Source organism: Emys orbicularis, chromosome 3 (genome assembly GCF_028017835.1).
Source record: "Emys orbicularis isolate rEmyOrb1 chromosome 3, rEmyOrb1.hap1, whole genome shotgun sequence".
NCBI classification, from domain to species: domain Eukaryota; kingdom Metazoa; phylum Chordata; order Testudines; family Emydidae; genus Emys; species Emys orbicularis.
Genome location: NC_088685.1, coordinates 4,733,528 through 5,239,982, shown reverse-complemented (window position 1 = coordinate 5,239,982; position 506,455 = coordinate 4,733,528). Strand labels below are relative to the sequence as shown.

The 506,455-nt window shown below is 50.2% G+C and overlaps 5 protein-coding genes across 5 annotated transcripts; 4 read left to right on the top strand and 1 right to left on the bottom strand.

Annotated features, from left to right (window-relative positions):
• The first annotated feature begins 59,723 nt into the window (after nt 1-59,723).
• LOC135876521 (nuclear GTPase SLIP-GC-like) lies at nt 59,724-175,153 on the top strand. Its single transcript, XM_065401783.1, has 19 exons — nt 59,724-59,796; nt 81,071-81,235; nt 91,848-91,949; nt 102,487-102,592; nt 108,634-108,856; nt 109,689-109,904; nt 112,090-112,317; nt 113,667-113,842; nt 124,702-124,720; nt 129,160-129,249; nt 130,548-130,653; nt 137,928-138,061; nt 139,106-139,267; nt 143,403-143,560; nt 152,029-152,167; nt 154,213-154,321; nt 157,951-158,087; nt 171,919-172,009; nt 175,001-175,153. The coding sequence occupies exons 2-19, from the start codon at nt 81,208-81,210 to the stop codon at nt 175,057-175,059; spliced, it is 2,283 nt and encodes a 760-aa protein (XP_065257855.1). The 5' UTR covers nt 59,724-59,796; nt 81,071-81,207; the 3' UTR covers nt 175,060-175,153.
• A 22,303-nt stretch (nt 175,154-197,456) lies between these two features.
• Nucleotides 197,457-341,055, top strand: SCARA5 (scavenger receptor class A member 5). Its single transcript, XM_065401840.1, has 9 exons — nt 197,457-197,572; nt 215,376-215,384; nt 222,784-222,899; nt 269,319-269,993; nt 284,527-284,607; nt 289,765-289,863; nt 306,423-306,470; nt 330,046-330,240; nt 340,919-341,055. The coding sequence occupies exons 1-9, from the start codon at nt 197,457-197,459 to the stop codon at nt 341,053-341,055; spliced, it is 1,476 nt and encodes a 491-aa protein (XP_065257912.1).
• A 50,560-nt stretch (nt 341,056-391,615) lies between these two features.
• Nucleotides 391,616-406,225, top strand: PBK (PDZ binding kinase). Its single transcript, XM_065401796.1, has 7 exons — nt 391,616-391,692; nt 392,275-392,377; nt 395,499-395,641; nt 398,296-398,465; nt 399,563-399,692; nt 402,607-402,783; nt 406,020-406,225. The coding sequence occupies exons 1-7, from the start codon at nt 391,635-391,637 to the stop codon at nt 406,223-406,225; spliced, it is 987 nt and encodes a 328-aa protein (XP_065257868.1). The 5' UTR covers nt 391,616-391,634.
• A 4,402-nt stretch (nt 406,226-410,627) lies between these two features.
• On the bottom strand, nt 410,628-429,763 carry ESCO2 (establishment of sister chromatid cohesion N-acetyltransferase 2). The gene is made up of 11 exons (XM_065401800.1): nt 429,709-429,763; nt 428,744-428,809; nt 425,921-426,950; nt 421,132-421,222; nt 420,135-420,195; nt 416,655-416,787; nt 414,982-415,113; nt 414,572-414,661; nt 412,559-412,702; nt 411,964-412,145; nt 410,628-410,760 (listed from the first exon to the last, which is right to left on the bottom strand). Exons 1-11 carry the CDS (start codon nt 429,750-429,752, stop codon nt 410,628-410,630), a joined length of 2,106 nt encoding a protein of 701 aa, XP_065257872.1. The 5' UTR covers nt 429,753-429,763.
• A 6,215-nt stretch (nt 429,764-435,978) lies between these two features.
• Nucleotides 435,979-454,471, top strand: CCDC25 (coiled-coil domain containing 25). Its single transcript, XM_065400417.1, has 9 exons — nt 435,979-436,108; nt 440,513-440,560; nt 441,453-441,492; nt 445,038-445,089; nt 447,039-447,114; nt 447,866-447,969; nt 450,000-450,202; nt 451,493-451,538; nt 453,520-454,471. The coding sequence occupies exons 1-9, from the start codon at nt 436,084-436,086 to the stop codon at nt 453,547-453,549; spliced, it is 624 nt and encodes a 207-aa protein (XP_065256489.1). The 5' UTR covers nt 435,979-436,083; the 3' UTR covers nt 453,550-454,471.
• The last annotated feature ends 51,984 nt before the right edge of the window (nt 454,472-506,455 follow it).

The window sequence follows — 506,455 nt, the reverse complement described above, 5'->3', positions numbered from 1 at the left end:
CATCTCCTATGTCCATCTCTACCTCAGTCCAAGTGTGTACATTTTTAATATATAAGGCAACACTTCCTCCCTTTTTCCCCTGTCTATCCTTCCTGAGCAAGCTGTATCCATCCACACCAACATTCCAGTCATGTGTATTATCCCACCAAGTTTCAGTGATGCCAACAATGTCATAGTTGTATTTATTTATTAGCACTTCCAGTTCTTCCTGCTTATTACCCATACTTCTCGCATTTGTATATAGGCATCTAAGATATTGGTTTGATCTTTCCTCCCAGTTTTGTCCTGACCCTCTGTGATGATGCGGTTCTGGTGGGACCCAACTGAGAGTGCCAACTTAGGACAAATTGCTCAAACAGGGCAGTTACAGCCCAAGGCTGGGGTTTTTTCCACCTCTAAGGCAAACCAAACCAGCCAGACTAAGAGGATTTCGGTCTCACAAGCAACCTCCTTAGACACTCCAGTTTCCCAGTATTACCACCAGTGCCACTCGTTATGGGGATAAATGGTTATGAAAACCAATACCCAAGTAAAAGAAAAAGGTTCTCCTCATCCCAAAGGACCAAGCCCCAGACCCAGGTCAATATACAAATCAGATCTTACCCACAAATCACGCTTTTGCCAATCCTTTAGAATCTAAAATCTAAAGGTTTATTCATAAAAGGAAAAAGATAGGGATGAGAGTTAGAATTGGTTAAATGGAATCAATTACATACAGTAATGGCAAAGTTCTTGGTTCAGGCTTGCAGCAGCGATAGAATAAACTGCAGGTTCAAATCAAGTCTCTGGAATACATCCCCTGCTGGGATGGGTCCTCAGTCCTTTGTTCAAAGCTTCAACTTGTAGCAAAGTTCTTCCAGAGGTAAGAAGCCGGATTGAAGACAAAATGGAGATGAGGCATCAGCCTTATATAGTCTTTTCCAGGTGTAAGAACACCTCTTTGTTCTTACTGTGGAAAATTACAGCAAAATGGAGCCTGGAGTCACATGGGCCAGTCCCTGCATACTTTGCTGAGTCTGAAGGCATATTTGCCTTCTTTCAATGGGTCCATTGTATAGCTGATGGTCCTTAATGGGCCATCAAGCCGGCTAGGCAGAGCTAATCCCAGCTTGTCTGGGATGTCACCCAGAAGCATAGCATAAGTTTGCCATACAGACAGTATAGAGCCAATATTCATAACTCCTTAATGGTGTTAAATTTGCAAATGAATTTTAGTTCTGCTGTTTCTCTTTGAAGTCTGTTTCTGAAGTTTTTTTGTTCAATGATAGTGACTTTTAAATCTGTAATAGAATGACCATTACTAGAATTGGTCTGATAATTGCTGAGCTGGGTGTGTGCAGACGTAGGTTCATTAGCATCTGGAGCAGAGATTCCCAATGATGACAGGTAGGGGCATGGTTATTCCCCAAACAGCGGAGGAAACCAGGGCTACCCTGCACCTTCTGCCACCCCGGAGGCTGTCACTGGTGAGTTTGATGGTGTACGTCCCGTTCGACACCATAACGGCTTACAGAAGAATGGGATGGAGTCTGGGGTGGTCTTATTTTCATAACAAAACTTGAGTGACTCTCCGGTGGCACTCTGCGTGCAATTGGCAACGCTTTCCCAGGGGCAACCCGAGGAGTTGCCAACAGCGTAGAACTGGTAGCGACGCTGCAGGGCCAGGGGGTTGCTCACATTCCCATAGAATCCATGCATGTGGCACAGCAGGTTGCCTTCCTGGGCTCCAGCTGGCAAGCACCTCCCGAGGTTCAGAGGGATCACAGATACAGCATAGAGCCTGGACAGCATCAGACTTCAGACACTTATGAACGGCAGGGTGCTGGTGCACCGGTGGGATGTCATGGCTTGTGTACAGGACCTGTGAGGGGGCAGAGAAGAGAGGAAAATTTCCCACACTCCCCCCGAGAGACTGGGACCAATATTACAGGGTGAACATGAAGCAGTGACCTACGTGAGGGTGGCCATAATAAGTTAAGGACTTTTCTGGCCTTTTCCTGTATTAACATCGGGATAGGCCCCGCCCAGCTGCTGCTCACCACTGCAGGGTCCTAAACTCACTTGAAAGTCGTTTACAACAAGAGGGTCCTAGGAGAAGTGTTTAAAACCCTGCCCTACGGCTTTTAAAAATGGATACGAGGTGGAAACACCCCTTTTCTGCAATTCTCGCGGGGCCTAGCAACTGCGGGAAAAGTTACTTTATAAAAAATGTGTTGGATAATGCCAAACAAACACTGTCTGTTATGCTTGAGAATATTGTGTGGTGTTACAGTTGTTGGCAACCTCTGTATAAAGAACTGCTCTGTAAATATCCCTTTATCAATTTTGTGGAGGGCTTGCTTTTGCATCTGCGTGATGCTTTTGACGATGACCGTTTGTTTCCTATCAATCAAGTAAATATGATTATCATAGCCGATCTGATGAATTCTGCTTGTGAAATCGAGAACGCTTTTACCAAGTATGTGCATCACAGAAACCTGAGCATTATGTTTATAGTTCAAAACATATTTTGTCAGGGGGGAAAGAGTCACACGATTAACCTAAACACAAAGTACATGGTTCTGTGCAAAAACCCCAGGGATAAATTACAAATCGCTACGCTCGCTCGGCAAATGTACCCCTGCAAAGCTGAATTCTTTCTAGAAGCTTTTGAGGATGCTACCAAAAGACCTTATGGCTACCTGGTGGTGGATTTAAATGCTTCCACACCAGAAGCTTATAGACTAAGAACTGGTGTTTTCCCTCCAGACTGGCTGGTGGTTTATACTTTGAAAAGAACAACAGCCGGGTATAAAAAGAGATGAACTATTGGCAGGCCCCTTTGTAACAGCTGGGGTTGCTGACTGAAAACATGTCTAGCTGTGTAAAGAGAAACCTGGTCCTTTTAAAATTACTTAGCAAATCGTCCCCGCAGCAAAGGAGGGCTATACTATGTTCGGCCTCTGACAATTTAGTAGCGGCCATCTCAGAAATAGCGCTCAAGCTCCCAACTTCCCTGGGGGTGTAATATATTTTCTTTAACAGAGCTGCCTGTGTAGACATGACTTTTACTGGTACCGTCTTTTACTAACACAAATATGAAAGGGGACACATTCATATTGACACATTTAAATAAATAAGTTTTATTAATCGCCTGGTTTAACACGACCTTTTACAGCCGCCTGTAAAATTGGACTCCATAAGGAAGTCTGAGCTGGTTCATTCTTCCATTTTGTCCTTTTCCAGATTTTCGTCTTGATATCTGTGTCTCATATCATGCATCAGCTGTTTTTGCTTATGTCTATTTACTCCCACGGGGCTACCGATGTGTAAGTTCTCAAAGGCCTCTAGAAAGGCATCGTCGAACTGTTGAGAGATTTTCAGAAAAGAAAGTAAGCAGCCCACTGCTTGTTTTTAGATTTAGACAACTCGCTGGTTCCTAACCCCATTACACCCCATCATCAACTGTCACTTCTCAATCAACGTCATGAGCGACGTTTTTTCCGTTCACCTTGTCCTCCGGTGACTCCCCCGAGCTGTGTTCGCCTTCCTCCTCCACGGGGGTGGACAACAAGAGGCCACCACGCTCATCGGGGTGTCTCACAAGCAGTTGGGTTTCGGGTTCTGGCGTATCCATCAACGGCTGGGCCAAAGGGCTCCCCTCGGTCGCTCCCTCCTCCTCCTCGGAACTGTCGCTGATGTAGCACTTTCTCCGCAGATGGTCAAAGGCCCTTGAGGCTAAAACAAAGTCCGAAGTTCTCACGGGGGTGGTGAAGGAGTCCATGTTTCCACGATTTCTAAAGCACGCATTCTTGGTAAAAGATGGCCTCTTCTGCCCCGGCGCTGGGACTTATGGGGTGATGGTGCTGCACTCTGATTGGCAGAGGGCGCTGGGAGGAGTTTTTAGAGGGGTCACATGACCCTCTTCTGGGCGGGTCACCCCCCCCCCCCGGAACACCCCGGCTTGGTCAAATCTGCTCTCGGGGCGGGCCTATGCAGCCGAAACCCATCACGATTGGTAGAGGGTGGTGGGAGGAGTTCTTAGAGGAATCACACGAACCACTTCCGGACGGATCACCCCGCCCCGGAACACCCCAGTTTGGTCAAATCTCCTCTCGGGGCGGGTCTATGGGGGCGAAACCCCTTCTGATTGGTAGAGGGTAGTGGGAGGAGTTCTTAGAGGGGTCACATGACACACTTTGCTTCCGGTCATGTGTCCACCTTGACCCCAGAAGTAATACCCCCCCATGGGTGGGACTTCAGGTGACAGGAGGTCGGAGCTTAATGGGTCAAGGGGTGGGGTTTAAGGGGCCAAGGGGAGAGGTTAGGGTTGGATTGATGGTAAGGCCCTTATACTACTTCCGTTTTCCATACTATCGAATCCCACCCTGCCAGCATGCCCACTAACAGAAGGGGCCCACAAATTCCACCATCTCCCTAGCATCCAGCGGGCACCATCAACACAGCTCTGTGTCAAGGCATCACCCATCCTCCGTGGCCTGCCACACCCCTGCTAGTCCAGTCCAAACAATGCACCTGGATGGTGATGGGCTTGGACGCACAACTCTCAGTCCTGACGTGCAACTGTCCTCTGCTCTGCCCCTCTCCGCTGAGCTCTGCTGCTGCATCCCGCTCTGCTCTGCTCTGCTCTGCAGCACCCTTTGCGACTCTAGACCTGCGCAGGGGACAGATCATCTTGCCGAACTGCCTGGTCTTTTTTATGATGAGAACTAACCTCAGGACTGTTGCCCTCAAACCCAAGTCACACATACGCCTGATCACGCTATAATCAATCCAGTCTCAGTTCCACCCACGTCATTCACTTTTCTCCCTTGAGTGGAAGAGTTTGTTCCTGTAATTGAAGATTTGTGGCCCATGGATTAACTATGGAGTTAAATTAACTGCAGATAATTTAAATCACCCACTTACATTTTCTGGTCCTCTGAATATCCCGACAGAAACCCGGAGCGGATAGGAATGGCTTTTGCTACATTTCATCCCAGGGTTTATCACTTTTATTGGTTTTAGACTGTTTGGCATTTTCCTGCCATTAATCAAGTTCCTCTCGAACCCACTGCTCTGCAGATCCATTCATAATGCTCCATGGATGGATACACAGGCGGCATCACACTCGTTAGCCACCCACTTACCTGTGGCAGTTGGAAATGGGGCCCATGACCCCGAGCTCCGGAAATGCAGCCCTTGAGGAGGGAAAGAAGCAGCTCCTCCACTATTTAGAGGAAAACAATAGAATCTAATAGATACTTAATCTGGTCTGATGTGCTTTGTGCAACAGAGGACAGCAGTGCATGTCCAGACACAGTCCCCTGGAGGTGTAGGGCTGGGGATCATTGCTTGACATGGCTGACTGTGAATGGACTGCAATTAGGACTGGGTGGATTGGGTCTTGTTGCCAGATGTGCCCATTACTTTGGGGTATGTTCATTTATTCGGGTTACTCTTCTGGGGAAGGGGGTTCTGTAATTCTATCCATGTACTGCTTGTGTCATTTGTGTTTTTATATGGAGCTCTACTTCTCCCTTCTGCAAGTCCCCTCCCAATGGAGCTATCCTGCAGGACCTAGGGTCCCTCGGGCTGGGTTTCTCCAGCCCCAGAACCGGATGAACACCCACACCCCCACACGTACATTAACAGAGCAAGTCTGAGCGGACCGGGTCAATCAGCACTGTCAAGCTGACCCCTTATATGTCTCTGGACTCACTGGGCTGGATGAAGCAGCACTTTCAAGCTGTCTCTCCTTATATGCCCCTGGGCTCCAGGGACTGGGTCAAGCAGCACTTTCAAGCTGTTACCCTTATGCGTCGCAGATTCAGCACGTCCCTATCCCCACTCCCCCAACACAATTGTACTGGCAGTAACCTACTCGATGAGCAAACCCCACAGTATTTTGGGCGCTGCAGGGATCCTTAGCTTAGGTAAAAGAAGCGTTGCTGTAGAGTGAATGGGGGAAGCTAAAAACACAAAAGAGTAAAGTTCAGCAAGAGAGAGAGAAGCAACCAACTTAACCATAAAAGTTATTTATTGAATAATAGTGATAACTACACAAGGAGAGCTAAACCAACCTAACATACATGATTAAAGGTTAATACCTAAGGTAGAAAGGAAAACAGAGAGAGAAAGAGGGGGGGATCTCACCCACTCCATGAGGCTTGAACTGGTCAGGGTTCCCAGATGATGGTGGTAGCTGAGGGTCCTGAATGCTGGAGACAGGCAGAGCCCCCAGCACGATCAGTCAGGAGAAGATCGAGTTCCAGTGGAACTGATGCATAGTTTGGATCTAAGCATCAGAACCCTGACTGGAGGGTGAGTAGGGATTTTTGTAGAGAAATTACACTGGTTGAAGGGAGAACACTAGATTTGTTTATAGGTCAGCTGATGACTCAAGGGTTTTCTTTAGACTAGACAATAGGAGCTGATCACTCTTGGCTATGGGTGGTGTTTTCTTCCAGGGAGCTCACAATGCAACTAGGCTGCTTCAGTATTTGGATATCAATTAAGGATTCATTACTAGAATTGGTCTGACAATTGCTGAGCTGGGTGTGTGCAGACATAGGTTCATTAGCATCTGGAGCAGAGATTCCCAGGATGCAGTGCTTCCCTGCTTTTTCTGGTCCCAGAATTCAGTGTGGTTCTCTGTTCTCCATTCTGTATGTAAACTGAGATGTCTTCCTGTCCCATCTTTCATGCAGATGAGGCGAGGGGAGTTGTCTCTGCTCTCCATTCTGTATGCTAATGGAGATGTCTTCATCATTTGATTTTTTTTTTCCATGGTGAGTTTCCGAGACTCCAGGCTAGGCTTGGAGTGGCAGAGAATCCCATTAAGTGTATTTGGGAAGGAGAATAGCCAGCGTCCCTCTGTCCATTGCCCTTGTAGTAGGTTAGGAGGATCCAACCCTGGGAAAATAGCTGTTGTGTGATGCAATCTGGCCCATTCTAAAGGCAGAATAAATGTGCTCTTATGAGTACCAGGCAGGGATGGGTTAGCAGGATCCAAAGATGAGGGTGACTCCATCAGAGACGGGGACATCACCCCAGCCCTGCCTTCAGCTTTGTTGTCTGAATCTTCAAGTGGGAGAGGAAAGTTCCCAAGAGCTACATCCAACACATCCCAGGCAATTACCATATTTATCCCAGTGCTTAAACACTCTTCAATTTCCATCGATAATTAAGGTTCCCTCGTTTTCAGTGGTATTCCCTCGGCCCTTTGCACAGGTGTAAAGAACAGTGCAAGGTGCAAGGCAGCGGAGAATAATGCAACTAGAAGTAACCGCATGAAAGTAAGAGCAGGAAAATGGAAGCAGAATCACAAGAAAAACTTCCTAGACAGCAAGATTCCTTGGACTGGAAGAGCACTCAGATACCAGAGCAATGAGTGGGATAATACAACCTAAATAGAATCGGTAGTTGAGACACTTAGAAGTGGAGGATGGATTAGATCACTTAAAGTTGCTACCCAATCTCTGTGATTCGTACATGGCGTTCTATACTCCCTGCCCTGCTCTGTTGCAGTACACTGTTGAACCACTGCTATGTTGCACCCCAGAGATGGTTGTGTTTCCAGGGTAGGCAAAGAGCATTTGGGGTAAAGCACTACCTTAAATTTCTAGATGTCTCAGAGGACATCTGGCATCTTTGGATGATAGTAATAATAATCCCCAGCTCTCGTATAGCGCTTTTCATTAGCAGATGTCAAAGCGCTTTACAAAGGAGATCAGTATCCTTATTCCCATTGTACAGATGGGGAAATGGAGGAACAGAGAAGGGAAGTCACTTGCCCAAGCTGGTTAAACAGGGCTCTAGTGGAAGGTGGAGGAAGGCAAGGTGGCCTGCTTAGAAAAGCCTATGCTCCCAGGATATCTGTACGATTGCTGGTGTAGGACCAAAGGGATTGCACTGTAAAACATCCTTAAAGCTTGCAAGGCATTTCAGGATGAAAGGTGTTATGAAAATGCAAAATATTATAGGAGGCAGCATATCCACACGGGTGTTTTTTGTTAAAGCTCTTGGAGTTACCCTGGATTTTCTCTGAGAGTCAGATCCGGTCTAAACTCAGGGAGCCAGCCTCAGTGACAATCTCTCAGTCGGGACATGATCCTGCACAACGGGAGTCTTTCCACTGACTCCAATGGGCTTTGCATCAGGCCCTTTGCATGTGAACTAAAACTCATTGGGCCAGATCCCCTAATGGTGCAAAGTGGCGTAGGTCTACTGATGTGCCAGCTGAAAAGTCCGTGGAGCCCTGCTGATTCACACCAGCTGAGGATCTGGCCCCATTGGCTCAGGACGGAGGAGATGGTTTCCTTTCCACCATATGATTTATACTCCATGGCAACACGGGCGAAAAGGTTCAATGGTAAACGTAAAATATTTTAAGATGTTGGATCAGGGCTTTCATGATGTGAAAAGGTACCTTCCCACCCCCCTCCCTTTGCCCCTGCCCACAGCAGCTGGTTTGTATTTGGTTGTAAATTTATGGCCCCTTTTGTGTTCTTAATCCTCTCGCAAACTATATTAAAGCCTCAGACCTTTGTACTTGGTGCTAATAAGCTCAACACTTGTATGCCTCCGAGGCAGAACATTAACTGTGGTGTGGTAATGAATGCTGTAGTTTCGGACACTGGAGCAGTGAGACAAAGCAGGCCACTTGGCTTATGCCACAGTTTGCTTCCTCCAGAACTCCCAGGGTCTGGGACTTGGGGGATGGGGAGGGGTTTAAGCCAGCTGTGTCTGTTTTTAGGACTGCCATGCTGGAACAGACCAAAAGTCTATCTAAACTAGGATCCTGTTATCAATACTGAATGTTTCAGAAGAAGGTGTTACCCTTCACCCCATGCACACACCATAATGCAACTACCTGTACAATACTACCCCATGCAAGAGAAAATTCCTTCCTGACCCCAATTGGATGACCAGTCTATGCCCTGAAGCATAAGAGCTGAGAGCCTTCCAATTTTTTTTTTTTTTTTTTTTTTTTTTTGCTAGCCAAGTTTGGCTGCAGAAACTATTATTATTCATAGAGGCGTGTGATTCGTGTTACTTACATTTCCTTATTGGTCATTCACATTTTACAAAGCACAAACCCATTTCCCCTAAACCCCACCACACAGCAGATTTTTCTCCTCATCTCTTACAGGTAAATATGGATTTCAGGTCATGTCCTCCCAGGACCCAAATCCTTTGCCAACCCTAAAATACATAGGGCCAGATTCTACATTAGCATATGCTGGTATAAATCCAGAGCAACTGCATTCACTTCAGTGGAGTTGTCCGGGTGTAAATGAGAATAGAATTCAGTCCATAATATTTAACTATTTAAATATATAATAGTGCCCTCTCTACATGGCATGTAGGATACAGCATTCAGTTCTGAGTGGTTAGGAACCGGAGAGGGGCCAATACATTAAGGGGAATTGAGTGAAGCGTAACAAAAATGAGCAAGGGGCTGATTTATTAGAAGCCTCGAAACAGCGTGAATGTCTGCAGTGAGGATGACCAAGATTGGGGTATGACATCAGTCTGACAAGTACTTCAGAGACTGAATTGGGGTAACACCAAAGAGGGAGAAGAATTGTTTAGGGTGATCTAAGAAGGGATAGCCCCAGGGATAAGACTGAGCAAAGGAAAAATCATAGGCTAAATATCCGGCAGACATGTGTGGAACTGTTCAAGGGCAGGAACTCCTATCAACCGAGGAGCTGATTTTAAAAAGCGATCAGCACCCGGGATTTCAGTGGGAGAGACAGGTGCTCAACCACTATGAAAAATCAGGTCCTTAGACAAATGTATTGTACTGCAGGGCACAATCCCGTCCTGGCAGAGGGATGCAAGAGCGGAACCCAGAGCAGCGCGTCTTTGCCTAGTATGCAGACAGCGTATGATTTCGGGAAAGGGGTGTCTCATGCTTAGACTGTCAGCAATTTAGAGCAGGGGCTGTTCTTTTGTTCTGGGTTTGTCCAATGCCTAGCACAATGGGGCCCTGGTCCATGACTGCGGCTCTGAGAAGCTACGATAATACAAATAACAAACAACAACATTATAACAGCATCGCCTCGCTGGGTAAACTAGCGCCTGTATTTGTGACAGCTGGAGTGTTTTCTGTGCCTGATCACACACCCTAGCAGGAGGGAGCCTTGGCTGCAGTAGCTATTTTAAGTCTCATGCGCTCGGTTTGAAGTGGCAGGCTGTATATTTACAAGCTCCCTCCATGTGGGTGCATGGGGTTGGTGCTAGTTTGCTGCATAAGCCCTGTGACGTTGTGCAGTCTATATGGTTTTATAAAAACATGATAATAAGTGAATATAATGTAACTGGGATAGTTTTATAAAAATTTGGTAATAAGTGACTATAATGCAAATGGGATATGCTTCGTGCAAAAGGTCTCTTGTAAGGTATCATTACAAATCTCATAATCTACTGAGTGTGATCATCCTATTTGTAGAAATGTACCACTCTTGTATCTAAAACTAGAAATATAAAACATAACTCTGAGGGCCTATTGTAATTATGTAACGTGTGGGCCATTAATGATGGTTTGGAATCTTGATGACTCCCATTAACCAGGACCATTGTCTGCAGATGGCTGTTTACCTGTTAGTCTCCCTGTATATGTGTCTGCTGGCAAGTGAGTAATGAAGTCTTGCAGTGACATGTGATCATGTCACCTGAACTGGAATCCATCTTTAACCTGGTGCTTTTCCAGTGAGGGGGGGTGGAAACTCAGAGGGACAAAGGGTTCCCGCCTTATGCAAAAGATATATAAAGGGGTGGAACAGAAGAGAGAGGGGGAGGAGCCATCATGAAGAATCCCCTAGCTACCACCTGAGCTGGAACAAGAGCTGTACCAGGGGAAAGAATTGTGCCCAGGCCTGGAAGGTGTCCAGTCTGAGAAAAAGCTTACTGAAGCATCTCTGAGGGTGAGATTATCTGTATTCAGTTTGATTAGGCATAGCTTTGCACATTTTATTTTATTTTGCTTGTGACTTACTTTGTTCTGTCTGTTACTACTTGGAACCACTTAAATACTACTGTCTGTATTTAATAAAATCACTTTTTATTTAATAATTTACTCAGAGTATGTATTAATACCTGGGGGAGCAAACAACTGTGCATATCTCTCTATCAGTGTTATAGAGGGCGAACAATTTATGAGTTTACTCTGCATAAGCTTTATGCAGGGTAAAACGGATTTATTTGGGTTTAGATCCCATTGGGAGTTAGGCATCTGAGTGCTAAAGACAAGCAAACTTCTGTGAGCTGTTTTCAGGTAAATTTGCAGCTTTGGGGCAAGTGATTCAGACCCTGGGTCTGTGTGTGGAGCCAGACGGGAGTGTCTCGCTCAGCAAGACAGGGTGCTGGAGTCCTGAGCTGGCAGGGAAAACAGGAGCAGAGGTAGTCTTTGCACATCGGGTGGCAGCTCCCAAGGGGGTTTCTGTGATCCAACCCGTCACAGTGGCGTAGTCGGCAGGATCTGTGCACAGCTGATTGCTTTGAGATACTGGTAGTGATTTTAAGTGAGTTTTAAGTGTGGTGGCTGGAGAACAGACAAAGTGGTTACTGGTTTGTTATTTTCTGTTTGCTTATTTCGGGAAAGGGAAGTAGGGACAGAAAAGGAAGCAAAATAAGTAAGAAGAAGATCAAAAGAAGCTAAAACTACACAAGTTGCAAATTGCCCAAAAAGACTGAACACTGAGCGCTGGGAAAGTCTCTGTTAACTAAGAAGCCCCTGAGCTGAGTGCATCTCAGTTTCAGTGAACTGCAGATGGGTGTGGCCCAACCTCTGTCTGTGCTGAAGCTGATTGGAGTGTCTAACCTAGCAAGACAGGAGGGGAGGGGTGCCTGTTCTGGCAGGAGGGGGTTCTCTGTGGTATCCCAGCTCATCGAGTGATGGTCTCAAGGGAAGACAAATGGAAACTGATGTACAATTTGCCTGGGAAAAGGCTGACCTGGAAAAAGAAAAGGCTGCCCACCAACCTGGACTTAAGAGACAAAGCAATTAAGACCCAGAAGCATGACCTGGCTGTAATGGAGTGGAAGAGGTGCACAGAGACATGTATCCTGGAGCTGGAAGTTGGGGTCCTGGTGACTGCTGCGGTGGGAACAAACCCCAGGGACTCTAGCTGGAAGCAAACCCAACCTGAGTGAAAGGGGGGGGATTTTGCTGGCCAGCGAAAGGTCCCTCATAGCTGGTAGCTGTGAGCCTACAGCTGGATCAGGGTCTCTTTCCCTTTGGGGGGACACAGGAGTGTCTGCCCCATAGGGGAGCCCAAAAACGAATTTTAGGTATCCTGCCTCCGCCATGGTCAGTGTCCAAGTCTCTGGCAGTAAGTTCAGGAGGAGGGTGTGACGTTGTGCAGTCTATATGGTTTTATAAAAACATGATAATAAGTGAATATAATGTAACTGGGATAGTTTTATAAAAATTTGATAATAAGTGACTATAATGCAAATGGGATATGCTTCGTGCAAAAGGTCTCTTGTAAGGTATCATTACAAAGCTTATAATCTACTGAGTATGATCATCCTATTTGTAGAAATGTACCACTCTTGTATCTAAAACTAGAAATATAAAATGTAACTCTGAGGGCCTATTGTAATTGTGTAAAGTGTGGGCCATTAATGATGGTTTGGAATCTTGATGACTCCCATTGTCTGCAGATGGCTGTTTACCTGTGAGTCTCCCTGTATATGTGTGTGCTGGCAAGTGAGTAATGAAGTCTTGCAGTGACATGTGATCATGTCACCTGAACTGGAATCCATCTTTAACCTGGTGCTTTTCCAGTGAGGGGGGATGGAAACCCAGAGGGACAAAGGGTTCCCACCTTATGCAAAAGATATATAAAGGGGTGGAAGAGAACAGAGAGAGGAGAAGCCATCATGAAGAATCCCATAGCTATCACCTAAGCTGGAACAAGAGCTGTACCAGGGGAAAGAATTGTGCCCAGGCCTGGAAGGTGTCCAGTCTGAGAAAAAGCTTACTGAAGCATCTCTGAGGGTGAGATTATCTGTATTTAGTTTGATTAGGCATAGATTTGCGCATTTTATTTTATTTTGCTTGTGACTTACTTTGTTCTGTCTGTTACTACTTGGAACCACTTAAATCCTACTGTCTGTATTTAATAAAATCACTTTTTATTTAGTAATTTACTCAGAGTATGTATTAATACCTGGGGGAGCAAACAACTGTGCATATCTTTCTATCAGTGTTATAGAGGGCGAACAATTCATGAGTTTGCCCTGCATAAGCTTTATGCAGGGTAAAACGGATTTATCTGGGTTTAGACCCCATTGGGAGTTGGGGATCTGAGTGCTAAAGACAAGCACACCTCTGTGAGCTGCTTTCAGATAAACTTGCAGCTTTGGGACAAGTGATTCAGACCCTGGGTCTGTGTCTGGAGCCAGACTTGAGTGTCTCGCTCAGCAAGACAGGGTGCTGGAGTCCGGAGCTGGCAGGGAAAACAGGAGCAGAGGTAGTCTTAGCACATCAGGTGGCAGCTCCCAAGGGGGTTTCTGTGATCCAACCCGTCACAGCATTAATAAAGAGTTATTTGGACAGCATTTCCACTGCAGCACAAAGGCCACCTTTATGTGGTAGTAGTTTCGAGTGGAGTCCAATTTCTACAACATTTCGTATGTTTAGCCCTGGACTCTGTTTGGATGGAGCCTGTGGAAAGGGAGAACCCTTTTCTGGTCCCCCTGTAAAAATCTGATACATTTCTTTAACAAATAAAGCACTATTGAGAGCGTGCAGTTAACTCTTTGGCTGCTGCCAGAAGGTTGGAGTTCTCCTCTTTTACAAGTCGGCTGGCGTGGAAAGAGAGGGTCTCTGGCTGGGTGTTTCCAGAGTTGGTTTTGATTCTAACTTGTTATGGCTAGAAATGTTGGGGTCCGAGGAGGAGGGAAAGTTGCTACCGGCATGCACACACACCAGCCCGATGCATTTTATGTCTTGTTAGCACCAAAATGTGCGAGGGGAGGAATCCGCTCAGAAACCAAGAACGTGTAAACCGGTGTAGCCTCCTCTTCCCAAACCAACCAATGAAATCTGACCTTTCTCGTTAGAGCATCCTTAAAATAATACATTTGCTAATTCCAGGCGGGTTCCATTCACCACTCCTAAACCAGTCGAAATGTATTTAACCGGAGTGGTGAATGAAAGCGACCGATTTGTGCATCGAACAGTCTGGATATTGAATTGAGATAGTCTGGACACTTCAAAGCGCTCGTTATTGACAACAGATTGTACTGTGTTTTCACAGGGTATTGGGGATTGTTCGCTAATAACCAGCCACGCTTCATCAGTACCGCTAAAAGTTAGTTCTCGGACCAGCACACACCGTCATCCGGTGGTGACTGTATCCAGGTCTTTCGGTCTGGGGGTGATCAAATTCCACAAAACGCTGTTCAGCCTTTAACAAGGCTAATCCCGGGTTAATCTAACGATTACCTACAAATGCTTCCCACTCCAGTGGATCTGAGTTACACTGTTTATACATCTCATCTAATCTATGGCAACAACTGCAAATCAGAATCACTTCCCTTCTATCGCTCCTGAATCGACAGTCACCGAGTTTTAAAGCAGCAACCCCGCTGACAGGGGTCGGGAGTCGCTTTGATTCCTCCAGGGTGTACTCTGACTTTCAGAAAGGAGCTGATTTTACCTGGCTGACTAATGTAAATCTGTCCTAGCCTTAAAGGGGCAATGCACCCACTTGGGTAATGTTCGCTCCCAGACTGGCTTGCAACGGAATTCTAAGAGGTACCCGTCGGGGCAGAACCATGCCCAGATGGTGACCCCAGTCCCTGGCGATGATGCGGACCTTTCTGAAGTCTTAAAAGTTCACAGTTCACCCAGCCATCTGCTTGGGCAAAGGGGATCATTTGTAAAGGAGACTCGCTGTTTTTTAGTGGCCAATAAAACACAATTTCAACGGTCCAGATTTTTTGCCTCCTCGAGCAATAAATGGTCCCGATTCTTAAATGCACGATGCTATTTCAATGAATGCAATTCCTGACCGGCCTGAGATTTGAGGAGGAAAGCCCAGACAACACTCAGCAGCTCAGAGCAATCCGCTTGCCATGGACATAAAGTGTTGCAAATCGATAGGCTTCCATTCAGCTCCTCGCTCTGCTTTGAAAACGAACCCCCCCACACCACCCCCACAGAATAAAAGTGCCTCTGAAATCTTCCTGCTGCTCCTGCGAGAATGCATGATGCAATCCCACTGGTGCAAACCAACTGTCCCAGCCCACCTTAAATGAAGGAAGGGGAATCCTTACCTGGAGCAGCCAGTGGAACGTTTCTCCGATTAAGGGGAATCCCATAGACCCTTTAGGGATCGGTAACTTGCAGCTTTTGTCCCGAGTGGCTGCCCGGCGCAGCTGCCGGGACACTGCCAAGAGCAGAGTCAATGATACCAGGCATGCAGCAAGGGTAGCCAGCGCAGAAACCAGATCAAAACTTTCGAAAAGCATATTTGGAAGGAGAAGGAGGAGAGGGGGGGGGGAAACAACCCAAACCCTCTGAAATGCACCGCACACAGGCACAAAAAGGCAAATAAAAAGTCACCCACTGGAGCGCTTCATAGAAGGTGAGCTCAGAGCAGGGAAGGGGGAGGAGATCAGAATTTGGGGGGTGGGGTGGGGTAGGGAGGTGTCTGGTTCTCTTCCCCCCACCACCAGCAGCAAAATAAGATTCCCCTCTCTGAAAACGTTTAAAGTAAACTTTTACAGAGCACACAGCCAAAAAGAAAAAAAACAACCCACAAACTCTGTGTGTGCAATCAAATTAAAAAAAAAGAAGAAGAAAAAAACCCTATGCAAATGCTATAGGTCTCTTTGCTGCCAATGCAAGCCAGAAAAATATAGCATCTATCTATATCGTGAAATAATTCAGCAAAGCTCTGGAGAGATGGAGCAGGAATTAAAGATATATATAAATAGAGAGAGAGAGTTATAGAGCTTTGAGGGACGATCAATGAGTTGAGGGACGATCAATGAGTTATCTTAAGTGCCTATACACAAATGCAAGAAGCCTGGGATACAAGCAGGGAGAACTGGAAGTCCTGGCACAGTCAGGGAACTATGATGCGATTGGAATAACAGAGACTTGGTGGGATAACTCACATGACTGGAGTACTATCACGAATGGATAAAAACTGTTCAGGAAGGAAAGGCAGGGCAGAAAAGGTGGGGGAGTTGCATTGTATGTAAGAGAGGAGTATGACTGCTCAGAGCTCCGGTATGAAACTGCAGAAAAACCTGAGAGTCTCTGGATAAAGTTGAGAAGTGTGAGCAACAAGGGTGATGTCGTGGTCAGAGTCTGCTATAGACCACCAGACTAGGGGGATGAGGTGGACGAGGCTTTCTTCTGGCAACTAGCAGAAGTTGCTAGATCGCAGGCCCTGGTTCTCATGGGAGACTTTAATCACCCTGATATCTGCTGGGAGAGCAATACAGCGGTGCACAGACAATCCAGGAAGTTTTTGGAAAGTGTAGGGGACAATTTCCTGTTGCAAGTGCTGGAGGAACCAACTAGGGGCCGTGCTCCTCTTGACCTGCTGCTCACAAACAGGGAAGAATTGGTAGGGGAAGTAGAAGTGGATGGGAACCTGAGAGGCAGTGACCATGAGATGGTCGAGTTCAGGATCCTGACACAAGGAAGAAAGGAGAGCAGCAGAATACGGACCCTGGACTTCAGAAAAGCAGACTTTGACTCCCTCAGGGAACAGATGGGCAGGATCCCCTGGGAGAATAACATGAAGGGCAAAGGGGTCCAGGAGAGCTGGCTGTATTTTAAAGAATCCTTATTGCGGTTGCAGGAACAAACCATCCCGATGTGTAGAAAGAATAGTAAATATGGCAGGCGACCAGCTTGGCTAAACAGTGAAATCCTTGCTGATCTTAAACACAAAAAAGAAGCTTACAAGAAGTGGAAGATTGGACAAATGACCAGGGAGGAGTATAAAAATATTGCTCAGGCATGCAGGAGTGAAATCAGGAAGGCCAAATCACACTTGGAGTTGCAGCTAGCAAGAGATGTTAAGAGTAACAAGAAGGGTTTCTTCAGGTATGTTAGCAACAAGAAGAAAGTCAAGGAAAGTGTGAGCCCCTTTCTGAATGAGGGAGGCAACCTAGTGACTGAGGATGTGGAAAAAGCTAATGTACTCAATGATTTTTTTGCCTCTGTCTTCACAAACAAGGTCAGCTCCCAGACTGCTGCACTGGGCAGCACAATATGGGGAGAAGGTGACCAGCCCTCTGTGGAGAAAGAAGTGGTTCGGGACTATTTAGAAAAACTGGACGAGCACAAGTCCATGGGGCCGGATGCGCTGCATCCGAGGGTGCTAAAGGAGTTGGCGGATGAGATTGCAGAGCCATTAGCCATTATTTTTGAAAACTCATGGCGATCAGGGGAGGTCCCGGATGACTGGAAAAAGGCTAATGTAGTGCCCATCTTTAAAAAATGGAAGAAGGAGGATCCGGGGAACTACAGGCCAGTCAGCCTCACCTCAGTCCCTGGAAAAATCATGGAGCAGGTCCTCAAGGAATCAATTATGAAACACTTAGCGGAGAGGAAAGTGATCAGGAACAGTCCGCATGGATTCACCAAGGGGAAGTCGTGCCTGACTAACCTAATTGCCTTCTATGAGGAGATAACTGGCTCTGTGGATGAGGGGAAAGCAGTGGATGTGTTATTCCTTGACTTTAGCAAAGCTTTTGATACGGTCTCCCACAGTATTCTTGCTGCCAAGTTAAAGAAGTATGGTCTGGATGAATGGACTGTAAGGTGGATAGAAAGCTGGCTAGATCGTCGGGCTCAACGGGTAGTGATCAATGGCTCCATGTCTAGTTGGCAGCCAGTTTCAAGCGGAGTGCCCCAAGGGTCGGTCCTGGGGACGGTTTTGTTTAATATCTTTATTAATGATCTGGAGGATGGAGTGGACTGTACTCTCAGCAAGTTTGCTGATGACACTAAACTGGGAGGCGTGGTAGATACACTAGAGGGTAGGGATCGGATACAGAGGGACCTAGACAAATTAGAGGATTGGGCCAAAAGAAACCTGATGAGGTTCAACAAGGACAAGTTCAGAGTCCTGCACTTAGGACGGAAGAATCCCATGCACAGCTACAGACTAGGGACCGAATGGCTAGGTAGCAGTTCTGCAGAAAAGGACCTAGGGGTCACAGTGGACGAGAAGCTGGACATGAGTCAACAGTGTGCCCTTGTTGCCAAGAAGGCTAACGGCATTTTGGGCTGTATAAGTAGGGGCATTGCCAGCAGATCGAGGGACGTGATCGTTCCCCTTTATTCGACATTGGTGAGGCCTCATCTGGAATACTGTGTCCAGTTTTGGGCCCCACACTACAAGAAGGATGTGGAAAATTTGGAAAGAGTCCAGCGGAGGGCAACAAAAATGATTAGGGGTCTGGAGTGCATGACTTATGAGGAGAGGCTGAGGGAACTGGGATTGTTTAGTCTCCAGAAGAGAAGAATGAGGGGGGATTTGATAGCAGCCTTCAACTACCTGAAGGGGGGTTCCAAAGAGGATGGAACTCGGCTGTTCTCAATGGTGGCAGATGACAGAACAAGGAGCAATGGTCTCAAGTTGCAGTGGGGAGGTCTAGGTTGGATATTAGGAAACACTATTTCACTAGGAGGGTGGTGAAGCACTGGAATGCGTTACCTAGGGAGGTGGTGGAGTCTCCTTCCTTGGAGGTTTTTAAGGCCCGGCTTGACAAAGCCCTGGCTGGGATGATTTAGTTGGGATTGGTCCTGCTTTGAGCAGGGGGTTGGACTAGATGACCTCCTGAGGTCCCTTCCAACCCTGATATTCTATGATTCTATGATTCTATGAGAGCTATATATAGGCTGGTTATTGTAAGCCCTAGACTTTTCTCCACTGCATTGCTGTAAAGAGGGAGGTTTGGTTGTTAAATCCTCTCTCAATGTGAGTTTGAGTAAAAAAGAAAGTCAATGTGTGTGTTTAGATAGAGGCAGGGAGGCTGAGTAATGGGCTAGCTGCTGGCTGCTTCCCCCGCCACCCCCTTCACTTCAGAGGACTTTTTGGAGACGGGGTGAACGTCTAGGCAGACCGGGCGCTGGAGCGTGCGAGGTTTGGCTTCAGTCCCAGAAAAGAGACAGCCAGGGAGGGTTGTAGAAGGATCAAACTGAGTTTTTCATTTTCCTGTCTGCTGGAATCCACACCTACAACAAGGAGATAAACAAACAAGCGCTCAGCCATGTGGGGGCATCTTTCCCAGCCCTGGGCTGTTGCAGCGGCTTTCACCTGGAAAGGGGCGAGGGGGGGTGACTGGGGCATCACCCCTGTTTGCAGCCACTTGTGTTTATTGCTTCACTGATTTTATTTTTGAATGAGATTTTTCTTTCCACCGTGTCTCATTGACACACACCCTGCCGCAGCAAGAGGCGATCCCAGGAGGAGCTCTACAATTGATTTACACCAGTGTCTCTGGAGATCAGCCAGCTTCCCCACTCCCCCCAAAGACTTTAAAATTACTCGACAAAATAAGCTCCGATCCGACTTTCTTGTTCCGCATTAGCAGCCCGTGCGCTTTCACTGGGGCAAAAGGCTGAAGGGAAGGTGTGTTTGAAAAGACACCGCTGCATTTTATATAGAACTGAAGTTTTGCCATCCCAGTTCGAGGGAGGCTGTCAAACTGTCTTGCTCTCCTTTGATTCCTCCTACATATCATAGTTATTGTTATCAAGAGTCTCTCCCGGCCCCCACCCCTCACCACACCCAAAGTTTGCTCCCCACACACCAGGGAAAGGTGTTCTCCAAGGGTCAGGGCTGGGTACTTAAAGGCAGATTTGCAAAGAATTTGCTTCAGATTACAGGGAAAATGAAAGTTCATTGACTCCCCCCCCCCCCCCCCCCAGCTGGTTTGAGTCTGGTGGATAGTGGGGCTCAGACATGGATGTAGCTCTCTCCCCCCTTTCTCTGTCTCATTGTCCTGATGATTTTGTTTTCTCTGAGTCAATGGCACCAGAGCCAAGGGTGAGTGTGTCAGCAGAGCGCCTAAAGGACTGGCTCTCATTTGCAGCCCTGAATGCACTTCTAGCTCGGAGCATGGACTAGGAGAGGCGCTCAGCTCGCTCCCCCACCCTCTCTAGTCCTGCCCTCCTCAGAGCTGGATTGTAGGTCTTGGCTCCCATCGCTTGGAGCCTCGCGATTCACTCTTTGCCCTGAACCCCCCCTGGTGGACAGTGTGGATAGTGCATGGCTTCGAACAGCAGGTGAATGCAGAAAAGAAGAGCGCATCTTTTCATTCTGCCTTCAAAGGGGGTTTCGTTTGAATGCTAAAGGACTTAGGAAACCAGGCGATCTCTTTCCCCCCCTCTCCCTCCTGTCCACTTTTCATTTCTATCGGTGGTGCCTATTCAGCCACTGCTAAAGTATCTCTCGTTTTTAAAAATATATCATAATCTGTGCAAACAGCTGGAGAATTTTATTCGCGGGTTCTAAAGGATGCCTAGACAGTAGGTTGTTGGAGGTAACATCAGATTGTCCCCCCACACCCCTGACCTATCAGTGGGTCAGAACTAGAAACAGATCCCTGTCTCCTAGTTAAGTATGCGGCTCCCTCGCTGGGCATGCAGGATAGAGGCCGCGTTTTCAACAACTACCCTCTCCGAAGCTCTTTGGGCCAGGAGGTCTCTTTACTGCCCCCCCCCCCAAAAGAGGAAGGAGTTGGCGCTTGCAGAAATGAGACCGAGGCCATCCCAGATTGAATTTCCTGCTAAATCATTCTCTCCCCCAGCTGCTGGGGAGCCTTTCTGCCGTCAAAGGGGTGCTCGGAACTGCTAAACTGCTCTCAGCAAGGCAGGGACCCAGAGCAACAGCAGACCGTGCCCTCATGGCGGGCTACTTCCCAAGCAGCAGGTTCCCAGGCCTCTTTACCTTCAGCAGGAAACAATGCTAGAAAGTCTGCTGTAAGGAGTTGGGTGGAGGTGGGAGGGACTGGATGTCCTGGTGGTTGCTGAGCTGAGTCTAACGTCCATCTGCCTTTCGGTGCAAGTTCCTTGGTCAAACCCTGGCTCGGCAGGGAGTGGGGTGATCTCCGGGGTCTATGATTAGGGCCAATGGGGACCTGGTGCCCCCTTTTCACACAGGCACCCATGTTGCCCCTGCATTCCCACCCCTTTGGAGAAGAACTCGGCGAGACCGGTGGGAGCACCGGGCAGCCACTGAATTCAGCCTTGTGTGGTGGTTCTGCTTCTCTGGGCCCAGCCTTTCCCCACCTTCCTTCCCAAGCATCTTCCAGATAAGCCAGCTAGTGCATCCCCCAACATGTGGAGTGATCCATTCCTCCCACAGACCTTTACTACACAGGGCTACTGGGGAGCAGTCTGGCCAGGGGGTCTAGCGGTTAAAGCAGAGAACAGGTGACCTGGTTCTAGTCTTGATTCCATCATTCAGCTGCTGAGTGACCCTGGGCAAGTAACGCAAACGCTGTGCCTCAGTTCCCCCAACCATGGCGATAATAATACCTGCCTTTGAGAGGTGCCTTGTGTTCCTCCCACTTTCCAAGCAAAAGCAGGAGGGGCAGGGAGGGTGGAAAGGTGGGAGCAGCTGCTTCCTGGCTTCCTTGTGAACAGAATGTTGGGTATCATTAAGAAAGGGATCAATAATAAGACAGAAAATATCATATTGCTTCTATATAAATCCATGGTACGTCCACAGCTTGAATACTGTGTGCAGATGTGGTCGCCCCATCTCAAAAAAAGATCTATTGGAATTGGAAAAGGTTCAGAAAAGGACAACAAAAATGATTAGGGGTCTGGAACGGCTGCCATATGAGGAGAGATTAATAAGACTGGGACTTTTCAGTTTGGCAAAGAGATGACTAACAGGGGGGATATGATAGAGGTCTATAAACTCATGACTGCTGTGGAGAAAGTAAATAAGGAAGTGTTATTTGCTCCTTCTCATAACACAGGAACTAGGGGTCACCAAGTGAAATTAATAGGCAGCAGGTTTAAAACAAACAGAAGGAAGTATTTTTTAACACAACTCACAGTCAACCTGTGGAACTCCTTGCCAGAGGATGTTGTGAAGGCCAAGACTATAACAGGGTTCAAAAAAGAACTAGATAAATTCACGGAGGATAGGTCCATCAATGGCTATTAGCCAGGCTGGGCAGGGATGGTGTCCCTAGCCTCTGTTTGCCAAAAGCTGGGAATGAGCGACAGGGGATGGATCACTTGATGATTCCCTGTTCTGTTCATTCCCTCTGGGGCATCTGGCATTGGCCACTGTCAGAAGACAGGATACTGGGCTAGATGGACCTTTGGTCTGACCCAGTCTGGCCATTCTTATGTTCTTGGTGCCTGGTTGAAGTCCCTCCCTCCAGCACAGTGGGCCAAGCTGCCTCTCTCCATGGTGTGCTCTCCTCAGGCCCTGATGGATTTCCAGTAGGAAATCGCTGTGCGAATCAACACGTTTGCCAAGCAGCTTTCGTTCTCCCTTCACATCTTTAATGCCCTCTGGGGAGGGAGGGTGGGCAGAGGCAGTCAGAGGCAGGGCCACCGGGAGGAAAGGGGAGACCTGGAATCATAGAATCATAGAATATCAGGGTTGGAAGGGACCTCAGGAGGTCATCTAGTCCAACCCCCTGCTCAAAGCAGGACCAATTCCCAACTAAATCATCCCAGCCAGGGCTTTGTCAAGCCGGGCCTTAAAAACCTCCAAAGAAGGAGACTCCACCACCTCCCTAGGTAACGCATTCCAGTGCTTCACCACACTCCTAGTGAAAAAGTTTTTCCTAATATCCAACCGAGACCTCCCCCACTGCAACTTGAGACCATTGCTCCTTGTTCTGTCATCTGCCACCACTGAGAACAGCCAAGCTCCATCCTCTTTGGAACCCCCCCTCAGGTAGTTGAAAGCAGCTATCAAATCCCCCCTCATTCTTCTCTTCTGCAGACTAAACGATCCCAGTTCCCTCAGCCTCTCCTCATAAGTCATGTGCTCCAGACCCCTAATCATTTTTGTTGTCCTCCGCTGGACTCTTTCCAATTTTTCCACATCCTTCTTGTAGTGTGGGGCCCAAAACTGGACACAGAACTCCAGATGAGGCCTCACCAATGTCGAATAAAGGGGAACAATCACGTCCCTCGATCTGCTGGCAATACCCCTACTTATACAGCCCAAAATGCCGTTAGCCTTCTTGGCAACAAGGGCACACTGTTGACTCATATCCAGCTTCTCGTCCACTGTGACCCCTAGGTCCTTTTCTGCAGAACTGCCACCCAGCCACTCGGTCCCAATGGCCTCCACCTCGCCATGCAGCTGCCCCGGGATCTGTGGGGTGGAGGGAATGTTGTCTGGTAGTCAGAGCTCAGGACTAGGAGTCACAACTCCTCGGTTCTATTCTCCAACAGTCCCGCCCTTGGCTCGCTGTGTCACCTTGACCACTCTCTGTGACTCAGTTTCCCTGGCCCCAAGCTGGCCTTCTGCCCAGGGGAGAATTTCACCCATTGTGATCGGAGTTCTCCAAGGTACATACAACCACCTCCAACTCCACAGGCTCGACACTCCTTCTCCCGCGGATCTGAGCCTTTTAAGACAGTCTCTGAGCTGCTGATCGCTTTGGATCCAGAGGCAAGCTTTGGTGGGGGTGCATGAAAACTCTGTGGGCACGGGGGTGGGGGCAGTTACACCTTGTGTAAAATTAATATGGCTAATATAATGTGATGGAAATGAAACTATTTCCCAGGACATGTGCAGTGTATATTAAAAAAGGGGTAAAAGAAATGCAAACAAAACGTGGTACTTAATTAAAATCCTATTAGGGCTCCAAAAGAAGCCACAATAAATTGTGCTTTCTTTTTCAAATCTCTGTGTGTTTTAAAGCAGGAGATGAAAGTGAAAAGTAATGAGAACTCTGGTGGAAGTGAAATGTGTCCCTTTTAAGACAGTCTCTGAGCTGCTGATCGCTTTGGATCCAGAGGCAAGCCAAGAAAGCCTCTGTGTAAATGCAAAGTACCTAACTGATGGGGGAAGAAGAAAACTACCCATAAGTAGCAGCACAAAAAATCTGGAAATAATAAATCCATCTGGTCAGCAAACAAGCTACTAGAAGACTCAGATTATGGCCCTCCAGAAGAGGGAGGTGAAAAAACAAGTCAAGCCTGAAAATAAGGGGGACAGGTTAACCCTAAGGGGTGTGTGTGTGTGTGTGCGGGGGTGTGTGTGTACAGAGCAGAAATCTGAAGCTGTCTCTCAGCTATTACCTGACAATAAACGTAAAGCTTAGTACAGCAAAAAACTATTGCAAACCTGGTCTGTTGTACAAGAGGGGAAACTGAGGCACACCACCTCATCAATTTCATAAATGACCAGTGAGTGGGGTAATTTACTAGCCTGACTATAAAACAAAATAAGAACAGCCTAAAGGTAATTCTTCTGTTTTTCCTGCAATTAGCAAGGAAATTTGTAAAAGGAATTGGTATTATTATTGAGCAATAATCTGTCCCCACCAAAGGGGGTAAAAATTGTTTCTTTTGTTTTTCAGACACTCTACAAGCATGCTGGCGCCAGCGAAAGAATAACCCAGAATACCATGGATCTAGGTTTTGTGGTGTTTGTCTCGCTGCTAGCATGACGTGGGTGGGGGATGGCTTCAAAAGGCTGACGGGGTGGAAAATGTGTACGAAAACACAAAATGCTCAACGAGGAGGCCAGCACCTGTGTAACAGGTACCATGGTACCTGAAAATAGAACGGCAACTAAAATGATGCTTGCTAAAAGTTTACCCCAATAAACATCAAATTGTTTGCGCCTTTGACCTTCGGGTATTGTTGCTCTCTGTTCATGCAAGAAGAACCAGGAAAGTAAAAGGGTAAAAAAATAAGCCCCCTAACACTGGGGAGGGGCTGCAGGGAGCCAGGGTCTTGCTCACCTCTGATGCCTGCAGTCCCTTTGTGATGTCAGGACCCGCCTGGTCCTGGTCCTTTATGATGCGTCACTGGAACAAACAGCCCCTCGGGAGAGATCCAGTGGCAGCACCAGCAGGGAGCCCAGTGTCCAGACCGTCCTCCCCAGCACGAGGATGGGGATCATGCAGAGCTGGTTCTGGGCCTGCTGGGAGAGCTCTTGGGTGTTGGACATCTGCGCCCTTCTGGTCCTGGTCATCTGGGTGGCCATGGCGACCCAGCACAGTTTCTCCAGGAGAAGCAGGAAGGTAGGAGGACCCCCCCCAGTCCCCCTGCAGCCATCCTACACTCTCAGCAGAGCTTGCCTGGACACAGCCCCATGGAAGGGTGGGTGAGTGGGAGCGCCCGAGGGCCCCTGTTCTGACCAGGCCCCATTGGGCTGGCAGGACACATCCACAGAGAGAGACAGGGCCACAGACCGAGCTTGTGGCTCCATTCATTGGTTGTTCCTTACTGCCCCGACCACCCCAGCTAGTGATGATAGAACACTTGCTGCTACCTAATATAAGACATACCTGTGGCATTTTGTCCCTGCTGGGGTCTCCATATATAGTGATCTAGTAAGAAGAGGCTCTGTTCTTGAATCCTCCAATTTTCATGAACACTTTAAATTCAGCAAAATCACAAAGAACAAAATGTCTGAAAAGAGCATGCAAATACAGACTTGTTTTGCTCAGATTAAAATTCAGAGCAGCCTCTAATTGGCATTTACAGGTATATTACAAGTTAAAATATTTATTATAAGATCAAATGAATAATTCATTACCTCCAAGCAACAAGTAGGATAGAAAAAACAGGAGTACTTGTGGCACCTTAGAGACTAACAAATTTATTTGAGCATAAGCTTTCGTGGGCTACAGCCCACTTCTTCGGATGCATAGAATGGAACATAATATTGAGGAGATATATATACACATACAGAGACAGGTGGGAGTTGTCTTACCAACTCTGAGAGGCCAATTAAGTAAGAGAAAAAAAAACTTTTGAAGTGATAATCAAGATCAAACTGGGCTATCTTGATTATCACTTCAAAAGTTTTTTTTCTCTTACTTAATTGGCCTCTCAGAGTTGGTAAGACAACTCCCACCTGTCTCTGTATGTGTATATATATATCTCCTCAAAATTATGTTCCATTCTATGCATCCGAAGAAGTGGGCTGTAGCCCACGAAAGCTTATGCTCAAATAAATTTGTTAGTCTCTAAGGTGCCACAAGTACTCCTGGTTTTTTTTTGTTTGTTTGTTTTTTGCGGATACAGACTAACACGGCTGCTACTCTGAAAAAAGGATAGAAAGAATCTAACCTTAAACAGAAAGAAGATTTATTAAGGGATAGCTACAACTGGGGGAAGATTCACTATGGGGAACACTACAAATACGACTACCCACGAATAGATTCCAATAAGGGAAAGCTGGAACATGGGTGTGTTGGGGGTGGGGGTGGTTCTGCTTATTAATGGTGTTTACATTAGAAATTCAGGTCTTGCCTCCAATCGTAGGAATCTACCCAGTCTGGCAGCAGGCCCAGCCTCTGCCTCAGTTTCCCCTCTCAGCAATTATCCACAGGCTGGCAAGCGGCTGTCGGGTTCTCATGTAGGAGCACTGCTGCACTGGGGTGACTTAGCCAAGTCGTAGAGTTCACCCCAGTCGGAGTCAATCAGAGTCCAAAGGAAAATGCCAAACCCCATCTTCCAGCCCAGTCCTTCCTCTGAGGGTCTGTCCTGTTCCCCAGCTGGCTTCAGACCCTCAGTTGGCTCCAGCATCCAGCCCTCCTGGGCTCCAGTGTTGCCCTTGTTTATGGGACAGCATGGGGGAACACCCACCCACCTTCTACTACAGGCCTTGGGATCCTAAACAATTGGTCTGCCTGTCCCATACCCCAGCCTGCCCTGGCTTCCCTTTCCAGGGCCTCTTCCCATGTGTGTGTGTGTAACCCATGCTTCTGTCACTGTTCCTTTCAACAGGAGTATAGGCTGGTTTGTGCTTTTGGCCAGAGGAGTGAAGCAGCTGGCTACTGGCTCCAGCTAGTCTGGGACTAATCGGGGGGGAGGAGGGGGGGGAATGTTCACAAACCCTTGGGACATGCTGTCACGGTCTTTCTGGTTTGGGGTACAAATCCAGACCAGCGAGGGGCTGTCACTACCTTCCCGGTAACCGTGGGAACCTCACAATGCTTTGCTGTTGTAGCTCCCAACCTGGGCCACTCACAACCAGCCTACCACCCCCTGAGTTTGTGTGTGCCAGGCGGCTTGGTTACTACATGCAGGGTGACCCCAACACACACCCAGTCCTGGATTTTCCTCAACCCGTGGACAGTCCAGAGAAATCATATGGTTTGTTTGTTCCTTTAAAGACACCAAAGCCCTTCACAGCTTATTAACTTAACTGGAGGTAACTAGACCCTTCTCTTGAAACGCAGCACTGAGTTGATGGTCAAACTGAAATGAGTCTATTAACAAACCATACATAGGATTCCTTGAATTCAAATATAAGGAATGCAGCTAGAAAGAGTTACTAGTAAACCAAAACAAAATACACTTGTAAAGGTCTAAAACTTCATCTAGCAAGACAAGGCTCTGTTCAAGATGGTTTCTCTCATCCACAGTCTCCCAGCTAAATGGTGACTGGCTCTCCCCTTGGTCAGGCTCTCTTACAGGGGCCCAAAGGTGCTGGTGTTTTTGTTTTCTTAGGTGAAAGAGAGAAGGTGGGGGTTCTCTGCCCCTTTCTTTTATAGTCTGTTGAGTCTTGGAAGTGGGTTCTTCTAAAGCAGTGGTTGTCAACCAGGGATACGGAGTACACAGAGGTCTTCTAGGGAGTACACCAACTCCTGTAGATATTTGCCTAGTTTTACAGCAGGCTACATAAAAAGCACTAGTGAAATAAGTACAAACTAAAGTTTCCTACAGACAAAAGGAGAAAGTCAGCAATTTTTCAGTAAGAGTGTTCTGTGACACATCTGTATTTTATGTCTGATTTTGTAAACAAGTAGTTTCTAAGTGAGGTGAAACGTGGGGGTACACAAGACAAATCAGACTCCTGAAAGGGGCACAGTAGACTGAAAAGGTTGAGAGTCACTGTTCTAAAGGATACCCCTCAAAGCAAAATTTATCCAAGCTGTGAGGAAGGCGCCTGAAGTCTGGTGGTGAAGGCTCCATCTGTAACCCACACACCTCCTGGGTGTGGTGTCCTGTCCCATCTAGTGGCACCAAGACCACTTAATGAGAGAGAGCTAAAATGAGGCTGTATCATTTCTGTATCTGAAGTTAGGAATACGGGCTCTGTATCAATTACAAAAGTGCTTGCACCAGGGGAATGCCCACCAAACAGTAGGCAATCAGCCTGGATGGGCCATTAGGACTTTGAAGATACTAAACTTCCTCCTTCCTCAGAAGTTTCCTGGGATGCTGCTTTGACACTGCAGGGTCATGTGATCCTGTCACCTGGTACTGGACATCATTTTGGACTGGTGGTATTTTTCCACTAGGAGGGAGCGGGGGGGGGGGGGGTCAAACTGGGAAACAAAGAATTCCTGTCAAATCCAAATCCTATTGAAGGCTTGGAAGTGAGTTAATCTAGGTTCTTCTCCACCGCCTCCCTGCCCAAAAAGGAAGACTGCTGAAAACACCTGGAAAAACAAAGGAACTAAACTGTGGGGGAGGAGGGCGGGGGCTGAGCCCAGGCGGGAAAGATCTAGCCTGTGAAAGTAATACCTGGATATTTAAGCTGCAATCAGTGCAGTTTACCTTCAAGAAACTTTGCAACCTGCACAAAACAACATTTAGAGTGAGAATGTGCTACTATTAACCTGTTAATTTAGCGTATTAAGCTTAGGTTGCGTGTTTTGTTTGATTTGCTCAGTAATCTGCTTTGATCTGTTTGCTATCCCTTATAATCTCTTGAAATTTACCTTTTGTAGTTAATAAACTTGGTTTTGGTTTATTCTAAAAACCAGTTTGTGCAATTCATAACTGGCAGGGGGTGGGAGCTATGCATATCTTCCTCCACATTGAGGGAGGGAGAGAATGTCATGAGCTTACTTTGTATAGATCTCTGTACAGCGCAAGACAATATAATTTTGGGTTTACACTCCAGAGGGTGTGTGCACCTGAGTGCTGGGTGATCCCCGAGCTGAGTCTTCCCAAACAGAGCTGATCGCAGACTCTGTGTGATTCTACAGCTGGGTGTGCCCCTGCCAGTGTGTGTGTGCAGCAGAACAGGGTGAGGGAGCCCAGGCTGGCGGAACAGATGGGCTCAGTGGGACCCCAGTACATCAGGTGGCACCCCGGAATGGGGGTCCAACCCCTCACAACCCCCTCCAAGAATTCTAGTAGATTGGTGAGGCATGATTTCCCTTTTCAAAACCCGTGTTGACTCTTCCCCAACAAATCGTGTTCATCGCTGCATCTGATAATTCTGTTCTTTACTATAGTTTCAACCAATTTGCCTTGTACTGAAATTAGGCTCACTGGCCTGTAATTGCCAGGATCGCCTCTGGAACCTTTTTTAAAAATCAGCATTACATTAGCTACCCTCCAGACATCTGATACAGAGGCTGATTTAAGCAATAGGTTAAATACCACAGTTAGTAGTTCTGCAATTTCATATCCGAGTTCCTGCAGTACTCTAGGGGGAATAGCGAGTGCCTTCTCTAAACCATTCATTTAGTCAAACACAAGTTATTGGACTCAATACAGGATGAAAATTTCTGGCCTGTGTTATACAGTAGGTCAGACTAGATGATCTAATGGTCCCTTCTAGCCTTAAATGCTATGAATCTATGAATGATTTGATACCTCTAGCATGTTCCCTCTTGAAATAGGTGGGAGGGATAGCTCAGTGGTTTGAGCATTGGCCTGCTAAACCCAGGGTTGTGAGCGCAATCCTTGAGGGGGCCATTTGGGGCAAAATCAGTACTTGGTCTGCTAGTGAAGGCAGGGGGCTGGACTTGATGACCTTTCAGGGTCCCTTCCAGTTCTAGGAGATAGGGTATCTCCAATAGTCCCTGTCTTTTCAGTCTCTCTCTGGATACAGGAGTCTTTCCAGGCCTTTAATCATTTTGGACCCTCCTATTTCAGCTCATGACAGGGTGCGCCACCCTTCCCCACTGCCCCGGAAGGGGAGGTTAAAGTGCTTTGGAATGCAGGAAAAGTACCTTCCACACCCCAAAGGGATGGGCCCTGATGACAGCTGGGTCTGGGTAAGAAGCTCCTTCAAAGGAAGATTTTGAGCCATGGGAGAAGTCCTTGCTCCCAGAAAGAAGCACACTCTGTCTGGGCCTGGGTTAAGAATACTTGTCCTACCGAAAGGACCCAGAGCTGAGCAGAGTGATGCACTCTGAACTCAGGGTGCTTGGTACTCTTAGGACTGTCAGAACAGTCCCCGGTCAACCAGGGACCCTTTGTTGTGCCTCCAGAGGGTGAAATAAGACCTGCAGTGGGTATGTAGCTAAGTGTTTGAACCCTGAAGTTGGCAGACCTTCATCAGCCCTATTGGGGCTGGCAGGTGTGGTGGCAGTAGTGGGATCTACAAGGCACCATATCCCAATGACTGCTGCTGTGCTGGGCAGAGAACCAGACCCAGCAACAGCACTTCTATTCTCTCCTGAAATGCTTATAAACTCTGCAGGCTCCTGGTCCCAGCAATCCCTGTTTCTCCAACCCCTGGATTATTCCAGTGACCCCTGTTATGGGTTGTGCCGTGTGCCATATATTGGCTGCATCATAGGAAAGCACAATGCCTACCCATGATGCCTCATAGTGCAATACTCTCCCACAAGGAAAAACTTCCCTCTGGCCCCACATGGCAATCACCTCTGGCTCATGGTTATCCCCGTTTTATTGAGGAGTTCTCTTATAACCCTGCTGCTTTCTCTGTGTGTGGCAGGCTTCTCCAAGGAAGACGAGGCAGAAGAAGAGGCACAGAGACCAAAGGAAGAAACCGAATGGTAAGCAGCCCCTGACCCCACAGCTGCGGTGGCAGACTCTGGCCCCACGCAAAGCAGAGAAATAGGGTCTATTCCCCCACCTGCCTCCCCTCTTCCTGCGAAGGCACAGTCATGCCCACAGTCGTGCAGAGGCGCTGGCTGTGGCCCCTGAAATCTGGGACTCTGGGGCGCTAGGAAGCAGAGGGTGCCCAAGCAGCTCAACGTCTCCTTTATGTCTCACTTCTGGCAGGTTTTGGACGCTGTGAGGAGGATTTGGAGGAGGCTTGTGCACGCCTAGAGGCATGGTAAGCAATGCCCCCCTCCATAAATCTGCAGTGGGTCAGTCCCCTCCTCTCATGTCATGCAGCTCATTCCCCCCCCCCCACAGGTGCAGTAATCCCTCCCCTGCCCCGACCTATAGACCAGGCAAGCAAATATTCTCCTTAGAATCATGCAATTCATTCCCACCCAGCAGAAGTTGCCATCTCTAATCAACCCCCATGCGTGTACAGTGGGTCATTCCCTTACTCTAGCATCATGCGGCTCATTTAACCTGCAGGGGAGTCGGGGGGCGGCGGTAGATTGTGTCGACTGGAGTGGACCATCCTCCCCTCCCAAGAGGGGGAAAACATGTTTGATGGGAGCAGCCCCGTGCACACCAGGGAGGTGAGGTGGAAGGCTGGCCTTTCTGGTACGGTGATTATTGTGAAAGGGATCCAGCAGCACTTGTTTAATGGCCCCTCTTGCACCTCCAGTCCCCCAGCATGAGTTCCCAGTAGGATTTGAACCCTGGACTTTCAGCTCTGCAGCAGAAAGCACCCCTTAGAGCTAAAGAGGCAGCTGCATTAGTTGGTAGCTGTAGTAGGCTGTTATCCTATATGTTGATAGCTTCTGTGGAAGGGACATGACACACACGCTGCCAGCAGGATACACTCTCCCCTTCTCCGCACTAGACAGGGATCACCTAACAATCCAGCTAACCCAAAACCAGAACATCCAAGGCCTGGGTATTGCAGGGGAGGAGGCTGTCTCAGTGGAGAATGGGACAGGGAGCCTTTCAGTGCCGCCCCTCTGGGTAAAAGAGGGCCTGAGGGCAGGGCCGGCACTCAGCTACCTGCTCTCTTGTTCCACAGCCGCCGCATGCACCTGGAGAAGCTCCCCTTGGCTCACACCCTCAGGATCGTTGAGAGGAGGATAGAGTACGTGGCCAGACACCTGGATGAAGTTCTGATACCGTAAGGCAACTGCATGGGGGGCACCAGACTAGGGGCTGGGTGGGAGCGGATAGTGAATGGAGAGAGGAGGGAGCAGAGAAAAGCAGACACTCCAGGATCCTAAAATAACAGGGAAAAAGCCACTAAGAGGCTTCACCTTCCAAGGTGAGATACCAGTGACAGTGAGGTGAGGGATTATCAGAAATTAAATGCAGAGACCACAAGCTGGGTTGTGAGTAGGATCAAATCCTTCTGTCCGGCAATATCTCCCAGCAGGCAACTGTCTAGAACCTGCCCCTGCTCCCTGCTGTGTTTGAAAGAAACAGCAATCAGATGACACCCTGTGATGGGGTGTCCACCGCACACAGGACTGGAAGGGGCTAAGGTGGCCAGGCAGACCCATTAACTCTACATGGTGTCCCTGGAGGAAGAGCCAGGGAGCAGGGAATTGATGGCAAGCAGGCTCAGCTGGGCAGGAATAGGCGGGGCCCATAAAGCCAGGAAGCTGACAACAGACAGGGGCTGCTGCTGAGAAAGGGCAGTCCCTCCTTGGGAAGAGGGGGACGTGTTTGGAGCTGGTGCACCCAGAGCAAGGAGGGGAACCAGGAGTAGTAGGAAGCAGTCCAGGGAAGTAGCAGGGAAGGCTGGGAGAGGAAAGCCCAGAACTGCTGGGTTGAGGGTCCCTGGCCTGGAATCTGCTGTAAAGTTCTTTTTTGACCCCTGTTTATGGACTTGGCCTTCACAACCTGCTCTGGCAAGGGTTACACACACATGCTCACATCTTCCTCACCCAAACCAATTTTTGTTAGCTAATCTTTCTATTAAAATAGCATTAGGTCCCCAATCATGCTGAAGGCCCCATTGTGCTAGGTGCTGCACATGTGCGTGTGACAAAGGGGTTATCGTTCTAGATCAATTGAGTGCCAGCTCCCCCTCACAGTCCTTCGTCAGCCAGTTGATGTCCTTGTGTCAGAGTGTGGTGTGCCATGCATGCCTAGGCACTGCCCCATTGCAGTACAGTTGGAAGGCTTAGCTCAGCAGGGCCATGTCCCATCTGTCCCTGTCTGCTCTCTCCCACAGGCCAAGTGTGACGACATCTGCGGCGAGCCAGTTCTCCTGTTCCTCTCTGGAATCCATCCCCTCTTCCCTCTGGAGTCACAGCTCCTTTTCCCTGGGAGAAGCCTCCGTGACTCAGTCAGAGCCCCTCTGCCGCACAAGGGAGATCATGCCTGTCACGGGCTGGGAAGGATCCACTCATCCCATCCAAGCCCAGCCTCTCCCCAGGCCTCCTGCCCACAGCAGAAAAGACCGGCGAGAGCAGACCACGGGTCTGGACCAGACGTCAGCCCATGGCTCAGACTTCAACATCCAACAGAAGCATCTGCAGAGCCAACTGGGGGCACCTACCCTATCCACTGAGTCGCTGGCCAAGGTGATCCCTAACGCCCCTGCTCTGCGCCCACCGGACAGAGACCCCAGGGTGAAGTTCAACATGAGCAGGGGCCCTTTCCGAAGCGATGAAGTCTGGGAGGAGCTGGACTGTCACGTGCACTCAAAGAGACTCCAGCACGAGCAGGGCTTACCCCTCACCCCCCAGAAACCCCACACAGCTCTTCTGCCTCCAGCTCCACAAACCCCCATCCTGGGCGAGCCATTGCTGGGGGAGCGGGACACCAAGCAGCAATGGGAATTCAACACAGATCGGCCCAAATGTGGATTTACAGCAAAGGTCCCAACGCCCCTGAGATCTGATGCCGGCCCTCAGCATGCACAGGAGATCCAGGAACCATGTGTGTGCCCCTCGGGATCCCTGCCCCAAAAGGCCCACAGGATCATGGCATCCCCTGATGCCATCCTGGCCAGGCTTGTGCCCACGGCGGTGGTCAAGCTGCAGGATCACGTGGCTCAGAAATGCTTGGAGATCCAAATGAAGGTGTTTCCTAAGATGGTGAGAGAGTCACAGAGAGATGCTCCCCTCCTGAGAGAGACTGCCCTGCCTGGGCCACTCCGCCTCCCTAGGGAGCCAGGCAAGCCCAGGACAGCGGCATTGCCAATGATGGGACAACAGCCTGCCCACCTCATCGAATGCCACATAAGGCGTAAGCATCTCATCATGCAGTGGGGGCTGCTCACCCTGGACCCAGAGCCCCCGGCAAAGCTGCCTCACGCCGTCCCAGCCAGGGGAGCTGGTGTGGAGTTCAGTGAGATGGAGACCGATTTCCTGCTCGATGAGGTCAGGGAGAACTTGGACAGGCACATGCAGCAGAAGAAGCTGCAGCAGGAGTGGGGTTTGCCGGATGCCCGGTGGAAATCCCTGCAGGCTTTCCTACCCCCAGTTCCCAAGCTGTCCTCCCTGAAGGCAAAGCCCGAGGTTGAGGTGGTTCCCATCCTTGGGGAGCTGCTCTTCCTTGAGAGGGACGTTAAAAAGCAGCTGGAGTTCCACATTACAAAGATGCAAGTGCAGCAAAGATGGGAACTGCCCATGAGGATCCAGGATTCCCTGAGGAGGTTCATGTCTCCTTCCCCAGAGGAGAGAGGCCGGCTCTCTCACCCTACGTGCGGGGGCATCGTGACTCCGTACCGGTCACCGTTTCAGCTGCGTTCCAAGAAGGCTCGGTCTAGTCAGTTGCCTCTAAGGGCCCCCAGTCAGAGGTGGCTGGAGGATGTACATGCCCTATCCACCGACAGAAGGCAGCAAATGGCCAGGTCTTACTCCTGGAAGCATCCTGAGGCAGCAGCATCGATAGAGAAAGAAACCCCAGACCATCGCAGCACATTGCAGACAGGGAAGCAAAGCACAAGCTCCTCTTGTTCCACACGTCCTCCAACACTAGTGGAAGATACCACCATGGAGACGGGCAGGAGTGATGGCGCAGCAGGAAACCAGATTAACCCAGATCGCTGCACTCTGCCAGCAGGAGTGGATCTGACATCGCCACCTCCAGGAACCGCAGTAACAGAGAAGACGCTTGCAGCGACACTCGACATTTATAAGAGCGAGTTGAGAAAGACTCTTACCAGTGTGAGTGGCACCAAAGGGACTGAAGAGAAGCTAGAACTGCACGTGGAGAGGAAGGTTATCTTGGGAAAAGGCTCCTGCCTGAGGCCAGTGGCACAGGCAGGTGAGGGCAGGGCAGATCTTCTCAGGACCCAATCTCACCAGGTTGCCCCAGAGAACAGCTCCCACCCCTTGGCAGACCATGTCTTAGTCTGCCAGCTGTGCCACAAGGCACATTCAGGAAAAATGATGGGTAAGAAAACTCAGGAGGAGATACAAATATCTGCTGAGCTGCATGGTCTTCGAGACATCACGGCTCCACACGGGTTCGATGGAACTCTGAATTCAAAGCTCTCCAGGGACCAGCCACCAATCAGAGTCTGCAAGAAGTGCAATAAGGTTGGACAGAAGAGACCAGCTGGCTCTGCAGGTGCTAACTTGCCCAGAATTCCACAGCAATGGACTCCAGGAGACTCTACAGCATCATCCAACCTCAACAAGATGCCAGTGGTGTGGCTCCTTCCAGCAGACGGGCGCAAGACGCAGGATGGAATGGGGAAAACGGCTCCCACCAAGCAACCAAAGATGGTGTCCATTGCTATGAGTACAACAGGGCTTTTGCAAGCTGGAGAGAAAGCAACTGGGAGTCCTGACAGTTCTCCTCCAAAGCCAGCAAAGGCCTCCAGAGTTAGGACACCATCCCCTTCAAGGAGCAAAGATCCAGTTCTCAAACGGATCTTAATGTGTCTCAAGAAAACCTTCTCCAACCTTAAAAACAAAGCGAAGTCCCAAATGTCCAAGGACTCTCGTTCAAGAAGACATGATACTAAATTTTCAAAGCCACTCTTTTGGAAGGCAAGGGCCTCCAAGGGTGTCTGGTAGTAGTATAAAGCCCTACTGTCAATCCTGCCCCTTGACCCCTTAAGCCCCGATCACCTGTCACCGGAAGTCCCACCCATGGGGGTATTACTTCCGGGGTCAAGGCGGACACATGACCGGAAGCAAAGTGTGTCATGTGACCCCTCTAAGAACTCCTCCCACTGCCCTCTACCAATCAGGATGGGTTTCACCCGCATAGGCCTGCCCCGAGAGGAGATTTGACCAATATGGGGGAGTTCCAGGGCGGGGTGACCCATCCGGAAAGGGTTCATGTGACCCCTCTAAGAACTCCTCCCACCGCCCTCTACCAATCACGATGGGTTTCGGTCGCATAGGACCGCCCCGAGAGCAGATTTGACCAATCGGGGGTGTTCCAGGGCAGGGTGACCCGCCCAGAAGAGGGTCGTGTGACCCCTCTAAAAACTCCTCCCAGCGCCCTCTGCCAATCAGAGTGCAGCACTATCACCCCATAAGTTCCAGCGCCGGGGCAGAAGAGGTCATCTTTTACCAAGAACGCGTGCTTTAGAAATCGTGGAAACATGGACTCCTTCACCACCCCCGTGAGAACTTCGGACTCTGTTTTAGCCCCGAGGGCCTTTGACCATCCGCGGAGAAAGCGCTACATCAGCGACAGTTCCGAGGAGGAGGAGGGAGGGACTGAGGGGAGCCCTTTGGCCCAGTCATTGATGGATACGCCGGAACCCGAAACCCAACTGCTTGTGAGACACCCCGATGAGCGTGGTGGCCTCTTGTCGTCCACCCCCCTGGAGGTGACAAGGTGAATGGAAAAGACGTCGCTCAGGTAAATGAATGATTAAGAAGTGACGGTTGATGATGGGGTGTAATGGGGTTAGGAACCGGGGGGCGGGGGGTTTGTGTAAATTTAAAAACAAGCAGTGGGAATTTACACTGTTTCTTTTCTGAAAATCTCTCGACAGCTCGACGATGCCTTTCTAGAGGACCAGGAGGCCCTGGACAGCGTTGCATGAAGCAGCGAAGATGAACCGGGCCCACCTTGGTTTTGCTCAATGCCGATACAAATTGTTGAAGAGGACTCTGAGGATGACGGCTATAAGGAGTTTAGGAGGAGGCTTGGCATGGAACTAACTGAGCCAGTGCCACGTCGTGAGCGTAAAAAAGTCCTGTGGACTATTGTACGCGTTGCTGTTTATGCTGTCCTTAATCACTGCCTTAGGGAAAAGCTTTTTGAAGATTGTGAGGACTGTGTCATAGATGCGCCAGCCCAACGGCACCATGACTGTGTGGCTTGGACTTCAGTGGATATAAACTGCAAGCTCCGGGGCCTGTGTGCTGAGCTGTGTTTGGAAAGCTTATTAAACACTGTTATTGCCATAGGTTATGCTATGCAATGTCTGTGCCTAACCCAAGAACATTTAGCGCCAGGGGGGACCTCAATAAAAAACAAGCCCCAAGACATTCATTGATATCTGCAAAGGGCCCCCACTTGAATGGGTACTGTAAGAAGGCCCTACAGAAAAATGTATTTGAACTAAAAGGAAAAAAAAGAAAAGAAAAGCAGCCCAGTTGTGCAGACAACTTATTCCCCCAGCCCAGATCACAAAAGGGAATGCTAGGGAGGGCTGAGCCAATCAACCTGCTAACTATTTTGAAACAAAGAGTTAGGATGGTATAAAAACCTCAGGTAGCTTGGAGCCTGTCTCTTTCAACAGAAACGCTCTTGAATTGCTGCTGGACTGCAAGAGGAGGTATGCGCCCTGGTTTTAACTCTGAAAATAGATATTATACAATGCCATTCTTTGGCCATGCTGTCTTAGTAAATAATGGTGCCTATCTTTATTGCAGTGTGATCTGTTTAGCATGGAACCAGGAACTTTAAGCTGCATTTCACCACCAGGCCAAGGTAAAAAACATTTGAACTATAGATGTGCTTAATACTGTTAATTAAAAAAAAAAAACTTCAGGTATTACGCAGGTTGTATAGGGATTTGGGGGTAATCCTAACTTAACATTTTTGCTTGTTCTTTAACCTGAAGGCTCAAACACACATGGCGGGGGCGGGGTGGTGGTGGACAGAACAACCATGTGCCTTTTAAATGCATGTGGGTTTATTGAAAAGTATTTTCAATGGATTTTAAAAGCAGTTTGGTTTTTATTTTGCAAAATGAGATGTATTTTTAAAAGATGTTTGTGGGTTTGTTTTTTAAAGTGGTAGAAATAAACTCAAAACCTGTGTTTGTTGTACAGCCTGAAGTGGATTCTTTTGTTTTAAAGCTGTGACTTTTTAAATAGAAAAACACCCTAACCAATATTTTATTTTTTTAAGTTTACAAGACAGTTTCATGTGTTTTATTATAATGTTGTTTGCTTCACAGTATGGTCAAAACATGAGAGGGTAAACAAGCTCAAAAGAAAAAGGAAAGAGACAGCTGAAAAGAAAAATTCACCAGCATCAATGACTGATGGATGGATGAAGCCCAGTAAATATATTTTGCTTATTTGTTTGGTTGTTTCAGGAGGTTTTGTATTTTAAGTAAATCCATAGGTGTGGGTGAGAAAGATGGTAAAGTTCAGTTTCGTAACATGTTTTTTCTCCCCCCTAATAGGCACGGGCAGCTTTCCTGACAATGCTGTAGTCGAAGCTACAGGGACACCTCCACCAGAACCGCCAAAGAACCAGGAATCTGCTTTGAGACCTTTAACAACGCCAGGACCGTAGCAACAAAGAACGTGGCCCCCTCTGAACGGTGGCCCCCTCCGAACATATGTCCGGGCGGGGCCCCTTACAATGCAGAAACTGGAATGCGATATTTATTTTGCCACTTTTAGGGGCCCCCTTCCTTGCGGGGCCCCCTCCGGTCGGAGGGTACGGAGGGCTCTCGCTACGCCTCTGAACAACACTAACACAAAACAGCACAAGCAGGAGCGCCGCCAGCTTTTCTGCCGCCCTAGGCAGCGGAAGGTCCCGCCCCGAAATGCCGCCCCCCCCACAGAGGCGGCGGAAGGTCCTGCCGCTGAAATACCGCCGCGGTCGCCGGCCCCCAAATTGTAGCGCCCTAGGCGACCACCTAGGTCGCCTAATGGGTTGCGCCGGCCCTGAGCACGAGAGTGCAGATGAAGCATCAGGGCAGTCCAAACCTCATATACGTCAAACCCAAGGACAAAACAAAAGATTCTGGTAAAGACCATCCGCGCAAACACAACTCCAGTTCCTCAGCGGCCACCACCACACCAAGCCCTGAGAAAACTGAGCAAAACCACACACATTCACAAACCCGGAGCACGTGCTCTAGGGGTTGTGAACGTGAGCAAAAACACACACATTCACAAACCCGGAGCACGCGCTCTAGGGGTTGTGAATAAAAAACCAAGGACTGACAAACCATTCTCCCAACACCATAAGCTCGTCACAGCTCCCCCATATTCTAGTATTTGGGGAAAGTATGATGCTTCATTCAGAAAACTGATGAAGATTTGGGGGAAATATGAGGCTTTGTTCAGAATACTGGTGGCTGCTATTTCCTCAGGGGTCTAAAAGAAAGGAGAGCTGGAAACCACGTCAAAAATGCAAAAGCTCTGGCAGGTGACTTTTTGAAAAATGCTTCAGTTTTTCCAAAAGGGGGCTCTGAGCAGGCGTGACTAGCCGTGGAAAGCGGCCTGGGTAAAAAGGACACCCTCAAGGGTACACATCAGCTCAGGTGTAAACAAAAGGGGGGACAGCTCTGGGTGGACAAACAAATGGCGGCCAAAAAGTTCCAGGCCAGGGTCTCAGTAAAATTTTTTAAAAAGGCTAAAGAGGTAATGAGGAAAAAAAACAAAAAGAGATGCCCCCTACTGGAGGCTCTCAAACTGGCTTGTCTGAAAATGGGGAGGTGGAATCCGACTCTCACGCAGAGTCTGATTTAGAAAATTCCCCAGAGGGCTCTCTAGAAGGTCCCCGTCTACTCCTGATGACCCTCACGGAGGCCCCTCGGAGTCTGACTCTCAAATAGTCTCTGATGTAGAAGATGCCGCTGATGGTCCCGTAGAGGAACCCCCAAGTAACCCTGAAAATGCAGAGGTGTATATGGAGAGAGTGAGAAGTTGGCAACGTGAATTACCTAGATTTGGGGGGGTCGGTGTATTGTGAGGAATTTCGTTTTGTCAATCCTGAGCGAATAAATTCAGCTCAGCAGGTTGCTGAAGCCATACACAGGGGAATACAGTTAGTTCTGGATGACGTTAATGGTGATTATGATGATTATGTTCAGTTACGTTTAGAGAGGCGAAATGTAACTAACCCTTTGTTTTCGGTCAGAAGAACTAGGGATGAGCTGTCTGCTGAGGATTTCTTAACTCAGGCCTCAAAGCTGCTACAGAGCAATAGAGAGTTGCATCTCGATGGGACGTTGCACCTCGTTGTGACAGTTGTAAAAAACAGGGGTTGGGGCGCTCGTAGAGTTTTAAATTCTATCCGCGGTAGTCAAATCCTCCATAAAAAGAGACAATGCTTAGTAGACCTGACTTACACCGGTACCAATCTGTGTTTTGCGGGTGGGCTCTTGGCCGTCATGTCCGACCGTAAACCTACAGACGCGGAATTGTTAGCGGGGGCGAGAAAGTTGCATGAGAAACTGGGGTGGTCAGATCAAAAAAAGGTTCTGCTCAGTGACGTAGCAACGTTTGAACAGCATTTAGGAGTCAATATACAGGTGGTGCTGTATACGGCGAAAGGCAGATGGGGCTTTTTTAAAACGGGGGGCCCAGTGTACCCCAAGACTTTTTTCATCCTGTTGCACGATGAGCATTACTATGGGGTTCTGGATGTGAAAAAGTTGTTCGGTGTGAAAAATTATTGTGAGTTTTGCCACATGGCGTACAGTCACGACCACTTTTGCAGGTACCATTGCCGCCTCTGTTTGATCGTAACGTGCTTGGACGGCATGGGCGTGCAGCTGAGGTGTCCTAGCTGTAGACTGTATTGTCGATCCAAAGAGTGTTTAGATGGACACGTCGACTGTGCGTCGAAAAAACAAGTCGAATGCCTGTCTAAAACTTTGTGTGATAAGTGTCAGTCTTATGTGGACAATCGGCACAGGTGTAAAGGGAGGCGCTGTAAGCAGTGTCAGGTGATGTGATCGCTGGTGATGTAGACAGTCACCTGTGTTTTATGGACAGCATTAGAAAGCCCAAATCCTCAGAAAAGTATATTTTTTTATGATTTCGAATGAACGCAGGAGACTGGGTTGCACACGCCCAATTACATTTTTGTTATGTTCCTAAAGCCGGAAAAATCCTGGGAATTTAAGGGCAATGAGTGTCTTTCTATGTTTGTTGAGACCTTTATTGGCAAAGAGTTCCGGGACTACACGTTCCTAGCGCACAGTTCCAAAGGTTATAATGCGTACTTCATCGTTAGACAGTTACTGAAGGAAAAGATGTGCATAGAACTGATCACTCAGGGTACCTCTTGGGGCCAGATTCACCAAAGGGCTTAAGTGCCTAACTGCTGCTTTAGGCACCTAACTGCCAGAATCAGGCCCCACTAGGTTTCCCAACGCCCCGCCCAGCTGCTGCTCACCACTGCAGGGTCCTAAACTCACTTGAAAGTCGTTTACAACAAGAGGGTCCTAGGAGAAGTGTTTAAAACCCTGCCCTACGGCTTTTAAAAATGGATACGAGGTGGAAACACCCCTTTTCTGCAATTCTCGCGGGGCCTAGCAACTGCGGGAAAAGTTACTTTATAAAAAATGTGTTGGATAATGCCAAACTAACACTGTCTGTTATGCTTGAGAATATTGTGTGGCGTTACAGTTGTTGGCAACCTCTGTATAAAGAACTGCTCTGTAAATATCCCTTTATCAATTTTGTGGAGGGGCTGCCTGATGCTTTTGACGATGACCGTTTGTTTCCTACCAATCAAGTAAATATGATTATCATAGCCGATCTGATGAATTCTGCTTGTGAAATCGAGAAAGCTTTTACCAAGTATGTGCATCACAGAAACCTGAGCATTATGTTTATAGTTCAAAACATATTTTGTCAGGGGGGAAAGAGTCACACGATTAACCTAAACACAAAGTACATGGTTCTGTGCAAAAACCCCAGGGATAAATTACAAATCGCTAGGCTCGCTCGGCAAATGTACCCCTGCAAAGCTGAATTCTTTCTAGAAGCTTTTGAGGATGCTACCAAAAGACCTTATGGCTACCTGGTGGTGGATTTAAATGCTTCCACACCAGAAGCTTATAGACTAAGAACTGGTGTTTTCCCTCCAGACTGGCTGGTGGTTTATACTTTGAAAAGAACAACAGCCGGGTATAAAAAGAGATGAACTATTGGCAGGCCCCTTTGTAACAGCTGGGGTTGCTGACTGAAAACATGTCTAGCTGTGTAAAGAGAAACCTGGTCCTTTTAAAATTACTTAGCAAATCGTCCCCGCAGCAAAGGAGGGCTATACTATGTTCGGCCTCTGACGATTTAGTAGCGGCCATCTCAGAAATAGCGCTCAAGCTCCCAACTTCCCTGGGGGTGTAATATATTTTCTTTAACAGAGCTGCCTGTGTAGACATGACTTCTACTGGTACCGTCTTTTACTAACACAAATATGAAAGGGGACACATTCATATTGACACATTTAAATAAATAAGTTTTATTAATCGCCTGGTTTAACACGACCTTTTACAGCCGCCTGTAAAATTGGACTCCATAAGGAAGTCTGAGCTGGTTCATTCTTCCATTTTGTCCTTTTCCAGATTTTCGTCTTGATATCTGTGTCTCATATCATGCATCAGCTGTTTTTGCTTATGTCTATTTACTCCCACGGGGCTACCGATGTGTAAGTTCTCAAAGGCCTCTAGAAAGGCATCGTCGAACTGTTGAGAGATTTTCAGAAAAGAAAGTAAGCAGCCCACTGCTTGTTTTTAGATTTAGACAACTCGCTGGTTCCTAACCCCATTACACCCCATCATCAACTGTCACTTCTTAATCATTCATTTACCTGAGCGACGATTTTTCCATTCACCTTGTCCTCCGGTGACTCCCCCGAGCTGTGTTCGCCTTCCTCCTCCACGGGGGTGGACGACAAGAGGCCACCACGCTCATCGGGGTGTCTCACAAGCAGTTGTGTTTCGGGTTCTGGCGTATCCATCAACGGCTGGGCCAAAGGGCTCCCCTCGGTCGCTCCCTCCTCCTCCTCGGAACTGTCGCTGATGTAGCGCTTTCTCCGCAGATGGTCAAAGGCCCTCAGGGCTAAAATAAAGTCCGAAGTTCTCACGGGGGTGGTGAAGGAGTCCATGTTTCCACGATTTCTAAAGCACGCGTTCTTGGTAAAAGATGGCCTCTTCTGCCCCGGCGCTGGGACTTATGGGGTGATGGTGCTGCACTCTGATTGGCAGAGGCTGCTGGGAGGAGTTTTTAGAGGGGTCACATGACCCTCTTCTGGGCGGGTCACCCCCCCCCCCGGAACACCCCGGCTTGGTCAAATCTGCTCTCGGGGCGGGCCTATGCAGCCGAACCCATCACGATTGGTAGAGGGCGGTGGGAGGAGTTCTTAGAGGAATCACACGAACCACTTCCGGACGGATCACCCCGCCCCGGAACACCCCTGATTGGTCAAATCTCCTCTCGGGGCGGGTCTATGGGGGCGAAACCCCTTCTGATTGGTAGAGGGTAGTGGGAGGAGTTCTTAGAGGGGTCACATGACACACTTTGCTTCCGGTCATGTGTCCACCTTGACCCCAGAAGTAATATCCCCCCATGGGTGGGACTTCAGGTGACAGGAGGTCAGAGCTTAAGGGGTCAAGGGGTGGGGTTTAAGGCGCCAAGGGGAGAGGTTAGGGTTTGATTGATGGTAGGGCCCTTATACTACTTCCGTTTTCCATACTATCGAATCCCACCCTGCCAGCATGCCCACTAACAGAAGGAGCCCACAAATTCCACCATCTCCCTAGCATCCAGCGGGCACCATCAACACAGCTCTGTGTCAAGGCATCACCCATCCTCCGTGGCCTGCCACACCCCTGCTAGTCCAGTCCAAACAATGCACCTGGATGGTGATGGGCTTGGACGCACAACTCTCAGTCCTGACGTGCAACTGTCCTCTGCTCTGCCCCTCTCCGCTGAGCTCTGCTGCTGCATCCCGCTCTGCTCTGCTCTGCTCTGCAGCACCCTTTGCGACTCTAGACCTGCGCAGGGGACAGATCATCTTGCCGAACTGCCTGGTCTTTTTTATGATGAGAACTAACCTCAGGACTGTTGCTCTCAAACCCAAGTCACACATACGCCTGATCACGCTATAATCAATCCAGTCTCAGTTCCACCCACGTCATTCACTTTTCTCCCTTGAGTGGAAGAATTTGTTCCTGTAATTGAAGATTTGTGGTCCATGGATTAACTATGAAGTTAAATTAACTGCAGATAATTTAAATCACCCACTTACATTTTCTGGTCCTCTGAATATCCCGACAGAAACCCGGAGCGGATGGGAATGGCTTTTGCTACATTTCATCCCAGGGTTTATCACTTTTATTGGTTTTAGACTGTTTGGCATTTTCCTGCCATTAATCAAGTTCCTCTCGAACCCACTGCTCTGCAGATCCATTCATAATGCTCCATGGATGGATACACAGGCGGCATCACACTCGTTAGCCACCCACTTACCTGTGGCAGTTGGAAATGGGGCCCATGACCCCGAGCTCCGGAAATGCAGCCCTTGAGGAGGGAAAGAAGCAGCTCCTCCACTATTTAGAGGAAAACAATAGAATCTAATAGATACTTAATCTGGTCTGATGTGCTTTGTGCAACAGAGGACAGCAGTGCATGTCCATACACAGTCCCCTGGAGATATAGGGCTGGGGATCATTGCTTGACATGGCTGACTATGAATGGACTGCAATTAGGACTGGGTGGATTGGGTCTTGTTGCCAGATGTGCCCATTACTTTGGGGTATGTTCATTTATTCGGGTTACTCTTCTGGGGAAGGGGATTCTGTAATTCTATCCATGTACTGCTTGTGTCATTTGTGTTTTCATATGGAGCTCTACTTCTCCCTTCTGCAAGTCCCCTCCCAATGGAGCTATCCTGCAGGACCTAGGTTCCCCAGGGCTGGCTTACTCCAGCCCCAGAACCGGATGAACACCCACACACCCACACGTACATTAACAGAGCAAGTCTGAGCAGACCGGGTCAATCAGCACTGTCAAGCTGACCCCTTATATGTCTCTGGACTCACTGGCTGGAGGAAGCAGCACTTTCAAGCTGTCTCTCCTTATATGCCCCTGGGCTCCATGGACTGGGTCAAGCAGCACTTTCAAGCTGTTACCCTTATGCGTCCCAGATTCAGCACGTCCCTATCCCCAATCTCACAACACAATTGTACTGGCAGTAACCTACTCGATGAGCAAACCCCACAGTATTTTGGGCGCTGCAGGGATCCTTAGCTTAGGTAAAAGAAGCGTTGCTGTAGAGTGAATGGGGAAAGCTAAAATCACAAAAGAGTAAAGTTCAGCAAGAGAGAGAGAAGCAACCAACTTAACCATAAAAGTTATTTATTGAATAATAGTGATAACTACACAAGGAGGGCTAAACCAACATAACATACATGATTAAAAGTTAATACCTAAGGTAGAAAGGAAAACAGAGAGAGAAAGAGGGGGGATCTCACCCACTCCATGAGGCTTGACCTGGTCGGGGTTCCCAGATGATGGTGGTAGCTGAGGGTCCTGAATGCTGGAGACAGGCAGAACCCCCAGCACGATCGGTCAGAAGATCGAGTTCCAGTGGAACTGATGCATAGTGTGGATCTAAGCATCAGAACCCTGACTGGAGGGTGAGTAGGGATTTTTGTAGAGAAATTACAATTGTTCAAGGGAGAACACTAGATTTGTTTATAGGTAAGCTGATGACTCAAGGGTTTTCTTTAGACTAGACAATAGGAGCTGATCGCTCTTGGCTATGGGTGGTGTTTTCTTCCAGGGAGCTCACAATGCAACTAGGCTGCTTCAGTATTTGGATATCAATTAAGGATTCATTACTAGAATTGGTCTGATAACTGCTGAGCTGGGTGTGTGCAGGCATAGGTTCATTAACATCTGGAGCAGAGATTCCCACGATGCAGTGCTTCCCTGCTTTTTCTGGTTTCAGAGTTCAGTGCGGTTCTCTGTTCTTCATTCTGTATGTAAACTGAGATGTCTTCCTGTCCCATCTTTCATGCAGATGAGGCTAGGGGAGTTGTCTCTGCTCTCCATTCTGTATGCTAATGGAGATGTCTTCATCATTTGATTTTTTTTTCCATGGTGAGTTTCCGAGACTCCAGGCTAGGCTTGGAGTGGCAGAGAATCCCATTAAGTGTATTTGGGAAGGAGAATAGCCAGCGTCCCTCTGTCCATTGCCCTTGTAGTAGGTTAGGAGGATCCAACCCTGGGAAAATAGCTGTTGTGTGATGCAATCTGGCCCATTCTAAAGGCAGAATAAATGTGCTCTTATGAGTACCAGGCAGGGATGGGTTAGCAGGATCCAAAGATGAGGGTGACTCCATCAGAGACGGGGACATCACCCCAGCCCTGCCTTCAGCTTTGTTGTCTGAATCTTCAAGTGGGAGAGGAAAGTTCCCAAGAGCTACATCCAACACATCCCTGGCAATTACCATATTTATCCCAGTGCTTAAACACTCTTCAATTTCCATCGATAATTAAGGTTCCCTCGTTTTCAGTGGTATTCCCTCGGCCCTTTGCACAGGTGTAAAGAACAGTGCAAGGTGCAAGGCAGCGGAGAATAATGCAACTAGAAGTAACCGCATGAAAGTAAGAGCAGGAAAATGGAAGCAGAATCACAAGAAAAACTGCCTAGACAGCAAGATTCCTTGGACTGGAAGAGCACTCAGATACCAGAGCAATGAGTGGGATAATACAACCTAAATAGAATCGGTAGTTGAGACACTTAGAAGTGGAGGATGGATTAGATCACTTAAAGTTGCTACCCAATCTCTGTGATTCGTACATGGCGTTCTATACTCCCTGCCCTGCTCTGTTGCAGTACACTGTTGAACCACTGCTATGTTGCACCCCAGAGATGGTTGTGTTTCCAGGGTAGGCAAAGAGCATTTGGGGTAAAGCACTACCTTAAATTTCTAGATGTCTCAGAGGACATCTGGCATCTTTGGATGATAGTAATAATAATCCCCAGCTCTCGTATAGCGCTTTTCATTAGCAGATGTCAAAGCGCTTTACAAAGGAGATCAGTATCCTTATTCCCATTGTACAGATGGGGAAATGGAGGAACAGAGAAGGGAAGTCACTTGCCCAAGCTGGTTAAACAGGGCTCTAGTGGAAGGTGGAGGAAGGCAAGGTGGCCTGCTTAGAAAAGCCTATGCTCCCAGGATATCTGTACGATTGCTGGTGTAAGACCAAAGGGATTGCACTGTAAAACATCCTTAAAGCTTGCAAGGCATTTCAGGATGAAAGGTGTTATGAAAATGCAAAATATTATAGGAGGCAGCATATCCACACGGGTGTTTTTTGTTAAAGCTCTTGGAGTTACCCTGGATTTTCTCTGAGAGTCAGATCCGGTCTAAACTCAGGGAGCCAGCCTCAGTGACAATCTCTCAGTCGGGACATGATCCTGCACAACGGGAGTCTTTCCACTGACTCCAAAGGGCTTTGCATCAGGCCCTTTGCATGTGAACTAAAACTCATTGGGCCAGATCCCCTAATGGTGCAAAGTGGCGTAGGTCTACTGATGTGCCAGCTGAAAAGTCCGTGGAGCCCTGCTGATTCACACCAGCTGAGGATCTGGCCCCATTGGCTCAGGACGGAGGAGATGGTTTCCTTTCCACCATATGATTTATACTCCATGGCAACATGGGCGAAAAGGTTCAATGGTAAACGTAAAATATTTTAAGAAGTTGGATCAGGGCTTTCATGATGTGAAAAGGTACCTTCCCGCCCCCCTCCCTTTGCCCCTGCCCACAGCAGCTGGTTTGTATTTGGTTGTAAATTTATGGCCCCTTTTGTGTTCTTAATCCTCTCGCAAACTATATTAAAGCCTCAGACCTTTGTACTTGGTGCTAATAAGCTCAACATTTGTATGCCTCCGAGGCAGAACATTAACTGTGGTGTGGTAATGAATGCTGTAGTTTCGGACACTGGAGCAGTGAGACAAAGCAGGCCACTTGGCTTATGCCACAGTTTGCTTCCTCCAGAACTCCCAGGGTCTGGGACTTGGGGGGATGGGGAGGGGTTTAAGCCAGCTGTGTCTGTTTTTAGGACTGCCATGCTGGAACAGACCAAGAGTCTATCTAAACTAGGATCCTGTTATCAATACTGAATGTTTCAGAAGAAGGTGTTACCCTTCACCCCATGCACACACCATAATGCAACTACCTGTACAATACTACCCCATGCAAGAGAAAATTCCTTCCTGACCCCAATTGGATGACCAGTCTATGCCCTGAAGCATAAGAGCTGAGAGCCTTCCAATTTTTTTTTTTTATTTATTTTTTTTTTGCTAGCCAAGTTTGGCTGCAGAAACTATTATTATTCATAGAGGCGTGTGATTCGTGTTACTTACATTTCCTTATTGGTCATTCACATTTTACAAAGCACAAACCCATTTCCCCTAAACCCCACCACACAGCAGATTTTTCTCCTCATCTCTTACAGGTAAATATGGATTTCAGATCATGTCCTCCCAGGACCCAAATCCTTTGCCAACCCTAAAATACATAGGGCCAGATTCTACATTAGCATATGCTGGTATAAATCCAGAGCAACTGCATTCACTTCAGTGGAGTTGTCCGGGTGTAAATGAGAATAGAATTCAGTCCATAATATTTAACTATTTAAATATATAATAGTGCCCTCTCTACATGGCATGTAGGATACAGCATTCAGTTCTGAGTGGTTAGGAACCGGAGAGGGGCCAATACATTAAGGGGAATTGAGTGAAGCGTAACAAAAATGAGCAAGGGGCTGATTTATTAGAAGCCTCGAAACAGCGTGAATGTCTGCAGTGAGGATGACCAAGATTGGGGTATGACATCAGTCTGACAAGTACTTCAGAGACTGAATTGGGGTAACACCAAAGAGGGAGAAGACTTGTTTAGGGTGATCTAAGAAGGGATAGCCCCAGGGATAAGACTGAGCAAAGGAAAAATCATAGGCTAAATATCCGGCAGACATGTGTGGAACTGTTCAAGGGCAGGAACTCCTATCAACCGAGGAGGTGATTTTAAAAAGCGATCAGCACCCGGGATTTCAGTGGGAGAGACAGGTGCTCAACCACTATGAAAAATCAGGACCTTAGACAAATGTATTGTACTGCAGGGCACAATCCCGCCCTGGCAGAGGGATGCAAGAGCGGAACCCAGAGCAGCGCGTCTTTGCCTACTATGCAGACAGCGTATGATTTCAGGAAAGGGGTGTCTCATGCTTAGACTGTCAGCAATTTAGAGCAGGGGCTGTTCTTTTGTTCTGGGTTTGTCCAATGCCTAGCACAATGGGGTCCTGGTCCATGACTGCGGCTCTGAGAAGCTACGATAATACAAATAATAAACGACAACATTATAACAGCATCGCCTCGCTGGGTAAACTAGTGCCTGTATTTGTGACAGCTGGAGTGTTTTCTGTGCCTGATGACACACCCTAGCAGGAGGGAGCCTCGGCTGCAGTAGCTATTTTCAGTCTCATGCGCTTGGTTTGAAGTGACAGGCTGTATATTTACAAGCTCCCTCCATGTGGGTGCATGGGGTTGGTGCTAGTTTGCTGCATAAGCCCAAAGCTGGAAATGTTTTTTTCAAAGCCAGCTAACGTTCTTCTCTAACTTCAGTGTAAACCCTGTGATCCAACCACAGTAACAACCGCTAGGTACATATTGATCTGGGGCTTCCAGTGCTTGCAAATGTTCTTATCCCTCGGTTTCATCTTGGGCCAAGGATGAAGCCACCTTTGATGATATCAGCCATAAACAGATATGATTGCTTAAATGTGCAGTCCTACCAAGGAGTCTGCATGCAGCTCCTTTCTCACCTTTCCACCCCAGCCCCTGAGCTGTTTGGTTCTGGAGCAAAGCGGTTCTTTAGCCACAGATGCACACTCCAATAAAGACTGACGAGTTAATTTCCCAAAGGCAAGCTTTCTCCAGTTTATATTCACTTGGACAACCACATGCGGAGGAGTTTTAATAAACAGAGGAGGGGAAAGCCGTGAGCTGCCATAGCTACGGACTTTTTAATACAGCGTAATAGGAATACTTTGTTCTTCTTTAGCACCTTTCATCCCAGGATCACAAAGCCCTCTACAAATGTTAAGAGATTAAAGCCTCAAGCACAGAGAAGTCAAGTGATTTGTCCAAGATCACAGGCTGTGGCGAAAACCTAGATCTCCTGATCCAAGAGTCCATGGCAAAGCTAGGAATAGAAGTACCTAATCGTCCAAGCTCCCAGATCCTGGTTCTAACCCCTACTCCACAGTAGCTCTGCTTCACCTCAAACATTCTCATTGCGTGAGACGTTTTGACCTGGAATGGACAAAGCGATGGAGATGAATACTGCAGAGAACAATCATCCTTCATTTCGCTCTCCACTGGGGAGAGACTAGATGATGTAAAACATCATCTTCTGTCGATAAGGCATCAGAGAAAACCTGCCACATGGCCTAGGCTGTTAAAGTTGTCCTAAGTATATGGCTTCCACTTCCTCACATGCCCTGAAGCACATTCTTGCTAACACTCCCTTCAACACCAATAGCAGGATGAGAAGAGTTAGAAATTAATAATAATAATAACTGCAAAACAAATAGCAGCTTCGGATCGAGACTGCTTTATCCAAAAGAAACCTGAGACTACCATCTGTGGCAGGGCACCTGACCTGATAGGACCTTGGGCTGGTCATCATCTTGTCTACACCAGCCAGAGTACAGAGATACAGCCAAGAACAAAATGATCTTTGTTTTCTTCGTATTTGAAACATGTTTGTCTGATTTCCAAGGAAGTAACTTACTTAGAACTGCCTCCCATCCAGGGCAAGGACATGCTTGTGTGCATGGAAAAGAATGATTCAAGTGACTGCCAGGTAAATAGTTGCACTTGGGCACACACCAGATGCTGACAATCCAGAAAACAATAATTGAGAGGAAAGCTGACCAGGGAAGGCAAGGGAACCAGACTAAGTTTTTTCAAAGGAAACTGATCCAGCAAGCTTAATCGATTGGTACAACAGTAGATGTTGCTGAAAGAGAAAACTTAACAGTCACCACAGAAAAATACCTCATTAAAAATGGTTAGCATCTAAAAATGTCTCTCATTCTCCCTTCCCATCCCCCATGCCCCTAATCCTTGAAGGTAGCTTGTGTTTATTTATGATGTCAGCCAGAATTCAAATGGAAGGTAGGCGTAGACTAGCTGAGGAAACAGCATATAGGATTCGGATGACACCAAAATCTTATTCGATTTCAGCTCCGCTCAAGTCAAAATTTTGTGAGAATATTTGGTGTCATGAGGTTCTGGCCACATTCTAATTGGAAAATAGGCCCCTGAGTTTTGGATCAGACATGGAACCAAACCATGTGGGCTGGGGTTTTCAGATTGGGGAATTCGGATCTTAACATGCCGTCCCTTTCCACACTCACAAAACTTGGCCTGCATCTAGGGGCAGGGCCGTCCTTAGGATTTATGGTGCCCTAGGCGGGATTATTACACTGGTGCCCCTGTGCCTGACTTGCTCTTAACAACACAAATATAAGCTTACAGTATTGGAAAACTTGCCACATGCACGTTATTAAACCCAGTTTAACTTAATTAAGCACACTGTAATGCTGATGGACTAGCACTAAAGAAGTAGCGCTATAGAAAAAATTCTGATTTGACAGAATGATGCAAATAATATAATTTTTTTAATTTGTCAACATTTTATTGGAAATTTATATGAAGAGGTATTGAAACAAGGATTTGTTTTTAATTAAAAACAATCTTTCTGGCTTTTTTGGCTGCGAAATCAGTAATAATGTCATTGTATGACAAAGACAAAGTGATGTCTTGTTTGATTGCAGGAATAGCAAGACCAGTCAAGCATTCCTGACTCATTGTAGAACGGAGATAGTTTTTAATGAGCTTTAGTTTTGAGAAACTCCGTTCTCCTGATGCTACTGTTACAGGAATTGTCAGTAGAATACGAGTGGCAATGTACACATTAGGATATATGTCAACAAGTTTGCTGGTATGAATAAACTGTACAATGTCCATCACCGATTTTGCATGTGGCAACATTGGTGACAGTGTACTCAATTCTTCGTACAGTTCAAGTCCATTTAAATCAAAACTATCACCGTGCTTCAGGAGGCTCTCTAGGTTCTTGCGCTGTGACCTTGAGCTAGTGTGAAGACACCTCACAAGGCGCTCCACCCTGACTGAGACACAGTAGAGTTGGAAACCCAGGTCATTTTTACAAAGCCACTTTTTAGTTTTAAATGTATAGTGGGCATCAGTCTTAATGTTAGTTATAACTCTATATTAACCTTCTACTGTAAATAGATCAATGGCATTATCCAGTTTAATAAGCTGGGTTTCCGAGCAGTGGGGAAATATGACCAAAATGAAGTCAGCACAGAATCATCTCATCTAGATTAAGGTAGCACAGAAATGTTACAGAAGTCCTATTGTGCCTCATTTTTGTTTGGAAAGACATTAGCAATAGCAGCACATTTTGGGCACTGCCAGAAATACATGATAAATCACTGCCTCTAAAGTTCCATCAAAAACTGACATTTTCACAGCTCTCGCATGATCTGCTACACAGATTCTTCACAAGGAAGTGTCCCTGGCCTTTTTAACTCATATTAACCATGTATTTACTTTATGAAAGTTGGACAAAACATTGTGAAAACGTAAGACATTGGCTGCCCAACCTCTGGGCTGGCAAAAGCTATACTGACTCACTGGGAAAAAAAGCAAGAGAATTACAACATATGGTCACTCTATACCAGGGGTCGGCAACCTTTCAGAAGTGGTGTGCCAAGTTCACTGTAATTTAAGGTTTCCCATGCCAGTAATACATTTTAACATTTGTAGAAGGTCTCTCTCTATGTCTATATTATATAAATAAACTATTGTTGTATTTAAAGTAAATAAGGTTTTTAAAATATTTAAGAAGCGTCATTTAAAATCAAATTAAAATGCAGATCTTATCAATTTAGTGTGATCCTTGCCTGGGATCCTTGTCTGGGGTTCCAGCCACCAGCCCCGCTCAGCCCACTGCCGGTCTGGGGTCCAGCTACTGGCCCTACTCAGCCCACTGCCGGTCTGGGATTCCATTCACTCAGCCGGCAGCGGGCTGAGCGGGCCGGTGGCGGGCTGAGCGGGACCGGCGGGGGGGCTGAGTGGCTCAGTCTGTTGCCAGTCTGGGGTGCCGGCAGCACTCAACCTGCTGCTGCTCTGGGGTTCTGGCTGCCGGCCCCTTGCCAGTCGGGGTCCCAGCCCTGCTCAGCCTGCCGCCGGCACCGCTCAGCCCCCCACTGGCCCCGCTCAGTCCGCTGCCGGCTGAGTGAATGGAACCCCAGGCCGGCAGCGGGTTGAGTGGCTCAGACGGGGTCTCAGCCGCCGGCCTGCTCAGCCCGTTGCCAGCCTGGGGTTCCTTGGGGGTCCCCAGGCCAGCAGCAGGCGCTGAGACTCCGGCTGGCAATGGGGCAGCAGCCGGAACCCCAGAGCAGCGGTGGGCTGAGCCGCTCAGCCCGCCGCGGCGTGCCATCAAAAATCAGCTCACATGCCACCTTTGGCACGTATGCCGTAGGTTGCTGACCCCTGCTCTATACACTAGTAAGGAGATGAGCATATTGCAGTTGTTGGAGGGCTCTATTTAGCAGTAACAGGGCTATAGGAAAGTCAGTCAACATTTTTTGTTTCTCTGATGAAAACTGGCCCACTCCCTGCCCCAAACCAAACGTCACAAATAATTGTCAACAACTTAATTTTCTGGTTTTGGCTAAGAGATTGATTTTTTTTTTTTTAAATATTGAAATTGGATTCAGGATTGTTAGCAAGCATTTTTGGCAAACAAAGTTGTTCAATGACAATCTAAATGGCAACACAGTCCTGCTTTCATGCTTGGCTCACCCCCCAGCCTGCTGGTCCCACAGCTGCAGTAGAGGAGGAGAGAGGTGGAAAACTGCAGGACCCCAAAATCCACCTCTTGGGGTGCAGAGTGGCAACAGCAGCAGCAAACCCTCAGGTCCGATCACACGCCAATGGGCACCACCGCCAGCCCCACGGACCATGGTGAAGTTAGCCCAGCATCTGATCTCAGGGACGGGGCACCCACGGAGCCACCGCAGCTCATCCTGCCCTGTGCAGCTCCCCCCGGATGAGATGGATCGCTGCCAGCCCGGGGGAGAGACACGCTCCCCAGCTAGGGTGACCAGATCCAGATGTCCTGATTTTATAGGGCCAGTCCCGATATTTGGGGCTTTGTCTTATATAGGCACCAATTACCCACACCTAGGGTGACCAGACAGCAAGTGTGAAAAATCAGGACAGGGGGTGGGGGTGGGGGGGTAATAGGAGCCTATATAAGAAAAAGACCCAAAAATTGGGACTGTCCCTATAAAAGTGGGACATCTGCTCACCCTATCCCAACCCCCTGTCCTGATTTTTCACACATGCTATCTGGCTATCCCCAGCCCAGCCACGCGTAACCATTCCAATCCTGGCTGGCTGCCCAGGAGGAAGTGAGTTACTTTCACTTTCATTCCTCAGCAGGCAGCCAGCCAGCCTCCCCCCCCCCCCCAACACCTCACCCAACCCAGCCCTGCCGGAGGGGAGGAGAGAGAGAGAGAAGGGTGCTCCTTGGGGGGGGGAGAAAGGGGGAGTGCTCCGTGGGGTGTGGGGGGGAGAAGAATGGACGTTATGGGGGACAACAAAGGATACTGGTGCCAGGGCTGCAGAGCCTGCCTCACCTCACGCCGGGGAAAGAGTCACACTCACAGGTGAGTTCCTTCCCCCACCCCTACTCCCTCCCCTTCCCTTCCCAGAGACCCCAGCAGCCAATCCCCTCCCTCAGACTGTGCTGCATTCGGCTCTCTCTAGGACCCAGCAGCCCTGCTCTTACATGCTCCACTGCTTCCCGTCTGTCCGGGCTCCGGGCAGAGCGGTGCCCCCAGGTAGCGTGGTGCCCTAGGCGGCTGCCTGTTCTGCCTATGGCTAAGGACGGCCCTGCTGCCCTCCCCCGCAACAAAGTCACAGAGCCCCCCCCACACACACACAGAACATGAAAACCACCTCCCAGACTGACCAGGGTAACTAGTGACTGCAATGTGTGTGTGCCCTGCTGCTGAACCTGCCCCCGCCTCTGTACCCTGGTAAAGGTGACTGTCCTGTCCAATTACCAACCCCCTTCCCCCCCTTCAGACAGACTCTCCCTCAAAAGAACATGATGGAAACAGTAATTAACAGAAACGTATTTTTTATTAGCAACTACACATGAAACTGGGGGATGAAACTTGGACGGGGGCTTGGGTGAGGCGGGAAGGAAAGGACTTATCAAATTTTGGGGAATGAGAGCCTTCTGGTACTTGAGCAGTCTGCAGGGGTGGAGTGAGAGTTTTCACGGACTCTGCCGCCCCTCCTTCTTGGGACTTTGGGTGAGGGGGGTATGGGACTTGGTGGCGGGGGAGGGCGGTTACAGATAGACTGCAGCGGGGCTCTGTCCTCCTGCCTCTGGTCCTGCAGAACATCCACAAGGCGCCGGAGCGTGTCCGTTTGCTCCCTCATTAGTCCAAGCAGCGTTTGAGTCGCCTGCTGGTCTTCCTGCCGCCACCTCTCCTCCCATTCCATGTGTGATCGGTGCATTTGGGACAAGTTCTCCCTCCACTGGGTCTGCTGGGCTGCCTGGGCTCGGGAGCAGCCCATAAGTTCCGAGAACATGTCCTCCCGTGTCCTCTTCTTCCTACGCCTAATCTGCGCTAGCCTCTGGGAGTGTGATGCCAGGCTAGGTCGGGAGACAGTCGCAGCTGTGGGATGGGAAAAAGGGAGTGAATTCCTCAGAAAGATAAATTTAGTTGTGAACAAAGAACATAGTCTTTCTCTGTGAACAAGACCATGCACAGCACCTATCACATGCGCACTCAGGACAAGGTCGAATTTTCGGCCTTCGCATTCAGTGCCTGGGGTCTTGCAGTGCAGATCAGAGAAGCGGGGCAGGACACCGGAATTTGTGTAGCAGGCCGACATGGTAAGCCGTAGACTTGTGGCTGCTTAAAACTTTAATAGTAGCACTGGCCTCCTTTCACGTTGAAAGCAATGCCAGTCCCTGCTGCCAGCAATCCGGCAAGCATGAACTCTGCCCCTGTCCCACCCCCTCGTGGCTGTCCCAGGGAAAGATCCCTGTATGCTGCCCCTCTCCCGTCTCCACCGCGTGGCTGTAAACCGCCGGTTACAGTTCTGTAAAGGAACAGGCAAGCAGTCCCTATACTAACATTCCCCTACCTAATTCAAAGCAGGTCACCATGAGCGACATCACTCTGATGAGGATTTCAGAGACGGAGAAAGAAAGGATGCTTCGGGAAAGCCTGCAAAGACCAGGGCCGTATGCCACCATGCTCTGCAAGGCAATGATACCCGAGTACTTGCTTGTCTCCTGGTGCGGAAACGTTTCCTACTACAGAGGACCCAATAAGGCTGCTCTCCCAAGGAACCTCATGCAAAGGCTTTCCAATTACCTCCAGGAGAGCTTCGTGGAGATGTCCCTGGAGGATTTCAGCTCTATCCCTGGACATATAAACCGGATTTTACTGTAGCTGCACTGGCAGGGACTAAACAGTAGAGCGGCTAGGGCAGAACAATCATGCTAAACCGGACATTGTTAGATTTTTTTTCAGTAGTTGCACTGCCAAGGACTGAAACGTTAAGCGCCTAGGGCAAAGTAATCATGCAAAACCCATTGTTAATATTGTTAATATTCCTGTTCTGTTAAAAATAAATGTTTACATGTTTAAAACACTTACTGACTGATCCTTCCCCTGATTCTGTGTCCGGGTTAACGCCTGGGGACGGTTGGTAGGGGATCTCTGTAAGGGTGATGAAGAGATCCTGGCTGTCGGGGAAATCAGCGTTGTAAGCGCTGTCGACTGCCTCGTCCTCCTCATCTCCTTCCTCATCTTCCCCGTCCGCTAACATGTCCGAGGAAGCGGCCGTCGACAATATCCCATCCTCAGAGTCCACGGTCAGAGGTGGGGTAGTGGTGGCGGCCGCACCTAGGATGGAATGCAGTGCCTCGTAGAAACGGGATGTCTGGGGCTGGGATCCGGAGCGTCCGTTTGCCTCTTTGGTCTTCTGGTAGCCTTGTCTCAGCTCCTTGATTTTCACGCGGCACTGCGTTGCATCCCGGCTGTATCCTCTCTCTGCCATGGCTTTAGAGATCTTCTCGTAGATCTTTGCATTCCGTCTTTTCGATCGCAGCTCGGAAAGCATGGACTCATCGCCCCACACAGCGATGAGATCCAAGACTTCCCGATCAGTCCATGCTGGGGCCCTCTTTCTATTCTGGGATTGCACGGCCATCTCGGCTGGAGAGCTCTGCATCGTTGCCAGTGCTGCTGAGCTCGCCACGATGTCCAAACAGGAAATGAGATTCAAACTGCCCAGACAGGAAAAGGAATTCAAATTTTCCCGGGGCTTTTCCTGTGTGGCTGGTCAGAGCATCCGAGCTCGGACTGCTGTCCAGAGTGTCAACAGAGTGGTGCACTGTGGGATAGCTCCCGGAGCTATTACCGTCGATTTCCATCCACACCTAGCCTAATTCGACATGGCCATGTCGAATTTAGCGCTACTCCCCTCGTTGGGGAGGAGTACAGAAGTCGAATTTAAGAGACCTCTATGTCGAACTAAATAGCTTCGTTGTGTGGACGGGTGCATAGTTAATTCGATGTAACGGCGCTAAATTCGACATAAACTCCTAGTGTAGACCAGGCCTTAGTCTCAAGCACTTACACACGTCTGCAACAGGTTTAGTAAAACACCCCCAACCCTTGATAATTACCAAAGCTGAGTGTGGCTCTCAAGTGACACAGCGGCAGGCTTCTGGTGGCCAAATCTTCCGTCTGCAGGTGGGGACCGCAAGATGTATCCAGAGGGAGAGTCCAAAAAGAGTCCAACTGTCTCAAACCTTTTCCCCTTATTTATACATTAGTAATAGACTGACATGTCCCTTAAAGAAAACTTGTTAAGTAAGCATTTTCAATGGTCAAGCAAAAGGTTCCTTCTGATTATTGATTAACTAGGTGTGGGTTTTTCCAGAGTTTGTAGCCTTGAGACCCCAATAGACATTCCTGGGGCACATCCTGCTCTTTTAAAATGCATGTATCAGCAACTTCAACACAATTCTTATCAGGAAGGATGCGGGGTCAAGCTGCCCTTTCTGTGGCACCCCAAAACTCCCCCCCCCCCCCGCCTTGGTCAAGCTGAGACTGCTGACTACGCCGCTTTTAACAATAAGTCATAGTGGTTTCAGGCACTTTACTGGTTTGCCAAAATCTCCCTGTACACTACACTTTCCTTTGTCAGTCTCTTGCTCCTAATGTATTTAAAGAATCTCTTCTTGTTCCCTTTTATGTTCCTTGCTATTTAACTCATTTTGTGCCTTAGCCTTTCTGATTTTGTTTCTAAGTTCTTGTGCTATTCTTTTGTACTCCTCCTTAGCAATTTGTCCATGTTTCCCCTTTTTGTAGGATTCCTTTTTATTTTCAGTCTCCTTGAGACTGCCGGCTCTCCTGAACTCCCTTTTCCCTGAGGTTTTCTTCCCATGAGCTCCCAGTAAGGTCCTACAGTAGCAGGAGCAGAGAGAATTCTCTTATGTCTCCTCCTCTGGAACACCTGGTGTGTAGCTGCCCTTGCTGCTTGCACAGCTAAGGTTGCTGGTTGCTGCTTTCAGAGCTGAAAGTTAACCCTTTGAGTGCATGTGACTTGCCCTGCCACACTGACTGCTGAATTGAGTGTTTTACCTGCTCTGATGCACTTGTTGCCAGCACAGAGTGCCCGAGGACAGCAACAGCGGGGTTCGTTGCCCGGTGTGCTTCGCGTCAATAAACACACCAGGTGGAGAAGCAAACCAAGTTTATTTGAGATCTCAAAGCGGTGCTAGGAGACAGTCACGTCTCAGATCAAGCACACTAACAGAAACAGCTTTTCTTCTTTTATACATTTTGCAGTCAAGCCTCATCCCCCCCTTCCCCCACTACCCCTCCCTTCCTCCCCCCATTCCTCTCTCTCTACCCCTCCCGTCCCTGGTAACAATTACTAAGCAAATAGCAATTACATTTAAGCAGTTAGATTATGTTGGCAGCTAGTTAGTAACTTCTTTAAACCGTTATCTTGTCCTTTTCCCCTTCAGCCAGAAACATGCAGGCCTCATTATTACCGCTTGTTACCAGTAAGGGGGGTTACCACTGATATCAGGCTGCTTACACATTCCACTTGCACCTGGCTTTTGAGGTCGATTAGAGTTTAAACATGGAAGGAGTTTAGTTCAGGCCTAGTGCAGGAAGGCTTCATTGACACTTGTGATTTTCCACCCTCCTGAGTTACCTAGGGTGATGGTGATACCTAGTGACGTCAACACACTGATTACAGGACTGACTGTTAACTGTGTTTTTACCTGCTGTACCACATTCACTGTAGAATTGAATGTTCTTAATTAAGTTTTCTTTCTTTTCTTTCTCTCTCTCTCAAGCAGTTAGGAAAGGGTTAACAAGTATTCTAGGGAGTGTCATAGGAAATATTATGTTAAGGGAGGAGCTGAATGAGGCGAGGAAGAAGGATCAGCCTGAGGAAGAAAGATCTGGACAGTGAATCCATCTCAACCCACCGAGCTCCCCAGCCATTGAAAGGTAAGACTTGCTTTGATTATTACGGATAGCTGGCTTATAGTTGGGGAAATGATTGTATGAATGTCCTCTGCTGTTAAATAAAAGTTTCAAAGAAGACCTCAACTCTGTGTAGTCAGCCACTCCACCATGAAAGGTTAAGCCCTTGGGAGAATCCTGGATGAGTTGGTAACACTTACTTACCAATTCTCTGTTAAAGTCTGCTATTTTAATTCCATGGCCTTATTCTGTGGCTCTCACTCCTTCCTTTCCTTTCAGCCATGAAATCTATCATTCCATGATCACTTTCACCCAAATTACTTTCTACCTTCAGAGTCACAAACAATTCCGCCCTGTTAGTCAGAATCAAGTCTAAAATGGCTGTCCCTCCGGTTACTTCCTCCAATTCTTGGAACAAAACATTGTCCCCAGTACCAGGGCCGGCTCTAGGTTTTTTGCTGCCCCAAGCAAAAAAAATTTTGGCTGCCCCCCCCTCACTGCACCCTCCTGCCGCCCCAGCCCTGGGTCACTGGTAACTCGCTCCCAGGGCGGGTCATTCAGCAGGAATTTTGGATGTGCACAGAACACAGACAGGATTGGTTCCCATATGGTTACAGAACTGCAGTAAAGTGGAACAATTTTCAGCTTCTGTGATTGGAGGATATCTGGATGCATATTATAAGACTGTCCTACATAAATGAGGAAAAGTTGAGGTGCCTTTATTATTCTTTTGTTCCTCTCTTTCTTTCTATGGGGAATTTGCCAATGCAATATCACTGTCTTCCTTTTAAACAAATAAAACTAAAACTTAAAATAATAATAATAATTAATAATAAAAAGCAAAGGCTGTTGAAAATAGCAATTCCAGTCCTAATAACCACTGGGAAGCATTTCTTGCTCAATTTATTCTACTTTTTCTACAGCAAGTTACAGTGGATCAGTATATTTGATCTGGGAGAAATGAAGTAACAGCCGCCCAAATTGAGCTTGAGCACTCCTGAATTTTGAGGGTGTTCAAATCTGGAAGGCAGGTGCTGGATTCCCTTTCTGAATATTAGCTAAATCTGGAAAAGAAAAGTCAATTTCTGCTTCCATGGCTCAGAAGTGTAAATCCTCCTCCGTACCTGGTACTGTATCTAAAGCTGCCCAGTCTAGTAGAGCCTCCCCTCCCTTACTTTTCATTTTAAATTCTAGTGGGATCCACGTACCTGCCTTGCTAGGCTTCAGATAGAGAGGTGCCATGTCCATTTAGTCCCCCCAATTCTTTCCTGGCCTTGGCCTGACTAGGAGACCATCTTACTACGTCCGTGACCAGCTCTGTTGTGGGAAGAGCCGCTCCTGCAACTATGTGTTTAACCTCCCTTGTGGAAACAGGGGCAACATTATGTATTTGTGGCCAATCAGGGTTGAATGGGTTTTTGGGGTCAGTGTCAGGGGGTATTTCTTTTTTTCCCAGGGGGCTCTACCTCGCAATCCTCCCTCAACCTTACAGCTGCTACCACCCTTTGATGGGCGCTAAGTTGGACACACAATTTACTAATCTCTGCCTTACACTTCTGATGGCCTGCTGCTGCCTTGGCTGCCTCATTCTCATCTACAAGGAAGTGAGTTGCTGCTCTCACTTCTTCTAACAAAATTTTTGTGTGTGTTAACCCTTTCCTATACTGTTCTGCATTCCTGCTGGCCTTGTCTCTCTCCTCTTGCATATTTCTAAGTACAGTCACCATTTTAAGCTTTTCTGCTATCAATTCACACCCATCTGTCTCTCATTTGTTCAAACGCTGTTGTAACTGCTTTTTCTCCAGCTCCACTTCCCGCCTTCCCTTTATCATTTTAACCAAGTCCAGACATGCATAAAATAACGCCCATGCAGCAGCCACATTCTTTGCGCTACTCTGTGGTTTAAAGGTTGTGCAATACTGTTCAAAGCTTAGACTCGCTTCAAGCAGGGGATTCTCACCCTTAAAGCACCCCCTTTCCCAGGGCATTTCCCCTTCTTCATTACCCAGCTCTCTAACTTGTTGGTTTTCTCCTGTCTCAAGTGAGCAGCCAAGGGTTTTTTTAGCCATCTCTACTTCCCTTATCTCACTAATGATCCCTACCAAAAGCCCTTTCATGCAGTCACAGTATTGCTCTAAAATCTTTACTTTTAAGGCACAACTCTTTAACTCCTTATTGCACGCTTCTACTGTTATTCTAAGCACGATTCTTAACTTAAAAATTACAGGACATTACCAAATATTCTGTGAGAGAGGGACCTCGCTAAAGGAGCTTAGTCTGAAAAAGGAAGAGACAGTTTGCTCAGGCCCATGCCTCAGTTTCCCCACTCCACAGCAACTGCTCAACAAGTACCACGTGATTAGGGTCACATGATGCCCATGTTCCTCCACCAATTTGTTACCAGATTTGCCTGTTAATTTGGGGTACACTCATTTATTAGGGTTACTCTTCTGGGGGGTGGGGTTCTGTAATTCTATCAGTGTATTGCTTGTGTCACTTGTGTTCTCATATGGAGCTCTACTTCTCCCTGCTGCAAGTTCCCTCCCAATGGAGCTATCCTACAGGACCTAGGTTCCCCAGGGCTGGGTTCTTCCAGCCCCAGAATCAGACGAACACACACACATACACACATTAACAGAGCGTGTCTGAGAGGACCAGGTTAATCAGCACTCCCAAGCTGACCCCTTATATGTCCCTGGACTCAGCAGGCTGGGTCGAGCAGCACCTCCAAGCTGTCACCCTCACATGCCATGGGTACCGCACCGGAATAGAGCCCGCCTGAGCAGACTGGGTCGAGCAGCGCTTTCAATCTGCCACCCTCATATGTCCCAGGTTCAGCACGTCCCTGCCCCCACTTTCACATTACAGTTGTTCTGGGAGTAACCCCCACAGGATTTTTGGGCACTGCAGGGATCTTTAGTTTACGTATGAGGAGCGTTGTAGCAGAGCGAATAGGGAAGCCAAAAAACACCCCCGGGGGTGGGGGGAGGGACAGAGAGAGAGAGAGGCAACCAGCTTAAGCATTAAAGTTATTTATTGCCAGGTAATAACCATACAAGGGGAGCCAAACAAAACAGTGATAATATTAAAAGTAACTTAAATTTTATTATAAAAGTCCGGTTTAGAAAACCATAACTGATCACACAAGTCAGGGTCAGAAGGCTATACCTAGAGCGAGAGAGAGAGATGGGTTTCACCACTCCGTGAAGCTTGAATCAATCGGGGTTCCCAGGTGGAGGTGTGATGTTATGAGTGTAATATAGTATCTCATTGAAAGGTGACACAAGGCCAGAAAAAGTTAATTAACTCACAGACTGACCTGACCCATGGCCAAACTTTAAAGACTTGTTAGGAAGATATAGAAGGGTAGCTGTTTGCTCAGGTCTTGTGATGTAAGCAAACAATTCTTGTCTATTACTATGGCTTTGATTCAAAGATCAAAAAAAGGAAGACACTTGAGTGAAATAGTATTATTGTCTATATGTCTCTTTGAAGAGTGTGGTAACCTGTGTCTGAACTGTTAAATGGATAAATTACCCTCTGCTAATTGGGAGAAGGAAAGTTAAGCCTATTGTTTTCTCAGGCCAAAAGGCTGCTGGAAATGTATAAAAATTCTGGGACACGATCCTTCTTCATCTCAGATCTGCTTTGGGTTTCAAGAAGGGGAAACCCTAGGCCATAAGAATTGAGATTCCCCAGTCACTGACTGGAGTCACCCTGAATATGGACATTATGGACATTGGACTATAACCTATGGACTATTTCTAAAAGAACTTTTGGCAACTACAAACTCTGCTATGTATCTAGACCAGGGGTCTCAAACACGCGGCCCGGGGGCCGCATGCGGCCTGCGGAGCTCTTCCCTGCGGCCCGCCAAGCTCCCCGTGCCCCCCCCCCCGTTACTTCCAGTCACAGCCAAACTCCCCTCACTCCCCCCCCCGAGTTATTTTAGGTGGCAGCTAAGCTCCCTGCTCCCCAATGTTTGGGGCCGGGTCTCTCCCCCGGCCCCACCTGCCGCCCCCACGCACCTCCCCCGAGTGTCCCCCGGCCTCACCTCTGCACCCCCTCCTAACCCCAAACTCCATCCCAGAGCCTGCACCCCCACCCCCTGCCCCAGCCCGGAGCCTTCACCCAGCACCCAAACTACATCCCAGAGTCTGCACCCCCACCCCCTGCCCCAGCCCGGAGCCTGCAGCCAGCACCCAAACTCCATCCCAGAGCCTGCACCCCAGACCCCCACCCCCACCCAAACTCCATCCCAGAGCCTTAGGCAGGTGGGGGTGGAGTTTGGGGGGGCAGGTTCTGGGCACCACCAAAATTTTTACAAACCTGCCACCCCTGGAAGAGGCAGAGCAGTGGTGGAGTGGTGGTGCAGCTCAGTGCAGTGGGGGGGCTTTAACAGAAGTAAATCTAACTAAGTGCATGTTTTGTCCTTTGAGTGAGGTACATTACTGAGTGTATATATTTTATTAAAACCGCTTGGAAATGACTTGTTGTAGGAGCAGCAGTGATCTGTATGCTCTGTATAATGCTTAGCACTTTCCAGGAGGCAGGGGGGAGGAGCACGCTCGGGGGAGGGGGAGAAGAGACGGGGCAGGGGCGGGACCTCATGGAAGGGGTGGAGTGGGGGCGGGGGCGGGGCCAGCGAGGGGGGGTGTCAGTGATGTGGCCCTCGGGCCAATGCACTAGTCCTCATGTGGCCCTTGTGGTCATTTGAGTTTGAGACCCCTGATCTAGACCTCAAGAAATTGAACTCAAGTCTGTATGTATATTGATCTTTCCACCAACTTTCTCTTTTCTTTTTTAATAAATTTTAGTTTATTAGTTTAGTTAATAAGAATTGGCTATAAGCGTGTATTTTGGGTAAGATCTGAGTTATCATTTGACCTGGGTGTGGGGCTTGGTCCTTTGGTATCAGGAGAACCTTTTTTCTTTTACTGGGGTATTGGTTTTCATAACCAGTCATCCCCATAGGAGCGGTGCTGGTGGTGATACTGGGAAACTGGAGTGTCTAAGGAAATTGCTTATGTGACTTATGGTTAGCCAGTGGGGTAAAACCAAAGTCCTCTGTTTGGCTGGTTTGGTTTGCCTTAGTAGTGAAGGACCCTCAGGCTTGGGCTGTGACTGCCCTGCTCTAAGCAATTTGTCCTGAATTGATACTCTCAGTTGTGAACCGCCAGAGGCAGCATTGTTACAGGTGGTGGTAGCTGAGGGTCCGGAGTGCTGGAGACAGGCAGAGCTCCCAGCAGGATCAGTCAGGAGAAGATGAAGTCCCAATGGAACTGATGCAGATTTTGGATTCAGGCATCCGAGAACTTACCTGAGCGTGGGTAGGGTTTTTTCTAGGGAAAGAACAATGTTCAAGGGAGAACACTAGATTTGTTTGTGGGTAAACTGATGGCTCAAGTATACCACAGTTGTTTTGTTCAGGCTAGACAATAGGAGCTGATCATTCCTGGCTATGGGCGGTGTTCCTTGGAGGGAGCTCACAGTGCAATTAGCCAGCTTTGGTATTTTGGATACCAATACAGGATTTATTACTAGAATTGGTCTGATAACTACTGAGCTGGGGGTGTGCAGGCGTGGGTTCATTCACATCTGGAGCAGAGATCCCCCATGATGCAGTGCTTCCCTGCTTTTCTGGTCCCAGAGTTCCATGTGGTTCTTGCCTTGGAATATCTATTCTCCATTCTGTATGCTGATAGAGATGCCTCCTTGTCTCAGCTTCGATGCAAATGAGGCTAGGGGAGTTTCCCTAATCCTGTCACCCTTATCCCAGGGGTTTAGGTGTGTCTCCCACTGCCTTTTCATTGCTTTTTGTAAGTCATTCTTCTGATCGGCTTGGGTTCAAGCAGAGGCTGGGGAGGGAGAGGACTTTCGTGAGTCAGACAGGCTGGGTACTGCGCCTGGTTCCCCAGCAACACAGAGCTGATAGGCAACACCTCCTGGCTTACCACTAACTGTCAGGGAAGAGCTCATTCAGACTTTGCTCACAGATCATAATTTAAAATTATTAAATTGGCCAACATCACTGAAACAAATGCACCAACATTGTCATAAAAAACAGCTGTGTGAGGAAGCTAGTCCTTGTTCATACTTTTCAAACCTATTCTGCTTTCTCAGGTACTAGTATTTTATCATATACTGTATATGCTTTCAAAGTGTATATTAATGTTTCAATTTCAATTCAAATTTCCAACCAATGACTTAATTGGTAACACTGCTTCTGTAGAGTATGCTCTGTTGATTGTTCTTTCTGAGGAACAAAATGTAGATATCAACGGTTAACTTTCCACTCTCTGTTTCGATCACATATGATCTGGGCACTGAATTCTTTGTTTGTTTGTTTTCTTTATGACAGTAGGAGTTGTCCGTCCTTTTTCTCCATCCAGTTTGACACAAACATGGGCACCAGGTTCTAGATCCGGCAGTTCTGTAACAGTGACATCTGTTATAAAAGTGTTTGTAAGTTCCTTTTGCTTTTTTATCTGATTTGGCTATTTGTTTCATGTCTGGCCATTCTGGAGGTAGATCCTTTTCCTCAGTTGGAACAGCAGTTCTGAATTGTTTTCTCATCAGGAGTTGTGCTGGACCAGTGGTGAACTGGAGCCGGTTTGCAAGAACCGGTTGTTAAATTTAGAAGCTGGTGTAGAACCGGTTGTTAAAGGGGCCAGCAGGTGGGCAAACTCCAGTCCGCGGGCCACATACGGCCCGCGGGACTGTCCTTTCTGGCCCGCCTGAGCTCCCAGCTGGGGAGGCTCCCCCGGCCCCTCCCCCGCTGCCCCCCCCCAGAGCCCCAGCACGTCGCACCGTCGGCGCCAGCACTCTGGGCAGCTCCTGCCGCTTTAAGCAGCATGGTAAGGGGGCCAGGGCTGGAAGGAGGGATTAGATAAGGAACAGGGAGCGGTTGGAGGGGGCGGAGGTTCTGGGGGGTGGTCAGGGGACGGGGAACGGGCGGGTTGGGTAGGCGTGGGAGTTCCGGGGGTCTGTCGGGGTGGTGGTGGATGGGGTCGGGGCAGTCAGGGGACAGGGAGCGGGGCGAGTTGGGTAGGGGGTGGAGTCCTGGGGGGCAGTTAGGGTGGGGGGGGTCTCGGGAGGGGGTGGTCAGGGGACAAGGAGCGGGGGGTTGATGGGTTGTGGGTTCTGAGGGGGCAGTTGGGGGCAGGACGTGGGTTGGGGTCAGATGGGTGGGTGGGGGGAGACAGGCATGTGGGGCTTGTACTCACCGCGTGGTTCCCTACTGGGTCTTCAGTGGCACTTCGGCGGCGGGGGGTGGGGTCTTCACTTGCTCTGGGTGAAGGACCCGCCACCGAAAACCCAGAGCAAGTGAAGACCCCCCCCCCGCCCCCGAAGTGCCGCCGAGGACCCGGTAGGGAACCGGTTATTAGGATTTTGGGAGCTCATCACTGGTGCTGGACTATATCCATATTGGTGTTGATGGCTAGCATGGAAGAAGATCCATTCCTTGCTACTGTTGTTGGATTTTCTCAGCTATCTCGGCCTCAACCACTTGCTTGTAGGGAATGTGGGCTGCTAATAATATAATCAAAATCATATTTCATTTGGACTGACTTACCGCTGCGGAGAATTTTGGTTCATTGCCATCACTAGTTGTTCTGGAATACCAAAGGGAGCAAAAGTGCATTTCAGCTTCTTAATGACACTGCAGCATACCGTTTTTTTCAAATACATTATTTCTACATACCTGGAAAAATAGTCCGCTACAATCAGATAATGATATGCTCTGAATTCTACAAGTCTGCAGCTAGTCTCTTTCAAGGTCTGTCTTGTAGAGGTGGTGGTGTTCTACATGGTTCAGCACTGTCTCTCAAGGTTATTGTACTGGATCTCCTTTCAGAGGTCCAATTGCAGTAAATACTCCATGGAGTTCTTCTTCCTTTCTCACTAGGCCCCATCATGACTGCCACTCTGCCACTGAGAAGTTTGTTGGTCTTTGATCACGTCTTTATAAGAACATAAGAACGGCCTTACTGGGTCAGACCAAAAGTCCATCCAGCCCAGTATCCTGTCTACCGACAGCGGCCAATGCCAGGTGCCCCAGAGGGAGCGAACCTAACAGGCAATGATCAAGTGATCCCTCTCCTGCTATCCATCGCCACCCTCTGACAGACAGAGACTAGGCACACCATTCCTTACCCATCCTGGCTAATAGCCATTAATGGACTTAACCTCCATGAATTTATCCAGTCCTCTTTTAAACCCTGTTATAGTCCTAGCCTTCACAACCTCCTCAGGCAAGGAGTTCCACAGGTTGACTGTGCGCTGTGTGAAGAAGAACTTCCTTTTATTTGTTTTAAACCTGCTGTCCATTAATTTCATTTGGTGACCCCTAGTTCTTATATTATGGGAACAAGTAAATAACTTATTCAATTTCTCCACATCACTCTTGATTTTATATACCTCTATCATATCCCCCCTTAGTCTCCTCTTTTCCAAGCTGAAAAGTCCTAGCCTCTTTAATCTGTCCTCATATGGGACCCATTCCAAACCCCTAATCATTTTAGTTGCCCTTTTCTGAACCTTTTCTAATGCCAGTATATCTTTTTTGAGATGAGGAAACCACATCTGTACACAGTATTCAAGATGTGGGCGTACCATGGATTTATAGAAGGGCAATAAGATATTCTCCGTCTTATTCTCTATCCCCTTTTTAATGATTCCTAACATCCTGTTTGCTTTTCATAGAATCATAGAATCATAGAATATCAGGGTTGGAAGGGACCTCAGGAGGTCATCTAGTCCAACCACCTGCTCAAAGCAGGACCAATTCCCAACTAAATCATCCCAGCCAGGGCTTTGTCAAGCCAGGCCTTAAAAACCTCCAAGGAAGGAGACTCCACCACCTCCCTTTTTTGACTGCCACTGCACACTGCGTTGACGTCTTCAGAGAACTATCCACGATGACTCCAAGATCTTTTTCCTGATTAGTTGTAGCTAAATTAGCCCCCATCATACTGTATGTATAGTGGGTGTTATTTTTTCCTATGTGCATTACTTTACATTTATCCACATTAAATTTCATTTGCCATTTTGTTGCCCAATCACTTAGTTTTGTGAGATCTTTGTGAAGAACTTCACAGTCTGCTTTGGTCTTAACTATCTTGAGCAGTTTAGTATCATCTGCAAACTTTGCCACCTCACTTTTTACCCCTTTCTCCAGATCACTTAGGAATAAGTTGAATAGGATTAGTCCTAGGACTGACCCTTGGGGAACACCACTAGTTACCCCTCTCCATTCTGAAAATTTACCATTTATTCCTACCCTTTGTTCCCTGTCTTTTAACCAGTTCTCAATCAATGAAAGGACCTTCCCTTTTATCCCATGGCAGCTTAATTTACATAAGAGCCTTTGGTGAGGGACCTTGTCAAAGGCTTTCTGGAAATCTAAGTATACTATGTCCCCTGGATCCCCCTTGTCCACATGTTTGTTGACCCCTTCAAAGAACTCTAATAGATTAACAACACACAATTTCCCTTTACAGAAACCATGTTGACTTTTGCCCAACAATTTATGTTCTTCTATGTGTCCGACAATTTTGTTCTTTACTATTGTTTCAACTAATTTGCCTGGTACTGAAATTAGACTTACGGGTCTGTAATTGCCGGGATCACCTCTAGAGCCTTTTTAAAATATTGGCGTTACATTAGCTATTTTCCAGTCATTGGGTACAGAAGCCGATTTAAAGGACAGGTTACAAACCCTAGTTAATAGTTCCGCAACTTCACATTTGAGTTCTTTCAGAACTCTTGGGTGAATGCCATCTGGTCCCGGTGACTTGTTACTGTTAAGTTTATCAATTAATTCCAAAACCACCTCTAGTGACACCTCAATCTGTGACAATTCCTCAGATTTGTCACCTACAAAAGCCGGCTCAGGTTTGGGAATCTCCCTAACATCCTCAGCCGCGAAGACTGAAGCAAAGAATTCATTTAGTTTCTCTGCAATGACTTTATCGTCTTTAAGTGCTCCTTTTTTATCTCGATCGTCCAGGGGCCCCACTGGTTGTTTAGCAGGCTTCCTGCTTCTGATGTACTTAAAAAACATTTTGTTATTACCTTCTGAGTTTTTGTCTAGCTATTCTGCAAACTCCTTTTTGGCTTTTCTTATTACATTTTTACACTTAATTTGGCAGTGTTTATGCTCCTTTCTATTTACCACACTTGGATTTGACTTCCACTTTTTAAAAGATGCCTTTTTATCTCTCACTGCTTCTTCTACATGGTTGTTAAGCCATGGTGGCTATCTTTTAGTTCTTTTACTGTGTTTTTTAATTTGGGGTATACATTTAAGTTGGGCCTCTATTATGGTGTCTTTGAAAAGTGTCCATGCAGCTTGCAGGGATTTCACTCTAGTCACTGTACCTTTGTAACACTTTGTAAGTGTTTCGGTGGTTAACTGATCCATACAGTTCAGAACACCTCCAGGACTAGTTAGGTGACTTCAACTCTGGGAGGGATTGAAGGTGATTGTAAGCCCCTTCTGATATGACTGTCACACCTGCTCCTGAGTCAATTTTAAAGTCAATAGTCTTTCAGTGGCTATTCAGTTCCACTTTCCAGGCCGGCTCTGTGTCATCACACATGATAGATCCCAGAAATAATGGCTTTTGACTGTCTGTAGTCATAGTCAGCTTCATGACTGCCTTAGTATGGCAAACAGCTGCAAAATGTCTGCATTTTGTGCATTTATTACATCCCGTGTCTTTAGCTGGACATACATCTCTTGGGCAATGAATTTTTCCACATCTTGTGCATTTAGCCTGAAAGGCTTTGTAGTTTTCCTGGGACTTAACTCTCCTTTTGCCCCAGGGGTTTTATGATGATGACTTTTAGCAGTCATGCAGGGCCCAGTGCTTGATTTGTAAATGAAGAGGTGCTGGGGCTCAGGCATTAAGGATAATATTGTTTCCCCTCCCCATTCACATCTCCCTGGGATCTCCCCCACACACAGTCCCCCTCCCCCAGGGTCTTCCTGTCCCTCCCACTGGCTTCCTTTCCCCCCAGAAGGGCTCACCCCCCGCAACAGGAAATCCATCCTTCTGTTTCCCCCATCCAGGAAATCTTCCCTCCCAGCGAGAGCCGCACTCATGCATCTGGGGTTGAAACTGAGGTTCCAAAGTCCAGCCCTGCCCCCCATGGCAGCCCCGATTGGCCAGCACTGTGCCCCCTTCCCACCCTATGAAAGGTGGAAGACCATTCAGGGGTCACAATGAAAAAGCTGACAGTTTTGAGAGAGGTTTATTTCTAAATCTTGTCAATATGCTCCAAAAATATGATCCCATAATGACAAAGCATGTGCAACAATCTCCTCGCCTTTCGCCAAAAACAGAACAATGTCAATCAGTCACTTCATTAAACTTCGGTTATGGCACCGTTCAATCCCCCACCTTGTCTCGCTAATATCCTGGGACTGACACAGCTACAACTACACTGCATACAACAATTAGAAAGGATTACACAGTGCCCTGGAATCCAGATAAGCCTGCTTGCCCTCATTCACCAATACATCAATAGGTTTCCCTTCATTAAAACTTGACCATGAAGAACAGCTCAACACATGAGATTTTGACAGTTGGTGGTTTTTAAAACATTCATTAGCCCTATGCCAGTTTCTGAATCCCTTATCAATAAATGCTGGATCAGTGTGACCTTTGTTTGCTGCATCATTAGAGGAGAAGAAACGGCAGTAAAAGCAAAATGCTGCGTCCTTTGATGGGCTATATTCTAACCACCTATACTTTTCATACCAATCGGACTGAAAACTTCTTTGTTTATGCCCTATTTTACTTCTAGGAAACATGCTCAATCTAGGCTGATAAGGACCTCTAGATAATCGAGACTGGCGTTCTAATCTATTTTTTGGAATATCACAGACCGGGTCATCAGATGGAATGTTTGATGGCTTTGAATAGGAACTACACTGACCTAAACTAAGAGACAAAGTCTGTTTCTGTTGGTCATTACTCAGTTTATTGTACACACTGGAACTGGTGGCGGCATTATCTTCATGTAAGTTCTTAACCAAGGAGTCCGAGGTATTTGCACTACTATCAGCACATTCATTATAATTCAGTTTGTCTGCTTCCTTTTCTTATCTTAACAACGAACTGATCCATATTCTAAAATTAAAAGGGGCTATAAGACGATTGAATTAAAACGTAAAGCCATGGGCGGCTTGTTATCCTATTTCAGTAGAGTACACGCGACAAAGATGACAAACACTGTAGACACTGCGCTGGGCACACCTGACGCAGCCGCTTATATAGGTCAAAGAATTTTCTAGAATAGTAGTTGGAGGGGAGGGGGGAAGACCAATGGTAATGCGGTGCCGCAGTAGTGGGGACGCATGCTGCGAGCAAACGCGGACTTTCTATATAGAGTGTATCATGCGATTAAATTAAAACACAAAGCCACTTTTTTTGGAGACATTAGGGCAGGGGTGGGCAAACTTTTTGGCCCGAGGGCACATTGGGGCTGCAAAATTATATGGAGGGCCGAGTAGGGAAGGCCCTCCCCCTATCCACCCCCCCCTCCGCTCCCTGACAGACCGCTGGGACTCCCACGTCTATCCAACCCCCTGCTCCCTGACCGCCCCCTCCAGAGAACCCCGCCCCTAACCACCACCCCACCCCCTATCCAACCAGGGGAGGCAGGTTTGTATAATTTTTGGTGGTGCCCAAGCAGAGCTGTCCCATCCATAGGACGGATCGGGGCAACCGCCCTGGACCCTGTGCTTTGGGGGGGCCTTCTGCTTCAGGGAGACCCAGGGTCCAGGGCAGCCTGGGGGCTTAGCGGGGGGCCTGGCACCAGCGAGCAACCCAGCCCCAGCACGCTCCACCCCACCTCTTCCCCCCCGCCCCCACTCCACCCCTTCCCCCAAACCCCCGCCCCTGAGCAACGCTGGGAGCCGGTGGGGTGGAGCAGAGCGGGCTGGGGCCAGGTCACTTGCTGCTGCCAGCGCCAGACCCCCTGCTAACCCCCCAGGCTGCCCTGGACTCTTTGTCCCCCTGAAGAATGGGACAGGGCTAGGCACCACCGTGTTGCGCGATGGACACTTGACAAAGTTATCGGACTTAGTGATGGACATTGGGGGAGGTAGGGGGTATTATGTCATTCAGTCATTCAACCGGTAAAATAGCACACAATTTTCCACACTGAAAAAAAAAACAGTAACCTAGTTAACATAAGAACATAAGAACATAAGAAAGGCCGTACTGGGTCAGACCAAAGGTCCATCTAGCCCAGTATCTGTCTACCGACAGTGGCCAATGCCAGGTGCCCCAGAGGGAGTGAACCTAACAGGCAATGATCAAGTGATCTCTCTCCTGCCATCCATCTCCATCCTCTGACGAACAGAGGCTAGGGACACCATTCTTACCCATCCTGGCTAATAGCCATTTATGGACTTAGCCACCATGAATTTATCCAGTCCCCTTTTAAACATTGTTATAGTCCTAGCCTTCACAACAAATTTATTAATTAATAATTAATAAATAATAATAATAATAATAATAAAATCAACTCATAGAATTCATGAAAAATGTGTGTATACGTATATGAGATTATTATATGAAAAATGAAAATGAGCTTCCTTTGGGATTTTAGAAGACACTTATATAATTTAAACACTTTTGGTACACTGAGGCCTGGTCTACACTAGGAGTTTATATCGAATTTAGCGCCGTTACATCGAATTAACCCCGCACCCGTCCACACCACGAAGCTATTTAATTCGACATAGAGCTGTCTTAAATTCGACTTCTGTACTCCTCGAAAACGAGAGGAGTAGCGCTAAATTCGAAATGGCAATATCGAATTAGGCTAGGTGTGGATGGAAATCGACGGTAATAGCTCCGGGAGCTATCCCACAGTGCACCACTCTGTTGACGCTCTGGACAGCACTTCGAGCTCGGATGCTCTGACCAGCCACACAGGAAAAGCCCCGGGAAAATTTGAATTCCTTTTCCTGTCTGGGCAGTTTGAATCTCATTTTCTGTTTGGACAGCGTGGAGAGCTCAGCAGCACTGGCAACGATGCAGAGCTCTCCAGCAGAGATGGCCGTGCAATCTAATAGAAAGAGGGCCCCAGCATGGACTGATCGGGAAGTCTTGGATCTCATCGCTGTGTGGGGCGATGAGTCCGTGCTTTCAGAGCTGCGCTCCAAAAGAAGGAATGCAAAGATCTACGAGAAGATCTCTAAAGCCATGGCAGAGAGAGGATACAGCCGGGATGCAACGCAGTGCCGCGTGAAAATCAAGGAGCTGAGACAAGGCTACCAAAAAACCAAAGAGGCAAACCGACGCTCCGGATCCCAGCCCCACACATCACGTTTCTACGAGGCACTGCATTCCATCCTAGGTGCGGCCGCCACCACTACCCCACCAGTGACCGTGGACTCAGAGGATGGGATACTGTCCACGGCCGGTTCCTCGTCGGAAATGTTAGCGGACGGGGAAGATGAGGAAGGAGATGAGGAGGACGAGGCAGTCGACAGCGCTTGCACCACTGATTTCCCCGACAGCCAGGAGCTCTTCATCACCCTTACCGAGATCCCCTACCAACCATCCACAGCCGTTACCCCGGACACCGAATCAGGGGAAGGATCAAGCAGTGAGTGCTTTAAACATCTAAACATGTAATTTTAACATAACTGGTCCACCGTGGTAACACACGTTCCCACGCCATGAGTCCAGTAAGTAGTCTGGGATCATGGCACGGCACAGCATGGCGGCATACGGCCCTGGCCTCTGCATGGTCTCCCGAAGCATTCTTCCCCTCTCGCTCTCCGAGATCCTCATTAGAGTTATATCGCACATGACGCCCTGCTTTAAATTAGGGAGGGGAATGTTAGTATTGGGACTGCTTTACAGCCACGCGGTGGAGGCGGCAGAGGGGCAGCATACAGTGATCTTTCCCGGGGACAGCCGCGAGGTGGTGGGACAGGGGCAGAGCTCATGCTTCCCTGATTGCTGCCAGCAGAGAGTGGCCTTGCATTCAGTGCGAAAGGAGCCCAGTGCTACTATTACATTTTTAAGCTGCCACAAGTCTACGGCTTACCATGTTTTCCTGCAACAAAAGTAGAGGTGTCCTGCCACGCTTCTCTGATCGCAACTGCAAGACCCCAGGCACTGAAGGCGAGGGCCGAAAATTCGACCTTGTCCTGTGTGCGCATGTGAAAGGTCCAGTGCATGGTGTTGTTCACAGAGAAAGACTATGTTCTTTGTTAGCAACTTCATTTATCTGTCTCAGGAATTTACTCCCTTTTTCCCATTCCCACAGACACATCTGCGACTGTCTCCCAACCCAGCCTGGCATCACACTCCCAGAGGCTAGCGCAGATTAGGAGAAGGAAGAGAAAGACGCGTGAAGACATGTTTTATGAACTTATGGAGTGCTCACGAGAGCAGGCAGCCCAGACGACACAGTGGAGGGAGAACTTGTCACAAATGCACAGAGCAGTCATGGAACGGGAGGAGAGGTGGCGCCAGGAGGACCAGCAGGCTACTCGAACCCTGCTTGGACTAATGAGGGAGCAAACGGAGACGCTCCGGCGCCTAGTGGATGTTCTGCAAGACCGGAGGCAGGAGGACAGAGCCCTGCTGCTGTCTATCTCTAACCGCCCTCCCCCGCCACCAAGTCCCACACCCCCCTCACCAAAAGTCCAAAGAAGGAGGGGCGGCAAGGGCCGTTAAAACTTTCAGTCGGCCCCTGCACACTGCTGCAGCAATGGAAGGCTCTCGTTCCAAAGTTTGAAAAGCCCTTTCCTACCCATCTCACAATAGCCCACGTCCAAGTTTCCTCCCCCCCTTTTCATGTGCGGTTCATAATAAAACATCTGTTTCTGTTAAGTACTGTTTCCGAGAGTGTCTTTTAGAGGGGATTCTGTCTGAAGGGGGGGAAGGGGTTTGTTACTTGGACAGGACAGTCACCTGTAGCAGGCTACAGAGGCGGGGGCAGGTCCAGCATCAGGACACATACACAGTACAGTCACCAGTTACCCTGGTCAGTCTGGGAGGCGGTTTTCATGTTCTGGGGTGCGAGGGGGTTGATCTGTGACTTTGTGGCGGGGGAGGGCAGTTACAGATCTTCTGCCGCGGTCCTTATCCTGGATCACAGAGCCACGCAGCAGGGGATCTGTTACCCTCCGCCCCCTGCCAGAAAGTCACTTGGCCGACACATACATGCAGTCCCGCCCAGGACTGCTGGCAGGCTGCGTTGAAACAACCAATCCAGCACTGCGGAGCCTGTCATTCCCGGAGTTTAGAAGCATCATTTGCATCAAAACAATAAACCAGCCCCCCGCCACAGTCTGCGTCCCCGGTTTAAAACATTCCCGCGAAAACAGTAAGAAAGAGAACCTTGTTCAGTAACAAAACGGAACAGATTTTATTTGTTGGGAAGGTGGGGAAGGGGGTATGTAACTTGGAAGGATAGTCAACAGTAACTGGGTAAAGAAACGGGGGCAGGTTCAGTATCTGTGTCCACAAAGTGAACAGTCACTGGAGACCCTGCTCAGTCAGGAACCTGGCTTTCAAAGCCTCCCTGATGCACAGCGCGTCCCGCTGGGATCTTCTAATCGCCCGGCTGTCTGGCTGGACGTAATCAGAAGCCAGGCTATTTGCCTCAAGCTCCCACCCCGCCATAAAGGTCTCCCCCTTGCTCTCACACAAATTGTGGAGCACACAGCAAGCAGCTATCACAATGGGGATATTGGTCTCGCTGAGATCACAGCGAGTGAGTAGGCTTCTCCATCTCCCCTTGAGACGGCCAAAAGCACACTCCACCACCATTCTGCACTTGCTGAGCCGGTAGTTGAATAGTTCTTTCCCTGAGTCCAGTGCGCCAGTGTAGGGCTTCATGAGCCAGGGCATTAGCGGGTATGCAGGGTCCCCGAGGATGACTGTAGGCATCTCCACATCCCCAACAGTTACTTTGTGGTCCGGGAAGTAAAGACCTTCCTGCAGCCGTCTATACAGACCAGAGTTCCTGAACACCCTAGCGTCATGAACCTTGCCAGGCCATCCAACGTAGATATTGGTAAAACGTCCCCGATGGTCCACCAGTGCTTGCAGCACCATGGAAAAGTACCCCTTTCTGTTGATGTACTGGCTGGCCTGTTGGTCCGGTGCCAGGATAGGGATGTGAGTCCCATCTATAGCCCCACCGCAGTTTGGGAATCCCATCTCGGCAAAGCCATCTCTGATGAGCTCCACGTTTCCCAGGGTCACTACCTTAGATAGCAGTAGCTTGACGATTGCCCTGGCTACTTGCATAACAGCAACCCCCACGGTAGACTTGCCCACACCAAAGTGGTTAGCGACGGACCGGTAGCTGTCTGGCGTTGCGAGCTTCCAGAGGGCTATGGCCACTCGCTTCTGGACAGTCAGGGCTGCCCGCATCCGGGTGTCCTTTCGCTTCAGGGCAGGGGACAGCAACTCACACAGTTCGAGGAAAGTCCCCTTCCGCATGCGAAAGTTGCGCAGCCACTGGGATTCATCCCAGACCTGCAGCACTATGTGGTCCCACCATTCTGTGCTTGTTTCACGGGCCCAGAATCGCCGTTCAACAGTATCAACAAGACCCAGTGACAGCGAGATGTCCTGGGCGCTGGGTCTCATGTTCTCAGAGAGGTCGGAGCTAGTGTCCGACTTCATGCCGTCACGGTGGTGCCGTAGCCTCCTCTCATGATTGATCTGCAGCTGCCTCTGGTACAGGTGGAGGAGAAGCTGCGAGGCGTTGAGAACTGCCACAACTGCAGCGATGGTCGCAGCGGGATCCATGCTCGCACTGCTGTGGCGTCCGCGCTGTCAGTAATCAGAAAAGCGCGCGAACTGATTTCCCACCGGCGCTTTCAGGGAGGGAGGGAGGGAGGGCGTGAGTGACGGACGGATGACGACAGGCGCCCAAAAGCACCCTCGACACATTTTTTTACCCAGAAGGCATTTGGGGCTCGACCCAGAATTCCAATGGGCAGCGGGGACTGCGGGAACTGTGGGATAGTCCAATGTCGACGCTTGCCCCGTTAGTGTGGACTCACAAAGTCTCACAAAGTCGAATTACTGTCCTTAGTGTGGACACACACGTTCGACTTAGTAATATCGATTCCACATAGTCGAATTAACTAAAATCGAAGTACCCCGCGAAGTACACTACAGCGGGGGTCCGACCTAAGATACGCAACTTCAGCTACGTGAATACCGTAGCTGAAGTTGCGTATTTTAGGTCGGCTTACCTAGCGGTGAGGACGCGGGAAAGTCGACCGCTGCCGCGCTGCCGCCGACTCCGCTGCCGCCTCCTGCCGAGGTGGATTTCCGGAGTCGACGGCAGAGCGATCAGGGATCGATTTTACCGCGTCTTCACTAGACGCGGTAAGCCGATCCCCGATAAACCGATTGCTACCCGCCGGATCGGCGGGTAGTGAAGACAAAGCCTAATGATAACACTTCTTGCAAATCACATAAATAGGGATCTCATGGTCCCCTTCCTTCACCCCATTGCAAAGGTGCAGGTGTTATTGCTCGCTGCCCTAGGGCTGCAGAAAACCTTATGAGCAAAACATATGGAAAGAAGAGGATCAATTTATATAGAGGGCTTAAGGGGGACTCCCATAGTGCATTAATTAACATTAATAAATACATCAAAATTAAATACATTACAGAGATAAGAACCTGTAATGACAACTTTACTTCATGAGAAGCTCCAGAGAAAGAAGACCCAGAGGGCATAATGGTAGGGGGAATCCCAGGGAGACCAAAGGGGTTGGTAGAGGGAGCAGACAGAGAACAAGGATAGAGGCAGAGTGGCTGCAGGGTTGGCCCAGTCTCCTGCATCTCCCCTGTGGATGGAGACACTGATCTCTATCACTGTTAGAGGGAACGATAGAATGGAATGCCCAGAAGAACGAATGACTTGAGGACAATTTCCTGAGGGACCCTTACCCTTGCAGCGCTTTTCTAGCTCTCACATTTACATTTCTACATGGTTTGGCCCACAGAAATAAAAATCTGCACATCTTCGATGTGTTTTTGGACCAATGGAAAAAAAACAGTTACAATTCAAGTGACTTAAAATTCCCTATGAAACTGACGGAGTTAACAAAATAAATGAGCTTATGAACAACCAGAAAATATACTTCTCCGGTGAAAAACTATAAATGGACTTCTTTGCAAAGAAATTGTAAGATTTCTTACAGGAAAAGCCACAAACTGTCTGGAAAGGAAGAGTAGATTAAATTACTTGCCTCAGTGAAATTAAATATCCAGGAATTGCTGTGCCTGTGATGATGATGACTGGGGTTTGTTCACCTGTGATTCCCTCACCCCTTGCTGTGGAGGTACGGCTGGGCAGGTCTGCATCTGCAAGCAGGCCCCCTGCCTCAGGTGCAGCTCCCATTGGCCTTGGTGGCCAAGAGTCTGGGAGCCTCCTGGCCAATGAGCTGGGGGCGGGAGGGGGAAGGCAAAGGGGAAGAGTATAGGGAGCTCGGGAGCAGGGGGGGAGGGGAGCTGTCTCTGGAGGCACAAAGGGGGGGCTCTCTGGAGAGGGGTGATGGGGGCACAGGGGCTGGTGGGGATCTTCCAGGGGGGCAGAGGGTTGTGTGGGTCTCTGTGGGGTGGGCGGGGGAGTGATGGACAGAGCCAGCTGCAGCCTGGGTCTGGTCTGTGGGGGAAGAGAGTGTTGCTATTACACCCCCCCCCGGAAGCCCCCTCTGTACTGTGTATTTGGGGTGCCCATCGCTGGTCCTTTCTCCTGCCCCTGGCTCTGTTTGTCTGGCCCCACAATGCCCCCCGCCCCCGCCTCTGTGTCTGACAGTGACAGATTCCTGCAGCTGCAGGTCCCTCTCCCTCCCTGCTGGGGAGGCGCAGTCAGGCAGCTCTGGCACCGCCCCCCCCAGAGCTCCCAGTGGCCGGGGTTCCTGGCCAATGGGCTGGGAACCGGGTCAGCGCTGGGAGGCAGTGCGCCGAGCTGCCCTGCCGAGACTGTTGCAGGCAGGGATGCTGGGGAGGGAGGAGCTGCCCCCAAGGTGAGAGCACCCCACCCCCCGGCTCATCTCACTGCCTGTGTATCTAACCCACCCTGCTCCCTGACTGCCCCTGCCCCTTATCCAACCCCCCCACCCCCGCCCCGCCGCCCCTCTAACCATGTGAGGCTCCTAGCAGCGTTTGGCTCAGCGCGGAGCCATACTCGCTGCCCCGCCCCTCCACAGCCCTTCCTGCCCTGCATTAGGGTGTGCTGGGGCACACCCCATGCGCGCGCCTATGAATGTAGGTAATCCACCCCCCTGAGAGATGGTAGGCAGGTCGACAGAGGAATTCTTCCTTCAACCTAGTTCTGTCTACATGGGGACTTAGATCGCTTAACTACGCCTCTCAGGGGTGTGGACTTTTCACATCCCTGACAGACGTAGTTAAGCCAAACTAACTGTCTAGTGTAGGCCCATGTCGTGTATTTCTTGTACACAGTAGGTTGCAGGGCTGCTGCTAGTAGGTCAGGCTCTTGTACCAGATACAGCCTGGCTACAGAGCTTCCTTTATAGACAGAGATGCCAGATATGTGTCCTCCAAGACCGTAAGATACCTTAGAGCACTACTGGCTATAGCTGTTACCAGCTTAGATAAAGTATGTCACATACTGTGCCAAGCAGCGACTGAACCGTATAATACAGTTTAGGATTCCATTGCAGAGGGAGGGCGGGGTCCAAGTGTGTAGGGAGGATCCTTCCTTGTGGTATGGGAGTGCCTGGCCTCCTGCCAAGTATTAACTGCATCAGAGCTGGTTACAAACTCTCATAAAAGTGCCAGGCTTTGTCCGTGTTGGGGGTTTGCTCCAATTCCAGCTGTTGGGGTAGCTGCCCCAGTGCAAAGCCCTGGTGTAAATGGGGGAAGTCACCCCAAGCCATGATTTTCACTGGTGCAGCTTAGCCCATGTTGTAGCTAGCTACGTGCAGATAGTTACCCCAGTTTGTTTTGTACCCCCTTGTGGAAGACTCAAGAAGCTTGATACCAGCAAAGATGTAACAGCCTGCTTTCCAGCAGGGGATCAACTGCACCAGTGCAAATAGCGGGTTTGTGTTTCTGCATCTCAGGGGTTGCATTGGTGCAGTTTCACTGCTGACTGGATTTGGTGCAAATTCCCAGTGTAGATACGGTCTGAGTATCCTACGTAATAAGAAAATCGCTGTGGAGCTGCGGAAGGTGTAAATACCACAAGCTAATGATGCAGGTGATTAAACACAAAGCAGATCAGTTAAGAACGTAACCCTCATTTTTATTCCCCCTAGGGCAGCTCTTGTGATAATTACGCCTTGCAGTGTCATCCTCAATCTTCTTCGAATCTGAATGCATCCTGGTTTCGAAAAGCACTAACAATCCAGTGTCAACCAGAGCTCGGTAGTAACTTTGGAACTGGTCTGCTAGAATGTCACACAAAAGACCTGAATTCTCAGGTAAGATGATATACTCTGAAACCATACTCTTTCCGTTAACATTGTTACATGTAGAGCAGTAGTCTCCAACCTTTTTAGGCACAAGATCACTTTTTTTGAATTTATGTGCAACCCAGGATCTACCCTGCCACTTCCCCAAGGCCCCACCCCGCTCATTCCATCCCCCCCTCCCTCCGTCACTCGCTGTCCCCCACACTTTCACCGGGCTGGGGCAGAGGATTGGGGTGCAGGAAGGGGTGTGGTCTCTGTGCTTGGGCCGACGGGTTTGGAGAGTGGGAGGGGGCTGCGGGTTGAGCCTGGGGCAGGGGGTTGGGATGCAGGAGGGAGTGAGGGGTGCAAGCTCTGGGAGGGAGTTTGGGTGTAGGAGGGGCTCAGGACTGGGGCAGGGGGTTGGGGGGGCAGGAGGGGGTTTGGCATGCAGGAGAGGGAATGGGATGCTGGCTCTGGGAGGGGTCTCAGGGCTGGGGGAGGGGGTTGGGGTGCGGGAGGGAGTGTGGGCTCTGTCCGAGGGTTCAGAGTGTGGGAGGGGATGCCGGGTTGTGCCTGGTGCAGGGGGCGGTTGGGATGCAGAAGGGAGTGAGGGGTTCAAGCTCTGGGAGGGAGTTTGGGTGTAGGAGGGGGATCAGGGCTGGGGCAGGGGGTTCAGGATGCAGAAGGTGGTACAGGGTTCTGGCTCCAGGAGGGGGCTCAGGGCCGGGGCAGGGGGTGCAGGAGGGGGTGTGGGGTGCGGGCTCACGCTGGGCAGTGTTTACCTCGGGTAGCTCCCGGTCGGTGATGCAATGGGGCTAAGGCAGGCTCCCTGCCTGCCCCGGCCGCACGCCACTACCAAAAGCAGACGGCATGTCCCTGGGGGCAGGCACGTGGCTCTGCCAGCTGCCTCTCCCTGCAGGCACCACTCCCGCAGTTCCTATTGGCCACAGTTCCCTGTTCCCAACCAATGGGAGCTGCGGAGCTGGCACTGGGGCAGGAGCAGAGTGCGGAGACCCCCCTGTCCTCCCCCAGGGGCCACAGGGACATGCCAGCTGCTTCCAGGATCAGCACGGGGCCAGGGCAGGCAGGGAGCCTGCCTTAGCCCCACTGCGCCGCCGGACTTTTAGTGGCCGAAAATCTCCCGGATTGGCTGCAGTAGACTCCATGAGATTGAGCCCGTTTCTGGGAGACTCCTGGTGAAACCGGGAGGGATGACAACCCTAACTCATCCTGAGATGGACTGTCAGAGGCCCCACGATCGACCAATCAATCGCATTCTACCAGTGGGTGACCACTGATGTAGAGGAACTGATCCCCAGGTGGTGTAGCTCGCCATACACTGATTTACACCAGCGGGAGATCTGGCCCAGGATCTCAGTGTTAACCCTGTGCTCTCACTTGCTCATAACTCTGAAATGGGAGATTTTCCCTGCTTGGCCAGAGCCCAGAGGGGAAAGCTGGAAGTGTGAGGAAAATCTGTTCAGCCATTTTGAGTACAGCTACACTGGAATAAAAGACCCGGCCCAGGTCAGCTGACTAGGGCTGAGGGGCCAAAAATTGCTGAGTAGATGTTCGGGTTCGGGCTTGGGCTCAGGGACCCTCCCCCCTCACGGGGTACCAGAGCTCAGGCTCCAGCTCAAGCCCAAATGCCTACAGAGGAAATGTACAGCCCTGCAGCCGGAGTCAGCTGACCCAGGCCAGCTGCCAGTCTTTAATTGCCGTGTAGGGACCATGCCATGTCAATGTAATTAAGCGGAGAGGTGCTGAGATACCACAGTGATGGGTGCCAGTGCAAACCCTCTAAGCCCAGTAGGGAAAAACAAAGAAGGGTTCCGTTTCTGTCAGTCTTAGGCTTTGCCCAGAGCAAGGGCTCAGCTGCTAAAGTCAAACCAAGGTTGAAACCTGCTTATGATCCTCAGCTGGTGCAAACTGGGGTGGCTGCATTGAAGACAGCAGAGCTCTGCCGAGTTAGCTGAGGACTTCGCCCCTGACATTTGAACTGTTTTCAACCCCGTTTCTTAGTAAAACTTGTTATAGTTAAGGTTGTTATAGTTAAGGTTAACGATTGCACCCAGGAGTTCTAGGCATTGACCAGAACCCCATTGTGCTAGGCGCTGTACAAATACAAAGAACAAAACAACAGTCCCTGCCCCAAAGAACTGACAATGTAAGCATAAGGCTAGAGACAACAATTAGAAATGGACAGATTGGGAAGCGCGATGAGACAATATTGTCTCATGAGAGGCTGTGGTTCCAGCACAGCAGCAGCCTATCCGCTGTCAGGTTTTTGCAGGCATTACGGCACAGCAGAGCGCTAAGGAGGGCTTTGAAGGTGGTGTGACAGGGTTTACAGACCCCACCCAGAGACAGAGAGATTAAAGGAGCAGTACTGGACAAAGAGCCCCTCCCCTTAGCAGCTGCGGAGCAGGCTCCAAATGGGGGATCTGCTGTAAAGGGGACCCTGACAACCAAGCGCGGTTGAGGGGAAGAGTGAAGGGGAGGCCGTCTGAAGGGAGGAAGCCAGTTTGCTGTTTCTGGGGACAATGCAATGCACAGGAGAGGGTCTGGACTGTGGGTAAGAGCCAACCAGGAGCATAGGGGTCTCACCATTTTCCCTTCCCCACTCCCTGCTGAGGGAAAATAACTGGACACTAGGAAGGGGAATGCCTGTTTGGCTGAGTGAGCTGCTGAGACTGAATGAGAAGGGCCTGCTGGGGGACAGGGGGCAGTGGGATACGACCATGCCCCAAACGGAAAGAGATCAGGAGGTAGGAAGCAGCCCCGGAGAGGTTGGCCAGGTGCACCAGGAAGAAGCAACCGAGACATTCCACGCCTCTCCCTCTTGGTCCCTGGGCTGGGACCTAGTGGAGAGGGAGGGCCCGGGGTCCCCTCCCTTCCCCACTACCTCTGTCCAGGAGAATGCCACTTCACTGGGAATTGACGGGCTGCAGCTTTACTGTTAGTCCTGATGATTGCCAGCCAGACTTGCCCCTGTGACACTCCAAGTACAGTTGTTCTCCCATACACAAATTGCAAGTCAACCACACACATGCACACAGGACTAAGGGGGTGAAAGGATGGTTGAACCATGGCCTACCAGCCTGTGAGTGAAACCTACTACAGGTGGTGTCATGTTCCTCTGGTATCTGGACCGATGATCTGCTAGGTCACGCCAATCCTCGACTCTGGGAGCCAGCCTTACCCTGCTCTGCTGTGAGAACCCCCAGTCCCAGGCTGTTCACGCACAGCCTCTAGCATGTAAGCTGCTCCCAGCTACATGAGTGAGCACTTTTGGCCAGCCGCTGCTTGGATTGTGCAACCAAATGATACTAGCCAATATCTCCCGTCCCAGACACAACCCTAGGAACCTCCGTCTTGCAGTGTCCAGTTATGCCCGCTGGATGCTGCAAGCTTATATGAGTTGGTCAATTTAACAAAGAAATTGATATGTATCTGTAGATGGAGCTGGAAGAGAGAGAGAATGGCAAACATCTCTCCCTTTTATCATGTTCTTTCTTCCCTCTTGGCTCTGCCCCCCCCTTCAGAGTCAGGTGAGCATTACCTCATCATAGTCCCAAACTGACCAAGGGAAGGGGGTGACTCACTCAAGAGTCCAACAGATCCTTTGTTGCTGCTTAGGCCAGTGTCCTTTGCTCCTGTGAGGCTGGGCTGGGTTTGTCCCATACATGCCCTGATGAGGTGTGAACTTCCCCTCTGCTCCTGGAGAGTTTTGCCTGGGCTGGTTTTAAGCCATGAGGACACATTTTCAGCCTCATAACTATATACATGAAATTACAACCTATAACCTTATTATAACAACTATGCTCAGTGCATCATGAGCCTTCTGAAGACACCCGTTATGACAAACTTTGCATTGGATACCACACAATCGTATTATAAGGATGAACATGTGGGTGCAGGGTGGTCCCCCAAGGTACAGAGTGTCACAGGTGGATAATGAGGTAGTTTTGCAGATGTTTACACAGAGCTTCTCCCAAGCATAAGGGGCAACATGGGAGGAAGGGGCTTGTTTGGAAATTTAACAAGTTGGTGATGGAGGCTGGCCTCATGGGCTGATCAGAAGTCGGAGTCAACTTTTCAATACTGAAAAAGGACCAAAGAATTCTAGACCAGTCAGCCTAACTTCGATACCTGGGGATATACTGGAACATCTTATTAAGCAATCAGTTTGTACGCACCTAGAGGACAATAGGGTTATAAGAAATAACCAGCATGGATTTGTCAAGAAGCCTTCATACCAAACCAACCTAATTTCCTTCTTGGACAGGGTTACTGGCCTAGTGGATGGGGGGAAGCTGTACACATGATATATCTTGACTTTAGTAAGGCTTCTGATTCAGTACCTTGTGACATAGTCATAAGCAAACTAGGGAAATGTGTCAAGTATCAGAGGGGTAGCCGTGTTAGTCTGAATCTGTAAAAAGCAACAGAGGGTCCTGTGGCACCTTTAAGACTAACAGAAGTACAACCTACACGGGAGGTCCACTTCCTAGACACCACAGTACAAATAAGCGATGGCCACGTTAACACCACCCTATACCGAAAACCCACCGACTGCTACGCCTACCTTCATGCCTCCAGCTTCCACCCCTGACACACCACACGATCCATCGTCTACAACCAAGCGCTGAGGTACAACTGCATCTGCTCCAACCCCTCAGACAGAGACCAACACCTACAAGATCTTCACCAAGCATTCTCAAAACTACGATACCCACACAAGGAAATAAAGAAACAAATCAACAGAGCCAGATGTGTACCCAGAAGCCTCCTGCTACAAGACAGGCCCAAAAAAGAAACCAACAGAACTCCACTGGCCATCAACTACAGTCCTCAGCTTAAACCTCTCTAACGCATCATCAGTGATCTACAACCCATCCTGGACAATGATCCCTCACTTTCACAGACCTTGGGAGGCAGGCCAGTCCTCGCCCACAGACAACCCGCCAACCTTAAGCATATTCTCACCAGCAACCACGCACCGCACCATAACAACTCTAACTCAGGAACCAACCCATGCAACAAACCTCGATGCCAACTCTGCCCACATATCTACACCAGCAACACCATCACAGGACCTAACCAGATCAGCTACAACATCACCGGCTCATTCACCTGCACGTCCACCAATGTTATATATGCCATCATGTGCCAGCAATGCCCCTCTGCTATGTACATTGGCCAAACTGGACAGTCACTACGCAAGAGGATAAATGGACACAAGTCAGATATCAGGAATGGTAATATACAAAAACCTGTAGGAGAACACGTCAGCCTCCCTGGCCACACAATAGCAGATGTAAAGGTAGCCATCTTACAGCAAAAAAACTTCAGGACCAGACTCCAAAGAGAAACTGCTGAGCTCCAGTTCATTTGCAAATTTGACACCATCAGATCAGGATTAAACAAAGACTGTGAATGGCTATCCAACTACAGAAGCAGTTTCTCCTCCCTTGTTGTTCACACCTCAAGTGCTAGCAGAGCACCTCACCCTCCCTGATTGAACTAACCTCGTTATCTCCATACTGATTTATACCTGCCTCTGGAAATTTCCATTACTTGTGTCTGATGAAGTGGGCATGCACCCACGAAAGCTTATGCTCCAGTACTTCTGTTAGTCTTAAAGGTGCCACAGGACCCTCTGTTGCTTTTTAGGGAAATGTGGTCACTCTAGATGAAGTTACTATCAGGTGGGTGCAAAACTGGTTGAAAGACCGTACTCAAAGAGTAGTTATCAGTAGGTTGCTGTCAAACTGAGAGGATGTATTGAGTGTAGTCCCACAGTGGTCATTTATTAGTCAATATTATTATTAATGACTTGGATAATGGAGTGGAGAGTATGATTTAAATCTGTGGATGACAACAAGTTGGGATGGGTTGCTAGTACCTGGAGGATAGAATTAGAATTCAAAATAACCTTGACAAATTGGAAAATTGGTCTGAATTCAACAAGATGAAATTCAGTAAAGACAACTGCAAAGGACTTCACTTAGAAAGAAAACAGTGAAATGCACAACTACAAAATGGGGCATCACCAGTTAGGCAGTAATATTGCTGAAAAAGATCTGGGTGTTACAGTGGATCACAAACTGAATATGAGTCAACAGTGTGATGCAGTTGTGAAAAAACAGGAGTGTTGTAAGTAAGACACGGGAGGTAACTGTCCTGCTCTACCCCACACTGGTGAGGCCTCAGCTGGAGTCTTGTGTGCAGTTCTGGGCACCGTGCTTTAAGAAAGATGTGGACAAGCTGGAGAGTCCAGAGAAGAACAAGAAGAAAGATTCAGAAGTTCAGAAAATCTGACCTGTGAGGAAAGGTTAAAAAAATGGGCCTATTTAGTCTTGAGAAAAGAAGCCTGAGGGGGGATCTGATAAGTCTCCAAATATGTTCAGGGCTGTTATAAAGAGAAGGGTGAGCAATCATTCTCCATATCCACTGAAGGTAGGACAAAAAGTAAATGGCTTAATCTGCAGAAAGGGAGATTTAGGTTAGATATTAGGAAAGCTTTCTAACAGTAAGGAGAGTTAAGCACTTTATCATTTGTTAAATATACCTAATGCTACAGAGAAGGCAAGGTCAGAGAAATGCACTTCACACAAGAAGCAGTAAGTGGTGAGGTTTGTGATGGTCTTCAGTTCTTGGGTGATTCCGTTTCACAGTCCCGGAGCACCCCAGGGAAAGTTCAGTCTGCTGCACGGACGAGCTTTGCTCGTATAGTTGAGAGTTCCATTGGGCCAGAGGAGCGAAGTTACAGACCACCACGGTCTTCATCACAGAGCTTTAGAGGGTCTGTTAGGTATCTTGGGACCAGGCCATGGAGCGTCTTCAAGATAAGGACCAAGACCTTAAACTTGACAGGGCTTCATGCACAAGTCCATGGGGCCGGATCTAATGCATCCAAGGATGATGAGGGAGTTGGCTGATGTGATTGCAGAGCCATTGGCCATTATCTTTGAAAACTCGTGGTGATCGGGGGAGGTCCCAGATAACTGGAAAAAGGCAAATATAGTGCCCATCTTTAAAAAAGGGAAGAAAGAGAATCCGGGGAACTACAGCCTCACCTCAGTCCCTGGAAAAATCATGGAGCAGGTCCTCAAGGAATCCATTTTGAAGCACTTGGAGGAGAGGAAGGTGAACAGGAACAGTCAACATGGATTAACCAAGGGGAAGTCATGCCTGACCAACCTGACTTGCCTTCTATGATGAGATAACTGACTCTGTGAATATGGGGAAAGAGGTAGATGTGATATATCTTAACTTTAACTAAGCTTTTGATAGGGTCTCCCACAATATTCTTGCCAGCAAGTTAAAAAAGTATGGATTGGATGAATGGACTATAAGGTGGATAGAAAGCCGGCTAGATTGTCGGGCTCAATGGGTAGTGATCAATAGCTCAATGTCTAGTTGGCAGCCGGTATCAAGCAGAGTGTCCCAGGGGTCGGTCCTGGGGCCGGTTTTGTTCAACATCTTCATTAATGATCTGGATGATGGGATGGACTGCACCCTCAGCAAGTTCACAGATGACACTAAGATGGGGGGAGAGGTAGATATGCTGGAGGGTAGGGATAGGGTCCAGAGTGACCTAGATAAATTGGAGGATTGGACCAAAAGAAATATGATGAGGTTCAACAAGGACAAGTGCAGAGTCCTGCACTTAGGATGGAAGAATCCCATACACTGCAACAGGCTGGGGACCGACTGGCTAAGTGGCAGTTCTGCAGAAAAGGACCTGGGGATTACAGTGGACAAGAAGCTGGATATGAGTCAGCAGTGTGCCCTTGTTGCCAAGAAGACTAACGGCATATTGGGCTGCATTAGTAGGAGCATCGCCAGCAGATCGAGGGAAGTGATTATTCCCCTCTATTCGGCACTGGTGAGGCCACATCTGGAGTATTGTGTCCAGTTTTGGGTCCCCCACTACAGAAAGGATATGGACAAATTGGTGAGAGTCCAGCGGAGGGCAATGAAAATGATTAGGGGGCTGGGGTACATGACTTACGAGGAGAAGCTGAGGGAACTCGTCTTATTTAGTCTGCAGAAGAGAAGAGTGAGGGGGGATTTGATAGCAGCCTTCAACTACCTGAAGGGGGGTTCCAAAGAGGATGGAGCTCGGCTGTTCTCAGTGGTGGCAGATGACGGAACAAGAAGCCATGGTCTCAAGTTGCAGTGGGGGAGGTTGTAGAGATGTCAAAGACTGACTGGTGTGGACCTCCTGCTGGTCATCCTGGGAATTAGCTCTTTTCCAGCCTTGGAGCGCCCTCTGCCGACCTGTGGCTCACCTGCCTCAGGCCCCCATGTCCCTCCCGGATCCTGGTGCCCTTTATCTCAGGGTTCTGCCCGAGCAGTAGCCACACTCTGGGTCTCCCCTCCCAGGTGAGCCCCCTCCCCTCTACACCCACTTTGCCTCAGTGGCTACTGCCAGTTGTCATCTAGCCCCCTCTCACTAGGGCAAACTGCAGTCTGTAATGGCCACTCATCATCGGCAAGGGGGTTGGACCAGCTGCCTCTGCCTATTTCTGGGCCGCACCTCTGCAGCCCCAGTACCTCCTTTGGCCTTATCCAAGGCCTCAGCCTGGGGAGTTGCCAGCTCCCCAGCTCCTCTTGCCTTTCCCGGTACCCTGCTCCCAGGCAGCTAGATGCTTCTCTTTCCACAGCTAGAGACTGACTGACTTAGCTCCTCCCTGAGCCCTTATAACAGGGCCAGGTGTGGCTGCTTCCCCAATCAGCCTAGCCTTTCCACCAGAGCGGGGTAACTGCCCTGCTACACACACACACCCTCAAAATCCCCACCCCTGGGGGCAGGGGGGACTCTTCCCTTGGGCTCCCTGAAGCTGCGCCTCTAGGGCCCCCCGCTTCTTTTCCACCACCTCCCACACTTTGGCCATTTCCCCGGTGTTCGTCTGTGCCTTTCGGCGGGTCTGCTCCGCTGTCTCCAGCTGCACCCGCAGGTCTGCATCCATCCCCCTGACCCTCCAATTTTAGGGTCTGGGTCCATTGGTGGCCTGCTCCTTTACCACCTGGGTCCCGGCCTCTTGCTGGGCCCACTCGGTCTCAGTTTCTTTATTTGAGACCAGCTCGGCAACAGTCTGGGTCCCGACCTCTCACTGGGTCCCCTCCATCCCCTCTGCCTCTGCCACCTGCCACCTCTCGTGGGTGGCCCAATGACCGACCAGACATTATTCCTGCCGCCTCCATCTTGTCCAGTTTCGCCCCTGCCAGGTCCCCAGGCACCTCCTTCAGCCACCCCTCAGTTCTCTCGAGGGGGCAGTGCCTCCTAATGTGGGCCAGTGTATGGCAGCCCCAGCAGGCTCCCCGCCTCTTTGCTGCCCTGGGCCTCTCCTGGTCCATCTGGGGTCCCACCCTCTCGCTGGGACTGACCTGGACCTTCCGCCTCGGGCCTGGGCACGTCCACTGCATGTGCCCTCGTCGCCCACAGGCCCACATGTCTGTAGCTGCCTGGGTTCCCTCACCCGGCGGACTGTCTTCAGGACTTGCCCCTGTCCCTGCTCGGGGTGAGGTGCCCTACCCCCACCCCAGTAGGGACAATCCCTTTTTAAGTGTCCCCACCTTTTACAGGCATAACAAGCCCTACATTCCATGCCCAGCCTCCGGGCCCTGGTGCTGGGCTTCTCCTCAGGTTCTCGGCGGTTCCTCCTGAACTCTCGCCTCAGCAGTCTTAACACTGCCCTCCTGCCAGCTGCCCCAATTGCTCCTGGAGGGCCCACTGCACCTCCCAGAGTCCCTCTTGGGTCTCCCAGATCCCATGCAGCAGGGATACCCTTTGCCTCTGGGGGTCGTCAGCCCCCTTTCGCCAGGGCGCTGACGCCTGTCCCCAACCAGGGGTAGCTCCTGGGGCCTCCGCAAAAAAAAAGCCCCACTATACCCAGGCTTCATTGTCCCTTCCTGTAGCTCGGCACACCTTGCCTAGTCCTCACAGTCAACTTGTATCAGGGGTGGAGCGGCCGTGCTTGCATTCTCCACCACGTGTAGCAAGGTCGAAGCCTTTTTCTACCGGAGTGGGGTAACTGCTCCGCTACAGAGGTCAAATTGTATATTAGGAATCACTATTTCACTAGGAGGGTGGTGAAGCACTGGAATGGGTTACCTAGGGAGGTGGTGGAATCTCCATCCTTAGAGGTTTTTAAGGCCCAGCCTGACAAAGCCCTGGCTGGGATGATTTAGTTGGGGATTGGTCCTGCTTTGAGCAGGGGGTTGGACTAGATGATCTTCTGAGGTCTCTTCCAACCCTGATATTCTATGATTCTATGGGAAGCTAATTTAGGGAGCGGAGAACAGGAATTATGAGCTCGTGGTAGCATGCGTAACTGAGGCAACCTAAATGCTGAAGGTTTCAGGCCCAGGTTTATTGCACCCCAGCCAAGAGGTGACAAAGGCATGAATAACTGCAGCCAGATCTTAGTGTGTGTACAGCACCTAGCGCAGTCTCGGCCTCTAGCAGTACTGTCATGCAAATAACAATGCTGGGTTTATACCAGTAAATGGGTCAGTGTCGCCGCATGCCATCTGTACTGAACCTCAGGTCTTTTATTAGTGAGCCTTGTAGCTGGTGTCCATCTCTAGCACAATCACACTAACGAGAAGGCCCTTTTAATCTGAAAAGGTGCTGAGGGGGAAGATATAAATGAATCACCTGCCAAGAAAAAGAGGAGTTCGGACAAGTATCGAGCATTCGTACCGAAAGAGCAAGAGTTCCTGAAAACCTGTAAGTATGAAAAACGTCCCCCAGTCCCTGCTGATACTGGGGAGCTGTGCCGGGATGTGCCTGAAATACACGGGGCTTTGGGGAGAGAGGACTGACTCCAGTTTTGCCAGCTGTGGTTGAGGGTACAGAAGCCGCTCTCCCTCCCCAGGGCTAGGGTGCAAGGCTGCACCGGCCCATGTTCATGTGGCTACTCTATGGCACTTGCAGCAGGGGGGATCAGGGCCGCAGCATCCCATGGAAGTTGTGATGCTTCTCAGGGCACACAGGGCTGTGAGTCACCTTGTTGCCACCTGCTTCCAGTGTGAGGGAGTCTTGTGCCAGCTGGGCGTTAACGCTATAATACGACCAGCCTGTCAGCCACTCAAGCACTCTCCTCTGGGTTACACCAGCCCTGCCTTTGCCCTGCAGGCTGACAATAGACACATGCCAGCCCACAAGTGCCTTCAAAGTGTCCCACTGGTCTCTGGATACCCACAGAAATCCCAGATCCTCTGTTCCCAAAGGAACAATGTATCCCAGTTTTACCTTAGCCCACCGCTCCTGTACCACGCACAGCTCTTGAGTTCAATTATAGTTAGGGCCCTTCCAAATTCACGGACCATTTTGGTCAATTTCACAGTCATAGGATTTTAAAAATCATACATGTCATGAGTCTGAAATTTCACAGTGTTATAATTAGAATCATAGATTCATAGATTCTAGGACTGGAAGGGACCTGGAGAGGTCATCGAGTCCAGTCCCCTGCCCTCATGGCAGGACCAAATACTGTCTAGACCATCCCTGACAGACATTTATCTAACCTACTCTTAAATATCTCCAGACAGTTAGGAACCACCCTGACAGTTAGGAACTTTTTCCTAATGTCCAACCTAAACCTCCCTTGCTGCAGTTTAAGCCCATTGCTTCTTGTTCTATCCTTAGAAGTTAAGGTGAACAAGTTTTCTCCCTCCTCGTTATGACACCCTTTTAGATACCTGAAAACTGCTATCATGTCCCCTCTCAGTCTTCTCTTTTCCAAACTAAACAAACCCAATTCTTTCAGCCTTCCTTCATAGATCATGTTCCCAAGACCTTTAATCATTCTTGTTGCTCTTCTCTGGACCCTCTCCAATTTCTCCACATCTTTCTTGAAATGCAGTGCCCAGAACTCCAGTTGAGGCCTAACCAGCGCAGAGTAAAGCGGAAGAATGACGTCTCATGTCTTGCTCACAACACACCTGTTAATGCATCCCAAAATCATGTTTGCTTTTTTTGCAACAGCATCACACTGTTGACTCATATTTAGCTTGTGGTCCACTATAACCCCTAGATCCCTTTCTGCCGTACTCCTTCCTAGACAGTCTCTTCCCATTCTGTATGTGTGAAACTGATTGTTCCTTCCTAAGTGGAGCACCGTGCATTTCTCTCTGTTAAACTTCATCCTGTTTACCTCAGACCATTTCTCCAATTTGTCGAGATCATTTTGAATTATGACCCTATCCTCCAAAGCAGTTGCAATCCCTCCCAGTTTGGTATCATCTGCATAGAAGATTAGGGTTGGAAGAGACCTCAGGTGGTCATCTAGTCCAACCCCCTGCTCAAAGCAGGACCAACACCAACTAAATCATCCCAGCCAGGGCTTTGTCAAGCCGGGCCTTAAAAACCTCTAAGGAAGGAGATTCCACCACCTCCCTAGATAACCCATTCCAGTGCTTCACCACCCTCCTAGTGAAACAGTGTTTCCTAATATCCAACCTAGACCTCCCCCACTGCAACTTGAGACCATTGCTCCTTGTTCTGTCTTCTGGTACCACTGAGAACAGCCGAGCTCCCTCCTCTTTGGAATCCCCCTTCAGGTAGTTGAAGGTTGCTGTCAAATCCCTCCTCACTCTTCTCTTCTGCAGACTAAACAATCCCAGTTCCCTCAGCCTCTCCTCATAAGGCATGTGCCCCAACCCCCTAATTATTTTCGTTGCCCTCCGCTGGACTCTCTCCAATTTGTCCACATCCCTTCTGTAGTGGGGGGCCCGAAACTGGACACAATACTCCAGATGTGGCCTCACCAATGCTGAATAGACGGGAATAATCACTTCCCTCAGTCTGCTGGCAATGCTCATACTAATACAGCCCAATATGCTGTTGGCCTTCTTGGCAACAAGGGAATACTGCTGACTCATATCCAGCTTCTCGTTCACTGTAATCCCCAGGTCCTTTTCTGCAGAACTGCTGCTTAGCCACTCGGTCCCTAGTCTGTAACAGTGAATGGGATTCTTCCTTCCTAAGTGCAGGACTCTGCACTTGTCCTTGTTGAACCTCATCATATTTCTTTTGGCCCAATCCTCCAATTTGTCTAGGTCACTCTGGACCCTATCCCTACCCTGCAGCTTATCTACCTCTCCCCACAGCTTAGTGTCATCTGCAAACTTGCTGAGGGTGCAATCCATCCTATCATCCAGATCATTAATAAAGATGTTGAACAAAACCAGCCCCAGGACAGACCCCTGGGGCACTCCGCTTGATACCGGCTGCCAACTAGACATCGAGCCGTTGATCACTACCCATTGAGCCCGATAATCTAGCCAGCGTTCTATTCACCTTATAGTCCATTCATCCAATCCATTCTTCTTTAACTTGCTGGCAAGAATACTGTGGGAGACCGCATCAAAAGCTTTTCTAAAGTCAAGATATATCACATCCACCGCTTTCCCCATATCCACAGAGCCAGTTATCTCATCATAAAAGGCAAATCAGGTTGGTCAGGCACGACTTGCCCTTGGTGAATCCATGTTGACTGTTCTTGATCACCCTCCTCTCCAAGTGCTTCAGAATGGATTCCTTGAGGACCTTCTACACGATTTTGCTGGGGACTGAAGTGAGGCTGACCGGTCTGTAGTTCCCCAGGTTCTCTTTCTTCCCTTTTTTAAAGATGGGCACTATATTTGCCTTTTTCCAATCGTCCGGGACCTCCCCTGATCCCCACGAATTTTCAAAGATGATGGGCAATGGCTCTGCTATCACATCAGCCAACTCCCTCAGCATCCTTGGATGCATTAGATCTGGACCCATGGACTTGTGCATGTCCAGCTTTCCTAAATAGTTCTTAACCTGTTCTTTCACCACTGAGGGCTGCTCACCTCCTCCCCATACTCTGTTGCCCAGTGCAACAGTCTGGGAGCTGACCTTGTCTGTGAAGACCGAGGCAAAAAAAGCATTGAGTACTTCAGCTTTTTCCACATCGTCTCTCACTAGGTTGCCTCCCCCATTCAGTAAGGGTCCCACACTTTCCCTGACTTTCTTATTGTTGCTAACATACCTGTGTATAAACCTTTCTTGTTACCCTTCACATCCCTTGCTAGCTGTGCCTTGGCCTTCCTGATTACACCCCTAGATGCTCAAGCAATGTTTTTATACTCCTCCCTGGCCATCTGTCCAAATTTCCACTTCTTGTAAGCTTCCTTTTTGAGTTTAAGCTCACCGAAGATTTCACTGTTAAGCCAAGCTGGTCACCTGCATGTTTGCTATTCTTTCTGCACATCGGGATGGTTTGTTTCTGAGCCATCAATAAGGCTTCTTTAAAATACAGCCAGCTCTCCTGGACTCCTTTCCCCTCATATTAGCCTTCCAGGGGATCCTGCCCATCAGTTCCCTAAGGGAGTCAAAGAATGCTTTTCTGAAATCCAGGGCCCGTATTTTGCTACTCTCCTTTCTTCCCTTTGTCAGGATCCTGAACTCGACCATCTCATGGTCACTGCTGCCCAGGTTGCCACCCACTTCTACTTCCCCTACCAATTCTTCCCTGTTTGTGAGCAGCAGGTCAAGAGGAGCACGGCCCCTAGTTGGTTCCTCCAGCACTTGCACCAGGAAGTTGTCCCCAGCACTCTCCAAAAACTTCCTGGATTGTCTGTGCACTGCAGTATTGCTCTCCCAGCAGATATCAGGGTGATTGAAGTCCCCCATGAGAACCAGGGCCTGTGATCTGGAAGCTTCACTTAGTCGTCTGAAGAAAGCCTCGTCTACCTCATCCTTCTGAGGTATTACCACTGTCAAGGCTGAATCCCAACTCTGTCACTCTGAGTGCAGAAGTGGGGCCCGCAAGGATTTAAAAAATTAATACTGGCCACTCCAGGCTTGTTTTACACTGCCAAGGTTACAGCTTCTCTCTGACCTTGGCTTGGTAAACGCTGCCACCACCTAAATGCAAAAAAACCCTTTGAACCCAGGAAGGAGCACATGGGAATTCCTCCCTGTGGGTACCTCCAGCCCTTTCACCTCCTCCTCCTAAGGGAAGAGCTGAGAAAGAAAACACAGGAAATTAGCTGTTGCCCCCAGCTAATCAATCAGCATAGGCACAAACCTGTTAGGACACCAGAAATCCAATCCTGTTCTGAACAAAGGTAAATTTTATTAAAAACTAAAAGGAAGAAAATACATCTGTATGTAAGAGAGGAGTATGACTGCTCAGAGCTCTGGTATGAAACCGCAGAAAAACCTGAGAGTCTCTGGATTAAGTTTAGAAGTGTGAACAACAAGGGTGATGTTGTGGTGGGAGTCTGCTATAGACCACCAGACCAGGGGGATGAGGTGGACGAGGCTTTCTTCCGGCAACTAGCAGAAGTTACTAGATCGCAGGCCCTGGTTCTCATGGGAGACTTTAATCACCCTGATATCTGCTGGGAGAGCAATACAGCGGTGCACAGACAATCCAGGAAGTTTTTGGAAAGTGTAGGGGACAATTTCCTGGTGCAAGTGCTGGAGGAACCAACTAGGGGCAGAGCTCTTCTAGACCTGCTGCTCACAAACCGGGAAGAATTAGTAGGGGAAGCAAAAGTGGATGGGAACCTGGGAGGCAGTGACCATGAGATGGTCGAGTTCAGGATCCTGACACAAGGAAGAAAGGAGAGCAGCAGAATATGGACCCTGGACTTCAGAAAAGCAGACTTTGACTCCCTCAGGGAACTGATGGGCAGGATCCCCTGGGAGAATAACATGAGGGGGAAAGGAGTCCAGGAGAGCTGGCTGTATTTTAAAGAATCATGATTGAGGTTGCAGGAAAAAACCATCCCAATGTGTAGAAAGAACAGTAAATATGGCAGGCGACCAGCTTGGCTTAACAGTGAAATCCTTGCTGACCTTAAACGCAAAAAAGAGGCTTACAAGAAGTGGAAGATGGGACAAATGACCAGGGAGGAGTATAAAAATATTGCTCAGGCATGCAGGAGTGAAATCAGGAAGGCCAAATCACACTTGGAGTTGTAGCTAGCAAGAGATGTTAAGAGTAACAAGAAGGGCTTCTTCAGGTACGTTAGCAACAAGAAGAAAGTCAAGGAAAGTGTGGGCCCCTTACTGAATGAGGGAGGCAAACTAGTAACAGAGGATGTGAAAAAAGCTAATGTACTCAATGATTTTTTTGCCTCTGTCTTCACGAACAAGGTCAGCTCCCAGACTGCTGCACTGGGCAGCACAATATGGGGAGAAGGTGACCAGCCCTCGGTGGAGAAAGAAGTGGTTTGGTACTATTTAGAAAAACTGGACGAGCACAAGTCCATGGGGCCGGATGCGCTGCATCCGAGGGTGCTAAAGGAGTTGGCGGATGTGATTGCGGAGCCATTGGCCATTATCTTTGAAAACTCATGGCGATCGGGGGAGGTCCCGGATGACTGGAAAAAGGCTAATGTAGTGCCCATCTTTAAAAAAGGGAAGAAGGAGGATCCTGGGAACTACAGGCCAGTCAGCCTTACCTCAGTCCCTGGAAAAATCATGGAGCAGGTCCTCAAGGAATCAATTCTGAAGCACTTAGAGGAGAGGAAAGTGATCAGGAACAGTCAGCATGGATTCACCAAGGGCAAGTCATGCCTGACTAACCTAATTGCCTTCTATGACGAGATAACTGGCTCTGTGGATGAGGAGAAAGCAGTGGATGTGTTATTCCTTGACTTTTGCAAAGCTTTTGATACAGTCTCCCACAGTATTCTTGCCAGCAAGTTAAAGAAGTATGGATTGGATGAATGGACTATAAGGTGGATAGAAAGCTGGCTAGATCGTCGGGCTCAACGGGTAGTGATCAACGGCTCCATGTCTAGTTGGCAGCCGATTTCAAGTGGAGTGCCCCAGGGGTCGGTCCTGGGGCCGGTTTTGTTCAATATCTTCATTAATGATCTGGAGGATGGTGTGGACTGCACTCTTAGCAAGTTTGCAGATGACACTAAACTGGGAGGAGTGGTAGATACACTGGAGGGTAGGGACAGGATACAGAGGGACCTAGACAAATTAGAGGATTGGGCCAAAAGAAACCTGATGAGGTTCAACAAGGACAAATGCAGAGTCCTGCACTTAGGACGGAAGAATCCCATGCACTGTTACAGACTAGGAACCGAATGGCTAGGAAGCAGTTCTGCAGAAAAGGACCTAGGGGTTATAGAGGACGAGAAGCTGGATATGAGTCAACAGTGTGCCCTTGTTGCCAAGAAGGCCAACAGCATATTGGGCTGTATTAGTATGAGCATTGCCAGCAGACTGAGGGAAGTGATTATTCCCGTCTATTCAGCATTGGTGAGGCCACATCTGGAGTATTGTGTCCAGTTTCGGGCCCCCCACTACAGAAGGGATGTGGACAAATTGGAGAGAGTCCAGCGGAGGGCAACGAAAATAATTAGGGGGTTGGGGCACATGCCTTATGAGGAGAGGCTGAGGGAACTGGGATTGTTTAGTCTGCAGAAGAGAAGAATGAGGGGGGATTTGATAGCTGCTTTCAACTACCTGAAAGGGGGTTCCAAAGAGGATGGATCTAGACTGTGTTCAGTGGTAGCAGATGACAGAACAAGGAGCAATGGTCTCAAGTTGAAGTGGGGGAGGTCTAGGTTGGATATTAGGAAACACTGTTTCACTAGGAGGGTGGTGAAGCACTGGAATGGGTTACCTAGGGAGGTGGTGGAATCTCCTTCCTTAGAGGTTTTTAAGGTCAGGCTTGACAAAGCCCTGGCTGGGATGATTTAGTTGGGGTTGGTCCTGCTTTGAACATAAGAACATAAGAAAGGCCGTACTGGGTCAGACCAAAGGTCCATCTAGCCCAGTATCTGTCTACCGACAGTGGCCAATGCCAGGTGCCCCAGAGGGAGTGAACCTAACAGGCAATGATCAAGTGATCTCTCTCCTGCCATCCATCTCCATCCTCTGACGAACAGAGGCTAGGGACACCATTCTTACCCATCCTGGCTAATAGCCATTTATGGACTTAGCCACCATGAATTTATCCAGTCCCCTTTTAAACATTGTTATAGTCCTAGCCTTCACAACCTCCTCAGGTAAGGAGTTCCACAAGTTGACTGTGCGCTGCGTGAAGAAGAACTTCCTTTTATTTGTTTTAAACCTGCTGCCTATTAATTTCATTTGGTGACCCCTAGTTCTTGTATTATGGGAATAAGTAAATAACTTTTCCTTATCCACTTTCTCAACATCACTCATGATTTTATATACCTCTATCATGTCCCCCCTTAGTCTTCTCTTTTCCAAACTGAAGAGTCCTAGCCTCTTTAATCTTTCCTCATATGGGACCCTCTCTAAACCCTTAATCATTTTAGTTGCTCTTTTCTGAACCTTTTCTAGTGCTAGAATATCTTTTTTGAGGTGAGGAGACCACATCTGTACACAGTATTCGAGATGTGGGCGTACCATGGATTTATATAAGGGCAATAATATATTCTCAGTCTTATTCTCTATCCCCTTTTTAATGATTCCTAACATCCTGTTTGCTTTTTTGACCGCCTCTGCACACTGCGTGGACATCTTTAGAGAACTATCCACGATGACGCCAAGATCTTTTTCCTGACTCGTTGTAGCTAAATTACCCCCCATCATGTTGTATGTATAGTTGGGGTTATTTTTTCCAATGTGCATTACTTTACATTTATCCACATTAAATTTCATTTGCCATTTTGCTGCCCAATCACTTAGTTTTGTGAGATCTTTTTGAAGTTCTTCACAATCTGCTTTGGTCTTAACTATCTTGAGTAGTTTAGTATCATCTGCAAACTTTGCCACCTCACTGTTTACCCCTTTCTCCAGATCATTTATGAATAAATTGAATAGGATTGGTCCTAGGACTGACCCTTGGGGAACACCACTAGTTACCCCTGTCCATTCTGAGAATTTACCATTAATTCCTACCCTTTGTTCCCTGTCCTTTAACCAGTTCTCAATCCATGAAAGGACCTTCCCTTTTATCCCATGACAGCTTAATTTACGTAAGAGCCTTTGGTGAGGGACCTTGTCAAAGGCTTTCTGGAAATCTAAGTACACTATGTCCACCGGATCCCCCTTGTCCACATGTTTGTTGACCCCCTTCAAAGAACTCTAATAGATTAGTAAGACACGATTTCCCTTTACAGAAACCATGTTGACTATTGCTCAAGAGTTTATGTTTTTCTATGTGTCTGACAATTTTGTTCTTTACTATTGTTTCAACTAATTTGCCCGGTACTGACGTTAGACTTACCGGTCTGTAATTGCCGGGATCACCCCTAGAGCCCTTTTTAAATATTGGCGTTACATTAGCTAACTTCCAGTCATTGGGTACCGAAGCCGATTTAAAGGACAGGTTACAAACCTTAGTTAATAGTTCCGCAACTTCACATTTGAGTTCTTTCAGAACTCTTGGGTGAATGCCATCTGGTCCCGGTGACTTGTTAATGTTGAGTTTATCAATTAATTCCAAAACCTCCTCTCGTGATACTTCAATCTGTGACAGTTCCTCAGATTTGTCACCTACAAAAGCCAGCTCAGGTTTGGGAATCTCCCTAACATCCTCAGCCGTGAAGACTGAAGCAAAGAATCCATTTAGTTTCTCCGCAATGACTTTATCATCTTTAAGCGCTCCTTTTGTATTTTCATCGTCAAGGGGCCCCACTGGTTGTTTAGCAGGCTTCCTGCTTCTGATGTACTTAAAAAACATTTTGTTATTACCTTTGGAGTAATAACAAAGGTATTTGAGCAGGGGGTTGGACTAGATACCTCCTGAGGTCCCTTCCAACCCTGATATTCTGTGATTCTATGATCTGGAACTGAGGCTTTTGCTAGATTTTAAAAGAGCAATTCCAAAGATCAACACTCAAACTAGCTTGCTTGGGGGTTCAGCTTAAAGGTGACAAGCAAACAAAAGCATCAGGGCTTAGCCCGCAGGAGTCCACAAGCCAATAAGAAATAAAAGAAATAACCCTAATTGCATCTAGCTAAACATTCTGATCTAGTTACACATTGGAGTTCAGATAAGTAGTTCTAGGCATGATCTGATGACTTGTAATCATACCTGGCTTAGCTGCTCTGACCCTTCAGCCCAGAGAGAACAGACAAAGGGGAAGTTTCTTTCCCAATTTTAAAACGTTCTACCTTCCCATTGGCTCTTTCGGTCAGGTGCCCACTTTTTTTCTTTATCTGGGGGACTTTTTAACCCTTTACTGGTAAAGCAAATAAAGAACAGCTACCAGGAGGGATTTTACAGCTAACTAGCTGTCTGGGTGTCCATCAAAAGGAGCTCCCCCCCCCCACTTTGAAGGCAGCTGGCAGGGCGCTGCCTTCAAAGCTGGGTGCCCGGCCAACAGCTGCCGCTCTCTGGCTACCCAGCTCTGAAGACAGCACAGAAGTAAGGGTGGCAATACTGCGACCCCCCCTAATATAACCTGGACCCCCCCACACACAACTCCTTTTTGGGTCAGGACCCCCGATTTGAGAAACGCTGGTGTCCCCCGTGAAATCTGTATAGTACAGGGTAAAAGCACACACAAAACCAGATTTCACGGTCCATGACGCGTTTTTCATGGCCGTGAATTTGGTAGGGCCCTAATCATAGTGAAACAAAAGGGAATTAGTTTCAGAAAGACTAGAGATTCAACTGGAAACAAGTGTTAGTGATGGAAACAAATGGTTTCATATCAAACAAAATCATAGGACATGAACTAGGGTCTACACTTACTAATAGTTACCTTTCCTAGCTAATAGAGTAGAGTCTCACCCCAAAGTTCTGTCTTTTGCAGCACTTGCTTGTCCCAAGTAGCCAGGACCAAGTCTTCCATGAACCTCCCCCACTCATCCTATGATTTACTGAATCAGTCTTTTGTCTTTATTCACAGGCAGGGCCATTCCTTCATTGCCGTATTGTTCCTTTCCCCTTCCAAGTGGTTTGGAGGTTTATAGTTTGTCTTTGATGGTTTTCCATTGACTTCTCTGAGTTGGGGCAAGGCAGACAATATATATACTACCTGTATGGCCCTGAGGATGGCACGTGGGTTGCAGCTGTGCGCTGTCTGGGCTGCAAGCGGCCTGTAGGCTGCGGGTTGAGAACCACTGGTCTGGTAGCACAGCACCCGCAGAACCATGCTGGAGCACTGGGGCTCATAGGGATGAAGAGCCGTCTATTGAATCACCGTTGCCATTTCCTGTAGCATCCTGGGTTTTCCTGGGAGGTCTCCCCTCCTTGCCTGACCAGGCACAATGCTGCTTAGCTGGTGAGAGCTGAGTATATTCCTAACATGTAACATGTACTCCTAACATGTACTCCTCCTTCCAGATGAAAATATGGAATCCAGGATCCGAAAAGTTCTGAACACTACGTACAAGAAGCTGACCAACTCTCTGTCCCAGGATAATATGTCTGACGAGATTAAATATCTCAAGTGAGTCTGCAGCCCAATTTCTCCCTTAAAGCCTAATGATTTAGACACCCCAGCCTACACTCACATAGGGCTCTGCTTACCTGCTCTATGGACAGACCCATGTCGCAATGTGCAGATCTGGCTCTGAACTCCTCCTGCATTTGCAGGGTTCTGGTGCAGGCCTGTGTCTAGATAGCACCATGGGAATTGACAAACTGGATCAGACCATGGTCCCTCTAGACCAGGGTCCTATTTTCTGACAGAGGCAGCACCAGCTGCTTCAGAGGCAATTCTGGGATGTCCCTGCTGCAGGGACAGTTCATTCCCCATCCCTGTAGAGCTACTGGAAAAGAGAACCCCACTACAGATACCTTCCCCACATGGGTCTCCCCCCAGGGCTCCAAGAGGAAACTGTGGCCAGGAGGCATCCCTAATGGTGCAGGTTTTATAGAATGTTGCTGCTCAGGAACCAAGGAGAAGCAAAGAGCTGGTATGGCGGCTCAGGGCCTTTGCACAGGCTTCTCTGGGCTTACACGGCTCTCTGGGGATGCTCCCAGTGTGGGATTGGGCCCCGCTGCCTGAACAGGATGACATGGGGAGAATAAGGCCATTAGGGGTATGTCTACACTGCATTGTAAACCTGGGTCTGTGGGACCAACGCCAAGAGAGTCATTGTTTCCAAGCCTGCGCTTGTGCCTCCACATGGCATTGTAAACCCAGGTTTAGGATGGCTGGACTCAGGACTCACAACCGTGTTGACACGTCCGTACTGCAGTACGCAGACCTGAGTCAGACCGTAAGGTGGTGCGTCAGTGCAAAGGTGTGTGGAACAAACAAACTCCACTCTCAGGTTGAAAGCAACAAAATCAGAGACAGCTTTATTTAGGACATGCAATTGCAAGGGAAGAACACAGCTGACAGAGCATCTCTGCCTCAGTTTCTCCAAAGTACAAGCAAAATCACACAAGCATTTATACCTCTTTGTGACGTGCATTAATTAAAAACATCTGCATTTTATTTAGGCTATATGCTATCTATCCCAGTATTTTCTCACTTTCTCTTCTCAAACATCGTTATCTCAAGGCTAGGTCACACTGACTATTCTGCTGTTTTCCACTTGCTTCTGATGTGAGCCCTGCGTCTACAGGTCTCGTGATATTAGGCTAAGACTTGACAGAACAGTTGCTCTGTCTCTTACACTTAAATGGCTGCACTTAAATCCTCTCTTTCTTTCCCTGCTTCCACAGGTGTCCCCACAGCCAAACGTGGGGAGGGCCTGGCTCTGGCTCACTCAGCTCAGCAGGGCTGGTGTCCAGGAACCTGGAAAGCCTCTCTGTTCTCAGGTCTGTCGGGGGGCTGGTAGGGGAACCCAGGCCCACCCACTCCACTGGGTTCCAGCTCAGGGCCCTCAAGCCGACAAGGAGTGTCTGGGTTTGCTGATTCTGAGAGTACCCTGAGCTCCGTCCTGCCTTCCCTCGGGCCTCTGCAGGCTCTTTGGTCTGTTGGCCTGTTCGCCCCTTGCTGGGGTGTTCTCCCTGGGCAGCTCTCTAGTAGTCTGCTGACAGGAGTTCCTTTCTCCTGCCTGCTCACTAGGGTTACCATTCCCCCGGATTCCCCCGGACATGTCCGGCTTTTAGAGTTAAAAATAGCGTCCGGGGGGAATCTGTAAATGTCCGGACTTCCCCCCCCAATCGGAGTGCGCGCTGCTGACATGGCAGCCGGCTGGAAGGTGCCGCTTACATAGGGCTCCAACAGCCAGAGAGAACCCCTCCTCCGCTTCCCCCTCCTCTCCCCTGCAGCTGAGATCACTTCCTCCCTCCCTGCATTCGCAGATCACCAGTCGGCAGTTCGCACTGGCAGTCTGGAGCTCCTCCCCCTGCTCCTCCTCCCCGGCACGCTGGTCTGAGCGGCAGGGTAAGGGGGCCAGGGGGTCGGAGAAGGGGCAGGGAGGTTCTGGAGGGGGCAGTCAAGAGACAGGGAGTGGGGGGGGGGTTGGGAGTTCTGGGGGGGGCTTTCTGGGGTGGGGGTGTGGATAAGGTTTTGGGCAGTCAGGGTACAGGTAGGGGGTAGGGTCTCAGGAGGGGGCAGTTAGGGGACAAGGAACAGGGACACTTAGGTAGGGGGTGGAGTCCTGGGGGGCAGTTAGGAGCAGGGGTCCCAGGAGGGGTAGTCAGGGGACAAGGAGTGGGGGGGAGGTGTTTGGGAGTTCTGGGGGGGGGCTGTCAGGGGGCAGGGGTGGGGAGAGGGATCAGAGCTGTCAGGGGGCAGGGGTGGGGAGAGGGATCGGAGCAGTCAGGGGACAGGGAGCAGAGGGGTTTAGGTGGGTCGGGAGTTCTGGGGGGGCTGGCAGGGGTGGGGAGAGGGATCAGAGCAGTCAGGGGACAGGGAGCAGAGGGGTTTAGATGGGTCAGGAGTTCTGGGGGGGGGGCTGTCAGGGGGTGGGGAGTGGTTGGATGGGGTGTGGGAGTCCTGGGGGTCTGTCTGGGGGTGGGGGTGTGGATAAGGGTTGGGGCAGTCAGGGGACAGGTAAGGGGTAGGGTCCTAGGGGGCCAGTTAGGATGGGGGGGGCTCAGGAGGGGGCAGTCAGGGAACAAGGAGCAGGGAGGCTTAGGTAGGGGGTGGAGTCCTGGGGGGCAGTTAGGGGCAGGGGTCCCAGGAGGGGGCAGTCAGGGGACAAGGAGCGGGGGGAGGGTTGGGGGTTCTGAGGGGGGCGGGAAGTGGGAGGGAGTGGAAGGGGCAGGGGCGGGGCTAGGGCGGGGCTCCTCCCGTCCTCTTTTTTGCTTGCTGAAATATGGTAACCCTACTGCTCACTCCTCTGTTAGCCACCCACCCTCCGCCTCCCAGCCCTTTTACCCTCCCAGCTGCTGTTAGCCGGCCAATCAGCAGTGGCTGGCAGCAGAGCCAGATTAACTTTTTGTGGGTCCGGTGCCAAACATATTTGTGGGCCCCCATGGGGCAAGGTGCCGGGGGGTGGGATGGTCAGTTTCCAGAGCGAAGGGCGGGCTGGGGGCAATGAGACACAGTGCGGCGGGAGCAGCCCGCTCCGCGCAGCCCAGCAGGAGGGCACTGTTTACGAACCTGCAGCTGCCAGACGCACACTGGCCTGCCCAGCCCTGTGCTGCCAGCGTGCCCCTTCCCCTTGAGGGCGGGCCCACACCACACCGCCCCCTGCCCAGTGCCCCACCCTTATGCCCAGCACCTCCTCGCCCAGAGACCTCCAGCACAGATCTCTATGCCCAGCCCCCACCCCTCCCAGAGACCTCCCCCGCTGGCCTCCCACCACAACTGCACAGCACCCTGCACACCACACCGCTCGCCCAGCGCCCCCCGCCCACAGACCTCCCCACTGCCCACCCCCTTCCTCACAGACCCACCGTCACAGCTGCACAGCACCCCATATTCCTGAGGGGATTCTGCACCAAAACATTAAAAATTCTGCGCACAATATCTTAAAATTCTGCAAATTTTATTTGTCAATAAATAAATGTGGAGGCTCCAACATGGCAGAGGGGAGCACAGGCCACTGGCTGCATGGAGGTGGGAGAATACCCTGCAGCCTCCCCCCACCCCACCCCGAGACAGGGACTCGGCAGTGAGGCTGCACCCAATCCTGACACAGTGCAAGGGCCAAGCCTGCCCCAGAAACACCTTGGGGCCCTGTCCCCCTGTGCCAGGCACAGGTGTGGGTGAGCAGTCTCAGCCCAGCAGCAGGCTGCAAGTGCAGAGGGACTTACTGTGGGGGGATCCAGGTGGGGGTAAGAGAGTTCTCTGTGGGGCACTCTGGGTGCGGGTGGCTCAGTGGGAGGTCTGGATGCACAGAAGGGTTCCAGGTGCAGGGGCAATGGGACTCTGCAGGGGATCCAGGTGAACGTGTTTGGGGCTCAGCAGGGGGGGTCTAGGTGCAGGGGAGGTGGGGTTCATTTAGGTGGGGATCCAGGTGTAGGTAGTTGGGGCTCAGAGAGGAGGGTGTCTGGGAGGGCTAATCGGGGTGGTACAGATGCAGGGGAGGAGGGGCTTGTCAGGGTGAGGGTTCGATGGACCTGCTTAACAGGGGAACTTGTTTCCAGCTGTAATTGGCTAGTTCTGAATAATCTTCAATCAGATAAAGTTTAGTAAGGAACAAAGCACCTCTCATCTGTATCTCAAAACCAGCTTTTCTTGCAGTGATCTTTTAGCACAAAATGCCAAAGATAGTTGAGTACACTTAATTTCTCCTGAGGAACCAACTTAATTTGGTGAATTCGCTCAAATAAAATTTGTTACAGTATGTTGCCAACTGGTGGGATTTTATAGAGAGTCTGTCAATAGAATCATAGATTATCAGGGTTGGAAGGGACCTCAGGAGGTCATCTAGTCCAACCCCCTGCTCAAAGCAGGACCAACCCCAACTAAATCATGCCAGCCAGGGCTTTGTCAAGCCTGACCTTAAAAACCACTAAGGAAGGAGATTCCACCACCTCCCTAGGTAACCCATTCCAGTGCTTCACCACCCTCCTAGTGAAAAAGTTTTTCCTAATATCCAACCTAAACCTCCCCCACTTCAACTTGAGACCATTACTCCTTGTTCTGTCATCTGGTACCACTGAGAACAGCCTAGATCCATCCTCTTTGGAACCCCCTTTCAGGTAGTTGAAAGCAGCTATCAAATCCCCCCTCATTCTTCTCTTCTGCAGACTAAATAACCCCAGTTCCCTCAGCCTCTCCTCATAAGTCATGTGCTCCAGCCCCCTAATCATTTTTGTTGCCCTCCACTGGACTCTTTCCAATTTTTCCACATTCTTCTTGTAGTGTGGGGCCCAAAACTGGGCACAGTACTCCAGATGAGGCCTCGCCAATGTCGAATAGAGGGGAATGATCACATCCCTCGATCTGCTGGCAATGCCCCTATTTATACAGCCCAAAATGCCATTAGCCTTCTTGGCAACAAGGGCACACTGCTGACTCATATCCAGCTTCTCATCCACTGTAACCCCTAGGTCTTTTCCTGCAGAACTGAATACTAAGAGTTTTTCTTAAAGTCCAGCACCTACATTCTTGTGATTCAGATTGTAATACAAAAAAAAAAAAGTTTATACCCATATGGTTGGGAAGAAAAGCCTGAAAGTGCGATCCAAGTGTAACCCATTCTGCCAAGGGGATGCCGCATGCTGGGCTCCAGCTTCCCCCCTGCCCCTGCTTCCCCCATCCCCTTCTCTTCCCCATCCCATGCACTTTCCCCACCGCTCCTTCTCCTCCCCAGGCTTGGGGGACAGGGGGAACAGCCCCCCAGGACAAGCCAGAGGAGCGGGCTGGGGCCGGGTCACTCCACTTCCTGCCACCCGGTAATTGCAGGGCGGACCCGACCCCGCACTCATGGGGCAGCGGGAAATGGAGTGACCTGGCCCCAGCCCACGACGCTCTACTCCCCTGGATCCCAGCCTTGGGTCTTGGGGGGCAGGGGGGAACTGGCTGGGAGCTGGCAGAGTGGAGCAGGTGGGGGCCGGGTTGCTCCACTTACTGCCACCCGGTGAATGCAGGACGCGCCCGACCAATGCTGCAGTCCTCAGGGGAAGGGGTGGAATGGGGGCAGGGTTGGGGCGGAGCAGGGGCGGGAAGAGGCGGGGCAGGGACGGAGGCTTTGGGGAAGGGATGGAGTGGGGGAGGGGCTGGGGCGGAGCAGGGGTGGGAAAAGACAGGGCAGAGCGGGGGCAAGGGCAGCTTTCCGGGCTGGCAGTACCTGTATTAACCCTTTGGTTGCTGGGAAAGCATGGAGTACATACACCCCATGACACAGACCACCTGCTTCTAGGGGCGTATTCCAGGATTCCTAGCCCCTCGCCAGCCGTAGCTGCTCTAGGCCGTGGTTCATGGTTTATGGCAGGAAAACTTCTCTGTCCATCCAGCCAAACCCTAACGATAGCGGAGCCTGATCCAGTGTTCATCTAAATCAATTTGGGGGTTGGGGAGAAGGGGAGTCTTTCCATTGACTCCAATGGGGCTGTATTTGTGAGGAAGGGAGCTGCCTGGCCCTTCCCAAATACGTGACTCTGTCTAACCCTCCCTCCCTCTCTCCTCCTCTTCAGGAACCGCCTCCTCACCTTGAAAGAAAAGTCTTCGCTGGACCCCATTTACATTGGGCTCTTTGGCAGCACCGGGGCTGGGAAGAGCTCGCTGTTCAATGCCATCATCGAGCAGCAGTTCTTCCTGCCAGTGTCGGGGAGCCAAGCCTGCACCTCGTGCATGGTGCAAGTCAGCAGCAGCCGGAGCAAAAACTACGAGGCAAAAATTCACCTTCTGTCACTACAGGCAAGTCTAATTCCTCAGCATGGCGCAGGGCACGGATGTGTTCGTTAGGACAGTATCCTGGCTGCAGGGTGTGTAGCCACAGCCCCTCCACAGGGTAACTCTGTCTTATGGAGAGGGCAGCTGGCTCCCTGGCCCAGAAGGCCCCTGCTGGCTGCTTCTTGTATTAAACCTCAGCCCTGCCTGATGATTGCCAAGGGCTCCAGGAAGGAATGTGTGTCCTCTAAGTAAAGGATGGGGTTGGGGTTGGTTCTCTTAGGAGGTCAGGAGGTAGGGTAACCAGACAGCAAATGTGAAAAATCTGGACAGGGGGTGTGGGGTTACAGGAGCCTATATAAGAAAAAGACCCCAAAATCGGGACTGTCCCTATAAAATCGGGACATCTGGTCACCCTATCAGGAGGGGACAGGTGGAAGCAACAGCACTTCCCTCCCTGCTTTGCTTGTAGTTGTCCAGAGGGGAATCCTGCTGCTGGAACCACAGCTGGTTCGTCTGCTGCAGAAGCCAGGGAACCACTTGTGCTGCTTCTGCACTATAGCTCCCCACAGCGTCTCCTGCAGCACCGAGCCAGTTCCCAGCTCCCATCCCCTGCCCTCTGCTCGGCACTAAAATAGCTCTGTAGTGCCTTTGATTGGAATGCTGTTACACCAATCCCACCCAGCCTGAGCTCTAGGCATCCCCATAGCTACTGAAATCCACTACCACTGCCTGTACAGCCCTTGTCAAATCCAGCCCCAACTCCTGCATTATTCTGTAGCAACCTTGCCCGGCCCCCGCCCCGGCCCCCAAATGCCCAAGATAACAATGGCCTGTTTGCCCTGCTCTGTACTGGCAGGAATGGAACGAGGAACTGAAGAATCTGGTGGAGCTTGTGTGGAAACCCGGAGAGGAGGAGGAAGAGGAGGAGGAAGGTGATATAGGTGAAGCTGTCCAAAAGCTTCGAGCGCTCTATGGGAAAGATGCTGAAACCAGAACTTATGAAGACCTGTCAAAGGCAAAGCCCTTAGTAAATATCCCTCCCTTGAATTGTATTCGCCTCGAGGGAGCGCAGGTGAGTGAGTGTGTGATCATAAATTCCAAATCCAGAAGACCGTTGTGGGTTCAAAAAAGAACTGGATAAGTTCATGCAGGATAGGTCAATCAGTGGCTCTTAGCCAAGATGGTCAGGGACAAACCCCATGCTCTAAACCTCTGACTGCCAGAAATTGGGAGTGGACGACAGGGGATGGATCACTAGATAAAGAGCCTTGTTCTGTTTACTCCTTCTGAAGCATCTGGCATTGGCCACTGTCCGAAGACCGGGTGGTGGGCTAGATGGACCATTGATCTGACCCAGTGTGGCCGTTCTTATGTCAGGGAGATGGGTGGAGAGGGTGAGACCAGAGCAGGAGGAGGCTGGGAAGGTGAGGGGATGGGGAGGGAGGTGCTAGAGCCAGGGGAGGGAGTTTGGAGCAGCTGGGCTCAGTCCCAGTTTCAGACAGTGAAGGCGGAGGAGAGGTGGGGAGGAGAAGCAGGGAAGCGTTGCTTCTTGCCACTGGCTAAACCAATGCCTCATAGTTTTTCCTGTGACATCGCTTATATGAGTGACCAATGAAGTTCTCTAATATGTAAGTCATCAACCCTGAACAATTATATAAGTTCTGCGTGGGAGTGTGAATCCTGCTGCACTAATTAGGGCAGTGATGCTCAAACTATTTACCAGCCAGTCATTCTTTTGTCAGAGGAACAAAAGTAGGAGGGGAGAGAGTCAAGACAGTGACAGGAAATGGGTGACCAGGCATTTCCCTGTCTTAGGGGTGAGGAGAGGATGAGCGGCTAGGGAGAGGCATACACTAAAGTCTGACTTTTTCAACCTGAAATTATTATACACACAATGACTGAGGCATAAAGGGGAGTTAAAAGGTCAAAAGACAAACTGAAAAACAGGATTTGGTGGTTTTTAAAATCACCAACAAGATTTTTGATCTCTTAAAGTTGGCAGTACTCCAGTCAGACGTCTGATAGACACACCCGAGCTAGCTTTGAGCCAGTTCGCTCATATACCAATAGCAGTAAAGCTGTGGCAGCTGTACAAGCCCACCCAGAACCCTGGATAATTACTCAGGCAGCTCCCCCGCACAGAAATCCATGCTACTGCCGCTTCACTGCTACCGAGATCAAAGCTAGCTCGGGTATGTCTCCATGTGCTGCAATCTTACCCCTCTGCCCCCCTTCGCAGTGCAGACAGACCCCTTTAAGGAAAGGCGGTAACATTTAAATTCAGTAGGTGCCTCCTTCAGCTTTACATTGAGCTACAAACAAGCTTTGTTGGCTGTGGATGGGTTTTTCCAGAGAACTTGGAATAGGCCAAACTCAGGGCAAAATTGTCCCCTCCTGCATGAATCTATTGTGGGATTCCCCATGGAGATGACCCCAGTCTGTCCCACTGAGGGAGTGAGCTCCGCCTGCCCCATCCCACTCCTCCACACCCCTGGCAGGAAGGCAGCTCCAGTGCTGCCACCTAGAGCCCGGCAACATTTCCTCACCAAAAATATTTCCAGTTGGAAAATGTGGGTTAGTTGAAGTCTAAACGTTAGGCAGGAAAATGTCAATTGTAACTGATATTCTGATTTTTTCCGATCAGGGACATCAAACCAACAATACTTTGTGGCGAATCATCACTTTGAAACAATTGTTTTGCTTTGTTTCGATTTAAAAATGTCATCTTGGCTTTGGGATTTGCAAGGGTTTTCCTGCCTTTCTCTTCCCGAATTTCAAGTGGGGATTTTCCCTGAGGAATTGACCACAGGGAACATTTCTGCTTTTGATCAGCTCTGCCAGCCATGCAGAGGCAGCTGTAACCCTCTCCCCCCGGCAGCCCACCTCCTTGCCCCGTTCCCTAGCCACAGCCACTCCCAGGGACCTGCTGGAGAAAGTTAATCAGGCCTTGGGCTACAGTGACTGTCACGTGTCCTCTGCAGTACCAGAGGGAGAGATGCTGTGCTTCCCTCCTGCTGTTTAGCTCTTGTGAAAGCTCTATCAGAATTGGAAGGAGGCTAGACTTCCTGGGCTCTATTCCCAGCTCTGACAATGACTCACTGAGTGCTCCAGCTCCTTAGTTTCCCCATCTGTAAAACGGTAGGGAATGAAACATAGTCTCACAACGCCCCCGTTCTCCCCCCCCCCCCTTCCGGTGGAATTACTGTTCACAGATGACTTCAAGAGGGGCAGAATTTGATTTATTTATTGTGTTCCAGGCAAAAGAACTCTCTTTGAAACTGGACCCCTATATCCGGAGTCAGAGTAACAAGGATGAGGAGGAGCCAGCACTGGATGAAGAGAAAGCCAAGATGCGACTCTGGCCGCTAATCAAATATGTGGAAGTGACGATTCCGAAGTCCGACGTGATTCCGGAAGGTGTCGTGTTTATGGATATTCCCGGGACAGGAGATTACAACAGCAAAAGAGACGAAATGTGGAAAGAGGTGACTTACCAGCTCTGTGATGTGTGGGAGGAAATTCTGATACATTATTTGGCTAGAGAGCATTTAACCATTGGTTCTAATGTAACTATTCCAGTGTAATGAAGGAAGGAAAGCTCTAGAGAGGGCCGTGAGCTCTGTGGCCTGGGGAAGGCCTGGGCAAGGCTTTACTGGAACTAAGCAGCATCCAGACCGTATAGTGCAGGGGCACCCCTGATAATAGCTAACGGTGCTTCCCACCTTGGATCCATTGCTGCTCCTGGATTCCTGTAGCATCAAAGCCCCATAGCGCCTTTCTCCATCCGCTCTTCACTAGTGCAGACCCTGCAATGATCAGATGCACCATTATCTTCTCTGCTCTAGGGCTATCCCACCGCATGTCTACGCAGCAATTAAACACCCGCAGCTGGCCTGCTTCAGCTGACTCAGGCTCGGGCTCTGGGGCTGTAAAACTGCTGTATTGATGTTCGGGCTTGGGCTGGAGCCTGGGCTCTGGGACCCTCCCTCCCCCACGGGGTCTCAGAGCTCTGGCTCCAGCCCAAGCCCAAATGTCTATACAGCAACTTTACAGACCCACAGCCCAAGTCAGCAGACCCAGGCCAGCCACAAGTGTTTACGGTAGTTGCTGTGTAGAAATACCCCTAGCGGTCAGCTCAGAACCTCCAGCTAGCACAGTCCTGAGTGGCACACAGCTGAGGGGCTTGAGCTAGGCGCTCAAGTCTGCAAATTGCTGGCACAATCTTGCAGAGACTGAGCACTCTGCACTGCCATTGCAGTCAGTGGGGAATCCAGGGCGCTCGGCCTGTCTCAGGATGGAGCATGGCTGCCTCGCTGCTTCCAGACATAGGCGCCAACTTCTGCTCCCACTGGTGGGTGCTCGACCCTGCTTCCGGCCCTGCCCCAACTCCACCTCTTCCATGAGGCTCCGCCCCTGCCCCACCCTCATTCCAACCCCTTCTCCAAAGTCCCTGCCCCAACTCCGCCCCCTCCCTGCCCCTATTCCGACTCCTTCCCCAAATGCCCACCCCGGCCCCGCCTCTTTCCCACCTCCTCCCCTGAGCACACCACGTTCCCACTTCTCCCCCCACCTTCCCCCCCTGAGCGGCCGAACAGCTGTTTGGTGGCGGCCGGGCAGGAAGCGCTGAGAGGGAGGCGGAGGAGCGGGGACGCGGGGCGCTTGGGGGGGAGGAGGAGGTGGGGTGGGCGGGGAGGGGAACTTGGCTGCTGGTGGGTGCAGAGCACCCACTAATTTTTCCCTGTGGGTCCTCCAGCCCCAGAGCACCCACGGAGTCAGCGCCTATGCTTCCAGATATAATCCCCTCTCTCTCTCTCTCTCCCTCTTTCTCCTTAAGAGCATCAATAAATGTTCAGTCATCTGGGTTATCAGCGACATCGAACGAGTTCTGGGGGACAAAGTCCATGAAGTGCTGCTGAAAGAGAGCATCAAAGCTTACCAAGGCGGGATGTGCAGTGACATCGCTCTGGTGGTCACCAAGTCTGATAAGCTGCAGCTGGAGGAATACCTGAGGTAGTGGAATAGACTATCCCCGGGCTTCAGAGACTGTGGGAGTCCTTCCTTTAGAGATTTAGAGTGTGTCTGCCTGTCTTCCTCCTGCAACCCCTCCTTCTAGCTACCAGCTAGTCCATGTTCACCCATCGGCTTCTGAAGCATCTGCCATTTGTTCTGGCTGGTGTTTTCTGACTGCAGTGTCTAACAACAGTACCAGTGGTTCTCAAACGTATTTGATTGTGCCCCACTTCTTTGTGTCTAGTAGTAATTTACGCCCCCCCCTCCACCACACAAGTACATATAGAGATAAAAACTAAACCAGCCTGCAAGTCACTAAATATAAAAAACAGTGACAGGTTTCAGAGTAGCAGCCGTGTTAGTCTGTGTGGTGAGGCGGCCTGGCTCCCAGCCGCCCCTGCAAGAGACGAGCCAGAACAGCCGCCGGAGTGGGCGGAGTCACCGCCGCCTGTCCCCGCCCCCCGGAAGTCAAGGGGCGGGACAGGAAGTATAAAGGCCCGGCCCCAGTGCTCAGTTGGCCCGGTACCCTGAGGAGCCCGGTACCCTGAGGAGGACTGGCCGAGCCTGCCCTGAGCCCGGTACCCTGAGGAGGACTGGCCGAGCCTGCCCTGAGCCCGGTACCCTGAGGAGGACTGGCCGAGCCTTCCCCGAGCCCGGTATCCCGAGGAGCGGCCCGAGCTTCCCATTGCCGAGGGTCCTGCGGAGCCGCCCCACCTACCAGCGCTCAGTGCCCTGAGGAATCTATGGTCTGGGACACGGTGGAGGAGGCTGGGGATGTACAGGTACCAGTGGAGGGGGAGATTGGAAGTGGCCTGGGGATGGCCGACCCCGGTCTGGCTGTAGCAGACCCCGAGCCCATGTCAGTGTGTTGGGGTCAGGATCCCCACTGACCCAGCAGCAGACGGACTGCTGCTGTTCGGGCCCCGGGCTGGGACACAGTGGAGTGGGTGGGCCTGTGTCCCCCCTGCCACCCCAACCCGGGTGGCAGTCTCTCCCCTCCCCACCTTCCTACAAACGCTCAGATGTAGGAGCCTGGACGTACCGTAGTAGTACTGTTTGTTTGGCTCAGCCCCTACCTGAGGGCCTGAGCCCCTGAATTACTGTTTGTTTGGCTCAGCCCCTGCCTGAGGGCCTGAGCCCCTGAATTACTGTTTGTTTGGCTCAGTCCCTGCCTGAGGGCCTGAGCCCCTGAATTACTGTTTGTTTGGCTCAGCCCCTGCCTGAGGGCCTGAGCCCCTGAATTACTGTTTGTTTGGCTCAGTCCCTGCCTGAGGGCCTGAGCCCCTGAATTACTGTTTGTTTGGCTCAGTCCCTGCCTGAGGGCCTGAGCCCCTAAAATACTGTTTTGTTTGCTCAGCCCCTGCCCCAGGGACTGAGCCCAGACTACTGTTTGCTGCCCTGCTCCGACCTAGGGCTTGGACTTGCAAGACTGAACTGTTTTCCCAGCCTCGTGATGTGAGGCGGCCTGGCTCCCAGCCACCCCTGCGAGGGACGAGCCCCACCCCGGATGTCTACACGTGGTGCCTTCTCTGAGGAGTTTCACCCGGAATGTGGGTGCGAACTCTCGACCCCGGGGAGAGAGGGGCGGGGGGAGAAAGATCCCCCTCCCGAGAGATGGATCTGTCCCAGCTCTTGGCCCTGGTGACGGAAACCCAGGAGCGACAGCAGGCAGCCCAGTCGCGACAGGAACAGCAGGCCGCCCAGCTGCAGCAGCAGCAGCTTGTTGAGCAGCTAGGAACCCAACAGAATCAGCTCGTTCAAGACCTGGTTACCCAGCACCGGGACTTCCAGCGGCAATGTATCCAGCAGCTCACAGCGGTGCTGGCCTGACCTGGGGAGGCCCAGCCGGGAGGCACAGCTGGGACCCCACGGCCCAGCCCCCCGATCCGGCTGACGAAGATGGTACCCGGCGACGACCCCGAAGCCTTTCTCGTCACCTTCAAGCGGGTGGCGCTCGTCGCGGGGTGGGCCCAGGACCAATGGGCTTCCATCCTGGCCCCGTACTTGACTGGGACTGCGCAGACGGTCTATCGAGGCCTGTCGGTGGAGGCAGCCCAAGATTACAGCCAAGTAAAGGCCGCAATTCTGGACGCCCTGGATGTGAGTCCAGAAACTTTCCGACAGCGGTTTAGGAGTCTGGCCTACCCCACCGGGGCCCGGCCTCGGAGGGTGGCCCAGGAACTCCGGGAGACCTGCAAGCGGTGGTTGCAGCCCAAAAGCCGAACGTCAGAGGAGCTAATGGAACAGGTGGTACTAAAGCAGTTCACCCATGTTCTCCCACCACGAGGAAGAGCCTGGGTCCTCCGCCACAGGCCGGCGACCCTGGCCGCCGCCGTTACATTAATGGAGGACTTCCTTGCGGCTGAAGTGCCAATAGGCCTGGCGGTCCAAGCAGCCCCACCAGGGACGGAGCGCCCTAACCCCGAGAAGAAGGGGGTGCCCGCCCGAGCGGATTTATGAGTTTCCTCCCGGGGGGCCGAGGCCTGGACTCATGCCCCGGTGGCACCCAGGCGACCCTCTCGGACCCCAGCTCCCGCGGCACGAGGAGACTACCGGGGTCCTCCTGGAGGCAACCCCGGGACTCGGCTACGGACGGGACGAGCAGCCCTGGGCCCCTGTTTCTCCTGCGGGGAGCATGGCCATTTCCAGCGGAATTGCCCGGGACTAGAGTGTACCTTTGGCCAGGTCTGCTCAGGGGAAGCTCATGCCCGTCCTTCACAAGCAGCTAAGATCACCGTACCCGTGGTTACTGAGGGATACCCGATGGTGGCCCTCCTCGATTCGGGCTGTGGACAGACGCTAGTCCGCCGACACTTAGGTCCCCAGGCTGACGCCCGACCGGGAGAAATTCGGCTGCAGTGCATCCACGGAGACATACGGCCCTACCGGAGTACCCGGGCCCAACTGACGATTGAGGGGGTCACCCGGCCGATGGTGGTGGGACTCGCTCTGCGACTGGCATACCCAGTGATCCTAGGTCGGGACTGGCCAGAGTTTTCAGCAGTCCTCCGCCGCCACGCCAGGGGCACCCCGCGGGTCATGCCAGCCTTGGATGGGGAGGCCCCAGAGACCGAGGGAGAGGAGAGGGAAGCCCCCGAGCCTACCAGCTCGACGGGAGAACCAGAGGACGGTCCCCCGGGAGCGGTGGAGGATCCCTCGACCCCCACGGACTTTTGCCGGGATCAACGGGCCGACCCCACCGGGCCGACCCCCACGTCAAGCCGGCGTACGAACAGCTGGCCACTGTGGATGGGACTGTCCTCGACCCCGGTCGAGCGGCCCAGTGGCCACACTTTGAGTAGCGGCAGGAGCGCCTGTATCGCGTCGAGAGGGACCCCCACACGGGGGAGACCCGGACCCAACTCCTTGTTCCCCGGTGTCATCGGCGGGCCGTCATGAAGCTGGCCCACGACGTCCCCGCGGCCAGATACCTCGGTCACGAGAAGACTCTGGCCCGGATACTGGGGTGCTTCTTCTGGCCGGGGGTACACCAGGAGGTAAAGAATTACTGTAACTCCTGCCCGGACTGCCAGTTGGCCGCCCCAGCGCGAACTCCCAAGGCCCCGTTGGTCCCGATGCCGTTAATCGAGACCCCCTTCGAGCGCGTGGCCATGGATCTGGTGGGGCCTCTCCCCAAGAGCAGTGTGGGATTTCAGTACATCTTAGTGATGTTGGACTACGCCACCCGGTTTCCCGAGGCAATCCCCCTCCGGAACATCACAGCCCGCACCATCGCCGATGAGCTGGTGAAGGTTTTTGCCCGCGTCAGCCTGCCCCGCGAGATCCTCACGGATCAGGGGGCCAACTTTACTTCGCGGCTGCTCTCGCAGGTGTGTGAACTCCTGGGGATCAAGCAACTGCGAACGTCAGTCTATCATCCCCAGACTGACGGGCTGGTCGAAAGATTCAACCGGCCCCTCAAAGATATGCTCCGTAAGTTCCCCCAGGAGGACCTTCGCCAATGGGACCAGCTACTCCCACCCTTGCTCCTGGCGGTCTGGGAAGTTCCCCAGTCGTCGACCAAGTTCTCGCCATTCGAACTGCTGTACGGCCGTCGACCCCGGGGCCTATTGGACCTAATGAGGGAAACTTGGGAGCAAACCCCATCCCTGGCCCAGGGCCTCTTAAAGTACGTGCTCCAGCTCCAGGAGCGTCTTAAGCAGGCTGGGGCCCGGGCGCGAGAGAATTTGAAAGCCACCCAAGAGGCGCAAGCACAGACTTATAACCGGGACGCACAAACGCGGGAATTTCAACCCGAAGACCGGGTATTACTCCTCCTCCCCTCCAGCGAGTCGAAGATTCTGGCTCGATGGCAAGGGCCGTATGAGGTGGTCTGGAAGGTGGGCCCGGTTACATATGAGATCGACCAGCCCAACCGGAAGAAGAAGATACAGCGGTACCACGTCAACCTCCTCAAGCCCTGGCAGGAACGAGAAGGGCTTCTGATTAACCCCTACCCGCCAGAATCCGAGCTAGGACCCCAGATAACCCATACCGGGGACCCTGAGGGACCCCAACTTGGGGAGACCCTAACGGAGGACCAGCTCAAGCAGACCCGGTGCCTCCTACGAGCCTTCTCCCACACCTTCACGGCCCAACCGGGATCCACCACCTGAAACCATAGGATTCAGACTGAGCCGGGGGTGGTGATTCGGGGCGCGACCAGGCCCTTGCCGTATCACCGGAGACGGGTCGTGGATGAGGAGGTACGGGCGATGCTGGACTTGGGGGTGATTGAACCATTGCATAGTGAGTGGCGTAGCCCAGTTGTGCTGGTACCGAAGCCCGAAGGCTCCCAACGGTTTTGCATCGACTTCAGGCGCGTGAATGCCATCTCCAAGTTCGATGCGTATCCCATGCCCCGGATAGATGAGCTGTTGGCCCGGTTAGGAGAGGCCCGCTATATCACCACCCTTGACCTTAGCAAGGGGTACTGGCAGATGCCCCTGGAACCTGCTTCCAGGGAGAAGACCGCGTTCGCCACCCCTACGGGCCTCTACCAGTTTACCCGAATGCCCTTCGGCCTCCACGGGGCCCCAGTCACGTTTCAGTGCTTGATGGACCGCCTCCTCCAACCCCATCAAGACTACGCTGCGGCCTATCTGGATGACGTGGTCATTTACAGTCCTCAGTGGGAGAACCATCTAGAAAGGGTCGCAGCCATCCTGAGGTCCCTGCGGGTGGCCTGGTTAACGCATCGGCCGGCAAGAAACCACGTATCTGGGATACACTATCTGACATGGACAGGTAAAACCGCTGGTAGGCAAGGTTCAGGCCATTGCAACCTGCCCCCTACCCGCCACGAAACGCCAGGTACGCCAGTTTCTGGGGTTGGCGGGGTATTATCGACGGTTCATTCCCCAATTTGTGGCGATTGCCGCCCCCTTAACGGGGCTCTTGACTAAGGACAGCCCGCGGCAAGTGATCTGGACCTGCGAGTGTGATGAGGCCTTCCAAACCCTCAAAACAAGCCTCTGCCAGGAGCCGGGCTTGTATAGCCCCGATTTTAACCAGACCTTTGTCCTGCAAACGGACGCCTCGGAGGTGGAACTCGGGGCGGTCCTCTCCCAAGAGGTAGATGGGGAAGAGCATCTGGTCCTCTACATCAGTCAGAAGCTGTTCCCCCGAGAGAAAAACTATGCGGTGGTGGAAAAGGAAGCCCTAGCCGCGAAGTGGGCTTGTGACGCCCTGCGCTACTACCTCCTAGGAACCCCGTTCACCTTGGTCACTGACCACTCTGCCCTCCAGTGGTTGGCCCGCATGAAGGACCATAATATGCGGCTGCAGCGGTGGTACTTGGCGCTGCAGCCCTATGCCTTCACCGTTCGCCATTGGCCCGGGAAGGAACATGCGAACGCAGACTTCCTTTCCCGCCTGGGGGGGATGGAAGGGGCTGGCCCTGCTGCCCGGGAGCCAGCCTTGAGGGGGGGACGTGTGGTGAGGCGGCCTGGCTCCCAGCCGCCCCTGCGAGAGACGAGCCAGAACAGCCGCCGGAGTGGGCGGAGTCACCGTCGCCTGTCCCCGCCCCCCGGAAGTCAAGGGGCGGGACAGTAAGTATAAAGGCCCGGCCCCAGCACTCAGTTGGCGGCCGGCCGCTGGAGAGGACAGACGCTGAGGCCCGAGCTCCTGCTAGGTCGAGCCTGCCCCGAGCCCGGTACCCTGAGGAGGACTGGCCGAGCCTGCGACGAGCCCGGTATCCCGAGGAGCGGCCCGAGCTTCCCATTGCTGAGGGTCCTGCGGAGCCGCCCAACCTACCCAGCGCTCAGTGCCCTGAGGAGCCCGAGGGACTGAGCCCAGACTACTGTTTGCTGCCCTGCCCCGACCTAGGGCTTGGACTTGCAAGACTGAACTGTTTTCCCAGCCTCGTGACGTGAGGTATAGGGTGGTATTTATGTGACCATCGCTTATTAGCACAGTAGTGTCCAGGAAATGGACCGCTTGTGTGGATTGATCTAGGCTGAGGTTGATGGTGGGATGGAAATTATTGAAATCATGGTGGAATTCCTCAAGGGCTTCCTTTCCATGGGTCCAGATGATGAAGATGTCATCAATGTAGCGCAAGTAGAGTAGGGGCGTTAGGGGACGAGAGCTAAGGAAGTGTTGTTCTAAGTCAGCCATAAAAATGTTGGCATACTGTGGGGCCATGCGGGTACCCATAGCAGTGCCGCTGACTTGAAGGTATATATTGTCCCCAAATGTGAAATAGTTGTGGGTGAGGTGTCCTCACATAAATACCACCCTATACCGGAAACCTACTGACCGCTACACTTACCTACATGCCTCCAGCTTCCATCCAGGACACACCACACGATCCATTGTCTACAGCCAAGCTCTAAGATATAAACGCATTTGCTCCAATCCCTCAGACAGAGACAAGCACCTACAAGATCTCTATCAAGCATTCTTAAAACTACAGTACCCACCTGCTGAAGTGAAAAAACAGATTGACAGAGCCAGACGAGTACCCAGAAGTCACCTCCTACAAGACAGGCCCAACAAAGAAAATAACAGAACACCACTAGCTGTCACCTTCAGCCCCCAACTAAAACCTCTCCAGCGCATCATCAAAGATCTACAACCTATCCTGAAAGATGATCCCTCACTCTCACAGATCTTGGGAGACAGACCTGTCCTCACTTACAGACAACCCCCCCAACCTAAAGCAAATACTCACCAGCAACCACACATCACTGAACAAAAACACTGACCCAGGAACCTATCCTTGTAACAAAGCCCGATGCCAACTCTGTCCACATATCTATTCAAGTGACATCATCATAGGACCTAATCACATCAGCCATACCATCAGGGGCTCATTCACCTGCACATCTACCCATGTGATATATGCCATCATGTGCCAGCAATGCCCCTCTGCCATGTACGTTGGCCAAACCGGACTGTCTCTACGCAAAAGAATTAATGGACACAAATCTGACATCAGGAATCATAATACTCAAAAAACAGTGGGAGAACACTTTAACCTGTCTGGTCATTCAATGACAGACCTGTTCTTATCTTACAACAGAAAAACTTCAAAAACAGACTCCAACAAGAGACTGCTGAGCTGGAATTGATATGCAAACTAGATACAATCAACTTAGGATTGAATAAGGACTGGGAATGGCTGAGCCATTACAAACATTGAATCTATCTCCCCTTGTAAGTATTCTCACACTTCTTATCAAACTTTCTGTACTGGGCTATCTTGATTATCACTTCAAAAGTTTTTTTTCTCTTACTTAATTGGCCTCTCAGAGTTGGTAAGACAACTCCCACCTGTTCATGCTCTCTGTATGTGTGTGTATATATATATCTCCTCAATACATGTTCCATTCTATATGCATCCGAAGAAGTGGGCTGTAGCCCACGAAAGCTTATGCTCTAATAAATTGTTAGTCTCTAAGGTGCCACAAGTACTCCTGTTCTTTTCAAAACAGTGAGGCATTGATTCAGACAGACCCAACGATCTCTTGTAATAAGAACAAAAGCAAAACTGTGGTGACACTTAGAATTAAATGTGCACACTGTTGTAGCAAGCGGATTAACGTATAGATGGCAACGACTTTGTCTAATACTAGGCAAGCTGAACAGAAATCCGCCAAAATGCACAGCGCCATCTAGAGTCAAACGCACAGCACCATCTGAGGGCCTGATATGTCTGGAGGAATCAGCTGTGCTAGTTATTCATTGCTGGCGCAGTCATGGGCGGCGAGTTCTATGGGCCCATGGTTCCTGGGCACCAGGAATATTTTTGGTTCCCAGACACCACGAGCCCGGTTCCAGCAGTGGTCTCTCCTTTGGCCCTGCCTTCCACCCCCGGGTGCCCCCTCCCACCTCTGTGTCCTCAGGGGGGGGAGGGATAGCTCAGTGGTTTGAGCATTGGCCTGCTAAACCCAGGGTTGTGAGTTCAATCCTTAAGGGGGCCACTTGGGGATCTGGGGCAAAATCAGTACTTGGTCCTGCTAGTGAAGGCAGGGGGCTGGACTTGATGACCTTTCAAGGTCCCTTCCAGTTCTAGGAGATGGGATATCTCCATTATATATATATTTTTTTATATAAAACAGCCCGGGGCCCCCACTCATCACCAGCAGCGCAGCAGAGGTGAGCGGCTTCCTGCCTGCTCGCTCCATGTGGCTGCCAGCCCCTCCCTGCGATCCACCCCAAGCGCCCCTGCAGCCAATAGGAAGCTGTGGGGGTAGTGCCTGAGGGTAGCAGCACGCGGAGAACCCTGGCCCGCCCTGCTTAGGAGACTCAGGTAAGCGCTGAACTCCTCTGCCCCCTCCCAGAGCCTACACCCCCACCCCTTTCCCACACACACCCTCCGGCCCCTCCCAGAGCCTGCACTGCCTCCCACCGCACCCCCTCCCATCCCCAAACTCCCTTCCAGAGCCTGCACCCCTCACCCCCTCCTCCACTCCCACCCCTTGCCCCAGCCCGGGGCCTACACCCAAACTCCATCCCAGAGCCTGCACTCCTCACCCTCTCCTTCACCCCCACCCCCTGCTCCAGCCCGGAGCCTGCACCCAGCACCCAAACTCCATCCCAGAGCCTGCACCCCAGATCCCCTCCCCAACCCAAACTCCCTCCCAGAGCCTTAGGCAGGTGGGGGCAGAGTTTGTGGGGGCGGGCTCTGGGCGTTCTGGGCACCACCAAAATTTCTACAAACCTGCTGCCCCTGTGTGCAGTAAGGTTTTTTTTCCAAAAGCATCTTGCACCTCCCCAGAATACATTCCCCCTCCTGCACAGTTTGAGAACCTCTGGTCTAGACAGGATGAAAATGTGGGTATTTGTGTGTGTAACACTGTGCCCCTGGGAGGCTCGGCAGCAGGAACTGAACCTGCGATCTCAGGTTTTAAACACATAAGCCTCTACTGCCTGAGCTAAAAGACCTGCTGTGTAAGCCAAGGCTACAGCAAGCTACTCCACCCCCATGGCTCTGTCTGCACGGCCCTCGGGGGTGTAACTGCAGCACATGTAGCCATACCCATGCTAGCTCTGAGCTAGCTAGCTCGGGTGCCAATAGGAGTGAAGCCACTGCGGCATGGGCTAGCTGCCCAAGTACATACCCAGCTCCCTGGGGGGCTGTATTTGGCACCGAGTCTGTGCCACAGCCTGTGCTGCCCTAGCTTTGCTGCTATTGGTACCTGAGCTGTCTCGGTCAAAGCTAGCACAGGTATGTCTGCACAGACGTCCCAACTGCAGTGTAGACAATCTACACACTGTGTGTGGCCCAGACACCTGTAGGGGGGGCTTGCGCACACCACAGCGTGGGTGCGGGTTACGTTTCTAGATGAACAGGAGTACTTGTGGCACCTTAGAGACTAACAAATTTATTAGAGCATAAGCTTTCGTGGGCTACAACCCACTTCTTCGGATGCATATAGAGTGGAACATAAATTGAGGAGATTATATATACACACATACAGAGAGCATGAACAGGTGGGAGTTACAGTAAGTAACCTCTGGCCTCTTGAATCCCCGAAGTGATCTATCATTTAGGGGTTTTCTCCCCTTCTTTTTATAGAACAGTAAATCTTTGAAATGTGTTCTTATGTAATGTATTCCCAGATATAAGTCCATTCTCCTGCTGCGTGTGGATGTCAGGCTCTCTGGTGTTGATTCCATGATGTCTTCTCCCCCATTAGTGATTTTTACAATGCAAATGATCTTTTCCTGCAACCTCAGATACAAATGAATCGCCCATTGAATTGGGCACACCTATTAATGATATATTACATGTCACCTTTTGGATATATATCATGACAACAGTGTGTGAGGTGTAGCGAGTATGTCAGACCTGACAAGAGTTGTGAACCACCAATTCACTTCTGTGTCACAGAGGGTTAGGAAGAAACAGGTCATTCTATAGTTCAGGGGTTCTCAAAATGGGGGTCAGGACCCCTCAGGGTCATGAGGTTATTACATGGGGGGGTCGCGAGCTGTCAGCCTCCACCCCAAACCCCGCTTTTCATCCAGCATTTATAATGGTGTTAAATATATAAAAACGTGTTTTTAATTTATAAGGGGGGGGGTCGCACTCAGAGGCTTGCTGTGAAAGGGGGCACCAGTACAAACGTTTGAGAACCACTGAACTATAGTTACTCTCTACAGTGATTCTTGCATCTTCCATTGAAACATCTGGTGCTGGCCACTGCCAGAGACAGGATGTTGAGCTAGATGGACCTGGGGTCTGATCCAGTGTGCAATACTTACGAACATGCTAAAGCCCATTTCCTACTTTCCAGACTGTGTATTGTCACCTTCCCATAACCCCCTGCACGTAGTTCTGTGCAAGGGGCATGATAGGATTTTTGATGTTTGCCATACCTGATTAAATGTGTCATTTTAATTTTTTCCAGGGAAAGACAAGAGAAACACGTGAGTATTTGCAGACTTTAAAAAAAAATAAGTTATAGTCTTAAGAATGAACTCTCCGTGAACAAAAATAAGAGGTCACTGATTTGTCTCCTGCAGATGCATGTCATCCACTAGGGCTGCTAAATACAATGGGGTGTTCCAGCAAGAGACCTGTAAGAGGAGCTGCAGGGTTAATGTATAGCATCCATGGGCCCAGTCTAGGTATCGCCTGCTCACCCTACACATGTGAAGCCCCCAATTGCTTTGGGTGGGTAAGAAAAAGACAGTTTAGCCCACAATCAGGATAAAATTACAAGAGCTATTGGCATTTGTAGTTCAGGAAGGAGTTTGATCATCAGCTGGAATGGGGTAAATATCCTAAGAGAGGCCTGGTGCAGTGGCATGAGAGCCATGAAGTCCCTTGTTCTCATCCATCTCTGTAACAGACTTGTTGTGTGTCCTTGGGCTAGTCACTTAACCTCTGTGCCCCTTAGCTTCTCCAGCTGTAAAACTGGGGCAATAAGGCAGTCCCTATACATGGGAGCCTGGAGGAATGCAAGATGTTAGAATTTAAGCAGCTGAGCAATGTTATATATATAAAATATATGGAGATATCCTATCTCATAGAACTGGAAGGGACCCAGAAAGGTCATTGAGTGCAGCCCCCTGCCTTCACTAGCAGGACCAAGTACTGATTTTGCCCCAGATCCCTAAGTGGCCCCCTCAAGGATTGAACTCACAACCCTGAGTTTAGTAGGCCAATGCTCAAACCAATGAGCTATCCCTCCCACCGCCTTTGTTAATAACAAAGTTAAGTGGATTTAGCCATATGGGTTTATTTATTTATGCCCATAATCCCAGTAGTATCTGAGTGCCTCACAAACATTATTGAATTTATATCCTCACCCCTGCAAGGCAGGGCAGGGTTGTTATCCCTGAGGCACAGAGAGACTAAGTGACTTGTCCAAGGGCACACAGGGCGCCAGTGGCAGAGCTGGGAATCCAGTCTGGATCTCGAATCTCAGTCCAGTGTCTTAACCGTTAAGCCGTATAATACTAAACACATGGTCTATTTCTGAGTCATAAACAAGGGTTCAAAGAACTAAATTCAGTTCACAGATAAAACAAGCCTTGATTGAATGTTTCCCAATATAAAATAGCTCCAGAACAAGACCAAATTAGGAACTGAAGATGTGCTGCAGGTTACAGTACTAGTTAACTCCCCCGGAGCTGGTTTTTATGTTTCATGTAGCAATGTCTGCCTCACTAACTAACCTGGGATAATAACCTCAATAAAGGATACTTTTAAATTACATGATCCAAAAAGAAAATTAATGTTATTGAAAGCAATAATCCTGTTTAACTCTTTTTATAATGAGCAGTTTGCTCAATTGATTTAATTTAGCCAAGAGAAGGTTAAAATGTGACTTGATCACAAGCTACAAATACCTACCTGGGAGAGAGATTTCTGAGAGCAGATGACTTAAATCTAGCAAAAAAAACCTAATAAGATCCAGTGCCTGGAATCTGAAACTAGACAAATTCAGACTAGAAATAAGGCACAATTTTTTAACAGTGCAGGTAATTAATCATTGAACCAACTTACTTAGGATGAGGCCATTACTTGGAGTCTTTACATCAAGACTGATTCTTTCCAGGGGCTTGTCTACACAGAGCAGTTAGGTGGACTATGGGTGGTGGGGATGAGTTGTAAAGAGCACTGACATATTAGTCATTAACTGGTCCATGTGGAGCTGGCCAGCATGCATCAGAAGTTCCCTTTGGGCTTTAACATAGAATCATAGAAGGGTAAGACTGGAAGGGACCTTGAGAGGTCATCTAGTCCAGTCCCCTGCACTCAAAGCAGGACTAAGTAATAAGTAGACCATTCCTGACAGGTGTTTGTCCAACCTGTTCTTAAAAACCTCCAATGATGGAGACTCCACAACCTCCCTAGGCAATTTATTCCAGTATTTAGCTACCCTGACAGGAAGTTTTTCTTAATGTTCATCCTAAATCTCCCTTGCTGCAATTTAAGCCCATCGCTTCTTTTCCTGTCCTCAGAGGTTAAGGAGAACAATTTTTCACACCCCTCCTTGTAACAACCTTTTATGTACTTGAAAACTGTTATCATGTCTCCCTTCAGTCTTCTCTTCTCCAGACTAAACAAACCCAATTTTTTCAATCTTTCTTTATAGGTCATGTTTTCTAGACCTTTAATCATTTTTGTTGCTCTCCTCTTGACTTTCTCCAGTGTCTCCACATCTTTCCTGAAACGTGGTGCCCAGAACTGGACACAGTACTCCAGCTGAGGCCTTATAAGTGCTGAGTAGAGCAGAAGAATTATTTCTCGTGTCTTTCTTACAACACCCCTGCTAATACATCCCAGAATGATCACTTTTTTTGCAGCGGTGTTACACTGTTGACTCATTTAGTTTGTGATCCACTATGATCCCCAGATCCCTTTCTGCAGTACTCCTTCCTAGGCAGTCATTTCCCATTTTGTATATGTGCAACTGATTGTTCCTTCCTAAGTGGGACATTTTGCATTTGTCCTTATTGAATTTCATCCTATTCACTTCAGACCATTTCTTCATGTAAGCAGGTGAACGGTCCCACCATTGTGGGAAACTTTCCTGGCTTTTACACTGTCCCAGTGGAATCGGCTACCCAAAGGATCTGAGTCCTCGCTCCAGCTCCCTTTACCCACAGGCCTGCCTGACCTGGGGGACTCTCCTTCCTTCTCCTGGGTGGCAGAGTCCTCGTAACCCCAAAAAGGCTGGGCCTGGTCAAACTTGTCCTGGTCACTTAGGCCAGGGGCTAGGGTGTCCCCACTCCGGGGTGCTCTCTCCTCTCTGGATGCTTCCCTGACCCACTGATCACTGCATAGAGCTCAAAGCAAATACAGTTTATTAAACAGCACCCAATTAAAACAATGAGGGAAAACTGGGAAAGGTTAAAGGAAAACCCGTCACTCCGTTCTGTGGGCACAGGGGCACCACAACCAGTGTCGCTGGAACGTCAGGGCAGCTCAGTCTGTTCCTCACCCGTCCCAGGCCCTACCCAGGCCCTGGCTGTGCTGCAGAGACGCTGCGGGTCAGACACTTGCTCTGGCGGTGGCCACACGCCCTCAGGCTCTGGGTGGCAGGGCCCTGCTTCCCATTGTGGCCCCCGCCCTGTTGGGGTTACGATCCCCCCAAGTCTGGCCTGCCCGGCCTCTTCACTGGGGGCGTCTCCCTGTGCTGGGCCCACTGCCCAGGGCCCCCCTCGCTCTCCCCAGCTGCTCACCGCACCCGGCTCCGGCCTGCCCCAGCCCCAGCCCGCCTCCAGCTCAGCTCTCTGAGCTGCTCCTCTGCCCCTCTGGCTCTAGCCGGCGCGGCTCAGCTCCCGAGCCCATCTCTGGCTGCTGCTCTCCCCTTAGCTCAGCCCCACTCTGCCTCAGGCAGCTCCCCTCACACGGAGAACGGGACCCTGACCTCCTGGCTCCCTCATTGGCCGGGCTGCCCTGTCAATCAGGCTGACATGGAGCATTGGCCTCTCCCCATTGGCCCTGGGGACCGTCAGTCTCAGGATCCTGATTTCTCTTCGGCCCTTCCCCTTTCCTTTGGTACTGGGAGAGGCCAGCCAAAAACCCCACTAAGTGTCAGTGGGGGGCCAGCAGCCCCCTTACATCCAGTTTGTCCAGATCATTTTGAATTTTAATCCTATCCTCCAAAGCACCTGCAAACCCTCCTAGCTTGGCACTGTCCGCCGACTTTAAGTGTACTCTCTATGCCATTATCTAAATCACTGATGAAGATATTGAACAGAACCAGACCAAGGACCGATTCCTGTGGGACCCCACTCTATATGCCCTTCCAGCTTGACTGTGAACCACTGATATCTATTCTCTGGGAATGGTTTTCCAACCAGTTAGGCACCCACCTTATTGTAGCTCCATCTAGGTTGTATTTCCCTAGTTTGTTTATGAGAAGGTCATGCGAGACAGTATCATCAGCCTTACTAAAGTCAAGATATACCACATCTACCATTTCCCCCCATCCACAAGGCTTGTTACCTTATCAAGGAAAGCTATTAGATTAAGTTTACATGATTTGTTCTTCACAAATCCATGTTGACTGTTACTAACATAGTGCTGTTGCAAACACCACTATGTTAAAAGCACACTAGGAAACTTCTAGTCCACGCCGGCAGGGTCCACATGGGCCAGTTAATGTGCAACATATTAGTGGGCTCTAGAAATCACATCCCTGTAGTTGCCATTACTGGTTCATGTAGACAAGCCCTAAAAGATCTGCTCTAGCTCAAACAGAAGTTCTGGGCTTGATGCAGAAATTCCTGGGTGAAGTTTGCCCTGTGTTATGTTGAAAGCCAGATTAGATGGTGTCTGCTGGCTTTAAAATCTATTAAAGCATTTTGGGAACTACCTATAGTAACTTTCATTGTCTTTCCAAATGTAGAAACCTATAGAAACCAGACACGATGCCATTTTAGAGAGGAACGCATTCGTGAAAGGGAAGAAAATCAAAGGAATGAAGACAAAGCTTGGGGTAAAGTATAACACTGGGTTTTCTAGTTGTTGGAAACCTATTCCTAGTATATTTCAATAGTAAAGGTGATGGTCCTTGGACTAACATTTATAAGTAAGTATTTTTCCATGAGATGTGATGATTTCTAGGTGGTCTCAACTATACTATAAAAACCTTGATGTTAACAAACAAAGTTCTAAGCCCTATTGAATTCTGGGGCCAGCTCTGTCTTGGCCTTCAGGAACCTAATTACTGTAAACTTCCAATGGGAGTTAGTTGCCTAATCTTGTTAGGCACTTCTGAAAATCCCATTAGGGAAATCTCCTTTACCTCCAGTGATAAAAATGTGTGTGTTTGGAGCTGACCATCCTCTGTGGTTTGATTCTGAGTCGAAATTTGAAATTAATGGAGATATCCATCTCCTAGAACTGGAAGGGACCTTGAAAGGTCATTGAGTCCAGCCCCCTGCCTTCACTAGCAGGACCAAGTACCGATTTTGTCCCAGATCCCCAAGCGGCCCCCTCAAGGATTGAACTCACAACCCTGGGTTTAGCAGGCCAATGCTCAAACCACTGAGCTATCCCTCCCCCCCCAAAATAAATAAGGGATCCAGGCATTAAAGTCAATGTGCAGACAAAGCTGATCCTTGATTCGGTGTTTGCTCAATGAAAAATTGACATCCCAAATCCAATAGCTTCACAGTAATACAGAATTAGGAATTTAAGATGCACTGTTTGTCTGCAGCACAAAGCATTCCTTAAACAAAGCCAGTAACGTAGGGAGAGAGGAAAGGAGGCCTCAGAAAGGGAGAGAGATGAGCTGGGATATTGATGAGGCAGAGATATCACAAGGCTGTTCTTGGTGGCAGAAGCTGCAGAGGAAGAGGCTCTCGCCCCAACAATGGTGAGATTTTGTGATGAGACAGAGGAGTTTGCTGCTAAAGGGAGGGAGGGAGCGCAGTTTTGAACTGGATCCTGATATGAATGGGGTAGGTTGAGGATACGCAACTGATTAAATTCACACTCACTGCACCACTTATTGGCTAATTGTGACAGAATTCTGCAGTGACAATAGAACTTGCCAGAAGCTGGGAATGGGCAACAGGGGATGGATCACTTAATGATTGCCTGTTCTGTTCATTCCCTCTGGGGCACCTGGCACTGGCCACTGTTGGAAGACAAGATACTGGGCTAGATGGACCTTTGTTCTCACCCAGTCTGGCCGCTCTTATGTTCTTATGAATTTTCTGAAGCTGCTTCAATAACCCCACTTTTTACATAATCTGTGTGTGGGGGTGGGTTTTTTTTTTGTTTTTTTAGAGAATACTGCCGAGTGACTCAGAAATTCTGAACAAGGCTGATCTCGTTTACACGGTCAGTGCTACAGAATACTGGCAGGAGACATGTATGAATAAGGAAGAGACAGGTAACGTACAATTGTTCTTTCAACATGAATTGCTAATGCTTCATTGCTCAGAGTGCTGCCTCTGCGTCTCTTACTGGTGATGGGCACACGCCACTGATGCAGGAATTTGGTTCAAAGCAGCATCGAAATGTGCAGATGCTTTTCCCCAAATTGTGGGGATTATATTTATTGTTATTATTTGTATTACAATTACACCTGTATTACAATTGTATTACAGGTGTAATTGTCGGGGCTCTGTGGTGCTAGGCGATCTACATGCATATAATAAGAGACAGTCGCTGCCATAAAGAGCTGATGATCTAAATAGATTCGACAAACAAAGTGAGTGTCACTGTCTGTTCTAATGGGGAACTGAGGCTCAGAGATTAAGTGACTTGGCCAAGGTCACACGGGGTATCTGTGGCAGAGCCAAAAATTGAATCCACAGCTCTGAGTCCCAGTGCACTGCAGACACGGAAATCTGTGGGGGTTGCAGGTGCTCAGCACCTCTGAGGTTCAGACCCTCTCCAATGACCATCTGAGAGCCCCACTTCTGGCGTCTCTTCCACCAGTGACCCCACCTTTCTTCCAACCCAAACCTCTATAGGCCCCCTGTCCAGTCCCTTCCCTTGACATCTCAGTAGCCCTCCCTTGCAGCCCCCTACATATGCTGTCTTGTTGCATGGGACCCAGTTGTTCTGCTGGGCCCGTCCACTGCTGAATCCAGAATCCTGGCATCTTGGTGCCCTGAATGGGAGTTTAGCCTGCAGTGGAAGGCTGGAGAAGCTTTACCTGTTAATGATCAAGGATCGGACTCGCTAAAGCTGGCCCAGGGTATTGTAAATTCCACGCCCGAGCCCCAGCCTGGCCCTCTGCACCCAAAGGGAGGCATCGACCTAAGGGGAGGCAAGTGCTGTTGCCACCAGCGCCCTTCCGTGTGGTTCCTGCAGGGGAGGCACCTTCTCCATTGCAGCCAGGGCTCTCCAGGAAATGGGGGCTGCCCAGGGAGCAATGCCCTGTATTAGCGTATACCTCAGCTGTTCCAGCAACACCACCTCTGCAGCTAGCACTGCCCCTGCATTGGGCTGCACTGGCCCTCTGGCAAAGCAGAGGTTGTGGCCATTGATGTCACTGCTGTGTGTGCTGTGAATCCCTGTCTCTGCCTGAGCCTCAGGGGGTATAACACTGCGACAGGGCCAGGGAGAGGACTTCATCCTTCAAACTACAGGGGCTCACGCCTGAGTGCTGGAGGTTCAATACGCCACATACCTGTCATTGCACAGCCGCAACCTTCCTTGCTTGTCACACAGTCTGCCCGGAAGCCGCAGGAGAGGCTGCATTCACAGGACACAGCACTACATGTGTTGTTGATAGCAAGGCTTAGCTCTGCTTCTCAGCCCCTTGTTTTCTTTGTGTTGCTTCCCCTTTTCCTCTCCCAACGTTGTGTAGCTTGTACCTCCACATGCAGATCCCTGTTGTCATAAATATAAAGGGAAGGGTAACAACCTTTATGTATGCAGTAACATAAAATTGCTCCTGGCCAGATGTACAGAATCACTTTACCTGTAAGGGGTTAAGAAGCTCAAATAACCTGTTTGGCACCTGACCAAAAGGACCAATAATGAAAGAAGATACTTTCAAATCTTCGGGGCGAGGGGAAGAGGTTTTGTGTGTATTCTCTTTGTTTTGTTCCCTCTCTGGACACAGAGAGAGACCAAACAGGTAAACCATCTCCTGAAAAGATACCTGAAATGGTACATCTAAAATTACACAAATTGTAAGTAAAGGCAAGGAAATGTGTTAGATTATCTTTTGGTTTAGCTTGTGAATTTCCCCTATGCTAAGAGGGAGTTTTATTCCTGTTTTTTATAACTTTGAAGCTGAGCCTAGAAGGGTTTTAAATCTTTTTATTTACCCTGTAAAGTTACCTTCCATCCTGATTTTGCAGGTTTGATTCTTTTACTTTTTTTAATAAAATTCTTCTTTTAAGAACCTGATATATTTTCAGTGTCCTAAAAACCCAGGGGTTTGGTCTGTGCTCACTTTGTAACCAATTGGTTAGCATATTATTCTCAAGCCTCCCCAGGAAAGGGGGTGAAGGTGTTTGGGGGGATATTTTGGGGAAACAGGGACTCCAAGTGGCACCTTGGATTTTTGTCTAAATCACTTGGTGGTGACAGCAATACCGTCCAAGGACAAGGAAAGGATTTGTGCCTTAGGGAAGTTTTAACCTAAGCTGGTAGAAATAAGTTTAGGGGGTCTTTCATGCGAGTCCCCACAGCTGTACCCCAGAGTTCAGAGTGGGGAGGGAACCCTGACACCGGTCGTCATCGGGATCGAACTGGGGACTTCTGGAGCTTAGTGCATGAGCCTCTGTCGCATGAGCTAAAAGCCAACTGGCTGTTAGCTAAGGCTGTAGAGCAGATTCATTTTATCTCTCTAAGTGGTCTCAGTGCCACTAGATGGTTCAGAACACCACACCCAAGAGGTGTGTGGGTTACACCTGCACAAACCAGCCACCGCTGCCCCACTCAGATCTGCAGCAGGCAATTTGTAGGTCCCTGAGTTTCTGAGACACCAGCTTTTCCTCCAAGTCTCTCGACTGAAACAAGAGACGTTCTATAAATGGAAGACTCACCCAGGTTCATACTGAAGCAGCCTGGAGCTCTAAGCACATAATGACATGGGGAGGGGGGATCATGGCTCCATCCCTACAGTCCCCCCACCCTCCACCTGGTGTGCCAGTTGCAGGAGGGCCCCCTCTGCTCCCAGAGTGTCTGAGGCAGAGTTTCACAGATGTGAGGGCCAGAAGGACCATTGTGATCATCTAGTCTGACCTCCTGCATAACGCAGGTCATAGGTCTGTGCTGGAGTAATTTCTGCTCCAAGTCCAATAGCTGGGTTTGAACTAGAGCCCACCGTTCCGAAAAACATCCAGTAATAATACCTAGCTTTTATACAGCCCTTGATGTAAACAGTTACAGTGAGCGAGAATCCACAGTTGGTCCAGTGGTTAATGACCCCCAATGTTAAAAACTTGTACCTTATTTCTAGTCTGAATTTGTCTAGCTTAACTTCCAGCCATTGGATTATGTTACAGCTTTGGCTGCTAGACTGAAGAGCCCATTATCAAATATTTATTCCCCATGTAGGTACTTAGAGGCTCTAAGGTAAACCTTAACCTTCTCCTTGTTAAGCTAAATAGATTGAACTCCTTGAGTCTATCACAATAAGGCATGTTACAAATTTCCAAATGTATATTGCAATATCCAAACTTCCCATACTAATGCGGTCAGTCCATCTTGCCGTTAAAGCACTTGTTCTGATAAACAGGCTGTTGTGCTAAACCTCAAGAAACTAACTCTCCACTCTCACTAAAATTAATTTTCCACTTTTAATAAAGTTTACACAACTAAACATCATTATTACGAATTATTCATAAAGCTTGCAAAGCGGTTGGTTCACTTGATAATAAGCCTTTACTTAGCAATAGGCCCTTGGCTCAATAGCCAAGAGAGTCTACTTCTTCCCACCAGGCATGACTGCCCGATGCCCCTCTCCTCAGGAGCAGCATGAGTGTAAACAGGAGTCCCCTCTGCTCTCTGTGTTTCTATTTGGATGGGTCAAGCCGGCTGCGCACAGAGCCCTCTGCTGGGCTGGAGTTCGGAGAGCCCTCCAGAGCAGTGGGGTTAACACCCCCACTGAAATGCATGGGGCAGTGCCCACCCTCACAGCAATTGGTTCAGGCTCTGTGCAGATTCAGGCAGATGTTACTGAACCTGTTTCCAAGCTATTCTTCACAACTGTGAGGAACAGAGACTTTACTTTTTGTAAATGCAGGCTGGGATTCTGATGTAATCACACGGCTCCTGGAGCTGGGGGCCTAGGCCTAGGCCTTAATCCAGCCCTGCGTTCACTGACGGGAAGCTCTGCAGGAGCGATGTTCCCCCTGCTGAACATCCTGCTGGAGGAATGTTTCCTACCACATTTCTAAGGATGTGTCTATACTACAAGCGCTGCTGCTGCAGCTACATTGCTGACATGCTGTAGTGTGGACACTCGCTTCAGCAACAGAAGGGGTTTTTCTTTCGCTGTAGCAAAGTCATCCCCTGGAGAGGTGGTAGCTAGGCTGTTGACCCAGCTGTGTCTACCGTCTTCACGGCTGAGGATGTGAGGGAGATTCCCAAAGCTGAGACAGTCTTTTTAGGTGACAAATCTGAGGAACTGTTCCAGATTGAGGTGTCATTAGTGGAAGTTTTGGAACAAACAGATAAACTAAACAGTAATAAGTCACCAGGACCAGATGGTATCACCCAAAAGTTCTGAAGAAACTCAAATTTGAAATTGCAGAACCACTAACTGTAGTCTATAACCTATCATTTAAATCAGCTTCTGAACCAGATGACTGGAGGATAGTTAATGTGATGTCAATTTTTAAAAAGGGCTCCAGAGGTGATCCCGGCAATTACAGGCCAGTAAGCCTGACTGATTGAAACTACAGTAAAGAACAAAATTGTCAGACACATAGATGAACATAATTTGTTGGGGAAGAGTCAACATGTTTTTTGTAAAGGGAAATCATGCTTCACCAATCTACTAGAATTCTTTGAGGGGATCAACAAGCATGTGGACAAGAGTGATCCAGTGGCTATAGTCAGTGATGAGCTGCCAAAATATTAACAACAGGTTCCCTCCTCCTCACCCCACGAGGGGGTCGTGCCCCCCCCAATTCCTGCCCCATCCAACCCCGCATGTTCCTTGAGGTGCCCCCCCCCCAGGATCCCTGCCCCATCCACCCCCCTTCCCTGTCCCCTGACTGCCCCCTGCCGCCCCATCCAACCCCTCCTCAAATTCCTGATGGCCCCCCGGATCCCTGCCCCATCCAACCACCCCTTCTCTCTGTCCCTGACTGCCCCCCACCGCCCCATCCAACCCCTGCTTCTTCCTGACTGCCCTCATTCAATCCCCCTGTTCCCTGCCCTCTGACTGCACCAACCCCTATCCACCCCCCCACAACCCCGTCCGAACTCCCCTGCCCTCTTCCAACACCCCCTCCCTGCTCCCTGCCCCCTTATCACGCTGCCTGGAGCCGCTCGGCCGGGGCCGGGTTCGATCGGCCGGGGCCGGGACCGGCTCTGCGGGGCCCGAGCTGAGCCGGGCCGGAGCTGCTTGACCGGGACCGGCACCGCGGGGCCCAACTCCCCGGGCTGGGACCGGGACTGGCGCTGCGGGGCCCGAGCCGAGCCGGGCCGGGCTGGAGCTGCTCGGCTGGGGCCAGGACCGGGACCAGCACCACGGGGCCCGACCTGGGCCGGGCCGGAGCTACTCGGCCAGTACCGGCGCCGCGGGGCCCAACTCCCCAAGCCGGGCCAGGCCGGCGCCACTCGCCCGGGACCGGGGCTGGCGCTGTGGGGCCCGAGCCGGGCCGGAGCCGCTCGGCTGGAACTGGGGCTGGCACTGCGGGGACCGACTCGCCGGGCCAGAGCCGCTTGACCAGGACTGGCGCCACAGGGCCTGAGCCGGGCCAGGGCCGGGACCGGGCTGGGGCGCTCGGCGGGGGCCGGGCCAGGGCCAGGGGGCCGGGCTGGAGGGAGCCGCTGGGCTGGGCTGGGCCGCACCGCGCCTCGCCTGCCTGGAGCCCCTCCCCCCCCCCCCCCCCCCCCGTCCCAGCTTACCTGCCTGCTGCTTGTTTCAGGCTTCCCGCGAACATCTGATTCGCGGGACGCAGGGGAGGGGGAGGGGAGAGGGAGGGGGAGGGGAAGGGGGGCAGAGCGTTCAGGGGAGAAGGAGGAAGTGAGCTGGAGACGGGGACAGGGTGGACAGCTGCCCGAGCTTTTGTTAAATTTAAAAGCCCTTTTAGAACTGGTTGTCCCAGAACAACGGCTCCAGCTCACCACTGGCTATAGTATACTTAGATTTTCAAAAAGCCTTTGACAAGGTCCCTCACAAAAGGCTCTTAAGCAAAGTAAGCTGCCACGGGATAAGAGGGAAGGTCCTCTCATGGGTCAGTATCTGATTAAAAAATAGGAAACAAAGGGTAGGAATAAATGGTCAGTTTTCAGAATGGAGAGAGGTAATTAGTGGTGTCCCCCAGGGGTCTGTACTGGGCCCAGTCCTATTCAACATATTCATAAATGATCTGGAAAAAGGGGTAAACAGTGAGGTGGCAAAATTTGCAGATGATACAAAACTACTCAAGATAGTTAAGTCCCAGGCAGACTGTGAAGAGTTACAAATGGATCTTACAAAACTGGGTGACTGGGTAACAAAATGGCAGATGAAATTCAGTGTTGATAAATGCAAAGTAATGCACATTGGAAAACATAACCCCAACTATACATATAAAATTATGGGGTCTAAATTAGCTGTTACTACTCAAGAAAGATCTTGGAGTCATTGCGGATACTCCTCTGAATACATCCACTCAGTGTGCAGCGGTAGTCAAAAATGTGAACAGAATGTTGGGAATCATTAAGAAAGGGATAGATAATAAGACAGAAAATATCATATTGCCTCTCTATAAATCGATGGTACGCCCACATCTTGAATATTGTGTGCTGATCTGGTTGCGCCATCTCAAAAAAGATATATTGGAATTGGAAAAGGTTCAGAAAAGGCAATAAAAATGATTAGGGGTATGGAACAGCTTCCATATGAGGAGAGATTAATAAATTTTCAGATTGGAAAAGAGATGACTAGAGGGGCGGATATGATAGAGATTTATAATATCATGACAGGTGTGGAGAAAGTAAATAAGGAAGTATTATTTACTCCTCATAATACAAGAACTAGGGGTCACCCAATGAAATTAATAGGCAGCAGGTTTAAAACAAACAAAAGGACGTATTTCTTCACACAGTGCACAGTCAACCTGTGGAACTCCTTGCTGGAGGATGTTGTGAAAGCCAAGACTACAACAGGGTTCAAAAAAGAACTATATAAATTCGTGGAGGATAAGTCCAGCAAAGGCTACTAGCCAGGATGGGCAGGGATGGTGTCCCTAACCTGTGTTTGCCAGAAGTTGGGTAATGGGCCACAGCGGATGGATCACTTGATGATTCCCTGTTCTGTTCATTCTCTCTGGGACACCTGGCATTGGCCACTGTCGGAAGACCGGATACTGAGCTAGATGGACCTTTGGTCTAACCCAATATGGCCGTTCTTATGTACAGTGGAGGTTAGGTCGATCTTACTTACTTCACACAGGGAGTGAAATTTTTCACAGCCCTGAGCACCATGGCTAGGTCATCCTCGGTGTAAACCAGGCCTAACTCTGCCTCTCTGTGCTATTCCAGAGATCCCCAAACTGAGAGAGTATGTCAGGAACATCTTTCTGAAAGAGAAGAAGAAGCTGCTAATGGATTATGTAGCAGAGGCTTTCGGCATTGTCCTGCTGGCTGAGAATTTCAACTCCACACGAGACATGGTGGTACGGCTGGAAGAGCTTTGGGCGCTACAATCTGCTTCACTACTAGCACAGTGATGGTGCAGTGAATATTCCCCTCTCTTCCCACTGCAGTAGTTTCTCTGCACTCTGCCTTCTTCCCATTCCATCCCTGCTCCTTTGAACCGGGCCACTCGCCCCATGGTTCCTAGCAGGAAACAAATGCAAATCTGCTCTAAAAATCTAGTAATGAGCTGACTAGTGTGTAAATGCACCACTGCCCCCGATGGATGGAGCTGTAGCTATTGAGTTATGTGCCATAGACCCTATACTGCTGACAGCTAATGTGGATGGTTCTGTAGTTCAAACTAGGGAGAGGGACTATACTTTTTGATGCAGGAGGCTCTGAGTTCTGTCCCTAGAGCAGGGCTAGATGATGACATGGTAGAAATCCCTGCACCCCTTCTACACTACAGCTTACTCCATTGGCAGCATCAGTGAAACTGTGTCAGAGCTGAAACATGCTATTTTCCCTAGTGTAGACACACCCACGTTGTCCAAGGCCATGCTCTATTTGTCCGGTTGGGCTTTTTGATGATGTCACACCAAGCACTACCTCCCAATTGCTCACCGCTGGAACCATATCACTGGGGGACAAAAACGTATCCCTGCGCCCATTGTGTTCTGTGGGTGGGTAAAGCAGTGAAAGGAGGAAAAAGTTACAGAGATTCTGTTCTTTCCCCCCTATCTATAATTGACGTTTGAAACCACTACAGGCTTTATCTGCAAAGGCAGCCAAACCTTGTACCTCCCCTGTTGCCCAGCTGTCACTTCCCCCTCTCCTTCCCGCAGCCCCTAGCATCATGCCACGCTAGGGCTTTGGTTCAGTACCGACTCAGAGCACCCCAGCTGGACTGGCGACACCACCTCTTCCAGCACAGTGTGTTCTTTAGATGCCTCCCATCTGGTGCTGACCGAACCCAGGCCTGTGCTGCAGTTTCTAGCGAGAAGAAATCTTGGCCTGTATCTTTATTTTGCCTCCAGCATCAGCTGCGCAATGATGTGTCCTTTGCTCTTCTGCCATTGCAGAATCACTATCAGCAGAGCGGCTTGGAAGGCTTTGTGAAGGACAAGATCGAGGCTTTGGAGAAGGAGATTGAGAAATGTTTTGCCCAGCTGGAACAGCCCCTTAACGAAGGCGTGAAGAAAGCCAAATTATCTCACCAAAATACGTTCTCTCAGCTCCTTACAGTGAGTAGCAAGCTCTTGATTTAGACCTCATGTGCACCTTTCATTCTCTGGCCAGCAACTGCCTCCACCTTTGATTCCCTGTTGCTTATTAACTTTTAAGAAGTGCTTTGAGATCTGTGGCAGAAAGTCCTATAAGGGCTAAGAATTATTATTGGGTGTTGAGAGGATTAATTAAGGGTTGTGAAGGGCACTGGATAAAAGGCACCAGAGGAGAGCAGCATGTTATGGGCTTGATTCTGATCCTCTTATTCGCATGGAGTAGCCACTTACACCAATGGGACTTCTTGTGCGGTACAGTGCTACTCATTGAGTAAGGGTATTGGAATCCAGCCCCAAATTAATATAGGGCTCCATTCTGCCGCCTTTACTCGGGTGAGTAGTACTTTGCTCCCCTGAGTAGCCCTCAGTGGGATGACTTGCAGAGTAAGATGCTTCTCAACTTGATCTGTGTCACTGTAGTGTGGACACTTTCTACAGCAACAGAAGGGGTTTCCATCCTGCAGTTAATCCACCCCCTTGAGAGGTGGTAGCGAGGTCGAAAGAAGAATTCTTCATCTACCTAACAGTGTCTACACCGGGCTTAGGTCATCTTAACTACATCTCTCAGGGGTTATGTCAATCTACGTTTTAGGTGTAGACCAGGCCTGAGTCTCTGTGCCTGTGCTCCTCGTTTGTACGGTAGAGATAATAATCCTTCCTTCGTCAGTCTATTAAGACAGTAAGTGAAAGGGTAGGGTGTGCTTAGGAAAAATTCTGTATAGATCTATCCTTCTTCCAGCATCTCAGCTTAGCTTTTTGCTGATGCGCAGGCCAGAGCTCTGTCTTTCCAGAAAGCATCACAGAAACTCAGACCTCTCTCCTGTAACCTCTGGGGCTATTGTATGTAAAATCCTGATAAATGGAGGTACATAGTTCCCAGTCATTTTCTGGGGAAGCACCGGACACTTTATTGATAAAATAACCATTGAGCGCTCACAAAACACACAGTAAATCATATACAACATTGTAATTGCATTTGGAATACTCTGAAGAACATTTAAACAAAAGCTCTTAGACAGTAAAACTGCTTATACAGACTCTCCCCCTTTTGTTTCAGCTACAAACATTCCACTATAAGGTTTCAGGGGAACTGTCTGTACTTTAGCTCATATATCAAAACACATTCGCCTCTGGTCTCCTCTCAGAGATGGTTTCTCAGGGCTTGTCTACGCTGGCAATGTTAAAGCCCTGCCACGGCAGCGCTTTAACGTGGCTTGTGTAGTTGTGGCAGAGCTCTCCCAGCGCTCTAAAACACCACCTCCACAAGGGGCGTAGCTACCAGCGCTGGCGCACTGTCTACACTGGTGCGTTACAGCGCTGTTTTTTCCCCACCCCATAGCGAGAAAGTTGCAGCGCTGTAAAGTGCCAGTGTAGACAAGCCCTCAGTCTTTGCAGTGTGTCTGTGGTGTGTCGTGTTTGTCACTTGGACTCTTCAGAGCTCGAGAACACTCCTGTCAAACACTTCAGACCCTGGCAGCAAACAAACACGCTGGGGAGTTCCCCAGCTAGCAGCTTCCAGCCCTTGGGGCAGTAGCTGACTGGTCCTCTCAGTTGCTGGTGAAACACAAATCTCTAGCCTGTATCCAAAGTGGTGCAGGGATCGGGATCAGCCTATAAAATATCCATTCCCTGGATCTCTACAAGCCTCTCACTCTATAGGGCACCATCTTCTCCCATAGACACAGCTAACTTGGGCAAGAATTCACAGACCCTCCCCTCAGTAAGTGCTGCCCCATTTGTGCTCTCTAACCGAGACAGAATCCCAGTTCAGAGCAGTTCGCTGAGAGCCAAATGTAAGTGCCACAGGTTCTGTAGCCTGATTCTTTAATGGTATTGATTGCCATTTGCTATTAATTTAATGAGCTGGGGGTAATAGGTTCTCATTCCAGAATCAGACTCAACAGAATTAAAACTAACAAGTTCAATATCTTGTAGAGAACCAGGGTGCATGGCAAAGACACTCACACTGAGGGAAAAGCAAAGCCTTAGCCACTTTTATTAACACAATGAAGGAAGAAAAGGAAGTTCCAAACCACAAAAACAAATAGCAGTAATATAGCATTAGGGATACCTGTGGTGTCATCCCCTGCATATGCTCATCTACTCACACCCTTCCTAGGGGACCCGGTGGTGAGAGACAAAGGACTAGCTCTGTCCCTGGCATGCCAAATGAGTCTGATGGTTAAGACCCCCAACACCCAAAGGCCAGTCCTAGATAAGAACAATGAAGAGCTGAAGGGTCAATGATGGAAACCTAGTGCCCGCTACATGGTGGCTTGGCCTATTGTAGGCCCTGGGTGCTATCATGAATATTCATTCAGATGCCCAGCTTCCCCTGTCCAAATCTGACTTCCTCACCCTCATAATATTGGGGTGCCTTTATCCGATAGGTTAACATATTAATGCCTTTTAGCTCATTATCATAGATGTCACCTATTGCTAAAGCAAGTTTGTGGTTAAACATCTGCCAACAATTCTATCCGAAAATATCCCAGCCCAGTATCAGTTCAGTGTTCCTGCAGTTGCCTGGTATCGTTAAGTACCAACTCCCTCTCTTGAGCAAGCTGTTACCCTAGATTTTGGGGAACTGGGAACTGCCGGGCCATTTTATATATGCTGGTCACTCAATTACAGACCTCAAAGTCGCAATACTCCAACAAAAAAACTTCAAAAACAGACTCCAATGACAAACTGCAGAATTGGAATTAATTTGCAAACTGGATACCATTAAATTAGGCTTGAATAAAGACTGGGAGTGGATGGGTCATTACACAAAGTAAAAACTATTTCCCCGTGCTATTTTTTCCCTCTACTCTTACTCACACCTTCTTGTCAACTGTTGGAAATGAGCCATCCTGATTATCACTACAAAAGTTTTTTTTTCTCCTGATGATAATAGCCCACCTTAATTGATTACTCTCGTTATAGTTGGTAGGGCAACACTCATTTGTTCATGTTCTCTGTGTGTATATATATCTTCCTACTGTATTTTCCATCTGATGAAGTGGGTTTTAGCCCCTCAAAAGCTTATGCCAAATAAATTTGTTAGTCTCTAAGGTGCCACAAGGACTCCGCGTTCTTCTTGCTGATACAGACTAACATGGCTGCCACTCTGAGACCTACTTTACTTATCTTAACATGGTTAAGCCAATGCCTTACAGGATACAGGCCTGTAGGTTCCTTGCGTTACTGCTAAGCTAGCTCTATGAGCTACACCACTAAAGGTAAAAAATGCTCCCCTGTCCCCCGCTCTCCTTCTAGGTCCATAAAACACGCCACTATGGACCAACATTATCCTAATACTGCCCTAGTAAGTAAAGCTGGAATAGCACTGACCTGTTCCCAGAGTGGTGCAGGGATGGGACCCAGCCCTCACAGCAACCTCAGTTCTTGGTCCTGCTTCGATCAGCTGCTGTCCACAGGGCTGTTTTTAATTCCTCTATTTATAACCTTCCCCCGCTCGCTCATTGGCTCAGCTCTCAGACGTGACTTGGGTATGTCCTGCAAAAATGGTTCCCACAATGAAAACTTCCTACACAGCCTCACTAACTGCTACTGAGCTCATCAGGTACCTGCCATGCCCTGTTCTGGAAGTTTCTAGGTCTTTCTGAGTTGCCCTGCCCTGCTGTCCGCACGTCCGTGTGTAAAGACACAGAATAGCCAGCTAAGAGCCATGTCTCTCCCCACTGTATCTCCCCCATCCCGTGGAGAAACAAAGTCAAATGCTGCGGTGTAAAGCACATGGGTTAGAGTAGCTTTTCAGGACAGGCCTGTCTCTCATGGGTGCATCTACACTGCAGCTGGCATCTGATCGAGCGATTGCACTACAAATAGAAGTGTAGCAGTGTCGGCACAGGTGGCAGGGGGGTTAGCTGCCCCAAGTACATACTTAGGGTCTTGGACGGATCAGAGTTAGTGTGGATGGATATGTCTACTTGAGCTGGAAATCACATCTTCCAGCTCCACTGCATGTATGTACAGCTCCCTGCACAATGGGGCCCTAGCTCAGTTGCGATCTATAGGTCCTATTGTAATACAAATCGTAAGTAATGTATCCCATACACACTTCATTACAACTGTGTTTCCAATTATCCAGCGAGACACTGGCAACCGAGGCTTCCACAGGACCCTGAAAGCCGTGTGCCAGAAGAATGGTGTATACGCGTCCCGGATCTTTTCCCGCATAGACTTCAACAGTGCCCTCGCTCAGCCCATCTATGACAAAATCAACCCCACGTTTGCAATCATATTCAGGTGAGAGGAGCCCTGTCCCACTCAGGCTGCAAAGACACCGAGCCTCCTTTGGTAGGGCTGTCTGGCCTCCCCATTGGCCTCAGGGTCCTGCAGAACCCTGTTCCCTGGCCCTCCTGGGTAACCCAGTCTTCTCTTCACCTTGACTGTCTTGAGTGTCTTCTTCAGACTGATTTGGCTCTTCAAATTCTTCGTCATTGCTGTCGTTCTCTATCTGTGTCGTATGGTCTACTGGAGACTTTTCAACCATATCTGCATCTTCACTGAGCTCTTCTGGCTCAACAGTAGAATCAGGTCTGCTAAAATACTTGCTTAAAGCACCCTTTTGCTTCTGTCTTTCAAGTGCCTTTGCCTTGTATATGGCTCTTTTCTTACTCCCACTTGGGTACTTTCTACCAATGTCTCTTGATCTCTTACCCATATTGATAGACATCACCACATTCTAAAAGAATTTTAATTATAGATTTTCACTTTCATATTAGGAAAATAATTCATGTTTTGATAGTTGTACAACTGATTTTCTTCAATAATGTTTATTTTATTAAAATTTATAAAATATGTCCTTATTTTTATATTAGATGAAATTAAGACAATAGGCCTAATCAGTTTTAAGATATATATTTGCAACAGTAATGAACAGTAATGAACTTAAGTCTTAAAGCAGCAAGCGAATAGCATAGTTCATTTATAATATTTTAAGTATATGGAATACCAAAACAACGTGTCGTTATAAGTGTTATAAGTGTTTTCGCATTGCGGAATCAGCTGGGGCTAGCTAACGCGTAGTACATAATTATTATTATAGAGACAATTTATAACCATGGTTAAGTTCAACTTACCAGTAAAAATGCAAATAATCCTTGCAATACAGCAAGAGGAACTATGTGACAGGTTGCCCAGCAGCTCTGGGTTGCCTGATTCCAATGCGCTCCGCGCAGCCATGACGTCAGGGTGTGACTCAAACACGGGCGGTACGCTGGGGCCAGCTCTGGCCCCCGGAAGGGGTGGGGCCTAGGGTGGAAGGGCTGGGGCTGAGGGGGTCAGAGCCAGCCCCAGCCCACCCTGTACGGTAAGTGCCCCCTCCTTCTCCCTCCCCCACCGGGGTAGCAGCAGCAGCTCGGGGCTCGGGGGCTATTTAAAGGGCCCGGGGCTCCCCTGCTTCTACCACCCCGGCCCTGTAAATAGCCACCAGAACCCTGGGGAAGCGGCGGGGCTCCAGCGGCTATTTAAAGGACTGGGGCGGCAGAGGCAGCTGAGTCAAGGGCCCTTTAAATAGCCCCTGGAGTCCCCGCTACCCCAGGGCTCTGGGGGCTATTTAACGGGCCCGGGGCTCCCCTGCTTCTACCGCCCCGGCCCTTTAAATAGCTGCCAGAGCCCTGGGGAAGCGACGGGGCTCCAGCGGCTATTTAAAGGGCCGGGGCAGTAGAAGCAAGGGGAGCCCGGGACTTTTTAAATAGCCCCCAGAGCCCCGCAGCCCTACCCCAGGGCTCCAGCAGCGGGGCTCTGGTGACAATTTAAAGGGCCTGGGGCTCCAGCCCCTGCTGGGAGCCCCAGGCCCTTTAAATTGCCCCCTGGGGAAGCCGGGCCACCCCGGAGCCGGTGCGCCGTACCAGGGCGTACCGGCTTACTTGATTTCTCTTCTTCAGGGCGCAGGGCCCTCTTAGGCGCGGGGCCCGATTCAGGGGAATCGGTGGAATCGGCCTAACGCCGGCCCTGTTAGAGGCCCTATAAAGGCAGCAAAGCAACCAGTCAGTGGCACAGGAGCTAGCAAACAGAACGGAAAATGGGAGTTCGAGTGGGAGTTTATAAGGGGAGCTTGAGGGAGGGACTGTTTGGTGTTTGTTTGTTTTTGTTTCTACCTGACAGGAGCTTAGGCAGGAAGGTTATGACAGATACAGAAGCAGCAGTGGTAGTGACGCATGGAATGGAAGAGACAAGGAAGATGACCGGATGTGGAAGCTGCAGGATGTACGTTATCCTGGAGCGGGTACCTGAAAAGAGCTTCGTTTGCATGAAGTGCCGCCTCATAGAGCTGGTGGAAGAGAAGGTGCGAGGCTTGGAGATGCAGGTGGAGACTAGGTTGAATTTCAAAGGGGATTCGAGCGGATGATGGAGAGAAGGTGAGAGGAGGCTGAAGGGAAAAGTCAAGACTCTCAGATGCAAGCTGGACTGGAGAACCGTGAGGCAGACTGCTGGGTGAGGGAAGTGGCCAGTGGAAGCATGTGACTACGAGAACCAGGCAGAGGAAAAGACCAGCTAGTGAAGGATGAATAGAGCTCAGGAACAGGTTTGCTGAGCTGGGGAATGAAGAAGGGCACAGCAGGCAGGAACAGAAGGTGAGAGGGCCAGGAAGAAGAGAAGACTGGCTAGCCCTAACGGCAGAGGGAAGAGTCAATAGAGAGCCTCTATCCTCCTGGGGCCGACTCGCAGAAGATTGCAAGTGATAACAAAAGACAAGAGAACTTGCAGCCAGAAAGAAGGCTGGAGAATCGCACCACCTCCAGGATGAGGCAGATCTATCTGAATGGGGCTCCTTACTAAGAAGAACAGACAGCCTGTCACCAGAGCTGATCCGGAGAAAAGAAGGGTGTGCTGTCTGACGGGCGCTAAGATACAGGCCAGGCTGGATTTACAACTTTCGCGCCGCTAGGCACAGAATCTTCAGCACCCCCCCTTGCTCCCCATGTGGCCCTGCCTGGAGCCCCCCCTTCTGCATCCCCATGTGGCCCTGTGACACCCCCCCTCCCCCAGCAGCCCTGTGGGGCCCGCTCTGCCTCCTAACCTGGCTCCAAGAAAGCTGCTGTGACTTGAGGGAAAAATGCCCCTGCCACCTGCCTGCCAGCTGTTTGCTGCCACTCACCAGACCAGTCAGCCTCAGCCAGCTCAGACTGTTCTGGCACCACAGTGGCCTCTGGAAAATTCTGCCTCCCTCGAACAAGACTTCTGCACATGTTTCAAATGGCTAAGGGGAGGAGGCACAATATGAGACCAGCAGCGGGTGGGGCATCTCAGCAGGGGGCGGGGCAGATCTCCCTCCCGAGCAGCGTGGCCAGCGGCTGCAGGGCAGCAAAATAGCCCAAAGTACCGCAACTCACAACTGCTAAAAATAGCCCAACTGGGCTAGGAAATTGCACACTTGGCAATCTTAGTGCACCCCAGAACGCTGTCGCCCCTAGGCGTAGGCCTACTGTGCCTAATTGGAAATCCGGCCCTCGATAAGGCATGTGGATCGGAGGCTGAAGAGGATCGTAACAGGAGCAGGAAAGAATCCACTGACTATCCTTCACATGGGAACAAATGATACTGGTAGATTCTTTCTGGAGCACATCAAGGGAGACTGTGCCAGACAGGGGAAGATGCTTAAGGAAATGGAATCTCATCTTCAGTGGAATTTTACCTGTCCCTGGAGGAGGATAATGAAGGCGAGACAAGATTATGATGGTCAACAGATGGCTCAGGCAGTGGTACTATGAGGAGGGCTTTGGGATGTTTGACTACGGGGAGGCATTCACGGACAGAGAATTGTTCCCTTGGGATGGACTCCACCTGAGTAGGGAGGGAAATAGACTTCTGGGATGGAGGTTGGCACAACTGATTAAAAGAGCTTTAAACTAGGAACTTGGGGGAGACGGTTGGGAGATGCTCATATAATCTCCACGCCTGATCCTAATATTGACCAGGAGGAAAATCAAGAAAGAAAGAATACAGCAGTAGGTAGGAGAATGGACATTAACAGGAAAGATACTGTCAATACCGGTGAAGGTAACAGACAGGCAATACTGGCGGTAGAATGACTGTACCCAATTTGGTGAGGAATCTGGGCAAAGCCAAGCAATAACAGTTAAGATGTTTGTACACCAATGCAAAGAGCCTGAGGAACAACACGGAGTAGCTAGAACTACTGGTGCAGGAAGTGAAACTGGATACTATCGGGATATCAGGAACATGGTGGAATAGTAGTCATAACCAGAGTGCAGGTATTGAAGGGTATATGCTGTTCAGGAAAGACAGGACTAAAGGTAAAGGTGGTGGAGCAACCTTGTATATTAATGATGTGGCAGACTGCAAAGAATGAGACATGATGGAATGGATAAAACAGAATCTGTTTGGGTCAAAATCACTTTGGGGAAGAAATCCACCAGAGGCGCTACTGGGTTAGTGCTGGGGGTCTGCTACAGACCCCAGGATCTGATTTTGATCTGGATAGAGACCTCTTTAATGTTTTTAGTGAAATAAATACTTCTGGGAATAGTGTGATTATGGAGACTTTAGCTTCCCAGATATAGAATGGAGGACAAGTGCTAGTAATAATAGTTGGGCCCAGACTTTCCTGGATGTGATACACCGACAGATTTCTTCACCAAAGAGCCACCGAACCCACAAGAGATGATGCCATTTTAGATTTTAGTATTAGTGTATAGTGAGAACCTCAGAGATGAACTGGTTGTAGAGGACAATCTTGGTTCGAGTGATCATGAGGTAATTCAGTTTAAACTAAATGGAGGGAAAAACCACAAATAGATCTGCAACTAGGGTCCTCGACGTCAAAAGGGCAAACTTTAGAAAATTAAGGGAATTAGTTAGGGAAGGGGACTGGATTGAAGAACTGCAGGATCTAAATGTGAAGGAGGCTTGGGATTACTTTAAATCAAAGTTGCAGAAGCTACCTGAAGCCTGGATCCCAAGCAAGGGGGGAAATTTGTAGGGAAGCGTTACCAGACCAAGCTGGATGAGCAAGCATATCGAACAGATTATTAAGAGAAAGCAGAAAGCCTACAAAGAATGGAAGATAGGAAGGATCAGCAAGGAAAGCTACCTCTTGGAGATCAGAAAGTGTAGGGAAAAAGTGAGAACTGCCCAAAGCCAAGCAGAGCTGGACCTTGCAAAGGGAATTAAAACCAATAGTAAAAGGTTCTGTAGCCATATAAATAAAAAGAAAACAAGGAAAGAAGAAGGAGGACCACTAAACACTGAGGATGGGTGGAGATCAAAGATAATCTAGGCATGGCCCAACACCTAAACAAATACTTTGCCTGAATTTTTAATAAGGCAAATGAGGAGCTCAGGGGTAGTAGCAGGGTGGCTAATGGAAATGAGGATATGGAAGTACAGTAGAAATTACCACATCTGAGGTGGAAGTCAAACTAAAAAGCTTCATGGGACTAAATCAGAGGGTTTGGATAATCTCCATCCGAGTATATTGAAGGAATTGGCACATGAAATCACAAGCCCAATAGAAAGGATTTTTAATGAATCTGGAAAACTCGGGAGTTATACCCTATGATTGGAGGATTGCTAATATAGTACCTGTTTTTAAGAAAGGGGGGAAAAGAGATCTGAAAAACTACAGGCTTGTTAGTTTGACCTCAGTTGTATGCAAGGTCTTAGAACAAAAGAAAGAGAAAGTAGTTAAGGACATAGAGGTAAACAGGAATTGGGATAAAATACAACAGGGTTTTACAGAAGGTAGATAGTGCCAGACCAACCTGATCTCTTTCTTTGAGAAAACAACTGATTTTTTTAGACAAAGGAAATGCAGTAGATCTAATCTCCCTGGATTTCAGTAAGGCATTTGATAAAGTTCCACATGGGAAATTAGTTAAATTGGAAAAGATGGGGATTAATATGAGAATTGAGAGGTGTGTATAAGGAATTGGTTAAAGGGTAGAATACAACAGGTCATACTGAAAGGTGAACTGTGAGTCTGCAGGGAGATTGCTGGTGGAGTTCCTCAAGGATTGGTCTTGGGAACCATCTTATTTAACATTTTTATTCATGACCTTGGCACAAAAAGTGGGAGTGTGCTAATAAAATTTGCAGATGACACAAAGTTAGGAAGTATTGACAATACAGAGGAGGACTAGAATATCAGATTAGATCTGGACAACTTTTGAAAACTGGAGTAATAGAAATGGGATGAAATTTTATCATGCAAAGTACAAAGTTATGCACTTAGGAACTAACAAGAATTTTTGCTATAAGTTGGGAACTTATCAGTTGGAAGCGACAGGGGAGGAGCAAGACCTGAGTGTATTGGTGGCTCACAGGATGACTATGAGCCGCCAGTGTGATGTGGCCGTGAAAAAGGCTAATGCGATCCTAGGATGCATCAGGCGAGGTATTTCCAGTAGCAATAAGGAAATGTTAATACCATTATACGAGGCACTGGTGAGAGCTCATCTGGAATACTATGTGCAATTCTGGTCTCCCATATTTAAGAAGGATGAATTCAAACTGGAATAGGTGCAGAGAAGGGCTACTAGGATGACCCAAGGAATGGAAAACCTACCTTATGAGAGGAGACTCAAAGAGCTTGGCTTGTTTAGCCTAACCAAATGAAGGCTATGGGGAGATATGATTGCTCTCTATAAATACATCAGAGGGATAAACACTAGGGAGGGAGAAGAGTTATTTAAGTTAAGGGCCAGTGTTGACACAAGAACAAATGGATATAAACTGGCCATCAAAAATTCAGACTTGAAATTAGATGAAGGTTTCTAACCATCAGAAGAGTGAAGTTCTGGAATGGCCTTCCAAGGGGAGAAGTGGGGGGCAAAAACCTAACTGGCTTCAAGACTGAACTTGATAAATTATGGAGGGGATGGTTTGATGAGATGACCTACAATGGCATGTAGCCGATCTTCGACTGCTAGTAGCAAATATCCCCAATGGCGGTGATGGGACACTAGATGGGGAGGGCTTTGAGGTACTACACAGAATTCTTTCTGAGGCGTCTAACTGGTGTGTCTTGCTGAAATGCTCAGTGTCCAATGGACCACCATATTTGGGGTCAGGAAGGAATTTCCCCCCCGGTCAGATTGGCAGAGACCCTGGGGTTTTTTGCCTTCCTCTGCAGCATGGGGCACGGATCACTTAGAGGTTTAAACTAGTGTAAATAGTGGATTCTCTGTCACTTGAAGTCTTGAAGTCGTGATTTGAGGACTTCAGTAACTCAGCCAGAGGTTGTGGGTCTATTACAGGAGTGGGTGAGTGAGGTTCTGTGGCCTGCGAGATGCAGGAGGTCAGGCTAGATGACCATGATGGTCCCTTCTGGCCTTAAAGTCTTAGTCTGTGAGATCTGCCTCATAGCTCACTGTTGGACTCCTGATCCCGGCTCTGACCCATACGCTGAATTCTGGCCTCTGACCATCCCTGGTCTGACCACTAGGCATGACTGTTCAAGCCCCAGTCATGACACATTATTATGACTGTAGACAAGACGATCAGCCCTGACTCTCCTCTCTCGTCCACCATTTATAATTGTTATGGTAGGGCCTAGGAAGCCCAGTGAAGGATCCTGGCTCCCATTGTGCTGGGCACTGTGCAGACATGTGAAGAAGAAGACAGACCCTGCTCACAGTCTGGGCATCAGACAAATGGTGGGGATGGAAAGGAAGATGTGTAACAAAAGGAAGTGGGCTTAGCAAAAAGCAGAAGTCTCAGCTGCCACTAGCATAGCCCAGGCCCGAGGGGGTGCTGTGTAGGTCCCAGCAGAGCTGGATTTAAGGAGGGATTTCAGGAGAATAAGGTGACACCTTGACAAATTTTGCAGTTCCATTGCTTTCAGCGGGCCTGCCCCCACCTGCCATTCACACTTTCGTTAATTGCACTGTACCTGAGTAACTTAGGGAAATGCCACCCTGTGCCCCTTTGGGGTGTAAGTGGCGTTGGGTACTGGCACGTAAGGAAATGAACAAAGCTCCGTGGCTTCAATCCATCCCCGGTGCCCAAAAGGAGAAGGGCTCAGCCCAGTAGTTGAGGCAGTGGAGGTGTCGCTCCTGCAGAGCTGGGGGGTCAAATGTTTACCCCAGCTGCTATAGAAAGGTATGTGTGGGTGTTCGCTCCTTCCTGACCGAGGGGAATCTCCCAGCTTTACACTACTGGCTAAAAAAGGGGGTGATCTGGAGCTGAGCAGAGGTACGGAGGGGGTGTGATAGGCACCTGTGTGCACTGGCTTCAAGTGATCCTGAGCTGACTGAACAGTTCTCAGTGGATCAGTCCAGGTGTCATATGTTAGAGTAGCCCTGTGGCTGATCTAGCTTGTACCAGAGTCAGCATGGCACCTGGCCAGCTGTGGGATTGGAGGGGGGGATACAGATGGCTTAGAGCCACCTTTGACAGGTTTCAGAGTAGCAGCCGTGTTAGTCTGTATCCGCAAAAATAACAGGAGTACTTGTGGCACCTTAGAGACTAACAAATTTATTAGAGCATAAGCTTTCGTGGGCTACAACCCACTTCTTCGGATGCATATATGCTCCGTGGCTTCAATATATATGCATCCGAAGAAGTGGGTTGTAGCCCACGAAAGCTTATGCTCTAATAAATTTGTTAGTCTCTAAGGTGCCACAAGTACTCCTGTTATTATTAGAGCCACCTTTGTTTCTCCTCCTACCTCCCCACTCAGCTGTGTCGAGTAGGGGGAATCAAGCCCATTTGTCTTTTTAATGATTCGTATTTTATTATCCAACTAGGATCCAAAAGGGAACCAGAGCCTCGTTGAAACCCTTCCTTGATATGTTCAAAGACTCGGTGCAGGAGAAAATCCGTGAGGTTGGGAAGAAGAGCCCAGTGACCAGGGACCACTGCAAGCTCAATTTCTTCATTGAGGAAGTAAGTTGAGGTTAAGAAAAGAGTGAGTGCTCTGCCCTGCCAGACAGAACTTCTGGGGTGAGAGTCATCCGGCTATTCTGCCTCTCCGCTTGGCCGAGGAGGGCTGCAGGATGGGAATAACCATGGAAGGGTAACAATGGGTGATGAGGACTCTCAGGGAGTGCAGGATCAGCTCTGTGATGAACTCTGCCTTCTGACCCACTGATAAGAGACCTGAACAGCTGTAGGTTGTAGCCAACACACAGTGTTTAGCATTTATTACCTGGCATCCATGCAGGGCCAGACTCTCAGGTGCAGCAGAGCTGTGTTTAGCACAGGACCCAAGGGGGGAGTGCGGGGGGGTGGAGAAATCGCCTTGACTCCAGGACTGGTTTGGCCCTGGTGTGATTGAGAGCACCCTAAAGGCCTAAATGACACTGGTAATGGTTCCCCTAGGGACCATCCTGACTGGCAAGGACGGTCAAAGCCCAATGCAGTGTGCTCCAACCCCCTCCCCCCCCCCCCGATACATTAACATGCCTCCTGTGCCGGATGGGTGCGTCCAGTGATGTCAGCCCAATGGGAGGGCCAAGGATCAGGCCCCCAGTCCGTAAGATAATCAGACATCGAATCTCTGTGCACACCAACGAAACCTGGTCAGATTGAAATAAATAGCAAGGACTGAAAATAATCCTGGTCCAAGGCAATGCTCCCTCTCATTTTTTCCATCCATGGGCGGAATGAATTTTGCTATGTGCACCGAGGGATGTGCGCCACCAGTAGACACAAAAAACCTAGATATAATATATTTTAAGTTACCACAGGGATAATTCCTCCAGCCAGGACAGGTTTGGCATTTTAGAACTCACTACTCAAAGAATTAAATTTAAGTGTAAGAGAAATCAAAATTATGAAATGCCGAGACCAGTCAAAAAACTCAAATAACACACTTTGAAAGAATAAAAGTGCAGAGAACGTATGTGCATTGCAGGAAGTATCAAGAAGTGTGTGTGTGTATGTGACAGAGACAGGGGGAGAGGGAGAGAGAGAGAGAGACAGACGGAGATTGCGTGTGCTGGCAGCTGGGGAATTCTCAGAGACCGTCTGTCTCTTTAAGGCACTCACCCGGAAGGCTGGTTCAGACCTCAGACCGCAACAGCTTTCTCCAGCTCAGAGTCCTGAGCCAGGCTGTCCCCTCTCCCCTGCTCTGTGGAAATGGGGTGCAGGGGGACACCCTGACATCAGCACCTCCCTCCCCCTGCCTGCTCTGCACAGCCAGCAGGAGGGTCTTGGGAGCAGCTGCAAGAGTAACATGGCTGCAGAGCAGCAGGGGGAGGGGCACCTGAACACACGCTGTCAGATGTGCGCGGCTCTGCGGCACTTGAATCTCTCCTGGGCAGCCGCCCAACCGTGCAGCTTAGAGGGAACAAAGGTCCAGGGTCCGGGATAGTTCCACTCCCCTCAGCACCAGTTCCACCATAGCACTGCTAGGCTGCTGATGTGTTTAAGGTCTGGTCTCTTGTGAATTCCTAGGGCAAGTACCCCAACTGCTTTATACCATTGGAAAGCAACTGGGAATCCCAAAGGACATACCAGACTGGGTTCTCATCCTCGTAGCTAACAAGAGAACCTGCCCCCTTAACTGGCTGGTGATTATAATCAGCTGGAGCCACCAGGGCATATGTTGGACACTGTGGACTGGACTAGGTCGTAGAGGTGGAAAACCATCAGAGACTCAGTCTGCACCTCCAACCAGGGAATCTTCAGACACCCTTGAGGCACAGGAGCAATGAAGTTAGTTAGAAGGCACCAGGTGTTCTTTAGCCTTTAAGCTGGGGAAAGGTTTGTGGAGCTCACAGGCTGTTTGAATTCACATATTTGTATCTAAAACTCTGGCCTTAAGAATCCCACACCTGCATATTCCACCTTGATTCTGCGTCTAACCAATAAGCAAACCACCCCTGAATCCCTGATCAGGTCTTCTGTTCCAAACCGTTTATTTAGATCGTTTTTACAATTGAGGGATTGAAAAGATAACAGCAAACTCTTTAAATTGATTCACGCAGACAAACATCATCCTGAGGACCCTGGAAAGAGAGATCCTTAAGAAGAAGATGGCTGTCTACCAGTCCCTTCCGCTGTCCATCCAGAGTGACCTAAAGCCTTACTATGAAGGTAGGACCCTTTTGCTGGGTGACCCTGCGTTTTGTGGTGTCGGTTTGTTCTCTGGCATCAGGCCATGAGGGAGTGATGATGATGATGAACTTCTTTAACTTTAGCCTCCAAAGTGGAAAAATGCCAGGTGAAGGGAGAGCACATTGGTCTCTATCTTCAACCATAAAGGAGATGTGGAAGCATGTTGTAATCACTGACTGTCATGGCGTGTATCTATCCCATGCTGGCCCAGCCACCAAAGGTTTAGCGCAGACACTGCTGATTGGCAGCCTCACGGCAGCTGGGAGTATCAAAGGGCTGAGAAGCAGAGAGGCGTGGCGCCTGCCAGAGGAGTGAACAGGCTGGAGAAGGGAACTCCTGCCAGCAGGCTGCTGAAGAGCCACCAGGGACAATACCCTAGAAAGAGACGACCAGAGCACCAGGCTCAGCCTGCAGAAACCCGAGGGAAGGCAGGAAGGAGCTCAGGGCACAGCCGGAGTCAACGAACGCTGATCCAGTTTATCTAGCTTGAGGCCCTGAGCTGGAACCCAGTGGAGTGGGCAGGCCTGGGTTCGTCTACCAACCCCCTGATGAACTTAAGGGCAGAGAGAGTTTTCAGATTTCTGGGCACCAGGAATAGACTAACAGCCTTGCCAGGCTGAGTGAACTCAGGTGCCAGAGGGGGCACCATTGCACCGACGCACTGACTCACACAGACCCATCAAGTAAACGAGTCATACGATGAAATGGCTGGAAAGAATTATCGAGAAAAGACTTTGTGAGGAACTGGAGCATCAAGTAAGCGACAACCAATCTGGGTTTGTGCCAGGAAGGTCAACGATCAGCACAGGCCAAATACTGCAGGAGAAGTGCAGGGAGAAACGCAAGGAATTGCATTTAGTGTTTGTGGACTTGGAGAAGGCTTATGACAGCGTCCCTAGAGGTGATGCCTGTGGACATGCAATCAGCTAGAGTTATACGTTCAGACTATCATGGACATGTACAAGGGCCACAAAACAGTAATGAGGAGCAGCTCCGGCTCCAGTGGGCCATTTACTGTAGGGTCTACAACAAGGATCAACTTTAAGCCCATTCCTGTTTGTGATGTAATGGACACCTTGAGGCAAGGCATTAGGAGAGAGGCTCTATGGAGCATGCTTTTCATAATGTTGACAATGACATAATGACATATGACATAATGTTGTGCTGCAAGGATAAACACGATCTAGAAAGGGACCTAGAATGATGGAGGGCTGCAGGAGCAGAAAATTGTTTACAAATCAGCTGTCAAAAGATGGAATACACATGATGCTTCATGGAGAGGGACAAGGAGAATCCAGTAAAGATGGATGGTATAGTATTACAGTCTGTGCAACAATTTAAATACCTCAGGTCAGTGTTAAGCCTTGATGGGAATGGAGATGTGGATGTTAAGAGTCTCATGAAGAGCACTTGGTGTAAATGGAGGGAGTTGATGAGGAGTTCTCTGCAATACTAACTTGCCAAGAAAACTAAAGAATAAAGTGTATAAGACCATGGTTAGACCAGCCGTGACATACAGCTCAGAATGCCAAGAAGGAAGAGAGAACGACTACTTCACACTGTGGAAATGAGAATGCTCTGGGGGACAATGAGTAAGAACAGAGCTGAGATGCTAATCAGTGAAGTGGTACGAGCTGTGATGCAGGTCGATCCCATCAGGGAAAAGCTGAAGACCATTGACTGAGGTGGCCGGGTCATGTGAGACAACAACACAGCGAGAGAGTACAATATCTATTAGTCACAGGACAAAGACCATGGGGAAGACCCAGAAAAGAGTGGTTTGAGATGCTGGAGGAGGAAATGAAGAAGGTTGGTGTCAGCTTGGAACATGCACTTGACAGGAACGCTTGGCGACCAAGAACAAGAGCCACCGACCCTGACTAAAACGGGACAGGAAAGCGAAGAAGAAGTTTGTTCTCTGGCCTCTTGAAAAGTTTTTTTTCCAGACAGATAGAAGAACTCTTCTTGCCTCTCACTGGGGACCAGTTACAGGGACCATCTCAGTTTCATTAGCACCAGTAAAGCATGAAGCAAAATCTGTAAATTGGTGTTCTTGGGCAACATGGGTTTGGTGGTGCCACAGATATGGCCAGTGCTCCCTTCCAGCCATCCAGCCAGGTTTATTGCCCTCCAGGCACAGTGCCCCCTGGCAAGGAGCGGCTCAGTCAGCAGATGGAATTTCTGCTGTCCTGTCGGCCATGCAAAGGGTTAAGGTGAGGTACCCCACCATTAATAGACTGAGACAAACAACTTACAGACGACCTTATGTGTTTCATGACACCTGCTTGTTACCTCCTTGCTCCTGATGTCTCTGGCAAAACATCCTTATTCATCAGTTCTGTCAAATCCTCTTATCTTGTGCTAGATTGGGGGTGTACCTGTGCTAGCCTTCTGGAATGTGTTTACATACATACCCAATGACTGGTGCTTCTTAGAAGTGCCTGTGTTTTAGCAATTCTAGCAGGATCCTTGCCAAGTTCATGTACCAGACAGTGAACTTGTAAGCACCTGCTTTAATACATGGCCTGACTTTGGTTCACAGCCTCTGGTTCAGGTCTCATGACCCTGTGCTCCGTGCTGTCTCTCTCTCGCTCTCTCTCTCTCTACTGCTGGAGTCAGTCTGAGATCCTTGTGGATGGGTGGAGGCAGAGCCGTCCCTTGGATACGGCAAATCGAGGCGACCGCCCTGGGCCCTGCGCTTTGATAAAATCGTGAGGAAGCGGGCAGGGAGGTGGGCAGTGGGTAGTAAGGAGGCGAATGGGGAGGCAAGCGGCAGGCTGGTGAGGGGGTGAGGAAGAGCCCCCAACCAGAACCTCCCCCTTCCCCCAGTGCCTCCTACCAGCTGGCAGGCCCAACCGATCAGCGCCTCCCCCTCCCTCTCAGTGTCTACTGCCTGCCGTGGATCAGATGTTTCGCGGTGTCAGGAGGCACTGGGGGGAGGAAGGAGGAGCGAGGGCGCAGCTCGCTCGGGGGAGGGAGCAGAACTGAGCGGGGAAGAGGCAGGGTGGGGTGGGAAGAGGCGGCACAGGGGTGGGGCCTTGGGGAAAAGGGTGGAGTGGGGGCAGGGCCTGGGCGGAGCCAGGGGGAGCATCCCCAGGCAAATTAGAAACTCGGCGCCTATGTCCCAGGCCTCACATCCCCCTAGGGATGGCCCTGGGTGGAGGAGTTCCAGAAGGATTAAAGAGGCATGGGAGAAGGAGCCAGGGCATTGCACTGAGGCAGAGGAGTGGGATGGGGAAGAGTCTTGGAACAGGGATTGGGATCTGGCACAAATCAATTCCTGCTCAGCGTTTCACTGGCATCTCTGCAGTGCCCTGAGGCAGTGAGGTCCCTCCCACTCTGGGCTGGGGCACGTGTGGACATGGAGGGGTCATTTGCATTGAGGAATATGAGAGAGTGTCATTCTCTGGGGCAGCCAAGCTGGCTCCTTTCTCCAGCACTAAAGTCACTGTCACTAGAAGAAGCAGTTAGATGTCCCTTCAAGTGGTGCCGTCACTGCCATTGGTTGCCATTACTTTCTTCACCTAAACCCAGTACGTGCCACCCTCCCTGCCCCAAATCCTTCCCAGTCTTGTCTAGAGCTGTGACTGCTCCCATCTTTCCAACAGAGGCAGCTAAGATCCAGGGGCAACGAGCCTGCCAGAGGATGCAAAATATCCTCAAGGAGAACATTGCGAAAGAGACGGCGGGTGGAATGTTTGAGAAGGCAAAGGAGAAGATGAAGGTGCAGCTCCGGGAACTGAAGGTGAGGGATGCTCCCCTCTCCTCTGTGGGGCTGTATTTATGGGTTTGGATGGTGCTGTCTGGCAACAGTACAGTGTCCACAGAGGGAGCGGCCCAGAGCAAGCTACCCAGCCAGAATGTAGGCCAAAGATATTGGAGCAAACCCTCTGCTCCATGGGATGTTCAGTTTCCACCTAGAGCAGACACAACGTGACCTTGATTTTCAAGGCCTCCTTTAAAGGTCTGATCTTGCAAACACACATGTGCCTAACAGAACAGCACCATTGACTCCAGTGGAACCACAAATGGGCTTTAAAGTAAGTGTGGGCGTGTTTGCAGAATCATTGATATTTATTATTTGTGTTACCGTAGCGCTAAGGAGCACTGGTCATGGCCAGACCCCACCGTGTTGGGCGCTGTATAAACACAGAACCAAAGGACTGGCCCTGCCCCCGAGAGCTTACAATCCAAGTATAAGACAAGAGACAGCAGGTGATCGGAGTGTAAATGATCTCTGTACAGTGAGCTGCATGGAACTCGAAGGTGTAGCAAGAACGGGTAGTGACTGCACCATTTTCCTGAGAGTAGGTGTATGCTCTAGCAACTCAGACCTTCTTTGTATAGAACAACAAGGGGTCCTATAAAGGTAGCCAGCCAGTCAGACAGCGGCACAGACAGCTGCAGCAGCACAGGAGCCAGCAAACAGAGCTGTAAACACGGGAGTTTGAGTGGGAGTTTGCAAGGGGAGTTTGGGGGGGAAGACTAAGAGCCAGGCAGAGGAACAGACAGGCTCGTGAAGGGAGTGTGTGGTGTTCTAGCAGTGTTTTGGTGCTTGTTGGGGGTTTGTTTTGCTGTGGGTGGTGGTGGTGTGGTTTGGTTTGTGTTTCCCAGATTTACAGGATTTAGGTGGGAAGCCTATGACAGATACAGAGGTAGCAGTGGTAGTGACCCAAGCAGTGGAAGACATAATGAAGATGACTGTATGTGGAAGCTGTGGCATGTACATGATCCTGGAGGGGGTACCTGAAAAGAGTTTTGTCTGCATGAAGTGCCGCCTGATAGAGCTGATGGAAGAAAAGATCTGAGGATTGGAGATGCAGGTGGAAACTCTGGTTGAGTTTAGAAGGGGGTTCGAGCAGATGATGGAGCAAAGACACGAGGAGGCTGAAGGGAAAAGCTCAGACTTGCAGATGGAAACAGGACCACAGAACTCTGAGGGGAGACTGCTGGGTGAGGGAAGTGGACAGTGGAAGCATGTGACTAAGAGAACCAGGCAGAGGAAAAGACGGACTAGTGAAGGAGAAATAGAGCTCAGGAACAGGTTTATGGAGTTGGAAAATGAAGAAGGGGCACAGCAGGTGGTCACTGAAGGTGGGAGGCAAGGAAGAAGAGAAGAGTAGCTAGTCCTATAGGAAGAGGGGAAGAGTCAATGGAGACAACACCACCAAATATGAGCCCCAGGAGGATACGGGATGGGTTGCAGAGGATTGCAAGGGAGAATAGGAATCGAGAGGACTTGCAGCCAGAGGGAGCAGGGGATAGACCGGAGAATCGCATCGTCACCAGGAAAAGGCAGGTCTACATGATTGGGGACTCCTTACTGAGAAGACTAGACAGACCTGTAACCAGAGCTGATCCAGAGAACAGAAGGGTGTGCTGTCTGCCGGGTGCTAAGATATGGGATGTGGACCTGAGGCTGAAGAGGATCCTAACGGGAGCGGGAAACAATCCACTGATTGTCCTTCATGTGGGAACAAATGATATGGCTAAATTCTCGCTGGAACGTATCAAGGGAGACTATGCCAGGCTGGGGAAGACGCTTAAGGAAATCGAGGCTCAGGTGATCTTAAGTGGGATTCTGCCTGTTCCTAGAGAAGGGCAACAAAGGTGTGACAAGATTATGACGATCAACAGATGGCTCAGGTAGTGGTGCTATAAGGAGGGCTTTGAGATGTATGGCCACTGGGAGGCATTCATGGACAGAGGACTGTTCTCTCGGGATGGATTTCACCTGAGTAGGGAGGGAAATAGACTTCTAGGATGGAGGCTGGCACAACTGATTAAGAGAGCTTTAAACTAGGAATTGGGGGGAGATGGTTGGGAGATGTCCAGGTAATCTCCAAGCCGGATTTTAACACTGAGAAGGAAGAAAACGAAGTAAGAAAGGATACAGCCGTGGGTAGGAGAATGGACATAAGGGGGAAGGGTAGTGTAGATACCAGTCTAATAGGTGATACTGGCAGTAGAATGTCTGGGCCTAATCAGGTAAAGAATGTGAGCGAAGCAAAACAGCAAAAATTAAGCTGTTTGTACACTAATGGGAGGAGCCTAGGTAACAAAATGGAGGAACTAGAGTTACTGGTGCAGGAAGTGAAACCAGATATTATAGGGATAACAGAAACATGGTGGAATAGTAGTCATGACTGGAGTGCAGGTATTGAAGGGTATGTGCTGTTTAGGAAAGACAAAGGTGGTGGAGTAGCATTGTATATCAATGATGAGGTACGAGCAAGCATCTCAGGGAGGTGATTAAGAAAAAGCAGAAAGCCTACAAGGAGTGGAAGATGGGAGGGACTAGCAAGGAAAGCTACCTTATTGAGGTCAGAACATGTAGGGATAAAGTGAGAAAAGCCAAAAGCCATGTAGAGTTGGACCTTGCAAAGGGAATTAAAACCAATAGTAAAAGGTTCTATAGCCATAAAGATAAGAAGAAAACAAAGAAAGAATAAGTGGGACTACTGAACACTGAGGCTGGAGTGGAGGTTAAGGGTAATCTAGGCATGGCCCAATATCTAAACAAATACTTTGCCGCAGTCTTTAATGAGGCTAATGAGGAGCTTAGGGATAATGGTAGGATGACAAATGGGAATGAGGATATGGAGGTAGATATTACCACATCCGAGGTAAAAGCCAAACTCGAGTAGCTTAATGGGACTAAATCGGGGGGCCCAGATAATCTTCATCCAGAATATTAAAGGAACTGGCACATGAAATTGCAAGCCCATTAGCAAGAATTTTTAATGAATCTGTAAACTCAGAGGTTGTACCGTATGACTGGAGAATTGCTAACATAGTTCCTATTTTTAAGAAAGAAAAAAACGGTGATCCAGGTAACTACAGGCCTGTTAGTTTGACATCTGTAGTATGTAAGGTCTTGGAAAAATTTTTGAAGGAGAAAGTAGTTAAGGACATTGAGGTCAATGGTAACTGGGACAAAATACAACATGGTTTTACAAAAGGTAGATCGTGCCAAACCAACCTGATCTCCTTCTTTGAGAAGGTAACAGATTTTTTAGACAAAGGAAATGCAGTGGATCTAATTTACCTTGATTTCAGTAAGGCGTTTGATACGGTTCCACATGGGGAATTATTAGCAAAATTGGAAAAGATGGGGATCAATATGAAAATTGAAAGGTGGATAAGGAACTGATTAAAGGGGAGACTGTGACGTTGCAGTCTATATGATTTTATAAAAATATGCTAATGAGTGAATATAATGTAACTGGAATATGCTTCATGCAAAAGGTCTCTTGTAAGGTATCATTACAAAGCTTATAATCTACTGAGTGTGATCATCCTATTTGTATAAATGTACCACTCTTGTATCTGAATCCAGAAATATGAAATATAACTCTGAGGGCCTATTGTAATTATGCAAAGTGTGGGCCATTAATGGTGGTTTGGAATCTTGATGGCTCCCATCAACCAGGCCTTCCTGTGAGTCAGGCTGGGAGGAATGAAGGCTTGGGGTCTTACAGTGACACGTGATCATGTCACCTGAACTGGAACCCATCTTTAACCTAGTGCTTTTCCATTGAGACGGGGGGGGAGGGGGGAGAGAACCCAGAGGGACAAAGGATTCCCGCCTTATGCAAAAGATATATAAATGGGTGTAACAGAACAAAGAGGAGAGCCATCATGAGGAATCCCCTAGCTACCACCTGAGCTGGAACAAGGGCTGTACCAGGGGAAAGAATTGTGCCCAGACTAGGAAGGCATCCAGTCTGAGAAAAGAAACTTATTGAAACATCTTTCAGGGTGAGATATTATCTGTACTCAATTGTATTACTGTATTAGGCTTAGATTTGCGTGTTTTATTTTATTTTGCTTAGTAACTCACTTTGTTCTGTTTGTTACTACTTGGAACCACTTAAATCCTAGTATCAGAGGGGTAGCCCGTGTTAGTCTGAATCTGTAAAAAGCAACAGAGGGTCCGTCTGATGAAGTGGGCATTCACCCACGAAAGCTTATGCTCCAATACTTCTGTTAGTCTTAAAGGTGCCACAGGACCCTCTGTTGCTTTTTACTTAAATCCTACTTTCTGTATTTAATAAATCACTTTTTACTTATTAATTAACCCACAGTATGTGTTAATAACTGGGTGGGCAAACAGCTGTGCATATCTCTCTATCAGTGTTATAGAGGGCGAACAATTGATGAGTTTGCCCTGCATAAGCTTTATACAGGGTAAAATGGATTTATTTGGGTTTAGACCCCATTGGGAGTTAGGAATCTGAGTGTTAAAGACAAGAACACTTCTGTAAGCTGCTTTCAGGCTAAGCCTACAGCTATTAGGGGACGTGATTCAGACCTGGGTCTGGGTTTGCAGCAGGCTAGCGGGTCTGGCTCAAACCAGGCAGGGCACTGAAGTCCTAAGCTGACAGGGCAGGAAAGCAGGAGCAGAAGTAGTCTTGGCACATCAGGTGGCAGCTCCCAAGGGGGGTTCTGTGATACAACCCGTTACAGAGACTACAACGGGTCGTACTGAAAGATGAACTGTCAGGCTGGAGGGAGGTTACTAGTGGAGTTCCTCAGGGATCGGTTTTGGGACCAATCTTATTTAATCTTTTTATTACTGACCTTAGCACAAAAAATGGGAATGTGCTAATAAAGTTTGCAGATGACATAAAGCTGGGAGGTATTGCCAATACAGAGAAGGACCGGGATATCATACAGGAAGATCTGGATGACCTTGTAAACTGGAGTAATAGTAATAGGGTGAAATTTAATAGTGAAAAGTGCAAGTGCATTTAGGGATTAATAACAAGAATTTTTGTTATAAGCTGGGGACGCATCAGTTGGAAGTAACAGAGAAGGAGAAGGACCTTGGAGTATTGGTTGATCACAGGATGACTATGAGCCGCCAATGTGATATGGCCGTGAAAAAAGCTAATGCGGTCTTGGGATGCATCAGGCGAGGTATTTCCAGTAGAGATAAGGAGGTGTTAGTACCGTTATACAAGGCACTGGTGAGACCTCATCTGGAATACCGTGTGCAGTTCTGGTCTCCCACATTTAAGAATGATGTACAGGTACAGAGAAGGGCTACTAGGATGATCCGAGGAATGGAAAACCTCTTATGAAAGGAGACTCAAAAAACTTGGCTTGTTTAGCCTAACCAAAAGAAGGCTGAGGGGAGATATGATTGCTCTCTATAAATATATCAGAGGGATAAATATCAGGGAGGGAGAGGAATTATTTAAGCTCAGTACCAATGTGGACACAAGAACAAATGGATATAAACTGGCCATCAGGAAGTTTAGACTTGAAATTAGACAAAGGTTTCTAACCATCAGAGGAGTGAAGTTCTGGAACAGCCTTCCAAGGGGAGCAGTGGGGGCAAAAGACATATCTGGCTTCAAGACTAAGCTTGATAAGTTTATGGAGGGGATGGTATGATGCGATAGCCTAATTTTGGCAATTAATTGATCTTTGACTATTAGCGGTAAATATGCCCAAAGGCTGTGATGGGATGTTAGATGGGGTGCAATCTGAGTTACTACAGAGAATTCTTTCCTGGGTGTCTGGCTGGTGAGTCTTGCCCACATGCTCAGGGTTTAGCTGATCGCCATATTTGGGGTCGGGAAGGAATTTTCCTCCAGGGCAGATTGGCAGAGGCCCTGGGGGTTTTTCGCCTTCCTCTGTAGCATGGGGCACGGGTCACTTGCTGGAGGATTCTCTGCACCTCGAAGTCTTTAAACCATAATTTGAGGACTTCAGAGCTCAGACATAGGTTAGGGGTTTCATACAGGAGTGGGTGGGCGAGATTCTGTGGCCTGCATTGTGCAGGAGGTCAGACTAGACGATCTTAATGGTCCCTTCTGACCTTAAAGTCTATGATTCTGTGATTCTGTAACAAGCTATTTTTTAACACCTGGCTCAGTGTAATGAACAACACTTTCCACAAGTCCGTTAAAGCGATGTGTCCATGGTAACTGTGAGCACATCTGTTTGTAGGTGAATCCAAGTATTTGCAGGACACTGGAAGATGCAAACAAGCAGTTTGATGCTGCTCTCTATTTTTACGCATGCAAACTGATGGGGCCCACAGTGAGTGTGAAGGCTTGTTGAACCAGCCCTATGTGTCTCTGTGGATAGTACTGAGCATAGCTACTGCCTAGATATTACAAGAAGCACCTGTGAGATGCAAACAGTTCTGGTGACATTGTAAATGTTGTCCCCTGATATAGACAAGGTGGGTGAGGTAATATGTTCTATTGGACCAGCTTCTGTTGGTGAGAGAGACAAGCTTTCAAGCTTCACAGAGCTCTTCTTCAGATCTAGAAAAGGTAACTAGTGCATCACAAATAAATACAAGGTGATACTGATGGTTAAGTATAAGGGTTTAACATGTGGCACCATTTTAAATGAAGTGGGCAGGTAACACCTCTGCAGTCATAGGACAAAGGAGGGTTAGTAGGCTACAGATTGTTGCAATAAGCCATAAATCCAGTGTCTCTGATTTTTGGTGTCTAACAGAGTTACGTATTTAAGGTCCCAGGCTTGTCTTTTGAGTGTTTTGTGCAGGTTGCCTTTGAGGAAGAGGACTGAGAGATCAGATATGGAGTGATCGCTTAGTGAAAAGTGTTCCCCCACTGGTGACAGGGTGTTTTTGTCTCATCATTTTTCTGTATGAGTTCATTGAAGGGTGTAGTGATTATCTGTTTTTACCCACATGGTGGTTGTTGGGGAATTTGATGCACTGGATGAGATACACCATATGTTGTGATAGGCATGTGTAGGACCCCTGGATTGAAAAGTGTATGGGGTGGGGAGGGGATTGATCATCATAGCATTGGAGATATGTCTGCAGGTTTTGCATCTGTTCTGGCAGGATCTGGTGCTGCTTTGAATTGGTGTGTTCTGGTCCATGGGGACTTTGCTTCTGATTATGAGATTAGCACGTTTTGGGGGTTGTTTGGAACCCAGCAGAAGGGGTTTAGGGGAAAAAATTCTTTCAAGATGTGGTCCTTATAAAATAAGGGTTGTAACTGTTTGACACCCGTGGGTTGATTGTATTAGCCACTCCATTATCTTGCCGAGGATCAATCTCAGACTGACAGACCTATAATTACCCAGATCATCCTGTTTAACCTTTTTAAATATTGGCACAACATTAGCTTTCTTCCAGTCTTCTGGAACTTCCCCAGTGTTCCAAGACTTATTGAAAATCGACATTAATTGTTCAGTGAGTTCCTCAGCCAGCTCTTTTTATACTTTTGGATGCAAGTTATCTAGACCTGCTGAGTTATAAATGTCTAATTTTAGAAGCTGCTGTTTAACATTGTCCCGAGATACTAGTGGCATGGAAAGAGTGTTATCATCATTGTATGATATGAATGTGACACTCTGTACCTCAAAGTAGCACCCTGGAAGCCCCATATTCATCACTGTCATGCGATTGATATGTTTTGTACAAAGCCTGCCTTGTGAGGTATCATTTTAAATGTCTTCATCTTTTGATCCTTTATATCCTGTTGAATTGCATGTGCTATCGTTGTATGTGAAGTTATGAAGTATTGCTGTATGTGTTACTGAAATATGTTGTGAGGTTGGGAGACGCCCACAGCCAGCGTTTCAGTGGCAACAAAGGACCAGCCAGACATGTGCTGATGGCCCATTAAAGGGAATCCACTCTCCAAGAGACTTCTCAGAGAGAGCACGTGCGCAATGGGGAACTGCCTGACCAATGGGGGCTGCCTGACCCCATGGCACAGCAAGGATCTTTCTAGCTGCTGGAAGAAACTATACAAGAGGGACAGTGACATCACCACTTGGCTGGTCTCTCTCCCCTCTCCCCATCTCAACACCTGTAAGATTGTCTGAAAGACAAAGACTTTGACCTGGGGAGATTGGTCCCAGGCTGGAAGGGAGTCTAGTCTGCATATTGAGGAACTGTAAGCTACATGTAACATCTGTTGGGGTGAGAGACGGCTTGAATCAAATCTTACTTAGACAGTTAAAGTTAGAATTTAGACTGCGTTTCTATTTTTATTTCTTAGGTAACTAACTTTGATCTCTCTGCCTGCTACTTATAATCACTTAAAATCTATCTTTCTGCAGTTAATAAATGTGTTTTATATTTTACCTAAAACCATGTGTTTTTGGTTGAAGTGCTTAGGGAATCTCAGCTGAGATTAACAAGAGCTGTTACACGTCCACTACCATTTGGTCAGAGTGGCGAACGAATTAAAGAAATTGCACTGGCCAAAGAAGCTTTGAGCAGTATAAGACGATACATTTCTGAGGTACAAGGCTGTGGGCTGGGGTGATGTACTGGTGCTTCTCTCTGTGTGTTCATGAGTGGCTTGGAGAGCCCTCATGCAATTTAGCTGGGTATGGGTCTTTACGTCCTGATAGCTGAGTGATCACAGTGCCTGGAGGAGTTGGCTGCTGGTCACTGGCATAGCATTGGGTGAGATAGCCCAGTCTGAAGGGTTAAGGGAGCACAGCGGTCACATAGTTCCAGGTTGTACCCTGGGGATCCCGTCACAATGAGTAGATCATGAGTTTTCCCCCAAATACAGAACAGAATTATAAGAATATGAGAATGGCCACACTGGGTCAGACCAAAGGTCCATCTAGCCCAGTATCCTGTCTTCCAACAGTGGCCAATGCCAGGTGCCCCAGAGGGAATGAACAGAACAGGTAATCATCAAGTGATCCATCCCCTGTCACCCATTCCCAGCCTCTGGCTAATCCTGGCTAACAGCCATTGATGGACCTATCCTCTAGTTCTTTTTTGAACCCTCTTATAGTCTTGGCCTTCACAGCATCCTCTGGCAACGAGTTCCACAGGTTGACTGTGTGTTGTGTGAAAAAAATACTTCCTTTTGTTTGTTTTTAAACCTGCTGCCTATTAATTTCATTGGGTGACCCCTAGTTCTTGTGTTATGAGAAGGAGTAAATAACACTTCCTTATTCACTTTCTCCACACCAGTCATGATTTTATAGACCTCGATCATATCCCTCCTTAGTCGTCACTTTTCCAAGCTGAAAAGTCCCAGTCTTATTAATCCCTCCTCATATGGCAGCCATTCCATACCCTAATAATTTTTGTTGCCCTTTTCTGAACCTTTTCCAATTCCAATATATTTTTTTGAGATGGTGTAACGATGCTGGTTCTGGCGGGACCCAACTGAGAGTGCCAGTTCAGGACAAATTGCTTAAAGCAGGGCAGTTACAGCCCAAGGCTGGGGTTTTTCCACCTCTAAGGCAACCAAACCAGCCAGACAAAGAGGACTTTGGTCTCACCCCACTGGCTAACCACAAGTCACACAAGCAATTCCCTTAGACACTCCAGTTTCCCAGTATCACCACCAGTGCCACTCGTTATGGGGACAAATGGTTATGAAAACCAATGCCCTAATAAAAGAAAAAGGGTTCTTCCGATCCCAAAGGACCAAGCCCCAGACCCAGGTCAATGTACAAATCAGATCTTACCCACAAATCACGCTGTTGCCAATCCTTTAGAATCTAAAATCTAAAGGTTTATTCATAAAAGGAAAAAGATATAGATGAGAGCTAGAATTGGTTAAATGGAATCAATTACATACAGTAATGGCAATGTTCTTGGTTCAGGCTTGTAGCAGTGATAGAATAAACTGCAGATTCAAATCAAGTCTCTGGAATACATCCCCAGCTGGGATGGGTCCTCAGTCCTTTGTGTAGAGCTTCCGTTTGTAGCAAAGTCCCTCCAGAGTAAGAAGCAGGACTGAAGACAAGATGGAGATAAGGCATCAGCCTTTTATAGTCTTTTCCAGGTGTAAGAACACCTTTTTGTCCTTACTGTGGAAAATTACAGCAAAATGGAGTCTGGAGTCACATGGGCAAGTCCCTGCATACTTTGCTGAGTTACAAGGCATATCTGCCTTCTCTCAATGGGTCAATTGTATAGCTGATGGTCCTTAATAGGCCATTAAGCAGGCTAGGCAGAGCTGACACCAACTTGTCTGGGATCAAGTATCAGAGGGGTAGCCGTGTTAGTCTGAATCTGTAAAAAGCAACAGAGGGTCCTGTGGCACCTTTAAGACTAACAGAAGTATTGGGAGCATAAGCTTTCGTGGGTAAGAACCTCACTTGCATCTGAAGAAGTGAGGTTCTTACCCACGAAAGCTTATGCTCCCAATACTTCTGTTAGTCTTAAAGGTGCCACAGGACCCTCTGTTGCTTTTTACAGATTCAGACTAACACGGCTACCCCTCTGATACTTTATTTTGCTTAAGAGCCTTTGGTGAGAGACCTTGTCAAAGGCTTTCTGAAAGTACATTATATCCACTGGATCCCCCTTGTCCACATGCTTGTTGACCCCCTCAAAGAATTCTAGTAGATTGGTGAGGCATTTCCCTCACCAATGGTTTACAAAAGGGAACCATGTTGACTTTTCCCCAACAAATTATGTTCATCCATATGTCTGACAATGTTGTTCTTTACTGTAGTTTCAATCAGTTTGTCCAGTACTGAAGTCAGGCTTACTGGTCTGTAATTGCTGGGATCACCTCTGGAGCCATTTTTAAAAATTGGAGTCATATTAGTTATCCTCCAATTATTTGGTACAGAAGCTGATTTAAATGATAGTTTACTGTCACGGGGCGGGACTTACCCCTGCGGCGCCTCCTGCTGGTCACCCAGGGAATTAGCATTTCCAGCCTCCGGAACACCCTCTGCAGGCCGGTGTCCCGCTTGCCGCTGGGCCTGAGTCCCTCCTGGACCCTGGTGTCCCTTTCAGGACGGGGTGCTGCCACTGGCAGAACCCCCCACAGATCTGGGTCTCCCCTCCCCAGGGAACCCCCACCCTCTATCCCCACCTCGCCTCAGTAAAAGGCTGCTGCCAGTCACCATCTAGTTCCTGCTCACTGGGGTGGACTGCAGTGTAAAAGCCACTCATCATAGGCAAGGGGGGTTTGGACTTGCTGCTTCTGCCTACCCTTGGGCTGCCTTCTGCAACCCAAGTACCTTCTTTGGCCTTTAACAAGGCCTGCAGCCTGGGGGGTTTCTAGGCCGGAGCTCCCCAGCTACTCAGGCCTTCCCCCAGCCCTGCCCCACAGTACCTTTCTTTGGCCTTTAACAAGGCCTGCAGCCTGGGGGGTTTCTAGGCCGGAGCTCCCCAGCTCCTCAGGCCTTAGAATCATAGAATCATAGAATATCAGGGTTGGAAGGGACCTCAGGAGGTCATCTAGTCCAACCCCCTGCTCAAAGCAGGACCAATTCCCAACTAAATCATCCCAGCCAGGGCTTTGTCAAGCCGGGCCTTAAAAACCTCCAAGGAAGGAGACTCCACCACCTCCCTAGGTAACGCATTCCAGTGCTTCACCACCCTCCTAGTGAAATAGTGTTTCCTAATATCCAACCTAGACCTCCCCCACTGCAACTTGAGACCATTGCTCCTTGTTCTGTCATCTGCCACCTCTGAGAACAGCCGAGCTCCATCCTCTTTGGAACCCCCCTTCAGGTAGTTGAAGGCTGCTATCAAATCCCCCCTTATTCTTCTCTTCTGGAGACTAAACAATCCCAGTTCCCTCAGCCTCTCCTCATAAGTCATGCGCTCCAGACCCCTAATCATTTTTGTTGCCCTCCGCTGGACTCTTTCCAATTTTTCCACATCCTTCTTGTAGTGTGGGGCCCAAAACTGGACACAGTACTCCAGATGAGGCCTCACCAATGTCGAATAAAGGGGAATGATCACGTCCCTCGATCTGCTGGCAATGCCCCTACTTATACAGCCCAAAATGCCGTTAGCCTTCTTGGCAACAAGAGCACACTGTTGACTCATATCCAGCTTCTCGTCCACTGTGACCCCTAGGTCCTTTTCTGCAGAACTGCTACCTAGCCATTCGGTCCCTAGTCTGTAGCTGTGCATGGGATTCTTCCGTCCTAAGTGCAGGACTCTGCACTTGTCCTTGTTGAACCTCATCAGGTTTCTTTTGGCCCAATCCTCTAATTTGTCTAGGTCCCTCTGTATCCGATCCCTACCCTCTAGTGTATCTACCACGCCTCCTAGTTTAGTGTCATCGGCAAACTTGCTGAGAGTGCAGTCCACACCATCCTCCAGATCATTAATAAAGATATTAAACAAAACCGGCCCCAGGACCGACCCTTGGGGCACTCCGCTTGAAACTGGCTGCCAACTAGACATGGAGCCATTGATCACTACCTGTTGAGCCCGACGATCTAGCCAGCTTTCTATCCACCTTACAGTCCATTCATCCAGCCCATACTTCTTTAACTTGGCAGCAAGAATACTGTGGGAGACCGTATCAAAAGCTTTGCTAAGGTCAAGGAATAACACATCCACTGCTTTCCCCTCATCCACAGAGCCAGTTATCTCATCATAGAAGGCAATTAGGTTAGTCAGGCACGACTTCCTCCTTCCCCCAGCCCTGCCCCACAGTACCTTTCTTTGGCCTTTAACACTACAGTTACAAACTACAGTTAGTAGTTCTGCAATTTCACATTTGCGTTCCTTCAGAACTCTTGGGTGAATACCATCTGGTCCTGGTGACTTATTTATGTTTAGTTTATCAATTTGTTCCAAAACCTCCTCTAATGACACCTCAATCTGGGACAGTTCCTCAGATTTGTCACCTAAAAAGACTGGCTCAGGTTTGGGAATCTCCCTAACATCCTCAGCCATGAAGACCAATACAAAGAATTATGGTAATTTAGTTTCTTCACAATGGCCTTATCGTCCTTGAGTGCTTCTTTAGCATCTCGATCATCCAGTGGTCCCACTGGTTGTTTAGCAGGCTTCCTGCTTATGATGTACTTAAAAAACATTTTGCTACTACTTTTTGAGTCTTTGGCTAATTGCCTAATATTTATTGAACACTATTGCCTTTTCTGAATTATTATTGATAATTTTATCTTTTCCATCTATTAATAGTCCAATACCATACATCCATTTGATAATGGACAATAATGAAGAATGCCATTATTAGGATTATTTGTTCCTAATATATTGTAAAAACGTCTTATTTTCCTTAACTCTGCTGACCATAGAAGTCTCTTTTTATTCTTTTGCTTCCCTTATCAATTTTCTACAATTCCTAGTTCTGTTTTATATTCATTTTTATAAACTTCCCATATATATATAATTAGATATGCATAGACATATTGAGTTTCATGCAGTTCACTGTGTTCGGCTTTCTCTGGTGAAACCTTAATAGATGGTTCTGCTCTGAAAAGTGACTGTAAAAATGGCATCATGAGCATCATTTGTACTGTCACTCCAGATGAAATGTGCTCTATTTACAAGCCACCTGCCAGTTCTGTAAATTCCCCTTGGGATCTGAGGGTCAAGCTGGGCTCTTTCCTTCCTGCCCATCATAACCAGCAATAAAAGTACTGCAGAGCAAACAAGGCCCATATTACACCTGTGCAGCCCCACAACCTTCACATGATGCCCTAGGTGGTACCTGCATGGCTGGTTGGTGGCATTGCACAGGAGTGGTTGGTTGTGATTAGAACGTCAAAGACTATTCAACTGGTGCTGCACCAGATGGTGCAGATTCTGGTTCCTTCATTGCTGTGAGGTCACTTCCATGCTCACGTGCTGTGCAATGTGTTTGCTGTAGGGCTACATCGTGACAAAGCTGCAGACGGACATTTCCACCATGCTCAAACTCGCCTTGTCTCACCGGGAAGAACTCACCGAGAAGCTGCCAGGTAAAACTCTGATATCTCTTCCTGGGTATGGGCATGGCTGGAGTCAGAACCCTCTCTGCCCTGATGGTATGAAATGCTACAACAAGAGGCATGTTCTCCCATGTACAGGCTGCCCTACAGGGGGCAGCAGCTGAACCAGGCCCTGACATGACATTTGAGTGTGAACTGGCCTGTGTGTATGGGGAGAAGTCCACTGCCTTAGTACGTGGAGCCGCAGTGTGGGGAGAAGCAGGAACGACCTCCCAGGAAGGGCTGGATGGCTCAGTGGGGCTGGAACACCGCTACTCCACCCTCCCTCCTTAAAAAGGGGTCTAATGCAGAAGGTCCCTGTGAGGGCAGGAGCTGCTTTTTATGCAGATTCAGTGGCCCCAGTCAAGGATGTCAGAGCCTTCCCAAGTGGGAGGGGTGTTGGGGGGCCCCTGCCCCTCCCCTTCCCCCCAATGTCCCACCCCCCACAACCCCTCCTCTTCCCCCAGAGACCCTGTTCCAGGCCAAGCCGGAAGATGGAGCGAGGCCTGGGGGCCGAAAGCAGTCCCCTGCCTATGTCCCCTCCCTGTGAGTCCCCCACCCAGGGCAGGTGGAGGGTCCGTGGCTCCCCACAGCTGTCCATGGCACAAGTCTTACCATGGCCGGGCTGCGGCTCCGAGCCCTCCCCCCGCTGGCTGGAGCCGGGTCAGGGACAGAGCCGTGCGGGCAGCTGTGGGGAGCTGTCGTGGACGCTCCACCTCCACCTCCACCTGCCCTGCGCTGGGCGGGGAGCCCAGGGGACGGGCGCACGGGCCGGGGGCTGCTCTCACCCCCCACCCCACCCCGGGCAGGTCGAGGGTCCGCCGTGGGTCTCACAACTGCCCGGGCTCCCCAACCGGGCTCCACGTTAGCCTGGCCATGGCATGGGGCCTTGGAGGGAAGAGGAGAGTGTCAAGGCTGAATCCCCACTCTGGCACTTCGAGTGCAGAAGGTGGGGGCCCGCAAGGATTTTAAAAATTAATATTGGCCACTCCAGGCTTGTTTTACACTGCCAAGTTTACAGCTTTTCTCTGACCTTGGCTTGGTAAACGCTGCCACCACCTAAATGCAAAAAAACCCCTTGGACCCAGGAAGGAGCACTTGGGAATTCCTCCCTGTGGGTACCCTCAAGCCCTTTCACACCCCCTGTCCCCGGGGAAGAGCTGAGAAAGAAAGGAAATTAGCTGTTGCCCCCAGCTAATCAAACAGCACAGGCACAAACCTGTTAGGACACCAGAAATCCAATCCTGTTCTTAACATAGATAAATTTTATTAAAAACAAAAAGAAAGAAAATACATCTGGAACTTAGGCTTTTGCTAGATTTTAAAAGAGCAATTCCAAAAATCAAGTACCCAAACTAGCTTTCTTGGGGGTTCAGCTTAAAGGTTACAAGTAAACAAAAGCATCAGGGGTTAGCACAGAGGAGATCCACAAGCCAAAATAAGAAATAAACCTGATTGTGTCGAACTAAACATTCCCTATCCAAATAATTTCTTCTAGGTCTGGAAGATGAATTTTCATACCTGGTTCAAGCCTTACACAGCATTCCTGCTTATAGCACTGCTGCTCCATGTCTCCTTCTCTGGAGAACTACAGACAAAGGGGATGGTTTTTTCCCATTTTAAAAAGTTTTAGCCTCCCATTGGCTCTTTTGGTCAGGTGCCCACTCCTTTTCCTTTACCTGGGGAACTTTGTTAACCCTTTACAGGTAAAGCAAGCAGAGAACAGCCACCAAGAGGGACTTTATAGCTAACTGGCTGGCTGGGTGTTCATAAAAGGGAGCTACCCCTCCCCACTTTCATTTATTACAGAGGGCAGGGGGCGGGATCCGCCCCAGTGAAAAGTGCATGGGCCTGGCCTGGCCACTTTCAAAAAGTGGGAGGGCTATGGCCCCCCCAGCCCCAATACCTGCCTCATACAACAGTCATGGAGGGGCTGCAGATGGAGCAGGGAGAGTTGTATGGCCACCTTACACCCTGGCCCACCCAACCTGGGGGCTCCACACATACAGCCTCGATACTCACCGCAATTTCTATTGACTTGAGTGGCTGTGGGATAAACAACTTGCCCAAGGGCTCACAGAGATACTGATAGAGCTGGGAATTAAACCCACATTTCCTGAGTGCTAGGGCAGTGCCTTAACCACAAGGCCATCTGCTCTGTTGCTGGTTTTACTGCATACTTCTATGTGGCCTTGGGTAAATTACTGAATTGCTGTTTCCCCATCTGTAAAATGGGAATAATGAGACTTTACCCACCTTTCCAAAGTACTTTGAGCTCTATGGATGAAAAGCCCTAGGTGGGTGCTAAGTACGATTAACTCAAGAGTAAATAGATTAATAAGAGTGGAGGTTGTCTACACAGGCATATGGCCCATCTGCAACTGCTATTGACAAATATCCCCAATGGCCGGCAATGGGACACTAGAGGGGGAGGGCTCTGAGTCACTACAGAGAATTCTTTCCCAAGTGTCTGGCTCATGGGTCTTGCCCACATGCTCAGGGACTAACTGATCGCTGTATTTGGGGTCAGGAAGAAATTTCCCCCCAGGTCAGATTGGCAGAGATCCTGGGGGGTTTCACCTTCCTCTGCAGCACAGGTCTCTTGCTGGTTTGAACAAGAGTAAAATGGTGGATTCTCTGTAACTTGAAGTCTTTAAACCATGATTTGAGGACGTCAGTAACTCAACCAGAGGTGAGAGGTCTATCACAGGAGTGGGTGGGTAAGGTTCTGTAGCCTGCGATGTGCAGGAGGTCAGACTAGGTGATCATGATGGTCCCTTCTGGCCTTAAATTCTGAGTGTATGAGGTATTAAAGCCCCGATGCAGCCAAGCACTTCAATACATACAATGGTAACCCTTGTTTTCCTTCGCTTGTGTGGGAGATTAGAACACTTTCCTTGCTACATAATAAAGGGAAATGGACAATTCTTGTTCAAAAAAAAGAAAACGAACCATGTTTTAATCCGCTGTTCTTTTTTGCAGACCTACAGGATGAATACCAAGAAATTGAACGGATTCACAAAACGCTGCAAAGAAAGTGACGTTCTTAAAAAGAGACATCAGAAATTCTCTGTCACAAAATCTGTGTTTTAATGACCTTGTTAGAGACTTTTTTCTATAATTGTGTGTGATGTTAATTGAGCTATTTCGATTAATTATTTTCTCTTGTTTAATAGTTTGTAAATCTGGAATTTAAATCACATTTTATTGTAATTAATTAGAGCATGAAATATAGGTTAAATGTCCCATCATGGAATGCTGAGAGAGTAAAGATACACTCTCATTTCATGAATTTGCAATGCATTGTAATAGTAGCTTGTAGGGGATAACCATGTTTTTATACTCATCTTAGTCAAAATACTTTGTTCATAGATTTTAATTCCAGAATATGCAAAAAGCCCCGCTTGCTAATGGTGGAATCAATTGTGTACATGTCAAATGCAGACTTGGATATGTTATAGCAACAGAATTAAAACTGCTGAGGAAATAATTTTTTTCTGCAATTTTTTAAAATTTTCAGGTTGGGGGGGGAGGGAATCTGCAAATTTTGTTAGTTGCTTTAAAAAAGTCAGCTTTTTTCTGTGTTTTCATGAAAACCAAAAAGGTTCCATGAAATGGACTTTATTTGCTAAAATTTCTGTTTCATCAAGAAAATGTTTTGATTGAAAAGTTTCTACCGGCTCTTCTGATGTCCTGTCCCCTGAAAGGTGCAGGGGGTTCTGTGCCAAAGCCTCACTTTCAGGTTACTTTCAGTTTTGCAGCCAGAGCAATAAAAGCTAGCACAGCAGACATCACCTCCCTCTGTCTGAGTCTGTCTGTCTGACTGGCTCCAGAAATAGAACATTTGATGACATGGAATTTATATCCCACGATAGGATTGCCAACTTTGTAATATTTAAAAACTTGACACTCCAGCAGGAGTGCCGGAACCTCTCCTGTCCTACCTCTTCCCCCTGAGGTCCCGCCCCGGCCCCGAGGCCCCACCGCTGCCAGGCCTCCTTCCCCAAGGCTCTGCCCCTGTTCGCTCCCATTTCCCCCTCTCCTGTCACTTGCTGCTCTTCCACTCCCCCAGGTCAGGAGGGACTCTCATCTGCAAAGCCGGGATTGGGAGCTGCAGCCGCCTGATACAGGTAGGAGGTGGCCCCGGCTGAGTAGGGGCTGGAGCGGGTGATGATCCGGTACCTCCCCCACCCACAGTAACCGGACATTGGGGGTCTGATCAGTAGATCTGACCGGACACTGTGAGGTGCTCTTTTCGACTAGACAGGGCACCTGGCCATCCTATCCCACGAGGGTCCAGTGCTCCCACTGCCTGACCAAGAAAATGAACAAGTAAGCAGCAAATAATGCTATAAAAAGGGGATTCACTTCACCTAGAGGTACAGGCTGTCCTGGAACAGCAGGAACCAGCCAGCTAGAGAAGGAGAAGTAGGGAAATAAAGAGAGAATGGCAGAGAAGGGTTGTGCAATTACTGCCAGAACTGTTCAAACAGAGCAGTGCCCTGTAAACAGGCAGACAGATTGATGGATATCATGCAAGCCAGCACACAGCTTAGCCTGTATTGAGGGTCTATAGCCAGCAGAGGGAGCCCACGTACAACCAAAGGAGTGTGTAAGCAGAGAGCCGCCAGCAGAGTGTGATTGATCACGGATAGGTAGGGTGACCAGATAGTAAGTATGAAAAATCGGGACGGGGGTGGGGGGTAATAGGCACCTATCTAAGACAAAGCCCCAAATATCGGGACTATCCCTATAAAATCGGGACATCTGGTCACCCTACGGATAGGGCCATAACAAAATCAGGGCCGGCTCCATAACAAAATCAGGGCCGGCTCTACCATTTTTGCCGCCCCAAGCAAAAAAAAAACAAAAACCACTCGGACTGACGCTGCCCGAACTGCCAAAGTGGGGGAAGGCCGCCCGGACTGTGCCACTCCAAGAATGGAGGGAATGCCGCCACGTAGCATGTGCCGCCCCAGGCCCGTGCTTCCTCCGCTGGTGCCTGGAGCCAGCCCTGAACAAAACAATTCCCTGTGCAAAAGGCGTCCAGGAGGCGTGAAGTCCAGCAGGACAGCAGTGAAATGGCACCGTTTGTGGGCAGTGTTGGGAAGTTCAACAGCACCTGCGAATCGTGGGTGGTTTACCTCCAACGTTTTCAGCAATTGGTAACCTGCAACACGGTTCCAGACAGACAGTGAGTTTCAGCCTTGCTGTCAGTGATGGGTCCAAAGGCAAGCGGACTGCTGCCTGACCTCTGGTTTCCAACTGGCATAAGCGCCGACTGGCATAAGTGCCGACTTTCTAATATGCCGGGGGAGGGAGCGGCACCAGGCCACGCCCCCACTCCACCCCTTCTCCCAAGGCCCCATCCCAACTCTGCCTCTTCCTGCCTCTGCTCTGCCCACACGCCTTTTCCTCCTATTTCTCCTCCCCTGAGCATGCCCCACCCTCATGCCTCCCCTCTCCCCCCCAGCGCCTTCTGCATGCCGCAGAACAGCTGATCCATGGTGGGCAGAAGGCGCTGTGGGGAGGGCGAGGTGCTGATGGGGGGCTGCCAGTGGGTGCTAAGCACACAACATTTTTTTTCAGCACCTATGGTCCCTGGACCTACCATGTATGCCACACTTTTCTCCTATTCCTTTGATGATAGCAGAACGATATCAGATTCATCAGCAACATCCGGGAAGAAGAGAGTTGGTAGCACAGTTTGTTGCCACTTTAAGGAATTTGTAAGAGCATTGTCAGTTCGGACAAACATTAAGTGATGCCCTGCACAGCCAGTTAGTCTCTGGATTACCCAATGACCAGGACCAGAAGAAGTTATTGACTGTATCAGCGCTTACATTCAAGAAGGCTGTTGAAGTAGCAGTTGCAATGGAGACCGCAGAGAAGGACTCTCTGAAATTTAGTGTGAACCAAGAAGTTCACCTCCCACATCAGCAAGACAGAGGACCACAGGAACATTAGGAATTTCCATGTGACCATTGTGAGCAAACTACGCACTCTGAGAAGGATTGCTGGGCGCATCAGGTTATTTGCTGAAAATGCCAGAAGAAAGGACACATCACCATGACACTGACCAAGACCTAGCATCACACGTATTATCAGAAGCGGGAGTCAGAGATAGCATCTGGGTCAGAGATGGCAGTCAGATCTCCAATCAGAGCTGGAGTTAGAGATGACATCTCCTTGATTATCTTTGGAATTTGAACCTTCCATACCTATTGGTATTGTAGGCATTTTACCTTGGTGATGGATCATTGCCCGTTACTTTCAGTTTTTGGACCACATCATGTAATTCTGTCATTAGCTGCTACTTGTGTGTAGCTAGGAGACAGTAAGGTTAGGGTAGCTGCAGACTGCTCGGTAAAGGGCCCTGGACTGGACCACAGAGTAGAGATCCAGCCTGGGTCCCCTACCAACCCCTGCTGCGTGGTGCTGTTTGGGGCAGTAAGCTAGAAGACTGCCTGGGTCACTGGAGGAGTGACAGGGTCAGGGCAGCAGGCGTGAGAAATGCCTAATGCCTCTTGAGGAGAAGAGTCTCCATTCCAGAAGGGAAAACCACTTAGTGACCTGGCCAGAGGGCCGAGTCACAAAGAGCTAACAGAAGCTCCTGGAGCAAGAGAAGGGCTGCAGACTGAGAGACAGAGAGATGGCGTGCAACCACAGGAAGGGACGTCAGCCTCCCAGAGTTAATCCCCCAAACCGCCCGGAGGTGGCACCTGTCACGGAGTCCCCGGGCGATGCTCTGGAACTGCTCCCTAGGAAGCCAGTCAGGACTCTGGTGAAGTCTCCTCTCTGTGAGCAGACTGTCTTCAGGGCAAGAAGCTCACACGGCTTCACCTTCCTGGGTCTGACCTTGGAGCATTCAGCATCCTCTGCCCCTCTGTGCGCTTCCCACAGTGAGTCCGCCCAGGCGGGGTCCTGGGGAAGCCAGAGGGTCCTGCACCCCCACTTCGCAGTCAGACGTGACTCTTAGCCAGCCAATAAAACAGAGGTTTATTAGATGACAGGAACACGGTCTAAACAGAGCTTGTAGGTACAGAGAACAGGACCCCTCAGCCGGGTCCATTTTGGGGGGCAGGGAGCCAGACACCCACATCTGCCCTCACTCCATGTCCCCAGCCAGCTCCAAACTGAAACTTTCCAGCCCCTCCTCTCCCTTTGTCCCTTTCCCGGGCCAGGAGGTCACCTGATCTCTTTGTTCTCCAACACCTTCAGTTGGCACCTTTGTAGAGGAGGGGCCCAGGTCATTAGTTGCCAGGAGACAGAGTGTCGGCGATTTTCTGTCCAGACAGCATCACATCTGCCCTCTAGGGCTCTGCAACAATCACACCCCCTTCTCCCACCACCTAGATACTTAAGAACTGCATCGGGGAAGCTGAGGCACCCACACAGGATTCACAGCACCATCCAGTGGTGAGTAGGGCACCCCGTCACACCACGTAAACAATAATGTCTTTGTGTTTGGAAAGCTTTTCAAAGTAGAGTGGAGGAATGCCATGTCCTGTCCCTTTAAATGTTCAGAGGGCTCTGTGCTCTCCCCTGCTCCTCAGTGCAAAACCTCACTCTCCTGTTAGTGTCTGTTGTGCAACCAGAACAATAAATGCTGGCACAGCAGACAGCTGTGTGTCCATCACCTCCCTCTGCGTCCATCTGTCTGCCTATCTCCTTCTCCGCTGGCTCCAGCAATAGCACCGCTCTAAACAGAACATAAAGCAACAGAGGGTCCTGTGGCACCTTTAAGACTAACAGAAGTATTGGGAGCATAAGCTTTCGTGGGTAAGAACCTCACTTCTTCAGATGCAAGTAATGGAAATCTCCAGAGGCAGGTATAAATCAGTGTGGAGATAACGAGGTTAGTTCAATCAGGGAGGGTGAGGTGCTCTGCTAGCAGTAGAGGTGTGAACACCAAGGGAGGAGAAACTGCTTCTGTAGTTGGATAGCCATTCACAGTCTTTGTTTAATCCTGATCTGATGGTGTCAAATTTGCAAATGAACTGGAGCTCAGCAGTTTCTCTTTGGAGTCTGGTCCTGAAGTTTTTTTGCTGTAAGATGGCTACCTTAACATCTGCTATTGTGTGGCCAGGGAGGTTAAAGTGTTCTCCTACAGGTTTTTGTATATTGCCATTCCTGATATCTGACTTGTGTCCATTTATCCTCTTGCGTAGTGACTGTCCAGTTTGGCCAATGTACATAGCAGAGGGGCATTGCTGGCACATGATGGCATATATAACATTGGTGGACGTGCAGGTGAATGAGCCGGTGATGTTGTAGCTGATCTGGTTAGGTCCTGTGATAGTGCTGCTGGTGTAGATATGTGGGCAGAGTTGGCATCGAGGTTTGTTGCATGGGTTGGTTCCTGAGTTAGAGTTGTTATGGTGCGGTGCGTGGTTGCTGGTGAGAATATGCTTAAGGTTGGCAGGTTGTCTGTGGGCGAGGACAGGCCTGCCTCCCAAGGTCTGTGAAAGTGAGGGGTCATTGTCCAGGATGGGTTGTAGATCACTGATGATGCGTTGGAGAGGTTTAAGCTGAGGGCTGTAGGTGATGGCCAGTGGAGTTCTGTTGGTTTCTTTTTTGGGCCTGTCTTGTAGCAGGAGGCTTCTGGGTACACGTCTGGCTCTGTTGATTTGTTCCTTTATTTCATTGTGTGGGTATCGTAGTTTTGAGAACCAACAGAACTCCACTGGCCATCACCTACAGCCCTCAGCTTAAACCTCTCCAACGCATCATCAGTGATCTACAACCCATCCTGGACAATGACCCCTCACTTTCACAGACCTTGGGAGGCAGGCCTGTCCTCGCCCACAGACAACCTGCCAACCTTAAGCATATTCTCACCAGCAACCACGCACCGCACCATAACAACTCTAACTCAGGAACCAACCCATGCAACAAACCTCGATGCCAACTCTGCCCACATATCTACACCAGCAGCACTATCACAGGACCTAACCAGATCAGCTACAACATCACCGGCTCATTCACCTGCACGTCCACCAATGTTATATATGCCATCATGTGCCAGCAATGCCCCTCTGCTATGTACATTGGCCAAACTGGACAGTCACTACGCAAGAGGATAAATGGACACAAGTCAGATATCAGGAATGGCAATATACAAAAACCTGTAGGAGAACACTTTAACCTCCCTGGCCACACAATAGCAGATGTTAAGGTAGCCATCTTACAGCAAAAAAACTTCAGGACCAGACTCCAAAGAGAAACTGCTGAGCTCCAGTTCATTTGCAAATTTGACACCATCAGATCAGGATTAAACAAAGACTGTGAATGGCTATCCAACTACAGAAGCAGTTTCTCCTCCCTTGGTGTTCACACCTCTACTGCTAGCAGAGCACCTCACCCTCCCTGATTGAACTAACCTCGTTATCTCCACACTGATTTATACCTGCCTCTGGAGATTTCCATTACTTGCATCTGAAGAAGTGAGGTTCTTACCCACGAAAGCTTATGCTCCCAATACTTCTGTTAGTCTTAAAGGTGCCACAGGACCCTCTGTTGCTTTTTACAGATTCAGACTAACACGGCTACCCCTCTGATACTAAACAGAACATGTTTTCATGACCCTCTGGGCCTTCTAACTGGGCTGGATCTTGAGGTCTTTGCTCAGGAAAGACTCCCATTGACTTCAGTGGGAGTGTTGACTGAAGAAGGACTTCACGCCATGGCCTGGTATTGTCATGGTGTTCCCTCCCCCCATGCAGTCCTTGTACCACGCAATGTGTATGCATAGACCCCTACTCTTGCCCAAAGCCCCCCACTGAACTCAATGGGGGTCTGCAAGGGAGTGATGGTTTGTGCATGAACCTGTCTGCCCAGGACCTCACACTGAAGGTGAAATTCACCCCGTGTAGAGATTTAGCAAAAAGCCTGTGGGTGGGTGGTGCCTAGGCCTCGTGCTGTGTCTCTGCACAGGGTGAATTCTACCCTTAATGAGTAGGATCAGGTGAGTCGACGCAGGTCCTTTGGGCCTGACTCTGGTGTAAATCAGGGCTAGCCCCACTGAAGTAAATGGAATCATGAGGTGGCGAGAATGGCCCACCGGGGACCGGAGAGTCAGTGGAGTTACACCCTGAGGGAAATCACCATCTCTGGCCCTTTCTCTGCACCTGGGCCCAAGCCAGCTGTTTGCCTTGTTAGAAAACGGTGCAATGAAATGTGTTAGACAAATATCACACACACAAATGTTAGAGAAATGATTATAATATCAGGAAACAGGAATTTTTACTTTTTCTTTGTGTCTCTGCTGATGCAGCATTCCAGAACTTAACTGAAACAACTTCAGGCTTGCGTGAAACCTGGCTTGTGTGTCTGACTTTGTAAAACCTTGGTCCGTGTAAACAGCCGGGTGAAATGGGGACTTGGTAACTTCAGGTGCCTCCCAAGACAACCTAACAAGCAAAACCCAAGGCCGCAAAAACAGACCTGTAAGATAAGAGCAACTGGATGGGGCCAGTGAAATGAACAGCGGAGAAAAGATGATAGAAGGAGACAGATAAAAATAAGTTTTCATAGGATGAGCAATAATATATTAGTTTGGGGTTGTTATTGTGATTCATGCATAAGAAGGTTTTAGTCGGGGGTTTCGAGTAGCTGGGTGCACAGCCGAGCAAGCAAGCTGAGTCTGCGGGAAGTTACAGAATGGGGATAAAAGCCAAGTGACTGACAAGTGGAGAGGGCAGAAGAACCGGGGTGAAGAACGTAGCAGAGATCAGAGATTTGGAAGGAGTCACCTGTCCTCAGAAGAGGTAATTTGGCCAATTATCTTTCTTGCCTTATCTGTTTTGCCATGTGTATGTGATTCACATAGGTAATCACATTGTCTTAAAATGAACCAAATATTGGCGACAAGAAACCATTTTAACCTAAATGGGAGTGGATCTAGTTTGTCACCCAACAGCATTTTGAATTCCTTTAGTCTTTCAGCAGGGCCCCTGTGCCACAAAAGTCTCATCACGTCGGCCCTCTTGGGTCCAGACTTCAAAGGAAGGTGTGGAGTTAGAATAATACAGGGTGTAAGGGAAGCTATCAGCATCTGCACAGGGAAAGTTTGTTCCTGCCTCCCTCCTGTTCCTGCCAGGAGCTGGCAGCTGGGAGAAACCTGAAGTCCCTTCTACCGTTAGTGCTGTGTCTGGAAAGTAAGGCAGGCCCCCAGCTTCCCACTTGCCAGACCGTATTGTCTTCATTTGCCTTGAGCGTCCTCCTGAACAGCAGAAAATGATCCTCTCTCTGGAGGAGACCTCTCCACCGGGTTCTGCTGTCACAGGCGCTGGTATCATCACCTAAGTGTATGCATTTACTCCGTATTTACACTGGCATAACTGAGACCAGCATCTCGGGCCGGATCCAACACCCCTTAATGGGCCTCTTCCCTTTGACGTCAGCCAGCATTGTTCAGAATCTCTGTGCTGCCTTCTAAAAGAGTCACCAAAGAGCTCTGAGAGAGACACAACTCACCCCACCTTGGTCTAGGCTGGTTCCTTCTAGACTGTGACCACACCACACAGCACCCGGCAGCACCCACTAACCTGCCAGCAGGACTAGGAAAACCTCCCCTCAACACACACTCGTAAGGCAATAGCTTGCAACACCGACACAGTCCTCAGTGCACCACAATATCTAGTACTGCCTAGTCCTGTCCCTTATCTCCCACGAGGGATGGGGCAGGACAAAGGGCCCTGCTCCTGCAGACTCATAGGGGGAGACTCCAGAGGCTGGAACAAGCCAACACCTTCCTGTTGGCCCCAGCAGCTCCTGTACAATCCAAGCTGTGTCTCTTTTTAACTGCAGTCTTGCAGCATCACCCCCCCCCCCCCGACTGCAGCATTCCCTCCTTAAGGGCCAATCACATTACTTTCCCCGCGCCCTTGGGTCCTCCCCTCCAATCAGTGCTTAGATACCAGAGTGAATGTGAATAAGGGAAGGGCTTAGCTAGGCACAGGGGTTCTTGTCCTTAGATGTAGGGGGGGTCACTCACTGAGTTGTTTTCTGGCCTTAATCAGTTCTGTATGGGGCCCCCTGTCCACACAGGGGACAATCCGCCCCAGCCCACCTGCTGGCAGTCAGCTCCCCTCCCCCATCGTGTAGGCATGGAAGGGGTTAAAAGCTGCATCACAGCAGTGTGTGTATGTGGCAAGGGGGTGGTGAAAGCCGCTACAGGGGTGCAGAGTAACAGGGTGTTTGGGGCAGCCTGGGTGTGGTGGAACGCTAAACCTGTAATACACAAATCAGCCACTAGGAGGCACTGTGTGAGACATACCTTACCTGAGCCAGTAACAGCCACACCTGGCCGTGCATCAAAGCAGACACACCCCTGGTATCTCTCCCCAGGATGGATGCTCTGTAGCCAGGCCAAATCTGGCACACAAGCTGAGCTGCTGGGAGCAGCCCTGTAGCCCACTGGGTACAAGGAGTCCATGACGGCGCATCGCATAGGAATCACAGAGGGGCTCGGCTGGGCCCTGCGGGATAGGTCGGGGGCATGGCTGAGTGAAGGAATCTGCTGAGCTCTGGTTTCTTTAGGGGAGGGGGTGACCTGGCCCTGGTTGGGGGGGGGGGAGGCTGAGTAGCTGTGGGGAGGTGAACAGCCCCACGTACTGCAAACACTGCTGCCAGCCCTGAGGGGGGGGGGGAGAGACCCCTTCCTGTACACTGCCCCCCAGGAGCACACGGGCTGGGAGGACTAAGGGGCAGGTGGAGCGGGGGTGGAGGAAGTGCTTAGTGTTGTTTGTGGTGAAACCATCACCGGCGTCTCTGGATCTGTCATCCCTGGTTCCCAAACTCAAGCCCACCATGTGCTTAACTACACTGACAGGAAGTTTTTCCTAATGTCCAACCTAACCCCCCTTGCTGCAATTTAAGCCCATTGCTTCTTGTCCTATCCTCAGAGGTTAAGAAGAACAATTTCTCTCTCCTCCTTGTAACAACCTTTTCTGTACTTGAAAACTGTTATGTCCCTATAAGAGGTCCAGACACACCCCTGCGGCGCCTCCTGCTGGTCATCCAGGGAATTAGCTCACCAGCCCCTGGAGCACTCTCTGCAGGCCGGTGATCCACCTTGTCCTCTTCTCTGGCCCCTGTGTCCCTCCCAGAACCCTGGTGCCCCTTGCTCTGGGTGCTGCCCCCTGGCAATACCCACACACACGCTAGGTCTCCCCTCCCAGGGGAACCCCCACCCACTAACCCCACCTCACCTCAGGATAAGGCCACTGCCAGTCACCAGCTAGCCCCCACTCTCTGGAGCAGACTGCAGTATAGGCCACTCATCATCGGCAAGGTTGGGTTTGGACCTGCTGCCTTGGCCTAGCCCTGGGCTGCCCTCTACAACCCCCAGTACCCCTTGGCCTATTACCAGGCCGCAGCCTGGGGCTATCCAGGCTGGAGCTCCCCAGCCTTTCCCCAGCCCTGCTCCACTATAGGTACCCTGTCTAGCTCCCTGCAGCCAGGCCCTTCTCTCTCTGAAGGCAGAGAGAGACTCTTGAGCTCCTGACTCCCAGCCTCTTTATACCGGCCATCTGGGCCCTGATTAGGGTGTGGCCCAGCTGCAGCCACTTGCCCCAATCAGCCAGGGTTTTAGCTTGCCCTGCCCCAGCCCTCTGCAGGGCTTTTCCAACCCCTCAGAGCAGGAGTGGGTATCTACTCCGCTACAGTCCCCTCGTGGTCTTCTCTTCTCCGGACTAAACAAACCCAATTTTTTCAATCTTCATGTTCTCTAGACCTTTAATCGTCTTTGTTGATCTCCTCTAGCCTTTCTCCAACTTGTCCACATCTTACCTGAAATGTTCCTCCAGTCGAGGCCTTATCACCAAGGAGTAGAGCAGAAGAATTACATCTTGTGTCTTGCTTACAATGGTCCTGCTAATACATCCCAGCATGAGGTTTGCTTTTTTTACAGCAGTGTTACCAAGATAATGAGGCTTTGCAAATCAACTCAATGGCAGACCCAAATCACCAGGAGGCAGGGCACTGGTGAATAAGCCACAGGGATCACCATGCCTCTGGTACAAACAATGTACCTTGGGGGCCACAAGGAGAAGGCAAGGAAGACAGCCCTTCGTCCTGTGCCTGGGACGTGATCAGGCAGGGTGATCACATTGATGAGAACGGGATCTCGACCAGCCTTGGCTGAAGTGGGATGAGATAAGTTGCTCCAGACAGAAGGTGAGCCTGGGAAGTTGAGCTTACTCTCCAGAGAGCATGTTCTGGTTTGGATGTAACCTCTTGTTTTCACTCTCTCGTGAATCTCTGGTGATAACTGTGTTATTTCCATTATAAATCTCCGTGCTGGTTGCCGACCTGGAGTGGAACCATCCAAGCTGGGGTGTGCACGACTCGCTTGGGGGCAGCAGACCTGCTGTTGCTGTGAGCGTTCAGTGGAGAAGGGGGCTGGGCACTACAGGGGAAACCTTCCAAAGGGCTCGGGGGCTGGGTGCACCGATTGTTACCCTGCATGGCAGAGCAAGGCACAGCCCAGAGGAGAGCGCTCGGCTGACTGACAGGCACCCCAGCCTATCAGGGAGCTGACACCTGGTTCAACCCAAGTAAGACTCTCGTGTGGGGGCGGCCGAGGGTAACAAGGAGACTCATGGTCCTGGGCACCCTGAGAACCATCCCAAAGTGAGTGGGGGAGGAATAGGGAAGGGGCAGCAGCCCCAGCCCGAATGGATCTGCCGGGGGTTGGCTGTCCTGGCTTGCTCTGCTGTGGGCGTAGCCAGGGATGCTTTGCAGGCTTTTCATTCTCCTGGAGGCAGCTGCTTTGGGGCTGGCCCGTGCTAGACAGCAGTACAGCTCAGCGTGCTCCCCCCTGCAGCCGGGCGTGCGTGAGGAGCACCCTGTGCGAGGTGCAGAGCCTCTCTTGGCTTCCCAGCGCCAGCCCCACCAAAGTCAATGGGGAAATGACACTGTCCTTATTTATTGGTCTAGAGGCAGCAGCCGAGCGGCCCCTGTTGGTAGGGTGACCAGATTAGTAATATAAAATATCGGGATGGGGGCGGAGCAAAAAAAAGGGGGGGCGGAGCAAAAAAAAAAGTTTTAAAGGGGCCTGGGGCATTAGCAGGCCCCGGCCCCGCGCTGCCCTCCGAGCGGAGCCTCCAGCCCCCCGACCCGCCACGGGCATATGCGGGGCGCAGTGGGTCCGGTCGGGGGCAGCGCGGAGCGGGCAGGGGCCAGGTGGGCGGCGCGGGCCGAATCCCTGCTGCTGCCAGGGAGCCCCGCGCCTCTCCCTCCCGCTCGCGGCTGTGGCTCCTTCCCGGCGGGATGCGCCTCCCGCTGCCCCGGCCACATGCGGCGCGCGTCCCCTGCGCCTAGTCTCCCTCCCGCCGGGAAGGAGCAGCTGGACGCACGCCGCATGTGCACGGGGCAAGCCGGGGGGCGCGTCCCGCCGGGAAGGAGCCGCAGCCGCGAGCGGGAGGGAGAGGCGCGGGGCTCCCTGGCAGCAGCAGGGATTCGGCCCGCGCCGCCCACCTGGCCCCTGCCCGCTCCGCTCTGCCCCCGACCGGACCCACCGCGCTGCCCCGCGGGCTGCAGGGCTGGAGCAGCCTCCAGGCTGCGCTCCCGGCCCCGGGTGCAGCAGCCCGGGCAGAAGCCCTCTGGCGCGGCGGGGGGGGGTTCACAGCTCTGCCCCCCGTCTCCCTCCCTTGCCTGCCCGCCCGGTGCCCGGGTGCCGGAGCTGACTCACCAATTCCAGGATCCAGGCACCACCGCCGCCACCGCCGCCACCCCCTCCCTCCAGGCTTTCGCCACCATGCTGCAAGCCTGGGAGGGAGGAGGAATGCTGCGTGGTTGGGGAAGAGGCGGGGCCAGGATGGGGATTTGGGGAGGGAGCCAATGGGGGAAGGAGGGGCCGGAGCCGGGGCGGGGGGGGGGGCGCGAGCGCCAGAGCCGAGGGCAAAATTTCTTTTTTGTCCAGTGTCCCGACCAAACATTGGTCGGGACGCGGGACAAAGAAGCAAATATCGGGACAGTCCCGATAAAATCGGGACGTCTGGTCACCCTACCTGTTGGAGATCCGGGCCCCTCTGTGCTCGGTGCCGGGCACGCATGGAGTGAAAGGACAAGGAGCTCCTCATCGAAGCTGTGGCTGTCAAACGGAGGCGTGGCTCCCTCTCTCAGAAGGCTTGCAGTCCCGGAAAGGCACGCCCAGCCATGCGGCTTCATCCCTGAGATGAGGGCCCCAAGGACATGAGAAGCGTCCATTGGTTCACAATATGGCCAGAATCCTGGACCTCCCCTCCGTGGCCTATCCCTGTACACTCAGGTGGGTTTTCTCAGAAGAAAACGTTACACTAGCGTAACACAGTGGCTGCGTGTATTGGGTCTTCCATTGAATACCTGAGCCACATAGAGAGAGGTGGCCAACCTCAGCCTGAGAAGGAGCCAGAATTTACCAATGTACATTGCCAAAGAGCTACCGTAATACGTCAGCAGCCCCCCATCAGCTCCCCCATCCTGCTCCCAGCACCTCCCACCCACCGGCAGCCCCGCCAATCAGTGCCTCCCCCTCCCTCTCCCAATCACTTGTTTCGTGGCATGCAGGAGGCTCTGGGGGGGGAGGAGTGAGGGCATGGCAGGCTCAGGGGAGGGGGCGGGAAGGGGTGGAGAGGGGGCAGGGCCTGTGACAGAGCCAGGGGTTGAGCAGTGAACACCCCCCGCCCCAGCACATTGGAAAGCTGGCGCCTGTAGCTCCAGCCCCGGAGTCAGTGCCTATACAAGGAGTCGCATATTAACTTCTGAAGAGCCGCATGTGGCTCCGGAGCCACAGGTTGGCCACCCCAGGCATGAAGTAAACAACCTACTACTGCTACCGGTTTTTGGATTTTTTATTTCTATAATCCAAAGCGCTGTAGAGGCTGTTTGAGTCTGTGAGTTCACCAGTGTAACCCAGACATCCCCGTGCAGCTGGTATGCTGCGCTCTCTGCTGCCCCGTACGTTAAACAAACTCTGTTACCAAGCGTGGAAAGAATCGGTGCGTTCTTTAGCATGACTTAGTCCGGCTGTTTGCAGGCTGGGCTCTGAAGGCCGCATTGTGCCCCGTACGCCAGCGTATGGACAGTTTGGCTCGTGGCCACCTTTTCCTTACAGCCCCCACCCCGCTGTTTGAAGGCTGGATATGAAATACAGACCCTGTACGATCACTCTGTACAGACGCATCCCCAGTGCACCGGGTGTGGCTAAGGCAGGATCTACCTGACAACGGACTTTAATGCTCTCTTTGGTCCAGCTGTAACGACAGAGGAATTGGCGACAGGGTATATGGATGTGAGGAGGAGCTGAGGCCTTTTCCAAGCCATTCGTGGCTTCGAGAAAACCGATTAATGCTGTTTGGTGGGACTAGAGGCAACCTAACAGTAAAAGCCCACTAGGGGGCGGCAGGACTCCTGGGTTCTATTCGCAGCTCTATCCCCGATCCCCCTCTCCAGGCCTCCGTTTCCCCCAAACTTTTTTGCTCCAGGCCCAGAATAGCATTGAGGTTGTTTTACACACATATCGCTGTAGACCAGGGAGAATTACACCCACCGTCCTTCCCCCTGGGCGGCTGAGACTTAACTCATGACTCTGTAAAATCCGATCAGATGCTCCTCTGAGATTAGCTAGCGCCGGGCAAAGCGCTGGGGGTTTGTCACAAAGGGGGGCAGTGAAGCCAGAGAGCCTCTAATTTTTCTTTTCCCCTTTGTCAAGTATCTTAGGGCCAAGGACCTTCCCCTCCCGGCCGCTCCTCCCCCTCACAAAGAGCTGCTTGGATGAAGTACCGGACACAACAGCAGTTGTTAGTGGTGGAAGAGATCGTGTGAGGCTGTGAACTGGGCTTCCCAGCAGAGCAGACTTCTGGGATTTGGCCACCGCTGCAGAGGATCGTAGCTGGAAGCTGGAGACAAAGTGATCTCAAAGCGCAGCTCCAATCCGTGGCCTCCGGAGTAATGGATGAGCTCCAGATGGCAGCAAAAGGGGAGCACCGAGTTCTGCCTTCAGCCCTTGAGCCTGGCTTTCCCAAGGGCAGCAGCCAGGAGCGTGTTTTTTCCAATCCACAGGGAGTCGCCTCTATGCTGCAGGGGGAAGGGCTTTGAGTTGAGATTAAGGAAAACAACAAAAAAGAGAGAACAAAAGTAAAGTCTGCATGAGAAAGTCGTGTGTGGGAGAAGGGGGCAGGGTTAGATACATGTAATAGACGCCCCCTGTCCGCCTTGGTGTGTGCATGTGATCTCCCTGTCCTGCTGTGTGTGCATGCATGCGCACAACGACGCTGAGAACACGATGGCTGCTGTCTCCTCACACAGGCAGAGTGCTCAGAGATGGAGACAGAAAGTCGAGAGTTCATGTATTTTATAGCCACAGGCACCCAAAGAAGCCCCCGGGTTTGGGATCTGCAGCCCACAGGAACTTGGGGCGCCGGCCTTGCAGTTCCAGGAAGGCCCCTTGATGCCGCTCTGACCGGGTCAGGGGGCAGACGTGATCTGCTAAGCGAACCCGTAGCCCAGGAGGGCTCCCCAGCTGGGGTGGAGCTGGGGTGAGGTTCTGCGTGCGGAGGAGAGGCCAGGTTGGGGGCACAGACAAAGTGCGTTTCACGTCAGCCATTCTCGGCTTCCCAGGGCCTGTAGCCAGCCACGGAGAACGGATTGTGAGTTGGAGCAGCCCTGAGGCTGCTCTAGCCTACAGCAGGGGCAGCCAGGACCCTGCACAGATCCAGGCCGTAGCGAGGGTAAAGGTAGCGGAGCCCACCCCTGTGCCGTTCTTGCCCCAAGCGCAGGGATGGGGTATCTGAGAGACTGGAGTAGCTGACATGTTCCCCGGTCGCCTTGCTCACTCGGGAGAGGTTACGTCGAAGGGAGCCGGCCTCCTCTTCCCTGTTAAATCATTCTCATCCGGCTCCAAGGACTAGGAGGAAATCAAATTAAACAGCCCGGCCCCTCCCTGGGCCTTGCCTGGGCAGCTCCGCGGAACCCAGTCCCAGGGGTCTAATCATAGAGACAACCCAGCTGGGCTGGCTGCAGCGTGAGACCGGCCAGAGCTGTTTGCTAGGGACAGCGAGAACCTGCCAGTCAGGGGCACCGTGCCAACGGCCCTATTAACCAGCCAGGCCTTGACACAGCAATTCCCAAGGCACCGTTAAATGTCCCATCGGCGGTGCTGCCCGGCTAAGGCAGGCTAGTCCCTACCTGTTCTGACACCGCGCTGCGCCCCAGAAGTGGCCAGCAGCAGGTCCAGCTCCTAGGCGGGGGGGGGGGGGGCACGGGACTCCGCGCACTGCCCCTGCCCCAAGCACAGGCTCTGCACTCCCATTAGCCAGTTTCCAGCCAATGGGGGCTGGGGGAGGGCGGTGTTTGCGCGCGAGAGCCGCACGGAACCGCTTGTGCACCTCCACCTAGGAGCCGAACCTACTGCTGGCCACTTCCGGGGGGCAGCGCGGTCCGCGGTGCCAGGACAGGCAGGAAACCTGCCTTAGCACCCCCGCTGCGCCACTGATTGGGAGCTGCCTGAGGTAAGCAGGTGCCCCTACCCTGCATGCCAATCCCCTGCCCCGGCCCTGAGCCCCTCTGAAACCCAGAGCCCCCTCCTGCACCCCAAACCCCTCATCCCCGACCCCACCCCAGATCCTGCACCCTCAGCCGAGAGCCCTGACCCTGTCCCGTACCCCAATCCCCTGCCCCAGCCCTGAGCCCCCCAAACCCAGAGCCCCCTCCTGCACCCAAACCCCTCATCTCCAGCCCCACCCTGCAGTCCTTACCCCCGCAACCCAACCCTCTGCCCCAGCCCTGAGCCCCTCCCACACCCCAACCCCTCATCCCCAGCTGCGTTGGGTCACGGGCATCAACATTTTCTTCAACTGTATCGCCAGAAAAAAAGTTTGAAAACCACTGCCCTGTATGACCTTGGGCAAGTCACTTAGTCCCTCCATGCCTCAGTTTCCCCTCTGCCCATTGGGGAACAGCCTTCCCCCCGGCGGGAGGATAAAGAGGAAGGTGCTCGGATACTCAGGGGACGAGAGACCATAGCTAGGACGAGCCCCTGGCTATTTTCCTGAGGTTTTCGCCCTGTTGTGCATTGCCCTGATACGCTCGCACTGTAGCGTCTTGGCCACAAGAGGGCGCACAACCCCCCAACTTTAGCCTTGGCAACTCCTCCAAGAACTACAAAAGTCTCCTACCAAGGAGCAACTTCAGTTCACAGCAGCCCAGCCCTGCAGCTGCCTCTGGCTCTGCGGAGCATCCTTCGGTGCCCTCTTCCCCCAGGCCTGGTGGCTGCACACAAGAGCCTGGAAAACCCGCTCGGCTGTTGCACTGGCTGGTCCTAGAGGAGGGCTGGGGTCTCTCCTAACTTCTCACCCACTGGGAAGAAGCCTGGAAAGAGCCAGGGGGATCTGAGGAAATCTCTGCATCCCCCAGCGCAACCTTGCAAGAGGCTGACCAGCCCCAGCCGACTATGGAAGGAGCTGCAGATGCTGCCTAGTTCTTTCCTTCCCTTCCCGAGTTTCTGGAGCTCTCGGTAAAGCACAACGTTCTGTTCCCCTCCCTGGGCGATGCTGCCTCCTAGGAACTAAGAGGAAAACGCCTCGTCCTTCTAGCTGCAAGATTTCAGCCTGCAGGTGAGTCACTGCGTGCAGCTACACTTCAGACACAGCTTAAGCAACTTCTCCAGGGTGGCACCATTTCCCACGGCAATGGGTGGGCCGGTGAACTCAGGGGGTCCCAGAGTGCGGATGAGGGGGTCGGGCATGTGTTTAAAAGCCCCAGCCTGGCTCTAGAGAGGCCGCTCGCTCTACTCTGGGCTTCAGGCCCTGCTCAGAAGGGCTGGGGAAAAGGTTCTGAACTGGGGTCACTCTCTGATTCCCTCTTTGCAGCGTCTTTCCCACCCAGGCCTGGGCTGCTGGAACCGTTGGATAGCAGGGGACATGGGGATTTTTGGCTGCTCCTGGTAATACACGTAAAAGGTCAAGAGGGACTTAAAGGAGCCCAAAATGTTTGTACCGGGGCAACTTGTTTAAGGAGCTGCTTGATAAGGGATGCACCATCGAAAGAGTTGCCTGGGAAGGAACGTTATCTCCTGATGAGTGTAGGGGGCTGGGAGCCAGGACTCTTGGGTTCTCTCTCTGGTTGTACGGTGTAGTGGTTAGAGCAGGGGGCTGGGAGCCAGGACTCTTGGGTTCTCTCTCTGGTTGTATGGTGTAGTGGTCAGAGCAGGGGGCTGGGAGCCAGGACTCTTGGGTTCTCTCTCTGGTTGTATGGTGTAGTGGTCAGAGCAGGGGGCTGGGAGCCAGGACTCTTGGGTTCTCTCTCTGGTTGCATGGTGTAGTGGTCAGAGCAGGGGGCTGGGAGCCAGGACTCTTGGGTTCTCTCTCTGGTTGCATGGTGTAGTGGTTAGAGCAGGGGGCTGGGAGCCAGGACTCTTGGGTTCTCTCTCTGGTTGTATGGTGTAGTGGTCAGAGCAGGGGTTTTGGGGATCCAAGAGGCTGCTACTTTTGTGACTCTGGGTACGTTACTTAGGCTACCATTTTCCAAAGTGGCCACCAGTTTTGGGTGCTCAAATGTTGGGTCCCCAACCTGGGTCCAACCACGGCTCTCACTGTACCTGACCGTGCCCCTCTGTAAAACCGGGGCAGTGACACCGTTTCTGCCTGGTTAGTGCCTCAGTGCTGACAAGAGCTGCCCACATGCAGCGTGTGATGCACTGAGTCATTAGCTGCCAGCCTCAGCCCCAGCCCTGCGCAGGGGGCCCATGGGGCAGGGAGAGCACAGGGGGGGACCGCCAGTGAGCTCAGGCTGGGATTGGAGGGTTTCTGTCGAGGGCTGTGTATGTTCAGGACCCCCCCCTCGCCCCTGCCCAGCTGGAGCAGCAGTGCCGGATGGAAATGCCCAGGGTTTCTGCACCATGTGCCAGACACGGCTGGTGTTGGCTGGATGGCCCGGCTGGATCTGTATTAAAGAGACTAAAGAACCCGCCTCTCGCTCTGAGCGAATCCGCGCTGGGGTGTGAATGCTCTGCGAGCGTTCGGTGCAGGGCTGGGCGTGTGAGAGCCAAGTGGAGCCGTTTCCCACCAGGGCAGCCCTGCAGGTCCCCCAGCAGATGGAGCCGGAGCCGTTTGCCCCGGGGTCTCGGTGACTAAACCCAGTGGAGTTAGCAGGCGGCAGCTGATGGTGGCTGGAGCCAGAAGGGGCAGGGAGGGGGCTGGGCGGAGGGAGCAGGCCCTTATCCACCGCAGCCAGCGCCTGAGGGGCACACGTGAGATGAGTTTGGGGGTGCTCAGCACATTCCACCTGGCAGGCTCAGCTCCAACGGAAGCAGCCCCATATTAACCCCCTCCACACCACAGCCCTTGTGGAGAGCGCGTGGGGCCTGGCCTGGCTCTCCTTGGCCAGGGGTGTAATACCCCCCGTTGGCCCCCAGCACTGCTTTACCCCCATGGTGCAGGCCAGCAACACGAGGGGAACGGCCAGTGGGGGCTGGGGCCATCAGGCCTGATTCCCCTTTCCCTGGCACCCCGCAGACCCTGATATATTCCTCTGTGGAGCCGGCCCGACTCCCACCGGGGGATCAGCCCCATTGGTTCCAAGAGGGGCCGCCTGGCTCCGCGTGAGCCGTGACGACACAGGGCCAGGCCGTCCGCTAAGAGGGTTTTTGGATGGACCCAGGCGACCCAGAGTAGTCTCTCTCGCCTGCCCCGTGTGGGAGGCCAGGCACTCTAAAGGCAGGGCCTGGGGGAAGAGAGGGCCCTGTGTGGGGTTGCCGAATGACCCGGTTCCACCTCTCCGGCCCACACGCCCGCAGTAACCACCAAGGGTCTCTCTAGGCCCCGATCACAGGGGAGTTAACACACGCTGGCAGCCATGTCTGAAATCCCCGGCATGGTCCGGACGCCTTGTGTTTTAATCCCTGGCCAAGGAGGACCCTAGGGTGCTCCAGCTGCACCCACCTCCCCTCGCGGAGGGTCTGGGCCGTGGGCTCCAGCCCAGAAGCCTGCGCCGTGAGGCGGCTTGACGTGGTTCTAACACGGCTGTTCCCTGAGACCAACCTGGGCTGTGGCAGGCTTGGGCCAGAGCCATCTTGAGTGATTCTGGAGACCTCAGTTCACCCACCGCTTGGCAGCGTGAGGCCTTTCGGCTTCAGCACATCTGGCCTCTCCGATGGCCTCAGGGAGATGTCAAGGCCTTTCCAGTCCCTGGCTGAGCTGTCAGTGGGTGAAGAATCCATGCGCTGAGACGACCCGGATGATGGGATGGATTGCACCCTCAGCAAGTTCGTGGATGACACTAAGCTGGGGGGAGTGGTAGATACGCTGGAGGGTAGGGATAGGGTCCAGAGTGTCCTAGACAAATTAGAGGATTGGGCCAAAAGAAATCTGATGAGGTTCAACAAGGACAAGTGCAGAGTCCTGCACTTAGGAAGGAAGAATCCCATTCACTGTTACAGACTAGGGACCGAGTGGCTAAGCAGCAGTTCTGCAGAAAAGGACCTGGGGGTTACAGTGGACAAGAAGCTGGATATGAGTCAGCAGTGTGCCCTTGTTGCCAAGAAGGCCAATGGCATATTGGGCTGTGTACCTATTGGGTTCCAGGAAGTGGGCGGGCGGAAGCCCGCCCACTGCTAAAGGATCCCCCCCCCAGCCTAAGGGGAGGATCTACAGGATCTGAAACCCAACTGATTTTGGGGGACAACTAATAAAATAACAGGGACAGGAGTGTGGTCACATGGTCATATTGGGCTGTGTAGCGGGGTGGCTACCCTGCTCCTAAAATAGAAGGGGTTAAAAGCAGCCCTGGAGAGGGCTGTGCCTGGGGATGGCTGATTGGGGAAGCAGCTGCAGCTCGGCCATGCCCCAGTCAGGCCCCAGCCGGCCTGTATAAAAAGGCTTGGAGCTAGGAGCTCAGCAGTCTCTCTCTGTGTTCAGGGAGAGAAGGGCCTGGCTGTAAGGCGCTTAACCAAGTGCCCAGAGTGGAGCAGGGCTGGGGAAAGGCCAAGGGAGCTCCGGCCTAGGAAAGCCCCAGGCTGCAGGCCTAGGGTAAGGCCAAAGGGGCACTTGGGTTGCAGGAGGCAGCCCATGGGTAGGCAGAGGCAGCAGGTCTGAACCCCTTTGCTGGTGATGAGTGGCTGATACACTGCAGTCTGCCCCAGCGAGTGGGGCTAGATGGTGACTGGCAGTAGCCCAGACTGAGGCGAGGTGGGGTTAGTGGGTGGGGGTTCCCCTGGGTGGGGAGACCCAGAACCTAAGAGTGAGGGGGTACTGCCAGGGGGGCAGCACCTCAGAGAAAGTGGCACCAGGGTCTGGGAGGGACACTGGGGCCCAGTGGTAGTGGATCACTGGCCAACAGAGGGTGCTCCAGAGGGCTGGTAAGCTAATTTCCATGGATGACCAGCAGGAGGCGCCGCGGGAGTGAGTCCTGCTCGCTTACAGGCTGCATTAGTAGGAGCATTGCCAGCAGATCGAGGGAAGTGATTATTCCCCTCTATTCAGCACTGGTGAGGCCACATCTGGAGTATTGTGTCCAGTTTTGGGGCCCCCACTACAGAAAGGATATGGACAAATTGGAGAGAGTCCAGTGGAGGGCAATGAAAATGATTAGGGGGCTGGGGCACATGACTTACGAGGAGCGGCTGAGGGAACTGGGGTTATTTAGTCTGTAAGAAGAGAAGAATGAGGGGGGATTTGATAGTAGCCTTCAACTACCTGAAGGGGGGTTCCAAAGGGGATGGAGCTCGGCTGTTCTCAGTGGTGGCAGATGACAGAACAAGGAGCAATGGTCTCAAGTTGCAGTGGGGGAGGTCTAGGTTGGATATTAGGAAACACTATTTCACTAGTAGGGTGGTGAAACACTGGAATGCGTTACCTAGGGAGGTGGTGGAATCTCCTTCCTTAGAGGTTTTTAAGGCCCGGCTTGACAAAGCCCTGGCTGGGGTGATTTAGTGGGTGTTGTTCCTGCTTTGAGCAGGGGGTTGGACTAGATACCTCCTGAGGTCCCTTCCAACCCTGATATTCTATGACCCACATATTCCCCCCACAACCCTGCAGAGCCAGGGCGAAAACCCTGCTCCGTCAGCTCCAAACCCGGAGGCATCTACTGCATGAGCTAGCGGAGAGCTCGGCCTGTTGGCAGCAGTAGTAAGTGCTTTAGCCTCGCTGTGGACCAGCCACTAGAGGGCACCATCACGTATGGATAGACACACGTCCAAGTGCATGCTGGGTAATGGAGCAGGAGCTAGTGGAGGCTGACCCCAGGCATGGGTCAGGGTTACAAAGGGTTGTATCTCTGCTACTTGGTAGGGGTCAGTGATGACTGGCTGCAGTGGCTACAGTTACAGGGCAGAGGTGGGGGTGACAGGGAGTTTCTAGCCCTGTGTTGCCTGTGTGTCGTCGTCGTCCCCCCCCCCCCCCCCCCCCCCGCCATGCAGTCTCTCACCTGCCTGTTCTGTTTCCCCGGCAGCGAGAGGATGGAGAACAAGGCCATGTACCTGCACACCTTCAGCGAGCGGGAGAACGGCTCCATCTTCGAGGAGTCATTTGATGGAAGGAACCTGTCCAAATTGAACCTCTGCGAAGATGGTAAGTGCTGGGGGAGCCTCCCTGAGCAAGGCTCTGCAGGAACTCTCTGCCCATGGAAAAATGGGCACCACTCCCACGCCCTGGGGGCATGAGCCCCAACAAGAGCTGGTGTTAATCCTCACAGCTGCTTTGGGGTGAGGGGGAGCTCCAGATGCAATGGAACCACTCGGCCCTTTCGCTCAGCGGCCATGTGCACGGACAGGTAGCAGAGAACTCGCCGTGAAAGCTGTTCTCTGCAGCTCAAATTTTTAAGCAGATGGACCAAGGCCTGGATGGGCCCCTGGGCACCGAACTTGCCCTCCCCCCACTAGAGAGATGAGGCAGCTGGGCAGGGCAGCTCGGGGGATGCTTGCACGGTTACCGTGTTGTACCTGAGTGGGGATTTCAGTCTCTAGGGCTGTCAGGCCAGCACTACGCACTGAAATCCACCAACACAAATAATGCAACAGTTTCCAGGGCGACCATCGCTACGTTAAGTCTAGGGATCGCGTTTAGGGGTGCAAGCAGGCAAGGGCGCTGGTGAGAACATGAACCCCAGGCCAGATGAAGCGTGGATGTTGGCTGGATGTCAAAAGCCCCAGAGTCCTACCCATATTGTCTCTGTTTCTGGTTGGATCGTATCGTAAAAATCCCAGACAAGACAAAGCTCCTAGCATGTGCCTCAAGGGGCTTTCGGGTCCCCTGCCCTCAGGAGGTTTCTTCCACTGGGTCCAAAGAGCAGAGGTTTGTAGGGACCTGTTCAAACCAGATGATCATAGAACCATAGAAATGACAGGCTGAAAGGGACCTCGAGAGGTCATCAAGTCCCGGCCTCTGCGCTGAAGCAGGGCCAAATAAACCCGGACCAGCCCTGACAGGTGTTTGTCCAACCTGCTCTTAAAAATCTACCATGACGGGGATTCCACAACCTCTCTTGGAAGCCTGTTCCAGAGCTTAACTCCCCTCAGAGTTAGAGCGTTTTCCCTAGTATCTAAATCTCCCTTGCTGCAGACAAAGCCCATTCCTTCTTGCCCTACCTTCAGTGGCCAAGGAGAATAATTGATCCCCACCATCTCTATAACAGCCCAGAACATACGTGAAGACTGTTATCGGGTCTTCTTTTCTCAAGACTGCACATGCCCAGTTTTTTTTAACCTTTTCCTCCAAGGTCAGGTTTTCTAAACCTTTATCCTTTTAGTTGCTCTCCTGTGGACTCTCTCCAATTTGTCCACTTCTTCCTTGAAGTGCGGTGCCCAGAACAGGACACAGTCCTGCAGCTGAGGCCTCCCCAGTGCCAAGAAGAGTGGGATGATTACCTCCCCTATCTTCCATACGACACTCCTGCCAATACACCCCAAAAGTATATTAGCCTTTTTCGCAACTACACCACAATGTTGCCTCATGTTCATATTGTGTTTCACTGTAACCCCCAGACCCTTTGCAGCAGTACAATCCCCTAGCCAGTTATTCCCCAGTTTGTAGTGGTGCATTTGATTCCCCCCCCCCCTTCCTAAGTGACGTATTTTGCACTTGTCCTTGTTGAATTGCCTCTTGTTGATTTCAGACCCATTTTCTGATTTCTCAAGGTTGTTTTGAAGTCTAACCCTGTCCTCCAAAGCGCTTGCAACCCCTCCCCACTTGGTGTCAGCCACAGATTTTATAAGCGTACTCTCCACTCCATTATCCACGTCAGTAATGAAAATATTGAATAGCGCCCGACCCAGGGAATACATAGTTATGGGACAATGCTCCCCGAGGGGCTGACAGGTCCCTCCTGGACACCCGGCGTCAGGCCAGGCAGTGTCCTGACGTCCTGCAGCCCAAGCGGGGCCTTGGCCAGACATGTGAAGCCTGGGTCCACGCTCCATTCCGGCTAGCTGCTGCTCTCGGGAACAGGCTGCATTGATTGACCTCACCAGGGCGTGGGCTCCCTGTGGGCCAGCCTCAGGGGCAACGTCTTAAGGCTTGGGGTGGGGGATGCTCTCGGGCTTTGGGTTCAGCTTTGGATATTCCAGCATGCCCTGGTAGAGTGGGGCCAGCTGGAGCACGGACGTGGCTGCCAAGAGAGGGTGGGGCGGAAGGGGTGTGGGGCTGGGACTCGCCTCTCCATCCGGCAGCGTTGCCAAATGGGCGTGGAGAGTCCCACTGCTGGAAGGGGAACTCCAGGCCAGCCCTTCAGCTGCAGAGCTTGGGTCTTTGTGCTCACGGCCAGGCCTGGCTGCGGCTCCAGCCCTTTGGCCCAGACCTTGCTCAAGCGCACGGCCATTGCCTGCCGCTGTGTGATGAGTTAGTCTTTGACTGTGTCAGTGCACACGCGGGACATACACGGCGCCAGAGAGCAGGTTGCACGTGCAACTGTCTATCTGGCGTTTCCTAACTTCCGAGTGCTTGACTTTGCAGCCTAAAGAGCATTCTTTGAATGTAAGTTTTTGTATGTGATTATTAATAATAATGTGTCGAAATGGCAGCTGCTTAATCAGCAGATCTCTTTTCCCCTGAGAGTCTTGCCAAGCCACCATACTACACCTCCAGCGAGCTGGAGTCTGTCCCTCCTTGGGCATCAATTGCCTCCTAAATTACAATCCAGAACACTTGGGGGAGGGATAGCTCAGTGGTTTGAGCATTGGCCTGCTAAACCCAGGGTTGTGAATTCAATCCTTGAGGTGGCCACTTAGGGATCTGGGGCAAAAATCAGTACTTGGTCCTGCTAGTGAAGGCAGGGGGCTGGACTCGATGACCTTTCAGGGTCCCTTCCAGTTCTATGAGGTAGGTATACCTGTGCAATCCTATGAACAGCAGAGCGGGTTGCTCAGGTGCAACCAACAGCATCTTGGCCCTGCAAAATGTTTATTACTGGGGATGATGCATGGGAAGGGAAGGACCCAGCTTGACTCTCAGATCCCAGGTGAATCTGAAGAGCTGGAAAACCATCACCTATAAGAGCTAGGTATTATTATTTTAACTGGCATGCTGGTCGGATCTGATCTGGAGTCAATGAGCGAAAATGAGCTCATTGACTCCAAGTTAGAGAGAGATTTTAAATGCTAGTTGGTGGAGGAGCCTTGTTACTAGGCCATGGGGTCTTTCACCCTGACAAATCCAGCCCAGGTGAGACGTAACCCAAAGCTGTTATTCACAACAAACTGGACTCGGTCAGGAAAGAGTTATGGCTGAGTGTGTTTCCATGGAGACCAGCTAACGCCCAAGATAATAGTGCATTGTTTGAAACAAAATTTCTACAGCCCAACCTTAGCAAGTCTGGAAATGGCCAGTGAAAGGATCCAGCCAGTTCCCCACTGCCATATAATTCTCCATTACTGACTCCCACCCCACCCAGCCCACCCAGCCTGAACTCTGGAAGGGAGACAGGAAACACAGCTTACAATGGGACAGCTAGTTTCAGCCTTGAATGATGGGCCTTTGTGACATGAGTTTGTTTGTGTGTGTGTGTGGGGGGGGGGGTTTCCATCCCTATCTCAGTGGACAAGCATCCGTCTGGGGGAAAAGCCCCACATCTGTGACTGGCACGAATTGGCCCCTTGGTGGGAGTCTCAGTGGAGATGCCAAGAACTGAATGGGGCATAGAGAGTCAACATCCTCACTTAGCCATTTAAACCACCAACCCCCCTACCGGTGTGTGGTAAAGCCGGGATTCTAGTTAGCTCTGACTGGATACTGATGGATGGGCTGGGGGCTGATAGATCGGCCTCTGACTTCAGTGGTAGCTGAGGGAAAGGCGGTTGGCAGGACAGGCTGTCTTGGTGCAGGACAGGGCAGGACTGGTGGCTTTGCTGCAGGAGGCTCCATTTTTAAGCCTTCCTAGGGGGGTGGAGTTATAGGACTGGCTCCACCTCTTAGCTCTCCCAAGACCCACCTCCAGCTCGGGAGAGTTTATAAAAGCCTCCTTGAGTGGTGGCTGCCATGGAAGCACGTTAAGATTATGTTTGTTGCAGGGGGCGGCTCTGATGCTTTCACAGCTCTAGACTAGGCGAGCTGGGTGTGGGTTCAGAGAGACCCCTGGGCTGTCCTGGTGCATGACTCATAAAAGCATAAGCACGGCCATATTGGGTCAGACCAAGGGTCCATTTAGCCCAGTGTCCTGTCTTCTGACAGCGGCCGGTGCCAGGTGCTTCAGAGGGAATGAATAGAAGGAGGTAATTATCCAGTGATCCCAGTCGTCCAGTCCCAGCTTCTGGCAGTCAGAGGCTAGGGACACTCAGATGATGGGGTTGCCTCTCTGCCCATCCTAGCAAATAGCCGTTGATGGACCTATCCTCCATGAACTTATCTAGTTCTTTTTTTAACCCTGTTATAGTTTTGGCCTTCACAAGATTCTCCAGCAAGGAGTTCCACAGGTTGACTGTGCGTTGTGTGAAGAAATACTTCCTTTTGTTTGTTTTAACCTATTTCCTATTAATTTCATTGGGTGACCCCTAGTTTTTGTGTTATGTGAAGAAGTAACTAACATTTCCTTATTCACTTTCTCCAGACCAGTCAAGATTTTGGAGACCTCTATCATATCCCCCTTAGTCGTCTCTTTTACAAGCTGAAAAGTCTGTCTTTTTAACCTCTCCTCATACAGAAGCTGTTCCATACCCCTAATCATTTTTCTTGCCCTTTTCTGAACCTTTTCCAATTCCAATATATCTTTTTTGAGATGGGGCGACCACATCTGCACACAGTATTCAAGATGTGGGCGTACCATGGATTTATATAGAGGCAACCTGATTATTTTCTGTCCTATTATCTATCCCTTTCTTAATTATTCCCAGCATTCTGTTCGCTTTTTTGACTGCCGCTACACACTGAGTGGATGTTTTCAGAGAACTATCCACAATGCCTCCAAGATCTCTCTCTTGAGTGGTAACAGCTTATTTAGACCCCATCACTTTATACGTATAGCTGGGATTATGTTTTCCGATGTGCATTACTTTGCATTTATCAACATTGAATTTCATCTGCCATTTTGTTGCCCTGTTGCACAGTTTAGTAAGATCCCTTTGCAACTCTTCGCAGTCTGCTTTGGACTTAATTAGCTTGAGTTGTTTTGTAGCATCTGCCAATTTTGCCACCTCACTGTTTACCCCTTTTTCCAGATCATTGATGAATATGTTGAATAGGACTGGTCCCAGTACAGACCCCTGGGGACACTACTATTTACCTTTCTCCATTCTGAAAACTGACCATTTATTCCTACCCTTTGTTTCCTGTCTTTTAACCAGTTACCGATCCATGAGAGAACCTTCCCTCTTATCCCATGACAGCTTACTTTGCTTAAGAGCCTTGGGTGAGGGACCTTGTCAAAGGCTTTCTGAAAGGTCCCCTTTTGCATTGGGGCAGTGTGTGTGTGTGTGTGTGTGTGTGTGTGCGCGCGCTGGTTGGAAACAGAACTGCTCAGCCGTGTGTGTCAGCCTCTCTACCAGGGACAGCTTAAGCACTGGGCACCCCGAAGCAGAGGCTCCTTTTTAAATGTCAGCACCACTTGTCACATTGCATGTTAGTGGCAGATCTGAGCCCAGTCACGCAGCTCCCTATGCCAGGCTCTAACCATTAGGCCATGCATTGCTCCCGGAGCTTATCATGAGTCTGTTGTCTCCAGACAATAGACACCATCACCATGATATTCCTCGCACACAAGGGGAGCTGGGAGTAGAGTTCTCCTCCTTCTGTGACTGGCACTCCGGCCCGTGGCAGTAGTAGGTCTTGCAGCCTGGGTTTGGCTCAGCCACCAGAGGGCACCCTCACTCGTGCACACACTTACAAGAGTGGTGAAGACGGAACGCAGCAAACTGCGCGGCAGGGTGTAGAATTCCCTGCGTCGCGAGCCGGCCGTCTTCCTACAGAGCGTTTCTGGCCTAATCGCCCTGCCTGCCAGCAACACGTACTCCAGTGTCTGCCCCAGCACACCCAGTGCAATCCCCCCCAGGTCCCAAGCAACCTGGCCAGCCTGGAGAATGTTTCTTCTGGCACTGCTATGATCACTGCATCTCTGCCAGCCTTGGCACCACGCGCAGCTCTGCTCAGGCAAATGCTGGTCTCCCAGGAGCTCCCCGGGGAGTTACTGTGGCCAGCCATACATTTAGCCCCAGGTGCATGGAATTGGGTTGCACATTGATTGCCAACAGCTCTGCATTCCACAGGCTAGGTGGCTGGGATCCACTGGCACTTTACCAACCCGTCGCGAGGCCTGTGTGGTCTGGGGTGAGTGCACAGATCTGGGAGGCAGAGATATTACCACAGGCTTGCACGGAAAAGTTGTAGCTACCACGAGGTGGCAACATCCAGCAGACGCTGCCTGGGTAACGTGTGGGGTGTTGTTCCAGGGGGCAGGATTGGAAGGTCCTGCTTTTTACTGATTGCAGAGGTACGTCATTTCCAGTGCTCCGAGAGTCCCGTTGGTTGGGCTACGTTGCATTGGAACATAGGGCTTTGGGGTCACCTCGAATGGACAGAAAACTCCAATCTACCTGAGAGGGTTTGTTTGAATGTTTGTACGTACCCGATGGTTTAATTTTTGTGTGGCTGTTACAACAGGAGAGCTGATGCCAGTGTGTCGCGGTGTAGTGATCTTCCCCTCCCCCTCTCTGTTAGAAACACCAAAAAATGGTGATTATTTCTGGTTTGACTCGTGGAATTTCCCTTTCTTTCTTCCCCCTTCCTCATTGACATGCAAAAATTTGACCAAACCCTCAGATCATCCTGCATTCTTTTGACCTGCCTTCTCTAACATAAACCTAGAGCAACATGTATCTATCTGCCTGGGAGTAAAATCCAAATCAAGACTCTCTCCTGCACACGCTTCTCCCCTCGGGAGAGGAGGAGAGAACAAACATGGGCCAGATGTTCATCTTCTTCTTTCTGTTGGGCAGCCTTAGAAAAGCAGCAGGCTGGGATTATAATTGAATCTTGCGATTCCAAAGACCCTGCATTGTGCCACCACTGCAAGCCTGGAAGGGGCAGGTTGTCCGCGATGTGTCGCGTGGTTTGCTCCTCGCCACAGTCCCGAGGTGGTGATGTCGATGAGGTTCCATTTGTGGTGGAGAGATCCGCGCCTTCCACGCGTTGTCCGACCCCGGCTGAGTGCAGTCCACTGCCTGTGGGCAAGGCAGAATCCTGGGGCTTCTTTCGTTGGCGCGTCAGTCGGGTTTGGGACAGGACAAGCGGCCCCTGATACGAGCCAGCAAGCGCTGGCGTCCTTGCCATTGGCCTGTAGCACTGATGTTACTCTCCTTAATGCGGGACTGGAAGGCGCTCAGATACCAAGGTGATGAGTGTGGGATAAGTACCTACATAGGCCAGAATAATACCAATATTAACTCTTATAGAGCATGTTTCATGGATAGATTTCCAGGCTCTCTACAAAGGAGAACAGTGGCTGTTATCCGCACAGTACATGCAGGGGAAATTAAGGTGCACAGAGGGGAAGGCCTGCAGCCTGGGGGGTTTCTAGGCCGGTGCTCCTCTGGCCTTCCCCCAGCCCTGCCCATAGTACCTTTTTCTGGCCTTTAACAAGGCCTACAGCCTGGGGGGTTTCTAGGCCGAAGCTCCTCTGGCCTTCCTCCAGCCCTGCTCCAGTCTTGGTACCCTCTCAGCTTCCAGGCCCTTCCCTCTCTACCGCTAGAGAGAGACTCTATCTCTGGCTTCTGGCCCCAGCTCTCTTATAAGGGCCAGCTGGGCCCTCATTAAGCCAGGCTCGGCCTGATTGGGGGGTGGCCACCAGCTGAGGCTGCTTTCCCCAAACAGCCCCGCTTTTCCTTCCCTGCCACAGCCCTCTCCCCGGGCTGTTTTAAGCCTTTTAAGGCAGGAGCAGGTGACCACCCCACTACAAGGTCAGTAAACAGCACCCAGGTGTCCTGACTCGCAGCCCAGTGCTCTGTCCTATAGACCAGGCTGCCTTCTGTCTTTGCTTTCTTCTGTAACGTATTTCAAACGGAACTGAGACCGGTGTGGTTCCTGGAGGGGACTGGCTCCTTCGCGGCGGTGGTGTGGCGGCTGTAGGCGTCTATCGCAGCAGTTTTAGTTAGCCTGGGCTGCTGGCAGGCAAACCTAGTAAAGGAGGCAGAGGGATTTGGGATGGATGCCAGCCATCCACCTGAGGGCATTTCCTAATGGAAGCGCTGCCACCACCCAGGGTGGTCCGGCTTGTAAAGCTGAGCTGTTTGGGAGACATGCACCTGCAGCTGAATCTGTACAATATTTCTGCAGCTAGAAAGGCAGATGGGCCAAATTCTGCACTCCTGGGCCTTGCAAAGCTCCCATAGACTTTGTGGCTCAGGTCCTGTAGCTCCTCTGCGCTTGCCCGGCTCAGCCCAGGTCCCAGGAGGAGGAGGGACAGCTGGAGAGGAAGGCTGGTCTAGTGGGTAAGACATTCAGAAGCTCTGGGCTGAATTCCTAGCTGTGCCACAAACTCCTGCAAGATCACTGCGCTGTAGGGGTAGGACTGAGCCCTCGGTCTCTCTATAAATTACTTCTGGTGGATACTTCTACACCTCCGAGGGGGGTTGTGAGATTACCGCCACGAATCCTAGGGAGCTGCTTTGACGGCATGAGGATGGATGTTACGTGGGGCACTGCCCAGACACAAGGGCAAAGCTCCTGCCCCACAGCGACCGCAAGCAGAGACGTCACACCGGACTGGGGGGGGGCCGCTGGGTGCCAAACAGGGCTGTGGCGTTAATACTCTTTGGAGCTCGAGTCTGCCTGCTGGGTTTTGTTGAAGGTTGCATTGTATCTGTCGAAGCCGAGTACTGTTGACCTGAATATAGCCAGCTAGCGGGCTAGCCCCATGGGCTCCACATTCTGAGTCCTTCTGCAGCACTGGACATGCCAGGGCCCTGTGAAGGAGTGTGCCACCCCTTAAGGGGCTGGCTGGGTGTAATCCAGGAGGCCCTGAGGTTGGGCTGTTGGAACAGGGCGCTGCGCTGAGGTGGGAGCAGGTCTGGCTGAGAGGCCTAGGGAAGGTCTTTAGAAACACAAAATAAACCACACACACACACACCCTTTGACATATTTCTTTTCAGTTTTATTGCTAAAGTTGAAGGGTATGTCTACACTGCAATTAAAAGCCCATGCTTGGCCCGTGCCAGCTGACTCGGGCTCGGGCTAAAGGGTGTTTAATTGACATTCGCGATGGAGTCCGAGCTCCAGGACCCTGCAAGGTGGGAGGATCCCAGAGCCGGAACATCTATGCTGCAGTTCAACAGCCCCTTAGCCCGAGACCAGTCAGACACCTCCGGCTGGCCCGTGCCAGCTAACTTCAGTGTTTGTGACTGGCCTGAGGTCACGTAGCAAGTTGGTGGCCCAGCTGAGGATACGACCAAGGTGTCCTGCCTGCCTCTTACTCTGACCATCAGACCCAGCCCCCCCCCCTTCAGCGTATTCCTTCTTCACCTGTTCTCAGATGTGAGTTATTTATAACAAATTAATTCATGGGGGCTTCCTCCGTCGACCTTCGGGAGCCCCCTTGGGCCATGAGATGGTACCCTAATGAGCATCTTGGTGATTTGAACTGTCGAAATGTCTAAAAATATTGTAACAAATGTGTGGCCCTGTCCGCCATCCTAGCTGGGACTAGGTGCTCAGAACGTCACAGCAGTAGGAGGGATGGAATTTGGCTCCCAAAATGGAGCCATTGGAGTTAATGGTGCCTCTCCGTTAGTTGTTTGCAGTATAAGGCTTATGACACACTTGAGCCGTTCTGATGCCGTCCTGCCGTGGGCGGTGGCACAAAGACCTACGCACCAACCTGCTCGTTACAAAGTGAACACTGGAAAATGGGATAGCAGCAGCTCTGGGGAAGGCACAGCGAGGGGGCAGGAGCTGGCTGATTGGGGTGCCCCACTGGGCTGGCTACATTGCAAAATCCTTTGTGGGGGGAAAGAGGGGGAGGGAGAAATATTTGCTTTTCCCCTTGGTTACTGATGAGAGCAAACCCTAAGCCCTGGGCTCTTTTTGGAAGGTTGTGAAAGCGAGAAGGGAGTGGGTGGTTTCGAGGGCTGAGGCCAGCTCCTCGTGCGCCCTCTGAGGACCTGATCTAAGTGTTAATGTCAGAAAAATATTGCAGCTATCCTCGTTCTGAACCCCCCCCAGCTCCATCTGTTTGGCCAGTGACAGAATGCCCTGGCCAGCAAATGGGAACCGCCTGCTGCTAATGAATTGCAGATTAACTTCCGCAGGAGAGCTGGGGATGCTGCATTTCACAGCTTAATCCCTGCTCAGCATCGCCTCTTAAAACAACGTTTCCTCGAGGGATCCGGCCCCGCCCGCGGTCAGGGAGTGACCTCAGCGTTTTATCATTTCATACGCCGGCTGCAGCCCCTCGCGGCTCTACACCCAGTGTAACCCTTTGGAGGCTGCAGTCGTTTGCATCAGGATCCAGATTGCACGCAGGCTCTGGGGGGTTGAGGCTGGCGTATGGCTAGCAGCTCCTCTTCCGCACACTCGGTCAAGCCTGGGTTTCAGTGGGGGCTGAGCACCTGCCATTCCGCTGCGAAGTCAAGGGGAGCTGTGGACACTCCTTGCCACTGCAAATCAGAATCTCACTGCTGGACGGAATCAGCACCACCCAGTAACTAGTGAGGCCAACTGACCGCCAGGGTGCCTGGGGTCTCTTCCCATCCCTTGCTGTACGGCGCGGCACAGGGCACTCGGATCGTTTCACACATGGGGACACAGAGGCTCCCAGAGTTTATAGGCCAGGCTCCCCTCCGTGGCCTCTGATGCTGGGTCCCTCGCCAGAGACGCCTTGGTCTTGCTTGCCGGACGTGCTGACCATCAGCTGCTCCAGCGGACTTGATTTGAAGTTGTGGGTGCTCTGCGGCTCTAAAAAGTGGGGCCGAAATGTCTCGAAAGGGGCACCCCCAAAAACGGGAGGGACCCAGAGTTAGAGGCCACCTTTGGAAAACAGGAGCCTTGAGCTCTTGTGCCTCAGTTTCCCCAGCTGTATAATGGGAATAACGTTACTTGATCTACCTTCGTGAAGCGCTTTCAGATGAGGTGCCGAATGCTGTTCCACAGCAGTGCTCAGTACTGGATTGTTGTTATAGCCTCCTAGGCGGTCGCAGAGGGTATGTCTGCACAGCAACGCAATCCCTGCGGCTGGCCCGTGCCAGCTGACTCGGGCTCGCCCTGCTGTTTCACTGCAGTGTAGACTTCCGGGCTCGGGCTGAAGCCCAGGTTCTAGGACCCTGTGAGGTGGGATGGCCCCAGAGCTTGGGCTAGGTCTACACTGCAGTGAAACAGCTGGGCAGCCTGAGCCCTGGGAGCCCGAGTCAGCTGGCACAGGCCAGCTGCAAGTTTTTCTTTGCAGTATAGACATAGCCAGAGTTGGAAGTCTAGCAAAGCTAGAAAGGAGATTTAATTTTAAAAGAGGGACTGCTGCATCAAAATTCCAATGGAACGGAGACATGGAAGACCTCAAGCAATTGAGAATAACTCTGTAAGCAGTCTCTGGTTCAAATCTGGCCCAAGTAGGCGCTAGCAACCAGCAATAGTTAATATCTGACGGCATACTTGGTAGCCATCATTAACTGGGCTAGAAGGGAGTCATGGTCTGTCTTCTAATAGGCACAGGGTCAATGTTGGGCCAAAACCTGACAGTAATGCAATGTTAAGGATGGGGAAATACAGAATTAACCTTAACTCTGCCCCTTTGTGATTCTGCTTTAGGATATGCTCTCGTTTTATTTCAGCATAAATTATTTGTCAATGAATACAATAAAGGAGTGGAAAACCAGATGGATGTATCTCCACCCTTGGTACACATATGAAGGAATTGGACACTCATTTCTGCTTCTTCCCATCTCTTTTAGGAGATTACATCTGGCTAAGATATAATATCAAACTGGCTGGAGCCCTTTATGCAGCCTAGCCTCTGTTTGCCAGAAGCTGGGAATGGGCCACGGGGGATGGATCACTTGATGATTCCCTGTTCTGTTCATTCCCTCTGGGGCACCTGGCATTGGCCACTGTCGGCAGACAGGATACTGGGCTAGATGGACCTTTGGTCTAACCCAGTACGGCCGTTCTTATGTAAAAAACAATCTATTATGGAGCTATAAGTGTAGAGACATCGGTAGTGACTCCACAGTTAGGGTTGTGCTGTGATTTCCATTCTGGCAGGACTAAACTATATCAAGGGCTCTTATTATCTGGTCAGCTCTGGCATGGAAGGTGGCAGCTCCTAAAGTCAACAGCAATGCTCTGACATGGGCCTGGGGAGACCACATCCCAGCGAAACCGCAAGGCAAATTTGGGAGGCGGCAGGCCATGATTCAGCTGGGAATTTGGCCAAGACCTTAGGCTTAAAGCCCGTGTGAGCTTGTCAGCTGCAGCGAGCTGTTCAGGGTCAGACGACCAGCACTCAGATTTAATATAAAAAACAAATGCCAGAGGCAGGATGGGGCAGTGGGTGATGCACTAGACTGGAACCCAGGAGATCTATTCTTGACTCCGTGGCTGGGGAAGACATTTCATCTCTCTCTCTCCCTCCATCCTCCACCTGTTTCCTCCTTCCCACCCTCTGCCAGCCTTGCCTGTTTATAACGTAATCTCTTCAGGACCGGACTGTCTCTTCAGAGCGCCCAGCACAACTATTAGCGGTAAATATGCCCAATGGCCTGTGATGGGACATTAGATAGGGTGGGATCTGAGTTACTACAGAGAATTCTTTCCTGGGTGTCTGGCTGGTGAGTCTTGCCCACATGCTCAGGGTTTAGCTGATCACCGTATTTGGGGTCGGGAAGGAATTTTCCTCCAGGGCAGATTGGCAGAGGCCCTGGGGGTTTTTCGCCTTCCTCTGCAGCGTGGGGCACGGGTCACTTGCTGGTGGATTCTCTGGACCTTGAAGTCTTTAAACCACAAGTTGAGGACTTCAATAGCTCAGACATAGGTCAGCGGTTTGTTACAGGAGTGGGTGGGTGAGATTCTGTGGCCTCCATTGTGCAGGAGGTCAGACTAGAAGATCATAATGGTCCCTTCTGACCTTAAAGTCTATGAGTTGCTAGGTGCTACTGTAATAACCCAACACTTCTTTGAAGTTCGACTGACTTGTCAGGTGTTGCCTTTTTCTTAGTCTTCCTTTGCGTTTTTTTTACTGGCTGGATTTGGCAGGGACTCACAGAGGAAATACCACGAGCGCTTGGGAATGCAGAGACTCTGTTAGCACAGCTGGCAGGGGCCTGGCTGTTCAGTGCACGAAGACCCGGCTGTGACGTCCCAAACGTGAAATGCAACGTAACCAGCCCTGTAAAGCCTTGTGTGTGCATTCGCCACGGCTGGAACCAGGCAGTGCTGGGAAATCTTGTAAGATTTGCAGCTCTGTTTCCAGAGCAAACTACTTGAGATAAGAAACATCCTAGCTTTCAGCGGCTTGTCCATCTCTGGAGTCAGCTGAGGTCACCCAGCCACTAGTTACACTTGCTTTGCACACTTATCGAAGCCCGAGTGCTCACGCTGTCTGTACGGAGCTGGCCGCTAGAGGCACAATGAATCTGGTTTGCAGGGAGCTGATCCACGCTTTTCTCGATGATTCTGGTTCAGATGGGGCCCGAGCTGCAAACGTGGGTTGGGATTTCACACACCCCAACGTACGGGGGGCTGCTCGGAGCAGGGCTGTTAGTTTCAAACATCAGAGAGAGAGTAGCTCTGAAAGTGAATTCACCTGTAAACCCGCCATGCTTGCCACCAGTGAGTTTTCCATCTGAGCCCACCACCTGGCCCAGATGCCTGTAGAATTCAGTTGGAGTTTCAAATTCAGACAGAGCCTGGAGCCAGGAGAGTCCTGTCTGCTTACAGCCTTCAGTGCAAATGTTAATTTTTCTACCCAGCTCTGCTGATGATACCTTGTGGGAAGCCCTCCAAAAAAACCCCACTGGGCCAAATTCAACCCTGGTGTAAGTGGGCACAGCTGTGGAGTCGAGGGCATTCCACCAGGGCTGTGGTTGTCTGACTTTATTGAAATAATGGTGCCGGATTCTCAGCGGGCATCAATCATAGATCTACACTGTAGAGATATTCTTCTGCTCCAGGTGTGACGCCTCCCCTGGAATCTGTGCCGGTTGCGATCCGAGCGACCCAGGATCATCCCAGCACAGCAGTAGGCCAGCCAGATGTTTCCACAAGCAGAGGGTAGTAACTAAGCTGTTAGGACAGCCTAAATCCTTGGCTTGCCAGATTAGGTGAAAATTTGCCTGTGGAGAGAATCTCTGGACGCTGCCAGGAGACCAGAAAACCAGATGTGCTGGTGGGTGTAATTTGGGGGGGGAATTACTCTGCATGTGCCTGGCATGTGGCAGTGGGGCTGATCGCTTGTTCAGAGGGGCCCCCTGGGCCCTCCACCAGCATGGAGGGGAGAGCTGAGTTTTATAAACTCCAAAACAAAGCTGGAAAATACCGCTCGGCTTAGGGTGACCAGACAGCAAGTATGAAAAATCGGGACAGGGAGTGGGGGTTAATAGACACCTATATAACACAAAGCCCCAAATATCGGGACTGTCCCTATAAAATCGGGACATCTGGTCACCCTAGCTCGGCTCAGCCCGTCTTACATCCCCTTGCCCACAGAATTATTCCTTAAGGCAGGGGTGGCCAACCTGAGCCTGAGAAGGAGCCAGAATTTACCAATGTACATTGCCAAAGAGCCACAATAATACATCAGCAGCCCCCCCCCCATCAGCTCCCTGCGCCTCCTGCCCACCGGCAGCCCTGCTGATCAGCGCCTCCCTTTCCCTCCCTGCACCTCCCGATCAGGAGCCTCTGGGGGGGAGCAAGGCCACGGCAGGCTCAGGGGAGGGGTCGGGAAGGGGTGGAGTGGGGGCAGGGCCTGTGGCAGAGCCAGGGGTTGAGCAGTGAGCACCCCCCGGCACATTGGAAAGTTGGCGCCTGTAGCTCCAGCCCCGGAGTCGGTGCCTAGACAAGGAGCCGCATATGAACTTCTGAAGAGCCGCATGTGGCTCCGGAGCCCCAGGTTGGCCACCCCTGCCTTAAGGGGTAATGCCTGATCCCCTCCCCCAGCGACGAACGCAGCAGTGCCCGTGCTGGTCCAGTGCGCAGGGCAGAGGCAGGGTGTGCAGAGATAGACACACCCCATGCTGCGTGAAGCTTGGTGCTGCCGGGTTCCCAGCGTGGACAGTGGGTCTGGAGGAAGAGAAGGGTTGAGCTGAGGTATAGAGGGGAAGGGGCTGCTGCAATCTTGCAGACCCACTGGCCGTTCCCCCTTCAGCAGCCAGCCGGGCACTGGCACCAGGGCTTGCTCCTGAATCCTTCTGGCTGTCCAAGGCGTTCCAGGGTAGCCACAACAGTGACAATTGGATCGGCTCCCTTGAGAGTCTGTTCCTCTGCGCAGTCACGCTAGTGCTTAAGGGCTACTCCCCTAATGCCTGGCCTACGCTCTCCTTCCCACAGCTTCCAGACCTTGCTCTTCGTCTGACCGTCTCCTGAGACGCTCAATAAACCCCTGCCATCGTGTCCTCCCTGGGTCCTCCCTTTTCAACGCCCTAGGAACCTGGTGCTTCCTGCACTGAACACCTGTGCAAACCAGGAGTGACCCCTGCAGGGTTTAGCTGGTAGATGTGAGGTCAGGCAGTCAGAGAAGAGCCTTGAGAATGGATTAAAGGATTAGAAAACCTGCCTTATGGCGATAGACTCAAGAAGCTCGGTCTGTTTAGCTTAGTAAAGGGAAGATGAAGGGGTGATTGATCACAGTCCAGAAGTACCTGCATGGGGATCAATATATTTGGTCTTCAGTCTAGCCAGCAAAGGGCTAACGAGCCCCAGTGGCTGGATGTTGAAGCCAGACATGCTCAGGCTGTGAATAAGACGTACATTTTTAACAGGGAGGGTAATTAACCATTGGACCAATTACCCAAGAGTCCAGGAGGATTCCCCATCACTGGCAATGTTTAAGTCAAGACGGGATGTTTTTCTAAGAGAGACGCTCTAGTTCAAACAGGAGTTGTTCTGGGGATGGCCTGTGGCCTGTTGTTACATGGGAGGTCAGACTAGCTGATCTCAGGGGTCCCCTTGGAATGTATGAAAAGTCCCCCCCAAAAATTCAACAGAAATGGGGGGGAACAAAATCATTTTTATCAAAATATCACCTCCCAGCCAGCACTAGGATGGGAACAGACACGGTGGGCTCGGTCGGGGTCACTTCAGAGCCAACCCCTTGTACCAAGTAGTCCTGTGCTGAAGGACTGTGGCCACTGGCAGCGTCTGGCTTGTGAAGTAACTGCCTCCTGAGGTGATCAGCACTTGTGCCGGGCTGCATGTATCCTACAAGCCTTACACCTGACGCCCCTCCTAAGTTCCCTCTAAGGCTGCACCTAACTCCCCCAGCCCTGGGGCTGCAGTGGGGAGAGGCGCCTTCCCTCGGCTCCACCCCTGGCCCCAGAGCTCTCACTCAGCCCAGGTGCTGCTGTGAGGAGAGAGGGCTGGGGGGAGTCCTGTCTCCCCGCTGCAGCCCTGGGGCAGCCTGCGCCCCAACCCCCTCATTCCTGGCCCCACCCCAGAGCCTGCACCCCCAGCTGGAGCCCTCACCCGCCCCGGCATCCCAACCCTCTGCCCCAACCATGAGCCCCCTCCCGCACCCCAAACCCCTCATTCCCAATGTGATGTTCTGTAGCTCGGGGGAACACCCTACACCCCCATGTTGATTCTTGTAAAATGATTGGGTGGTATGCAAAGTTTGTCATGTTGGGTGTCTTCGGAAGCATGGTTGAGCATGGGTTGTTATGGTGATGTTATAGGAATTAACAAATTTATTAGAGCATAAGCTTTCGTGGGCTACAACCCACTTCTTCGGATGCATATAGAGTGAAACATGTATTGAGGAGATATATATACACACATACAGAGAGCATGAACAGGTGGGAGTTGTCTTACCAACTCTGAGAGGCCAATTAAGTAAGAGAAAAAAAACTTTTGAAGTGATAATCAACACCACTAGCTGTCACCTTCAGCCCCCAACTAAAACCTCTCCAGCGCATCATCAGAGATCTACAACCTATCCTGAAAGATGATCCTTTACTCTCACAGATCTTGGGAGACAGACCTGTCCTCGCTTACAGACAACCCCCCAACCTAAAGCAAATACTCACCAGCAACCACACATCACTGAACAAAAACACTGACCCAGGAACCTATCCTTGTAACAAAGCCCGATGCCAACTCTGTCCACATATCTATTCAAGTGACATCATCATAGGGCCTAATCACATCAGCCATACCATCAGGGGCTCGTTCACCTGCACATCTACCAATGTGATATATGCCATCATGTGCCAGCAATGCCCCTCTGCCATGTACATTGGCCAAACCGGACAGTCTCTACGCAAAAGAATTAATGGACACAAATCTGACATCAGGAATCATAATACTCAAAAACCAGTGGGAGAACACTTTAACCTGTCTGGCCATTCTATGACAGACCTGCGGGTGGCTATCTTAAAACAGAAAAACTTCAAAAACAGACTCCAACGAGAGACTGCTGAGCTGGAATTGATATGCAAACTAGACACAATCAACTCAGGGCTAAATAGGGATTGGGAATGGCTGAGCCATTACAAACATTGAATCTATCTCCCCTTGTAAGTATTCTCACACTTGCTTCTTATCAAACTGTCTGTACTGAGCTATCTTGATTATCACTTCAAAAGTTTTTTTTTCTCTTAATTGGCCTCTCAGAGTTGGTAAGACAACTCCCACCTGTTCATGCTCTCTGTATGTGTGTATATATATCTCCTCAATACATGTTTCACTCTATATGCATCCGAAGAAGTGGGTTGTAGCCCACGAAAGCTTATGCTCTAATAAATTTGTTAGTCTCTAAGGTGCCACAAGTACTCCTGTTCTTTTTGCGGATACAGACTAACACGGCTGCTACTCTGAAACCTGTCGTTATAGGAATTGTTACAGTAAGATTACAGTAAGGTTATAGGTTATAATTTCACGTATATAGTTATGAGGCTGAAAAATGTATCCTCATGGCTTAAAGCAAGCCCATGCGTGAACATCCCAGGAGTGGGGGTTCTCAGAGTGGAGCAGGGTACGGCTGGCTCCTAGAGTCGAGGATTGGAGTGACCTAGCAGATCTCCGGTCCAGACAACACCAGGAGAACATCACAGTGAAGCAGTGAGCAGGTGTATGTACGGCTTGTTACTCCAAGTGAAGTTCACACTTTAAGCACTGATAGTTGTGATTTTAAGTGAGTCTTAAGTGCAGTGGCTAAGGACAGTCAGGAGGAGGTCACAGTTTTGTTATCTTCTGTTTGCTTATTTCAGGAAAAGGGAAGTAGGAACAGAAAAGCAGGAAGTGAAAGTAGTGAAGCAATTGTGAAGTTAGACTCGCAGGAGTCGGCAACCTTTCAGAAGCGGTGTGCCGAGTCTTCATTTATTCACTCTAATTTAAGGTTTCGCGTGCTGGTAATACATTTTAACGTTTTTAGAAGGTCTCTTTCTATAAGTCGATAATATAACTAAACTATTGTTGTGTGTAAAGTAAATAAGGTTTTTAAAATGTTTAAGAAGCTTCATTTAAAATTAAATTAAAATGCAGAGGCCCCCGGACCGGTGGCCAGGACCCAGGCAGTGTGAGTGCCACTGAAAATCAGCTCACGTGCCGCCTTTGGCACGTGTGCCATAGGTTGCCTACCCCTGAGTTAGAGCTTTCTAGGCGTCAGTCTGCAGAAAAGGAGAGGGAGCACCAGAGTTTATTGCCACTGAAAGAATTGGGGATAAAAGAAAAAGAGGCAGTCAGGGAGGAAGCTGCATACAGAAGAGCCATGGAAGAGAAAGAGAGGGGAGAAAGAGACCGAAAACTCCAACTGGACCTGCTAGAGAACCAGAACCAGAACCCCCCCGACCCCAATGACTCCCATCACTCCAAAAATCCACAAATGGGAACACTTATGCCCTGCATACAGTGAAGATGATGATATTGCTGAACATCTGACTACCTTTGAGAGGCGGTGTGAGATACATGAAATCCCTGATGATAAGAGAGTTCCTACTCTGACTGCAAAATTAACTGGTAAAGCTTGAAATGTATTCAATGGAATGCCTATTGAAAATGCTTTAGACTATTGTAAATTTAAAGATACTGTTTTGCGAAGTTTTCAGATTACCCCTGAAACATATAGAATTAAATTTAGGAATCTTAAGAGGGATATTGGGATGAGTAATGGGGAATATGTAAACAAAATGAAAGATTTGTTGGGAAAATGGGTCAGGGGTAAAAAGGTGGCAAGGTTTGAGGGAATGTTGGATCTTGTTGCTCAAGAGCATTTCCTAAGCGTATGTAAGGCTGATGTGAAGCAGTGTCTATGGGACAAAGATGTAAAGTCTGTGAATGAGATGGCTTTTTTAGCTGATGCCTTCGAACAGAATCAGGCGTCTATTGAGGGCGGGCCACAGAAAGGGGTTTAAAACTGGTGGGAAGGGAGGATCCCATTTTGCCCCTGGGAGGAGAGAAGGGGATTGGGAGCCTAAACATTCTCTTACCCCAAAACATTCCTCTAACCCTCATCCCAAATCTCCTGTAAAAGGTTCATGGGATGGGGAAGAGAAGGGGATAGGGCAGGGATCGGCAACCTTCGGCCCGCGGCCCGCTAGGGTAAGCCCCCTGGTGGGCCGGGCCAGTTTGTTTACCTGCCGCATCCACAGGTTCAGCCGATCGCGGCTCCAGGCAAATGGGGGGCTGCAGGACGAGGGATGTGCTGGCCGCGGCTTCTTGCAGCCCCCATTGGCCTGGAGCGGCAAACCACAGCCAGTGGGAGCTGCAATTGGCCGAACCTGTGGACGCCAGGGGGCTTACCCTGGTGGGCCACGTGCCAAAGGTTATCGATCCCTGGGATAGGGGAAACGGGGTCCCAGCATGCGGATCCCCTTGGTAGCAGCTGGGTCTCCCCTGTTAAGCAGGCCCATCAAACCCTCACCCTGACAAGCCCCACCTCCCCTGCATCTGTACCACCCCGGTGAGCCCCCACAGACACCCTCCCCACTGAGCCCCAACCACCTACACCTGGACCCCACCCAAATGAACCCTGTAGATAAATCTCTGTATTAAGCATCTTCACATAACTTTCATATGACTTTGTATTATGCCTCTCTATATAACCTTGTATTAAGCTATTTTCATACAACTTTGTATCAAGTCCTTTGATATAGGAACTTTGTATCAGAAAAAGTTATAGAAAACTTTGTGTTAAGCCTTGGTTTAATGTTATAGCCCCTAAGGATAGTTAAAAGTAGAAGAAAAATGTCTTTTTGCTAGGAGTAGAATAAGATTCCCCCTCCCCACACTCCCTTAATCAATTGGCATGTTGCATGAATGAGGTGTGAATGAGCAAGTCATGGAAGGCAGCACCTCCAGACAGCTAGTTGGAGAGGGGATGGAAGCCAGACCCAAGGACAATCAAACTTGTCAAGTGGTCTCACTAAAGAAGAGCAGACATATTGACGGCCGGGGGGGGGGTTAGAATCAAGCACCTTCTTTTGTATGTTTAAATATGGATTACAACGAAGTCTATAATTTAGTCGGGGGGCCATGACACTCACGGATTCCAGACCTCTGAGACTTCGTTTGCTTCAGCTGTCAGTGGCTGAAGCTGGGGCTGAAGGCAGGACAATGGGACTTCCCCTCTGTGACTGCAGCTGGGGTTGGAGCCAGGGCTAGAACTGCAACCCTTCTTTTGGAAACACCCTCTTTGAACAGCACCTTCTTTTGAAAACAACCTCTTTGAACAGTATTGGGACAATACCCAGAAGGAAGCAGCACAAAGGACCAATAGACACAGATTTTGAATCTGATATAGATTTGCATGAGAGGGAAGCTGCTATAAATGTGAGGTGTCTTGCAGAGGACCCTGGGTCTTGTCAACATCAGAGCATTGATCCAGATTGGCAGAAGCCCGGCTCCACCCCTCCCCTATCTAACTCACCTGGCCAGTGAAGTTAAGAGGAGCAACTAGTTGGTAACAACAACAAGATGGAGTATGTGAGTGCATGAGTGTAATATAGATCATATGCATATGATACAGTGTATTACCAAATGAATGTGGCGTTTGCCTTATTCCCCCTGAAAAGATCCTGTGCAGTACTTTAAGTACAACAACCCCACCTCCCCTGCACCCAGACTCCCCCCCCCCCCCCGCCCACTGAGCTCCAACCACTTTCACTTGGTCCCCCCTGCAGACTCCCATTGCCCCTGCACCTGGCACCTCCCTGTGCATCCAGATCCCCCATTGAGCTGCCTGCACCCAGACTGCCCCCACAGAACCCTCTTCCCCCCCCCCCAGAACCCTCTTACCCCCATCTGGATCCCCCCACACTAAGTCCCTCTGCACTTGGATCCTGGTGCTGGGCTGACCCTCCCTGCCCACATCTGGTGTGCCTGGCGCAAAAGGAGCAGGGCCCCAGGGTGTTTCTGTGGCAGGCCTGGCCCTTGTGCTGTGTCAGGGTCAGGTTCAGTCTCACTGCCAAGTCCCTGTCCCAGGGGGGTGGGGGAGGCTGCAGGGTGATCTCCCACCTCCATGCAGCCAGTGGTCTGTGCTCCCCACTGCCATGGTGGAGCTTCCACATTTATTTATTATAAAAAAAAATTCAGAATTTTAAAATAGCATGCACAGAATTTGATGCAGAATTCCCTCAGGAATATGGGGCACTGTACAGCTGTGATGGTGGGACTGTGAAGGGGCCGCTGGACAGTAGGGGATCTGTGGGTGGGGGAGCTGGGCAGGGGGTATGGTGTGCAGGGTGCTGTGTAGTTGTGGTGGGATGTCAGCGGGAGGGGTCTCTAGGCAGGGGGTGCTGGGCATAGGGATCTGTGGGGGAAGTCTCTGGGTGAGGGGGCACTGGCATAAGAGCAGGGCACTGGGCAGGGGGCAGTGTGGAAGGGGCACGCTGGCAGCGCAGGGCTGGGCGGGCCAGTGTGCGTCTAGCAGTTTGGGGTTTGTAAATAGTGCCCTTGTGCTGGGCTGAGTGGGGCCACTCCTGCTGTGCTGCGTCTCATTGCCCCCAACCGGCCCCTCGCTCTGCGGACCGCCCCCCATCACATGCCCTATTTCCCCAACGGGGGCCCACAAATATGTTTGGCGCCGGGCCCACAAAAAGTTAATCTGGCCCTGGGTAGAGGTAGGGTTGCCAACTTGATAATATTTAAAAACCGGACACTCCAGCAGGAGTGCCGGAACATCCCCGGCCTCGCCTCTTCCCCCCAAGGCCCTGCCCCGTCTCTTCCCCCGCGGCTCCGCCCCATCCTCTCCTCTTGCCCCCCATCCCTCGCTGCTTTTCCCCTCCAACCCCCCCGTCTGGGTCAGGAGGGACTCGGCTGCTTTGCTGCGGCTGGGAGCTGTAGCTGCCCGATGCAGGTAGGAGGCGGCCCCAGCTGAGTAGGGGCTGGCGCGGGTGATGACCCAGTGCCTCCCCCGCCTGCAGTAACTGGATTTTGGGTGTCCGGTCAGTAGAGTTGACCAGACACTGTCAGGTCCCCTTTTTGAATGGACTTTCCAGATGAAAACCAGGCACCTGGCCACCCTAGGTAGAGATGGCTCAAAAGCAGCCGGCCGTCTGACCTTCTCGCTAGGTGCAAGACCTGCAACAGCTGGTGGGATAGAGGAACACGTCATCTATTGCCTGATCGACGTGCTCCTGGTACGTTTGCAGAATCCAGGTACAGCCCGATGGAGATAGGGGGCTAGCAATAGGTAGAACTGTCCTAAGTAATGGGCCCCTGCTGGGATCAGGGTCCTGTTGTGTTTGGTGCTGGACAGACACTTCAGTAGACACGGCCCCTGCCCTGAGACGTGTCCAGTCTCATTCCAACTAAATTCCACTCTACAAGGTAAAGTTGCAGTAGCATCCTTAGGTTTTAGCAAGTCTTTGTTCACTTCCTTGTTGGTACACAAAGTGGCAACCTCAAGGGGGGTGTCTCCCAGCCCTGGGCCAGTGGTGCCATGGACTAGTGGAATGAGCACAGGGCTAGGAGCCAGGAGTTCTTGAGCTTGTGTATCCATCTGGCCACTGATTCCCTCCAGAGACTTGGAGACTTAATCCCTGTACCCGTTTTCCCTTGGGTAAAAACGGTGTTGATAATGCAGCCCCATCTCTGCAGTCCCTGTCGTGAGGTTGTACTTAACCATTTGCTAGCCCTGTGCAAACACTAAGTATTGGGGTTCGGGGGAGACAGTGTGACCTAGTGGGCTCCTGGATTAGGATTTGGAGACCTGGGTTTCCATCCCAGCTGTACCACTCACCTGCTGGGTGACTTTGGGCAAGTCACCGCACCTTCCTGTGCCTCAGTTTACCCATGTGTACAATGGGGTAATGGTAGTGACCTCCTTTGTACAGAGCTTTGAGATCTACCGATGCAAGTGCCATATAAGAGCTGGGTATGATTATGATGACCACAGTCATTAGAGACACTTGGATAGACCCAGCCTCTAATACATTTAAGGAGGAAAGGTGCGATGTAACAAGAGGGGCTCCCCAGTCTGTTTGTTGTATCCACTCGTTGTCTCTTGTCAGATATGTGGAGTGTAAGCTCCTGGGGGCAGGGGCTGTCTTTTTGTCCGTTGTTTGTACAGCACCTAGCGCAACAGGGTCTTGGTCCATGACTGGCACTCCTAGGCACTATGGTAACACAAAGAAATAACGATTTGCAATACCTGCGGAAGGACATTCTGCGTCTCTGGACAGCAGTAAACAAAGGGCTTTTTGTCGGGATTTCCTGAGCACAGGTCTTAGTCAGTTTCTCTCTCTCTCTCTTTCTCCCCTCTGTTTTATCTGCGCTCCGGACGGCCCCATGTTATTTTTGCCCTCTCGAAGGCATGCGATCGATTTGTTGCTGGGAACTTGCTGCATCCCGGCCTCATGTCTCAAGGCCAGGAGGTTTTGTTCCATGCTCCCTCTCGAAGGCAGATGCTTGTGGTGCGCCTGGCCCAGGGGTATGGCTGGTGGTCTCCTGGCAGAGCCGGTCTGGCAGGTCCAGGGGCTTGACAACGTTGCGGTGTGAGATGCGCGCGGGCGGCGCAGGTGTCTGCTGAGCAGTCGCCCTGCTGGAGGCCTAGCTCTGGGAGTTAGCGTTGGGCTAGGCGCTCTGACCAGCTCCATGGCCATCCAAGTGCCGATGCTGACGTGCTTCGGCTTGGACCGAGTCACAGCTGGCCCTGTGTGGATGGGAAAAGAGGGATCCCTGAGATCCTTCTCCTCCCTATGTCCACACAGGAGGCAGCTGCCATTTGAACGGGGGTACGGCTGACTCAGTCCTGCCAGCCCAGAGAGAGGGTGTCTGAGCAAGGCAGGAATGGTGGCCAAACCCCCCAATCCCGCCCCGGCTCCAGATGTCAACAGGAGGGGAGTGGCTGTAAATGCCCTGGCCAGTTCACTGCCCCCACCCCAGGGTGCCTCATATATAGGCCTAACTCCTCCGTCTGCTCTGCTGAGCACAAGAGATGCTGTCCCAGCCTCCACCCCCAGGCTGCAGAGGCCAGAGTTTGCCCCCCTGCACAGTGGGGTTCACACCCAGAGGTGTGGCTGGTTTTTACAGTGTTCGGCAGTTCCCAAGGGTTGCTAGGAGGTGGCCCCGCTAACCTTTGTTCAAAGGTTTTACAGAGATGGGCGGGGCGGGAGGGGGGGAAAGAGGGCCGAGTTGGCTCGTCTGCTCCTGCCTTGCAATGCGCTAAGGCGCAACTGGCGCGACCACCCGGCTCCCTCCCTAACCCATCGTCGGGGACGACCCTGGGATTGTTTCCTTCCAAAATCCCAGCCGCAGAGCTGCCCCCACTCTGGGCCCGCTGCTGGCCGCACTGCTCTCCGACGCTGCTTGGTGATGACAACCTGACCGCTGCACTGGGACGGCTCTCGGCTTGTTCACAGCTCTCACCCGCCTTCTCTTTTTCATTCCTTTCTTTCTCTCCCTCTCTCCTTTTCCCTCCCGCTTTCCTTTGGGCTTGCTCGTTTTCCCGGTGATTTGGACACTGGCTCTGCCCCACAGAACAGGTCCGATCCTGCCCCCATTGATGCTAGTGGAAGCTGTCTGGGTCCCACCCAATCAGCCTTTACGGCCAGCCCCCAGGTTCCCACGCTTTCGCCTCGCTCTGTTTTCCTCCAAACTTGTTAATTCTTAGCATTGCAGCGGAGCTGGATCGGGGCCTGGCGGGTGAGGGCGAGCAAGCTCAGAGGAGAGAAGAATTCTGTTCCTAACGGGTCTTTGTCCGTCCATCCCCCCAGGTCCAGGCGGCAGGAGGAGGGGAGCGGGGCGCTGTGGCCGGCTGGGCTCCATCGCGGCTCTGAAGTACGCGGTGGTCGGACTCTACCTGCTCGTGTTCCTGATCCTCGTCGGCGTCTTCATCCTGGCAGGTAAAGGCGCCTCCGGTCTGCCTCCCGCTCCGGGGAGGAGCGGAAAGGGGTGGGGAATGCCGCATTCGTACCGGAGCCTCCGGGGCCGTCTCTGGGCTGCCACCTCTTTCAGCCAAGCAGGGCCGAAAATGCTCATGGTCCGGTACGAGCTGCATAAGCTCACAGCAGCGTTGGGTGGTTTCATAGAATCCTAGAATATCAGGGTTGGAAGGGACCTCAGGAGGTATCTAGTCCAACCCCCTGCTCAAAGCAGGACCAATCCCCAACTAAATCAAAGAAGCCAGGCTCTGGCTCCAGCAGGGATCAACGCAGGGAAGTTCTCTGGCTGTGCTATCCGGGGGAGGGCGGGGCGGGAAACAGGGGTCAGACAGGATGATCACAGTGGTCCCTTCTGGCTTTGGAATCTTGTCACGAGTCCTCAGGACCCAAATGCCCAGCGGCGGGCGCCCTCTGTGTCTCCCTCTTTCACTACGTCGTCCCTCAGGACACCTGTCAGCCTGCAGCCCTGGGCACTGCCTTTAGTGACCACACGTAGGACTGGTCTGGAGATGGGCTGCCGAGAGCTAGGGGCTATTCCTGGCCCTGCCACTGACTTGCTGCATCATCTTGGGCAAGTCACGTTAAAAAAAATCTCCCCGTGCTTCAGTTTCCCCATCTTCCTAGTACGGGGATAACGATAGTACCTCCCTCCCAGGGCTGTTGTGAGGCTTGATCAGTTAATGCTTGTCAAGTGCTTTGAGATCTTCAGGCACTAGAAAAAGGCAAAACATAGCGAGTGGGCCAGATCCTCCTCCGCTTTTCCGCGGCCGCGTTCTTTCTCCGCCAGTCGCTGCACCTCAGAGATTTCCCTCAGAAAGCCCTTAATCCCCCCAGCATGTCTCCAGGATCCCGCCCGGCGTCTTGGGAGTAACCGTACCCGATGCTCAACCAGGCGCAGCATGAGTAATTCTTGGCTCCAGAGGGCTGTGTCGCGTCAGGCCGAGGCATACCAAGCAGAGGATTAATGAGCAGCCTTGACCTGCCCCAGTCCCAAGCTGATGTATTGGTTTTGTGAGCTGGGCTGTTTCCACCCGAATGTTTTGCAAAGCCACTTCCACTGCAATTGCTCCCAGCTGCCACGAGGCCAAATTGCGATGCGGCGCTTCGCGGTCTGGGCCTTTGATTTCACGCTGGCCCTTGGAAGAAACAACCCACCCGCTTCTTGTTTAGTTTGAGAGGCCTCCCACCGAGAGCAGCATGGGCCTCCCAAACCCGACACCATGGAAATGAAGTCCTGACTCCACACAGCTCTGGAGAAACACCGTCGCTCTGGGCCTGGCTGGGATGCACAGAAGGTTTGTACAGTCCCTAGCAGAGTGGGGCGCCGTTCTTGGTTGGCCCTTATGCACCACCGTAATAAACGTGATTATTAATCATCATAAAGATCTCTGTGTGCATTTCAGCCGCATCTCCCAAGACTCGGACCCACAGGGCTACCCGGGATCTTGATCAGTCGCACAAGTAAGCAGGACCAAATCTACTCAGTGTTAGGATCGGAAGCCTGCAAAGGAAACCCAGGTGTCACACAGGACATGAATCAGTAGGAGGCGCTTTCCCTCTGCTAGTGCCAACTCCAGTGCACCAGACTCTCACAGGCCTGATAGTCCTTGTCAGCCTGGGACGTGAGAGGCTGAGTCTAAGAACTCCCCCTGCCTGGGTCATCAGCATGGCTTGAATCCCTTGCCATCAGCACCGCTATCCTGACTTTTATCACTTGAGCTACAGGAGGAGCTCCATCAGCCGGTGGCAAGTAGGCTGTTACCCCCTAGCAGCCTAGCAACTGTGCCAGTGAGTTTCTTGAGCACACTCCTGGACGCAGCTCTCCCACGAGGCACCATGAGACGTCACTGTGAGGCCGTTGGCCTGGCCTGCTGCCACATACTTCTTGTAGGAAAGCGAGCGCGCAATATCTGCAGTGGGGAAGGAAACCTCACACAGCTGGGGTGCAGGACTGGATCTGGGTTGAGTTCTTACTGCTAGAACAAGCTCGGGCCAGGCGGAAAGAATCAGGCTACCAACTGTGAGCCCCAGAAACCCTGCCCTGGACTAGGAGGCAGGCGCAGAGGAAACTCCCTAAAAGTCGGGGGGCCATCGGCGCCACAACTGTGGCCCTGCCCCCCACACCACCCCTTCCCCCGGAGACTCTCTGCTCCTGTGCCACCCCTTGTCCCTAGGCCCCGCCCACAACCTGCCCCTTCTCCCTGAGGCCCCGCCCCCACCACGTCCCTTTCCCTTCCCCCCTGCCCTTGCGCTGTCCCTTCCCCCAAGGTCCCGCCCCTGCGCTGCCCCTTTCCCCAAGACCCCGCTCCCCGCTCACTCCTCTGCATCCCTTCCCCCCCCCCCCCATCACTCACCTTTACGGCTGGTAAAAAGTGATGGGGCCATGGCCCCCTGGTCCTCCCTGTTCCTGCACCCCTGCTAGGAGGTTGACATGAGCCTGGACTTTGAAACACCTGGCAGAGACACTGTCCCTACAAAATCCATCCTCGAATGTGCACTCTGGGATGCCTCGTCCTACATGGGCCACTTGCTTAGCTGCATGCATTCAGCTGCCAGTTCTGAACTATAACGTACAGCACCGAATCCCTGGGCACTTAGAACACAGCAGGACCTCCCAGAACTTTGCAGCAACGGGGGACGTAGAACCCAGCTCCACCTGTTTCAAAACTCCTGGCCTCTTCGGCCAAAGGAGAATCTCCACTGGGAATTCACAGTATAGGGTCACTGAGACACATGTCAGCACCGGTCTCATTCAATCCAGCAGATGGTGTTGTTAACGCATACACCGCAGCCTGTTCACTACAGCATTTACTATGGGTGCTCAGTAGCATTGGGTACTTAAATGGAAGCAGAGCTAGAACTTGGTCCCTTTGACAGTTTACAAAAGAATCCAAGCAGTATCTTCCTTCTGCCCTCTCTTCACAGCCCCCCTGACTGGAGCATGAATTAAGAGACCATTTGGGTTGTGACTTCCAGACTGGTTTGCAAGCACGTATAGATCATCTACAGCAGGGATCGGCAACCTTTGGCAGGCGGCCCGTCACGGAAAGCTGCTGGCGGGCCAGGATGGTTTGTCTACCTGCAGCGTCCGCTCCCACTGGCCGCGGTTCACCGCTCCAGGCCAATGGGGACTGCAGGAAGCGGCGTGGGCCAAGGAATGTGCTGGCTGCTGCTTCATGCAGCCCCCATTGGCCAGGGATGGCGAACCGCGGCCAGTGGGAGCTGCGATTGGACAAACCTGTGGACGCTGCAGGTAAACAAACTGCCCTGGCCTGCCAGCGGATTTCCCTGATGGGCCGCGTGCCAAAGGTTGCCATCCCTGAGCTACAGGATCCATGTGTGACATTGCACTCTACATGATTTTATGAAAATATGCTAATGAGTGTGAATATAGTGTAACTGGAATATGCTTCATGCAAAAGGTCTCTTGTAAGGCATCATTACAAAGCTTATAATCTACTGAGTGTGATCATCCTATTTGTATGAATGTATCATTCTTGTATCTGAAACTAGAAATATGAAATATAACTCTGAGGGCCTATTGTAATTATGCAAAGTGTGGGTCATTAATGGTGGTTTGGAATCTTGATGGCTCCCATCAACCAGGACAATTGACTGTGGATGGCTCTGTTTCCTTGCAGGCCTTCCTGTGAGTCAGGCTGGGAGGAATGAAGGCTTGGGGTCTCACAGGACATGCGACCAGGTCACCTGGTACTGAAATCCATCTTAAACCTGGTGCTTTTCCATTTAGAAGGGGGGGGAACCCAGAGAGACAAAGGATTCCCACTTTGTGCAAAGCTATATAAGGGGGTGAAACAGAACAAAGGAGGCTGCAGTCATGAGAAATCCCCTAGCTACCACCTGAGCTGGAACAAGAACTGTACCAGGGGAAAGGATTGGGCCCAGACTAGGACGGCGTCCAGTCTGTGAAAGAAGCTTATTGAAACATCTCTGAGGGTGAGATTTTATCTGTAATCAGCTTCTTACTGTATTAGGCTTAGACTTGCGTGTTTTATTTTATTTTGTTTGGTAATTCACTTTCTTCTGTCTGTTACTACTTGGAACCACTTAAATCCTACCTTTTGTACTTAATAAAATCACTTTTTACTTATTAATTAACCCAGAGGGAGGGGAGAGCAAACAGCTGTGCATATCTCTCTATCAGTGTTATAGAGGGCGAACAATTTATGAGTTTATCCTGTATGAGCTTTATACAGGGTAAAACTGATTTATTTGGGGTTTGGACCCCATTGGGAGTTGGGCATCGGGGTGTTGGAGACAGGAACACTTCTTAAGCTGTTTTCAGTTAAGCCTGTAGTTTGGGGGAACGTTGTTCAGACCTGGGCCTGGGTTTGCAGCAGGCTAGTGTGTCTGGCTCAAACCAGGCAGGGCACTGGAGTCCCAAGCTGGCAAGAAAGCAGGGGCAGAAGTAGTCTCAACACATCAGTTGGCAGTTCCCAAGGGGTTTTCTGTGATCCAACCCGTCACACCATGCAGCACCCGTACCTCTTCCAACTAAACCCTCTGCTTTCTCAATATTGACAGTCTTCTTCCTGGAGAGCAAGGCGGCCTGGAAGCAGGCCATCAGCCTGCTGTCAAAGCACAGGATGCGCGGAGCTCTGGGGTGGGGAAGGGAACTCTTGGAAGGCAGGGTGGGCCTCATGTCAGTTGTTTGTATGTTTTTATTCTCTCCCTGCTGGGAGTAATTTAAAATGTGCAGACAGATCATGTGAATGGAGGCAAACCAGAGCCTGGCTCCCCATAACACATACACACAAACACCCCAATGGAGCTTCCCCGATGCTGGGTGCCTATGGAAACACCAACCCGCTCTTCCACGGTGGTAGGGAAACCGCATCGGCTGATCCCCTTCCCTGGTATTGCTCCTTTTCATTTTGTAAAAGGGTTTAACCCACGGGACTCGAGCCAAATCTCCAAAGTCAGCATGCTGCCAATAGTCGCTCTCCTGGTAGGGTTGCCAACTTTCTAATTGCACAAAACTGAACACCCTAGCCCTGCCCCTTCCCCGAGGCCCTGCTCCCCCCTCACTACATTCCGGGCAGCAGGTTGCGGTGCGGGAGGGGGTGACCAGGTGTCTGGGGTAGGGCCGGGGATGAGGGATTCAGGGTGTGGGAGGGGGCTCTGGGCTGGGGCAGGAGGTTGGAGTGCAGTGGGGGGTGAGGGCTCTGGGATGGAGGTGCGGGCTACGGGATGGGGCCAGGGATGACAGGATTGGAGTGCAGGAGGGGGCTCTGGGTTTGGGGGGTGCTCAGGGCCGGGGCAGGGGATTGTGGTGCGGGGAGGGCTCTGGGCTGGAGGTGCAGGTTCTGGGGTAGGGCTGGGGATGCGGGATTCAGGGTGTGGGAGGGGGCTCTGGGCTGGGGCAGGAGGTTGGGGTGCAGAGGGGTGAGGACTCTGGGAGGAGGGTGCAGGCTCTGGGATGGGGCCAGGGATGAGGGGATTGAGGTGCAGGAGGGGGCTCTGGGTTGGGGGGTGCTCAGGGCCGGGGCAGGGGATTGGGGTGAGATGGCTCCCAGTCAGCGGTGCAGCGGGGGGGCTGAGGCAGGCTTCCTGCCTGTCCTGTCACCACGGACTGTGCTGCGCCCCGGAAGCAGCCAGCAGCAGGTCCGACGCCTAGGCGGAGGTGCACAGGTGGCTCTGCACGCTGCTCTCAACTTCAGGCACTGCCCCCCCCCCCCCAGCTCCTATTGGCTAGTTCCTGGCCAATGGGAGTGCGGAGCCGGTGCTCGGGGCGGGGCAGCACGTGGAGCTCCGTGGCCCCCCCCACCTAGGAGCCAGACCTGCTGGCCGCTTCCGGGGCGCAGCGCGGAGCCAGTACAGGTAGGGACTAGCCTGCCTTAGCCGGGCAGCACCACCAACCTGACTTTTAACGGCCCGGTCGGCGGTGCTGACCGGAGCCGCCAGGGTCCTTTTTAGACCAGGTGTTCCGGTCGAAAACCAGACACCTGGTCACCCTATCTCCTGGGCATGGGCAGAACTAACCATTGGGCCAGAAGGATGCTTGGGGAGGCTGCCTGGTCAGAGAGTGACTCCACCCCAGAGTTAGGTAGCATGCAGTCGGGAGATTTATGGGTTTTGCTTTTAACTTAGTTGTAGTGGCCTTCTTACCACATCCTGTCTAGGAAGCCTGGATCTGTTGGAATTTGAAGGGCAAGCTTCCTGGGCTCAGTCCTTCCTTCTGGGTCAGACAGATGTAGGAGGACGTCAGCTGGAGCCTTTAGTCCCTTCCCCCCGCCCCTCCCACTTTTGGTTGAATATTGTTATTGAACCAAGGATCCTGACCCTTTTCGTGCCAGGAGTTGTGCAGGGATGAGGGAACTGGCCCCGTTATTCCAGGTATATTTACAATTGTCAGCCCCACAGCGGCTGCATTAGACAGGCAGCCACAGGAAATCTGTAATGTAGCCAACTCTGTCATAGGCTGTGCCTGCCCTGCAGCGCCCCCTGATGAGTTAGCGCGGTGCTGCGGGTACTCTCTGCCTCAGTTTCCCTTCTCAGTAAGCCAGTAGCTCCATTCAGGCACCTTTGATGCAAGGTTACCCTCCTTGGGGCTTGTTTATTAGAAAAATCTCATGCAAAAGAGTCCCAAACGAAAAGTCCCAAATAAACAAAAGGTGCTTCAGGTTTCCAGGTTCCTCTGAAGCCTGTGCTCTAAGCTGTATTCCCAGTCCCCTCAGGGTTATCCCTCAGTCTTCAGTGGGCATCTGCCCTGCTATGGGGGACGAGGGAGCATTTAAGGAGGTCTCCTCCCAGCTTACCCCATCGTCTCTACAAGGCTCTTGGCCCCAGGCCCTTGAAGAAAAAGTAACAGGGTTTCCTCCCCAACCCTTCTTGTTCCTGGGACCACGTCCTCTCTCCCAGTATCTCCCAGGTCCTTATATCTATAATCAGAGCTTTCAGCTCTTAAAGAGCCATGCCAGATGGCAGGGTGGACTGGCCAGTAGGCAGTACTGCCCTTAAGGGGGCAGACAACCCCATCGTAAACTCTCACAATTCTATCACAATCTCTAGCACTTTTCTCTAAAGCCCCAGCTCCTGGAGTCAGGTGATTATGTTAGACTCTCAGCTCTCCCGTGGAAAAAAAAAGGAAGTTTCTAACCTTCATGGTGGTAGAGAAGAGCTTGAAATTGTGATCACCAAAGGCTCCAAAACCAGGAGCCAAATAAAAAGGATTCCACGCCGGTTTATTTTATAATCTCTTGATTTTTAACCCAAACTCATGATTTTGGGGGACCCGACGCATGAGTTTTGAACGTTTGGAATTGGTCAGACTGAATCTGTGCCCTAAATTAATTAAGGCACCTAATTAAGACCTTTAATCTGAGGCACTCAAAGTGCTCTACAAACAGATTAATTCATTCTCAGTGAACTGGGGATCACAAGAGGGTAAGACCTCCATTTTAAAAGATGGCCTCTAATTTTGGCTGCCGCTGTTTACTGAAGACACTTACCCACAGGCGCTTGGCTTTCTAAATTGCTGAGTACTCACCCACTTCCATTGAATTCACTGCAGGATGCTCAGTATAATACACTGGCAAAATATGTGTTATGTTCCTCCTTAGTGGCTGGTTTACATAGAGGATAAAAACCAGCTACTGCTGACAGCAAAGGGAGTTACTCCTTTAGCTCAAGTGATAGAGCCCTGTGATTTGGTATGGAAAGTCCTGAGTTCAAACACATCTGGGGAAGGTTACTTCAACAGCTCTAAAAATCTGTCCTCCTCCCTCTGTTTGAAGTTGGGCTTCCAAAATTACAGGCTGTCTTTGAACATTTGGCCCCAGCCACGCTGTAACAAAATGCAGGAGTCCTGGCTTCCAACCCCTGAGTCCACGTGAGAATCTAGAATAATAAAAATAAAGCCATGTGGGGCAGGGGTTGGCTGTAGCAGCCCTCGATGCAGAGAGCCCTGCCCCCTTCAGTGGGGCTCTATGCTAGTACCTAGGTCCCTGCTAGCAGATCCCATTGTTGGATGAGGGCCTATGGGTGAAATTCACCCTGTGGACAAGGCCCAGCACAAAGCCCTTAAAATAGGACATGGCCTGGCCTCTTGTGCTGGCTCCCTGCGTAGGGTGAATTTCACTCACAGTGAGCACAGACAAGCAGCAGAAGCCCAAAGGAACTGAAACCAGATTGCTAAAAAAGTGAAAAAGGAGAATTGCAGGCACAGAGCAAGCAGATGGAAGAGAAAAGAGAAGTAGAGCAAAATGATGCTGAAACAGCAAAAAAAAAAATTATTAGATTTTTATATACCACGTGGCTGCCATGTTGTATGGAATCAGTCCATCGTCAGCAAGAGGCATTTATTAACTTAATGAAAACACCTACAAACTACAGGCCGAAACAAACAAGCTTCTACACAGCTTGAGTTCCAGCCTTCTCTCTCTTGTTTACCAGGGACCATACCCTGGCAGGAATGCTGTAGCGCCCTGTGATGGGGTCTTCACCCCACACCAGCCCCCAAAAGGTGAAGGAAGCTGGGAAAGGGATTGGTTAGTGAAATAGGCCACACATGAGGGGTTAGGCTGGAGAAGCAACCCCTGATTGGAAGATGGAGCTCAGCTGAGCAGGTGTAGGCTGGGCTAGGATAAAGCCAGGAAGCTGGCCACAGGAATGGCTGTTGCGAGGAAGTCTGCAGCCACCCTTGTGCATTAGAGAGAGAAGGAGGGATCCCAGGAAAAGAATAGGACCGTGGGAGCCCGGCTGTGAGGGAAGGGTGTACCCTGAAGAGGGAAGGAGGGAGAAAAAGCCTGTGGGAGGTGGAGTAGGAAGCAGCTCAGGAAGAGAGGAGCAAGGTTGGGGCCTGAGCAAACCTTGGCTGCATGTTGTAGGGTCCCTGAGCTCGAACCTGGAGTAGTGGGTGGGCCTGGGTTCCCCCCAGCCACTGATGGGGTGGCATTGCCTGGACAAAGGGTCCAGTGAGACTCTGTACCCCAGAAGGGGAAACCCCATAGTGAGCTGGCTGGGGGGCTAAGTCACAAAGAGGCAGCTGTAGCTCCTGGGGTGAGAGAGGGGTCCCAGAGCGAGGGAGAGGACAGCAGGGGAGAGACCACAAGGGGAGGCGTCGGACCTCGAAGAGAGCTAATCCCCAGAACAGCCAGGAGGCGTAGGAGGAGGCAGCACCCACGGTGAGTGTGTGCCCTGGGACAAGCCCACAGAGGCCTCTAGTGCAGGGGTGGGCAAACTTTTTGGCCTGAGGGCCACATCAGGGTGCAAAACTGTATGGAGGGCTGGGTAGGGAAGGCTGTGCCTCCCCAAACAGCCTGGCCCCCGCCCTCTCCCACTTCCTGCTACCTGATTGCCCCCCTCAGAATCCCCGACCCATCCAACCCCCCTTGTTCCCCATCCCCTGACCGCCCCCCTCGAACCTCTGCCCCATCCAACTGCCCCCTGGGACCTCCTGCCCCTTATCCAACCTCCCTGCCCCCTTAACATGCCGCTCAGAGCACCAGAACTGGCAGCCACGCTACCCGGCAGGAGCTCGCAGCCCTGCTGCCCAGAGCGCTGGCGGCACGGCGAGCTGAGGCTGCGGGGGGGGGCTAGCCTCCCCGGCCGAGAGCTAGCCTCCCCGGCCGGGAGCTAGCCTCCCCGGCCGGGAGCTCAAGGGCCGGGCAGGATGGTCCCATGGGCTGGATATGGCCCGCGGGCCGTAGTTTGCCCACCTCTGCTCTAGTGGCTCAATAGTGTAACTCAAGTAAAGATGGCATAATAGGAGTGAAAGGAAGTGACTCCAAAGATGAGGGTCGGGAAGGAATTTTGCCCTAGGTCAGGCTGGCAGAGACCCTGGGGTTTTTTCCCCCTTCCTTTGTAGTGTGGAGCATGGGTCGTTTGCTGGTTTGAACTAGAGTAAATGGTGGATTCTCTGTAATTTGAAGTATTTAGATCAAGATTCAAGTACTGCAGTAACTCCGCCTGAGGTAATGGGCCGTTACAGGAGTGGGTGAGGGTCTGTGGCCTGCAATTTGCAGGAGGTCCGACTAGATGATCACAATGGTCCCGTCTGACGTGAAAGTTTACGAGGGACCCTGGAGATCGCCGAGACTGGGTGGGGTTGGAGTGAGTCGATAGCAAAAGAAAAATCCTACGCCAGAGGAAACCATTTGGCTTTAAAGAAGAAGCTGCAAAAATCCATCCGCAAACATCACTTTTCGAGTAGATAAATAAATGGTGGAAGTCTGAAAGCATGAAAGGATGGTGTGTGGGGCCAGCAGTCTGGTCCTAGTTAATACTCCGGTGCCTTACAAGTGAGGACATTTGCCTGCTAAAGGCGTTCTCCTGCAGATGGGACCACGGTCCCTCCCTTCTGCCTATCTTTGGCCCTGGCGTCACAGGGCTATTGTTTAACCTCGGCGTCCTGGCCAACGCTGGGTTTCAATGCCCCTAGCTGACTGGGAACCTGATCCAAAGCTCATTGCCGTTAATTCCAAAGAGCTCAAGATCAAGCCCCTGTCGCCAAGTGCACTATGGGTGTGCCCCATAGCCAAGGGAAGCGGATGGCATGGTGGGTGGCTAATAGGAGGATATAGAACCATTCACCATGAGTTCACATCCTGCCCAGCTTGCTGGTGATCAAAAAGTGTTACCCAGCCTCTGATAGGCACCTGGTGGACTCAGCTCAGTTCCCCTGGGGACCAGGTATCCACATTGCAAAAACCAGCATCGTAGTTCGAACGAGCCCAGATGTTCCTTCCTGCAGGGGGTACGGTCCCAGCAGAGAGGCTGAGAACTGAATAGACAATGGAGCCTGAACTCCATTTGTGTGTCCCCGGGTTCAGATCGCAGCAGGGATGGATTCTTCATGCAGAGATGAGATCCTGCAATAATGCATCCTGTAACTGGACCTTTCCGAGTCACCCCTGTAAACCTCCCCCCAGTCTTTCCGGCCCCGTTCCTTGCCCAGTGCAACCTTGTTGTTCCGGTGGCAATGCTCCAGCCTGTCTTGTTTGTCCTCGAGCAGCTGTGTCCTCCCAGCTTTCCAGGAAAGCAACAGGTACTTCCATCTCTAAGGGCTTTGAATGTTTTGCTGTTGCTTCTTACGAGCTTAAAAATGCGGAGATCTCCCTCCCAATGACCCATTTCCCGAGCCAGGCGAGATCTGCATTTTCGGATGGTAGGATTTTATTTCCTCCTGCCACTGAAGACCCCAGGAGCCTGCCCCAGCCCGGAGCACTCAGCTGGCGTTCTCTGAGGTTCCTGCACTGCCAGCATCCCTGTGAAAAATGTTCTTGTACCACCAGAATGTAAAAGTCAGACCCGGGCCCCTAGTTCCCAGCAAAGTGCCCAGCTTGTGCTAGAGGAAGCAGGACCGGAGGTGAGCAAGTCAGGGACTTACTGAAGGGGAGAAGCTTCTGTTTCTACATTGAGAGCACAATCCTCTGCTCTGCCCATCTCCACTGAGTGCAGCAGAGATAAGGAGGCTGCAGAGGAGCTGGCCCCGCCCCTAGAGAACCTTCAGAGCTACTGCAGGGGAGCAGGTGTGTGATGCTCTTGCAGAGCCGGGAGTGAGGAAAAAGAGATGATTGGCTGGATGGGCTGTCCGTCACCCAGAGAGACGGGGAAGGACTTCTCTTCCCCGCAAAGGGTTCTGGGTAGGGAAGCCGTCTATAAAACTCCCTGGCTTCTGTCTGAGAGCCAGGCTTGTGGGAGGACGTTTTGCCTGGAAGATTTGGTGTCTGTTATGTTATGGAAGATATTTCTTGTTGGTTTTTTTTTTTTTTAACTGAAAATAGTGCTATTATTATTATTATTTATTATTTAAATCTGTCTCAGTGGATCTGGTTACTTTATTGGGCAACCTTGTTGCTGTACTTGGCTACAGCTATTCTAAACTGACCTCTGCCTGTAGCAGCCCCCTAGAGACCACTAGCCATGTGTCAAGGCACTGCTGGCGCACAATATGCTCTGGTCACTCCCCGTTGCACCCATAGCCTTTACCCCCCAGCATGACTCCTTTATGCCAGGGGTGTGAGTGGGTGGCAGAAGGCAGATACGCTGGCTTTATGCCACCTGGGGAATCTTCAGCTGCTTGTTTACAGCAGCCATGTGGCCCCTTTGCCCCACATTGTGGTGGTGCTCAGTTCTGAATTAAGTGAGTGGTGTGAAGTTGTAGATTGCTGGTCCTGAAGACTGCAACCCTCTAGGCAGAGAAAAGCTCCAGCATAGGCAGTGATGAGGATAATTTGCCCTGCAGTTTCGCTTCCAGGTCATCTATTCAAATCTGGCGCAGCGCCAGTCTTGACCAGCCGTCATCCCAACGGATGGCTTGTCGCTGACCCAGGTGGTGGGTCTCAGCCCAGTTCCTAGCGCACAAATATCACAGTAAACCTTTTTATCCGCCCCAGCAAAGATTGTGTGGGAATCAGAGCTGGCTGGGGATTTTCCATCGGAATAATCTTCCAACGCAAAATGCCTTTTGCGAAATTGGAATTTTCCATGGGGAAATTTCAATTTGCCCCCCCAACAATTGTTGTTCTTTTTTTCCCATTGGGAGAAACTAAATGACAGCACCTCAGCTACACGGCTGGAAGGGTCTCGTCAATCTCACTTTAAAGGGAGAAATGTAAATTGATGAGACCCTTCCAAGCAAGCAGCGAGGGAGCCAAAAAATCCCATTTCAGTTCTCCCAAGACAGAAATTTTTGGAATTTCTGTACCATGAAAAAGTGAAGTTTTAACTTTTCATCCTGGATCAGGACAAAAAACATCATAACTCTTCCCAGGGTGGAAATTCCATTTTCCAGCCAGCTCTACTCCCCAGTCACCTCAGAGGTGGCTGCAGGTCAGAAAGCAGACAAATTCCCTGGGGGAATGTTGTTAGGAAGATGATATGGCCCATGACCTAGGCTGTAGCTCTTGTGGGGATAAATGACTTTAGTCTCCAAGGCTGCCTGGCTGGAGCCCGTCGTACATTCTAAAGCCATAAGGGACCATCATGACCATCCTGGCTGACCGCCTGACTAGCACAGGCCAAAGAATCTCGGCGTGATTCCTCCATGAAGTGTAACAGCTTTTGATTGTGCTACAGCATTCTGCAGGCCCTAAAGTTCGTGCTCGGAGAAGTTGATCCATAGTAGTCGTGACACTTTGGGTATCACCCAGGCCAGGCCATTACCACCTGCCCTGGATCATTGGGTGCCTTCATGCTGGGCTGTGATATCTCAGAGCCCTGACCTCTGTAGCCAGCCCACAAACACCTCTCACGCTGGCTTCAGTTCCATCAGCCTAGTTAGTACTTGCAGCATGACCCCCCCAAGCAGCCCTTCTGGTCCCCAACTCCATCCATCCCAAGTTCTTAGCTACCAGACACTCGGACTTTACCCCTCTCATTCGTCACCCCCCAAAGGTGTGAAACCAGCGCCCAAGACACCAGCTTTTTATGGCATAGACATTCCACGCAGTTTGCTTGAGGTAAGAATAAATACAGAGTTTGTTTATTAGAAAAATCACAGATTCAGAGACAAAATAGTAAGGAAAAGCGAACACAAGTGTCAGAAAATAAACATGAAGATGCAACCACCGGCTTTATACTTGCAAACCAGAGAAATTTCCTATTCTAGTACAAGTTACTTATTGCTTTTGAACAGTTTCTCAGTGTGTTTCACGGACAGCACCCGTCAAGTGACTGTCCCTCAGCTTCCGGATGAAGGCCTCACTTTCAAGCCTTATTTTTTAAAGGCTTTCTCCCCTGCCCCCTTTCCCTACCCCCCTTTTTTTCCTCCTGGCATGGTGACTCGTGGTTTTTAAAAATAATCTGATTTTTAAAAAAGGACTCCAGAGGCAATCCTGGTAATTACAGGCCAATGAGCCTAACTTCAGTACCAGGCAAATTGGTTGAAACTATAGTAAAGAATAGAATTTTCAAATACATAGATCTGCACAATATGTTGGGGAATAGTCAACATGGCTTTTGGAAAAGGAAATCACACCTCACCAATCTATTAGAATTCTTTGAGGGGGTCCATAAACATGTGGACAAGGGTGATCCAATGGATGTACTTGGACTTTCAGAAAGCCTTTGACAAGATCCCTCACCAAAGGCTCTTAAGCAAAGTAAGTTGTCATGGGATAAGGGGGAAGGTCCTCTCATGGATTAGTAATTGGTTAAGAGACAGGAAACAAAGGGTAAGACTAAATTAATTTTTCAGAATGGGGAGAGGTAAATAGTGGTGTCCCACAGGGGTCTGTTCTGGGACCAGTCCTATTCAACATAGAATCATAGAATATTAGGAATGGAAGAGACCTCAGGAGGTGATCTAGTCCAATCCCCTGCTCAAATCATCCCAGCCAGGGCTTTGTCAAGCCGGGCCTTAAAAATGTCTAAGGATGGAGATTCCACCACCTCCCTAGGTAACCCATTCCAGTGCTTCACCACCCTCCTAGTGAAATAGTGTTTCCTAATATCCAACCTAGACCTCCCCCACTGCAACTTGAGACCATTGCTTCTTATTCTGTCATCTGCCACCACTGAGAACAGCAGAGCTCCATCCTCTTTGGGACCCCCCTTCAGGTAGTTGAAGGCTGCTATCAAATCCCCCCTCACTCTTCTCTTCTGCAGACTAACATATTCATAAGGGGGGAGGGATAGCTCAGTGGTAAACCCAGAGTTGTGAGTTCAATCCTTGAGGGGGCCATTTAGGGATCTGGGGCAAAAATCTGTCTGGGGATTGGTCCTGCTTTGAGATAGATGACCTCCTGAGGTCCCTTGCAACCCTGATATTCTATGATTCTACATAAATGATCTGGAAAAAGGGATAAACAGTGAGGTGGCAAAATTTGCAGATGATACAAAATACTTAAGATAATTAAGTCCAAAGCAGACTGTGAAGAGCTACAAAGGGATTTCACAAAACTGTGACTGACAACAAAATGGCAGATGAAATTCATTGTTGATAAATGTAAAGTAATGCACGTTGGAAAACATAATCCCAACTATACAGATAAAGTGATTGGGTGTAAATTAGCTGTTACTATTCAAGAAGATCCTTGACTCTATGTGGATAGTTCTCTGAAAATATCTGCTAAATGTGCAGCAGCAGTGAAAAAGGCTAATAGAATGTGAGGAACCATGGAGAAAGGGATAGATAATGAGACAGAAAATATCATAATGCCACTATATAAATCCATGGTATGCATGCAGTTTTGGTTGCCCTATCTGAAAAAAATAAGTATTAGAATTGGGAAAAATTTCAGAGAAGAACATCAAAAATGATGAGCGGTATGGAACAGTTTCTATGTGAGACAAGATTAAAAAGACTGGTACTGTTCATCTTAGAAAAGAGACGCCTAAGAGGGGATAGGATAGAGGTCTGTAAAATCATGACTGTGGAGAAAGTGAATAAGTAAGTGTTATTTACTCCTTCACATAACACAAGAACCAGGGGTCACCCAATTAAATTAATAGGCAGCAGGTTTAAAACAAACATAAGGAACTATTTGTTCACACAACACATAGTCAACCTGTGGGACTTGTCACCTAGAAGATGATGTGGAGGCCAAAACTATAACTGGGTTCAAAAAAGTATTAGATAAGTTCATGGAGGATGGGTCCATCAATGGCTATTAACAGAGATGCTCAGGGACACAACCCCATGCTCTGGGTGTCCCTAGCCTCTGTTTGCCAAAAGCTGAGAATGGAGGGCAGGGAATGGATCACTCGATAATTGCCTGTTCTGTTCATTCCCTCTGAAGCACCTGCCACTGGCTACTGTCGGCAGACAGGATACTGGGCTAGATGGACCATTGGTCTGACCCAGTCTGGCCGTTCTTATGCTCATGATTATTTAGGGTGGGGGAAATTCCCTCTTGAGTTGGTGGCCAGGATGTCTCAGTGTTTTTCCATTAACTCTAACAGCCCGTCATTTGCTGGTAGGTGTTTAGAGCTAGTCTTTCCTGGCTGGGCAGGCAGTGCCCGTTCCTGCCTGACAGCCCACTGCCCCACTGTGAGGTGGAGCTGAATGCCACAGCACAAATATAAGCATGATTTTATATCTACACCAATACATACATCCCTAACCACAAAAGAGACAGAGGCCTGTCAAGTTCAGAATATTACAAGCTTTCGTAAATCTCCCGATATCAGTATAGTGTGATAACTTCGTATACAACCCCTTGATTCAACTGCTTAGTCTCTGGGGTTCACTTTCCCCATTCTTGGGTGTCTGGACCCTGATTGTCACAGTCATAGCGTAGCTGAACGGTGGCAGATCTGTGCAGAAGAGACAACGACGTTAAGCAGCAGCATGGTGAAGTCTTAAGAAGCTGCTTTCCATTGCTTCAGAATATATACGGAGCTGGGCATGGCCATTGCTATCAGTCTAGTGAGCCAGATGGCTCCCAACAGCTCCTCCCTGGGTGTACATTTCTCGATAAACAAGGCACCCACTAAAAGAATCCGTTACATGTGACCTTTCCAAATGACGGGGCCTTGCCTTTATCTGCTTGTGAAGCACCAGGCTCAGCTGTTTCATTACAGGTGACATTCACACCACATAAATAACAACAGTGTGATTTAGGCCTGAGCACAAAACAATTTGGAGTCCTGGTATTTCCAAGAACATGCTGCAGATTCCCTGTTAGGGAGAGCAACTTTCCTAACTTGGCTCGAGCTAGCATCACATGACTCCCAGTACGCTCTATGTAAAGGGACAGAAGAATGAGCAAACCACTAAAAATATCTTGAATTACCTTGGAGCCTTGCAAAACAGGATGTAATAGGCTGGAGATTTAGGCTGGTTTAAAATTTGGCCTGCTTTTGATATCCTCTTTTGCAAGACTCAAGAGGTCGTGCAGTTCTTTTGGCTAATTCGTTTCTATACACTCCTGAGGACATAAACAATCTTACTTTATCTGTATCGGTCTGTTCTAGCCACTCGACAGAAGAGAGCGGGGAATCGTAAAAAGCAGAGAAGGAAAAGAGTGAGTCAGATTTATAGAGCAAGATCCATAGACTTTCGAGCCAGAAGGATTCATTGTCTCCTTTGACCTCCTGTAGAGTACAGGCCCGAGAGCCCACCCAGTGATTCCTGCTTCTAACACAACTTATTGTTGAGCCAGCCGTATTTTAGAAAGACATCAGTCTTGATGTAAAGACTCCAAGTGATGGGGAATCCATCACAGCCCTTGGTTAGCCATTCCAGGGACTACTCACTCGCATTGTGAAAAATGTGCATCTTTCCCGTTTGAATTTTTCTAACTTCAGCTGCCAGCCCATGGATCTTGTTTTGCCTTTGTCCCCTAGACTAAAGAAGCCTCTAGCGTCAGACATTTCCGTCTGTGTAGAACATGATGAAGCCATGGATGGTCTTGTTAAGAGATAGAGCTGAGAGTCAGATCTACCGGGTTGCGTTCCTGACTTTGCTACAGACTTGCTGTGTGACCTTGGGCGTGTCACTTCATCACTTCGTGCCCCAGGTTTGCTCCTCTGTACACTGGGAATAACAATTTCTTACCTACGTCACATGCTTTATGGGGTTCATGCATGAGGGCTTATAAAAGACAGCGAGATTTTCGGATGGAAGGGACTAGAGCAGAAATGCAGAGTATCTTGTGTATCTCTGGCCCATGCATCACTGTTGCCTGGCTTCCCCCGGCCTTTTTCCAGCCCACTTCAAAGGGCTCGGTGGAGAGCATCTCCACAACTTCCCTTTGGGGCACAAAGAATCTCCACAGTAAAGGTTTTGCCTTTTGTCTGACAATGGAGAATACCGTCCGCGAGTGAATTCTACCTGGGAAAACACTAAAGCAATGACTAGACATCCTGCTGCGCTGCCCAAATCAACTCCATCTCCCTGATCATGCTATGTTCAGACCAGCGTACATGTCTCAGGTCCAATCATGGGTCACCAGCGGGGATTGGACCTGAGACCTTCAGTGCTAAAAGCATGGGCCTCTGCCACTTGATCTGAAGGAGTAACTTCATTAGCTGGCTTGCATGGTGTCATCAGACTTGCGTCTGATGAAGTGGGCATTCACCCACGAAAGCTTATGCTCCAATACTTCTGTTAGTCTTAAAGGTGCCACAGGACCCTCTGTTGTTCATTAGCTGGTAACAGTAGAAGGCTCTTATCTTCTATGTGGACAAACAACAAAAGGGGGACATGTTACACACATTGAGCCGGTGGCTTATACCTGGCAAATCCTGCCCATAAAGAGCAACAAACTCAGCTGTCAAGGAGGTCACCTCCCAGCAAGGATGGGGAGCAGGGTTAGCTGGCCATCAACTAACATAAACAGTGCATAAAAGTTGCAGGTGTATCTTCGGAGGCATATGACACCTTCAGGAAAGTTCACCTGGCCTTCTCCAACAGCCTTTGAATCTCAGTTCCGTTGATGCATTGGTGAGCAATTTAGCCCTGTTTCCCAGAGAGCGTCTCCAAAAGCAGAATTCCCAGGGCTATTCATAACAATAATAGTTCTCAGTCCTATCGCACTTTGTCTTAAAGTACAGAGGGGAGAGGGAGAGAGAGAACACTCTCCTACCACTGAAAAGTGGCCGTCTGAGGGCTTGTCTTCACAAGGACATAAAGGTGTGCTAAAACTCACAACATTAAACACCACTCAGTGCAGATAAGGACAAAGCCTGTTTTATTATTACATCAGTACCTAGACCAGAGCCCTGTGCAAACCCAGAGAGGCAGACCCTGCTAAGATGGCTTCCAGTCTCAACAGCTAGTCCAGAAGGAGACATGCCGTACCCAAGAACACACAACAGGTCAGCCACGGAACCACCCCGCCTCTGACCAGCACGTCAGTGACTTGTGCAATCCCAGAACCATCGGATTGACCAGTGTTCACTGGAGAACTCTCATCCAAGCAGCCAACCAGCTCGAACCTTGCCAGAATGAATGACATCAAAGGCTAAGGATTTATGGTTGTTTGGATCTTCCAGCACCTTCCAAAGAAAATAACATCTCCCGCTAGCTTGTATCCGAGAGGCATTGTTTTTCCCAGATGAACAACATTCCTTCCCACCCTGCTCTATGAGAGGGTCTCCGCCTTCCAGGCACCATGTCAGAGGGGATAAATCAGATTCTAACCCCTCCAGCAGCCCTTGGACAGAATGGACATTCCGTTCGTAGCTGGAGCAGCCAGGATGGGGGGGCCTCTCTTTTCTCCACCTGACCAGCTTCTCCTGAAAGGAGAATCTGTTTGCTGAGAGTGGGAGCTGATACACACAAATCAGGTCTAGCCCGCTGAGAAAAGGGGAGGGGAACCCTAGGGTGGGCGATGCTCTGCCAGGGCTGTAGACTGGAAGGCACTTCTTAACTCCTCCGTGTTCTGTATCTCAGCCCTGGTTGGGCACTCTGCTGCTTCCAGGGTGGTTCCTGCCCCAGATGGGAGCTTCCCCAAGACCTGAGCCGCCACAGAGCCAGCCTCTGCTCTCAGTTACACCAGTGTGGTTCCCACTGATCTCAGTGCAGGTGCACGAGTGTGAACAGGGGGAGAATTTGACTCCTGGTTAAGTAGATTGAGAAAGGGAGACCGAAGGCTTATTTGGCCTTAACTGCATGAAGAATTTATTGAAATGAACAGAGCAGTGAAAGGAGCAGGGCTCAGTTGCTCCTCCTCCAGACCGAGGGCTGTTTGCAGCAGGTTCAGCTCAACGGTGAGAGCAAAGAGCATTGGCATCATAGCAATCGCTATTCCTGTGACTTAGGGACACAAAGCAAGTGGGTGTGCCCCAATCTGAGTGTTTGGGTGTGTGCATTGGTACACCCGCGTGAGTATACGTGAGACAGACGATGAGTGCACAGGTTACTAAGACGTGCGTGGGTGAGAGAGGGAGATTATGGGCAAGTGTGTCAATATAACTGTAAAAGCGATCTGTCCCTGTCCACTTCTTAACTCCTCCGTGTTCTGTATCTCAGCCCTGGTTGGGCACTCTGCTGCTTCCAGGGTGGTTCCTGCCCCAGATGGGAGCTTCCCCAAGACCTGAGCCGCCACAGAGCCAGCCTCTGCTCTCAGTTACACCAGTGTGGTTCCCACTGATCTCAGTGCAGGTGCACGAGTGTGAACAGGGGGAGAATTTGACTCCTGGTTAAGTAGATTGAGAAAGGGAGACCGAAGGCTTATTTGGCCTTAACTGCATGAAGAATTTATTGAAATGAACAGAGCAGTGAAAGGAGCAGGGCTCAGTTGCTCCTCCTCCAGACCGAGGGCTGTTTGCAGCAGGTTCAGCTCAAGGGTGAGAGCAAAGAGCATTGGCATCATAGCAATCGCTATTCCTGTGACTTAGGGACACAAAGCAAGTGGGTGTGCCCCAATCTGAGTGTTTGGGTGTGTGCATTGGTACACCCGCGTGAGTATACGTGAGACAGACGATGAGTGCACAGGTTACTAAGACGTGCGTGGGTGAGAGAGGGAGATTATGGGCAAGTGTGTCAATATAACTGTAAAAGTGAGCACGAACGCGCATGGGTGCCTGTCAGTATGAAATGTCATGTGGCTAGCAGTGATGCGATGGTGTGAGGAACATGCATGTGTGTCGAGACGCATGACAGCGTGTGGGTGAGGATGCGCCTTTGTGCTTCATGTCCATCGACATGGGAGGGAATGGGAGTCTCTGCTCTCTGACCCCCGTCCTTGCTGCCTCTGCCCCAGGGTCTCTGGACTCATCGTCACTGGAAATCTAGCTTGTATTATCTATAAATGATGTTCAACGCGATCTGTCCCTGTCCACACTGAATGCCAGGAGGTGTTTAACATCGACTCCTCAAAGTCATGCTCTAACATGATCATGTTTTCTAGTGGATCCGAGCCCTCAGGCCAGATCACTCTGGCAGGTCGTGTTCTTTCCCACCCTCCGGTCCAACCTCAGCCCTGGGCCCCACCGCCTGGAGCTCACTAGATCACCTGTCTGCAGAATGTGTGCGGGAAGGGGAGAGCCCCATTGGGTGATTCTGTAGCTGGTTCGCCCACCTCTTGATGCATTTCAAGCCCTGCGGGTTACAGTGGCACGTAGTTTTAGGGCTGATCTACAGGGATTTTGTAATGGTGTACCTATTTCAGTTAGGGATGTGGGTTTGGGATCGGCTGGGTGTGTCTCACTTAATCAATTCCCTGCCATTGCGGAAGGCCTTGGTCCCTCCTGTTCTCTGCCTGTGGCACATAATAGCTTAGTGTCCTGAGAGCTGTGGTCCAATTCTGTTTGTGGAGGTTGGTGCAGGGGCGCTGGAACAATTCGTATAGTGGGGGTGCTGAGAGCCATTGAACCAAACTATAAACGGTGTATATGATGGAAGCCACTTCAAGTCAGGGGGTGCGGCAGCATCCTTAGTTTCAGCACCTATGGGTTGGCGTGCAGATGCTGGGTGGTGTTGGTGGTCTGTGATGTCCAGGCGGTCAGATAGATGATCCGGTGGTCCCTTTCTGGCCTGCAACTCTATGGCTTTATGAAATGCAAATTGTCAGAAAAATCTTGTTTCATTCCCATTTTGACTTTAAAAACAGAGGACCGCTTTTAAAAAATTCAAATTTGGAAAATGAGAATTGAAATGTTTTCTTCTGATAGCGTGGAAACGGAATGTGGTGCTCATGTCGAAACGCTTGGTTTCCATTCTTTGCTTTAATGACATTTCATCAAAATGTTCCCGCAAAATGTTTCCATGTTGATGACACGGCCTTTTCCGACAGAAAAACATTCCGCTGGAAAACTGTCAATCAGGTTTTCCAAACTAGTTATACAAGTATAACCCCCAGTGCGGATGTGATTAGACTGGTACAAAGGTACCTTATATTGGTGTAACTTCGTCCCATTATTATTATTATTTATCTGTGTTATTGTACTGCTTAGGCACCCGAGTCATGGATCAGGACACCATTGTGTTAGGCACTGTACAAACATAGAGCGAAATGTCCCAGAGAGCTACAAGAGTCAATGGATAGATACAAACAGACAGATGGGGGAGTACAAGGAAACAATGTGATAATATCTTCATCAATGATTTAATAATGGCATAGAGAGTACACTTATAAAGCGTGTGGACGATACCAAGCTGGGAGGGGTTGCGAGTGCTTTGGAGGACAGGATCAGAATTCAAAATGATCTGGACAAACTGGAGAAATGGTCTGAAGTGAATAGGATGAAATTCAATAAGGACAAATGCAAAGTACTCCACTTAGGAAGGAAGAAGCAGTTGCACACGTACACAATGGGAAATGACTGCCTAGGAAGGAGGACCGCGGAAAGGGATCTGGGGGTCATAGTGGATCACAACTAAATATGAGTCAACAGTGTAACGCTGTTGCAAAAAAACCAAACATCGTTCTGGGATGTATTAGCAGGAGTGTTGTAAGCAAGACATGAGAAGTAATTCTTCTGCTCTACTCCACGCTGATTAGGCCTCACCTGGAGTACTGTGTCCTGTTCTGGGCGCCACATTTCAGGAAAGATGTGGACAAATTGGAGAGAGTCCAGAGAAGAGTAACAAAAATGATTAAAGGTCCAGAAAACATGACCTATGAAGAAAGATTGTAAAAAGTTTGGAGAAATCTGAGGGGGACATGATAATAGTTTTAAAGTACATAAAAGGTTGTTAAAAAGAGGTGAGAGAAAAATCATTCTCCTTAACCTCTGAGGATAGGACAAGAAGCAACGGGCTTAAATTGCAGCAAGGGCGGTTTAGGTTGGACATTAGGAAAAACTTCCTAACTGTCAGGTTGGTTAGGCATTGGAATAAATTGCCTAGGGAGGTTGTGGAATCTCCGTCATTGGAGATTTTTAAGAGCAGGTTGGACAAACACCTGTCGGGGATGGTCTAGATAATACTTAGTCCTGCCATGAATGCAGGGGCCTGAACTAGATGACCTCTCATAGTCTCTTCCAATCCTACGATTCTATGACTATTGGTTGGCATGGCAGGCTTCCTGTATGAGAAGCACCTTTATGCGGCTATAATTGCATCCAGCCTAGCAGGCACTGTATCACTTTAACTAGACCTGTTGTCAGAGACCAGCACATGGGCGGTCATGCCTAATGGTTGGAGCAGGAGTTGGGCCTAATGGGCAGAGCAGGAATAGAAGCCCAGCGTCAGAACTGGAGTTGGAAGTCCAGAATAGGAGCTGAGGGTCAGAACTGGAGTCAGAGGCCGGATGCCAGAACCAAGGGTCAGAGCCGAAGTCAGGAATCGGCAGCAAGGGCCAGAGCCAGGTTACCTAGAGTTAGGCAAGAGCAGGGCTGGGAACAAGCAGGCGCAGGAGGCGCTCTCTCAGCCATGGGGGAACGCTTTGAGCAGTAGCCAAGCTCCTGCTGGGCTTAAGAGCCACTCTGCTGACTCGTCCCACCTATCAGGCAGCGCAGCCAATCAGGCAGCCTACTGCAGCCACCTCTGTTCCTTAGACACATTGGTGGTTCTCCGTACAAAGGTGAATTTCACCCCACAGGGGGAATGATGTTTGATTGGCAAAAGATTTGCCAGCTTTATTTTTTCCCCCTGCTTTGACAGAAACACTTTTACCAACCGCCAAAGTTTCCCCCCAAAGCTTGCTGGAAGCTGCAAAAAAATACCAGCTCGAAGATTTTTATAGCACAATATCCCTGGGCCTGTATATTTCAGTTTAGCCACTAATGGCACATAAGGGTGCTTTGGGCAGAAGTGGGGCCATCGACCTCATGCTGTCCCTCTGCCCAGGGGTGAATTTAGGCCACAAGTGTTTGTTGAAACCCCCTACCCCAGCCCCCATATGTGCAATGTTAAAATCTCCAATAACTCTCAGCAGAGGCTCTCGGCTTGGCTTTGGACAAGCTATTTCCTTTCATCTTAGGCAAAGCTCTTAGCACTGAGATCTGATGCAAGTTCCAGTAATCACGCCCCAGGGGCTAATAACAAGTAACTGTGCTTGTAATGTCAGAGTCCAGTTTGCTAACCTCAATATTCGTGCTGACCTTCCGGCTCCTTTCATGTCTGTTTCCATTGGATTCATCTAATATACTTTGGATTGAACACAAAGGTCCATAATCTTAACACCACTGTTTCCTCCTCCATGGAGAAACTCGATTTGTCTTTTAAAATATTCTTGATTAAACAAGTGGATTACCAACAGACCCAGCACAGAAAAAAATGGATTGTTTCAAACACTAATGCCCCATCTACACATCAAAACTATCCATATTTAAGTATAGTTTTGGCTTCACCGTGTTATAACATGTTTTTCCCCCCCTGCTTGTGTGAAGCAAATCATCTTAAAACATCCGCAAAACTCATAATCCTCCTCCAAAATTCTCTTTTATCATAGTCGTAGATTCGAAGGCCAGGAGGGACCATCTAGTCTGACCTTCTGGATGACACAAGCCGGAGACCTGCCCCACAATAATTCCTAGAGCAGAGCTTTTAGAAAAACAGCCAGTCTTGAGTTAAAAATTGTCAGTGATGGAGAATCCACCACAAACCTTGGGAAATCGTTCCAGTGGTTAATTATTCCTCTGTTTAAAAATGTACACCTTACTTCCAGTCTGAATTTGTCCAGCTTTCACTTCCAGCCATTGCATTGTGTTAGATCTTCCTCTGCTAGAATGAAGAGCCCATGATTAGATATTTGTTCCTCAGGTATTTCTACTCTGCTGTGAGGCCTACACAAATCTTGACAAGTTAGGCTGCTGGTGTTCTGGGAACACGGCCTATCATGTTGACCAGTATTGTCTCATTATTTCCTTGTACTCTCCTATCTGTCTGTATCCCTCTGTTGTCTCTTGTCTTATACTGAGTTTGTAAGGCCTTTGTGGCAGGGATGGTCTTTTTGTTCTGTGTTTGAACAGCCCCTAGCACAACAGGGTCCTGGCCTGTGATGAGGACTCTTAGGTGCTACAGTAATACAAGTTAATAATAATAATTACTATTTGCAGTAGTGCCTAGAGGAGCAAGGGTCAGGACCTTATTTTAGGTGCTGCACATCCGTAAAATGAAATGACACTCCCTGAGCCAAAGAGCTTACAGCCTAAACTGGTGCTGAGACGTCTGGTGGAGAAGCATGTTTTACTCACCATGGTTAAAAAGTAGGGCTCGTCAAAAGGTTTCTGTTGAATAGAATAATTGTCTTTTTGACTGAGAGAGAGAGAGAGAGTGTGTGTGTGTGTGTGTGTGTATAGTTTGGCTTCCTCATGCAGCTCATTCTCCTCTGTGGGTCGGGCTCCCCAGCTGGACTACATCTTCCAGGATGCATCACTGCCATGAGACAGGGCCTCCCTCCAGAAAAGGGAGCCCATGATGTATCACGGGAGATGTAGTCCATTGAGGGAGCCTGGCCTATTGAGGAGAATGGGGATTATGAGGCACCAGAACTACAACTCCCAGAAGGCACTGCAGCAGCATTTCAGAATAAAAATATTTTGATTTTTGGATGAAATGTGGTTTCATTTGGTTTGGTTTCAAAACTCCAAAATTTACCATGGGAAGAAAAAAAAATTTTTGGACCAGCTCCAGTTAAAACATGATTCTCTTCATATATTTTTTAAAAGGCCACAACCATATTTAAACGTGGTTATTTTTGTTGTGCAGATGCCAAAGGATCAGTTAACATTACAAACACAAGTATCAGAGGGGTAGCCGTGTTAGTCTGAATCTGTAAAAAGCAACAGAGGGTCCTGTGGCACCTTTAAGACTAACAGAAGTATTGGAGCATAAGCTTTCGTGGGTGAATGCCCACTTCATCAGACGCAAGTCTTGGGCATTCACCCACGAAAGCTTATGCTCCAATACTTCTGTTAGTCTTAAAGGTGCCACAGGACCCTCTGTTGCTTATTACAAACACAGCCATCATCAGAGCCCCAATTTCAGGATGGTTGTTCCCAACCCCGACCCGATTAAACACAGTCCCGATATGCAGTGAAGATGGGCTTGCCAGATCACAAGCAGAGAAAGGAGGGACAGTTTAGATGAATTCAGGTACAATGTATTACCTGTAGGGAATGTTTTCAGGTTTGTACATGGCCAGAAAAGAAATCTCTACCTCTATATATTTTTGTACCGCTAGGGCCTGATTTTTCTTTTAGAACTTTTACTCCATGCAATCAGTGGGGTTTCTTCAGGCAGGTGTGTTTCGGAAAGGAAATGCTAGCACGGCCCAGAAACAGGGCTTGATCCCTTAGAGCCTGATCTGACACCCAATGAAGCCGATGGAAAGAATCCCATTTGCGTCAATGGACTTTGGATCAGGCCTCTGCAGCTCTAGATGACACGTGCCGCATATTCTTAGGGCTGGGCCAAATCTCAGCAGTTGGATACAGGTCCAGAGCTTCCGGGAAGAGGCAAGGTACCAAACTCCCCCGAAAGCTGAGGGCGCTCGCATCCAGCAGGTCTGATCAGAGTCAGGACATTGTAACTCACTGGGGCAGAGGTGACAGACACTTGCTGTGAATGGGTGAGGTTTGGGGCTGGGGGTGTGCATGGAGGAGCCTGGGGCACCCGATGAGCTCGGGGAGCACCTGGGCCTCTGGCAGAGGCGGGCGCGGCGGGTGGGGCAGACGCCTTGGCCTCGGAGAGGCATGGCACGCTGAGGAAGTAGCAGGGTCCGAGTGTCTGCAGCGACATGGGGTATGGCTACGCTGCAGCTGGGTGCAGGGTCCCAGAGTCCAAGCCTGCCCAATCCCCTGGGTCCGAGCTTCGGTGGCCAGCCCGAACCACCAACACTGTCCACGCTGCTACCGTTAGCATGCTAGCTTCCCGGCCCGGGACACTCGCTCCCAGCTGTGGTGTAGCCATAACACATGGTGTCCCTGCTCCCCAACCCGATAGCTAGAACAGCCGCCCTCCCACCCACCTGGTGCCTGGCTCCCCACCTCCGCTGCTGGCAGCATCTCCTGCCCTGGAGGGGAAACAGCTCTCCTCCCCCAATCCCAAAATGACACATCTCCACCAGGCTGCCCCTTCCCCACCCAGCCTGGCTCCAGGGGCCCCCTCTCCCCAGCACTGAGGAGGCTGGGCCAGAGGAGGCCTGGGGCCCAAGCTGCCCCTGGGTACAGAGGAAATATTGCGGTGGTGGAACCATCAATCGCCCCACCCTCCACTATTTCCTCCGTCGCTCCCCCAGTTCCGCCACCTCTATGTTCAGGGAGGGTTTTGGTGCACCCTGGACGTTGACCCGTTCACCCAGAGAGATCCACTCCCCTTTCGACCTGTGTAAACAACCCCCAGTCCCTTTCATCCCAGTACGCTCCAGTCTCTGGAATACGAGAGCACATCAGTCCTGGGCAAAGGTTTGTTTTCAACGACGCTGAGCCCAGACTGTTGCTTGAGCCTTTCATTCGGACGGTGTCTGTTCGCTGCACTCCTCCCAGCTCCCTCTCAGCTCTCTGAAACCTCTGGGGCTCGGGAACTAACCCTTGGCCTGCATGTCTGTGCGAAACACCTTCTCTCTCATGTTTTCCCCAGCAAACATGATGAAAACACATGAGATCATTGGGATTTATATAGACAGGTTTGGCAGCTTCTTCCTATATATTTGGCCTGTGGGATAGCAAGTCAAGCTAGGGCTCTCCTTCCAAGAAAAGGATATTTGTTGCCTGGTTAAGCATGAGGGAAGTGTGGCCTAGTGTTCTAAGCAGTTAGCAGAGGAGTGGGAGCCCTCTGGCTGGAGCAAGTCACTTAATCGTCCCGTGACTCAGTTTCCCCACCTGTAAAATGGGAATTGTAACATTTCCCTCCCTTACTGGGGTGCTGGGAGGATGTGTAAAAGCTCAGGCTAGTACATTAGGGATTATTATTTAGGGTCCAATCCTGAACATAAGAATGGTCACACTGGATCAGACCAATGGTCCATCTAGCCCAGTAGCCTATCTTCCAACAGTGATCCATCCCCTGTCGTCCAGTCCCAGCTTCTGGCAGTCAGAGGTTTAGAGACACCCACATCATGCAGTTGTGTCCCTGACCATTGTGGCTAATAGTCATTGATGGACCTATCCTCCATGAACTTATTTAATTATTTTTTTAACCTAGTTATACTTTTGGCCTTCACAACATCCTCTGACAAGGAGTTCCACAGGTTGACTGTGTGGTGTGTGAAGAAATACTTCCTTTGTTTGTTTTAAAGGTGCTGCCTATTAATTTCATTGGGTGAGCCCTGGTTCTTGTGTTATGTGAAGGGGTAAATGTCACTTCCCTATCCATTTTCTCTGCACCAGTCATGATTTTATAGATCTCTAGCATATCCCTCCTCAGTCGTCTCTTTTCCAAGCTGAACAGTCCCCGTCTTTCACTCAGGCAAAACTCCCCCGAATTACTGTATACATATTCTAGCTGCCCATTATGACAATAACGGTTCCTTGTGCTGTGGTCCTGCTTTGATCCTAATTCCAGCCCCCCTTTCCTCCTCCCCGCATCTCCTGTTCCCTGAGAACCAGCCTTGCGAGCAGCTCTCATATTAAACCCAGTTTAAAACAGGTATTAGGAATAAATGAAGGTGTTAAGTTGCGCATTTCTTCAGCACAACGCAGGGAAAGATTCTCTCCCAGTGTGCTGAACGGCAGCCTGCCTCATCTACCCCCACACAGACACACACCTGTGTGCTCACACATTCACACTCATGCACATACACTTTTGCACATTCACACCTGTATGCACAGAGACACACACACCTATGTTCACATGCATTCACACAGTAGGTGCATGCTTACATTCACTCACACTCCTATGTGCACAGACACACACCTGTGTGCATACACATTTGCATGTTCAAACACCCTTCTAAGCAATGCTCACATTCACACATACACATTTTTACTTTATGTATACACACAAACACTCACACAAACACACTTACATGTACACACACTATTCTATTCCCTATAGATTTTATTACCACATCCATCACTGTACTATAAGCACTTTCCAGTAGTGCAATAAGCAATGTGACCACACATTGACACACACACACCTGTGTGCACACTTAGAGCACACACAGACACCTATGTGCACACAAACCCCATGTGAATGGCACACGCACACAAGTACACACACTCATTTGATCTGGAAACTTACGCCTTTGAGCAGGAAATTCAGCTCTGACCAGAACATAAAACTTTCTGATGGTAGCTCCCTTTCTCTCCATTGCAACACTGCGCAAGCCCACTAAACATAACACCCAGAGTGTCTGGTAGCAAAGCTCCCCGGATTGCTCATGCTTAGGGTGACCAGATGTCCTGATTTTATAGGGACAGTCCCAGTTTTGGGTCTTTTTCTTATATGGGCTCCTATTACCCCCCACTCCATCCCAATTTTTCACACTTGCTGTCTGGTTGCCCTAGGTATGTCTACACTACAATTAAAAACCCTGGGCTGGCCCATGCCAGCTGACTCGGGCTCCCCGGTGTGGGACCCTGGGGCTGTTTAATTGCAGTGTAGACTTCCCGGCTCCGGCTGCAGGCTGAGCTCGGGGACCCTCCCACCTTGCAAGGTCCTAGAGCCTGCACGCCAGCCCGAGCCTGAACCTCTACCCTGAGCCCTGTGAGCCCATGTCAGTGGGCACAGGCCAGCTGCGGGGTTTTAATTGCAGTGTAGACATGCTCTAGGACTCCTGAGTTCTATTGCAGACTCTGTCCTGAACTCACTGGGCAAGTCACCTCACCTCAGTTTCCCCATCTGTCAAAAGAGGATAGTCGAGAGAGAAGGTGGGGGAGGTAATATCTTTTATTGGACCATGGGAGAGACACACTCTTCTTCGGGTCTGGACCAACACGGCTATGACAACCCCGCATACAAATGCTGCTCCCCTGCCTCCCAGTGGAGGGTGGGGGGAGGAAGACAGGAGAACAGTGGGACCTTACAAAGACAAATGGGCTCTGGGCCTAGTGCACCAAGCAAACACCAGCTGGTAGTCCTAAATGCTCCAAACCCACTGTCTCCTCAAAGTGCCTCCTTTAACATACCTGGATGCTGAGTGCAGCATCCCGGCCAGGCCTGTGGCCAAGGGGAAAGAACTCCACTGCGATCCGAGGGGAGCAAAACAAGCTAACAGAACAAAATGTCCCATGCTGTGTTGTTGTAGCCGAGTCAGTCCCAGGATATTAGCAAGACAAGGTGGGTGAGGTAATAGCTTTCACTGGCCCCACACCGTAAGCTGGAAAGCTCATCTCTCTCCCCAGCAGACGTTAGTCCAACCGGAGATATTACCTCACCCCAAATGTCCTGAACACAACAGCAAGGGTAAAACTCGGCCGCCTCCCGGATCCGTTCCAGGAACGTGAGCTCCCGCTGCGCTCTGCCAGCCCCGGTACGGTGCAGCTGCCTTGGCTCCGTGGCACTGAACTCTGGACTGTGTGTGCTGGGTTAGTCGTGCCGCCATCCACTCCCGAGCCCCCCAGGTCTGTAATTTATGCAAGGCTCCAATCCAATCCCCCAGCTCGGCCCTGCCCTGTAGTATTATGGGAGCTCCCCTCCACCTCCGCACTGTGCTGTGCTCCCAGCTCAGGCCTGCCTTGTAGGGCTCCAAGAGCTTTGGTGGGGTCCCCTTGCTCCCCCACCTCCCTACTGTCTCCTTGGCTCATTCCTGCCCATGAGCACTAGAGGATCTCTCTGGTTCTCCCTTGTGCCCTGCTGCGTTTCTGCAGCTCCCATCTCCCCAGGCTCGGCTCCCCATGAGATGGCATTTTCAGTGCTTTCTCCTGTCCGCTTGAGTCCTGGCGGAGATGCTGTGATGGGTTCGGTCACAGAGACCCCTTGGGACTGTCACCTGATGTGCTGAAATTACCTCTGAGCCCGTTTTCCCTGCCTGCTTGCGACGTCTAGAACCCTGCTTTGTTGAGCCAGACACACTAGCCTGCTGCAACACAGACCCAGGGTCTAGACCAGGCTCCACAAAAACTGCTCAGCAGGTCACCTATCTCCAGTACCCAGACACCCAGCTCTCAATGGGATCCAAACCCCAGATAAATCCATTTTCCTCTGTATACAGCTTATACAAGGTAAACTCATAAATTGTCCGCCCTCTATAACACTGATAGCGAGATATGCACAGCGGTTTGCTCCCCCAGGTATTAATCACTTTGGGTTTACTAATAAACAAAAGTGATTTTATTAAGCATAAAAAGTAGGATTTAAGTGGTTTCAAGTAATAATAGACAGCACAAAGTAAGTCACCAAGCAAAATAAAACAAAACACGCAAGTCTGAGCCTAATACATTAAGAAACTGATTACAGGTAATATCTCACCCTCAGAGATGTTCTAATCAGCTTCTTTCACAGACTAGACTCCTCCTTAGTCTGGGCCCAATCCTTTCCCCTGGTACAGTCCTTGTTAGTTCCAGCAGACATCTCAAGTGGTAAGCAGGGGTTTTCTCATGACTGGCAGCCCCGTTTGTCCTGCTCCACCCCTTTCTATAGCTTTGGCACAAGGTGGGAATCTTTTGTCTCACTGGGTCCCCACTCCTCCTTCTAAAATGGAAAAGGACCATATTTAAGATGGATTCCAGTATCATGTGACATGGTCACATGTCACTGTAAGACCCCAACCTCCATTCTTCCAGGGCTGGCCCCCAGGTACACAGGAAGGTTTGCAAGTAAACAGAGCCATTTACAACCAATTGTCTTAGTCAGTGGGAGCCATCAAGATTCTAATCCACCATTAATGACCCACACTTTGCATAATTACAATAGGACCTCAGAGTTATACTTCATATTTCTAGCTTCAGATACAAGGATGATACATGCTTACAAATAGGAGGAATATATTCAGTAGGTTATAACCTTTGTAATGATACCTTACAAGAGACCCTTTGCATAAAGCATATTCCAGTTACATCACGTTCACACTCAAAAGCATATTTCCATAAAACATATGGAGTGCAGCGTCATAGAGGAATCTGGTTTTGTTGGTCCTGGACAAAGTGAGGCAGCAGTTTAAACCCTCTTTGGATTTAAAGAGGGCCAGCCTAGCCCCATTGAAGTTGGTGGGGGGTCTGCCACTGACTTCAGTGAGGCCAGGCTTTAGCCACCATGCTTGGATTATTTAGTTGGCAGATTTTGTCCCCAGATGCCGGTTGCACAACATTGGTGCTCCTCTTTGCGGCTGGCTCTGGGAGTGATCAAAGCGATTCTGCCTGGGTGGGATTCACTGAACTCTAGCCTAATGGAATTACGAGCCGGGTTGGGAACCTTACCCAGCTCTGAGCCTGTCATCACCTCAGCAGAGCAGGGTAATTCAGCGAGATCCGAATTCAGCTCGGGGCCAGGCTGTGTGGCGGTGAGGACAGGACACTAGCATCACAAATGCACTGGGGTCTGGTCTGCATGGGTACGATCGGCTGAGCGAACAGCTGTGAGCAGCGGTCCACAGGAGGTGGCAGCCAGACAAGGGAATCTGCAGTGTGAGCAGCGCGCCGGCCCCGGGGGAAGATGCGGTTTGGTCGCTAATGTTTGCTGATGAGACGCAATGTCCCGGCCTTCCCTCCAAACCACAGAAGACCCCTGAAGGCTCCTTAATCTAAACACAAAGGCTTGTGTCAGCCAGAATCCACAGTGAAAAGTGTGGTAATGATCTGGCTGGTGACCACTGCCTCGTGTGGGATGGAATCAGAGCTGCCCCACCACACGTCCTAGGCCTTGGGAGGTTAATAGTGCTTCTCCTTCAGCTTGCATGGCAGGGGCCTGGCCTTTGGGGGCTGTACGGCTCTGAGTTCTAGCCTCGCTGTGACGTTTTCTGCTGCCAGAAATTCCCCAGCCTCAGAGGGCGAGAGCAGCAGGGTCAATGAGGCATGTGCTATGTAAGAGCCAGAGCTGCCAGCAGGCCCTGAAGGGTGGAGCTGTTCTGGTCATGCTGCTCAAACAGACTGGTTTTTCCACCAGTTACAGAGTGTTTTCCTTCCTTCCCTGGGTAGCATGGACAGAGAGGTGGAGAAGGACAGAGGGGTGACAGCAAAAACAGGCAAGTGGCTATTTGGGGCTCCGAGCACTAGTTTTTAGTTGACTGCAGCCCCTTGGTGGCATGGGGGGGGGGGCAATATGTTTGCTTGGCCCACAGTGCCCAGGCAGCATTAACCTAGCTCTGGCCGCCCATCTAAGCAGGCGCTCTGGCATAGAGCAGAGTCTATTCCTTCCATCCGGGCTTGTTCCACTCACTATCCCTGGCTGTAAACCCACCGTATGTTTTGGGGTGATGTAAAGTCTCTGTCCCCCTCTGCACTGAGAGACCCAGGTTCAAATCCTGCCACAGCAAGCAAGAAGTTTCGTGGCCCTGTGTGCATCCTCTGACCACCCAGGCCTGCGCTCAACCCATTGACTCCCAGGGGAGATGAGGGTTTTCAGCGCCAGGGCAGCACCAGAGAGCTAGTACTGGACTAGCAGGGTGGCATATTAAGGTGCAGGCAACATCTTACATTTTTATAGCATCTTCCAGCTCTGGGGTGGAACACCAGCCACGCTGAACCAGCAAGACCCCAGAGCGGCTTAGGGTAGGGTGAGCAGTCAGGTTGCAGTGGAATGTAGGGGAAAAGAATGTAATTAGCCATGGGGGCATTTTACCCTACTTAACAAACGCCCCGTCCAGCCACATCGCACCACCCTAGTGCTGTCGTGTGATGGGTGGGACTGAAAAGGGAGGGTCAGATTCCAGGAGGCTCTTAGTTTGGTGTGATGCTCCAGAATGCAAGACGGGGGCCAGGCTACCAGACGAACACCTCTCAGCATGTGACGCTGGCCTCTGGCCACGCGCAGCAAAGATCTCTTTCCTACAACTCTGCCTGCGGCATCACTGATTGCCAAGGAAACAAGCTACTGACTTGGAGGGAAAAGCGCCACCTACTGAGTCACCAATGCCGCTTCCTGGGATTCCTTTGGCAGTCTCCCATCCAAGTACCAAACACACCCAAAAACTGCTTAGCCCCCAAATGAGTTCAGGACCCTCACATCCTCTTTGCAATTGATCAGAGGGTCTGGCCGTTGGGGGTTCCTTGCCAGATCTGCCTCGGCACAGCTTTGGAGAGCTCCGTCTTCCTGGCTGGGTGATCTGGGAGAGTCTGGTAGCGAGATGTATCTTGTTCTTTCTCAAAGCCACCTGCTTGTGGCTGTGGATTCCTCACTCCTCTGTCCTGCCGGATAATTCAGTCTTCACGCTGGAAACCTTCTTCCTAGGAGCTCTCTGCTCTGCTGCGGACTTTGCTTGCTCTTGATTTTTGTTTGAGGTGGGAGATTCGCCATCGCAGCTCAGAAGAGCTTATTCTTTCTCTGCAGTAGATCCCCTCACCCTCAGAAATTATCCCTCCGCACGCTAAACTGTAAGTGTGTTTGGTCAGCCCCACCCGCCTGTTAAAGGGACACTGGCAGGTTGAAAACAGTGGGTCCTCTGGTCCCGCAGAACTGCTCCTAGGTTCTGATCCAAAGCCGCTGTGAATCGTTCCACTGATTTCAGTAGGAGCAGCCAGACTGGATCAGACCCGAGGTCCACCTACTCCAGGGTCCTGTCGCCGATAGTGGGCACTGCCAGCTGCTTCAGAGGAGTAAGAACCCCACTGTAGCAGACGAGGGATAATCTGCCCCTCGTGTAGGTCTCATCCCGACGCGAGCATCTCAAGCCCTGACGCATGTGCTTTGGATCAGGCCCTTATTACAGGACTGGAGGGGAAAGGCAAAAGAGGCTGTAATGCACCTCTACTCACTCCCAATCCTAATGTCGACTGGAGACCAGTCCAGTTCCAGGCACAACTTAGAGCAACACCAAGGCTGCTCTACATTTCGTCCAGCCACCCACAGTCTCATGGGTGGGGATTGTTGGAGCCCAGCGGCCAGGGCCGGCTCCAGGCACCAGCCCACCAAGCTTGTGCTTGGGGCGGCACCTGGAGGGGGGCGGCGCGGCGCTCCGGCCGCCAGGGAGAGCGGGGCCACAGCCGGGCTCGCCGCCCTCCCCCCGGCGCTCTGGCTGCCCTCCCCCCCTGCGCCCTCCCCCCGGCCGCCGGGGGGAGAGCGGCGAGCCCCGGCTGCCCCCGGCGCTCTGGCCGCCGGGGGGAGAGCCGAGCCCCAGCCGGGGCTCGCCGCCCTCTCGCCGCCCTGCCCCCGGCGCTCTGGCCGTCGGTGGGAGAGCCGAGCCCCAGCCGGGGCTCGCCGCCCTGCCCCCGGCGCTCTGGCCGCTGGGGAGAGAGCCGAGCCCCAGCCGGGGCTCGCCGCCCTGCCCCCGGCGCTCTGGCCGCTGGGGAGAGAGCCGAGCCCCAGCCGGGGCTTGCCGACCTCTCGCCGCCCTGCCCCTGGCGCTCTGGCCGCCGGGGGGAGAGCGGAGCCCCCGCCGGGGCTCGCCACACTCCCACCCGGCCGCCGGGGGGAGAGTGGAGCCCCCGCCGGGGCTTGCCGCCCTCCCCCCGGGGCTCCAGCCGCCCTCCCCCCCGGTGCCCTCCCCCTGGCCGCCGGGGGGAGAGCGGAGCCCCCGCCGGGGCTCGCCGCCCTCCCCCCGGGGCTCCGGCCGCCCTCCCTCCCCCCCCCCCCCCCGCGGGGGGGCGGAGGCTTTTTTGCCTGAGGCGGCAAAAAAGCCAGAGCCGGCCCTGCCAGCGGCACTCCTGCCAGGCCACATGTCCCCAGAAACACCCCCTGCCTGGGCAGCCGCTGTGCAGAGCAGCTGTAGCTAGGGCTCCCATGTATTTAAAGATCCTTGCACTTCCCTCTATATGTCACTTGGCAATTGCCACCAGAAAAGAAGAGCGGGAAACAGGGCTTCACAAGGGTTAATGACCTGAGGTGAACGACCTGATCCCACTGCTGCTGACCTACCTGACAAAGCCCCCTTTGGATTTCGGAAGGATCAAGCCCCAAATGAACAAGGGGCTTTGGCTGGACAGGGCCATAATTGTGCAAAGTGTTAGGAGCCTGATTCGTGCTCGCTACCCGCCGGATTCTGGGGCTTGGTAAGTAATAGCTCTTGCAACAGGCTGGTAGCAATGGGGTGCTGGGTTGGAAGGACCCGGCTGTCTTGCTATGGGAAGTATATCTGAAAGTGGCCCATTGAGCTTGGTATCGTGTCACCAGGGCCAGTGCGGAGTGTTTCTGAGGAATCCCTGTAGCTCACCAACGTGTGCTATAGTGTCTCATGGGAGGAATTCCTTCCTGACCCCATTGCTGATCACCTCATGCCCTGAAGCATGAGGATTAGTAGCCTCTGTAGTTTTATCCCAGGATGTGGAACTGCAGTTGCTGCTTTTATTCTGGAGAGACACTAGCCTCTCTATGGTAAAGATAAAAGCCAGGGTGATGTCCCTCTTCAAGGTCTGAAGCCAGGATCTCCATCCTTGAGTTAAAGGAATTACCCTATTAGGTAACGGTAGTAGGCTATTATCCTGTAATAGACCAGCCCCTAGAAGGGCACATGACACACACTTTGCCAGTGGGTTACCTAGCCTTCCAGCAGAAACCCAGTCCTGACCAACTTCCACCCCCATCCCTCTGATTTAGCCAAAACTAAATCAATCCATCTGTAATTTCTCATGCATGATCCTATGCCAGGGTACATATTTTGTGGAAAGTTTGAGGCAAATGGGACAAGGCGTTTTGGAGATATGAGAGTTGTTGTTTAAGAAAAAAAAAAACCCATGAGGTGTTTTCATTTCTTTAAAGGTTCCCAATGTTTTTTGGCTGGTCCTAGCATCGCAATGCCCTGGCCTGGTACCTCCCCGTTTGTTTCAGCCTGTTGGTCTCAGGCGAGTTCTGGGGTGGGGTGAGATCACGTTATTAATTGTGATGGATGGATGCATTAGGAACGCCACGGCGTTCTGAAGGAACGCATGGCACCGATACAGGCCTTGGGAAGGCTGCAGCTGGCTGCTGTGAATCTGCAAAAGCACAAGCCAGCATTTCACAGCAAGCACATATGTTGTAGTGTTTGCGGCAGTGGTTCTCAGCCTGTGGGCCACTTGCGGCCCAATCAGCACACAGCTACAGCCCAGGTGACATCCTCAGGGCCACACAGGTAGTATGTATATTGTGTGGATGCGGCCGACATCACACATAGAGAGCTGCATATGTGCCCCACAATAATAAATAGCTTGAGAACCACTGGTTTGGGGGAAGGAGGCTCATTTCCTGGGTTTAACGTTTGTATCCTTTCCCCTACAATGTTCCAGTACGATTGTTTTCCCTCTTAACTCTGCACCACTGATACATGTTGTAACAAATCCGTGGCCACCTGTGACTTCATGGCGACAGTGGGATTTGAACTGCAGTTCTTACATTCTCTAAAGGAGACTCTTCATGAGCTGACCGAGGTATTGCACCTGTGACACACAGGGGGATAGTGCTGAGGCCCCCCAAGAGAGGGCAGTGGTCCACTAGCTAACTCATTGCAGTTCTGATGCATTCAGTCCAATTTAAAGTTTCTTTCTTTCCCCGGGAAATCATCTAAATGTCTATGAGAGGCATGGTGGCCATTTGGGGATTGAGACAGCGAGACAGACGGACGGACAGAAAGAGATTCATTTCTAGTGAGTGACTCATTCATGTCTCAGACACCCAACCCCTCCATCCCTGGCTTTGCTGGATCCCTGGATTTTTAATTGTTCCTCACCTGTAAAATGGGGATGAGAATACTTCCTTTATCTATCCTGCCTATTTAGGTGGTAAGCGTATTACTCTGCGTGTTTGTGTGCAGCCCTGGGTGCTACAGCAATCAACATAATAATAATGCAACTGAATCTCAGGAGAAAGTTGGCCCTTCATAGAACCAGCAAGATTAGAACTCAGAGCCCTGGAAGCACAGGTCTCTGCTATGGAGATCATTAGAGTGGGGTATATGTTGGGGTTCTCTTCAAGCTCTTTTCCACTCAACTTATCTAGACTATCTCCCCAAGTTCTAGGAGCAAACTTCCTCCAGTTCTCTGGGATCTGAAAACTCAGTTCAACTCTGCCTCGTCACTCAGGTTCCGCTCTGAGGTGGGTAGCAGCTCTATGCCAGGCCCAGGGGCAGGGGTTTAGGTACAGGGTGATACCACAGTTCCAAATCGTGTCACACCGTACACAGCTTATAGAATCATAAACATGTAGGAGTGGAAGGGACCTCGAGAGATCATCTAGTCCAGTCCCCTGCGCTCATGACAGGACTAAATGTTATCTAGACCAGCTCTGACACGTGTTTGTCTGACCTGCTCTTAAAATTCTCCCATGACAGAGATTTCACAACCTCCCTAGGTAATTTGTCCCAGTACTTAACTACCCTGACAGGAAATTTTTCCTAATGTCCAGCCTAAATCGCTCTTGCTGCAGTATAAGCCCATTACTTCCTGTCTTGTCCTGTCCTCTGTGAATAAGCAGAGCAATTTATTACCCAACTCTTTATAATAACCTTTTATGTACTTTAAAACTATTATCATGTCCCCCTCAATCTTCTCCAAACTTTTTACAATCTTTCTTCATAGGTCATGTTTTCTGGACCTTTAATCATTTCTGTTGCTCTTCTCTGGACTCTCTCCAATTTGTCCACATCCTTCCTGAAATGTGGTGCCCAGAACTGGACACAATACTCCAGTTGAGGCCTAATCAACGTGGAGTAGAGCGGAAGAATTACTTCTCGAGTTTTGCTTACAACTCTTCTGCTAATACATCCCAGAAAAGATGTTCGCCTTTTTTGCAGCGGCGTTACACTGCTGACTCATATTTAGCTTGTGATCCACTATGACCCCCAAATCCCTTTCTGCAGTACTCCTTCCTAGGCAGTTGTTTCCCATTGTGGATGTGCGCAACTGATTGTTCCTTCCTAAGTGGAGTACTTTGCATTTGTCCTTATTGAATTTCATACCATTTATTTCAGACCATTTCTCCAGTGTGTCAAGATCATTTTGAATTTTAATCCTATCCTCCGAAGTACTTGCAACCCCTCCCAGGTTGGTATCATCCACACACTTTTTATAAGTGTACTCTCTATGCCATTATCCAAATCATTGATGAAGATACTGAATAGACCCAGAACAGATCCCTTTGGGACCCCACTAGATATGCTTTTCTAGCCTGACTGTGAACCATTGGTAACCACTCTCTGAGAAGTTTTCCAACCAGTTGTGCACCCACCTTATAGTAGGTTCATCTAGGCTGTATTTCCCTAGTTTTCTTATGAGAAGGTCACATGCGACAATATCAAAAGCCTTACTAAAGTCAAGATATACCACATCTACTGCTTCCGCCCTCCCACCCTCCCATCCACAATGCTTGTTAGCCTGTCAAAGAAGGATATTAGGTTATATACATTTTTCTTCTCTACTAACATCTACTTCTTGAATCTAATTGGTTTTGGCATCATATGGAGCATGTAAGGACCAGTTGCTTTGCAGATCATGTAAGGCCCAATCACTGAGGTCCTCACTTCATCTACATTTCAAACTTATCAGTGCAGGGTCTTCCCACTTATCTCAATTAGCCTGAAAACGCCATCTGGGAGTCCAGCATGCAGCCTGTCACACCCTTGTTTACAGTTTAACCTTGCACTCAAATCAAGCTAGATGCAAGGTTAATCACCCCAGCAAGATCTCTGCGTACAGCATGGTCTCCTAGGAGAAGTCCCATGTCCTGGCACATGTTAGACTGGACTGGACAAGACACTGGAAAGCATCCCATAGGGAACAGTGCTGTAATGGCAGGAAGAGACAAGAGTGGATGATGATCTAAAAAGCCTTTTTTCCATCTCTCTGCTGCCTGGGAAGATACATGACTCCTTTCTGTTATGGCAACAACCTTCCCATCACAGAGCTGTAAACACAGGGGCACCTCACCAAGAACTAGCCAGAGGAGTGATTTCTGCTGGCAACTAGAATTTCAATGGGCATTCCCCCCCCCCCCCTTCACCACAGACTATTATCTAAAATCCAGCCATCCTGTTCCCCTTCAAGCAATATCCTGCTCAGTCAGTTCCCTACTAACCTTGCAATAAGTGTGAACTTGAGAACTTCACCCAGTGTGTTTGCTGGGGGTGGATCCAAGCCAGAAGCCCTGGAAATCTCTCTCTCGCTCTCTCCTCTGTATATACAGGCCCCAGTGTGTGTGTATGTGTGTGTGTGTGCGCGTGCGCTCTGTATATACAGGCCCCACTCTGTGTATGTGTGTGTGTGTTTGCGCGTGCGCTCTGTATATACAGGCCCCACTGTGTGTGTGTGTGTGTGTGTGTGTGTGTGCGCGCGCACGCGTGTGTGCACGTGCACTCTGTATATACAGGCCCCACTCTGTGTATGGGTGTGTGCGTGTGTGTGTCTGTGTGTGTGTGTGCGCGCGTGCGCTCTGTATATACAGGCCCCACTCTGTAATTTGAACCAAATGTCCTCATTTTGTTTCTCCTCCTTTTTATAAACAAGAGGGTAAGTTGCTAGGCGATTCCCAGATCCGGTGGCTTTCGGCCAGGTGAATCCTAATAACATTTTAACTGATGATGATTTTTTATGTGGTTGGGTTTGGCTTTGATCCCTCACACCTCAGGCTGCACAATAAATACAACTTGAGAGAAGGGAATGAAATCCCGAGCCCGGATCCACAGCACGGTGTTGTCCCCCTTCCCTTCTCAATGGGTCCACCTCTCAACATAGGTTTGGGGAATCTTTGATCTTAACTGTTTCACCTGCTACTTCCAAACAGAATTTTGAAAACCGAGCTCCTTTGGGCCTGATTTTCAGAAGGGCAGAGCACGGCCATTCCTGATGGCTTGCACTGGAGTCCTGGGTGTTCAGTGCCTCTAAAGACCAGGCAAACTCTGTGTCTCTGTGTGCCTGCTTGTGGGCACGTGTGCCTGCTTAGCATATATACACATTGCTTAAGTGGCAGTCACATGCCTGTGGTCAATTGCAGTTCCCAGGTGCTATTCATGGACTCATAGACTTCAAAGCCGGAAGGGACTATCGGGATCATCTCGTCTGACCTCCTGCACATCGCAGGCCGCAGAACCTCACCCACCCACTCCTGTACTAGACCCACAACCTCTGGCTGAGTCGCTGACATCCTCAAATCTTGATTTAAAGACTCTGAGTTACAGAGAATCCACCCTTTACACTAGTTCAAACCGGCAAGTGACCTGTGCCCCACGCTGCAGAGGAAGGCGACTTTCCGCCAGGGACTCTGCCAATCTGACCTGGGGGGAAATTCCTTCCTGACCTCATAGACTGTGTCACCTGCACTCAGGGACGGCTTTATGAACTGCGGGGCCCAATTCGAATACCCGGCAGTGGTCCGGGGCTTCAGCGGCACTTCGGCGGCGGGGGGTCCGCTCCGGGTCTTCCGCGGCACCAAAGGACCCCCCGCCGCCGAAATGCCACCGAAGACCCCCGGAGCGGACCGCTGCCGGGTGAGTAAAAAAAAATAATTAGAAAGGCGCCTAAGGCGCGGGGCTCTCTTAGGCGCGGGGCCCGATTCCGGGGAATCGGCCTAAAGCCAGCCCTGCCTGCACTCTGCCCCCCAGTCCATCTCCCCTGGGACTCATTCTAACATCCCAACCCCCCTGAGCCATTTGACACATTTTCCATTTATTTTTAAGCAAAGCTGTCAGAGACTGTGATAGACCCAGACCAGTTGGGAACAGCAGAGTAGCAGAAGGGAGATATACCGGCCACTGGATAAGTAGTTTTCTGTTCCCTGAGTGACCAGAGCAGGGGCTGCTCCAGGCTAATAGACCACCGGACTCCAATTAACCTGCTAAGAGTCAGGTGAGGCAGTTAAGCACCTGACTCTAATTAAGGCCCCTCTGATGCTATAAAAGGGCTCACTCCAGTCAAGCCAGGGGGAGCCAGAGGAGAGGAAGTGTGTGTGAGGAACTGGGAGCAAGAGGTGTGCAAGGAGCTGAGAGTGAGCGGGTGTGCTGCTGGAGGATTGAGAGGTACAAGCGTTATCAGACATCAGGAGGCAGGTCCGGTGGTGAGGACAAAGAAGGTGTTGGGAGGAGGCCACGGGGAAGTTGTAGGTGTCGTGCAACTGTACCAGGAGGCACTCTAAACAGCTGCAGTCCACAGGGCCCTGGGCTGGAACCCGGAGTAGAGGGCGGGCCCGGGTTCCCCCCAAACCTCCCAACTCCTGATCAAACACAGGAGGAATTGACCTGGACTATAGCTTCTACCAGAGGGGAAGGTCTCTGGACTGTTTCCTGACCCACAGGGTGAATCTGTGAAGCGAGCAAATCCGCCAATAAGCGCAGGACCCACCAAGGTAGAGGAGGAACTTTGTCACAAGACACATTGACTCCCTTTGTCCCAGTTGTGGGATTTCCCCCTCCAAATATGGCCCCTGGGCAGGCAAGATTCAGTGCAGGGCCAGTGTTGGGTTTAGTCCATTGGGAGCCTGCAGGTTCATGCAGTTGGAAAGCGTCTGGAATATTGTCCCTATGCTTGAGGGTTCAATACAGTTGCTGTTGTGACACCCCAAGATGGTTTCTGAGCGGAGCAGCTCTTAGCCCGTGGTGCTAGGGGGATTCCTAGCTGCACTGCAGACTGGGACAAGCTGCTGCTGTAAGTTAGAGCAGCCCTGGGCTGCGCTAACTTAGGCTCAGGATCATTTGAACTCCTGAAGCATCTCACCTTGGGTATGCCACATCCCCCAGGCACAGCACAGAACCGGACCCCTTGCAACTAAGGCACCTGACTCTCCCCCTGAGCCGGTGGTGAGGCCCTGCTGGCTTCCTCTTCCGCATGGCACCTGTCTGAGCTCATTGCCAGCCTCTCCCTGCGCCGCCCCCCCCCCCACTACTGACACCAGGCTGAGAGAGGGGCTGGCATCCAGCAGTGGTTGGGGGGGCAAATCCATGGGGTGGGGTGATTCCTGGCAGGGGGAGGGGCCAAGGTCTGACTGCAGACCTTCCTGGATGGCGCACACCTGCTTGTGGTCTAGGGTAGATCCTAAAAATCAGCTTGTACCCAGGTCACACTGGTGGGGAAACAGCCGGTTTCCTGGAGGGTTCACAGTGCCCCCCGCCAGGCGCAGCTCTTGGGACAGGAAGTGGGGAAGAATCCTGTAGCCAGGGGGCAGTGTAGAGCAGCATGTGGTAGTCACCTGGCTAGAACTTTTGGCCAGGACTCCAGGGCTAGCTGCACAGCCGTGGAAAGTGGTCCTGCCAGCAATGGCAGCTGGGAGCCATCACCTCCCCGCGGGCTTTGCCAGGCTTCTCGCTGTATTAATCGAGCCGATGTCTCCGATTTCCTGCAGGGTCCCCTGGCAAGAATGGGCTGCCGGGGGCAGGGATTAGGTTCCAGCTGTCGCTGCGCTGCTGGGCCTAACAGGCTGGTAGCATCCCACCGGCCCAGACGCTGGCATTAAAGTCATTTGTCATTACGTGCTATGGGTCCCGCGCCGACGGTGCAGTGGCGGGCGAGTCTGAAAGGGCCAGATTCCGGGCCGCGTTCTGACTGCTTTGTGCAGTGTCAAGCAGCCGTCAATCTGGCCTAATCAGCTGCCTGGTGCTTTCCCAGGTGGGGCCATGGCCAGGGGGATACGGGTGTGGTCAGGCCACCTCTGCGCTCTGACTGCACACGTTGCACCTGTGAGTGACCTGACTGGAGTCTCCAGAAGCAAAAGGCCAAGGCATTGCCTATAGATCATAGAATCACAGAAGATTAAGGTTGGAAGAGACCTCAGGAGGTAATCTAGTCCCACCCCCTGCTCAAAGCAGGACCAATCCCCAACTAAATCATCCCAGCCAGGGCTTTGTCAAGCCTGACCTTAAAAACCTCTTAGGATGGAGATTCCACCACCTCCCTAGGGAACCCATTCCAGTTTTTCACCACCCTCCTAGTGAAATAGTGTTACCTAATATCCAACCTAGACCTCCCCCACTGCAACTTGAGACGATTGCTCCTTGTTCTGTCATCTGTCACCACTGAGAACAGCCGAGCTCCATCCTCTTTGAAACCCCCCCTCAGGTAGTTGAAGGCTGCTATCAAATGCTGCCCCTCACTCTTCTCTTCTACAGACTAAACAAGCCCAGTTCCCTCAGCCTTTCCTCGTAAGTCATGTGCCCCAGTCCCCTGATCATTTTTGTTGCCCTCCGCTGGAGTCTCTCCAATTTGTCCACATCCTTTCTGTAGTGGGGGGACCAAAACTGGACACAGTACTCCAGATGTGGCCTCACCAGTGCTGAATAGAGGGGAATAATCACGTCCCTCGATCTGCTGGCAATGCTCCTACTAATGCAGACCAATATGCCGTTAGCCTTCTTGGCAACAAGGGCACACTGCTGACTCATATCCAGCTTCTCGTCCACTGTAATCCCCAGGTCCTTTTCTGCAGAATTGCTGCTTAGCCAGTCGGTCCCCAGCCTGTAGCAGTGCACGGGATTCTTCCGTCCTAAGTGCAGGACTCCGCACTTGTCCTTGTTGAACCTCATCAGATTTCTTTTGGCCCAACCCGTCTAGGGCACTCTGGACCTTATCCCTACCCCCAAGCGTGTCTTCTACCACAGACAATGCAGCAGATGCAGCCATGTGAGAGGCCTCCGGGGGAAAGCCAAGTATTAACCCAGGAAGGGTTTAATTTATACCCTCACATTCCGAGTTGTCTAGTTAACCTTGACAGCCCTTTAATCTCTGCTTCCTCGTTTGACGGGTTGACAGCTCCCGGGAAGCGCTGCAAACCACTCCCGGAGCCGGTGGAGCCAGGCTGCTGGTGTTAATTAGAGAGCAAAGAACTCAATCCCGGGCCCCAATTCCTAGCCAGCCGGGAAACCTGACTGTGCAACAATTACAGACTAAAAATAAAAAGCCCAGCCGGGCAGTTTTTAGCACCGTTTAGGGACAGGAAATGGACATTTTTAGCAGCCGGAAGGTTAAACGTAGGAAAACTAAATCCAGACCAAGCCATAATCTGCTGCCCCACAACACCTCCCCAGCTTTCTGGCAATGCTGACTCCCAGACCCATGCGGCTCAGAACCTTGCCCCAAAGCCAGGGATGTTCAAGGCACTCAGCTGAGACATAAAGCAATGTATGGGTCACCACCCAGACTTTAGTGTATTCCCAGGTGTAACGATGCTGGTTCTGGCGGGACCCAACTGAGAGTGCCAATTCAGGACAAATTGCTTAGAGCAGGGCAGTTACAGCCCAAGGCTGGGGTTTTTCCACCTCTAAGGCAAACCAAACCAGCCAGACTGAGAGGACTTCGGTCTCACCCCACTGGCTAACCACAAGGCACACAAGCAATTCCCTCAGACACTCCAGTTTCCCAGTATCACCACCAGTGCCACTCGTTATGGGGACAAATGGTTATGAAAACCAATGCCCCAGTAAAAGAAAAAAGGTTCTCTCGATCCCAAAGGACCAAGCCCCAGACCCAGGTCAATCTACAAATCAGCTCTTACCCACAAATCACGCTGTTGCCAATCCTTTATAATCTAAAATCTAAAGGTTTATTCATAAAAGGAAAAAGATAGAGATGAGAGCTAGAATTGGTTAAATGGAATCAATTACATACAGTAATGGCAAAGTTCTTGATTCAGGCTTGTAGCAGCGATAGAATAAACTGCAGATTCAAATCAAGTCTCTGGAATACATCCCCAGCTGGGATGGGTCATCAGTCCTTTGTGTAGAGCTTCCATTTGTAGCAAAGTCCCTCCAGAGGTAAGAAGCAGGACTGAAGACAATATGGAGATGAGGCATCAGCCTTTTATAGTTTTTTCCAGGTGTAAGAACGCCTCTTTGTTCTTACTGTGGAAAATTACAGCAAAATGGAGTTTGGAGTCACATGGCCAAGTCATTTTGCTGAGTTGCAGGGTGTATGTGCCTTCTCTCAATGGGTCAGTTGTATAGCAGATGGTCCTTAATGGACCATCAAGCAGGCCAGGCAGAGCTAACACCAACTTGTCTGGGGTGTCACCCAGAAGCACAGCATAAGTTTGAAATACAGACAGTATAGAGCCAATATTCATAACTTCAACTACAAAAATGATACATACATATAGACAGCATAAACATAACCAGCACATCATAATCTTCCCATAGACACCTCACACAACAGCCTTTGTACAATATTTGCTGCAAATATATAACAGTGGTTGCACCAGTGATCTATACGGTTACAGATTCTGTCAATAAATTCACACCAGGCAAGCTCCATGTGGCTGAAGGAGACCATGTGCATTTCCTACCCAGTCCCACACAGATCCCCACCCCTGCAGGGTCTAGGGAACAGGGACAGTGGCCGATAAGGGCTCAGAAGGGATGGTTGTAGATCTAGGCACAGACGGTCCCCTCCACACTCCTAGAGCTTGGGGCCAGAATTTGGGAATAGGCAAATGAACAAGAGCCATATTCAGGTCCCTATTTGCACCTGCGGGTGGCGCTATCAGTTTTGGGCCGTGCAGACCAATGACCATATTGCATAGTGGCAGCTGTCAGGCGGGGAGGGAGGTGTGAAGAGTGTTCCTTGGGGACCGGAGCTGCCATTACCAGCAGCTAGCGGCCTGCCCCCTCCCGACTCCCTGTGCACGTCTGACACCTGGTTCCTCTCTTTCTCCTGCAGTCTCCAGGCCGCAGAGCTCCCCCGAGGACCTGAAGGCGCTGACGGGGAATGTGAACCGCCTGAACGAGAGCATCAGGGACATGCAGCTCAAGCTGCTGCAGCTGCCGCTCAAAAGGGACATCCTGGACCACATCTGGCGGCTCCAGGATCTCCTGCAGAATCACTCAGACTCCCTCTTCCTGATGACGGGCTCCCTGCAGAAGCTGGAGGGGTTCCTCTGGAACCTGCAGACCCAGGCGAGCCAAACGGACAAGGCCGTGGCCAGCCTGAGAGACAGCTTGAACCATCAGAGCGACATGGCCCAGCTGGAGACCTACAGGCTCTCGGTGGAGGGCAACAGCAGCCGGCTGCTGCTGGAGCACCACGACAGCCTCCTGACGCAGCTGGCCGCCCAGGTGGAGAGCCTGAGCGACCAGCTGACCGAGGTGGGCGGGGCCGTGGGCACCATCAACAGGACCTTCTCCTACGACGTGGGCATCCACCACACCCGGATCCAGGACCTGCAGGTGCTGATCAGCAACGCCACGGAGGACGCCCGGCAGATGAGGCGGATCCATATCGCCATGGAGCAGCAACTGAAGCATGAACTGGCCATCCTGAACAATGTGACTGAGGACCTGAGGCTGAAGGACTGGGAGCACTCCATCGCCTTGCGGAACATCTCCGTGATACGGGGTAAGGGCTCTCAGCTGGCTCTCCTTTTCCTCCCCAGCCGAGGCCAATGGGGCTATGTGAACCCATCACATCACATGCGCCATTGACTGTACAGCACTGCAGGGAGATAACAACCTACTACCACTGCCAGCTGATGGATTTACTCCTTTAGCTCAACAGATGGAAGTTTCCCCCGCAACTGCCTGGCTAGCTAAGGACAGGGGTATGAGGTTCTCTTAGCAGTGCTGCAAGCTGAAAGCGTATTAATCCTGTTTATGAATGTAGTGCCTCAGGACTGCCTGAGCTCGAGGTCCCAGTGTGCTAGGAGCTGTACAGATACAGAATAGTAGACGGTTCCTGCCCTACACAGGGTGGGGAAAGTGATGGAACACAGAAGCCAAGCGCTCAATGTGGTGACCTCCAATGGCAAGTTAGTGCTATCATTTTTGCGGGGCGGGGGTGGATGTAGTTTGGAGGGGATTAGCGAAACAGAAAGGCCAGGGAAGGGAGGAGGGGAACAGGGCAGGGGAGAGGAGCAGGTGTGGGGTGAGGCTGACGTGAAGGTGAGGGAGCAGGTTGGCGGGGCGGAGAATGTCCGGTCAGAGTTAAGTGTCCTTAGATCCCCGCTTGAGCTCCTTCTGCCGGCTTCAGTCTCTGCTGGCTCCCCTCCGCGGTGGCTTAGGGCTTGTTCATGCTTGAAATGCTTCAGCAGTGTAGCTGCAGCGCTGGGGGAGGGGTTCTCCCATTCACCCCCCCCTCTGAGTGGCGGTAGCCAGGCTGACAGAAACATTCTTCTGTCGACCTAGTGCTGTCTACACCAGGGGTTAGATCACCTTAACTATGTCGCTGAGGGGTGTGGATTAAAGACACAGACACCCCGAGTGACGGAGCTGGGCGTACTGACCTTCTGAGTGTAGACCTGGCCCTCGCTGGAGAGGGAGAGGAGGCACCTCGGGGGTCCTCGCGCAGGGCGTCTTTCCCCCCTCCCACCCAGTGCAGCAGCCCCTGCTTCAACTGCTGCTGCAGCTACTCTGCCGACGTCAGCCTGTTTGTGCCCCCCGGCCGGGCAAAGGGGAACATTGCTGACAATCCATGGGGCCACCTGTCAAGGCACTTAAATGGCTTCAAGCACCGTAGTGTCTGAGAACCTCGTTGTCCCTAAGGGCCCTCAGGAGGCAGCGACGTCGATTTCGGGACTTGCCCACGGTCACAAGAATGGAGCTGAACACGGGAAGAAGCCCCAGTCTCTGGAGCCCCTGTCCGGTGTTTCTGGCCTTGCTCTCCCTGGGCTGTTCTGCCTCAGGGAGGGGCAGCTGGCTTTCACCTTCCTGCAACCTGGGCACAGGGCCTACAGCAGACATCTGTGGGGGTGGCTCTGGGTGCCACCGGCTGCAGTTTCCACTCAGCACTGAAGATGGAAACCTGTGTCCTGTAGGGTAGGTTTGAGTCTGGGAGGTGGCAGTCCCTTCCGGCCGGCTTGCTTGTGGCTTGGTTTGAACCATAACGTGTGGTTTGGGATGGCTTTAACCACCCCTCTGGGTTTAGCGGCTCACCCTCTCACGCTCAGCTTATTGCAGGGAAGCAGAGAGACAGCCCGGTCTGTGGCGCGGACATGTCCGTCGAGAGCGTGTATACAGTGTTGTTGTAGCCGTGTCAGTCCCAGGACATTAGCGAGAGCAGGTGTGGGAGGCAATATCTTTTATTGGACCAACTTCTGTTGGTAAGAGACAAGCTTTCGAGCTTACACAGAGCTCTTCTGCAGGTCTGGGAAAGGTAACCAGAGTGTCACAGCTAAATACAAGATGGAACAGGTTGTTTAGCAAAAGTAGTTAGCACATATGTCAAAGGACTATTCAAGGTGAAGTTGCCTATTAGTACATCTCCAGTCATAGGGTAAAAGGGGGAGGGGGAAGGCTGGGGGGTTGTTAAGTGTGTTATAGATTATTGTAATAAGCCATAAATCCAGTGTCTATTCAGTCCATGATTTGTAGTGTCTAGCAAAGTTATGAATTTAAGTTCCCGTGCTGGTCTTTTGAAGGTGTTGTGCAAGTTTCCTATGAGGCTGAGGACCGAGAGGTCAGCTATGAAGTGATCGCTTTGTGAAAAGTGTTCACCCCAGATGACAGGGTGTTTTCATCTTTTATCGTTTTCCTGTGCGAGTTCATTTGCGAGTGTAGCAACTGTCTCTTTTCACCCACATAGTTGTTATTGGGGCATTTAGTGCACTGGGTGAGGTACCCCACATGTAGTCACAGACATGGGTAGGACCCATGGATCTTAAAAGGTGTGTTTGGTGTTGATCATTGTAGTGGTGGAGATATGTCTGCAGGTTTTGCATCTGTTGTTCTTGCAGGGTCTGGTGCTGCTTTGAGTCGGTGTGTCCTGGTTTGGGCGGAGCTTGCTTCTGATAATGAGCTTGGAGAGATTGAGGGGTTGTGTAAAGGCCAGAAGAGGGGGTTCAGGAAGGATTTCATAGAATCATAGGATATCAGGGTTGGAAGGGACGTCAGGAGGTCATCTAGTCCAACCCCCTGCTCAAAGCAGGACCAATCCCCAACTAAATCATCCCAGCCAGGGCTTTGTCCAGCCTGACCTTAAAAACCTCTAAGGAAGGAGATTCCACCACCTCCCTAGGTAACCCATTCCAGTGCTTCACCACCCTCCTAGTGAAAAAGTTTTTCCTAATATCCAACCTAAACCTCCCCCACTGAACTTGAGACCATTACTCCTGGTTCTGTCGTCTAGTACCACTGAGAACAGTCTAGATCCATCCTCTTTGGAACCCCCTTTCAGGTAGTTCAAATCCCCCCTCACTCTTCTCTTCTGCAGACTAAACAATCCCAGTTCCCTCAGCCTCTCCTCATAAGTCATGTGCTCAAGCCCCCTTTCAGGATGGGTTGTCATTGTTTGATGATACCCCATATGGGTTCCTTTGTGGGGTGGTTGGTGACAACTAGGGGTGTGTGCTCGGAGTGGGTTTTAATTCTGTGTTGAAGCAGGTTCTCTTGCGGTATTTGGATGGCCCGTTCCATGATTCAATCTCCTTCTCTGATGAAGTGACCTTGTTTGGTGAAGGCGGTTTTGAGTGTGTTAAGGTGCATATCCCGGACTCTCTCCTCAGATCACATTTGGTGGCATCTGAGGGCCTGGCCGTAGAGAGCAGATTCAGAGAGCATGGGCATGTGGAGTGTTTCCCTTGGGCATGGGTGCCCTGTGCCATGAACTGTAGTTTGAGCGGCTGGAACTGAAGAGAGGAAGTTGAGCAGCTGAGAGAGGAAGCCAGGGGTTTTATAGTTACACCATTTAAAGCTCTCTGGTTGGGGGGACATTCTTTTCCATGACACCGATTTCACTCCAGTGACCAGTTGTGTCGTGCTGGAGAAAGGAAGTCATTGCTAAAGGTTCCACACCCTGTGTCCCTCCAGTTAAGCCAGTGTTTCCCCAACTTTTGAAAGCTGAGCTCGGGCTTCCAGAAAATGCAACCAGCTGCGCTAGGAGGTGTCAAAGGCCCACTCGAAATGAGCTGTCACAGTAGATCATGTAGGTCTCCTTAATCTGATTCTTCCTCGCCTTTCTTCCTTACCTTGATGAGCTGTAAAATGGTTAACAATGCTGACGTTTAAAGTATCAGCTTTGGCATCCGAGTGAGCAGGCAGAGCTATTATCTCAGGCTCTCTGCAGACTCAGGCAGGCGTCTCTACATCAGCTTCACTCAGGTCACATTTTCAAGGCTTTATTCACAACGCTAGTTCATCTTGTGCCCCGCTCTTTGGAAAACACTGAATTCAGTGTTACAGATTGCAGCATCCATGCCGGGGAAGACCAGATCAATGGTCCTAAGGTCAAAGGACGTGTCAAAATAAAACTCTCTCAGTGGTTTGAGCACTGGCCTGCTAAACCCAGGGTTGTGAGTTCAATCCTTGAGAGGGCCATTTGGGGATTTAGTTGGGGATTGATCCTGCTTTGAGCAGGGGGTTGGACTAGATGATCTCCTGAGGTCCCTTCCAACCCTAATAATCTATGATTCTATGATTAAAATGCACCCTCCAGGCCTTCTCTTTTCATCCAAAAAAAAAAGGCAAAAATGTCTCAAGCCCAATTTTAAATAAACCCTTTGCAGGTCGCCTTTAAATACTGATGTAGAACCCATGCTGGTACAGTGTGGGCCTTTGTCCCACTCTAATGGCTGGAGCTTGTAAGAGGCTTGTGAGCTAGTGGCCCTGGAGTGTTAAAGGTTCATGCTTTCGGCTCCACATGCCCTGGGCTCAGTTCCCCCAGACAGCCCGAGGAGGTATTTCCTGGCAGATTTTAGCCGGCCAACAGCATGAGATTTCCCAGTGAACTCAGCCTGGGACCGTACTATGCCCTGGAAGGTGAGGCTCTGTGTCACTGAAAGACAAAGGCCTCCTGAAAATAATCACACCGTGCCCCTAGACCCGGGTGGGGGTCATAGGATATCAGGGTTGGAAGGGACCTCAGGAGGTTCTAGTCCAACCCCCTGCTCAAAGGGGGACTAATCCCCAGACAGATTTTTGCCCCAGATCCCTAAATGGCCCTCTCAAGGATTGAACTCACAACCCTAGGTTTAGTAGGCCAGTGCTTAAACCACTGAGCTATCCCTCCCCTCCCAGAGGCATGGCTGGCTGGCTGGCTGGCTGGCTGGCTAGCAGTGAGTGGGTTGGAGGGCATCTTCGCAGGTTGGCATCAAGCTAGGTTTATCTGTGTGTAAAATCAAGCAGCCTGCGTGGAAATGAAGGGTTAAATGCACAGTGTCTGAATTTGAACCCGGAGGTCGCTTTCGGTTCATGGGAGGCAGATTCATAGATTCATAGATTCTAGGGCTGGTCATCGAGTGCAGTCCCTCGGAGAGCTGGGAGACAGAAGGGCCAGAGGATCGGGGGATAGCATTGACCGATTATCCAAGCACAAGCCTCATAACGCTGGCTTCTGCTAGCTGCAAAATGGCCTTGCTTGGGCCTGGGCTACTTTGGGCCAGGGGCTGGTACCCCGGGTGAGCCAGGTAGCCTGTGTTCTGAGAGGATGAAGGTACATGTCAGTGGGCTTTGTGTGTGGATGGGCGTGGTGGACGGTGTGTGGTGGATCTGGGCTTAAACATGGGTCAGAGCCCAGGTGTGCTGTGTAGACATAAGGCTGTGCACCTGCCCCTCCAGCACCACTGCAGACCTCTCTAGGTTTGGCGTCTACCCCCCTGCCTGAGGGATTGGTGGTGGCTGAGGGCAGGATGGAGCCTCACACACGAGGTGTCTTACTGTGATGAATACAAGCTCAGCAAACTCTCTCCGGATAGGCCAACCTCCGAGTTGACTACCGCCGTGCTGACACGTTCTTGGCAGTCTCGTCTTCCACTCCCTCTATTTTGGATCTCCATCTCTCCCGCGCTCTCCCTTTCCCCCTCGCTGTCATCACCAGCGTGCTGCGAATCAGGTAATTTACGATTCCGTCGCCCTGCTTGGCCGAGCCGCCTTCCAAAAGGGCTTTCTCCCGCTCCGCCTGTCCTCGGCTCAATGCAGCCAATGTTCCCAGCTGGGGAAGGGGGAGGTGGGAGCCCTCCTGCTTAGGTGGTGCCTTGCACTCCATACAGAGCAGAGGCTGCCCGGGGCTCTGGCATTTCCAGGCTGTTAGGAGAACAAGACAGCATCATGGTCCTAACTGCACAGCCGTTTGAAACCTCTGTGAGGATTTTTTAGTGTGTGGGTGACCGGATTCTCCCCCCATAGAACGTGTTCATACAAAGGCCCTTGTATATTTTAAATCCACCCACATCTAGCAAGGGTTCTGACAGGCAGCTGAGTGGGACTCTGCTGTAAATGAACTGATCATGCACGAGACACATCCAACGTCTGCCCTTCAAAATCTGTGACCATATGGCTCTGTGAACACAAAGACCAAAGACCAAATCCTTCCTGCTTTGAACACTCTGGGGCCCTGGTTACGGTTCCTAGGTGCTACCGCAATAGAAATGATCAATAACCGTTGTACAAACTTCAGGTCAAATCCATCCCTTGTGTAGCTCCATTGAAGTCAGTCTAATTAAACAAGGGATGAGTTTGGCTTGGTGTTTTCTTCCATTACTACAGCCCCCACAGCTGTACCAGTCCATCACCCTCCCCTCTTCCCAGCTCCACCAATGCACCTTAATCCTGATCTGCGTCCCCACCAGTCTGCCCCACTTCAGCTTGGCCAGTGCAACTCAACTGTGATGTGCGGGCTCCCACCTGCTAGTCCAGTCCGGGGCTCCCCACACACAGTTCTGCCAATGCCCCTTCCTCCTGGCATGCAGCACGCTCTGTTATCCTGTCTAGGTATAACCCCCATTAGCGCCATGTGGGACTTTAGCTCTCCAATGCCGGAGAGTTATTGGGGTTAGCCTTGTCTCTCAAGCGGCAGTGGCTTTTGAGTGGCCCTGGGTTCAAGTATTATTGTATGTAAGACATGGGAGGTTGTGGAATCCCCATCATGGGAGGTTTTTGGGAACAGGCTGGACAAACACCTGTCAGGTTTACTTGGTTCTGCCTCGGCGCAGGGAGGCTGGACTTGATGACCTCTCTCGAGGTCCCTTCTAGCCCGACATTTCTAGGACTCTATGAATCTCCACCCCCGATTTCTGGTGACAAATAGAGTTTAATGGGAGACTGAGATTCCTGTCTAGTTTACATGTAAAACTTCTTCTGACGTCTGGCCCAAAAGCACTCGTCATCTTGGGGTGGACGTGTTGTCTGATCTGTTCATTGTGTATTAGTTATATTGATCAATTAGAAATGCCAGTGAGCACTCTGTCGTTCGTTGGGGTCCTGCTTCGTGATCAGAGCCGGAGGTATTCGAGTTATGAAGAGAACCCCGATGTGCATGCCAGAGACGGTCACACTTAGGCAAGGCGCTCTGCCCTTGTACGCGCATGGTTAGCAAAAGCACAAACAATCCAACCCAGCACAGAAGATAGCGATATTACAGAACGCTCCGAGCATCCATGTACTCACACCATCTCTCGCGGAGGCTTCAAAGGGCTGGGACAGATGATCCGTGCACGGTTCTATCTCTTACGTGCCAGGAAGAGCCCAATGGGTCGAGCCATGGATAACTCTTTCATAGGGCTCTGTGGCCACCATGAGTATTCGTAAGGATGTTTGGCATCCGTGGTCCATATCTAAACTGCCTCACCCTAATAATGCAGTGTGTCTTCTCCTTATAGGCTAGTATATCGTTTCCTGCAGGCTCATTGGCCTAGACGGCAGTTGGTTACCATAGCATCCTTGCGGTTGAACATCTGTGCATGTCCCTATCCTAAAATATCCCATACTAGCATTAGCTGGTGTTTTGCGGTTACCTGCCAGGAGTTTCGTCAGACTTGTTTATGACAGCTTTCCGTCTTGTGATATCCGAGAGCTACTCCCGGTCAGCTACTTGGGCTAAAACATCTGCTCCAGCTTTATTGGGCCTTATGCTTCAACTTTGGCTAAGCTATTATCTTACAGGCTTTGAGGCTATGACTGCTTTCGCTTATACGTTTACCTTACTTAGCAAATACTTACAGCAATACGCTGCAGATGATATCAGCCTGAAACTCTTTATCCTCTTTACCTGTCCCGCCTTCCCCTTTACGACTGCTTCCCCTTGCCAATAGTAGTGCTGGTCATACACACAGCAGTGAACTGGCAGGTGTGTATGTGTGTGCACCCTCTACTGGATGGAGTCAGAACTTCCCAATCCTGTGTCATAGATCCTATACTGCTGGCAGCTAATAGAAGATTTTCCTTTAGTTCAGGTAGCTTTTGAAGCAGGAGGCTCTGAGTTCGATCCCTGCTGCTTGCTTCTGGGATTCCTTCGTGGGCAGCCTAGTGGTCAAGGACTCATTACAGCATTTTTAGGAGCTGTCCCTTCCCGCTCTCCAAGGCCCTTGGTCTGCTCTCATCCTGTCTACTGTCTTCCTCTTGCAGTGTCAGGAGGGCATGGGGGCACCACAGATGACCATCTGCATGGTCTTAAGACCAACTCCTGCCTTTGCGTGAGTGGGGGAGCATTGTGTGTGTGTGTGTGGGGGGGGTGTCTTTGCCAACTGCAGGCAGACAGCTTCGGAGGGATGCTGGCTTTCATGAATAAGCCCTCCCCCGCCCCCATCTTAAACCTGTAATTTACTGAGGCACTTAAGATTTCAAATCATTAAGCTAGTTTGATTGTCACCCCTGGGGAGGGTCTGGAATGAAAACAAGCTGGTTGCTCTGAGCACATGGAAACTGTCTTTAACAAAACCATCCTGCCCCCCTACACCCTGTTCTTGCTAATGTGGGGGCACGGCTTGGAGAGATTGAATCTTAGATAGTTGGAGGGTGGGGGGATGGAAGTGGATGCGGGGGGGGGGGAACCTGCTATAGGTTCTGGTGTGAAAGGGGCAACTCAGATCCACTTTACGATGGCCCTGGGGAAAAGCGCACACATGTCTCTCCGGCTTAAGGGAAGTCAGACGGGGCCCTGGCTCAGGTTATTTCCCCGTGCGCCTGTAATGCGAGGCCATGTGGAACTTTATGGAGCAGTTGCTGCGTGAGGGACCTTGAATCCAGCCACGCTGGAGCCAGCTGAGTGCAAGAGTAAGAACTCTTGAGCCGTGGGATGGTTTGGAGCCTTCTCTCTAGGTATTTCCTGGCTCCGGATCTGTTTTTTGGGGCCCCTGTGAAGTGAAGAGACTTTAACTGAAGGCCGGAAAGGGACACGCAGGTCAAATTTGAGTCCCAGTGCAGGCTCTGTGAACGCAGAAAAGGAACTTTTCTAAGAGCCCCCAGAGCAAACGGAAACGTTTCCAGGGTTGGCTTTGATTTTAAATCCAGTGAAGAGATCCTGGGTTAAACAAATGACTGGTCCCCTGTGGAGTTCGCAGCCGAGACATGGCACCACGGGGCTAGCGCAGCAGAACTGGAGAGAGAAACCGCCCACGAACCAAAGCAATGGGGTCGCATCTCTGTTCAGGGCCTGTCCTGAGAGAACTAGAGTAGGAATAGCAGGAGGGGGGCTGTGGGCGAGACTGAGCAGCATCAGCAGAGCTGGACTTATGGGGGGGAAGGGAGGTTACAGGTCAGGACTGAGGGGCATTGGCAGAGCTGTGTGTATGGAGAAGCTTCCAGAGCACCTGCTGTCATAATCTCCCTTCTCTGAGAACTTGGACAAACCACAGAGCAAGCAAGCAAAGATCCTGCCTTCAGAGCTGCTGTTTTTTCACCTCATTGAAAAACTCTTCATCCTCCCCTTTAATAGCTGACATAGCTCCACCCTTCATCCTCCCCTTTAATACCTGACATAGCTCCGCCCTCCATCCTCCCCTTTAATACCTGACATAGCTCCGTCCTTCATCCTCCCCTTTAATACCTTACACAGTTCCTGCCTCACTTGTTTCTTTGCTCTTTTCCTTTCCTGCCTCCCCCACCCAGCTCATCCCTGTGCTCCTCCTTTCTAGCAACCCTCTGCCTCCTCCCACTCTCGGCTTTGAACCTCCCTGCATGTCCGCCTCTCTGCAAATCCCACTACTGCCACCATCTCCTTACGAGCAGCACCCACTTGCTTGTGGGCCCTCACCTAGTGTATCATATCCTGGCATGCAGGCCACTCAGGCAGGGGCCTTAGCCCTGACTCTGGTCTCAGCGACACCCGTGTAATCTCAGCTGCCCTCCTTCCTGTGCCACATGTGCCTCCAGGGAAGAAACCCGATTCCTGAGAGAAAGAGTCTGACTGTGTCCTATTCTCTGAGCAGCTAGAGCCGAATCCTAAGTGCCCCACACAGATTTTGTTCAGCTCTTTCTCAGGTGACTGACTCTCGGCATAAAGACTGACCACAAATGAATAAGGACCTCAGCAGTTGGCCTGATCCTTAAAGAGATTGAGTGGTTTAGCCCATGGAGCTGGGTCGTCGAGAGCCATGCCTTTTAATCCCAGCTCTTCCGCCAGCTCACTCTGCAACCTTGGGGCAAGACGCTTTAACCTCTGTGCCTCGGTTTCCGCAACTGCGAAATGGAGAGAACAAGACTGACCCAGGGGGCTGGGGAACTGTGGGATGGGTATAATGGGTGAAATCCTTGCAGGCTGAGGGGAAGACGCCTGAAGAGTAGGGGGTGTTTAGAAATGAAAGCACATTCTCCATCAGTTTCTTTGGGTTAGGGGTTCAGGTGCGGTGTGGCTGTGGGGCCAAAGGTGACGCCAAATGAACTGGGTAGTTGCAAAAAGAGCACCGTGCCGGAGCTGATAGATAACAGCCATCACCCTCGGTGACCCAATGGCTCAAACCTGAAGCTAGATAAATTCAGGGTAGAAATAAGGGTTAAAAAAGGGGAGGACAATTCATCATTGCAGCAAATTACCAAGGGATGAGCTGGATTCTCTGTCACTGGAGTTTTTACGTCAAAACTGCACGTCTTTTTAAAAATATATACTCGAGTTCAGTGATTCTCAACCTTTTTGGGCTCAGGATCCATTTGTAAATGTTTACGGCCTGTTGCGACACGGTGAATAGTCTGGGGGTGGAGGCCCTGGGGTGGTTTCAGTCGTGTCCTGCCCCCTGGGAAGGTGGGTCCCTCCTGGCATTCACCCCACCATGGCGGCTCCTGTAGCTTCTGTGCTGTGGGGTGTCTGGGCTTGGTTCTGGGTGTTGCAACCTCCAGGGTTGCAGCCCCGCTCAGGTTTAGCCCAGCTCCCCTGACTGGACCAGGTTTGTGAGAGTGGAGTTGTGACCTGGCTCACGGGGTGGCAGTGCCACTCACTCAAATTTGGCCTATCCACACTCCTGTCGTCATGATGGCTGGGCCAGACCTGAGTGGCGCTGGGAGCCCAGAGGTTGCAGAGCCTGGAGCAGGGAGACAAGCCCAGCCAGCCCCGTGGGACAGGAGTCACAGGAGCTGCCACATGACGCTTTGAAACATTCTGGGGACCCAATTTTGGGGCCTCTCCCCCAGGTTGAGACACCCTGACCTAGTTCAACCAGAAGACATGGGCAGAGCTGGTCAAAATTTTCCAGACCGAACAGTTTTCCAGCCATCAGAAAATGCTGGTTTGACAAGATTGAAATGTGTCACAGGAACATTTCAATTTCATCAACTTTTTTGATGAAAATTATCAAAACGTTTGGATTTGGTAAGGTTGAGGTGGTTTGTTTTGACATGCAAAACATAACCGATAACAGATAAAAGCTGAAATGAAAAAGTCGAAATGAGGAACTTTGACCTTATTGAAAGTAACCTCTTCAACCTTATTATTATTAATTATTACTGTTACAGTGTCTGGGAGATCTAGGCATGGACCTGGACTGATTCATAGATTCTAAGGCTAGGCGGGACCATTGCGATCATCTAGTCTAACACAAGCCGTAGGACTTCCCCAAGATAGTTCCAGTTTGAACTAGAGCAGATAGCTTAGAAAAAACGTGTCTTGCTAGAGCAGATAGCTTAGAAAAAACATCCAATCTTGATTTTAAAATTGCCAATGACGAAGAATCCACCATGACCCTTGGTCAATTGTTCCAGTGGGTAATCAACCTCACTGTTAAAAATGCTGTGCCTTATTTCTAGTCTGAATTTGTCTAGCTTCATCTTCCAGCCATTGGATCAAGTTAGACCTTTGTCTGCTAGACTGAAGAGCCCATTATCAAATTTCTATTCCCCATGGGTATTTATAGACTGATCAAGTCACCTCTTAACCTTCTCTTGGTAAGCGAAACAGATTGAGCTTCGTGAGTCTCTCAGAATAAGGCAGGTTTTCCTGTTCTTTAATCATTGTTGTGGCTCTTCTTTTATCAACATCCTCCTTGAATTGGGGACACAATAGTCCAGCAGTGGATACACCAATGCCAAATACAATGGCAGTATAAGCCCCCGAATCAAGATTCCCCTGTTTATGAATTCAAGGTTCCCATTAACCTTTTTGGCCACAGCATCGCACTGGGAACCCATGTTCAGCTGATTATCCCCCATAACCCCCCAAGTCCTTTTCAGAGTTACTATTTCCCAGGATAGAGTCCCCCATCCTGTAAGTATGGCCTACGTTCTTTGCCCCTAGCTGTATCCATTTACATTTGGCCATAATGTGGACAAATTGGAGAGAGTCCAGTGGAGGGCAACAAAAATGATCAGGGGGCTGGGGCACATGACTTACGAGGAGAGGCTGAGGGAACTGGGCTTGTTTAGTCTGTAGAAGAGAAGAGTGAGGGAGGATTTGATAGCTGCTTTCAACTACCTGAAAGGGGTTCCAAAGAGGATGGAGCTCGGCTGTTCTCAGTGGTAGCAGATGACAGAACTAGGAGTAATGGTCTCAAGTTTCAGTGGGGGAGGTTTAGGTTGGATATTAGGAAAAACTATTTCACTAGGAGGGTGGTGAAGCACTGGAATGGGTTCCCTAGGGAGGTGGTGGAATCTCCATCCTTAGAGGTTTTTAAGGTCAGGCTTGACAAAGCCCTGGCTGGGATGATTTAGTTGGTGTTGATCCTGCTTTGAGCAGGGGGTTGGACTAGATACCTCCTGAGATCCCTTCCAACCCTGATAGTCTAAGATTCTATGATTCTATTCTAAAACATATATTGTTTGCTTGTACCCAACTTAACAAGAGATCCAGATCGTTCTGAATGAGTCACCTGTCCTCTTCATTATTTATCACTCCCCTCATCTTTGTATCGTCTGCAAACTTGATCAGTGATGACTTTATGTCTTCTCCTAGATCAGTGATAAAAATGTTAAATAGCGTAGGGCCAAGAACTGACACCTGCAGTACCCCACTGGAAACACACCCGCTCGAAGATGATTCCCTGTTTACAGTTACATTTTGAGACCTGTCAATTAGCCAGATTTTAATCCATTTAATATGTACCTTGTTGATTTTATATCATTCTAATTTCTTAATCAAAATGTCTTCTGGTACCAAGTCAAATGCCTTACAGAAATCTAAATATATTAAATCACTATTACCTTTATCAACCAACTTTGCAATCTCATCAATAAAAGATACCAAGTTAGTCTGATACAATCTATTTTCCATAAACCCATGTTGATTGGCATTAATGATATTACCCTCCTTTAATTCTTTATTAGTTGAGTCCATATCAGCCACTCCATTATCTTACCCCGGGATCGATGTCAGGCTGGCACGCCGATAATTATACGCTTGGTCCCATTGACCCTTTTTAAATAATGGCACAACCTTAGCTTTCTTCCAGTCTTCTGGAACTTCCCCAATATTCCAAGACTTACTGAAAATCAGTACTAATGATTGGGAGAGCTCCTTGGCCAGCTCTTTTAAAACTCTTGGATGCATGTTATCTGAACCTGCTGATTTTAAAATATTGAGCTTTAGTACTTGTTGTTTAACATTCTCCTGGGTTGCTATTGGAATGAAAAGCATATCATAATTTGATCTGAAAATATCTCCTAGCTTTTTCCCAAATACAGACCAGAAATATTTATTGAACACTTCTAACTTTATTGCATTATTAGTGTCAGTTCTGCCATTTCTGCCAGTTCTGCTAGGATTCCTTTGGTTCCTAATATACTATAAAAACTCCTTATTGTCCTTAACTCAGGTGGCCATAGATGGCTCCTTTTCCTCTTTGCTTCCCTTATCAATTTTCTCCTATTCCTAGTTTCTGCTTAGAGTTATTACTGTCAACTGTCCCATTCTTCCATTTATTATATACGTTTGTTTTTTTAATTATAGCTGCTTTCACTTCTTTCTGCTTCTAAGTCCAGTTATTTTTGTTGTTGTTTTTTTTAAAGCAGTGTAATGTTCTTTCTCTATTGTGGGATTGTGGCTTTTTGGGCATGTATACAATATTCTTAAGCAGTTCCTAATTATTATTCACATTTTTCTGTTTAAATTCTTTCTCTCAACTGATCTGGCCCATAATTGTTTTCAGCTTTGTGAAATTGGTGCTTTTAAATCACCAACTATATACATTACTGGTTTATACTTTATTCTGTTTGCACATAACAAATGTAATCAAGTCGTGATCCCTTGTACCTAAGCTACCACTAATTTTTATTTCTGTGACCAGTTCCTCTTTATCTGTTATGATGAAATCTAAGACAGGATTCCCCTGCATTGGAGGTTTTAATAGTTCCGAAACAAATTTTTTCAGAAATATTTGCAGAAAATGATGAAATTTGGACTTTTCATTCCGATTCGGGCTGAAAGGAAATTTTGACATGTCCGAATTTCTTCTGGGATGGAAATTCTGAATTTTGACCATCTCTAATAGGAGCCTCAGACAGGAATCACTTGGTGAATTTCTCTGTCCTGTGCTATTCAGAAAGTCAAATGAGATGATCATGGCCTTGAAATCCATGAATCGGGGAAGAAGGCACATGGCAAACTTCACCTCAGTCATGGCGCTTGTATGTTTTGGGGCAGGGGCCTGCCTTTATTCCATGTCCATTAGGCACCTCCCACACTTCTGGGTATTTGCTAAATAATAATTGACAGCTATGGGCAGAGTTGTGCATGTTTTCCATCTGCTGCTGCTACTGCTCTGTCTAAAGAGAACCACTAACCATCTTTACGTGTCATATTTCAGGGCCTCCAGGACCAAAAGGAGACCAAGGCAATGAAGGAATGGAAGGCGAACCTGGAGTTCCTGGTTTACCTGGACTAAGAGGTAACAGACCATGTACTAGGTGCCCACAGGAACTGCTCCAAAGCCCAGTGAAGTCAATAGAAAGATGCCCATTGACTTCACTGGGCTCTGGCATGCTGTTAGCACTACACAAATAATAACTACCAGTAACACAGAGATGAGCAAGACCCATTGGGTACCATCCCTGCAGCCAATACAGGCTTGTTTCCCACAGTTGATTCTCCAGCACTTTGTCCAGTCTGGTTTTAAATGACTCAAATGATGGAGTTTCCATCACATCCTTTAGGAGACTGAGCCGTAAACTAGGAGATCTCATTGTCCCAACATTTCCCCCTGTGCACCTCATTTTCATTGTTGGCTTAATTCTATTCTGTTAGTGTTACAACACATAACTACCTTTGAGTGGTTATGTAGAGCCCCAGACCTAGCAAGTGGTCTTGCAATGTGACCTAGAGGTTCGGACACCGGCTCCACAGGCAGTCAAGGGGCTCTATTCCCAGCTGTGCCATTGATTTGCCATGTGACCTTGCTAACTCGCTGCCCCTCTCTGTGCCTCAGTTTCCCCACTTGTAAGACTCAGGGTACCGATGCCAGCCCTCCTTGAAAGAAGCACCTCGAGGCGCTCTGGATAAAACACACTACAGAAGGGCTAATTATTACCCCTCGTTATGTCACCCTAGACAATTCCTCTCCCCCTCGTCTGCAGCATTCCAAATATTTTGGAGCAAAGATCCTGTTTCCCAGGCTTCTCAGGGTACGTCTACACTTACCGGAGGGTCCGGCGGCAGGCAATCGATGTTCTGGGATCGATCCCAGAAGTGCTCGCCGTCGACGCCGGTACTCCAGCTCGGCAAGAGGAGTACGCGGCATCGACGGGGGAGCCTGCCTGACGCGTCTGGACCCGCGGTAAGTTCGGACTAAGGTACTTCGAATTCAGCTACGTTATTAACGTAGCTGAATTTGCGTACCTTAGTCCGAAGTGGGGGCTTAGTGGGGACCAGGCCTTAGAGGCTGACTTCCAGAGATCACCGCCCTGGAATCTCAGCCCATGTTACTTCTTGACCTCTTTCCCCTCTGTAATCCGATCCCCTTTCTCCTTCCATTAAGCGAGGTTGGGTGGGATAGTTTGACTTCCTTTTGGTGCACCAGCTGTACTGCCCCAATATGCCACTATAGAGTGACCCCTGAATTACGGCAGGCTTATGGGGGCCTTCAGGTGTCCATCAGCCATCAACCATACCCACAGGCATCCCAGATAGGGAGGCTGCCCGCCGCCCGGGTCCTTGAGCCGCTGTAGGAATTAGCGCTTCTGGGGTCGGAGGGGGAGTGGCACGTCAGTCATCATCCGCCAGTCGCTGCCGTCCAACGCTGCGATGCCTTTGCCATACGAACACCGTGATTTGGGTACGGAGCTAAATAAACTCCCTGCTCCTTTGCATTCCTATGGACGGCCCCACGTGCTCAGAGACGCAAGGTGAGCCTTTGTCTCTGGCAGTGCTGATGGCTTGCTGGGATAGTTGCCGGGCCTGATAGTCTGCCAGGGCAAAATCTCTGTCTGCCAGCATGGTCCTTTGATATCCTCCAATGCTGCCTTCATTCACTGGAGTACCAATTTAATGTAAACAAACGAAGCAGCTGATTGCCTGCTCCTTTCATAGCCGCACGCTGCACGGGTCAGTGGAACTGAAGTTTGCAGCAAACCGATAACTTCTAAGCAGATGGTTTGCAGGCAGGAAACAAAGAGTTAGTATCAGCGACAGTAAAACCAAAGGCAGTGGGAAGCAGCCGCACACAGGTCCTGAAGGGCTGGGGAAGGGGAATTTGAGATCCTGGTGGGGTTGGGGATCTGGACCTTTCTTAGGGGGTTGCATGGAACTTTTTCAAGTTTCAGGAAACATTTCCCCCCTTAAGTTAAACCATTGTTTGTCAAGGCAAATTCAATTAAAAACAAAAGGAAAACATGTTTTTCTATCCAAGTGGAAGTCTCCGTGTTGGTCGAAAGGGGCTGAGACAGACATCTGCAGCAGCCCAGAACCAAACTGAATCAGACCACAAAAGTTCTGAGCCTCGTTTAGTGACCGGCCCGGATGGATAAAAACTTACCCAAAGTTTGGGGGTGTTTTTTTCAGCCCCTTTCTAGTTCTGATCCAAATCTAGAATTCCAGATTTGCAAGCAAGTCTTTTAGGTGGCACAACCAGTATCATAAAACAACCTGGAGAAGGCAGATGGGGAAAAGGCCTATTTGACCATGCAGTTTATCTCCCAGGCGATGCAAGGCTGTTCCCTCCAGGGTATTCTCCAGGGCTTTGTCTAGCCTCGTTTGTAACATCCCAAGCGATGGGGCTTTCACGCCTTCCATTGGGAGACTATTACACAGCTTCATAGACCTCCCGCCATGGGTCAGGGTGCCGTGGGGGAGAAGTCCTTCCACCCCCCACAGCAGATAGTTGCCCATTGAGCATGTGAAGAAAAATCACTGGGTTAGGCATCTAATCCCATTTACACCCCAAGACACTGACAATATCCAAATGACTCTCCTTTCCCAACACCCTGTCAAATGGATCCTGGCGACGTTGCTGGGGTGCAGAGAATCCCAGAATCCATCACCATACACAGGGTCAGCCAACACATTCTCTGTTTCATCCCACTCCCCATCTGATGAAAGAGTCGCTCTCAATTGGCTGCGAATACTGTTCTCTCGCCTGGAGAGGACAGGTTGGGTTTGACCATGTCAGCCACGTGACACGCTGGCTGAGTGCAAGCATTCCTGTCATCCTCTAGTGGCTGGATCCACAACAGCTGCTACTTGCTGCTGGCCTTCCTCCTATAGCTCCGATGCTTAAAGGCATGGGGTGTGCTGCTAGAAGCCCTATGTTTGAGCCTTGCTGATGACTTGGGTGTGCTAGGCTGGCTGGTCCTGTAAGATACACTCCCCTGCCCCAAGTGGGACTGTAAAACCAGCCAAGCTGGCAGAAAAACCCATCTGTTCTACTAAAGAGCTTGTCAGCAATGGCTACCCATGTTTGCTTCACGCTCCTTGACAGATTAATGGCTGTTTTTATTTGGGTTTAATCAGCATCACAAATGGATTGTCTGGCAGCTGCCGCCGCTGCTTTTTTTGTTTTATTTTTTAACTCTTTAAGATTTGTTTCCATTTTGAAACTTGCATGTACATTTCCGCCATTGCTGGCTCCTTTGCCTTTCACACGGGATCAAAGAAATTCTCCCAGCCACGGCATCACCATGGCCTGGAGCTTAGAAAGGAATTCAGCCTGTGATGGGGTGCAGGGGCAGTATGGAAAAGGCTACCTAGCCAGCATTAATTCCCCTTGTGCATAGCACCTTCTTCCCCCATTCAGACACCTCAGACAGCTGCAACTAATCAGATCCTGAAGCCCCACACCTGCCCTGGGATAGAGGTAAGAATTATGATGTCCCTAGAATGCAGCGCAGAAAGGGTTAGGGCCCAGTCGGTATCCCCTGGCACCGATGGGAAAACTCCCATTGACATGGGCTGCTAGGATGATCAGAGGAATAGAGAACCTGCCTTGTTAGAGGGACTTCAGGAGCTGGGCTTGTTTAGCCTAACCAAACAAAGGCTGAGGGGAGATGTAATTGTTCTCTATAAATACCTCAGAGGGATAAACACCAGGGAGGGAGAGGAGTTATTTCAGTTAAGGGCCAATATTGACACAAGAACAAATGGAGAGGAAATTGGCCATCAATATGTGTAGGCTTGAAATGAGGCGAAGGTTTCTCCCTGCCAGAGGAGTGACGTTCTGGAACCGCCTCCCAAGGGGAGCAGTGGGGGGCAAAACACCTAACTGGGTCCAAGACTGAACTTGATAAATTGGGAGGGGAGAGGGGGGAATGATACTATGGCTTATGACTCATCCGTGACTTCTGTTAGCATCTACAATGGCCAGAGATGGGGACACTAGCAGGGGAGGGCTCTGAGTCACTACAGAGAATTCTTCCCCAGGCATCTGGCTGGTGGGTCTTGCCCACATGCTCAGGGTCTAACTGATCATCATATTTGGGGTTGGGAAGGAATTTTCCTCCACATCTGATTAGCAGAGACCCTGGGGGTTTTCCACCTTCCTCTGCAGCATGGGGCACGGGACACTTGCAGGTTTAAACTAGTGTAAATGGTGGATTCTCTGTAACTTGATGTCTTGAAACCATGATTTGAGGACTTCAGTGACTCAGCCAGAGGTTCTGGGTCTGTTACAGGAGTGGGTGGGCGAGGTTCTGCGGCCTGCGAGGTGCAGGAGGTCAGACCAGATGATCATGATGGTCCCTTCTGGCCTTAGAGTCTATGAGACTTCCCTGGCCGCAGCACTGGGCCCTGAGGTTCAATTCACCCATGCAGAGGGACCAGCACAAGGCCCAGGTACTGCTTAAGTCCCACTGACACCCACAGATGGCGCATAGTCCTTGTACTATCCCTCTGGGCGGGACATACGTCACCCTGAGTGAGCTGCCGGGGGTCATGCAGCCAGCCAGGACACAGGCGGGTGCAACAGGACGGGATGGAGTCGAGATGCCATGGTTCCCAGTAACCGGCGCTCTCAGAGGAGCATATCGACTAGAGAGGGAAAAGTCCAATGAGATTGGGACACGATGCCCAGTGCTAAGTCAGTTCAGGGTTCTTTAAAGGCCCTTTAGGGATGCTGTGGGACGGACCCAGGAGATCGGGGCATCCTGTGGATTCTGGAGCTGCCCTGCTCCCATCACATGTCCTGCGGAGAGGTTGCCCTTTTGCATTTGGCTGAGTCGCTCTGTACCAAGCCCAAGCCCCCGCGAAGGCACCTGAAATGTTGCAACGTGAGCTGTAGATGTACCAATGGGTTCTTCACTGTGGAGGTTCGGATTAGGCTTGGGCCCGGACTAGAAGCCTGGATCCAGAGCCCCACTGAACACTGGGGAATTAGGGAGCTGTGTGTGAGCTTTGTAGTGCAGGCCTGTCTCCCGTTCCGATCTGCCAGGAGCAGCGAGGGGATTTGGTTTAGCAGGACGGCGGGATGGAGAGGGCGCGCCTGTCGTTGGTCTCACGCTGCCAGGTGGGCCCGGCAGAGCCAGTTAGCACGCAGCTGGCACGCAGGGTGCCTGCTCTTTCCCGGTTTGGTTTCCTGCTGTAATAACAACACCTTGTCTGTTGTTCGTTCCCAATCTAGGGCTCCCTGGGGAGAGAGGGCCTCTGGGACCACCCGGCCTGAAAGGAGACAAGGGAGACCTCGGCCCGTCCGGCCCTACTGGGATGCGAGGATTCAAAGGTACTGTTCAGGGTTCATGCTCCAGGCGCCTGGCATGGGGGTTCTTGGTTCTGTCTGGGCTTCCCGAGACGTGTTGGCTTTGGTGACACCTGCTGGTCAAATGTAGAGGAGAGACGATATCTCCCAGGTGCCTATATAGGGCCTGTTAATTAGTGGCCATTTAGAGGCCTGGGATGAAGGAGGATAAAACAGGGCCAGGATCCACCCAAACTCTATGCACCTGGACTTGCATCAGGCTTTTTATACGTCCCTCAGGATGGGAGGGGAGTTCTTACGTGCACACTCACTAGTCAGCCTTAGATCAGGGTTTATTTTCTGCCTTTTTGGTTTCTTGTGGTTTTGAAGCGGCTCATTATATCCCAGGTTAAAAACAGGTGTGAGATCATGGAGCGCAAACCGTTCTTTTGATGCCATGGTACAGCTAAAATGTTCCTATTTTAGCAGAGCAAATGAGTAGGTAGGCTGTCTAAAAAAATCGCATACTGTAAACTTAAAAAACACCCATAAGAAATGGTGATGTTTCCAAAACACGCACTTTCCGACTCAAACACCTTTTATTTTAGCTTATGGGAGCCAAGAAAGAACAAAAGTCAAGTCTCCCTGAGAGGTGCACAGTGTGTGTGTGTGTGTGTGTCTTTGTAATACTCTACAGCAACTCTAAAAACCAAAATGGCTGCTCTCTCTGCAGGTAGGCGCTGCACTTAGCGATTTAAAGGTGCAGAAAATGAAAGCATCATCATTTCAAGCCAGGTGCACCCACAGAAAGTTCCCAGTGAGGCCTGCTATTTCCTGCTTTGCATAAGAACCCCAGAGGGGTGAAGTGTGTGTATGTGGGGAGGTGGTCAGGCAGGGTTAATGGCATGCAGTACATGCTTCTCACACAAATAGACAACCCCTAACACAGAAACAGAGCAATTGACATGCAGCCCCTCTTAGTCTGGTGTCTTGTCTCTAAAAGAAATCAGGAAGGTGAAAGAAACCCTCCAGTGAACATTTATGGAATAACCTGCCCTGAAGACAACTTTCTTCCTGACTCCAGGCAGATACTGGTGGGCTTCTACTATAAAACATGGGGGTTGATATTCCTCACACATTTTTTGTCCTGTTCCTGCAAATGATTGTCATATAAATGTCTAAACTGTTTAGGAATTCCACTATGCTCTTAACTTCAATAATATACTGTGACAGTGAGTTCTCCAGGTTAACGGTGCATTGTGAAAACAAAACAAAAGTGTCTTCTTTTAACATACCTCTCGCTCTGAATCACACACATGCACCTGGTGCACCATGGGAAAAGTACCACAGAGAGTGAAACCTTTCAGCTTATCTGTACATCCATTAGAGATAGGAGACTGCATTAGATGGACCTCGGGTTAGGAACTGCCAGTCTGGATCAATCTGTCTACTCCCAAATATGTACTCAGCACCACAGCAATTACCACCAGCATCATTCCGGTCCATTGAAAGGACCAGTTCCTCCGTCTGTCCCTCGTTCCATGCCACCTTTGTAAGAGGAACTATTCCTGGTGGAATACACAGATTGCAAAGTAAAGTTGCAGCCCCAGGAAGCTCTGTCCTAAAGGGAAGAGATGTGGGAAAAGAGATGTATTGGTGCCATTGCTAAGTGGAGAGGAAGCCACACAAAGATCTCAGAGCTGCAGCCCTAGGTAAAGAGGGTGTCCTGCATATTTAGATCCTCGTAATGCAAACCAAAGAAGAGCAGATAGGGGAGTGCAGTAGATGGTACCGACTAGCTCTTCTCCAGCTCTGATGCTCTGTAAAAGAGGGAGAAATTAATTCCCTGGGGCTGGTTGTTTTGCAGCCAGGGAATGGGGGGCAAAAGAATTTCCTTGACCTCCCTCTTACAAGATTGAGTCGGAACTGGTTGCACTCTGGGGTGGAAACAGCCCCACACCACCACCACCAGCACCACCACCACCCATTTCCCAATAATTCAGTATGTCTTGGTTAAGTTGACTTGGCTTTGTTTGCCAGGTAAATATTCAGCAGTCCGCAATGGGCTAATCATGGGAAAGGTGTCCCGCTGATTTGCTCATGTCACCCTCTCATCATGGCCCATAGAGGAGATAAGCGCTAATATTACTACAACTAGGAAGGATGTGGACTACAGAAAGGATGTGGACAAATTGCAGAGGGCAACGAAAATGATTAGGGGGTTGGGGCACATGAATTACGAGGAGAGGCTGAGGGAACTGGGCTTGTTTAGTCTGCAGAAGAGAAGAGTGAGGGGGGATTTGATAGCCTTCAACTACCTGAAGGGGGGTTCCAAAGAGGATGGAGCTCGGCTGTTCTCAGTGGTAGCAGATGACCGAACAAGAAGTAATGGTCTCAAGTGGCAGTGGGGGAGGTCTAGGTTGGATATTGGGAAACACTATTTCACTAGGCGGGTGGTGAAGCACTGGAATGGGTTACCTAGGGAGGTGGTGGAATCTCCATCCTTAGAGGTTTTTAAGGCCCGGCTTGACAAAGCCCTGGCTGGGATGATTTAGTTGGGGATTGTTCCTGCTTTGAGCAGGGGGTGGGACTAGATGGCCATCTGAGGTCTCTTCCAACCCTAATCCTCTATGATTCTATGAACTAAGAGAAATTCTCCTTCATCTGGAGTCACAGGGGACTGAGAGCTTGCAAGAGACAGTCCTGAGTTCTACTTCCAATGTTGCATGTGTGCATTTGAGCTGGTGCCTGCGATGTGTGCATTGTCTGTATGCAGCCATGGAGTCATTAAAATAAGGTCATGGGATTCCTGGTAGCTTATAGGTGAGATGCACCAGGCTGGAATAGTAGCACTTTGTTTAGCCGCATGGATGGGTCCCCTTGACTATGCAGCACTGTGCCTGTTTCGTGACCCCCAGGGTGCACTGCAGCTAGCACTGGGAGGGGAGAGGTTTGAAACTCATGCACCTCCACGCAGGGGCGTGCTGTCCCTGTCGCATCCTGCAAACATGTGAGAAGAGGCGGGATTCTAGACCAAAAGGGCAGTGCCAGCAGGAGGACGGAGAGTCCTCTTCCCTCAGTGCCATGCAACAGCGAAACAAGAAGGATGCAGAAGGGCTCCCAGCTCTTCAAGGCAGATCCGGGGCACCATGATTTTGCCTTGTTCCATCCGTGCCACAAGCCAAATGACGCTGCTTCGGCCCCAGAAATATGTCAGGATGCTTGGATCATGAGCCTCAAAATCAAAGACTGTCCTATAAGTCGTGGAATGAGTGGCAACCCCGCCCTGCGGTAACTTTGGCGACCACGTACCAGATCCCAGCCTGGTTTGTCAAGAGGGGGAATCTGTTCTCCGCATTGGCCTCCCAGACGTCCTCTGCTCGGCACCGTCTTGCCTTCAGAGGGTTTCTCTGCTCCGAGGGCTGCATTGGCTCTTCAGATCTCCCGGCTGACTAGACCGTGTTTGTGCATGCTTGGAAGATGGAAAGCGCTTGACACTGTGAGTTGCTGTTATTAGCCCATGGCTCCCTCTTGCTGGAAAAGAACAAAGAATCCGTAAGCCCTGGTATGTCTGTGCGGGGACAGGACTGGAGCCGGCTCTGAGATATGTGCAGAAAAACACAGCTAGCTTCCTTCTCAGCCTACACGTGGCTTGATGCAGACAGCGGGGCCCTCACCCGTGTGGGCCTAGCCCTAGGCAGGATGTACTGGCACTGAAAGGAAGGAGGGAAGAAGAAGGGAGGATGAGAGAATAAATGTGTGGGTTGCAGTAGCTCCAGTTTGTTTTCTTTGTTTTACAGCCACTGACAATTTTCCTTACCGGGATTTTTAGAGATGAGTACAGTCCCTGAGGGCATGGGGCTTCAGCATCCGCAGCGGTGCCACTCGCCAGGCGTGGTGGCCATCACGTTCTAGCTCAGTCACAAGGTACAGGCTTGATGCAGGAACCACTGGCCGGTGTCCTGCAGCAGGTCAGACTAGATCAGGGGGTCTCAAAGTTTTGTTTCTTTTTGCTGGGACCCCCTTTGAAAATATTTCAGGCTGTGACGACACCCACCCCAAAAATGTGACAACCCTCCCCATCCCAGGCCACCCTTACTTCTGCACTGCTGCTGGTGGCAGCGCTGCCTTCAGAGCTGGGTGCCCAGCTAGCAGCCGCCGCTCTCCGGCCGCCCAGCTCCGAAGGCAGCACAGAAGTGAGGGTGGCAATACTGCGACCTCCCCTACAATAGGTTTGCAACCCCCTTTTGGGTTGGGACCCCGTGTTTGAGAAATGCTGGACTAGACGATCATCACAGTCCTGCGTCTTTTTCAAGAGCACTGCAATTCTTGGGGGGGCGGGGGCAGCAGCTCCTGATATCACAAAGGAGCTAGCGATCGGTGGTTACAATGTGGCTGGAAGCCAATCACACAACCTGCTTTTTGGCATCCCCCAGCCAAACCCACATGATAGTTATGGTCTGTGGTTTCCTTTCCTTTCTGAGACGAGGGGACGGTAGATTTTTCTCATCGACTGTTGCCAAATAACGGCTTGACAGGCAAAGAGTATTAAGCAAAGCTGAACTAACCTTTACTTCAGTCCCGGGCAAACACTCCCCCTCTTAACCCTGGAGTATGTTATTAAATACACATGTTTCCTGCACACCCATGCCAGTGTGTGTGTGTGTGTGTGGGAACGTTTGAGTCCTCGGCCCTGTAAATGTTTGTCCAACTTGATTAGACCCATTCAAGGCCAAAGTCTGCGTGAAAACAAAATTTGCCCAGCGGAAGGAGCATCTCTGCTTTCCAAGAGATGAGTCCAATAAGGAATCGCATTCTCTGGATGGACAATGTTATTAGAGTTGCGGTTTGAACCTGCACACATAAAATAAATACATTAAACTGTCCTGTGTGTGACTTAACGACTTCAACGTGGGCCTGTCGGGAAATATTACACTGGGAATCGCAGCCTATGATCCGGGAACACTGCCAAACCAGACGGGCTTTGTTTTTCTCACGGCGGGATAAGCTTTTCTCGTGTTCAAGACGACGTTTGAGAAACTCCTTCAAAAGGTCTCTCCTCTTTTAGTGCCTGCCCTTCCACTCCTCATCCTACATAAGGAAGACAATCTCCACCCCCGTCCCATCATCTTTACAGTGAACTCTGTTGTCAAGATCATTTCATTTGCTTAAATCAGTCTATAGTCATTGCTACGTGCCCTGAGCTGGGACTCACACTCTGAGTGTGAAGTCTGGCTGCTGGGTAAATAGTTTTCGTTAGCTACATTAATATGATGGCCAGGACATTAGGAATCAGCCTCCTTCATGCAGAAATAAGAGAACGGGGCTTGTTCATTTTCCCCACTCATATTGGCTTAATAGATATTGATCTACCTGCCCAATGCATCTTAGACCCTAGCAGGCTATCTCCAAGGTTTGCGTTTCAGGCTGGGGCTGGGAACAGGAAGGTGACTTTTTCCAAGGTCAGGCTGGATCTCAAACATGGTTGTCCGAGTAGAGCAGCAAGCAGGGTGGGAAAAGTCATGAACTTCTCCTGCGCTGCAGTAGTATCCACCTGTCCATCCACCCAGGTACTTACATGATCTTCATCATGGTAGAGAAGCCAGGAATGGGCGACAGGGGATGGATCACTTGATGATTCCCTGTTCTGTTCATTCCCTCTGGGGCACCTGGCATTAGCCACTGGTCTGACCCAATATGGCCATTCTTACGTTCTTAGAGTCTGGTGCTTGGTTTAATGAGAGGCTAATTTTTCGCTGTTGGCCTCAGGTGGGATATGTCACTTGGCAGGCACACCCAGCGTTTGTAGAGGCGAGACAGCACTTTTCCCACTGGGCAGTAAGTGATTAGGTTAAATTCACTTGGATCTGATTTCTGATTGTCCTGGGCTGCCGGGCAATAAGGCTGCTGGGGCCTATATGATAAATTGTGTCTCATGATCTCTTGCAGCTCTGGGCTTAGACTAATCGTTTGACCTGATCTGGCCCCTATGAGAGGCCCCTTGACTTTAGGTGAATGTTGCAGTCTTTGAGTTGCTGCCCTCAGGGGGTTAGAAATGACTGATTTTCTTTACCATCTAATGTGTAAGCTGGTCCCCTGGAGGGGTCACTGGTCCATGCGGAGGTGGGGATGGAGGATGCGTGACCGAGAATACCCCACCCTCTAGGGTTTAAACATTTAGAAATTTCCTCCCCGCTTTATCCATGATGGACCAATCCAGTGTTACCGCCCACGTTCCCGCACATGGGATCCCTTCCCCCTGGTCCTTTTTCTGACTGTCATCCACAAATGGCCCCTCCTAGCGGTTCAGGCTCAGGGGTAAATGGGGTAGGCCTCAGCTTCCAAATGTGGGTTTCAAAACTCCCCGAGTTTCAGGGGTGTTCAGATCTGGGGGACTGGTCCAGGCCCATCTCCAATAAATGGCCAAATACGCTGGCGGTAATTGCTGAATTTCTATGATTTATAGTCATTGCTGTAACTTATAGGAAGCAGACACATGGGGAGGCAATACTCCAGTTTCATGCTTTCAGTGAAGGGCTGGGTTTCTGGACTAGTAGCCTTTCATTGACACAATGCTTTTTGTCTGTGTATACTGAGCATAGTCATGTCACCGCTGACATGCAGCCACATCTGGGGTGGAGTGCTGCACCCAGCCAGAATACTCCACACTGCACCGTGGCATTGGGGAGGGGAGATTTTAGCTGTGGTCACTGGGACAAATCCCTTCTCGTTAGTAGCACCCCCGGTAGAATAGATAAGACCTTGGTTTTAAGGTCTCATGAAAAAAACACCCCTCACCCAATCCAAAGCCTGGCCAGAGGCCAGTTTGTCTACCTGGGAAGTACCACATGGAGGAATTGGATGGGAACTCTAACCAATGCCGGAGTTTGGCAGCTGTTACTAGAGCTAATTCTGATTTTTTGACTTAGCAATTCCAGCAAACAGAAATGTGATATTGTTCTGGCAGGAGCCACCAAGTGGCGCTGTTACACAGAGTCTGGCATATTGTTGTTCTTGGTGTGCATGTTATGGTCAGTCTTTGAAGAAGTGCGGTGTTGTTAGCGTTGTAGTGCACGTCTATGAATAGAAGCATTGCGGCTTGCAAGCAGCAGCAAGTTAGACGCACTGGGCAGCATTGGCGCCCTGCCTTAATCTCTCTCACTGGGACCAATTCTTAGGGCAGCGTTGCTCCCTGGGAACGGGGCACTGATATGGGCTGAGAGTCCTGGAAGAGGGGCTTGTCTGCATGTCATTTGTGACCACCTCTGCTTCAGGACTGGTGCGGTGTAAAGAAACAAGCTGCACTAGCAATACGCCCAAACTCCACGTCACTGATGTCTGCTGCAGCGGGAAGCCAGCCTGCAAGGCCCCGACATCTGCTACCACTCAGCAGTGAGGTGACAATATGGGTCTCCCCCAAATTCCATCCCTGCCCCCCCTCTCTGGACGCCTGGGTGAATCCCCAGAACACACCCTACTACCTCTCATGCAGGAGTGCTGGAGCAATTTTTATAGTGGGAGTGCTGCTGATGGAAACCATGTATCTGGTGTTTGTTATTACTACTTCAAGCCAGGGGGTGCGGCAGAACCCCCAGCACGCACAGTCCCAGCATGTCACGAGGCAAATATGCCCTGTCCCCTTTTTGGGATGGGGTAGGGGTCATTATAGCCCCGCGGTTAAGTCCATTCAACCACCCTTAGCCTCGGGGTGGTGCGGCCTATGGGCCAAAGTCAATATGGCTGCCTTTCCCTCAGGGCTGTGTGGTGTAATAGCCAGAGTGAGTATGGGTGTCCTGAGCCTTCCGGTAGGACAAAGCTGCAAACAGTCTAGGAAACTCAGCCCTCAAGCAAGGCGAAGCTACAAGTTGTCTAAGGATCAGGGGCTCTCTGACCCTTTATGTGGGATAGAGCAGTAGACAGTCTATCGCCTGGCGTTTTGGCTCAGGTAGGTGGCAGGCAAATGCAGGCCTCTTGGCCTAAGGTGGGGAGGCTGCCCCTGGGGTGGAGATGGCAGCAGGGGGTAGGAGGACCCGGGCCCACCCTACTCCACCAGGTCCCAGCCCAGGGCCCTAACAGTGGCAGATGGTTCCGCCACTGGGTCAGCAGGGAGCTGACCGCAACATACTGACAGCACCCGGCCCAATGGTCAGCCCCCCTGGCCACTTCCTACCCTGTCTCCTAGTGTGGTGGTCTGGGCATCCCCAGTGTCTCAGGGTTCCTCGGTTCGGGCAGTTCCCAGCAGTTCCAAGCTGTCTTGGGCATCCTCTTGTGTCGCTGTGTGGCTGGCTTCCACAGTCTGGGGTGTCAGCGCCTCCCAGGCTAGAGCTGGCTGTCTGCATCCTCCCTCTTCAGTGGTCAGCCTTGACTGATCTGAGTAGTTGCTCCCTTTATACCTGGTGTGACGTTGTGCACTCCATATGATGTTATGAAAATATGATAATGAGTGTGAATATAATGTAACTGGAACATGCTTCATGCAAAAGGTCTCTTGTAAGGCATCATTACAAAGCTTATAATCTACTGAGTGTGGTCATCCTGTTTGTATGAACATATCATTCTTGTATCTGAAACTAGTGAATATAACTCTGAGGTCCTATTGTAATTATGCAAAGTGTGGGCCATTAATGGTGGTTTGGAATCTTGATGGCTCCCATCAAATAGGACAATTGACTGTAGATGGCTCTGTTTACTTGCAAGCCTTCCTGTGAGTCGGGCTGGGAAGAATGAAGGCTTGGGGTCTCACAGGACATGTGACCCGGTCACCTGGTACTGGAATCCATCTTTAACCTGGTGCTTTTCCATTTAGAAGGGGGGGGGGGAACCCAGAGAGACAAAAGATTCCCGCCTTGTGCCAAAGCTATACAAGGGGGTGGAACAGAACAAAGGAGGCTTCAGTCATGAGAAATCCCCTAGCTACCACCTGAGCTGGAACAAGGGCTGTACCAGGGGAAAGGATTGATCCCAGACTAGGAAGGCATCCAGTCTGTGAAAGAAGCTTAGTGGAACATCTCTGAGGATGAGATTTTTATCTGTAATCAGTTTCTTAATGTATTAGGCTTAGACTTGCGTGTTTTTGTTTTATTTTGCTTGGTAACTTACTTGGTTCTGTTTGTTATTACTTGGAACCACTTAAATCCTACTTTTTATACTTAATAAAATCACTTTTGTTTATTAATTAACCCAGAATGAGTAATTAATACCTGGGGGAGCAAACAGCTGTGCATATCTCTCTATCAGTGTTATAGAGGCCGGACAATTTATGAGTTTACCCTGTATAAGCTTTATACAGAGTTAAATGGATCTATTTGGAGTTTGGATCCCATTGGGAGCTGGGTGTCTGGGTGCTAGAGACAGGAGCACTTCTTAAGCTGTTTTCAGTTAAGTCTTCAGCTTTTGGGGGACGTGGTTCAGACTTGGGTCTGTGTTTGCAGCAGGCTAGCATGTCTGGCTCAATAAGACAAGGTACTGAAGTCCCAAGCTGGCAGGGAAAACAGGCTCAGAGGTAGTCTCAGCATATCAGGTGGCAGTCCCAAGGGGGTCTCTGTGACCCAACCCATCATACCTGGGCTACAGCAGGAGCATGCCTAGCAGGGCTGAGAGGGTGTGGCCTCCTCAGCCAATAGGGTGGGGTTAACCCCTTCCAGACCAGTGTGGGGCAAGCGTGCCCTGTTACACAGCACCACTGCCATCTTGGCAGAAAAAGGACACAACTCAGCTGTAATGATATCAAGGAGATTATTGCTGAGGCTGCTGGACACAGACAGACCCTGTGGTTCTCTCTGGATCTCTAGCTCCCAGACTGACTTCCAAGGCCTGTGCTGTTTAGGTGTCAGCACACAAGGGTCTGTCAGTCACGGAATGGATGACTATATGCCAGTCACCTGTGTACTTCGGTGGAAGATCCATGAACTTTAACAGCTAGATGAGCTAACAGAGACCGGAGGGGAAATCAGAGGTAAGAGGCTACACTCTCTGTTCTCTGACTGAGCTGTCTCGGAGGGGGAGAAGGGTAGATAAGCCTTCCAGGAAGCCGAGGAAATGAAAGGCTGTTTATGGGGAGATGCCAATGCAAGCAAAGAAGGCCAAGACAAATTCTAAAATAAGCAAGCGAATCTAAGCGCATGGAGCACAAAGCGTTTGCCCTGGCCCTGCAGGACGAAGGACGTGGCTGAGACGGAGCAGCCGGGGAAGGGGACCATGGAAGAGATCTATGTCCAGTGTCTCATGGATGCAGCGGCTGGTGCTCCTGTCCCTGGGCTAGACGGCCACAGGTTCAGTTCCCAATCTAGCGATGGGGGGGTAGCGCCATGGAGACCTCCCCCGTGTTCCTTCCTTGGAGCAGCAAACAAGATTTGGAGGGGGGAGACCTTCAGCTGGTATGAACTGGCATTGAAGTACATTTGCATCAGCCGAGATCTGGCTCAAAAAGCTGCTCCCATTAGCAAGAGGTGACGCTTAAACCTAAAGGCAACTACAAAGAGCCTGCATGCTGCATCTAAGGACAGCTATCCCAGCATCCTCCCCTTCCCAGCAGAAGGCGGGGCTTCCCTAAGCACTGCCTACCCTGTTCTGACCCCTGCTCCACCCCATGCTGGGAACGTGAGGGGTAATTGGTTCATCTCCAGGAAGCTCTGGAGAGAGAGAAGGGGTTAAGAAGAAGAGGAATGGTCCATACAGCACCCGGGCCATATCTGCAGGGAGATGGTGGAGACGGTACCCAGGATCTGCTCAGTCCTTTTCTTGTAGGAGGGGGAGGGATAGCTCAGTGGTTTGAGCATTGGCCTGCTAAACCTAGGGTTGTGAGTTCAATCCTTGAGGGGGCCACTTAGGGATCTGGGGCAAAATCAGTACTTGGTCCTGCTAGTGAAGGTAGGGGGTTGGACTTGATGACTTTTCAAGGTCCCTTCCAGTTCTGAGATAGGTATATCTCTATATTATTATGAATTAGATGCACTGGGCGGCATTGACCTGTATTGGAGGCAAATGAGTTACGCTGTGGGGGAATGTGGCCCTTTGAAGCTCCTCATCTTAGCAGTTTGGGCGCTAGACCTAGGTTTACACCCCTGCTAAGCTACAGCCTCCCTGTTCAACCCTGGGCAAAGCACTGAGGGTAAAATGGCCCAAAACGCCTCTGTCCGACTGAAAGGCACTTTTGTAAAGTTTACCCATAGTCTCTCTGGCCCCGGTCCCCAAAGGTATCAAGACACCTAACTCCTGTTTGTTTATCTGGGAATTAGGTGCTTTAAATACCTTTTGAGAAGCGAAGACTATGTGCCTCAGTTTCCCTTATGTGTTAAATGGGGATAATCATAGAAATGTAGGGCTGGAAGAGACCTCAAGAGGTCACCAAGTCCCGCCCCCCTGTGCAGAGACAGGACCAGCTAAATATTGACCTCCTTTCTAAAACGCTTTGAGATCTACCGATGAAAAAGCTACACAACAGCTTGTTATTATTATTGTTATTTATTGCCATAGAAAGATACAGTTTACTGTCTAGCTGGGCGTGCGGAGGGTGGCCTTTGAAGTGAGCCTTAATTACAAATTTCCCCTCTGCTTTGCGCAGGCGTTACAGATGCCCTGGAGCTGTGTCTCAGAGCTGACGTTTGCCCTGGTCTCCTTGGCTTACATTATTATTATTTATTTGCATTGCCTTCATTATTTGTAGCAACTAGTGGTTCCAGTCAGGAACCAGCGCCCCATTGCGCTAGGCACTGTACGTACATGAAATAAACAAACAGTCCCTGCCTCAAAGGGCTGACAGGCTGAACATGTGATGAGAGACAATGGGGCAGGGATAGGGGTAGCAGCAAACTGAGTTTGGTCTAAGAAGTACCCATCCACAGTTCACCCAGGGCCTGATCCAAAGCCCATTGAAGTCGATGGAAGTCTTTCTATGGACTTCACTGGGTTTTTGATCAGGGCCCAGCTGACAGTATTGTGTGTGCTGTCTGCCTGATTACGCCTCCTTCCACCCCAGAGGTAACTGCATTTTGATGGCACTGTATGTATTTGCACTCGGTTAGAGTTTTGCCCAGGTAAGGGCTAAGTGAAAACTGAGTGACTCAGAAGTTAGGCCTAAATCTATCAAGTGCTTGGGATAAAAGGTGCTATATACATTTAAGAGGCTGTTCTTGAAAGAACCTAGTATACAGAAGAATCACTTCTCTCACGACTGAAATGCGGCCACCTCTGGGGTGGAACATAGCAGCTGTTTAACAATGCACAACAACAGTACACTTCACCCTGTGTTTAAATGCAGCCACCTCTGGGGTGGAACATTGCAACCTTTTTAACAGTGCACAGCAATACTCCCAAGCAATTTAGAGAAGAGAGAGAAGATTACGAAATCCACTTGAAACTTCAGGGGGAATTGAAGGAGTGTAAGTAACTCAACCTCCTTGTGGCTCAATTTCCCCACCTTAAATTGGGATTCATAATCATAGGAGTGTTGGGAGGATTAATTCATTCATTCATTAAGCAGGTAGTGTTTGAACAGCTCACTGAAACCGGACAGTTCTGTATAAATGCCAAGCACTATTACTATTTTCTGGAGTGATTGGTAATCGCTGAATTGTAGTACGTTAAAAAAAGGCTTATTAGGTTATTTTATCCATCCTCCCAATGCAGAATTTCCCCCTGGACCTTATAGTGTCTCATTTTAAATTCCCCGGCCAAATGGGGCTCCGACCTTTCCACTGACTTTCTCCTTCCCACTTTGGAATAGATCTCACTGTTAGACAACATTTCCTGAGATGCAGCTTGGGTTTTCCTTTACTCATTGTCACCTCATTGCTTCCAGTTCCATATCCTCAAATTAATCCAAACAGTCTTCTCCCTCCTTGGCATTTTACCCTTCAAATACTTGCAGTCAGTTAGCAGCACCTCCTGTAGCTGTTATGTGGCTAACCTCTTGCCTTGCATCGCTGCGCGCTGTTAAACAGTTGCTGGGTTTCTTCTCAGAGGTGGCTTCCTGTCACTGGAGGAGGGGCATCTACACCAGCACTAGTTAGAGAATGGAAAGTATTTTACATGGAAAAATTAGAAAGAAACAAAAAAAAAACTTTTTTTTTTTTTAAGTTTTCTCAAAAATAAATCAGGTTTTTTGACCAAAATCTGGACATTTTGAAGGAAATGACAATTGTGTGAATACAAAGGCTGGGTTCTGTCAAGAAATAAGGTTTAAATCAGCATACACAGTAAGCATGTGAAGGCCTGGGGGATCATTTGGGATAGGAGGTGCTGTAGAAAGGGGCGTTCACGCTGGGCTAAGAGAGAGGGCATCCTGTGGATGGTGTCCATTCTAATGGATTTGCTGTAACCCAATCAGAGCCCTGGGTTATTCAGGCAAATCAGCTTTGAGTAGACTTCGTAATCCCTCTCCCCCACAAGCCTGAAATGTGAAGGGGGCAGAGATCTGGGACGACGGAGAACCAGTCGGTGGTTACGGGTCTATAACCAGACTCCCAGTACCATGCGCTGCACACTGTATAGCAGCATCTCTGGCCTCTCTCCTGCTGTTCTCTGTTCTGCACTCATCTGCTTTTCATCAGCAGAGCGGGCTCTGGGCAGGTTTCTTCCATTGGACACAGCTGAGGCAGCCCTTGGGAGCAATCGTCTTCCCAAAGCCTCCAAGCTAAAGGGCAAGAATTTCCTTCATGGATTTTTTTTCATTGCAACTCATGTGTGTTGTTTGTTGTTACCACGCGGAGACCAAATAGAAGGACGTGTCAAAGCCGGGCCTGGATATCGCTCGCAGCATCCGCGTTGAAGGGCTCGGGCCCGGGGGCAGCTTGTGGATGGTTCGCGGAGAGTACCAGCAATCATGGCGGTGCCCTTTCGTTCCTCTTCTCGCTTCCCTTCCGGTGACCTGCCAACAGGTGCGGGAGGGCGGAGAAGCAAAGGGTTTTAATAGGGGACTGCGATCCAGTCTCTGGATGTCATGTGTACGCGCCTAGAGCAATAAACGCATGCATTTTAAATGCATCTCGGCTAGGGCAGGGTTCTGTCCTGCAAGTTCCATTCAGGACGTAGTCCATAGGCAGCAGCATCGGACGAGGAAGGAGCAGCCCATGCTCCATGGCAGTTCTGGAATGGCCATACATTGCATATGATGCAGTGTAGCTGGTAGGTTTGAGCCAGTACGTGGAACGGAGGGGAATGTGTAGGAAGATGGGTACTACCATTCTCCATCTAGGCCTCTCTCCTGCCTCTGATAGTAGCCAACACCAGATGCTTCAGCGGGACGCTATGCACACAAGCCTCACGCACACCATTAGTAACAGCTGTGTTTATGTAACCAGTGTTGTGACACTCTTGTCTGACCCGATTACAACACCGCAGATCGGTTGTGTGCACCTGGCATCATTCCTTCACCACGCAGCCATGTGTCATCTGTGTTCGTGGGTCCCCACCCACCACCCCTTGTAACCACTTTTGTTTCAGAGCATGCTGGGAAAACTCTGGGCAGCTATCCCATAGTGCCTCAGGAGTGGCCTGGGGGACATGCCTAGAGAGGAATGTCCTAATGCACAGAGAGAAGAAAAAACAACCAGTCCATTTACACAAGCACAGTGAAGGGGTTCGCACAGCAAATAGCAGTGTGAGGACACGATTGCTGGAGGACAGTCACGTGCAATCCAAACCACTGACAGAGATGACACACTGTTCATTATCACGGTTACTAACCATATATCAACCCCGTTGCTGTTTAAAGCCAACCTGGTTACAGAGTAGAGGCCTTAATTCACCAGGAGCATGACTAGGGCTGGTCAAAAATTTTCCACCGAGACAATTTTTTTTTTAACAAGAAAATGGGGGTTTGACTAACCCACGTTTTTCGTGAGACGTGCCTGCTCTCCATGGAACATCTCGATATTTGGTCAAAAAGGCAAATGCCCCAAAAGCTGAAATATTTCAATTCAAAATCGTGCTGCTGCACCTCATGGGAGTTGTAGTTCAGATGCCTTATGCTCACACTCTCTTCTGTGAAAAACAACGAGGAGTCCAGTGGCACCTTAAAGACTAACAGATTTATTTGGGCATAAACTTTCGTGGATAAAAAACCCACTTCTTCAGATGCATGGAGTGCAAATTACAGATACAGGCATAAATATACTGACACATGAAGAGAAGGGAGTTACCTTACAGGTGAAGAACCAATGTTGTCCCTAGCCTCTGTCTGTCAGAGGGTGGAGATGGATGGCAGGAGAGAGATCACTTGATCATTGCCTGTTAGGTTCACTCCCTCTGGGGCACCTGGCATTGGCCACTGTCGGTAGACAGGATACTGGGCTAGATGGACCTTTGGTCTGACCCGGTACGGCCTTTCTTATGTTCTTATGTTGACAGGGCCAGTTCAGTCAGGGTGGATGTGATCCACTCGCAATAACTGATGAGGAGGTGTCAATACCAAGAGAGGGAAAATTGCTTTTGTAGTGAGCCAGCCACTCCCAGTCCCTATTCAAGCCCAAATTAATGGTGTTAAGTTTTCAAATGAATTGTAGCTCTGCAGTTTCTCTTTGAAGTCTGTTTTTGAAGTGTTTTTGTTGCAGGATGGCTACTTTTAAATCTGTTATTGAGTGTCCAGGGAGATTGAAGTGTTCTCCTACTGGTCCTCCTTTGGCATGCCCAGGTACTGCCGGTGGGCCTGCAGATTGAGTCTTTGTATGTGCAGATGGGAACGGAGGTGTCCAGAAACCCATTTGTCTGTGCAAATGGAATGGTCGTAACGGCACTCACAAAAAGAGGAGTCTGAGTGCAGGCAGACCTTGGGCAAACCCCCGCCCATGCCAAGGACTAGCACAACGCTGTCTGCCAGTGATGGGATTTAAACTCCGAGGGGAGGTTAGTGAGAGTCAAGTGATGCCCAGGGCTCAGGCTGCATCAGGGTGAATTTCACCCTTTATCAAGGTTCTGCCCCAACAAGCCCACAGCCTATTTTGTAAGAATCCGGGATTGCCTCAGTGTCCTAGGGCAACATTTCCCCTCCCAGAGCTGTTGGGCGGTGCCAGGGCTGCTGTTTGCCCGTAACTGAAGAGTTCCTTGGGAGGAAAGGTGCTACATTACTCCTCCCGGACCCAGTTTCCAGAGTGGCTCAGACTGTGTGCTCCAGAGGAAGGTGTACGTGCTGCTCCGACATTTAATATCGTGTCCCAGGGAGAAATCTCTTCCTCAGTTCAGCTGGCAATCGGTTTCGGATCTCCTCATATCTTATGCTGTCATTTGTATCCTCAGATATTGTTCTTCTCCATAGAAATGTCAAATCCTTTTAAACTTAGTAACCTATTTGCTTCCATCGTATCCTGCAGTGGTGAGTTCCACAGGTTATTTGTAAGTCTATATGTGTGTGTGTGTGTGCCTGTGTGTATGTGAAATGAAAGAAATAAAGCACTGGGTTTTATCCATTTGGCATTGGTTGCCAAACAGGAAACAGCTCGTGAAATTAACACGTCCTGAATGTTCTCTTCCCCCAAAGTTGTCTGGCTTTATCTCCAGTTGGTTCCTGAGCCAGAGATATTTTAGCAGATCTGAAGTTTATCCACTTTCTTGCACTGTGATGCATTTAGTCCGTCACGACCTGATACGATCTTTCTCTCATTTCTCAGGTGATCGAGGCCAGAAAGGAGAGAAGGGAGACAGAGGTGGCGAAACAGGTAAGCGGCTGCTATTGTGAGTGGTAATTGCTGTTGCGCTTCTCCCAAGGAGGTGATATAGGCCCTGCTGTTGGCCTATTGTAGATACTGCAATGGGTACAGGGGGTAAGGAATTGCTTCTTTATTCTCCCCCAACATGTAAGTGACTAGTCTGTGCCCTGAAGAATTTGATGGGATTCCCACTTTGTGTCCCTTGTAGCTGCAGATGTTCTGGTCATCACATGATTGACTCCTCCTTAACAATATTCTGCCGTTCTCTCTGGAGCTGCCCTGTGTGTAACACTGACGTTTATACGCGGCCTGTGTTTATCCCTCTGTGTTGGGCTTCTTCAGTGTTCTCCTTCCGTATCCCTCCAGCTTAGTGTCCATTCCAGCTCTGCCCCCTCCGCTCTGAGGAGACTGTGGCTGCACCTGTGAAATGCTCCCCAGGCTTGGGTGTGGCTGAGACTCAACTTCCTGGAGCCAGGGCTCTTGGGTAGCCTGCGAAATCAAGCTGCGTGATCAGAGAGGCTTTAAGGCAAAGGTTATCCTTAAGAGCAATTCTCTTGAACCTTCTGTGCGCTAAGGGCTTGCCTACGTAAACAATTAAGCTGTGGCAAGCTGGGGTGTGAATCTAGCCTGTAACTAGTGTTAACGGTTTGTCAGAGCACTTTGAAGCGGGATGAGCTCAGACCACATTAACGAACGGTTCACGCGCGTCAGCAGGGCGCACACGGACAATTTAGTCCGCGGCAGGCTCGTGCTGGATTGAGTCACGCCCCAGCGTGCCGCGGTCTAATGGCTCATATGGACAAAGATCTAAAACAATTTGGACCTGTGACGCTCCACTGACGCAGCTCCACTGGTGGTAGCAGGGGCGGGGTCTGCCCTTTGCCACTGTGGCGTCGAAGCCTCTTCGGGCTGTTAAGGAAGCTAAGTAGTTGTGAGGTGAGAGAAAAAGATTTAGCTGGGGTTGGTCCTGCTTTGAGCAGGGGGTTGGACTAGATACCTCCTGAGGTCTCTTCCAACCCTGATATTCTATGATTCTACTGTCATGGATCAGGAAGGAACTGAGACGGAGAACAAAAAGTAGGAGCAAATCATCCATCGTCATCATGGCCAGAGGTTAACGGCGGGTACCACAAGGCTCTGTACGAGGACCAGTGTTTACTAGTAATCTGGAAAAAGGGGAGGATAAAGTGGCAAGATCTGCAGATGACACACAATGAACTGGGTTTGACTCATTGAGTCTACAAGACTATGAGGCCACGTCTACCCTACAACGACCCAGCTGCAGTTGTGCCGCCACGGTGCCGGAGCATGGACATTTCCTACATCGACGGAAGATGTTTTTCCATTCTGTGGGCAATCCACCTCTCCGAGAGGCGGTAGGTAGGACACCTCAGTGTGTCCACATTGGGGATTGTCTCCCTAACTACATTGCCCAAGCGTGACATTTTTCACAGTCCCGAGTGATGGAGCTAGGTTGATCTAGTTTTTACATGTAGACCAGGCTCCATGCCAGCTGAAATTCAGTACTGACAAATGCCACGGTAATGCACCTCGGAAGACATAATTCGGAGTGCTGGTACGCAGTGCTGAGTCCTCCAACATGGAGGAGATGAATTCTGCGTGCCTGGGGACTGAGGCGGGAGATAGACATATTTATCACCATACACACTTGTGTACCGATAGTGCAGCTATTCCAGCATAGCCTTTATTCCACTGCCCAGCATCTCTTATTAATATCCAGATATTGGAATATCCAGAGCAAAATCTTCCAGCGCTGTTAAACAAAACATGTCCAGGCTGATTCCACTGCAGCAAAGGCTCTTGGCAGGAGAGGGTTGGCTCCATCCAGGCTAATCAGGATCAGGATGTTGATACCTGCAGCTGAGTGACTTTCTGCCTCCCAGTTCTTCCCTGGAAATAAACAAGGTCGGTGGATCAAGTTCAAATCTGCCAATTCATTTGGCCACGCACATTGATTTATTTTTACTGGCAAATTAAGCTTGTTGCCTCTAAACTGGCTGTAGAGTGCCAGAGTTTTGACCTTGTTCCTTCCCGGGCACAACCCTTCCATTGCAGCCTGTCCTCAGGCTCCGTCAGTAATGAACACCAGACATCCCCTTCCGTGCACTAGCACTAGGGTGTTCTTTCACTAGGACAGCGTAAGCATAGGGATGGGGCTTTGGGGCTGACCTAAGACTAACAGAATCAGGTGGTGACGTGTCCTTTATAATCTGGGCTGGGACTCTGGAACAACCACAGATCCCAGCCGAGCCATCCCAGTTTTAGGGGAATATCCAGTGGGAGCTGGGACCAGATGTTACGGGGAGTGTTTAGCGACTCGTGCACAGCTCTCCAGCCCAGCGGGATGTACTGAATAAAGCTGCTAGGTCTTTGCCTTAGCTAGCCATGGTGTATTCAAGGTAGGCTGGGATGCAGCAGTGGCAGAAGCCAGTGACCTGGTGGGCTAGCAATTAGTAGGCTGTAATACCATGTGGGAGGAGGCAGGGTTCTGTTCCTTTCCCCAGATCGGCAGCAGTTGGCGGGGCCAATCCAGGAGAGGATGCATCCAGCCTTCTTTCACCAGGATGGCTGCAGCCATAACCTGAGGATGGAGGAAGCAATAGGGAAGGGGAGCGGAGTGGGAGGAGCTTGATGGGCTCACAGAACCCAGGCCCTGAAAAACACCAGGATGCAGATCCAGACTCTGGATTCTTCCACCTCTGGATCCTGCCTCCCATGACAGCTGTGCTCCACCAGAGCCAGGAAACAGCCGAGAACTTTCCCCGGGGCTGGACCTAGCCTGTGGAACTCACTGCCACAAGAGACAACTCTACCCACTAAATGCAAGACTCATCCCTTTGACTTAGCTTTCCCGCCCTAAGTGCTTCATGCAGTCACACACGGACGACAGACTCCTCTGCCATCAACCCAAGCTCTTTCTCCTGCCGCTGGGAAGGGAAGCAGAGCGAGAAATTGTTGTTCTCTATATTTCTTTTTAACTCCTTAGGAAGTGCTCAGACCTGGCACGGATGGTCCCTCTGAGCGGACAGAGTGTGAGCTGGGGCACTGGCAGGGAAGAAAGCCTTCTCTGGAAGCATGAAATCACTACTTCCAGGAACGCGTGATCCCTCCCCTGCAAGCTGGGGACACGCCGAACTCTCGAATAGCCTCCTCGTGCCTTTGAATGGCTTTTCCAGGAATCCCTGCCCTGCAGAGGCTGGCCTGGAGGAGGGACCAGCCAGAGAGTCCTCTTCTGGGAAATGAGAAATCCCAGAGAGTAACCAGTTCCCTCAAGCTGTTTGTTTTTATTCCGGGCGTGGGAGAGGGACTGGAGGGTAAGCCGTGATATTATCTATGGGGCAGAGATCCTGGACGAGTAAACAGAGCCCAGGGAGTGACACGCTCTCATCCCCTGCATATGCTTCTGCAGGGACGGGAGGAGTGAACGGCAGGGGGGACGGCGCTGGGAAATAGGGGCTGACTGGGGCAGCGGGACCGCCCGGAGGACAGAAGGCTCAATGGGCAGAAGGCAGTTAGTGCATCAAAAAACAAAGGAGCCAGGCCATAGGCACCGAGTCTGTGGGTGCTCTGAGGCTCAAGCACCCACAGAAAAAAAATAGGGGGTTCTCAGCACCCACCAACCACAGCTGTTCAGCGGGGGCTGACGATCAGCTGTTCGGCGGCTGGCAGGAGGCACTCGGGGGAGCGCAGCGAGCGGTGGGCAGGCGGGGGGCCTCGGGGGAGGGGGCAAAGTGGAGGCAGGAAGAGGTGGAGCAAGGGCAGGGCCTTGGGGGAAGAGGTGGAGTGGGGGCGGGGCCTTGGGGCGGAGCGGGGGTGGAGCACGCACCTGGAAAAATATAAGTCCGCGCCTGTGAGCCAGGCAATGAAAGGAGGTTACAGGGTCAGGGTAAAGCGACAGCAGGATGCAGCCGAACAACGGGGAGCGGAAAGCCTGAGGCACAGAGGGGAGGGGAGCCGCCAGGAAGGAGCAGGGCTGAGCTGGCCCAAGATGTCCAGGTGGGCCACACCTGGGAGCCATCCAGTGCTCCAGGTGGGGCCTCTGGAGCTAAAGTAATGGAGCAGCTGAGCTAGGAAGAGGCTGCTCGCACCCGTGGGAAGGAGGTTGCTGCTGAGAAGAAAAGGAGTTCTCCCTAGAGAAGCCCTACAGCGGCTGAGGCTGGGAGGAACCCCCAGGGTAGAGCAGGCCTCGGCGGTGGGGCAAGCCCTAGGTGAGCCCCAAGAGAACTGCCCAGTTTAGGATTGCCAGGCGCCGGTTTTCGACCGGAACGCCTGGTTGAAAAGGGACCCTGGTGGCTCCAGTCAGCACCGCCGACCGGGCCATTAAAAGTCCGGTTGGCAGCGCAGCAGGGCTAAGGCAGGCTCCCTGGCTCTGCGCGGCTCCCGGAAGCAGCCACCATGTCTGGCTCCTAGGTGCAGGGGCGGCCACGGGGGCTCCGTGCGCTGCCCCCACCCCGAGCGCCGGCTCGGCAGATCCCATTGGCCAGGAAACGTGGCCAATGGGAACTGCAGGGGCAGCACCTGCGGGCCCTGGCAGTGCGCAGAGCCCCCGACCCCTCCGCCTAGGAGCCAGAGGGACAGGCTGGCCGCTTCCAGGAACCATGGAGAGCCAGCTGCACTGCCGACTGGGAGCCACCTGAGGTAAGCGCCGCCCGCCTGGAGCCCGCACCTCAACCCCCTCTCGCACCCCAAGCCCCTCAGCCCCAGCCTGGAGCCCACTCCTGCATCTCAAACCCCCTCATCCCTGGCCCACCCCAGAGCCCGCACCCCCAGCTGGAGCCCTCACCCCTTCCCGCACCCCAACCCCTGTCCCAGCCCGGTGAAAGTGAATGAGGGTGGAGGAGAGTGAGCGACGAAGGGAGGGCGGATGGAGTGAGTGGGGGCGGGGCCTGGGAGAAGGGGGCAGGGCATGGGTGGGGCCTCAGGGAAGGGGCGGGGCCAGGCAGGGCAAGGGTGTTCAGTTTTGTGCGATTAGACAGTTGCCAACCCTAGCCAGACTCCCTGGGGAAGGGAGACAGTGAGGGGAGCTCAGAGAAGGGAGCTGGCATAGGTCTCTGGACCAGAGCATCCTATAGACAGCGGTCCTAGCGATCCCTGATTGGCTCCTTGATCCTATGTAAAACCATGGGGTGGGCATACCAGGAAGTGTCCAGGCAAGAATGTGGATCTCTAGCTCTTTTTTCCCAAGCTCCCAGCGCTGACTCCTGATTGATCCCTGGAATGCCACCGTGGACCCCAAGACCTGGTATTGACCCTCAGCCTAATGCCTGACTCTGTCTCTGGGTCGGACCTTTGGCCTAACTCCTGACTTTGACACTGGCTCAGTTCGGCTAGCCCAAGCTCCTGGCACTCGTCCTGCCTGCCTTTGCCTAGGATCCTGACACCTGGAGCCTCCCATCCAAGCGCTAGCCTGGCTCAAACCAGCTCAGCGCTAACCAGAGCGCTGACCAATATAGAATCCTAGCCACTTAGCCTGGACGGGAGCTTGAGAGGTCATCTAGTCCAGTCCCCCATGCTGAGGCAGGGCTAAGTAAACCTAGACCATCCCTGACAAGTGTTCGTCTGACCTCTTCTTAAAAACCTCCAAGCGGGACCCCACAACCTCCCTTGGTAACCTGTTCCAGAGCTTCACTCCCCTTCCCATAAGGAAGTTTTCCCTAATATCTAGCTTAAATCTCCCATGCTGCAAACCAAGGCAATTACTTCTCGTCCTGTCCTTGGTGGACATGGCGTGCAAACAATCACCGTCCTCTCGGTAACAACCTTTTTCTGTATTTAATGACTCTTATCATGTCCCCACCATCTGAGCTATCTTTTCCCAAGACTAAACAGGCCCAGTGTTTTTAACCTCTCCTCACAGGTCAGGTTTTCTAAACCTTTGATCATTTTTATTGCTCTTCTCTGGACTCGCTCCAATCTTAAAGTGTGGTGCCCAGAACTGGACGCAGTACCGCAGCGGAGACCTCACCAGTGCCTAGCCAGGCGGGACGGTCACCTCCCGTGTCTTACGTTCAACCTGCCCGTTAATGTGCAGCATTGGAGAGCACTACAGTAAGAAGCTGCTGTGGGAATTGCTGACACACAAAAACTCTCTCAGCCGCCAGAGACTCACTCTGTTACCATGTGTCCCTTCCTCACATGCGAGCGGCGCTGCAGCCTCCGTATCAAAGAGCAAACTGTGACCTGCGGACAATACCGAGGGCGGCTTTGAGACATTCTGCTGCAGAAAGCCTTCCTCTAGCAGACGTGAACTCTTCTGTTCTAGGGCATCAGTTCTGTTCCACTTCCTTACCAAGCAGATGGTCCCAATTATCCAGAAGGCGATGATATCTTGGTGCAGCTGTAGAGAATCAGGCCCTTGTTTTCTTAGCCACGCGGGTTTATTTCGCTTCTAAAACGTTTCCTTTCTTGTTTTTCTTTCTGGGATGGGAGGGGAGCCGGGGTTGGAAGTAATTGACGCAGTAAAAACAAACATGCGAAAGGAATGGCAATCTCAGGGTTTTATTGGGTATGGTGCAGAAGGAACAAGTAATCCCCCATGCGCTGGGAAGTTGTTCCAAAAGAGTCAGGGCCAGACCATGTTGCAGGCAGTAGCGGACCTGGGAGCAGGGAGCACCGAATGCAATGCAAAAGGCTGTATTTTCTTTGTATTAGCTGGTGCCTGCAGGATCCTCTAGCGCTGGGTGCTACACAGAACAAAGGGAACATCTACCCTGCCCCCGGGAGTGTGATTGCGCTATGGGCTTCTATACCCCTACTAGCTTCGAGCGAGCGAGCGTGACTAAAAATAAACCCAGCGCCGGCTGGCCCTGCAAGTACACACCCAGCGGCCCGGGTGTGTGTGTACAGCCCACACCAAGCCCGTGGTGCTGCATCTTCGCTGCTATGTTCAGTCTGGAGAAAAGAAGACTAAGGGAGGAGGACCTGATAGTCTTCAAATTAGATCAGGTCTGTCATAAAGAGGACAGGGATCAATTGTTCTGCACGCAGGGCCGGCTCTAGGTTTTTTGCTGCCCCAAGCAAAAAATTTTTTGCCGGCCCCCCCTTTTTTTTTTGGCTTTTACACGTTTGCACTTTGCAATGGTTTTGTTTGTTTGTTTGTTTTGGGGGGGGGGGTTGACTGTTTAAAATTAAAAAAAAAAAAAAGCACCAGAAAGTCATTTTCGTTTTTGTCCCGGCATTTTAGCCCTATAACCACTGGCTCCGACGCGACACGGAAATTGGCACGAATGACGCCGATAGGGCAGCACAGTACACACAAGTAATCATGATTCCTGATTTAATTAATCAATAACCATTAACATTTACACATTTACGCATGTTCACATTATGAGTGACCGTGTCATGACGTGACACGATATTTTTCACGTCATGCTGCTATCGCACTACTGGAGATTTTTTTGATCTTCATGTATTTTTTTTTTCCGTACATTGGTGGATTTTTCCAAAAAAAAAAAAAAAAGGATGGCCGGAATGTCGCCCCTGGAAATGTGCCGCCCCAAGCACGTGCTTCCTTTGCTGGTGCCTGGAGCCGGTCCTGTCTGCACGTCCACTGAAGGTCGGACAAGAAATAAATGGCTTAGTCTGCAGGGAGAGTTAGGTTCAATATTAGGAAACACTTTCTAACTCTAAGGGAGCGAAGTTCTGCCACAGGCTGTGGAATCCCCGTCACTGGAGGCTTTTAAGAACAGGGATGATCTGGGTTTACTTGGCCCCGACTCAGCGCAGGGGGCTGGACTCGATGACTTCTTGTGGCCCCTTCAAGACCGACATTTCTATGATTCTCTTTTAGTCCCACTAGTTAGATTCAAGCTAGCGCAGGTACGTGCTCCTGAGCTGCAATCACCCATCCAGTTGCAGTGCAGACAGGCCCATCGTGAGGTGCAGCTCCTGCTCTGAGCAGCTCACCATCTAAGCAGTTGAGAAGGATAAAGGAAGGATTTTGAGCTTCATTTTACAGATGGGGAATGAAGGCCTAGAGAAACAAGGTGACCGGCCAAGGTAGGAACTGAACCTACAGCTCCTATGTCCTAGTCCAGAGCCCCAAGGCCAGCTACCTACTGCAGGAAGGGTAGCCTTAGCCCCTTGACTTTTTCTGCCCTTACCCTACCCCTGCACTGATGATATAATGATGCTTTGCAGTAGGGCGGCAGAGATGGGGTGTCTACACATCTGGGTTTAGACTCTGAGCTTTTAAGATCGTAAGCTCTTCAGTGCAGGCGTCCTGCTTTGCTAGGCGTTCGTACAGCTCCGCGCACACTGCTGGCCCTGGTCTCGGATGGCCTTGCGGGTGAGACGCTGGATGGTGTGTTCCATCCCTCGTGAGCCTAGGCCAGTTTGTTATCGTAGGGTTGCTCATTTGGGCTGGGCTGGGCACGCGGGTTTGTTGTTGCAGGGCAGCTTGTCAGAACGGGCTCGCTGGCGTTGGTGTGGTGGGGAGGGCAAGAAAGGGAATTTGGGTTTGGTTTTCTTAACCCTATGACTGATGTCCTGGATCTCGCCCACAGACAGAGCGAAAGAGGCTTCTCCCATGCTCCCGTCTGTTCCACTGTAGCTCCGTTACCTGCGCTCACCCTAAGGCTTAATGGGAATGTCTCCTTCCCAGCAGCCTGTCCTTGAGTGCTTACCACCTCCCTGGCCTGCCCTGGGGAGGGCACGGTAAGCGCTCTGCTTTAGCGCAGAGCAAGCTTTGAGGAGGCTTATCCCCAACCAAGCCCCGTCCCCTGCACAAGGCACGGAGCTCTAATAAACCCCCCCCAACGGGAGAGAGGAGCCGGCCACCGGAGAGACACCCGGCTGGCGTCTCTCCTCGACGCTGCAGGGAAGGCCCCGTCGGGGGAAGGGGGAAGGGGCATAGCTGCGGCCGGCCTCGAAGTGGGAGGGCATTTGTTGGTGCATCTGAACAGCCCGGATCTCCTTGTCTGGAGCCCCCAGGCTCCCCCTCTGTCAAAGCAAAACTCAGTTTGCAAAGCTGAGCTCAGCAGGGATGGGTCGGGCACTAAGTGCCCTGGAGTGGGTCTGCTGCGCTGGGAAATACAGACCCTAGTCCAGGCCAGATCATGGCAGTCTGGAGTCCTGGCGTGCCACAGTGCAGGGGCCTCTGGCTCTGTCGGGGCTCCCCTTGGGAACTGCAAAGCTTCTTTCCTCACCCAGACCCCCAGAGAAGCAAGGGTGTCACCAGCTCCTCGCAGCAGCTGGAGTGTTTCTGATTGAGGGCTGAGCCAGGCAGGCTGCACTCTTCTTCTGCCAGCCCGGTGTTGGTGCAGGGCCCCATGAGCACTGGCTTTTGGGAGCCAGCACCCCCCTGAGATGCATGGGGCAGTTCCCCTCCTCTCCGAGCCATTGCTTCGGGATCTCTGCCAACTAGAGCTATGTGTGCCCTACAAGCTAGGGGAGTGATTCCCCTGCTCGAATACTCACGCTAGCTCCCATCGAGCTAGTACGAGTATAAACGGCAGTGCAGCCACGCTAGCACGGGTAGCAGAAGTGGAGGCACAGCCGAGCCATGCCGCGTACAACCCGCCTGCAACCATGGTTACATAACTGACATGACTAAGCCGGCTGCCCGTGCTCCCGCAGCTACACTGGGACTTACATTCACGCTAGCTCAGTGCGAGCATGTGCACACGAGCAGGGGAATCCCACGCCTAGCTCGGAGTGTCGACGTAGCCTCGGGTAGGCGTCACTGCCAGGGCCGGCTCTAACCTTTTTGCCGCCCCAGGCAAAAAAGAAGAGCGCCACCCCGCCGTAACAGCACCCCAGCGCCGCGCCGGGCCGGGCCACCGAACCCCCGCCCCTCCCCAGCACCGGGCTGGGCCGCCGAAACCCCCCCCCCCCGAGCGCCGCGTCGGGCCGCCCAAACCCCCGAGCGCCTCGCCGGGCTGCCCAAACCCTCGGTGCACCGCGCCGCACCGCGCTGCGCCGCCCAAACCCCCGCTCTCCCCTGAGTGCCGCACCAGGCTGGGCCAGGCCGGGCCGGGCCGCCCAAACCCCCAAGCACCGCGCCACGCCGGCCAAACCCCCACCCCCACCCCGAGCGCCGCGCCAGGCCGGGCCGGGCCAGGCTGGCCGCCCAAAGTCCCGAGCGCCGCGCCGGGCGCCCAAGCCCCCCCAGCGCCACTGAAACACCCCCCGCACTGCCCGCCGAAACAAAAAACAAAACAAAAAAATACCGCGAGCACCCCCCGCCACCCCAACTTTGGCCGCCCCTTCTAAGGGGCCGCCCCAAGCACGTGCTTGGTCGGCTGGTGCCTGGAGCCGGCCCTGGTCACTGCATTGGTGACACACAAGCCACATTTGTAACCACGATGGTTAGAAATTTGCTTTCCATTAAACTTTCTTTTTAAATTAAATCATGCGACTCCCGGAGTTTTGGGGCCTGTAGTGTCTATGGCTGAATCCAGCTGCTGGACATACCAAATACCTCAGGACGTGCTGTTAATGTACACACAGCCGCGCCATCTCTGCAGTAAAATGGTTACACGGTAGTGAAAATGTGCCGAAGGTTAAAAGCACGAGCCTGCTTAGGTATTTGGTTCTCAGTCGCTTCCTAGTAACAGTCACAGATGTGATGCAACGGCTCCGGGGAAAAGATCCTCTTTTCTGGCCTTGAGTTTCTTCTCAATAGGACACAAGGCCATATCCAGCCAGCACTCCCCAGAGCCACGGGCTCTCCAGGTGTCCTCAGAGCAGACGTGTGAATGGTTTCAAGATGTCTCAGGCCCACTGTATTCTAAGGAAGCACAGACCTCACCAAGCGTGACAGGCAATGACTGGTCACAGAGCTTGCTTATACACACCAGATGTATCCATCGGAAGATCCTTTAATGCTCTGCCAGGTATGGGTGAGGTTAGCTGAAATAAGGTATTTACACTATCACGCTGTCTTTGAAGTCCAGTAAGGATCGGTCTGTTAAGTGTCTCTGCATCGTACTGTTTTGCTAATTGCCCAACCCGAACATGTAACAACATGGTCATCTGGCTGTCCGTTAGTTACAACAACAAACCGTGGTCGGTTTGGAATTTTTGAGTCGTCGTCTTGTTCTGCATCTGCTATCGGTAGAGTTTGCTCTGTTGATTGTTCTTTCTGTGGAACAAACTGTAGATGTTGACGGTTTCTATTGAACTCACCATTGTTGGTCTCAATTACACATGATCTGGGTGCTGAATTATTTCTCTTTAGGACAGCTGGAATTGTCCATCCTTTTTCTCCATCCAGTTTGGCATGAACACGGTCACCAGGTTCTAGACCTGGCAGTTCTTTGAGTGACATAGGTTGTAAAAGTGTTCGTTAGCTCTTGTAGCCTTTTTATCCAATTTGGCAACTCTTTTCATGTCTGCCCACTTTGGAGAGAGAATCTTTTCCAAAAGTTGGAACAGTAATTTTGAATTGTCTTCCCATCAGGAGTTGTACTGGACTATATCCAGTAGCCACTATTGGTGTGGATCTGTGACTCAGAAGAACGGGAATGGATCTTCCCACTGTAGGATTTTCTTGGCTGTCTGTACAGCTCAGTCTCTCTGTTTGCTTGTGGGTAATGTGGGCTGCTAGTAATCAAAATCATATTTCATTCAGAATGACTTAAATTCTGCTGCAGTGACTTCTGGTCCGTTGTCCGTCACTAATTGTCCTGGAAAACCGAAGTGAGCAGAAGTGCACTTCAGTTTCTCAGTAACACTGTGATACGTTATATTGTTCAAATACATTATTTCTGTATACCTGGAAAAATAGTCCACTACGGCCAGGTAATGATGTCCTCTGATTGGCGTAAATCTGCAGCTCCTCTTTTTCATGGTCTCTCTGGTAGGGGTGTTTGTACACTCTATGGTGCAGCATTGTCGCTGAAGTTGATTTGTACTCGATCTCCTCTCAAAAGTCCAATATCATCAAATACTCCATTGAGTTCTTCCACCTTTCTCACTAGGCCCATCCTGGCTGCCATGCTGTGGCAGAGCAGGCTGTTGATCTGTGGTCCTTTGATCACATTAACCCTGAATGCAAAGCTTTTGTCTTTGTAAGTTGTTTCTGTGACGACCTGGCCCAGGCAGTTCAGAATCCCTGCAGGCCTAGTCAGAGCTGTGTCAGGTGACTGCAGCTCTGGGCGGGGTAAAAGGTGATTATAAGCCTGTTCTCAGGTAACTGTGATGTCAGCTCCTGAGTCAATTTTAAAGTCAATAGTCTTGCCATGACTGTTCAGTTTCACTCTCCAGGCAGGAACTTCTGTGTCATCACTAGTGATAGATCCCAGAAACAACGGCTCTAGTCTTGAGTGTCTGTAAAAGGATCAACTCCCTGACTGCTTTGGTGCAGCAAACAGCTGCAGAATGTCCATATTTCGTGCATGTATCACACCATGCGCCTCTGGCTGGACATGCATCATTGCTTGGCATATGACTTTTTCCATTCCTTCGGCATATACGCTGGGATTTGTCCCTCTCAGCCTGGGAGTTCTCTCTCCTTGCCTCGGAGTTTTACGATAAGGACTTTTAACACTCAAGTGTCTGTTTCTAGCTTCTAAGCTAGTTCCAAGTTTTTCAAGTTGCTCCTGGCTGTTGTTTGACTAATTGATTCTGACTGCTTTGCTGTCTGTATAGCTCTGGCTAGGATTAAATCTCTCTTCACTTATAGCTGCTGTGAAAAGTTTCTATCTGCTAACCCAATAGCCAGCCTGTCTCTGATATTTTCATGTTTTGCATTCCCCAAATCAGTTTTCAGTCAATGTACGCAGAGCTCTTATAAAACATTCAACATTTCCCTCCCTGGTTCTTGGATTCTCTGGTGAAAACATACTCTTCCATAAATCCATTTCTCTGAGGTATAAAGTATGCGCCGAACCTAGCCAGAACCCTTCATGGTCACTTTGTGACTGTCTTCAGTAAAAGGATTTAAAGTAGGGCTGTCGATTAATTGCAGTTAACTCACGCGATTAACTCCAAAAAATGAATCGCACTGTTAAACAATAGGATACCAATTGAAATTTATTAAATATTTTTGGGTGTTTTTCTACATTTTCAAGTATATTGATTTCAATCACAACACAGAATACAAAGTGTAAAGTGCTCACTTTATATTATAGTATAAATAGTATTTTTCAATTCATCTCATACAAGTACTGTAGTGCAATCTCTTTATCATGAAAGTGCAACTTACAAATGTAGATTTTTTTTGTTACATAACTGCACTAAAAAAAAAAAAAACAATGTAAAACTTTAGAGCCTACAAGTCCACTCAGTCCTACTTCTTGTTCAGCCAATCACTAAGAGAAACAAGTTTGTTTACATTTACGGGAGATAATGCTGCCCTCTTCTTATTTACAATGTCACCAGAAAGTGAGAACAGGCATTCGCATGGCACTGTTGTAACTGGTTTTGCAAGATATTTACGTGCCAGATGCGCTAAAGATTCATATGCCTCTTCATGCTTCAGCCATCGTCCCAGAGGACATGCTTCCATGCTGATGATGCTCATTAAAAAAATAATGCATTAATTAAATTTGTGACTGAACTCCTTGAGGGAGAATTGTATGTCTCCTGCTCTGTTTTACCTGCATTCTGCCATATATTTCATGTTATAGCAGTCTCGGATGATGACCCAGCACATGTTGTTCGTTTTAAGAACACTTTCACTGCAAATTTGACAAAATGCAAAGAAGATACCAATGTGAAATTTCTAAAGATAGCTAAAGCACTTGACCCAAGATTTAAGAATCTGAAGTGCCTTCCAAAATCTGAGAGGGACGAGGTGTGGAGCATGCTTTCAGAAGTCTTAAAAGAGCAACACTCTGATACAGAAACTACAGAACCCAAACCACCAAAAAAGGAAATCAACCTTCTGCTTGTGGCATCTGACTCAGATGATGAAAATGAACATGCGTCGATCCACTCTGCTTTGGATCCTTATCGGGCAGAACCCATCATCAGCATGGACGCATGTCTTCTGGAATGGTGGTTGAAGCATCAAGGGGCATATGAATCTTTAGCACATCTGGCATGTAAATACCTTGTGATGCCGGCTACAACAGTGCCATGCAAACGCCTGTTCTCACTTTCAGGTGACATTGTAAACAAGAAGCGGGCAGCATTATCTTCTGCAAATGTAAACAAACATATTTGTCTAAGTGATTGGCTGAACAAGAAGTAGGACTGATTGATTGGACTTGTAGTCTCTAAAGTTTTATATTGTTTTATTTTTGAATGCAGTTTTTTTGTACATAATTCTACATTTGTAAGTTCAACTTTCATGATAAAGAGATTGCACTACTGTACTTGTATTAGGTGATTTGAAAAATACTATTTTTTTTCTTTTTTACAGTGCAAATATTTGTAATCAAAAATAAATATAAAGTGAGCACTATACACTTGGTATTCTGTGTTGTAATTGAAATCAATATAGTTGAAAATGTAAAAAAGCATCCAAAAATGTTTAAATAAATGGTATTCTATTATTGTTTAATAGTGCGATTAATCGCGATTAATTTTTTTAATCACGCGATTAATTTTTTTAATCGCTTGAAAGCCCTAATTTAAAGATATGCTATGGGGAAGCAAGCAGAGCATAAATTAGAGAAGATACCTGTGTCTCTCCGGTTTCTGTGTGGAGTTTGCAATGTGAAATCTTGCAAAATCTTGTTTCCAGTCTGTCCCTTGGGAAGGTCTGTCAAAGCTGAAGTTCTCTGGGGCATTGAAGAGGGACATGTGACATGTGACATTGAAGAGAATAACATGAAGGGGAAAGGAGTCCAGGAGAGCTGGCTCTATTTTAAAGAATCCTTATTGAGGTTGCAGGAACAAACCATCCCAATATGTAGAAAGAATAGTAAATATGGCAGGCGACCAGCTTGTCTTCACAGTGAAATCCTTGCTGATCTTAAACACAAAAAAGAAGCTTACAAGAAGTGGAAGATTGGACAAATGACCAGAGAGGAGTATAAAAATATTGCTCAGGCATGCAGGAGTGAAATCAGGAAGGCCAAATCACACTTGGAGTTGCAGCTAGCAAGAGATGTTAAGAGTAACAAGAAGGGTTTCTTCAGGTCGTGATCGTCCTTCACGTAGGAACGAATGACACGGCTAGGTTCTCGCTAGAGAGAATCAAGGGAGATTATGCCAGGCTGGGGAAGACGCTTAAGGAAGTTGAGGCTCAGATTATCTTCAGTGGGATTCTGCCTATTCCTAGAGAAGGACAGCAAAGGGCAGACAGAATTGTGAGGATAAATAGCTGGCTGAGGGAGTGGTGCTATAAGGAGGGCTTTGGGATGTATGGCCACTGGGAGGCGTTCGGGGACAGACAGCTGTTCTCGCGGGATGGACTTCACCTGAGTAGGGAAGGAAATAGACTTCTGGGAGGAAGGCTGGCTCATCTCATCAAAAGGGCTTTAAACTAGGAACTTGGGGGAGACGGTTGGGAGATGTCCAGTTAATCTCCACGCCAGATTCCAACACTGAAAATGAGGGCGAAGAGATAAGCACAGATATAGATAGGGGTAGGGAATTGGACATTAGAAGGAGGGGGCGGATGGACACTAGGGGGTCCGTACCAAAGTGCATAACTAATGGGAGAAAGGACAGACAGCATACGGTAAGATGTTTATACACCAATGCGAGAAGCCTAGGTAACAAAATGGAGGAACTGGAGCTCCTGGTCCAAGAAATGAAACCTGATATCGTAGGAATAACCGAAACATGGTGGAACTGTAGTCATGACTGGAGTACAGGTATCGAAGGGTATGTGCTGTTTAGGAATGACCGGAAAAAAGGTAAAGGTGGGGGTGTGGCACTGTATGTGAATAATGAACTAAAATGTAAAGAAATAATAAGTGATGGAATGGATAAGACAGAGTCTGTCTGGGCAATGATTACACTGGGTAAAAGAACTACTAGAGCCTCCCCTGAGATACTGCTTGGGGTGTGCTATAGACCGCCGGGATCTAGCCTGGATGCGGACAGAGAACTATTTAATGTTTTTAAGGAAGTAAAAACTAATAAGAGCTGTGTGATCATGGGGGACTTTAACTTCCCAGACATAGATTGGGGAACAAATGCTAGTAACAATAATAGGGCTCAGATGTTCCTAGACGTGCTAGCAGATGAATTCCTTCAGCAAGTAGTAGCTGAACCGACGAGGGGGGATGCCATTTTAGATTTGGTGCTGGTGAGTAGTGAGGACCTAGTTGAGGAAATGATAGTAGGGGACAACCTTGGCTCGAGTGACCATGAGCTAATTCGGTTTAAACTAAATGGAAGGATTAACAGAAATAAAACTGTGACTAAGGTTTACGATTTCAAAAAGGGCAACTTTTATAAATTAAGGCAACTACTTAGGGAAATGGATTGGGCTAACATACTTAGAGAGCTAAAGGCAGATGAGGCCTGGGATTATTTCAAGCTGAAGTTGCACGAGCTGTCCGAGGCCTGTATCCCAAGAAAGGGGAAACGGTTAGTAGGCAGGAGAATTAGACCTAGCTGGATGAGCGGGCGTCTCAAAGGGGCGATTAAGAAAAAACAGAAAGCGTACAAAGAATGGAAGAGGGGGCAGATCGGTAAGGAAACCTACCTTATTGAGGTCAGAGCATGTAGGGATGCGGTGAGAAAGGCCAAAAGCCGTGTAGAGTTGGACCTCGCGAGGGGAATTAAATCCAATAGTAAGAGGTTTTATAGCCATATAAATAGGAAGAAAACAAAGAAAGAGGAAGTGGGACCGCTGAAGCATGTAAATGGAGTGGAGATTAAGGATAATCTAGGCATGGCACAATATCTAAATGAATATTTTGCGTCAGTATTTAATAAGGCTAATGAAGGGTTTAGGAATAGAGGGAGCGGGACAGAGGGGAATAAAGGAGGGGCGATTGACATTACAGTATCAGAGGTGGAAGCCAAACTTGACCAGCTAAATGGGACTAAATCGGGCGGACCGGATGATCTCCATCCTAGAATATTGAAGGAGCTGGCGCGAGAAATTGCAAGCCCCTTGGCGATAATTTTTAATAAATCTGTAAACTCGGGGGTGGTACCGATGGACTGGAAAATAGCTAATGTGGTTCCTATTTTTAAGAAGGGGAAAAAAAGTGACCCGGGTAACTACAGACCTGTTAGTTTAACTTCTGTAGTATGCAAGGTCTTGGAAAAAATTTTGAAGGAAAAAGTAGTTAAGGACCTTGAGGTGAATGGCAATTGGGACAAATTACAACATGGGTTTACGAAAGGCAGATCGTGCCAAACCAACTTGATCTCCTTCTTTGAGAAAGTAACAGACCTTCTAGATAAAGGAAATGCGGTGGATCTAATTTACCTCGATTTTAGTAAAGCGTTTGATACTGTCCCGCACGAGGAATTATTGGTTAAATTGGAAAAGATGGGGATCGATATTAAATTCCAGAGGTGGATAAAAAACTGGTTAAAGGGGAGACTGCAACGGGTAGTACTGAAAGGTGAACTGTCGGGTTGGACGGAGGTCACCAGTGGGGTTCCTCAAGGTTCGGTTTTGGGTCCGATTTTATTCAATCTATTCGTTACTGACCTCGGAACCGAATGTAGGAGTGGGCTGATAAAGTTTGCGGATGACACAAAGTTGGGAGGTATTGCCAATTCGGAGAAGGATAGGGATATTCTGCAGGGAGACTTGGATGACCTTGTAAATTGGAGTAAAATTAATAGGATGAGATTTAATAGTGAGAAGTGTAAGGTGATGCATTTAGGGATGACTAATAAGAATTTTAGTTATAAGTTAGGGACGCATAGGTTGGAAGTGACGGAGGAGGAGAAGGACCTCGGAGTCCTGGTTGATCGTAGGATGACTATGAGTCGGCAATGTGACGTGGCTGTGAAAAAAGCTAATGCGATTTTGGGATGCGTCAGGCGAGGTATTTCTAGTAGGGACAGGGAGGTGCTGCTTCCGTTATACAAGGCGCTGGTGAGACCTCATTTGGAGTACTGTGTGCAGTTCTGGTCTCCTATGTTTAAAAAGGATGAACTCAAACTGGAACGGGTACAGAGAAGGGCCACTAGGATGATCCGAGGAATGGAAAACCTTTCCTATGAAAGGAGACTCGAGGAGCTCGGTTTGTTTAGCCTAACCAAAAGAAGGCTGAGGGGGGATATGATTGCTATCTTTAAATATATCAAAGGGATTAATACCAAGGAGGGAGAGGAATTATTTCAGCTCAGTAGTAATGTGGACACGAGAACGAATGGATATAAACTGGCCGTGGGGAAGTTTAGGCTTGAAATTAGAAGAAGGTTTCTAACAGTCAGAGGGGTGAAATTTTGGAACAGCCTTCCGAGGGAAACGGTGGAGGCGAAAGACCTTTCTGACTTCAAGATTAGGCTTGATAAGTTTATGGAGGGAATGGTTTGAAGGGATAACGTGATTTTAGTCAATTAGGCATTAACGTGCCATCGCGGGTAAAATGAGGATCCGGCTGTAGAATCTTGCCTGTATGCTCGGGGTACTGCTGATCGCCATATTTGGGGTCGGGAAGGAATTTTCCTCCAGGGTAGATTGGCAGAGGCCCTGGAGGTTTTTCGCCTTCCTCCGCAGCATAGGGCAGGGCTCGCAGGCTGGAATATTCTGTTGTGGGTGGGTCAGCTTTTGTGGCCTGCATCATGCGGGAGGTCAGACTAGATGACCATATTGGTCCCTTCTGACCTTAAAGTCTATGAGTCTATGAGTCTATGAGGTATGTTAGCAACAAGAAGAAGGTCAAGGAAAGTGTGGGCCCCTTACTGAATGAGGGAGGCAACCTAGTGACAGAGGATGTGGAAAAAGCTAATGTACTCAATGCTTTTTTTGCCTCTGTCTTCACGAACAAGGTCAGCTCTGTGGATGAGGGGAAAGCAGTGGACGTGTTATTCCTGGACTTTAGCAAAGCTTTTGATATGGTCTCCCACAATATTCTTGCCAACAAGTTAAAGAAGTATGGGCTGGATGAATGGACTATAAGGTGGATAGAAAGCTGGCTAGATTGTCGGGCTCAATGGGCTCCATGTCTAGTTGGCAGCCGGTATCAAGCGGAGTGCCCCAAGGGTCGGTCCTGGGGCCAGTTTTGTTCAATATCTTCATTAACGATCTGGAGGATGGCATGGACTGCACTCTCAGCAAGTTTGCAGATGACACTACACTGGGAGGAGTGGTAGATATGCTGGAAGGTAGGGATAGGATACAGAGGGACCTAGACAAATTAGAGGATTGGGCCAAAAGAAATCTGATGAGGTTCAACAAGGACAAGGGCAGAGTCCTGCACTTAGGACGTAAAAATCCCATGCACTGCTACAGACTAGGGACCGAGCAGCTAGGCAGTAGTTCTGCAGAAGAGGACCTAGGGGTTACGGTGGACAAGAAGCTGGATATGAGTCGACAGTGTGCCCTTGTTGCCAAGAAGGCTAATGGTATTTTGGGCTGTATAAGTAGGAGCATTGCCAGCAGATTGAGGGACATGATCATTCCCTTCTATTCGGCACTGGTGAGGCCTCATCTGGAGTACTGTGTCCAGTTTTGGGCCCCACACTACAAGAAGGATGTGGAAAAATTGAAGGGCAACAAAAATGATTAGGGGGCTGGAGCACATGACTTATGAGGAGAGGCTGAGGGAACTGGGATTGTTTAGTCTGCAGACGAGAAGAGTGAGGGGGGATTTGATAGCTGCTTTCAACTACCTGAAAGGGGGTTCCAAAGAGGATGGATCTAGGCTGTTCTCAGTGGTACCAGATGACAGAACAAGGAGCAATGGTCTCAAGTTGCAGTGGGGGAGGTTTAGGTTGGATATTAGGAAAAACTTTTTCACTAGGAGGGTGGTGAAGCACTGGAATGGGTTACCTAGGGAGGTGGTGGACTCTCCTTCCTTGGAGGTGTTTAAGGTCAGGCTTGACAAAGCCCTGGCTGGGATGATTTAGTTGGGGATTGGTCCTGCTTTGAGCCGGGGGTTGGACTAGATGACCTCCTGAGGTCCCTTCCAACCCTGATATTCTATGAATCTCTCATTCTATGTTGATGAGATCCTGCAGCCTGTATTGCTGTTGTCCTTCTGCTTCTGTCCTTAGTTTATGCCTGACTCCATGTCATGCTCCTGTACCAGATAAGGATTGGCTGCAGAACTTGCTTATACACACCAGATGTGTTCATCATCATCCTTTAATGCTCTGCCAGATATGGCTGAAGTTAGTTTAAATAAGGTCTTTTATACACAGCATCTCCTAGTGGCTGAGCTGTGCAATACACTTTAGCATTCTGTTACAGCTTAATGGGTAGGGGTCACGTGCCACATGGGAGTATGCCTTTGGAGTCTGGAAGTTCCTGACACGTCGCTTCCAGTCTCAGCCTGAGACGCGGAGGTTTAGGCCAAAGGGGAGGGTTCAGAATGTTCGTATCTTGGGTTTCTCTGGCTCAATCCGCTGCTGCTCGTTTAGAGCGGTGAGCCCATTTGGATCAGGGAGTTGGGAATCTGGATTTGTTTGCTAGCAGGGTACATGAGTGTTGAATGGGATACCAAATTTGGACTGGATTGAGCCGATTAGCTGGAAGTTTTAAACTGTGACCACAATAACAACAAAATGTTGGATATAGAAGAGTCACTTCACCCAGTACCGAAATGCCACCACCTCTGAAGTGGAACGCAGCAGCTGTTTAGCTATGCACAGCAATTTAGGGCAGGAAGTGATGAAGAATCCCATACCCAATTGCAAAAGACTGTTCACCGGCACACCTTTGGGATGATTTGCATAATTCACTTGTGGCTTCTCCACTCATGAGTAATCAGAGAAATGTCGGGCTGAAAGAGACCTCGAGAGGTCATCGAGTCCAGCTCCCTGCACTGAGGCAGGACCAAGTAAACCTAGACCATCGCTGACAGATGTTTGTCCAGCCTGTTCTTAAAAACCTCCAATGACGGGGATTCCACAACCTCCCTTGGAAGCCTGTTCCAGAGCTTCACTCCCCTCAGAGTTAGAGCGTTTTCCCTAGTATCTAAATCTCCCTTGCTGCAGATTAAGCCCATTCCTTCTTGCCCTACCTTCAGTGGCCGTGGAGAACAACTGATCACCATCTTCTTTATAATAGCCCTTCACATATGTGCAGATGGCTATCAGGTCCCCCTCAGTCTTCTTTTCTCAAGACTAAACAGGCCCAGGGTTTTTTTAATCTCTCCTCCCAGGTCAGGTTTGCTAAACCTTGGCTCATTTTTGTTGCTCTCCTCTGGACTCTCTCCAATTTGTCCACTTCTTTCCTAAAGTGCAGCACCCAGAACAGGACCCAGTACTGCAGCTGAGGCCTCCCCGGTGCTGAGCAGAGCGGGACAATGACCTCCCATGTCTTACATACACCACTTCTGTTCATACACCCCAGTAGATTCGCCTTTTTTTCCCCAGCTGCATCACATTGACTTATATTCAATTTCTGATCCACTATATTCCTGGATCCTCTTCAGCAGTTCTACCACCTAGCCAGTTATTCCCCATTTTGTGGTTGTGCATTTGATTATTTTTGCCTTCCTCGGTGAAGTACTTTGGCATGGATCTATACTGACTTTCATCTTGCTGAATTCAGACCAATTGTCCAGTTAATGTTCCCATCCCGCGCTCAGACCAATGAAATATCTGTGCCACACAACGACATTATTATGTACCCTTTATATCGAGAGAGAGCAACTAGTGTAATTTGGGCATTTCTAAATGCAGGATCTTAACGAGGTGTCAAACAAATTGGGGTTGGAACCTTTGGGGCTACTTTAAAATGGTCGCGTAAGGCTGGGGCCACCTGTTTGGTCCTGGGAGCCCCTTCACCGCCTACCTCAGTGATACACCGGCTGAGGCTCGCGAGCCACAAGTGGCTCTTTAATGTGCCTCCCGCGGCTCTTTGCAGCGCATGATATTAAAACACGGTGCGATTTAATTATTAACCAGTCTAGGTTATTAACTAATCAAGATGTTTTTACTATGTTATTGGCCAATTGTAGTTGATAAAATAATAATACTTGGTCAGTCATTTTGCTGTGAGAATAATATAGATATAAAAACTAAATATTTCCCTGTCATGCTGTTTAAATATGACTATCTAGTACTATAGTAAATGAAACAATGAATTAATACAACTGCGGCTCTTTTGGGTAATGTTGATCGCTAATTTGGCTCCTGAACCACTGAGGTTTGAGTATCATTGGCCTACGACGTTTACATTAGTGGAAATGTGGCAGTTTAACACAACGCCCTTGCAGGAGTGATCTGCACTAAGGATTCAACCTAGGATCTCTGGATCGAAAATCACGAGTCTTTAATACCAGAGCTAAAGGAGCCAGCTGCGTTAGTGCAAAGCCATTGGCCAGTTCAATAACCTCTATGTGGCCCGGCCACATGAGGGAGACATTGCGTGCATGAGGATTGTGTATCCAGGCAGATTAGAGCGGGCTGGGAACTGTTTTCCTTTGAAAAAAATAGATGAAAACTAAATACTCCCCAGTGCTTTCATCTAAGTGTTTCTACATTTTTTTCCCAGGTTTTCATTGAAAACTTGGAAACTGAACAAAAATTAGTTTTGGAAAATTGAACATTTTTTTTTGTATATTTTTCAGGGGTTTCTCGTGACAGAAAAACCAAAATAAGTAGGCCAGTTGGGCAAAATTGTCCGGTCTTACTGAAAACTTTTGGAATCTGAAATTGTTTTTGGCTGAAAAATGACTTTTAAAAAAAGAAATCCCTTTTTCAGCAAAACCCCCCAACGCCGTCAGCATTTCCATTTTGACAAAGCTGTCTACATGGAAAAAAAGAAGGTTTCAAATGAAAAAAAACTAACCAGCTGTGATTTAAAAGAAAAAAAACCAATCTCCCTTTCCTTCTTTCCGGGGCCCACTAATTGCATCCTCAGAATCGAATGCAGATGAGAGTCACAGAGCGAATCCAGCTGGCTACAGCCTCTTTTCTGTCGTCCAGATCCAATTAATTTCTAACCCCAGATAATGGGATTCGGGGGGTGTTTATTTCGACTTATCTTAGTGCTACGGGAGGTTTTGCTTAAGACTGTTTCCCCTTTGGCCTGATTTCTCTGCTGTGTTCCTCAATCTTTCCGTGTCCAAATAGGTTGCAGTTGCCCCAGGCTTCCCCCCTCCCGAAAGAGAAGGAAGGTCATATCCAGTGGGAGTGGGAGAGGAAAGGAGCCAGAGAGAGGGAGAGGGGGGATCAGAGAAGGGAAAAGACCTGCAAGGGGTAAAATCCCGACCCCATTAAAGTGGTTGGAAGTTCTGCCTTTGACTTCAGTGAAGCCGACATTCCACTCTTGATTGATGACATAGAGCCGGACGGATGCACCGCGGAGGTCACAGCCATTGAGTTGAGTGGGAGAAGGATCCAGTTGATAGGAGCAGGCTCTGGTCCCCCAGTGGAGGCTGTGCCAGACAATGTACTTGGTACTACGGGCGCTGTAAGCTGCAGGGGGCTGGAAGGACAGGGGCATGCTGGTCTGGTGTGGGTAAGAAAACGGGGGAGGTTGGGAGGGATGCTTGGAGGAGCTCCTGGCGCTCTCTGTAGGGAGGGATGGCCCTGAAGGAGACGCTCACCATCTGCTCTGCGTCTCTCCTCCCTACAGCCGCCGCCGAGCAGGGGCTGGTCCGGCTGGTGAACGGCTCCGTCCCCCACGAGGGGCGGGTGGAGGTGTTCCACGACCGGCACTGGGGGACGGTGTGCGATGACAGCTGGGACAAAAAGGACGGGGACGTGGCCTGCAGGATGCTGGGTTTCCGAGGCGCCGAGGAGGTGTACAGGATGGCCAAGTTCGGGCAAGGTAAGACGGCGAACTGACCGCCGCCCAGCATGGGGGCTTCCTCCCCTCAGCTAGAGGCCGGGGGCAGCTACCGGGCCCTGCCAGCGTGCCTCACCCTGACCGGCAGCCGCCACTGCTAAGGGGAGTTTGATCTCCATGGCCCATTCAGCCCTTGGCTTCTCTACCGAGGCTGCCAGTGACAGCGGGGGTTATGAGCTGTCCAGGACTGTGCTCCTTCGCTCACCACGCAGAGGCCACGAAACAGCCCAATGTTCAGTCACTCCAGATTCCCAGTGGCAGCCTAACCCCCCATCTCCTGAGCCATTCGGTCCCGAGGCTACTTTGCTTTGCTGTGCCCGAGCTGGGAGGCCATGTGCCATCCAAGATCTCCCAGTCACAGGAGGAAATGCACGGAGAAGCGGCGGAGAAAATAAACCAAACCTGTCTCCAAATAAACCCTGCCGAGCATTGGCGGCTCCCGTGCCAGAGGGACAGAGGATGCTCTGGTGGTCTGAACTGTTGTCGTTTTGGGTTGGCTCCCGCTCCTTCCTCACCCCAGGCCTTGGGTGTCTGCAAATATTTTGACGTTTGCCTGAAGGATTGTGTGAAAACAGATCCCTGGCTCTTCTCCAGCCCAGCCCTTGCTTTTCTCTCACGCATACACCCTAACCCTGCCTGTCCAAAAACTCTGCCCTGGAAAAAGTGCTCTGGGGATTGGGCGTCTGAGACATTCCCAGCTCTGAAAGCCGAGACTGGCTGCTGCTGCTTCTTCTTGCTTCCCAGCCTTTGTCACCGAAACCTCCAGCTCAGCTCTATAAAACAACATAGATCGTTAGCAGGAACGATGGTTTTGACCCACATCCCATTTTATCCAACTCTCCCACAGCTCAGCGCAGGGGCCCGTCAGCCCCGCCCACCCCTGTGAGCCACATGTACCCTCCTGCTTAGCGGGTTTTCGCACCCAATAAATCAATCGGTTTTGGAGAGGAAATATTAGTGAGCCTGGCACCAGCTCTCAGTGGCCTGCCCTGGCTGGACTGGTGTGTAATTGACCAGGTTTCTTGCGGGAGCTCTTGATTTGAGATCAGCCCCCTACGGGACTGATGTGTCGATGTTCAGATGGTCTCCGTTGTGCTGCTGTGGCTCCAGGGACGCTTGCACTGGGATTTTCAGTGGATCCCAGAGGAGGTGGGTGCCTGCCTCCAATTGAATATCCGTCAGTGCACGTGGGCTACCAAACTCCCACGGACGCCTCTGAAAATCACCACCTTCTGCCGTAGAGTGGTCAGGCCTAACCACCTAGAGCCTACTGCTCATAGGATTCGTATGTTCTCAGAGCCTTTACCATACACGGAGACCCAGCCACAAACCCCGCCCATTTATCTGGAGCAGAAGCAGAATATAGTCAGAAGGAAATCCTGAAATACTCATTTCTGGATCCCTAAACCACTGCTCCAGAGATGGGCAAAACCAGAGGGCAGTTTAAGTTTGCAACGCTTTGCCAGTGAATCACAAAACTCAGGCCTGGGGTGGTTTTGACCCACATCCCATTTTATCCAACTCTCCCACAGCTCAGCGCAGGGGCCTTTCAGCCCCGCCCACCCCTGTGAGCCAGGGCAGTGCTATTATCCACGTTGGATGGGTGGGGAAACTGAGGTACATCAGGAATTGAACCTAGGTTCCCAGCTGGTGCCCTAACCAGTGGGCCACGCTTCCTCTCCCACAAGCAGCGCTAATGCTTATGCTGCTAGGCATACAAGCCCCGTACTCCCACATCCACTCCAAACATGACACCTTCTGCACCACTACACAAACTCCCCCAACACACACACAGCCCATATACACAGTTACCCTCGGACCCACCAACACAACCCCATCTACACACAACCCCTGCCACATACGTACACAGACTCTGCTCCTAATACCACAGACATGGAAAGGACTGAGGCAGGACCGAGTGAACCCAGACCACCCCCGACATGCCTCTTCTTAAAAACCGCCCAGTGATGGGGATTCCACAACCTGCCTATACACACATGCTCAAGCACCATCAGTTCCCATAAACACAACCCTGTATAGACACAGCTGCCCCTTATGCACAGCCCCATAATGCCAGCACACACGCACACACGCACACAGGTGTGCAGCTCCAGATCGTCTTGCTTCCTGGCTGGCGCCCCGTCTCTTGACCAGTCGAGCATGCGTCTGGCCTGGCACAGACAAAGGCCGTGAAATGGTTTCCACCAGGAACAACAAACAGCTGGGGCTCGCCCGCTGGCGAACGCAAAGCCCTGGTTTGGAGGGAGCCAGCCACGCGGCTGTCTCCTGTGTCGGTGTTTTGGCCAGAGTGAGATCCGAGAGCCGGTTAGCTGTTAAGCCCCCCAGCAGACGTGGGAAGTTAGATTGCAGGGAGTGCTTGGCCTGTGGTGCTTTCAGCAGACACTGAAACAAATGAGGTGAAACGGAGGGGAAAGTACACAGAGAGGCAGCGTGGCCCAGTGGGTAGAGCACTGGGCTGGCCCTCCCAAGACACGGCCTCCTTTCCTGCCTCTGCCACTGACCTGTTGTGTGACCTTGGGCGAATCACTTTCTACCGTGCCTATTTAGATTGTAAACCATTTAGGGCAAGGACTGCCCTCACTTGGGGCGCACGGGGGGGGGGGGGGGGAAGGGTTGCAGCAGCTAGCACAAGGGGCCTTGATCTTAGCTGGAGCCTGTAGGTGCTACTGCTGTAGTAATACTGAGAGCTCTGGGTTTGTTTTCCACAGCCTGAGGTCTGGCCCCCGCCTGGATCCAAAGCTCGTTGAAGTCAGTGGAAGTCTTTCCACCGACTTTAGAAGTTGAGGGTTTGACCCATGAAGGGTATGTCCGGCCCCCGGTCATCGCTTCCAACCGACCCAGGCCTAAATGCAGGCACAGTCTGTGCCAAAGGCCCAAAATAAAGGACACTAAAAAATTATCCACTTAGGAAACTGAAAAGTGCCTCTGGATTCCTTCCGTCAGTAACTCTCTCCAGCCTCAGGCCCGTGTCTCTTTATTTGTGAGGGCGCGGCAAATGGAGGGAGAACACAGAAAGTATCCCATGCAGTAAGCCAGGAGAAGATGGCAGGATTTCGCCAACCCCTGGAACACCCTGGGGAGGGAGGTAAATAATATTATCCCCATTTTACAGGGAAGAAAGGTATTGACATCTGACTCCCATTGAAATCAAAGCACCTGGGACCTATGCAAGGCAACAGAACAAGTCATGGGATGAGAGCACAGGAGCTCTTCCCCCCCGCAAAGTACGCACGCATGCCATTGGACCTCAATTCATCTTGCTTTTGCTGTCCTTTCCCCCCCCACACACACACACACACACCTGCAGCTTCCCCCTAGCAAAGCGCCCCAGCCTATCGCCATTTATCAAATCGAGCTGCGGGGAGCTAATCCCGAACATCTGGCAAAACTCACGGTGATTTATTGTGGCACGTAGGGAATTTTTCCTCTTGACGCGATCGTAAAGCCCCGAAACCCATGCGGCGCGGAAGGCCAGCTCGCTCGCTAGCCATCTGTTGTTTTAGCCCAGCGGTGATTTCGTGGCCAAAACTAACTCATCTCTCCCATTAACGCCGTCCATTTCCTTTCGTAGAAGGGGTTTTATCAGCTGCCCTTCCCTCTTGGGGGGGGAGAATTAGACAATGGCAAAGAAAGCAGAGGAAGTTTCCTCTGATCCGGTTTAATAAAAGAACAGTCGCATCCTGGACCCTAATTCTAGGAAATACCCCACTGACGCCGTCCAAACATTTCGTGACTTAGCGTGTTCGGCTTGAACAGCCTGCGTTGTGAGAGACCGTACTTGCCACTTAAAGAGGCAGCATCCCTCTGCCGAGGTGGCTGAATTTACCTTCCTTGATGTGTGTTTCTCCTCTGTTAAGTTACTATATGGATATGGCATCGGAGGGGCCCGTCTTTCTGGCGTCTCCATGTTCCCCAGATCAAACCTGCTCCATTTCCAAGTACAGACCTGTTCACCGCCAGCCCTCCAAACACGGCCTGGGATCTGTGAGTCAAGCTGGGGTCTTTCCAGCTGGAAAGAGTCCGCAATTAGGACTCAGTTAACAAGTCGCTTGATGACGCACGAGCCAGGAAAGAATGCGGCTTGCTCTTCTGCAGGGCTAGTGGGCATAAAACAGAGTAAAAGCTTAGCACTGAGGGCCTGATTCTGCTACCCTTACTCACTTAGAGTAGTCCCTTACGGCCTGAGCCAAAGTCTAGGAACCTTACTGCCCCCTGCAATCAATGGGATCATAGGCGCCAACTTTTCCGGGCGCCAGTGGGTGCTCAACCACCCCCCTGCCCCTGGCCCTGCCCCAACTCCACCCCTGCCCCGCCCCCTCCCGTCCCTGCCCTGCCCCCATTCCAACCCTTTCCCCAAAGTCCCCGCCCCAGCTCCGCCCCCTCCCTGCCCCTATTGGACTCCTTCCCCAAATCCCTGCCCCTACCCCACATCTTCCCCAAGCGCGCCACGTTCCCCCTCCTTCCCCCCCCCCCAGTGCTTGCCGCCGCAAAGCGCTGGGAACTAGGGGGAGAAGCGGGCCGCGGAGGTGGAGGCGGAGCGGAGGCAGAGATGAGCTGGGGCGGGGGGGAAAGGGGGCGGGGAGTTGCCGGTGGGTGATTTTTCCCCGTGGGTGCTCCAGCCCCGGAGCACCCACAGAGTCGGCGCCTCTGAATGGGATGACTTGCTGATAAAGTACTGCTCAGTTTGAGTCAGCAGGTCTGACCCTGAACGCACCTGGGGAGCAGATCTGCTGAGTAAGAAGAGGGTCGCTTTTTCTTTTTTCTTTTTTACAGTCACTTTTCTGAGTAGAAACACACTTAAAAGGGGAGAGGTACATCTACAAGAAGAACAAAGACAGCAAGAGCCAATCACAACGAGGAAAGACATAGCATGGATTCCTGGCAGATGGAGCTGGTCCCTTGGGGGGGTATCCGCCAGGAAGCAATGTGCCAGACCGGGCTTTGTGCCTTTCTGTGCCGTCAGGGTGAATCTGGGTCTGACTCTTTAGCAGAACTGGACGGGCAATGGATTTTCAGACCCCTGGGAAATCCAGACATTTGGGGGGAAAAAATTCTTTTGAGTTGGGATGAAAAATTGAAATGTCCGAATTCTTCACGAAGTGGACTGTCAGTTTCAGAAACATCAAGACATTGCATCGTGAGAACATTGAAACAGTATACGATCATATCCAACATAACATACACCCTAGCAGCTAATACTATTAAAGTTCATATGATACGCTTATATAAAAGTAAAAAAAAAATAGACGGAACGACCAAGTCCAAACGAACTGTTTTTACCTGACGGCAGCGAAATGTTTTGACATTATCAAACCACTTCGGTTCGATGGATTCCTCTCCGGGGGTGGACAGGAGATGGTCCCAACACCAGGTCCCCGGTGCTGTCCATCAAGGGAGAGCCTTTTTAGACTGCTGGGGACTCCACATCATAGAATCATAGAATCATAGAATATCAGGGTTGGAAGGGACCTCAGGAGGTCATCTAATCCAACCCCCTGCTCAAAGCAGGACCAACCCCAACTCAATCATCCCAGCCAGGGCTTTGTCAAGCCTGACCTTAAAAACCTCTAAGGAAGGAGATTCCACCACCTCCCTAGGTAACCCATTCCAGTGCTTCCCACCCTCCTAGTGAAAAAGTTTTTCCTAATATCCAACCTAACCCCCGCCCCCCCCCCCTGCAACTTGAGACCATTACTCCTTGTTCTGTCATCTGGTACCACTGAGAACAGTCTAGATCCATCCTCTTTGGAACCCCCTTTCAAGTAGCTGAAAGCAGCTATCAAATCCCCCACATTCTTCTCTTCTGTGGACTAAATAACCCCAGTTCCCTCAGCCTCTCCTCATAAGTCATGTGCTCCAGCCCCCTAATCATTTTTGTTGCCCTCCGCTGGACTCTTTCCAAATTTTCCATATCCTTCTTGTAGTGTGGGGCCCAAAACTGGACACAGTACTCCAGATGAGGCCTCACCAATGTCGAATAGAGGGGAATGATCACGTCCCTCGATCTGCTGGCAGTGCCCCTACTTATACAGCCCAAAATGCCGTTAGCCTTCTTGGCAACAAGGGCACACTGTTGACTCATATCCAGCTTCTCGTCCACTGTAACCGCTAGGTCCTTTTCTGCAGAACTGCTGGCTAACCACTTGGTCCCTAGTCTGTAGCAGTGCATGGGATTCTTCCGTCCTAGGTGCAGGACTCTGCACTTGTCCTTGTTGAACCTAATCAGGTTTCTTTTGGCCCAGTCCTCTAATTTGTCTAGGTCCCTTTGTATCCGATCCCTACCCTCCAGCGTATCTACCACTCCTCCCAGTGTAGTGTCATCTGCAAACTTGCTGAGGGTGCAGTCCACGCCATCCTCCAGATCATTAATGAAGATAGTGAACAAAAACGGCCCCAAGACCGACCCTTGGGGCACTCCGCTTGATACCGGCTGCCAACTAGACATGGAGCCGTTGATCACTACCCGTTGAGCCCCACAATCTAGCCAGCTTTCTATCCACCTTATAGCCCATTCATCCAGCCCATACTTCTTTAACAGATGTCGTGGTTTGGGATGTGTCGTGGGCTCTGAAGACCGCCCCTTCCTAGGCCTCACAGCCCGAGGTCCCACCCAAATTGCAACTTCAAAGCACAGTCTCGGCAGCTATTTTTAGCACAGGAGCACGGGCCTCGGTCTGTTGAGCCAGGTTTGAAGGCTCGCTGCCACTTGCTGTGTAGATGTTCCCTGTAAGACCAGACCGTCCCCCGTCTCCATAGCCGTGCCCTCAGCACCCCTCCCCTGCAGCCAGCGCCCCCTTGGCCCATGCTCACGGGCTGGTCGGACCTGCCAGCTCTCGGGGCTGTGCAGTCTGCGCGTAGGACTCCACCCCGCCAGCTCTGGGAGAAGCTGGGGCTCATGGCGAGATGGCTCCTTCTCAGTCTCTCTTGTGGGGGTCACGGCACGTCGCAAACAGAGTGACAAACACGGAGGCCTTGCGAGGCAGGTTAACGCCCCCGTGCGAGCCGGTTCCTCCGAGCTGAGGGCTGGGCCGAGAGAGAAATGACTCTTATTTTTTTCCAAAAGCCCTAACTAAAGACCAGCGGTCTCCTCTCTGAGGAGACACCTGCTTGATGAATACAGCGTGTACAGACCCTCCTGCCCCGCGCCGTACAAAGAGCTTGGCCTGAGCTCGGTGTCTGGCGCTCCACGCTGGGCAGCCAGCAATGGGCGCAGGGCCTTCTCCTTGTTGTGCTGTCGTCTCCGGGGGGCTTCATGCCAGGAAATGTCTATTCTTCGGTGCCAAGAGACCGAAGCTAATGTCTTTAGCTGTGTCACGCTGGTGTAGTCACTGGGTCCAGCCACCAGAGGGAGACATTCACACATGTGCCAAGCCAGCACGTGTGCAGGGAAGAATCGTCTATTTATTCCCCCACCTATTTGCCAGTCACGTATTTCACGCTCCCTAGGCTATGCCCACTGCACCTGTTTGCACCTATTATTTTCGTTATTTGATGAGATGGGTCCCAGCAGCAAAGTCTAGGCCCATGTCTGAACGTCCCCAGCATTCGTCGGGACGTGGGCATCTCAGACCTGTAAGTCCACGTCTACACTACCCGCCAGATCGGCAGGTAGTAATCGATCTATCGGGGATCGATTTATCGCATCTCGTCTAGACTCGATAAATCGATCCCCGAATCGAAGCCCGTACTCCATCTCGGCAGGAGGAGTAAGCGAAGTCGACAGGGGAGCCGCGGCGGTCGACTTGCCGCCGTGAGGACGGCCAGGTAAGTCGAACTAAGATACTTCGACTTCAGCTACGTGAATAGCGCAGCTGAAGTTGCGTATCTTAGATCAATCCTTCCCCCCCCCCCACCAGTGTAGACCAGCCCTAACAGAGAAGCAAATGAGCACAGGCAACGGTCGCTCTACTGAGGTTAACCATGCGGGGCGCCAGTGTGGTTTTGATCTCTCTGCTGTGTAATCAGATCCCACCGCACAGTATGTGGCTCATCACCAGGCTGCCTCTGATACCGCCCGGCCCTGTTCCCAGGGACGGGGGGCCAAGAGGCCCTGACACATACAAGCTAAAAGGAACACTTGGGTGTGGGACCCCCCACCCCACCATTCCATTCCACTCCAGAAAGAGATCTTGGCGTCATTGTGGATAGTTCTCTGAAAACATCCAAACATCCAGTCAAAAAAGTGAACAGAATGTTGGGAATCATCAAGAAAGGGATAGATAATAAGACAGAAAATATCATGTTGCCTCTATATAAATCCATGGTACAACCACATCTTTAATAGTGCATGCAGATGTGGTCGCCCCATCTCAAAAAAGATATATTGGAATTGGAAAAGGTTCAAAAAAGGGCAACAAAAATGATGAGGGGTAGGGAACAGCTTCCATATGAAGAGAGATTAATAAGACCGGGACTTTTCAGATTGGAAAAGAGACGACTAAGGGGTGATATGATGGAGGTCTATAAAATCATGACTGGTGTAGAGAAAGTAAATAAGGAAGTGTTATTTTCTCCTCATAACACAAGAACTAGGGGTCACCAAATGAAATGAATAGGCAGCAGGTTTAAAACGAAGAAAAGGAAGTATTTCTTCACACAACACACAGTCAACCTGTGGAACTCTTTGCCAGAGGATGTTGTGAAGGCCAAGACTATAACAGGGTTCCAAAAAGAACTAGATATATTCATGGAGGATAGGTCCATCAGTGGCTATTAGCCAGGGATGGTGTCCCTAGCCTCTGTTTGCCAGAAGCTGGGAATGGGCGACAGGGGATGGATCACTTGATGGTTCCCTGTTCTGTTCATTCCCCCTGGGGCACCTGGCATTGGCCACTGTCGGAGGACAGGATACTGGGCTAGCTGGACCTTTGGTCTGACCTAGTATGGCCGTTCTTATGATCTTGTTACCAACCAAGGCAGGAGTGTTTAACCCTGACAGGGGAGAGCCTAGCCTAGCCTCTCTGGGATTCTCTCTGTGCCCAAAGATGCTGAATTCATCCTTCTGGTTTTAATGAGAGATGGGGCTATGGGCACAATGCCAGATCTGAACACCTCTGAATTCTGTGGGGAATCAGATCATAGTCGGGTCATCTCTTGAGAACTGGCCAACATAAAACCCTGGATCCGATTCCCTTATAGCAGAGTTTTGTGTCTTGGTCTCATCAGTAGATTTACTCTCAGAGTTAGAGAAATGTGAGTTTAAGCACAGCTCCGGTATGGTTTGCATCTTAGAGTTTCACACAGCTCGTAATTGGACTGTGGAACTCACTGCCACTGGATATGTTGTTGAGGCCCGGAGTTGAATGTTGAGCAAGACGCAAACAGAAATTTGACATTTAATAGGTTACAAGACTATTCCGAGCTAGCCTAGTTAATGCTAGCAACATTTTGGAAAGGATATAAAACCTCATGCTTCAGGGTTTATGCCAGTCGCTATTAGGGATTAGGATGAGATCTTAAAGGTTATTCCACATTTGCCTTCTGCAGGATTTCTTGCTCTTTTTTCTGAAGCTTCTGGTGCCACCACTGTCAGAGACAGGACATTGAACTAGATGGACCCTAGTCTAATCCAATCTGGCAAAGCCTATGTTCCTGTGAACCTATGAAATGGAAAGGGGGAAGACATGGTCTTTTTTGGCTTCTTTAGGACGGATGATGAAGGCCAGAAAGGTTTCATTTTTGCCCTTCAAATAAAATAAGAACATAAGAACAGCCAGACTTGGTCAGATCAAAGGTCCATCCAGCCCAGTGTCCTGTCTTCCGACAGTGGCCACTGCCAGGTGCTTCAGAGGGAATGAACAGAACAGAGCAATGTATTGAGTGATCCATCCCCTGTTGTCCAGTCCCAGTTCTGGCAGTCAGAGGCTTAGGGACACCCAGAGCGTGGGGTTGCATCCCTGACCATCTTGACTACTAGCTATTAAAGGGGGTTGGATCATTCTACCAGTTCTTTACATTAGAAATTCAGACCCTGGCAGACTCTGTGGAGAACTAGAGATCTGGGAGGCTAGCGTGGAAATGAAAGCTGATTAACTCAGAGGAGAAGTGAATTTTATTCAGACCATTAAAAACTCTTTGCTTTCTGCTTGATTTTGTTTAACATTTATGTAGCTCAAACACTATGGAGAAAAGCCCTCTTTGTTAAAGACACGCCAGCCCTGCCCTTTTAACTAAACGCCTAGCTAGCTCCAATTGCACGTAGAATCGTAGGACTGGAAGGGACCTTGAGAGGTCATCTCGTCCAGGCCCTTGCACTCAAGGCAGGGCTAAGTACTATCTAGACCACCCTGTGCTGTCAGCTGGCCCTCCAACAAACACATTCTGGACATTCCTGCTCTTCTTAAATTAAAGAGGAAGCAGGAAAAAGGTTTTGAAAAGGCCGTCCAGGCTCTCTTAGTACATCAGAAAGAAGCAAACCTGCCAATTCTCCCCTCTGCAGCGGTATCTCAGAGGTGGCTGCCTATCAGTGGTGGGTGACCCGATCTTTGCAGGCCAGTGATGTGATGCTGCTGCAGGAACGCTGCTGGGTTTGAAGGTTTAAGCATTACCCCGGAATAAGACCAGGCGGTTACTGAAGCGGGCCGCCCCCTGGAGGCAGCCTGGCATTGCAGCTAATGTTGCTGTCCCAATGTTTCCCCAGGTATAGGGCGGATCTGGATGGACGATGTCGCCTGCAAAGGCACAGAGGACAGTCTGTTTCAGTGCACCTTCTCCAGCTGGGGGAAGAGCAACTGCGGCCACGCCGAGGACGCTGGAGTGAAGTGCATCCCGCAGTGACCTCAAGGACAAGCCACCAGCGGGAAGCCAGATTATCCCACCGGGAGGGGGCTGTGCCGAGGGAGAGGGACACACTGAGACATGCTACAGCAACCACCTGTATATCCTTAGCCCAGCCGCTGCTCCAGGGTGACTGAGCGCCTGCCTTTTGCCTCCGGGCTCACTGCCGAGACTGTCGTCTTCTGATCTACTGCGACTCCTCTCCCGCGTGCCCCACCGTCCTGGGTAATATTAGCACTTCCTGTAGCCTTCCCCCTCCTTCCTCGTCCGTCTCTTGCTCTCGCTTCTAGACCAAAGCCATTATCCCTATCCACCCCTTCTCCTTTCTCCAGCCCTGTAATATACATGGGTATTTTAACAGCAGCTGAGATTCAGCATCTTGCCGCGGGCTCGTAGGACTGGACTAGGAGACCAGTGCCGCGGCTCGGAAAGACTCCGAGGTATATACGACGAGGAGCAACTGCACTTAGGCTGGCCGGAGAGGGGCGTATTCTACTGTTTAGCTTAGCAAGCCAGCGAACCAGCCCCAGCCTGTGCGCCCTCAAACGTTTTAGTAGAGAAATAAATGTCTTTTTACTCTTCTCGACTTCCCCACATTGCACTACATGGAAAGCGGAAGGCAGATGACTGGGGCCCGCGGGAAGGCGCCCGTCACAAAAGCCGATGCAAGCGAAGCCGTTGCTGAGAGAGATTCCTTACTCATTACACCTGGTGGGTGCAGAGGCTGCATCAGTTGATTTAAGCCCAGTAATGTCCGACCTTGCTCTATTTTTTTATAGCTAGTCGTGGCCACATATATAAAGATACCAGAGTTGCTTCAGCTAAAGGTGTAAGTCAATGACCTGGTTAAGTAGCAAGCTGTTATAAACGCAGCGGTCAGCCACTAGGGGGAGACACGCTCACACACACTAAGCTGCTGTATTAGGTGCCCAGGTTAATAGCGTTACGGGCCACGGTACTGCCATTCACCGGCTTGCAACGCAGCTGCCACACTGCTTTCATCCTTGCCGTGGGATCCCGTGCCCGCCCAAAGGAGGGCAGTGCCACAGCATGGCTGGTCAGTGGCCAGGCAGCCTGAAAACGACCTCCTGGACCATTCCATAGTCGCTGTGCTGAAAGGAGCTGGCAGCCCCATGAAAGAGCCGTGCAGAAAGACACCACACCCTTTGTACCGCTCACTTTATTAAGGCCTGGACCGTCTGTCTCAGGTCAGCCTTAGCCACGGTCTCTGCTCCAGCTGAGCGCAATGTGGTCTCGGCTGGTCTCTATCCTGCATGGTCAGAGGGAACATCAGCTAACTCCAGGGGTATAAGTTTGTCTTTATGGCCCGGTCCATCTGTGGCCTCTCTGCTGGGACTGCCACAAGGTGCCTGATTCGCCTTCATGTCGCTCCTGTGTTTTTGAAATCAGGGCCGTGACTCTGATGAGCAATCGGAGTGAGGTGGGCCCATGGCTGAGTCGTGCCCATTGGGAAGGTGGTCTTTGTGGAACGGACACCGGTTCAGTGTGGGAACTGGAGAGAGACCAGCCATGCTCCTTTCTTGTAGGCTGCCAACAATTTCTGGCGATAGCTGGCAGAGGACAGATTCAAACCAGCGACCTATAGGTGAAAGGGCTCATGATAAGCTAGTGAGATTGCATCTCTATTCCCAGCTGTAGGTGAGTAAACGCGTTGCTTCTCTGCGGTCCCCACTCTCCATCCTCCGGAAAGGGCCTAGCATGCACACAAGCATAAGGACATCACTGACCCTTTGGGAGGACTGCATGGGTCTTGTCTTTCCCAAACCAGTGAGCCAGGATCTGACGGTAAGAGCAAGTTGACGTGCCACACGTGATTAAGGTTCTGTAATGTTCTGCAGGGGGCGGTGCATCCGGAATCATCCTGTCTTCTTCAGTGTAATTCAATGGCTATTGTCAGTAGAAGCTACTGATTTTGACCCCATATCTTTATGTTCCGTCACGATGAGGCTACATATACCACTGGATGCTCATGCAACACAGCCACCCACCCACCTCCCAGGAACATTCAGAGGGGCCCTTACACACACACACACACACACACACACACACACACACCACAACAACACACAACCCCCTCTCCCGTTTCACCGCTAGGGGGATGGTTTGTGGTGACCTCTCATGTTAGTTCTGTGAATCTTCTTCAGACATCAAAATGTTCCCTAAGAACCGTGCACTATGGAACCAGAGCCAAAGCCCACTGAAATCAGTGGAAGACCCTCATTGATTCCAGTGGGCTTTTGGGTCAGGCCTCCAATCTGCCTGGTAATCTAGAGAAATAAAACACATGGGGCTATTGAGGGACATAAGACATGGATCCTAAATACAGTGATCATAGAGATAGAGAGTTTCAGGCCAGACGGAACCACCCGATCATCTAGACTGACTCGTCTATCTCAGGCCACCAACGCCAAGCCCAGTGGTGAATGGTTCATTATAAAGGTGGTGGATTGGATTAACCTTGGCGAGAGGCTAGAGATGAGACACATTCTCGGGTTCTAGGAGTGAAATCTTGCTCCCACTGAAGTCGAGAGGAGTTTTGCCATTGAGTGCAGTGGAGTCAGGACTTGACCCCATCATTCTCAATCCAACACTGAAACTGAGCACAACAGAAGAAAGATGGGAGAGGAACTAGCACATTCTCAGTGCCACACTAGGTCCCGTGTTCAGCCTAGTGCTGGGAGTTTAAAGTCCCACTTCAGCATCAGTCACCCCGTGGTTTTACCATGGCAAACATTTCCATGTAGCAAAGAAGTGATTGTACCTTTGTGCTGGCGCTAGTTAAATCACAATAGTTCTGTGTCTTGGCTTTCACACCAAACCCTTTGGGCCTGTTTTAGCTGGTGTACATTAGTGTCACTCCATGGCGGTTGACGGTTCACATAGCTGTTAAAGCCAGACAGGCTCATTAGTGCTTTTTAACCTGCGGTCCATGGACCCCAGTTCATTTCCAAAGGGGTCCACACCACCAGTCAAAATGTTTTAAGCGTCTGCAAATGAAGAAAGGTTGAAAACCATTGAACTACTAGACTGCCCTTTTTTTTAACCTGATCAGTTTACCAGAGAGCGTGGTGGAGTCTCCATCACAGACAATGTTTAAATCAAGACTGGACGTTTTTCTAAAAGCTCTGCTCTAGGAATTATTGTGGGGCAGGTCGCTGGCCTGTGTTATACAGAAGGTCAAACTAGACTCTCACACTGATCCCTTCTGGCCTTGGAGTCTATGACTCTGTGACCTTCTGCAAACATAGGTCCCAGAAGTCTACCCAGTAGGTCTTGCATTGAGCCCAGCAGTTCTGGAGGAGAGAGAGCAGAGCTGTTAGAAGGAGACATCCTGTCTTGATTTATGGTATTTTTCCACCCTCTGAGGATCTGGCTCTACAGTGTTTGCTTTTTTCACAAGGATGACGAAAACTTTTGCTTTAAAGATTGAATTAGCGCTCAGCTGTCTTCAGACATTCAAGGGTCCACTTAAATATCTATATGTCGCTGTGGTATCTATAGACAGATCCAACCACAAACAAGACTACGCAGAGCCAGGGCTTGGCGCTCCATCACAACTGAAGTTATGTGTACACATTAAACGCATCTCAGTGGAAAAGACACTCTGGGGGCCATTGATGCTGGTTCTAATTCTGGGGCGGCGCTAGCTGGACTCCTCGGTGCTGAAAGGGCGGCAGTGCCGAGGGCTTTTTCCAGCACCAAATTCCAGCCAAAGAAATATCTAATCAGGTGCCATCTTCTTTGCTCTTGATGCGTCAGGGTGTAATTCACCCTTGTGCTGAGTGTTTGCAGACAACCTACGCGCCGTTGATGCTCACTGGGTCCTGAGTGATGCCTGGAGAATGTGCTGGCCTGCTGGACTGGGGTGAATTTCATCCCCGGTAAATCCAGAGCTGGTACAGGGTGCTGGCCTATTGAATCCCTGTAAGGCATGGAGGAGGAGGGGGAGTTCTATCCAACACAGTAAATAAAGGGGGGCAGGCAGCAGAAGAACAATTAGCTACAGGGGGACAAAAACAGCAACAAACAGGGATGGGCGTATAGGTCGTAGAGTTAAAACAAGGGGCCAGCGAGCAGAGAACCCACTGCTCTGAGAAGGAATACAGAACTCTGCATACCTCAGGCAGGGAGGAATGCACAGCCCTGGAGACTGAAGTTCTCTGTTCATGCCCAGGGTTGTGTTTATGGGAACTGATGCTGCTTGAGTATGTGTGTATAGGCAGGTTGTGGAATCCCCGTCACTGGGCGGTTTTCAAGAAGAGGCATGACAAACCCCTGAGAAGGGTTGGCCTCGGTTCACTTGGTCCTAGACTCATAGAATATCAGGGTTGGAAGGGACCTCAGGAGGTCATCTAGTCCAACCCCCTGCTCAAAGCAGGACCAACCCCAACTAAATCATCCCAGCCAGGGCTTTGTCAAGCCAGGCTTTAAAAACCTCTGAGGATGGAGATTCCACCACCTCTCTAGGGAACCCATTCCAGTGCTTCACCACCCTCCTAGTGAAATTGCGTTTCCTAATATCGAACCTAGACCTCCCCCACTGCAACTTGAGACCATTGCTCCTTGTTCTGTCATCTGTCACCACTGAGAACAGCCGAGCTCCAGCCTCTTTGGAATCCCCCTTCAGGTAGTTGAGATGGTGGGACCCTTTTCCCCATCCTGCTCTGCCAGCAGGCCTCCATGCTGTTCTTATTTATACTGTAAGGCGATGGGCCAGGGACGGTGCTTGCATCTTTGTCTGCAACATGCCTCCTACATTTGGGATAAGACTCTAATGAGAAGAGACGAGAAGCCCTGCCAGGACTGGGCTTTTTGCCATCTCGAGGAAGCTCTCACCTGCTCGGTGTCGTTCCCTGCCCCTGTCGAGGCCAATCAGGGCTTGTGCCAAGCCCCCGTTTACTTGTCGTTAACGGGTGAGACAGCCCGGGGAGCATTTGTGCAGCATTTTAAAATGGGGATCACAACGAGGAGCTGCACCACGCGTCAGGCAAGGGGCCTGCTAAGTGGTTTCCCTGACTCTGAGGGCACGTCCTTACTGCACAGTTAGCCCGGCCCCGGGCGATCAGCACCTGGCTTAGCCTAGCCTGGATGTTAGCAGCCACCCTGCAAACCCTCCCCGAGGTAGCGTCCTCACTGGCGCTGAGACTTTGGGAGGGGCACGTCCTGCCGCTCTACGATTTTTCCCAGTGGTTGATGGGAGAACTTGTCTGTCCTTCAGGGCATGCGGGGGGAATTGTGGGACGACATCAGAGCACTCATAGCACCAGCGTGGCTGAGCCTGGCAGGCTCCAACCCACCCGCCCCCAGCCGGGCTGGCGAGCCCAGGGTGACAGCACCAGTGAACCTGTGTGAGAGGCTTTTGTGTGCTGATGGGAGCGGGGTTAGGGGCAACACCCGGGTAATAGCTGCGGTGAAGACAGACCCAGACAGTGTAACGCCCCTGGCTAGCGATTGTTCCCTGGGCTGTTTGTTTCAGGGTAAGGCATAAAAACGCCAACATGGTTCTGAAGCACTGGCTGCTCCGTTACACGTTCTGCACCGTCGTTACTTCCCCCAAAGGGTGGGTTGGTTTTTTTTGTTTTCATTTTCGCTTTGCTTTTCATTCAGCAATTCAGAGAGTTTCAGACCAGGTGGGCCCATGAGATCATCTAACCTGGCCGCCTGTAGATCACAGGCCAGCAAATTTCAGGCGGTGACTCCTGTGTTGAGCCCAATAACTTGTGTTTGCCGAAAGCATCTCCTGGAGAGGCAGCCAGTCTGGCTCGGGAGAGATGGAGGATCCACCGTTCCCTGGGTCGGTCGGTCCAATGGCTGATCACCCTCACAGCCAAACATTTGTGCCTTATTTCTAATGTGAATGTGTCTGGCTTCACTTCCAGCCAGTCGGTCTTGGCTTGCCCTTTGCCAATGGCCTTGAGGCTTTCCTACACTTGAAATGCCACCGTGGCAGAGCTGTGCTGCCATAGCGCTTCAGCGGAGACACTCGTTTGCTAACAGGAGGGGCTCTCCGGTCGGTGTTGTTAATCCTGAGAGGTGGGAGCTGGACCGATGGAAGAATATTGCGTGGTCTATACCGGGGATCAGTCTGATGTAGCTCCGTCTCTCGGGGGGTGCCGATTTTTCATACCCCTGCGAGCCGTAGCTACGCCCATGTCAGCTCCCAGTATAAACCAGCCCCAAAGAGCCCTCTAAGACCTGGTATTTTCTCCTTGTGATGATCCTTAAACACTGTAGTCAAGTCACGCTGCACTCAGGGCATAATATGCACGGCAGGCAGTCATTTCTCCCCCCCTCCCCAAATTTTTTCTGAAATGACATCCCCGTGCTCAGCCTGCTTGGTGATCAGCTACACGTCGTGCTCCTTCCGCCTCGTCCTGGCAGATGGTTTCTTCAGCCCGCAAATCCCCTGCACCCTCTCCCGTTTCAAACTGTCCGAGCAACAGGCCGGGCTCCAGCAGGTCCCTGGGGCCGCAGCGCGGGGCGGCTCCCTGGGGACATGGTGGTTAAATGCTGAGCATGATGCTTCACGCTGAATGGCAGCAAGTGCCTCAAGCCTGCTCCAGGGCTCTGTGCTGTTCCTGGCTAAGGGTGCCAACCCTCCAGGGTTGTCCTGGAGTCTCCAGGAATTAAAGATTAATCTTTAATTAAAGAGTATGTCATGTGCTGACAGCTCCAGGAATACCCCCCAACCTAGGGTGACCAGACAGCAAGTGTGAAAAATCGGGACGGGGTGGGGGGTAATAGGAGCCTATAGAAGAAAAAGACCCAAAAATTGGGACTGTCCCTATAAAATCGGGACATCTGGTCACCCTACCCCATCCAGAACTGGCAACCCTATTCCTGGCTTTGCTATGGACTTGTCAATGGGCGCTTGGGCAGCTCCTGGCACTTCTGTGTCTCGGTTTCTCCATCTAGAATAATCCCCACCACTGAGCGTGTCGGGAGGCAGGAACCAAGTGTGCTGAGTTCCCGGAATGGCAGCCAAAGAAAGGCGGAGTATGACCAGCACAGCGAGGGCTGGCTACGCTTGGCAATTTCCCGAACTAGCTCTTCCAGCTTATTCTGGATCGTTCTCTCAGCGTACGCCCCATGTGGACACGCTTACTCCAGACTAGCTAGTTCAGTAACTATTGCCTGGTCTGTCCCCTCCCCCCAGGTGCCTACGCCGGCCTGCTCCCTGCAGCTCATTTTCTGTAGCTCTGTCTAGTTTTAACCGGCCCAAGTGCTCAAGCTCCTACCCCCTTCTCTTCAACCGAACAGTCCCCTTGGTTGATGCCATTGTCATGCCATACAGCAAGTCAACTCTCTTCAGGAGAGCTGTATGGGGGGGGGGGGATTATTAATAATGATTAATTAATTAATTACCATAGCACCTAGGCGCCCCAGTCCTGTGACGGGTGCTTTGCAAACGCAGAACCAAAGGACAGAACCTGCCCAAGGGACTTACGAGCTAAGGTGGGGACAGGGGAGAGCGTGCGTGTGTGTGTGTGCGCGCATTTGTGCATCCGTGCATGTTGATGTGGTTGTGTGTATGATTGTTGCTCTGTGGGGAGGGCATGCGTGTATATCTGTGTGTGAGTGTGTGTGTGTCTTTTGTGTGTACATGTGTGTCTGTGTGGATGTGTCTTTTTGTGTGTGTGCGCATGTGTGTGTGTGTGCATATATTTCTGTGGTTTTTATGTGTGTATGTGAGTATGCCTGTGTGTGAGTGCGTGTCTCATGTGTGTGTGTAGTTGTGTGTGTGTGCATGTTGATGTGGGTGTGTGTATGATTGTTGTTCTGTGGGGGGGGCATGTGTGTGTGAGTGTGTGTGTGTGTCTCTTTTGTGTGTGCATGTGTCTATGTGTGTGCATGTGTCTCGTGTGTGTGTGGTTTTATGTGTGTATGTTAGCGCGCCTGTGTGTGAGTGTGCATGTATTTGTGTGTGCATGCATTTGAGTGTGTGCGTGCATTTGTGTGTGTACAAGTGCATGCATGCGGGGGGGGAAATGGGTCTCAGTGGGTGCGAATAACAATCTTCATAACTTTCCTGTGACTGCACCATTATTAATGAGGTCACTGGAGCTGACGCTACAACGTTAAACCCCCTTTTCCTGCGTCCTGTGCTGCCAGATCACTAGCTCAGAAAGCAGCTCGCGCCAACGTCCTTCCCCTGCCCTGCCCCTTGTGGCCTGAGCAGCTCGGGTGGCCTCTGGCTGCAGGCTGGCTGGCAGTGGCGTGACTTGAGCAGTTCCTGTAGCAGGGGTGGCGCTTGTGGAGCTGGTGGCCCGTGTGTCTTCCGACTCCTGGGTGGCGTCAGCTCCCTGCATGGCTTCCGCCTCTGCCCCGGTGGCCTTGTGTGGCTGCAGCCCAGGAAAAGAACGGTGGAGATCCTCCAGGTGGGGCATTGGATGGCTCCAGGCTGTCTCAGAACTAGTCCTTCTCTGCCACGTTCATGTCTCCCTTCCTTGCAACAGGCGCTGGGAAGCTCGCCACACCCAGCACAATCCCCCTGCACGCCAGTCCCATGCTAACACCCTCCTCTGTTCAGTGCCCTCTGGTAACGCCAGTGGCCTGCAGTTTGGGGGCCGCACTTTCAATCTAAAGCAGTGGTTCAACTTCTCAACCTACGTACCATTGTGGGTGCATATGCAGCTCTCTCTCTGTGATGTGGGCCGCATCCACACAATATAGAGACTACCTGTATGGCCCTGAGGATGTCACATGGGCCGCCACTGTGTGTCGATTGGGTCATAAGCGGCCCCCGGGCCACAGGTTGAGACCCACTGACAATATAAAGGCATTCTGGGAGCCTGACACAGCCCACATTGCATGGGAGTTTGGTAGGGTTGCCAACTTTCTAGTAGCACAAAACCAAACACCCTAGCCCTGCCCCTGCCCCGCGGGCCCACCCCTGCCCTGCCCCTTCCCTGAGGCTCCGCCCCCTGCTCACTACATTCCCCCCCCTTGGTGGCTCCCTCTCCCCCACCCTCACTCACTTTCACTGGGCTGGGGCAGGGGGTTGGAGTGCAGAAGAGGGTGAGGGCTCCGGCTGGGGGTGCGGGCTCTGGGGTGGGGCTGTGGCTGAGGGCTTCAGGGTGTGGGAGGGGGCTCTGGGCTGGGGCGGGGGGGAGGTGAGGGCTCCAGCTGGGGGGTGCAGGCTCTGGGGTGGGGGCGTGGATGAGGGGTTTGAGGTGCAGGGCTCCGGGTTTGGGGGGGCTCAGGACTGGAACAGGGGGTTGGGGCTCAGGGTTGGGGCACGGGCTTACTTCAGGCAGCGCAGTGGAGCTAAGGCAGGCTAGTCCCTACCTGTCTTGGCAGCGTGCTGTGTGCGCCCCAGAAGCAACCAGCAGGTCCGGGTCCTAGGTGGGGGGAGCCAGGAGGCTCCACGCACCGGTCTTGCCCGCAGGCACCACCCCCTCCCCCACAGCAGCTCCCATTGGCCAGGACACGGCCAATGGGAATGCAGAGCCAGTGCTCGGGGCAGGGGCAGTGCACGGCACCCCATAGCCCCCCCACCTAGGAGCCGACCGGACTTTTAACAGCCCGGTCAGCAGTGCTGACCGGAGCCACCAGGGCCCCTTTTCAACCGGGTGTTCCAGTCGGAAACCGGACACTTGGTCACCCTCACTCAGTCTGGGCAAGGTAGGGCCAGTGGCAGTCTGGGCTAGCACCTCGACTGGTGTCAATCAGCCCATCGATTACTTCAGCGCAGTTCCGCCGATTGACGCCAGCTAGGGATCTGGCCCACTGTGCCAGGGCCGAAGGATTGGGTCTGCTGGGGTGTACACCTCCCCTGCAGTCACCTGCCACGCCTGAAGAGTCCGTATGGACCGTGCTGCCATGCCCAAAACGTTCCCTAGTGCGCTTGATCTGGCATTCAAGGCCAGAAGGGACCGTCAGATCACCTAGTCTGACCCCCCGGACTTCCCAGGCACCAACACCTGCACACCAAATCCAGCCAGTGACATTAACCTGCAGGATTGCAGCTCATAGGAGATTAGACTATTATGTGCCACAGGCAGCGAACGGGAGGGATTTTGAAATGGGAATACAGCAGCATGTGCGTGCTAGGGACCTTTTAGTGCGTAGCAGGGGGGCCAAACAGGCACTAGAGCGGGGGGTAGATTTACACCCCAGCTCGCCATGAACTACGTGTTCCTACAGAAACACCCTCCGTCCTTTGCATGGGCAGCAGGCGTCCCAGCTGCTCACCCATGTCTCCCTCCAGTGCCATAGCAGCGAGGTAGGCTCCCCCTGCCGTCCCCAAGGAGATGGGCGCTCAGGGACTCCTTCCAATGCAGCCGGAGTCTGTCACAGCCCTGCTGAGGACTCCCCAGCGCAGGGGAGCCGGCCAGCCAGGCAGATGTTATGTCTCAATGACTAAGGAGACAGTCACCCAGGAGACAGTCCCGTGTAGCCGCTCTTTGGGCACACCTGCCGGGGCTTGGGGCTTCAGCAGGAGCGGGGCTGAAGCCCCAATCTCCGTCAGGCTCTTCCCATGGGGCTGAAGCCCTGAGCCCTGGCCACCGGCAGGCGCCCCCTGGCTCTCCGACTTCTGAAGAGTGTCATATGCAGCTCAGAAGGCCAGTAAGTTTGGCCGCCCCTGCTGTAGACAAAGCCTGTGTCATTCAGGGGTGTGGATTTTTCACACCTCATAGCAACGTAGCTAGGTCAAGCTAACTTTTTAGTGTCGAGCTGGCCTAAGGGGATGTATGACATAACACCTCAGCGAGCTGAAGGAAGGACACAGCCACCAGGAAAGGGTAATTAAATTAAGGGTTGATTGCCAGGGTGGACTTCCAGACCATGATGTGCTCATGGGCTCTGCTCCCTAGGGCACTGGTGCATGTACAGCTGGGCAGACCAGAATATGTAGGCATTCTGTAGGCAGCAAAATTGCAGGGGCAAGGTGATGGACTAGATGTCCCGATGGGCCTTGAACCAGGGGCGCAGGAACAGGGGAGTCCAGGGGACCATGGCCCCATCACTTTTTACTAGCCAGAAAGACGAGCAATGGGGGAGGGGGCTGAGAGGAGGGAGCAGGTGGCAGGGCCTTGGTGGAAGAGGTGGCGTGGGGGGCGGAGCCTGGAGGGAAGAGGCGGTGCAAGAAGGGGGCTCAGGGAGAAGAGGTGGCGTGGGGGCGGAGCCTGGAGGGAAGAGGCGGTGCAAGGAGGGGGCTCGGGGAGAAGAGGTGGTGTGGGGGCGGAGCCTGGAGGGAAGAGGCGGTGCAAGGAGGGGAGCTCGGGGAGAAGAGGTGGCGTGGGGGCGGAGCCTGGAGGGAAGAGGCGGTGCAAGGAGGGGAGCTCGGGGAGAAGAGGTGGCGTGGGGGCGGAGCCTGGAGGGAAGAGGCGGTGCAAGGAGGGGGCTCAGGGAGAAGAGGTGGCATGGGGGCGGAGCCTGGAGGGAAGAGGCGGTGCAAGGAGGGGGCTCGGGGAGAAGACGTGGTGTGGGGGCGGAGCCTGGAGGGAAGAGGCGGTGCAAGGAGGGGGCTCGGGGAGAAGAGGTGGTGTGGGGGTGGGGCCTCAGGGGAAGGGGTGGTGCGGGGGGGCAGGGCCAAATTTCGGGAGCTTCTACTGCTCCTGCCTTGAGCAAGGTGAACGGCTCTGGTTCAAACCCCAGAGGAGCAAGCAGGAGAGACAGAGAGATGGAAAGAGATTCACGGATGTCAAGGCCAGAAGGGACCGTTATGACCATCCAGTCGGATCTCCTGCGTAGTACAGACAACAGATTCCTGCCTAGTTCCTGCACCACATCCGGAACTTCGGCGTGAGCCAGAGCAGAGCTTTTAGAAAGAGACGCCTGGTCTTGATTAAAGACACCAAGTGATGGAGAATCCACCACTTAATACAGTGTTCCAATAGTTAATTACCATCACTGTTCAAACATTGCACCTTATTGCCAGTCTGAATTTGTCCAGCTTCAGCTTCCAAGCGGTGGCTCTTGTTACACCTTTTCCTGTTTGAGTGAAGCGATCTCTTCCCCACACAGGGACTTGGAGACTGGGATCAAGCAACCCAGTGGTGAGCTGGAGCTGGTTCCCACCGGTTTGCAGGAACCGGTTGTTAAATTTAGAAGCCCTTTTAGAACCGGTTGTTCTGGGACAACCGGTTCTAAAAGGGCTTTTAAATTTAACAAAAGCTTCGGCAGCTGTCCACCCCGCCCCCGGCCCCAGCTCACCTCCCCCTCCTCCCCTGAATGCTCTGCCCCCCTTCTCCTCCCCCTCCCCTGCTTCCCGCGAATCAGATGTTCGCGGGAAGCCTGAAACAAGCAGCAGGCAGGTAAACTGGGGCGGGGACGAGCGAGGAGGGCTCCAGGGAGGTGTGGCGCGGCCCAGTTCGGCCCCGGCCGAGCGGCTTCTGCCTGGCCCGGCTTGGCTCGGGCCCCACGGCACCGGTCCCAACCTATTCTTATAAGTCTCAAGCAATGCGGCTCCCACCCCTTCCCTTGGGGAGAAGAAGTCACAGCCTAACAGATCTCCCTGTCAGCAAGGTTTGCTTGAGACTCAGCTCGGGTTTTATGGAGCAACTCCTTTCAATCGCTGGGACTTGAAACTGAGCTCTTCAACACTAAGCCCTTGGGCTACACTGGGAGGCGGGTGGGAATAACGTAGCTGAAGTCGACGTACTTAGATCGACTTACCGTGGTGTCTTCACCATGAGTCAACTCTGCCTGCGCCTCTCACGGCGCTGGAGTACAGGAGTCGACGGGAGAGGGCTCGGGGGTCGATTTATCGTGTCTAGACTAGATGCGATAAATTGATCCCCGCTGGATCGATCGCTGCCTGCTGAGCCTAGAGCCTAGACTTCTACCACTTGAGCTAAAGGAGTAACTCCGTTAGCTGGTAGCAATAGTAAGCTCTTATCCTCTTATGAACCAACCACAAGAGGGGGTCACAACACAAAGTGAACCCGAGGATTAATTTTAGACACTTCAGCTATCCATCAGGTATCATGTTCTACCCCTTTAGGGGTCACAGAAGGCTACTCACAGTTAGCTCATTGGGTCTTTTCAGTCAATCCCCCACAGCCCCAAGGAACATTCTTTTCTCTCTTTCTGTCTGTGCTGTGCCCAGAATTTACTACAATGTTCTAGGGGTGGGCACAGCAGAATCACAGAGAGAAGGACGGCGGCCTTCCTTCCTGCTTTGTGCCATGAAGCCCCTCTGGAGCTCAAAATTGCACCGGCCCCTGGTTTAGTAGGCAAGAGCAAAGCATTATTATCATATCCAGGTGAGCGGCTGGGTCCCACAGGATAACCACAGGGACGGAGAGGCTCTGGGTTAACCTAGCTAGGTGACCGCATACAGCTAGGGCCAGCACTCACTTGACAAGTCAGACAGTTGCTTTGGGACTTGACGCAATCCAGCTCCAGAACCTGCATTTGAAAGAGAGAGGGAAGCAGAGTCGACCCCTTGGAGCTGTGCGGCTAAATCCCCTAGTTGGCTTTGAAAATCTCAACCTAATGCTTTGATCCAATTACAGAACATGGTTACAGTCCCATCTGTACTGTACGTTGTTACCAGGGAAGGAAAAAATCACCTTGTAACGACATCCCCTGACTTGACTGCACTTGCTGCATAGCCCATCTTACTATTATTAGTTATTATTTGTGTTGTCAGTGCACCTAAGAGCCCCAGGGGCTCATAGTGGTAGGTGCTGTACAAACAGAACAAAAACACAGTGCCTGTCCCAAAGAGTTGCCAACCTCAGTATAAGACGAGACAATAGATGGATACAGACAGAGGGGGGCATTCAAGGGAACAATATTAGTCAGCATGACAGACTATGGTCTCAGCCCATCCCTTAGGACATAGGTTTATTCAGACTACAGATTATCAGAAACAATAGCAGTAAGAAAGGCATTCTTCCCAACTGAGGTGTTGACTCTGAAACCTAGTGATGACAAAGTATCAGTATCGTGAAGTATTTAACTGCTGATCGGATCAGTCGAACTGCTCACCGCTGGGTTGCTGTGGCCTGAGAGGCTGCAGTCATCTGAAAGAAGAGAAGATCTGGAAGGATTGGGACAGCAGGATCTGCAGGAGATGGGGAGGGGAATGAAAGAGCTAAGGACGGTGGAAGAGGGATTATTTTGAGAATTCAGGCTGTCAGATTCTTATTAGGGAGACGGGGATGAATCTGGAATTAGAGTCTGCAATCCCACACCCATTGAAAGCAATGGAAGAACATCTCTCAGGGCCTTCACCCATTACTAGAACCAGAACTCAGCCCATGTGTTGTGAAGGTTCAGTTCCATTTGTTGTCACGGAGTGTGGGAGAGTCAGGGCCCTGCACCCCCCGCACTTCCTGTGATTCACCGTGACTCTCAGCCAGCCAGTAAAACAGAAGGTTTATTAGATGACGAGAACACAGTCCCAAGCAGGGCTTGTTGGTACAGAAAACAGGACTCCCTGAGTCAGGTCCATCTTGGAGGATAGGGAGCCCTCCCTCCGTTTCCCCAGACAGCTCCGAACAGAAACTCCCCCCAGCCCCTCCTCTGGCCTTTGTCTCTTTCCAGGGCCAGGAGGCCACCTGATCTCTTTGTTCTCCAACACCTTCAGTTGGCACCTTGCAGGGGAGGGGCCCAGGCCATCAGTTGCCAGGAGACAGAGTGTCGGCCATTCTCTGTGCAGACAGCATCACCCTGCCCTCTCGGGCTCTGCAACAATCACACACCCTGATCCCACCACCTAGATACTTAAGAAATGCATAGGGAAAACTGAGGTACCCACACAGTATTCAGAGAAAACATTAAGAACATAGAATCATAGAATATCAGGGTTGGAAGGGACCTCAGGAGGTATCTAGTCCCACCCCCTGCTCAAAGCAGGACCAATCCCCAACTAAATCATCCCAGCCAGGGCTTTGTCAAGTCTGACCTTAAAAACCGCTAAGGAAGGAGATTCCACCACCTCCCTAGGTAACCCATTCCAGTGCTTCACCACCGTCCTAGTGAAAACGTTTTTCCTAATATCCAACCTAAACCTCCCCCACTGCAACTTGAGACCATTACTGCTTGTTCTGTCATCTGGTACCACTGAAAACGGTCTAGATCAGGGGTAGGCAACCTATGGCACGCGTGCCAAAGGTGGCACGCGAGCTGATTTTCAGTGGCACTCACACTGCCCGGGTCCTGACCACCGGTCCGGGGGGGCTCTGCATTTTAATTTAATTTTAAATGAAGCTTCTTAAACATTTTTAAAACCTTATTTACTTTACATACTACAATACTTTAGTTATATATTATAGACTTATAGAAAGAGATCTTCCAAAAACGTTAAAATGTATTACTGGCACGTGAAATCTTGAATTAGAGTGAATATATGAAGACTTGGCACACCACTTCTGAAAGGTTGCCGACCCCGGTCTAGATCCATCCTCTTTGGAACCCCCTTTCAGGTAGTTGAAAGCCGCTATCAAATCCCCCCTCATTCTTCTCTTCTGCAGACTAACCAATCCCAGTTCCCTCAGCCTCTCTTCATAAGTCATGTGCTCCAGCCCCCTAATCATTTTTGTTGCCCTCCGCTGGACACTTTCCAATTTTTCCACATCCTTCTTGTAGTGTGGGGCCCAGAACTGGACACAGTACTCCAGATGTGGCCTCACCAATGCCGAATAGAGGGGAATGGTCACGTCTCTCGATCTGCTGGCAATGTCCCTACTTATACAGCGCAAAATGCCGTTAGCCTTCTTGGCAACAAGGGCACACTGTTGACTCATATCCAGCTTCTCGTCCACTGTAACCTGTAGGTCCTTTTCTGCAGAACTGCTGCCTAGCCATTCGGTCCCTAGTTTGTAGCAGTGCATGGGATTCTTCCTTCCTAAGTACAGGACTCTGCACTTGTCCTTGTTGAACCACATCAGATTTCTTTTGGCCCAATCCTCTAATTTGTCTAGGTCCCTCTGTATCCTATCCCTACCCTCCAGCGTATCTACCACTCCTCCCAGTTTAGTGTCATCGGCAAACTTGCTGAGGGTGCAGTCAACGCCATCCTCCAGATCATTAATGAAGATATTGAACAATACCGGCCCCAGGACCGACCCTTGAGGCACTCCGCTTGATACCGGCTGCCAACTAGACATGGAGCCATTGACAACTATCCGTTGAGCCCGACGATCTAGCCAGCTTTCTATCCACCTTATAGTCCATTCATCCAGCCCATACTTCTTTAACTTGCCGGCAAGAATACTGTGGGAGACCATATCAAAAGCTTTGCTAAGGTCAAGGAATAACACATCCACTGCTTTCCCCTCATCCACAGACCCAGTTATCTCGTCATAGAAGGCAATTAGGTTAGTCAGGCATGACTTGCCCTTGGTGAATCCATGCTGACTGTTCCTGATCACTTTCTTCTCCCCTAAGAGCATCAGAATTGATTCCTTGAGGACCTACTCCATGATTTTTCCATGATTTTCCCACTTTGTCACACACGCCCATTGAAAGCAATGGAAGACCATCTCTCAGTGTCTTCAGCCATTACTAGAACCAGAACTCAGCCCATGCGTTGTGAAGGTTCGGTTCCATTTTCGCCCATCACTTGTCATTTGCACCGCAGACCTGGTCAGGGCTAGAGTGGGAAGCAATGACGCTGCTTATATAGCTGGTTACAGCCAGTAACGAATCAGTCCTCACCTCACCTGTGTGAGGCAGAGAGCTCACAGACCCATAGCAATGTAGGGCTGGAAGGGCCCTCAAGAGGTCACCAAATCCAGCCCGGTTCAGCTGCGCCGCTGTAGCACTGGACGTGAAGACAAGCCCTGAGTCTGAAGATAAAGGAAAAACCTAACTGCCCGGGAAATGGGCTAGGCCAGGGAGCAGGCTTCTTGCTGTTGAAAGTGACAGGTTTTGTGGCGTGTCGTACACACACCCAGCAGCATTGTATCGGGCACAGTGTATATTTACTAAAGAGTCTGTTTCTAATTCGGCAAGTTCAGGGCCTTGCGCTACACAGATCTTTTATTGCTCATTCAAATCAAAATGTGCTGCACAACGAAGGCAGAGCTTTCCATATGCGCTGCAGTGATTGCTCCCCGGCTGAAAGTCAGAGTAACGGCTCACAGCACCCGCGTCCCAGTTAAAAATGTGCTGTAATTGTTTCCCCCTGGGTAGTGCAAAGAAAATCCAGAGCCAGGTTCAAAGCTATCTGTCAGGAAGTGTGGGGGAGTCAGGGCCCTGCACCCCCCGCTTCCTGCGATTCACCGGGACTCTCAGCCAGCCAGTAAAACAGAAGGCTTATTAGACAACAGGAACACAGTCCAAAACAGGTCTTGCAGGTACAAACAACAGGACCCCCTCAGTCAGGTCCATACTGGGGGGCAGGGAGCTTGGACCCCGACCCCGGGTCTCCCTCCGTTTCCCCAGCCAGCTCCCAACTGAAACCCCCTCCAGCAGTCTCCTCCAGCCACACCCCCGGCTCCTCCTCCAGCTTTTGTCCAGTTTCCCGGGCAGAAGGTGTCACCTTGCCCCAACCTCCCCCCCCCCCCCCCGGCTCAGGTTACGTACTCAGGTATCATCCCTCAAGTGACCTCACACCCTGATATCCCATCACCAATGCAGACAGTACCTGCAAAACTCCCCCACAACATCCCCAAGTCAATCCTCCCCGCTCCCTGCTCCGTCACGCTAGGATCCTCCTGACACAAAGAATCAGCTCTTAATTCCCCAAGATCAGATCAGGACACATTAAGACCCATGTGGTTCAAGTTAGTGGAAACTCAGAAATTCCCTCCGTTCCCTTTACAGCCCTCAAGAGTCCAGAAGATTGTTATCGATGACCTGGAAGGAAACACAAAACCAGCACTCATAAAGTTTGCAGGAGACACACAAATTGGGGGAGTGGCAAATAACAACAAGGACAGATCACTGACTCAGAGCGATCTAGATTGCTTGGTAAACTGGGTGCAAGTAAATAAATATGTGTTTTAATCTGGCTAAATGTCAATGTATACAGTACATCTGGGAACAAAGGATGCAGGCCGTACTTACAGGATGGGGGACTCTATCCTGGGAAGCAGGGACTCCTACAATGATTTGGGGGTTATTGTCGATAATCAGCTGAACAGGAGCGCCCAGTGAGATGCAGTGGCCGAAAGAGAGAATGTGATCCCGGGATGCATAAACAGGGGAAGAGTAGAGAAGTTATTTGGCACTCTGTATTTGGCGACCGCTTCTGGAATCCTGGGTCCAGTTCTGGCGTTCACATTCAAGAAGGATGTTGATACATTGGAGAGGGGTCAGAGAAGAGCCACGAGAATGATGAAAGGATTAGAAAACCTGCCTTATCGTGATAGACTCAGAGAGCTCAATCTATTTATCTTAACAAATACAAGGTTAAGGGGTGACTTGTTAAGTCACCTGCATGGGGAATAAATATTTAATCATGAGCTCTTCAATCTAGCAGAGAAAGGGATCGCACAATCCAATGAATGGAAGTTGGAGCTGAACAAATTCAGACTGGAAGTAAGGTGTAAATTTTTAAGGGTGAGAGTAATTAACCATGGGACTCACTGGAATTACCAAGGGTTGTGGTGTCAAGTATCAGAGGGGTAGCCGTGTTAGTCTGGATCTGTAAAAAGCAACAGAGAGTCTTGTGGCACCTTTAAGACTAACAGATGTATTGGAGCATAAGCTTTCGTGGGTGAATACCCACTTCATCAGACGCATGTAATGGAAATTTCCAGAGGCAGGTATAAATATGCAGGCAAGAATCAATCTGGAGATAACGAGGTTAGTTCAATCAGGGAGGGTGAGGTCCTCTGCTAGCAGCTGAGGTGTGAACACCAAGGGAGGAGAAACTGCTTTTGTATTTGGATAGCCATTCACAGTCTTTGTTTAATCCTGAGCTGATGGTGTCAAATTTGCAAATGAACTGAAGCTCAGCAGTTTCTCTTTGGAGTCTGGTCCTGAAGTTTTTTTGCTGTAAGATGGCTACCTTTACATCTGCTATTGTGTGTCCAGGGAGGTTGAAGTGTTCTCCTACAGGTTTTTGTATATTGCCATTCCTGATATCTGACTTGTGTCCACCAAGGGTTGTGGTGGATTCTCCATCACTGACAATGTTTAAATCAAGACTGGGGTTTTTTCTAAAAGCTCTGCTGCTCTAGGAGTTACTTTGGGGCAGGTCTCTGGCCTGTCTTATGCAGGGAGGTCAGACGAGATGATCACAATGGTCCCTTCTGGCCTTGGAATCTATGAATCTATAAGATCTCCATTTCTCAGGACACTTTATAACCTCTGTCATTCTGGCGGGCTCTGAAGCTGTCTCCTCTAGTTCACTTGCCCCTGAAGTATGATAGACAGACTTTGAAATGTGTGCGTGTTGGGAGAGAGGGTTGGAAACTCTGCCTGGATCAGAAAAGGGAGCTGACTGTGCCAGGGAAGAAGTGTTCTAGTGGGGGCAGAGCACCTGCCCAGGTCGCCCAGAGTGGGGTCAGGTGGCTGGGAGCCCGAGGAGAGTTTGAGAGAAAGCGGGGGATGCTCTGTTCTTAGCACCAAGCTCTGGACCCATAAGAACATAAGAACATAAGAATGGCCAGACTGGGTCAGACCAAAGGTCCATCCAGCCCAGTATCCAGTCTACCGACAGTGGCCAATGCCAGGTGCCCCAGAGGGAGTGAACCTAACAGGTAATCATTAATCCCATCCTCCACATCGTTAATAAAGATCTTGAACAAAACCGGCCCCAGGACCGACCCCTGCGGCACTCCACTTGATACTGGCAATGAACTCACCCAGGAGCTAAGGCCCATCCCAAACCATCTTTGAACATAAACACAGAGCACCCTGTGTGTGTCTATATTATACTCCAAAAAATCCAAACCAAACCACTCTGCCCCAGACACGCGACAGACGTATAGTCGCATTGCTTCACGTACGATGGGAAGACGCCCAGCCACTATGGTGATGAGCGTGGTATCAGATCTGATACAGAATAGAATAGAAGTGGGTCTTTAACACAGTTACAGCAATTTTTTTTTTTTTTTTGTCCACACACACAAAAAACTTACTGTTTTCTACAACCAGGGTTCCTTTTGCAGCACAAACTGGGCTTGAAGCTAATGTGTTGTCACCCGGCGTGTGTGTGTGAGAAAGTGCGGGGAGAGGCGAGAGCAATAATGCGATTTTTCAGCCATTGTTAAAAAAAGTAATCAAGCTGTTTCTGCAGCCTTCAAACAAATCCAGGCTCACTTCGCTACCTCATAACCATAACGCGGAGGCAGGGCCGGCTCTGGCTTTTTTGCCGCCCCAGGCAAAAAAGCCTCCGGCCGCCCCCCCCCCCCATGGGGGGGGGGGGCGGCCGGAGCCCCGGGGGGAGGGCAGCGAGCCCCCCGGCGGCCGGGGGGGAGGGCGCCGGGGGGGAGGGCGGCCGGAGCCCTGGGAGGAGGGCGGCGAGCCCCGGCCGGGGCTCGGCTCTCCCCCCGGCGGCCAGAGCGCTGGGGGCAGGGCAGCGAGCCCGGCCGTGGCCCCGCTCTCCCCGGCGGCCGGAGCGCCGCGCCGCCCCCCTCCAGGTGCCGCCCCAAGCACAAGCTTGGTGGGCTGGTGCCTGGAGCCGGCCCTGCGCGGAGGCATGTAGGGCTGTGATTATGTGTTTGGCTGGGGAAAGGTTTTTTTAAAACCTCTCAGATGGGTCCGGCCAGGAGGGCTAGAGGAACGGTTTAAAAAATGGTAATATATGGCCTATAAAACCTTAGCAAACAGCTCCAGCTGCTCCCTCTGCTGCCTGTAATTACCTACGGCAGCCTATTGGTTGCTCGTTTAAAGGAAACCCTTCATTTAAACAGATATTTTTTAAAAATAGGGAAGAAAAAGGTTATTTTAAAAAGTGCTATGTTTGTTTGGCTGCCAAGTGTTGCGTTTATTGGTTTTAAGCTATTTTTTATTGCTAAAGAAACAAATAATTTCTACTGGATACATAGAGCTTTTGCCATTTTCATCATGCCCAGCACATGACAAACCCCGGTCTTAATCATGACAGATGGTCCTGCTGGCCTTGTTAAGTTTATATGAGGACTGTTTGGAGGAAGGATGGTCCAGTGGTTAGGGCGCTAGCCTGCATCGTGGGAAACTGGGCTTCAAGCCGCCTTTCTGCTACAGACTCCCTGTGTGACTTGGGCAAGTCACTTATTCCGTGCCTCAGTTTCCCATCTGTGCAATGGGGATAATTGCCCTGCCTCACAGGGGTGTTGTGAGGCTAAATCCATTACAGACTGGGAGGTGTTCCAGTGCGGGTCATGTAAGTACCACAGATAGAGAGTGACTATGTGGCCATCAGGGATCAATCATGCAGGAGGATCTTATTGGCTCTGGACTGTATTGTACCTTTGGGGCAAAATTCAGATGTGGTGTAAGGGGTGCAGCTCCCAGTGAAGTCTATGGATTTGGTGTCAGGGGGTTCAGAACTGATTTTACTTCCAGTGACTTTTCTGTCAACGTTGCTTATTAGCGATGGGCCCAAAGCTTTTAACGGGACCATCTGGACTTTGTTGGTTCTGATCAAAGGGAACTTGGATTTACTAGTCCCAGCTCCACTTCTTATGGACTGTCTTGTTTATCAGAGCCTGGGTCAGTCAGGAATCTCCCCACTTTTACCATTTGTCAGTATCTGCTCTTATGGGAGTGGAGACTTCCACACAGCTCAAGGGGGCACAGTCTATGAGAGTGATAGTGATATCAAGCACTTCTCATCCTCACAGAGCAAACCACTGCACAATGGTGGGTAACACCATCCTCATCTCACACCTGAGGGAAACTGAGGCACAGAAAGGGGATGTGATTTGCCAAGAGTCACGCAAGAAGTGATATTAAGAAAGGTGCCCTGGTTTACCACTTTGAACTTCTGATCACCCTACCAGTAAAACCCAATTATCCAAAGGAGAATCTCCACTAGATGTAAACAGTATAAGTCTTATGACACACAGCTGGGCAGTTCTGATTCCATTCAGTATTAGGCACTGAGTGTACACACACACACATAAACACTAACCAGCTCATTATAACCTCTAACGTACAATAACTATAAAGCAGAACTTGCTCAAGACAGGGGAGAACAGTTCATGTGCAACATATCACACCGGTGGAGAGTAACTCACCTCTTGCAACCCTCCAGACTGGCAGTTTTCTCTGTAAAGGCAAATGGTTCCATCAGTAACAACTGAACCTCTAGTGCTCCGCATAGGCCCCCCAGACAGCAGCCCACTGCAGAGACACTAACATCCCTGCCCAAGGACGTCTAGCTGAGCGTTAACCTGCTGGGGGGCGTGATGGCAGCATGTGGGAGCAGCATTCAGGAGCCGGGGGAAAGTTAACACCCCGTGGGGTTATTTAAATTCCATTCCTTCCAGTCCTTGTCCTAAAATTATCCCCTGTCCCCATCACCAAGAATCCCCTGTAGATTCCTGCAATCAGCTGGTTACCTGCTATTATGGAATACATGGAAAAACAAGCAAATGTCTTCATTAGTTTGGAAACAGAGGACGGGTTGCAGATAATACATGCAAGGGCCTTACTTCTCTATAGCGCCCCCAGTGGCTCAGGAGTAGGGCTCTAGTTCCAGGTCGAATCCACAGCCGTCAGGGGTTTGTTTTTGGATTAACATGGCTCCTGCACCCCAGAAAAACTGAGAGAGAGATTCCATCTTGATCCTTCACGTTAGGAGACAAAGGAACCTAAGTGATTTAATTTCTGTGATGGGTCCTGGCCAGGCCAGCCAGCGAAGCTGGAAAGGAGACTGGGGGTGAGAGAAACCATCTTGAACCAAGACTCTATCTTGTGATGTTACGTTTTAATCATTTAGATTGGTGTTTTCACTTTTATTTGCTTGTAACCATCTCTACCTTTACTCTTCTTACTTAATCCAGGCTCTTCGGTTAATAAACTTATTTTACTTTCACTATAAACCAGCTCAGGGCTGTGTTTGAAGAGAAGGGTTACTTAGCCCAGTTAAATTAATAAGCTCTTTAACAGAGCAGTGATCTCTTCTGTGACTGTCAGTGATAGGGGCTGGGCATGGCAGAGAGACATCTTTGAGGAGTTTGGGGGCTGGAGTTCCCGGCTCATTACCTGCTAAGCAAGGTTTGGGCCACAAGAGCCTTGAGGAGCAATAGGCACATCCAGACAAATGGTTTCTGATCAAGGACAGGCAAATCCTGGGATCCTCATGTATCAGTTCAGGGCTCAGAATCCCCCCCAAATTTGGGGATCTCAGAACTCAGAATTTAGGGGAGCTGCAAAAACCGTATTGGGCCAACTGGGGTTTTAAAAGCTCCCCTAAGAGTGCAGGTGTAATATAACCTGTCCAGTGCAGTGGGACTGTCAGAGAAAGAGACTGCGTGCCGGAGAATCCAGCCCTGGTTTTATACAGAGCCCAGCGCATGCGGCTGGGACAGGACTTCGGGAGTGTAGGTGGCCCCGGGCGGATGCCCATGTCGTGCAGACAGGACCAGTCAAGCTCCTTCTTGCATGACATACTCCTGAGGCTCAGGGCCAGATTCATTGGTGGCTATAGAGCTGCCCTAAGCCCACCGCTGGGGAACACCACTGACATAGGGCACTTCCCAGCAAGCCCAAAGATATCTGTACTGGCTCGGAGACCCTGGCAGAGGGATGACCAGGGCTGGAAGGAGGCATGTCCCACTTCCCGGCATCACCCTGGAAGCCACAAAACCCTGAGGGCTGCCCTAACCTGTGCCAGGAGCCGAACCGGCCCCCCTCCAGCTCCAGGATAGGGGAGACAACAAGAGTCATCTCCTCTCAGTCCCTGTGGCAAGATGAGTGGGGACCCCGGTGATTTATGGTGCTTTCATAATTGGGAGCACAAGCACAGGAAGGGCATGGTACAGGGTCACTGCCCTGGCATCCCCGTTTCGCCAACTTGCCAGCGACAGAAGGCACCAGGCAGAGCTCCCACCTCTTCGGGTTTCTGTAACTCCAGCAGGGCCTTGGCTCCGATATCCAGCCTCCGACCTCATCCTCCTGCCCAAGAGAAATGTATTATTTCTAGCGCACTTGAGGACTGTGTGATGCTCTACAAAACTCCCTAGAAACCCACGGTCTCTGCCCCAAGGAGCCGACAGGCTAACTCAGACTGGTGCCATATTCACATCATCAGAAAGCAAGAGGAGGGGACCTCGTGAAACACTGGAAACTGAATAACAGCAGTGGTCAAAAAATGGAACTTCTGTCCCACATGAAATTCTGAGATTTTGAAATCTGGTGTTGTCCCAAATAGGGAAGAAAAGTTGAAACCTTGGAAATTCTCCTGAAATATTACAAAATATTTCCTTTCAACCTTAGCACGCTGTTTTGCTTCAACTTTCTCTTTTCAACTTTTTGGTAATATAAGAATGTCAAAGCAATAAAGTCAACATAAAGCATCTCAACCTTATTGAAATACACTGTTTTTTTCAACCTTATTGGAATGAAATGTTTTGATAATTTCCCATCTAAAAGTTCGACGAAATCGATAACGCTCTCAGAAAACGACTCAGTTTAGTCAATTTGGTGTTTTTCCGACAGAAAACTGTTTTCCGTCAGAAAATTTTCAACCAGCTTCTCTGAATAACACTGAAAAAATGAAATTAGCGAATTAGACAGAACCACAGGTGCCGACTTCGTCCTTTCCCAGGGGGTGCCCTGCCTCCACTCCACCACTTCCCCAAAGACTGCTTCCCTGCCCCGCCTCTTCCTGCTTCTGCCCTGCCTCTTCCCGCCCCATTCCGCCCCCTCCCCTGAGCGCCGAGCGCTCGCTCCTCCCTCTCCCCCCCAGCACCTCCTGCATGCCACTAAACAGCTGATCCACAGCAGGTGGGAGGCCCTGGAGGGGCAGGGGAGGCACTGATTGACAGGGCTGCCAGCAGGCGGGAGGCGCTGGGAGGGAGGGGGAGATGCTGATCGGGGGGGGGGCTGTTGGTGGGTGCTGAGCACCCACTCTTTTTTTCCCGTGGGTGCTCCAGCCCTGGAACACCCACGGAGTCAGCGCCTATGGACAGAACACCTGTTTTGTAGGTGAGCACATAGGAGAGCCAATAAGGTCATTTTACCCAAGGATCCAGATCACTTCCTGTTCAGACGTCAGATCCCTCAATCCCTGTTTTAGAATCCAGATGGCCCAGCTGGGAGTTCTGTTCTGCTGGTTTATGATGCCACACAGGCAACATCCTTGGAAAAATCATGGAGCAGGTCCTCAAGGAATCAATTCTGAAGCACTTAGAGGAGAGGAAAGTGATCAGGAACAGTCAGCATGGATTCACCAAGGGCAAGTCATGCCTGACTAACCTATGACGAGATATGACGAGATAACTGGCTCTGTGACAAGATAACTGGGTCTGTGTATGAGGGGAAAGCAGTGGACGTGTTATTCCTTGACTTTAGCAAAGCTTCTGATACGGTCTCCCACAGTATTCTTGCCAGCAAGTTAAAGAAGTATAGGCTGGATGAATGGACTACAAGGTGGATAGAAAGCTGGCTAGATCGTCGGGCTCAACGGGTAGTGATCAATGGCTCCATGTCTAGTTGGCAGTCGGTATCAAGTGGAGTGCCCCAAGGGTTGGTCCTGGGGCCGGTTTTGTTCAATATCTTCATTAATGATCTGGAGGATGGCGTGGACTGCACCCTCAGCAAGTTTGCAGATGACACTACACTGGGAGGAGTGGTAGATACGCAGGAGGGTAGGGATAGGATACAGAGGGGCTTAGACAAATTAGAGGATTGGGCCAAAAGAAATCTGATGAGGTTCAACAAGGACAAGTGCAGAGTCCTGAATTTAGGACGGGAGAATCCCATGCACTGCTACAGACTAGGGACCGAATGGGTAGGCAGCAGTTCTGCAGAAAAGGACCTAGGGATTACAGTGGATGAAAAGCTGGATACAAGTCAACAGTGTGCCCTTGTTGCCAAGAAGGCTAACGGCATTTTGGGCTGTATAAGTAGGAGCATTGCCAGCAGATCGAGGGACGTGATCGTTCCCTTCTATTCGACATTGGTGAGGCCTCATCTGGAGTACTGTGTCCAGTTTTGGGCCCCATACTACAAGCAGGATGTGGAAAAATTGGAGACTGTCCAGCGGAGGGCAACAAAAATGATTAGGGGGCTGGAGCACATGACTTATGAGGAGAGGCTGAGGGAACTGTGATTGTTTAGTCTGCAGAAGAGAAGAGTGAGGGGGGATTTGATAGCGGCTTTCAACTACCCTGAAAGGGGGTTTCAAAGAGGACGGATCTAGACTGTTCTCAGTGGTGGCAAATGACAGAACAAGGAGCAATGGTCTCAAGTTGCAGTGGGGGAGGTCTAGGTTGGATATTAGGAAACACTATTTCAGTAGGAGGGTGGTGAAGCACTGGAATGGGTTCCCTAGGGAGGTGGTGGAATCTCCTTCCTTAGAGGTTTTTAAGGTCAGGCTTGACAAAGCCCTGGCTGGGATGATTTATTTGGGGTTGGTCCTGCTTTGAGCAGGGGGTTGGACTAGACCTCCTGAGGTCTTTTTCCAACCCTAATATTCTATGATTCTATGAACACAAGAAGGTCGAGGCAGGGCCGTAGCAACAAAGAACGTGGCCCCCTCCGAATGGTGGCCCCCTCCGAACGGTGGCCCCCTCCGAACATATGTCCGAGCGGGGCCCCTTACAATGCAGAAACTGGAATGCGGTATTTATTTTGCCACTTTTAGGGGCCCCCTTCCTTGCGGGGCCCCCTCCGGTCGGAGGGTACGGAGGGCACTCGCTACGCCTCTGGGTCGAGGCAGCAGAGCCAGGACAGAAAGACAGATAGCTGACATCAAACAATATGTGTCGAGGAGCCAGCTCTATGGATCGGAAGGGTCTTGTAACCCTGCGGTTACCAGGCTGCAGTACAGTCCATAGGTCACCTCGAAGATGGCATCTACAAGGAACGTGTCAAAGTGCCTCCCTGGGTAGTCGATCACACACTGACCCACACCTGGAAAGTTCCGCAGACGGCCTGTTGCTCTGTGAAGGGGCCTCAGTATATCTGTAGGTGCAATGTGTTTGAGGTAGATACTGTCTTGTGTGGACTGCAGGGAAAGCTCCGGAATCGATCACCAGTGTGCGTGGTCCGACTGACCAGATGGAGAACTCCTATGGAGAGGGTGACCTATGTTGGAAATGGCCGATTTTGCATAGTGACTAACCAGGAAAGGTTCCTATATGGTTCCTTAAAGTGTCAGGTCACAGATCCGAATTTCTGTTTTACTCCAAAGCAGTTTACTTCAATTGGACATCAAGTGATTTCCCCTATTCCTGCCTTTGAAAACACCACCGTTATTTTATCTAATCCCTTTTATCAGGACTTAACTGTCCAAAACACTCCAGCATTTTTGGTATATATTCCCCCTCTGGGACTACAATTAAAACAATATTAATCCGAAAGGAAACCCACCTCATTCAAATTACGAATTATATAAATAAGGCTAAACAAGCTATTGTCCTATTATTAAATGGGGAAGATCAGGCAATAAATGTGCCCTGGAAAAAAGTTGGGTTAAAGGAATAAATTATTGTCCAAGTTATTGCAACAGGAATTATTTTCATCTCTTTAGAATACATGCAATGTAAGATCAACAAGTTAAAGGAAAAAGAGCAATTGCCCGTACAGCCAACAAATATCAATGCTGGTAAATATGTATCCATAATGCCTATGGTAAAAATATATCAGGAGATAGATCATTATAATATACTGCCTCCACCTCGAGAGGTGGAAAGTAATGTGGAACCTGTTTCCACACATCCACTATCCACCCCTTCTTCTATGTGGTGGGGCTTTTAGACAATCACCCCATCAAAGGGGGAATTTGTAGCCCATAAGGCCAGTTTGCTAGCTTGCTATATTGCATAATGTGTTTTCTTTATTGGTTTGATTTATATTATTTTGTTATATCCTATTATTAGTGAATCATAGTATTTTCTTGGGTTTTGTTTATGTGGAATTCCAGTTTATGGTATTCATAAGAGTTACTCATGGTTATTCATAATAGCCGGCTGTAACGCAAGCAACCTACAGGCCTGTATCCTGTATGATTAGCTAGAGCAAGTCAGTATGAGTGTTTGTAACCTTTGGCACAGATAAATGGCTACCGGTCACCCCGCTTAACTTTGGGGAACTGAATGAGGAACCGAACAAAGAACTGAATCTGTTTACCTGAGGTCTGGAGCAGACCGGTAACCGCAGGGCACACCGCAGAACATGGAAGTCATGAGTTAGGCCAAGGGTAAGGGTTTCGGGAATGAGATAGTCGATACTAATATGTATGGATATATGTCATAGTATGTTAACCTATAGTGTAAGTGCACCCGAAGATTTATGTGGGTGAGGAAATAGGATTTGGCCATGGTAGGTTGGGCCTAGATTCCAGCAGTGAGCAGTACCGGGACCCTATAAGCAGGAGCGCCGCCAGCTTTTTTGCCGCCCTAGGCGGCGGAAGGTCCCGCCCCCGAAATGCCGCCCCCGACAGAGGCGGCGGAAGGTCCCGCCCCCGAAATACCGCCAACGACCAGGGCAGCCGAAGATCCAGCCGCCGCGGTCACCGCCCCCGAAATGTTAGTGCCCTAGGCGACCGCCTAGGTCACCTAATGGGTTGTGCCGGCCCTGCCTATAAGAGGGCAAAGAACCATGCAAAGGAGTCGCTTTTCCCTATCTTCTATCAAGCTACCAGCTCAGCTTCGCAATACAGCCTAGCTACTCAACACTCGAACCTAATCCCTACCAACTTGGGAAGCCTGGACCATCAGTTCCTCGGGCCTGCCAGAGACGAGGCTGGTCCTCTGTCTCTCACTACCAGGTCTCCAGGGAAGGGTGTGCGTGTGCTAGCGTAAGTAGTCTTTTAGAATAGAGCTGTTACCACCAGGGGTGATCGAATTGTATCACTTCTTTGTGACTCTGTGTTGTGTAACGTTCATTCTTCTTTCATTCGTTTTAATAAAGATCTTAACAAGTTGGTATTGTCCTCAGTATAAGTGTCCTTGCCATGCACCCCGAGAGTCCTCTCACGATATTGAACTCGCTGTGTTCTCTATCCCTGTAGCCTGAATTGGGACAAGAACCTAAAATATCTTCTGATCAGATCAGTGGCGAGCCATAATAAACTAGCCCATAAATTCAGGTTAACAATCTAAACCCCAGGGAGGGACATGGATTCTGCACGGTGATCTGAAGGGGCAAGGGGGGCTGAGGAATGGGGTGAAACTGAGGACAGGGAAATGGAGGCTGAATATCCGGGAAATCGTCCTGACCATGTGGCAGTGAAATAGTCTGCAGAGGGGACGGCACGGGAGCCCTGTCGTCCGGGACATTCAGAACAGGACTGAACAAAGTCCCAGAAAATATGGCACCAGTTGGGGCACTGGCAGCACACTCAGTTTCCTACAGTGAGACTAGAACTGGTGACCACCTGGGTGCTCCTGAAACTCCTTCCCCCCCCCCCCCCGCCCCTGCCCCTCCCCCTCCCCCTCATCACAATCAACTTCCTAATTGTCACAGAACCATCCAGGCTCCCACGTTCCATCTGAGAGACCTTCCCGAACGCCATCCCTCCTTTTGCCAGGAGTGTTATTCTTTCCCTCGATCCCGCTGGGGAAGCAGCACCCGTGGTTTGCTAGCCAAAGGAGAGATGGTGGCTACCCATAACGAAGGAGTGAGCCACATGTCTAGGCTGTAACTGACCTGCTGCAGTCACACACCACAGACTGGTCACCTTTCAGAGACCGCCAATGGGAACGGCAAGAATCAGAGCCAAATCTGGAATTCTCCTGCATCCAGTTGCAAGGTTCCAGTTCACAGAATCATATTAGTCACTTAAGACCTGTTTTAGGGGTGGGTGGATGTAGGGAACGAACAGCATAGCTGTCAGGGTTCCCTCCCCACTCTGAACTCTAGGGTACAGATGTGGGGACCTGCATGAAAGACCCCCTAAGCTTATTTCTACCCGCTTAAGTTAAAAACTCCCCAAGGCACAAATTCTCCCTTGTACCTTGGATTAGGTAATGCTGCCACCACCAAGTGATTAGACAAAACTCAGGGAAAGGACCACTTGGAGTTCCTACTTCCCCCTAATATCCTCCCAAGCCCCTTCACCCCCTTTCCTGGGGAGGCTTGAGAATAAACAAGATGAGCACAGACCAACCTTGGGGTCTTTTAGGATTGTATACAGGAAGGTTTTTACCCTTCCCTTTATATTTATGACAATAGCCGTTATGCATTCTACCATATCAAGGCAGACTGCCCGAGTCCCACGCTAAGACTAGCAGTGGGAATGGCATGTGACATCAGCTGTTTCCTATGGGGCGCTTTGCTACCTGCCTACTACACTGCCATTGTTATGGCTTTTGTTCTTTACACAACAGCAATAAGAGGAAGGATGGCCCAGTGGTTAGGGCGCTGGCTTAGCACCTGGGTTCAATTCTCTGCTCTGCCACACAGGTCCGGTGTGACTTCAGGCCAGTCACTTAGCCACTCCGTACCTCAGTTTCCCATCTGTGCAATGGCTACTTTGTGCCACTCACCTACATTAACCCTTTAGTGAGCAGAGCCAATCTCCCACACCTCCCCAAGGCATAGAGTTTAAGGCCAGACGGGACCACCAGGTCATCTGTTTGATATCCAAGCACAGGCCACCAACACCACCGCGCACCCGCACACTTAAGCCCGACAACCGAAATGAGACCACAGTACTACAGCCCTGGGGAGTTGAGACTACCCCGGGCCATAGGCAGAGAATGGGAGGGACCGAGGTGCTCAAGGCCGACCCCACACACGGTGAGCAGCTAGACCCTGAGCCCGTGAGCAAGAAGCACCCAGCCAAGCACCAGGGCGAGAGAACGCTCGGTGCCTCCTGAGAGCCGTGGTCCTCCCCGGCCAATGTCCCATCTCCAGCTGTGCTAGCCCTGGTGCTCCGAGCATCACCCCAGGTGAAGGACGTGGTGTGGCTCCTACGTCACCCACCCAAGCTGCCGGCATCAGCAGTTTGGCTGGGGAGAAGGGTGGCAGGTCCAAAATTCCCCTGCCTCCGGCCCCGGCAGCCCCAAGCTGTCGTAACGAGCCCTCAGGCTGCTCCGACGTACCCCAGGCAGGTGCAGCCCGCCCAGGATTGGGGAAGCATGAAGGGGTTTCCCGTTTCTCCTCCTTCCCAGGCCCCCAGCCAAGTCTGCTGCCCCTCTACGGGCCGCTCATTCTGCTCGATCCTTTGTGTGTGGCCAGGTGGGGGCTCCACCCTCACACACAGCTCAGAGATGCCCCCCTTCCCAGCCCTACACCATGCCACCTTCCCTCCCACCATCCCAGGCCTTGGTGAGTATACCCTGCATCGGTCTCCTCACCCACCTGGCCCCTGGTTGTGCTGCTCTCACTGCAGTGGCAGGTAGGCAGGTGAATCTCTCCACAGGACCCCCCACCAGATGCTGTCTCTGCTGTAGGGGTTAGAGACATGGCCCCCTCGTGTCTCCTCGGATGCCCCCTGATGTCCATCCCCCCCATCAGCCCTCTCCCCACACAGACAGAGCCTGTACCTGCCTGCAGTGGAAACAGCTGCTCCTGCTGGTTGAGCTGTGGCCAGGGCCGGCTCCAGGCACCAGGCAACCAAGCACATGCTTGGGGCGGCACCTGGTAAGGGGCGGCCAATCTTGGGGTGGCGGGGGGCAGCGCAGCGCGGCATTCTGCGGGGGGGGGGCGCTCCGGCGGCGCGGCGCTCGGCGGGGGGGGCGGCGCGGGGCGCGGCGCTCAGGGGGGGGTTCCAGCGGCGCGGCGCTCGGCGGGGGGGCGGCGCGGGGCGCAGCGCTCGGGGGGGGGGGTTCCAGCGGCGCGGCGCTCGGCGGGGGGGACTCGGGGAGCGGCGCTTTTTTTTGCTGCTTGGGGCAGCAAAAAAGTTAGAGCCGGCCCTGGCTGTGGCTGACCATAGCATAGACCCTTAAGGAACCATTGGTTATAGCAGGCTCCAAAGAGAGCAGCTATGACCCCACATCAGCAGGGAGGATCGGGGAAGGCTGCCCTGGAAGACATGCTGCAGATTGCTTGTCTGCATCCAGCGAGTTCTAGCCCAGCTGCCGTCCGTATCGCATGGGATGCGGCATCGCTCTGCAGCCTTCACACAGAAAACGTCCCTATTCCTGGGACTTTGTCCCATGTGCAGAGCCTGGGGAGATTCTCTGCTAAGGAGCCTTCTTTGTTTCAAAGCTGCGGCAGGAATCTAGCTATTGTCTTGTTCCTGTTCTGTGGTCTACAGCAGTGATCCCCAACCAGGGAGATGCGTACCTCTGGGGGCACGCAGAGCTCTTCCAGCAGGTACATCAACTCACTTCGAGATTTGCCTAGTGTTACAACAGGCAACATAAAAAGCACTAGCAAAGTCAGTACAAACTGAAATTTCATACAGACAATGACTTGTTTATACTGCTCTATATACCATACACTGCAATGTAAGTACAATAGTTGTATTCTAATTGATTTATTTTATAATTGTATGGTAAAAATGAGAAAGTCAGCAATTTGTCAGTAACAGTGTGCTGGGACACTTGTATTTTTATGTCTGATTTTGTAAGCAAATAGTTTTTAAGTGAGGTGAAACTTGGGAGTATGTAAGACACATCAGACTCCTGGAAGGGGGACAGGAGTCTGGGAAGGTTGAGAGCCATTGGTCTACAGCATGGGACTTGGTTAAAGATAGGAGGTTAAAATAATAATATATGGAGATATACCTATCTCATAGAACTAGAAGGGACCCTGAAGGGTTATTGAGTTGAGTTGAGTCCAGCCCCCTGCCTTCACTAGCAGGACCAAGTACTGATTTTGCCCCAGATCCCTAAGTGGCCCCCTCAAGGATTGACTTCACAATCCTGGGTTTAGCAGGCCAATGCTCAAACCACTGAGCTATCCCTCCCCCCTCTAGAGCTTGCTTTCTAGAAGTCCATTTTGTTAGGTACCCCCACCCAAAGCCAAAATGTCCTCTTGAAAACTAATCAAAGCGATCAGATGGGTTGAGATGGAAGAATAGCAAGGAAACGTTTAGTATTGCCAACCCCACACATTCAAAAATCATGAGTGAGAACCCCCAAAATCAGGAGATTGGCTTAAAAATCATGAGTTTTTCCTTCTTTGCCTTCTGTTTTCTGAGCCTGTTGGGGGTCACATTTTCCAGCTTTTTTCTGCAACCAGAAGGACTAGACACTTAGGCTGCGGGGGTAAATGAAAGCTGAAATTCTCACAGGAATTCTCACATGAACAGCACTGGGGCTTTAAAGAAAACACACTGGAGGCTTGTGATTAAAAATGAGCTGCCAACACTAGTGAGCATTCTAGGGTTGTTTTCTTTTTTTAAAGGACACTTGAAACGTTCTCTCAGACATCTATTAAGAGACTCTACATATTTTTAAATAGAAACTTTCCCTCCCACACACAAAGTTGAAACTCTGCAGATCAGAGGAAGCTGCCTGGTGGGTCTTTTCACTATATATATATATATATATATATAATATATCCCAGCAAGGTGATAGGGGTGCCCTGATCCTGCAGCTGATGCCTTTTGTTATGTAAAGCCTCCGCTCAAATGCAATTGTAAGATCTGTAACTTGTATCATTAAGTTCTGCAACCTTTTTTGCAGATTTTGTAACTTCAGTGATTGTTAGCACAGCCTTTTAAGTTTTGTAACCTTTGCAAGCTCTGTAACCTTTTCAAGTTACCACTTGTATGAACTTCCAAGCTTTGTAATATCCCATCCCTCAGAGAGAGTGTGAACGAGGGAGTGTGAACAAGGGAGTGTATGTGGAACTGGGCGGAGAGGAGCTGCAAGGAGAAAGGAGCCCAGAGACCGGAGACAGGTGTGTCTGATATAATCTGCCCTGAGAAGGCAATCACGAAGTGCTGTAAAGAGAAGAAGAACCTGGTATGCATGAAAGGAACTGGTCTGGGAATGCTTCTCGGTGATGGACACAGAAGGAAAACTCAGTGTACGTGACAGGAGCTGCCCAGTTCCAGAAAAAGGAAGCAGCCATGCACACAAGCAGCTGCTGCTCCTTGACCTGCTCAGCAGCCTGGATTCGTGACCGCAGGCGGACACACCAGATCTACCACGCTTCGGCTTCTCGGTCTCCATGCTGTCTCCGGTAACTCTCCGCCTGTGTGGGTGCATGAGGGTATGAATGCGGTGAATGTGTGCGTGTATGAATAAGCTCCATCTCTTTTCTATCTGACCCAACAGCGGCATCGTAATAAAACTAATACAAGTGTGACCCTGGGTTGGTTTTTAGGGGAACAGAGGTAACACCTTTCAGCTGCGCTGTAAAGCTTTACATACCATAGCACTGATATCGTGAACAAATGCCAGCGCTGGAAATGAAATTCTGTCTGCCTCAAATTTCACTAGGGATGGAATCTCTTCACATCCCATCCTAAACTGTTGCTGTGGACTGACTGCTCTGCTCCACCCCAGAGGCGGCTGCTTTTTCAGTGCTGGATGGAGTGAGTCTGAGAACATTCAGAAAGCACTTTGGGAATCTGCCTGGATCAAAGGAGCTAGAGAAAAGGAAGGTGCCCGGTCCTGCAGCAGAGTGATTTCTTAGACTGATTGGGGATTGAAAGAGCCAGTCCACATGTTAGTGATAGTCAAGGTGAAAAAATGAACAGGCGTCACCAAAACTGTAGAGATTCCAGCTCTGTTTGAGGTTCCTCTCAGTGGCTGGAAACTGGTAGCTGCAGCTGTGGTCTCCAGGCACAGAAGTGACCTTGTTGCTCTTGAAATAGCCACTTAGTAGGAAAACTGGAAACAACTGGCTAGTTTGTACAAATTTCTCTTGACTAAATTCCAACTTTCTCCAGCCTAATAATAATAATAATTAATCCACGTCAACACAGCACGGTTCATCCCCAAAGCACTCTATAGCAGAGGGGCTGGAGGTCACTTGGAACCAAAACCTTAATCAAGTTTGCTCCGAGGCCTGTCTGTGCAGCTGTACAGCCCCGAACAATTAGCCTTCCCAGACAATAATCAGGCAAGACAGAGGACTCTGGGCTGCAGTATTTAAAAGTGAGGTTTAAAAAAAATACACTCAGGGAAGGAAGGAACAATGGTCTAGTGGTTAGAGCAAATGACTGGGTGCCTGGAGATCTGGATTCTATCCTTAGCTCTGAAACCGATGTATTGTGAAACCCTCAGAAAATCCCTTAAACTTGCTTCCCATGTCTTCACCCCTTGGAGCAGGGACTGGCCCTAAACCATGCATCTGTACAGCTCCTTGCACAGTGGGGCCCTGATCTCAATTCGGGCCACTGGACTGCACTGCAGTACTACTCAGCAAGGACGTTGCCTTCATAAAATGACAGCTCCAGTAGCTGCTGTTGCAAAGCAACCCATGGGCTTTGCTCGAGGAGGAGGTTAGTGGAGGTTTTAAGAACATAGGGACTAATCCAAAGACTCCCATTGACTTCAATGGATTCTGGATCATGCCAATCTGTGGAAATGGTTTTAGTCACCATCAATTTAAAAAAAAAATGCTCACTTTTAAATATAAAACACTTTGAAACTCCAGAAGCCGTGTTACTCTGTTGTGACATTTAAAGCAGCACATTTAATAAGAAAGGATTTGAGGTTTTTTATGCACTCTTACCCACCACTGAACTGCTGTTTGAAAACCCGATTTTTATTTGGCCATCTGGGTTTGCAGATAAGCATTTTATGTATGGCTGTTTTCAAAGCCGATTAAAGACCCAGTTTGAAAAGCATTGCCACCATCTGTGTACAGGACCAGGTTTCGTAGATTTTCAGCTGAGTTGGCCTAAGAGAATCAAAGAAAATAATCTATTTTTTCCCCTTAAAGGAGAACTCCAAAGAGGTATGAAAACAGAGATACGGAATTTGCTTTATCTCTAAGCAAACTGGCTATTGCCCCAGGTAGGTGTCCGTTGGGGAGTGGGTAATTATGTTTTATGGGGCCACTAACAGGTGCTGTGCTAGGGAAAAGGAAGGCCATTGGGCCAGCAGGAAGAGGATGTATCAGGACTCATTCCAGCAGCCAGTCCTGCCCTCCCTGTTGACAGCCTCCTCTTCTTCTCCCGACCAGCTCTGCAGCAGAAACGTGGATCCACTTTTGAAGGAGGGAATGATGCAGATAGAGGACTAGGTGGGAGGCAGGGAACAAGGAACATAAGAACATAAGAACATAAGAAAGGCCGTACTGGGTCAGACCAAAGGTCCATCTAGCCCAGTATCTGTCTACCGACAGTGGCCAATGCCAGATGCCCCAGAGGGAGTGAACCTAACAGGCAATGATCAAGTGATCTCTCTCCTGCCATCCATCTCCATCCTCTGACGAACAGAGGCTAGGGACACCATTCTTACCCATCCTGGCTAATAGCCATTTATGGACTTAGCCACCATGAATTTATCCAGTCCCCTTTTAAACATTGTTATAGTCCTAGCCTTCACAACCTCCTCAGGTAAGGAGTTCCACAAGTTGACTGTGCGCTGCGTGAAGAAGAACTTCCTTTTATTTGTTTTAAACCTGCTGCCTATTAATTTCTTTTGGTGACCCCTAGTTCTTGTATTATGGGAATAAGTAAATAACTTTTCCTTATCCACTTTCTCAACATCACTCATGATTTTATATACCTCTATCATGTCCCCCCTTAGTCTTCTCTTTTCCAAACTGAAGAGTCCTAGCCTCTTTAATCTTTCCTCATATGGGACCCTCTCTAAACCCTTAATCATTTTAGTTGCTCTTTTCTGAACCTTTTCTAGTGCTAGAATATCTTTTTTGAGGTGAGGAGACCACATCTGTACACAGTATTCGAGATGTGGGCGAACCATGGATTTATATAAGGGCAATAATATATTCTCAGTCTTATTCTCTATCCCCTTTTTAATGATTCCTAACATCCTGTTTGCTTTTTTGACCGCCTCTGCACACTGCGTGGACATCTTTAGAGAACTATCCACGATGACGCCAAGATCTTTTTCCTGACTCGTTGTAGCTAAATTAGCCCCCATCATGTTGTATGTATAGTTGGGGTTATTTTTTACAATGTGCATTACTTTACATTTATCCACATTAAATTTCATTTGCCATTTTGTTGCCCAATCACTTAGTTTTGTGAGATCTTTTTGAAGTTCTTCACAATCTGCTTTGGTCTTAACTATCTTGAGTAGTTTAGTATCATCTGCAAACTTTGCCACCTCACTGTTTACCCCTTTCTCCAGATCATTTATGAATAAATTGAATAGGATAGGTCCTAGGACTGACCCTTGGGGAACACCACTAGTTACCCCTCTCCATTCTGAGAATTTACCATTAATTCCTACCCTTTGTTCCCTGTCCTTTAACCAGTTCTCAATCCATGAAAGGACCTTCCCTTTTATCCCATGACAGCTTAATTTACGTAAGAGCCTTTGGTGAGGGACCTTGTCAAAGGCTTTCTGGAAATCTAAGTACACTATGTCCACCGGATCCCCCTTGTCCACATGTTTGTTGACCCCTTCAAAGAACTCTAATAGATTAGTAAGACACGATTTCCCTTTACAGAAACCATGTTGACTATTGCTCAAGAGTTTATGTTTTTCTATGTGTCTGACAATTTTGTTCTTTACTATTGTTTCAACTAATTTGCCCGGTACCGACGTTAGACTTACCGGTCTGTAATTGCCGGGATCACCCCTAGAGCCCTTTTAAAATATTGGCGTTACATTAGCTAACTTCCAGTCATTGGGTACCGAAGCCGATTTAAAGGACAGGTTACAAACCTTAGTTAATAGTTCCGCAACTTCACATTTGAGTTCTTTCAGAACTCTTGGGTGAATGCCATCTGGTCCCGGTGACTTGTTAATGTTGAGTTTATCAATTAATTCCAAAACCTCCTCTAGTGATACTTCAATCTGTGACAGTTCCTCAGATTTGTCACCTACAAAAGCCAGCTCAGGTTTGGGAATCTCCCTAACATCCTCAGCCGTGAAGACTGAAGCAAAGAATCCATTTAGTTTCTCCGCAATGACTTTATCATCTTTAAGCGCTCCTTTTGTATTTTCATCATCAAGGGGCCCCACTGGAGCGATGGGCTTGTGGATGGCACCAGATTCCATACACCTAGAGTTAATTGTTGGTGGGAAATCCAGAAAGATTCCACCGTAGGATAAAAGATCCACTTATGATTCTCAAGTCAAGTACCTCCATCGCTGAAAGCAACTAAAGGAAGCCTTGAGATGCTCACTTTCAACCCACATGGGCAATGTACGGCAAATTATGCCTCTTGCAAGTGTCATGGGCACTGGGGAAAGACCAAGGAGCATTGGGTTCGCCAAAGATCTGTTGGATCTTGCAGAGCACGGTTGAGGTGATTCTAGAGGCTTCTAGGTGTTGAGTCAAGCAGAATAAGGTGCAGACATGACAACCTGGAGAATGGATTGCTCCAAACAGTCACAAGTACGGATCCCAAGTTTAATTCCCTAGTTCCTGAGCTGGGAGAGTCCAGGGCATGTGAGGTGTAAAACTCTCAAGCATTAGAAATCTCATGACAGGTGGAGTCTTTATTTCCACTACTGGTAGGGCCGTTTGATAAACTGTTTTCAGTCACTTTTAAAACTGACTCAGAAAGGTGAACTGAAAAATGGCTCCAAAGCATTATAGTATGTGCTGCATCCACCCACAATATTTCTAAGAGCCTCTCAGTGTCGTATCTAGTGCTGCGGTCGTTCAGAAAACGCAAATGGGAAAAGAGCAGGCAAGCTGGATTGAATGCAAGAGAAGAGGGGAGATGCTGTGGGTGGATGGACTATCTTGGGGTCTGCATTGAGAGGCATGTTGCAGCACAAAAGATGGGGTACATTGGATAATGTCAAAGCAGGTTGGACTGGATGGGAGGTGAAGTATCAGGTGGCCTTTTCCTGTTCCTAAAGTAATGTATAGTCTTCTGATTTCCACTCTCCCCTCTAATCCACTGCCCAACTCTGAGACAAGCCATCAGAGTGTCAGTGGAACTTTACACCCACACATACTGCCTGTCTGACACTAGGATGTTAACTAACAGGCGGATATTAACGAGGGGGTTAGCTTGCACCATCTCATGCAGAACAAAGTACAACAGGAAGACATGGAAATATCATCAACATGGTTTTGCAAGTTGCTTTATAAATTTGATTCCAACTCCCACAACAGATGAGATGGGCTCTTTCCAGATTTATAATTCCTCTGAAAACACCCCCGCCGCCCAGCCTGCTTTTCCATGGAAGAGAAATCAAGACGTATTTCTTTTGGCACGCTGAGTGTTTCATCCCAGCCATTTGTCCAGTTCCCAGGCACACTAGGCAGAACAGTTTAGTTTTTCTAGAAGTGAAGGACAAGCTAACAAGACCCTAGTGGACCTCAGAGAAGCACACACTAGTAAATACGCCAATTTACCCCAGGCAAATGCCTTACTAGACCATCAGCCATGTGGCCAAAATGGCAGTGATGAGTTTAAGCTAACTGCTGAAGGTTCTTGCACAGCACGTGTGTGTGTGTTTGTGAGAGAGAGACAGACAGACAGAATGACTAATAAAGAATATCAACACTATTTTTTCCACTTAAGCTTCTTTTACATTGCTACTGCCAAATAAATAAACACACAATACTGACCTCTTCTAGGGTGTTTTTCTTCTTCAAAGGCACTTTACAAGCAACAACTCATTCATCCTGTATGTTACGAGCATTAAAAATAGCCCTGCAATCACCTTACTTCTGGCCTGATCCCAGCAACTTCAATGGACCTTGGAACTGGATACCACAGAATTGCAAATAAGAACATAAGAACGGCCATACTGGGTCAGACCAATGGTCCATCTAGCCCAGTATCCTGTCTTCCAACAGTGGCCAATGCCAGGTGCACCAGAGGGAAAGAACGGAGCAGGGAATCATCAAGTGATCCATCCCCTGTCGCCCATTCCCAGCTTCTGGCAAACAGAGGCTAGGGACACCATCCCTGGCTAATAGCCACTGATGGACCTATCCTCCATGAATATATCTAGTTCTTTTTGGAACCCTGTTATAGCCTTGGCCTTCACAACATCCTCTGGCAAGGTTGACATTGTTGAATGACATTGTACAGAATTAAGATCAGTTCAGTGAAGATACAGGAATGTGAAATGTTTACTATTGAAATATAAACTTTTATCTATTTTGAGTTTTTTTAACACCATGTATAGTTAACCTCTGGAACTCACTGGGGTAGGATATTATTGAGGCCAAGAGCTTAGCAAGGTTTTTAATAGGATTAGGTATCTTTATGAATAAGAGTAGCAATGGCAGTTACACAAGCTAGGATCAGAATTACGAAGTGTTTCATTCCTCATGCTTCATATTGCAAGAACAGGAAATTGCATGTTTTTTTTCCATAACTCCATAACTGTTGTGTCCCTTGTGCAGTGTTGCCAGGTCTTGTGGATTTATTGCAAATCTTGCCATATTTGATGTTTTTCTTCAAGCCCCGGCTCCTGGAATCATGTGATTAGGTAAGCATGGCAGCTTTCATTTAAGTAAAAAGTAAGTGTCTAGCCCTCATGTTTGCAGAGAATGGTTGAAAACAAACAAAAGGAAGTACTTTGTCTCACAACACACATTCAACCTGTGGAACTCCTTGCCAGGGGATGTTGTGAAGGCCAAAAATCTAACTGGGCTCAAAAAAGAATTAGATAAGTTCATGGAGGATGGGTCCATCAATGGCTATTAGCCAAGATGGTCAGAGACACAACCCCATGCTCTGGGTATCCCTAAACCTCTGACTGCCAGAAACTGGGACTGGATGACAGGGGATGGATCACTTGATAACTTCCCTGTTTTGTTCATCCCCTTTGAAGCATCCAGCATTGGCTATCGTTGGAAGACAGGATACTGGGCTAGATGGACCATTGGTCTGATGCAGTATGGCCGTTCTAATGTGATCCATGTGCACTAGAAGGCTCAAAAACTAAAAGGCAAATGAAAAGAACCCAAAATCTATCTCATGATTTTTTGACCTGACTCATGATTTCTGAACACTACAGCAGAGAAGTATCAAGGCTTGGTTGTAACAAACATAACGGGGATTCTTTATGGAGGCTATTGGATACAGCCCAATCCTATGGTTCTCTCTGGCTCTCCAGCTCCCAAATTGCATAACCGAAATCCTGACCTGGCCTATGCAGTCAAGGAAAAGTCAGCTGACTGTCTACAATAACCAGAGTCCCAAATAGTTCCACAGCAAAGCCCCTTGATTTCTGTGGCATGATACTACTGAAATCTGTGGCATACTAGGGATACCATGGCTACCTGAGGCACACCCTAAATTAAATTATATGCAACAGTACTGACTATGTTATTCATTGGGATCAAAATCCCAAAGCCCTTAATTTTGTCCTAACTCAGGCAGGCAGCCGTCGGTGAAGGAAGCGGGTGGCAATAAGGGGGAGGAGGAAGTGTAGGGTCCTTATGCAGGTTGCAGTGGGTGAAAAGCAGGTGCACTGATCCTACAGTGATAAGCATGGGCTAAGAACCTACATAGAACAGAAGATAGAGCATGAGAGAAAGAGAATTTCTGCTACAAGCTGGGAGCTCATCACATGGAAGCAAAAGAGGAGGAAAAAGACCTGGGTGTGTGCGTCGATCACAGGATAACTATGCGCCACCAAGGTGATGCGGCTATGAAATAGGCCTGCGACCCTAGGATGCATTCCGCCAGGCATTTCCAGTAGAGAAATATGAATGCTATTGCACAAGGTGTTGGTAAGATCTCATTTGGAACACCAGGTACAATCCTGAGCACCCATGGGCAAGAAGGATGAATTTAAACAGTAACAGGTGCAGAGAAGAGCTACTAGGATGATCAGGGGAGTGGACAGCCTATCTTCTGAGAGAACAGTGGAAAGCTTGGCTTGTTTGGCCTGGCAAAAAGAAGGCTGAGAGGGGATGATTGTTCTCTATAAATACATCGGGGGGTCAATACTACAGAGGGTGAAGAGCTATGTAAGCTGTTGGCACAAGAATGAATGGCCATGAACAAATTCAGGCTGGAATTTAGAGGAAGGTTTCTAATCATCAGAAGGGTGAGGTTCTGGCACAGTCTCCAAATAGGAGTTGAGGGGCAAAAAACTCAGTTTTAAGAGAGAGCTGGACACATGTTGAGTGCACATGTCTGATGGGGCTGCTTGTGATGGCGGGGTCAGGGCACAACAGCCATGGGGTTCACTGTTACGGCTTCCCCCTCGTCCTTCCCTTGGTTCTTGTCACGCAGACAGAAAGCAGAAAACCAGAGTCCGAAGTGCAGGCAATGCAGTGTTTATTGGGTTAATCAAGCAAGCATGTCCGTAGCTCTGCACACCAATAGAGCTTTTTCCTGTCCCTATTCCTCCTCTTCTTAACTATACCTGCAGTGCATGCGCTGGCAACACCCCTTACAATGTATGGCCAGGTTCCATTTTGGAGGGTCGTGAGTCTGGGGGCTGCGGTACCACCTCTTTTGTACCCCATGGGAGGGGTAAGGAGTGAGGTTGTGTCTTGGCCAGGGTCACTGTTTCTTTGGCTATTTAGTGTTTCTTATGCCTCCCCCCATCTTCCCTTGCCCCTCCCAACTGGTTGCTTGACCTTGAGTCAAGGCAGTAGTATATTAAACTCCCACCAAAACCCAGTAATGCTTTAGCTCTATTCCTTATCTCTTCTCATTATACTAACAAACCCAGCTGGTTGGGCAGAAGCAGCACACGGTGTCTTTGTTCTTTCTTCACACATGTAAGCAGGGTCTGAATGATATTAGTACAGATATAAGAATATTGTAAGTCAAATGGGCTAACAAACCCCAAAATTCTATCTCAGGCAAATATACAGGCCTGAATGCTATATTAACATCGCTAACATTCATACCTATACCTATCCCATAGAGCTGGAAGGGACCTTGAAAGGTCATGGCGTCTACTCCCCTGCCTTCACTAGCAGGACTAAGTACTGTCCCTAACAGTTTTTTGTTTTGTTTTTTTTGCCACAGATCCCTAAATGGCCCCCTCAAGGATTGAACTCACAACCCTGGGTTTAGCAGGCCAATGCTCAAACCACTGAGCTATCCCTCCCCCATGTCTGGTTTATGTCTTATGTTCCTAAAGCACATGGCTTAGGCCTGGTCTACACTATGACTTTAATTCGGATTTAGCAGCGTTAAATCGAATTAACCCTGCACCCGTCCACACAGCGGAGCCATTTATTTCGAAATAAAGGGCTCTTAAAATCGATTTCTGTACTCCACCCCGACGAGCGGAGTAGCGCCAAAATCGATTTTGTCAATTCGAATTAGGGTTAGTGTGGCCGCAATTCGATGGTATTGGCCTCCGGGAGCTGTCCCAGAGTGCACCATTGTGACCGCTCTGGACAGCAATCTGAACTTGCATGCACTGGCCAGGTAGACAGGAAAAGCCCCAGGAAAATTTGAATTTCATTTCCTGTTTGCCCAGCGTGGAGAGCACAGGTGACCACAGATACCACAGATACCTCAGCTCATCAGCACAGGTAACCATGCAGGCTGATAATCGAAAAAGAGCACCAGCATGGACCGCACGGGAGGTACTGGATCTGATCGCTATATGGGGAGAGGATTCAGTGCTAGCAGAACTTCGTTCGAAAAGACGAAATGCCAAAACTTTTGAAAAAATCTCCAAGGGCATGATGGAGAGAGGCCACAATAGGGACTCAGATCAGTGCCGCGTGAAAGTCAAGGAGCTCAAGACAAGCCTATCAAAAAACAAAGGAGGCAAACGGTCGCTCCGGGTCAGAGCCGCGGACATGCCGCTTCTACGCCGAGCTGCATGCAATTCTAGGGGGGGCCGCCACCACTACCCCACCTGTGACCGTGGATTCCGGGTCGGGGATAGTCTCATCAGCTACACCTGAGGATTCTGCGGATGGGGAAGAGGAGGAGGAGGAGGAGGACGAGCTTGCAGAGAGCACCCAGCACTCCGTTCTCCCCAACAGCCAGGATCTTTTTCTCAGCCTGACTGAAGTACCCTCCCAAGCCTCCCAAGCCAGTAGCCAAGACCATGACCCCATGGAAGGGACCTCAGGTGAGTTTACCTTTTAAAATATAAAACATGGTTTAAAAGCAAGCGTTTTTTAATGATTAATTTGCCCTGAGGACTTGGGATGCATTCGCGGCCAGTACAGCTACTGGAAAAGTCTGTTAACATGTCTGGGGATGGAGCGGAAATCCTCCAGGGACATCTCCATGAAGCTCTCCTGGAGGTACTCCAAAAGCCTTGCCACAAGGTTTCTGGGCAGTGCAGCCTTATTCCGTCCTCCATGGTAGGACACTTGACCACGCCATGCTAGTAGCAAGTAATCTGGTATCATTGCCTGACAAAGCCTGGCAGCGTATGGTCCCGGTGTTTGCTGGCATTCAAGCAACATCCGTTCTTTATCTTGCTGTGTAATCCTCAGGAGAGTGATATCGCTCATGGTAACCTGGTTGAAATATGGGAACTTAATTAAGGGGACAGAGGTGGCCGTTCCTACTGGGCTGTTTGCCTGTGGCTGAAAAGAAATCCTTCCCTGCAGTTAGCCAAGCACAGGGGGGGGGGGAATTGGCCCTGAGCTTTTCGCGTTTGGCTAGCAGGGATCTTCCCTGTTACCAGCCACGCGGTCGGGGGAGGGGTACATTGATCATCCCAGGGAATTCATGGCGGGAGGGGGTGGGGGTGGGAGGGTTAGTTTGGTTTCTGCAGGGATCTTCCCTGATACCTGCCACGCGGTCGGGGGAGGGGTACATTGATCATCCCAGGGAATTCATGGCAGGAGGGGGGGGCGGGGGGGTTAGTTTGGTTTCTGCAGGGATCTTCCCTGATACCTGCCACGCGGTGGGAGGAGGGATAAAGCGATCATCCCAGAGAATTGGATGGTGGGGGGGTTAGTTTGTTTTCTGCTGCTGAAGGTTAGCAGGAAAACCGCAGCAGTCAACAGGCTTTGCTTGGTATGTGGGAAAGGAGGGCGCAGAAGCCGAAAAACAATGGCTTACCATGGCTGCCTGTAAGCTGAATTCTGTTGCCCGGACCTGCGTCTGTGATCTCTAACACCAAAGCCACAGGCACTCAATATTAAGATGGAAAATGCGACCTTGTACTGAAATCACATGTGCTATGTAATGTGAATAGTGTTTTTCACCATGAAAGAGTATAAGCATTGTTCTGTAAAATGTATCAGTTTAAAAACTTCTCTCCTTTCTTTCAACCCTCCCTCCAGCAGCTGCAAATTTTTCAAGCCTCCCTCCTCCGTCCCGAAGGCTATCTCAGATAAGGCGGCGTAGAAAGAGGACGCGAGACGACATGTTCACAGAAATAATGGAATCCACCCGCAATGAAAGAGCTCATTTGAATGAGTGGAAGGACACCGTATCTAAATTTAGGAAAGATGCCAGTGAACGTGAGGTCTTGAGGGACGCTCGAGATGAGAGGTGGCAGGCTGCAACGCTGGGGCTGCTGCGTGAGCAAACGGACATGCTCCGGCGTCTGGTGGAGCTTCAGGAACGGCAGCAGGATGACAGAGTGCCGCTGCAGCCACTGTATAACCTCCCTCCCCCCTCACCATATTCCATATCCCCCTCACCCAGACGTGTAAGAACGCGGGGGGGGGAGGCTCCGTGCACCCTCCCACTCCACCCCAGTGGACAGCCCAACCAAAAGGCTGTCATTATATTGAATTTGTTCAGTGGCCTTTTACTTCCCTCCTACCCTCCTCCCAAACCTCACCCAGATTACCTTCTTCGTTCTCTCCCTATGTTTATAATCACTTAATAAAGAATACATGATTTTTAAATGATAGTGACTTTATTTCCTTTGAAAGAAAGCTGGGGGAAGGGGGAGGGTGGGTTGCTTACAGAGAATGAATGAGTCAATAAAGGGGGCTGGTTTTCATGAAGGGAGAAACAAACAGAAATTTCACACTGTAGCCTGGCCAGTCATGAAACTGGTTTTCAAAGCTTCTCTGATGCACAGCGCTTCCTGGTGTGTTCTTCTAATCGCCCTGGTGTCTGGCTGCGCGTAATCAGCAGCCAGGCGATTTGCCTCAGCCACTCCCACCCTGCCATAAAGGTCTCCCCCTTACTTTCACAGAGATTGTGGAGCACACAGCAAGCAGAAATAACAATGGGGAGATTTCTTTGGCTGAGGTCAAAGCGAGTTTGTAGCGATCGCCAGCGACCTTTTAAACGGCCAAATGCACATTCAACCACCATTCTGCACTTGCTCAGCCTGTAGTTAAACAGCTCCTGACTCCTGTCCAGGCTGCCTGTGTATGGCTTCATGAGCCATGGCATTAAGGGGTAGGCTGGGTCCCCAAGAATAACTATTGGCATTTCAACATCCCCAACGGTTATTTTCTGGTCCGGGAAGTAAGTCCCTTGCTGCAGCCCTTTAAACAGAGTAGTGTTCCTGAAGACGCGAGCATCATGAACCCTTCCCGGCCAGCCCGCGTTGATGTTGGTGAAACGTCCCTTGTGATCCACAAGTGCTTGCAGCACCATTGAAAAGTACCCCTTGCGGTTTATGTACTGGGTACCCTGGTGCTCCGGTGCCAAGATAGGGATGTGGGTTCCATCTATCGCCCCACCACAGTTAGGGAATCCCATTGCAGCAAAGCCATCCACTATGACCTGCACATCTCCCAGAGTCACTAGCTTGTGTAGCAGCACCTCAGTGATTGCTTTGGCTACTTGCATCACAGCAGCCCCCACAGTAGATTTGCCCACTCCAAATTGATTCCCGACTGACCGGTAGCTGTCTGGCATTGCAAGCTTCCACAGGGCTATTGCCACTCGCTTCTCAACTGTGAGGGCTGCTCTCATCCTGGTATTCTGGCGCTTCAGGGCAGGGGAAAGCAAGTCACAAAGTTCCATGAAAGTGCCCTTACGCATGCGAAAGTTCCGCAGCCACTGGGAATCGTCCCACACCTGCAACACTATGCGGTCCCACCAGTCTGTGCTTGTTTCCTGGGCCCAGAATCGGCGTTCCATGCCTATAACCTGCCCCATTAACAGCATGATCTCCAAAGCACCGGGTCCCGCGGTTCGATAGAATTCCATGTCTATATCCTCATCACTCTCGTCACCGCGCTGCTGTAGCCTGTTCCTCGCCGCCTGGTTTTCCAGGTTCTTGTTCAGCATAAACTGCACGATAAGGCACGAGGTATTTACAATGTTCATGACTGCTGTCTTGAGCTGAGCGGGCTCCATGCTTGCCGTGGTATGGCGTCTGCACTGTTCACCCAGGAAAAAGGCGCGAAACGGTTGTCTGCCGTTGCTTCCTGGAGAGGGGGGAGGATATACCCAGAACCACCTGCGACAATGTTTTTGGCCCCATCATGCATTGGGATCTCAACCCAGAATTCCAATGGGCGGAGGAGACTGCGGGAACTATGGGATAGCTACCCACAGTGCAACGCTCCAGAAATCGACACTAGCCCCGGTACATGGACGCACACCGCCGAATTAATGTGCTTAGTGTGGCCGCATACAATCGAATTTATACAATCTGTTTCCCAAATTCGAATGATATAAATTCGGATTAATCCCGTAGTGTAGACATACCCTTAGGGTTTCAGCAGCCCACCAGCAGGGATCAAGAAGGGATTTCCCCCCCCCCCCCCCCAGTGTGTACTGGGAGGCATTTTTAATCTCCTTCCTTTGAAGCATCAGGGATGTCCCTGGCTGGAGACGGGACATTGGCCGGGGTGGGCCAGGGCTGGCCAGGGCTGGGAGGTGGCACGGAGCGTTCTCTCGCTCAGGGGCTCAGCTGACTGGTTCTTGCTCACAGGCTCAGGGTCTAGCTGATCCCCCTGTGTGGAGTCAGGAAGGAATTTCCCCCCAGCTCTGATTGGCAGCAACCTTTTGTTTACTTTCCTCTGCGGCAGGCACGTGGGTGTGGGTCACTTGCTAGGATTATCTAGGAGTATCTCACTTAATCATTTCCCTGTCATGGCAGAGGCCTCTGGTCCTTCCTATTCTCTGCCTGTGGGTTCCATTGACTTTGGTCCAATCTCGTTTGTTGGGTTTAGTGCACAGGTGCTGGGTGGTGTCTGTGGCCTGTGATATACAGGAGGTCAGATAGATGATCTGGCGGTTCCTTCGGGCTTTAAACTCTAGGACTATGAGTCTATGAGAAAGAGGGCTGGGCATGCAAATGGGGCAGCATCCCGAGCAACGTGGAGGGAGAAGAGGGAGTCTGCTGTCACTTGGAAGGGAAGGATCAGAAAGGCAGCAGGGAACATGTTCCAATTTGTGGCCTTGAGCATGCAAGGGGTGGAGACAGGGATCTACAATCTTATTCCCAGTGTCCAGTTAAAAAATGCCTGTCTGGACAACATTTTCTCCTCCAGGAGCAGGCTTAGTGTCTAGCAGGAGCCAGGGCCGGCTCCAGGCACAAGCCGACCAAGCACGTGCTTGGGGCGGCACCTTGTAAGGGGCGGCCAATCTTGGGGTGGCGGGGGGCACTCGGGGTTTTTTTGTTGTTGTTGTTTTTGTTTCGGCCGGGTGGCACTCGGGGGGGTGGGTTGTTTGTGTTTCGGCGGTGTGGCGTGGTGCTCGAGGGGGCGGGGGTGTTTCAGCGGCGCGGCACTGGGTGGGCTGTTTTGGCGGCGCGGCGCTCGGGGTTTTGGTTTTGTTTTTTTGGTTCGGCGGGGCGGCGCTCAAGGTTTATTTTTGTTTTGTTTTGTTTCGGCCGGGCGGCGCTCAGGGGGGTGGGTTGTTTTTGTTTCGGCGGCGCGGCGCTTGGTTGTTTTTTTTTCCCCCCCAGCGGTGCGGCACGCGGGGGGGTGTTTCGGCAGCACGGTGCGCGGGGTTGTTTTTTTCCCGATGGCGCGGCGCACGGGTTTTTTTATTTTTTCCGGTGGCGCGACGCTTGGGGGGGGTGTTTCGGCGGGGCGGCGTGTGTGTGGGAGGGTGTTTCAGTGGCGCAGCACTCGGGGTTTTTTTTTTCAGGGGGGGTGTTTCGGCGGGGCGGGGCGGCGCTCGGGGGGGTGTTACTGCGGGGCGGCGCTCTTTTTTTTTGCTTGGGGCGGCAAAAAAGTTAGAGCCGGCCCTGGCTGGAGCACACTGAAAGCAGCTAAAGCTCTCCCTTGTGATGGGGAGCAAGAGGCAGGCAGAGAGAATTTCTCCAGGGAGCAGGCTTCAGCTGGGAACTAAAACAGAATAAATAATAATCCCTAGCTGTTATATAGCACCTATTCTTCCATAGATCTCAAAGTGCTTTACAAAGGAGGTCAGTATCATTATCCCAATTTAACAATGGGGAAACTGAGGCACGAGGCAGGAAGAGACGTGCCCCAGGTCACCCAACAGCCAGTCGCAGAGTTGGAAACTGAGGTGAGCTCTCATGGGTGCCAGCCCCAAGCCCTGTCCACTAGGTCACACTGCCTCGCTGGCATCCAGCAGAGGGCTAGCCCCATAAAGGCTGATCGATTCCCCCCTCCCGTGTCCCGTGGCTCCGCCCACCCGCAATGGGCCCGCCCCCTCGGGCCCCGCGCCCCGCCCCTCGTGTCGCAATCTCCCGACCGACCCTGTTTGGGCCGCACGGCCGCCGTAGCCGCTCGGGGAGGCGGGGTCTGGCTCGGGCTCCGGGAGCAGCGCGCGCGCGGATTCAAATGGCAGCGGTTAATAGTGACCGGAGCCGGGGCAGGTAACGGGCCGGGATTCCGCCCCCGACCGGGAGGGGACCCAGGAGTCCTGTGCGCCCCCCCTCCACCCTAGCTGGGGAAGGGACCCAGGAGTCCTGTGCGCCCCCCCCCTTCACCCTAGCTGGGGAAGGGACCCAGGAGTCCTGTGCGCCCCCCCCCCTTCACCCTAGCTGGGGAAGGGACCCAGGAGTCCTGTGCGCCCCCCCCTTCACCCTAGCTGGGGAAGGGACCCAGGAGTCCTGTGCGCCCCCCCCTTCACCCTAGCTGGGGAAGGGACCCAGGAGTCCTGTGCGCCCCCCCCCTCCACCCTAGCTGGGGAAGGGACCCAGGAGTCCTGTGCGCCCCCCCCTTCACCCTAGCTGGGGAAGGGACCCAGGAGTCCTGTGCGCCCCTCCCCTTCACCCTAGCTGGGGAAGGGACCCAGGAGTCCTGTGCGGCCCCCCCCCCCCCCCTTCACCCTAGCTGGGGAAGGGACCCAGGAGTCCTGTGTGCTTTCCCCCCACTCCTCCTATCCACTCGAGCTGGGGAGGGCGCCCCAGGAATCATGCGTCCACCTCTGATCTACCTGAGCCTGAGAGAGCTCTATGTAAGCTCCCAAGCTTGTCTCGCTCACCAACAGAAGCTGGTCTGATAAAAGCTATTACCTCACCACCTTGTCTCTCTAATATCCTGGGACCCACACGGCTACAACAACACTGTAAACAACAACTTGTTATGGCAGCTAGAAAGCTCTGACCTGGGTTGCAGTGTCAGCTCAGGGGTCCGTTAATCTACAGCACACGTTTATAGAATGTGCCAATTAGTATGAATTATAGAATGTGCTTAAAGATATAGTATGAGATTTATATATATATCCATAAATGTTCTGCACTGGAGAAATACATTGCAAGCCAATCTGATGTAACTCTCTTGTGTCATAAAGCTCAGGACAATTATCCCCAATGGAAACAGCAACTGCGTTCAAGACTCCTAATAAAATAACTAATAGGAAGAAATCTGGTAAGTTGTATTCAAATGTGGCCTCTGGTTAACTATTGTAGAATAGGGTTAATTTATCCCCTATAACGCTTCCATTGAAGTATAATCAATACTGAAGTTTTCTAATCAGATTATCTCTGGGCCCAGTGTTTCACAATATAAAGCTAGTGGTGGTGTGGTAGTAGTTGCCTAATAAACAAGATAGTGCTGATCATGTCCTGTTAGAATGACTATTTATAAACACAATCATTACAATGTGGATTTGAAAGTGAGAGGAAAATAAGTTTCTTTTGAGATCAGACTTTAAATTACTGGGAAAATAAAACTCCATGTGAAGTTTTGTTAAAGATTTCCATTGAGATGTACACCAAGGAGGGTATGGCGCATACATATTTGGATGGTTTCCTGAAGTCTAATCAAAGAAAAGGAGGTTTGTGAAGAGCTTTTTAAAAAAACTCATCAACCTCTCTTCCATACAAAGCTCCAAGTACAGTTGTAGTCAAAAAAATAACTCTTTAGATGCTTGTAGGAAGAGCTTTGAGATCTTCAGAGGGAAGATGCTATAGAAATGGAATGATTTTTTTCTTGTTTTTTGTTTTTTAGACAATGGGTCATGTGGACCTTCAGCTTCTGTAGTTATTCCAGCCTCTCCTTTCATGCAGAAGCTTGGTTATGGAACTGGGGTAAATGTTTACCTTATGAAAAGGTAAGTGTAAGAACATAAACAGGATAGGGTGGCCATTACCTGGGACTTTAGATCACATACTACTAGGATAGATTTTTAGAGAGAATCATAGAATCATAGAATATCAGGGTTGGAAGGGACCTCAGGAGGTATCTAGTCCAACCCCCTGCTCAAAGCAGGACCAATTCCCAACTAAATCATCCCAGCCAGGGGTTTGTCAAGCCGGACCTTAAAAACCTCTAAGGAAGGAGATTCCACCACCTCCCTAGGGAACCCATTCCAGTGCTTCACCACCCTCCTAGTGAAATAGTGTTTCCTAATATCCAACCTAGACCTCCCCCACTGCAACTTGAGACCATTACTCCTTGTTCTGTCGTCTGCTACCACTGAGAACAGTCTAGATCCATCCTCTTTGGAACCCCCTTTCAGGTAGTTGAAAGCAGCTATCAAATCCCCCCTCATTCTTCTCTTCTGCAGACTAAACAATCCCAGTTCCCTCAGCCTCTCCTCATAAGTCATGTGCTTCAGCCCCCTAATCATTTTTGTTGCCCTCCGCTGGACTCTTTCCAAATTTTCCATATCCTTCTTGTAGTGTGGGGCCCAAAACTGGACACAGTACTCCAGATGAGGCCTCACCAATGTCGAATAGAGGGGAATGATCACGTCCCTTGATCTGCTGGCAATGCACACTGTTGACTCATATCCAGCTTCCGTCCACTGTAACCCCTAGGTTCTTTTCTGCAGAACTGCTGCCTAACCACTTGGTCCCCAGCCTGTAGCGGTGCGTGGGATTCTTCCGTCCTAAGTGCAGAACTCTGCACTTGTCCTTGTTGAACCTCATCAGGTTTCTTTTGGCCCAATCTTCTAATTTGTCTAGGTCCCTCTGTATCCTATCCCTACCCTCCAGCGTATCTACCACTCCTCCCAGTTTAGTGTCATCTGCAAACTCGCTGGGAGTGCAGTCCATGCCATCCTCCAGATCATTAATGAAGATATTGAACAAAACTGGCCCCAGGACCGACCCTTGGGGCACTCCGCTTGAAACCGGCTGCCAACTAGACATGGAGCCATTGATCACTACCCGTTGAGCCCGACAATCTAGCCAGTTTTCTATCCACCTTATAGTCCATTCATCCAGCCCATACTTCTTTAACTTGCCGGCAAGAATACTGTGGGAGACCGTATCAAAAGCTTTGCTAAAAGCAAGGAATAACACATCCACTGCTTTCCCCTCATCCACAGACCCAGTTATCTCGTCATAGAAGGCAATTAGGTTAGTCAGGCATGACTTGCCCTTGGTGAATCCATGCTGACTGTTCCTGATCACTTTCTTCTCCTCTAAGTGCTTCAGAATTGATTCTTTGAGGACCTGCTCCATGATTTTTCCAGGAACTGAGGTGAGGCTGACTGGCCTGTAGTTCCCCGGATCCTCCTTCTTCCCTTTTTTAAAGATGGGCGCTACATTAGCCTTTTTCCAGTCATCTGGGATCTCCCCCGATTGCCATGAGTTTTCAAAGATAATGGCCAATGGCTCGGCAATCACATCCGCCAACTCCTTTAGCACCCTCGGATGCAGCGCATCCGGCCCCATGGACTTGTGCTCGTCCAGTTTTTCTAAATAGTCCCAAACCACTTCTTTCTCCACAGAGGGCTGGTCACCTCCTCCCTATACTGTGCTGCCCAGTGCAGCAGTCCGGGAGCTGCCATGTTTGTGAAGACAGAGGCAAAAAAAGCATTGAGTACGTTAGCTTTTTCCACATCCTCTGTCACTAGGTTGCCTCCCTCATTCAGTAAGGGGCCCACTCTTTCCTTGACTTTCTTCTTGTTGCTAACATACCTGAAGAAACCCTTCTTGTTACTCTTAACATCTCTTGCTAGCTGCAACTCCAAGTGTGATTTGGCCTTCCTGATTTCACTCCTGCATGCCTGAGCAATATTTTTATACTCCTCCCTGGTCATTTGTCTAATCTTCCACTTCTTGTAAGCTTCTTTTTTGTGTTTAAGATCAGCAAGGATTTCACTGTTAAGCCAAGCTGGTCGCCTGCCATATTTGCTATTCTTTCTACACATCGGGATGGTTTGTTCCTGCAACCTCAATCAGGATTCTTTAAAATACAGCCAGCTCTCCTGGACTCCTTTCCCCCTCATGTTATTCTGCCAGGGGATCCTGCCCATCAGTTCCCTGAGGGAGTCAAAGTCTGCTTTTCTGAAGTCCAGGGTCCGTATTCTGCTGCTCTCCTTTCTTCCTTGTGTCAGGATCCTGAACTCGACCATCTCATGGTCACTGCCTCCCAGGTTCCCATCCACTTTTGCTTCCCCTACTAATTCTTCCTGGTTTGTGAGCAGCAGGTCTAGAAGAGCTCTGCCCCTAGTTGGTTCCTCCAGCACTTGCACCAGGAAATTGTCCCCTACACTTTCCAAAAACTTCCTGGATTCTCTGGGCACCGCTGTATTGCTCTCCCAGCAGATATCAGGGTGATTAAAGTCTCCCATGAGAACCAGGGCCTGCGATCTAGTAACTTCTGCTAGTTGCCAGAAGAAAGCCTCGTCCACCTCATCCCCCTGATCTGGTGGTCTATAGCAGACTCCCACCACGACATCACCCTTGTTGCTCACACTTCTAAACTTAATCCAGAGACTCTCAGGTTTTTCTGCAGTTTCCCGAGACTTCTGTGCTGATGAAAGATGCTGGCTTGATTGTCTTGGAAACTGAAATCTATCCACAGTTTGTGTTCAGCACAGGCAGTGGCAGTGCAAGATGCCCCATATGGCCTTATCAGTATGCCTTAAACCTAAATTGGAGTCATCACCACTAGCTCAGTCTTCATGGCTCATTAATTCTTGGAGACTTTGCTGGGTTTACCCCACACTGCTGGAGTTCCTCTGAGGTTGACTATAATAGATGACTGTAGTAGAAATTCGAACTCTGTACAGTGTATGATTTATTATTAAGTTGGCAAATTTAGTTTCAGAGTTTTAGGTTTACTGTTTAATTCCACAAATTAATTGTACATCCATCATTATGTTAATGATACTCTTGGCCAACACTGAATAGATGCCTATGATAGATCTTTCATCACTGATGTCAAATATGGATGGGACGATGCTGCATTTTCTAACAGAGTGAATTTTTTCCATACAGATCTCCTAAAGGCTTGTCTCATTCCCCATGGGCTGTGAAGAAAATTAATCCAAAATGTGACAATAAGCAGCAAAATATATATCAACAGAGACTGAATGAAGAAGCCAAGATTCTGAAAAACCTTCAGCACCCAAACATTGTAGGTAAGTTTCAGACACAACTTAAGATGCTTAATTTGCAAATGTAACTATTGGAGCCATCTCTGAGGCTTAACAAGGCAGGATTCTCCTTCCTGATGTTACCTTCCCAGAGCCACGCTGGGCCGGGGGGGAACACAAATGGCCCTGGACCTTGTTTGAGCAGCAGAGGGTGTGTGTGCATATCCCCTGACCCCTACATTCCATAGTCAGAGTACAAATGCACTGGCCCTTCCAACTCTCCCTTCATTCCTCTCTATCCACCAGCTGGCATGGTCGCAATACAACTCGTTCCTTCCTCCATCGTGTATTACCTTAGCCTTGTATAGAGTTCCAAATCTATCGATTTGGCTTAACAGGTCATGTAACGCTCTATGTAACATTAAGGGTAACCTTAAAAGATCTAATTCTGGCCAGCGTACTGGTGCTGCCGTGAAGGAAAATTCAGAAATACCTCAATATCCCACTTCTAGCATGTAGGTTGTCAAGGCATTGTAGAGTCGCTCTCCTTCTGTCCCCACAGGAGAGGAATGAACCAGAGCTCTTATTCGCAGGCATGCTAGGCTTATCCCAGAGCAGCCTTGCAAAGCTTTAGATTGCCTGCTGGCATCCTGTAGACCTCCTTCAGTGCCCAGATACTGCAAACACTTACACAGGCTTAACTTTACTATATGGGTATACTTGGTCCTGCTTCAGCACAAGGGACTGGACTAGATGACCTTTCAACGTCCTTTCCAGCCCTACACTTATATGATTTTTTCCCCACTGACTACAATTAGGCTTCTCACATGCACAAAATTAAGTAGGGGCCAGTATTTCTAGGTTCAGGGCCTGAGGGAATAGTGACAACATATTAGAACGTGTCCAGTGTAGGGTGCTGGAAATCTTTTATTGATATCTGGGGTAGTGTCATTAACACACACTGAATAAAATGCCAAACTTGACCTTTCAAAAAGCAGACAAACAGAAGTAAGCACAGCGTCATATGCAAAAAGTGGTTATTGCCAAAGATTGCTCTCTAAATACTTTGTATCTTTGATGCTGTGCACTCAATAATAATAATAATAATAATAATAAAATGAATTAATGTATGCAGAATAAGCCGGTTCCTGAGTTATGGAAAGTCTAGAACCTCTTGAAAACAGCTTCTATAAAAATTCTTGACTTTCAGTGTTAGTAATACACCTCTACCCCGATATAACGCGACCCAATATAACACGAATTCGGCTATAACGCGGTAAAGCAGTGCTCGGGGGGGGGGGGGGGGGGGCTGCGCAGTCCGGTGGATCAAAGCAAATTCGATATAACACGGTTTTACCTATAACGCCATAAGATTTTTTGGCTCCCGAGGGCAGCGTTATATCGAGGTAAAGGTGTAGTTTGTGAAACCATGGTATATTCAGTGAAGTTTTGGTTAATACTGTAATATATCTCATTAATCCCTGGGATTATTATCTTTGTCACTGAAATCAGCAATTGATTTATCTTTTTTCTTTACTGTGCATTTAAAAAAAAATCAAGACGTTTTCATTTTTGCTAGAAATACCATATGTGCTCCAGCAGAACTTTACCAATTTATAACCCCCTCCCAAATGATGGGTGTTCTCCCTTCTCAGCAAGAATTCAATGGCCAAGAACATTGTATTGAGGTTTCATATTGCGAAGATTTCATTGGTTTTGCAAAATGTACTACAGAAGACGTACACGATTATTTGTCCATGTTATACAATGGGAAAAACCATGCAAAAACACAAGTGTCATCTTTTTAGTTTGGGAGACATTTGCAAAGACGTAACACAATATGTTAATATCAGGGAGTTTGTCCTGGAAAATCACGTGAAGTCAACTAATTATCCTTTAACTTACAATAAAATAGTCTAAACCATTTATTAAATGCTGAAACCATTTTAAAACCCCATGCGCCACTCTATTGAACATAGTCAAATGCTAGCACTGGCTAGGGTGACACATACCATGGCCAAGACTGTCGAAAGGGGCTGGTGATTTTTGCGGGCCTCAAGTTTTAGGTGTCCAGTTCGAGACACTGTGAGTCTGATTTCAGTGCAGAGGCACTCAGCACTTTCTGAAAATTAGACCCCTCTCCCTAAAATGTCTCAAATTGGGCACCCATTTCTGGAAATCTTGGCCTGTGGCTTTATATGGAAAAACCTGAAGGCCAGTCTGTGCTGTGAAAACTTTCCCAAAAACTCTTAACTGGTTTTCTCAGGTCAGCTAATTTGAATTTTAAATGGGTTGGAGCTGTAATGTAGAGCAGGCTCCACGTGGCCTAAACCAGTTTCAAATGGTCCAGGCTGCCTAAAAAACCTGGCCTATATTACGGCTCCAAATGGTTTTAAAATTGGTTTTGTTGAACTGTTGTTAAAACCAGTTAGAATTTTTGGGGAGAAACCCGAGTGCCGATCAGGCTAAAGGTGTCACAGAAGTTGTGGTCATTACAGTCATACGGCTGTAAATGTGAACACTTTGATATTGTTTGTTTACTTATTCACAAAATGCCATAATTATGGGTGGCCTAAATAGCACTGTGAATTAGTGAGACTCTGCTGTCAAATTGTGCTACTAAGCATACGTGTAAAATGCCTACAGATACTGCCTCTTGTGGTCCCCTAAAAACAAATGACAGCTCTGATTGTTTTAAGGATACCGTGCATTTACTCAGGCCAACGATGGAAGCATGTGCCTTGCTATGGAATACGGAGGAGAAAAATCTCTCAATGACTTAATTGAAGAGAGAAATACAAAACATCAGGGCCCTTTTCCTGCTGCTACAATTCTCAAAGTTGCCTTGAACATGGCAAGAGGGTTGAAGGTATGTTTTTCTAGTGATATTAGTTTCATGGCAGAGCTGTATACAGGGGTGATACTGGGAAAATAAAGTAACTCAACCTGAGAGACTCTAAAAGACGCTGCACTAGTGTTGGCACATGGTTTGCAGATGCCACAAGTTCTTGTTAAGGTGCCACTCTGGTTTCATGGAACGTGATATTAAGACCAAAGAGCCCACAATCCCATTGTGCGAGGTGCTGTACAAACACAGAACGGAGTGATGGTCCCTGCCCCAAACAGCTTACAATGAAAGTAACCCAATAAGTGATACAACTTTGTTTTTGTTAATACTGGCCCCCACTGGCTTACTCACACTTTTCCATTCCTTTGGGAATCACCCACTTTTCCTCCTTGCTAGCTGCTAGAGTCCACCCTCAGCCTCATGCTGGCAGCCAATAAAGGAGATCTGGCACCAGCAGAGGTTGTGGGTAGGTGGGATGGGCAGGTAATCTGACCTGGGAGGCTGAAGGGTTTGGTCCTGAAGATACTGGAGGGGTACTCAGAGAGAGGCCAGAGGCATAAGGGGAAAAAAAAAAAACGCCGGGTCGCCCTCCCCCACCACCTACGGGACCCCCGGGCAGCCCCCGGCAAGTTTTATTCACTGGTATTTTTAGTAAAAGTCACGGACAGGTCACAGGCCGTGAATTTTTGTTTACTGCCCGTGGCCTGTCCGTGACTTTTACTAAAGATACTCGTGACTAAACCGTAGCCTTAGTTATAAGCCATGAAAATAGAAGGTTGCATGGAACAGCCTCTTCAGTGATAGTTCTCGCATTGCTACTGTGACACTAACAACAATGTAAAAACCTTGGGCTAGATTCTCAGCTCAAGTAAATCCGCATCGCTCCATTGAAGTCTGCTTGTTCGTCTCATTCATCTGATATGTTATGTCTTCTAGATTAGTAGATTCTTTGGGGCAGGGACTGTTGGACCTAGCACAACTGAAGCCGTAAGATGACTCTGCAGTATGAATGTTAAATAATAATATGATGATGCTTCACAGCCCAAAATAGCCTCTTTCTCTATTTGTTGCTTCTCATCTGTAGGTGGGATGCTAATGTTCCTTTTTCTGCCTTGTAGTATCTGCATAACGATAAAAAACTGCTCCACGGAGACATCAAGTCTTCTAACGTTGTCATTAAAGGTGACTTTGAGTCGATAAAAATCTGCGATGTGGGAGTGTCCCTGCCACTGGATGAAAACATGACTGGTATGTGGGGCTGTCAGCTTGGACTGCTTCAGTCATCTGGACACTATGGGTGTCTGGGACCACAAAACTTTAAAGCTAGCTTTTGACCCGGAAGGGGCAAGGATGGCCTACTGGTCTAAACTGAAGTGGTGTCTGGTCTGTGTAGACATAAAAGATCCCCTTGTGCTTTCATAATAGGCGTTTGCTGTGCAAGGATGCAGTTTCCGTCCCTGGATCTATGCCATGTGGTTGCTATTCTTCGCCCCAGAGGTGGCTGCATTTCAGTGGAGGTGGTTCTTATAGTTTAAGTGCCTTGTGATCCTTCCAGGTGAATAGTGCTGCATAATTGCAAGAAACTTCCACGTTACTCCAAAGGGCCCCATATTGTATTTCTTGGACCCCCGAACTCACCTTAACGTGCTTAGGAGTTCCAGTGTACAAGGAACACTGGATTAGGCCTAACAGATTTTGAATTGGCATCTGGCTGTGGGGAAACCTTAACTCCTGCTTGAGAGTTAAGTAAATTAACCTTCTATTTCGTAGTTCTGGAGACCAGCCTGAGCCAGTTGTGAAAATTATAAATGTTTTACTTAACTACAACAAGAAGCAGATGTCTAATGGCCTGGTGGTATAGCTGTCTAAAGCAGGAATGTGTTTGGGTTAATTACAAAATCACTTTTCTCTGCTGTTTCTTTCCACAGTGCTTGGGTTTGCAACAGCTGACTGATTTATGAAACAGTTACTATTAGATTTTTATTAGTAACTGTTTCATTTTATACGGGAAGAGAATGCAATGCTGCCATGACAAAATGGGTTTTGGCGCCTGGGGGTGTAGGGCCACAGGAATGACCTCCCAATGAGGAGGGTAGTTAAACATATTAAATGATAGGGTGACTACAAAGAACACGTCCTCTCAAGTAGAAGAACCTTCAGCCCAGCTCTGAGTGAAGCCTTGTGGTGTGTCACATGGAGACAATATCCAACCGGCCATAAAAGGATACCGAGTCCTTATCCATAGGTAAAGCTGCACGTTTGTCACGGAAATCACGGATTCCAGGACCTCCGTGACTTCTGCAGCGGCTGGCCCAGAGGCCGCCTGAGCAGCTTAGGCAGCCCCTGGGCCAGCTGCACGGGCCACTGCTGGGGCAGTCTTGGGCCCCACACACACACACACACACCCACCAGCAGCAGCAGGAGTTTGGGTGTGGGAGGAGGCTCAGGGCTGGGGGTGAGGGCTCTGGGTGGCACTTACCTCGGGGGGCTCCCCAGAAGCGGCCACATGCCCTCAGCTCCTAGCAAACGTCTCCGCGTGCTGCCTCCGCCCGCAGGCACTGACCCCACAGCTCCTGTTGGCCGGGTTCCTGGCCAATGGGAACTGCAGAGCTAGCGCTCAGCGCAGAGGCAGCGTATGGAGCTGTCTGGCCACGCCTCTGCCTGGGGGGAAGCCACGAGGAGCCAGGTAGGGGCCCTGCCAACCCTCTTCTCTCCCCCAGCACCAGCGGGGGTGCCAGGTCGCACGCTGCTGCCCACTCCCCCAGCACCAGCAGGGGAGCACCCGTGGCGCCCATGGGCCATTCCCCCCAGAGCACCCAGGTTGCTCCCACCTGCCCCCAAGATTTAGTTACTTGTACATAGTACAAGTCATGGACTGATTATGGGCCATGAATTTTTGTTTACTGCCCATGACCTGTCCATGACTTTTACTAAAAATACCCGTAGCCTTAGCCATGGGGCATCCAAGGATTGAAGAATGATGGTCTACAAAGTGTTAAGGATTCTAACATTCATTTCTCATTAGTGCCCGATACTTTTGAAGATCAGCCTTGCAGCACAAGAGCAACGTTTCTCAAACAGCTGTGAGCCTTCTGATCGCTCAGTGAATTATTAGGCAATGGGGAAAGTGTGCCGCCACTGCTTGCCAGAGCGTATGCATACCGCTCAGCATGCTGGCTTCACTAGAAAGCAACCTGCTGTGCCAAAATCTCTTCTGCAGGAGTGAGTGGGCATCAAGTCAGTGACTGGGTTTCCTTTTTCAGTCAGATACAGACATTTTTTCGACTCTATAAGATTAACTAGGAGCTCTTGGAGACTTTAAAAACATACTGACCAGTAATAAACCTTTGCTGGATTAAAGAAAAGTAAATCATTTTCTTGCTAGCAGCGGGTCACCTAGCATGATGTAAATTCATCCCTCCATCCCAGCCACCTTAAGACAACAGCTGGGAAATGGACTCTATCAGAGGCTTTGTCCTCTGGCTTTAATAGAACTCTTGTTGATTGACTGGGAGAGGTAGAGTTGATTCATCAGTGTAATAGATTGCAGGTGCTGCGTCTCAGGATCATATTCCAATCCAGGCCTCTCTGCCAGCATAACGTTCCCACGAATCACAAAGGTGAGAGATGGTAACAGCCTACTAGATCCCATCTCATCCATCACTTTGTCGTTGCAGGATTTTTCCCTATTCTTCAATTTGCATAGATTCCAAGGCCAGAAGGGACCATTGTGATCATCTAGTCTGAGAATTTCCCCCACAATCATTCCTACAGCAGATCTTTGGGTGCAAAAATGTTACCCTTTCTACAGTATGTAGCTTAGTCTGCCTGCGCTCTTTAGGTGTGAATAGAATCACTGGGTGTTGAGACACCCCCAAACTTGATTCTTTCTGTTCATTTTAAGGCCTCTTCTAAAGTAAGGGGAGAAAGTGTTTTTAACAGTTAATGCACGGTGTTAAAATCCTAATGTGGACAAGTCAAGCCATAGTTTTAACACCCATTAGCTGGTCATGGTGACCTCTCGCTTATTCCTAGAGGTTACTTCGCCCAGCTGACGTATCTTCAAATCCTAGTGTAGACAAGGCAGTTATAGTTTAACACGTTAAGTACACCGTTTTTCCTAATGTGGACATGGCTTGAGTCATGTATTGTTTCTCTTCAGTGAGTGACCCGGAGGCACTTTACATTGGCACAGAGCCATGGAAACCTAAGGAAGCTCTGGAGGATGGTGGTGTTATCACTGATACGGCGGACATCTTTGCTTTTGGACTGACTCTGTGGGAGATGATGACCCTTTCCATACCTCATCTGAACCTGCCTGATGATGATGACGACGAAGGTCAGCTTTTATTTCTTACAGTCCCAACTCTTAAAATCAAGCACCTCTTGCAGGAAGCTGCCCTTAAAGATGGATTTACCCAATAGTGGAACTGACTGTGTTGAACATTTGTATGTGCAGGGGATGCCTTAGGGCTTGTCTACACTGCCGAACTTACACTTGCACTGCTGTAAGATTGCTTGTGTAGCCACTCTGTGCCGACAGGGGCGAGTTCTCCCGTCGACATCATAAAACCACCCCACAAGCGGCAATAGCTAGGTTGTCAGGAGACGCTGTCCTGCTGACATAGGGCTGTCCACACCGGTGCTTCTGTTGGGGTAACTTATATTGCCCAGGAGTGGTTGGTTGGTTTGTTTTTCACACCCCTGAGCGACATAAGTTATACTGACAAAAGTGGTAGTGTAGAGAAGCCTTTAGTGTTTCTCCACTAGCGAAGACACATGTGAATCATGATCTGCTACTAATACAACTAGAAAAACAATTAAACTGTCTTGTGTTCATCCACTTCAATAGCCTGCTGAAGGAAGACATAAGGAAATAGTGTGGGGAAAGGTTAGCCAAGACCTTTCTCTGCTCACCGATTATTTTTTTTAACCCCTTCTCTTGCTTCCAAGAACTGGTTTGTTCCCAGTACTGTCTCACCTTGCCTGGAGCGTGTTGCAGCATAGAAGAGGCCTTCAAAGCTACTCAGGGGGCTTGCTGCAAAACACGTGCCTGGCTGCGCACAATGTTTTTGCAGGTGGCTGAGCGGCTTTAAAGTTTGTTTGGGTTTTTAGATCCAAATGAGGAGTTGATAAATGTGCCTAATTAATCATTTTAAATACTGACGTGCCGCATAAGCAGTCCAGCTGCTTGTTAAACAGCTGCAGGAGAATTCTCCCTTGAAATTCTGCTGCTTATCAAATTCCTCTCAACACTAAACTTGGCATGAGAGCCAAGTTGCAACTGGATAGTCCCTCAACATGGTTCCCATTGTGTAGTGTAGATCGGACCAAAGCATGTTTCTGAATCATGCTACAGCCCTGCTAAAAGCCAAGTGAAAGTGCCTAGACTATGATTCTGGTCCATCTATACTGCAAGACTGAGTCATGTTTTAACTGTGTTGGGGAAGGGATCTGCCATGGTGGTAGCTGCAGTTTAACTAGGACCAAAGTGATGTGGTCAGCATGACAGTCAAAGAATAACAACATAATTCTTCTCCAGTCCAGCAAACTGAGTTCAACAAAGCGTCAGAGGCAACTGGACTACTCGGACTCGGAAGCCAAAGTAGATGCATAACCTAGTCGAACAGTGTGAATGTGGATCTCTAGATCTGAAAGCATCAGCCTCCACTGCTTGAACTAAAATCCAGCTCCTAGACTTAGTCCTTGCAGATGGCCCAGCCAGTGCATTATTATAGGAGCATTTAACCAGCTCCTGGTTTTACTTTTTTGGGATAGGGCTTATATTTTAATAACTAAGTGATATTTTCATTTCCTTGTTAAAAGGCCAGTGCTGATCCAATTCAGTCACCTTGTCTCTGCTGTACAAAAGCAGGACAGCCTCGCTAATCTGTGACTGCTGGTTTAGATGCTGCCTGGCCCAAGTGCCAGTGCTTTCCTCCTTCCACCAAAAAGTGGTCATCAAACAGAACAAAACTGCACTTTAAAAGGAGGCACTAGATGGCACAGGTGATTGGGGATGAAATCTGTAGGGTCATAATGTGATAACCTCAGCTCCCTAGATTGTCACATTAGTTCCAGTCAAGGCCAAAAGTTGGCCCTTAATTATCTGGCTTTTTTGGTGGGTTGTGTGAAGAGGGTTGGGTGGTATCAGGCAGATCTATAGGCATAGATATGCATGTTGCCAAAAAACCCACCACCTGTACTGACACTGAAACTTGTTGGCTGACTAGACAGACCAAAGAGGGAGTAGGTTCTGGAGACACCCTCCTTCTCCTACCTTTAGAAGTGGTCCTGCCAGGTTACTTTTGAGGCACGCTGGCAGAGTGGAAGAAGCATATACTGTTGACTGCCTATGCTGTGTCTGTGCTGGATACATGGAGGTTTCAATCTCTAGGGCTGTCAAGCCAGCACTGAATTCACTATTTTTTTAAGGCGAGTGGTAACTTTATCCAAAAAATCAATATAAATAAGACCAATGTAATTTGAATCCTAAAACTATCATTCTAGGGAGAAACTCTTCCCAAACTAAGTCTGGTAGAGAAAACTCCCTTTGCTCTGGCCTTCAAACAAGCTGGCCAGTCCAGCAGCAAACCATCTAACTCAAGCCCCAGCATCTCCACTAAGTTCCAGAGCACTCGCAACGTATTGACATACAAATATGCACAGATAGCATCTCGTTGGGCTTCCTAATCCCCACATTCCACACCCCTCTTTTAAGCTGGAGTAGGGTTGCCTAGGCCAGGTGTGCGACCAAGACTGGTTCACCCTGTTGGAAGTAGGGAAGTGTATGACTTTAAAGTTAACAGCTGGAAAACTAGTGATTTTTTTTTTTAAACTTTCACCTTAAGTAACAGAAAATTTCATTCAGGGTAGAATCTGATCCGAATGAAGCTGACAGCTGTACTGCAACTGACTTCAGTGGGATAAGAGTAAACGTGTCAATTAAACAAGGAAATTACAAATTGGTATTTACAAATCTCTGGAAATACTTCAGAATCTCCATGGCTACAAACCATGCAGCTGTGTAATCACTGGGGGTCTCCTGTTTTAATGAGATTCCAACAGGCAACGTGGCTTGCTGGCAAGTACCTAAATGTGGTAACTGCAGGGAGGCTTTTGCATTTGTCCCAACGGTCCGCAGTTGGCGCTTTTTCTGAGGGGTCTAGAAAACCAACTGATGGATTATAGTTTGAAGTGGTAGATTGTAAATGCAAAGGGACCGAATCAGCAAACCAAAGTGGCAGAGGCCCAGCTGCTTCTGAAGCATTGCTGCGTGTGAGAGGATAGATGGGCTTGTAAGCAAAACAAACAAGAGCTAAGGTAGCACTTGCTGAACACTGGCTCTAGAATGGCAAGCAACTCTTCAAAGGACCAGTTCCATGGTTCTTACAGAGTGGGCTTTCTCCCGCTCCCTACCCTTCAAACCCCCATTTAGAGGAGGAAAAGACTGCATGGGGTTAAATGGATGATGGCCCTTGGGAAGGTGGCATTCACTTTCCAACACACCTGACATCTAAGGCAATTGAGACTGCCAGTTACTGCTGCTAACTTGTTTTAAATGGTCTTTGCCAGAGACTACATTTGATGAAGATGACTTTGATGATGAGGCGTATTATGCAGCTCTGGGCACCAGGCCACCACTGAACATGGAGGAGCTGGACCAGTCATACCAAAAAGCGATTGAAATGTTTTCCATCTGCACGTGTGAGGACCCGAAGCAGCGTCCCTCTGCTGCACACATTGTTGCAGTCTTGGAGGAAGAGATGCATCACCAGTAACTGACGACTTCATATCTCTGCATTCTGATGTGGAGGCATCTACATGTAATTTCAGTATTTCTCCTCCTACGCTGATAGTTATGCAAGAATCCAGTGTAACCTAAATTCTTGGTATCAGGGCTTCTTGAGATGATCAGCAGTGAGACAATGCCAACCAGAGGGTTAGCTTTAGATATACATTGCGAAAACTTGGTTTTGTAAATACCATAAGAAACTCTTTAAGAGCGTATAAACTTACTTTACATGTCCTCTGGTATTTACAACTTTTTCATAAGATATAGGGAATTCTTTAAGAAATAACCTTTGCACTGGATGAGTTTATAGCATTCTGTAGCTTTAAACAAATATTAAGCATTTGAGAAAAGCCTAGCAATTCCTTAAAACAGATGTGAATTTGAATTAATAAAATATTGGCTTGTAGCAAGATAGCTGTGTTTGACCTAAGCACTTAAATCTTTTTAAATATTAGGTGCTTGTCTCAATTACACTTCAGGCATTTTTATAAATAGTAAGATAACAGCGTAAGTGCATGACTTCCTGCAATGCTGAGAGCTCAGTGCTGTCCAGTCATCTGGCTGCTAGTTGTGTCCAAATCAGGAAACTTTTTTTGAACCATATTTTGATAAGTGTTATTGGCATCAGGTATAGGGAGTTGGAGCTCTGACTTATTTCCAACTGTGTCAAGTATGTGCTGAGAGATCTTATCAGTTATGTATGCCTTGAGTTTCCCATTTGTAAACTGAGGACAAGATGGAGTACTACTTCGTTAAGTGCTTTAAGAACCCATGAGTTAGTGCTCAGGTGTTAATTGCCTTAGACTGTTATGGATGGGTGGTAATGAGGTGGAACTAGCTCTGGCCTTTGCCTGCAGCATCCCCTCATGTGGTACTGGAACTGGGCAAAAAACAGCAAAAGGGTATTCAGACAAGGTGGGACTGAGGGGCTGCAAGAGACTCAGGGAAGAGGGACATAGAAGCCTCATTTGGAGGCTACCGATAAAGTGGTTTTTTTGGGGGGCAGCTTCATGTTTTCCAGCTAAGAGGCCATCATACTTAAACCACCATGAGCAATAAGACATCACTTACCATAATGTGCTCTAGATACCAATGGTTCTTAATGGGGGTCAGTAGCCCCCTGGGGGGGCTATGAGCAGGTTTTAGGGGGGGGTCTCAGAAGCAGGGCTGGCATTAAGCTCACTGGGGCCCAGGAAAGAAAGCCAGAGCCTGAGCCACATAGCTTTGTGGGGCTTCCTGGTGCATGGGGCAATGGGCAAGTGCCCTGTTTGCTACTCCCTAATGCCAGCCTTAGGTTTTATAGGAAGAAAAACAGGTTGTGGCACAGGGGGGCCTTTGAGGTTTTTATAGCATGTTGGGGGGGCCTCAGAAAGAAAAAAGTTTCAGAATCAACTAAATGAAGGTTAATTCATACTTCATTTGGCTGTCTACAGTTGCAGACCCATCAGTGGGTAATGTTTTCAAGCATCTTTGTAATCAGAAGAGCTAGAAACAAATTGTGTAGATTTTTGACTACAGCTTTATAACAAAGTGAGGACTCCCTGGTTATGCAACTGCAAAATACACACGTCCATTCTAACAGAACTGTATGGAACAGGCTGTGACGAACCTGGAATGTCAAGCATTTCAAGTGTAGGCCACTGACTACAGTCCAGGCTAATTATACTCTGTATGGTAGTAGCCATAACAAAAATGAAAGGGAAGTGGACACAAGGAAAACAAAGATGGCAAAACAGAAACTAAAGCCAAAGCACAAGGAGAAAGATGTTATACTCTTGTAAGGCCACAAGTCAGGTGAGTTTTATCAGAGTTGATGAGCAGGTTGTGCCAGGGCAACAAAACTACAGCAACTCCTCACTTAAAGTTGCATTTTTCAGGAATATAACTACAATGTTAAGTGAAACAATGTTAAACTAATCTAATTGTCCCATAAGATTTAATGTAAATGTGGGGAGTTAAGTTCCAAGGAAATTTTTTGGGGGCAGATAAAAGGCATTATACTGTACAGTACTGTGGTTGGGAAGTGCCCCTGGCTTACCCCACACAGGCACAGCCAGCTGCAGGCAAGGATGCTAGGAAGCACCTTTGCAGCAGCAGCAGCTTCCCCAGAGAATAGGCTTGGATTTTGCTGGGAATACTCCAGGCCCACCTCTTCCCACCCTCACTCCACCTCCTCTCCAGAGCACACCACATCCCTTCCCTCCCCCCCCCCCCCCAAGTGCCACCAAACAGCTGTTTAGCAGCCCGTAGGACTTTCTGGGAGGGAGGGGAAGGAGCAGAGACACAGCACTTCCCTCCTCCTCCCCCCCCTCCCTCCCAGAAAGTCCTAAGCACCACCAAACAGCTGTTTGGCCATGGGGGAAGCACTGGGAGGGAGGGGGAGAAGCTGAACTTGTGCAATGCTCCCTTGTAAAGTCACTGCTCTTCCACAGAATCTTACAAGCAGGCAGCCAAACAAAGTTATAAGGGAGCATTGCACAACTTTAAACGAGCATGTTCCCTAATTGAGCTGGGATGTAACATTGAAACGACGTTAAATGGAGGAGTTAGTGTAGTATGTTTACAAAGGCTAAAATAGTTGTAGACACTTAAGCAAGTCAGTCCACCTAGCTAACATCCTAGGAAACTAAAGTGGTAATCCACTGCATTTAGAAACCTGATAGCAGCAGAGAGAAGCAGTTGACACATACCATCCTTAGGGCAGGTCCACACCTGGGGGGATCGATCTAGGAAATGCAACTTCAGCTACAAGAATAGCGTAGCTGAAGTCATTTCCTAGATTGAACTAAATTTACTTACTGCAGGTCCACGCAGCGCAGGCAGGCTCCCCCGTCGACAGCGCTTCCTCCTCTCAGCGAGCAGGAGTTCCGCAGTTGACGGGGGAGCGCTTCTGGGATCGATCTATCACGTCCAGATGAGCCGCGATAAATCGATCCCAGAAGATCGATCTCTACCTGCCGAATTGGGCAGGTAGTGTGGACCTACCCTTAGTAAAATAAAGATATTGGCAATAGCATTATCAGTTTAGAGAACAAGCCATGCCTCAAAACTAATCAAAGATTATATCTGGAGGGAAATAAATACATGCCAATTTCAATTTGCAGGGGCCTGGAAGAGTACTTGGACTTCACTCAAATACATTTATAGTTAAGGGGAGATGTGGTACTTGTGGAGGTCAAGACCAGACCACACCTGTTTCCTGGAGAATAGCATGGCAGTGAAACTAGGGATTAAATGGGGCCTGTAAAAGGGTTTCCCTCAGGCTCCTTTACATGGGTCCTCTAATGCAGAAGACTGGGGGAAGTAGTTAGCACTGCTGCTGCTTGATTTGTCAGTGGAAAGGTGGAGAACAACCCTGCAAGCCAGAGAGTGACAAACAATTTACATGGGATTGCGAAGTCAAAGGGGCCACTGGAGCCTTAAAGTAGACTGAAGCGATTCATTGTTAAAAAAAACCTCTTCTGAACCCAAGTGTTCATCCAACTGCTCGTGCTTGTAACCTTCAGAAATGAGGCACCAAATTAAATTTCAGAGGACTTTTATTGAACAAACTATCCACACCACCACCACCAGTGCAAGAATACTTGAGTCTGTATACAGCAAGATTTAGGATCAATCTTAACTTTAATCCCCGAGCAGCAGGTGGAGATTCATATTAATAGTTTTGTGCATAAGGGGTTCAGGCCACAGCTACACGTGCTTTACATCCACTCCTGTCTCAGGTAAACTTTAGTGCTGTGTCAATAACAGCAACCAGCAGGTATGTTTTGCTCGGTCTTCTGTTCACTGCAACTCCCACTCTGGAAAGGTACCATATAGGTGTAGAGTCCTCACCCAGTCACTTAACTCCCAGCATGCAACTTCTAGCACCAGGTATAATCTATATCTGCAATATCCCTGGACCATTGGTACTTCCCTCAGCAGCACAGATAGCATAACACTGGTGTCTCCAGCTGTACCAAAGCAAGTAGCATACATATAAAGTTTCAAGATTAGCTGGAGTCTCCCTCATCTCTTGTGGTATGAAGTAGCCAAACATTTATCCAAGCCAAATTTAACTCAGAAATCTTTATATTAATATAATTATTTTTGAAATTTACAAGTTATTGCAATAAAAACTTTAGCTTTCAGAATAAACATTTAGAATCACAAACTTGGGTTTAGTTTCACAAAGTACAAACATTAAAATACAGAACACAATTATGTACAGAAAGTGACAACATACTTTTAACTCCATGGCTTTTAACTTGATCAAGAAGCAAGAGTTAGCACTCAGTAGGAATCTAAAATGGAACATGGCTGAATAAGAATTAAACATTCAAATTGCTTTACATTTAGCAAACTAAACAGCTCTAGTTCAATTTAACTGTGATTGTTTGGAATTGGTCTTAACTAATAAAATTGTAAACAAGGAAGTTAGGGGTTTGGCAGTATTTGGTTGCAAACAGCTTGCCATCTGGTGTTGGGTCAGAGAAGGCGATTTCATCAGTGCTTAGGTAACAGCCATACATGAATGTGTTTCTGAAACAGATAAGGACAGTGATCAGTGCAATGCAAGAGTTTGGTTCTGCCTAGGTATTTATATGGCTCTTATTACTGTAATATAAATGCCTGTGTTTTGTTCCCTGACCTCTTCTATACTTTGACAGCATTTCCATTATATATACTATTTTCCAAACTGAGGGGGAACCATTTTTGTATAGAGAATTTACTCCATGAAATTGACATAAAAAGCAGCAGCACAGGAGTGATTACCAGATTTGAAACAGGAGAATATAGCAGGTACAGTACTACAGCAGTTTTATTTAGAAGTTTGGTGGTTTCAGATTACCAATATCACAGTCAGGATTTGGTAAGTGAAGTTCCCCATAGTAATCTGTAAAATTTGCTCTATGCATTCTCACATTAAAATTTATACTGGAGAACAGTTGCTTGGAGGCATCTGCAGGTCAGTGACCAGAAGGATGCATTCTAAACAGTCTGCAACAACTAACCAACTATGATGGTAACAGTTCTCAATTAAAGAGAAAATCCATTCATTTCATATCCCTACAAATCTGAAAGTTCCCAACCGCAGAAGCTACTTACCAGGAATAAACTGGTGTTTTAAGAAGCTGCATTACAATAAACATGTGAAATACAGACTGCAATGGCAGACTAAGTATTTATTCTTTTTGAAGTCTGACAAATTCTCAGAGTACTGGGCAGACAGCAACTGTTAACTTAGGGTGTTTTACAAGTGAACAAACCCCATGCCTATTAAATGGTTCACAGGCTATATTCTATCTGGTTAAACATGAAATAAGCTCAACCCAGAACATACAGGGTGATGTTTTGAAAAGTGCTCAGCCTTCGCTAAACTCTGGTCTCATGGTGACTTCAGTGGAAGCAGAGTCTGGCCAAAGCTGAGCACGGTCAAAAATCCAAGCCACAATACTTACATGGTCCTATGCATTTCTCTTCCACCCACCACAATGGCACAGACTGATGTCAGACTAAGTGCATATTTCAATCAGTTCTTTGCACTGTTACATGAACCTCTCAGACTTGCTGAATGTCATTAGCTTACACCTTTCCGAAAAACATTTACTTAATGTTTTTGCTGTGAGCACTTTTTTCCCCCTGAAAATAAACCAAGCTGAAATCTTGTTCCCATCATGTGTGCACCCATATTAATGGCTTACTTAGCAGTTTCATTTTGGGAGAGGCATCCCTTTTCCTTACCTGACTACATCCACCATACGACGTGCAATGCCTCTTCTCCGCATCAGGCTGAACACCCAGATTCTACTGATCCCACAAATGGCAGCTTCCGGCTTTATGGAGCAACGCCAGGCACGATGGTGCTGCAGGACATCCTGATTAGGGGACTGTGGAACATTCGGCTCAGACAGCACCCGGAATGCCTATCAAGGACAAACACTAAGTCAAATGAGTCTCTATCGTGAGGGAAATACAGAAACTTATGCAGGTGAGTTTGCTGCTGTAACACCAAAGGCAATTAACTATTTATTACACTGGTCCTTTAAAGAAAGATAAATGGTTACATAAACCACCTCTGCCCAACATCTGAATTCAGTTGAAAGATTTTTGCACCCATCACTAACAACTTGGTTAATTCTTGTCAATTGCATTTTCATGATGGTGAGAGTGTAGAGCTCTAAAACCATCCAGCCAACCCCCATTTCCCCCTCCTCCCCACACACACACTTTACAAGGCCAGGAGTACCTGTGACATATAGGTTTGCTAACAACCCCAAGTGTCTGAATGTAATTTTCTTTCATCTTATACAATTAAGATACTATTTAGAACACATACCTGTTTGATTTGTTCAGCAATTAAACAACCAACTATCTTCCTTTCATTGGACACAAAAAAGTAGGTTTTAATCTTGGATGGGCAGCTTAACACAATTTGTTTAAATCCCAGTTCATTATCTACAAGTTCTCGCACATCTTCTGCCTATAGATGTTAGGACAAGAGGTTCAGAGATGCACGTTAGAGTCTAGGATAGACAAGTTCAGAGAAGTAATCAATTTCAAACAGAGGGCTTGTGCACCTGAATGGAACCCAGTCATCACCACAATGGAAGTTCACTGTCCAACTGCAGAGCATCTAGCAACTCATTAAAAGCACTAGCAGCCTGTCCCAAATACATAGTTTGGTAGGTTTGCACTACTGTGAGATTTATGCAATTGGAATAGTCTCCTATGGAATGGTAGAAGCTTCATTGCTTGATACATTTGAGTAGACAAGCCTTTATACTATAGTGGACATTCTTCCACAGGCAGAAAGGTAGACTGTAAGAGACTCTCCCCACCCTTTAATATCTATACAACATGCAGACCGTTGTCTTTGTGGACGATGGGAGCTCAGCCTAAAGCTATGGGTGGGGGTGTCATTGCATACCGGTACAAGGCTCACGTGGCAAAGGCAGCAGATTGGTATTTCCCCCCCTCCATAACTGACGAGATGTGAGAGGAAGGGCCCAGCCAAAACTTAGCCTGTGACTTGAATCACGGGAGTTTTGTTAACCTAGCAGCAGCTGCTGCTCACCAGCTGCTATGTGGACTGATTCCAAATCAGCAGACAGAGGTTTTCATTGCTTTTTAACAAAGCACAGTAAAAGCTAAGCCACATAGAAAACCAGCAACTCAAACCAGCACTAGTGCTTTATACTGGATAGACTCCAGGACTGGGGACTTCCCTCTCCATTTTAGGATACTCTGGACTAATGTATCCCTGCTCAGTCCTCAGATTTCTCCCTTGGCTCTTCTACTGCTAATCACCATACTACCCGAGCACATGTACACCCTCTCAGAGCCACTGGGCTTCTGAACAGTGCTATTTTTCTACATCAGCAAAAGAAACCCACTGGGTACTTCCAGCACCTCAGGTAGTTTTACTTCAACAGAATCTAGAAAAACAACATACACAACTGTATGAACATTTCTTTTGATAATCAATTTAGCTAAAGATTTTCCACTGAGCATGAAAGCTGCATGTTTCAGGCTGGATTTTACAAACACAATCTGGAGCATGGAGGACAAGCTCTTACCAAGTGTTTTTACAACAGGGTAGCAAGAGCAATGTTCTACAAATGACAGTATCCCAAAAGTCTGTTCTTGCCTCAAATACCTTAGGGCCAGATTGTGAACAACTTGCACTGATGAGCAGTCACTCACACAAGTAGTCCCATTAACTCCAGTGAGACTACTCTTATGAATTAACTGCTCATCATTGTGAATAAGTGGTCCATAGCTTGGCCCTTAGTGAGGCATCAAGCAACTGAAACAGGTGGCAAATGAGAAAAGTGACAGGCCATTCTCCTTGGTAAGGAGCAGATTGGGTTATGCTGGTAATGTAAGAATAAGATCAAAGGAGTCTTCAGCACTGAGGAATGGCTCATTTGTGTGAGCAAAGATGAACTGGAAGACTAACATGGCTACCATAAGATTACTTTGCTCCGAGATTTGTAAAGGAGAAAAGTGTTTAACCAAAGGTAGGTATCAGCCCTATCTGCAGTGAGGTCAGTGACTTGCCCAAGGTCATAGAGGGAGTCTGCGGCAAAGCTGTGAGTAGAACCCACATCTCCCACCTCCTGGATCTGTGAATTGGCCACAAGTTCATCCCTCCTCTAAGTATGGTAGAAACCAGCCATGTTAATTCCTTGCAGAGTGATCACTGAGAGAGGTTGATCACTAAATATGGATTTCTCCTGACAAGTGGGAAACAAGTGATTATTTAGAATTAATATCGTAGTAGCACCTACAGACCCCGGCCCTATCATGCTAGGCACTGTACAGACAAAGCTAAAAAGAAATATTGCACCTTTTTGGTGGCATATTTTGGATCATCTGGAAGGACCAAAACCATTTTCCCATCCCAGAACTCTGCAACAACACGCTCTTTCTTCCAACCCTACCACAGAGAAAAAAAATAAAGTTATCTGCCAGGAAGAAGAAGAAGAAAAAGGATTCAGCTAAGGCTTCTTTAATAGAACAGACTCCATAGTTGTAATGTGAACCCTAGTAGTTTGCAGGCAGGAAATCAGATCATGTATGTTAACCCATTAGTTCACGTATGTTAATAAAAGGCAATTGCTGGAATAATAGATAAGTAATTTAATTTGATCATGTTATTTGGATACAAAACCTTTGCCTAGTGTAGCCTTAACTCTATACCCAACAATAAGTACTACTTCAAGGGTTCTTTGGCAAAAGGGTCAGCCATTGCCTTACCACATATTTAATTCCCTCAAGGAACCGCTGGTGATGCTGGATGTGTTGGGCTTCATCCTCTGGGCTGGCAGCTGTATAGATCATGCCACATGATTTGCATATGATGGCACCAAAATGCTTCTGTCCAGCGTCCTGTCATTACAAAAGAAAGTCAGAAGTGTCAGAGATGACAGAGGACAAGCTTTTGTTTATTTATAGAATATTCAGAACTGTACATAGCACTTCACATATTCAAGGCATATAATGAACATAATCTCTACAGTATGCCCTTCATGAGATAGGTGTCATTGTATGGATAGAAAAACTAAAGCAGAGACTGAGGGAATGGCATAAGGCCACAGAGTGAGCAGGTGGCAGGACTGGGATTATTTACTCAATTCCATGCTCATTCCCCCAGACCACAGTGCCTCCTGTTTATACCAAGAATTCACTAAGTCGTTCTGTATTTGTTTTGTTTTTTTGGGAAGGCAATGCAGAGACAAGGAATTAAATGCTAAGAATTTTTTAAAAGCAGATAAAATTAATAAAGAACAAACTGTAATAAAAAATGCAGCTCTAAATGTAAGGCACGATGGGAGTCCATTGTTGGAGTTTCCCAAGACCTCAGTTCAATTCCAGTCTCATCACTCAGGTTCCTCTATATGATATATAGCAAAGGTACACGGAGTTGATGAGACTCAAACATAGGGAGTTGGCCTCTTCCTTTACATGGTACATTGCATCACAGTTTGGGATTACCTTGGTTACTTACTCTGTAGGAACCAATCCCTATACAGCATGATCTGTCCACACACTGCCCATGTACGACTTACATTTCTGACTTATGAGGTAAAAAGTAAAGATCATATCCATTGTTATCTTGCCCACTGTAAATGGTTCCCTGTTGTTCCCCCTTATCTTAGCTAGTACAGACATTCGGTTCCCAGCCTGCTGATCCATTTACCGCCCTAATCCTGTCTCCCAAGAAATGAAGCCTCACCTATGTCCAATTACTCATGTCAAGCCAGGCCTATATGCATACAAGTGACTTTAGCTTATTGCAAATGACACACAGGGCTTAATGATGCCATTTGGTTGCATTCCATTGTAAGGCCAGGACTTCAAAGGGAATGAACTATACACACAGGACACCACTAGGTGAGTATTTCATCCCTCATATCTGTTATATGAAACCCTCCATTGATTAAGTGGGGTTGCATTTCAGTCACAGATAAACTCCCAGGTACAGAATGTTTTAGACAACATCCCTACTGTGGTACTGTCCTTCATTACGTTAGTTGTCCACTAATGTGGCTGCAGCATTATGCTGGCTCTGCTCAGGCAACAAATCATGCAGCAGTGGGAAACAGTATTTCTGTGTCCAGCAAATTCACTCCTATGCTATCCATACAGGCATTTAATAGCAAATTCTACAAGTTTCCTATTTATTCACAGATATAGTAAAGCTTTAACCCCAAGGAAACCTTAGAAAAGAGTTTCACAAATAGTGTCACAATCTTTACATTTGAAATTTTGGAGAAAGATTTATACAATTAATTAGAGCTGTATACAGTGTTTGAGATTTATACGTAAGGGAATCTAGTATTGGTTAGTCTGAAAGCTCATTTCTCTACTACCACATGGTAGTGCAAGCTCCCCTAAGAATGAGTAACAGCCCACAGAGGAATACTCACAATGATCATCTGGTCTTTAAAGTCTTTGCTTAGTTCTTTTGTTTTCTTGCTGGTTTTCTGGAAGGTATGAACCATTTTTGTAGGTGGGCTGAATCCCAGGGGAGAAGCCAGATCATCTGGGAAAGGCTGTGGTCTGAAAGTAGTTTCAGAGTTGCATCTGAATTAGTCATTTCACACTCACAGTCAGATTGAATACTGATGTGACTAGCTCCCCAGAACAGACCAGTAAAGGAACTCAAGAGATGTGTTCAGGTTAGTTCTTCCTGTTTCAAGAGACCCCATACTAAAATTGATAGTAGGAAGCTGGCCTGATGGCAGTGTTGAGATGCAAACAACCAAGGTTCTAAGGGCTGCACCAAAAAACAAGTCAAGGCTTTGAGGAACATCACTGCCTCTAGACTGTAACCCAAACCTGTGGCTCTAGAACTGTTCTAGAGGAAGAATACAAGAGCCTACATCTCAGGTGTTAAATCTGATCTCAAGCACATTCCATACTGCAGATATGAGTCAACGGAGCTGAGCTGCCAGGATTCCTATTCCTTAAATTCACTGAGGATGGTGGCTATAACAAGGCTGATGACCACTGATCTAAGTGTTCCTGTGCTGAGAGGGAAAGAGACAATGGGTGGAAGCCCTTGCTACTCCATACACTCAAACATGGGAGTACCACTCCCTCTCTCATCCCCCTTTAAGAAAAGGAACATGAACTATGAAAATGTTTATGGCTGGGGCATTAATCATACAAAAAGTTGGGACCATATCTTTGAATGTCCTAAAAGTAACTGTAACTTGGTCTCTTAAGCACATCCTTCACATGCCCTAGAGTACCTCAGACCACCTCTCCCCTTGACTTCTGCTCCAGCAGTGGAGATTATCTGAGATTCTGAAATAGTAGGTACCAGATTTAGATAAAAGAATTGGAGGCATTTTCAGGGAAAGGCCCTCAATTCTGGGACTCAATTCTCCATTCTGGTCCAATGGAGACAAAGTTTTGCTAACTTTTAAAACAAATAGTAAGGCTAACGGAAGGCATGGGTAAATTGAGGGAAGATCTGGAAAGGATTGTTCATGAGACTATTGATCCAGATGGAGTCTTTATATGAATTTTTAAAAACATTTATATGAGACTTGCGCTTTGGAGAAGCGCATATTAAAATTGTTAATAAATAAATAGTGCTTTATAGATTTACCTTTAGTGCTTTAGCTATACGCAAGCTGGCAGGGTTACTTTAGGAACTACCACTTAAAGGCCTGGTCTACACTACCCGCCTGAATCGGCGGGTAGAAGTCGATCTCTTGGGGATCGATTTATCGCGTCTCGTCAGGACGCAACAATCGATCCCCGAATCGACGCGCTTACTCCACCAGCGGAGGTGGGAGTAAGCGCCGTCGACTGGGAGCCGCGGCAGTCGATTTTGCCGCCGTCCTCACAACAGGGTAAGTCGGATCTGATACGTCGAATTCAGCTACGCTATTCGCGTAGCTGAATTTGCGTATCTTAAATCGACCCCCCCCCCCCCCCGTAGTGTAGATGTAGCTTAAATTTGCTAACTGTTGTACAATAACCTTAACATGGGATTAACAGAGATAAGCATTGAACAGTTTTCTAGGTTTAGATGCCAAGGAGAGTTCCCAAAGCAGAAAGCTAAAGTATAGTTCTAGTAGAAAAAGTTTCTACTCATCTATTCCCAAGAGACAGTGTAGGAGGTAACAGCAAATCCAAGGCCATATTTTGGTTAATCACAAACACCAGGATATTGGCATATTCCAGAATTCCATTTTCAAATACCTTCCATATTGATGCAAAGCTCCCACAAGGGAGCAATGTAAATATGTAATCAGATCTCTCTCTCACTCTTAAGTGGAAGAGAATTATAAGTTTGACAAATTTTTTGGTTTTTTTTGGCTCTTTCAGAACTACAACAATTTTAAGTGATTTTATGTTCACAACAAATTCAAATCAGAATGTTTTGATTACTAGCAATCTGCTCCAAAGAAAGATGATTAAATAAGACAGAGGGATTAGTGGTTTTGGTTCTGCATGGGAAAGCAGAACATTTCCACTGGAAACATAATATGGCAAAGGATTTGTCAAACAAATAAGTAATCAGAGTCATGGACACATTAGCATGAGCATATTCTACAAGGAAGATTATTTGCAGGGCTGTACTAATCTATTTAACAGCACAAGGTGTTAATATTGTTACAGATAATCACACAGATCAATCCTATAAAGTTATGCAATATAATGAAGGGCAATGCTAAAAGCCAGTGCCCAACAGACCTTTGAAAGACATGCTCAACTAGATAAGGGTTGGGTTAGAACAAAGGGAAGAGAGAAAATAGAAAATAGAAGCTTCAATTCTTTTCACATCTGCATGTCAACTTTTATCTTCTCTATCTTGCAATCCCCTTTCCACGCAAAAAGATGGTCTGAACACCAGTGGCATTGGGTATTATGGAAAGGCTGATCAGCTGAGAAACGTTGACTGTACCGTATCTGGTATAACCACGTCATACTCCTTACGCAGTTAAAGATTTAACGAGAGACAACACTTTAACTAGTGCAATTATATTAGAACGATGAACTTCTCAGATGGTTGAAGGTACTTCCCAATGTACCAGATACCCTCACATCTCTGGAACAATCATATTGCTAACATTAATCACTACAACATATAGAAAGCCACACTACTAAAGGGCAGCAGCAGAAAGGTAGTCTACCAAACTGACATCAAGTTTAAGAAGCGACAGTATTTTAGAACATTCACATGGGCAAGTTACACAAACATTCTGGGAACTGTAGTTCAAATAATTTCAGTAAACATGACTTTACTTCAGAAACGGTAACTATTTCACTAGTTTGAAACTTAATATAGGATAGTAATAGTCAGAGATGATAACCTAGTAATATTTTTCCAAGTCCCTCTGCTAAGGCCTGATATTGTCTTCCTCCATTCCACTAGACAATTTTTATTATTTACATTACAGCAGTGCATACAGGACCTAACTGAGATCAAGGCTCCATTGTGCTAGGCTAGATAGATTCACACAGGAGACAATCCCTGCTCAGAAGAGTTTATAAACTAAAATGACAAGTCAGACAAAAGATGGGGAAAGTAATATTATCCTCACTTTACAGATGGGGAAAATAAGGCAGACAGAGATTAAGTAATTTGCCCAACATCACACAAGTAAAGCGTTGTAGAGCCAGGAACTGAACCCACATCTCTAAATTCCAAGTCTGCAGCTTAGCCCAAAGAAAGAATAGTGTTTCATCTTCCCTCTCAAAAATAAGATCCAACACTTGCATATCTTAATGATGGCTATTTCTCATCCCTCACCACATCTCATTGGCAAAGAGAAACTGTTTATTATTTTTGGAATTTATGGTCTCGTATTTTTTAAAATCTGATTTCTGGAGGTATTGTTCAAACTTCTGTCTCATTCTTGGAGAGTGTTAGAGTAAGACAGACATACCTTGTTTTGTTGACTGAGGGTGTACTGAATATGGGATAGACAACATCTGCTGAAGGGGACACTGGAAAGAGTCACACAATTTGTTAGTATTAGACAATGACGATACAAAACATGTGGGTATCTAGAAATGGGACCTAGGTGAACCAGTAGTTTCAACTGATACACAAGCATGGAAAAACTCTGAACTCCCAATACCCAAGAGCTTACATTAGCATTAGAAAAATTTTGGTACTGCAACAAATAAAAACCCACTCAATTTTTTTTTTTTTTAATATATTGAACTAGCTATTTTTGATCCAATTAACTATTGACAGAATATCCTGTGCTTTATGCTATGAAAAAAATTGTTGCAAGCCAAGGGTCAGGGCAAACCAAATCTCCAGTAGAACCTTCACCAGGGAACATGTGAAAATTTATATTAGAGCAAATTGTTGCATCAATAGCTTAATAATTTTATTAATGGCGGAAGACTATGTCTAACACCATTTATCATAACCCAGACTTGCCCAACTCGTGATCTCATAGCTAAAGCATACCCTGTATTTATGGCTTCGCAATCTTATCAGAGAAAGTGTGGTGTCACAAATTCAGCACTAAACTTCACTGCAACAGGAGAAATTTCAGTCCATTTTTTAAGCAAAACTGATGAGGAAAACCAAATAAAAAAAAAGGTAAATATTGTCCCACAAGGGTGGAAGACCTTCTTCATAGTTCAGCTGTTGGACTGCCTTTAATTTCCATAGCCTTTTGACTATATTTGCCAATAGCCAAAGATCAGCATTTTTGCCTCCCATCAGATTCCACATCAGACACAGAAGCCAGACACCAATACATAGGAAAGCCAGAAGAGAGGCCTAAGCAATAATTTTATAATCAATCCCTTTAAGTAAAAGAAAAATACTCTATGAAGTTGAACTACATGATTTCTTACTTACTGAACTTGGGACATAAACATCATGACAGGTGCCTAGACCAATACAGCTGCAGCACTATTTACCTTTATTATTCTCTGTTGGAGACTGACTGAAAGGAATATTCTCTTGATCGTCCAACTCACAGTTTATGGAAGATCCAGCTTCATCCACATTCTGTAATACAGATAAACATTCTCAAAGACCAAAGAAAAACTGTCAGCTTGACTTAGTTTCCAGTTTGCTAGTTACACAATCTCACGTAGCTCGAGCGCTCAGGGCATAGGCCAAATGTCGCCAAGGATATTTTGAAATGCAACTAACAGCCTTTATCCTCTTCAATACAGAGACCTGGTTTGCAGAGGCTAGAGATTCCACCATGTAATGCTCCACCTTGAGCTGAACAATATTGGATAATATTGTATGCTGGAACCTGCAGTCTCATGGGCCGCACCTCAGTATCGAAGAAGCTGCTTTTTTGGGGGCGCAAGTTATTTATGGCCAGGTTTATGGCAAGTTGTTGATGTCCCTCACGTGCCTTTCTATTACTTCTAGCTGCAGTTCTGTAAGATTATTTCTTCATTTCAACATTTTTGGTATCCTGGTCCTACATTGGTGTCTATAATTCTATTGGTCCTACATTGGTGTCTATAATGCAAAGCCTTTGGGAATTTCCTGCAAAGATTCAATGAATGACCATGCTAGACTGATTTTTACCTTAAATTTCTGCCCACTTCTAGTTTCTATGACAGCTAGAACATATTAATCCTCCCCTCCATTACCAAAACCATAATCCCATGGACAGTCACCAACCAAAACCATCAGCTCAAACAGGAGCTGTTTGAGACTAGATCAAGGCACAAAGTTGGCCTATAATTTTGTGATAGCAAATCCAGTGATACAAATTCATTTCCATACACCCAAGGCTTCTGAAAATGCAGTTTATTATCCTAAGAGCCTGCAATCACAGCAGGCCCAGCTGCTTTGAAGTTATATTTTTTATTTTATATGCAAGATTGTTGACCTACCAACATTTGTATTTTATTAATGTTGTATTGTAAAAACACACTGGCAATCAAGTAAGGAATGTGATGGATACATTAATACAGGAGAAGTGAACAAAGAAGGCAATAAATAGCTCTTTATTAAACCAACACAGGAGTATAAAACTCATTAGTCCAATAAAAGCTATTACTCACCTTGTCTATTGTTTCCCTTCAAGGACCAGTACAGCTATGAAAAAGTATTCCAATACCACTTATCCTCTCCTCCAAACACCTTTCAGGTGCCAGAAAATGGCAGTAAAATGTGACATTAAGTATAATGAAATAGGCCCCAAACCTGGTTTGCATTAGGTATTTTATTGCTGCACTCTTCCATTGTCAATCTTACCTGTGGCATCTATATGCTGAGGTAGGTTCTGGTTTCTATCTCCAAAACTAAACAATTCTCTAGCAATCCACAAAAGTGAGACTTCGCAGGAGCTAACTGGTCAGTGTTGATTTTTGAGAGCCATTTTTAAATTTAAACCATTTGAGTGCTGAACATGCTTTTGGATCCTCATACAAGGCATGTTTTTAAGAGTCATACCCTTACTCTATCCCTAGAACTAGAGGCCCCACTTTTCAAAGGCCTAGTGATTTTAGGTGCCTCATTGTCTGAGACATGCTAAAGAAGCCTGGTTGGGAGTGCTCAGACCTATCTAAAAATTAGGCCCCTATAAGTTGTCTCAGATTGTACACCATAACACTGATACATCCAAAATCACTAGACACTTTTGAAAGTTTGGGTCAAAACATTTGGCCATTTTGAATTTCACCCTTCTTTATTATGCAACCACCTCCTCTCTGGTCTCCCTAATACCCACCTTACTCCACTAGTCTATTCTGCAGACAGCAGCTAAAATCCCTTTCTTCGCCCGCCACAAAACATGTCACCACATCGCTTTGAACCCAAGCCTACACCATTCTTCTTCGACTTGCTTCTGAATTGTACTGCACTTTCTATCCTTCCCACTCTCAGCTTCACATCTCCTGATACTACCTCCTATGTCTGAATTCCCACCCTGTCTCCAAGCCTACATACACCAAGCCACCTATTACCAAAAGAAAGATGCTCTAAGCTAAAAGTTTCTCCCAAATCTCACTGTGCATTCACTTTTCCATCGGTTTGGACTTAGCTCCTCTCAGAACATCTCCTTTCTTGTATAGCACTGAACAGAGTGCCAGTACTTAATAAGTTATTCCTGGGGGAATTCTGTGCCCAAAATTAAAAATTCTGCACACAATATTTTAAAATTCTGCAAAATTCTACATATTTGTCAAAACAACACAATATAATCATGCCAGTTTAAATTATTTTGGTAATTTATTTCAAAATATCTGTCAGCAAGTATGTTTGCAACAATACAGACAGCAAAAAAGATTCAGGAAATGTTTTTTGACAACTAGATTCCTTACTAGGCATATTAATACAGAACTTTGAGTAATAATTCATTTAAACTACAATCCAAAACCATATTTCCCAGACCCCTCAGAAGTGTTGCAAAGGCTTGGGGAAGTTAGGGCTAACGGAGGAGTGAGGGAGAGGGAAGTAATTGCTGGAAAGGGGCCTGGGAGTGAACCTGGAGGTTGTTGGGTGTGGGTGGGAGAAGTACAGAATAGGGTTTTTTGGGGGGGAGGGATTGTTAGGGAGTTGGGGAGCCTTCCCTATGCAGACACTGGCTGACCCCTAGCTTCTCCCATTCAGTCAGGCACATCTGCCCCTATCCTCATGTGTCCCTGCACCCCCCTCAGCCACCCCCACATCCCCTTCCTCCATCTCCCGCACCCCATTTCCCATTCAGCCCCTGCCCCAGTCTGTCCCCCCCACTAGCCCTTCTGAACCCCAGTCTATGTGACACTCCCCTCCCCCAGCAGCCCCATGTGCTCCGCTCTGTCTCTCCCTCCCCATATCCTGTGCCTCTAACCAGGCCCCACGAGCAGGGTGCTGTGAGGAACGCAGCCGGCTGCTACTGCTCATGAGCCACCTGCTCTCTGTTCTGGTGCCACAACAGCCTCTGGTGGGCCAAAAGTGCAACTGCAGTACCTCGCCAGCAGAATGTATTTTCTGCAGAGAAAAAATTTGCAGGGAACAGTGGTGCAAAATCCTCCCACCCCTTTATCTTGTACTGCTCCTTATCTTATACTGAAGAGCCACTGTCCTCAGAAGCTAGAAGTTTAAAATGTTCTGGATAGAGACCAGCTCAGTAAATCCATTGTTACTGCTTCACTTAAGCATAATAAGCTTGGGTTTAATCTCACACCCTGGGCTGGGGAATCTGTAGAACCGGCACACTCAGACTCTACAGGGAAAGGAATTACTCTAGGGCAATCTTTACATTCAAGATTGGAGTTCATTTGTAGCATTCCTATGTCACCACTCAGGCTGCATTGGCTACCAGCAAGGGTGCAAACAGAATCCTCAGGACGCAGGAGAAGGCTCAAAACAAATCTGGAAACAGATTTGTTTCTTTGCTCAATTGTTTGTTTCACTTGCCTTGACACTGAGGCCAACAAGGAAACATCCCAAAGAGAGTACCTTGACAGGGACCTTGGGAATTCTGGCTTCCTCTGGAGACTTGAGCCTGATCTTTTAGGATCAGGTAGGGTATGCTATTATCAATTCCCTGGAACTGCAGGGAACCCATGGCTTCGCACACCTCTTTGCACAGTAAAAACAAACAGTTGTAATTATTTGATGTTCCTTCCATTTTATATTATGCCTCTCAACAGATTGCTTTTTTAAAAGTGAAGTCAATATTTTTGCATGCAATACTTATTGGTAGACTTAATTACCAGCCTAATTAGGACACAAAGGGGATATAAGTGTAGACAGAGTGCATTAAAGGTGGACTACAAAGAACAAATATATTGTGTTTGTGCCCTTATGGTTAAGATTATGAAGGCAACCTGAAAGTTCCCCAACTACCAAGTCATATCCCACCCCCTTTAAAAAAAAAAAGGGGCATTACAATTTCAGGTCTTGTCTACCCTGAAGACTCTCTGGTGACTGATGACTAGTTAAATGACAACACAAGATTTAAGAGACCAAGCTGAACAATTAAAAGGGTAAGAGATTTTTAATCTAACAGTTTAAGCCTGCATTTTTACTAACTATGCAACTCTTGCACCTAGTACACTTGGGAGAAAGGATGGCTTTGTTGAAGATTCAACACTGACCCTTCAGTTAAAGTATGACACAGACCAGGAGAATGCTCGGACTATAAATCTGAGCATCAACAAGTCCTCCAGCCAAACAAGGAAGGCCACACTTCATATTCCTGATATTTATAAGGTTTTAAAAAGGCAGATTTTTTTAAAAAATTGTCTTTTATGCTGCATTAATAAAAGCAAAAAAGGGTATGAATCCAATTTTACAAAAACTCCTTTTGAGTAAGCTTTCCTCTCATCGAACCTAAACCTAAATAGCAATAGTGACCAGTGGATGGGAACAAAGCAGCAGTGAAGAGATGAGAGTTCAATTCTCAAGACTTCTCTGTACATTTAAATATGTCATTCAAAGTATGTATTTAAGTTATTAGTTTCAGTGCTGCCCTACTCCACAACATCCTGCATCCACATGCTCAGGAATTCAAAACCACACTGACAAAGAGCTTTCTAGTTACTGCCTGAGGTCACATGAATCAGGAGTAAATCTTTTAAGGAATATCTTTCTTTGATACAGCTCTGGAACACGCCTTGCTTAACGTACCATACACTTTCCCCATGCCTCAGAACAACTAGAACTAGCAATGCAACTACATCCTTGCTGAACAAAGCAAGTACACACTTAATATACAGACATATGTTAAGTGACACTCTCAGTGCTACTTACCAGGTTCCTTGTATCAGTCTCCTCTGGAGTCAAAGGCTTTGAGGAATCAGAGCGACTAAATGGGATCAATTCAATTTTCTGCATTGAGATCTTCAATTTGTGAATGACCTTCTTTTGACTTATGCTATTGGCCAATTTCTCCCTATCCTCCTCTATATCTTCATTCCCCTTCTTCTGGGGCACACTTGCATGTTTTGATACCTCACTGGCCTTGGCAACTTCCTTTTTATCATCGGAGTGAAACTCTGTATCTCCAGATCGTCTCAGCTGGTCACCCTCTGCTGCAGAACTAGAGAGAAGCTGGGAGGGTTTAAGGCCTGAAGGCAGCTTTTTAGGACCAGAATGGGATTTCTTCCCAGTGGAAAAGAATGCTGCTCCCATCTGGAGCTTCAGCAGGGGTTTCATTTTCATGCTTAGGACTCGGAAAGGAGCCTCCATTTTCTTTTCAATTGGACGAATAATGTTTTCCTTTTCCACAACAGGTTTGACAGGGGCTATATCTACCTTGGCTTTCTTAGAGTTTCTTGGTAAAGTCTTGGTGTGCTTAGAATCAGTCTGACGTTTGGCTGTTTTTGAGCTTGCATTCCTGATGAGGTTCATATTTCCCTGTACTTTCTCCGTCCTATTGGCACTGGGGAGGTCTCCATCATCGTCCCTCCAACTAAGAGGGCGGCTTTCATTTACCAGTTTCCTCTCCAGTGGGGTGAGGTACCGGTTTTCTTTGCTGTAGAAAGATGCCGCGGGCACAATGGGCTTGTATGGGGAACCAGACTTTGGAGACACTTTACCCAGGAACTCCCTACATGCGGTCATTGGGATGCTGGCTATTTGAAGTGGGGAATTATCAAGCTTCCTGGACATGGAGGATTTCAGAGGCGAAGCCTGGTTTTCTTTATCCTCATCACTGAATCTAGGTGACCATTTTGTTCGAGAAGCAAAGGTCCGATTTGTAGATGTCTTGACTGGAGACAGATCCACAGTGATGTCCATCATCAATTTTTTTGCTGGAGTCCCAAGTGCTAAGAACACGCTACAAAAATAAAAAAATAAAATAAACATTTCCCTCTTCTACAGATTGGAGAATCCTTCAGGCATAGTCATGGCTCTGTTTAAGTCACACTAAAGTTTCTCTTAAAATAGTTTCCTCTGTTGGTAAATAATCACAAAATCTATCTGGGGTGTTTTGTTTTTTTTAAACCACACTCACTGTATCATTCAAGCACCTTAATAAAGAGCTGTATACTACCTTCCATCTACAGTTTCTTTAAATGTCACTGGGACCTGCAAATATGGACAGAGGGCAGCACAGGGTCTAGGATTTTTCCACTAATAATAGTGACAAATAGATCTCTTTGCCTGCCTGTATTAAAGGCTTGGTCTACACTTAAAAGTTAGGCTGACAGCCACCTCGGGCAGGAGTGTGAAAAAAATAAATCACATCCCTGAGCGACACAGATATGCTGACCTAACCACTAGTGCAGATGCAGCTATGTTGACAGAAGAATGCTTCTGTCAATGTAGCTACCGTCATTTGGGAAGGGGGTATTGCTACACCTATGGAAAAACCCCTTCCGTCAGCTACCTTTATGGTACAGGGCTATGCCAGCATGACTACAGTGGCGTAGCTATGCTGTTATAGCATCCGTAGTGCAGAAAAGTCCTTGGAGCACAAGGTAACGGAACTGCCATTTTACTTCCTTATTAATCATGAGCAGCATCAATTCTGCCACTAGAGCTCCAAGAATAACATTTGACATCTTATATTCCCTTAAGCAGAGCAAAAAATATTGTAGATCTTCACCACTTGGCTCATTTTAGAGCAACACTCAACTTAAATCACACTTCCAAAAATGTTTTTTCTTACACTTGTTATGAGTAACACCTATGATTATTACAACTAAAAGAATAAAGGAAAAGTTATATTTTCTTTTATTTTTGTATCCTTTATGCATTTGGCAGATCACAGTGTACAATTCTCTCTGTTTTTGCAAGTCTTTCACACAGCAATGAGAAAAATATGAATATGTCAGAGCAAGTTTACTATCTGAAATTACCTTTTCTTTTTTTTTTCTAATGTCACTAAAATTCCAGTAGCTAATGTCCCTTTAAACATGAAGTCAGTGTGGCTTCATGTAGGCACAAAAGCCTAGCCCTGCAGAACTCAGTGTAGGACTGGGAGCTTAGTGTCAAAATTTAAAACCAAACAAAAAATACACCATTTACAGCTCTCCTAAAGGAATATAAAATGTTGTACATTGGATCAAGTGACTTGGAAACTAACTAATTCACCAATATTTCTCCTTTTAAAGTACCTTATACATTTACATTTCAAAATTAAATAATGGAACCATCTTGTGACCTCATTAGGTTGGGAGTGAGTCTTGCAGTTTGTAAAGGTTATGTAAATGTACAGTACTAGATACAAGTGATAAAACCACCCCAGTGCAAACCAGTGTGTTGTTGCCCCATTAACCCAGACTTACAGAAGACTAAGTCAGTTTAATCTTTTTATCATCATTTTTAAGTCTATATATTCTATTAGATGTAGAATCTTCTACAGCTTAGGGTTTCTTTCTACCTTTAAAAAAAAAAAAAAGCTGTCAAGCTGCTCAGTACAATACATGTGTAAAGTATTATGCGTTACTAAAGAATGAAAAAGCCACTTAAGTTATTGCATCTCATAACTGTTCCCCCCATTTTATAGTAAAAGCATTGAGGGAGTTAAAACATTTCTTCTGTTCTCAGTACATGAAGTGAACCATTAAAGAATTTGTTTTCAGTGTAACAAATAGCAAAGACAAGATTATGAACAGATAAACACACCTATCAGAGCTAGTAGAACTACGATTCCTTTTTCTTGGAGTAACAGCTGCCATCTCAATAAAGTGCCTGAAAGTTAGAAGACATTTCAAGATATAATTTATGAAGTTATATTACACACAAATGTAACTGTATTATAAATTATATGACATTCACTTTTTAAAATAGCGTTAAAATATCTAATACTAAGTAAAAAAAAAAAGTTAACAAGCACATGCATACCAACCTAAAAAAGCCACTTTCCATTGGTTTCTAGAGCAAACATTTTCTTATTTTTAAAGAAACATTTAAAGGACAATGACTGTTCCTAAACCTAATTTCCAAAGATCTTCCATCTCCCAAATATCATGGCCCATTAATCTCAAACTTTCCCCAAAAAAACCTTCTCTTGGCAGGGGACCACACATGAGACACTTCAAACAGAAAGGATTTATGAAGAAACCCTTTTGAGGAGACAAGGAAAAGAAAGGGCCCCAATCAGTACTGAAGCAAAATTAAAGTATTAAAGCCCATTTCTCATGTGCCATGTACAAATGCATCAGTGTACCTCAAGATATATTTAATGCATAATGCCAATGTGCCTAAAAAGCCTTTTACATAGTTTATTGATTTTGGTATTATGAGGCTACAAGATAGGAATTTGGGGAGACAGCATAAATAGGGCCAAACCATTTTACAGCAATGTTTAAACGTTGGTTCCCAAATTTGGTTTAAGCCATAATGTAGACGGAGTTACAATGATGCTGGAAAAGTCTCTTTACATTAGCTGGCCCTCATGCAACATAAGAACTGAAATCCCAGCTCAGACAGTGGTCCCTGTAGTCAAGCATCCTATCTTCAATGGTGACCAGTACCAGGGCTGGTCTACCGGGTGGGGGGGAGGGGGGGGAAGGGATATCGATCTAAGATACACAACTTCAGCTATGTGAATAGCATAGCTGAAGTCGAAGTATCTTACATAGATTTACCTTGGGTCCACACGGCGCGGGATCAACGGCCGCGGCTCCCCCATCGACTCCGCTACCGCCGCTCGCTCCGGTGGAGTTCCAGAGTTGACGGGGAGCACGTTCGGGGATCGATATATCGCGTCTTAACGAGGCGCAATATATCAATCCCCGATAAATCGATCGCGTCTGGACGTACCCTCAGATGCTTCAGACGAAGGTGCAAGAAACCTGGATAAGGTATAATTGTTGACTACTCTGCCAATAATCAGTTTCCTCCTGACCCACATCAGTAGCAGCTCAATTCTGCCTGGAAGCGTGAGGGTTTAACCCCTATACAATTAAAAAATTGCTATCCTAACTAATAGGACTCTGGATATTCTCAATATCCATATAAACATCTAATCCTTTTTTTGAATCCTATTAAGATATTTGCTTCAATCATATCTTGTGACCAAAGGTTATGCATTGGGTAAATAAGTATTTCCTTTTATCAGTTTGAAATTTATTGCTTTTCAATTTAATGTATGTCCACTTGCTCTTGCTTTATGGGTAAGGTAAATAAAAGTGTCAAATTTACTTTTTCTACAGCATTAATTTTGCATATCTCAGTCATATCCCAGTTTAGAGAGAAGACAAACTAAAAGAACAGGAGTACTTGTGGCACTGTAGAGACTAACAAATTTATTTGAGCATAAGCTTTCGTGGGCTACAGCCTACTTCATCGGATGCATAGAATGGAACATATAGTGAGGAGATATATATACACATACAGAGAGCATGAAAAGGTGGGAGTTGTCCTACCAACTCTAAGAGGCTAATTAAGTAAGAGAAAAAACTTTTGTAGTGATAATCAAGATAGCCCATTACAGACAGTTGGACAAGAGGTGGGAGAATACTTAACATGGTGAAATAAACTAAAAAGCCCTACCTATTTCCATATGAAAGCTGGCCAAGCATCTAGAGAGTGAAGAACTACCAGATGAGAGTCTTACCCCAGAGAGGGATAGCAGCATTCTGCACTTGCTCTTCCCTGCTCCACTATTTGATCAAGAGTTGTGAGTTACTTTGCAAGCAATCAGTGCTTTACAATGTTACAGAGCCACCAAGACCACTGCTTGCAATTCTATTTTTTTTAAACTTTCCTTCCTAAACACACACAATGGCCAGAAAATTATGTGCAAAATAGCTAAAGATGACCACAACCTTCCACTTTCTTTGGGCACAAACAGAACAAAATACCTTTTCTTCCTTCTTTACATGGTAACCCAGGTCAGGTACATAATGGGGATGGGAAAACACGAGCGGGGAAAAGTGTGAATGCGTGATTCGTTATTATTATTAATCACGGTAGCAGCTAAGGATCAACCAAGAACGGAGCCCCAGTGTGCTAGGCACTATATTAACACAGTGGCAGACAGTCCCTGACCTGAAGAATTTACAGTCTAAATAAACCAGACACATGGTGGGGAAAGTGGTAGCTTAGAACACACCAGCAGAATGAACAATGGCTACATGTACACTGATAGCAGGGTAGACTACTGGCATTACACATGGTAGCTACACACCACAGTGAAAGGCTCTGGCGGGGATGGGGGGGGAACGGCAGGACACCACACTGCTGAAAATAGCAGCATAGATGGGGGGGCATTATTTGGACATGTAGGAATCCCATGTAGGGTATACAACCTGGAGGTTCAGGCATGTAGCGCATGCTCTTCTGCTAAGCCATGCCTCGCCATCTACACTACTAGTTATAGCCATGCTAGCTGAGCATGCAGTGCCCACATGCTCCAGGCTGCCCTCAGTGTAGACGTAACCAGTGTGATGGCAGCAAACAGCACTTCAATGCCGGGATTGTGTTGTTGTTGTTTTTGGGGGGGGTTAGTAAGAAAGAGGGGGCTCAGCAGAAATAAAATGGGCGGGGGGGCAAAGGGCTCGGAGCAGGAGAGAAGAGGATGAGGGAGGCAGGGGTGGAGCTAAGCTGAGGGGAAGCAAACAGCCAATCAGCAGAGGGCAAAGTCCACGCTCATGCCCGGGGCCGCCCTGTTCTGGCTGCTCCTAGGGGAGTCCGGCGGGCTCCTCCGGCAGCACTTCCCCAAGGCCCCGGGCAAAGGGGGGCCGGGGAGCAGGGGCCAGCTGGCTCCCCATGAGCTCAGCGAGGCAGGGTCGCCGCTGGGCGGGGCTGTGAACCCAGGGCCTAAGCCGAGCTCTGACGCCAGGGGCCCTGAGGTGGGGACGCCCGCCCGGGGCATCGGGGGCCTTGCCCCACGCTGCTGTGGAGGGTGGGTCGTTTTCCGTGCCCTAGGCAGCCGCACGGGTAAGGGCCATGTTAAGCCCCGTCCCTACGTGTCACCCACACACCCCGGACGCTATTTATCTGGGACCCGGAGGGCGCGCGCAGCCCCCCCGAGGCCGGGAGCCGCTGACCTCAATCCCCGAGACCGCCGCTCTTGATGCGAGAGAGGGCCGGGGTCAGCCGCTCCCTGCAGCTCAGGCCGAGAGGTCCGGCCGCGCCCGGGCAAAATCACCTCAGCGCTGCTCCCGCCAACCGCCTCTCCTTCGAATCCGCGCGGGCTCCGCCGCCTGCCGCGCGCGCCCCAGTCCCACCCCTCTGCCGCACGCCCGGGCCCGCCCCTCTCCGGCCGGCCAGCCTGGCTCCCATTGGGCACATCTCTCGTCATTCGCCATCCCTCACGTCCATTGGCCAAGCCTCTTCGCTTGTAGACACGCCCCGACGGCGTGAGGAGCGCCATCCCCACTACCGCCCGCCAGCCAATCAGAGCTCTGGAACGCACGCGGCGCGCTCAGCTTCCATTGTCAACATTGGCCCCCTCATTAAGTCCCGGAGACTGCAATTCCCACCATGCACTGCAGGAAAAAAAGGCGGTCTTCTACGATGAAGTCCTGTCGCAATGCTTGCCGGAAGCTGTAGTCCTTTTGCGTCACAGCTCGAGCGAAGGGGAGCATTGCACGCTGGGATGTGTAGTCACAGAGGACTGCAGCACTGTGAGCAGGATAGAGTATTGCATGCTGGGATAGTTGTCTGCAGTAATGCATACTGGGACCGGTGCGGCCATAGCAACCACCACAGTACAGTCCCATGGCCATGGTGTGTTATAACATAGTCCCTCCCACATGTTAATTCTTCTGTTGCAGACAACCTCTTTAATCCACTGCAGATCAGGCCTCAATCTTACTGAACGCTTATTGACTTCCTATTGATTGTGCCTCTGGTGCTAGGGTGACCAGACGTCCCGATTTTATAGGGTCAGTCCTGATATTTGGGGCTTTTTTTTATATGGGCTCCTATTACCCCCCACCCCCGTCCCGATTTTTCACACTTGCTATCTGGTCACCCTATTTGGTGCTGTAATTCAGACTATCAACCTAGAGATGAAATTCCAGTCTCCTGAGCCATCGAGCCCCAGGAGCTCCAAAATCTTTCAGCAGTTACAAATTTCCTTCTTAAAAAACTTTGCAGACTGTTGCCTTTAAAACATGTCCTTAACTATTACTAGACTTTTGTTCATTAGATTGCTGTGCTTATTAGTGTTTGAGCATTTAAATGGTCCCATCTTTGCTCAGAAATTAACAAAATGGGAGGTGAATGGTGGTAATTTCTAAAACGAAAAGCAAAATCCATCAATCCTAAACAAAATTGGGAAATAATGTTGCTACATGGGGCAGGAAGTGATTGCTGCATTGTCGAGAGGAAAGACAGGCAAACATTGTTTGTAGTGTTGTTGTAGCCCAGGATATGAGAGAGACAAGGTAGGTGAGGTAATATCTCTTATTGGATCAACTTCTATTGGTGAGAGCTCGAAAGCTTGTCTCTCTCACCAACAGAAGTTGCTCCAATAAAAGATATTACCTTGTCCCTTAGAGTATGTATTAACTACTTAATGCTAAACACTTTGTTCCATCTTGTATTTATCTGTAACACCATTTCCCAGACCTGAAGAAGAGACGAGCTCTGTGCAGCTAAAAAGCTTGTCTCTTTCACCAAAAGACATTGGTCCAATAAAATATATTACCTCACATACCTTGTCTCTGAGGCATAGATGGTGTCAGACTGAAATTTGTACGAGGCTGAAGAGTGAAATGTAATTGTTGTTTTTAAAAAACCTAATTCTAACAGGCCCCATCTACATGAGACAACTTTATTTAGTAGATTTGTAGCCTGGGTGCAACTGTACTATGTTACTGTCTATTAAACTGAGGTGTACACAGGGTCAAGCATTTTAATACAGTCAGCTAGCCCTGCTCTCTGTCATGTACGTAAAATTGTATATTGCTTTATATGCTCGTTTTATTCCACTGTAAAATCTCTGGGGCAGGGCATTCCCCGAGATCTACCGCAAGACAGAGTAAGGCCCAGCAGAAGTAAAAAGGGAATTATAATACACTATAAGGTGGGTGCAAAACTGATTAGAAAACCATTCCCAGAGAGTAGTTATCAGTGCTTCACAGTCCAGCTGGAAGGACATAACGAGTGGGGTCCCGCAGGGATCAGTTCTGGGTCCGGTTCTGTTCAATATCTTCATCGATTATTTAGATAACGGCATAGAGAGTACACTTATAAAGTTTGTGGACGATACCAAGCTGGGAGGGGTTGTAAGTGCTTTGGAGGATAGGATTAAAATTCAAAATTATCTGGACAAACCGGAGAAATGGTCTGAAGTAAATAGGATGAAATTCAATAAGGACAAATTCAAAGTACTCCACTTAGGAAGGAACAATCAGTTGCACACATACAAACTGTGAAATGACTGCCTAGGAAGGAGTAGTACAGAAAGGGGTCTAGGGGTCATAGTGGATCACAAGCTAAATATGAGTCAACAGTGTAACGCTGTTGCAAAAAAAGCAAACATCATTCTGGGATGTATTAGCAGGAATGTTGTAAGCAAGACACGAGAAGTAATTCTTCCACTCTACTCTGTGCTGATTAGGCCGCAGTTGGAGTATTGTGTCCAGTTCTGGGCGCCATATTTCAGACAAATTGGAGAGAGTCCAGAGAAGAGCAACAAAAATGATTAAAGGTCTACAAAACATGACCTAAGAGGGAAGATGAAAAAACTGGGTGTGTTTAGTCTGGAAAAGAGAAGACTGAGAGGGGACATGATAACAGTTTTCAAGTACGTAAAAGGTTGTTACAAGGAGGAGGGAGAAAAATTGTTTTTCTTAACCTCTGAGGATAGGACAAGAAGCAATGGGCTTAAATTGCAGCAAGGGAGGTTTAAGTTGGACATTAGGCAAAACTTCCTAACTGTCAGGGTGGTTAAGCAGTGGAATAAATTGCCTAAAGAGGTTACTGTGGCACCTTTAAGACTAACAGAAGTATTGGGAGCATAAGCTTTCGTGGGTAAGAACCTCACTTCTTCAGATGCAAGACTGAAGAAGTGAGGTTCTTACCCACGAAAGCTTATGCTCCCAATACTTCTGTTAGTCTTAAAGGTGCCACAGGACCCTCTGTTGCTTTTTACAGATTCAGAATAACACGGCTACCCCTCTGATACTAAAGAGGTTGTGGAATCTCCATCATTGGAGATTTTTAAGAGCAGGTTAGACAAACACCTGTCAGAAATGGTTTAGATAATACTTAGTCCTGCCATGAGCGCAGGGGACTGGACTAGATGACCTATCAAGGTCCCGTCCAGTCTTACAATTCTATGATTATCATAATCACTATTAGTGCCTACGAGCCTCTCTCATGGGCTATGGCCTCATTGTGCTGCTCACTGTACATGCACATACTAAAACAACAGTCCCTGCCCAAAGGAATTTATAATCTAAAGTTTGTATAGGCATTTCTATAGGCCCACATCACCAGGGGCTAAGTCCTCCAGAGAGAGGCACTAACCCCCCCCCCCCGATCTACATTAGAGAATTGCACCAATGCAACATTAAATGCCCCCAGCAGTGGCCAAGGTGCCACAGGACCGGAGCTGCAGGCCCACCAGGTCTGTGTGCTAACCACAGCACCATCGCCTACAAGAACTTCCAGGGCCGGGTACCAGTCAACCAACTAATAGCCATGTTTGCACACACACAAAAAAAAACACAACAACCTGCAACTCGCATGCGCACAACCTACTACAGCAACAGTTCCCGCACCGCCCAGGTCACAGAGCTGCGCATGCGCACAGTTCGCCTACTCTTCCCCCCCGCTAATTGCGTTCTGAGGGCGGCGCATGCGCGCAGGAGGACGCATCGCCTCTGCTTGGCGCACGCTCCCCACTCGGCGGTTTGCGCGAGCGTTTCCGTTTCCGGTGCGCGGGTTCCGGAATCCGGCCGGAAGTCGGGGAGCGACGAGTGTCCTAGCGCCGGGAGCGGGCCGCGGAGCCGGGAGCAGCCCGGGCGGGCCGGCCGAGGAGCCGGGACTTAGCCACCGCCGCCATGGTGTTCTACTTCACCTCCAGCGGTGAGCCCCCGGCGCCGCCAGCCCCTCCCCCTCGGGCCCCCTAATTCCCCCCAGCCCCGCACGCCGGGCCCCCCTCGGGCCTTCTCCACCCCGCCTCGGGGCGCCCTCCTACCCCCTTGAGGGCCCCGCCGCCCCCCATGGGCGCCATTGCCCCCCACCGGAAGTGCGCTCGCCCCCCCCCCCCCGTGTCCATGCCCCTCGGGGCCCCGGACAGCCCCTGCAGCATCAGCTGGCTGCCTAGCTCTTCCCTGCTTCCCCGCAAACACCGGCCTCCCTCCCTGCTCGCCACCTCTTCCACCCTCGGGCATCAGCTGCTCCTTTCGTGCAAGAACAGGGTGCCCCTCCCCACACCTTTCCGGGGGGAGGGTGTTTCTCTCCCACCGTGCCCTGGGGGCTCCCATTCTCCCTAGGGGTCATTCATGATCTTCCCCACCCGCCCTCGTGCATCACCCAGTCTGTTCAGGCTGCCTGCCCTCGAACCACATAAGCAGGATGGGTTGGTGCCCGTCCTGCCCACATCTCCCTTCCCAAGGGCCAGCCAGCCTCGGGTTGTTCTCACTGGTGTGTTCTTGGACTGCATCCAGTCTAGTGATCCATCGTCATAAAGCAATGGGGCTCCCACCCTGACCCCAGGAAGAGAATTTGACTATCTCCTCCATCCTGCTGTTAGGAAAGCTTTCCAGAGTTTCGCTTTGCATTTTCCCTGGCTTGTGCGCCATTGGTCCCGTAGCAATACACGAACCTAAGCAGATGCTGTCTCTTCCCTTAAAAAATTATCACTGTGGTAGTGTCCAGGTATGAAGGAAGACAGAGCCCCTGCCCCACAGAGCTTACAGTCTGAGGTCCTGGGTATGTTCAAGGAAACTTCTAAAATGTTGATATTAAAAACACTGGGAAGCCCTAGTGCTGATGGGTTGCTGTCATTGTCTTAACTACCATGTCAGGTGACCTGTTCTTAGCAGGGTTAGATAGTAGCGTTTAAAACGGTGACTGCAGCTAAGAGGCCCTTTGCACTAGGGTTCCTGTCGTTGCTAGAGCCAGTGGCACTGAATGGACATAAGTAGTGGCCAGGGTCTTTGAGTCCAATGTACTATGAAGGGTGGGGGAAAGGGCTAATACATACAGTGTCTCTATTTCTTACTACTTTTTAAACGAATGCTTTCTACAAACCCATGTACAAAGATTGGGGCTTCATAACAGACCAGGTGAAATCCAAATTTTAGTGCGGTGTGGGTGGGTGGGATTGGTTCATCATGAGGAAAGTACAGTAGAACCTCAAAGTTAGGAACACCAGAGTTACAAACTGACCAGTCAACCACACACCTCATTTGGAACTGGAAGTACACAGTCAGGCAGCAGTAAAAACCAAAAAAAAAAAGTAAATACAGTACAGTACTGAGTTAAACGTAAACTACTAAAAAGGGGAGGGGAGTTAAAAATAATAATAAAAAAAAAGGTTTGACAAGCTAAGGAAACTGTTTCTGTGCTTGTTTCATTTAAATTAAGATGGTTAAAAGCTGCATTTTTCTTCGGCATAATAAAGTTTCAAAGCTGAATTAAGTCAATGTTCAGTTGTAAACTTTTGAAAGAACAACCATAATGTTTTGTTCAGAGTTATGAACAACCTCGATTCCTGAAGTGTTCCTAACTCCTAGGTTCTACTGTACCACAAAAAAGTGCCCTGCTTCTAGCCCTAGTCATGTCACCAACCTGTATGTGCTTAACTTTTTTTGAGCTTTGGTGGTGGTTTTAACATGCCCTACGTTCAGGAATTTAAGACCTTCACAGCCTCATCTTGTTCACTCTTCCTCTTTTATTTTTCTCTTGGGATGGAACATCTTAACTATACATCTTTTCTCCATTCTTCCTCTCTTGGTTTTATCCCTCTGACCTTTTAGTGATCTGAGTATAACCTTGTTTGTTTCTTGTGATTCTTCTTATTTATGTTCTCTGGACTGGAGGAAAAGCTTTTCATTTCTATCGCACCTTTCATCCCTTAGAGGATTTCAAAGCACGTTACAAATGCAGCAAACTGATACATGAACATCACTCAATCCAACACTGAAGTGTAGCCATTTTCTACTGATGTTCAGGCAGCTGCTGGGTTCTCAAAAGTGAGTGCTGGGTTTCCTGGCTTTTTAGGGCACCGAGTACACAAGCCTGAAGTGGGTCCCAGGGTCTTCTAACTAGCAGCTCCTGAGTACTGGCACTTCTTTGCTCTTTTGCTGCTCGTTGGTTTGGTGATAGAACCACAAGATCACTGTGTTTGAAAACCCTTTGCAGTTTGAGGATGTCTTCCCCTCTCCCCAACCCCTCTAATGTCACTGTACATAAATGGAGCTATAGTTCTGTCTAGAGCAGAGGTTCCCAAACTTTGTTGCTGTGTCTCCCTTCAGAGCTTCATATCTCATGTATGCCTCCTCCTTCCTCACTTCCCCAGGCTCCTTGCTCTGACCGTCCCAGCCTACTGCTCCCTCTTGCAGCCACAGCCTTGTCTCTCCCCTGTTTCCCCCCCAGACCTCTACTAGACTGCACCTGCTGACTCCACTCACTGGCTCTAGCTGCTTCCTCCACTGCCTTCTGCCCTGGGCCCGGCATGTGAAAGCAGGATGTGAGCTGAGATGTGGGACAGTAACAGACACTGCAGGGGCAGGCTTGCCAACCGGTCCCCTTGTGCACTAGCCACTGCTGCCACTGTAGGGTGACCAGACAGCAAGTGTGAAAAATCGGGACCGGGGGGGGGAGGTAATAGGAGCCTATATAAGAAAAAGACCCAAAAATCGGGACTGTCCCTATAAAATCGGGACATCTGGTCACCCTATGCCACTGCTTCTACCTGTGGAGAGGCTCTGTCTCCCCTGACTCCTGTTCCTTGGAAAGTGGAAAGGATGCAGGAATGTTCTACTTCACATCAAGTACTCCTACCACCGATAACCTTGTTGTGCCGCCTCAGGAGGCCGCACTTCACAATTTGAAAACCTGTGATCAAGGGGATTCTAGTGATCTCATACTTAAGTCTTAAGTGGCCAGAATTAGAGAGAAAACAATAACCTCTTGCGAGTTATTTAAAACATCGTCCATTAATATCCAAGTATATCAGATCATATAAGTTGAAAGGGATCTGCTGCTAGGTCATCTAATCCATTCCTGTAGCATTGTGGCAGGATTGACTTCATTTTCCCGAAACCATCCCAGGTCACTAAAAGTTCCCCAAAGGGACTGATTCGTAGTATGAGAGATATGGTTGATTTTACCACCATTGTATGTGCCATATATGTAAGTAGCCTTTCTTTCCATGGAGCTACTCCAACTGGTGTGGGATCAGGCCCCCCGTTTCTAAAGGAGACTTTTCTCTACACTGCCTCCTCCATGTAGCTTCTCACCATGCTGACTTCCATTCTCTGTTTTTCAGAGACTAGGTCACCGTCGCATGAAACTCCTGTCTTGATGGTTCAGCAGATTTCTCTAATTCCTGTATCTTCTTTGTAGCTATCCAATAAAAATCTGGACTCAGTGTTATATTGACACTGAGACATGGATATGTTTTTATTTCCATCAATATAAACTAGAAGTTTAGTCCCTGTTTACTGTAATTTCTGAGTTTGTAAGCAGTTGATAATTTGGCTGGCTCCAAGTACTGTTTGTCCACACACAGTATGGTTTTTACTCAGTAATCATGGAAACTAACCATGTGTCACCCTGGCCAGTGACCTAGGCTTGCACATAACTTTCTTTTTGCTACTGAGGTTGTGACTCTGTGTTGCCATATATAAGGGACCACCTAACTGTCTGTATAACATGGTTAGGCAGTGGTTCTTCCTCTCAATTTTCTCTACAGTTGTATATCCCAAAGTATATTGCCCCTCTTGTTCCCCTGCCTGTCTTAACATGCGCTGTCCCTTGCTGGGGGAGTTATGAGAGAGCTGTCCAGTTTTTCCCAGAATGGCATGATACGGATGTCTAGGCAGAGTGGTGGGTGTGGGGACACAAGAAGAGAGGAATTAGGTAGGATGCTTCAAGAATTTAGGTGACTTGTCGAAGGCCACAAAGGGGGTCAGCATCAGAGCTGCGAATAGAGCTTGGGAATTTTTGACTTCCAGTCCTACGCTGGGATGACAGGACCGCACCCTGCTTTAATTATATAAAGCAAAAGTGAGCCCGAACCTCATGAAGTGTCTTGCCGCGAGGACTGTCAAACTGCTGACGAGTCTTCCAAGGGAACTGGTGGAAACCTGGTTGTTTGTTCTCTATGACTTTTTAAAGTGACTCAATCTTGCCCTGGCCCCTGGGAAGGGAATGGGGTGGATTAGATGTTCGGAGACATAGATGGTGTGTTTGTCAGTACCTCTGGGCACAGTTTTGTCTGAAACTCCTTTTGATGTGTGTCCTCTTTCTATCCCTCAGTTGTTCCCGCTGTTTACAGCATTTACATGGGAAAAGATAAATATGAAAGTAAGTACATGAAAATACTTGGGCAAGGCTTGATAGGTTGGGATTTGCCTTTTTTTTTTTTTTTTGCCTTTTTTAACCTTGTTTCTTAATTTTCCTCTTTGATTTTACTGCATTGTTTGAAGGCAGATTTTTCCTGATAGCTGCTTTGCAAATTATGCTATACACTAACTCCTTATGTAGTCTGTAGCATTACTTTATACCATTGTCGGGGGTTGGTGAGAGGGGAAGCTGTCCGTGGACTTAATCTGAAGTCAGTGGGCACTCTGGGCTTTTTGTCAGGCTATAAAATGGTCAAGGAAACAATGGTAGAAGCCTAGCATGGTTTGACAGCATTTTATTTAGTTGGTTTCATTGTTCCCTGCATAATTGGTCAGTTTTTACCATCTTGAGTTACTGTTCTTCAACTAAAATAGGTTTTCTGTTGCTGTGTCCTCTTCCAACAAACCAGGGTACAGTTTTGCTTCGTTTCATGTCACTGCTTGCCATTCAGTACTTGAGGCAAAACCAAAATTAGCATTTCAATTGAAGAGAGTTGGTGCTTTTATCTTGGGAACTGCCCTCTTGAAAATCTCCTACATTTGACATTTATGCAAAGATCAGTGTCTCCCAATTTAAAAAACAACAACCACCCGAGACTGGAGTGGAGGAAAAGGGATAGAAATTAGAAATGTTCAGAGTCTTGGCCTTAGCACCTTTGTGCCCAAGAGCACTGTGTGTTTCAGGCCCTATTTGGGGTTCCATCACTCTCACTCTCCAGGTGCCATACTGTGGTGCAAACACTCTTGATATTAGCAATCATTTCCCCTCATTGCCAGTGTCTCAGTGGGCAGTTTGGTTGGCTGCTGGGGGAAGTATCCTTCTTTGCTCAGTATTCTTTTTTTCATGCCTGCAGATGAAGACCTGATCAAATATGGCTGGCCTGAAGATATTTGGTAGGTACTGAAAAGAGCCGTGTAAATCCTTTATGCTTGTGAAATGAAACGCCCTTCATAGTGAACTTCAGTGGGGGGCAGTGTTGGTGCTCTTCTGACTACGCTAGGTGCTATTCAGAATATTAACGAGTTTAAACACAGTCACAGAGGGCTGTAAAATAGCACCTAGAGGTCCCAACTGAGGTTGGGGCCGCACTGTGCTAGGTACTTTCTCACACACACAGTAAGAGCTGGTTCCTGCCCCCGAAGAGTTAATAATGCAATATGGCTTGTGTGCACATAATAATATATGGAGATATACCTATGTCATAGAACTGGAAAGGACCTTGAAAGGTCATCAAGTCCAGCGCCCTGCCTTCACTAGCAGGACCAAGTACTGATTTTGCCCCAGATCCCTAAGTGGCCCCCTCAAGGATTGAACTCACAACCCTGGGTTTAGCAGGCCAATGCTCAAACCACTGAGCTGTCCCTCCCTCCATGGAATAGGTGTGCCCACATGTGAAGTTATTCAGCAATAGCTGTTCTTTAATAACCATGTAGGCGAACTTTAAACAGACAAGGTAAAGGGTGATAGGTAGGGCCCTACCAAATTCACGGTCCATTTTGGTTAATTTCACGGTCATAGGATTTAAAAAATCATAAATGTCATGATTTCAGCTATTTAAATCTGAAATTTCACAGTGTTGTAATTGTAGGGGGGTCCTGACTCAAAAAGGAGTTGTGTGGGCGGGGTCACAAGGTTATTGTAGGGGGGTTGCAGTACCGCTATTCTTACTTCTGCCTTCAGAGCTGGGCAGCCAGAGAGCGGCAGCTGCTGGCCGGGATCTGAGCTCTGAAAGCAGAGCCTCCGCCAACGGCAGCGCGGAAGGAAGGATGGCCTGGTATGGTATTGTCACCCTTACTTCTGCACTGTTGCTGCAGAGCGGGGCCCTCAGTCAGCAGCCACCACTCTCCAGCCGCCCAGCTCTGAAGGCAGCAGCAGAGAAGGGTGGCATAGTACGGTATTGTCACCCTTACTTCGGCGCTGCCTTCAAAGCTGGGGGCCCGGCCAACAGCCGCCACTCTCCGGTTGCCCAGCTCTGAAGTCAGTGCAGAAGTAAGGGTGGCAAAACCATGACCTCCCCCCCCCCCCCCCCAAAAAAAAAAAAAATAACCTTGTGACCCCCCTGCAACTCCCTTTTGGGTCAAGACCCCCAATTTGAGAAACGCTGGTCTCCCCCATGAAATATATACGATATAGGATAAAAGCACACAAAAGACCAGATTTCACGGGGGGAGACCAGATTTCATGGTTCGTGATGACTTTTTCATGGCCGTGAATTTGGTAGGGCCCTAGTGATAGCGGAGACAGGCACAGAGGTGAAATAACGTGTCCCAAGTCACATGGCAGATCAGGGACAGTGATGAGAATAGAACCGAGGTCTCCTGACCCCCAGATCAGTATCCTCTCCACAGGAGCATGCTCGTTCTCCAGCCCAATCCCTTTGTCTGATTTCTTCTTGTACATGTATATACACAATGTCACCATCATGTCTACTGTATTCACACGCTGCCTGGCAGAGTGAAATATTCCCTGTCCTCCTGTCTCAGCTCTTGCCTTCGTTCTGGCTCCATGAGTTGAGCTTGAACGACTCTCAGAATCATGAGAGGCAAGAGCTATGCATAACGTAAGCAGACCTAACTGGTCGCATGTGCAGGGGTGGCTACGGGCACTGCTCTTTACCACACATGTTGACGTAGTTTTGGTCCCCCTACATGGAACAGGAAATAATCAGAGAGGGGCAGTTAGGACAACTCGCTGTTAGCTACAATAGCTGCAGCTCACTGTTATAAAATCATGACTGGTATAGAGAAAGTAAATAAGGAAGTGTTATTTACTCCTTCTGATAATACAAGAACGAGGGGCCACCGAATGAAATTAATAGGTAGCAGGTTTAAAACAAACACAAAGTATTTTTTTCATGCAACACACTGTCAGCCTCTGGAACTCCATGCCAGAGGGTGTTGTGAAGGCCAATACTATGACAGGGTTCAAAAGGGAGCTAGATAGCCATTGATGGACCTATCGTCCATGAATCTATTAGCCAGGATGGGCAGGGATGGTGTCCCTAGCCTCTGTTTGCCAGAAGCTGGGATTGGGTGACAGGGGATGGATCACTTGGTGATTACCTGTCTGTTCATTCCCTTTCGGGCACCTGTCATTGGCCACTGTCGGCAGACAGGATACTGGGCTTGATGGACCTTTGATCTGACCCAGTATGGCCATTCTTATGTTCAAATATGCCATTGATTACTGTCTGTGTTAATCCTTAACAAATTTTCTATGTTGGCAGTGGCCAAATTTGCTTGGGGCCTTGTAAAGCTGTTAGATGATATATGGAATGGGCCAGATATCTCCGTAGACAAGCTTCCACATACAAACCCCATCATCTTAATTGATACTTGCTTCCTTGCTAGCCATTTCAGCCAAGAGGCTAATTAATTGAGTGGGCCATATAGACTGTCCTCCCTTCTCGTTCCTAGAGATGGGCTTTTTGGGGGTGGATTGAGGCATATTGGTGGAGCTAGTGTGTAAGAAGCATGCGCTGCCTCTGCTTTTCTTGCACCTGCTCTGAAAATTGAGGATGTAAGACTCTAGGACCATGTATACCCTGCCGTAAAACGCCCGTGGCTGGCCTGTGTCAGCTGTCTTGGGCTTGCGGGGCTTGGACTGCAGGGCTGTAAAATTGCCGTATAGATATCGCAGGGCTCCAGAGCCTAGGTTCCTGCCCGAGCCTGGACATCTCCACTGAAATTTTATCACCCTGGAGCCCAAGTCAGCTGACATGGGCCAGCTGTGAGTGTTTTATTGCAATGTAGACAGAGCCAATGATGGAGAGGGGAGGGATAGCTCAGTGGTTTGAGCATTGGCCTGCTAAACCCAGGGTTGTGAGTTCAGTCCTTGAGGGGGCCACTTAGGGATCTGGGGCAAAATCAGTACTTGGTCCTGCTAGTGAAGGCTGGTGCTGGACTCGATGACCTTTCGAGGTCCCTTCCAGTTCTAGGAAATAGGATATCTCCATATATTATTATGGGAGATCCTTAGATCTTGTTAGCATAACTGTCACTTTTAATAACACGCTTTGCTATAGTGCTATACTAATTTGTTTCTCTCACATAATTAGTTAACTGATGTAGTTAGAAAGGGTAGATATCTATGCCATTTCCATAGGAATCACTAGAGGGAGCAAATAGCAATATCTTATCATAAGATCTTTCTGTTAATGTTGTCTGAGTATATTATGTTTCAGAGAAAATACAAGGTTTTTAAGTAACTGCTTCCTTTAGCTTTTCAATTTCCTCCTCTTAAAGATGGGTGAATATTTGCTCAAAGATTGAAACACCTGATAAGCTGTAACAATTCTGTTGCATGCTGTCAAATGTGCATGTTCAGAATTTATTTTAATGCTTTTACCCATGGGACTACTAGTCTGTTATGGCAAACTATTGTAGCATTTATTTCAGAGCAAGTGACCCTCTGCTAAATGTGCCTTTGTATTCTGTAGGTTTCATGTGGATAAGCTCTCCTCTGCACACGTGTACCTCCGACTACACAAGGTAATCTCAGAATCCTGGTGCAGTTAAACAAGTATGTACTGGTATAACAGTGACCTGCAAAAGATTTCTTAAAAATTGGATTTGTATCCTCATATTTCCAGAAAATATTTTTTCAGGAGTTGGTTTTCTGTGCTTATTTTGAACACTAGAACTTTCAGAAATGTTAAGTCTAGTTCTCCCGGGTTTAGGAGGGTTTGTTGCCTCCAATATTTATTGAGATTCTACACCTAAATGTGGGAGAATTTGTGTTCTGAAGGTGCACATAATATGCTAGGCCAGGGGTCGGCAACCTTTCAGAAGTGGTGTGCCGAGTCTTCATTTATTCACTCTAATTTAAGGTTTCGTGTGCCAGTAATACATTTAAACAGTTTTAGAAGTTCTCTTTCTATAAGTCTATAATATAGAACTAAGCTATTGTTGTATGTAAAGTAACTAAGGTTTTTAAAATGTTTAAGAAGCTTCATTTAAAATTAAATTAAAATGCAGAGCCCCCCGGACCGGTGGCCAGTACCCGGGCAGTTGAGTGCCACTGAAAATCATCTCACGTGCCGCCTTTGGCACGCATGCCATAGGTTGCCTACCCCTGTGCTAGGCATCCACACACACAGGAAGTCATGGTACCTGCCCTGAAGATCTTACAATCTGAGGCTCCCATTCCACTATGAGCTCTGGATGCATAGACCCACCTGCTCACACACGGTGCCCCTGATGTTAATGGGGGTCTGCAAGGGTGCAGGTGTGTAGTGGAACTTGGGCATATGTTAGTATGCAACCCAGGAAGGGCAGGGGAGAGGGTACAACCAAAATATAGGACAAAACTGGAAGTCTCATCATCTGAGTACAGTGCCTGACCAATGTTCCGTCTAACTTTTTCCATCAGTGTGCGGAATGAACTTTGTTATGTGCACCAATATCGAGGTGATGTGTGGATGTGCGCTGCCAGTAGAAACAAAAAACCGAGCTATAATATATATTTTTAAAAAGTTACCATAGGGATAATTACTCCAGCCAGGCCAGGTTTGGCATTTTAGAACTCACTACTCAAAGAATTAAATTTAAGCATAAGAGAGAAATAAAACCACAAATAACAGCATTTTGAAAGAATAAAAGTACCGAGAATATACGTGCACTGCAGGAAGTACCAAGAAGTAACGACAACACAAGTATGTGCTGGGAGGTGAGTGTGAAAGAGACTCTGTGTGTGTGTGTGTGTGTGTGTGTGTCTGTGTGTCAGAGACGCGTGCGCGTGTGTGCTGGATGCTGGGGAAGTCTATGAGAGACCGTGTGCTGTCTCTTTAAGGCACTCACCAGAAAGCTCCTCGTTCAGACTGCAGCAGCTCTCCTGCTCCTGAGCTCTGTCCCCGCTCCCCTGCTCTGCAGAGATGGGGTACATGGGCAGGTGGGGGAGGGGGACACCCTGACATCAGTCCCCCTTTCTCTCCCTCTTCTCCCCCCGCCCCCCCACTCTGCACATCACGCAGGAGGGTCCCGGGAACAGCTGGCCAGGGGCTCCAAGGCAGAGGGCAGGAGCAACCTGGCTGCAGGGCAGCACGGGGAGGGGACCTGAACACCCCCCCCCTGGTGTGCGCGGTATTTGATTCACTCCTGGGCAACCATGCAGCTTTGAGGGAACACAGCTCCTGGCTCTGCCATGGATTTGTGAGATCTAGGACTAATCATTCTATCTCTACCTCATTCCCCTTTCAGTAAGAGGGGGCTAATACCTCTGAGGGGTATAGCGGCAAAGCCGTTTGTAAAGTGGTTTGAAATCCTTGGCTGGTAGGTGCTATAGAAGTGTAAAGCATTATAAGCTGTGTTTGTAATGCAGGGGCTCATACCTGTGTTTGTATAGCATGGTCCAAGTGCACTGTTGGTGTGGTGTTCATAACTCCCATATTGCCCCCTCAAATGGCACAGTAAACCACTCATATTTCCTTGGTCTGCTTTAGGGGCAGACAGTGGATGATATTCCCAAAGAAGTTTTGATAGACTGCGCCCATCTAGTGAAGGCCAATAGCATTCAAGGTAACATTTACTATTGAAATTGGCGAGTCTCCTATGGAGATTAAGGGACTGTGTACAAGGGGTGTGTGTGTGGGGGGGTGTCTATGCATAGAATCCTAGAATATCAGGGTTAGAAGGGACCTCAGGAGGTATCTAGTCCAACCCCCTGCTCAAAGCAGGACCAATCCCCAACTAAATCATCCCAGCCTGGGCTTTCCATCCCAAATTACTGAAATGTCTTGTTTTTGATGTCAGAAGAATGTTAAGTGTAAGTACACTTCATAGCTTGCTGTTTTCATGGGAAACAGATGTCACTTGCAACAGCTGGTGCTGCTGCTGATATTTTCATACTAAAACTTTAATCTCCTGATTCCTGACGGTGCCTCTAAATCACTGTATGAGCCAAAAGGGGTCTTGGCGTTTTCCCTCTAATGCCCACTTGAGGCCCTCTTTGTAGCAGACAGCCTTCTGGCAAAGCCAGACTCCATCTGGAGTTCGTTAACACTGCTTTGGCCCTTGCTGCCACAGAACGCGGTACCGCAATGTCCTTCTGTTCCATTGCAATGCTGTTACTTCAGAGAGGAGGACGAGGACAGATCCTTACAAGTGTTGCTGACTAGGAGCTATGTAACACAACATGACTCTGGCTGATTGTGGAGACAGCTCATCAGAAGGTTCAGGGTGGGGAGGGAGAATAGAAATGTTTCCCCCTTTTGATCCTTTGATACAAGAACTCTCCTTCCCCCCCGCCCCCCCCCTTACTGCTCTGTAGGCTGCAAAATGAACAACATCAATGTGGTGTACACGCCATGGACCAACCTGAAGAAAACGGCTGACATGGACGTGGGGCAGATAGGGTTTCACAGACAAAAGGATGTAAGTGTTTGCTGTGTAGCTGCGAAGAAACCCACCAGCTGACTGCAGTGCCGTCCTTCTCCGGTATTGAGAGCTGAGTATCCTGTCTCTCACGCAAGGGCTCTAAAGCAGGGGAAACTGCTGTGGTCCAGGGGCATGGGGAAAATCCCAGCTGTTTTTTGGTGGGCTAAACTAAGTTTCCACGTGGGTGTCGGAATATAATAAAGCAGCGGTTCTCAAACTGTGGGTTGGAACCCCAAAGTGGGTCGGGACCCCATTTTAATGGGGTCGCCAGGGCTGGCTTAGACTTGCTGGGGCCCGGTGTCAAAGCCTGAGCCCCTCCAGCCGAAGCTGAAGCCCGAGGGCTTCAGCCCTGGGCAGCAGGGCTTAGGTTAGAAGCCCCCTGCCTGGGGCTGAAGCCATTGGGCTTCGACTTTGGCCACCTGGGGCGGTGCGGCTGGGGTGGGCTCAAGCTTTGGTCCCCCATCCTGGGGTCATGTAGTAATTTTTGTTGTCAGAAAGGGGTCGTGATGCAATGAAGTTTGAGAGCCCCTGTAGTAAAGTAAAATCACTACAACACATGGAAGAAGGCACAAGTTACAAGAGGGATACAGAGCTGAGTAATTAGTTATGGCCAGTATAAAATATTGCCAATATACAATATCCAAGTGCAGGACCGGCTCTAGGCACCAGCAAACCAAGCACGTGGTTGGGGTGGCACACTTCCAGGGGCGGCATTCCGGGTGGTTTAGGGTTTGTGGGGTTTTTTTGTTTGTTTGGTTTTTGGTTTTTTTGCTTTGGCAGTTGCACTCTCGGAGGTGGGTTGTTTTTTTTGTTTGTTTTTCCCCCTTGGGGTGGCAAAAAACCTAGAGATACACTTTCTGCTTGAATTTCCAACTACACTTGGATTATTGTCTTCAGTAAGATTGAAGCCCCTCTGACCTGGTAACAACATTAATCAATGGCTGATTTACTTCTGACTGGTAACATTTGTAATAGGCGACCCCCTTTCATCTGGAAGTGGGAAGTTTTGAAAATCAGACTTCATCAGGTCCTCTTTCCTGTAAAATCTGGGTATTTTCATAATTTTAAATGTTGAAAGAACTTCCAGTCTTAAGATATGAATCTAGTTGTCACTTTCAAAATTGCTAACAGTCAGACTTGCGTTCAGAGAAGAGTTCTCTCTTGGCACCCAGGTGAGCACCCTGCCAGGAAATCGTAAAGACTGACTTCCAGAGCACTAGAGTCATGTGTAAAAAAGAGCTCAGTTGTCAGGGGAGAGAAGGAAAGATCGTCTCGTGGCAAAGGCCCACGTCTTGGAGCTGAGTCCACCTCTGGCTCTTCCACAGATTTCCTGTGTGACTTTGGGGAAGATATTTAATGTCTTGGGGCCCTGATCCAAAGCCCTCTGAAGTCAATGCACTCGCATGGACTTCAACAGGTTTTGACTCGGGCCATTGGTGCCTGAATTTTCCAGTCTTGAGAATGGGGATTGTATCTTCCTGGGTGTGTTAAGACTTTTGTCTGTAAACTAGTTGGAGATCCTTGGATGGCAGGCTCTGTAGAAGTGCAAAGTGCTTGTTAAAACACAAACCAGTACTGGGAAGCGCAGGGTTGAAGACAGTGGTCCACAGAACAGGCACAGCGCACTCAGTATCAACATGAGCTTCCCTTGCCAACATGCTCAGCCCTAGTCCACAGAGACTCACTTCAGGATTGGGTGGATGACCATTCTGCACGATCCAGTCAATCCTGGGCCTCTCTGCTGAGACTGCAGCCAAGAAAACCGATTAGTGATAGTTGTGATAGTGGTTTGTATTCTTGTGCCCATCGGAGATTGTACCGTGTTCCCAGCTCTTTTCACACAGACCACTGAACAGCACCAGATGGCAATGACTTGCCATCTGTTTAAATGAGATTCAGGAGCCAGATGTAAAGGTGAAAATGCTCCTTTTTTTGGTATTTACCTCACTGTGTGTAAAGTCTCTTTCTCAATGAAATGCAAGGTGGAAGCATTTTTGATAAAGATTATAGTTCTTTCCATCCCAAAGGTGAGAACAGTGACAGTGGAGAAGAAGGTGAATGAGATACTGAACAGGCTAGAGAAGACCAAAGTGGAGCGCTTCCCCGACCTGGCCGCTGAGAAGGAAGCCCGGGACAGAGAGGAGAGGAACGAGAAAAAAGCCCAGATCCAAGAGATGAAACGGAAAGAGAAGGAGGAAATGAAGAAAAAGAAAGAAATGGAAGATCTCAGGTGAGTAATGGCTGTGACTAACTCTAACTGTGAGTATTTCCTATCAGTGGTGGGAGCGAGACTTCGATCAGGGCATGTCATGTGAGGTTCCTGTTGAGTCATTCGTACTCTGTTCTGTCTTAGACTGGTACAGTCTTAAGAAATAGTATTTGCTGTACCTGGCAACCCTTTCTTTGCCTTTGTCTTGAGAATTAGATGTAGTCACCCAATTCACTTAATAGAAACTGGAGTGAGGAATAGTTCGTAGAGCTGGGAGTCAGGATTCCTGGGTTCTTTTCCCACCTGTGGCACCAACTTGCTGTCTGAACTTGGACAAGTCACTGAACCCTGTGAAATGGGTATAATTGCCTACTATATCTGTAAAGCACTGAATTGCTCTGGTGAAAATCAACGCCTGTGTAGTGCTTGTCAAGCTTCAAAGCACTTCACAAATAGTGATTTTAAAAACACAAATTAGTCCTAGTGTACATGAAAGGCATTATGTACTCCTGTAAATGCACCATGATGAACAGCCCGTTGATCTTCCGGTCTCATGGTAGACATGCAGGAAACATTTGTGGCCACGTTGGTCCTTGAGTGAAGAGTAGATAAGGTAGATATGTTAACCCCCTGACTGTACCAAACAAACCTGGACACGTAAGCAGTCTGACCCAGAAGGTATCCCAGGACTGCTTTGTACATATAAAATGTTACAATAAATAGTAAGTAATGTGTGTTTAGATGGTCATGAGGCTGGAATTCGGGGAGCCGAGACCCCACAGCTCCTCTTGGAGCACTCAGTAATTCAAAGGAGCAATAACACAGAGGCATCTGAGTCCCAGTTCAATTTCTGAAGGCAAGAGGGAGTGCTGGTGGGGACATTGATTACAGCTCACCGCATCTCTCTTGCCCATGAGCTGCTTTGGCCATCCGCAAGCCAGTTTTATAGTAATCCTAAAGCAAAGAGGGTTTTATAACCCCTTACTAGTTATCTTGCTTGTAGTGTATCTGGACAAAGCTGGAGAACAAATGTTGTAGAAAACCCATGCACTGGCTCCTAGTCGATAGAAGAGGTCACCATAGTCCATCTCTGACTTGTGTTTTTTGTGCCAAGGTGTCTGTGCTCCCCACAGTACATTTAATCTTCAGTTAGGGCCGGAGTATGTTCTTTAGAAGACCAGCTAATGTTGAGATCTGATGTGTTTGAATTCCCTCTGAACCACAGGAGGGCTAATCTTGTAGGCACTCTGCCCTGTTTCACAACGTACGTTGAAAAATGCATCTTGCTGCATAATTTCTCTTCCCTTGCAGGAGCTACTCTTCGCTAATGAAGTCTGAGAACATGTCTTCCAATCAGGTATGTTGAGGCTGGCACCTGTGAAGACCTTGCTTCCAGAGGCCTGAATAAGAATCAGAGCAGGGTAACAGGATACGGATGTGAAAGCAGGTTTCAGCCCAGTAGCTGCACGTGGTGAATTGTTCCATGCGTTCTCCCCCTCTTACCATTGGAGTTACAGAACAAAATCCAAGGAGAAGGGAGCTGCATGATTACAGGGAAAGAGAGTCTCTTTCCTGTAACGTCCTCTAGTCTAGAGATGTTAAACGGACCAAGGACACATCTGCTCCTTTCTTTTCTCTCCAGTCTCGCACTCTGCTGCTCTGAATTCCCTTCGGTTGCGTTCAGAGCCGCGCCTCAGCAGAGGTGAGGAAGTTGTGTGTGGATCACAGAGTGCTATGGTGGGACAGCCACCGAAAGGAGAGTAAGAATTTTAAGTGAAATTCTGTTTGTCCTTTTGCCTGTTTAGTCCAGTGTCTGGTTTGTCTTGGGGCTGGGGGAATCACCTATCTTTGTATTACTCTGTGACTAAACGTGTACGTAGCCCTTAAACCAAGGGTGTCTCATTTGTCCTGAGGAGTAGGCAATCTAAAGGCCAACTGAAGCCAGGACATGGGACAACAGACCAGGAGAGGAAGGGCCAGGGGACTATAGAGAGGCAGCTGAGATTGCTTGAAGAGGTAGATTTGAAGGAGGAGAGAAGGGAGCATCTTGTGTTAGGAGCCGCATGTTATGAGACACAGAGCTGGGAGTCGGAGCAGTGAGACAAGGACTGAGATAGCATGGGCAAGCATAAGGAAAATGAGCACTGAGCGATGAATGGGAGCTGGGTTACGTAAGGACCTAAGCTGAGTGAGGAAGGCATTGTTTCCCTGGTGCGTACTAGGGCTCTTGCTTTGTGCCTGATATCCTTCCTCTGAAAGCAAGTACCCTCACTTGCTGTTGCATTGGTGATATCTCTAGGCAAACAAGGAGCTCAGATCTTTATTTAAAATCTGTTCACCCATCACATCCCCAGAGGCTCAGCAGCTGCTTGAGATAGGTTTATGGTTTTCATGGGTTTGTGGGGGTTTTTTGGTGACTCTTCTGGCTGGTTTCCAGATCACAGGTAAGCATGCTTGGGTAAAAAGAACGATGGGGTTTAAGCAGCGGCACCTCCTGCTATGCATGTGCAAGCTGTGTCTGGTTAGTGACATGCCTTGTGAGGAAATGCCCATGTATGGGGTCATCACCCCTCTCTGTGTGTAAGCCACATGTGTTGTCAGATTGGTGCCTTTAAGCTGGGGTCAGCTCAAGTTATGGTCACAAAGGGCTGATACACAGGAGTGCTGGCAAGAGACTGATCTCCACTTCATGGCCCGAGTCACATGATATAGGTAAAGGTTACTAAAGTAACCAGTTCAGGGGTTATCAGAGCTTAATCCCCAGTCCCCTGCCTCCCGGGTTACATGTGGATGGATGATCTGCTGTACTGGGAACGTGTGGAGCCCATTTACTGGATGGCTAGCAAGCACTGCAGATTTTATATTTCATCTGTATCCCATACAGTTGGCTGGTTGGGTCCTAGGCTTTGAGTTAGAGGGGGAAAATCTCTCAGTGGGGCATACTTCTTCAATGAACAGGAGAATACTTATATTCAACATGTGAAATGTTAGCAACAGAATTCAAAGAACCTAGCTTTGGGATTTGTTAGTTTCAGAACTCTGACCATGAGCCTTTTGAGTAAGCCTGGGCTGATTTTATGGCCTTTGTATCGAAACCAGAAAAAACTCAGCCACTTCCTTAAACGATGGGAGAGGCTGCTGACTACACCAGCGGCTTTCAGTCTGGGGGTCTGCGGACTGTCTAAGATTTCTAAAGGGGTCTGCACCTCCACTGGACATTTTTTAGGGGTCAGCAAATGAAGGAAGTGTAGTCCAGTGGCTTTCAACCTATCTTGCCAGTGTTCAACTTCCATTTTACAAAGGTATCTCAATAATTCCATTCTTTCCTTCCCCAACAGGATGGCAATGATTCGGATGACTTCATGTGAATTGGGCATGCTCTCCTTTCTGAATCATGAGATGGACTGCCACGTCTCAATAAGATGCCAAAAAACCAAATGCTGACTTCAGTTTCAGACCCTGTTTGAACCTTCACTGGCAATATTGGACCAGATCTGTGCCATGTATCTCCTAAAGACAGTACTGTGTGTGTGTGTGTGTGTGAGAGAGAGAGAAAGAGAGAGTGAGTGAGTGGGGGGGAGCATACATTCTGGTTCTACAAGAATCTTGATATATTTATTTTGAGGGGAGGGGCTTTTAATGTGAGCTACAGGAGTGTTGTGCTGCCTCAGTGAATTGGCAGTAGACTGATTCAAAAAATGTTGCCATTATCGCAGTGTCTCCCTGGTATAAACTCAAACCTGAAATCAGAATTGCTGAGCTGAGGACTCTGCTCTCCTCTTGCTGAGTGATTCTTGTTGACGGGATGTGTGTGTTCATCAAAGCCAGGGGATCCCTGTAAACCGGGGGAGCCTGAATTTGGCCCAGCTGATGGCCATATTGCAAATCTGCCTGGAGCCAAAAAGCTCCACCTATCTTGTAAATGTAGCAAATTGTAGCTGCCCTTGTTTTAATATGGAGCTGCTGCCTATGGAGACAAGTCTTGGCCTGCATAGCAGCCTGACCGCTCTGAGTGAGATGGAGCAATGCATGCTGGGGATGTGCTGTCTGAGGCTGTACGTCTGTAGGATAGTCATAAATTGCATTGGGCTGCACTCGGGGCTCCGCTCTTCTAAAGGATTAAGTTTGCAAATAAGGCGTTGGGCTTTGAAAAGCCCGTAAGCCGACTCGGAACACTTGACTAAGTAACTCGTAATGTGATGTGGAGAATAGTACATTCAAAATGATGGTGGTAACTATCGCAACATGTGTATATATGTTAGAATTAAAATCATACCAGCTGTTAAAGCATGTTGCTGTTGGAGGTCCTGTGTTCAGTGTTGTGTGGACTCGAAACATGGGATTATAGTTGGAGGAGGAACACGAGGGAGGGCTTGTGTGTGAGTAGTTGTGGAAAATGCTTTTCAGCCATTGTTAATGTGGCTGACGCTCGAGAAGAGTTTAAATGGAACGTGAAGGCAAAACAGAAGGTGCAGTGAGCTCTCTCTGCGTGAAGCAGTGTCTGTCTTTTCAGCTTCGTTCTTCCACAGATGCAAGCTCCTATGAGTTCAGTTGCCACAACCAGTTGGGTCCATATAGCTTACACAGCCATTTGTGAAGTTTGGAGGAGGGATAGCTCAGTGGTTTGAGCATTGGCCTGCTAAACCCAGGGTTGTGAGTTCAATCCTTGAGGGGGCCACTTAGGGATTTGAGGCAAAATCAGTATTTGGTCCTGCTAGTGAAGGCAGGGGGCTGGACTCGATGACTTTTCAAGGTTCCTTCCAGTTCTAGGAGATAAGATATCTCCATTTAAAAAAAAAAAAAAAGTTACTCTCCTTGTGTAGAGGATCGGTTAGTGCCAAGCAGGTAGCATGTCGTTGGGCTTGTCCAGGTTGGAGGTTGGACTAGATGACCTCCTGAGGTCCCTTCCAACCCTGGTATTCTATGATTCATGTCCCTGCTCCCAGGAGTTTACAGGCTGGTGGAGCGTACACTAGGTATGGTCCCTAGAACTCTGGCCCTGTGCTCCTGGCCCAGCTGTCTTGCAGAGCCCTAGCCCCTGGGGATGGGTGAATCTGCTTCAAAGACCGTAAGAATTGGCTGAGATCTGTGCGTATCAGCTGCATGTTTTACAGGTCCGTAAAAGTGCTTTGAGTATCCTTTCTTGCCATAGTGAGGGAAGAGCCGTTTAAATGCACAAAGAGATCCACTGTCTGCCCCCCTCTGAAGATCCGAATCCTCTCTCCTGGCCCCCACTGCTGCTGCTTTATCCCCCTTAGTCATGCCCCAGTGCAGCCTCCACCTCTGCCAGGGAAGCATGTGATCTCCTAGAGGAGCAGAAAGTGAGCGCTGTCTGTAGACTCCAGGATAGTGATTGTATTAATCCTGCAGTGTTGTTTCCAGGGGTTGATGAGGTGACTGTGAGCCCCGCAATCAGGCTGGGCCCTGTTGTGTTAGGTGCTGTACAAACAACTGACGGTCCCTGCCTCAAAGAGCTCACAGTCTAAACGATTCCTCGACTGGCCTCTTACTGCCCTGTGATTTGAGCACTGTCACTGTCCTCATTTGCAGTGCAAAACCCCCAGTGGTAGTAATGCCCCAACCCCCCTAGGGATAAGGGGACTAGTGCAGTGATTTCCTCCTAGCCTTTGATCTTCGAAGGTCTTATCTATACTACACGGTTTTGTCAACAACACAGTGGAGATGCACACATGGAAATGCTCCTCCTGCCCATGGAACTCCCCTGCTATGCCGGCATCATAAAACCACCTCCACGAGAGGCGGAGGGCTTGTGTCAGGGTAGTTAGGGTGACACAGTGGGAGAGTGGAGGAGAGAAGCCCTGCGTGGGGGGGGGGGGGCGGCACTGAGAGCCCTGGCTCTGTCCCCCACACTGCCCCTCTGCAGGTGGTGGAATTGCTCCCAGTGAGGACATGCACCTCCCACGGGAGGGCAGTGTGGACTTCAGCACTGCAGTAATGAATGCAGTGGCTGTAAGTCGACCTAACATCGGCAGACTTATCTTTGTAGTGTGTAGACAGTCTAATTAGCAGGGACTCGGGGCTACATGTTGATCTATACAGCACACTGGTTTCATTTCGCTTGGCTTTTCATTTTTGTGCAGTAGTTAAGAGACTCGCACTGCATGCTTGCCAAGCGGCTCTTCATATCAATCTGACTCCGGCTACTGCTTCCAGCAGCACAAGGCACAACTGCCTTGATTAAAATCCCACGTCCTGTTCCCTGAGCTGGTGGCTCTGTTCTGTTCCTAAAGGCCAAACCCACCACCGCTAGTGCTAACCAACCCCTTTCTCACCTGAGCAGAGGGGCCAGTGGTTGAGCCTTAAAATCTATGAAGCACGTAAGTGCGGCTGGGCCAGTGCCCGAGCGTATTGCAGGATTGCTAACCAGCAGCAGGCCAGTTATTCAGAGGGAAGTTTACTCCGGCCACTCTGTTGCTTGGGCTAGCAGCTCTCGCACGCTTGCTGTAAAGCACGGCTTCTGCTTCCCTTTACTGAAAGCGCCATTAGCCCCTTGGGGCTGGGAATGCTGCTTGCTGGATCCTGGTGTGGATTTATCTAGGAATTTCCAGTGCGGGGGGCTTGAATTGCTCCTGGAAAGGAGCTAGGACGGGCAGCCCTGCGGAAACCCTCTAACCACAGAACAGGCACGGCCTGGGCAGCGCAGCAGCTTCCTTTGCAGCCCTGCTGATGGGCTTCGACCCTGCTCCAGAGGGGGCCTATTCTAGGAATGAGAAGTGGGTCTTCACTGCTTACCCCGATCCCTGAGCTGTCTGTAGGGGAGGCTAATTCCCACGCCCAGCTGACCTCTTGTGGCCTTAAGGAACGTTCCTGCTGCTTGCTGAGTGCCTGGCGGAGGCTGGCTTTAATAATATTACTGTAAAACTAGCGCGAAGGAAATGAAAGAGTGAGAGAACCCTGGTGCTTCTGATGTAGGATGGGGGTCAGAAAATCCAGCCTCATGGCTGCCACCCCATCTTCAGCTGTGCCTGGGTACTTCAGCTCGGCCTGTGGGCGAGCCCTCGCAGCTCTGAGGGCCTGCTACAATGAAATAGGGAGTACGCGCTCTTTGCTTTTGCGGCTACAGTGAGCGTTAGGAGCCCAGTGGGAAGGATGGTCTGGTGCCGAGGGCACTAGCCAGGAATGCGAGTGACCCAGGTTCAGTTCGCTGCTCTGCTGCAGACTCCAGGTGTGACCTTGGGCAAGTCACAGTGTCTCCGTTCCTCAGTTTCCCCATCTGTATAATGGGGATAGTAGTTCTGCCCTACCTCCTGGGGACGTTGTGTGAATAAATACAATACAGAGATTAGGAAGTGCTTGGCTGTAATGGGGGTCACGTAAGTACCTAAGATAGAGTTGGTCCTAATAGCAATAATGACTATCTTGCTAACAACTAGCTGGACATCCTGGGCTCTATTAATCCACCCCCTCTGCTGTGCTCAGCTTATTGGATTTGCCACAGACAACTAGTGCCCAAAGTCTAGTGTACCTGCCACTAGTCATGGCTAATACCTAGTGCTTCAGAGGCAAGCTAAACGAGCTCCATCAGCCCCCCACCAATGAGCTGGGCTTGGGGGGGAAAGAGCCCGATGGAGAAGAATCTTGTCTTCCATCTAAAACAATGGCTCTCAAACTTGTTTTACTGGTGCCCCCTTTCACATAGCAAGTCTCCGAGTGCAACCCCCCTTATAAATTAAAAACACTTTTTTATATTTAACACCATTATAAATGCTGGAGAGAAAGTGGGGTTTGGGGTGGAGGCTGACAGCTCATGACCCCCCATGTAATCACCTTGTCACCCCCTGAGGGGTCCTGACCCCCAGTTTGAGAACCCCTGGTCTAAAAGGAAGCCCCCAGCATGATGTGGCGTGAACCAATTTCTACACAAGCCGGGCTCCCGCTCTGCCGCAGGGGAGGGGAAACGATCTCTTTCCTTCTCAAAGGGGTCAGGGTGCATCTCAGAATTTTCACTGAGCCCCATCACAACCCCTGCTCCCTCGCTTGACCCCCAACAGCTGGGGGGACCCTATGCAACTCAAATGCGGTTGGGAACAGCTATCTGATGGTAATGGGCTCTAGTCTAGGCAGGCGAAGGCCCAACACGAGCCAATGGCTGGGAGTTGAAGCGGGACAAATTGAAACGGAAAAGATGCAATGTTTTATTGGTTAGCCATTGGACATGCCCAGTTTTAGGGAACTAGCCGTTGGACCAGCTTCCCACGGGCTATGATGGATTCTCCATTCCTTGAAGTCTTTGAATCAGGTGTATCAAACAGAACAGTGTCACTGAGCTTGGAGACTTCCTATGAATCTTTGGGCTTGTCTGCACAGCCCTGGAGTGCGCGCTATGGGGGAGTGATTTGTAGAGCACACCTGTGTGGTGCTGTAACCCCCTGCTAGTGTGTATCGATGTGCTCCTGTTTCAAATAGGATGACATCTCTGCACACTAAGGAATGTTTAGTGTACACCAGCAGGGCCCACATGGGGGAGTTGGAGCACAACATGCTGCTTCGCTCTATAAATCACACGTCCAGATGCCAACACAGCAAGTCAGCAAACCTCACGGACAGGTGTAGACCCACTTGGTTGCGTTTAAGAGGTGCTGGCGAGGCGTAAGTCTGGCAGAAGCAATATGTATCCATGGGAGGGGGACTGGCACTGAAGAGTGCTTAGCTACCTGCGGGAACGTAGATACTCCAACCTGGCAAATCAAAGACAAGGAAACATCAAACCGAATGAATGTAATTAATGATCAGCAGAGTTTCTCGTTAGCTAGTTCTGTTTTAAAAGCTCTTGCTGACTGTGCCCTGCTCAAGTGGCGAGGTATCAGATCAGGCCCATCACAGGAAATGAGTTTGACGTCCTTGCTTTAGCTCAAGGCTGGGTGTGTCTCTGGAAGATGCGCTGTAGCCCAACCAGAAATGCTGGGCTTGAAGCAGGAATCACACGGTGAAATCGATGGCCGGTGTTCTGCAGTGTGTCAGCGGTAGGTGATCATAATGGTCCCTATTAGCTATAAACTCTGTCAGTCTAGGAAATTAGATCTGCCTACCCTCGGCTAGTACTAGTGACCAGTGCCTCTGCCAGATGAGTCTCTCGCAGGACTTTGGATTCCACCTCTGAGTTCTAACGGCTCTGGGAAGCCAAAGTTCACGTGTCCTTGTGAAGGGGAAATGTAGGATTAATTGAAGCTGTGAAAGCAGAAGAATCCAGTGAATTATGAGGCAGCTCTGCTAGATGTGTTTGGAAGGCTCCCCTGCAGACAGATGGCTTCAGAGACAGGGTTATAAATTACAAACGGAAGGGAATGGGAAATGAAAATATTATGGCCTTTAAACGCGGGGTCCTCTTCCTGTTTAAGACGATTTCCTGTCTGAGCTGCCCTCTCTCTGTGCTGGGATGCCCTGAATCCAGCTAGTGCAATGCTGGAAGCACTTAAGCTCTGAAATCGCATGGGGTTTTGCCTCGTTTTTATAGCCTGAATAGACGCTGAGTAGAAACACAGCACATTTCAATTACTCGCCTAATGGCAAGAAATGGTCGTAAGTGGGTTCTGCTGATTAGCTGGAGGCCCAACATGTTAGTATTTGCTTTAAAATGGGGGCAGATTTACAAGACAGCATTGTGTCCAAGCTTTAGCCTTCTAAGAATTCGCAGGTGTTACTATACTGCAGGTTACAACCACTCATAGCTGCACAGAACCGCTGGAGCTCAAGGAGATTCTCCATTAGCTGTTAGCAGTGTAGGGCTGCTGACACTCAGTGGGGCAGTTCTGATTCCATCTGGTAGAGGGGATGATTTGATATATATATATATTTTTTTTAAATATGGCTAAAACCAAGTGTATTTAGGCTGTAAACTTTTCTCGGCTCCCTGCTGCCAGCTCTGGGGCTAGGGAATGCGAAGGCACAAGAGGAAACAAACTGGGGTGGGTGTATGCCTGGTGCAGGTCAGAAACAAAGAACCTGCAGCTTCATCAAGCCCCAGCCCCTCTGGAGCCTAAACCTGTGGTATCTTCCTGCTTCCCTCTGTCAGTTGCTCCTCTGGAGATGGGGCACGGCAGGGATCCGCTTTATATGCGATCAGACGTGCAGATGATGTCGAAGTGGTGTAACGGGGTGGAATTCTATGGCCTGTGAGATACAGGAGGTCAGACTCAATCACTGTCTTGACTGTCCCCGTGTCACACACCTTGTTCGACACCACTGTCTCTGGAGACTACAGCCTTGTTCCCTATTAATCTTCCCCTCAAGACCCTTGCCTGTCAATATCCTAACTCTGTTTTGAGGGCCCTGCAGATCTCTTAAAAAAAAAACCCTGACCGACATGTCCCTGACTTCTGGCTTTGCCAAAACACTGAACTTTTACTTAATCAGATGAAACATCATAATAGCATTCAGTGTCCCTTCTCCATCTTCCCCTCGGGAAATCTTATATCACCCTAGTGATTCTCCCTTTCCTCATCACCGTCTAGTTCCCCCCACCCTCTCTGTGATCCTTCGCCAACCGATGCCCCTTCCAATTCAATCCCCCTCCAACATTCCAGCCGTTTCCATCCCGAAATCCCAGCCTCCGTCTCTGCGTGCACCCACCGTGTTTTTTGTCTTCATCCCACAACGTACCCCCTCATACAGTTTTGCTTAACACTCACCCTGTGATGCCCTCTGGTTCCATACAGTTTCAAGGTAGCATAGTCCCTTCTCCATATCACCATGGTCCCTTCTGGCCTATGAATCTGTAGGCTGGTCTACACTCAACCATCCGATCGACCCCGTGCAAAGTCGTTCGATGGACCTAACCCCTGCGTCCACGTGACAAAGTTCGCCGAAGAATTCTGTTGACCTAGCTACCACCTCTGGGAGCGGGGGGTTAACTACAGTGACGGGGGGAAAACCCTTCTGTTCCTGTACGAAGCGACTACGCTACAGGGCAACAGCTGCCGCTCCACAGCTGTGCTTTTGTGGCAGCTGTAGTGTAGACATACCTGTGCTTGGGGAGGAGATGAAATAACCCAGAGCCGGGGAGGAGGTGGCCGAGACTTAGCTGTTGCCATCACGTTCAGGGCAGTGAGTTTTCATCCTGCCTTATTACGTCCCCATGTAACTGAGCACTCTGCTGCAGAGCACGGGAGGGGCTGGTTCCCACCATGGAGGGTCTGAGATCTGACATGTGGGTCATCCTCACCTAGCTTGTCCCTCGCTCCGCATGTGCTTAACACAGGGGCCGCTAGATGGAAGCAGAGAACAAAGGTTGCTCAGCAGAGACTTCTGCCTCCCATGCTCTGGAAGTCCCTGGTGCCTGGGACAGCTCCCCGTCCCCTCCCCTGTGGGGAGTGTTTCATGTGGAGTCCTGTGGCGCAGAGTCCCTCTGCAGGTTGAGCATGAAAGGTGAGAATTGCACTGGAGCGGGGCCAGTCCGCTTGACTCATGTTTTGCCAAGAAAACCCCCATGTGACGGCCCAGGTGAGCCTGAAACATCAGACGGCTCAAGCCACAGAGCATGTAGTGGAGAGGGGTCAAAGGTCACACAGCTGTGGGACCAGGTGACTGAACCTACCTCTTTCCTGGAACGAGAGAGGCTTTTCTTCCATCCTAGCGCTGAATATCTTACCCAGGCCGTCAGGATCACCTTTGGTGTTCTGCATCCTTCTTGGCCTCCGGCTCCTCACCAGACCTGTGTGATCTTCTGCCCCAGCTTTAAAAACACATTGTAGGCTGTCTGGGTAACTGACCCTCCTGGGGCTGGCAGCAGGAGTTGACCATCAGCATGAACCACTCACTACTACTTGAACCAAAAGAGCATCTCTACTCGCAAGCAGCTATAGCAGACTTTTATCCTTTTCTATGGACCAGCCACTAGCCTCGCAAACTCCTAGTGCCCCTGCGTCTTTCCAGCTGAGCTCCACCACCAGGATAAAAGGTCACATGACAAGATGATTGAGGAGGGGGCTGCACCCAAGCATGAAAGGATATGATTTGAAATGGTAAATATCAGTTACCTTGGGTAACCAACACCCAGCTGGGATGAAATATTCCAGCACTATTGACGTTTAGCGGAGAGGGGAAGTTAAAAACAGAGATGGCGCCAAAGATCAAAGGTGCTTGGATCGAGGGTTTGGCTTGGCCCAGACAGGCAGGGCCTGGCCAGCATGTTCTAAGCTGGCTCTGAACCTTCCCTCTGTTGGACAGCGTTTGTACAACACATTTGGTTCGTGTCTGTCTACGCTGCAATTGGGGCCTGTGACTGGAGCTAGTGTAGACGGACTGGAGCTAGCTTTAATTTAGCTAGCTCAGGTACTAAAACAGCAAAGCTGCGGCAGCGGGTTTTCAGTACAGGCTGCACCAGCCCTCCTGGAACCCTGGGTAATGATTCGGGCAGCTAGCCTGCACTGAAGCCAGTGCTGCTGGGTCCTCACTGCTCCAGAACCTGAGCTAGTTAGATCAAAAGCTATGGCAGTGTAGACGTACCCTGAGTGGGCAGGATCCTGTCTCCCTCTAGTGGCCCCACTGACTATGACAGCCCGCTGTGTACTCACATTTGGACGTAGGGAGTTTGTGGTAAGGCCAACCTCACTTGTTCACAAAGTACAAGCCAAGGCTCCAAAATCATGAGATCGGCAAGACTCGTAAATGTTGGGATCTTTCTGTTTGCCTTGTTTCCTGAGCCTTGAGCGGCACTCAGGTCCCGTTTTCAAGCTTTTCTCTGCAATCACGAGGGGGAGAAACTTTTTCTTTTAAATGAAAGCTGCAATCCTCCCGTAGTCGCCTGAGGGCCGGAGCTGAGACCTTCAGGAAAAGCACCAGCTAGCACGGGGCTTGCAATAGATCATGAGACCTGGTGCCCCTGGGTTTGGTTCAGACCCATCATAAACATACGTTGCCCCAGTAGACGCTCAGATACTAGAGTGATGAGGGCCATGTGGGTAGCTAAATAATTAGACAGACAAGTGGTGCCATTGATGCTGTCCATTCCACTTGCTAATCAGTCAATCAGAATTGGTCCATTTATTCCTGAATCCCAACCTCCACAGTCACTGAATTTTGTGTAAAGCATAGCTAGCCCAGGACTGAATGTTTAAGTCAAGGGAAAATTAAAGGCCCAGCAAACAAACTTGAGAATCAACATGTCGACCCTGATCTGCGGGGACCTCCCAGAAATAACCCAGCAAAGCACCTAACTGAGCTGATCCATGTGGGGAAAACTAGCCTTCCCTCAGAGCAGCTCTCCCCCATGGTCACCTCGGCCTCCTTGCTCTCTCCCGGGTCTCGCTACTCTGCAGTGTCAGTCCGGGCATCTCCTCTGGGTAGGTCTGTATGCCAGGCTCAGCACTGTCGTATCTTGCAGCCAGGCACTCCTTTGGGAGCTCTCTCCATGACCGAGGGGCTGGCAGTGGCACGGGAGACATTTTCATAGGGTCCAGATTAGCAGTTGGGTCTGACTGTGGAGTTGGATTATCTGCCTGGCTCCGGCAGAATGATCAGGATTAATTATTTGGATTGCGGCAGCCGCTAGGAGCCCCAGCATGGACCAGAACCCCGCTGCGCTAGGAGCTGTACAACCAGAGCACACAGAGAGTGCCTGCCTGAAGAGCTACATATGTAAGTAGCGGACAAGAGCCGACAGCTGGAGACAGACAGACAAGGGAGCACAAGTGTCACGGAGTGTGGGGGAGTCAGGGCCCTGCACCCCCAACTTCCTGCGATTCACCGGGACTCTCAGCCAGCCAGTAAAACAGAAGGTTTATTAGATGACAGGAACACAGTCCAAACCAGAGCTTGTAGGTACAGAAAACAGGACCCCCTCAGTCAGGTCCATCTTGGGGGGCAGGGAACTTAGACCCCAGCCCTCCATTTCCCCAGCCAGCTCCAAACTGAAACTCTCCAGCCCCTCCTCTGGCCTTTGTCTCTTTCCAGGGCCAGGAGGCCACCTGATCCCTTTGTTCTCCAACACCTTCAGTTGGCACCTTTGCAGGGGAGGGACCCAGGCCATCAGTTGCCAGGAGATATGGTGTCGGCCATTCTCTGTGCAGGCACCATCGCACTGGCCCTCTCTGGCTCTGCAACAATCACACCCCCTTATCCCACCACCTAGATACTTGAGAAATACATAGGGGAAACTGAGGCACCCACATAGTATTCAGAGAAAACATTAAAAACATTCCCACTTCGTCACAACAAGGTAACAGCAGACGGTTCTGGGCGGGGGAGATGGACAGAGGTCTCGGCCCACCAGCCTCCTGGTGACCTGTGACGAGCCAGGGAAATGATCTTTGCAGGAAGATAATCTCACTGGGATGCCACGTAACCATCACCCTCCCACGGCCAACAGAGATCCCAGTGCGTGGCCAGTGCCTGCATGATCCCGTTGACTAGCTGAGGCCATTGCTTTGGGTTTCCCAACAATCCGCACCCAAGGTACGCTAGGTGCTGCACAGACAGATACACAGACGCCGTCCCCTGCCAGGGAGATTTCCTATGAGCTAAAGTCAGTCCAGTGTATCCCAGTCTCCGTCCCAGCCTTCTGTAATCTGCCTGCTTTGCCTCGGCTTTCAGCACGTGAAGATCTGAGACAGGGAGTCGCCTCAAAGGACGGAGGCGGGTGGACCCACGACCCGAGCGTCATGGCCACGGTGGAGGTGGGAGATGGGCTGCAGCCTGCACACCCAGCCACCTCAATCGTTCCAGGCGCCGAAGTGCCAGCAGTGTTCAGCCAGCGTCTTCTCAACAGGCCAAACCCATTCGAGCCGGGAGGGCCTCGCCCGCAGCCCCGGGGAGGCCCTGGCCATGCAGCAAACCAGCAGGAACAGTGCAAGATGTTCTGCAAATGCCTCCAAAACAAGCAAGTCCAGGCTGGAGAGCGAGAATGTCCCCACCCCCCGGCCCTGTTGTGCTTTCCTGAGTGCCAGGGAGACAGCCACTTCTCCGGCCACGGCCGCAGACACCTGCCTCTCACCCCAGAGCAGCTACGGCACCCAGCTCGAAGTCCCAGTGGGGGCTGCTGGTCTGGGGAGCCGAGGGCCGGTGGCGTCTCCCTGTGTAGGGCCTGATTCCCAACCACCTGGACCACTGAGGCATCCTTTGTATCTGTGCAAAGCGAGAACCATGGCAACGCACGGTGCAAGGTGGGGGCCGTAGATGGAGCGGAGTTACTCCTGATTTACGCCAGGGTCAGCGAGAGGAGCCTCGGGCCCACGGGGAGGCTGGGTGCCAGTCACTGGGATAAGGAGGAGCCATTGGGCTTGAGGGGTATACTTCAAAATCTAGCTAGAAACTTTGGCTCTTGATCCAGGTTCCAGCTCCCGAAGTTCCAGGGCGCATGGAATCCGTGTTTGTTTCCAGGTGATCCCTAGTAAAGCCGAGCGGCCCTTCGCTGAGAGATCCTCCCGGGTCCTGTCTAGAACATTCCCAGACACTCCGGCTTTTGCATCCTGCCACTGCTGCTCCAAACTGGCCTGGAGCTTTCCCAGAACAACCCATTTCCAGGCCAGGTGATCAAAGTGCTTGACAAACACTGGGAAACTAGCGCATCTCTTCCCCCCTCCCCCCCAAATTAGGAATCCTTGTGCCTATTTTACAGATGGGGAAACTGAGGTACGGAGAGGTGAATTTGTTTCCTTGCAGTCACACAGAGACAGGAGTAGAACCCAGGAGTCCTGGCTCCTAACCCTCCGTGCTCTCACCTGCTCAGGTATTCTAGCTGACAGCTAAGGAGCACTCCCCCCTCGCACTGCGCAGAGCAGGGAGCCCCGCAGCACGGGGCTGGAGCAGGAGCGTGCTAGCGCTCAGGTTCACAGCCAGGCCTCGCTGTACCAGGGCTAACAGATGTCGTGACTGTCACCCAGGACAAAGCAACTGCCTCGTAGCAGGGAGGATGGTGGAATGAGCCTGTGAGCCCATCCCTGTCCCTCAGGGTGGGTGGTTCTGTTCGAGGAGTGACTCAACCTCTCTGGTGCCTCCATCCCGCCCTTGCAGCTGGTCGGGCTCAGCCCGGGATCGCTCAGTGCCAGGCCAGCCGCGTGCAGGCCGACCGCCCTGCTGGGGTCTCACATGGCCTGGAACGAGAACCAATCATGCCCAGGCCAGCAGCCATCGGACGGGGTCGGCTTCCGCTCTCTACTGGTGTTGTCGATGCCCCTAACATGGGCAAGTCACTGAGGCCCAGCTTCTCAAAGGAATTTAGGTGCCTAATTCCCATTGATTTCACTCACTACCCCTGAGGATCTGGGCTGTAGTCTCTCCGTGCCTCAGTTTCCCCATCTGTAAAATGGGGGGAGGGTACCAGCCCCGCCCTGCTGCACCACCATGCAGTAGAGACACTGAGGTGCTCAGGTGCTAACGGTGATGGGACCATGTAAGTACCGAAGAGAGAGATCATCAGTGTGACTGAGCCGGGTTAACCTGAGCTGGTGCTGTGGAGATTTTGCCATCACCAACCCATTGATCCAGCCCCAAATTCCATGAGCAGGAGCCAGAAAACTGGAGCTCCACACACCCAGACTTGAGTGAACTTTGGACCAGGTTACAGCTCCAGCCCTTGTTTATACAGCAAATCCTGGCACTCCCCTGTGTATCCCCCACACCACATCCACACTGTCTAACTCCTCCCCTTCTTCCTGAGCCTTCGCCTCAGCTAATGCCCCAGGACCCCATGTGCTAGGCGCTGCACGGACAGAACAACAAGTCAGTCCCTGCCCCCAGGAGCGTCCAATCTAAGTATAATTCCAAGCAACCGGGAAGTCAGTAGCATAGCTCTGCATCTCCATGCAGGGTCCTAGAGCCTCACGCCTGGTTACGCCTTGGATGGAGCCTGCTCTGCCCAGATTTGTTTAAACACAAAGGCTTTTCTGTGGACAAGGAGCTTTGTATCAAATGGGCAGCATTCAATGGGTCCAGGTGGTTTTTGCTTGACGGTAACTGTGAGACTATCTGTCCCCTACTGGGACTTGAACCTGGAACCCTTAGAAGCCAAACCGGTATTTGTGCCACTCAGAGATAAAGCGCACGCTCCAAAAGATCTCAGTGGCACTATGACGGCCCGTTCAGCAGAGACTGAGCTGGGCTATTTGCACCAGGATCAGAACCGCCATGGGGTTTAGGGGTGTCTGGCGCCGGGGTTTTCATTGGGTCTGTTGCAGAGAAAAGGGTCATTGCAAAATGAGACCAATGTTTACATTTAGGAGGCGCTGGTGTGGGAGGTTTTGCTTCAGGGCCCAGCTGTGATGCAACACAATGGGGGGCCCCGCTCATGCTCCGGGCCCCATTGTGCTAGGCCCGGTACAAACCCAGCGGAAGCGCTCGCAACCTACAGAGTTTCTGTTCTAGCGTCACTTTCCTGTAAGGAGTCTCAGTCGTCCTCCCCCAGTTACCAACAGCCTCGTAGTAACTGGCACGTGCTTTGCACTACTGGAGCCTGACGCGTGGCAGTCCTTACCGCAGGGGTCTCAAACTCCCGGCCCGCGGGCCACCCCAGTGTGGCCCACGGGACTCCAGCAGTTTTGGGGCCGGGTCTCTCCCTTGGCCCCACCTGCTGCCCCCAGGCGCTCCCCCCGCAGGCGATTTACAATGGCCCGGGGCCCTGGCAGCTCCACATCTCTGCCAGCCCCTCCCTGTGGCCCCAGGGCGGGTCGGGGCTGTGCCTCCGCGCGCTGACCCCACCCCGAGCGCCCCTGCAGCCAATGGGACACTGTGGGGGCGGTGCCTGGGGACAGCAGCACAGGGAGGCCCCCCCGGCCCGCCCCGCCTTGGAGCCCCAGGTAAGCGCCACACCCCTGACCCCTTCCCAGAGCCTGCACCCACATACCCCTTCCCGCCCCCAAACTCCCTCTCAGAGCCTGCACCCCTCCCCCCACATACCCCCTCCTGCACCCAAACTCCCTTCCGGAGCCTGCACCCCCACCCGCTCCCCACACACCCCCGCCCGCCCCCAAACTCCCTCCTAGAGCCTGCACCCCTCCCCCTCCCCACATACCCCCTCCTGCCCCCAAACTCCCTCCCGGAGCCTGCACCCCCACCTGCTCCCCACATACCCCTTCCCGCCCCCAAACTCCCTCCCAGAGCCTGCACCCCTCCCCCTCCCCACATACCCCTTCCCGCCCCCAAACTCCCTCCCAGAGCCTGCACCCCCACCTGCTCCCCACATACCCCTTCCCGCCCCCAAACTCCCTACAGAGCCTGCACCCCTCCCACTCCCCACATACCTTTTCCCGCCCCCAAACTCCCTCCCAGAGCCTGCATCCCAACCCCCTCCCCATACCCCCTCCTGCCCCCAAACTCCCTCCCAGAGCCTGCACACCCACCCCCTCCCCACACATCCCCCCACCCCCAAACTCCCTCCTAGAGCCTGCACACCCACCCCCTCCCCACACATCCCCCCCACCCCCAAACTCCCTCCTAGAGCCTGCACCCCTCCCCCTCCCCACATACCCCCTCCCGCCCCCAAACTCCCTCCCAGAGCCTGCACCCACATACCCCTTCCCGCCCCCAAACTCCCTCCTAGAGCCTGCACCCCTCCCCCTCCCCACATACCCCCTCCTGCCCCCAAACTCCCTCCCAGAGCCTGCACACCCACCCCCTCCCCACACATCCCCCCCACCCCCAAACTCCCTCCTAGAGCCTGCACCCCTCCCCACATACCCCCTCCCGCCCCCAAACTCCCTCCCAGAGCCTGCACCCACATAACCCTTCCTGCCCCCAAACTCCCTCCTAGAGCCTGCACCCCCTCCCCCTCCCCACATACCCCCTCCTGCCCCCAAACTCCCTCCCGGAGCCTGCACCCCCACCTGCTCCCCACATACCCCTTCCCGCCCCCAAACTCCCTCCCAGAGCCTGCACCCCTCCCCCTCCCCACATACCCCCTCCCGCCCCCAAACTCCCTCCGAGAGCCTGCACCCCTCCCCCTTCCCCCACATACCCCCTCCTGCCCCCAAACTCCCTCCCAGAGCCTGCACCCCTCCCCCTTCCCCCACATACCCCCTCCTGCACCCAAACTCCCTCCCAGAGCCTGCACCCCTCCCCCTCCCCACATACCCCCTCCCGCCCCCAAACTCCCTCCCAGATCCTGCATCCCAACCCCCTCCCCACATACCCCCTCCCGCCCCCAAACTCCCTCCCAGAACCTGCACCCCCTCCCCCTTCCCACATACCCCCTCCTGCCCCCAAACTTCCTCCCAGAGCCTGCATCCCCTCCCCCTTCCCCCACATACCCCTTCCCGCCCCCAAACTCCCTCCTAGAGCCTGCACCCCCACCCCCTCCCCACACACCCCCTCCCACCCGCAAACTCCCTCCCAGAGCCTGCACCCCCTCCCCCTCCCCACATACCCCCTCCTGCCCCCAAACTCCCTCCCAGAGCCTGCACCCACATAACCCTTCCTGCCCCCAAACTCCCTCCTAGAGCCTGCACCCCCTCCCCCTCCCCACATACCCCCTCCTGCCCCCAAACTCCCTCCCGGAGCCTGCACCCCCACCTGCTCCCCACATACCCCTTCCCGCCCCCAAACTCCCTCCCAGAGCCTGCACCCCTCCCCCTCCCCACATACCCCCTCCCGCCCCCAAACTCCCTCCGAGAGCCTGCACCCCTCCCCCTTCCCCCACATACCCCCTCCTGCCCCCAAACTCCCTCCCAGAGCCTGCACCCCTCCCCCTTCCCCCACATACCCCCTCCTGCACCCAAACTCCCTCCCAGAGCCTGCACCCCTCCCCCTCCCCACATACCCCCTCCCGCCCCCAAACTCCCTCCCAGATCCTGCATCCCAACCCCCTCCCCACATACCCCCTCCCGCCCCCAAACTCCCTCCCAGAACCTGCACCCCCTCCCCCTTCCCACATACCCCCTCCTGCCCCCAAACTTCCTCCCAGAGCCTGCATCCCCTCCCCCTTCCCCCACATACCCCTTCCCGCCCCCAAACTCCCTCCTAGAGCCTGCACCCCCACCCCCTCCCCACACACCCCCTCCCACCCGCAAACTCCCTCCCAGAGCCTGCACCCCCTCCCCCTCCCCACATACCCCCTCCTGCCCCCAAACTCCCTCCCAGAGCCTGCACCCTCTCCCCATTCCCCCACACCGCCTCCCACCCCCAAACTCCCTCCCGGAGCCTGCACTCCCACCCCTCCCCACATACCCCCTCCTGCCCCCAAACTCCCTCCTAGAGCCTGCACCCCCACCCCCTCCCCACATACCCCCTCCCACCCCCAAACTCCCTCCCAGAGCCTGCAACCCTCCCCCTTCCCACACACCCCCTCCCACCCCCAAACTCCCTCCCAGAGCCTGCACCCCCACCCCCTCCCCACATACCCCTTCCCACCCCCAAACTCCCTCCCAGAGCCTGCATCCCTCCCCCTCCCCACACACAACCTCCGGCCCCCAAATTCCCTCCCAGAGCCTGCACCCCTCCCCCTCCCCACATACCCCCTCCCACCCCCAAACTCCCTCCCAGAGCCTGCACCCCCTCCCCCTTCCCACATACCCCCTCCCACCCCCAAACTCCCTCCCAGAGCCTGCACCCCCTCTCCCTTCCCCCCCACCCCCTCCCGCCCCCAAACTCCCTCCCAGAGCCTTAGGCAGGTGGGGGGTGGAGTTGTTTGGGGGGGGTTCTGGGCAGCATGAGTGACATTATTGGCCTGCTGGGAGGATGTGAGGACTGGCCGTGGTCAATTGAGTTTCAGGCCCCTGCCTTAGTCAATCCCCAATGGGCTGGGGCGGGGTCGTCCCCAAGGGGATGTTTTCCATCCATCTGGTTTAGTTTTCATATGTGCCAAGTAACGGGGCTTGGCCCCTTCCTCTGAGCCCCAGCTTACTACTGCCAGCTTTCCCATCATGCCCTGCTTCATTTCCCTGCCCACTCCCGGCTGTAGCCCTCTGGGAACACCCCAAACCACCCAGTCCCCTCCTTGGGGGTCAGCCCCGTTAGCCCCTTGCAGCCGTTCCGGCCCCTGCATTGGGTCCTTGCTTAGCCGAGCGAGGCAGATTTCGCTCCGCTCCTTCCCCCGGCGTCAATAGCCTCTTTCATGGAGCGGGCCGTGTTTTTCAAGTGGTCGCGCATTGAAAGCTCATCTTTGAAATTTACTTTGTCATCAGAAATGCCCCGTGCCAGCCGCGCAGCTGGGAAAATGTTGACATTGGCTCTGGCGACGTCTCCAAGGCCCCAAGGCTTTGGTGTTCTCTCCGCACTTATCTTTATGTAATCGCCCCCCTCCCTGCTGAACTGGTGCCATCAGAGGCATGTTTCAGTAGCAGGTCGACTGAGGGGACAAGGGGGGCGGGGGGGCCGAGCCTTTAACCCCACGGTCAGGCCCCTGGCTATGGCAAATTGCCCTCTGCTGCCTCCAGTGCTCCGGCTGGCGTAATGCCAGCTTGGAAAGGGGGAGGGTTGTCTAGTGATTAGAGGAGGGCGTTGGCTGTCAGGTGTTCTGAGTGCTACTCCTACCTTACCATGTGACCTTGGGCGCTTCCTTCACCGTATCTGTGCCTCAGTTTCCCCAGTTGTAAAATGGGGATATTACCACATTCGTGGGGCTCTGAGGCTTAGTTCATGCTTGTCAAGCATTGTGAGACCCTCCCATGAAATAAAATACATAGGACTGTAGCAAATCTGGACATCACGGATTCTGCCCACCATCACCACTTGGACCATTATGGCAGCAGGATTAGAACCATCTTGCTCCAAAATCCCATGCTCCTGCCACTTGAACTAAAGGAGACTCTCCATTAGATGTTTGCAGTACAGGGCCTATGTCACACAGTTCAGCAGTTCTGATTTTTTCCAAAAGCGGGTCTGGGCAACACAGACACCCCAGCTAGTTCTTCATCAGTGATTTAACCTGAGAGTGCCTCTTTAGTTTGCCTGGTATATCTTCTTGAGGTCTAAAAGTCTCCCAAATTAGGCATGATAACAGTGTGAAACAGCCAGGTGGAGCCTGCTGGAGCAATGCAGGTAGAGGATCTCTGAGTCTCATCTCCCAGCAAGTGTGCACAGAGATCAGGAGACAAGGGGTTAATCTGGTGGGGGTTGGAGTGCTCTCACCCCCATTTACACATGTGGGGCTTCCTTTCCAGGTTGCAGTGGGAATATCTCTCACCCCTTCTCACTTGGTTTGGCCGGACAGCGGCTCTTGCGTGCCGCGCTTGGCATCCAGCGATAACACGAGTGATAAACGTTACCAGCCGCTCTCTTGGCTCCAGGTGAAAGAGGCTCTTGTGCCGAGGGGGAGGTTTGCCTCCCCGTGTATGTAAATGATCATCTGATTATTCCCAGGGCCTCTGGCTCAGGCATATCCTCGCTGAGGAGGGATGGGCCGAGAGCCCGAGCTATGGCTGATTCTCTCCTCCTTGCTAAGCGTGTTGGGACTCAGGGGGTGGCGATTTTGTCACCAGTCTTGTAACACTGGGGGGATTCCCCTCAAGCCCCAGCTGCTGGAGTCATGGGATTAGGTGAGAATTTCAGTTTGCGTTACACCAAGAAAAGGAATTTGCTAGCCCACCTGCCGTGGAGCAACGCTTGGAAACACAAATGGCAGGCGGCTCTGGCACCAGAAGGGAGTGAAGCAGAACCCAACATCGATTCTATAAATCTCGTGATTTTTAAAGTCGATCTCACGCTCTTTTGGGCCCTGACTCATGAGTCGGGAACCCCAGAGGCTGGCGGGGCTGGGGCGGCTGGAAGTCAGGTGCCAGTTCTGCCTATTGTCACAGGCAGGGCTTGACCCAAAACCTTTGGCAGAGCCTGTCTCAGCTGGAGACAGCCCTGGGTATATCTCCGCCCAAAGTGGGGGTGTCTGTCATGGGGGCTTGGAGCCAGCGACGGGGGGACCCCTGTGGCTGGAGGCGTTTTTATCCTGCGGTCTGGTACGGCCCTGAGGCAGCGGCTGCAGAGCGCACATTTGGGCTTGGTTAGCGGATGGTGCTCAACTTCTGCCAGTCCCTCTTACGCCCCCGGGTCCCTGGAGCCCCGCCTCGCCCTTTCCCTCACTGCTGACCTGTTGCTGCTGTTGGAGACCTGCCAGGCTCTCTGCCAGCCCAGCACAGAAGCCCAGCCTTGCCTTTAACCCTCAGGGTGCTGCTGGAGTCCTGGAGATCGACCCCCACTTATCTGGACAAAATAACCCAGCTGCATCGTCCTCTTGGGACAGGCACCAGACTGACAGCCCTGGAGATCGCTGGCTACCCCCGGAGCAGCTTCCCCCACAGCCCCCCAGCTCTGGGATCCAGGCAGAACCCCTCCAGGAGGCAAATCTACGGCCCATTCCTCGCTTCCAGTCGAGATGTCTGTTTGCGAGGGACATGGCTGCTTGGGGGGAGCAGAGCTGAGACCCCACCCGCTCAGATAGCAACGCCTTGGGGTCGACAGGAACCGGGGCCAGTTTCAAATCCAGCCCTCCATGGCACAACGGGGGCTGCTGGGAGTTGAGCCGTGGGGGAAGCTGGCCCCTGGGGTTGGGGGGGAGCCGAACCCAGCCCTGGAGGCGATCGGATTTGCATTAAGAACATAGGAATTGCTCAGACGTGAGGTCCGGCCGGCCGACTAGCCTGTCTCTGACCCCAGCCAGCACCAGCAGCTTCAGAGGAAAGGCCACGACCTGCCGGATAATCTAGGTCCAACCCGCCACAGAGACTGGCTGACGCAGGAGGTTTTGATCTCTGTTAGCGTTACCTGTTCTCTCTGGCTAGCCCGGTTCACCACAGACAGGCCTAAGCCCTCTTTGAATGTCCCACTTCGCCACCCTCCGAGCCTCAGCCCAGCTCCCGCGGCCTCAGCTGCTCACAGCTTCAGAGACAGCCTCTGAACTGGGCTGACCGGATCGCAAGTGTGAAAAACCAGGATGGGGGAGGGGGGAATAGGTGCCTATATAAGACAAAGCCCCAAATATCAGGAGCGTCCCTATAAAATTGGGACATCTGGTCACCCTAAGACCAAAGCCCCGCGCCCTCCCCGATCGCGCCTCGCCTCGGCTGGGTTTTGCTAACGCATTTGAAATGTTACGCTCCCTCCCCGGCAGGCAAACGCCCTGTCAGCTGCCTTGCCCACGGGAGGCTGCGAAGCCAGGCCCTGCACATTCTCCCGCGGCAGGGGAAGGCGTCCACCCCGCAACGTTAACAGGTTGGCTGCCCGGTGTTCTCATCAAGTGGTTTTCAGGCCCCTCCCACCAGAGGGGCTCTAGACCCCCAGCAGAGAGCGTGTTCCCTAGGGTGACCAGATAGCAACTGTGAAAAAACAAGACATCTGGTCACCCTAGTGTTCCTGGGACATCGGTTCCAGTGGGTGTTTGTGATCCAGGCCAGGCAAGTTGCCATGGGCTCGAGGAGTTCCTGGGAAAGAGGCTGCCGGCTCCTTTAACAGCTCCGGGGGGTTGTTTGGGGAGAGGAAGCACTTTCCTGTCCCTGCCAGCAACCTGGAACCTTTTAAAGGGCTGACCGGGGTGAATGAAAGGGGCGGGGAGACCTCCTAGGGCTTTGGGTACAGGATCAGCTGCTCCCTTTGCCGACAGTCCCTCTGCAGGGCTGGATCCAAAGAGGACTAGAGCGAAGGCCTCTTTTGCCTGTCATTTAGTGGCAGGGCTGTGGTCTGTGCAGGAGGCAGCAGAGTGCGCTAGTGTAGAAGGGGCTGTGCTGTGAGACCCGGGTTTTAATCCTAGCTCCACTGCGGACAAGTGACAGCCCTGCTCTGTGCCTCAGTTTCCCCATCTGTAAAACGGGCTGAAGGTCCTGGGGAAAGGGCAGTAAGCTCTGTGGCTGCAACGTGATGCTATAAATAGAGCTGGGTGGGGAGAGAAAGCCATTGGTTTTCTTCCATGCAAGATCAAAAGCCCAGACTTGCATGAGATCAGAGGGACGAGACTTTAAGTTCTTTTTCAAGGGCAGAATAGAGGCTTCCGGGCACAGGATGAATGGACGGATCACAACGCTGGGTCGTGGACAAAAAGTGCTCCTCCCAAACCTCTCCAAGAACCCTTCCTCTGCCCTGATCCCACCCTGGGTGGGAGCATTGTCTTTCATGGGACTCAAAGGGGAAAATAAAACACACTCACACACACTCTGGAAAGCTAGGGGCTTGTTTGGTCTCTTTGGTTGTTTCTTTAGAAAATCAAACGTACCTTTGGCTTGAGGCGCCATTGCTGAGAGCAGCAGAAATGCACATGTGCTCCTGCACATGACCCCACCCCACCCTCAAAACACACAGACGCACACACCCGCTCAGCTCCCAGCAACCACAGACGGTAACAGATCTACGGAGCAAGCCGACACCCCAGCAATCTCCCCACTCGCTGGTCATTAAGAGGCTTCTTAGCCCTGGAAGGCGACACCAGCAGGGAGAATCCAGGCTGATTGTGGGGGCCTTTTGCTCCACACATCCAGAGGCCTTGCGCCCTGGGGGAGGAGGATCCATTGTACACCCATCTCTCTGGGGTTCTGTGCCTGCCCCCGGCCCATGGCTCGACAAGATCCTGCTGCACGCTGCCCTCCACTGACGTACCCCAGCCCTGACCTTCAGGGGGTGACAGAGGAGGAGTTAGTCTCCATGCTGTCTCTGTCCTCGGTCTCTTTGCTGACCCTGAGTTCCCTCCCACTTTCTCCCCCCCTCCAATTCCCTTTTTCTTGCCATAAAATGTATAACAAATCCGTGGTGGTCAGGAGGGATAGAATTGGATCCTCCTGTGGCAACGGCTTCTTCCTGTTGAGCTAATGGAGAACCACCATTAGCACTTAGCAGTATAGGGTTTATGACACACACAGGTGAGCCGTTTGGATTCCAACCAGCAAAGGGCAGTGGTACAGCACACGCCATCCAGTATACTACAAGTTCAAATGAAAGCAGACCATAGAAACCGATGGGGCTGTTTACAGCTTCCAGTCACACTTCACTTCTGGATTAGTCTGTACTTAAGAGGCAGTGTGGCCTAGTGGATAGAGAACTAGGACTAAGGAAACCTGGGTTCTACTCCCAGCTCTGCTGCTGGGTGACCTTGGGCAAGTCATTTCCCCTCCCCGTGACTCAGTTTCCCCATCCGTGAAATGGGGATCATGACACTGACCTCCTTTGTAAAGCGCTTTAAGATCTGTGGATGAAGAGTGCTATATAAGCGCTGGGTATTATTACATGAACTCTCGTTAATTTGTGTCATTTCTCATCCGTCCTGTGGGGGGGAAAAGAAGTTTCACCATCATCATCCTGATAAATAAATAACAATCTGCTTGACCCCCTCCGTGGCATCGGCAGACACATTGCAAGCGTCATGGGACCTTTCCTCTGGCTGTTTACTTCTAGTGCCGGCAATCCAAAATGTTGGGGAAGGAGACGCAGCTCAGCAGGGAAAGCAAACAAGTCAATCAATGGTGCTCCCAAGCGTGAGCAAGCGATCTTATCTCCAAGAGAAGGGACTGGATCTTCTGAAGAAGTGGGAGATGGGAGACAGGGAAAAGGTTATCCCCATTTTATGGAGAAACTGAGGCACAACGTGATGAAAATCAATGTTTTCCAAAGCGAGCTCTGATTTGGGGTCAGCCTCCCATTGACTTCAGCTGCAGTTGCGAAAGCTCAGCCTCCTCTGAAAACCAGGCTGCATGTGTCTCAAGTTGGGAAACTGAGGCATCCAAACTCTGAACTCGCTTTTGAAACCCCTGGCCCCAGTGACTTGCCACAGGGTAGCCCAGGGAGTCAGTGGCAGAGGCAGGGAGCGAACGCAGGTGTCCTGTCTCCCAATGCCCTGCTCTAACTCCTAGGCAATACTTTCAGCTAAAAAACAACACATTAATAAAATGTAGCCTGGGCAGTTTGAATCTGGTGTTCACAATTCAAGAGAGGGGTCAGAGCAGAGCCACGAGAAGGATCAAAGGATTAGAAAACCTGTCTCAGAGTGACAGACTCAAGGAGCTCAGCCTATTTAGCTTAACACGAGAAGGTGAAGGGGTGACTTGATTACAGTCTATAAGGACCTACATGGGGAGCAAATATTTAATCATGGGCTCTTCAGTCTAGCAGAGACAGGTCTAACACGATCCAATGGCTGGAAGCTGAAGCCAGACACATTTGGACTGGAAACAAGGGTACATTTTTAGCCCTGAGAGTAATTAACCACTGGAACAATTTCCCAAGCGTTGTGGTGGATTCTCCACCACTGATCATTTTAAAATCAAGACTGGCTGTTTTCCTAAAAGCTCCACTCTAGGAATTATCAAGGGGCAGGTCTCTGGCCAGTGCTATACAGACGGTCAGACTAGATGATCACAATGGTTCCTTCTGGCCTTGGGAATCTATGAATATTTTTATCATCCAAACCCGGTTTTCCTCAGCAATGGAGAAAGAAATCTATGGAAGCAGAAGCCACCAGCTGACACTATGGTTCAAGGCACTGGCCTTTCATATCAGCCAGACCCGGCTCCAGCTGCCAGCATACAAAGGATTGGGTTTCTAGTATACTGACATTTTTTGCAAAATAAAAATTAAAAAGTTGCTTTGGTTTGGGATGGAAGACGGTTTGTTTGAAGGACGAAGAGCTGCTCAGGTCATAAGGCAGGAGGTTGCTGGTCTCTCAACCTGATGCCACGTGCATCCCACAACCGCACACAGTTCAGTACTGTCAGAAGGGTCTGTTTACAAGATATCCAGGAGCGGGATAATGGTGGGGGGGCTGCAGGCCAGGACCGAGGGACAGCAGCAGAGGTACATGCAGGGAGCCCGGGGGTGGGCTAACAGGGAATGCCGTGGCTCAGAATTTAAGGTGGCTTTTCAACCCTGGGTCACAATTGCAGGGAGTTCCACAGATATAGCATGAGGCGCTTTGGCAGAGTCATGAGGGCAGGACTGGAATAACAGGGGCAGAGATGCCATAGGTCAGGATTGAGGGGCACTGGCATGGAATCGAATGGCCATCTCACCACTTCTGGGGTGTCTCATGGCAGCTGTTTAACAGCCCACAGCAACACTACACAACAGTTTTGGACAGGAAGTTGTAGAAGGGCAGACCCACCGCTGGCGCGCCCCCTCATGGCTGGGTGTAGCATAGCGGGCTCTCCTTCTCTAGCGCCCTCTGCTGACAGTCGGTCCAGGCCCATGGCAGTCGGCCTCTTCTCACAACTTGGTCTTCTGGACAGGTCTTGTTTTAGTCCCACTGCTTCCAGGGTAACAAATAGTCCAACCAACCAGACCAATAGCCTCACAAAAGATCTTCAGCCCTGACTCTGGGCCCCAGGCTCCTCATGTCATCCGTATCCCCTTCTCGGGCCGCATGCCAGTGGCTGGTGGGGGAGGCCCAGGCCCTCCCACTATACAGGGTTCCAGTCCAGAGACCCTATAACCAGCTGCCCCGGTCTGCTCCCTCAGACTCTTTGCTGCGGCTTCCCTGGACGTCTGCCTGCCATAGCCTGCCCGCAGCCCTCTCCCACAGCGTCTCTAGGGCCAGCCTTTTCTCAGGGCTGGGATGTGCAGGGCTCTCCCTTGGGATCCCCCAACAGATCCAAACCAGAGGTGCCAACTTTCACCAACTTCTGCTCTCCTCGGGCTTGGCCTTTCATGCCACCTACATTCCCCTAATGCATCCCATGATTGCGCCGTGTATCATGTAGCTCTGTCACTTATCACATGCATGCCACCTCCACAGGCACATGCACTCCCCTTGTGTCACCCTGTTAAACCCAGACTCGAGCCGGGACAGGCTGAGAGAGAGCTCGGAGCTCGGGCCGAGAGGAGCCGGGACAGGCTGAGAGAGAGCTCGGAGCTCGGGCCGAGAGGAGCCGGGACAGGCTGAGAGAGAGCTCGGAGCTCGGGCCGAGGGGAGCCGGGACAGGCTGAGAGAGAGCTCGGAGCTCGGGCCGAGGGGAGCCGGGACAGGCTGAGAGAGAGCTCGGAGCTCGGGCCGAGGGGAGCCGGGACAGGCTGAGAGAGAGCTCAGAGCTCGGGCCGAGAGGAGCCGGGACAGGCTGAGAGAGAGCTCGGAGCTCGGGCCGAGAGGAGCCGGGACAGGCTGAGAGAGAGCTCGGAGCTCGGGCCGAGGGGAGCCGGGACAGGCTGAGAGAGAGCTCGGAGCTCGGGCCGAGAGGAGCCGGGACAGGCTGAGAGAGAGCTCAGAGCTCGGGCCGAGGGGAGCCGGGACAGGCTGAGAGAGAGCTCGGAGCTCGGGCCGAGGGGAGCCGGGACAGGCTGAGAGAGAGCTCAGAGCTCGGGCCGAGGGGAGCCGGGACAGGCTGAGAGAGAGCTCGGAGCTCGGGCCGAGGGGAGCCGGGACAGGCTGAGAGAGAGCTCGGAGCTCGGGCCGAGGGGAGCCGGGACAGGCTGAGAGAGAGCTCGGAGCTCGGGCCGAGGGGAGCCGGGACAGGCTGAGAGAGAGCTCGGAGCTCGGGCCGAGAGGAGCCGGGACAGGCTGAGAGAGAGCTCGGAGCTCGGGCCGAGGGGAGCCGGGACAGGCTGAGAGAGAGCTCAGAGCTCGGGCCGAGGGGAGCCGGGACAGGCTGAGAGAGAGCTCGGAGTTCGGGCCGAGGGGAGCCGGGACAGGCTGAGAGAGAGCTCAGAGCTCGGGCCGAGGGGAGCCGGGACAGGCTGAGAGAGAGCTCGGAGCTCGGGCCGAGGGGAGCCGGGACAGGCTGAGAGAGAGCTCAGAACAATTCCCTAGCAACTGGACAATAACAGCAAGACATTTGAAATAACAAATACTAATAAAGGCAGGCCCCAAAGTAATGGCATTGGGAGACTCATTTTGTCAATTACCCAACCTATTTCGCAGCCCTCCGAGCTATTTCTGTACCAGAGGCCTGGGGCGAAGCCTACTTTAATTATACAGTGAATCAGAGCATTATAACAACACTCAGGCTCATAAACTCCATGGCCATCAGAAGTCCCAAGGCATCATTAACCTCCCTAGCACCGCTTCTCAGCCATCTTGCTGGCAGGCTACGGGCTGCCGAGGCGTATTGCTTCAGCCTGCAACATAAACACAGGCAGCTCGCAGGAGGTGCCTTGCTTGGCGACTCCGCTTTCTCCCAGCTGGTCAGTTTCAGATGACTACAATGTGCCACAGACTTTCTGCACCAGAGCGATCAGAGCTGCCTGGCCCGGTCCTACCCACGTCGGTCGAATCCAAGGGAAGAGCTCGCTGGGCAGTGACAGACTATGACAGTCACGTTAGAGAGGGTTGGGAGCTCAGGACTAGAGTAGCAGGTGGGGGTTGAGGGACATCAGCAGACCTAGGGGAGGCCCAGGACTGGAATAGCCAGGGCTGGGTCAGGCCTGAGGGGCAGCCGCAGGGGAGCGCTGGCACTGGGATAGCAGGTGGGGCTGCCGATGAGGACAGGGAGATTTTGGCACGGTTGGGTGGAGGAGAAAGAGCATTGACTGCAAACCTCGCCGGCTCCTAGCTTCACCCTCTTGGAAGCTCTGCGAAAGGGGAAACTGCCGACATTAGCTTCCCACACAAATGTCCAGCCAGGCAGGTTGGTCGGAACATTTCAGTCCAGCGAGCCACAGTCACATGAAACCACCACCAGAGCCCTGTTTGCTTTGCCTTCCCCTATGACTCAGCCTCTCCCTTCAGCCTGAACTCAGCTGAGTTCACCGGCCGGGAGAGAACCAGCTTTACAGGGGGAAATCATTGGCGGAAATCATTGGCTGGAGTACGAAGGGCTGCCCTGATCCCAGGGCACTGACGGGTACAGGAAATCCACCCACAAGGAAGGGTGGAGGGTTGATTGAATGTTTGAATCCAGCAGCAGACCCTGAAAGTTATTTTCCCAGCTGGGCTGTTTGGTGGCCTCTGTGTAATGAGCTCTCAGGCCCTCAACGGGCCCTGTGGTTAGCAGTCCTAGCAGAGGGGCCAGGCATCAAACTCCACGGGTGATGAATCACCTGCTACAGACCCCTGTTATATAAACCACACTCGCCGTGGGGAAGCCCAAGTCTAGAACCCTTGACCTCCAGGGCCCCAGACATCTAGGTCTTGAGCTAAAGAGAGGCTCCCTTTGCTGGGCGCAGCAGCAGGTCTGTTACACACTTTTGTCCCCTGGGGCTCAAAGACGTGGTCAGTGCAGGGCTCCGAACTGAAATGTAAGGGAGGAGCAGCTGGCGTCTCTCCCTGTCTTAGTCCCCCAGTTCCTTACTTCTTCCACTGCCAGTGGATCTTTTCTTTGCCGTCCCCCCTGTTCCCTCCCCCCCCCCTTCTGCAGCGAGATGGCAGTACGTGGGTTATTTGACTGGCTTAACAAACAGCCCCACAGCCAGGCTTAGGCAATTAGTAATTCTGGGAAGAAAACAGGAAGCAGCATTGCCAACATCAACAAACAGCCCGGGGAGCTGGATCCCTTGCCCTGCGGGGGAGCAGAGGGGTGGGGAGCGACTGCCTTGCCCACTGAGAGTCTGCAAACACCCTGACAAAGGAAAGGAGCCAGGTGGGGAGCCCCTCCCCCCAAGCACCTCTTCTCGAGGTCCGGTCCAGCCCCACATGTACGAGATTTGGCAGCGCCACGCAAATTGCCGTCGCTCCGTCCCTGCTCTTTGCAGTGCTCCGAGCGTCTTCCAGCAGCAAAGACGCAGCCTAACCAGTAGGAAAGGGGGCAGGCCAGTGAATGGTGGCCCAGAGCTTCTGGAGGAGTTTTTGAGCTGTAGCACCTAAGAGACCTGGTCCTGGGACCAAGCACTACGTCGCGCCAGGCGCTGTACAAACACAGAACAAAAAGACAGTCCCTGTCCCCAAAGCTCTGCCAATCGAAGTACTGTATAAGAGACACGCAGGGGAGTCCAAGGAAACTCTGAGATGCTATTGGTCAGCCTGACAGCGGTCTTGGCACACCAGCAGCCGAACCGTTGTCAAGAGGCAAAGGAGGGGTTTGACGGAAGATAGTAGGTAGTTTGGGGGTGGGTTATGGGGAGCGCCTCCCATGCGTGAGGGGCAGCCGGGGAGAAAGCACAAGGGTGCTTGTTTGAAAATGTAACATGGGTCGAGGGTTGTCCTCTAGTGGCTGAGCCCCTGGACAGGATAAAGGACCTGCTACTGCTGCTAGCTAAGGGAGCTGTCCTGTAGCTCCAGAGCTCGAGGCCTGGGGCTTTGGAGCTGCTGGGCCGAAGCTACCCGGGGAGGAGCACCCTCAGGTGGGAACAGGGGACAAACACATCCAGTGCGGGGCAGCACCTGCTGGGTACAGGGAGAGGGGCTGGCCCCTCCAAGAGAGCGGGACTCCTAGGGGCAGGGGGACCTCTCCTGAGCCTTTGCGGGCAGACATTCACCAGCAGGCGCTGGGGCTTCAACAGGGCACCGAAACAGCCGCAGGCCAAAGCAATGGAGCGGGACTGATGCTGCACGCAGCACAATCTGTTGGTTGGGAACTGAAGAGCTTCGCAGCCGCCTGGCTTCCCCTTTCACAGGTATTGGCCTCACTCATGTAGTGATGTCTCTACTGCCCACTACTGGAGAGAACCAGAACTGCTCCAGTGTGTGTCCCAAGCCCTATACTGCACACAGCTACGGCGGGAGGATCCGATTCCAGCTCGTGTGGCAGGGGCCTGTGGAGTGGGCGGGGCTGAGCTCTGCCCTTGCTGTCCCTGGGACGTTCAGAGAGGCTGCGGTAAAGTGACAATTGCAACGGTCCCAGTGGCCCTAAATGGGGGACCCAGCTCCCGTGGAAGGGTTGCAGGTGCCGGGCAGCGTACACGTCACAGAGACGGCGGGTGCTGCAGCCTTTCCATTTGCGCGCTGGGCTCTTCTGAGCTGAGCAGAGCTGTACCTGGCCAGTAGGCGGGCGGGAGACCACCGCGAAGGGCAGCGCAGCAGCTGCAGGCAGTGACACTGGAGGAGCAGGAGCGGGCAGCGTGGCCCATTGCTTGATAGCTGGCAAAGGTGCCTCCGACCCCATTCAGTCCTCCACCTCTGTGGCATTGCTGCTGGGTACGGGAAGGAGGCGTGGGTGGCAGATAAGGAGGCCGGTCAGATACAGGCGTCTGGGGAGGGGGGTCCCTGTGCTGGGTGGGTGGAGGACGGGGGGCGGGGTAATACGTGTGCTACAGCATTTCCCCTGCCTTAGGAAAAAACAGTCTTCTGCAGAAGGCAGCAGTGTGTAGTGGTTAGGGAAGGGGAGTGGGGACCAGGACTCCTGCGTTCTATTCTATTCCCAGCTGTGACCTTGGCTCAGTCTCCCCACTGGCACCCCCCTCCCCCCAGCTCTGTGCAGCCCCGCTGTGTGTGCTCTGTTACTAGTAAGAGCGCTGGGACTCGCAGCAGGAGATGGTTGCGTTTGCTCCGGAACCTCGATCCTTTGCGCATCGAGGCGTCCCCTGCTATTCAGACTCCGCTCGGCCGCAGTCCCCAGCAGGCTCCTCCCCAGGGCCCTGGGCTTCTCCTTCCCCACGCAGCGGTTTGGCTGCTTTTCCCTGCTCAGCTCCACCCGGCTTTCCATAAAGCTGCTCTTGGCCTCAGCCCAGGCCCGGGGCCCGTCCCCAAACACACCCCAGGCACAGAGCGGATGTCGTCTACTCCCAGAGCCCCCAGTCTCAGTTTCTCTGTTAAGACCTGGTGAAAGCCCCACCCAAGACATCCATCAGCCCCCATGTGTGTTCTGTCTGGTCCCACTGAAACACCTGGGCAGGTGCACAGCCGGATATTCAGGAGTGAAAACAGACCTGTTCTATCCTGCCCCCCGAGCACTTACATTTGTACCAACCCCTCTTCCGTTCTATCTCAGTGGGGTTTGAACCCAGGCCTTTCGAGGCAAACAGCATATGCCTCACCTACCTGAGCTAAAAGGAGTCCCTCTGTGAGCTTGCAGCAGTAGTAGGCTGTTATCCACTTACATGAGGAAGGACACTGAGCACACACTCAGGATTGGATGTGCTTCTAAAAGACGTGCTCTAGTTCAAACAGGAAGGATGTCGGGGAAGTCTCTGGCCTGTGTCATACAGGAGTCAGACTAGCCTTCTGGCCTTAGAATCTATGAATAAACCAGATAGTTCCATGTTCCTGGAGTTATTCCCAGCAGACATGGGCCCAGATACATGGTGCTGGGGGTGACACAAGTACCAGGATGGACAGAGGGCCGGCAGCCAGCCCTAGTCACTCAGCGATGCCCCGATCCAGCCACAAGAACCCAACAGCGATGCCGCTTTCCTTTAACCACATGCGACTTGGCATTTTCTTCACAATCAGAATTAGGGTTGCCAGGCATCCAGTTTTCGACCAGAACCCCACTGACCAGGCCGCTAAAAGTCCAGTTGGCGGCACAGCAGGGCTAAGGCAGGCTCCCTGCCCCCACCCGGAGTGCCGGCTCCGGAGCTCCCTTTGGCTGGGAACCACAGCCAATGAGAGCTGCAGGGGCAGCGCCTGTGGGTGCAGGCAGCGCGCAGAGCCCCCTGACCCCTCCGCCTAGGAGCTGGCCATGCCGGCCGCTTCCAGGAGCCACATGGAGCCAGGGCAGGCAGGGAGCCTGCCCTAACCCTGCTGCACCATGGACTGGGAGCTGCCTGAGGTAAGTGCTGCCAGGCCAGAGCCAGCACCCCAAATCCCCTCCTGCACCCCAACCCCCTGCCCCAGGTAGGAACCCTGTCCTGCACCCAAACTCCCTCCCGGAGCCCACATCCTGCACCCCAAACCCCTCATCCCCAGCCCCACCCCACAGCCTGCACCCCTAGCCAGAGCCCTCACCCCCCTCACTCCCCAACCCCCTGACCCAGCCCAGAGCCCCCTCCCGCACCCTGAACCTCTCATTTGTGGCCCCACCCAAGAGCCTGCACCCCCAGCCAGAGCCCTCACCCCCTCCCGCACCCCAACCCTCTGCCCCAGCCTGTGAAAATGAGCGAGTGAGTGAGGGTGGAGGAGAGTGAGCGACAGAGGGAGGGGGGATGGAGTGAGCAGGGGCGGGGCCTTGGAGAAGGGGCGGGGCCTCAGGGCAGGGGGTGGGGCAAGGGTGTTTGGTTTTGTGTGATTAGAAAGTTGGCAACGCTAAACAGAATGCGCGTCAGGCCCCAAACGGAGCAGCCGTCTCCCCCGCTAGAGCCCGGCAAAGGAAACTGGATCCTCCCACCCGGAGCAGCGCCATCTGGATCCCCACAGCTGGTGGGGTTTACCTTGGCAGGCCGCCTGAGTCTGGGACCCCCTCCCCCGCTCCACCTGCCACCCCCCCTTACCCCTCCCCCAACACACATTGAAGCCTGGCCAAGCTGCCTAGAGCTTGGAAGTGCCTGGGAAAGCGAGATCTGGAGGGTTTGCTTACGTCTCAGCACCTCCAAGGCCTGAAATGCTCACCCGGGGGGAGAGGCAGGATTTGCTCTTTTCCTGCCGGGCTGCTTGCAAGCAGATCCCTAGACCAGAAGGAGTTTTGGGGGGTTGGGAGCCGCCCCCTGAGGCAGGGGCTGGCCCTGGTTTCTGATGGGAAGAGGCAAGCAGAAGGACATGGGGACAGGGACACCCTGGCTGCTCCCCCATCTCCCTCTGCAAGGGACGGCGAGGCAGAGGGTGCCAGATGGGGACGGGGGGTTTTGCTGCCTAGGAGAAACTTTGGCAGGCCACAGCTCCAGGTGGTAGGACTGGGCTGGGAGAGCAAGGGCTGCTGCCGGTGCATTGGTAGAAATGTTCCCAGGCAGGGCCGGCTCCAGGCACCAGCTTGCCAAGCAGGTGCTTGGGGCGGCCACTCCGGAGAGGGGCGGCACGTCCAGCTATTCGGCGGCAATTCGGCGGACGGTCCCTCACTCCCGCTCGGAGCGAAGGACCTCCCGCCGAATTGCCATTGCGATCGCAGCTTTTTTTTTTTTTTTTTTGCGCCGCTTGGGGCAGCAAAAACCCTGGAGCCGGCCCTGTTCCCAGGGCTGGAATAGCAGTGGTGGTGGTGGGGTTGTTGGACGACTGCGGGTCGGGATTGAGGGGCACTGAGAGAGCTGTGTGTGGGGGGAGCCCAGGGCTGGGATAATGGGGGGGCTATAGGGCTGGATTGAGGGGCATTGGCAGAGCTGGGGTGGGGTAGAGCCCAAGGTGGAACAGCATGGGGCTGTGGGCGAGGATTACGGGGCATCGGCAGAGTTGTGTGGGGAGCCCAAGGCTGGCAAAGTGGGGAAGGAGGGCTCTGGGTCAGGATTGAGGGGCATCAGCAGAGCTGTGTGGGGGAGCCCAGGACTGGGATAGCGGGGATCAGAGATCCCCCACTATCCCAGGGGGATAGCACAGAGAAGGGTCTGTAACACAGATGGTTGGCCACAACAACCCACCAGGCTGGGGACCCTTCTGGAGGTGCCTTCGTGCAGTGATCTCCTCCTGCATTCGCCCTCAATGGCCTGCCACTGCCTGCGCTTCCCAAGCTCGCCCTGCTCTGCAAATATGGCAGCCTGGCCAAGCCAAACCACCAGCACCATCTGGCCGCACATCCACCTCCACCAGGTTGTTTATCCTCCCAGGGCAAGGTGAGGCCGAATGGTATAAAGCAGGGAGAACTGAGTATACCCGGGAAGTGCAAGAGGATGGGGCTCTGTAGCTTTTCTGATGCACCCTGCTGCTCTTTCCCATAGCGGGTCTCTGCCCACCTGTGTTCACAGGTGCAGCCGTTGCTGTTTCTCTCCAAGGCCTCCTGGAATCGCTCAGCTCAGCACAAGGTGCTGCCTCTGCATCTGTTCGTTTCTCTCTTACCGAGATCTCTGCAAGGTGAGTAGCTGTGAGGCTCCAGCAACGGGACTCAGAGCAGGGAGGACACCCCGCAAAGGGACATGGAGTGAACCCAGCCAGCAGGCAGAACCAGAGGAAGTCAGCCGAAGTTCATAGAAATGACTACAGGCCCTAAATGAGAGCAGGACCTCATTGTGCTAGGCGCTGCACAGACATGGAGGGAGAGACTGCCCCTGCCCTAATGACCTTGCAATTTAAACAGAGACAGGGAAGCCCCACACAAAGGGAGAACTGGGGATTGAATTCAGATCTCAGCCTATTACCCTCAGCACTGGAGCAGCCTTTCTCGCACTCTGTGTTATTACACACACAAAACTATGTTCAAAGAACATTTATTAAGGCTGCAAAGTCAAGCGCTCTAAAGATAGAGCATGCCATTATTAAGGTTGCCTGTGTAACCTTAATTCAGCCCCCTTGTGTGTATGCAGTATGATATAGTCTTTAATTACATGCTCACATGCTATGGTTTCCAAATCTCTGAATTTTTGCAGAATCATTCAGCCTGAGGCCGACACCCAACGTGGAAACTTTTAGCCTAAATGGTTGAAGTTTGACAAAGTTATAAGCAGCTGAAAACTGGGTCTTAGAATGGGAAGTGCTTCCAGCCCAGCCCACACTGTTGTAAAAGGGCATGAGCGTCAATGGACATGATACGTGCGTGATAATAACTGTACATAGCAGAACCGTAATGCAGGATCATACAAATGCTTCACACTTACGTGGCCTCTTTAAGCACTTTGCAAACATAAGCCCCACCCCTTCTCTCAGAGGTGAGCATCATTGATCCCCGTTTTACAGATGGGGAAACTGAGGCATAAAGAGGGGCTGGGACTCTTGGTTAAGGTTATACAGGAAATCAGTGGCAGAGACAGGAACGGAACCCAGGCGACGTCCTGACTCTGGCTTTGATACCCTCCCAACGCCAGTTCCCGGAGATCTGACTCACAGCCTGGTGTTCTACGCACCAGACAACTCTCCCTCCTAGAGCTAAGAATAGTCAGGTGTCCTGGCTGCCAGCACCCGGTGTTGGCTACTAGACAGCCCTGTGCTACTTACGATCCTCTTTCTTCTCCCTCTCAAAAAAATAGAGATCAGGGCTAACTGCTGCCAGGCCCCAGAGCCTCCAGGAAGCTGGTGAAACAAGCCCATAAATTTTGCTAAGTGGGGTCGGGCGCGGGGAGCGGTGCTGCCAGCCACTTGAAATAAGCCAACTCCTCTGCCATGCTGCAGATGGGGAGAGCCATTGAACACAGCTTTTCCCCTGAGCTGTGTATTTCTCTTGGCACCGGCGGCTGTAGCCCAGATCTCCATGCCAGGGGAACCTGGTACACGGAGTGAAGTTGGCTTGGAGGCAGAGAGGGGAGGGATGGCTGCCAGCAGACACCATCTGTTCCACTTAGAGAGCGAGGAAAACAACTCACACCCACCTGCCCTCCTGCCTATCCTGGCATTTCTATGCTAGGGGCCTGAGCTGCGACAGCCAGCTGGGATTTTAACCACTGCTCTGAGCAGGGGTCTAGATCGATCAGTTTCATTATCCCCAGGTTACAGATGGGGAAACTGAGGCACGGAGCAGAGCTGTGACTTGCCAGAGGTCACCCAGCCGGCCAATGGCAGAGCCAGAACTAGAAACCCATGTGTCTGGAGTTCTATTCGCTAGGCCACACTGCCTCCTCCTAGGTGACAAGGTTGTCATGGTGCCAGCACCTCATCTACACCAGGACCCTCCTCATTGACCTGAGATCTGCACGCCTCTGTGTCAGCATGTCTAGACTTAAGGTCTGATTCAGTTCCTGTTGAAATCAAAGGGAATCCTTTCCCTGACTTCTCATACACTGCCAGCAAAAGAGGTCACCATGGCTGTCCTTGTGGTCGGCGCGCCGTGCTTGGTATCAGGAGACGTGGCTTCAAGGCCTGGCTCTGTTACAGGCTCCCTCTGTGACCATCCACGGGCAAGTCACTTTGAGGTGAGGAGGGACCAAGCGGTGAAGCTCTGCCAGCTAACCCCTCTAACGTCTATGCAGTGATAGGGCTATAGAAGTGCTCCTACCAGGAGAGCTGATGACTGGCACAAGCTATCCTGGGATAATTGTACCCACGCGGTCCGTGAGAAATCGCACCCCGAAGCAATAGAGCTTTGCTAATAGAACTTCACGTCTGAGTCTCTCTGGGATTCACTTCCCCAGCTATAACATGGGGGTAATCGTCATAGCAACGCGGGGCTGGAAGGGACCTCGCGAGGTCGTCTAGTCCAGCCCCCTGCGCTGAGGCAGGACCAAGTGAACCTAGCCCACCCCCAACAGGGGTTTGTCCAACTTGGTCTTACAAACCTCCAGTAATGGGGTTTGCACAACCTCCCTGGGAAGCGTGTTCCAGAGCTTAGCTACCCTGAGAGTTAGAGAGTTTTTCCCAATAACTAACATGAATCTCCTTCTGCAGATAAAGCCCGTTATGTCTTGTCCTACCTTCAGTGGGCATGGAGAACACTTGATCCCCATCCTCTCTGTAACAGCCCTTCATGGATTTGAAGTCTGTTACCAGGTTGCCCCTCAGTTTTCTTTACTAAACATGCCCCATTTCTTTACACTTCCCTCCTGGGTCCGATTTTCTAAACCTTTTGTAGCCAGTTATTTGAGTTTATTGTTCATTTATTGTGTTACAAGTAACTAACATGTTATTTCATATAATCATTGTATGCTAAATGGGTGTGGTCAATGTTCCATTTTTTACTAAACTTTGACATTTGGTTTTGATTTTCCATAATCCATATGGGATTTTATCACTTATTGGTGAAGATTTACCTTCACTTGTAATATGTTCTATATCCTCCCCGCCCCAGGAGTCCTTAATTAAGGGAGAAATTCTTTTCAATCCACAAAAGGCATTTGTTCATTTTCTTTTAATTCATATTTAAGAACAAGTTTTTTTACCTATTACTTTTAACCTTTCAATAACATTTGGAAAATAATGCACATACCTTCCTCCGAGTTTCTGCACCTCCAGTGGAAAATCCTTCCACAATACAAACTTTCACGTATTCTTTAATGCTAACCATATTCCAATCTATACAGACTTGACACTTGACTCTGTACCTTATATATTGTCAAAAATGTATTATTGGTCCATGCAGAAAACTATGTTTTATCCCATGTCTTATTAATAAATTGTTCTTGTGCTGGTTGATAATTCTAGTTGAAGAAAATTTCAGTTGAAAAGGGTTGATCTTTTAGTCTGGCTTTATTCGTTCTTGTGCCAGGTCACTGTTATCTTTGCATCCCATTATAACTTGAATTGTAACTATAATAAAACTTAGTAAACCAGACTAGACCTTGTACTTGTGGATGTCTGTGTGGTCACTACCCTTGGTCTTTATGTGTTCCTAGAGGCTGTAAATCTGAAGCAAGTTGCAGAGGTGCCCATAGGGTGGCGCTGACTTCCTCAGGTCCCGGGGGTGGAGGTGCTCAGCCCCAGCTCTGCCCCAAGCCTCGCCCCCACTCCACCCCTTCCCCCAAGCCCCCATCCTCACCCTGCCTCTTCCCACCACTGCTCTGCCCCAGGCCTCACCCCCACTCCATCCCTTCCCCCAAACCCCCATCCTCACCCTGCCCCTTCCCACCACTGCTCTGCCCCAAGCCTCGCCCCCACTCCACCCCTTCCCCCAAGCCCCCATCCTCACCCTGCCCCTTCCCACCACTGCTCTGCCCCAAGCCTCGCCCCCACTCCACCCCTTCCCCCAAGCCCCCATCCTCACCCTGCCCCTTCCCACCACTGCTCTGCCCCAGGCCCCACCCCCACTCCACCCCTTCCTGCCCCCACTCTGCCCCCACTCCGCCCCATCCCACCTCTTCCCACCACCCCCCACCTCTTCCTGCCCCAGCGCCTCCCTCTTCCTCCCAGGGCCTCCTGCACACTGCTGAACAGCTGATCGGCTGCGCGCAGGAGGCACTGATCGGTGGGGCCGCCGGTGGGCGGGCAGTGCTAGGGAGGAGGGGGAGGCACTGATCCATGGGGGTGTTGAGCACTCGCTATTTTTTTTTCCATGGGTGCTCCAGCCCCGGAGCACCCACGGAGTTGGCGCCTATGGGGGTGACTTTCACTCCGTTACGTTTAGAACGGTAGTCACCAGAGCCGAACCCACCGTGGTGTAACGCCACCTTGCAGAATTCACTTTCCATCAAAGAAAAGGCGGCTCTTTGATCATTTTATCATGGCAAATTCCAAAGTGACGTGGCCTCCTTGGAAATCACGCGCCGCCTGGATTGATCTCCGGCAACTGGGGTAAGGAGCCCTTGTCTGTCTTGTCTATCGAGACTGTAAGTGCTAGACTGTCTTTCACAAGGTGTATGTACAGCGCCTAACACAAGTGGCGACACTTGGCTGGGGCCACCAGCTGCTAATGAACACAGATAATAACGGGCTTTGCCTAGGATGTTCTATCTTAAAGGGACAGCAGCACCAGCTGGATATGAGTCGACAGTGTGCCCTTGTTGCCAAGAAGGCTAACGGCATTTTGGGCTGTATAAGTAGGGGCATTGCCAGCAGATTGAGGGACGTGATCATTCCCCTTTATTTGGCACTGGTGAGGCCTCATCTGGAGTACTGTGTCCAGTTTTGGGCCCCACACTACAAGAAGAATGTGGAAAAATTGGAAAGAGTCCAGCAGAGGGCAACAAAAATGATTAGGGGGCTGGAGCACATGACTTATGAGGAGAGGCTGAGGGAACTGGGATTGTTTAGCCTGCAGAAGAGAAGAGTGAGGGGGGATTTGATAGCTGCTTTCAACTACCTGAAAGGGGGTTCCAAAGAGGATGGATCTAGACTGTTCTCAGTGGTGGCAGATGACAGAACAAGGAGCAATGGTCTCAAGTTGCAGTGGGGGAGGTCTACGTTGGATATTAGGAAACACTATTTCACTAGGAGGGTGGTGAAGCACTGGAATGGGTTACCTAGGGAGGTGGTGGAATCTCCTTCCTTAGAGGTTTTTAAGGCCCGGCTTGACAAAGCCCTGGCTGGGATGATTTAGTTGGGGATTGGTCCTGCTTTGAGCAGGGGTTGGACTAGATACCTCCTGAGGTCCCTTCCAACCCTGATAGTCTATGATTCTATGATTCTGTGATCTTAACAATCGTATATTTAAAACCAAAAGCACCTTTAGACAGCACAGACAAGTGGCTACGCTTCTGGACTGGGTCTCGGGAAACAGGACTTCTCTTCCCAGTTCTGTTACTGCCCCTGTGACCATAGGGTGGTCATTTTGCTGCTCTGTGCCTCAGTTTCCCCATCTGTAAAGTAGGGAGATTGATCCTGGCCTTCCATGTGATGTGTGCTAAGAGCTACAGATAAAAAGTGCTACAAAGGAGCTAGCTACTGTGCCTACTTCACAGCATTTTGAGTATTAAAACAGAGAGAAATAAAACACTATGAAATAACTCCCCCCAAACAAAGCCTCGTGTGTGGTGCGTCAGTGCCACTGACCCCCATTTCACCAGTGGGGAAACTGAGGCACAGGATGATTAAGGCCGACATTCTGAAGTTGGCACTTACAGCCATAGTGAGGTGGCTAAATAAGTAGCTTGGCTGGCAGGGCACTGAGCACTCGCAGCTCACGCTGACTTCAGTCGGGCGAGGGGGGGGGGGGGTCCCAGCATCATCTCCAGTTATTAATGGAGGCTGTGAGAGCTTCCGGTGTTCCCATTTCCCCTGTGCTTAGAGCTGTTTTCTCTTGGTTCGTAGCATTGGCCCCGCCTTGCTGCTGCCTCCGTCGCTGCTAATTTTCTTACCAACCAGGCATTCATGTAAAGAGCTGGTTATTGTGTGTGGAACACCGCCCTCTGTTGGGTGGAATCAGAACTGACCCGCTGTGTGTCATAGGCTCCGTACAGCGACCAGATAGTGGAGATTCTCCTTTAGCATAAGTGCTGGTGTTTCTGAAGCAGGAGAACGTGAGTTGTGCCAATGACACGTGGTGCAGTGACTCCCCCGAAGTCTTAGGTAGCCACAGATCAGCCACAGCAGGCTGGCTTAGCTGCAGCTGCTGGAACATCTCCCATTCGGCTGGATGGCTGGAAGGCTGGGCAATGCTGCTGCCCGGGGTGCTCCACTCCCTGGGGACGTCTTACTCGAGAAGGGGCTGCCGCTGCCTGTGGGAGATTCATGGGCTCTGCCTGGCTGAGAAGCGAGGCCGTTTTGACTGCCGCTGCACATTGAGTGGATGTTTTCAGAGAACTATCCACAATGACTCCAAGATCTTTCTTGAGTGGGAACAACTAAGTTAGACCCATCATTTTCTAGGTATAGTTGGGATTATGTTTTCCAATTTGCATTTATCGACATTGAATTTCATCTGCCATTTTGTTGCTCAGTCACCCAGTTCTGCGAGATCCTTTTGTAACTCTTCACAGTCTGCCTGGGACTTAACTATCTTGAGTAGTTTTGTATCATCTGCAAATTTTGCCACCTCGCTGTTTACCCCTTTTTCCAGATCATTGATGACTATGTTAAATAGGACTGGGCCCAGTACAGGCCCCTGGAGGACACCACTATTTACCTCTCTCCATTCTGAAAACTGACCATTTATTCCTGCCCTTTGTTTCCTATCTTTTAATCAGTTTCCAGTTACCGAACCATGAGAGGACCTTCCCTCTTAGCCCATGAAAGCTTACGCCAGCATCTCACTTATCTCACAGCCAGCTCCTAGGCCATGCTAGGGTTACCATATTTTAAAAAAACAAAAAGAGGACACTCCACGGGCCCCGCCCCCTGCCCCTCCGCCCCTTCCCCGCCCCCAACTCCGCCCTTCCCCACCCCAGCCCCACCCGAATCAAATGTTTGCAGGAAGCCTGAAACAGGCAGGCAGCAGGTAAGCTGGGGCTGGGGCTGGGGCTGGGGGGTGCGGGGAGGCGCGGCCCAGTCCGGCCCCCCCCGGCCGAGCGGCTCTGGCCCCGGCATCTCCGGCCCAGCTCGGCTCGGGCCCTGGGGCGCCGGCCCTGGTTCCGGCCGAGCGCCTCCGGCCCGCCCTGGCCCTGGCGGCTCCGGCCCCGCCCCGGCGACTCCAGCTCGGCTTGGGCCCCTGGGCACCGGCCCCGGCCGAGCGGCGCCGGCCGGCGGCCGAGCACCCCCAGTCACGGTCCCAGCGGCTCCGGCCCGGCTCGGCTCGGGTCCCGGTTCCGGCCGAGCGGCCCCGGTCCGGCCCCGGCCCCAGCCCCGACCGAGCAGCACCGGCCAGCGGCCGAGCACCCCCAGCCCCAGTCCCAGCGGCTCCGGCCCAGCTCAGCTCAGGCCCCAGTTCCGGCCGAGCAACTCCAGCTCCGGTCCCAGCAGCTCCAGCCCGGATCCAAGCCCCACGACCCCTCCCTATTTTCCTGGACATGTCTGGCTTTTTGGAATTTCCTCCCGGACGGGGATTTAAGGACCAAAAAGCCGGACATGTCCAGGAAAATCCAGACGTATGGTAACCCTAGGCCATGCAGAGCCGAGGCAAGCAGACGCCACAGGAGAGATGGCCGTGGCGGAGTGGATCTGAAGTTGCCAGCTGGCCTGCAGGCTTATAATGGACTGAACCAGAATCCTGGATGCAACACGCCCGGATTTTGGGGTGGCTTGGATCTGGGGCTGAAATGCTCGGCTTGGGCCCATCACCTGCTGTGAGCTACAACCTCTAGGTAGAAGAACGCGCCAAACCTCTTGTTGATTGAGCGTCGGGGGCTGCTGGCCCCTTCCCTCTAAGAGTTTTCTACAGAATCTTCCCAGGCTGTTTCCTCTGCCTCGCGCCAGAATCACCCCTAATTAGAACCAGCCTTTGGCTCGGCTGCCTGGGGCGTTTGTTTCCCTTTGATAGTGGGCGAGGAACATTTTGCCGTTTGAAATCTGAGCTGCCGGCGTATCGGTTCCCGCGGGGCATGAAGGTTGCGCTGGAGCTCCGGGAAATGCCTTTGCTCCACCGGGTCACCCTTGCTTTCAAAGCCACGGCAGGAGACAGGACAACAGTCTCCTGGTGGCCTGGCCTGTGTGACCTGCCTCCCAGGGTTCAGCCCAGCCTAGACACCTGGGGCCTGCGCTTTGTCCCTCTGGGCATCTCCAAGGGCCTTAGCGTGGGTGGAACCAGCCCTTTGACCATAGCTCCAGCACACAATACGTCAGGGTTCTGCTCTCAGCCCCCTATTCTTTGCGTCCCAGAGACCGTCCGGGGCCACAGGCAGCACAGCGTAAATTCGAGCATCCTCCGGCTGCTCTGACTCCCAGCAGGGGCCGAGCAGGACCCCGGGAGTGCAAAAGTGACACCTCTCCCCCTCCCACCCCCGGCTCAGCAACGGAGTGACTGAGCAGGAGGCCCCGGACCTGGATCTGGGGAAGCTCAGCGCTGTCTCGCGTGTGAATGGCACAGACCCAGACATCTTGGCACTGGGCCAGACTGCGCACACCAGTCCGCACGCCCTGAGCTCTGGGGACATTAGACTCTGCTCCGGTTCTGGAACTGGCCAGCGTGGCTTGGGCTGAGCTCGGCTACGAACCCAGAGCTCTGAGCTTGGCTGGCAAAGGGGTGAGCTGTGGGGTGATCATGGCTTGTTAGAGTCTTTGCATTAAAAGTCAACACCGGGGCCGAAGTGCTGCTGGAAAGCCGCCTAGTGGTGAGGGCAGGCGTCTGGGAGCCAGGACTCCTGGGTTCTATCTCCGGCTCGGCCAAGCTGCTGTATGACCTGAGGCCCTTGATTTTGGCTGCCCCCAATTCTGGGAGCCCAGCTAGAGACACGCGGGAGCTGCTTTCCAGCGGCGCTGGACCCTCGCTGGCCTTGTTGCCGCCAACTGGAATTGTGGGTGAAAATCAGACCCTGGATCCCAGGATGCACCTGGGCAGTTGGGACCCAGCACGGAGATTTTCCAGTGGAAAATCTGAGCTAAACACGAGTGTCCAGAATAACAACTCTGGGGCCACCTCGACAGCTGTCACTGGCCTGCAGTCACTTGGACCTTCTTGAATTCAGATCCCCTAGCTCCAAAAGCCCATGTCCCTGCTACTGGGTCTAAAGGAGAATCTCCACTAGCTGTTGGCAGTTATAGGGCCTATGACACACAGTAGATCCATTAGGACCCTCCCAGTATAGGGCAGGGACACACTCACTTGCACACACATGTGCACACTTCAGATCATCCGTGGGGGCAACAGAGCGGAGTCCTTGCTCCCTTGTTCCCCTCCCAGGCTCCTCTTCCCCCGTCCCCAGCTGACTGACAGTGTCAGTCCCTCGCACAGCGCCGAGCCCGGCCGGATCTCAGGGGTTTACGTCAAACCCACAATTTTATTTGGCTGCAGCCATTTGCAGCTCGTGGCCTGCTGGTTCCCATGGCATCTGCCGTTCCCATTGCGAAGGGCGGGGGGTGCTTGGCTTCCATGCCATGTAGAAATTCGGCATCAGTGCCAGTGGCATCTTCCTGCCGTGCAGGGGTTGAGGGGAGAGTGCTGGGGGTGGGGGGCAAGCGAGGGGCCGGGCACTGCAGCCCAGAGGTCGCGTTTCCTCCAGGCGCAGAAGTGAGACCTCTGGAGCTGGCCAAGGCCTGCTGGGTGCTGTCTCCTCCATCTCGCTGCCAGTAGATGAAATACTCCCGGGAGACTCTTCCTCAGCGTGTCTCATTGTCGCTGGATGCCGGGGGCGGGGGCGGGCTACCCAAATCCCTCTCCCTGCCACCAAACCCTTCCTGCCTGGCACGTGCTGCCTCTGTGCACAGAGCTCTCTGTCACCCTCGCCCACCTCCCCGCTGGGCACCCAGCACCAGGAGGAGAGCCACTTAAAGACGGCCTGGAGCCAGCTGCCTGGACCCTGGCATCTATTGCACAGCCTCGAGCCCTTGCCACTGCCAGACGTCGGGCGCCCGCACAGCGCTCTGGAGAGGAGGCTGCTGGGCCTGGCCGTAATTCCCTCCTGGCGTCGCCTGTTTCCCGTGGCGCTCCGGGAGACTTCACGCCTGGGAAAAGCGTCTGGGTTCGGCGCAGGCCAGTCACTAGATCCCGGCAAGCTTCCTGCCGCGGGACAAGGGGGTTTCGCCAGCTGGACTTTGTTAAAGACTTTCTCTGTACAGCGCGGAGCGACCTGCCCATCTAGCCGTGCACCGAGCCAGAGGGGAGTTTGCTCTGCAACCAGGTGGGGTGTGACACTCACTGGAGCCATGATGAGCAGACTCCCAGGAAACCCCCTCAGCGTAGAGAGAGCTGCTGCCCACCCCCCCCCTGTGTGGCCCCTGGGGGATGTTTTCCCCCCACTGTTCACCGGTTCCAATCTGCCCCAGGGACTGAAAGTCACGGCCCCCTGCTTAGCAGCCTTGCTGAAGTGAGACGGTGGGGACCATGCAGAGGAGGTTTCCTGAGCTTCCGTGGTTCCTTCGGCTGGCCGCTGTACCAGACTCGTACCCATTGAATTTCACCCGCCGTTTCATTGCCCAGTCACCCAGTTTTGTGAGTTCTATTCCAGCTGGAAATAAACAGGGACGTAGGGGCCGTCCCAGGACCAGGCCAAGGGTCCACATGACGAACAGCAGGGTCCTGCCTCCACTGGCGATCCCCATCTCTGGCTGGTTGTACAACACACAGGGACTTTTCTTCCTGGTCCCAGCAGCTGTTGGGCTTGTGCCTGTAGCCGGAGGGGCGCTCTCCCCCGGTAATTTTATCCCACAGGGGCGTCGTTGCGTTTACACTCCCCGTCCGTCTCCAGCTCTGGCTCCCCCAATCCATGCGGCTAGTGGCTACGCCGCTCGCTTTCCCTTTCATGCACCACAGTCGCAGGCCCCTGCGTAAACAGAACCAAATGTCCCAGTAGCTACAAAGGCTGTTCCCTGGGGGACTCGTCCGGCTCCTCTTCCTTTCCTGTGCCAGGCCAAGCTAGCAGCCACGGCAGAGATTCCCAGGACACGGAGAGCCCTCGGAGCCTGTTATCGGCCAGGGGCAGCAGACTGGTGGCTCCAGCGATGGAAACCGACTCCTCCCGACTTCTGACCGTCGCTCACTTAGCAGCTGGCACCAGGACAGCTGGCGCGGGGGCGGGGTCAGAGGGAAACGATGTGGAAAGGCCCCCGCGGTCTCTGTTTGCTTGACTGAGTTCCCCGGCTGGTTTGATCAGGGCACTGAGCCCCCACAGCACGTCGCGATAGAGAGCTAGGCACCGGGTCTGGGTCTCCGCTCACTGACGCTGGTGCAAACCGGGCCCGAGGGCGCTGAGTTAGCCCAGTGTCGGCGAGAGCAGGACCAGCCGCGGAGCCCTAACTGCCCCCGTCCCCCACAACTTGCAGCCCCTGGTACAGAATGTGCTGGGGGATGGGAAGGGTGAGCTTGTCCTGCCGGCTCTCTGGGGCAGCGGCGTGGCCCGTGGACAGCCATTCAAAGCTGGGGTTTCGTGTGCGGGGGCTGCGTGCTGTCGGTGGCCTGTGATCGACAGGAGGTCAGACAGATGAGCTGGTGGGCCCTTTTGGACTCGAAAGCAGTTAGAGCAGCCTGGGGGTTGCTTTAATTTATACCGGGGGCCAGGCCTGGCCTCCTTCGAGATACAGATCTGGCCGAACGCCACCCAATGTGCTTGCGCTGAGTGCTCTGAAGGGCGCAGCACAGAATGGAGGCAGGGCCTTGAATTCAGGTGGGCTCTTTGAGTTCGATTGTGAGGGAGCGGGTGGATGTGTCGCGGGAGGCACCGTTTGCTGTGGTGCCGAGGGCTCTGGGATACAGTCTGCTAAGTAGCTGGGCGGGCAATGCCAGTGTGGATTGTAACATTGCCTAAGCTGGCGATTTCCTGGGTGTTTGCTGGTTATGTGGATAGCAAATGAGCAAGCAGAACTGTGAGTTAAAGACTTTTTTGTGTGGGGTGTGCATGCATGCCCCCACACACGCACGCCCACATGTGTGTGCACACGCACACCCCCACACATGCGCACATGCACACCCACATGCACGTGCATACATGTGTGCACACGCACACCCGCTCACCCGCTCCTACGCGCACACCCACACCCACGGACACAAGCACACATGCACACACACACACGCATACTCACATGTGCACACCCACACCCACATACATGCACACACATACACACACACACACTACACACATACACCCACATGCACACCCCCACACATTCATCCACACTCACACACCCACACACATGTGCACATTCTCTACTCCCACCAGCACGAGTCGAGTGAAATTGGTGGGGTTGCGCTCTTGAGTACTGTACTGTATGCGGACGGAAGTGAGGAATCGGAACGGGTGTGTTTCCATCCAAGAAAGAATACCAAACGCCCATCAGTGCCATAGTCCAGACAGCCCGTATACCCTTAACTCTGCCCGCTTGTGTGTGTGTTATGAGGTATGCTTTAATTTCACCGCCACAAGCTATTTTTTCTCCAGGACCCCTGCCTTGTTCAGGGCACCGGGTGGGTGATGCCCAGCGAATGAGGCAGGGATATATCGGGAATGAAGCCGGGGCCTACCCCAATGCTGAGCCCCTCCGCTCCACCAACGCTCCTCGACCCTTCCAGCCTGTGATCTCCACTGCTGCTTCTGCCCCTTCCCCACCTCAGGGCACCCACAGACTGCGGTTTGCTCTCTAACAAGGCCCCTCCCCGCCCCTCCCCGCCCCTCCCCGCATGCCTTGCCCCATCCCGATGAGGCACGTGGTGGTCAAATCAATTGCCAAGGCCACACAGAAAGTCAGGGGTAGAAGCCAGGAGTTCCTGGTTCTCAGCAGGGCTGGTGCAAGGAAGTTTCGCGCCCTAGGCAAAACTTCCACCTTGCGCCCCCCCCCCCCCCAGCCCTGCAGCAGCTCCCCGCCCCCCCCACCCTGAGGCGCCCCCCTGCGGCAGCTCCCCTCCCCAGGGAGCCATGCGGCAGCTCCCCACTCCAGCTCACCTCTGCTCCGCTTCCTCCCCGAGCACGCCGCCCCCGCTCTAATTCTCCTCCCCTCCCAGGCTTGCGGCGCCAAACAGCTGATTGGCCCTGCAAGCCTGGGAGGCGGGAGAAGTGGAGCGGCCGCTGCGCTGGGAGAGGGAGTCTGAGCCGCACAACGTGCCGCCGGCAGCCCAGCAACGCTGTAAAAAAAAAATTGGGGCACCGCTTTTTGGTGCCCCCAAATCTTGGTGCCCTAGGCAACCGCCTAGTTCGCCTTAATGGTAGCACTGGCCCTGGCTCTCAGGCCTGTGTGGAGGCCACTAGGCCATGCAGAGAAGACAATGGAAAGGAGAACAGCCTCCCCCTTGGAATCATGGGGGAACTGAGGACGTGGGATATGCTCCCCTGATCTGTCAGCCCCCCACCTGGTGTTAGACTAACAGGGGCGCTCCCCTAGTGATCCCCAATCGGCGCTTCCATGGGGAAGGCAAGATCCGCCGAGGCCCCACTGTGACCCCTTGATGCCCACTGACAAAAGGGCACAGGGGCAGCCTAGGAGTTTACAGGGATCCCCTGGGTCTGATCTCAACATAATCATCGAAGGGTGTCAAGTAAGGTCTCTCCCGAAAGCCTGATCGTTGCGAATTGTCTGTACGGATAATAGGGAAGGAGTTATGTGTCCCCACTAAGCTACGGGCTGAAGGGCTGTGAGTTGGGGCTGGTCACCGGAAGGTGATAAACAAGTTTCTTTCATGCTTATCTCCCTGTCTGGCTCGCTGTAAACTGAGTACTGGGTATCATAGAATCATAGACTATCAGGGTTGGAAGGGACCTCAGGAGGTATCTAGTCCAACCCCCTGCTCAAAGCAGGACCAACACCAACTAAATCATCCCAGCCAGGGCTTTGTCAAGCCTGATCTATGTCGCAGTGGAGGTCTATCTGCAGTCCAAGCCAAATCAAGCCATTGCAAAAGCAACAGGAAAGGAACCTGCAGGAAAAAAAACCAAAACCAGCACGGGTGGGGGTAACCTGTCTGTGAGTGAAGACAATGGATTGTTGGGGTATAACCTCAGTGCAAAGAGACACCCTTCCCCTAGGGGACAAGCTGGCTGCAGGCTTGGCTTACAGTTTCATTGAGTATCCCCTTCTTCTCGTTAACACTGCGCATGACACAAGGAACTCCTGATTTACCTACTCCACAGTCATCCATTATTTCATAGGCTTCAATCAGACGCTCTCCTGCTTGGCTCTTCTTGAAACAATCTTGATGGTCCAGTCTCTCCTGTGACAGAGTCTCTCCTGGCTTTGAATAACCGTTGTTGCCTCTCCCTGGACCCCTTCTACCTTGTTGTTATTCAGCAGGATAATGTCACTATATAATCAGTGGCGTCCCCTCACCCGGAGTGAGGACCGGTCGGCTGGTTTCAGTAACTGAACCCAGCGTTCCCTGGGAAGGGTGCAGTCTGAGCTAAGTGCTCTCAGTGAAGTGGAGCGGTGATCTGGAGGTGTGACTGGTAAACTGGGGGGTGAGGGGGGGCTGTTCCTTTTGGAAATAGCGGTGTGACGCTGGCAGACCAGATGCCAGCTCATGCCCAGGCCTCACCGGACACTTGTAAATGCATCGCTGGAAAGTGGGCTTGCTCACCTGTGTGTTAGCATCACCACAGTGGACATCAGATGTTCAGTTGATGAGTGTGTTTAGTGTTTTTTAAAAATGCTTGTAAGCTGCTGCATGTATTGTCCTCAATCACCTGTAACCCAAGTTATAAAGTGATAGCCAGCATCTGCATTGTAAACCGCTGTGACTATGTAACTCATCAAACAGAACAGAACAACAGCCAAACTGGGTCAGACCAAAGGTCCATCTAGCCCAGTATCCTGTCTTCCAACAGTGGCCAATGCCAGGTGCCCCAGAGGGAATGAACAGAGCAGGGAATCATCAAGTGATCCATCCCCTGTCACCCATTCCCAGCGTCTGGCAAACGGAGGCTAGGGGCACCATCCCTGCCCCTTCTGGCTAATAGCCATTGATGGACCTATCCTCCATGAATTTATCTAGTTCTTTTTGGAACCCTGTTATAGTCTTGGCCTTCACAACATCCTCTGGCAAAGAGTTCCACAGGTTGACTGTCCACTGTGTGAAGAAATATTTCCTTTTCTTTGTTTTAAACCTGCTGCCTATTAATTTCATTTGGTGGCCTCTAGTTCTTGTGTTATGAGAAAGAGTAAATAACACTTCCTTATTTACTGTCATAGAATAATAGAATATCAGGGTTGGAAGGGACCTCAGGAGGTTCTAGTCCAATCCCCTTCTCAAAGCAGGACCAATCCCCGACTAAATCATCCCAGCCAGGGCTTTGTCAAGCCTGACCTTAAAAACCTCTAAGGAAGGAGATTCCACCACCTCCCTAGGTAACCCATTCCAGTGCTTCACCACCCTCCTAGTGAAAAACTTTTTCCTAATTTCCAACCTAAACCTCCCCCACTGCATCTTGAGAACATTGCTTCTTGTTCTGTCATCTGGTATCACTGAGAACAGCCGAGCTCCATCCTCTTTGGAACCCCCTTTCAGGTAGTTTCTCCACACCAGTCATGATTTTATAGACCTCTATCATATCTCCCTGTAGTTGTCTCTTTCCCAAGCTGAAAAGTCCCAGTCTTACTAATCTCTTCTCATATGGAAGCTGTTCCATACCCCTAATCATTTTTGTGGCCCTTTTCTGAACCTTTTCCAATTCCAATATATCTTTTTTGAGATGGGGCGACCACATCTGCACGCAGTATTCAAGATGTGGTTGTACTCTGGATTCATATAGAGGCAACATGATATTTTCTGTCTTGTTATCTATCCCTTTCTTAATGATTCCCAACATTCAGTTCGCTTTTTTGACTGCCACTGCACATTGAGTGGATGTTTGCAAAGAACTTTCCACAATGACTCCAAGATCTCTTTCTGGAGTGGTAACAGCTAATTTAGCCCCCATTATTATATATGTATAGTTGGGATTATGTTTTCCAATGTGCATTCCTTTACATTTATCAACCTTGAATTTCATCTGCCATTTTGTTGCCCAGTCTCCCAGTTTTGTGAGATCCTTTTGTAACTCTTCACAGTCTGCTTTGGACTTAACTATCTTGGGTAGTTTTGTATCATCTGCAAATTTTGCCACCTCACTGTTTACCCCTTTTTCCAGGTCATTTATGAACAGGGATAAAGCCTTGTAGAATGCAGCTCACGGCCTCTAACTAGAAGATGCTAAATCCTGTTAATTAAACACAAACGAGCCATTGTGCGAGATCAGTGGCTCTCAACCTTTCCGACGACTGTCCCCCTTTCAGGAGTCTGATCTGTCTTGCGCACCCCCCAGTTACACCTCACTTAAAAACAACTTGCTCACAAAATCAGATGTAAAAATACAAGTGCCCCAGCACGCTGTTACTGACAAATGGCTGACTTTCTCATTTTCCCATCTAATTATAAAATACATGGTTTGGACTATAACTATTGTACTTACATGTCAGTCTATAGCATACGGAGCAGTATAAAGAAGGCATTGTCTGTATGAAATTTTAGTTTGTACTGACTTCGCTAGTAGGCAAATATCTAGATGCGTTGATGTACCCCCTGGAAGAGCTCTGCGTATCCCCAGGGGTACGTATATCCCTGGCTGAGAATCACTGTTCTAGATCAAGGATCAAAGACTTTTTTAAGTGCATCTCCCCCACTTCCCCCCCCCCCTCCATGAATCAGGGACCTGTGTGGGAACTGTTGCTATCGGCTTGATTTCTGATCGAAGAAGATATAAACATGCTAAACCCAGGGTTGTGAGTTCAATCCTTGAGGGAGCATTTATGGATCTGGGGCAAAAATCTGTCTGGGGATTGGTCCTGCTTTGAGCAGGGGGTTGGACTAGATACCTCCTGAGGTCCCTTCCAACCCTGATATTCTATGTGGGTCAACCTGGTTCCACCCTGAAAGACATTTTGAATGGACACATTATTACAGCTCCATCACCTTTTGGAACCATAGATGGTAACTCAGGTGCGTGTAGATGTTTCCTTGCTTTAACATGAAAATAAATCTCATTTAATCTTCCCAGTTAATAAACTGTTAGTTTATTCCAGGATTGGCTTCAGGCGCTGTCTTTGGTGTGAGATCTAGGGTACCAGTTGATCTGGGGTAAGTGGCTGGTCTCTTGGCACTGGGAGCAACCTAAATGTGGTGTGAGTTTTGGTAAGTGACATGGGATCTCTAAATCCAGCTTGCCTGGGTGGCAACATAGATCCAGACAGCCCAAGGGGACTGTCTTTGACTCCATGGTAAGACTGTTGCAGTGATCCAGGAGTTCCCACCACCAGTTTGGGGTGTCTGCCCTGCTTTCGACAGTCTGCCCGGAGGTGGGGACTCGCGGTTGTGAGCCCCTCCAGACAGTGTGACAAGCGGGTCTGTGAATTCGGGGACCATCCAGTGGGCCAGGGGCTGGGCGTGCCAGGGTGATGCTCAGAGGGTTCAGGGGTCGGGGGGTGCCTATCGCTAATATGCAGCGAGACGGCAGAGTCTGCGTAGGCGGGGGGAGGGCAGGGCTTGAGTTGCCGGGGGCCGGTGGAGTCGGGGAGCTGAGTCCCGGCTCCCTCACGCTAAGGGCAGGTGGCAAGGCTGGGTACCCCCAGGAAGTGTCACACCCACCAACATGCCCTGGGGGACCATCCTCCCTCACCCCAGTCTGGCAGTCCAGATACCTTCCATCTCCAATTGATACCCAGGGCACAGCTGGTGCCTGCCATTCCCAGGGAATGGATCTGGCTGGTGCCCGGTGGGGTGGGGCAGGGGGGTGGACAGAGGTTTCCGAAGGCAGATTCCCCTTGGAGGGGAAAAGCCCCGTAGCACCTTGAGTCATTCGAGCCACACCAGCTGATCACTGCCCACCTCTTTCTGGTGGGAGCCGGCCCTGCCGGAGTGGCCGCAGGAGCTGGGAGCGGTGGAGCGCCTCCCAGGTCCCGTCAGGAAGCAGTTCTGTTGTAGTGGCGAGCGACCCATCTTGGGAGCTTTGCCATTGAGGTCCCTGTGAATACCTCAGGTGCGATCACACCCCGGGACTGCAGGATCGGCCAGTGGTTCTTGTAAACCTTGATGGGCTGTCGTGCTCCTGGAAATAGCTTTAGTGCAAAAACCATCTGACGGATGAAATATTTCTTACCCACAATAGGTAAGATAGGCGGTAAGTGCACCGTGCGTTCCCTAGCAACAGCTCCAGGGGCTCCTGTCCCCTGGAGCTGGCTCGGTGTGGCTTGCTCTTCTGGCCGTTGCAACCTCTGGGCTCTTCTGGGCATTGCAACCTCTGGGCTCTTCTGGGCGTTGCAACCGCTGCAGCCCAGGTCTGCAAGCAAGGCCCCCGCATCAGGGCAGCTGGGCCAAAATGTGTGTGAGCGGCGGGTGCCCTGATGCACGGGGGCGCAATGCCACTCGCCCAACTTTCTCCTGGCCAATCTCGTGTCATCATGCCGGAGGGATGGCTGGGCCGAAGCTGAGCGGTGCTGGGAACCCAATGCACCAGGTCGCAGCGCCCACAGTGGGGAGCCGAGCCCAGCCTACCCCATTGGACAGGAGCTGCCGCTGTGGGGTCAGTACAGGGCAGGCTCTGCAACCTTCCCCCAGAGACAGGACCTGACCCCCCACCCAGGTCTCCCAGCCCCCCCGGGGGCCGGACCGGATTCCCCCACCTCTCTGGCCCTCCTACAGGTTGAGTAACCCTGGTATAGACACAGCCAGTGAGTCCTGGCTTCATTTGGGGGCAGCGGGAGGTGTCTCCTCTTGGATCCCCAATTTTTATAATAATAATAAATAAATAATAATTAATGGAGATATCCCATCTCCTAGAACTGGAAGGGACCTTGAAAGGTCATCGAGTCCAGCCCCCTGCCTTCACTAGCAGGACCAAGTACTGATTTTGCCCCAGATCCCCAAGTGGCCCCCTCAAGGATTGAACTCACAACCCTGGGTTTAGCAGGCCAATGCTCAAACCACTGAGCTATCCCTCCACCCCACTTGCTCCTTTCCCCGCCACTCCGAGACCTCATGTGGGGAGGGGCCACCCTTCCACCCCTGCTGTGCCCTAAACAGCTGGTCAGCACCAATCTTGGGCCTGCCAGCATGACTGATGCTGAAATCTCCCCCTCAGGAGGGGAGCCCCTCGAGGTGCCAGCCGGGAGTGGGGTGTCTCCAGGATCCAGCCATGCATCGGGCACTCGTCTCTTCGCCTAGTGGGAAATGCAGCACACACAAAGCAAGGGCACGGGCTCTCCCCATACAGTCGCATCTTTATTGATCCAGGAATACATTTGCCATTATATCGTGGGTAGATACCGGGGTGAAAAGGGCAGGAGAGAGATGACGCAAACCAGCTGCACCATGTAGCACGCACGCGACATCACACCAGCCTGCGCCATGTCTCATCGCGTAAGGCACCATCACCGCTCAGCAGGAATGGGACGAGACCCCCTCCCACTCCACTGCTGCCTGTGCCCAGAGCCAAGGGTAGGGGACTTTGTCTATGGGCTGGTTCCCTCGGGCCTGGCACAGGGGTGACAGCCAGACCGGGCACTCCCCAGAGTGCTGGTGTTTTGGGTGGGTTTGGGGGGTTGCGGCAGGCCAAGGGATGGGGTGGGGATGGTCCTGCAGGTAGATGCCCGCGCCAGCCCGGGCTTGGAGCATGAGAGGCAGGGTCTGAACCGTAACACAGTGGCTGTTCTGGGACAGGGCCGGCTCAGACAGCGAGGCCGAGGGTTGTGTTCAC

What these genes read in the sequence shown, in the direction of transcription:
- LOC135876521 (XM_065401783.1), top strand. Translation starts at nt 81,208, where the DNA reads ATGTCACACAAAAGACCTGAATTCTCAG. An exon ending in CAAAAGACCTGAATTCTCAG is followed by an intron (nt 81,236 to 91,847) that starts GTAAGATGATAT and finishes TAATCTGAAAAG; the next exon opens with GTGCTGAGGGGGAAGATATA. An exon ending in ACGTTTGCAATCATATTCAG is followed by an intron (nt 143,561 to 152,028) that starts GTGAGAGGAGCC and finishes TTATCCAACTAG; the next exon opens with GATCCAAAAGGGAACCAGAG.
- SCARA5 (XM_065401840.1), top strand. Translation starts at nt 197,457, where the DNA reads ATGGAGAACAAGGCCATGTACCTGCACACCTTCAGCGAGCGGGAGAAC. An exon ending in TGGTTTACCTGGACTAAGAG is followed by an intron (nt 284,608 to 289,764) that starts GTAACAGACCAT and finishes TTCCCAATCTAG; the next exon opens with GGCTCCCTGGGGAGAGAGGG. An exon ending in AGACAGAGGTGGCGAAACAG is followed by an intron (nt 306,471 to 330,045) that starts GTAAGCGGCTGC and finishes TCCTCCCTACAG; the next exon opens with CCGCCGCCGAGCAGGGGCTG.
- PBK (XM_065401796.1), top strand. Translation starts at nt 391,635, where the DNA reads ATGGAAACAGCAACTGCGTTCAAGACTCCTAATAAAATAACTAATAGG. An exon ending in AACTAATAGGAAGAAATCTG is followed by an intron (nt 391,693 to 392,274) that starts GTAAGTTGTATT and finishes TTTGTTTTTTAG; the next exon opens with ACAATGGGTCATGTGGACCT. An exon ending in ACATGGCAAGAGGGTTGAAG is followed by an intron (nt 398,466 to 399,562) that starts GTATGTTTTTCT and finishes TCTGCCTTGTAG; the next exon opens with TATCTGCATAACGATAAAAA.
- ESCO2 (XM_065401800.1), bottom strand. Translation starts at nt 429,752, where the DNA reads ATGGGGGAGCCGCGGCCGTTGATCCCGCGCCGTGTGGACCCAAG. An exon ending in CCGCGCCGTGTGGACCCAAG is followed by an intron (nt 428,810 to 429,708) that starts GTAAATCTATGT and finishes TCTAACTTTCAG; the next exon opens with GCACTTTATTGAGATGGCAG. An exon ending in CGTATGGTGGATGTAGTCAG is followed by an intron (nt 410,761 to 411,963) that starts GTAAGGAAAAGG and finishes TATCTGTTTCAG; the next exon opens with AAACACATTCATGTATGGCT.
- CCDC25 (XM_065400417.1), top strand. Translation starts at nt 436,084, where the DNA reads ATGGTGTTCTACTTCACCTCCAGCG. An exon ending in GTTCTACTTCACCTCCAGCG is followed by an intron (nt 436,109 to 440,512) that starts GTGAGCCCCCGG and finishes TCTATCCCTCAG; the next exon opens with TTGTTCCCGCTGTTTACAGC. An exon ending in TGTACCTCCGACTACACAAG is followed by an intron (nt 445,090 to 447,038) that starts GTAATCTCAGAA and finishes GGTCTGCTTTAG; the next exon opens with GGGCAGACAGTGGATGATAT.